Here is a 576,716-nt window from a genome sequence, read left to right on the forward strand (position 1 = left end):
ATATAATTCATGTCCCTTATTAGAAAATGTTTTAGAGTCCAAGTTTTAGAGTTTTAGACAAAGAGGAGAAATGTATACATTTTCGGTCATACTTCCCTTGTGTATTGATGTGCTGTGGAAATAATTCTGTGCAGCATCTCTATGTGCTGATATGTGTACCATGTCTCCCATTTATTAGACCATAACTATCTGCAGAGTGAAAGCTAGTCTAATAGAGCAGGGTTATTAGGTGCAAGGTTAATCATTGTCGTCAGTGGTCAGTGTCAATCAACTGTAACCAAGAGACTGGTCTATGTTTATTGCATAATGTAGTTCCTGTAGCCTATAGAATCAATGCACTTTTCTCTGAATGCCACTACTCTCAAATTCATGTACTGTCAGTACTTCTCCGTTTGATTGCAACATGTCCAATTGACACGACAAAAGAGGACAAGGTAACACTTGACTGTCAGTTTTCCATATCGAAACAAGTTCATCACAGCCACTAAAACATCCTCTAAATATACTCACTAAATATTTAAGAGACTGGCTTTGAAAGAAATGCTACCTTGTGAACGTTACAATGTTGAGTTTTGTTTAGACTCGACAAAATGGTCATATGTGAGGGTGTAGCTGGTAAGTGTTTTTTATACTTTTTTGTAAATCAGTCTTTTTAACAAATTTTCCACTATATTAACAGAATAATGCAACATGAGACAACATTGCAGTAAGTCGATGAAAAACAATCATCAGCAAATGTAACAAAACAAAAAGATCTGGGCACTAGACGATCTATAAAAAAAGAGTACAAAGCACTTTCACAAATGAAAATAGATACGAAGTGTAAGTAAGATAGAAAACCACATAAGTACAACATAAATTAAGTAGAATTTTCCTTAAAAAGTTTTCATTCCTTTATGTTGCTTTCTGTATGTACATTAAAAAATTCAAACACACTCCGTAAAACTTCTCCAGGTAATTCTTAGTCTTTGTTATGAACAATTCAAAAGAGGCAATGGGGAACGATTTGGAATACAGGGGAGTCATCACTAAATTTGTCGACTGGTGTTGACTAAAACACCTGCACATCAACGCCGGCAAGACCAAGGAGATGGTGATAGACTTCTGCAGGAAAGCACCACAGACTACACCGGTGTGCATCCAGGGATCTGACATTGAGATCGTGGAGGAGTACAAATACCTGGGCGTACACCTCAGCAATAAACTGGATTGGTCCACGAACACTGATGCCCTGTACAGGAAGGGCCAAAGTCGTCTCCATCTCCTGAGAAGACTGAGGTCCTTTGGAGTATGTAGGGCATTACTGAGGACTTTCTATGACTCTGCGGTTGCATCTGCAGTCTTTTACGCAGTGGTCTGCTGGGGCTGCGGAAGCTCTGAGAGGGACAGGAAGAGACTTATGCTCCTTCAGCATCAGACTGCTGCATCCACTCTGTATGTCTTTTATCCCAACAGCTGTCAGAGTGTTCAACTCCGGCGTTGCTTAATGTAGCACTGGGTCCATATTCAGACTGTACAGAAATGTACAGAGAACCAAATAGTCATCAGTAATAGTTTCCTATGGCCAAGCAGCATTCTGGAAGAATGCTATCATTCGTTTTTAGTTCAGGGCTGTTATGGTGCAAATGCATCTGTTTTGTGTCTGAGTATGCACCAGCAGTTGAGTCAGCTACAGCAGATTTCATCACATTTATGTTTTCCAGAAGTTTAAACCACAGAGTTTCCCTTTGTGATGTTTTCATTGTGTCTGCAGCAATTCCTCTAAGCCTATTTAAAAAACAAATGACATTCAACCTTCCTTTGTCTTTCTCTGCTTCCTTCCTTTGTTATTTAGCATTTGAGGCTATGGTGTCTGCCTTCATTCTCACCCCCTACCACAAACTCACTCACTTTACATTTTTACGGAGAGGAGTCAAGCTGAGCCTGATGAGGCCGCTAAGAAAGAGGGGTGCCAGAGCTGTCACCTACGCAAGCCTCATCAGCGCCTGCTAGACTCACACTGGTGTTATCAACTCTAACCATCTGTTTGACACCAATTTGTGAAATACAGCAGACAATTTGAAAGTGTAGTAATGGAAGCTTTGTAGTTGCCAGTCAGTGATGTGTATATCTGAATTTCTGGCAGAGAAGTTTCTGAGTTGGCCAAAAAACTAGACCAGCAAGGACAGGCATAGTGAATCACAGGTTGCACCAAACAAGCAACTTGGTATATCTTATGCTGCTGGTATATTTTACTGTTTATTGTTCTAGTATATTCTTATTGCCTTAGTGTATTTTCATTTCTGGTATATTTTTATTGCATTTGCACATATTTTTTATCTGCATGTTAGTTTAGTTTATTCTAGTATCTTTATTCTATTTTATTATTACTTTCTTATATTTCTTATTGTTTCTAACATGGGGGTTGCAATACTAATTTCATTGACATGCTATGCTCAGTGATAATAACGACGATGTTGAATCTTGAATCTTGAACTTGAAGATGACATGTTGGGCTCTGGGAAATTAAAAAAAAAGATTGATAATGTAATGTGTGTTTCACTGCATGTTGCATGTGTGTGTTTCAGTGAATCAGTGATGGGTTAAATGCAGAGAGTAATTTCCCAGTTTGGGATTATTGAAGTAAATTAAATTAAATTAAATTAAATTAAATTAAATTAAATTAAATTAAATTAAATTAAATAAATAAATTAATAAATAAAAGTAATTCTTAGTTACAGGCGTCCACGATACACACCACAAACAGTAAAAGGCCAGAACAGACCACAGCACACAAACCCTGTCAATGGCTCCAGCTTGTAGTGTCATTGTACAGTAGTCTTTAGGGATTTTGCCCTGGCCCGGGAGATAAGAGTGTTCGACATATCAGCTGTGCTGAGCTCGGAACTGCTGACCAGGAGTGAAACAGCCCTTGTCAGAAGAATGACACTTATCTGGAACAGCAACCTTTGAGACTGCTTGGATTGCAGCACGTTGATTCAGCATCCACAATGAACCGTCCATCTAGATTACTGTCGTTGCAATTGTTATCAATGCAAATTCAGACCTCCTAGCTGGCACAGCTGGTAAAACTGTACAGGCAACTCAGCTCTCGCTTATTACGGTGAGCGACAAGAATATTTAAAACGGGTAAAGGGGGGCAAAAAAGCTTATCGAGGCTTAATTCTGAAAGTTAAAGAGTTGAGAAGATTTGTGGCTGACAACTCTTTTGGGCAAAATCACAAAGACATCTTATAGACTGCAAAGCTGGGTCAAAGCTGGATTGCGAACATAATTTGGTCTTAATTTTAGACAAAATAATTGCTAAACAGAGACAATGATGTGTTTAAAGGAAGGATTTGGTCCATTTCATAAGATTTCAGACATCAATTACATAAAACCGATTGATTTATTTAACCCTAACCCTAACACATGTGATGAGATTTATTGACAAAGAAAAGGAAGTTGTTTGTTGATTATCAACAACCTGTTTTATAGTGACCATGAAACAGTCAGACAGATGTGGGGTAATTGCCTGGAGCTGATAAATATTTGATCAGAAAATCCACCATTTGATCAGGCCCTGACTGAGGTTCAAAGGTCACGTCATTGTTCCAGCTGCCTCCATGATGGAGCACTGTTCTCAAACCAGCAGGGGAGGTTATCTCAGCTGTGAGCAACAGTGTGGAGCTCTCTCTCATTTTCTCCAACACACACACCCCTTCATTTTTACTATACCCAAGTCTACTTAAATGTAGTGATGTGGTTTTGCAATGTCACATCTGCTGAGGTCGCTTCTGCTTTAATACAGATATTTGGACCAAAGCCCCGGTCGTAGAGTGTCACTGTAGGTTGCATCGCCCTGTGGGTTGTACAGCTTGACAGCAAAGCAAGAAAATCCGCCCTGAACTCAGATAACCTAAATCGTTCGAGGAGCAAAATGAAGGTGACAAACAGTCACCAGAGAATATTGTCGAATCATAAAGTAATCCACACACTCCAGTAACACTGCTTATGTAAGCAGCAAATAATGAGGACACACTTGGGCAACTAATGCCAACCGTCATGCAGTGAGTTGATCTTCTGGCCAGTGATAGAGAACATTATCTTTTCCCTTTATGAGCCTCTGTAGTCATTTGCTGCTCTTAAGACTGTTCCAAAGATAATGCAGTGTATTGAAGTGCACTGTTCAGTGTTAGGAGTGAGCAAACCTAAGAAGAACATGTCTCTTGGTGAAGAGCTACACTTCTGATGGCTGATGCAACACCAGATTCTAGAGCAAACTGTGTGGGTGTTTAAATATCAAATATATTTATATAGATATATATAAATATGAAAAGAGGAATACAGTGTAATGCTTCATTACAGGTAACAGTGCATACTGTGCATGTCCACTCAAAAAGGGGAAGAAACTATTCTAACTAACTATATCATTTAGATTATATAGTTAGTTGGAATAGTTTAATCTAGCAAACAATTATACTATCGTAGTTTCACTGCGACACCTTTGTTATTTAGAAGTATGCTTGACTCTCAAGTCCACTTTACTGCTTTTTGCCTTTTGTTTCTGTAATTAAAATTCAGAATGCACCAGTTTTACTTCTGAATATTTTAAATGCATTTTGACTATTACATGAATTATTGTAATGCTTATTAACTGTTTTAAACAACATACAATGCATGATTCATTTTGGGGATAGCGAGATTAAAAAACACACCACAGTCTCACATTAGCACTGTTGTTTTTGATGTTTGGTGCAATCCGAATTTATTTTGTCGATGTAGTTTGGTGCGTAGGTGTTCAGTTGATCATCTGAGTTTCAAGGCCAGTTTGCAATGCTAAAGCTAGCATTGCCTAAGATGTAGAGGTCATTCACTCTGATACTAGAACCAAACTGCCCACAGCATGACAAACACATAGGAAGACAAGTCGTTTTTCCAAGAACCCACGCATGGCAAATATTGTAGATTGTTACTTGGTACCTATTATCTTTTGTGACTTTATTACTATGTGTTTTATTACACTTGTATTATCAAATAGGATGTACCTCATGCCAAAAAAGCATATCTTATAAGTAAGAAACCAATATGTGAGAGGGGAGGAAATGGGCAGTAGGGGACATGTTAAAAACTGTACTGCATTATTGGCACCACATTAAGACAGACAGTTAGAATAATTAACTCAATTCAGTATGTCAGGGAGGTGGACTAAAGATTATTTGGCAAATGAAGCAGTCCTGTTTAATCAGCCTTCCTGTCGTCTGCCCCCTTGTGGTCACAACCCAGAGTAAAGAGTTCAGGACAGAAGATTTATTTCAAACTATAATTCTACCCTGTGGACAAACCAGATTATATTCTGAAAATCTTCTTCAAGATAGTGGACAGGAAACTTGTCCTAATTTTCAACAGTAGAGTGTCAGCAATCTGGTATCGCACTCGGCCTCTGGGACTGGACAAAGGCATCATTTAGCACCATGGTTTTAATGCAGCCCCCAGCTGTGAATGAGAGGCTCACGGACCGAGTGTCATTTGTCACATCACAGGGAGCCTTACATTCAGCTTCCCCTGCAAAGACACATGCAAAACACATTTGCTTCTCCCTTTGTAAAAAATAAACTCATTCCAACTAAGATGTTTTAACACACATTGTCAAGGAAGTAGCTCTTCGTATTCAAAGTCACAATAAAGAAGTGATTGTGCTAAAATGTGGTTTTGTGTTGTATCTACGCCAAATATGGTACGGAAGGTTAGATAATACTAATACTAATACTAATACTACTATTGCTACTATTGCTGGCTTTGTATACAAGGAGGAGGATCGGATCTTCAAAACAATTCTGAATGTTACAGGGAACCAGTGCAGAGCAGCTAAAACTGGACTGATGTGATCTTTTCGGGAGTCCAGTGAATAATGCGTTACAGTAATCGAGTCGGCTTGAAATAAAGGCATGAATCAGTTTTTCAGATTCCACTTGTGCGTGTGTATGTGTTATTTATTCAGTAGTCTTATGGTCTGGGGACAAAAGTGTTCTTCAGTCTGCTGGTGGGTGATTTGCGAGTCACCTAGCAGAGGGCATCAGGGAGAACAGGCTGTTGTGTGCATGTGATGTGTGCTTTTTGACCCTCTGGGACACCGCTCGGTGTGTATCTCCTGCAGGCTGGCCAGCTCACACCCAGTAATGTGCGGACAGAAGTGGAAGTCACTGTGACACATAAACATATTTCATATTCATATCTCACAAGTAGCTCCCTTGAAAGCTCATTCCATACAACACACAGCAAAAACAGAAGTGGCATTTGTCATTGTGTGGATGTCAGCAGATGTGCAGTGATTGATGCTTTCAGGTGCAGTGCAAAATATTATGCACTTTCATTCGCATGAAGAACCAAATCAACTGCTTTCCTCCTCACTACATTATTATAATACGTATATAAAGATGACAACATCTCATAGCGCACAAAATGACCAGAGGTTACTGGTGTCTTTTCACATTATTATCATATACCTCTGTTTTTTATGCATTAACATTAGTAAATTAATAAAGAGCAATTCAAAAGTGTAGAATCAAAGGAGGCTCTGTGACATTTTTAAATCGAACAAAATCCGCTCACGACAATTTAGTTTAAAAGTTCACATTTCGCCATGATTAACGTTACAGTAATATCTGTACAATGGCACAAGTATAAGAAATAGGATCTCTCGAGGACACTTGAACGCCTCATGCCGCGCAGCCAGTCAGAGCCACGTTTCCATCGTCAACAGGAAGCGGGGGAAGCGTCCTTGGAGATGTTGTTAGTGCTCTAACTTTCCTATCTTCTCCCCTCTGTGTACACAATGTCTTTGTTAACAACTGACAACTAATCGATATTGCCACAGAGGGTAATGAGAAAGCCATTCAAAGTTTGTAAGGTAAATTCCTTAACAGGAATAAGCTATTCTCCAACTACTTAGCTGGCTGAGCTAACGTTAAATAGCTAGATGGCGCCCAGCAAGCTAACATTGAAGTAAGCTGAGCTACGAGCTTAATTATCGTAACCGTTAGCACGTCTCTTTTCTGTGTGTCCCACGCATTACTGTACTTCACATGACTTCACGTGGATAGTTTTTGTTGTCGATATTTAAGTGTGTTTTACTGATGTGCAGTTTCTCACAGGCTTAAGAATTTGCTTTATAGTAAGCCCCCGCTTTTCCTTGCACAACAGTCTAGGTAGATCCGAGAAGTGTATGTCTTAATCTTATTAGATGAGCATAATGCCAAGATAAAATCTTCACTTTTCTCCCTCTCAGGAGGGCGTGTTTTGCACAGCATAGTGAAGAGCCGAGACTGTCGAGCGAGACAGGCAACCTTGTGTAGTTGTCTGTCACTGTGTTTAACACCGTGTATAGCATTTCTTGTGTCAGTCATCCTGTTTTGCATTCCCCCCTGTCTCCGCAGTAACCATGACTGCAGCTGCTCTCGTAGGAGACCAGCTAATCCTCGAAGAGGACTATGATGAGACCTATATACCCTCTGAACAAGGTACACTGGATGAGGGGATGACCTGGATATGGTGGCAAGCAAGAAAATAATCGACTCACTGTGTCTAGATTATCCCAAAATGAAAGTGTATTAACTCTCCAGGTAAAATGTACTTGCAGCTCATTGGTGGCAGGTGTGAAATACTCAAATGGATGGAGTTTATGCTGTGGGTTCTATTTTCCATTAATTTTTTTACATTACATTCATTTTTTTTGTGTCCATTCTGTCTTTTTTATGAAATGCACCCATTTGGTTCATGTAATTTCTTCCTTGGAAAGCACTTTGAGCTGCAATTCCTGTATGAAAGGTGCTATACAAATTAAGTTTCTTATTATTGTTATGCCGATATGTTGATTATTGATGGTAGATAATGGAGGATCCGTCCTGATAGCAGCAGTATGGAAAGTTAAGTTAATGAAATTGTATTTGTACTCTTCATTCATTCAATATCTATATAGAGAGTTTTTCTTTCTTCAATAATTCTACTGTACCATGTTTTATTTTGGGGTGCCTCACTTTGCCTAAATGAGCTATTAAATGGACTTGATGTGGTATAATGTTCCACAGTTACATTCAGCTTGTCTCATGTCGTTATCTCTGTCTCTCATCAGAAATCCAAGAGTATGCAAGAGAGATTGGCATTGATCCCGACAGTGAGCCGGAGCTCCTGTGGCTGGCCAGGGAAGGTATCGTTGCCCCTTTGCCTCCCGAGTGGAAGCCTTGGTAAGTAAGGGGAGAGAAGCTGGGGAGTGGAACCCTGACAGCTGTTTTGTAGCACTGGATGTATTATGGAATAATTTACTTACTTACTTACTCTGAGTTTCTTTTACTCCTGATTAAAAAATTTGTTGTGAATGGTCTTGGTGATCCCCAGGTAGGCGCCAAAGACAGTGCTCCAGTTGCAAGGTTGATTTACCTGTGTGTGTTTGACTGTAATGTAGTGTAGGAGTGTTTGTGTCCTTGCAACTAATCAAGGGTGACAGTCTGTTCTTGACATCTGAAGGTGGAGGTGCATAGCAACCTTCTCTTAACAACATCATCTAGAGAGATGTCAGCTGCGGTCCTGCCCTTCTGCCAGTTTCGTCTTGGATCTATATAATCTTCTCTAAACTATATACTTTTAAACCTGTAATGCTCAGTTCTGTACTTTGTTGTAGCCTATATTCTCTGTAGAAAAATGGAACAACAAGAGGACCAAAGAGACACACTGCTGCCTGTAGTAATGCTATAATATTTCTAAGATCATTCTGTAGCATCTGTGCATCTGAAAACACACCCCCAGACCAAATCACCTCTGTTACAAAATATTTCAGCGGAGACATGTCCACAGATATACTGTTATACTGTACTATTAGGTTAGAGTTAGGGTTAGTGTTAAACTGGGTTAGGGTTTGGGCCATGCCCCCTGTTAACAATGAACAAATCACTGATGGATTACAACACCATAATACACTGACAACAGGCAGATGGTAGATGAAATCAGTTGAAAGTATAGTCCGAAGTCTTTCACAGCCTCTGGTGACATCTCTCTGTTCACTGACCTCACCCATCATTCCTCCATCCCTCTCCTGGGCCTTTTTGGAGGTGCTGAAGTGACCCCCCTCCTCTCCCCCCTCCTCCTCCCCGACAGCCAGGATGTGACAGGAGACATCTACTATTTCAACTTCTCCTCGGGCCAGTCCACCTGGGATCACCCCTGCGACGAGCACTACCGGCGTCTGGTGGCCCAGGAGCGTGAGCGGGCCCAGCTCGCGGCTGCTGCAGGAGGCACAGGGGCGAAGAAAGACAAGGACAAGAAGAAGAAGAAAGAAAAGAAGGAGAAGAAAGAGAAGAAGAAGAAAGAGACACTCAAGACCCCTGGAGTGAGTTGTTTTGTTGTGGTGGGATTAAATGCTTCAGTCTGTGTTACTACTGTGCTTACTTCTCTGACTATGTCTCTTTTCCTACAGGCACTGAGTTCAGCTTTGGGACCCCTACCATCCTCGCTGGGCAGCTTGGCTCCTCTGAGAGGTCTGGACGCCCCTGGTTCAGGCCCACTCCCTGGTTCTGCACCTGCTCTCCGGCGGTCCCTCGGCAGCTCTGGGGGACTGGAGCCCCTGAAGACATCTCTCGGGGTACAGTCCTAGTTCTATATGAAGGGCCGTATGGTACACGTTTGAATTTGTAAACTCTCTCGCTAACCTCTAACCCACAGCCTGACAGTGTACAATACACTTAATTTAATTTCTGTCTCTGTCAGGGTCCAAGGAGCAGTGGGGCATCTAGTGTTTTGGGCAGTAGGCAGGAGGAGAGGGTGTCCCTCACACTGCATGGCTTTGATGATGATGATGACAATGACGACGAGAAAATCTCAGAAAACGAGGTAGAGCGCAACCGAAAGACAAATGCAAGATGATTAGATAGTTAGTTTGGCCACCTATGGCTCATAAATGTATACTTTACAACCAGATCAAACGAGACATTGTCACTGTTTCAGCCGAGTCCTCGTGGTTCTGACCGATTATTGAAGAACCTTCATCTGGACCTGGATGCCCTTGGAGGAGGTCTACAGTATGAGGTAGATATTGTGAGAAGGAAGGAAACGAGAACAGCTGTTGCGAGTCAAATGCTAATATATTTTGGGCTGATAACTTCCTTGTATAGAAGCAACATTGTTGATTTTGTAGATTCTGATTTCGAATCAGTTCCAGAAGGGTACAGGTGCAATTTAGATATAAATGTTTTTTCTTTTTTAATGTGTGTGTGTGTGTGTGTGTATGTTTGTGTGTGTGTGTGTGTGTGTGTGTTTGTGCTCTAGGACAGTGAGGCCAGTGGTGGAGCCCCAGCTGAGGAGAGGACAGAGCCAGAGTTGCAGGACTTGGCCCTATCCGGAGATCAAAGCCCTGAGCCACCATCCCAACAGGTAAAAATACGCACGCACGCACGCACGCACGCACGCACACACCATTCACGTTTGCAGTGGCTCCCAGCTTTCTTTTGTCTTTCTTGCTCTCTTCTGTCATTTCTGTGTCTTGTATGTAACACTTGTGTACTGTATATAATGGCCATAGTATGTTTTCATTGACATTGACAAGTGACTGCTTGACTGAAACATTTTACAGGAATTAGTTCACAGGAATTTTAGAAACACAAACCAAGCAACTCCAGTAGTATATTCATCAATGTGAAGGTTAACGTTGTGTTTCTTCTGTATCTTACCAGACCTAACCAGAGATTTTGTACAAGACCAGAGTGCATTTTCAGTATTTGTTTAATCAATTAATGAAGCAAACTTAATGTGGGATGTAGATACTACATGTTTGTAAGTTGGGGGCAGTCCTAATTGTGTCTCTGCACATCCTCACATTATGACAACCATAGTAGACTTTTTTGTCGTCTCATGAAACTATGATTCTAAACCATCTGCTATTCCTTCTCTTTCTCTCGTGTGACCTCTTTGACCTTTAAACCTCTCACCTTTGCACCGTGACCCGGGATGTGTTCATGTAGCTGCTGTGCTGCTGGGACCTGTCCTATGGGCATGGCTGCTACTGTGTCTTCCTCTTTGTCCTGCTGTCTTCCTACTGTCACTGTTACTGCTTTGCTCTCTGAAACTGTCAGGAGCATGTGTCACCACCATCAAAACAATGTCCCTCTGATTTAATGTATTCATCCTGAGTAGGATAGACCAGTACAGCCCACCACCACTGCCATTAGATTCTGAGAAGTCAGTCCTAATTTATGAATCTTGCACATTTTTACATTACATTGTATTCTTTGTTCTAAAATTACACAATGTCCCAATGATTGAGCAGAACTGATGTCCATGGATCCAGCGATATCTTCTACATATTTTTTTTTTTTTGGAGGAGAAATGCTGAAACAAAGAAATTACATTTATCAAACAAACCTGCTCCTGTGTGTGTGCACCTGTGTTTGAGTATGAGTGAGATTCGGACCGTTTGTATATTTTTCTGTGCATGTTTTTATGACTAATTGTGTCCCTGCAAAATGCACTCTCCGGCAGTTTTGCATGCATTTGTGTGAAGATCATCCCCCCCGAGCCCCCCACCGTCTTCCAGCAGGGGTCACAATCTTTTTGTCTGCCTCCTTCCTTCATTCCCTCACCTGTCCTCCTCCATCCTTTCTCTCCTTTGTGTCTCTGCACGCCTTCCTTTGTGCCTCTGTTTGGGATGGATGGACTGTTCTTCCTATTCCCCTCCACCAAGGACTCTTTGAGGGGCCGCCACCTCCACCCGTCCTCACTGGTGGGCAGCAGGAACCATGTCAGTTTGGAGGAGCCAAGTCCCATCAGCCCTGAACCTGAACTCTTTGCTCCACAGGAGGTAGCAGAGGACTTGAATGAGGTTGAGGAGGAGGAGGGAGGAGAGTTGGAAGACAAGGATGTTCAGAGAGAAAAGGAAGAGGATAAAGGAGAGAAAGGTGCAGAGGAGAAAGGAGAGGTAGGAAATGAGCTTGAAGATGGAGAGGCACAGAATGGGGAAGCAGATGAGAGAAAAAGCAAAGAAGAGGGGGATGAGATGGAGGAAGAGTATGGAGGAAGTAAAGGGTCTGTGGAAAGTAAGAACAGAGAGGAGGAGGTAGAGAGCGATGAGGTAGAGGACGAATGCTGTGAGGGTGATGATGAAGAGAAAGATGAAGGGGATGGTGGGGTGTCAGGAGACATGAAACACAGTGCAAAGCAGGAGAGCAATGAAAGAGAGGAAAACAGCAGCGTTGAGGAAGTAGAAGTTCGCATTGAACAGCAGCATGATGATACCAAAGACGGGGAAGAAAACGTGGAGAGCGATGAGGCTGTGGAGAGTTTAATGGAGGAGAAAGAGGAGGTGAAGGAAGAGGAAGGAAAACATGAATTTGAGGAAAGTAGTGATGAGGTTGTGGAGAAATGCTTCAAAAGTGGTCAAGATGGAGGGAGTGAGGAGGAGGACAAAAATGACAAAGAGAGAGATGAGCTTGAGAGAAGTGTTGGTAACGAGGTAGGGCAGGGTGAGAGTGAGGAAGAGGAGGATGGTGGCAGTGAGAGCGATGAGGATTTGGAGAGATGTTCCCTGAGCCAGAGGAAGTTGACAGAGAGTGATGAGGAGGTGATAGAGAGATGTGAACAGAGCGAAGGGGGAGAAACAGAGGGGGAAGGACTGGGCGTAGATGAAGAATCAGATGCCCAAAAGCCCCAAACTGCACCAGAGAGCGAGGAGGAAGTTGTCGAGGTCTTTGAGACCGGAACGGCTCAAGTCCAACTAGCCAAGCTAGGCAAGAAGACGAAACTGGGTGACCTTAAAACTCTTGACCAGAAGAGAAAAACTCTCGCTGGCAAGATGAAGGATGTGACAAAAAAAAGCTCCCTTCCTGCAGAGGTAGGGCTCGGTGTTGCCGATGTGCGTGCTCACATCCCCCAACCCCTGCATTCACTACCCGACCCCAGCCCTGGTCCTGCCTGATCTCTGCATGTAGCTCCCAGAATCCAACTCCACTGCCTGAGGGGCTGTCTCATCCTGTTTGATTCTCAGCATGGATGTCATCACTCGCAAACTGGAATATCAGTTGGTCAATGGACAATCCACATGAGCCCCTGAGGACTGGATTGGATAGGTCGGATCCCTTTTCTCATTGACAGTGGAGGCTTTTAGTAGTCTTTGGCAGCTCTCATCGCGCGCCATTGCCTCCCCCATTTTCAGTGTCTGCTTGCTTTGATTACAGATTTACAGCCTTGGCTATGTTCGCACGCACGCTCTGCTTTCCCCTGTGCTGTGTTTTTCTGCCTATTTTGAAAAGACTGCACGCTTCAGTGTTAAGTGCCTCCTGTGTGGTGTGTGTTTCCATGTGCATGTGTGTGCTCTTTCAGAACTATTACCTTTTCACTGAGTGTGTGTCATTGCAGGATTCTGATGCTGGTAAGAACACTGAGGAGGCTTCATCCTCCATAGATGTCAAGGTACACTCATCATGCAGTGTGACACCAATCCACCACCATTCATTCATTCATTTAATGGTTTATTGTCAACCTGTTTTGTAATGGAGCTGGTTTTGTATCCTCAAGCTGTCGGAGAAAGTCCTTGACATCAACGACCTGTCTGGCACTGTCAGTCCACTGGAGAAAGATGACAGAGAGGAAAGAAAAGAAGAAGAAGAAGAGAATGAGGAGCGGGCAAATACAAAGAGGGCAGAGGCTGCCAAGAGGTCTGTTGTTAGCACCCCTTGAAGGAGTGTGTCCACGTGGAAATTTCATGTTAAAGGCCTTTGATCGAGTGTATCCCTGACAAATTCAGCTGTTTTTATTTTAACAGGGATTTCAGCTGTGAAAGTATCACTTGTGAAAAGTGTCAAGAGTCCCAACTGATATATTTTGGTGAAACATGCAGCTGTGTACATATTGTGTCAGAAGAAGGGCATTCAGGAAATATATACAGCTTGTCCATTAATAAAATAACACTGCAAGCTGTGGGCAATATTTGGATATTTTCAGCATTTTTTTAACCTTGGTAGGAGCATAACTCCTTTCTCCCTCTTCAGGCATTTGCTGGCTACTGACAAAGACAACCCTCCAGCTCCGAAAGTTGACCGACTCGTCCTTCACCAGTCTAGCCCTTCACCCACCATCTCAAGCTCGCCCCAATCAGAGCAAGATGTTGGGCTCCAACTAAAAAACGAAGGCCTGGGCACTGGGTCTCTGGGGCTACAAAGGCCCGAAACCTCCAGAGGTCGGCTGGTCCGCACCTCCAACACCCAACTCGAAGATGATGAACCCCCCTTACAAAAGGGGGCAGAGAGAGATGAGAGGAAGGTGGAGAGGGAGAGGAAGAAGGCTGATCGAGAGGTGGAGGAGGAGAGGGAGCATTTGATGAAGGAGAAGGAGAACAGAATACGTCGCCTCCAGGAGGAACTGAGGAGAGAGGAGGAAGAGGAAGAGAGGAAGCTGAGGGAGGAGAGCGATGAAAGACTGAGGTAGGCATGAAGATTATAACCCCAAACTTTCACTTCCTTATTAAACTCAAATACTACAACTTATTCAACAGTTTCTCAGTGTATCAGTGTTTACTGATATGAAGTGTCCATTCTCTCTGCAGGGCTCTGCGCCGGCGCCTCCTGTCTCAGAGGAGCGAGGAGGAGGCTGGGCTGAATGAGGAGACTGATAGGATGCTGAAGGAACTCAGAGTGTCTGCCCAGGGGCAGAGGGAGAGGCAGCAGCTCAAACTCAGGTCAGACATCCATATTAACACATAACACATAGGTGCACTACAGAGGTGGTTCTCAAAGTGAGGCTAAATCTGCAATACAGACTTTCCATGTCAGTATCTTGTTTGATCACATATGTTTGGTATTATTACTTGTTACTCACTTATTACAACATCGTCAACATAAAGCAAAATGTGAAAACTTGCTAATCCTTTTTGACATATACTCAATTGAAAACAGTACAAACACAATAAATTTAATGTTTGAGCTCGTCAGCTTTATTGATTTTTGTAAATATCTGAATTTGATGCAGCAACACGTTTCAAACAAGTTGGGAAAGGAGTAACTAAAAAATGGGAAAGTTGTGGAAACACCTCCAAAAACACCTGTTTGGAACATTCCACAGGTAAACAGGTGGATTGGTAACAGATGATAGTATCATGATTGGGTATGAAAGGGGCATCCTGGAAAGGCTCAGTCATTCACAAGCAAGTGCGTAGTGAGGTTCACCACTTGAACATGGAAACATTTGAGAACACCTTCTTTATATATGACCCTTTCAAATCAGCTGAGCTTAAATAAGATTGCAGTCAATCACCTGTGATCCACAAAATGACACTGATGTGTGTGCCCTGTGCCCAGGGAGGAAAGTGAAGTCATGCTGAAGGAGTTACGCATCTCTCTGGAGGAAGAACGAGTGGCGGAGCACGACAGACTGGAGGCCAAGAAGAGGCAGGAGATTGAACGTCTGATGGCAGAGTCGGAAGAGGAGCTCCAAGCAGAGAAGAGGAGGCTCCAGGGAGAGAGGGAGGAGAAGCTCAACTCTCTGAAACAGGAGGTGACCGAGGATGATGCTGGCCTGCTTGTGTCCAGCACATTTTTGATTTCAGTATTGTTCAGCCATTTAAGTTTAAGTGTTCTGTTGTTGCACCTGGCATGACTTGCCCTGAGACTGCTTATCTGCACGGCTAATGAGGGACATCTCATTCCAAAAAAAACTGCAAGCTAAACAGGACTAGCAAAGATAGCAAATAGCTTGACAAACATCTGTTTGAAAATCAATATGATTTAAGTTCAATAGATTCAAACACATCCACTGTTATTAAGCAATCTGGAGTGACAAACAAGTGATTCATAGAGCTGCTTGACCCACACTGCATGTTAGATGTTAGTAGATTAACCTGGACGCCAGTTTTCAAATGTAGGGGAAAGATCAGCCTGAAGCCATTTCTGTGGGTGGCCACATGTTCTGTTACACAAGTTCTAGTGTCGTATCCTCGCGTAACCCTCTTCAGTTCAGCTCTAGTTTTTGTTTATTCCTGTCTGTATTTTTTAGCAAACAGCAAGACAAGAATTCTTGGTAATAATGGTGCTATGAAGAGTTTCACCAACATATTTGTACTACACATCAATGAAAGTATGCCATTAACATCGATTTTGGAGGTAAAATGTTGTAAACATTTTTTTTAAAAAGGACTGAACAGTATATAGACTCTAAACATTTAGAGTCCTAATGTTTAAAAATGTCAAATGATCTCTATGGAATATATGACCGCATTGTTTAATGTGCCATATTTAAACACCAGAGACATCTGGAAACAACACAAGAACCAAAAGTTTGTGTTTGCTCAGTTATACTGGTACATGGTGGCATTGGACTGGAGGTACACAGATTAATGATCTCTCTATATGTGTGTATCTCTCTGTTTTTGCACTATTTTGTCTGTATAAAGGTCAAAATCACAGAGAGGAGGAGGGAGCTCATGAGTCCACGACCTGAACAGCAGCTGGCAGAGTACCATCGAGAGGTTGGAGGACACACACAAACACGCACACGCGCACACGCACACACACTGAATGTGAGTTGAGGCTCTAATTCAGTTTTTACCAGAATATAATGTTAAACTGTAAACTGGCGTTCGCCGTCACTGTCTAGCTGGCTGATGTTCTCCAGGAAGTGCGGGAGGAAGTGCAGCGTGATCACGAGAGGAAGCTGGAGCAGCTGAGGGAGGACCACAGGAGAGAGATGAACAACATCAGAGAGAAATACCTGGATGAGGTCAGAGTGTTTCACATGTAGCTGATGCATGCCCTCATCCTGTTCGACTTGCAGTAATGGGAACAGCAGAACATGTGGAGTCGAGTGTGCTATACTTTTGTTTCCCGCGTTCATCAACAAAAAAACTTTTTATCTGTCATTTCTCCCAAAGTTTAAACCGGCGTAAGTTAGAAATATCAACAAAAATAGCTTCGAGTAACAAAACTAACACTAATCACTCCTAATTTGGTGGTTTACCCAGTTATAATATTGCATGTGTGTGTATGTGTATGGTTGTGTGTTCCAGGAGACAGCCCAGAGGGAGCGCTTGCTCTCTACTCTGCAGGAGGACAGAGAGCGTCTCCAGAGCTTGCACGCTGTACAACTGGAGAAACTGCGCCTGCAGCTCGACACACAGATACAAAAGACACAGCTGACACACTCGCGCAAGGTGAGACCAGACAGACATTTACTCCCTGCACTGCCTTTCAAAGTCAAAACCGATGACTCATAGGTCCCCCCCTCCGCCTGGTATCACTGTGCGTGTTTGGGTTTTAAATGGATGTTTTAAATGTAAAATATGTTTCAAGTATATGGACTTAAACCGTATTTTGCTCACCAAACTGAGGTAGAGTGAGACAGAGCCTTTTCTATAACAAGAAGCACCTAATTCCAGAGAATACGTCTGTCTTATTGCTTCTGTTAGGAGTCAGAACTGCAGGATCTGGCAGATCAGATGGAGCTGAGAGCTAAAGAGTTGAGGAGCCAGGAGGCCATGCTGCAGACCAAGGTCTTCTATCTCATACTGTATGTACCATTAATCACTGACAGACTAACCTGAACCACAGGGACTAATGGTTTCTGTCTCTTATCAGGCAGCAGATCTGAAGAGGAGGAGGAATAAACTTGAGGAAGACGAGGACGAAGTGGGCAGACAGATAGAAGTGGGACACATTCCTGTAAAGAGAGATTATATTCACCCGTCCGTCCGTCTATCAACCCCCTGTTTCTCCACCCATGTGTGTGTGTCCAGGCCTTACCCCGGCTGATCCAGGAGAGAGACCAGCTGAAGGAGGAGCTGGAGAGGATGAGAGAGGAGAAACATCAAGCCAGAGAACTGATCCAGAGAGCGAGGGAGGAGAGAAGCGAGGCCAAGAAGGAGGAGGAGAGGCTGAGGGAGGAGAGAGACAAAGCCAGGGAAGAGAGCAGGAGGGCCAAGGTGGAGAAGGAGCGACTGGAGAGCAAGGTGGCGCTGCTGCAGGAGAGATGCGACCGTCTCAGTCGCAGAGTCAGGTATATTTTTCTAGGCAGGACATCCACGCATCTTTTGTTTCTACTTCCACTATTTACTTTACAGTACAGGGTCGTGTTTTGTCCAAACAGTGAGATGGAAGAAGGCGAAGGAGTGAGCTCTTGCTCCAGGCTAGAACCCAAACCGGACAAAAAGAAGGCGGAGAAAGCAGAGGCGACGGCGCCCTCCAGTGACAAGAGAGACTCATCGCTACATGTAGAAGACCTGGACGACCCACCACTCTCCCCTGCACCTGACAGCCACAGCAGCATGGATGAGTAAGAAGAGAGAGACATAAAAGATACAGAACAACTTTGTGGTTCAAAAAACACAATTCTGTCAATTAGGTATTTACAGTGCACAGATGTAAAAGAAATCTTGGAATGAGCAAGAACTGAACCCTGGGGGACACCTTGGGATTCCTGTCGTTTTATCTTAGAGACAGTTGATAGCAGGCTTAACATTGCTGACTTGCATTAAAAATAGTGATAAGAACATTCATGATTTAGAAGACAGTCCATGCATTTAACCTTCCCCACATCTCTGTGTGTGCAGTTTCAGACGCTACATCTCCTCACATGGAGCATCCATCCAAAAAACCAAACTCTTCCTGGAGAGGGAGAGCAGCCGGCTGATGGAGAGACAGGCAGCTCTGCGGGCCGCCCAGACCAGCTCCTCCCAGGACCCCAACCAGGAAGGAGGGGCGACTGAGGACATGATAAGAAGCCTGCAGCAGGTAGGGAGGAGCGCAGCCCTGCAGAGTAGTCATTTGCGTGACGACTGGTGACACAGGGTTGAGTTTAAAATAAGTGCCGGTTACTTTCCCCTCGTTGTGTCAGGAGGCCAGAAATGTGGTGGAGCTGCAGCGGACGGTTCAGAGAGGAAACACTCTCCTGCGGAGGAAAGAGGAGCAACTCCAGCAGCTCCAGAGCTCTATAGCTGACAGGGTCAGGACAAAACACCAGCCTGTATCTGTAGTCTTACAGTCAACTCAGTTAAAGTGATACTTCACTTTGGTTAAATGCTCTTACATTTTCACTGCAAAGGACTCCATGAAGTCAGCCAGCACCTTTAGTCATAGCCAGAAAATTCAGGGTGGTGATTAAAATGAATGCAAATCTATACACAAAGATTAAGTTTGTAGTTTCCTTCGGCCTTTTTCATTGCTCTTTCATTTCCTTGCTCTCTCTGGATTCACTCGAATATTTTTGATGATCTGTATTAAAGTCACTGCGGGTGATAGAGTTCACTTTAAATGAAATGTTAAAACAGATGATTGTAGTGTATTAACAAATGACAGAGTTGGCGATTCATTGTGTAGCAAAGCCAAATTCCTTTTAACCTAATTTCTATACAGAATGGGCGTTTGAACTTGTTAATTTAGCGCACATTTGTTTTTGTTCACTTTTCCCAGCTTTTCTAAAGATAATAGGTAATACAGTTATAGCTGTCATTAACTGCACCTGTCTTGTTCCTTTTTCCATTTAGCCGCTCTTTGAGGATCTGTCTCGGCTGGCAGGAGAAAGGAAGGTGACCTTTGATGTAACCGAGTCGGACCTCAGCAGCACTGTGGACCCACCAGACGGGACAGGTAGCACAAAGAATCCGACATATGCACTGTTATTATTTATTGCCATATTGCTGATATTTCTTATATTCTTCTCAGATTATTCTATTTTTCCAGTTACACTGACGTTGTGTTCCTCACTTGCTTTCCATTTCTCCCTCACTCCCTCATCAGGTCATCCCACCGTCCCCGATAAAGTCCAGGAGTTAGCAGAGTCCCTGCAGCAGATCTCAGGCCAGCTCAACACCGTCCTGAGTGCGTTGGGTTCACTGGCCCCGAGACAGAGCGCCACAGCCTATACAGGCTTCCCTATGCCTCTGCCTCAGCCTCACTCCACTCCAGCACCCACCTCCACATCTTCCCCAGTCATGCCCCAGATTCACACCCTGGGCCCCAGCTCCTTAGCCCCACCTCCCCCAGTGAGGCTCTCAGAGCCATCCTGGAACTGGACGCCCCAAGGCACCTCTGCAGCCACCCCTCTCTTCAGCACCCCCATCAGCAGTGGGCTGAGGGCCTCTGAGGACCTCATCAACAGCCGATGGAGCCAGATATTCCCCAGTATGCCAACAGATGCCTCATTTTGCTTTAGAATGAGTGATGCTCCAACAATGGGTTTTGTTAAAAAAAGTTTTTATCAGTTGCTATTATTATTGTTGGTCCTGAACTATTGTTCTGTTCTCCAGGAGCAGCTATGGACCCAATCAGCTCCAGCACCATGAGACCAACCTCAGCTTGCTCATCATACACGTCTGCTAGGTAACCTGCAGTACACCTGTAACTGTGCTGTTAGTGTAGACTGCATGCACATCCTTGGTGTCTTAAATGTACCTACTACCATCATAAAACCGTGTGTGTCTATGTGTATCTAAGTGAACATGGCCGTAGCCTGCGCTCCATGCAGAAGTCAGTGGAGGTAGACGGCCAGAGGCTGCAGGGGCTGATCGACGGCAACAAGAGGTGGCTGGAGATGCGCAAGAAAGACTCTAGCATGTATCCTTCTGTCAAACATACACATCCACACACACAAACACATAAATATTATTGTTGTGTTGCTACACAGAGCATGCAATGTAGTGTCTTGTTTTCAACATCATTGCAATACTCTAACATGCTAATGCTCTATGTTTGTATCATAAGAAGTCCATGACTATGGAGCCAGAAACTGACAAAATGCAGTAACCTGCACTCATTTGGTAAAAAGCAAAATATCAGTTGATAAAATTTTTGAAACTTCATTTAACAATGTTATTCACTGATTTACTCTGTTGGATTTTTGACTTGTCTTATTTTTACTGTTTCGCATGATTGCCATCTGTTGTCTAAATCACACCATTACTTGTCAGACTGTTTCGTGAACACAGTTGCTGTCTTTAACTGTGCCTTCCAGACCTCTGTTCACTCGATATCAGGCTCCTCCGACCAAGAGCGGCCTGGTCCAGCTGGGCCTGGACGATAACAACCAGATCCGAGTCTATCACTACTGAGGACAGGACGCGCAGTTTAGTCCTGTTGATCTGGACGTGTCACTGAGGACTTTGGAGCATTCATGACTGTGGCAGGGTCTCACTTTAGGAGTCCTGCGCCCTCTTGTATTCATTCCTTTGTAAAACTTTTAAGCAAAGTCCGACCTCCTCTACTGTGACTGTTTCTACTTTTTGATATTCCGCAACTATTGGCACAGCAGAAGCAGCTGTTGTTTAACGTAGGCTTTAACACATGCAGAGAAAAAGTCTTGTGCATATATATATATTTGTATTTTTCTATAAAAAATGTAATAAATATAATTTTATATATACTAACTACTGAATCTGTTGTTTATGCAAGTGCATGTATGCAGACAAGCATGAACACCCTCATTTCCATACTGTATATGCCTCTCTTGTTGCTCAAGTTCATACATTCACTTCAAGTTAATCACATTTAAGGATTGCAGTCACCATCAGAACATGCAGAAAATGGCAAATATAAAATAAATGAAAAAATGTATATATATATATGAAAATGAGGCCTTTATTCAGTAACTGCTCATTGCAATGTTTGACATTAAAATCATTTTTTCATACAGTACAGTGCAAAAAACCCCTTTGCATTCCGACTTTAGGGCAGTCGAGAAATTAATACAATCATTATGTTCTCCAATGAGAAGGACTGCTAGAGGATCTGACCAATCAGAGCACAGTATGTGACTAACATGATTAGAACATTCAAGGCCACTGACAGACTGGACAGAATTCATGTTCTCACATTTACATTTGTAAACACACTCACACCTGTACAAACACTCACACAGCATATAAACAGTAATTTCAAAATGCATTGCAGGTCAAATGTAATGCGGACAGTATAAAATAAGTTAATTTGGATGCGTACGTTGTTATCTTCATCGTCAGCAGTAAGTAAACATCGATCACAACAGTTAGACTGATGATGGCAGCGAGAGGACAAAACACTTCAGCATCACTGGACGTCGACGCAGCTCTTCATTGGCACGTTTGTGTCCATACAGGTGGAGGGAGGGGCTACTGCCCTTCCCTGACTGGCTGTGAGAGGCAGACAGGTGCCCACTGTAAAGCCCGGGGAACAACAGGCTACTGACTGCTTTTTTTAAAGAACATGAAGGAGATGCAAACGGAGAGAGATAAGGCAGAGAGGAAGAGCTGAGCTCATCACCGATGATTTGATACATCTAGAAGACGAAGATCTTGTCTCTCTGGACGGTGTCGAGGTCGTCATCCATAGTTAGGAGCACCTAGGAGGGAATGGGAAAGGTGAGGGGTTAGAACACAGAGTGAGCGACCTGTCAAGTATTGACTGTATTGGCTGCCATTCACATTCATTGTTTTAACACTCAGGACAAGGAGAATTTTTTCCAATAAAAGTGTGTATGCCGCGCGTGCAAATAAACTAACACACACACAAACACCAAACACGAGCATACCAGGAAGGATCCAAACATTGCGATGGAGGAGAGGAAGTGCCAAATGTCGTGGTCGTCAAAGAATGAGAGCAGGATGCAGTCCCTGTTGTGCTCACGAGACTCTGCCGGAGTTTTCTGTGTCAGCAGAGAAACACACGCGGTGAACCAGTGCCATATCATGTGGCAACGTGTGCTCTCACATGCTCCTCCCGTGTGACTCTTTCAGTGTATGTGTGTGAGTTACTGACCTGCCAGGTGCTCAGACCCTGGAAGAAGAAATACAGCGCAAAGCCCCACACCACGGCCGTGAACAGAATACACACCAACGGCAGACACTGGATTCTCTCACTGCTCCGTAGCTGAACACAAAAAAAACAAAAAAAAAGCTTTAGATATGCAAAACATTTCTGCTTTTATAAGGCTAGGTTCTACTTTAAAATGTGAAAACAGACACACACACACACACACACACACATACCTTCATGATGATGTAAAAGGCAAAGTAGAGCAGCAGGTTGCAGATGGCAATGGCCAACAGGTAGGAGGCAAAGTCATTAGGTCGCTCTATGAGGCCGTAGGCAGCTCTGCAGAGAGGGAGCAGGAAGAGGATGCCATCATTTAGTCCTGCATTTTACATTTGTATTATTTCTGCTTATCGCCAAGAGAAGAAACTCACTTACAGAGACCAGTTGATTATGTTCCCCATTACAAGCAGAACCATCCGGTCCTGTCAGACAAACAGAGGGGGAAAGATGATTTACAAGTGGGTCATCCTGGACAATGAATTATTGAGAATTTAAGGCAGCATTTTCAAACTCAGAATAATGGGGGAAGATTCTGCTTCTTCACGCCATGACAGCGCTTCACACATACAGACTCAGATGTTTCTGGCCATTACTCACGATGTACATAGGTCCGCTGCACTGCCTGATGCAATCTGTGTAGATGATGTACACCATCCTGCGGAGCACCCCGGAGTCTGACACAGATCCACAGACAAAGTGTTAGCTGCAGTCAAACACTCGTCCAAAATGTGAGGCACCAGCGCCACGCAGTAAACCTCATTCCTCATTCCCATGCACCAAAGTTAAAATTTAAAAGGTAGCAAATTTTATTCTCTGTGAAGTTGACTTAGAACGGTCTTACCAACATCTGGAATATTGAATTTAAGTGATTATGTATGATTGGTACGACCATTAAAAAGCAGATTAAATAAACAAATATCAAACCATTGGCTTAAAGATCGAAAGACAGGGGTTTGTAGGTATCTTGTGATCTTACCCAGCCTCCATCGACCCATGTAGTAGAGCTGTGTGCTGAGGAGGAGAGTGGCCAAAATGTGGATCACCGAGAAAATGATCCAGAAGACGGTGTTTCCTTTGCCAAATACCTGCCAGCAGACAGTCACAAACAGGAGAGAATGAGTATTCTATGTGCATTTTTGCACCTGTTAAACACCACCCGGGCCTCGTCTATCACGTGGTCTGTGTGTGTGTGTGTGTGTGTGTGTACGTACCACTCCCAGCACAGAAAAGAAGATGACCGCGGCCAGGCTGGCGTAGGCAGTGTAAGCACTTGCGTTGATGTCCGGGTGTCTCTTCTGATACAGCTTCAACATACACAGTCCGGCAATCATGTACATGAAGGACGTGTCTGCAAAGACAGATTCACCTTTTATCATCTCAAACGCTCAGAGAATAAGAAGGAAATCATTGCGGGTTGTTGTCACTGAATTACAGTTCAGATTTATTGCCTCTATTGCGACCAGCTCTGACCTGGGATACAATTAAACGTGACATGTGCTGAAATGTGGACAGCACTTTCGAGCGTTTTAATTTCCTTAATATCAGTGGGAGCACTGCTAATAAGCCTGAACAAAGTAAAGTGGAAGATCAAGACATCAGCACAGGCAGCTCAAGGAAACAGAACCCAGGACTTTCCTTCAAAGTGACTTCAGACTGAGTGCAATCAAAACTCTCCACAATACAGCGAGAAAAAGTTGGTGACAATCTATTTCTATTAAATTATTCAATATTGTACATCATTTCCAAGAGACAACACAAAGCTGTGGGGAGGATGCAGATTTGACATCATACAGGCAAGAGACAGAACGTCCTCGTAGGATCATAAGCAGTCTTACCAAACTGGAAGTTGGTGTAGTTGGGACAGACGTGGTAGCAGGCACTGAGCAAGCCCTCCATCATGAGAGCGGTTCCCATGGCATAAAACAGACCAAAGTGCTTTGGGATGCCACATTCCTGAGGGGGTGAGAGAGAGGAAAATTAAACTAATAGCTGAACAATGCAATACGCTATCTGGGGGTACTGTGTCTAACCACGAACACGCTATGGCAAATTATCTAATGTTCATGTTCATTCGCTATGATCGTTATTCAATCTGGGAACAGGGCTGAAGACCATCCTGGCTATGTCACACACACACACACACATTGAGTACATTCACATGCACATTAATATCCTACTATTATTCCAAATATGACAATATTCTGAATTCGAACAGCATATTCTGCTTGATCTTCTGAATTAGACCTTATTCCAATTGGAGCATTTTCCGCTTAAGACATGTGGGACACGCGGACATTATTATTCAGGGATTAGGAGCATTCTTTGGACTGACTGTACATACACAGTGCATTTGGAATATGCATCTCAGGGTGGGTTTTCACCACAGTTTGTGACACGCGGCCTCTTGCTTGTTTGTTAGCTCTGTGCATTGTCTAGTTAACAGTTAACGGGGCTGGGCTAGAGATGCAAGCACTAAAGAAAAGCCCACATTTCTGTCTGTTTAAGCATTATGACAGACTGGGATAGCAACAGGAGTTTTGCAAAGTTGATCTCTTTAGGAAGGTGGCTGAATGAATGAAAGACGAAGGCTCTGTTTGTTAATCAGAGTGTGTATGGCTGAATGCAAACAGGAATTATCATTTTCATTAGCCATGTCAACAGCTTGTCTTTTTCAGAATAAGGAAAAAACTGAGTATTTTGTGTGTAAATGTAGCCAGTGTGAGCTAACTGATCTCTCTTTACAGTGCGTCTACTGAACATCTGCCTGCGTGCACGTGTCTCACCAGCGCGTTGAGATCGTTGCGGACCAGGGCGCGATTGTGGACGATATCTCTCTTGAGGACGATAAGGAGGAAGAGGAGTCCCAGCAGCACGTAGCCGAGGTTACTGAGGATGTTGTTGAACGCGCTGTGCAGGACAACACTTGAGAGTCAGTCGAAAGTTCGCCATGCTGTGGCTGTAATAAACAGCCAAACAGACACATGCTAACCACATACCTGAGAGCTCCCAGGGGGTGGGCACACAGGAAGTTGTAGAAGCAGATGTCCTGGTTTCCTGTAACATTGACCACCTGAAGAACAGAGTCGGTTTAGCATCAGTGTGTTGAAACAAATCACATCTTATATATCAGCGTGTCACTGATCAGCGTACCGTCTGGTAGGTGATGACTAGCTGGATGACCGGCAGCGCATAGAACACAGCAATAGTAGCAATGTTCCTGGAGAGGAGATAATCATTAGACCCGTTCAGAATTCTACTCTTCATTGGTTTTTGTCATTAAACCAGTGTCCTCACCAGAAGTAGATTTGGTATTTCTTGCTCAGGACCCTCTTGTCTTTGCGGGCCAGGTCAGACACACATAGAAATTTCTGCGATAAGGAGAGAAGATTACTGATTGTCATCAAGTAAAATGGGCAACAGCAAGGAAGAGTGACGTTCACACATCATGACACGTCTAGTGGCTCGTCTAAACCGCAGTGATTCGCGATTGTCCAACAAACGACTTGTGTGAGACGAGGTGCACCTTGGTGCGGACGATGTTTTTGTCTGAGTTGATGTCTTCCAGCGTGTCGTAGTCGTCCTCCTCCACGGAGCTCAGAGACTCCTGCCTGCTTCGTCCGACACTGTCCAACGTTCGCTCTGATGGAGAGAGGGAAGAGAGGGGAGAGGAGGAGGTCACGGCGCAATAAAGATCACAGATCATTGGAGGGACAATCTGACCAATTAGATGGACGTCTGCATTTAAAAGATTTCAAACATATCACACATTTGAGAATTTCTTTCCAATTTTCCAACATTTTAAAGAGATACGGTATATTATGGTGATTGTCAGTACTTTGATATTTCATTCATTTCATTTCTTTTATCAGGAATCAGCACGATAAGGAATTTGGCCACTTCCTGGCATTATTGAAGTATGATTCGCAGTGCTGATTGGTTTGGTGTAAATCTCTGAACTGATTCAGCCAATTATGTGGCAGCGTGTCACCAATGTGGATGGCTATGTGGTGAAGGTGATTGAGGATTGGGCGACGTTTGAAAGGCTCCTGTCCTGATGAACAAAGACACACAGAAAACCAGTGAGGGGCCAGAGCTGCTCGCGGGAAGCTGGCGGCAAGCCAGGCTGTGGAGGCATCCTGCAAAGAAGAATCCTAACCCATACCCATGTATCCATAGTTGTTGTCAGTTGATGTGGCGCTGTCAGTGATGGCCTCCGAACTGAGTGTACTGCCGTTGTCAGCTGGGGGAGAAGGGAAAAAAGATGGTTATTTAATTCCACATAAACAAGCACAGAAGGGAAAACCAGAACTGTTCAAAACTCACCAAAGGAGCCATACTCATACGGTGAGGCTGGAGTCTTGCCTGTGGAGACACATTTAAAACCCCCAGTTGAGTATATGCAAACAAAATGCGCATACAAAAACAAGCACCACTACAACCAGTACCGGTTAGTATCCTAACACTGAATAATAGAACAACCCCTGCAGCACAAACACAGAGACAAAAACACATGCAGGGACCCGGTTAGAAAAATGTGTGCCTGAAAAAGCACCTTTCAGAAATCAGTATTAGAGCACAGAATGGGTGAAAATGTGAGGACAGAATGGTGCGGAGGCTGATTTGCTGCAGTGACACCGGATTGTTTGAAAACTGTAAGCGTCCCCCAGTTCACAATCCAATGCATCGAGGAGATACAGACACACATTGAGATGTAGTCTTGAGCTGAAGAAACACGTGTACACATTTATCTCAATGATTACCGCCAGTCTTTTTTTCATGGAACAGCTTATCTTTTTTGCTGTCGCTGGTCTATCAGGTCAGACCACAATATAATATGCTTATGCGTTTCTTCAGCCAACAAACTGTACTGGTGTGAGGACAACGCCACTGTGACTTAAACAGGCAAAATACCAGGACTGCAGCAGTACTTTGAGGTTAGCGGTGCCTACCAAGTACTCGGGTTAGTCACATGTATCTGTGTATCCATGATGCAAGCCGTTTGAGATAGTGCCATGTTTATGTCACTGCACAGTCCATGAAGCACCTTTCTATGACTGCTGTGTACGTGGCAAGACAGTGACAGTTTGTGAGCTAACGCATGCAGAGCATCTGCAGGCAAGCAACACAGTGTGAGAAAGGGGCAATGAGTGCAAGACAGGAGTAACTGTGTCGTTATACCATCTCCGTTCTTCCCAAGCAGAGAGGCTGAACCACACATTAGCATGAGGGAGAGAGGATGAAAGACACGTTCAGTACACACAGGCATGTTAAATTTTTCAGAAAAAGCTTTAAAAAAAGTTAAAAGATTACTTTACGGCATGTTACGTGTAGTTTAACATTTGATATATATATATTATATATATATATATATTATGGCATCAACTCTAAGATAATGGTATGCTCCACACACCCTCTAACAAGCCCCTAATGGGCCGCTCCATCATAGCTAGTTGCTGGGTTACCTGTCTCAGCAGGCGACATGTCAGCAGGATTCTGAAACACCTCTCTCTTCATATTCATTCTGCAGAAACAGAGAGGAAAACATGCAAATTCAAATCATTTGTATTCAGCAAAGTGGTTTTCTTGTGGTGCAGCGGTATAAATCGACCTTCTTCTATCAGAGATCCAAACCCCTGGGATGAACTGAGACCAACACTGTATATAAGTTTGAACATTGTGAACTTGTAATTGCTGTTTATTCCATAGTGCTGAACCCAATCTAACCAAACAAACCCATTTAAAGTTAATAGAATTGTTTCTGAGGTTTAAACAGCTGTAATGAGGACAGTCTGTGGGTACAGGGGAGACACAGGGAGAGGTTTATGTGTCACTATGCAGACTTTTCAGATTTACAAATATCTCAGCAGTGAAACAAGCCTGTGCATATGAAGTGAATGCAGGAACTAGCCGTTGTTTTGGTTGCAGAGGGAAGTACAAAATCTTACCGCTTGTTCTCCAGACAGGCCACCAGCAAGGTGAGCAGGTAGAAGGAGAGGAAGATACCCAGACAGAACAGCATGCCCATCACATACACCTCCGCTGTGGATATAATACATATATATATATATATATATATATATATATATATATATATATTTACTGTAAGCTTATTCACACGCTAATAACGCATGATCTTTAAACATTTAGGTACATATGTCCATATGGGTCATTCCTCAGTCTGAGCAGTTCACATTTGCAAACTCAAGACTTACAGTTTATAGCAGGGGAGACGACCACATCAAGGACCTTGGTGCGGTTGCCGGCGTCGATCAGCTCATCAGGACGGAGGGGGTAGAAGCGCAGCGGACCGCCGCACGCCTCGTCTTCTGTTTTCACCACTACCACCACATAGAAGCTGTTGCTGGGAAAATCTTTTCTCTGGATGGCAGGGAGAGACATTAGAAGATCGTGTGTTAATGGAGGGGGTCTATACTCAGCTTTGTCACAAAGGCTTGCAGTATGGTCTGTATTTCAGAAACATGCACGTGACTCTGGGTCAAACACTACCTGCACAGTGATTGCGCCTTTTTTGGTCATAGTCTGGTACATCCCAATGAAGGCCACATTGTTGTCAAGGTCATAGACAGGGCACTGAGAAGAAACAGAGAAAAACATGAAGAATTAAAATAGTAAAGGCAAGAAGGAAGAAGAGGTGAACAGACAGGATTACATAAAAAATGCACTGATATTAAGCATGGGGAAAAAAGCAAAGAGTAAATTCTCTGCTAAATCTTCTCAGAACATCATAAAGTCGTCGAGATCTGCTTTGTATTTCACCCACACTGTTGTAATGAACTCAATCATGCCCTCATGTGGCCCAAGGGTGGTACTGCACACTGATCACAGGGCCAAGGGCCACTTAAGGACAGCAGCCATCTGGTTTGAGGGGATGGGGAGGCAGAGTAGCTGTACCTGGATGTCCTGGACAGACATAACAGAGCAGGGAAAGTTCATGTCTGAGTTGACTTTGACGATCACAGTGTCCACCCCATCTGGGAAGACATACTTGAAGTACTAAGAGACGGGGAAAGAGAAAGAATAGGGAAAAAGATAAGGAGTCAGGAAGGTAGTCATTAGCAGGGATTAGAAGACACAGATTCAGACGAGATCAACCCTTTCACTGTTTCCTGTCTTTCTTCACTATCTAGTATACTGTATCAGGAGGATGTGACAATTTCCACGATAAAAAGCACAACATGGTGAAACACAAGTTTGTTCTCCTTTTCACATGCTGAGAAGCAGAACGAAAATAATGCTGCTGTGTGAATAACTGTGTAAAATCCAAAGTTCTTTCCATTCCTACCATCCTCTTTTTCACTTGTACTTTGCCCAGCTTCTCTCATGTTTCTCTTTATCTCTACCCTCCCATCCCCACTCGCACCCTGTTCGCAATCTACATTTCTGTGACTAAACTTCCCTGCTGTAAAGTAGCACTTTACAGTGTACTATAAACACACAAATCTGTGGTATTGAGCTGTGTACCTGAGGTTGGGATGGTGACGCGGTGAAGCTGAATTTCTTGTCTGTCCTGTAATCAAAGCGAAAATAAGATGTCAGATATAACAGTAGGTTACTTGTTGGTAACTACAAAGTCCAACCTAATGTGAGAATTCAGTCAGCTGCTGTGTTTATGATTTTGAATCAGATATCGCTTACAGCAGGGTGAAGCTTTCAACACGGCTGACCCTGAGATGGTAGTTTGTACCCTGGCTGGACAGGGTAGACACGTCCACAAAGAAGTACTGGGTCTCGGAGGCTGCCCGGGTCGGAGGCTGGCACAATGTCCGGCCCACATGATTGTAAGGATACTTCCTCTGGTAGCTGGAGAGAGAGAAAGAGAAAGAAAGGTTGACAAACAGAGAAAGAAAGAGAGCTCAAGTTCACATTCAAAAAGTCTGAGTTTTTCAATAACCTAGACCTTAAATTTGTTTTTGTGAAAATAAATATATTAAAGATGTTTAATATGACATCTCCTGAAAGCTCTTTTCCATTTCACAGAATAGTCATACATTTTCATGAAGCAATGGATGATTGCATGAAGAAAAATCAAAGCAAAAAGATGGATTTGTTACATGATGAGCAAAATTAGATCCTTTAATGTGTACTACATTTGCAAGGATTGCTGTTCATCAATAACATCAATAAAAACCCAGTTCTAGAAAATGTTGCTAAATGCACACAGCATAGCTCAATATGTGAAAGTGGATTCCTTTAAAGGAGGCGAGTGACAGAAACTAGGTGAAATAGAATGAACTTCCCTCTGATGACTTTGGGGTAACTCATTTACAGCAAGTTGCGCTCCTGAGATCTGCACTGGTGGATCTCAGAGGAGGAAGTGAAACTCCAAGGTTCATTAGTGAACAGTTAGAACATGCCTGACCACGAGACTGCGTCAGCAAGAATATGGCTAGTTCATTCTTGTGTTGCACAACCACAGAGACTACCTCCGAGTGTGGGAGACACAGATCACGACACAGATGGGCTGTTGGCCAATGGCTAACGAACAGCTGAACGTCTAATCTGTTATGAAATCCCACCTGATTAGGTCAGGTTACAAAAGCTGTGTGCTCTATGATCACTGCGGTAGGATCGAAAGCATAAGGCTGTACATTCTGTGGTTTCCTCCTTATAAAGTAAATATCTAGCAAAATCTAGCAAATGTCCAAACACAACTACAACATCTCCAATTAAGAGACATTCCTAAAATGAAGCACCCCCTGGAAAAAAAATCTGACCCTGATCTCAGATCTCCAACACATCTACAAAAGATTTGACAACAGGCTCAGCTGCTATTTACAGCTCTGCACCAAACTAGACGCTAGCATAACTGTTACCAATCTTGGCATTCATTGTATATGACCCTGACTGTGTTATATACTGAGTCTAATCTCAACCTGACTCACTACAATGCTGTCATTTACAGAGGATTTAGGCTACAAGGTTGTTAGCAATGCTGTTGGACTGCTAGGAGTTCAGAGGTGTCTCATGGGGTGTTGTAGGACACAAGCTACACCAGTTTCTTTTCAGAAGAGGTCTTGCTGATGCTTGATGAGTCCAGTTTTACAAGTGATGAAAAGGCGGATACTCACAGGCCTCTTAGTATGAGGGGCACCTGGAATGACAGGACAGCCTGCTTCTGTCGTACCACAAACAGGATAGGACTCTCGAAACCCTGTGACAGCACATCCACAGTCACACGCACTCCCTCCGTCTGAAACACGAAGACAGGAAAGAGAGAAAAGATCATAGCTGTCTTAGTTGATCATTACGAGTATTAAGAGAAAATCAAATGCACTAGTCTGACGATACAAACGCACCTTATTCCTGGAGACAGTGTGATTGAAAGCATAGATGGTTTGGTTCGCACTTGTAACCGTGTCATTATAGGTGACATCAAACTCCGCATCTTTCTGGACAACACTTTTGCTCTCCTCCACGGCCTCACTGCCGCAAGTAAACTGTGCCACACAGAACCAGAGAAGGACTGCCAGTCCTGACCGGATCCAGAAAGGCGCACGTCCAGTGCTGTTTTTATGCCGAGACTTCCAGCAACTCCTTAACACCATTATGTCTGACACCTTCTTCCTACGCTGACAGCAAATAACTAATGTTATTCTAGCCTGTGCGGCAAAACAAATGAAAACTCCACCCCATTCAGCTAGTGACTCGGATCGAAAGCTGGTGAGCGTAACTGTGCCACTTTCAGCGATGACCGACAATAACAGCAGCTGCTAACGGAGACGCTAGAGACAACAGGGTGTTTACATCAGCTAAAGACGTGCCCCTCGCCCTTTTGACAACCGTACGACTTCGAAGCTGTCGCCTGTGCAACCAATGACACGGGTTTCACGAGAACAAGATGACAATGATCCTCATTTCCTCGTCACATGAAGCGCCAATGCACAGCAGGCTGCTAGCTAGCTGTGCTAACGTTAGCATCGTCGGTTCTGATGCGGGTCAGGCAGCTCCATGTTTTGATGTCGCCGTCGGTTCCAGCTTCGCGAACCGTGTAAAAAAATAAAAAATATCACAAGGTGGTTCTCCAAGTCTGTCCGATGAGAGCGGCTGTCACGGCCTGTCTTCGCGGTGCCGTGGCATTGAGATTCAGCGTGTTTACAGCTTGAAAATCCTGGGCCATTAGCGCCCCCTCCACGCTCCTTCAGTCAGTAAACAAACCCAGTGCGACGTCATGACGTCATGTGGCTGCAGGCTTATACTCAAATGACAAGGCACCACGGTCGATATGAAGAGTTTTATGAAACGGAAATCTATTATTTATGTGCAAAATTATGTGTCTGATTATTTGATCCTCTGTGCATTATGCACCCTGTTGCTTATAGAACAAAACACACAGCAAACTATATATATATTATGTATATTCATAGTCAGCTTTTATTTTGTATCTTTCTATTCTGTTGTTATTCCTACTACTATTGCCTGCTGCCTGTAACACCCGATCTTCCTCCGCAGGGGATTATTAAAGTTTTATCTTATATGGCAGCTTTATTATAGAGCCTCAACCAGTCAACCAGCATCAACCAGTACTCCTACGCTAATTACTTCTGTTTTTCAAGTACTTCCTGACCCCAGGTTTTTGTGTTTCAGTTGGTGTATTTAAACACAAATTTATCTAAAAATTTGAACCATGTTTCCTCAGAACTAGATTTTGACACAGGGCCGATCTACAAACCAAGGCCTTGAGTTTAGGTAATGCAGAGCATGCCTTAAGGGACATGTTATTTCATTTGATTTAATAGTGCATCCACGAAATGAAAATTGAATGAATAAAATTACCTCACACACGTTCATGGCCCTTGGGAGTCTGAAACTCAGGGCAGCTGCCCGCTATGCTCGTCCTTCATTGAGTAGCAGGATGCAGTAACTCCTCTCTACCACGGGGTGGTGCTGTCTATAACCTGGTCAGACAGCTACAGAATAGCACCACTTTGTATTTTCTCCAAATACGACAGCTACCCTCGAAAGCAGCCTAAGTCTGCACGACAGGTTATCATAAACCTGATAGCACAGGATGATGTGAGAGCACCCCTTTAATTTTACTTAAGATGCTTTTGTTTAAATTATGAAATTGACATTTTTGTTGAATTTAAGTAGGCTAATAGATATTTTGGGTTTTGGTATGTATGCAATGGTATTGCATTATTACTTGCTGGTGTCGGTTTAGATATTTTTTTTGTCATTCTTATCATTTGTTTTCATTTTTGTGTTTTAATGTCAGGTCTTTTGGTCTTATTTATAACACTAGCATGTATTAGCTATTTGCTTTTATTTTCCTACAGGCCACACTTGCAAAAGAGCACCCTTATAAATAAATAATGCATTTTTTAATACAAAAAAAAAAGATACTACATCTGTTTTTCACTTTAGTATCTCCAGTGTAGCCCACTGTCGAGCAGTGAACAGCACACAATATGAAAAGGCCAAATAAAGACACAGGAGATGTCCCCTGTGCAATCTTTGAAATGTGCTTAATGCTGTAAGGAAAAAAAGTTTCAGTTTGGCATTCATTCACTGGGTTTTACATGGAAGCTATTGAAAAGCATTTTTTTTTCTATGTAAATATTCATGTAAAATGAAGGAGTTACACATTTTCAACCAAAATAAATGTGCAACATCAAACCTATTTAGTGTGCATTTTTAAATCATGCTTTTCACTGTTTTGTATGATTTATTGATGGTCCCCAAGTTGACCCCCGGCGGTTGAGCGCGAGGGCAGGGAGGTGAGCAAACTGTTTTTTTTAATGCCAGCATTGAGTGAAACTGTAAGAAGATACCTCTGGATGGATGAACAGCATATATGACAATGATTTGTCTTGACCTCCTCATGGCATTGCACAACAGACCGGTAGAAACAGTGAATATGCCTTTGTGTAAATATTCACAATTTCACTTATGTGTATTCGAACATTATGTTGGAGTAAAAATAGGACTTGAGAATATCTGCTTTCATTAACTCGACGATTTAAATCTATCATTGCAATGTGAGCGGCGTATACCTTTAAAGCCTCGTGAACCCGTCTGATCATACATAGTGCAGCAATTTGCAAGGAATCACTGAATCATGGGAACCAGAGTGATAATGCGCACTTCTTTGTCGCCAAGGCAACCACAATACGTTTCTGTGGATGAAGTCATTTGTTACGCTGATAGTTACCATGGTTACAACCTAGAGAGGGCGCTGCGGAGGAGCGTTTCACGTAAAATGACGCAGGGCGGGGGCGTGCCCGCGATGCGCGCTGCGCAAGGCTGCTTGTTGTTCCCGCAGAGAGGCGAGAAGATGGCGGCCGTGTCAAGCGGAGGTGCTGCTGGGTCCACTGCGGCCGGGATTACGCACTCAGCCCGACCGACCCACGCAGGCATGGGCTCCCAGAACCGAGCCCAGCCATCCTCCGGGATCAACCACTCCAGTCGTACCAGCACGGCCACTGGGTGCATCACCAATCCTGGCCACACTTCGGCCACCAGGCCCCCCCCAGCCCGAGTGGGCTACTACGAAATCGAGCGGACCATCGGCAAGGGAAATTTCGCGGTTGTTAAACTAGCCACACACATCATTACCAAAGCAAAGGTAAGACGACTGGTATCCGAGTACTAGAGGTGAACAGTTACAAGTTGTCATTGTTTTATTTGAAGCCTTTTCGACCATGTACTCAGGATGACGCTGGGGCCTTCAGGCTCTGGAGACACAACGGCCAGCCCGCTTTGGTGACACCGCTGCTTGGTGTTGAGGGAGGGGGTCCGTTCGACACGGGGCATCACCTCTAACTACTAGATACAAACATGTTTAGTGCAAGATGCATCTGATTTCACATAGTGAAGTAGTACAAATTTAAGGAAAGCTTGAAAGGCCTTAGGTTAATGTGTGGCAAAGCGCAGAGGACGGAGAGAAGGGTACTGACGAAGATGAAAAAGAGGAGACTCAGAACGTTCCGATTGTAGTAGCTAGCTTAGCTTTACTAGCTAATTAGCTGTTTGGCTAGATGCAGATATCTTTAAGACGGATGTCAGCACACAAGGGTAAAAGTTTACAGCACCCTACTGGATAACTTTAAATCAACGTTAAAAACGAGCTTGCAGAGTTGCTAGGTGTAGGTTGGCTAAGTAACGTTATTGATATTTGTCTGTGAAATTCAACGTAAAAGTACCAACGAAAACGGGCTAAAGCCAACTAACGTTACCGCAGAGCCTTGTGTACAGTAACTGTTCGCTATTTTATTTAGCTAAATGTTGTAAGTAAACAAACCGCTGATATCATTTCGAGTTGGGAGAGTTTCTCACGTCTTCTTAGTGAAATGCTACCACTTTGACGCGGTGTAAGCTAGCCAGTTTGTCAAAGCTGCATTTCAACTTCTCGTGCCAGTTTCTCTCTCTGTGTGTATGTGTGGTATTTAGATACCTTACTTAATAGCTAGATGCCATTTTAGTAAAGCCTGCCGACTGTTATCAACAAATGATCTGCATGCAAAACAGCATCAATCTTGTGTAAATGCGTTGTATTGAGGTCTGTCACAAGTTAGTCCTGTGCTACAAATCTATATTCTGATCTTGATGTTTAACATTGTACCCAGGCTTTTTTAAAGTGGGGTCGTTAGCCTTTGTGGCAGTCAGAGGGTTTGTAGCTTTTAGGGCACATAGGCAGGGGAAGTCATGGCATCACAAGCAGAAGGGATCGCTCAACTATCCCAAGTACTGTTTATCTTTGTTGCTGACCTGTTGGATTAGTTGCCTCAATGCTTCAAAGCTTTATTTGCCTGTGAGCAGTCTGTTGTCACTCTAGATATGCTGCCTGTGTCTTCTTGGCTGGCATGGAAGTGTAACCCCAGCAGGGCCAAAACACATGACTAATCAGAAAACCAATCAGAAAACCTCAGTTGATGCTTTTCACAATGGCATTATCAGTGAGATATCTGCTAAAAAACACTTTCCTGTCCTGTGCTTCTACTCGGGGCCATACGTGCAATAAAATGACATGAGAAACCTTCCTCTGATTATATGACTGTTGTGATCAGCACGCACATCCCTTATGATGGATGCTCGGTTGAACACTCACAACAAATAGGTGTATGCAATGGGGGTGAAGCCTACACTTACAGACAGCTCCTGCAATGTCATTGTTTGTTGTTTTAAACCTGATGAAGAGCCTTTAATTCTAATGGCACAAATGAAGGTGTGTCAAGGTGGCTGAGTGTGCAGCTTTGCTTCTGTGCCCTTGTTGACATACACACAGACAAGCAGACACGAGTCATTTGGGTGCTTTATGCCACATCGCCCAGAGAACCTTCCATTTGGTTTCATGAGGTCAAAACAAACTTTAGTCGGTGAGGGTAATATGGTGTTTTTCAACACTGCAGAGGATTATTCTTGAGGGACATTAACTGTGTTGATATGAATATAATGTAATTTACAGCCTTGTAGGTATGGGAGCATGTATTTGGTCTGTTATAAGAGCAGTACAAAGACAGTAGCGACGTTATAGTGAGAGATTGATGAGCTTGTTATGAGGCTATATTCCTTGTGTGTGTGAGCCTGTTTATGCTTGTCTGGATGTGTGTGTGGTTGTGTCTGACTGAGTGCGAGAGACAGGCAGAGGACAAAATGACAGTGGAACATGGACTGACAGAATGAAAGAGAGGCCTTGTTTGTCGTCTGTTGATGTTGGTCACAGACAGACTAGTCAGCTCATAATTTTCATCAACTAGCTCAGGGGTTTCAGCATCCCCAGTTCTGCATGAATATCAAAAGAATAGAAGTGTGCTTTTACATGCCTGTGGATATCATGAATATGGATACGATCAGCCATCAGATGAGATGTGCTTTAGAGCCTTGCTTTATGGCCGAGGTTTTTGTAACGATCCAATGAGAAATGCTGACTAGTCAAAAATAGCCTAACAACTCTCTCAGTTGTTAGATGGAGCTGGATGATATCCTGCAGTGCAGCCACACAGAACAGGACCTGGTTATTTATACTTGGTAGCATAGAAGCACAGCAAGGGAAGGTCCCTTTCTATGCCTCATTTGCTCTGTGTTGTTTCCTGAAACATGAAACATTCAATCCAATTTGTTTAACGTTTATGTCACCAATACACACACGACCATGTTAGCAGTATATTTTGCAAATTCTTGTGGAAAGGGGGCTGTTGGTTTTGCTAACAATGAGGCAGTCACACAACACAAACCTTTGATGGCACATAGCTAGCGTGCTGCACCTGGATGTTGTGATAGTGAAAGTTCATCTCCTCTAGACAAAGGCCAATGAGTGAAGTGGAAGTCAAAACAGGAGTTTTGATACTCTCCCTCAGATGCTCTGCTAGAGGCTTTTGGGCTGTCTTGATAAATGTTGATTTCACTGTTCACTCTCTCCATAAACTTTATTGCTGGTCATGACCCTTCAATAAGGAAGATTTTTTCCCCCTACTAGCTCTGGGAGACTCTGTAAACTATTTGTTTGAGGGGTTGTTCTAAATACTTACTGCTGTACATATTTAGGGACCATAACAAAGGCCATCATTGGGATATTTTTGATTTTTTCCCTGAATATTTCTGTACTATCAACAGCCAGCTTACTCTGTGATTATCATTTTTGAATGAGCAAAAATGAGGTAGTAGCCTAGGTCAACTTACAGGAATTATTTAGTCTATAAAATGTCAGGAAATAGAAAAAAAATGTACATCACAGCTTCCTAAAGCTTGAAGTTTTTAATTGCTTTCTTTGTCTAAATATTTTATTTATAATCACAAAACAGCAGAGAGGCAAGCAAATTTTTCTAATATTTGCTTAATAAATAAAACATTTAGAAATAGGTTATTAAAATTGTACTGATTAATTAGATCAGTGTATGTGTAACGCTTCTTGGGTACCACACAAAGATAGCCAAGTTGTAGAGAGAATTTTTTCTTGTTGACCGAGGTTATGGAACTGATCGCCCCACACCATTTGATTAGCTATTAATCAGGCTTGTAGTCGCCTTGTCTTGCAGTGCACTCTACTTAAAATCATATTTCACATTCTGACCTCTTTCCTAAACAGATGCCATATTTGTTCATCCTCTTTATGGCCATTATTAGCCTTTAAATGGAATTTAATCACCCAATGTCAAACTGATCAATTGCTAAAAAAAACACAAAGTATTGATTCCATAATAATAATACGAAATAGCATAAAACACTATGATCTCAGTCTTTATTAAGCTCTAACCAGAAATGTGTTGCCATTCTTCTGTCATAATAGATTACATAGATAAAACTAAGATTTTAATGTTCTCTCCTGTAACTTGTTAACTTGTTACTATCAAATTGTGTCAACTTTGCAATCTGCAATGCTTTTTGTATTCAGTAATATACCTGTATGCCAGCAGTGCATCATATTTGAGTTAGTATTTTAACACGTTTTCCTTGTGAGTGTTTGTCGTGTATGATAAGCCTACTGAAATACAGTGAATGTGCAGGGCTGCTGGTGTGTATTTATACATGTGCGTACTTGTGTGTAATAGCTTGACAATGGAGGTATGGTCAGTGCCCTTGTATGACCTATCTAAGGATAAAGTAAAAGCACACTTTGGAAAGCCCTTGTTGTGCCCACAGCAAGGTGAGTAAGATTGGTAAAAGATGGCACTGCGCGGCAAGTCATGAACTGTCTGTCCGTGGGGAATCAGGCCCTTTCCCCCAACTGTTTTTTTTCTCTTTTTCCTGTCTTCTCCCCTTTCCTCTCGAGTGTTTTTAGGCACGAGAAGGATGAGCAGGAGGAAGAGGGCAGGCAGGATGGCAAGCGTTAGGTAACAGGCCTAATGTACTGTGTAACAATTTCACTCACTCCCTCAGTCACACTCGTGCACTCACACACACACACACACTCACACACAGCTCTCAAACATACAGCATCCCCTCTCTGTTTCTCAAAGACACATATAAGCACACTCAAATGCGATTTCTTTTGGGCGAATAATGTGACATAGGTTGCGTTTCTGCTTGACTTATCTTCCTGCCCTCTAGTCGTCTTCTGCTGCATTCTTAGTTGTGTGAATCCGCAGCCAGCCAGCTTCAAAAGGAGAAGAACACAGTCCAGACTCTGTGTGCGTGTCTCTGTTTCATGAGACGAGGGAGGACAGCGTAGGCTTCATCAGTACGATCCTGTTCCTCATGAACCGTATCAGCAGCCATGTTTGTGCTCCAACTGATGCCAACAGTGTGTGTGCACACATGTGTGTTTTGGAACAGCACATGGCAGCATGCACTATGGCAGTTAAAAATCACAAGTCTATGCCATCATCATCCCTAGCACTGTTTGTTGTCAGAGGCGACTGCGTGTTGCCAAGGCTCCTAGCAAGAGAGAGGTTGCTCCATTCAAGTCTTACTGGTTTCCATAGCAATTAGGGATGGGCATTTCAAGCATAAATAGTATTCAATATTCACTTGGAACTGTTCTACTAGCAGAGCAGTCCAGACTGGACCGCTGCTCTGTATGGATGCAGTAGAATCCGTCAGGTGCACTTGGGTGTTTGAGACAGGCTGGGTCCTTGGCTTCTCTTTGCCATAGAATTGATTGCTAATTGAACATGGTAGTATCTCTGTTGATGCAAATTCTTCTAGCCAGAAACTGCTTTTGTGTGGTTGATAGACCAAGATCTAATGTCTTAGGGTGATGCTTCTGCTTCAAGACCAACAAAAGCTTGATATATATACTAATGCGTTAAATCTATGCCGTAGGTACAGCATAGCCACGCACCATACGCTATAGCCTGAAGTGCACCTCCCTTGAACTGCAACTATACGTTGCGCAGTTGTAGACCACAACAACTGTGATTGGTCGGCTTCATGGCAGTTTGTAGCTAGCTGCTACAACCTGTTGGTTTGTAAGCTAAAACTCATATGGTGATTGCCAGTTTTTGAGTAATGTCAATAGTGCATACAGTGCATACACTGATGTATAAAAATGGTTGCAGATGAATCAAATCCTCAGAAGTGAGGATTAACCGATCATCAAATTAGTTGGCCATTAACTTGCTTTTAATTGACCAGTTAATTCATCAACTAATCATTGCAGCTCAACCATGACCATTTGATTGCAGTGGACAGGCAGAGATGATATGATGCAGTGGCTGGATGAATGGAAAACCTGCTGCAGCTAATGAGGATATAGTTCAAGTAAAGCAATAGAGGAAGTATAGAGCAAAAATCCAAATGTTTTTATGTTGACATTTGTTCCATGTTGTAGTATGAAGACTTGTTTGTGACAGACTGGAAGGTATCATGATGTAAATTATTCAGTCTTTCTCAATTGCAACTTTAGGGGGTGATCAGGACGTCAGAATTTTTGACTTTGATACCAATACAAAGGTACGTCCTTGTAGTAATTCTTAAAGAACATTTCGAATTACCTCGTCTTGCCTATATAGATATGTGTATTGTTGTAAAGGCAGCGGCAAACTGGAGCTGCTGGTTTCTTTGTTCTAAGCATCAATCAATAGTCACTGTCATGATGGGAATGTGGACCAGACCGTGCAGATTTAACCAGGTTGGGGTGATGGAGTGTCATGTGCTGACTGCAGTTTGCATTTTTGTAATTCCAATTCCTGCTTCAGCCCCATTCCATATTGAACTTGTTCGTTTAGTCTGTAAATCAAGCGGCAGCTCAATCTCGGCTGTCATGATGGCACTAATGCAGCTAGTTGTCTCATGTGCGTTACTCTATGCCACTGGCCATTGTGAAGTACATGTTCATCAAAACTAGTTGCCAAACACTGGTTGTGGTTAAGTCTCCAGGTTCCTCAGAATTCACTCGCCATAAAGTGTGGGCTGGGCTGTGTAAGAAGAGGGGAAAAATAAAACTGCAAATGTCAGATTAATGTGTGATGTCCAGTTTTTCCACGCTGTAGCATGTCCCCAGTGTTGTACTTTCAGCCTGACACACTCAACTGAGTCATTTCCACACATAAACTCATACAAGTGCACAACACACAAGTAGAACATCTCTGAAAGGCATTGTGCTGACTCATACTGCCTGTACGCTTTCATCTCTGCGTGTGTGCACGCGCATAATACAGTCATAGTGCTGAACTGCTGTGACCTTATCTTGTGTGTATGATGCTGTGTGGTGTCCTCGTGACTTTATACGAACACACATGTACAAATGCTGCATTTTAAGTTTCATACCGAGCAGCTTCCAGTTAACTGTTACAAAGATTGGTTTACATGTAGCCACAATACCATGCTTTGGACCTGAACATGGTTGTGTGTACGTGTTTGCGAGTTAAACTCTCTTACGTGCTGATATGGGTTTAGCCTGAGCATTATATCCCCTGTGGGAGTTGTAATCTGTGTCACCTCTGTCACCTCTTGATGAAGGTTAACCTCATACACAATGACACCACGTGCACACGCATGTTACACCATGGACCCAGTTCTCTGTGAAGGATTAGTCTTGTTATAGTTCAGTCATAGGTGTCCTTATCCTCATATCTTATTTAACTTTGAATGCTGTGTGATTTTAGGTCCTACAGCTTTTTGGCTGTGTTCAGATGGTTAATTATTTATATGTATCTTAAAAAGTCTAAACCTGTTTTATAGACTAAGTAATATATAATTTATAGTAAATAATAAAATAATACATCAACCAGGACTGTGATTAGTTATTTTTGTCACTGTCCATTTTTCTGTCAATTTTTTCTCTCAATATTTTGATTGTTTAGTGTACACTGAGTTCCCTGTTTAGCTATCTAAAACTAATGCAGTCGAATACAATGACCCTGTCATTCAATCACGAAGGTCGTAATGTTTCAGTTAAAACTGTCATTTTTGAGGATGTTCAGTGTGTTACTGTTGAATAATATTGCATTTTGCTGGTAGGTGCTTTTAATGTTTTGTCCATCCCATTAATATCAGTTGGGGTAATCTAAGTAAATATTAATTGAAATATTAATAGAGACTGTCCTTGGAACCTGCCTATTCTTTATGGCCTATTTAACCAGAGTCAGTCAGAGATGTACTGTGGATTTGCTATCATGTGAATCTGAATGGCTAATGGTACAGTTATACAGTGCAAGAATTAGACCACGGCCAAAAGGCCAGTGCCATGGATGCCCCGTAGTGTGGCTGTAATGCCCATGCGGCCCGTTTTGACATGCCCTGTTTTGAACTGGCTGTTGTGCCCTGAAAACAAAGTTGCAATTATCCTCATTTAAAACAACATGGGATGCAGCAAATGTGTTAACTCACGTTTCCCATGGTCTCTGTCAACCACAGTAGCGCAAGATTTCTCCCACTCTCTAAACAATAACAGCTAAGCTGCTAGCAACAGTTGACCTTATGTGTTAACCACAAGCAGATTAACACTGTAGTGTTTTAGTATTGATACACGAGTGTTGTTAATTTTACCAGGATACTGCTGCATAGTGTTGGCTAGCTATGAACGTAGTATAGTTTTATAACTGTCTGTGAGACTGTAATTTGTTAAAAATTACAGATAACGTGCAGCAAAGGGCATAATTGAACCTGGCTGCTGTGGTAAGGACTCAGCCTTGACTGGGGTTGCCACATGCAGTTGTAATTTGAAAAAGCTGTTTTATGCTTTACAGTGTAAAAACATGGCATGTAGTGATGACATATAGTGGTGCACATTTAGGTATAGGTCAAGATAGGTCAGTGGAATATTTTTGCAAAACATCACCATGCTGAAAATGTATGTATTTTTTTAGTGTTCAGTGGTAAGCAGTGAAATTTCCCTGTCACAAAGAAACAAGCCAATGTCTGCCTGAGGGCAGACGTGTAGCACAATTGGAAAATATTCTGCTGCATCCACCTCAGCCAGCCAGTACTTTCTTGTGTTCATGTATATGTTTACCCAGGAGGACATTTCCCCCATTTTTAAGTGTCTGTGTCATTAGCTTGGGTATAAGCTCCTAACAAGCTCCCTGTAATCTCAGTCATGCTAGCTCCTATGTGGTAGGCGCGCTGTTGTTGTCCACTTCCAAAGGCCAGGTATTTAATGGTGCAATATTTTGGTCACTTGTCAAAGTTTGCTCCAAACAAATAGGATACTAACTGCTATTGCTGCAGCTATCTACAGCTCCAGCTACTGGCTGCCATTAGGTAGTTAGCTCAGTTAGCCATGCAGCTAGTGGCCCTTAGCTTACCTGAGACTATCCGGAGCAGGAGCTCCGAGCACTGGGGGACTGTTGGTATTTACACCACAGACCAAGAGACGGGCATAGCAGCCTCCCAGTCAACACAGCTGGACTGGGACTGAACAGCCTCAGATTCCAAAGGTGGGCAGTTTGATGACAGTGTGGAGGTGATTTATAGCAGCTCCTATCGGGACTCTGTCTCTGGTGATGATGAAGACACGTCAGGTGGGGACAGGCATATAACAGGAGAGGAGCAAGAAAAAGGCTGAGTCCGAACATTTTACTGACTAACTCACTGAATTAAGGTTTATTTTTGCCAAACGAGAGATGCTGAATGTTGTAATAGTGGAAAGACAAACCCAGATGGTTTTGGGACGTTTTATTTTGTTTTTGTCGAGTTTTAATGAGGCGTCTTTTACAATGAGTTAATTTCGCAATTAAAAGAGGGAGACTTGAATTCAGAAGATGCGTGTTTGTGTTTTTCTGTTTAATAAGGAAAATAATGTAGGTGTAAGAATAATGTCTTTTTGGTGTTTTTTGAGTTTATTTTCTTTATTAGACTAAAAAAAGCTAAGAGTGCTCGTGAAACATAGCAAACTGGCATCATCTCCCAGCTGAAACCACAAGGCCTATACTCTTGGACTATCGCCTTTTGAGGTACAAAGTGGTGTTCCAAGACAGGACCGGCCAGGGCTGTGTGGTTACCATGAAAGCTCCAGTAGATATCTCTGAAACCCAGTACACAGACGTCTTTGACGTAATGTCGATCGGTTATTTCATCACATTCTTTTTGCAATTTCAGTTAAGCTTTAACAGTTATTAACTGGAATTCCTACACACATATTTCATATTGCGTTGGTCGGTCAAACTGTCATCAAGCGAACAATGAGACAAGACATGTCAGGATCTGCCTGATTCTTCTCAGCAGATCACAATGAGCAATTGATCACATTGTACATTTGCTTCCCAGTAGTCGGTCAGAACAACATGGTGCAATGTCAGAAAAAGAGAATGTATTGAGCTTTTATAAGTCCAATCCATGGTCCAAAGAAACAAAGAAATAATAATAATAAAAATAAATGAAGAAATTAAAAAATAAACCATGTTCAAATGCAGATAGCACCACTAACTTTCCAGAAGTATATTGTTATTACAGTTCTGACCAATCGGGTCCAGTCAATTTAAAACATCAACAATTGATGTCTCATTGAAAATGAATCATTTTTTTTTTTTAGCTGTGGTCGGCAAATATACAAACCTGAAGGGAGGTACAAATGGATTGTTCCTTTTAGTTTTGTTTTTTTAATTAGTGTTTATTTTGAAGTCTTTTGAATCCCTTTTTGTTGCCATCGTCCGTTATTACACACTAGAGTTGGTGTGTACAGCAAATGGTATAGATATAGCTGGGCAGCAGCTGCTCTGGCATGGTACTGCGTTGATGTCACTGTCTTGTGATCGGAGGAACTATGTGACACTTCATCTCATCGCAGCCGGCCTCTCAGGAGTGCGTGTGTGAGCGTGTGTGAGCCCAGATTGTCAGCCATGTTAACAATCATCCAATCTCTTGGTAGAAGAAATCCAGCAGTTGAGTGACCAATATGTTAAACCGGAAATGCTCGCAACCCTGCAGTGTCAGGTAACTCCTAATTGCCCCAGTTGTGCCATTCTGTGTACCTTGTCATCTAGCTATTCAATCTCCTTGTCAGATTTTATATTCATACACACAATCAATTGTATACACCAAATAATACACCAATCCCCCTTTAGCCCAGTTTCTCCGTTTTTAGAAGAACCCACTGTCCTCGAAACGAGCATAGTGTGTACATGTAGATGTCGGCACGCGTTTTAGTGTGTGTGATCCAGATGTCCTGTTGTTCCCCTCCAGAAGATGCAGAGGGGAGTGATTACATCAACAAAACTGGATGACTGCCAAGGCCAAGAATAGATTCTGAGAGCTTAAAATACCACATAGACACACTTTCCAAACAGATACCTATGTACGTATGTGCATACATACATGGCAAGTTGGTGGTTGTGGTCAAGATTTGTTTTTGATTTAATACTACTATTTTTCATCATTGTCTTTATATATGGCAGGTTTTTAAAATGGTGTAATTGTATCGGGTCAGCTACAAGCTCATCCACAAAGAAAATGCATAATTGAATAATAAAAAAAACTGTGCAAAACACCAACTTTGGTAAACTGACACCAGTGAACTCCACAATTGTCCAATGCCCTTGAAGGGAGCTACACACTGACACACACTGATCTGGACTGATGCCACTGTTACTTAGCTATGGTTCTGTACTCTCTCAGGAGCCCCCTCTTTGCTCTCCCTCGCTTCCCCTTCCTGTCCGTAACAGGAAGTGAGCCTTGTCGGCCTTCAGAGGCCCTCATCTTCTTCATGTCTGTTATGAGAAAAAGGAGAGCTTGTGATGGCACTCACATGTTCCAAAATACTTTGCGTTAGTGTTTGTAATGTGTGTGTTCAGATCATGGTACTTTATGTTGGTAATTGTCACTTTGTCCTGTTTTTTTTTAGTTTTAACCATTAGTGGTGTGGCTATTACATTTCTTGATGCCGGCTTTACTGCTGTGTTTTGTTGTTCTTCTCCCTTGTGGTGATGGTAATGAAAAATACCTCTCTCCCTTTGTAAGTGTGTCTATTTGTGTGTGTGTGTGTTTTTCCTTATATATAAGATTTATATACACAGGATATATATGGATATACTAAGTGATGTTCTGAGACAGGACTGGCTGGGGCTAGCTGGTTAGCATGCTAATGTCAGTAGATATCTCAGAAACACAATAGATATAGTGTCAGAACTGTTATTTTATCACATTCTTTTTATAATTTGAGTAAAGTTTTGAATGTGTTGAACGAAGTCTTACACACGTTGCATATGCCACCTTTTAATGAATGAGTTGTTCACACTGTCATCGTGTGATCAATGAGACGTGCGCCTGTGAATGCAGGATGCATGCTTTTCATTTTTTCACACACTTGGACTTCACTTGCTCATCTATTTTTGGAAGATGCTGTGTTTTGGGGCAGCCCCATTAGCTTTGCTTGATTAAGTCATTAAAGTCGTCTACTCATTCCTAAGTGGCAGAGCAAAGCTCCTGTCAGACACCATCACCGTCCACACTGCCGGAGCCATTGTCCAGGGCTCAGCAATTACGCAAGAGTCATGCTCGCAGTCGAAGGTCATGGACTAGGTCAGGTTACACGAACAAGCTGGAATCCAGAGAAAGCACCATGTTTCACAACACTCCATTTGGCTGTTCATCAAGTGAAGTGCCAGTGTCTCCTTCGGGTATCTTGTTTTTTTAACTCAGTCGCTGGCAGATACTTATTTGTATTTATTACTTATTTTTGTGTGTATGTTAATGAATTATAGATCTCACCTCATCTTAGATTGAATCTCTCTGACTCACACCCTCCCCTGAGCTCCTTTGCTGGTTGTTTTCTTCGCACTTCTATGATTATTGTGTCATCACAGCAATATTGCAAGGGCCCATGCTCTGGAATTGTTGCCTTTAATTTAAGTGTCAGCTGATTACCATTAATGTGTATGAATTGTCTGTATTTTGAACGCTTAAGAGCTAGTAAAGATATTGCATGACATAAGATAACTTCTGTCTTGTTTGTTGTGTTCTCTCCTCACTCTCTGTCTCCATGTCCTTCTGTCTTCCATACCCCCCTGCTTCCCTCACTGTTTCCTCCTTAATCTCGCCCTCTCTCTTCGCCACTTCACCCTCTCACCCTCGTCATTAATCCTCTTCTCCGTCCGTCCATCCCTTTCTTGTCTCTCTGTCTCCAGGTGGCTATAAAAATAGTGGATAAGACCCAGCTGGATGATGAGAACCTGAAAAAGATCTTCAGAGAGGTGCAAATCATGAAGTTGCTGAAGCACCCCCACATCATCCGCCTCTACCAGGTACACACTTGCACTCACCCACAGAGCCGATAATGCACGCTGCTCACATCTTACACCTGAGACCCATGGCCCGACGGAGAAAGAACAAATAAAATATGTGTTGGTTTAGCAGGATCCGATGTTACCGGCCACTGTTTTTGGCTTTACTTTACCAACGATTCTTTTTCACATTCATGTAAATCCTGGGGGCTGCCCACAGTCTTCTGCTTAGGAACCTCTCTCTGGTAAGGCTCAGTGGTAGAAGTTGAGAAAAGAGAGTTTTCCTGTTTATTTTTCAGTTTTCTAGCTGTATGAGGATTGTAACATGACACCAACCGGTCACAAGACAGCTTTTACAGTACCTTGTCTAAAACAGCCCCCGGAAGTTCAAACATTAATCTAATCACTTTGCAACAAAATGTCAAAATCCTCACACATACATACATTGAACACGGCACTGAGTAAATGGCAGTTTTTGTTCTATTTAAATCTTGCTGTTTCAATGCCAAACAGTGCTTACTCATTCCGTTGTGTAACGGGTGAACCACCCAACACTAGATGTTGGCCTGTCAAAGAGTCTGTAGGTCCTCATTGTTATGATTTGTTTATGTTTTCAGGTGATGGAGACAGAGAGGATGATCTATCTGGTAACAGAGTATGCTAGTGGTGGAGAGATATTCGGTAAGGGAGTTCCCTACTGTTACCCTGATTCAGAGTGTTGTTGTCATCGCTTCTTCCTCTGTTTCATTGTGTTAAAATGTCTGGCAATTTGGGCAATTTTGCAAAAAGTGAAAAGTCTAAATTTAATGAAAATTTGAGTTATAAGGGGTTTCTATTTTTTAGTTATGCTGCCATGTTCATTCTTCAACATGGCTTGATTTAAGATTTTTACATTAATTACTTCCTTTTGTCTTTTGTGCCACTTATCTGTATTTGCGTTGAAATATCCTCTCTGAAACTGTGATTAATATTGTGATTCATACACAGAATCATAGGCTTCACTTCCTGTATATTCAGAGACACAAATGAGTACCACAAATATCAAAACTGTATTGGGTGTGTGTGTGTTTGTCTATGTGTATACACAGACCACTTGGTGGCTCATGGGCGTATGGCAGAAAAGGACGCCAGGAAGAAGTTCAAGCAGATTGTTGCTGCAGTCCATTTCTGTCACTGCCGCAACATCGTCCACAGAGACCTGAAGGCTGAGAATTTGCTGCTGGACCACAACCTCAACATCAAAATCGCAGGTGTGTGTGTGTGTGTCTGTGGGTTTTCACTTAAGTATGTATGGGTGGGAAACTTAATATAGTTGTTTTGTGCTTTCTTGGTGAGTGGGCATAGACAAGTGTCAACATGTCCTTTTAGAGCATTTTCCTGGGTTGGTTGAATCTACTCTGTAGAGGAAAGTGATAAGATTGAATAAACTTCTCCTCTTCTTTTCCAGATTTTGGCTTCAGTAACCTGTTTTCTCGAGGCCAGCTGTTGAAGACATGGTGTGGCAGTCCTCCCTATGCTGCACCAGAACTCTTTGAGGGCAAGGAGTATGATGGACCTAAAGTAGATATATGGGTGAGTAGGACTGTCAACAAATATTCTAAATTTGACTATGTAATCAAATTATAAAAACTAATACATTCAATTGTGAGAATTAATGTTCAGTTGAGAAAAATAAGCAACACTACAAAAGTGTGTTTTACGCTGATAAAATTACTGTCTATTTGAATGGAGTCTGGTGGCTTTGGAGAGGGCGATCTAGTGGCTGTTTCTAGTTAAACAAAAGGGATCTTACTCTAACAAAAAGGTATCTCCGTAGGGATTCTTTCCGTAATGTTGTCAGACACTTCACAGTCTGAGCCTGTCAATGGCCAAAACAAACACTTTTAGTGGGCGTACATTGACGGTGCACAAATGCCGGGAGGGATTACATTGCAGCCAGTTTCATTGCACCGCTCTTGCTCAATACTGGACCAAATTTCAGAAACTGTCCCCATTCGTCAGTTCCACATGCAACATTTCATGAACATTGAAATCTTCCAAGACACGTGGACCGGCACCAATCGGAAACTCGAAACTAGATCTTTTTAAAGACATGGTAATGTTGAAACGAAAATACCTGTACAAGTGGTATGTCTCTTGTTGGTGGTTTGTGCTCTTATGGGCACACTATGCCAAAGTACATATTTGAATGGTTTGAAACTGTGAGTTTTTTTAGAAGGAATAATCGAACGTGATTTTTGGACAATTTTGACAGCCCTGTGAGTGAGCAGACCTCTCGGGCATGAATAATACCCTGCTGGGCTGCAGCACAAGGTGCAGCTAACTTGCTTGAACTTTTGAGGAAGCCGAATCCAAAAAATATAATCCTGAATAAATGAGAGTCCTATTTAAATTTAAACAATTTACTCATAGTCTGTTTCCTGCTGTCTTTGCTCTGTGTAGAGCTTAGGTGTGGTGTTGTATGTGTTGGTGTGCGGCGCCCTGCCTTTTGACGGCAGTACTCTACAAAATTTGCGGGCACGTGTCCTCAGTGGCAAGTTCCGCATCCCCTTCTTCATGTCCACAGGTAGGACTCCACTCACCTCTTACTCTGTTTAGTATTTTCATACTTACTCATACAGACCACTCCTTAACAGTGCAAGATGTCACTTGTGTTTTTCCATCCACGGGCAAAGCAAATTCCAAAGTGCTACTTTGCCAAAAATCAATTTCCTTACTATCGAGAACTTACCACTGTTGGCCTGGAATGTGTCTGTCAGGGGTGTCCTGTGCAGTTTTCAGGTGAACAATTGAAAGTTATGTTCACAGTGTTTCTCACCAAAACTCACTGCGTGTCATTGAACTTTAATAAACATATTGAGTGCATTTCCTTCCTCACAGAGCATTTAGCAGAAGTTGATTTTGCATCATTCAGTATTTATATCCATGTTTGCTTGCTGGCAGGCTGCGTCTTCACTGCCTTTGTTAGGACGTTAATATTTTAGGCGGTGCTGGTTACTGCCACAAATGGCTGATCAGCACAATAATGTGACACAGATGACAGGATGTGAATTGTGCGTGTGTGTGCACATATGCACACACATGCATGTACTATATAGGTCCTTGTGCACCTTTAACAGTGCCTCATGTGTGAATTTATGTTTGTGCGTTATTGCAGACTGTGAGTACTTGATCAGACACATGTTAGTGCTGGAGCCCAGCAAACGGTTGACCATGGAGCAGATCTGTAAGAACAAGTGGATGAGACAAGGAGACCCAGACCCGGACTTCGACAGGGTGAGACCCCCATAGCAGTATTCAGAAGTCAATATCTTGAGTTAAGCTGGGTTATGTAATGATCATTTATGCAAAAAAATATTTCACCTTCCCAATTTTCCACTTTGGTGTCAGATCATCGTCTTCCTTCCATGCTGTCCACTTAAGTGACCCCTTGACATCCTTAGCATTTGTCCTTGTGGCGAAGATGAGCCACCCCCGACCTGCAGCTCCTAATCTATGTGTTGGACTAACAAATGAAAATGTATTAACCAAGTTGGACATTTTGAGTAATATGCTTATACACTGTTATTTGCAGCTGCCCTGACAGTTTGCAATCAATCCTCTACACCCCCCTTCCTTTATCTCTTCTCCCTTCCAGTTGATAACGGAGTGTGAACAGGTGAAGACTGAGAGAGAGACAGAGCTCATCATCGAGCAGGTGCTGATAGCCATGTCTGAGATGGGCCTGGACAGAGAGCGCACACTTCAGGTTGGACACTAATAAGTAGCTGACTTGCTGATGTATTTAGATTTTCACCACGGCAACCTTTTGTCAAACGTCAGCTCACCAATTTACTTCCATTGTGATCTCTCCTCTCTAGTCTCTACAAACAGATGCATATGATCACTACAGTGCCATCTACAGCCTGCTGGCTGACCGCCTCAAGAAACACAAGACCCTGCCTGTTGCCCCACCCACACCACGTTCCATTAGCTATCCTCTTAACGCTGTACAGGTAATTCATTATCTATTGGTGTTGGAGTGATGTAAGGGTGGCTTCACAGCCTACAGGTGTCAGTTTTCAGCACAGTTTTGTGGTATTCTGGAGTGTTGTGGTGAGTTTCTGCCAAGTTTAGTCTAACTGTAATCAAGCCACTGGGTCACAACTTGTCTTAACACGCACTGTAGTTAGCTGATTAATCCTGTGTGTATCCATCTATACTATGATTTGATTATATGTATCAGTTGATTCTCAAGAGCATTTCATTGCCGTAAAAGAAACGACCTGAAGAAGAGTGCATGTGTTGAAGGCTGAAGGCTTGGACCGACTTTTACTCTCATGACTGTTTCGTCAGTCTAGCCTACTGCGATCATCTTGTCTCTGCCACTGAATGGAATTGACTGGCTTTAACCCAAATCTGCCAATCCCACAGCACTAATGAGATTGCTAGAAAATTAGCACAATCCTCACATGCCCTGTGTGCGTGTGCGTGTGTGTGCGCGTGTGTGCGCGTGCCTCCCAGCAGACGGATCCGCAGGGTAATCCCGTTAGCATGACTGTTCCCCATGTCCAGCTCATCAACCCAGAGAACCAGATTGTTGAGGTGAGTCAACCTGGTTGCGTCAGCCAGGCAGTGGGTGTCCAGCAGTAAGGGTCAACATGCCCTATAAGGAAGCTTGGACCAGGCAGGACTCCTGATCGAGGAGTTGAAATCCTGACCATGACTCTAACCCTGTTTCTATCTTAGAATTTAACAGATAAAAATGGTTATTGAACCTTTACAGGCATCCCTTAATGTAGCAAGGAACCGCAACTATTCTTTTTAGCATAAATCAGTTAACACAACAGCATCCAGTCATATTTTTGGTGATGTGCACGTTTGTAGTCACTGGGTGTTTGTCCAGTATTTGCGGTTTACCACTACAGTTTCCTACTGTAAGAGTAGCCTGGTATCCATCGCATAGACTATTGTCAGACAAAGAAAATCACGCATACATGCAAACACACTCAACCATAACTCACACAGCCTCACAGCTGACTCACAAATGCTGTGAAACACAAGACTGCGTCAGATCACTGCATTGCAGCAGAGATTTTAGATTTTTAGAAGACCTGAACTTTGAAGCATTTATATTAGAAAGTTATGTGCATGAACACAAGCATGCAACACAAGCTACCAAAGCTACCAATACTCATGACCAAATACGTGTATGTATTTATTGTTTAGCCGGATGGCAGCATGGCGCTGGACAGTGATGAAGGGGAGGAACCATCTCCAGAGGCCATGGCTCGCTACCTTTCGATGAGGCGGCACACTGTGGGGGTACCAGACCAAAGGTAACATAAAGGAACAACTCTCCAATGTACTGTCTCTGGCATTACCATAGTATCACAAGAAGTGTTTTTACTCCATAACTGTTAGCTGACAGATGACAGCTGCTTCTTCTGTCTTGTGTGTAGAAATAATCACCTTACCACTTTTCTCAAAAGCCGAACTCTCTGTCATCACCCGTCATTTGCTTGCATTTTTATTTACACTGGTATGTTTATGTTAAATGACCTGGAACATTAAAATGCCAGCTCTTGTTTATAATAATTCACCCATATGATAAAAATAAGTCTGCGTTTTTCGACAAATATTTCTCTGTTCTCTCTTCTAAGGATAAAACATAATTTGGTCATGCTATCTATCTGTCTATCTGTCTATCTGTCTATCTGTCTATCTATCTATCTATCTATCTATCTATCTATCTATCTATCTATCTATCTATCTATTTTTGGGTATCAAAAGTGCATTTTTTAAGGCACCTGTCAAAAGATGGTAGAGGCTGTGGTTTCTGCCATCCACCAGCCAGGCTGTGCTGTCAATTTTGAAAGCAGTCATTTGTTCGAATAATCAGTGGGAGATCACAAATATGAAGTGTTTATTGGTGGGTACACTGATACAGACATAGTGAACTGTGGGTAAGATAAAGTGCATTCAAATAATCTATCCCATATTGAACATTAATTAGTACATGGGCCAACACATAAATGTAGTGACTTCTGCCTGTTGTTCTTGCTCCTCCCACCACAGGACAGAGATGCAGGAGGACCTCCAGAAACTGCCACCGGGTTTCCCTCGCGGTGCAGTGCCCCAGCCCCCCTTCCCCTCGCTGGCCCCCACAATGGGTCAAATGCACACTCTCATGCCCACACAGAGCTTGCAGCCCACACAGCAGCTGGAGTACAAGGTATAGTCAGCTGGGATAGATTTGGTGTGGGGTCTTTCAGTTAGAATTAGAAGACCTCTGGAAGTCATCAGTAAAGTTGCAGCACCTTGCATGTGAATTTGCACCCCCCCCAATCTGACTTCCTGTGTCTGCGGATCCCACAGGAGCAGTCCTTGCTGCAGCCACCCACCTTGCAGCTGCTCAACGGCATGGGGCCTCTTGGTCGAAGAGCTTCCGACGGTGGGGCCAACATTCAGCTACCAGCTCAGCTTCTCAAGAGGCCCCGTGGGCCCTCACCACTTGTCGCCAGCCCGGTGAGGATCTGGATTTCTGTATGTGTGCAGATTGTATGTTCTCATGTAAACTGTAGAAGTGCTGACCAGTAAATTCTTTGCCTCTCTTAGCACCCTATCCCTGCGGTAGCTCCAGTGGATGAAGAGGGTTCAGATGGAGAGCCAGACCAAGAGGCAGTACAGAGGTAACCCACGCTGAGGGTTTTTGGTGAAAGGCTTTACTTTACAGAGGTGCTGTCTAAACTGGGTGCGCTGGAGGGCCTGTAACCTGTGATGACAGGTCGGTGGGTTCTGTGTAAATGTTGAAATAAGGGTAGCTAGCTTGAAAATTAGTAAAATTCTCAACACACCAATTATTGACATTTGTTTTATTTTCAGTTGGATTTACATTTATTGTCTTAAGGAACTGGCTTCATTCAAAATGATTTCCCAGTTATAGTTTGGAATACAGATTGGCATCACTTCCCTCTATGTAAACCAACCTTTCATAGGCCTGAAATACATCAGGACAGTTACATGTAGTACATAATGTGCATAGCCAGCAAGTTTTGCTGGTGTGTGTAGCCGTGGGGTTAAGTCCATTTAACTGAATACAGAAGAAGCCTAAACACTGGGCATACACAACAAATATTTGAACCATGCAGTCTGGGTTTATAGATAGGTTAATGGCAGTGGCAGGTAAGAAAAACTGTCCAAAATAAGAGCGTTGACAAAGAAGGAGCTGACATTAGGGCAGCGCAAGGATAAGCACAGTTTTGGTGTATGGAGCTGTGGGGTTGGATTCAAAAGTCCAGGTTAGGGTTTTCCAGCTGGTCCTCTTCAGACAGCACCTTCTGTAGACTTCGCTGGTGTCCTGGGTTGCTGGGAGTGAGTGCCTCTAGGCTGCTCTGCTTTTTCACACGGGAGGTGGCCACTCTGCTGTGGTGCTTGCTCCATCTCTTCTCCTTTCTCCATCGCGCAAGTGCCTTCTGCCACAGTTCCAAACTGAATCTGCCACCAAATCCAGCCCTCCTATCTCTCAAACTCTTTGGCCAAGAGCTGCTTTAACTTTCTTATTTCAGCAAGTGCCAAATTATTCTCCAGACTCTCTCACCCTTTCTCACACAGCTTTGCTAACTCTGAAGCTTGCAAAACCAATAATTAAAAAATGGCAACCAATCCAGTCCTTAAATTGGAAACTGGGGGTTGTGGGACACCCATAGGCTATAACATCAATCTATGGTGTAATTTCATTTCATGTTTTTCTGATTGGCTAAGATGATATGAATGATGGCACCCATTGGCAGAGGTGGGAAGGGGCGGGCCTTTCCCCCGTCTCCATTAGCCAATGAGGACAGAGAGCTGACCAGCGCTGCTTCCTGTCTCCCACCCTCACCCCCGTCCTCCCCCCTCCCTGCGGCCCAGGTACCTGGCGAACCGCTCCAAGCGGCACACGACGCACGCGCTCACGAGCACATCGCATGGCGAGCCCTCGGCAGAGTCACAGCGGCCCCAGGGCCCCCGCCAGAGGGGGGGCTGGGCCCCCGACACACACACCCGGTGAGGGGACACGCCCGCTCCGAGCTGTATATGCACAAACACTCACACAAACACACTCTCACATTAAATGGGCGTATGAAGCCTCAGTCTGTCTTTCCCTCTCACACACATGCACACACTCACTTTCACACAACAGCTGATCTCACACACATTGGTGATGATATACTCGCACCTGATGAAGGTTGGGCACCTTCCAAACAGGAAGTATATTTTTTGTCAGCAGTGGTGTTGGAGGTGGAGTATGTGGCACGTGGCCGACATATTTTCCATCCAATAGCAGTCATATTGATGTGTTTAAGTGTTGCCCATGTAGTATTTCTAGATGTTGTTCCCCATAAGTATCATCTTTCTCCAACTTTGTTGAGAAAGTCGTTTGAGATTTTTCATGGTGAAGTTTTGTGTTTGTATGCAGGGTCTGTTGTCTAAAATGTGGCTGGATGTAGATAGTTGTACCTGTTGTCAAAGAAAGCACGGTCTGCTGAGCTACGAGGGTACGATGTGTAAAGCTAGACGCTCTATCTTTGTTCGTGGAATACTTTTTGGCCGGCAGATGCTGTGATCTGGCCTTTATTTGATGAAAATGTATTTTTTACAAAACAGTTTCTTCCTCACTGACTTCAGATGTTAATGAGATGCAATTAATGTGTCAAGGGTTTAAAGGGATAGAAAATCTCTGCGTAACTCCTGAAATATTTGGACCAGCTTCCAAACACTGAATTCTCTCCAGTTAAAATTCCCCTCCCCTGTCACCTCCTGTCATGATTGACAGGATGGATGAGATCATTTATTGGATAGCTACTGGATTTGTTTGACATATCAGTTGTGTTAATGTAGGTGTCCTGATGTTTTCCACACTCAACATATCATCGTCAGATATTTTACCTTGTATTGTCTGTGCAGGTTTGAAGAGCTCAAGCTTCTCATGTGTCTGTTTCTGTGTCTGTATGACTGATTATGTGTGTCATGATGTGCGTGTGTGTGTGTATGTATTTGTGTATACGTGTTTGTGTCTGCTCCCTGTGGTCCCCTCCACAGATCCAGCTATAAGGACTGTAACACCCTTCATCTCCCCATGGAGCGCTTCTCACCTGTCAGACGGTTCTCTGATGGCGCCGCCACCATCCAGGCCTTCAAGGCTCATCTAGAAAACAGCAGCCTCATTAAGCAACTCAAACAGGTACATCACTCTTCTTAATATCAAGGGATATCATCTGCTTTTTTCTCGCATGCCTATTTTTATGAAAAGATAAATATAGTTATTCTTTTCTCTGTCTGTGGGAGAAAATAAGGCACCATTTGTGTGGAGGGTCGATTGGGTTATTGATCGATATCAAACAGCTACTTCATCTGGTGCTGAGATTTCAGAAATTCCCCTCTGGTCTGTACTCTGTTTTGCCACAACCCCCCCTGCCTTTTAAACCACACATAAAAAGAAGGAATGCTAGGGGGCTGCAAACAGTGATGCAACACATTTGACTCTAAAAAGTAAAAAAGTGCAGAAATAGTGATACATCTCTATTAGTCTCATGCAATATTGACCCTCATAGGAATACAAACCAGGGTCTAGGCACTACGAATCTGCTGTATGAACTCAATGATGCAGCATGTGCTTGACTGTTGCATTCTGTCTCTTCTGGTCCCAGTTACCATTTCAATCCATAACAGAAATCGTAAGAAGCCAGTGGTGAAAAAACTGGAATAGGGCTGATGAGCTTGCCTTGCTCATCGTCTTTTTCTTGTCAATCTGAAAAGTATGTGGTTTTGAAATAACCCCTTTTGCCTTAATTTGTCAGCATTTAGTCCACTCATTTGTAGTAGGAGTATTTAAAGCAAAAAAAATAAAAATAAAATAGTGTTGATCTGAGTAAGTTTAGTGCCATTATTCAACTCTGATGAACTGTGTTTGCCCCTGGACTTCAAATCAGGCCCTCAGGAGCTTCTGACATCCTGGTATTAGAGATAAGATCTCATCCTGTGAGCTGCATGGTAATAGTAAGCTAAGACTGGAGCAGGTGGATAACAAAATGAGGAGTGAAAACAGGGTCACTGGTCACGTTTGTGACCAGCAATGCCACAACAGACACCCGGGACAGACTCAGATATTTTGAGAGATTGTTCCATTATATAAACATATTCACATATCACATCTAAGTAGCACTCTGAATGTATTGTTTTTTCCTGTGGTGTTTCAACACTTACACCTAAACATGATTTTACCCTCAAATAGGGGAAATGTCTGGTAATTCAAAAAATGGTCAAAGTGAAAGTGTCGACATCATGATGACAGGGATGAAAGTCAGGTCCACACATCACTTTGCTGATCTTTATCCTGTTTCTTTGCTGTTAGTAGTCAAGTGATGTCCAGAGTGTAAACAAAGCGAACCAGTCCGAGCATTGTCATCAGACACTGACACAATTTAACCTTTCTGTAATCTTGACGCACAGCATACAGTATTTCTTAAGACAAGTTCAAACTGAGCCTTTCACCTGAGAAAACCTCAAGCTGCTTCTTGAGACATCACATCATTCGCAGTGACACTTCAATGAGCTTACCTCACCCAGTCAGAGGCGTAGGTAGGGAGAAAGATAATGATCATGTTCACAGTGGGTGCTTCATCTTAGGCATGTACTGACTTGCTGGGATTATCTCCTCCCAAGTGCTAAGAGGGTTAATATGGATAGAAGAGAGGTTAACACCCACATGACATATAGCCAGGAAAGGACCCCTTAAAAGATCAAATGTTTATTGAAATTTCTGCGACTGGGAAGATTGTGTGACCTCGAAGTCCATTATATGTGCTGCAGCTGGTCATATGCAGGCTGTCGTGTGTTGTTTTCATGAGTTGGGACTTCACAAAGTTATCAGAGAACATCCCACTTGCACGTGGCAGCAAATGTTTTTCGGATTATCAACTAAATGTTATTAGTGTAATTAACCAAAACATGTGCTAAATGTAGGAGTGCGCCTGTGTTGTTCATGCCATTAACTGAGCTTTAGGATAGCAGTCAGCCAGATGGTGACACATGGGCCTAAACCGGGAAATGTAAAGTATAGATCGTTTAGATATGATGGGTATCACTGAGATGTGCCTGCCGACAAGATGGTGATTTCTTACAAATTACTACCACTTAGTGTTGATAACTGATAAATTACTGTTGTTACTCTTTGCTCTGGTAAGAATAATAAATAAAATTTTCTCATGCAGTAAATTTTCTGTCATTTGCTCCTTAGCTATCCTTGGTGAGCTTTCAGCCATCGCTTGATCAAGTGTTGGCTACTTTTCTAGATCCAGCACCTTTCTTAACTGGGGTCCATGACTGTGTTTCCAATAGGAATGTGAGCAGCTCCAGAAAATGTATGCTGCCCAGCAGGATGAGCGATTCCTGGAGCACACCCAGCAACAGCATGTCCTCTACCAGCAAGAGCAACAAATCCTCCACCAGCAAATCCAGGTATGTGATCCTGTCCAATAGCTGTCATAAAGATCCATCCCTGATGGTTGGAGAAAGCACTCTGATGTTTGTTTGAGTTTCTAACCTGTCATTCAGGATGGGTTGAGCTGTGCCACTTTGTAAAGCATTGTGATCTTACTTGCATTGCATTGTAAAAGCGTGTAGCAGCTCCTCTTTACTCTTATGTGATGTATGCATTATATTGAACTACACAGGTGTCTATATAGCGCAGATATAAGCTTCAAAGAAAGTGCAATTGATTTGGTTCTCCAGCGGCTGGGATATTCTGCACCGTGGTCTCATTTGTTGCATCGACTTGATTCCTTTCTGTGGGACACACACACTTTATGTTAGCAGTTATATAATCTCATAGAGCCCGCCTCACAGTCAAAATCAACCAATCATTATATTGAAGATTTGAGTCAAGTGTCATTTCTTTTCTCCTGCAGGGTCTGTCTTTAGGTCATGGAGAGAGCCAGCCCAGTCACCTAACCCACCAGCTCCAGAGGTGCACACACACACACACACACACACGCATGCACATACACACACACATACACACACACACACACACACACACACACACACACACACACACACACACACACACACACACACATTACTCATCAGCTATTGAACGGTGAACAATGAACTTGATACTGTGGTGCAGTGCTATCGACTGAAGTGTTACATCATTGTCATATCTCTCTCTTCTCCTCTCCTACTCTGTCCTGTCCTCCCTCAGGTTGCGTATCCAGCCCTCCAGCCCTCCGCCAACACATCCCAGCAACCACCTCTTCAGACAGCCCAACCAGAGCCCTCCGCCTGGCTCTGCAGGCATAATGCAAGGGCATGGTTAGTAATACTGCTACTAAATTGCTTAAATCCTTCTCAGCTTGCAACTGATTTAGATGCAGCAGCTTTTTTAACTTTCGATATTAAGTAGAAATCGTTCATCATTTTTCCTCTGATCATAATCTTTGTGACAGCTTTTATAAATAGATGGCTGGTTACTTCAAAGCTCAGTTTTGACTGTTCAATCACATTTTAGGCTTACATTTGTTTTTCGTAGCTATGACAGTTGACTTATTATCTTTTAATTTGTTTTCCGACATAGATAATATGCTTCAGGCGTGCTCACTGGCTTTTGTCATTTGTACACAAACATGGACATCTGAAATGTGTTCATTTTTGACATTGTGTTATGAAAGATGAACTAGAAGGCATAGTTTATGCTGACGGTTTTCGTGTACAGCCCCGAGCAGCAGGTGAGTGAACATTTTGCTCATCAAGAACACAGTAACTTGTGATTACTTTTGTCAGAAAACAACTGTTTTTATTTGCTCATTGTTTACTCAGGCAACCATTAAAGGGGCCAGTCAGGAAAAGTAGTAACAGACATTTAGTTGGCTCCCGTGCAAACTTCAGTAGAACAAAGACCTGCTGAAATATTGTAGCTTCAGAAAAACAACCAAGGGTTCAAGACTCAATCTATGCAAGACTGAAAATTGGCTCTCATTTTGAGAGGGGTTTTGGTGCATCAAAGAAAACTTGAAAATGCACGTCTCCTCTCTTAGGAGGTCCGTCGTCAGTACAGTACCAGCACGGTACTCCGGCGCTGTACCAGGGCCAGAGTGGCAGCCCACCTCCCACAGGCTTGCCACGAGTCTCTCTCCCACCCAATCAACAAGCAGCATCTGCGCGCCCCACCGTCCCATTGGCACAGGGTGTACCTCAGCAACAGCAGGTGACTGCAAAGAGCCAATGAAATCTTGTTTTGTTTTGTTTTTTTTAATAATTTTTCTCTCTGCTGGTGGTCACATGTTTTGTGTTTTAATGATGTGACTTTGACTGTTTGTTCAGGTGACCATTCAGGTTCAGGAAGTGGAACTGGCAGGCGGGGCACAGAGACAGGGCAGCTTTTTGTCCACCCCAGGGGGACACAGAGTCCTCGGGAAGCAGCTGAGCGCAGACAACGCCGAGTCGCACAGGTGACCCCACCCATCCTGTCACCACCTCACGTGATGGCGGCCAGACCGTCCCAACAACATCATCGGACTGTTTCTGTGTCTTCTTCCTTTTCCATCTTTTAGTTTTATTTTTGTTGTATTACTCTTCATGACCTCGCTACTCATAACAGACAAGTTCATGCTATTTGTTGTACTTTTTTGTTTATCATTGTGTGATTCTCACTATTTTGTGTTTTACATTTATACCATGTCCATTGATTTTCTACATCCTGCATTTTGAAACCTCAGACAGTAATACTGCTGGTCAGGACAGCGATTTAATGTGTGTGAGCGCAGACTTTGAGGACACTCTTTGTAATCAGTATTGAAAATTGATGTAAATCTCCCATCAACTTTGCTGAGATGACATCCTCAACAAATTCTCCTCCTCAGTGTAGCTGGGTGAGTGGTTTGATGTAAATGTTTCAGAAGTATGTATAGAGTAGGAGATCAGTCATCCTGTGACCCCCTGACATCACCCCCATGAACAGTCCCATGTAACCAGGACTGCCTTCACTGAGAGAACATGTAACGATCAGATGTATCCTTTAGAAATGTCGTTACGCCTCTCAGTGAATACTTGAACCTGGACTCGACCTGAAGTGTTTGCTAGGCTGTCTGTGTGCGGTGATTTAATGAAGGCTTTGTGTAGATTGTTGAAAGCTAGGTGATGTATGTGTGCTGTGTAGAGAGGAGTGGGAGTATGCTGATGTTGGGCAGCATATAGCTAATTTTCCTCTGTATTCCTTCTGTCTCTCCAGTCGCAGCCTTGGCCGCTTCACATTGGGCTACGACCAGGCTCAGTTCAATCCCCACCTCTTCTCTGGTGACGCCGCCTCCCGGGGTGCCTCGGGAGTGGTCGGCTCCTATAGCCCCTACCTGCAGGGAGCCTCGCTCAAAGTCCCTGGCCTGGAGGGTTACCAGAGCGGGGTGGTGGGGACCAGCAGCTACGGCACCCCCTCTACACTACAGCAGGCTCTGCTTTCCCCAACTCCTTTGGACTACCGTCCCCCACAGCAGCATGTCACTCCCACCTTGCAGGGCCTCCTGTCCCCCCGCCACTCTTTAACAGGCCACGCCGACCCCAGGCTGCCCCCCCAAGACCTGGCTGCCCTGCTGAAGAGGCAGAGCCCCCGGCCGTGCCAAGCACCCCCAACACCCCCCAGCGGTGCACCCCAAGAATATGGAGAGATGCTGCTTCTCCGCCAGCTGAGCCAGGGTGAGAGCTTGGAGCCGCCGACACCGCAGGGTGCCTCCGGAGGCCAACACTACCACCACCTCCTCCAGATCCGGCCTCCGGAAGTACAGCCGCAGCAGCACCCGGCCCAGGCACCTTGCACCAGTTTACCTCACTCAGAGAGCATGGAGGAGGATGAGGTACCGACTGGCTACCACCACCCACACGAGGGCCTCCTGGCTAAGGCAGGTGAAGGTCATGAGCTCCTGGGGCCTCCCCGAGGCGGCACCCCGCCCTACAGCTCCCCTACACACAGGCATGGTGGCTACATAAGGAGTGCTCCAGCCACTAGAGGTAAGGCCTGTTTACGCAGCTGCTATAAAACTGACAGTTTAGAGTCCAGAGTCTGTTCTGGCTGACTGAAATATTTACCTTCACCTTTGTGTTGCTGACCTACATTTAAAAAATCTCAGACATTAAGATTAGCACCACAGCAGGGTTTGTTTTTTTTAACTTTCCTTGGAAAACTCATCACACAGTACAATCAGTATAATAATATCACTTATCTCTTCTGCCAGAATCTGAGCATGTGGAGTGCAGGCCCCCAGGGCAAGCCATGGAGGTGCCTGATCATAACGGTGTGGGCTATTCACGAGGTCCACAGGGTGACGCCTATAGGTCCCGTGGACAGCTACAGCGCCACCACACCATCCAGACCTGTGACGATGCCTATGTGAGTGAAACCTCTCTGCTAGTTTCTACAGACCACATTTAGTTCAGCCTGCAGCATGAAAAATTACACATCAAGCTGGGCTTTTCTATGTATGTGTGTCAGTGTGATACCGTGCAAAAGAGAGAAAAAAACGTGTGGCATGTCTATATATACTGGAGAGTATGATGTATTAGCTCATACTGATTACTAGTGTAAAGCTGCAGAGAGCCCATCTTGTAAGCGGATAGCTGAAGGAGTATATGTAGCATCATTTTTATATATATGTAATATTTATTAAGGTGTTTTGTGGGCATCGACACACTATCAGCATGCACAAACAAAATCCTGACTCATCATAGCTGCAAGAAGCTGTTCATTACGTATCACCAGGGTTTGTTGTGTGTCTAAAAGTATTGTTCCCTTTCGATCCAGGATCAGGCAGATCCCATGTCTGGGATGAGCCTGTTAGCTGGGAAGGCACTGAGCTCTGCTCGCATGTCAGATATTCTCAGCCAGACGTCACTGACAGGAAGCCAGCAGCTGCACCAGCGGGAAGAGTCCGGTCAGTAGGAGACGTGCATTCATCTACCCTGTGGATTTTCTTTGTCCATATCAGTAAAAGATGTGCGTTTTTCTCGTGCAGTGTGTGATGTCGAAGGGGAGGTCCATGCGACAGCCTGTTACCCCTCCTCCTGCACCAGTGACATGCTCCTCAGCTACAAGCCCCCTGACCTGCAGTACAGTATGGAGCAGGCTGGGGTTTAGCACAGGTACACACACACACACACACAACAGAGCAAAGGTTTAGTTGGAAGAGATTATTTTGTCTTTGTAGACAGGAATACTTAAAATAGCTTCAAACACATTTAAAAGCTGCATTAACAAATGCAAACTCAAGATTCTTTATCTTTAAGACCTGTGTATGGCCCCTTTAATCCTAAATGAGCAGTATGGCAGCCAAAGCTTGTTCAGCAGGTCCCTTTTGGCTCCACACCACCCTATGAATGACTTACTGAAACCCGTTTTTATAGAGTTCATATTATAACCTCCTAAGAAGTGCTTCTTGACCTTTCTTTTATGGTTTATTCAACATTTATTACCAGGCTTTCTTTGCATTTGTCCATTTTATCTGTTTGTGTTCACTCCTGATTTTTTATGTGATGAAAGTGACCGTGTCTATAAAAAGTATTCCCTCCCTTGGACCTTTTCATGTTTTGTTCTAAAAACACCATTAAGCTGTTTTACACGGATTAAACAAAAACAAGCTCTTAAACATCAAATGAAAACCAATTCATCTGATTTATGTATGAAGGTGACACAAAAAATGATCCCTTCAAAGTTTTCCCCCCATCAGGTCAGTGTTTAGTAAAGGTGCCTTTAGCCTGTAGAGTCTTAATCTTTAATGACAGACTTTACAATGAGGGACTTTCAGTGCTTTTGAATAATTTTATATTCTTCTGATCGGTGCTTTTTACTTAACTAGTTACTGTTTTGTTTTGAATTTGTCTTTGTCTGCTTCATGTTGTTTTTGACAGGAAATTGACTTTCAGATTTGTACCTTCCACATACAAGTCAGAAAAGACACAGAAGCCCTAGGGGGAAAACATTTTTTGTTGGTCATTGTAACAACTTCACAGATTTAGTATTACACTTACATAAAGTTGCATCGAAGCAGCAGAGGCTGAGATATCCTGAATTTTCTCTTTTTGATATGGGTCACGCTCCAAAAGCAGTGGATCAGTATTCAGTGGTGTCTTTCAAATGCCATACCTCCAGGTTTCTGTTAAAAATGTGTAGAGAACCCTGGAATATCATCAACATAGACTGTTTCTTCTTTCCATCTGTCTTCTTTTAGGACGGGGTGTATCCTGTGTACAGCAGTCCATATCAGCCATCCTGAGTTGTGTTGACTTGAGTTGAGCAGCATCATGCCAAACCACCATCGTCTGCCCAAGCGGGGGCGCTCTACGTCCATCTATCTGTCTCCATCTGTCCCTGGGAGGGCAGTTTGTGCGAGCGAGGGGTGCACTGTGGGTGGGTGTAGACGATAGGGGGGTGGGGGTCACAGGTGGGGCTGCGGGATTCAAAAGTCAAAGTGCCAGCATTTTCTGCACAGACATCCAGCATTCGTTGCCGCCGGTTGTCTTCTTTTCACCTCCCACCGTGATTAGATTGGGGTTCCACCCTCCCTCCCTCGACTCGACCCCCCGCCCTCCACACCCACCTGCTGCCCTCACCTCATCCTCCCCTTTCACCCTTCATCTTCTAAAACTGTTGGCATACTTCATTATGTGCCTCATAGGCCAATGCATCGATACAGTCACACTTGCAGGAACGTAGAGTCCAACAACACAAAGAAACAAACACACTGCTGCCACAAACCCAAAGTATTCACATTAGGGGTGTGCGTGCATGCGTGCACGTGCGTGTGAGTGACTGAGAAGAAGAGGTGAGCGGAGGGGAAAGGTGTCCGTGAGGTTCAGCTTGCTCCACCGTCTCCCCTCCCCCCCTGCTGTCCCGCAGCAGATCATTCCGGAGCGGGCTGAAGCCTCAGTGGTGGTGGCCCCCTTTTTCGGCCGGGCGGCGGGTGTTTTGGATCAGGCTCCAACTGGGCAACAAAACCGGTCTCTCCAAAGATGGAGCTAAGTGACATCGCACAGGACAAACCAGCTCTCTCATTGTTTTTTTTGTTTTTTTTCGTTCTGGCATTCTTTTTTATTTTATTATTCATTTTTACGGCTAATGTCCATGTAGGCATTATGGTCAATATTGTTACTCTTATTGTTATTACTGTTTTCTGTAAAAGAGGTTTTATTATAATGAATATTGTTATTATTATCATTATTATTATGAAAGGAAAAACAGTTCTGTGTTGCAAGGAAGACAACATTGTTCTTTGGTTACTTAAGTAATTCTGCACTTTCAGTTCAGCTATTCTCTCTGTCTGTTTCCACCCCTCCTCGCAGTCCCTCTCTCATGCTGTTACCCTGCTTTTCTAATCCACCCTCCCCGCCTCATGCAGCCCTAACTTTCCCCTCCTTGTGTTGCCCCTTTTCTCCATCCTCCTTCCCTCTCTCCCGTGTCAGTGACAGTGTATTGCATTGTGGGTAGTTTTACCAGACATTTGCTCCTTTCCTTGTACAGTGATGCCATGTATAGAGCGCTATTGCAATTTCTGTATCAAATCTCTTCTTTTTTGTTACTTTTTTTTGTTGTTTTTAGATGTTGCTGGGGAGGCTTTTTTTATATTGGTATTGTTTATCATTTGTATTTTTGGATGTCTTCAAAATGTTTTCTTTTTTGTTTGTTTTTGTTTTATGAATCTTGAGATTTCTAGCCAAAAGAGGACAGAGAGAAGAGAGACAGTGCTCTTTCTGTGTCGTAAAGAAGATTGTTCTTATTTGTTTTAATATTATTATATCGAGACACTTGAATAAGAGGAGAGTAATTATTTTGTGTTGCTTTTTAAAGTATCATTTCAATCGATGTTGTTGTGACTGTCATTCTTGTTGATGTTGGGCCTGTTCTCTGTTAATGGGGTAGTTGTGGCAGGCTATACATGGTCAGGCTTTGGGCTTTGTCTGGGTTGGTTCGGGTGCTACAGAGACTCTTTAAAGAAAAAAAAAGACAAAAAATGAGGAATAACTTGTAAAATAGCTGACATATCATCATAAACATCACAAGTGTGGAGACGGACAAACCCACTTCTTTCTCTCTCTCTTGCTGCCCTGCCTATCTGCTGTGATCCTCCCACCATCTTTTACTACATCGGCTTCTGATCGGATGACGCCTTATGGACATGGCTCCTCCTCCCAAACTAATCTTGTCACTATGGCAACCAAGGAGGAAACTACAACTACTATTACCCAAACCCCCCTCTCCTCTTTTACTTTTCTTCAAGATATTTCCTTTCGGCCTTGCTTTGTTCTCCCTCCCAAGCTTGGAAGGGAAGATCGGAGGCTGTGTTCGATGCACAGTTAGTGAATTTTGTAGTTGGATACACCTGGACGCACCTCCAAACATAAAAGGGAAACATTTCAGGAGGTGACCATAGGAATGAACTGTTTGAATTGGACTTCCACGTCAGAGGAATTACAAGATTGTGGGCAGAGCGGGGCCAAATGTGCCCACCTTTAACACTTCTACAGAGGTCTGTGCCCAAAGCCGAGCTCAAGCACAGCCAGATGGAGATTACAGCACACTGGGGAACACAGCAGAAGATTGAACAACCCCCTCCCAACACCACCACCTTTTTTCCTTCTCCCTTTCTTTTAATTTTATCTTATCATTTGACCTCTGTTCATCTTCTCATTACACAATACCCTTGGATATAGAGCCCAATAAGGCCAACAAGAGACTGGTGCAAAGAAAAAAGCTCCACTTGTATGTGTTTATACTGGCCAGATTTCACAGTACCTGGCTGCAGGTTGACTTTATATATCTGAGAGCTGTAGGTGGTGTCATGCAGCGCCTGTGCTTTCCATTTGCACCATGTCACTTCCTGTTTACCAACATGCATGCCCGCGGGCAGCAGGTGGAATTAGCTTTAGCTGTGAATCTGAATCTTTAAAACAATAGTGCAGTGCAGGAGTGAACAGTAAAGTGGGATGGATTTATGAAGTTAACTGTGTCTTCTGTTTCTTGCCAAACTGAGTCAGCATGTAATCAGGCTAAAGAAGCTTGTTTTCATTCCATTCAGCTCTCATTCATTCCTGTTTCAGATCTGCCCTCCTGTTTTCTCTCATTGTTTACACCAAGCCAAAACTGAGATCTGGATGAGAGAAACGGAGAGGTACTGTCAGGAATCGGAGAGGAAATGGATTTGATGGAAGGCATTGCGTGTCTCTTGTCCCATGGCAGGATAGAAATTCTAAAATTAAGACCAGAAGGCTCCACTTTGTCTAATATCGTGATGGAGGGGAAGAGCAGAGGCACACAGGAAGGGGCAGCTCGAGTGAATGGAAAGCACTGCAGATGATTCACAGGTAATGGGGAGGAGAGCGCTGTTTCACACACATCTTCTGCCTGATCAGACTGACCCTTGTTCCCCTCCTTTTATCTTTCTGAACTCTTCCATTTTCTCCCACCTTATATTTCCATCCCGGCCTCCCTGCTCAGCAAAGCCAGCTCTCTGCTCTACTCCTGTTTCTTAGGTTCTTTTTGTTTTCTATTGGTTCATTTTGTCTTTTTTTTTTATATTTTATTTTATTTTATTTTTGTTTTTATGTTCATTTCTGTTGAGTACAAAAATACTAAAGTGCAACAACAATGATTAAAAAGAATATCAACCAAACTGAGATGAATAAATAAATATATATAAATAAAGAAATAATTTAAAAAGGTCATGGCTCTTGTGTTTTTGTGTTACCTGCTACATGCCTGTCTGGATTCAAGATACAATAGCATTTTCAGCTCTTATAGTGCACTTTACTAAATGTTACCTTAGAAAGATTTTAGCAGTGTCACAATATTGGATAACTAATGGACCTTACAATTTTTAAATTTTTTTTTTTTTTTTTGCACATTTTAACTTTCATGTGTTTTTTTCCTAATTATTTTACACTTTATCATTTTTATATAATCATTTTTGCTTGAGAAATAAAAGAAATAAAAATTTTAACAAAACAGTTCTTGATTTTCTGTCAACTGACTAATCGCTCCATCTCTACTTATTATACAGTTGTAAGCGCACATTGATTTGCAAAATGACTTCACAAGAGAGGAGCAGGACTGCACTAAGTAGGAGTTGAGCAGTAAGTTTTTGCACAGGTGACGAAACAAAAAGCAAACACACTAATGGGGAAGAAAGAAATGTGCTGGTAAGATCAGTGAAGAAACAACATTATAAAACACACTAGCATAACATAAGAAATGAATGAAATAAAATAGCTAACTATAAACATTAGATAAATGCAGGCAGTCAAATACTAGAAAAGACAAGGAGAGGAAAAAGTCCCAATGAGAGCTGATGACTGTCCTGTTGGATACTGGATTTTTATGCTGATACTTGTTTTTAAAACCTTTAAGGCCTTTGTTTGTTTGTTTTTTCATGAACACATCATCTAAATCATGTGGCTATGGATTCCTTAAATCTGCCTATTTAAACAATTGTGTGAGATATTCAGTCTAAAAATCTACTTGTCAGTGCTCTCTGCTGGACAGACTATGTAATCGTGTCACTTGTTTACTGACTTTGGCATTTCTTTAGTGCAACTTCTTGGTTCTTATCGAGAGACATGTAAAGATATCTGTATATCTGTGATAATCTAATATCTAATATGTCTAGTAATAGTTGCTATCTGCCTCACTGTCTAGCTCAAGATGCAATGTGATGTTTTTCTGTTCTAATCTTCATCTTTGAAGATGCTAATGATTTCAGATTTCCCATCACTGAGGCTTGGTTTGTATAGCCTACAGAAATAAATGGAAACCAACGGCTGCCTGGAGAGTGGGAAAATGTATATGGGAGATAACAATGTGAACCTGTCCTTTTATTCCTCTCTGTTTGTGCATTCATTGTAGCAAATATTTAGAGTTCCATCCATGCCACTGAAAGGTGATCGGCTTCCTTCAGTAGACGTGGCAGGAGCTACCTGTTTGTGTCCAGCTCGGTCCTGTCAGCAGTTTGTCGTCTGTATCTGTTTACATTTGGCGACACAATACCGAGTTTGAATCATCTTCAGTATGTGGCTCGTTTCGTCACCTCACGAAGCCAAGACTTGTCCTAACCTTCTGCCGACCTTGTTCCACAGATGATTGAAGTCACAGGAAAAGGATACAGTATTTGCTAGAAGCATAGCTTTTTGAACTTCCCGTCAAAACATGTTTTTCAGGCAGAGAGGAACTTAAGGACAGGGTTTCCTCAGGGGAACAACAAGTTTCTTCTTCTTCAAAGACCCCAAACAAAACCAATGATGTTTATTACAGGGTAATGCAAAAATAAAAAAAAAAATAAACTGACAGTAATACCTGGAGAGTAATTTAAAGTTGAATTTTGGCATCAGTGCAGGAAATATACCTATTCTATAAGTAGTTTCTTTTGGCTGCCTTTTGGCCGCAGTGCTCTGCATGCTGCTGCTCAGGTCTGTACAGCTGCACTGCAGAGGCTTTTCAGTCTATAGTAATTGAGCTCAGACACTCTCAGCCACGTAGAGTGTCTGCCTTTGTATATCGGGGATTACTTTAACATGCATGCCTGATGATGGACAGGAATGATGGATGACAGGAAGAGATCTGTTTATCCCACTGAACTGACAGTTTACTCTCCTCTATCCACCACAACTCCATGTTCAACCACTGAGTAGATTGTTAAAGATTGATGTTTTGCACAGAGCTTGTATTGTCTTCTAGCCTGCATATCCTCCTCTCCTCTCCTCTCCTCTCCCCTCCTCTCCTCTCCTCTCCTCTCCTCTCCTCTCCTCTCCCACATCGGCTCTTTTTGCTTCCCTCACGATTCTGCGCCCACTCTCCTCCCCCTTCTCCTCCACTCTTTCTGCATCCTCTGCTCCCTTCCCTTTGTCCCTGCCTTCATCCTCTCCTTTCTCCCTCTTTCTCTCCATCTCCACAGCTGCCCGCTCCTTCTCCCTCTCCCTCCCCTCGTCCCCTCCTCCCTTCCCACTCGCTCGTCCTCAGAGTGGCGGCAGCGTGACTGCCTGCGTCAGCCAGCCCTGCCAGCTAGTGAACGCTGCTACTGGAGCTGCCATACCCTGCAGAGAACCTTGTGTGTGTGTGTGTGTGTGTGTGTGTGTGTGTGCCAGAGTGTATGAGTGTACGCAGATGGGAAAGCAACTGAGTCAGGGAGGGCTGCCTCTCATCTCCTCGCTGTTATCACCTTCCCTTGCTCTCCCTCCTCTCCTCCTCTGCTGCCATGGAGCTCCAGCAGGCTGAATCACAACAGCGTCTGCAGAAAGGGCTGAGGTAATACTGTGTGTGTCGTGGAGGGCTTTCTTTATGTATTCAAGTGCACACATCTGCATTGAAATGCCTGCATGCAGCCTTACCAAGTCCAGTGCGCGTATGTGTTGGTTAGTCACAGTGTGATGTGCAGCCCCTTGCTGCCTGTCATCATTGCTCTGAACGTAAGTGCAATCCAAGCATCCTCAACCTGAGGGCAAAGAGCCGGAGCACCTTCTGCCGTGCGTGCTTGCGTTAAAAAGAATATCCTTGGTCGTCTCAGTATGTGCAGGATTGTGAGTGTTTCCTTGATGGCTCAGTTCCTGCTTTCGTCCGAGGTGCTCACACAGATCACGTGGCCCAGATTGCAAGCAAGCACTAGACATTACTCATTCCCCTCGCTCAGAGCGTGTGCATGATCGCCATCAATCCAAGCAGACCTGTGAATGCTTTGTGTTGTAGTGATGGGGTGAGTGCGCCGATCAAAGCCGGACGGGCAGTGAATTACTGTGAAGTGAGAGGCATGTCACTGTCTGTGGGTGATGCCATGTGTCTTCAAAGGCGTGAATTCACCAGAATCACAAACCTATCCCCGTGTAACCCCAGTGGAATCGAGCCACTTCGATGCTTTAGATTTCATGTGCCTATGTTTTAAGATGGCTGTCTCTGTGAGATTTCAGGTGCTTGTACCTCGGGATAATCCACAGACCCTCATCCCAGAAAAGTAACTGTCCACATGTGATTTCTTCTCCGAGCAGGTAGGTGTGTGTGCGTGTACGGTGCTCCGCTGGGCCAGTATGCAGCGTGTGTGTCTGAGAAGGTGGGCATCGGGCTCTGCTGTTGTGTTCCTCCAGACATTGGCCTTATCCTGGACAGGTATTCAAGCAAAATGCACCTCCACGTTATTGCACTGCACCTAACAATAATAATAATAGGTCATACACATGGCTTAATCTCGCATTAATGGATCAAAATAAGATTTGATTTAAGTGAAAATATCTCCTTTTGAAGATTAACAAGCTGAATATTCATTGTTAATGTCGTTGTTCATTAAATTTCACAGTAGCGTTGGCAACGATGACAGTTCTAGCTCAGAGGATGAACAGAAAATCAACATAATATTTGCATAGAGTGACACTTTTTACATAAATCCATGCATATATAGAAATATGTTTGCTACCTTTTCAGTCAGGATAGGTAAAAGCTGAGATGTTTTAATTTGTATGTTTTGCGCTCACAGTCCTATTAGCAGCACTATCAGCACTAATCCTGGTACCCACAGGTGCAATTGAGCCTGCCCCTAAAATTGATGGACGGCACAGGGCACTTGTGACACTGCAGGAGAACATGACACACCGGTTCAACTGCCAATCAGACGGCTGGGATCCCCGTGCCCCTCCTTTGCTAACCTGGTACCTGAATGGGGTGCAGCAGAGAGAGCCGCCACCCCACCGCGGGCGCCTGGTGATGACAACGCAGGAAGATTCTGAGGTCATGAGACCGGGGACCAACCACAACAGCACCTACTCTCTGCGCGCCAGGAAGTGGGACAGGGAGCTGGTGTGTGTCGCATCAAACCCCCGGACAGGAGAGAGCTACAACGCCACGATCACACTCAATGTCCAGTGTGAGTCTGTGTGAAATATTTCAGGGTTGTGAGTGGAGCCAACTCTTTTCTGTTGACACAGTGAATTAAGTGCTGAGTCGTTCCTCTCCTCTGGCTCCTAGTTCAGCCAGAGATCCTCAGGGTGAACGCCCACTACAGTGAAACCTCAGACCCCGGCCTGTCCCTGGTCCTGTTCGCCTTGGTACGGTCCAACCCGCCTGCCACCATCACCTTTGTCGACCAGTCCGGCCAGTTGGTGGCCAACACCTCCGACTTCCTCATCCTGGACTCGCGAAGCTACCCCTGGTTGACCAATCACACGCTGAGGGTCATGCTCAGTAGCCTATCAGGAAATGTCACGCTAAACGCCAGCAACAGTGTGGGAACGGTGCAGAGCAACCTCACACTGGCAGGTCAGTGATGGTAAAAGGCAACGGGAAAGACATGACAGCGATCTTTTTAAATAGAACAAGCATAGTTCCCAAAACGTCCTTTAACTCTCTATTTAATTCCCCAGAGTTCCTGCAGTCTCGTGTGGAGGTGCCCATGCTGGGAATAGTGACCGGAGGGGCGATGGCCTTCATGGCCCTCCTCATCCTCAGTCTGATTGTTCTCTGCCTCATGCAAAAAAACAAGATCAAGTCCTTTGGTGAGACTAGAGTGTGTTTGTGAGCAAGTCAGCTAGAAGATTTGTGACTGTGTATACTGTAGTGTGCTGTATAACACTCTTTCAGCATGATAACAATCTCCTTGTTCTATGTTACAGATGAGCCAGTGGAGATTCTGATGACCAAGAAAAGGTAAATTAGGTTTAAAATAAGAATAAGAATAAGAATAAGAAGAATAAAATAAGACTGTGGTTACTTAATATTTGTGTGAACCAAGTAAGTAAGTAAGTAAGCAGGTCAGCAAGGCTGGTGGAGATCTAGTCAGCCAGTCTCATAGCACTGGATAAGCATTTTTGCAGACACGGTAGGCAGTATCTCTTTTTGACCAACTTACTTCAAATAAATTTCCATGGCAAGTCAACTCTAATTTTCTTGATGCCAAATATTTGGCTTTACTTCCATGAAGAGAAGGGTGACACAAGTGGAGGTCTGATACATTGATTTGACATTAGATTGATCGAATATGTCACATCTAAACTGTCGCCTGGCGGTTCATTTAAAGGAGTAAAATTGACGTTTTGGGAAATTGTTTTGCTTTCTTGCTACAAGAAGCTTGATACCACTGTCATGTCTGAACAGTAAACATAATGCTACTGCCAGTGGCCGCTTCGCTTATTCTAGCATAAACACAGAAAACAAGGGGGAGACAGCTAGTCTGGAGCTCTTCAGAGGTAACAAATGTCATGTCGTCACTGCAGTGAGCTTTAGAGGTGCTGGTAGGTGGATTTTTTTTACTGTTTGGACGGAACCAGATGAGCTCTTTCCCCTTGTGTCAGCTAGTGAGCTGCTGGCAGTAGCTTAATGTTAACATTCAACAAGGAAGTGGACAGGAAATTATCCCAAAATGTTGAACTACTTCTTTAAAGTGGCAAATATGATGATTTGGCACAGCGCGCAAATTTTGAACACTGGACACAGGTAGAATGTGCCCTGCAGATGATCACATCCACCAGCCGCTGCAGAGAATGAAAACTTTGAGGTTGACAGTGATCAGTTGGATTTTTAGCAAGTGGACGATCTCCTTTTATAATTCCTACAACCACCTTCCTTACCTCGACAGCAGGCTGACACTGCGTCACACCCCTATCACACATCTCCTCTAATAAGTTCCATCTCAGCATCATTATTGCTTTGGAAGGAAAACACTGATGAAAGCATTTTTGCACTCTTATGAATACTTTATGTCCATCCTGCAAACCAATAACACGTCTAATCCAGGCTAGGTATCTCTTCTCCATATTTCCTGCACAGTGACTCTGCTAATCTGAGGCCAGAGAAAGCTGATAAGACTCAGATCCCGAGAGAGAACATGTCTCTGCCTTCCAACATGCAGCTCAATGACCTCAGCACTCTGAGAAAAGGTAAGTGTGAGAAGACTAATCATGCTCACCTCATACACAGAGCTGCAGAGTGGGACAGACACTGGCCTACTGCAGCACTAGGATACACTTTAGCGTCTGAATATGTATGATGTATATATATATATATATATATATATATATATATATATATATATATATATATATAGGTCTGGAGGTTAGCTCAGTTAAAGCATAAGTCAGTCAGTAACGCACCTTTATACAAATATTTCAGTTGGTTTGATTTTTGCTGAGGCTGCAGCTAGCAGCCAGTTAGCTTAGCTTAGCACAAAAGACTGGAAGTTAAAATGTTGAATACTTAAACATACTTCAGTTTTTGTTTGAATCAACGAAACAATATATAACATGTTAATTAACGTTAATTAGTTTTTTGTTACTTTTACTGTCTCCTTTAAACTGAGCCAGCTAGCTGTTGCTGAGCTAAGCTAAGCATCTCCTCGCTTTACCTTTAAAGCAATGTGACATTTGGGAAACTTGAGGACCACCACTCTCATATCTGTCAGTTAAATATGAAGCTACAGCCAGCAGCCGGTTAGCTTAGCTTAGCTTAGTCCAGAGACTGGGAGTGGGGGGGCAGCTAACATGGTTGTGTCTGAATGAACAAAATCCTCATACCAGCACCTCTAAAACACACTAATTAACATGTTACATCTTGTTTCTTTAATCCCTACAAAAACCAGAGGGTAAACGTGAAAAACTTGTCATTTGTGCACTGTGGAGGTGGATTTGTTTACCGCTTCACAGAGCCAGGCTAGCTGTTTCCGGTCTTTATGCTAAGCTAAGCGAGCCACCTCCCTGCTGTAAGACAGGGGGGCGGTATGAGTCTCCTCATCTAACTTGCAGCAAGAAGAAAATAAACTGTACTTCCCAAAAACCATCCCTTCAACTCATCCTTACATCTCTTGTGCCTTCTGCTTTGTCCTCCATCCTTCTCGCATCGCTTCACGTAGCCCGAGAGGTCGCCCAGCAGAACAGTGTGGGAGAGGAGAAAAAAGAGGAAGAGGAGGAGGAAGATCTGTCTTTAGCCTACGCCGCCAGAGGTCAGAGATGTACACTCTGATGCGGTTGCATTTTTTCATTATTTTTACTTTAGATTCAGCGTGGAGGAGCAGCAGTGAGTATTTTGTTGTTTCGCTCTGTGTTCTCTCTGAATGCCTCTCCCCGATGATTCCCAGGTTTCGCCAGATATCCGATGGTGGGCTACATCTATAAGGTGAACAGCACAAGCAGTGAGGAGATCTGGCTCTGACTGACCTCAAAGACACACACACACACACACTGTACATGCATGCAAACTACATCTAATAGTGCAGCTTTTCATGAGGAAACACAGAGCAACTGCCGGTCAGTCATTCAACCAATCATCAGCCACCATCGAGCAGGACCAGGATGAGCAGGAACCAGGAATCTTGTTGTGGCGATCCTGTGGAGTGTCACCACCCCTCTGTCTCTCGTTCATCCATGAACTGTTCACAAAAGAAACCTGTCGATGTTTTTGTCTCTCTGAATCGAGTGCTCTGGTCCACACACACACTGATGTGTTGTCTCAACGATGCAAAGTCTGATCTCTGCATAATACCGCTCATATTCTCTACGTTTTGACATGATCTCCTTCCTGTAACCTCATGCTCATACTGTCCCCCTTCCCTGTTGCATTATTGGAATGCATTAATTGTCCTATGCTAACCCCAGAATGTCCAAGATAACGTACTGTACATGAGATTTTACATTTTGACTAATAATATCCAAATAAGATGTTATATAATTATAGAGTGCATATTTGTATGTGGGCATGTAACGTGCCATGTACTGTATATTTGTATGCATATGTATATGTGTATAAAAGAGGGTGTCTAATAAAGATAATGTTGAACTTAAACGTTGTTATTTCTGGGCTTGCTGTGGTTTTATCAGCACTCACCAGGGGGCGCTGTAAGGTGCTGTTTAGGATGGAAATATATAAGGCCTGTGTTTGTCATGAGGCTGGTGATGAGTGTGTGTTGTGTGATGGAAAAAGCATTTCTTGAAAGCATTTTTTTTTGTACAATAGCAGGTGCAAGAGACAAATAGTGCACATCTCCATGTTTGAGGTGTGTGTGTGTGTGTGTGCCAGGTGTTGGCTCTAGGTCACAGGTTGCTGTGGCTTTTCCTCAGACAGGAAGCAGAGTTGTGTTATGAGAGCACCTCTTTGCTCTCTCTCTGTGTTGCTTCTTCTGTGCTGAACAGGGAGTTTAGTGCCACACACAGCGGGACAAACATTTGAAACTCACAGGGAATTGAAATATTCATCTGAACACACACCGGCCATGTTCTTGTCTTTGTTTTAGAAGGAGGGGCTCCACACGTCCCCCGAAGCAACTAGCAAAAGAAATTGTGCTTTTATTGGAAATGCATATTCTCATGGTCTTACTGACTATGGTTCTGCTGTCTTATTGGGTGCACAGTGTGACACACACAGTTTGTTGTGTAAATTTTCCACAGCACAACTATATGCCAAGTAGCAGTCATTTCAGCTAATGTACGGCTGCTCGTGATGTTATTCCCATAAATCACGCGTCTTACGCGCGTCTTTCGGGTAAAATCCTCCAGTGTTTAACGTACGGTGTCATTTGCTGGAAGTCAGAGAGACCTCCAGATGTAGAAGTCAACAAAGCCTGCTGCGAAGGAAAATAAACCAATCACACTCACTTCCTTCTCAAACACACACACACACACACACACACACACAAACCAAGACACTTCGACACACAGAGACTGGATGCGTGGACAGCGGGGACACGGTGACTCTTTATTTTAAGGTCAGAACTTTTATTCAAACCTTGCTGGATATTTTATTGACTCTCAGTTGATCTCAGATTGTGCTGTGCACTCCGGTGTGTTTTTTGTGGAGGACAAATAATATGATGCTCTTTTAATAAAATCAACTCAACCCAAAGTCAGAGTTTGTATTATAGACGAGCTGAAAAAGACTTTCTTGAAATAAAACAGCGAAGTCTGTCTCCCATCGTCACTCATCTGTGACAGTATGTTGAATAAAATGGTTGACGGGGAGCAGAAAATGGCGTCCTTCCTGTTTTCTGTCTGCATGTTCGCTCGTACCGCCTGTGAGCTGAAACGCGTCCTTCTGTCATCAGCAGAGCTCAGAGGAGTAAACACACAATGAAATGCCACAGGATTTTCCCTGCTTCTCTGCTGCTGCTCTGGACGCTGACAGGTGGGCCTCGGTCATGACTTCTGCTTTTATTGACATGAAATCAAAACGAGGGCTTTTGTGCGTGCCAGTAAATGCTCTCATCGTGTTTCTTTCCAAATTTCTCCCACAGGATCTGTCACTTGTAATGACGGTAAGAAGGTTGCTTCAAATGGGGTTGCATAACAGTGACTGCACGTGTGAAATGAGGTTTACATCTGTTTTTTGTGAAAGCATGACTGTGGGTAATTCTCAAGAAGCAGTTCAATAATCAGCACAAGGTGCAGGTTTATTCTTTGACTCCGAGTGTCTCTTTTTCTTACACAGGCTCGCCAGCAGAGATGGTAGTGAAAACTCTCTCTGATGGGATTGAGCTCTCTTGTGCACATGAAATACGAGACAAAAATGGTACTGCTCTCAAATTCCTAAGATTGCCATACAGCGATGATAACACAGGAGAGTACTCATGTGTGGATAGCGATGGGAATGACGAGGATCCAAAAATCTATGTGAAATTCCGCAGTAAGTTCTGCACCAAAACTTGTATCGTGATGGCAGCACTCATGTATTTTGCATGTTGTTATGGGTTGCATGCATGCTGTTGTACTTACTTGCATGTTCACCGTTTTATGATATTTTGACAGTAATCATATTTCAATAATGTCACATTCTCAATAAGTGTTTGTGTGTGTGTGAAGGCTGTGACAACTGTGTAGAGCTCGACCTGGCTTCAGTCATGGGAATAGCTGTAGGAAACGTGGCGGCTACCATTGTGATAGGAGTGGCTGTCTATCTCCTTACATCTCAGAACGGGATCAGTCCAACCACCTCTCACAAGAAAAGTAAACTCTGTCTATCTATCTATCTATCTATCTATCTATCTATCTATCTATCTATCTATCTATCTATCTATCTATCTATCTATCTATCATGCTTGTTTAGTGCAAATTTAATGCAAATTCAATTATATTCGATTGAGAATACATATTCAAAATGAACTGAGAGGCAGTAAATACCACACATTTAACAATACAATCTGTCTGGATTAATTCATTAAAAACAAACAGATAAAGAATAGGCTTATATTTTTTCATATCTTAAAACTATTGTCTGATCAATGTTGTGAACCAGTCCTTGCTGACTGTCAGCATTGCCTGGTTCTAATTTGAGATAATTTATTGGCTTTGGTTGCTGCTAGATGAGAGAACTGGCACCACTGTCTCGTCCGTACGGTAAACATGAAGCGACCACAAGCAGCTGTTCAGCTGTTCCGTGGTTGCGGCTGCACTCTGGCCGGTTTTCACGACAGCATTTAAACCCTGTGCTTTCAGCAGATATGACGGCTGTGCCTCCAATATGCACCGGAGGGGTTTCAGAAAAGCTTTGGCACAACGCTCAGCCTGCACAAGCTTGACCACACTCACCACACGTACTCTACGCCCATGCAGTTAGTGCTGTACACATTAAAAACTGAGGTGTCACAGCGATGGCAGTCAGAACGGCCAAATCACAAACACGACTGCAGCGTCAGTCACGGCCGCTCACGCAGCTGCTGAACTGGCCTCCACTAGTTGCCTTTACATTAGCTGCAGTGATACACACTTGCAGCTGAGCAGCTGTGGCACAACCACAACTCGCTCCAGGCTGGCTGTTTCCCCCTGCGCCTGGTCGTTGTGCTAAGCTAAGCTAACCAGCTGCAGGCTACGGCTGCATCCTTAGCCGACAGAGGTGGTGTCGATCTTCTCATCTAGCTCTCAGCAAGGAAAAGTATATTTCCCAAAATGTCAACGTCTTTTTTTAAACATTTTTCAGCCCCTGCACTCTGTTCGAAACACTTGACTGAAAAACCAATCGCCTGAGACATATTTCTTTAACTAGTCCACCAACTCTGGATACATAAAAAGTGAAGAAAAACGTAATGGTCAGTTTAGCCTCTGTTTGACACTTAGCTTTGCTTCTTGACATTCGTATATTAATATTATAACACATCTGTCCTCAGGCTCTGATAGACAGCATCTTGTTCCCAACGAAGTGAGCAGCAGAGCCCCCAACGACCATTACCAGGTAAGCTCAAACACGAGGCCCTCTCAGGTTGAGATTATCACGCGTAAAAGTGAAATGATAAATGACCCCACCCTTCCCCCCTCAGCCTCTGAAACACAAAGGCGGACAGAGGGACACGTATGATGTACTGAGCAACAGAAGATAGAGGGGTGGCGGTGGCTCGCTGCCGGGGGCCCCCAGCTGAAAGCACTCCCTCCATGTGTGCTTGCAAACACCTGCAGGAGGGACAAGTCTATTACCTGTGATGGATGTTGCTCATCCCGAATGCATGTTCTCTGTATGATTCTGTATTAGCTTAGCATCTTAGCATAGACCGCTCACATAACGAGTGACTTGTGAGGTGGTTGCTGTATGTCATAGTTCAGCATTTATTAGCCATCTTATTTTGTAGCATTTTAATCGACCAGTGTTATATTTTCCTTCATTATGTCTGTTTCCTGTAACTGTCTGGAAGTGCGGCTGCTGCGACAGCCACCTCATATAATGACTTAAAGATCAGCTTTTTATTTTGACAAACAATACTGACATAATCATGATGTAAGACCAAAAACTGAAGAATAAAGATTGTCCTGTCTTGTCATGTTACTGCCAGTGGTGGAGAGCAACTAAGTGCTGTACATTTATTCAAGTACTATATATTAGTACATTATACTTCTACTTCAGTAGTTAGATATTGTGCTTTGTAATACCCAACATTTATTTGGCAACCATGTGATTAAGACTGTTAATAAAATATCTGGATTCAACCATCCTGCTTGGTTTGTGAGCACTATCTTCTCAGCATCCCTCGTCACATTGTGCACAGCTCCACACGACACATTTCCTGTCTAAAACCACTCATTTCATCGGGTTTCATTGAAGTAGCTCTTTCAGGCTTAAAGAGTCCAATTGTGAATACAATTTCACAAATAAAAAAAGATTGGAGAAAAGTCTAAAAAAAATGAACAGATTAGTGTTGCAGGACTCTTTTTTTACTTTTACACCACATTAATCATCTCATGACCCCGGTCTCCCAGTTGGGAATGACTGGGCTAAAATAATAGAATCTACACTACAGTAAGTAGTTCAAGTTAGCTCCACCTCGAGCAGCAGTAAAATACAGCTTACACATTGGTGCGGGTTGAATCTAATCACAAAAAATATAACAATACATCAGTCACAGGGGCATTTTTCTGCAGAATGAGCACTTTTACTTTTCATGCTTTTGAAGACTTTTCAGGATTTTCATGAACTGATCCCAGTTTTTGATTTGAAACTTTTTCAGCAATAGCCGTTCAGTGTATTTGCATTACCAGTCTATATACACTCACCGGCCACTTTATTAGGAACACCTTGCTAGTACCGGGTTGGACCCCCTTTTGCCTTCAGAACTGCCTTAATCCTTCGTGGCATAGATTCAGCAAGGTACGGGAAACATTCATCAGAGAGTTTGGTCCATATTGACATGATAGCATCACGCGGTTGCTGCAGATTTGTCAGCTGCACATCCATGATGCGAATCTCCCGTTACACCACATCCCAAAGGTGCTCTATTGGATTGATTGTGGAAGCCATTTGAGTACAGTGAACTCATTGTCATGTTCAAGAAACCAATCTGAGATGATTCATGGTGCGTTATCCTGCTGAAAGTAGCCATCAGAAGATTGGTACACTGCGGTCATAAAGGGATGGACACGGTCAGCAACAATACTCAGGTAGGCTGTGGTATTGAAACGATGTTCAGTTGGTACTAAGGGGCCCAAAGTGTGCCAAGAAAATATCCTCCACACCATTACACCACCACCAGCAGCCTGAACCGTTGATACAAGGCAGGATGGATCCATGCTTTCATGTTGTTGACGCCAAATTCTGACCCTACCAGAAATCGAGACTCATCAGACCAGGCAACATTTTTCCAATCTTCTATTGTCTAATTTTGGTGAGCCTGTGCGAATTGTAGCCTCAGTTTCCTGTTCTTAGCTGACAGGAGTGACACACAGTGTGGTCTGCAGTGTGGTCTGCTGCTGTAGCCCATTTGCCTCAAGGTTCGACGTGTTGTGCGTTCAGAGATGCTCTTCTGCATACCTCGGTTGTAACGAGGGGTTATTTGAGTTACAGTTGCCTTTCTGTTCAGCTCGAACCTGTCTGGCCATTCTCCTCTGACCTCTGGCATCAACAAGGCATTTTCGCCCACAGAACTGCTGCTCACTAGATATTTTCTCTTTTTCTGACCATTCTCTGTAAACCCTGGAGATGGTTGTGCGTGAAAATCCCAGTAGATCAGCAGTTTCTGAAATACTCAGACCAGCCCGTCTGGCACCAACAACCATGCCACGTTCAAAGTCACTTAAATCACCTTTCTTCCCCATTCTGATGCTCGGTTTGAACTGCAGCAGATTGTCTTAACCATGTCTACATGCCTAAATGCATTGAGTTGCTGCCATGTGATTGGCTGTTTAGAAATTTGTGTTAACGAGCAGTTGGACAGGTGTACCCTAATAAAGAGGCCGATGAGTGCATATATATTTTATTTTAAGTGGCGGAGTCCGCCATTCTCGCGCTGGATTCTGGCATGCACGTGATCCAGCATTGTTGTTTGTCCCTTGTCTCACTGCTCACTGGCCACTCACCCACAGCCAACAGGGCTGCATTAAGGAACCTGTAGTGTTAGACCAAATCAACCAACACACCATCAACTTCTTTGTTTTGTTCATTTTGAGAACATTGTGCAAGGGTTACCTAAAAGGCTATCAGCAGGGAACCTTGCAGAAAGGTTGTTAAAATTACCCCCAAAAATATTACTTCACGTGGTTTTTGGTACATTCTGGGAATGTTATGTCGACCAAAAACATTTGCACAACATTCGTAGCAAGTTGTGGCAAAGTTATCGGAACATTTGTGTTAGCAGGGTAACGATTGCTGCTGTGTTTCATTACCACGAGGGTGAGGACGTTTCAGAGGAACGTATGAGTCTGTTGTATTGATAGAAAGAATTGCACAACAAGAGTGAAGAGAAGAGCACAGAGACAGTTAAAAAGAAAAAAAGACAGAACTGTTAAAATAGTTACAAAGACGACAAGGAGGAAATGGAGACAAGCAGGAGGAGAGAAACTTGCTGACTTTAGAGGGAGCCTCCTCATGTCAAATAATCTGATAACTCGGGCTCTTTGATCGCTGCTCGGAGTCTCTCGCCTTCTCCTCGACGCCGCTGTGACAAAGCTACAAACTGCAGTTTCCTACCTGAGGAGGAGCAGAGAGATCACACAGCAAGGCCGAGACGGCTCGGCTCAGAAGCACAGGCCCGATCAGCCCCCGCACACGCCCCACCAACGTCTGACTCAATGCGTGTGCACGAGCGCTCGTGCACGGCCGGCGTGTGGGATCGTGCACGGACGTTCGCTCAAACAACCACATGTGCTCGTCGAGCAGATGTAGGTCTGTGTGTGGGAACGGTTTGACTGAAGACAGTCACATACAGGAGCACACTGTATACACCCCCATCCCTTCCCCTCCACCTCTTTGTTTCTCTCTCACACAAACATACAGCAGATGGAGATGGAGATAGCTGAACAGTAAGTGTGGGAGTGTTTCCACTAAGCACAACGCCCAAGCCTATTACCCAGAGGATAATAGGCTGATTAAATATTAGTTTGCATGAAGAAGCGATATTACGTGGTGAGTCGTTTCTGGTTCTATCAGTACAGATACGCTCAGTCACTGCTGGGAAACACAGTTGTGCAAAAACAACGGCAAAACACGACGCAGCATTTCCACTGTGCACACAGTGGATATAAAATACATGCGTCGCGCGAGAAAGAGAAACTAGTGATGAAGACATATCGATGATGATTGCGCTACGGATATGAGCTGCGGCTTTGAGGCCGCCTCACGAGTCGCATACGGTTAAAGCGTCTCACTATTGTTTCCAACCATGAGGAAAGCAGAAAACAAGGTGGTGACTGTGGTTCATTTATTAGTGACACAGGTTAGAAGTAAAAAGTTAAAAAGCAAAAAAAGAACAAAGTTGATGAGCAAAATATATGTGTGCGATAAAAAAATGAACAAAATTTGCTACTTTTTACAATAAGGCAAGTCAGAACTGATGACAGAAACATATCAGAGTATATGTAGCTGAGAGGAAACAAGTATACTAACATTTGAAATGACAATACAAGTAATAATTTTTATTTGTGACATTATTGTAAATTCGACAATGCTCCACCATACTATATTTTTATATATAAGGGTCAGTACAGTCATAGTACAAATCTATACACACACACACACACAAACACACACAGTCGCCACTTTATTAGGCACACTTGTACAGTCTAATGTGATCCAATGCATTTACTCTGCAAGGCAAAGCTTTTGTCACCTTCCTTGGTAACATCGCTAAAAATGTATAAATGTGTTTATCACTGAGGTCATTACACAACATTCTCTATATACTGATCAACAGCACCGCGACAACCGCAGTGTTAAAACACATCATTTCATCAACAGCGGGATGACAGCGACGCTTGTATTGGATTGCATTAGGCTGTGGTGTACCTATTAAAGTCGCTACTGAGTGTATATTTATAAATCAAACAGCAGCCCCCCTCCCACATTTTCTCACTTACCTCTGATGGCACCCAGCCATGTATATAATTTTGTTTTTATTTGACCAGACGTCTTTCTCTGAGATTTCTGCCTGCACATCGATACAGTGGACGTGAATAGACAAACTTTAAAGTAGCTTTCATGCGCTCTCAGTTAAATGTATTACAGCTGACTCAGGCCAGTAGAGGACTGTGAGACTATGATAGTTGGTTGATCTATCATTATGACAGTGAATACACTGACAATTAGTATGACACCAATTTATAATCCTGTTAAATTTCCTCATAGACATAAATGTGTCGATATACTTATATTGGTTTGGAATACTGGAAGAAGAGTAATCCATAAGTAGTTTTGATTTGTAAATGCTGAGCTCCACAAACTAAAAGCAGTTAATTTAATTTTGTACCTGGGCAACTGAAACGACTACTCTACCCGGCAAGGTGATACCAGAGGAAAGGGAGACAACGTTTCTTTTTTTTCCATGTGGGTCAAACAACCATTTAAATCCAAAGGGGCGAAAGCAAGTGCTTGCATGCAGCTGGGAGCCTGACAGCTGTTCATGTATGTCTTTGGTGAGTGTTCGCCTTCATCCGTGCGGCCTTCAAACCAGGAACCTGACGCCGCCAGGTCACTCGTCTCTACCCCGTCCTGTTCACGACAGAGTAAGTGTCCTTGGAGCGAGTGTGAGTGTTCAATTGCTGCCAAAACACAACACAAAGAGCGTTAGGTCGACCACAGAGTCGCAGGACTTCTCAGTCACACTTGGCTTTGCTGTTTGAGTTTAATTGCTTTGTGTTGCTGAAAGGAACAGTTTGACATTTTGGGAAACTCCTTGCTGAGAGTTGGATTTTGTGACGGGTTATGGGCTGGACTATTTCTTGGCTGGGCTCAGTAACTTCCTGGAATCTTGAAACTCTGTGACGGAACTTCTTTCAACTAAACGAAAACCAAACTGAAGCCATCACGCAATGCACTCGGGCCTCTGTCTGCAAACCCGCACAACGACGTTAAAAACCTCGGCCTTTTCTTGGACACCTCATTGAATTTTAATAAGGTCAATTGTGTTGTTTGATGTTGTTGATTTGATCACTCTAGTCAAATTGAAGGTATTCTTATCTGCTGGAAACAGTTCTCCGTGCTTTTATCACCTCTTGATTGCTATAGATCACTGCAGATGGGGTTGACCCATCCCACCCTTTATAACTCCACATGGTTTAAAATGCCTCTGCTAGATTTTTATGCTTTTTCTTTAGTCTGATGCTACAACATGTTAGTCCACTCTTAACTTATTTCCAACGTCCTCTCACTGCATTTTAATCTGTGGCTGGTTTTATTCTATTTCCCCTTAAAAATTATATTACTTTGAGCCTGATTTTATCATCTTAGTCGTTTTAGGCATTGTTCCATGTTAATCTTGCCTTCTCTGTATTATATGTATTACATTATGCATTATTGCTTTTTTCTGTTCTTCCTTTCATCACGTAGACCTGCACTGAGGCAAATTCTAACCCACCTGCCTCGACTGGAAGGCACTTTGGGTCTGTGTAGCCGGAAGTGACTTGCCTTGACTAAAAGTCTAAACATGTTCTTTTTACACTTTTTCTACACATTTTGTACAAATTAAGCAAACACTATCTAATGTGCAGAATAGTTTTTAACCTTTGGACAGAGCCAGGCAAGCTGTTCCCCTGCTTCCACTCTTTATGCTAAGCTAAGCTAGGTATTCATAGCTTGGCTGTGGTACTGATCTTCTCGTCCAACTCCCGGCAAGACAGCAATTAAGCGTGTTTCCCAAAATGTTGCTATTACTATTAATTATTCCATCAATTTTTAAAAATAATTCATTTTTAGCAATATTTTTTCAAGGACACTGGAGATTTTGATCTCTGTACGTTTGGTTATTTACTATTTTTGTTTGAAACACACACTGATTGAAGATTACTGCCGAGTTGATTTTAAGTCACTGTGGTGAGAAAATCAGTCGAGTGCGATGAATGCAAATGTAATGCATGTGAAAATGGAGTGCTGCAAAGTAAAGCTTTCGTACACAAAACTTACCTCATAGTCAGGAGATGGGACAGGCGGAGCCCGGCCTCCTGAACGAGCAGGTGCTGGAGGTGCAGAAATATGACCAGTCACTTGTACTATCGGAGTCAGTACATGCTCTGTGGTTTACTGTGCATGCATACAGACACATTCTGTATTACTTTAAGAGTAAAAATGAGTCCAAACCCAGTTCAATACTTCAAAGATTTAAGAATAACACTTGCAGCTGCAGCAGCTGCATGAGCAGACGTAGCTTACGATCCTATTTCTCAACCGCAGATTCGTCTGAAACATCAGTGTCATCAGTGCTTCGGTCCAGGGGACGTTGGGTGACAGTTTAGACGAAGACGTGGAACGCTGTGACTCTGTGCGATCTGCACTCTTACCTTTGGGAGTGTGAGCGAGTCCGGCTGAGCTCCTCTTCCTGATGCACATGCGGATCATCATCATCACGAATGCCGTCACGGATATGTCCGCAACGAGGGCCAGAGAGAACAAAGTGGCGTCCAGCTCATAACAGTTCTCACACACTGGAGGACAAAGGACAGAGCTCAGTGAGGACAGCTGGCACAAATGGCACATCATGAGAGATTGTGGTTTTTACTCACCCTTTCCTTGTACATAGAAGTAATATTTTTTTCTGTCGTATTCACAGCGGTAAAGGCCTTTCTTGTCATTTTCATACTTGAATTTATATGTCAGTCCCTCACTGATGTTTTTGTTTTTGTAGTACCACGTCCCCTCTTCTGGACAGGTCATTGTGCAAGATTCCCCCCAGAATGACACTCCTCCTTAAAACACATGAACAGATGTTAAGTTACTTGAATGTACTTGTTTTAATTTGTCATTACATGCAGACACTTCTTCCCTCGTTACTTTTCAGTTACAAAAGGGGACAATCAGGGAGCTGAGGTGGGTTTCCAAGACTCAACTCATCTCATGTTCGTCTGAGTCTGATAATTTCTCTGCGTTACAGCGCATCATGTCATGCTAGTGTCTTACATGTACGGACACTGAAACGGTTCAGACGAGAGCCCACAATGAAAAACAGAAACACAACAAGGGGTGAGAATAAGATGTACCCACACTTTTCAGGAAACCAAATGGCATAACACACTGCAAAAAGGGGTTAAGTAAATCAAGACAATGAAACAATGAAACAAGTGCACGCTACACAGAAAAATTCATCAAATACAGGAAATTGGAGACGTTTCTTTGGAAACTTCTTTATGATTTTGTTTTTTTTTTTTCAGAATATGTTTTGTTCTGAACAAAGACCAGCATGCTGAAACTCAGTGACTTTAAAATATGAAGTAAAATAAAATGCAATGAAATATTTACCGTCATCAGCCTTCACGGTAGCTACGAGCAGGAGGAGGACGGCGAGTGCGGCCTGAATACCCATGCTGGTCATTTTTTTTATGACGACCTCCGTTTATTGTGCCGTGTCTTGAGCTTCTACTGTGTAGATCAGATTTGTGAATATAACTGCTATAAAAACATCAAGCTGCCTAACGCGTAAAGATTTGCAGGAGTAGACTTGGTGGTTCTCTCTCTGACTCTCTCTCTCTCTCTCTCTCTCTATCACACACACACACACACACACACACACACACACACACACACACACACACACACACACACATAAACGTTGCTCCCCACAGGAAGCATTTTTTGTCAAGATGCGTTCACGGCTGAACCTAAAAATGAAGTTAAACTGAATGAGTATAGTGTCTGGAAATCCTCTGATACTGCATTTATTGTATTGATTTAGAATTGTATTCAAGATTTATTCATGATCAACACTGTGTAATCTCTGTTTTTACTCCCTATACGGCAGTTATCTATGACTGTGTTGAGTTAAGTTGATTATGTTTTTATATTAAAATGTGTATGATTGTTTGGGTTTGGGTTCTTTTCACAGTTGCTAACTCACATGTCTCCATACTGTGTTCACTTTTTTCACAACTCTTCACACAGTCAGTACAACAGAAGTCAATGAGGACTGAACTGTGCATCACTTTTCACTCAGGATGCATTCAACTCATGAACTCTTTCTGTTTGCGTACTATTAACAAAACTGTTAAATTTGCATTCAGCAGCTAACCTAGCACAAATTGGACATTCTGCTACAGCTACATCTACAAATGTTAGAATACCTATGATGATCATGATGCTCCTCACGGACCCAGAGAGGCACAGAGAGACTCCACAGAGGGTCCTCGACCCCACAGAGGAACTGTTTTCCTCACGGAGGTGGAAAGTTTATGACCACCATCCACACGGTCAGATGTCCCTCTGCACAGATCTGCAGGATGGCTGAAGCATGCAAAAAGATTCTTTCAGAGTTGTACTGCAAGAGAGAACATACGGCGTGATGTCGATGAGAACTTGTGGGTTGACTGGCACCGCTGCATTTCTATATCTGTAGCTGTCCTGCACAAGCACGTAAAGTGAATCTATACACATTTGTTTTTATTACATTACTGGATTTATTGCAGCGTATAACAAAGCCTACTGACGCATACTGGAACCTTTCAGGTTCATTTGTGTGACGTATACTGTCAGGTATCACAATCCACGCAGCATGAGACGTCCTTCATAATACTGGAATGAAATCTTGGTTTATGCAAAAATAAAGTATATGAATCAATGATGAACTCATGAATCCTGGAGGTGGACAGTTTATGACCACAGTCCACATGATCAGATGCTCCTCTTGGACACAGTGAATGCTGGACGTGTGAACATAATGTGCATAAAAACTGTTGAATGAAGGCTGTTGTATTAAAAAATGGTACCAGGTGCTGATTGGTCTTTCTGCCGCTTCCATGGTAAGATCTTTTTTTCAGTTTATCGTTTTATGCCACAGCTCATTAATCTAAATGTCTGCAGGTTATAAAGCTGATATGTAGCAGCCCATAACTGATATCCACGCATGCTGTAATGACGGCTGTAAAAAATGTACTTCTACAGGTTGACTCTTTATACATTTTGTTAAGTTAACATAACCATAGATGCACTTGTCATTTTACAGTCAGACATTTTAAACTCTCTCATGTCAGCCGTAGAAACTGAGAAGTGAATTCCAGCCGTTTTCGAGCGTGAGCACATCAAAGTGCAGCTCTGCCCCCATGTGGTTCAAACCAGTAACCAGCCAGTCTCAAATGGACCTGAACAGTGAGAAGCAGAACCTTTTCTAGTCATATCTCACGGTTTGATTTTACACTGAAGACACAACAGTCCAGTCAGCTGACACAGAGAGTTAGTATTGATTGCATGGAATAATATGGAAGTTTCCTTTAACTGTCGTGTCTCTCAAAGTACCTAATATGACTTAATTAACCGAATCCGACTTCAGATCCAAACGAAGTCAAAAATGAATCAAATTTGATCCTCTAAGTCACAGGGTGATGACACATTAAACATGTTAAAGCCACGTCACAGCCTACAATATGAAGTCATAATGTGTCACATCAGACGGTGCCTTGATTGTCTGTCTTACCATGTCAGCAAGGCTGCATGTTTCACGTTGTTTTATTGTCTCGTCACCATACATCAACCCATGAAACGTGCTGTCTGTACTGTAGCAGTACTGACGGACTGTCCCGGGCACGCGTTTGCGCAACAGCTTTGGTATGGCACAACGTCTGTGTTTTACGCAGCAGCCAAACAGGTTGGGTGACCGTCAAGAATTTGCCGGCTTTAGGTTCAACATGTGAAAGAGAGATAAGAAGGCGGCAAGGAGAGTGGATGACTTTGTTACTCCGCCCGAAAATGTGGTGGGAGGGTACTGAAATGAAATCGACGAGGGCAGCGGCGAGTTGGGACGCGTCTTTGGAGAGATAAGGTGGAGGAGAGGACTCAGTGCGTGATACACGATTTTGTCCCTCTCAACAAGGGATCCATAGACTTGTCGGTCGGATTTCGTGTCACTGCGCGTCGCCGGAGGAGTCTCAGTGGGTTACCTGGCTCCCGGTCTCTTGGTCATCGGACAGCCTGCCGACCATCCAATGTGCGTAAAAGGGCTCTATTTCCTCGCCGTCCTGTCTGGACTCGCAGCTTCAGGTGAGACCCCTGTTTAGTTTGAGGTTGAACCGAGTGACAAGATGGTTTTGAGTTCACGGGGCTCGATGTTATTCAACACTGTACGTGTGCTCATACAGTCTAGTGTGATTTATCCAAGTGTATGATTGTGTTATGTATGTTCTTAAACCAGGAACACATTGTTTTGGTTGCTATATATTAAGGACACAGTAGCTACACATACATTGTCCAACAATTGGTCTAATCAGTTGAAATGTCCTCTACAGGTATAACTAGCATATGTCTTCCTGGCCGAGTGTTTTAGCATCTGGGCTTTCCAAAAGTTTACGCTGGCAGTGTTTGTTCGCATCCCAAGAGTGCGCTTAAGACTTAACAGGATGACCTTTTAGAGACGTTCCAGTCGACACACAATCGAGTTTCAAGGTAAAAGAGAAAGCCACGATTCTCCTTCCATTAGTGGAAGCTCCGCGGGGACCCCTAACCACCATCTCTGAGCGCCCGTCGTGCGTCATTGGGAAGTGGAGAACTTGGCACAGCGGCACCGGGAGGGCCGCTGGAGAATTCCTGTGAACGCTATAAAACAGCCACAACGGGGGCAACTTCTGACAGCATAATGGCTTTAGAGTATTTACTGGCATCCAATCCGTGGACGCATTGTGTTTAGGTTTTACGCAGCCTCTCTCATTTCCTGCCTGCTAATGCGTATCCGTGCTTTGAAGTGACCCGCTGGACGCAGATAAGTCCACCTGCTTCCCGTACAAAGGGGTCCAGGATATGTCAGTTGGATCATAACATCTTGTCTTATACACACAACAGGAGCAGACCACATCCGATAGTTATAGCTGCTCGCATCCAAAAGCTCTAACTGCACGGCTAATGGAAAACGTTTTAATATCACAAATCGGCGTATCAGTGGCAATTCATTCAGGTTGTTTAACCTTGAGGTAATCTGTGTCCATCCCAGTTAAGTGGATTATATTGATTGAACGTGTCCATCCACTGCCAAAGCACCATGTTGGGATTCACTATAGTAGCAAGCTGCTTATGTTTACAAGGAGCATGTGCCTGCAGATCAGTCATAACACAGTCACAGGCTGACAGAGCAGGAGGATGACTAACTATAATGTGCGGATCTAGAGGGATAGATAATCAAACAACAGCCTGTGGATGAAGAGAAGCAGGTTGGAAGTGATTGCAGCTCTCAGCTCTCGTGTCTGTTACGCTGTAATCACTTCCTTTGCCTTTGGCTTTGTTGTGATGTGAAACCAGCCTGCAGACGCATCTCATTGTCACAAGACACGTATGTATAAAATTGCAATCATGTGTGCAGAATCATTCCGAGCGGCCCCTCTCTCTTCCCCGTCCCTCCTCCCTTCAGGTGTGCGCTGTGACGTTCAGACAGCGCACAGCCAACACACTTACCCATCAGCCCTCCACTGTTTTGACACGCGTGGCACCGATCAAAGACAGCCAGCGTTCACTTGCAGACTTGCAGCAAAGAGCCTGTGTTTAAGCAGATATAAATAGACCAAACAGATTAATTTCTCTCTCCCAGTGCTCCTCCAAACATAATCGCAGCAAGTGTTGCGGTGCTAAAAAGCCTCCATCGCTCTCAAAGATAAATGCACTACTCCCTTCTGTATTTTCTTGAGTGTGTTTGCTGGGAGTTTTTTTTTTAAAAAAATACTATAAATCATGGTTTGTCTCAAGATAGTTTTGGGAGCAATGATTTCACTTTTCACTGCACCAGAATGGAACTGCTTTCTAGAAGAGACATGACCAGTTTCGTGAGGTGTACTTGATGCTGTGTCAACGCAGGATCAGTGAAAGGCTTTTGTGTTTCATGAGTCTAGTGGTGGCTGTCAGGTCAGCAGAACCTGTGATCACACCAAGAACAGGTACTGCCACAAGTTTTCTGCATAGGTTACAGGAAGTGGTCTCTTTTTTAAAATAATGGCTAATGCTTTGGGTATGTACCCGTCACCTCCAAGCTGCTCTCGAGCACAGAACACTCCAGTGCGCCGGAGTAATACTGTTGGTCCTTAGTTTTCCCTCTGTCACAAGACACCTTTTTTGTGTGAGCAATGAGGATCTTAAAACTGGATTTCAACACAGGGTGCATGAGCAAGATAGCACCAAACATAAAGGACCCACTTTAGTTTGTAGTGTGCTGCAAATATGCAATTAGAATGACCGAACACAACAGACCTGCAGTTAATGCCGGGCCTTTGGGGCCCCTGGTCGTCTGGGACCCTGAGGCGTTTGCCCTCTTTGCCAGAAGAAACAAATTCTACGCTGTTGTTTCCCTTTTTTGAGATTTGGAAATATTTAGGAGGAAAAAGCGATGACTGAAGTGCAAGCTGTAGCCAGGCGAACACAGAGAAATAGTCAACAGAGAAAATCTGCATGTTCCTCATTGTCTTCTGAAAGATTCAGCTCGCATTTAAACATTGTTTTGTATTGTCTGACTGTGTGAATTCGAAAAAAGGAAGCGAAAGAGCCAGCCGCACTGTGTGACTGGCTCGTCACCAGATTACTCTAATTTCTCCTCTGTCTGACCAAACACTGAGAGTTAGCTGAACGGCTTCACATTTTTTGAACCCCTGCTGCTTATTTATTTATTTTTTTGGGTGCTTTACTTGAATTCCTTTTCGTCCTCCTCTCACATTTTCCTCTTCAGACGAGAGAAGTGCTCGCAGGCTGACGTGTGCCAACCTGTCCGGACTTACAGGTTTAGCTCACACATGCACACGCAGCCTATCAGACGCTCGCGCTGCTTGTTAGGGCTTTGGTTTAAGTCTGTCGGGTTTAAGGTAGACGAGCAGCCTCTTGCATGTCTTACTGGGATATAACAGTTCTCTCTCTAATCTCACCACAATAACAGGTCAGCATAACAAAGCATTGCTGTGGTTTTTGACGTGCTGTGCTGTGTTGACACACCTAGGAGGACGTCTGGCCTTTGTGTTGGGCTGATGGGATTGCCAGGGGGTGTGTGGAGTTGACAATGACGCTCTCGTGTGCAAGAACGCACCAATCGCCGTCACGCTGGGCTTAGGGCGCATCTATGAAGTGTTTGAGCGTGAAGGCGAGGCACTCCCTGAATGATGTTTAAATCACAAGGCTGTGCGTGGCTCCAAGTGTAAACACGGATTTGAAATACATTTCTCACCGAATTGCAAGTGCTTGTGTTCGCACACACACACACACACGGTCAATGCTCATCTGAGTCTGTGCAAACCCAAACAGCGCGTATTTGTTAGCATGGGTTTCTGTTTGTGGAGTCACATTCTTGCATGCGCTGTTGGCGGAGCGCTCGTTCTCAAAACTGTTTAGAGTTACGGTAAACAAGTAGCTCACCTCCAGTAGGTCTACGGCATGTGGGATAAATTATCTGCAGCTCTCTGTGAGTCATCTGATCTGCAGAAAGCCAGGAGGAGTTTCATCATCTGCTGACATTAGTTAAATATTTGTGATTAAAATGAAGAACAGCCACGATCATAAAATTTTCCCAGGCTGGGAAGTTGCTCTTTCTTACTCTGTTTTCTTAGTTCAGTGTCTGACATTAGGATGTACTCCGGTATATCCAGCCATTAACTCTGACGCAAAGAGCAGCAGCGGCAGCTACTTATCCGGTTTGCTCGCTAATTACCTGAAACTGTACTCAGCAATTTAAATGAATAGTGTAAGTTGGAGAGAGAAGGGGTGGAGCTAGTGGGTGGGGCAGGTGAAGGACGGGATGCAAGGCTTCGGTCACACTTGTGCACATGAATGTTCCCTCTCATGCATCTCCACTGAAGCCCATGTGACCGACTCGTGAAAGAGTGCTTCTCTGGTTTCGGTGTGAGTTTTTTTTTTTTTTACAAAAATATATATCCTTGTTTATACACAGGAGCTAGAATTAAAGTGCTTTAGTTTAGCTTTAGTCTTAATGATTTAATTTCCACATTTCCAGCACGCGCTTACTGTTGTAAATGTGACGTCTCACACCAAATTTGAGATGTCATCATGATCATTTTCTTATATTTCAAAGTGAGTTGTTTTCGCTCGCAGACCAACACTCAATCACTGCAGTTATGCACGTAAACCTGAAGGAAATAGGCTTGATGTGTAACAGGTTGCAGGTAAAGTGCAGGTAATAGAAGCATTTCAGCTCTGTCAGACACATGTGGTGCATAGAAGTGAACATAGACACATCTAATTGCTTATTTATTCAACTTTTCTGTCTTTAAGAGGATCATCTTCTAAAAAAGTTGCATAGTCTTGCTTCGGTCAGAACCAAATACATGATGTTATACAGTAGTGTGGTACATTTTATGCCTAATACACTGATCTTTATTGGTGAAATTAGTGCTGTGGCCCTTTAAGGTGGAAAGCAGAGAGCAGAGGTCTTTACCTCCTCCACAGTGAGGTTTCTGATCTGTGTATATCTTGTCAGCAGCTGACTTATTCATGTGCTCAGGAGCAGAGGTGGAAGTCACAGAGGGACTGGATTCACTCTGACTCATGGCACTGCAGGACATACGGCCTGGCCTCGTAGTGATTATGTGAAACTAAGGCTGTCTTTTGAGTGCTGGACCGTCCTTCTCCAACAGAAGCCTGTGGGTGTGCTGAATCGAAGCATACGTGCCGGACCCCCCCTCAGGAGTTTGTAATCCCATGGAGGAGTTGTTGAGTCAGCTGTGAGGTGGGAGTGGAAGAGGTTTGATGGATTAAACTCTTATCCTCACTCACCCACTACACGTTTCCTCTGGACACTGCCGCCTGATTAATTGCAATCGGACTGGAGGAAGCAGGAAGGGGGGGAAGAAAGAGTTAGAAAGAGAGATTGATGATTGGTCTGTGTTTGGACCGACCTTTAGAGTGTATTCAAACATATTTCTGTGGATTTCAAAAGTTTGATACAGTTCTTACATCTTCAGGATTAACATTTGAATAAGAGCAGTAAATCACGATCAGCATCGCCTTGAGTGACATTTTCACATTAAGAAATGTCTGTTTTTTTGTGATTCCAAACAAATCAAGTGAATGAAAGCTTTTAGACTTGCTCGTCCAAACACCCAGTGTCTGGTACATCTCTCTGGTCACGGTACATTTTACGCTTCTGCTTCATTTGGAGTGATAGACACGAGCAAGGAGAGTCACCGTGGATGAGAGAAAACAGCGCCACCTGCAGAGAGTGAATAGAACACCCACGAAAACAGATATGGACTCAATAAAGTGTTGCGAGGAGAGAAAGAGAGGTTGCACTGACGCTCTGGTATGCACATGTGTTGACTCTTATCATACGTTACATGGCCACTGGTATGTGGCTGCCTGAATATTACACCTACGTGTGATAGTTGCCCTTCATTCCAAAACAATGTGCATAAATCTACTGCTTTAACAGCCTCCACTCATGACGGGAGGCTCCCATTCAAGCACAGGAGCGTCAGTGAGGCTCTGGTTCTTCCCAAAGTTGTTGAATAGGGTTGAGGTCAGGGATCTGTGCAGGCCAGTCAAGTTCTTCTGCACCAAGTGAGGAAGCCATTTCTCTATGAACCTGGCTTTGTGCACTCGGGCATTGTCGCAATGAAACAGGAAACCACCGTACCCAAACTGCTGCTACAAACTCACTGTTGCCTGAATATCATGTTATGCTGGAGCATGAATATTTCCTTTAACTGGAACTAAAGGGCCCAAACCATGAAAACAGGCACAGAATAAAAGTAAAACAAACCATGTGAACACATACCGTTGGCTGTGAATTGGCTGCAAACAGTTGCATGTTCATGACTAAGTGCAATGACTGGAAACCCATATAGAGACAATGTTACACACAGTTGTGCCCATTTCAGGGGTTCCCTCCTAGAACACCACTCAACACTCTCAACTCCGTGTCCTCCTCCTCTGCGAACACACACTGTTACCTGAACCTGCTATTCCCAGCTCTCAGTCCAGCCCTGCATGAAAGACGGGCCTTGTTAAAAAAAAAAAAAAAGAAGAGGAAAGCTAACCTGGGCTTGTGAAACCTCTCACAAAGCAGAGAAGAGGCTCTTTGTAATCCACTGAGCTCTTTGTGTGTTTGCTCCCATCCTAAGTGTTTCCTCCAAAAGCGGTGCGACAGAGAATTGGGTTTCCTCCGGTGGTCCTTTTGTTTCGGAGCCATAATGAAGAGAGGAAAGGCACAAACACACACCGTCTCGGAAATAATGTAATGAAACCAATTTCCTGATTTAGAGAGTCGTGCCAGCTACTTAATTTCTCCAGTAGTGTTTCCTCCTCTCTTATAAAGTCCTAGATGACTTAACATCCTCTCAGAAAATGGAAAAATCACGTCTACAGTGCACACTGTAAGGAAAACACTTCTTAAACAGCGATTGATAAGTGATCAGTGTAGCCACATGGTGTCCGGATATCATCCTGTACTGTCCGATCACAGATATTATTATACTATAACAGTTATAAAAGCATTGATTATGCAGTAAGGCAGACAAGGTTGGTTCATTCTGTGGATTGTTTTCAAGATATTCAAAGGAAATATTTAAAATACCAGAGAATGTTTGCAGAGCAGTTATGACTCAAGTTCAATATACCAAGCATGCCTCTCTGCAGCGTGAAACACACCCAGCAAGACCTGAAAACACTCAGGTTCTGGAAAAGCCACCCCTCATAATGGCATGAAATCTATCTGATGAGACAGTTCTGTTTGTTTGCTTGTCTGTTATTAAGCAGAATCTCTCCAAGTAGCTGATGGATTTTAGAGAAGGGTGGTGAAAAAAGTGAGGTCCAAGGAAAAAGGGATTATTTCCTGGTGCGGGACATATATCAGAGGACTGTTGTTCAGCCTTGGCAGAAACATACACCATCTGAGTGCAGTGTTTAACCAGATGATAAACACAGAATCTAATACGGCTGCCTTGAGAATTGACCCTCTGCTGCACCACTTCCCAGCAACTGTCTAATCATAGCTCAGCGACTGTAGGTACAGCAGACCTGTCGAGCTTCTCCACATGCCAGAACAGCGTGCACGGGGTGTAGCTAGAGCCATACATGTCATCTAAAGAGCTTGGAGGGTTTTAGTTTAGCATGGGTGCCTAATTAGCTTGCAACATAGGGAAGAGACTGAGTGTAAGGGGGGAGTAGCGTTAATTAGTTTGTGGGGCTACATGTTGTGTTTAGGATAATCAGAAAGTGAAAACTTACTGTTTGAAAAAACCAACAATAATTCTCACATCTGAGTCGGATCTTAGCTTTTTCCTCATTATAGGCCTACAAATATTGATCTACTGACACTAACTAGCTCAACGCTGCTCTCAACTGGGGGAGGATGACGGCTTTTTACCCGGGGCAGGTTTGCTTTAGTGTTTAGCACCATGTCATGTATGTAGCCATCAAGTGCATAATTAAGACCGTTGTACAAGGTTGGGGTTTTCAGCCAACTTGTAGCAGTAACATTAGCTCGATTAGCTTTTTTCAGTGTACACACTACAATCGTCAGTGACTTTTCAGCAAAAGCTAGAAAAAAGAAGCATGCTTTTTTTTTTCTATCTGTGACATAAATGAGCCAATGTTTCAACTACAACGTGCATGTGTGTGCAAGGCTGGAGAGTTTGACAGTAACTAAGACAACAATTACTGATTAGTCCAAAAAAAAAAAAAAAAAAAAAAAAAACCCAAACAATTTCTTAAAAGCTGCAGCTGAATAAATATGACTTCTGCAAGCCTTTTCTTCTGCACTGATACATCGCATGCATAGGCAGAATACATCTGGCCTGGTGAGACTGAAGACTGTAAAGCATGGTGGAGGTCATGCAGTTTTAAACCTGCCTGTGCACTCTTTGACACTGGGGGAAATTATTATATTGGCAGGTCAAACACGACTTGATATTTTTTGGCCTCTTTGGAACGCTTTTATACAATCTTGGGATGACTGCCAAGCCAAGCAAAACCTAATTACGCTCGAGTGGGCTTGGTCTGATTATTTCACAGTGGATGAAAGTATTTCTCCTCTTTATCTTGAGATGGGGGCCAGTGGACCCGCGTAGCTCGGAGCAGGTTGTGTTGACAGGTAGAATAAAGTGCATGAGAGGTTCAGCAAGTTCATTTTATTATGATGTATTGGACACACTGACAAATGTTACTGACACAGCGGTAAAGATAATTGCGTATGTGTGCCAAAAGTGAGCCTCCTGAGAGGATGCCAAACCTAACACAGCACACACGCACACACACACACAGGCACACACACACACACACACACACACACACACACACAAACAATAGACTCACACATAACAATGGATGATAACATTTTACAACCTATCCCAGCTTTTCCTGATGCTGTATCTGTTCATAAATAGAAACATCTGGAGTTTACATTGACAAAAGCACACATGCACACACACACACACACACACACACACACACTTTCTCCAGAGATTTGTGTTATATAAGATGCAGACCTGAGGTGAAATCCCATGTGAGAAAGTCTTTAATTGTTGCCATAGTAGTTTTAAGTTCAAGCAATCATGCAGAAAAGTGTCAGCACGCTTCACACAAAGACCCTAATTTCGTCTTTTTAATTACCAGTGAGGAACAGAATAGATCTCCTTCGCATGTTTCAGAGGATTTAATAACTTTAATGGGGGAAACATGGAGTACAGACACAATCTTAATGAAGACTGAGATTTATTATTATTTTTCTCCCCCCTTTGCTTGATTTGATCTGAAATTTGAGTTGTTGTCTTCTTGCTCTGACTCAGCAGTACCTTTGTGCCAACTTGACAAACCTCATCGCAGAGACAGGCCTGACCAAAAAAATTCAAAGTATTTAAAAGCCTTTGGCTCATTTAAATAAATAACAGCAGCTCCTATATCACGGTCATGAGAGATAGAAGCTTGTCTTACATTGTTCTGCAAGCATTCTGCAAGAAAACTACAGCACGCCAGACAATATCTGCAATATTTGAAACCTAATTAGGACAACTTCTTACATTTGTCTGCACTCTGGCCCTGCCCTCCATTGCAGGGTGCATAACTCCATCTTAATAAGCTGTGAAAGCTCTCTCCGTCTGTCTCTGGATGCTGGGTGTGGTCAGCGCTGGTTGGGCAGGATGTTCAGACGTAAACAAGTGAGCAACTTAGACTGGACAGAGAGACGTGCCAGACTGGAAGAATGGACGGACAAACAAGCAAGCAAACAAACAGTATTATCTTATCTCCTCCTTACAGACTGCAATTATGGAGAAGAATACATTTTCCATCGCGGCGTTATCCTCCGGCTCCATCCCTATGCCATCGCTCCTTCATCTCCACAATCATCCTGCTCTTGTTCATCACTTAAGCTCACTCTCTCATGTCTGCCTGTTTATCTCCCTTCTCTCTTTCTCTAAATGAGTTAAATTCTGCGCCCTTAATGTCATGTAACTCACATAATGGTACACTCATGTAATGGAATGCATCATCTTCAGGAGTTAGCGCCTGCTAATGACCGATTAAATAGTGATCATGCACTTTTAGCCGCAGGGACAAATTACTAGTGTAATTGAGGCGCTGTACATAGCCCTAACTGTTCTGTCATTCTGCTAATATCCATTTTGCCTTCAAAAAGGCCTAATTAACCTTAATTCTTAATCAGCTCAGCTTGCGTCAAAGGATGGCGCAGTTGAAAGCGTTTTACTTTTTTGTTGTTGAAAGGAGATTAGCAACGCTTATTTAAATTCACGTACTGTAAATAGATTGGTTAAGGGAAGAAATTTGAAATGAGGTGTTATGGCCTGGAGGACCGGCTTTCTCTCCCGATACATGAAGCATGATGAATCTTTTCAGCATGAGCTTTTAGATAATTTGGTAGAGGAGGATAGGATTGCAATATATTGCTCAGCTAATCTTCTGTGCGCACTACACTCTGTGAAATAAGGATGTAGAAATAGAGGGGTTGAACCGTGGATACTGATTTGATGAGTAATGAATGTCATTACAGGGATTTACCCCATTCCCCTCTGTGTGTAAAACAGACTGAGAGGCTGCAGCTGTACTCGTGGCTCTGTGTGGCTGTGCTACAGCGGTGCTTTGAGCTAATGCTAATGTCACCATGCTAACATGCTCAGAAAAACAAAGTTGATATGTGGATGTTTTCCAGCTTTGATATGTGGGTTTCCTGTCCTAATTTAGCATGTTAGCATTATAATGCTTGCTCGTTAGCGCTGAGCACAAAGTGCAGCCGAGGCTGCTGGGAACGTCATTAGTTTTGCAGGTTTGCAAGATTAAAATGTTGACCAAAGTGATTACAATTCATCTTGATGGATGCCTGAGCCAAGTTTTGTGGCCACCCAGCCAATAGTTGTTGAGATATTTCACTCAAAATCAAATATGTCAGCCTCATTGTGGTGCTAGATGAAAAGTCAGCGGATCACTAAGGTCAATAGGCTTGATCTTCTGGGGCCCATTGATGTCTGTATAAAAATTCATGGCGGTACATCCAACAGTGGCGATATTTCATTCTGAAAGACGCAACCTATCGACCGATGAACTTTGCCATCCTAAGCCAGGCTGCTACGGCTAAAAACAGAAAAACATGAGGCTCTTGTACTTGTTAGCAGGTGTGGTCGCCATTTCTGTGACACATGCAACACTTTCTCCCTTCGTCCCCTTCCTCCTTCTCAACCTTCACGTGGAAAACATAATATTAAACCTTCACCTGGTTGCTCGGACTCCTTTGCTGAGTTTTGACGCACACTCACACACACACACACATGCACGCACACACACACACTCACACACACACACACATATGCACGCACATATACACACTCACACACACACACACGCACACACACTTGCAGCGAGCCAAGGAGGGAGTCATTACTGGCAGCACTGGCTGTACTGATACAGCCAGTGCTGATGTTATCTTCCTAATGAATATCCTAAACAAAGGCACTTACTTCAGCAGGTAGACGAGGAAACGAGAGAGAGGTGGCAGGGGAGGCTTGCTCCCTTTGAAGTCCATCCATCAAAGCATTATTCTCTAACACAGAAGAAGTCTTATTTTTCTCTATGCAAGCAAAAATATGTGCCAGTGGGCCAAGATTTGTTGCCAAACTGTTTTAACACCTGTCTTGACCTAAGCAGTGATTGCTTCATACGAGTTCAAGAACCTGCCTTATTTTCAAGGTAATTAAACGTGACATGTGTTTATTCATCGGAAAGAAAATACAATTTTGCGTCTGAAAAAGAAAGACCTGACAGCTTGCAAAGATGGACGGTGTGCACTCTGCCTGTGTCGCTCACTCGCACACACTCCTCCCAGGTTTCATCGGGCTCATTTAAAACACATTAGGCTGCTGCAGCGCTGTCGGGGCCTCGTGATGAGAGAGAAGCCTGTCTGTTTAATGCTGTGCGGGGGCCGTCTGGTCGCTCCACTCTCTCATCCCAGCCCACAGGAAACTCTCTCCAGCCTGATAAGGAACAGAACGTGCTGCCTGAGGAGCCAAGCCCCTGCTGACATTTTCCCATCTAGCCCCCCGCCTTAGTGCTCACTGTATTTATAATGCACGGGTAGCGATATGGCTTAATTTGCCTTCCTGGACTTTTCTTATTTCTCTGCCTGGTGCCATTCAATAATGGGCAAGCCCACCTACAGCCACTCAATTTACATCTTAAATTGTAGGATAAAGTTTATTTCACCTTTTTAGGGTGTAAGATCCTTTAAAATCTTTGTGATCTACATTAATTCATATCAATCATAGTAAGCACTATAAAACTTTTTGATCATCGACAGCTAGAGGTAACATCTTATTAATTTAGCCCCATCGAGGGCCATCATCAGAGTAACATATTAACCCTGATTCTTGCTGATTGCATCAACAAAGGCTAATTATCCGAGGCCTCAGATGACACATGCACTCAGGTAATGCATTGAGCCACAGACAGCTCATCTGTCAGACTGAGGAGTCTCTGATAGTCAGAGCTTTCATCAAGTGTTTGCCTTGTTCTGCAGGGTAATCACATGGAGCGTGCTAATGAAGTCAAGGCAAGTCTTGGCTACCCTGATCGCTGTGGCTGCTAGCTCTGCAAATGTTGTGCTGCGTGCTTGGGAACTGACTTTAATAATGCTAGACATGGCTCCTGGTATTATTGGGATATACAGAGCTCCTTCTATAAATAGACCAGGTGATTTGGACTAGACAGCCTGCACATAAACATCCACAGAGACTGAGGCTCATACACACATATACACTGGGCTGCTGTAGAATAAGGTTGGATATACCTCGATAAACAAGACTCTGCAGTCTTGGCGGGAGGGAGATGTGATCGGCCAGTCCCTGATGTGACGTTGTCTGGCTGCCAGACAGAAACTTAGCCTTAAACATGTCTCTCTCTGGGGGAGTGCATGCATGTGTGTGTGTGTGTGTGTGTGTGTGTGTGGCTGTACAGTGTATGTGCAGCGCGTGTCATTGCTAACTCCATTCCGGGGAGCTCCATCCATCATTATGTGGAAGAGCCAAATTGTTGCCAATATTCCTCTCCACTCTTCCAGTCCATTCATTTTCCATCTAATAGGTCTACTATGTACTGTAAAGATTGATATAGTCCATATCCATATAATATACAGCAGACTGTCAATTTCAGCTGCAGTAATGTAGCTAAAGTGGCTGTTTTTCATGCGGTGTCACAGATTTGGCCTCTGGTCTGAAATCAGCTTGGACTTTCAGGATTACAGATCTGATCTCATACATTACATCCACAGCATATGGACCAATCTGTGGGATTTCAGTATACGCTGTAATATATGTATCTAATATAGTTAGAGTGACAATTTAGAGCCAGTGATTTTTCCTGCAGCAGCACTGTGTGGGCCGAGGTAGGGTCACCGGGGACACTGCCTGCACTCACTAGGCAGGAATTTACTTGCAAGGGTGAATTCATACTATATATGTAGCCTTGTACTTTTGCATATGTATCGGTGTTCCTTTCACACGCCATTAATCTATGTATAGATTTTGCTCTGTGTGCCCTGCATGCTGCTGCTTAAATAAACTCTGCTGCTGTGTTTTGTACGTCGCAGGCGTGCTGCAGGTCAGCGGGATGCGTATATACACATCTGGGGATGTGGAGGCAGTCAACGGGACGGATGTTCGTCTGAAGTGCACATTCCAGAGTTCCTCTCCCATCAACCCCTCCGCCATCATCGTCTCCTGGACCTTCAGACCCCTGAAACCAGGCCGAGAAGAGTCGGTGAGTCTGTGTCTGTGTGTGTGTTTGCAAGAAAATGAGATCAAACCTCAAACCTCCCTCATTGTGTCAGGGAGCATCCACCCCCTCAGCTAACTGAGAGAGGAGTCGGTGAGTCATCAGGCTCCCTACAGAGCGTCCAAGACAGCCTGTGTGTGTCTACGTGTGTGTGTGTGTGTGTGTGTGTGAGTGTGAGTGTGTGTAAGTGTGCACGAATTAAGAATAGAGTGAAAAAGAAGCAGCAGGTCTGGGTTTATGTCTTGTCTTTCTGTCTCGGTGAGGGAACAATAGCTCGCTTCACCACGCTAAGTTTGGTATGACTTTCTACCTGCAACAGTCCAACCAATCAAATTCGTTATTCCTCCAACAAAATCTACCCACCAAATTCCTTTTTTTTTAGGTGTTCCACTACCAGCAGCGAGCATATCCTCCTCTGGACGGCATTTTCAGGAAACGTGTCTCTTGGGCCGGCGACCTCATGGGCCGTGACGCCTCCATCATACTCCAACAGGTCAAGTTCACCTACAACGGCACTTACATCTGCCAGGTCAAGAACCCGCCGGACGTCCACGGCGCGGTCGGAGAGATTCGACTCCGTGTGGTCACCACAGGTCTGCAGAGCGCTTTTCACGCGAAATATTTCTTCACATTTGCCGAGAACATGTGCCTCTGAAAGCATCCACATCACTTCATCTCTTGCCACAGCATGTCAGCAAGATGAAGAGTCGACTGTGGGGCAGTACACAGCAATGCTTTGAGCTAAATGCTAATATCAGCATGTTAGCCTGTTTACAACGTCAGTGCTAACCTGCTGATGTTAGCTGGTATAGAGTTCACCATGTTCACCATGCTAGATTAACGTGTTAGCATGCAAACATTTTCCGATTAGCACTGAACACGCAGTGCAGTTGGGGCTGATGGGAATATCATGACATTTTGCAAGTACTAATCATGAACCAAAATATCAGGGATCAGCACTTCTTAACATTAAAGTTTGTACAAAATTTCCTGGCAATCCATTTTTGTCAGTGTCTAAAATGAAAATATGCTTTTGTACTCCTCACAGCTTACAGGAGACATACACTTACAAATGCACATAATAAAATGGCTCTGAGCAGTGACGGCACTTATGCTTTATCGACCAAGCACACTCATGCCGCGCTCCTGTCCTGTGTCCTTCTCGCACGCAGCCTCTTTCTCCGAGCTTCTCCTTCTGGCGCTGGCCATCGGGGGCGGCATCACCGCTGTGGTCTTCCTCCTCATCATCATTGTGTCCTGCAGGCGGTGCAAGACAAGGAGACAGAGGCGGCGGGAGGGGAACGAGGAGGCTCCCCGCAAAGAGAGAAAAGACCCCACTGCGTGGTAAGACCGAGAGAGAGGCAGAGGGAGAGGAGGCGGGGGATAGAGGGAGGAGCAGAAGAATCACACGCCTCCTCTCTCGCTCGCTGTCTAACTCTGGGGACCAGGGCATGTGGCGCTCCTTCTTGGGTCCTGGGGCTTTTTTCCTGCTGGACGCTTCACTTCCGCCTTCCTCTCCAACCGCAGTCTTTGGATCCCAAATCTGGAGCAGTTGATGGGCAGCTGTCGTTAACTAGAGATAAATTAAGAATGTACCTTTGTGTAGAAAGCTGTAGATACAGAACGTAAGCCAGACTGCTGTGTATCTTTTATATCACCATGTGCCTTTCATTTCTGCAGAGAAACAACTGTTTTATCAGTTCACCTCTTCCTGTTCAGCTAAAAGGGCTTCCAAACACATTTCCTGTTTAGAGTAAATGTTTTGATGATGTAGACGTAGAACAATGGTGTATTCCTGCTGTTTACTTCCTCACTAATACATTTCATGACCCAACACACCAATGCAGTGCAAACCACATGTTTAACATATTACTTCAGCGAACAATAGCAACTGTGGAACAATGACTGAGCAGTTTCTCAGCTTTCTATTGAAATTTTCTTTCAATTACCAGATGATGGAAAACATGATGAAACCCCACACAAAGCTTTCATCAGCCCTCTTTTCAGTGGTCGTATGGCGCATCAGCTGTCTGACCCACTTTACTGTGGAGGATGCTGGTGTGCTCTTCTGTTTCGTTTCACTACTGAAGTTACATTGCTGTATTTTTTCTGAGATTCTGTGGTGTTGTTACTCTGATGTTGAGACTCCTGCAGTCATAATCAAGGTGCTATCAAATGATCAAAAACCTGATGGAGAGCACTTGTTTTAAAACAGACAGTTTTCACCAGCACATAGATGCAATATCAATTCTTAATTTAATTGACAAAGTGGCAAATTTTTTTTTTTACCAACCGGCAGCCTCTCTGATGGCCAGTTGTCTGTTTTGAACAATGAGCTGTCAAAAAAACCCTTCTTTCTGGGCACATGGGATGTCTTTGTTTCTCTCTGGGGTTTTCAGATCTCTCTGTAATAGCCGCTGTAACTGGTTACTGTCAAAACTGTGTTGCGAGAACTCGCTGTATGCGCCCGACTTAAAAAGCCAAGCGTTCCGAGGAAAACTTGACAACTTTGCTTTCATCCTTGGTCGATCAGATTTATTCAGACTTCAAACCGAATCTTTCAATGAAAAACTTGGCGAAGGAAGGAAATATTTAGACCCCAATCAGATGCAGATATGCAAACAGAGCTTTTGATTCAACCTTTGCTCTCAGTTTAGCGGGACTTAACCCTGTGTGACTCTAACCCTTTGTCCCCGCTGCTGTGTTTGTGCTGTCTGCTTGTCTTTGTCCCGCCCCCCTTTCTGTGTGACTGATGCACATGCATGCACATAAATGATTCATCAATGTGTCATGCATGAATTCATATCCTGGTGTGTGTGTGTTGCTCTTACCTCCTCGTTGCCTGTCTCCCTGTCCCCTCTGTGTGTGCGTGTGTGCGTGTGTCCCAGCCACCCATCGAGGGCCGTCCACCTCTACCTATCAGAGACGTCCATAGAGGTGGACAGCTCAGACGGCATGATCTCAGAGGCCAGCACCAAAGACCCCAGCTCCTCAGAGGAGGAGGGCCCGAGCTCAGACGACGACGACGGTGGCGACGACTCTGACTGAGGAGGTGGGGGCAGACAGAGAGACAGAAACACTGATGTGAAGTCAGCCAGGAAACTCGCTGGAGGGATGCCCAGATGGCACCCACGGGTTACGGTCCACGTTTCTGCCGAGCGCAGACTTGATGATGAGAGCGCTGCTGCTGCTGTGTCGAAAAAACAAGCTCATTGTTCGAGAATGGGAGAAAAAGGGAAAGAAGTTCTGTTTGAAAGTTTCTGAATTAGAAATGCTTTTGATCGGGCTCAAAGCTTTGAAACAGGATTGAAAGTATAATAACTTTACTTCTGAGAGAGTTCAGAAATATTCATAGGAAAGAAATGATGGATTTAACCTGCAGGGCCTCAGAAGTGAGAGGCCCTGTAATCCTGAAGCTGGTTCGGCCACTGCCAAGGAGGGAAAAACCGGCAGTTCCTGTTCGGCGACTGGCTGTTGTTTTAGACGTGAATCTTGTTTAAGTGTGTGGAGTCGATGCTAAAATCAGCTGCAACATGCGACTGAAAGTAGTCAGAATAAGGAAGGTGTTTTCTGCCATGATGAGCCACGTTAAAAGCCATACATTTTTTAGGGTGCCTAACTTTTGTAAACCATTGCCTGGTTGACTTAATGGACACAATCATGTAGATTCTGTAGGATCATCTTTCATATTTTAGATTTACAATTCAACATCACTGGGGATACTGTAGGTCTCGCATTTCAGTCAACTATGCACGCCATCATAATACCCTCCAACTGTAGACTGATGGGCGTCAGATCATTTTGATCAACAACCATAAATATGATGCTGTCATTATGTCTGAAGGCCAAATACTTGATCAACTAGTGAGCAGCTGCATGTCCGCACCTGTCCTGTGTGTCGTGTGGGAGCGCGGAGTCAGATCTGAAAACCCCTTGATTGCAACGTGTCCTTAAGAGCCTGTTTTTTCTCCACTTGTCTGTGAATGCATCATGTCTACTAACAAACGACTGTAGCGCCTGTCTTTCCTCCTTTTTATGGATGGATTTTGTACTTATGATGTAATACTGAGCAATATGATTATAGAAATTTATTTTTTCTATGTTTTTTAGACAATGCCAGAAGTATTTCACCTTGTTGTTTAAAATGACGCTGTATGTGTTTGTTATAGAGCTTTTATATATGAAAAAAGATGTTCTAATAAAAATGCCTTTAAATCTTTCGCACATTTTGTCGCTCAAGTTTCACCACACAGGGGTGATCTCGGCAGATACGAGTTGGCTCGCGAAACAAATAATCACACGCGAATTGGCAAGATTTGATAGGCCTCATCTATTATGTACGAGAGGAATCCTGTTGTATACCATTTATTATGCATCATTATCTTTAATGCACTACCTCCAGAGCTCTTCACTTGTTTACATGTAAGCCGAGTGAATCGTTGTTTAATCTGTTTGAGGTCTGGTACTGTATGCTTATGCCTATCTCTGACTTCAGTCTGGCTTTGCTTGTTTTGTTGAATGCGGTTGTTCATGACTACGGATATGTTACTTTACATCTTTGTGTGTGTGTGTGTGTGTGTGTGTGTGTGCCTATTTGTTTGTATTGATCAAAGTCTATCCCTGTGCTGCCAGCTTTAGTTACTGACTGACAGTGTGAGTGTATTGTTGGGTGTTGGGTGGGGTTGACTAACATTTAAAACAGGGAGAGGGTGGGAGGGGGACAGAGTCTGTTTATCCAAGCTAAATAATTACATTTTGTTGCAGAGAAAGGCCGCTAGTGTTGAACTGATAAAACAACAGTGAAGTCTCCAGATAATCTCCAAAGCTTCTGTTAATTACTCTCGCAGAGCTCAGACATTGGCCTCCAAATAATTCTGCCGATTCAGTCATCAGCTGTAGGTGTGGAAATGAACATGTTCTCATTTTATGAACAATTACTTTATTAATGTTAGTGTATGATGGTCGCATAATATCAATTAACTTTGCAGGAAATGCAGATTTTCTCCAGCGGCAGCATCCTGAATAGACCAGAATGCTATGCGACACGCCGGGCACTTTGCATTTTGAGTGAAGAATATGAGTGTTACTGTGCTGTCATCACTGCCATCACTCTCTCCACCCAGCCAAACACAACATCCACCTGCAGCAAGTTCACACACGTTCACTGGCGGTTGCCAAAAGGCGTAATGTAGAAAAGCATATTGAGGGAAAGAAGGGTAATAAATGACATGCCTCTCTGTTGCATCTACATGACGATAGCAGGTAATGTGAAGCAAACTTCTGGGAAAGGTGCTCTCAGCCTGCTCCTTCTTAATGACTCATTCGCTAAGCAATTCACGGAAATCGCTTCTGTGAAGAATTTGTGGGCTTTGTTTGATAAAGGAAGGGAAATGTGTGCAGTCTTTACCAAAGAGGGAATTGTATCTGTCTTTCTCTCCCTCTCTTGCTTGGTTTGCTTTATCCCTCTCTCTTTAGTCCGCATTCCAAACCTCAGGATGGGTTGTACCTGGCACAGTAATGTGGAAGAGCACTAAATTCCTTCACACACATACACACTTGCACAAACTCCCTTGTGTGGGCACACACACACTAATACAGACAAAACATGGGCTTGGCCGAGCAGGTTTCGGAAAAAGCAAATCACCTCACTGGTATGCATTTACATGGCTGAATGTTGCGCTGTGACTTATACTGGTGACTTTTGAATTGTCCCAGCACACATAAGCACCCATAAGCCCTCAAACATGACAGTCAGTCCATTTACTCTGTTCTGAGAGTCATTGCTTCAGTGCAGTGCATTGTATTGACGAGGGCCTCCTACAGCCATTGAAGCTAATAATTAATGCTGTCATACTTGTTTGCCACAGCCCTGAGAAAACTTTCTCTGTATATGAAACCTATAAAATACTCTGAGTGTACTGGAGTTCATCAGATACAACTTTTCATCAGCTATTCAGTGCATAAAAGCGGATGAAAAGGCTGAAGGACTCTCACGTTTTTGACTGAAGGATAATGGTTACATACACCGTCTGGCCCCAACAATTTAAATCACCTTTATTAGTCCCCTCCAGTGTTGACAACAGAAGAACAGGCCTCTTGTTTACCAGAGTCGCCAGAGAGCGAGTAAGTGCGGAGAGCCTTCATTGTGACTGAGAGGATTTCAGATGAAACTGAGACCACACTACTGTAACCAGACAGAGAGCCCTTGTATTCACACACAATACATATCACAATGTAATGGTGTGTGTGTGTGAAAGCACCCAGGTAAGAGGCATAACACTTTATTTTCCAACAGAGGATGGGGAGCCCCTATCAAACTCAAGCAGATTATATAGTATAGTGAACACAACTCAAACCCGTGGAACGCAGCAGAAGTTGTGAATGCTGCCTGGTAAGACAAGACCCCTAACTCAGCACCTGTTCAAGAAATGAGGCGACATCCCTGCCCAAGTGTGGGAGCGGTTACACAATATTGTTGACACGTCCATCACAAACAAAACACTTAGGAACGGAGGCAGGCAGGAGCACGTCTGTGCCTGACGCTCTCCATCTTCACCTCTGATCAGAGAGGGAGAGCATTACAGTGAATGTGGATTTTGCAAGGAGGCGAACATAAACACAAAGTGCAGCCAGGTAAGAGCAGGAGCCAGATGTGCTGAGTACATGCACCTGCCCGGTCTGTCTTTGAAGAATGGCGGGATCTGCCAAAAGGTAAACATTGATAAAACACTGCTTTCAGAGGCTTAATTTCACCCAAATTTCATCTTTATCATACCTGAATCTCACTGTCTTGGACCCTTCCCACAGGAATAAATTTCACATGGTCTGTTGTAAATGAGTAGTTAGTTTTACAGTGAACCACATGGAGAAATTTCTATTTATTGTACCACAACCCTACTTTTTTTACAGTCCTGTATTCGAAAGCCTCCAGGCACGGCTGCTTTTTCATTTTAATCAAGTTGCGGTGCAATGTTTAACACGAGGAATAAGCATTTCCCAGAAACTCCATAACTCTACATCAAATTTGTTTTTTCTACACAATTAGCATTTTTCAGTGCACACAGGGGATTGTTTGCTTACAACATGTATTTTTCTTCCAAATCCTAAATGGCACCTCGCCGTTGTGTATCTCACTCCAAATAAATGATCCAGCTACTGTATGTATGCTGTAAATCTGTCAAACACTGAATCAGATCGTGGCGTACAGCTTTTACATCCACATTGTATTTGAGGGAGAAAGGCCCTGAGTAATAGAGGATGCTGCTCTCATTTGATATCCTCTGATGTGTCATGAAATGAAATGAGGTTATGCAACCGGACTACAGCATCTCTGTTGTCAGAACAGAGGAAACGCTCCTGGCAGACCAGATGGATCTAAGGATGGAACTGACAATCTGGACCAAATAAAGGCATAAATAAACTTCAAAAGGACCCTGCATAATCATGTAGTGGAGAGATAAAGCCTTGCAACAGAGTGAAGCTGAACTAGCAAAGGCTAAAAAAAACAAACATCTTCTCCCATTAGAGATAATTACAACAGTAAAGACAGGAGATTGGGGACAGGGATAGTGGAGAAATCTGTCTAGAAATAGCACGGGAGTCCCACAAGAGCATCTGTGGTTTTATACAGGAGCTGTCTGGGGAGATAAGGCAGGGACCGGTCCTCGGGCCTCCGCAGAGAGGGGTCATGTGAGGGGATGGAGATGTGCAAAGAGACGGTGTTACACTTTTCTGTGGTTACATTTTGATCATGAGTCTCACGCTCACGATCAACATCGTTATCTGGAAGTTTAAAAAAAGATTTGCCCCTTTATTCTGAAAAGAGCTGCTCTCCTATTATAATCATCATCACTATCAGCATTCATTATTATTATTATGTGAGCACCGAATATAAAACTCTTGAAAATTTCAATCACATTTTTTTTTTTTTTTGGGGGGGGGGGGGCTCCTTTAGGACTCACACACACATATTACCTGTTGGTCCAGTGACATTTGGCTGAGATGTAAACGTTATTTTTCACAAAGGGAGCTAATCGGGACACAACAGAGTCTTTTTCCTGTGCAGATCTGTCTAAAAGTGGGATATTAAAGTAGTTGTGGCGCACAAGAAGGCAGATTACAAACACACTGTTCAGTCACTAAGACTGAAGACAGTTGTTTGATATAAATATTGATTGATTTAAATTTATTTTTATCTTTCGTCGTGTTGTTCCACTTCACTGAGGCTCACTGCTGTTGCTTCACGCTCACTGACCCCACAGCTCCACTTCCTGATACACCTGTTTGTCAGGTAGGATAGTCGACCTGCGCAACGGAGAGACTGACTCATGGCTGAACGGACCATGGACGGAATTTTACCGAAACCTTGACGCAACTTTTTTTCCGTTTTTTTTTTTCCTTTTAACGTTACGCGAGTGAAGCCGTTTTCTCCGGTTAAAATGCGCGGACAGCGCCGGGGGGACCGCGGGCTGAACGCCGCGTCGCTGCTGTGCTGGCTCGGACTTCTCGGTGAGTAAACAGGCCGGAGCCGCGCTTCATGTCCCGCAGAGTTTACATGTGTTTGGACGAGACGTTTCGATACCAGTCCGTGCAGTTTGACTTTTCCTGTTCATTTAATTTCCTTCTCGTAGTCCACGTTTTATTTCCACGCTCACGACACACACAAGTCCACGTAAAGAAAGGCGAAGAAGTCCCACAGTTCTGTCAGCCGCCATGACGGCCCTGCGTTTAATCAACACCCCTCCTTCACGGAGACACGGTGCTACCAGCTTGTGCACTTCAGCAGACAGCATACAGAGTACAAGCAGACATTATCCACAATATGTGGCTAACTCCACCTCCATTTGAAGTCGTATACAATTGTCAGTTTAGGCCTAATTGTTGAATTTTGTGCCAGCTCGCCGCCGTCGTGGACGCCGGAGCAGTCCACACCAGGACAGGCCCGCGCTGGTGCAGCCTCAGAGGGAGCCTGACAGCTGGTATGCAGTCAGTTAAGAGCACTGACTCTTTGCCAGGTCCATTACAAACATGGCTGTGAACTGTGGGCAGATGTTTGCCTCTCTCTGAAAGCGTCTGTGATTGAAGACATAAAAACGGGAGTCATATGCAGCATGTGTGTTGCTCAGGCAGTGAAGCTGTGGGAGCAGATCAGTGTCATCATGGTGTCTTTATGTGTCCACCAGGACGTACTGATGCTGCCAGAATCATGTCGGAACAGCGAGGAAACTGTCACGATATCACGAGCCGCCAGCTTTTCCTATCCCGCCACCAATTACCATCTTGTCTTCAGGTTCAAGAGCAGTTCAGATTTCAAGGCTCCTCTGCCCGATTTCCACTTTTACGAAGAGACAGCCTTGCCCATGTTGTCGGCTCGCTCACCCCGAGGTCTTTGTAGATGAATCCCGCTGATCGGATGATACTTTATCGCTTACACTCTTTGTTGTAAGATAAACTCTGTCCTTATCAAGATTTTCGTCGCCTGAGATGGAACCAGTGGTGTTGGTCGGATATTCCAGCTGATAGTTGGGCCGAAGGCGGTTTTGAGGCCTCGGCTTTGAACTGGAGGACTGTTTCATTTATGCCTCAGAAAACCACAGTGTGCCTGTGTCTCTAATGAGGTGCCGGCATGCAAATAGAAGCAGTTTTCCAGTGATGTATTATGATGATCCCTTTTTGTTTTTAGCTAATGGTTTGGCTCCTTGGGTGGCAGCCTTAGTGAGCCCACCACTTTGGTCCAGACTGAAAAATGGACCATTATTGGATGGATTGCTGTGCAGTTCGCTCAGATATTAAAGGTTTTGAGAGGATTGATTCGAATGACTTCGGTGATCCTCCACCAGCAGGTCTCAGCATTCACTTATGAATGAAATAAGCTGATGTTCACAAGATGGATCGACACAATAGTCTTTCCAATACTTTTTCTACAGATGCTCATTGTTCCCAGAGGATGATCCAGATGGAATTGGTGATCCACTGGCTTTTCCACTAATGCTGCCACGAGGTGGACTTCTTTGGTTTTGAGTGAAATATGATGCCAATTATTGGTTGGATTACTGTGATAATCGTTATGGATATTGAAGGTCCCATGAGGATAAATTCTACTGACTTTTGTGAGCCACTAGCATTTTATCTAGTGTTACCATCAGTTCACTTTTGAAATTGATCCAGTTCTTTCGGTTTATGACAAATCCTTGCAAAGCTGATGGCGTTCCCGTTCCCATCAACATGAGCTTTGCTTACTACGAACTGGCAAATGTTAGCGTGCCAACGCGCTAAACTAAGATGCTGAGCCTGGGAAACGTTGTCTGCTAAACATCAGCATGTCAGCATTGTCAATGTGAGCATGTTAACACACTGATGTTAGCATCACAGCGCTGCCTCACAGAGCTGCTAACACGGCTATAGGCTCCTGTGTTATCTGACTTATCTTGCTGGTTGTGGACATTGTCCTAGACCAGCTGCACGCTTGGCTTCTACATCTCTCCAGAGTCAATATTGAAATCAACTGAACCCAACATTCATTAATAAAAAGGGCTTATTAATGGCTCCGCTGTGTTGAATATTTTAAGGTTCTCTCTCAAAGAGGCTGTCAGCAGTCAGCGCTTGTTCGCGGGTACAGTCGTTTGTTGCGGACGCTGTAACAATGAGACAACATCCGGAGACACAGGGACATAGCTCTACCAGCAGTCCAGGCCCCTGTCAGACAGATGTATAGCAAGTGAAATACAACAAGAGAGGCTGCTGAGAAAGTTTCATTGTTTACCTGAAGGGGTTTGCTGTGCTGTTGCTTTCATGCCTGTCACCACAGTGTGAGAATAGCTGTAGATGCAATCAGGGAGTGTATATTTCCTCTTTTGCTTGCAACAACAGAGTAAAATGTCACTTACAATGTGTCCTCCTTTCTCTTTGTCTGTTTCCTTTCCACTCCCTTTTCTCTTTCATCCCTGTCCTTTGCAACTCTGCCACCATCTTTTTTCTTCCTCCTCCTTTCTACCGTTTCCCCTGCAGCCCCTTCCCTAGTCTCCTCCATCACCGTGACTACTCCAGCCGAGCTCCATGCCTCCAGATGGGATACCGTCACATTGTCCTGCACTTTCAGTTCCAGCAGTAGGCCGACCAGTAAGATGACTGTTGACTGGTCTTACAGGCCCCAGAGTGGAGGGCCGCCACAGACAGTGAGTATGCATTTATCAGAATTACTGTGAGAACAAGGCTGTGTTATAGATACAGGTGCAGCGGCTGTGAAAATGAACATGCATGTTTCAGTTGCTGTACATTAAAAATGTAGCTTGTATCAAGAACATGTGGGCAAACCACTCTCCACGATATAACACATATACATATGTTACATTGATGAAAAGCAGAGGCGACAAATTATACCAAAAAAATACATTGTTAAATACATAAGATAAGACATTGATGATTTGCCCAGTTATTACTTTGTTCCTTAAATATGTACATTTTCTTCTTAAACCTTAAGTTACACAGAGTAGGAAGAATACCGACTAAACATAACATGGGGCACAAGGGAAGATAATGATTAACTATATGACAAAATACCACTTACCACTGATAACAAGACATAAAGCATGCTTACATAATACGCCTTTACTTTTAAATGTCCTTGTATCTCTTTAAATTAGCATTTAATGCACTGGTCCTTGACTTTGGACTGAAGTCATAAAGGTTAATCGAGATGGTCCTTAATCACTTAAACAGTACAACTAGTTAAAACTTGTGAGGGTGAACATATATTTTCTGACATTTTATAGAGGAGGATTGGTCGATTAACCGAGAAAAGAAACCATTGTTAATCGCAGCCCTAACGCGTTTTAAATGATATAATATGTATGGAACTTCAGGCGACGAGTTGTTTCCATTTTATCTGAAGATCTGAAGAATTTGAAGATAATTTTAAGACCTCACACAGCTTCAGGTGTGTGACTGCCGTTTGCTCACTCTGTAGAAAAACATGACTTGTTTGAATATGTGGATGCTTTATTTTGCATTTTTGACCAGCTTTCGGAGGCCTCTGCAGGAAACCCCGGCTGGTCGGCCGCTGTAATACCCCTTCCTGTGTGGTGCCTTCGTGGTCTTGTTAGAAATGCGTTCAGATGTATCCATCCCCACCCATAACTGCACTCAGTCCTCAAGCCCCGCACACTCCGGGTTCAGTTTCAGTGACCAGTCCACTAAAAATCCACCACATAATTTAAGCAGTTCCATTTGTACTTGAAGATACCCATCAAGTGTGGTTGTATGTAATTGCATTTGGACCATGGGAATCCATAGTGTGGTAGCTGCAACCCTATATGCTATCATTTCCTATAGGAGCACTCAGAGTTAAGTGGAGGCTAATGCGTTGTGGCTCTGCTGATATGGAGTGCTGTTGGTTTAGTCATTGAGATTGTCTGGTCTCAAAGTGTGCAGGGAGAGGAGGAGAACAAGAACGTGGTGGGTGTTAGTGTGTGTATTCACGAGTGTGTCAGTCAGCAGATAGCCTGGTATTACCTCACAAAGCCAGGCAGGTATTAGGCGTGTCCTCTGCTCCCTTAGAAAAGCCACACCGGTGCTCGTATTTCTTTCGACCCAGCCCTACGAGTTTGCTCTCTTTATCGCAGATGAATTATGTGTGGCAGTTTCTTGATACGGCCTATAGATGGAACCGAGTCTGGAAGTTTCTAATTTCTATTTCTAAGTCTTCATTTACTTTCCATCCAATTTCATTAGCAGTTTTGGCTGCTTTATTGGCCTGTGTGTCCCTGGTCGTATATCACACTGGGAAAGACCATGAATAAGCATGTGAAAAGCTCCATCAGAAAATATGATTTTGCAGCCAAAGCTTTAGTGTCAATCTGAATTGCTGCAGTGCTTCAGTGGCTTGCATAATTACCTCAGTCCTGATGAGAATTAATTTTGCAGATTGGAGAAGAGAGGCTGAATGTTCAATCAAATATCAGTGGGAGGTGATGGTAATTGGAGGATTTGGCAATTGAATTCTGCTGAATAATTCTAAAAATAAATCTATTATGATGATCTAAAGCTTCAGTTAGGCACCGGTTTTACGTTTGACAAGTCGGCAGAAGCTTTTGTCTAAATTATCAGTTGGATTTGTGGAATAGGTGCCCCCATGGGGAAAACAATCCAGCTCTCTTGGCTGTGTTGCAGCTTTTCTCACGAGTTTGAAAGGATCATTGGGTTGAACGTCTGTTTCCAGACTGAGACAGACTTGTGCGGTCAGTGATTTCTAGCTCTGCCAAGTCCTCAGACGATCAGCCATTGGATGAATGCAGGGAGGGTTTACATCTGTCTGCCTCTCAGAAAAATGCAGCTGGTAGGCACACTTGTAAAACCATAAAGCTGTATCAGTGCAGTGATTGTTCAGGTGATTCTGTGTTTGCCTTTTTTTGTTTGCCTCAGTTTATTGAACATGCATACACAGTTATCCTTGTTGACACTTTTGCTTAAGAGTAACCCGTTAGGCAGTAAATATACTCTCGGGGCATACGTTTTTGCCTGATCTTGATTTAGGCTGCACTGTTCATGCGCACGTTGTTACACCTACATCCTGTATACTGTTTAACCACGTGAAGGCCTGATTATACAAGCACAGGTCACAGACTTTACACATTGTTAAGATGGAAAGCTGCTTTCCAAAGTTTTATGTATTCTATTTATTTTGTTTTCACAGTGCATGTATTTCATATTTTAGATACCTACGTACTATATATATATCACAAATTCTACATTTTTTCTGTTCAGTTTGCAGGGATCTTTCTGGTAAATTGGTGAAATGAAGCTTACGATTTCAATTTCATTTTGGATCTTTATTAATATTAACCGAAATTGAAATTATTTATTGCCTGCACTTATTTGCATGAGACTTGAGAGAGCTTGAATATAGGGCAAAGAAGAATCGGAGAAAAGAGTGTAACACGGGGCTTTGCATTGAAAGAGATGTTCACTCTTCTGTGTCATCTGGTTTTCTGTGAGAAAATACAGAAAAACACAGTGTTCATTATGAAAACGTATCAGAGGGATTTATTTGCAAGGAGCCACTCGAATATTTTTTTTTTTAGAATTAGGATGATATCTCAAAGAGACTCAGCTGCTTTGTGCCTTTTTAGAACACTCTGGGTCCTGGTTCAGTGGCAGGGCAGCGACCACTGCAGGCAGCGCTTCGATCGTTTTCCTGACCTTCTGCCCGTCTTGGTGGTGTTTCACACCCAGACTTCCACTGAGTTTACTACAGTGAATTTATAATCACTGCACCCTCCGATCTATATCCACCTCCACCCGGCCCGTTTGCACTTTGAGCTGCTGCACGTACCTGAACCAAAATAGCAGGTTCGCTTGGAGACACCCACGCAGTCTGTGAGTCTGAGACGTGTGACTTTGCGCTTGTTGTTGCAATTGCACGGTGAAAATAGGACCCTTTAGGTCTGATATGAGAGGAGCTGCATGGATTGGCTGGATGCAAAAACATCCATGTTGTTTTAAGAAGAAATCAATAACTCCCTTCTGCTGTGCTTTTGAGAGTATAGATGAAGGCCATGCAGCTCTGATCTTATCCTTCAAATAATCTAAAAGCCTCTTGATTTTTCAACCAGCTCAGTGCAAGACGTAGACCAGAACAGTAATGACCAGCTGCTCATATTACGTCACGATTTACTAATTGAATTGATTTATCGTAATGTAACACTTTCTTTTCTGATCAGCTGAACTTGTATCTTTTCATTCTCACTGTACTGTACGAAGTCTTACTGTATTGTTAGTGTGTCTCGCAATATGTTGGGCAGACTGTAAGTTCTGCAGTCCAGATGCAAATCAAAGTCAAAGTCAGCTTTATTGTCAATTCTGCAGTATGTACAGGACAAACAGAGAATCGAAATTGTGTTACTCTTCAACCTTTTGTGACAGGACATATATTAAAAAGCGATAAATAAAAACTGTACAATCTAAATAAAATCTGTACAATCTAAGTAACTGTGCAATCTAAACAATGAAACATTAAGAGAATCTAACAGTGCAAATGTCCATTCATACCAGTGTATAAGGGTTCCCTGAACCCTGGGAACCCTCAGGTCTCCCTGAACCCTGTCTTTCACTTACGTCGTCACATGTTTTCTTTTAGTTTTGATGAACATAAGATGTATAGAAAGGGAACAGAGGTACATTATATACTCTTGTACACGCACACATTTATATATATAGTTGATTTTTATTCTGGATCCTTTTTTATTGTCTTGTTGATCTTTCTATGTCTGTCCTTTGCTCTTTGCTGTAACAATGTAATTTCCCACTGTGGGAGTAATAAAATTTAATCTAATCTTAAACAACCGCAAAAGATATACCAACAGTGTCTAAGACCAACAGGGAAAAAAATAAAAGCATGGACCCCTCCATCAAGCCACTTGTCATTTTCCTGTTTCTGTTCATGTGTTTTTACCTTCAGAGTTTTGTTGTGCTCACATCTGTGGTTGCTGATGACTAACCAGAGCGTCATAAAACTCATTAAAACACAAAATCCACACTCTTAGTTGACTCTGTAAAAAGCATATCCTGTAGTATTTCCATATTTCCATCCCCCCTTCTCCGCCCACACACACACACACACACAAAACACACTCAAACTCTGGATGCCGTGCTTTGGAGAGGTCTGGGTCGGCTTGACGTGGGAGTAATGACGAAGATGGAGTTTGTCACTGAAAACAAACTTAGGTGGTCAGTTTTTTCAGATATTCTCCCTCTGCAACGCTCATGCACACACGTGCATTTCTTTGCCTTGTCCTTGATGAGATCTTTATTCATATTTCCAAGATTGAACAGGCAGCCCTCTTCACTCTGCTCTTGACAATATTGCCAAAAGAAAAAGTCCCACCGCCATCTGTCCCACCACCTGTTGCTCCACACACTTTTCCCTTAGGCAGAAAAATGATGAGTTGGATGCAGAAATGATGATTCTTATTGCATTTTGTTTTATTTATGCAATGTCCCAGCCTTTTTGGAATCAGGGTTATATATGCTCTGTGAATAAGACAACTGATCATTGAGTTTATGTAGGCGTTGCTGTCCTGGTGACACACAGTGGATAAGAAATGCACAGTCCATCATTGTACATCAACATTTCCTTTTTCTTTCCTTCTCACATATCCAGTCCTGTTAGTCACTGAAACTGTGTGTTTTGTGTTTTTTCTCCTTCCTCCAAGTAACAAACCCTTGTTCATGGCTCTCTCTATTCGACCACACCCATCTGTTGCATAGAATAACATATTTTTTTTTACCCTCTCTCCTCTCCCTCCAGTTTTTCCACTTCTCCTCACGGGCGTTCCCTCCGCTTGATGGTCAATTTGCTGGTCGTATCCGGTGGCAGGGAACCCCAGCGCGCGGCGACGCCTCCATCTCTCTGATCAACGCCACGTTGAACGATAATGGGACCTACACATGCTCAGTCAGAAACCCCCCTGATGTCCACGGGTCCCCGACTTCACACACTGTACTCACTGTCACGCCAAAGGGTAAGAGGGTGCACACACACGCCTGCAAAAATAACTGAGCAGGGCCTGTTTCAGTAAGAGAACGTATGCGACATAAGGGTAGTCATAGCTGGATGCTGATGACCCCATCCTGATGCGTATATCCATATTCATCCTCTCAAACATGTATGATTTTAAAAGTGCATGTCCCGATTTCACCTCCGCTGTCTGGGTTTGCTTTTTCTCTCAATTAATTACACATTGTGTACACGCAGAGAAGGGCGGAGAAGAAGAAGTTTAAATTTCCACATCCAGACACATTTTTTCTCAGATAGCAGCCTAATCCAAACATCTGCTTATGTTTAAATCTGTCATTTCAGCTACATTGGCTCACACACATTAGCCCGCCTCCTCTGTCAGGAGACTGTAGGCAGAGGCGGGGATGTAGTAAGGCGTCAGATCTAAGTTAGCTTCTTTTGACAGGTCAGAATGTTTTTGAGTTTAAAGCTGTCACCAGACTAAGAATCATTGAACGGCTGTAAAATAAATGATGACATGGATTCTTTAAAGACATTTCACATTTTTGGAAATACACTGAACTGATTTTCCAAGGTCAGCGGTAGCAGCAAGGAGAGGGGAGGCTGATTGCCGCTCTTACTCAAAGATGCAACTCGCTCTGTGGATTACATGTTTCACACATTCTTGAATTTTGGTCTTTATCGATGATAACGTCAAGGTATTCAATTTTGAATTTCACAGGAATCCCTGACATTTCTAAATCACTGAAAGCCATTTGAGATCTATCCCGAACATCATCCACTGTATTTGATCATCCACTAGCTGATTATTTTTCCTGTTATCAAAATACCTTTTAAGATACTTTTCAAAAATGTGATTGGCTAGAATTTGCGTGGCTGATTTCCATTGGGCAATTAAATCAAACTAGTCCCAAGAGCATATAAGGTGGACATTGATTTTTCAAAATGTTCTCCAAAGCCAAACAAATACAGCGCTTTACACATAAATTGATGCTCTGTAGAGCCAAAAACTCGAAACAGAATGAATCTGAATAGTCTCAGACATCAAGGCTGAGTCTTATATTATCAATTATGTATCTACCAGACATAAAGCCATTTTGGGATTCATCAATAATGTAATCTAGGACTTTCTTTAATTTACTAGCTAGACATAATGCAATGACTTTATAATCAGTGTTTAGCAATGAGATGAGATGCCAATTATCCAACATTAACATATCTTTCTGGGGCTTTGGGATTAGCGTAATTAAACCTTGGCACAGTGAAGGAGGGAGTTCTTCATTGTTGATACTCTTTGCTTTCAGCTTTGCTGAAAACATTCAAGAAAAGTCAACCCATCTATTCCAGCTCGATTTAAGTTTCTTAATAGCGTCCTTAATTTCTACAGTTGTGATTTAAAAATATCACATATTGTTTTGTTAGCATCTCCAATTGTTCTAACATCATCCTAAGAAGAGTTTTGTAATGATTCGCACCAATTTTAAGAATGTCAACGACTGTACCGGTTGGGGAAAGTCTTGTTCTGCCATTTTTGTTCTGCCTTTGTTTGTCTGACTTGAAGAAATAACTGGAGTTGTGTTCTCCATCTTTGATCCACTTTGAGCCTATAAACTCTCCTTTGGCCATGCTAATATATGAATGATCTAGTTTCAGCTACAGTGTTTGTAATCGTGTTCTTTGGATCTCAGACGTTTATTGAGGCAACATGAGATAAGGAAATTAATTCAGCAATCAAAAATATTTGCCTCTTTCTTAATATTTGCACCAGTTTCAATAAAAAGTTTCCATAACTCAAATGTTAAAAGCTCCCAGTATTTCCCACAGGCCTATTTCCAGGTACTCAGTTATCTTATTTTTGCTAATAAAATGTAGAGGTTCACGAAGTAAGAGTGAATTATTGAGTTTCCACTAAGCAGGAGTCCCTTTATTTATTCTATTCGATGACATATTTCAAAACCAATAGAGTGGCTTTATGGTCTGTCAGAAGTGTCAGGATAATTTCAGCTTTACACTGTGAGTTGGATAAGGATTCAGAGATCAACTAAAAATCTAACCCATAAAGAGCCAGACTTATTTTGCCAGGTAAATCCTTAAGAGTTGGGTTATATCTATTAAGCCTCTCTCATGTTTTTATTCAGTCACAATCTGCTTGGTCGTCTCCATGTCATCACGTACAGAAACATTGAATTATCCACCCAAAATATCTTGAATTCAGAAAATGCTTCACACCGGTGTTTAAAGTTCCAAACAGCTCCTTGTTTTCTGAAGCATTAAACTTGACCAACTAGAAAAATCTGTAAAAGTAATCAGAAGAATGTAGTATGGGTCAGCTTGAGTGAGGATGATCCTCCCACCGAACTGAGTCAGTGTTCCTGCTGAGCGCTGATTTCCATGTGACATCCACAAGTCCTGGTCGGACAAAAGTCTCCATCGAAATTTTTCAGACAAGGAAATGATGCCTTTGGAGCTGTTATTTAACAGAGCGACTGTCACTGTAACCTGACAGCTGAACTTATCCTCCGAGCTGAATGCGAGCGTCCGCTCAGTCAGCGTATCCCCTTGATATCCACAAATACTCTCCCTCTGACAAAGCAGGTGATCGTCTCCTGATGCGCCGGTCGAGTTACTGGCCACTCTCGGTTCTGGTTTTTGTTATCCTCTGGAGTAAGATCCTCCTTGAAGGGGAGATTTCTTCGCTTCAGCTATTCAAAGCGTTTGGACATCTTCCAGACCATATCACAGAAACGCCTCATAGAGAACTGAAGGATAGCATCGCAGAATTGTGCTTTGGCTGAATGTTTCTGTGAAGTGAATCGTCGTTTCCTGAAACTTCTCTTTATATCCTGGAACTCAACTCCAAAACTTTGTTTTCCAGAGACTAGATTTTCTTCGGCTTTGCTGCCTCTATTAATGGTGTGTTGCGTCGTACTTCTGTCTTTTATGTCAGCAGAGAGAAAGATGATGGAAGATGTGAGCTCCTCGATAGACTTTTCAATAGCTAACTTAAGCTATTAAAGGATAACTTTCGTTTTTTACAACCTGGACTTTATTTGTAGCATTAATTACGACCATTTAGACACCCCGACAACTTTGTTGGCATTTGGAGTCGTTTTGAAGAAATTAGCCCCAGAGGAGCAGCGTGTATATCCTTATAATGCGAGTTATCGGGGCACCCGTGCGTAGCCTCTATAAACGCATAATCTGCGGCGAAACTCGTTCATATTCCAATATTTTGTTATGATATGCTGGTGCTATTCCCCTCTGAGCCCATGGTGGCATGTTATCAACATCCAGTGTCTCTAGACAACTACTTCTGACGTGGATGACGTCATTTTCGAGCGCCGCGCGCTCCTTTCAACGAGCTCCTCGTCCGTGTACTCTAGCTCAAAATGGTAAGGACGTCCATCGTAAACAAAGTCATCGTCCACCACCTCAGAGTCGGAAGAATATTCATCCATTTTGTGAAAAATAACAGTCGCGAACTACAGCTAAACTAGCCGACCGCCGCAGAGTTAGCCGTGTTGTGGCTGGCTGCTCTCAGCGTGCGGCGCTCGAAAATGACGTCATCCACGTCAGAAGTAGTTGTCTAGAGACGCCGAATGTTGATAACATGCCACCACGGGCTCAGAGGGGAATAGCACCAGCATATCATAACAAAATATGGAATTATTTGGAATATGAACGAGTTCGCCGCAGATTATGCGTTTATAGAGGCTGCGCACGGGTGCCCCGATAACTCGCATTATACGGATATACGCGCCGCTCCTCTGGGGCTAATTTCTTCAAAACGACTCCAAATGCCAACAAAGTTGTCTGGGTGTCTAAATGGTCGTAATTAAAGCAACAAATAAAGTCCAGGTTGTAAAAAACGAAAGTTATCCTTTAACTCTTGCTAGATTTCCCCTTTAATTGAGATAGGCGATATTGTAGTTGTAATGCTTGTACGATCTTCACTTTGGCGTTCAGTTTAAGAGGTGTGTGACATTACACCAGTTCAACAGATTAAATCTCTGATGTTAACGTCTTCGACTAAGTTCTATAAAAACATCTACCACTCCATATTTACTGTACATAATGTCAGAGAGGTATCAATGTTTTCATCTAGCTCCCAGCAAGAAAGCTAGAATGCATATATTTCCCAAAATGTTGAATTAAGTAATTTTCTTTCTGATCTGTTGTTAGTTTGATCTTAGTTTAGTGGTTGTCAGTAAGAAGTGATTATTTACTGCTAACCGGCACAGAGTGACACATACAGCACTGCTGCATGTGCTGTATATTGTGTATGTGTCTGTGTAATTTAAGCTTCTGTGAGTGCGTGTGGCGTCATGTGTATGTGTGGTCATAAACAGCTTGCTAATGTGTGTCTGATGACCTCACATCCTCCTCCCCAGCACCAAGCGTTCGCTTCTCAGATGTTGCGGTCCTCCTCGCTTTCGTCCTCCTCCCCTCTGCTGTCATCACCCTCATTCTGATTGGACGGATGCTCTGTCCCAAGAAACTGCGCAGCCAATCGAAGTCCTACAGATCGCCCATAGAGGTCACAGAAGGGTGAGTGGATTTATTCAACCAATCACTGCTGTGGGTCTCCGGGGGGTAATGATAGTCATTGCAGGCTTTGATGGTTATAAATGCGCTTCTGGGTTGCAAACTTGATGACGGTTGAACAAGAATTTGAGTTTGACTTGAAGGTTGATTTCAGTTGGTGCGCTTGTTGGAAAGGTACTATGAATCAGCGAGGAGCCCGGCTCTAAAGTCTGCAATTAGCTGATCTACAGACTGGTTTATTGTGCTGCAGTGTTACTCCCTGTGATTTGAAGTCACACAGGAGCTGCTATTTGCTCTCTAGGCTGATGCAGTACAGGAAAATAAATCTTAAACAAGCCAGTGCTGCTCTGTAATATATATTAAACAGACCCAAGTTAATTAAGGCCCTTTGTTTTTGTTTTTAGTTATTCGTACCTTTATGTGGTTATAATGTAATCTGCAGATTTACCTGCAGCTTTTTCTTCTTTTCTTCGTTGTTCTCTGTACTTGGAGTTGTCAAAACCACAATGAGATGACCCTGTATACTGCAAACTGCACCCAACTATCTTCCTACAGCAGGAAAAAACACATTTTTCATATTGGAAAATATGCTCATTTGTGTTCTTGTCAAGAGTTAAATATGAGGATTTGTTTGTCATTATTGAAATACAAAGGTGGAGCCAGCAGCCTTTTAGCTTGGCTTGCAGAAAGAGTCAAGAAACATCTTGTGAAACCACAAATGGTCCTTTTCAGATTTACAGTGACTGGAAAGCAGAGTTTGTCGCTCATAGAGGTCCGGGCTAGCTTTTCCAGTCTTTGTGCTAAGCTATGCTAACTGGCCGCTAGCTCCAGCTTAATATGGAGGAACATGAGCGTGGTATCAATCTTCTCATCGAACTCTCTGCAAGAGAGTGAGCGAGTGTATTTCCCAAGACGTTGAAATGTTCTTTTAATGCAGGGGTGAGGAGCTTCTTTCCTATTAAGGGCCATTTTAATTTTTATAACATCCTTCGAGGGTCATACTAAATTATTGAACACATATATCACATTAAACTCTGCGATGGCAGGAACTGCTTCTCTTTGGCGAGGCATCTCTTGTCAGATGGCAGTGATGGAGATGATGATGCTACTTGTAGCTGGTTTTCCAGGTTTGGGTCAATCAAAAATAATGAGCCTATGTTCACAGCATGTAAGTACAGTGTCAAAGTGTTGCAAGCAGGCTTTTTCCAGGTAATTGTAAGCTTGATTATTGTTGTTACTCACCATCTTCACTGTCCATTGTGCATTCATCAGAGAGGAGTATGGCATCCACCCACCAGGGGACAAAGTAAAGAGGACTTCATGCTGTGACCTATATCTGATGGTACGGTACACAACATTTCATTATATCACACTTTTCTTCCAACCCATAAATAACTTAATGAGACATGTCTGCCAGATCTGTTTCACGTTGAATTTTACATGATCTCTATGTCTGACAACAGGACTTGAGGGTTTATTAAAATATTGATTTTTCCGATGTAGTTGTTTTGTATCTGGGTCTACTGTATATCCGTCTGTCTGTCTGTCTGTCTGTCGATCGGTCTGTCTATCTGCATCTCACTGGCTTGTTTTCTGGTCTGTCCAGGAGTCAGAGGATGAAGACGAGTATCACAACCTAAAACAGAGACCTCCTTTGCACGAGGACTATGCTGAGTCTCAGTGCTAGAGAACCCTGCTGGTTGGGAGACGTAACTGCAGCCTGTAGAGCTGCTGGTGCCTTACACATGGGAGGCACTGAATGGAAATGAATGCTGGATTCTCACCTTCTTTGCCACAGTCAACCACTTCCACAGTCACTTTGGTGATGTTTACTTTTTTGTGGTGACCCCTTTGGAATAATACTTGTATTTTTGTCTTGGACCAACCTGAATTATGCATCTTGAACATTATATTTACACTAAATGTGTCAATAAGATGAATCACCTTTTTGCCTACAAGCTCCTAAATTTCCCAAGACAAGTGAGCTGTGAAACAGCAGAGGTCTTACTTCCAGAGTTTTAGAGCTTGCAGTCTTGATGAGATATGATTTGTTTATTCTGTCTATAGAGGTAAGCAGCCGGTATCATTCTGTTACCAGCCGATGAGCACTATGTGTATTTTTATATCTTGATGATTTATATGTGTTGCTTTCTTATTGTGAAGGAGATCCATTCGTTTTGTCTAATTTATTGTGTGTGTCAGAGCGGCTGTAAAATGTGTTACATCCTTAATACCTGGACAGAAAATAAATGGTTTGATTTCAAGTGTCTTCTATGACCACCAAGTACTATTTATACAGTATGTTTTGTGTACAGTAGAGTTTCTATATTGTCATTGTCTGTAGATTACTACCATCATCATCATGATTTCAACAACAACATTGTTGTCTGTGTGTCTGTGTGTCTGTCACCTTACTCCAGTATATTTCGGGGAAGTGTGAGTTTGGATGTGATTATTTCATGTAATAACGCAGGATGGAGTTTTGGTTTTGGATGTGCAGCGTTTCTTGATTTAATTTTTTTTGCAAATTTTTTCCCCCAAAAAAAGTAAGAGTAGGTTATTTAGACTTTTTTGGAGAGGGGCGTGACCTTGTAAAAAGATGCTCCCAGAGAGTTAATAATATTTTTTTCATTAAACAGATGCATCTTTGTCAGCAAACAGAGGTAATGTGTTGGAAAAGCTGATCGCATACAGTCACCATTTTCTCCTCTGCTCTCTGCTCTTTGTTTGGTCTGTTGCACTATTCATGGATGTTGTTGAATATTCCTTTAAAAACTCAGAGGACAGGCTGGAGCCTCAGAGTTTCACTCACAAAATTGTTGCAGCATCTGTTTCATGTATACGCAGTTGTGGGACTCGAGATGCATAAGAAGACCTAATAAAAACCCACCAATGAAACACACACAAAACAATAAGTCCTCATTCTGTCTCATTTCTTCTCTATTTCTCATTCAGCTCATTCATGCCCTCTAGGTTTTAATAATTCACACACTGCTATGGTGGAACAATTATCATTCCTGCTTCATCTGAACTACCATGGCAACAGCTTACTCATGTCAGGCAGAAAAAAAAATTAAAAATTGATTGAAGAGCGAAAATATGCATCTGACTGCCTGGACTGTTGGTGGAGAGGGGGTCATTCAGATTTTGCAGTCCCCAAACTGAAGGAATATGAAAACCGTTACTGCTAAACGATGTCTGTAACATGTAGAGATTTGCAATTCCAGTGTAGACCTACTTAGCATTTCTTTGTCTAAACGCTCCAATAAGCCAGACTTTTTGTGAAACATTTGCTTTATCAGCCTAAATTCTTGCATTGGGTTTCGCAGAGAGGAGGTCCCAATCCTCCCCAAGTTGAAACGCTGGAGATTTGCCTTATTTATCCAAATTTATTTCAGCTGTCGGGCTTTGTTAGCAGGAGGAAATCTTGGTATACAGGAAATGTGAATCCAAATCCTAACAGTGAAATACATAACTCTCCTGAACAGCAGCATCCAGAGGAAGCCAGACCCACCAAACAATGGCTGAATCTACACCAAGCTGCACCCCGGCCACAGGATATTCATGTCCAGAGAGCGCACTCATAAGTGAGCATAATCCTGAGGTAGGTAGCAGCATATTAAGATACAACCCTACAAGCACGAGAACAGAAATCACCAGCTTGACAGTGTAAACACCAAGGAAGCACCAGCACTTGTTATGACAGAGCTGTGCATGTATCTCCACCTGCACTGGACTGCAAGTTGCCACCTTACAATGTCATTGATTAAGAATTATGGAGTAAGTTCGGGGTAAAACACAAACTATCGTTTCTTTTGCCTGACACAGACAAGTGTGTCTTTCATGGAGGAACACCTGTGTGACATTGTGTGAGTGCAGCTGCATCAGATGTGGGAGTCATGTCCGTGCTCAGAAGTGGACACCTGGTCCACTTATATTTTGCAATGGCTGGTGGGAAAACCTTTGATTTTCATCCTCTGGGTCACTGTTTTCTGCTGTCTCAGATCACACGGAGAGAGGAGCGCATGGGAGCAACAGAAGTGATTTTTAAAGTTGTTTATGGCTTGACTAAATGTTCAAAACATGTTAGTTCATGTGTTTTTTTCTCTTATTTGTGTCTATGGATGTATCGCAAATGCTTCTGCAACCACAACAATGCACTGACACAGCTGATCTGCTTCCTGATGACTTAATACAGGAGTGATTAACAATCAGCCTTAGGTTGAATTGTAGTTTAATGCATTAAGTCTAGCGTGAACAATGCAGACAGGACAGGAAGTCCAATACTTGGTTCAGGATCATCAACGCTGGTGTTGCACACAATGGCTAACGAACAAGAGGGTGCAGTGAAGATGCATTGATCCAGGCAGCTGGGGTATTTGGGGGGTTTTGAGGGGGAAAAGTAGATACTTGACTTAAATGGAGAAATGGGCTGAATCCACTGTATGTATCTAAGATATTAAACATTTCACAATAACTGAAGCTGTATAAGATGAAAGCTTCATGGATGGACTGAGCGCATGAGGAGTATTCCATTTATCTGTTCTTCTACACTCAACTGGCAAATGTTTCATTGCCGTGTTTAACTGGCCAGGCATGCACAGCTTAGCAACGGCCTCGCTGGGATGCTTCCTTTTGACATTTGATCTAATCAAACTCGAGCTTATTGGTTGTTAAGTCTTCTTCAATGATGCTCAATAAAATCTGCCCAACAGTGAATCATTTTCTTATGTGTGACATTTAGGATTTTTTTTCCCCCCTTGCTGGTCATTGGTACTTAGCCATAATAACACTCATCATGTAGGCTATCACCTAGCATGAGAAAAGACACGAGTGCAGGTCAATTTGCAGGTAATAATAACGTGAAGCGCAAAAAGGTCGCTTGTGGTAGCAGTTTTTTTTTCTATAACATGACATCAACACCACAACACTGTCGGCCATTAGACACCAGACAGAGTTGTGACTTCTGAGCTTTGCACTTTCAAAACAGGTACTTACCAACCTAATCTTAGTATTTTGTGTCAGCATTTTCGCACTTGTTCTGTAGCTGTTTCAGTTTCATCTCGGCACTAATGAGCTAACTTCTACGGGGAATATTTTCAGTTAGGCAGTTACAAGACAACGTGATCTGTGTTTAAAGCCTTTGATGCTCCTGCAATTATTTGCCCACCAAACTGACTAAAGATTACTCATAACCCCTTGAAGATCGCGCGTTATTTAAAGCATACATCTCCTCGTCTCACATTCATCACATCTGCGGAGGAATAAATCACCAGCAGTGTAGTTTACATGACCTTTAACAGTTTAAAAAACTGTATATTTTAAGCTTGATGCCATTGTAGTGTGGTACGGTATGTTCCACAGCGAGCGTGCAGTGGCTTTTACTGCCTGTGTTAGCGTACTATACAGTGTTTCGTCTTCTTGTTAACAAAACCGGACACGAGCCGAAGCACCACAGTTTTCACTATCCTCAAAGGGGCAGTCAATTGATTGCGATGGGTATAGTAAATGCGGCTGTTATCGTAACGCTTCAAGATAGCTTGCAGTTGGTAGATTGCATGTGAATCTCATTGTCTTTCACAGATACAGTGACCTTTCATAGTGCAAATGAGGAGCTTCATCACAGCCAGGCTGAAAGGACAGGCTGCTTTGTTGATGTACAATGCCACAAGCAGCAGAATGCATCGCACTAGGCGAGATTTCCATGTAAGGATAGAGTTGTCTCATATATGCACCAGCATCTATTTGAGTTTTAAGCAAACGAGTAATGTGAACTAATGTAATCTGAACAGCACCATAGCTCCATTCTCTGGGGTGTTATTTTGCCACCTGTATGAAGGCACATGCCATGATACTTGATATACAACACTTACAGCGTGCTCTGTTTAACCTGGCGTTAGCTGACGATGTGACAAAGTCTTGTGGGTAGATTTGAAATAGGAAAGCGATAACACATTGCAAACTTGGTGCCCGAACCACGCTGAAATCACGAAAATGACTTCGCAAACACCAACAACTGACAGCAAAGTGTTGTCAGAACTCTTGGCAGCTTCTCGATAACAGTGTGACAAGACAGCGTGACATTATTGATCTCTGTGGTTGCTACAGCAGCAGATTCAGCTGCTTAACAGGACAATCAAAGAACTGGACACAGATTAGCATACTAAGATGTCAAGATAAGGAGCAGCCACTGGGTCAGTTTGCAGTCAACTGCTGGCCGGCCTGCTGCAATTGCAGATTAATTGTTTTCAAAGAACAACCCACACACACTCTCTCTCTCCGTTTCTTCAGCCATCAGCCTTGGCCTCAGCTTGATTTGGCTGTCGGGGATTTCAGTGTTTGGATTTGTCTTTTTCATTTAGACAAACCCAGTCTTTTGTTATAAGATTGTGTTGCTGTTTTTATTTCTCGCTTAAAGGACTTGTGGCCCCACGCTGGGGATATGATTTGCAAGCCTTTTCAGCAATGTGCAGCGAATAGCATTTGTTGAAATTGAGCGAATGCCATTGGATCAAAATCTCACAGTGAATGGGATATAACAGCACAATACATGATCGTGCGTATCAAAGGGAAGGTGCCGGGCCAGCAGGAGCCACCAGAACAGCTCCAGTGCTCCTCGGCAAAGATTCTCCAAGTCTTTCAAACTCTGCAGTGGGATATTCCCTCATTTGCTGTTTTGATCATGGCGGTGCAGAGCTCTGTCTATCTAGCACATCTCTCCAAATTCTCTCATTGGAGTTCAGTTAGGTGGACATCTGTTGCTGCAACCAGCAATTATTTTCACTGTCAACTAACCTGCTGACCTATTGTTGATAAATCTAATGAACAGTGCCCACCATAATGTCCCATAATGTTTTGTCTGATATTCAGGTGAGATATTCAACTTGATATAATGTTTAATTAAACCCACATCAGCTGCACTCACACAAAACCAGCAAATACTCACATTCGAAGCAAAGCTAGTAAATTTTTGCCTTCTTTTGCTAAAAAACATGTAATCAGTTAAAACAAACTCATTTTTTTCAGCTTTTTCCCTCACTTTTTCACCTGTTTTTAAATTTGGAGCCCCCTTGGCATGCGTGTCCGAGAATCGTCTCTTAGAGGAACAACTTTGTAGTACCTGGACAGACAAAGTCAGCCTTTTCCCTGAAGTGAGTCACTTATCTGCTAGTTATTCCAGTAAAGTGACCCAGCAGGGGACTGCGATCTGGCAGCTGTTTGAATGTGCATAGCTGCGTAGAAGTAAAGCAGGGCAATGCTGAGAAAGACCGCGCGTAGTCAGCAGAAACCCTGCATTATTACAGCGTCTGTGTCATACGGCCCGCTCGAGGACATGATGACACATAGTGATGAGGTAGTGCAGCCAAGTAATGGTGCTGGATGTGCCTGTGTGGCAGCAGCGACCACCGGGAAGGCTGTGGCTCAGCGGCGCAGGTTAATGATTTCCCCTCAGTGAACTGGATGTGGAATAATCCTGTAAAAGAGAAGAATAGCGGAGCAGAACCCCTCAAGACTCGTCCTCCTCCTCTTCCCTCCATCCACCCCTCTCTCTGTCTGTGCTCCTGTTCTCCATCCCTCCCTCCATCCTCATTGTGTCTGTAGCATCTGCTGGTACGCGCCGGTGTCAGAGCGGGGGTGGGGACTCTTCTGACACCACAGTGTGTGTGTGTGTGTGTGAGTGTGTATTATGAAAGACAAATACAGAGTGTGGGTGTTTGCATGAGCATGCGCCTGCAAGCCTCACTGTACGGTAATGGTTATAAATGTAGTTGTGGGGATAATGCATGCGTTGTGCCCGCTCATTAAACCAGACTGTGTGCAAATGTGGGTACACAGGGAGGGAAAAAAAGGGGGAGGGAGAGAGAAAGAGAGGCAGTTTGCCTCGCCTGCCTGTCTGCCACACCCGGCCCTCTTGCTTCCTCCTCCATCCCTTTCTCTCCCTCCATCTCTTTCTCTCTCTCTCTCTCTCTCTCTCTCTCTCTCTCACACACACACACACACACACTCCTCCTCCTCTGCTCTTCCAGTCTATCTGCTGGTGTTTCCATGAGAACAGAGAGCGCTGGGTATCTGTGGAGGGGGGTTGGTGGGTTGGTGGTGCGGGTGACGTGTCCTAAGAGCACAGTGTGTGTGTGCGTGTGTGTGTCTGTGTGTGTGTGTGTGTGTGCACGCATGCACAATCATCACTGCTCTCTTTCACACGTCTCTCCTGGCAAGAGCTGCTCCCGGCTGTGCCAGAAAACATGCTTTTGGCATCACCGTGGCAATTTGGACACAGAGCTCACAGGCTCATAACACTAATCAGAGACCCAGAGAGTGTATAACACACAGTATGAGAGGGAGCCTGAGCAATCAGAGGAGGCGACTTCCATTTGGGAGCTTCTTCTTCTTCTTCTTCTTCTTCTTCTTTTAAGGCACCTCCTTATGTGTGTGTGGAAGGGGAGGGGATAAACCAGAGGGGTAGTGGTGGCAATGAGAGAAACAAAAATAAAGCCCAATTGTTAAAAAAGCAAAGCAAAAAATTGGAGGTATCCAGTCAGTCATTAAGCGAGAGCCTTTTTAGGGTGGGGCCGCAGTTTTTGCTGGAGCCAAGCTGAGAGAGGAGAGGAGGAGGAGGAGGAGGGTGGGTGAGAAGATGTAGAAGAGAGGAGCGCTGATCTAAAAGAGGTGGGGGGGTTCATCACTATGAGCAAGAAGAGGAGGAGGAGGAGGAGGAGGAGGAGGGGAATAGTGTGAAGGGAAGAGGGGAGGGGAGGAGAGAGGGATGGAGGGAGCGTGGGGAAGGGAGGGGTTTAAAGGGTGGGCTTGTAGTCATTGTCAGGCTGCGAGTAAGAGGGAGAGAAAGAGAGAGAGAGGTGCGCCCGGGCAGACCGACTGAAGAGCGTGTGTGTGCAAACTGGGATGAGTAAATGCACTGGGCGGCTTAGCTGTTGATACAGCCAGAGAGAAAGAGAGAGAGAGAGTGTGTGTGTGCACGAAAGCGAGTGAGCGAGAGAGCGAGAGAGAGAGAGAGAGAGAGAGAGAGAGAGAGGGTGAGAGAGAAGAAGTGAAAGGGAGAAAAAAAGGAAGAAAGAAGCAGAGAAGAAAAAGGGAGGATACAACAACTACAACTATGCTGTGCTGCATAAGAAGAACCAAACCGGTAAACTGCTCTGATTTGCTTTATCGATATTCTCTGTTCTCTCATGTGACAAAATGCTGCATCTCAACTCTGAACTTTGGGACTGTTGGTTTGTAGTCAGATCAGGTTGCTTGCGGAGGGATTAAGGGAAAATGTTGGTGTAATTTCCTTATACTCGGGGCCTGGCCTATCTTTATAGAAGTCTGTATCCACAGAGCCCAGACACGCCTAGTTAATGTGATTATCCCGCATGAATGGATGTTGCCACAATGCCTCTCAGACCTCACACTGTACTCGCAGAGAGGCGCAAGACTGTAACTCGATCTCGTGCAGCCGGGCATTCCCTCATATTGATCAGGCACTTGAAAAAAGTGAAAGATTATTGAAAGGCGCTTGATAAGATTCTGTATTGTCGCTGCTATTAGAGCAGAAACACTCCCTCATTTATTCAGGAGCTCTACTGAACTCAGCATCATCCACCATTGTTAATGATGATTCCTATTAATTAGGGCAACCTATGTGCTCTTAATTGATGCCTTAAACAGGGGGTCTTAGTATCTTTTGTACTTCTGTTATCTTGAGCACAAATGGGTGACACTGGAAAGTAAATTTCCACAGAGAGGAAAAAAGGGCGGGGTACGGATTGAGTGAGCAGCACCATCATGTCAGTGGCCTCGGGGGAATACAATAGGAATAAATGAGTCTAAATGGATTATCATAGCCCTCCAGCTTTATAAGTGGATGCTGTCAATGGAGGGTACTATGAAGTGTGCACTCATTTAAAGGGTGTGAAAGGGTGGTGTTGGGCAGTTCATAATAACCCATGGCTATTCTCTGTGGCAGAGAATGATTTTTAAAAAAAGGTGTTGCATGGAAGCGGGTGGGTCTGGACAGTGGATGGCACTCTCCTGTGCTTCGCTCTGTTGTATTTCAGCAGCTATCATGGTGGTTTTGTGTGTGATCATGGCCGGTTCCCCGCTGCTATCTCAGACTGAGTATGATTTTATCGGACTCGCATCACGCTGGATTCCGATGGCACTTGATTGCTTCTTAAATGTTAGTCTGGGTGAGTCATATTAGCTCTGGCAGGGAGGAGAGGGAGAGAGAGGAAGCAAGGCTCGCCAGTTGAAAGACATGCAGGAAGAGCAGGATGCAGGGAGGCAAGCAGGCAGGCTGGGAGAGAACAAGCGGCAGGGTGGAGTGTAGCTGGTGCACATGGAGGTAGATTTGGGGGGATGCAAGAGGAAGTAGAGAGTGAAGAGAACCTGGTGGGCAGAGAAATAGAGATAAAAAAAATGATTGAGGCAGGGAGGGAGGTTGCAAGGTATGGGGGAAGGTAGGGAGAGGCTGACATGCAGCAAAGCAGAAAGGCAAAGAGGGAACGAAACTGGAGGTGTGGCTACAACCCGTAGGAATTGTGGTGGTGACATAGTGAGGGATGATGGTTGGAGGAGGTGAGCAGGCGCAAAGGTGAGACAGATCAAAGAAAAGGAAGCCGGCGCGCTGCACACTGCAGCCATGTGGGTGAGGCACCGGCTTTTCCCACAGAACGCTGTCGCTGCCGGGCGCGTCTCGTCGCGGAAAAACATCCTCCCGGCCCACGGGCACTTATCCCCTTGCAGCTGCTTTTTGAGGCGCAGAGGCAGAAATGAATCCAGACAGACCCCATAATCTTCATGGATGGATGAGCAAAGAGCATGGGTTTCTGCTTTAAATATGGCAGTATTGCTGTGGGTCCAGCCATTGTTGTTGCCGTTGCAACATCTCCATATGGGAGTGGCTACTAGCACTTGATCTAAGTCTCCTTGTAGCCCCAGCCTCAAGCTTTATCTTTACTTTAAAAACAAAATTCGCCACCACAGAAGATGCTCCTTGTTCTCGCCTCAGGGTCTGGAAAAAGATAAAGGATCAAGTTCAGGTCCATCTTAGGTCCAGGTCCCTCTTAAACTCAGGTTGTCTTCCAACACCAGGCCTACCCAAAGTTACCACATCCCCCATAAAGCAGGACTCCAAATCCCAGCCATATGTGCCGTTTTCCAACTCCGCCCAAACTCCATCCCTAGCACCAGGACCGTTCCTGCCTGTCCTGTCTAGCCTTAATCATTCTAGACCAAACTCCGAAAATCTGCTACCTCAAAGATCTCCTCTCGCACCGTGGCTCCTCATGCAGCCAAAGCCCCTTTCCTATGAGCCTGGCTTCAGCCAAAGCACCAGCCACAGCCCATATTTCCAGTCCCTGCCTCCACCAAAACCCACCATATCCAACCCCGTAGCCCCCTTCCTCCAGCTCCTCTCCACTTCCACTTGCCCCTTTCCCCGGCCCCACTTTCCCTTTCCCCATCCCCATCCCCGGCCCCTATGAGATCAGTGGCGATTGCGGAGCCTTTGTTCAAGGAGAGAGTCGGTGTAATTGAATTAAATGCAGCTCCAGAGGATGTAATGACGCTGGCATATGGCCGCTTATTAGTTGCTTCGGAGCATCTTTTCCCGGGCTGTCGTAAAAGAAACAGCGCATCCTTTAACACCGCTCGTCAATTCACCGTCAAAGGACACACACACAGAGAGGGAGAGAGAGAGAGGGAGATGGCGAGCAGGGGCTGTGGCAGTCACCACCTGAGCCCCCCTCTCCTCATCTGCAGGAGATAGCTGGCTAAAAGGGTGTGGTGCTCCGCCGTGTCTGTATGTGTGTGCGAGAGAGAGAGACTGAGTGGGTAGCACTTTGCTCAGCGAGGGAGAGAGTGAAAGACGACAGAAAGGGAAAGACGGGAGAGGGAGATATTCAGCAGCTGCAGACAGCAGCCAGTCTTTGCTCTTTGGTGTCTGGATGATTCCTGCAGAAAAGCAGACAGCCATTGAAATCACGCTGAATTTTTTAGGAAAGAGGTGTCACTGCAGGAAGTACTGTATGTGTGCCACCAGCAGGGTGGCTAATATTAACTCCTGCCTGCTTGGGAATTGAGGTAATAAGGGACAAATGTTTGGAGAGTTTTGCCATTATTTCTACATGTACTGATAATACTGTGTCTGTCTTAATATTCCCAAATCTCCATTAATTACACATTAAAGTGACTTAGATTCAATAAACTCAGCAGCTGCACTTGTTGGGTTTTTTGATGAAAGGGCCCCTGCGAAGCCACGTCCTGTAAGTCTACCATTATAAATGCAAATATTACCTTTAATATTCCTCTCCCCTCTTGCTAGCATTCAATCCCAGGCTGGGCGGAGCGGTGAGGTGAAAATGGAGTCTCCCGCTTGAATGGATCAAAATTAAAGGAAAAAAAAAAAGCCCACCATGATTATATGCACGCCTGGTGTGTGCATTAGCGTGAGCTTTGGTTCTGTGGTAATTCAACCAGCCTAAACATCATCACTCCACCGTGTCTTCGCCTGTTTCGCCTCCCTTCTCCGGCCCCCCCCCCCCCCGCCTCCCCTCCCTCCTGAAACAAATCCCTAATGGCACTGGCAATGAGGCAGTGGGAAGGTGGCGGACTGTTACTGTTTGTCACCATTGGGGGATGGTGTGTGTGTGTGTGTGTGTGTATGCAGGGTTATGGATCTGCCGGTAAAGCCACTGACTCTTGGGTGTGGTTCTCACTACAGCCGGTGCCCACCCAAGGACAGAGACAGACAGGGAGAGAGCACAGAGTGCAGCTGATCGGCAAAGACCCATCCAGCCGTCAGACAATGTGCTGAACACGTTTTAGCACAGTCATTTATTACCTTTACAGACAGGCAAGACAGAGACGTCTGTCCTCTGGTGAATGACACTCTTGTATTTAGATAAATTAACCCGCGAGCTACAGTGCATTTAGATTCCAAGCATGAAGATGGCAGCCATTATTTGTCACCTACATACAGAAAAGTGTCCTACAGCAAGCTTTTAATGCTACATTATGCAGTTACTTACTTACTGTTGCATATGCTGCTTTTTAATCACGCAAAAGAAGTACTTTACGTTCCCCTTTTTGCTGGATAATAAAAACAATTTTCATTGTAGTGTATCTATGGCAACCAGAAAGACCACGCTCCAAGAGGAAACACCGCGGGCTAATTGTAATAAGCTATTTGATTAACCTGATAATGCAAATGTGTTGTCTCACTGCAAATGAATGAAGGAAGAGTTGAAACGGTCGCAGTGTCTTGGTGTGAAGACTTAAAGGGAGTGTACCTTGTACCTTTGGGAGGTGCTGCTGCTGTATTTATGAATGAAAATGTGTGCCGCACAGACACCGAGTGAAACAGCGCCTGCAGGAGGGTACGTGACCAGGGTTCAGTTAACAGTCAGAGTCCTTAAGAAGCAATTCTTGAAGGATTTGCAGTAATGTTTCCGTTTAGATAATATGAGATTTTAATGTAGCCACCATCTCGGTCATTAACCACTGGTGCATTGCATATTATAGCATAATAAATTTGATGTGACAGGTCAAAGTCGCTCAGTACTGACTCTCATGGTCCATGGAAACGACAACGGTCAGAAAATCACAGCACAGCACATCCGAGGGTGATGTGCAGACATATATCAATAATTCAAATGATGATGCTACAATTGTGGTCAAACCATGATGTTGAGCTCTGTTCTCCGTCCTCTTACACTGATATGAGATCACTTTGGCACTGCTGGTATTTTATTACATTTGCACTCAAACACACCCATATCTCTAAAGTAAATGACATCCCCTCCGTTCCAATAATGATGTCATACCCCCATATTCCTAAACACCCTCATCCATCGCTTTCTCTCTGTGTCTGACTCACTGTATGTAGCCAGTAAGTAATTCTATTTAGAGTTAAGTGCTTGGGTCAATTTTTTGGCAATTGTACGCACCCATGAGATCAGACGTAATAAAACACACTGGAGACCTGCATATTATTAAGGGCTGAGGGTGTGCCGCTGGTGCTTTGTCCGTCCTTACAGTTGCTATCTGTTCTAATAGCAGGACACTTGCTAAAGTTTATTTCCACACTTAATATCCGCTTGTTAAGTAAACAGCTCTAGTTCAGATAGATCTCTCTGTTTGAGGAGGGGTGTGAAGCCCCTGAAAACACACCATCCCTGCCACAGCCAGCAGTATCATGCTGTTGTTTTTTTTAAAAAAATACATTGCACAAAATTGCTTCAGGAAGATGGTGTATGTTTAGAATTGCAGGAAGGCCTGGGGCAGGATTTACACCCTGAACCCTGGGGATGGCATGTGAATAAAGGCGGAGGAGTTAAATATACCAACACAGCTGTACCTTGGCCTCTCTGCTCCAATATTGGACTGACACACTGACCCTGAATAAGACATGTTGGTTTAGGCCCTCTGGCTCTTAAATCATGTCACACAGACGTGACTCCTCATGCAGGCAGCTGTCCAAGTCAAACCTCATATCCGATACAATGACACTATTAGAGACAGAAGGCATCAAGAAATAGACTGATGGATGTCGCCACCGAGGCACAGCTTGAAAACCATTTTCCACTGAAATTCACTGACCAACCGTAAACAAGATGCCACATACAAACCCCCCCCCACAGGCACCCCACTGCTGCATCACACACAACCCCTCCTTAGCCATGCTGATTGCTCCCCCTGATTTACGAGTTCCTATTGGCCTGCTCCCCTGAGGGGTCAGGTGCACTGCCAATCAGGGTGACATATAGTCTTTCATAGCACCAACCAGCAGACAGCGCCGTGATGAGTTAGCACTCTGGTTGTCAAGGTAACCTTTGATGGTTGGGAGGGGTATGGCAGTGAATGCTGAGGAGATTCTAGCAGGCAGCTCGTTCCCTAGCAGCCAGAGATGGAGCCGCCGTAGAAAGCTACTGTACCTAGAGACCAGAGATGGGCTCATTATTTTGGAGAAAGCGCCTCAGTTTTGAACGCTTACATTTTTCCGATCACAATTTTGAGGATGTCATTAGCAGTGAATGCAGGCAATATTAATGAATGCCAAGGAGAGGTTCTGCATTTAAGTTTCATTGTTCACTAGATCTGTTTCAGCGCCATAATCAAGACGACAATATCAACAATCATGTCTGGATTGAATAAACGTAATAAATGCCTAGAGTCATTCGTTGTGCCCCATATCCCAAAGCATCCGATTCATTCTGTGGAGACAATCGACCCACACACACGTCTGTTATTCTGTGATTCACGTTGGCACTAAATCTCCTCTTTCCAGCACATGAAACGATAAAATGCTGTATTCCTTATATTGTCAAACCAATATCTGGCTCCTAACAAAGCCTCGATACCCGGAAGGACAAAACACTCAAAACCCTTCGGACTCTGCAGTTTTCACATCTTTATCATTTTGCTACCTGATGCTGCACTGCTTGCATGCCTCTCTGACAATTTGTGTTTGCTTCATGTTGCTTATTCACATTCATTTAAGGTGCACATTTAAAGCTTTTGATTGGTTCAGCCAGAGAATATTTTACCTTGATTTGTTTGCCTATTCATTTTGAATGTACTGATTCGTTTTGTTTGCCACTTTCAGTGCTCATCATTCATTCCTTTATTTGATTTGATTTCTTTTCATTAGATTTATATGACTCATAGCACAACCCACTATTTGATGGACAGCTACTGTATGGACCCAGTTACTGAAGGTAATATCATGGAACCCCTTTCAATATTACACTCTGTACTGTCCTATTCTTAACCCTGTTCCTCATCCAGTCCTACACTTTTACTCAATTCCCAACCAGTCCTGAAACCCTTACCCACCTTTTCCCAGTCTACAATTCTCCAGTAATGATTATAAATAGATCAGTGCATAAACCACCTCTTGTAGCATAGACTTTAGTTTTTACTTCTCTGTTTTCTGACCTTTCAACTCATGACATATTGTACCTATCTTTGGTAGGATTCTAATCCCAAATAAAAGTATGCCAGCATGATATTTTGAGGTGATCACCCTCAAGCTACATACCCCCACAGTAGAGGGATTCTTTTCAAGTTTTAGCATGACACTCCCTTGCTGGTGCCCACTGGACATGCATGATGGCTTACAGTAGATTAATTAATCTGATGTATTTTCTCTTGGCTACCAGGTGGAGAAAAATGAGGAGGCAGACCAGAAGATTGAACAGGATGGCACTACCAACAAACCCGAGGACAAGGCCCACAAGGCTGCCACCAAAATACAGGCCAGCTTCCGTGGACACATAACTCGGAAAAAGATGAAAGATGGAGAGGAAGAGAAGGAGGGAGACAGTCCTGCTGCTGCAGAGGAGGCGACAGAGGGAGGAGAGGAGGCAAAGAAAGCGGAGGGAGAGGAGGCACCTGCGAAGGAGGAGGAAGCTGCAGGAGAGGAGGCCAAGAAGGAGGAGGAGACGAGCCAAGCCAAAAGCCCAGTGGCAGACAAGCCAGCTAACTCTCCGGCAGCTGCTGCTGCCTCTCCCGTAGGCGCAGCGACGTCTCCCTTAGCAGCGGCGCCCGCTGCTGCCTCTCCTACGGCCGCCACAGCTCCCTCTGAGCCCCAAAAAGAGGAGCCAAAGGCGGAGGAGAAAACCGAGGAGAAGCCCAAAGAGGTGGAGGCAGCCAAGAGTCCCACCACAGCCACAGCTGAGGAAAAGAAGGAGGAGGAGGAGAGCGAAGAGAAAAAGGAGGAGGCCAGACAAGCCGATGTGCCTGCTGCTGTCAGCCCGACAGCTGAGAAGGAGGAGCCTAACCAAACAAAAGATAAACAAGGTATGCAGATTATAATAAAGCTCCTAGCATCTATTCATTACAGTAGGATTCATTTAAAAAACCCATTACATGCAAACAAACACATAATGAAAGCAGACCACTAAGGTAACACCGACAGGAAGTTCTCCAGCTCTCTGAATCAAACACTTACATGCATAACTTTGCGAGGGCACTGAGTTCAGAGACAAAAATAATTCCAGACACACTCACCAATCAAGAGGCAATTACTTACTGTAAAATACTAATAAAGAAGAATAGGTATGCTTTCCCGTAGTCTGCTTGGCAGGCACCACAGGAAACAACTGCTTGTTGAGTCTTTGGGATTTAAAGCTCTTTGGCAGTGCTCCACCATTCACTGGTTAACACAGAGACACAGCTCAGTATTAGAATATACAGCCTGTGGAAGTTGGAAAACTCCATACTGATGAGGCAGAGATTGGGATAAAAACGCAGGGTTGGGAATGATTAGTACCGGTGAAGAAAAGAAAAAGATGTTGTACAATGGGATAGTGATGCCATCATGTTGTTATAAAGTCTCATAAATGTCTCAGATGGATTCATATGAATATAATGATGCCAATACCAACACGCTACAGTCATTTATTCAACAAAATAGATGAGCCCCCCTTTTTCCACATCACAGCAGGTCAAAATATTTGATAATATTGTTGTCGTCTGGATCTCCAACATCAGCTAATGTCAAGGTAAACCACAATTTACTGTCCAATTAGTGGAAACATACCTGAGACGAAACCGGAAGGCCATAAGATTACATTATAACATAAACTCTCATAGCATACAGTACTTGACATGATCTCATATTTCTGGTCCAAGGACTCTCAGACTGGGTCAGACAGGTAGTTAATGGAGCATGCTCAGTCTCGAGTAGGCGGGGGTGTGAGGTGGGAAACACACACACACCAACTGGAGAACTACAAGGAAACTAGGTCACCTAGGCAGCACTGTCTCCCTGTTGTCATAGTTACCACCTCGATGGGATAGCTGGCCTGCATGGAGCAGAGCGGGGATAACAGGTGCTCTGATTTCAATGAATGATTAATGATCCCTACTGGTCACGATCCGCACCGGGGAAGTCTGTCACAAACAAACGCTACTTGACAAAGAACTGCTAATTAAAAAAATTCACTGCTGGCCACAATCTGCTTTACCGACTGAACTGTCTCCAAGAGAAAATTAATATTTATAACTAAGTCACTTGGTTAAGGTTTGTCAGCGCACAGACCGGAGTCATACGCACAAGGACGCCAGGTACTCTGATCTGACTGAATAATTTATGAGGCAGACGGGCTATGATCCAGATTCTCGACCAAGGGCAGTCCAAGTCACCGGCTTCACTTAGTTACACCTGAGTTGTTGAGCTGAGTTGTTAAGCATGATGACATAGCACTGCATAATCACAAATAATAATATGCAAATTCTTTTAATGTACAGTATATGGCACCTACATGAAATGCAGGCCAAAGTGCAGACAATTTACAGGACAATTAAAATATTAAAATACATTTAGAAATGAAATAAATAATGTGATTGAGCCATGGTGGACATAATCAAGAAATGGCAGTGTAGAGGTAATAACAGACTCTAGGAGAAGGCAAGGCTAAAAAAGGGAGGTTTCCTCGCTTGAATACTCAATTAATATTGGTGCCTTCAGAGTCAGATCACCACAGTTTGGGTCCAGAACTACAGAAAGCAGCCTCACCATGATCTGTGTATCATATCACATAATCAGGGGCCATAAATACATTTATAGACAGATACAAGAAGTCTATCCTAAAACTAACAGGGATCTGTATTGTCACTACAATACCACACTTTTTCAGTCCTGTAGGCACATTTTTACTGAGAGAAATTGAGACGCAGTTCTCGAGGGGGTAGAGAGGGCTCAGGTCATCAGGATCAACAGCCATATAGAGTTGAGTGTCATCTGCCTAGCAGTAAAATGAGTATTGGGCTTATGGAGTGTGACCCCTAATGATAACAAAGACTGAAAAGCAGCGGACCCAGAACAAAACCTTGATGCGCTCCATGCGGTCTGTCTATTCTTTGTCATGAGAGGTTACATAATGTTAAAAACAACATTACGAGTGTAAATGGCAGTCAGAAAAAATAGATTATGTGCATCCAAAATACTGATGGTGGTGATAATTGATGTGAGTCCTAATGCCTCCTTCATCTTCAGCTCTACTTTGTATCTGAGTTAGAAGTTCCACAGAAAACTATGCGTCCTGCTCTCATTAACATTGTTTACTGAAAACTGTGAAATCAGTGGGCAGAGTCGACAAACCATGACAAAGATCACCAGACTTTGGGCATTTTCTTTCCTCCTCTCCAATTCTTATTTAAAATCCATCGGCAGAGCTAAAAGCAGCATTTTAGTCCGTTATATCAGTAGTGTAGATAACTGAGGTGGCACTGATGTCAGAATACCAGAAATGATGGGCTGTGGCTCTGTGAAATTGCATTTGCATCACACAGCTCAGTGGCTGCAGAGAGAGAACATTTTCAAGTCTGTCATACTGGCTAACAAGCTAATTACCTCTTACCTGGAAGATCATGCTGTCTTGAGTCGCTCACACACACTCTCACACACACACACACACACACACATTCTCACACATTCAAGCACTTACACAGACATGATCGCCCCACTTCTCTCTCTCTGCATCGCCCTCAAAGACACACACACACACACACACACATGCACTCCATCACCCTAATCTCCAATGCAATGATGTCATCCTCTGATGTCTCCTCTTTCTATGAAAAGAGTATGAGATCATCATGGTATGACATCACCGCTCTCAGGGCACTTGAAAAATAGGCTTGGTCAGAAACAATAAAATGAAGGTCCCAAAATCATTGTACCCATATACAATGGTCTTATCAGGAAATTATCCATTTTTACTGTAGATTTTATAGACAATAGATAGGACACTAATAATAATTTCTTACCAGTGAAACAGCACAGAGCACAGGATAAAAAAAAAACAAAACAAAGAAACACAAAACATTATAGCAACGTTACTCAAGGAACAAGTAATGGCTGAGTGATGTATCATGGATCATTATTCAGCAGTATTCAACTGTTAGTCAGCCACCACTGGATGTTATTGCAGTGCAGTAGACCGTGGGCGTCACACAGAATCAGATGTGACAGGCTGAGCTGCTGCTGTTAGCGTTGTGATGTCAGTTCAAATGCTTCATGAGTCCATTAGGAGCACTCCCTTCCTTTATTATTTACACGGCCAATATGGGATTTCAGACATTAGGTTGCACCCTCTGACTGACATGCTCTCGGCTTTAGTAGAGTTGACACCTTGTCATTACATAGTTCCTTTTTTTTTTTTTTTTTTTACAATATTACCCACATTTTCATGATCTTTGAACAATATCTTCTGCTAGTTTTTATACAGAGAGCCATCTGAGATAAAATATTTAAAACATCAAAAGTAGCAGCTGATCTTTGATGCTCAGTATCTCAGAAGACCCAGATGGAGCTGTATTATTCCACCCTCACAATGTAAAACCTCCTCTCCACAGGCTAATTTTCTCTCTTCCCCTCTCCACTCTCCAACCCACCTTTTATCTATCGTGCCCCCCCTTCTGAACACCCTTACATCTCATTTTCCTCCTCTCGCTTTGCCTCTTTACCCTTCATCCTTCCACCCAGATGCTGTAGAGGAGTCTAAAGCAGAGGAGGCCGCCCCGGCAGATGCAGCGGCGGAGGCCACCGAGTCCAAGGATGACTAAGGCAAAGTCTAACCTAAAGAAAGCAGAATTAAGAGTATGAAGAATAACACAAAAACAAAAATCTTAAAAGGTTGCTCTTTGCCTTCCCAATGTGAAGGCAGTCCGTTTCTATTTGTTTGTCATTTTTTGTGTGGCAATGATTTTCTCATGTTGGGGGAGTTTCCAGCGTGAAGTTTTTTGGCTCAAGCTAATACTATGAGGAAGTGATGATGATGATGATGACGATGATGTTGTTGTTGATTATGAAAAATGATTGTTACCTAGATAATGACGATGACGAGGAGGAGGAGGAGGTGGAGGAAGAGGATTTGATTTGGTACATCTTCACTATCTATTGTATAGGACTCAGCGGTGGATTGAATGCTCCCAACTGGACATTAACACATTTAAAAGGCATTGTGAATGCACCACACTTTATTTGCATCGCAGTGCACTTTCTTTAAACACATTTTGCGAATAAAACCCGTCCTTCTGCAAATGCACGCACAAAAACAAGCTGGTTTTAAAAATGCAACTCTAGTTTTCAACACAGTGCAAATGTATTGAGAACGCAGCAAAATAGGTAATGTACTGACACATCGGATGGTGAATAGAATGTATAATTAAATGTGTCAAATTTCCAGTTGGGCAGCTTTACCCTGAATCCAAAACCCACATATAGGACAAGACTATTTACTCTCTCTCTATTCTGCTTGAGTCATTCAAGCTTGGTTTACACCCCTTTTACAAACTCTCTGTTTACTCACATATACAGTAAAGGACCTGTTGCTATTAAAATGACATGATCATATAATAAACTATAGAAATCAGCTATAGTATTGATGTAAATGGCTCTTACATGATGATTTGTGCGCTGCCAACCAAACGTGAGAACAGTAGCATGAACCATCGAACCAGATGCATGATGGGAACTCTCCCTCTGAGAGGAACTTTTTCGCAGTCACAAAAACTTAAGAGGTGTGGCGGCTTCTTTTTGATGTCTTTGGTGTTGTTATGACAGTTTATATGAATTGGAAAAATACTCTTGCACTGATGTTACGAAAAAAAAGTTAAAAAAAATCAAACAAACGAGCAAACAAAAAATACTTTTCCCATGTTCCAGTGAGTGCAATGTCCAGTTTCAACCTTATCAAGGAGTTCAAACTTGTGAGAAAAAAATATGAAAAACATAAAAATGGTTTCAATGTCTGTTTTCAAAATAAAGCAAATGTGCCAATTACCATCATAAACTGTGGAGTTTGTTTAAATCATGTTAAAATTATGCTGTTGCTTCATTGGATTTGATATTTGGGGGCAAGACTGACTTCAAAGGAATAGTTTAACATTTGGGGAAATTTGCTTATTTATTTCACTTTCATATCTGTCTGTTCAATATGAGGCCAAAGCCAGCAGCCTCTTAGCTTAGCATCAGACTGGAGATGGGGGAACAGTTAGGCTGGCTTTGTGCTGGACTGTAAAGCTGGGATAAAGTCTCATCCAAGTTTCTGAAACCATTGTTTACAATAATACATTGCATGTAAACGCATCCAGATCTGATTTCAAATTGTTAATTTTACATATTAGAATGAGTAATCATTCAAAGGTCCCATTGAAAGATGCAGCAATAATGACATGAAAGATGTGCAATTGCTGGGAGTTAGAATGAGACCTTTATGACTTATGTGAAGATAGCGTGGTTCAGTAAAAATGAAAAAGAAAAAAAAACACCTCCAAGGTTATCATGAATACTGTCTCTCAGAGGTTGTATGGCCTTCACGCTAATGAAGCCTCGTCCTGGAATGAGGATAATTTCTCTCAAACTTTCTTTTATCAACCTCTCCCTCCTGAGTCATACACTCTCCCACACCTTCCTCCTTTTATATACCTTTATCTTAAAATTGGAAAAACTCCAGCCTCATCCATGCGTAATTTCTTTCTCAAATCCCTCTATTTCAAGGACCAAAATTGCTATCATCCCTTCAGTTTTCACTTTTTTTGTGGTACAAAAAGTTGAATGTTTGAGCTTCACTGTGCAGAATGACGTACGTGCAGAGCGTGACACTCCTGAAAGTGGAAAGTTTGTCTGCGCTCATTAAAAATCCAGTTTTAGAGAGGTGGCTCTTTAGCGTGATTGGCGACATCACAACTGGTCTGGAAGCCAATTCTGATCCAATATTCATCTTCAGCAAGCGTGGTGTGGAAACTTGAAGCCTCCAGTGCACAAACACTGAGACCTTTCAGTGAAGTAGGAGACATTTTGCCTCCAAGTTAAACTAAGGAAATGAAAAACAATGACAGATTGATAGATTCTGCAATTTTAAGTGAGGGAGAGGGAGTAGATGCCATTTCAAGGATTTTAATATAATACTTTTTTTTTTTTTTGAGTCTAGTGGAAGCCAGTATTTTTTTTTTCACAAATCTTAAAACATGTGTGGAGTGGATGTTGCAGCTAGTTTGTACTGTTGCACCCAGTCTCTCTGGACATGTACAGATATGGTATATATAAAATATGACATCTACTTTCACCGCCCACGTTTTCCCAGCTGATGTGGGGGTTTGTGCTGGAAACAGTGCAGCTACAGGCTTGTTTTTCCAACCTTTGACAATGCTGCATTCCCTGTTCCTCTTCAGAGTCAGAGGCTAATAATGATGCAGAATAATGAGTTTGCGCCCTCATTCTACCGATTGCAGACACAGTGAGGGCATAACTTGGTTTGCCGCGACACCTTGTGGTGAAACATTATACTGCAGCACCTCCCATGGCAGTACACTGCACAGTGAGTGTTATATACACCATGTGTCATACTACAGTTAATGTGTGTCCATAGGTTGTGGTTGTGGTAACAACAGCCTTACCTTTCATCTTTGGCGCAAAAAAAAAGTGAAACTGGAACGTTTCAACGGTGACGAGCTGAATCTCAGCTGTATTCCCACACTTTGTGAGGACAAAACTTCCTTCCAGAGAGAATATAACAATACATATATTATTTTATTGGCATGTTACATGGTGATAAACACAACAGTACCATCAGGATTCCGTGTGTTCCAAGCTATCTCCAAAAAAAAAAAAGAGGTTACCTGCTCCGACAACTCAAGTCACATTCAAATACAGAACATTGAATTCAAACAACTTTATTTTGTGTTATGAACATTTTCTCATATACCTTTATTACATATCATTTTTTTTTAGAAACTGACTGCAATCACCTTATGCCATAATAAAGTAAAGTAAAATAGAAAAAAAAGGGACATTGCTGTGTCATAATCCATGATTGAATCTTCATTTCCTGAAGGGACGTATAAACGTGATACTTACATTTTCTGTTTAAATTTTTTAATGTCGAGTTGTATAAACACAATCGCATGGATTTGCCGACTTTACAATATTCTACTGTAGAAACATCAGACTGTATATACACACAGTGGAAGAAAAGAAAAAAAAAAGTAACTTAAAGTAGAGGGTTACCACTGTAACCATCAACGGAAAGCATAAAGTTAGCTGTCTGGCCAACTCGTCATGAATCTCATGCCTCATGTTAACTTCTCAGGTCATAATGAACAGAGTCAGAATACACACGCGCACATACGTAAGCCAACAGTGAAGCGATGGTCATGTTTTGAGGCTATGCTCAATAGTAAACTCGGTAGCTGTATCTACAGTCTTCAGTAGATATCCAGGTCTGTCTACAGGGGGGTGGTGCTGTGTCCATAGGCTGGCTGTTGGTCTCTATGAGCACTGGCAGAACAGTACTTACTTATTCCGTTCTGCTTTAAGGATAAGACAGAGCTCCATGGCTTTTACAGAAGTGGTCTTAGTATCAGTCAGCATGTATTGGCTGGTTTAAACCTGCATGGGCACACACTGGTGAGGTTCGCCTCACACGAAAATCACCTGAATGGTAATAAGGTTAGTAAGTGAGAGTCAATTTACTGTAGCGTCCTTCAAAATAAGATTCCTCACGCTGTTTGCATCGATGCAATGAACTCTACCCATCATGCGTCCTAAGCAGCTTAAAATAAACGCTGAGCACAGTTTGGAGATATCTGACCCTGTTCTGCTGGTCTGTCAGGGTCTCCTCCAGCAAAAAACGAACACGTTTTAGTTTGTCTGAGATTCTGCCCAAGGCCAGCCTAGCTCTGCCCTGAGTTTTCTTTTCTTTTTTTAATGCGACACATAATGACACAGATTGACTTGCTGAAATAGACATGTAGCACAGATCACTCTCATGCAAACTCATCGTGAAGAACAGTTTCACCACAGATTCCAGATCGTTCACCTCTTACCGCAGTAAGAAGATGTTTGCCGCTGATGGACTGGCATCCTCAACACGGGCTAGCCAGTGGCTAAAAAGCGGCGAGAGGGTCTGCAGAAACGCCAATGTAGTAGAAAAACATCAGGAGTCAAGTTAATCCACGCGAAAGTGGATACGGCAGAGTGGTTCAGTCGTAGAAAACAAGCAAACAAAAAAGAATGTGTAAGGTGATGAAAGCAGAAAAACAAGGAGCTCTCTTGCTAGACTGAGAGATCTAATCAGATATTGTTAATGTTGTGACAGAGAGAGACGACAGAAATGATGTTTCAACAGTTTAAATGCTTCGGCTTTCATTAAAACTGTGGCCTGTTTCAGTCTCTGCACAGCTCTACTTCTACCGTTTGACCCACATGAAAAATTGGACTGGTTCAGACGGCTTTACCGACACCACAAAGTCACACAGCCACGGCCTCAGAAGCATTTACAATGAAAACGCTGGGAACAATGTCTTTAATGCATGACAAGGATGACATTAATTACATGTGTTTTACAGTACTACTGCGATCTCAGCTTGCTTGTTAGGAGAGCGGAGATGTGAACGCGCATCCAGCCGAGGAGCTGAGCCGGGCGCCGGAGTCCATACGCTGTTAGTCACCTTACAGCAGGTCAAAATAAATGGCAAAAAAAAAAAGAGGCGGCTAACCAGTTTCAGCAATTCTCATCACAACAGCTATGACCTCTGAGCTGTTTCCTGAAAGAGCTGCACTGGTTGAAGGATCTTCTTCTAGTGTGTTACAAAATATGACAAGTGTAGCATTCATCTCACTATTTAGTTTAGAAAGAAATAAATTCAGTGAGTGTGATGAGAAAATGTACTGTAGGACATGCGATTTAACAATCGTGTTGTGTTAAAGAGGCCCATCAGCACAGTGGCCTTGGAGGCCATTGAGGGGGAATAAGCATTCAGTATTTTGTTTTCCGCTCTCATATTGAATTCCTGGTATATGAAAGAGCATTACAATCTAAATAAAATCTTCCATTCCCTGTCACATCATGTAAGCCAGCACTTCATCATCATCATCATCTCAGGGATAGCTACAATAATAACTGCACAAAACTATCTTCTTTTAATGCCAAACCTTTTTTTTTTTTAAACAAAACATAATTATCTAATGGGCTTCAGTTCACATGATAGAGCAGGGTCGCCAGTTCAAGAGATCTACAAGATAATCATCCTCAACAAATTGCTACCCTACTCAGAAACATGGACACATAAAATTTGCCTTTTCATATAGTTATAAGGATGTTGGATTCAAGTATATATACACACACAGCTAATATGAATGAGGTAAAGACAGAAAAAAATAACCTCAATATCAATATATTATGATTTTTTCTGTACCGTTTCATATTAAAACACACATACTTCTTTGAAAGAGGAAAACTAAAAAGTAAGTCATTCATTGGTGTCATACATTTTTATCCAAATTCCAGCAGTATAGAAGAATGATCCTAAACTCATAAACTAAAAGCAAACACTGTATGTGGTACAGTGGTACACTGTATGTGTGTAGCTAAATGCTAAAGCCTGCTGTGGAGCAGAGACACACTGCGCTGTGTGGTTGGCTGGTCGTTAGACGGGCAACATCCACCGCCGCAATGTTCTCTGCTTCCTGCTGTTACAGCGGCAGAACAGGTTGTCTTATCATAGAGAAATACAAAATTTTACTATGTACAGCGCGCATCATTATAACCCTACTGTGTTTCCTTTCCTGCTGCAACAGAAAAGAGGAATCATTTTGGAGTAAAGGCGAGTGGTTGCAAAAAGCCACCGTATGAAGACGTAGGTATCCGTCACCAGATAAAACTGATTTCCTCATGTTTGTACTCAGCGTGGTTTGGCTCTGCAGGATCAAGTCGATTCTGTTCACTGCACCATCGATTTCTGGTCTCGGCGGTAAGAACCCGAGTGACTGCTGCATGTAGAAACAATGTCACTGATTGGCAGATATCTGGCTAATGCTCTATATCTTTGTTTCCGTCTAGTAGCATCAGATCATGGTAGCACAGACTTTGATATCAAGTGCTAATCTCATTACAGAATCAGCTGCAGTATTTTCCCTTTGATTTCTGTACGTGTTAGTTTCAGATCTATATACTTTATGGATATTTGGCAGATACTTTGCATGTTGCTCATTAATGCACTGGTTAAACACTTGGTTAAATCTAAAATTTAAGTTAACATAATGCATCTATGGGAGTAAGAAGAAATATACCTTATGTCTTCAGTACTTCTAGAGACAAATGATTGTTGGCATCCCTGTGAGGGGGGCGCCTCTGCTTTCATTCGCATGAAGACAAAAAAAAATACAAGAAATCCCAAACCCCCAATCCAGACCCCGAATACAAGATATAGCAGAAACAAAGAAGTGCATACAAATTAAAAAGAGCAATGCAATTCTTTAAAAGAGCACTGTTTGCTTGTTCTGTCCTTCATTTCACTGTTTTTTTTGTTGGTCTTATAACATTTTACTTGTAGCCCATCACTTTTCGGAATATCTGTAAGCGGTGCTCGAGAGCACACAAGGTTTTCGTATCATAAAGCAAACAGTCTGGGGGCGGTAAAGTTGGTAATAAGGTAGCAGTAAGGATGTTGGTGAGCTGGAGAGGAGGAGAAGGAGGGGAGGCCAGGAGGGGGGGGGGGGGGGGGGGGGGAGAAGAGGAGGAGGGCAGCAGTATTAACATTTGAAGAAAAGGCAGGCGAAGCAGGCCAGCAGGAGCCACAGTGATTGAGATACACAGGCAGAGCCGTTGATATCTCGACCTGTCCCGGGTCCTGCAGAGAGAGAGAGAGAGCGAGAGAGAGGGGGGTGGGGGGGCGGGAGAGAGAAAGACAGAGAGAGAGAGAGAATTAATTAATGGAGAAGTCAGAGTCACCATCCTGAGGAAAAAGTATTGCCACCATTTGATTCATTCAAATTCACTTATCTGGTGTTATAAATTACATACATATTCACATATGGACTCAGTCAATGCATAAAATCTAATGATGGTTACGACAGACCAACTACAGACTTTGAGAGGTGTTTGGCGACATCTAGTGGCCATGCTGTGCTCTTCACTGCTGTGACGGAAGCTCAAGCCCGAGTCATGCTTCAGAGAGCAGAGAAGGGGCATAAGCTGTATGAATGGTAATATGTTGTGGCACAGGCACTGAAAGCTAAATGCAGTGCAACTCAAGAAGACACAGGCGAGCAGACAAAACACATGCAAATGAAGAAAACATTGTCAAATACTGCAAAAAAAAATAAAATAAAATAAAATAAAAAACACAACCACAGAAACATGCTGCTAAGACAGAAAATTCAACAAGATAGTGGAATGCTGCACGTTGAAGAGAGCAACCGAGGTTCCCAGGGGACAATAAAAAGTGATGAACACACCCACACACACACAGGAATGAGGAATTTGTTGCCACTTGGCTCTTAAAATTACTTAAGTAGACTTTCTGTTCATCATCACGGGCAAACAATGTCATTTTTTAATCTAGTTCTTCTGGATCTGCTGTCAATCGAACATTCAGCCTTTGCAACTCAATTCAAATAATGGTACATCATATCTGAATCATGCTTGATCTGTTTCCTGTTTTATTTTTAAAGCTACTCTTCATGTGTATATTTTTGTTTTACTTCCTGTCTTTGTGTGTTTTCTGTGTGTTTCATTAATTAACGAGTGTCTTGTGTATTTAGTCCGTGTATTTTCTCTCTTTCAGTATTCAGGTCGTCTGTGTTTGTTGTTAGCCAGTCTTGCCTGAGGTCCTCATGCGATTCTGGCTTGGTCTTTGGTTTTGGTTTATGTATTTTACCTTTTTCTTGCAGTTGCCTCTGCTGACTCCCTAATTTTTTTCATTTCCTGCCTATTTTTGTGGACTGCTATCAGCTTTACCTCACACAAGCTTGTTTTTGTGTCTTCTGTCTGCTTGGTGTCCGACCCACATGTCCAACCCCTTGTTTCCCCCATGCCTGCATACACAACTGTGACGGTACATTCTTAGCTTAATTTCCTGAAGTGAATTAAGCTGCTGGACGCTGTGTTCTGTGCGACTTGCTGTGTTTCTATATTTTTGGTTGTGTTTTCTGGCTTTTTTCTGTTTAGCTCCATTTTTTTTCATTTTTTTTGTCCTTTTGCATGTTACACTTCTGGCCAAACCCCAATCATCACAGCAGACGCTTTGCCTTTGACAGCGAGGGTGGGAACACCGTCTTAAATGGACTGCAGCTGGCATGTGACGCAGCAGGTATGACACTGGCTCTGCATCAGATAATAATCAAACAGCAGCAGGTCGTGGAGATACTGTGATAAACCTAAATTTCTTCTTTACACAGCTTTGTTGGTGACAGTATGGTGTCTTTTCCATCCGACCACTATAAACCACACAAAATATACGCTCATTGGCCTGTATTGTGCATTGTGTACTGCTGTTTGTGTGCCAAATGGAGTGGAAACCATGTCCAAGTGGCTCAAGCGCACACCCATGGAGAACACCTGCTGTGACATCATTGTTTGGGGTGGGGCCAACATGCTTCAAAACTTCCTATTGGGCAATTCAAGCTGTTTTCTCCCTCTTTGCAATTCAATTAAACAACTACGTTGGAAAGAATTTCAAATCAAAATTTTGGATTTCTGTCAGTCATAGAGCCAGAAACATGGATAATTATCATTCAGCTCCATAGCTCGGTTGAGCTTTTTGGCTTCAACCCTGAACTGTAGAGTTTAGTCTGTGCTGCTCTCATCAGCCTCCTCATAATTTATCACCAGTAAAACAGTTCTGATAAACCCTCTTTACCCTTGCTGCCCAGCAACAAATGCTGCTGACCGACTGGTGAACATATTTGAGTATCTCACTGCTAAAGAGCCAGGAGGAGTTGATGGAAACCAACCCAGAGCATTCACCTGGTAGTCTGAAAATTCAACAAAATAAATACATAATCTTGCTCTTGTGTCTGCTGGATGTGTATGAGGGCATCTGTTTGCTGACACATTAGCCCTAATGTGTTTCAAGTGTTTAAGGCAATGAAATGTCAATCTGTTAAAATGTTTTTCTTCCCTCGAGTGGCCAGAAATGGATCACACAACTATAAAGTTTCCTAAACCAACATTAGTCTGCTTATGAATATGCTTTTTTATTTTATTTTAGGACATTCATGTCCTAATGACAAATTTCTTTCACCATTCAAATCATACTTTACATTAGGGAATATATAAACAGACCTGCTTGTTGTTGTTTCTCTCCACTCTCACATTATTTTGAAAGCACACTCTCATTATGAAGTTATAAAGCACATCTTAGCTTCCACTCCACCAAGATGACTGGACGGTTATGGAAATTATGAACATAAACTGTCCCATTTTGGGACATTTGGGGGTGTTGGAAGTGGGCTTGGATCATCTGAGAACATATTCAGAGAGTAAGCTATTCCTTTGAAACTTTCCCCCACATACCACAGGTCACCTTCCCTCGCCAGCCATATTCCTGGATTTCCACGAGGTTTCAGTTAAAATGACTCTCATGCAGAGTTCAGTGCACTTTATGCAAATGACTAAAAAAGACTACACAGCCAGGTTCTATTTTACATAGCAGCCTCCAATTGTTTGCTCTTGCAGCGAAGCTTAAAGAAAAGCACACAACTACAATGAGTTTGCCGCCAGCTGATTTTCAAGGATTCAGCGGGAAATGGGTTAGTAGAATTAACAGCTCAAGGTCATTCAGTCTCACCTGGAATCTCACAATGATATGAATTATAGTTTGTTCGACCAGAGAGGTCGCACTATGACCTTGCTGTGTGACATTTCATGCTCAATACTTCACCTGTGTTTTGAGGTATGAAATCCCTAGAAGCGTTACAATTCTAATTGTAGAGCTTTTAATAAGATTCTTCCATTTCCGTATATGAAAAGGCTCTATACTCACTATAGAGGAAAAGACTGGCATTCTGGACGCCCAGCCGGTTCGAGGCCACACAGGTGTAGTTGCCATAATCCTCTTCGGTGACGTTGGCAATCATGAGAATTGTGGTAGTGCCGAGGATTTGGATATTGATGCCCTGGGAATTGGACAGCCTGGAGAAGAGAGACAGACAGAAGTGAGGTCATTTTAAATAAATTGCAATGTAATGAAAATCAGAGTGGAAGCCAGAGGGGAGTTAGTGACATTTTGGGCGAAAAAAAAGTGTGCTGTGTCTGCACAGGTAAAGGAGAAGGGTCACTTCACCAGAGCCTCATTAACTAACAAAAATACACATTTTTTTGCTGAAAGACAATACACAGTTTTTAGTAAAATTAGTCAAAAACTAATCTGGCATGAAACAGACTTGATTATGAGCCTTACAGCAACATGGTAGTTTTTCACTATGTGTCTCACAGGATTCAGCTTTCATATTACATAGATTTATGTGAATCTCCTCACAAAATGGCTTAGAACACATTCATTTTGTCACCTTACATATTACGTTTCTTCTTATATTACTTATATTTAATACAGTTTTATGCTAAGGTGACCGTTTCTGCAAAACTACTACACTGAAGGTGGTGAATTAGACATTTGAATGCCAAATCCATGTGCTTCCACATAAATAACAGACTTTAATGACTCAGTCTTAAAAAAAAAAACAGAAAAAAATATCAGTATTTACCATAAGCACTGTAATGAATAGTGGATGGCGCTAACATGACACCACCCATGAGTTGGTGGACTACCGGTTTGAAGCTTTGAGTTTGACATTACTCTAAATGCTACGATAACTTACATAATGAACACGTATTGAAGAAGTCTTGAACCTAGAGATCACAAACTCATTGGGAAACTGAGATAATAAATGAAGCGTTCATGTTCTCATAGATTCCTATAAAATCAAAGAAAGACTGCAGGTTCATTGGCTTCACTTCACAGAAGCTCCGTCCACTTATTATACTGCCTATGGTATTTACAGTGCTGTGTGTGAATAAAGGCCTCCAGATAGCTTATTATGGAAATAATGTCATATGGAATGTCGTGCTGACAATCACTTTGCAAAAGCAGCGCTCATTGTCATGTCAGTGACCTTTCTGAGTGTGGGCGCCGAGGGGAGATAAGCCTCTCTCATTTTAGAATAAACCTTTTTCGCTAACGGTTCAACACAATGCTGCATTCACTCGAGAGCAAACCTCGACATTTGGGCGATGTGGTCAGCAAACAAGACGCAGTTTTCACAGAGGCAGTGCCACGGGCCAGGCTGCGCTCTTTTTCATCGTCATATAGGTTTGCAGAAATGTAACAGCATGTAAACATAACAAAACAGCCAATACGAAACAAACACTGCTAAGTACATATTTCTGTATGCTTGTTTATTGCAGTTTATTTGCATGTTTTTGCCCAAGCTCAGCAACACATTAGTCATTGCTCTCCTTTATTTTGTCAGATTACTTTGCTGTCATCACACACACAGACAGGATCATTGTTATCCCGTTTTCAGATGAAAGTTTAGCATTCGGCGTAAGTCCTTCCCTGCACTACTGGGAGTCTTAATAACCACCAAACTTCTGACAATCAATTATGTCAACCTTGAACCGCTTTCAGCGCAAATGAATCAATACATTTTGCTGAGTCAGACTGTATACCTCGCTGATGAACTGCTCCTTACATCATCACAACTAAATAAAGCTCTTTTAATAACACCGCGCGCATAATGGATTCTGCTTGTTCTGGACTGATTGAGCCCTTTTGTATCATGAATGAGGTGAAGTTCATTTAAGGCGCCTCAACTTAATCCTGCTTAAGTCTGGGTAATGTGGTAATCGGACTTTGAGCAGGAGAGCGAGAAGTTTATGCTGACGCACGCTTGGGTGATAGGAAGCATTAACATAAAAAGGAAAACGCGCATCACGGCGCAGCATAATTTGGCTCACTGGGGAGTGGGGACGTGATAAAGCGCTGAGGTCCTTCCCATAGGGACACCTTGGGAGCGGCGGCAGTGTGTGTGTATGTGTATGAAAGCGAGACCTAAGGGAGGGCACGAGCACCGGCAGTGGCCCCACTTCATCTAAAAGCAACCCCCCTCCTCTCCCACGATAAGGCCAGCAGCAGATATATTCTCCAGTGTGTCTTCGTGAGAAGTGACTGCACTATTAAAAAGGCCTGCCTGCCCACAGAGCGTGCTGAGAGGCCCAGATAATACGCAACACCACAGCGGGCTGAAGGCGAACAGCAATTTCTACTGTAGATTACAGCACATGATTGTAATGCAGCAGCAGGGGAACGGACTGACCTAAACAGGTCAAAACAGACAGAACTTTCTTCTGTTTTCACAGTGAGCATTTCAGGTTGCACTCTTCGCACATGCTTGGAGTTCAAATACCCAGCAGCAGAAAACTGCAGAGTACAGAACTGGATCTCTGGCCTCCCAACGTGCGTCGCCTTCTCTCTCTCTCCGTCTCAACGTTTCTGCTGCCCATTTTAACTTTTAACGCCTTGGCACATGCACATCTGCAGCCGGCAACTCCTCCTGCTTTTGATTTCAAGCGCATCCGCGAATATGCCCGCGTCCCTGCCAGCTCCTTCATCTGGCATAATAGGCTGGAATACATTATCAGAGAAGTTGGCAGAAACCGTGCTCGTCAACCTTTTCTCAAGTGCCCTCATCAGCGCTGTATCATTTTTTTCAAGTCTTCCGTCACAGGCAGAGGGCAGCAGCGCTCCTCTGGATATCTTCACTGATCAGTTCCTGATGCACAGAGCCACTCTGTTGCATTAAACCCCAGATTGAAATGACTTGACCCCTCTATTTGGCGGAGGGCATGCAGTGTGTGTGCAGGGCTGTGGTCGCGGGCCGGCAGAGATGAAAGACCAGACCAAATCATCGGATGGACGGATTTGATTCTGTAGCGTGTGGGAGCATCTAAAGTAGGTTATCACTGCCGGAGAAAGTGACGGGCCTGTTATGATTCATGGCCGATGATAAATGAAATCAAGTGGAGAGTCCTGCTGAGACTTGTAACCCAGAGATGATTGAAAACGGTTCAGTGGCTGTGACAGTCATGTATCAGCTGACAAAACAACAAACAGATCTGTCAGTCACATTAGCTAACAACTCACTTTGGATGCTGTAAACATGGGTGAGTCGCTTGCTGCACAAACAGCACGAGCAACGTCTGACTTTAAAAGATGCTTCTGTAGACAGACAGTGGTTGGTTGTACGAACACAATTCTACAGACATAAGCACGGTTCATAAGAGCGACTGCAGGACTGGACTGTTTTCCTCAGATTTTAAGGGTTGCGGTACAAAATTACAGACTCATTTGGAAAAAGGGAGGTTGAAGGTCAGCCAGTTGACAGTTTGGTTTAAAAACTGCATCACGGCTCACCAGAGAGAAAAGACGAACATGGCAGGGAGGCTCACGACAGCCAGCTAGTAATCGTTATCAGTGATGAACTTGTTGCCAGTCGCTTTAAGATTGTGATGCAGCGGTTTCAACAGAGGCCGATTGGGTCTCCAAGGGCCACGGAGACTCTCCTGGTGAAGCCAGAGATGCGAGGCGATTCGTTCACTGAGTAATATTTCCTCGGCTGTTTTCATGTGGCTATTAAGACCGATGGGACAGGCGCGCACGGGGTTGGGTGAGTTCAGCCTCTCTCGTCAGCGGAGGAGAAAGGAGCACGCTCTGCAGCCCAGTTTGTGTTCACCAGCTTGTGCCAAGAAGTTGGTTTGAGCTCTGCAGCGTTTACTCTTTGGTTTGTTTGGGCAGGTGAGAGCGATGCTTTTCGAACTTGGCACACTAGATAACTGGACTGAAAATGTGTGCCTCGACCGTATTCCAGGAGAGCTGCGGCGGTGGTTCGTTTGGGGGGTTACGGCTCACCCAGTGAGAATGAAAAGTTGGAAGTTGTCAAATTGAACAGGTCTGGACAAGGAGGCGAGGTTTCATTTCAAATTTGCTGGCTAGGGTTAGAGTTGTCACACTATTAACAAAACATTACAATACTATACCTTGGGTACAGGAACAGTTATAACACTTACTTACTTCCCCAATTAACAAATCAGAAACATGAATATTAAAAATATAACAGAAGATTAAGGAAAATAATTAATCAATGTGAAACACAGTAAAACTTTGTAATGATAAATCCTGCATCTGAAGGGTGCTGGTGATTAAAATCTGAAACATGACACTTTAGTTTGTTTGTCAGAATGTTGTTAGAGGAGAGGATTAAAGAAAGTTGAATACAAGGGACCAACATTTTAAAACTGGAGAAAAAAAAAAAACACTGTTTGTGTTGGGGACCACTTTCAAATGTGAAATAATTCGAAGTCAAATTGAAGCTGTGGGAAACCTGGAAAACCAGCTGCGAGCAGCATCCTCATCCTCACCTCATCCTCATCATCATCACTACCACCTGACATCAGACGCCTCGCCAATTAGAAGCAGTTTCAGTCGTCACAGGGGTTCGTGTGATATATGTGTTCAATAATTCAGTGTGGCCAGAGGTGGCACCAAGGGGGGGCCCATTAGCCAGTAGCCATGAGAATCTGTGCAGCACTGAATCTCATCGCTCATCACACAAAACCGATCACAGGTTAAAGAAATTCTCACCGTTGTAAGTTACTGTTGTCACTAGGAGCTGTGTGTTACCACAGAGATCCTGCAAACGATCTTGTTAAGCAAAGACTGAAAAACTTCACAGTCTGGCAATTCTTAAATTAGAAGAAAATGTTCATCTTGAGAGAGGAAAGCAGCTTTTGTTTTGCTTGTTTATTATTTCTATTGCGACAGACCAACATCTTCATAGTATTCAGTGTCACAGACTCATGTTGTAAATGGATGGTGCAATAAAATGGTGACAGTCTAGTAAAATGACACCATAAATATTTGCCAAAGATGCAAGATGTGATTCTAGTTTTTTTTTTTTAAGACAATGGACTTTCAATCGAGAAGAGAACACAGCTTTGTTTATCCTCAGATCAAAGTGATTTTCTGGTCTTTCCCTCTTTTTTACTGTGATGGTAGGTTTAAATGTCAGAATGAGAGTCAGAGTCTGAAATACTTCACTGATGCCAGAGGGAAATAAGAGTATGCAAAAGTGTTTGCATTATACTACAATGTATAACAACAGTATATATAGGAAATAAAAAACAGAAATCGAAACAAGTATATCACACTACACTGGTGTGAATAATAATTGAATTACTGAAACAGAAAATAATGAAAATGTGCCTCATTAATGAGTAATTCAATTGCAAAATAAACATAATAATAAATAAATAACTGCTCAATGTATTGGCTACTGGTCTAAAATAGCAGTTTCTTAGCAGTTTTATGGTCTCCAATGTAGAGCAGCTTACATTCAACATATTTTAAAGTCAAGATATTTTTGTACACATGCACCTTTTAAAAGCAATGCTGCCCTTAAACTGTAAGAACAATAGACAAATAATGATAATAAAACAAAACAAAAGAATAGAATCACATAAATCCTACCTGTTCGCAGTAGGTGGTAGTAATGCACTGCATTTGGCTCCAATCCGCCAATAAAATACAAAATAATAAAATGATTAGCCAAATCAGTGGCTAATCTAGCTAGCCTCGACATGCTAACTGCCAGCTGATCTAATGGCAGCTGATCTCATGTCCCTCTGCCGGCCTCTCAGTTACCAGCGCCGGCTTATCATTGGCCATATCTGCTGATTACTTCGGCAAGGATACAGCTTCCATCGACTTCTCAGTAGTCTTCATTTTGTCTGACAGCGCATGGTCCCTGTCTGGCATGACCTGAAGAGGTGTTGGCGATATCTGTAGGGAAATTCTTCATCTAAGGACCAAAATGCACCTCCTGTAAAGTTTATTGCAACTAAAAGGACAGTGTGCAGGAGTTCTCCCTCCTCTTGCCTATGAATATTTTCGTCCTACACACCTGCCTGTAACTGAAGGTGTTCATGACTCGTAGTCAAGATTTGAACTCATCTGAACATGGCTATTCACTAAACTTCCCCCTAAACAGTGATTGTCCAGTAGCTAAAGCTTGACAACCACAACAAGGCACGGAAGGTCTGTCAAGCTTTTATTCCTACACGTATTCGGTCTGTGTGCACAGGGCTGTAGTGAGGCTCATACTCAGCATTTCAAAGAGTTTAGAGGGTATTTTTTTCAGTCTAGTCAGTTCAGCTTGAAGATTTGTTGATAAAGAGTCATTCATACACATGCTGAACACCTCTAATGTTCACTTAAGGCCAGGGACCTGCAGCATTAGCCTCAAACTTGCACAATATCCTGCATGTAACCATCGCTTGCATATTTAACAACCCCTTTAACAGGGTTCTGATTTTTAAACAAGTAACAAAACATTCAAAAGTCAGACGGAGACTTTGCTTTCAGCTATCTCGTGGAGCTGCTGCTATCTGACTGGTTACAGCCGATCAAATCTGCCAGCTGAAGTTGGCAGAATCAATAGCTGTCAGATAGGAATGAGAAGACTGCTGTAGTCTACCTCCCAAAGAAAGCCATTGTTTAAAAAATGTAATCCGGCGCTGCCATTGTAAGCAGCGTGTGTGGCACGCAATCAAAAGCGTCATGGCGACTGTGACTGGTGCTTTTTCTCTGTGATTTAAATGCAGCTTTCAGGTGTTGATGAGGTTAAACCGATTGAAAGGGAAACACTCGCAGGGCCAAGGCCCCACCTTAACAATCAGGTAAATAAGACACAACAGGCTCCAGTGCATTAGCTTTGATTCCTGTGGAGGCTACTGTAAAATTAACTAACCAAGCAGGGATAAATGATATTATTATGGTGCATTAACATCGTCATCCAAGGAGAAGTGTGTGTGCAATAACGCTTTCTCCCGGCACAGAGGGAGAAGGGACCATGAACAGGCTTATAGCCAAAATCCTCCAGGGGACGAAAAACTGAGATAGATGGAGGTTGGAAACAACAGATAATGCAAAATATTCCAACAACCATAAATCTTTCTTTTCAAGCACTGCCGTGATAGGCCTATTACTTTAGAGACCATATCTGCGATAAGGCTCGTGACACTCCTCCAGCGTTTCTCCCCCAGTTTTTCGGTGAACTTTTACCGCTGGGCGCGAGTGAAACTGCAGACCGCGACGCTCTGCGTGTGCAGTTTTCTTATCATTAGCTGTTTCTGTTCAAGCTCCTCCATCCCCAAACTGACTCACGCGGCCGGCGTGCTGCGGAGAGGGGAGGCTCTCGGGTTATTAAACGTGTCGAAAATGCAGGGGCCGGGTTTTCATTGCCGCTGAATGTTATTACACTTGGATCATCTTCAAGTGTTTTCCAGATACAGGCATATGACACTTAAATTGATAGCTTTCCAATGAAAATCTGTGTCTGGTCACATATTTTGCAGTTTCACAGGGGACAGTGCAGTGCTGGAAGCCTGATTTCCATTTCAGTGGAATTACTTGCGCAATGAGAAAAGGGTTACTCAGATTTTCACTGACTACATTATATAAATTGCATGCCGGAGAACACCCGATCTGTCCTCCCCTTTCTCTTCTCAAAAGAATGTCACAGAATCCGCCGCTGTCTTACACAGTATAGTTCAATTAACGGCGGAATAACAGCGCACTGAGTGATTAAGTGGGTGATTAGTCATTATCAAACTACACAGATGATGTCATCAAATTAACATTGGGATGTGACAATGGGACCACTGCGAGGGCAGACTTGACAAAGAGATCAAAGAGATCCATTATAACCACTGAGTAAAATGATAGGGAGCATGTCTGGCACAAGAATAAAGTGATGAAGCAGCTGCCACAGTTAGGAGATGAGGAGAAAGCCACTCAGGAGAGAGTGTGCAGAGAGCTCCTGACCCAGGCCATTTAAAAAGGACCATCCAGGAAAGATGGACCTCTGTGCAGTCCTGTTGTTTGAAGACAGCTTAGAGATGATCGCTCATGCAGTTTTCATCAAATACTTCCATATGTTAGGTGTTTCATATGATTTAAGAATAAAAATCATATTGATATTGTAAGGAAAGCTGTTCATTAATTGCCCCCTAATTGTGCCCATAACAGGAAACAGCAGAGCCTATTTACAGCTGTCATGGTCATGCCTAAGTAAATTCAGTGTGAATCTCATTACTGTGCCTCATCATTACCGCCACCAAGGAGGTTATGTTATCGGTTGGGTTTGTTTGTTTGTCTGTCTGTGAGCGGGAAAGGGGCTCCATTTTCATGAGACTTGCTGGAAGGGTGTAGCGCAGGGCCAAGAAGACCCCATTAAATTTTGGAGCCAACCCGAATCTTAGGGCAGACACACAAATTATTTTCCGCTTTCGTTAACAGTGTGAGAAAGGTCATTTGGCCTTGGCGGAATAATGCTGTATATCTTAAAATCCAGCAGATGGTAGTGAGGTTCGGTAGCGACAAAACACAGAAATAGAAATACGATGACTCCATATCACAATCCGCATCCACACGTCGGCAATCCTCTGGGGTCGTCTACGCATGCAGCTGCTCAAACTTCATAGAGGAATCAGCACTCGGGGGCAGTGGTTTCATGGGAGAGTGTTTCTTTACTCCAACTAAGTTTGGCTATGGAAGCATAATCTCTGTTTTTTTATAAATGTATGGAAATAAACTGAATGCATGAGAAAAATGTCCAATTTCGAAGAAATAAATGCACAGCTGGTTTCAGCTAGGCACAACCACATTTTGACATAATTCTCAAAACTGAAAATAGAAATGTATCCAGACATGTGCGGTGTTCGCGCCTGCAGATTGGCATATCATAGAAGAGTGGACTATTGGCCTTGGCAGAGGTCTGCGCTCTCCAAGTGCCCTGCTAGCTCTATTTTTAATAGCAGCAACATAAAACGAGCTTGCTTCTCGCCTGGAGTCGGGTCAAGTCGATTCAAGTTCATTTCTACGACCTACCATCACATGCATGTCAGCAGCTGGACTCCGTAGCTGCAGCGATCAATCATCGCAGATCAGAACAATTCAATGTGGAATCCAAACAAGCCAGAGGGAAAGTGCAGCGTATGCTCTGGGAATAAAACCTTACGTCGAACTGCTGTGATGCATGCGCAGGAAGAGCTTTTCAAAGTGTTGCGAAGGCGTGTTGTCTCGTCTGTTCACTGTTGTTTCCAGTAATTTGACATGTTGCATCCCGGAAACATTACAGGAGGTCTTTGCAGTAATGAAGGGGCTTCAGAGCATGAGGGTGGATCAGGCTTACAGTTGATATACAGCACTTGTTTGTGATAAAGAGGGCTAATGGCTAGTGCTCTGTTTAATGGCTGGTTTGACGGGTTGCATGCAGCTCATGTGTTTCAGCTCACTCTTTTAACCCCCTGATTGGGTTGCAGTATAAAAGATGGGCAGGCTAAACTTGCAACATCATCACTTTCGAGCTATAATTAGAGACTGTGGTGGTTTTATCTGTTTCATGGTTATTTTGTGACCTAGCACAGGATGAACTACTCAAAAATGTCTCAATGTTTTGTCGCCTTTGTCTTTCTGTACATGTGTCACCGGTGTGGAGAGTGATAGTGTCAGTGCGTGCCAAGCTTTACCTTTTTTCGTCTCTGTACCATTCGAACTCCGGCGTGGGCACGGCGGTGGCGTCACACTGCAGCGTCCCCATGCGGCCCACCTGAGTCTCTGAGCTCTGGGTTTTCTTTATTGTCGGAGGGTCTGCAGAGTCACACAACGTCGACACGAGTTACATCTTTCAACAGCTGTTGTCAAACCAACACTCGCACAGTTGAGTATTTCGCTCCCCTTTAATAAGAGGATTTAGTGGAAATACGTTTCCCGACAAAGTGGATTCATTTTATTTTGTCAAGCACGTCTGAATAGTATCGCTGATACAAATCGCTGATTCTTCTGTGACAGAGGAAAATCCCTTTCATATGATGACAAATGCTCTGTATCGAATATCACTGATAAAAGCAAGCAAGCAAACAAACCACCTTTGATAAACTCAGGGAATAGAAAGTTTCTTTCAGGTGTTACATTCTGCAGTGTAATTTACTTTTTAGACCTTCAAGCCCCAAGATCCAATGTAAGATAGATTTCTTGGGGCTTGACTTAAAAGAATAATCAGCGCTAAAACTTCAAATTCATCAAGTTTATTAAAATTCATCATGCACACATAATAAGTTCTACAAACATCCCGATGGCCAGAAATATGTCCGATGTGGATTAATGCCCATTTTCCATTTAGGATTAAACACTAAGAAATGGTTTAATATAGAAATCTTTATCATTTTATCCAGGCACTCAGACTTGGCTAAAGTGCGCTTTGGGCAAACAGCCATACGTGATTTGTTCAGATCAAAGAGAAGTTGGTCTGTGATGTCTCATGAGCTGCTCATCAATCCCGAACAGCCAACATATGCATTACGCTCATCAGATCCAACATGGACCCCTGACAAGATGTAATTAGGTGATCTTGTTTTGAAATGCAAAGTGCCTCTTAAATGACGATGTGGCTTGTGAGAATCACAGTGGAAATGAAATGCAATCAAAGGTAGACCTCTTTCTCTCTCTACCTGGATTCATCGTGAGGAGGCTGAAGTGTGCTCCAAAACTTTCAAGACACAACCTTCACTTCCCGTCACACTAGATTCTACATGTCTGCTCTTAAAACCAAACTTGACTTTTATATGCTTTTATCTGTTGAGTGCATCACCGCGTGAGACGTCTGACGCGAAACGCGGTGAGAATATTAATGAGAATGAACATAGCAAGCGCTGCAGCGTGTCATTACTTACAGTTGACAACCACGTTGACGTATTTGACGTCAGGCGTGGCGACGTCGTTGCTGGCCTTGCATTCGTAGCGACCCGCTTGGTTTCGCATGATGCCTATGATGTCCAGGTACTCCTCTCCGTCCAGCGGTTCTGCTGCAGAGAGAGAGAGAAGACGGAAGGAAGGAGAAGGAGTGATTGAGGGAGAGCAACATGGAGAGGGACAACAGAGAGGAGAGAACATTTGAGCTCTGCTCCTGAGTGATGGAGTTTCCTTTTAATTTCAATTATCAGTTTTCCCGGTGACTCTAAACCAGGCTGCCAGACACTGAATAAAAGATCAGAAAGAATAAAACACTCGATGATCCTGTTGAACTGCAAATTAACACAGGTGAAGAACTTTTAAAGGAACAGCTTAACATTTTGAGAAATGTGCTAATTCGCCTTCCTGATGAGAGCCTTGATAGCAGCTGGTTAGCTTAGCATAAAGACTGGAGACACTGCACTGTATACGTCTACTCTGCTACATGCGCTGCACTATGCTACTACAGAAATATTCATTTTAGCAACTTCATTTACAGCTAAGATGTCAAAAAGAAAAACAAATATTCTCTCCTCAGAGCACCGCTGTTATTTCTCCACCCACGTCAGCTTGGCACTTAATTAAGGAGGAAGCAAAATGGCCAGTCTGATTAGGAGTTAAGATTCACTCACAACTCTCAGGGACATACGATATGCAAAATACTCGATGTTAAGGTAAAAAAAGGGAATGACTTCTTTGCAAAATAGCTGAAGTGTCTGGTTTCACAGTTCTTATTGGTATCAGATATGAATGATAAAGGTGTCGGTATGCTGAAAACGAATGACTTCAGATTACATTTTGTTCAACCACAAAAAAGTGTTTAGAACCGCTTTGAACAGTTATGCTTGCAGGTGGGGTGAAAATAAAGCTGCGATAGAGAGTGGGTGGGGGGGGGGGGGGATAATTGTTTGGATGGCAAGGCGTTCATGGTGTTACAAGCAGTAAACAGAAAGTCACTGAATTTGAATGCGAAATAAAAAAAAAAAAGGTGAGACGCTCAAACCCTGCTTACTTTCTCACCTTCACACACCAGCACGCAATCTTTGGGTGAAGCAGGTGTGCTTGGGGGTTTTGGGAAGTGTGCAAAGATTATCAGACACAGGCCTTCGAATTCCTACTTCGGAAAAGGTGTGGGAGGAGGGGGTTTCATATGCGGCTCGACTACACGATGAAGCACTTGGGTTGAGGCGTACTGAAACATTTAAGTCCATTGAGACGTGCTTTTGATGAAGGACTAAATAAGTAAGGCAGCAATTCAGACTACAGCATGCTTCCACGCTCATATTCCACAACAGAGGTAATTCAGGTTCAAAGTCAGGTCAGGCTGAAAAACTCAGACTGAATGACTTGGATTGGCTCATCAGCTGAAAGTGCATTTAATAAGCTGACTTTTTACTATTTGTTTTGTTTAAGCTTCAATTAGCAGAGGAATAATATCTGCGAATGTCAGACAAAGCATCAGAACAGAGTGCAGGAAAACCACAGAGACTATCAGACAGATATCTGATTAATTGTTTAATGAGCAATCCAGCTAATTAGCCATGTAAAGAACACAGTGTCTCAGCGTCTCATTAGGAAAGATGCTATGTCTTATTAAAGATCTACGGGTGGGTCAGGAGGAGGAAATGGCAAATTCTTTGATGTGCTGCCATGTTAATTGCCCTTCATCTTTTATCACATCTGAAAACAGCATTGGTGAAAGACTGCGACTGCGAAATGTCTTTATTTGTGATATCACTTGACTATTTGGTGGATGTGTGTGTGACACTGCTGTTAATTCAGCAGAGATATGATAATGCTGTATGTGCTAATGCCCCGTGTTTGCACGTTACAAAGTCATGTAGAGCTTCTCCATTTGATCCGAACATCCATTCTACATACATTTCAACCCGATGGAAAATTAGAGTATTGGAAGTAGCAATAACTTAATAAGGAATCGTGTGCTTGTAGCCAGGATATCTCTCAAGGAGATACACTTATCTCCACTGAATCTCACAGGACCCGGCAAATGTAATAACTACAAAAACATCGACTGATTCGTCCCCTAATCTAAGAAAATAAAGAGTGATGGAATCTTGGAGGTGGAAATAAATTGCACAGAGCAAATCTCTGGGGTGAATAGGGAAAATGCACTGTTTGTAACAACAGTAAATGTCAGCAGTCGCAATTGTGGGCAACTTCATGCTCACGTTACGAGTGAGGGGCTGCAGGCGCTGCCATGACCTGAGACATGAACCGGCAACTACAGGGACTCTGATATGGGAGCGTAGTTGAGAAACAGCTGTTCTGCTTTGGTGAACACACATAAACGCTTTGTCATTTCATGCCATAAAGCTCACAAAAACACCCGGTAACAACACCCCAAAGTCGCCAGTCTGACTTTTATCCGTGCCTGCAGCTCAACCGCCAAATATCTACAAAAAAATAGAAAAAAAAAAAAAAAACAGAGTCTGGTCTCAGTGTTTGAAACAAAAAGAGAAAAATCACGAAATGATCAAGTGCATGATGGAGACGGGGGTCAGCTGATACAGTATTATTTCATATTGATTGAAAGATCAATGGGATCATGATCAAAGTCTAAACCAGATCATAGTATTCAGCTCTCCCTGGACGAACTGCCAGGGTAACGTGATTGAAGAGGTATGATTGAAAATCTGTTGCCATGGAAATTCTATTGAAGCTCAATCTCTCCTTCAGCGCTTTGGTTCGGTGCTGGATGAAGAGAGAGAGAGAAAACCAGGTGACTGCGAAAATCAAAGAACAGCGAGGAGAGAGGAGAATTTAAATGAGAGATGAGAGGAAACCGCGGCAATTAACTGTCAGTAATGTCACCTGGTGTGTGCAGAGCGCAACTCCATCATGACGGATGAGTGGGACTATACGTATTGTCTGCGGAAACAATTAATTACAATAGAACATTTCGTGCGTCTTTGTCCGTGCCCACAGGAGAATAGAGTAGCACTTCCTGCACGTGAAGTGTGTGCTCCACATGTTATCTGTTTAATGAAGCGTAATGAAGATAGACTAGTTAATCTTGTCTCGGGGGAACTGATTGGAGTGCCCATGCCTGTGTGGGGCGGCGCTACGTCACCGTGATGGGTACGAGGCGTGCAGGCGTGAACTGGGGTGAAGGCATTTTTCCACGTTTCTCAGGGAGCAGCGAGAGCAGTGGCTGATTCGAAGTGTGCACATTAGAAAAGCCCCATGAATCTTGGCATTACACCGCATTATATCATCGCCTTTTTATGCTAATCGGGATAGAAGGAGAGTGGGCGGCAGAGAGGAAAAGAGTAGATTAAGTAACGGGAGGATAAGAAGCAAGCATCATTTTTTTGTCATATGCACAATTTTTCTAATTATTCCAGATTGATATTAGGATGCTAACTTGCTCATAATGTAGATGTAATGCGTAATAATTAATCTAGTGTGCTAAAATGTGTACATTTCCCAATTAGCACTAAACTCAAAGCACATCCTCTGTGCACTATGAATATTTCTGCAAAATTGTCATGGAAAAACGTTGGATGCTTCACTCAAAATCATAATTGAGAAAAACCCCTATGGTCGCACTAGAGAAAAGGTTGGATGATCACCAATGTCTGCAGGGTTCATCCTCTGGGGACCCCAAATAATAATGTAAAAAATGTCAGCGCTAGATAGATACTGTAGATAGAAATTCTTGACTTCAAGACTGCTGTGACTGAAGGCTTTTTTGGCAGCAAATATCCTTTCTTACATTCCTTCGCTCTTTTTCTCACTCACGTAAGTACACACACACACACATATGCTGCCTCTTCCACCTCTACATCTATGAATGCAGGTCAGAGTTTGAATACCTGGCAAGCAGCTGCACTTTTGTTGCACATCTTTTGATTACATTTCCATGTCGAAGTCTATTCTCCAACTTTTCTCCTGGTGCACTTGGAGTGGGGGCACGCAAGCGTCAGTAGCCTTTAGCTATTCTAACAATAGCACTGAAAGAGGGAATAGGTTGCAAACTGCATTGTCTCTCTCCTACTCTGAGAGAATAATGTTAACTGGAGGAACATGTGGTCACAGAAGGTGTTTAAGACCACTGAACTGTGGAGTTTCGGCAGATAAAGGATCCCCTGTCGAAGAGAAATTCATCTTTCTTTTAAATATAAATGCTCTAGTGTGTGTCATCTCTTGGATTGAGCTATCGTTATGCAATGAAAGTGTCGTAATTTGTCCCAGTTTTTTGCTTGTTATAATTTCTTCAAGAGGTTTCCCATTGTAGGGCCTGCGTGTCTAATTTTAGAATGAAACTCTTTCATGATTATCAGAGAGAACTGTAAAACCAGCCTGCAAAAATCCTTTGACTAAATTACCTTTGCTGAGCGGCTTGGTGATTGGAAACCATTTCTTTTTTTAGAAAGCATTCTTTCAGGAGCGGTTGAGTAGCAACACGTGACGTGCGAGCTTGAAATACTGCGGGTATAACCCCTTAGAGTCAGAGATGCATGGAAGAACCACTCTGCTCCACTCTGATCCTGTAAATGGAAACCGTGCAATAATTGTGAATTACAGGAAACATCTGCGAATAACTAAGTTACACAGGTTGCATTACCACTGCCTGCAGCTGAGAACTGATGGCCTAAATGAAGCACTTCAGCTGGAATTTGTTAGAAAACTCGCTAAAAAACTGTGTAAAACACAGAGTATAGAGCGCATACTCACAGCTGAGCAGTAACAGCACATTATTCTGTATAAGATATTTAAAACTGCACTTTAAACCCGCCTCTCACCCTTTCTTGGACACGTCAAATTGTTTTTCTGCCATTCTCTCATTTGCCATGCAGCCTCGTGCTAGCCATGCTGAAAAGACATATAATTGCCGTCTTTTTCCACACATTACACTGTTGAAAGCCCCGCGGCCTTTGGGATATGCAACAGCAGGCTTTTGTAAGTGAGTTGGGAAGAGTTGAGAGGCCTGGAAGAAGCACACTTCTACAAATGCCTGCTGGATACTCATTTGCATTGCACTGGCAACTTTAAGTTTCTGTGAACAGCTACAAGTTTTCCATGTCAATTACCCTGTTGGAGTGAGGGATGGCGGCGGGTCGGGAGCACCAACACGCGCTCCGCCGGCCCATACATGCGCACGTGCCCCCCTCCCCAAAAGCAAAAGAGGGGACTAGAGAGGGGAGAAGGAGGGAGAGACGGGGAGGGGTGGGGAATGTGAATCTCAAACCAGCAACTTCAGCTGGCAACTGGATGGCGCTCATTTACATATCCTCATGCATCATTCATCAGCATCACTTTACCACCGTGCGAAACATTACATTTATTTTGCAAATGCAAATTTATGTTAAGCAGCTGATTTGAGAAACTCCAGGTGGAGTGCAAGAAGTTGAGGAGCATAAAAGAACCTGCGACATTTATTTCCTTTTGTCTGCGTGAGTGTGACAGTACGTGTGCCGGTGTCTGCATACGTGCACTCACCTCCCCCTCCCTCCCTCCCCTCTGGATCATCAACGCACGGCATGCGTGTGTCTGAACATGTGTGCATTTGTGTTTGGACAGTTGGTCCTGGCTTCATGTCACGCAGCCACACGGCAGGCATCTTCCTGTCAGGAGTCGGCGTGATTTGGACGACGGGTCAGCACATAATGAGTGAGCAGCTCTCCTCACCAACGCGTGCACACGGTGGAGATAATGACAAAATGACTTCATCTTTAGCTTACTTATGACTCTATTGACAGTGTGCTGCCAAAACCAAATGCACCATGCGATGCAAACATCCTTCCGCAGGGCTCAATACCGCTCTCTTAAAGGGGCACTGCACTCAGAGTTCCAATGCAATGCATGTGATTTCACTGTCAGGCCTTGGTTTTAAATGACAAATATTATTTTACAGCCTTGAAAATTCATCTTAAAGATTTCCCCCCTTTGGTAGTTTAGGGGGAAAAAAATCACTTAAAACCTGAACTGTCTTAATTCCTTTGAAATGAAAGCACCAAAAATATCCCTGTTAAAGTGCTGTGCTTTATTGCCTGAATTCTAATGTCGTATTCCACTTGGCAACCATTCTGTATATCTGCAGAGAGATCCTGCGCGAACAGTGTCTTTTCAGCAGGCTGAGGACAAAAGGAGAACTTCCACTTCTATTCACAAGCCATTTGCTGCCACTGCTGCTGGCGGCGCAGAAAAAAAAAAAACACACACACACACACAGGTGTTGAGCCAAAAACAAGACGGCTGTTTATTTGCCGCTTCTTGAGCCGAAGAAATGATACGCACAGTGGAGCGGTACAGCAGTCTGTTCTTCTGAACGCTGTCGTTCCTCTCTCTATCTCATTTTCCCACTCTCTCCTTCTTCTTCTTCTTCTTATGCCTTTGTTGTTTTTTGAGGCAGCTTCGGTGTGGTTTCTCGCAGTGTGGCACCGCATTGCATGGCGCCGTATAACGTTTGGTTGCTTGTCTGAGGCTTTGAAAGGAGATTAATTGTTGATAAAACAGAATAGGGTTTAGTGATTGAATTCCCATGAAGGGTAGTTGGGCTGTCTGCTTTCTCTTGCACTTGGCTGATAAACGGATCTAGCCTATTGTTGTGGGGAGACTTCTCATTACTGTCTGGATAGATTCAATGGGCTAGTGTTTGTCTTGTGCGCTGCCTCCTTTCCTTTCTCTGTCATGCATCCTTCGCACACCAACACTTCTTCGTGTCAGAGCCTGACGCTGACAGTGAGATAAACTCAGAATTATGTTGCGTCTCTGCATGTGAGGCTTGAGGTTCGGCCTCGGGGGATAAATGTCATCAGAGGGTGCACAGAACGACAGACGCACAAGGATGCGTGTGATGAGATGTGCTGCCAGCAGGCCGAGGCTCTACCCTTGTCACGTGCGCTCATCACCGCACGACCGTGACTCTCTCAGTTTTATTTAGTTACTGAACGTAGCGGCTGCATAATTGCTTGGAAATCACTTGCCTCTTGCAAAAAGCCCTCTCTGTTCTCCTGCACAGCATCTGACTGACGACTTGGCTCCATGTCACGCATGTAAAACTGTTCAACAACCCTGTTCTCACACAGTTTTACTGGATTCAGTCCCAATATTATGACTCTAATCTCTTTTCTTTGGAAAAAATGAATCTGACATTTTCTGAATAATATTTCAGGATGTTCAGATATTATTTACAATGCTATGAGAATAAAGTAGTAATTTTAGTATTACAATAATAAATACACAATTTCCAAAAAGGATGAGAATGGTATGACAGTTAAGTCATAATTTTAAGTCATAATAGAATTTTTCTAAAAAATAATTAGCACTTTATTCTCAAAACATTGCAACTTCTTCCTTGAAATATTTAACTTTATTCTCCAACTACTTAAATTTTCTTTCCCCCAATAGTGATCAATTTCCTAATAAGGGAAGGTTACACTGTCTCCACACAGATGGGAAAAATATATGGAAACCTTGTCTTAAGGTAAATCAGCTGTTTGCAATAATGTTTCTTCTACTTGCAGGTTTTATAATCTCTTGTAATGTGTCCATTTAGGCTACCAGGTGAAATGACTTTTTCAAGCACCTACAGGCTACAGTGAGAGCAATGTTAACAATAACTATCACTACACAGACTCAAACAGGGTTTTTTTCTAACAAGCCATGTACCTCAATCTGAAGGCTGAGCCTCCAGAACAGCTTCAGTCCTCCTTGGTACAGATTCTACAACACAACTGTGATCCTGGTCTCTTTCCCAGGGCATCAAAAACCAACGCTTTGGGCACGTCCCTCTGTGTCTCACATAAATGCACAAGCTACCCTTTAGCATCGGCATGAGATGCAAAGGGCTTTCGGTTAACTCCACTGTAAACCCATCTGTGGCAACATTAGATGCCGAGAGCACAGGTGATGTAGTATCGAGCAAGAACGTCTGCAAATAAAAGAAGTTTGGGTGGATGGATGTGTCAAACCAACACACGACATTCACCCAGGAGACCAGGGTTCAACCTTTTCCTTGTAATGTTGATGCCTAAACCGAACCAAACTGCAACATTAACCAGATGTTAGAAAGGCTTTCTGGCAGACAGGCTTTGTGCGTCTCTGGGATGAGAACGTGTTGGATGGCCGGAGCAGTTAATTGCTCTGAGCGTCTTATATTGCCACAGATGGGTTTACAGTGGAGTCAGTTGAAAGCCCGGTGTGTCTCACACAGACGCTACCTCGTGCGTCTGTGTGAGACGCCGAGGGGTCAAACCTTTCTTCAAAAAGATTCCCTCATCCGTGGAACTGTCAAACACATCACTCCTACAGGTGATCACTTAGGTTGAGCTCTGGTGGATGCAAAGGCCTTGAAGCATTTGTTACATTTCTCCACTCGTTTAGGTTTTTCCTTTCATTTGTCACCTGTTAGTAAATGGGAGCTGCCCAGTATGACCCCATTTTTCCAGCACCTTCGACTGAACAGCTCTATCGGAGCGACACGGGGCTTGCTCAAGGGCATGCGGACATAAAGTAAAATAGAGAGAGGGCCACGTGTTTCCATTCTCCTCCCCTGCTTCTATTTTCTTACATTGTGCAGGGATTCAAACCAGAAACCTTCACATCACGAGCTCGCTTCTCCTTCAGGCTACTGCCTCCCCGAGGGGCCGTGTGACTCAGGCCTCTTGAAAAAGTGCTTATGGGCTGGAAAAAAAAAAAAAAAGTGCTGAGTTTCTGTACAGTTGTGACTTTAAACAAGTGTGAGCTCCAGTGTTCAGCCAGCCCAGCGGTGACTACACCTAATGAGGCTGGGCAGACACAGGGCAAGCTGTGCTCATGATGTTCTGTGCTCTGCGTGACAGCAGACTGATTTCAGACCAGCTGCTGATGGTGCTGATGGTAAACAAACAAGTGAACAGTGACAGTCAGCAGATCTGAGACCTGCTGAGAGACGGATGAGCAGCTGTCTTCTCTCTGCTTCCCAAAGGGCTGATGTTGAGCTGATTGAACACACATGTATGCGTGCGTGTGCACACACACACACACAGATGCACACAGCTGGAGACACGGAGCGGGAGGTTTGACCTGGGTTGCTCTGACACGAACCTGTCACCATCTTACACTTCACTCCCACAATCAGCAGGCTTGTCAGCTACTCTCTGCCGCTGACAGCTTGGCACACAATGATGTGTGTGTGTGTGGGTGTGTGTGTGTGTGTGTGTCTCCTGCCTAATCTGCTCACCCACTCCTACTACACGGGAGTTATGCTACTGAGGCACCGATGCACCTCCACTCCTGCCGGCTCCACTCCCCACGAGAGCCGGAGATATTTGTGTGTGCGCGTGTGTGTGTGTGTGTGTGTGTGTTGTGCCGTGCTCTCTAGCAGCGTGTCTCCCCCCAGACAGTGAGATGAGGTGCAGAAAGGACAACTGAAGTGACTGTCATACTCTGCTGAAGGAAGAGATGGGAGGATGATGGAGAGAGGAGGAGACAATGAGAGTGAAAATGAGGGAGAGGAAGACAGAGTGACAGCCGAAGATGGATAGACAAAGAGTCGCAGGGAGGAAGGGGGAGAGAGCTTTCCAGACAAGGTGACAGTCCTGGGGAGACTTTCCTGAGCCCGGTCTTGGAGCGTGGCCGACACAGCCGAGGCCGGCGTGGGAGGGATGTCAAGGGCACTCAGCATCAAACCTCTAAAAGGCTGCCGTGCCAAGCGCTGTTATAAAAGGGTTATGACTTCAATATTCAGCCGGATCATATAGCGTAGGAGCGCGGGCTGCGGTCCAAATCAATTCATTTGGACAGATGTCTTTGTTGCAATGAAACTGTTGTGGTAGATTCATAGCTTACCATTTACAGTCAGCTGACGCTATTATCCAGAGCTCCTTAAGGGTTCAGCGTGTTGCTCAAGGACACAATGACAGTAAACATGGCCGCTGATGGACAGGTAATTGGTGTTGAGAAACTTAAACGGCGGATATTTTGGTTAGAAGACACTACTCACGGCCAATCATCCCTTCAGCCGCAAGGGCGCAGCATTGTGAATGAGTCAAGGCTCCTTTATGACTTGAATTTCAATCATCAGCCTTGCTTCCTTCACTGCATGCTCCTCGGACGTCCAGATGTGCGTGTCTTTGCTTGAGTGGGTCTGAGGTTCACTGTGGTTGTCCTCCCCGGAGTGCTAAATGACTGACAAACTCTATTACACCAGAGAGGTGAGAAGATCTCAAATGCATAATTGAACATTAATTAACTACTGGAGTTACTATAACGAATGATAAGAATGATTGCCCATCTAATGAAACTGGCCGCCTGCATACTAAAACACTCTCCATCCCCTGCCTGTCTCCCTTATCTTTTTTCTTTGTTTCTTTCTTTTCCTTCTTCCTTCACCCCTTCCCTGAGGACAACATAACTTCCATCAGTTCCTCCTCTCTCCAGCTCTGCGTGAGTCCTCCTTGTGTCATGGACCACCAGAGGCAGCCGGAGGGCATGTATTTTTCATACTTGTCTGACCTCTATTTCAGTGGTCTGAGAGTCAGTGAAGGATTCCTTGCTTGACCATGGGCTCCATTTCGCCCCTTATCGTGCCCGACAGGGTGCCGCCATTCTCCCGGCCTCCCACCACCCAGGAGCTGCACTCCACCAGCTTTAGCAACTGTTCTGGGGGAGTTAAAAAAGAAAACAAGGGTGGACTCAAGCTGGGGACCAGCCGGCTAAACAGATCAACACCAACATGCCGGCTGGTCTCTGCACATGCATGTCACACGGACACTGGAGCCGTTTCACACGTAGCTGCAACACGTGCGCACATTTACGCTCACTCTCTCTCACTCTGTGCTTCTCAGCCTTCTCTTTCCGTCCTCACGTCTCACCGGATATCCCTTCACCTCCGCTCTCCTCCCTGTCCCTCCATGCTCTATTGATCATGCACTGAGCAATGAGTTATCCAGTCAATATTCACAGTGGCGCCCACGCAGAGGCTGAACAGAGAGTGTTCGAACAAAAAGTACAGGAACTGCAAGATGGTGCGCTACAGAGTGCCGACCGTCTCAGACGGGTCAAACAGATGCCGCGCTGCTTCCATGGACAATATTATACAGCGTGTCCACCTCAGATCTTCAAAGTTTCCCTTGCTGGCTTTGGTGACTGTGGTCAAAGGAGCCTATTTAATGAGACACCCAGGTAATGAGACATGTGATGGGTGTGTTGGTTTTGTTGCTTCCGTGGGCTTTGAGCTTGTTATCATCATGAACTGATTGGAGCTCATGTCAGTCGATGTTTTCACACTCAAATTCTGCATACAGTGAAGTGGAAGCAGAAAACGATAGCAGCACTTTCTTTCTCCTGGGGAATCACGGTGATGAGGTGAATCAAGGGAAAAGCCATTAATGCTTATTGATTCATACAAAAATAAGACAAGGGGAGGTGACTTAGAGGACTATTAGGCTCAGATAACACAGCAAAAAACTACTCCTCCAAATTAAAGGACAAAATACAAATCACTTCCCCGGTGAAGAAATATTATACTTAAATTACACTTTTTGAATAATGTTCTAAGTGCACTTTGGGCTATTTTGTCGCCTTAAATATATTTAAATGTACTTAAGTAGACCTTGAGCACCACTGGGGTAATGCTTCAGTGTACTTGAAGTGTAAATAGTTGCTAAATTGGCAAAAACTTTTTACAAACCAGAGTCCACCAGAGACAATCAGGATTCACGAGCATTCAGAGCACAATTAAAGTAGAACTGTGCTGTTTCACCAATGTGCTGGAAATATACTTAAATGTACTTTAAATGAAGTGAGAATAAAGTGCTCTTTAATTAAGCAGGCTAATGGTGTACTGCGAAGGACTTGAAAATAAGTATACTTTTCATAAGTACACTTTATTACAAGTATTTGTAACCACACTTAAGTACAATTTATAATACACTTACAAAGAAGTAGACTTTCTTTAAGTACTTTGAAATTCCACTTCAAGTATTGCAAAATTAGAATATTATTTTTTATATGTTTAAGTAAAACTTGATAACATCTAGTTAGAAGTGCAACTTTTAAAAAGTGTATCAGACATTCTTTAAATGAAGCTCAAAAACCTCCTGTGTGTAAGTCTGATTTGTTTTTGATCGATCCACACCCACTCCCCCCCTGTGGACTTTGTCGATCTACAATATCGTCACCTGATTTCCCATCATTCCTGCAGCTGGATGGCTTTGGACACATCGTCTTGGGGCACTCGCTGAAAGGACTGATGCCGCCTCAGAAGGACTTTCTGAACGAAAGGGTTAATGATAACTCTCATTCAGGCCATTATGTGTGATTGTGGCAATTGTTACACTTTGCTTGTTATCTGCTTTGGCAGCGTAAGCCAAGCAACAAATAAACCCCTTTGGGTGAACTGGTGCATGTACCACTGTAATGAGCACCTTGTTTGCTCTGCCCACAAAAGTCCACATCCTTACTCATAATGAAGTATCTACTGCCTCATTGTTATCTTAGATCGTGCTCAAAGGGTTGTAATATTTACCAAGCCACGGTGTTCCTCATTTCATCTGATGGCTCAGCGCAGTCTCGACACAGCAGGTCTAGAAATCTCTGTGTCAGACCTGCTCTGGCAATGTATTATGAGACCTCGGGAAAATTCATTCAATTCAGTCCCACAATCCCTTAATTACAAATGTAGCTCAGTGATGCGCAAGCAATAACCTGCCTGCCTTCTTCTCTCATTGACAAACACAAACAGTAGACCTTTCTTTGACGGAGTCTATGTATGCGCCCCTATCCCCAGCACTGCAAATGCTCTTTCTGTTTATCTTTCAGTCTATCTGGCACGCCGTTTTGTCATTAAGAAACCTAACACGTCAGAAATAATCTAATTAGCTTCATGATAGCCGAGCGAGAGAGGCAACAATAACAGAGGAATAAGATTGTGCAGAGAAAGAGCAGTTTTGGCGTGGACGGCGCCCGTAGAAACAGATGACAGCCGTAATCAACGTGGACACCCCGAGAGTCCCTGCTATTAACTATCTCATAAACAAATCCTCGGATGGAATACCAATTTAGACAGTCGGCTGAAAACGCTCAACGCCAGCGTTGGAGGCATCATTTGTCACTGAGGTTATATGAATTGTATAAGATTGCTTCAGGTTTTACTGAGCCCCAGAGAAAGGAAGTTTAATAGGCAAAACTTTTACAACAGGCATATTCCAGAGCTGGCTTGTTATGGTCTGCAGTTTGATGACTTTCTGGGTTGTTATAGTCAGTTTGCTTTGCTGTAGTCTGGAGTTTTACAGTGTTGTCAGTTTGATTTAAGAGTTTTTAGCCTCTTGTTTGGCGTGAATTGCTTGTTGAGCCTCACAACATTTGAACATAGGACTAAACAATGGCATTACCTGCTGGGTTTGACAGGCTTCGTAGCCTCTGCAGTTAGACTTCTGGATATTGGTATGTGTGTTTCAGTGGGCCTGCACCGTGGTTATCTAAACTTGCAGGTGTGCTTTAACCTGACTAGGGCTGCAACTCATGATGAGGATCGGTCAATTTTTTTCTTTCATTTGGTCTGTAAAATGTCAGAAAATGGTCAAAACACCCACCACAATTTCCAAGAGCTCAAGGTGACATCATTAAATGATCCATTTTGTCCGACCAACAGTCCAAAACCCCTTAATATTCACAGTACTTTTATTAAACATTAAGGAAGCCAGGCAATATTCACATTTAAGAAGCTGGAAGCAGACAATTTTGGCATTTCCTCTTTAAAAAATACTCAAAAGAATTCATTGTTTATCAAAAAAGCTTTCTGATGATCGACTAATCGATCAATCAACTAATCATAGCAGTTCTAAATCAGTGCAGCTGAACGCTGACGTTGACTGTTATTATTAGGCCATATTCACTTTATTTTCTTCATGCAACATGCTGAGGCTTGGTCTTCTTTAAAGTTACCAGTCACAAAGACAGATGGGAGATGGGCACTTTGTGCTTACTTAAAGTGCTTATTTCAGTGCTTTGGAAGACAAAGAAAACTTTAGCTGAGCAACCAAAACAAAGAGGAGGTGGGCTGTTACAGCCTACATTACAACACTAACAACAGCGCCGACAACAAAAGGATGGGTTGTGTTTTAATGCATGTTTGCAGGATATATACAGCAGGAGCTGTTAGATTACAGTGGATGGAGCTCTTCCTTGTGGATAGTGCACATTTCCCTTGGGCTTTCTAAATGCATTAAGTGTCAACATGTCTTCGTTCCTTAGCGGTAAGTCAGAGTTTGTTCTTCTGTCAAGGCCATGCAGATTATTTTTCTTTCAATCATTTCTCAGTAAACACCTGCAAACGAAGCACTTTTAAAGAGGATTTCCAGTTGAAAACACAAACATGTATCATGTGTCTGACAGACCAACATCTCTGGATGGCTCTCATCAAGGCCAAGGGTGGAAAATAAATTACATTTACTCAACTATAATGTTGAGGTGCTTTATTTGAGCACTTCCATTTCATCCAACTTTACACTTCTGCTTCAACAGAAAAACAAACACACACATATACACATACAAGTTTACATATATATGGTATGTGTATAGTGCAACACATTAAAGGAGTGCTTTCCAACCTTGTTGCCTCTTGATCTCTTACTGCTTGTGGCTCCTTGCTATATTTTAGATGGCTGTGATTTGTGAACAGTTCCACCAAAGAGAAAGCTCTCCCTAAACTTCTCACATGGTTTCATTTCAGTAATTGTTTGAGGCACACAACGCCAAATGTAATCAACAGTTCACAAGATAAGAGAATAATCCAAAACCTGAGAACACATCAGAACTGTTTTTTCTTCTATCCCCCCATTGATCACACCATGACCCCTCATTGTTACCTTGTGACCCTTTGGGGGACCTGACCCCTCAGTGGGACCCTCTGGATGATACCACCGAACTTTACATGAAGTGGTTTAAACCACTTGAAGTTCCTGACAACAGAGTGCGGACACTGACTAAATGAAGTGATTTTGTCCGGTTCCCACGGTTACATCTTTGGCTAGGATTTGGTTTGAATTTAGCGCAGGTTTAAATTCTGTCTGGAGCGGTCGGGGTTAACTCGCAGTGAATTATGTAGCCACTGGAGTGCATGACTTCCATTGAATGTTCCCACGTTGGTGCACTGCAACATGTGCACGAAGTCACCGGGTTGAATATGAATATGCATGTGGTTATGCAAGGATGAGCTTCAGCCAGATTTTGGCACTCGAGTCTATGACTCATGCTTGAGTCGCAGTCTCGTTACAAATTTGACATTGTGAATATTAGTGATGAATTTTGTTTTTTCGACCTAATCTAACCTAATCAGAGCGGGCACCTGCTGTCAGCATTAGCCATTACAGCTAGCCTTGACCTTATGACACTGCTCTTCTGGATGAGTGGATGATTATTAACTTTGTTTAAACTGTGATTCACAATGTGTTTGACTTTAATAATCAAGTGTTTTGTTTTTTCCCCATTTACTGTTAGTGGCAAATGGCAGCCAGCTGTTAATTTCAGACTGTTTGACTAACATTATTAGTCAAAAGATGCTATGTTGCTACTATTCATTGATCAACTTACTGATTTTCAGTTGGATGTTTATCTACTAAAGACTGATGGCTCTGCTGAGCACTAAATCAAGAGTTTATTGTTGTTTTATGTAGCAGAGATGGAAGAAGCTACAAACCCAATTCCAAAAAAAAAAATTGAGACGCAACTTAAAATGCAAATAAAGACAGTCTTCCCGAGCTGATGTGGTATGATTTATCCAATCATGTGTTCACAAAGTGGTGAACCTCGCTCCATCCTCGCTTGTGAATGACTGAGCTCCTTTCATACCCAATCATGATACTATCACCTGTTACCAATCCACCTGTTTACCTGTGAAATGTTCCAAACAGGTGTTTTTGGAGCGTTCCACAACTTTCCCAGTCTTTTGTTGCTCCTGGGCCGACTTGATCAGAATTCAAAATAGGCATATATTTACGAAAATTAATGAAGTTGATGAGATAGAAGATAGAAGATAATGTGTGTTTTTTTATTGTTTAATGTTTTACGCAATGTACCAGCTTTTTTGGAATCAGGGTTGTACCTTATTTAAACCTGAATAAAGAAAAGTTGCTTCTTCATCTACCACTAATCATATGTATGACCTGTTTGCCGTTTGCTGAGCTAAATGTATTCAGTTTCTGCATCCTCTTGAAAATAACAATTTCTGACACATAATGGGGACTTGAGCTTGAATCTCATTCTGCAGGATTGAGCCTTGTCTCGGCTCTGGATAAAAGACTTGAGCGCTGACACGGACTGGCATTTTGGGACTCAAGAAACATCTGAAGTCCCAGCAAATAGTCGGGAGCCTCGCTAGCAGAGCGAAGCGGCGTTACCGCCCAGGCAGGCGAGGGCGTGAAGCACCGCAAGCTGCCAGACATCATTATCTCTCTCAGCAGTTCCCCGCACGCTCTTGAACTGGGTTAGACTTATGGATTCTGCAAAAACAACAACAAGAATAACAGTGGCAGACTTTGCAAATGGTGTGGGACCCCCATCTCTGGAGCCACATGTGCCTGTGCACACTTACAGGTTCCATTCCTGCCACGATGCTGACGGGATTTTCCTTCTGTGACACTGTTTCCGCTTCACCATTCACACTGTTTCAGTAAAGAACAAAGACTTGTCGAAGATGGTCTGGCCACTACTTCCTCAGCAAAACATAGAAAAATGGGAAGAAGAAGAAGAAGAAGAAGAAGAAGAAATTGCACAGAACTTGCAGAGGCGTCGTTACTGAAGCCCAGTCCAGTGCAGCTTTAAAAATCTACTATTGGCTATTGCTTTTTCCTTCCCCTCTATATCCACGTCTCAATCCATTTCACTGGAACAATAAACTTACAAAGAAGCTTCACCTACAGAAACCTGCTGGTCATCTGAACCTTGAGGGTTCCACTTCAGGAAGAAAATGCAGGCTTTCAGCTCTGTGAAGCAGCAAGTCAGATCTATATGGCTCTCAGGCTTAGTCTAAACATATCACTCTCCTTTAATGCAAACAGACAAAAGATGCAAATACACCCATCCATGTTGTGCAGCTTCCAGGTGCAGGTAACAGATGAATCTGATGAAACATGTCGGGAGGGCTGACGAAATGACACAGTCATTTATAAAGACACATAAATAGAACGGCTTTCAATCAGCGCAGGACTGTTCAAACTGAGATGTTGTCAACTCGAGCATCTCCATCCATCACACGACAAGCTAATCGTAGCGGGAGACATCACTCTTTCCTCTGAAATTGGATTAAATCCCAAAGCAACAGTATCGTCACGATCTGAATGCAAATGGATGGAGCGATAAAGCAACCAACCCACAACCTGCACACACTTTGATAGCATGTTCAAACATCCACATGGCGATAATACATGAGAACCTACTTTCTAAGAGACTCCCTCTGTGCTTAAATAAAAACACTCATACTTATGCAAAGCTAGGAGCTGTATCTGTAAGTGTTTATGTCACAGAAATATTTGCATTTTTATCTGCAATCATATTTTGCTGGAGGAGGGCAGGACCTACACAGGAAGTTCACTTTCTCTGTTTTCCACTGCATTTATAGTCGTCACATCTGCTCACTAAAAAACAAAACAACAAGACTTGAATCATGCACCTAAATCCATCCAAAAATAAAGCATGATTTGAGGAAGACATTTAACAGTGCGAAAATAAAAGTCAGAATTGCACTGGGCCACATTGTGATATAATGATGAAAAGCTGTGTGTAATGGGAGGAGGCACAGATGAATTTAAAGTTGGACTGTGAGTGTCTATGACAACAAAGTGAACCTTCCTTAAAGCAGGCTGTGCATGCAGCAGGAGGAGGACTGGATGAAGGTTCATTTGAAGGGTGAAAATCGAGAAAGCTATCGACAAAAATATGTATGGTTCTCTTGAACAATTTGCATGCACTTTGGCCCCTGTTACAGCTTCTCGTCAGTTTCTCGTCCACTGTCAAGTCGCACAAAGAGCCGGGTTTCCACATCAGATCACAAGGTGACAAGAAGGCCACTCGAAGAGCGAGCCAAGGCCGACGGTCTACTCTTCTTTGATATGCAAATCTGCAAGTGGAACCACGAAATATGTCTGGATATATTTCCATAACCATTACTATTATGTCAAAGTCTGGCCAGCTGAAGCCTCATCCTCTCAGCTGTGCATTTATTATGTACTTCTAAACCATCAACCCTGAGTACTCCGTACTCGCATTTCTATGTGTTGTCACCACTGAATGCTACTACCTTCCACTGGATTTTCATTCCATGCATGCATCTGTGCGTGGAAATTTGTGTTGTTGCCAGTTTCTGTTGTGCTGTACAGGCGACAATCACAGAACTACTTTGATACTGAAGAAGAAGTCTGTATCTTATGTTATAAAGAGTCGTTCACGTCTGTGTTTATCCTCAGTGGATACCCTGCCACCACTGCAGTGGTGTGAAAAAGTGGTGTGACATCTGTGGCAAACTGCAAGAAACACTCCTGCAGAAATCTGGATGATGTCTGTATCTTTTGCCTCCGAAGCCTTTACACACAGCTGGCACCACAGCTAATATTCTAACAGACTTCGCTTCTTGGAATTGCTTAAAATTGATCTAATCTAGATGACGGCAGAACCTGGCCCGCCATTGGTCTGACATCTAGACCGACACAAATGATAACCGGTGCTGATTGGGCGACTCTTACCTGAGGGGTTGAGCAGCCGCCAGGTGATCGCAGGGTCCGGCCTGCCGCTGGCCAAACAACTGAGGGTCACGTTGCTGCCCTCATTCACCGTGATGTCTTCTGTCACCTTGTAGATGTTGGCTGGAACTGGAGACACAAGAGAACATCAAGATTCATGAGAGTGGTATCATTTCTGAGCATGAAGAGCGAATCACATCTTATCTCACACAGATCATGATCAGTGTTACTTGAAAAGCGAGAGTTTGTTTGACATTTTTTCCATTAAAAACTCTGCTAGTCTACCACACCAGCTGCTTCGCGCCCATTACATCCTTTGCCATCTCTTTATAGAATCTATAGGCAGTAAACAGAGGTTAAAAGCAAACACAAGCTGACCTTGATTGTCTCAGTGAAAGGAAGAGTTTAGATAAGCTCTGGAGAACCTATTTTCCAACTGCTATAGCCCTCAGAGGTACTTACAGTAAACTTTCTCAACCCAGGATCCAAATAAGCAATTTAATCTCCTGCCCCGGGACCTGAGCTCATGAAAACAGATTGCTTCTCTTGTCATACCGGGACCCACCAGACGCTTGGCACTGATTCTGGGATCAGACACATACTTTCAGAAAAGTAGGCTTTAATGTACGAATCAAAATTTAAAGGTGAATCGTAGGAATCTTCTCACTTGGGTTTGTGCGTATGTGTCACAGATGTTCAAAGTAACATGGAGCTATTTCATCTCGACACAGCGCTTAATGATCATCCCGCCTCGCGATGGCTCTCACCCCCCCCACAAACAAACAGAAGTGAAGAGAGAGGGAGGGGGGGGGGAGAAACCTGCACTCTGGCAACAACAACTCAGATGAATTAAGAAGGTACAGTCTGCTTTGAAACGAGTCAGCAGCTGAGATGCAATCAATCACGAAGGATATAGAGGGCATACATCACTGTTTCCACAAACTGTGGGTGAAGCGGTTGGGATGAGGCATCGTATATACAGATATGAGGCCAGAAATACAAATAATGATCAATGACTTCGGTATGTGATGAATGTTGGGTGCATAATGCAGGCACATGAAGAAGTGTAACTTTGTTTTTCTTTTCTCTAAACCTGTGATACGTGGATTTGATATTCTAATTTCAGGTGTGCATGCATGTCTGTGTGTGTGTGTGTGTGTGAGGTCTACATTCCTGGACTCCATACACTTTAGGCCACATTGTCTCTCTTGGATTAATCATTCCCAGCTGTTCTGTCCAGTGTTTAAAAGAGGCTTTAGCATCAACCCACTGGTGTGTCAATCATCAGTCCTGTTTCTCGTGAACAAACTGACCAACCTCTCCTTCTTGTTAAAGCAGAAATATCTATAATATATAATATATATAAGAGAGTCGTGTCATCTGTATGAAAATGATTGGACGGTGTTAGTCAGCTAAGGCACACAGCTTATAAATGAGCCAGTTTTTGTGAAGCACGTGTGTGAATGTGTCCCTAACCTGAGCCAAAGTGCTTCTGTTGCCTAAACCTAACAACAGCGTGGACCTGATTCTGGATTCTGGTGTCACAGCCCTGCAATCTGTACAAGCTGTCATGACAAATAATATGTGCAAAAAGGCATGAAGAAGTAATATTCCTGAGCCATCTGCCTAAGAAGTGGCATGGGATACTCGAGCCTGTGGTGTTTTGTGCTGTGCAGGTTATCGTGAACATGCAGACTTGCGATGCATTCCGGCAAAGTCAAAAATGTTCCAACTTTGGGTCTTCTCTACTTCTCAGCCTTGTTTGCTGTTTGTTTCAAGGTCAACTCCTGACCTTTATTCAGCACCCGCTGTGTATTGAGCACATCCACAGCATCAGCTTGTCATTCAGAAGTCAGTTCATGCGCCTCAAATATCCTTGTGCATCAATTAGACAGAAAGTAGATAAGAAGCTTGCAAAATCACCTGCCTTTTTCCTGTTCTTGCAACGTGACCTTGCCATCACCTTGAACTGGCCCAGAGTAAAAAAATGCTTTTAAAACCATAGGACGTGCTACAAACAACAAAAACAGACTTCAGCAACTCTTAGTCCGTTATTTAGTGTTTTCATTATATTCTACACAATTTACTGTACCTTTATATACACACAATCACCACGCTGCAGTTTCTACGGCCAAAAAGAAAAGAACATGTGTTGTGAAAATGTCCATAAACACAAAAAAATGCATCTTTTCTCATGAGATGTTTGCCCAGATCAGCAGATAGAATGAGGGAGGTGAGAGCCGCACATATTTGTTGCTGTTCTGTATATAATACAGTTTTATTACTACACTGCTTCAAGGGCATCCATAAAAAGATGTTTGGCTTTTTCACTACTAACTTAAATATTGTATTTAGATTTGTAATTAGTAATACTAGTTGGGATGTAATAGATAATTTAGAGGACTTTCTTAAAAATTGAAACACATCAAAATAGTCTTCTCCAGTGCACCATCCTTTATTATTCACTTCATCAGAATGGGTTTTCCACTTTCCTCATGTGTAACTGTGCAATTCATTGATCGGTCATGTGACCGCCAAACCACCATAGAAATATAGATGAACATAAATACAGATCATATTAAGCCAATAATCTTTTTGAAACATTCTTTAACAAGTAAAATCTCTCATCTTAACTCATCAATGACGAAAAAGGCTGCAAATCCAAATTCTGTATTCTTTCAACCTCACTTTTCAGACTAATTCAGATTCAACACAGTCCACTCCAGTCCTTTCCATCATTTAACATTATTCACAACCCTCGCACAAACTTCAAAGTCAATCTGAGTTAACCTTAACAAATCCATCCTTAAACTACAAAAACTGTTTTTTTGAGAACAAATATAATCCAGTGGACTCTATAAATGAGGAATTAGACCTGAAGACATTTCTGATGGGGCGACGATATGCTTATCTCCCAATTTGCTACTGTCACAATACCTGGGTGCCAATGCGATATGCACTGTGAAGTATTGCAGTTCAACATTGCAATTTATTGCAATTTTTGTTTGCTAGCAAGCTAGCTACCTCTGCACGTGCTTATGGATCTTAACTACAAAGCCCTTAACCCTAACTGTCAAAAGTCGAAATCTACACATTTGATTTCTCACCTCAAAACTGTAAGAAGTGAAGTTGAAGATGAAAAAGCAGATGAGAATAGTAAAAATAACTCCTGTTGTTGGATGGATGGATGTCGCGACCATGCATGCTGGAGATTTTTCCAGAATCAGTACGACATCCAGGCATTTTTGGCAAACTGCAGATATTGCTTTGTGTGCATACTGCATACTACATGCTACATTTTGGCCAAATCGGTACGTCCTGCTAGTAAAGCAGGTGGTTCTGAGTGCAAACAATGTCTCCATCTAGTGGGGGATGTATTTTTTGTACGCACTGGGAATCTTGCGTTTGAGTTTTGACCCTTTGAAGTTGCCGGTTGTCAGTGTGGAACGTTTAAGCTGCAGAGTAACAGACTGAGTACGCAATGTGAAGTCAGCAGCTATTTGTCTGTTTCCAGAGAGTGTAGGAAGTATATATAAGAGCACATGTTGTTTTCTGTTAAGCATGTGAATGAAAACGCATTTTTGAATAAAACAAAGAGTGTGCAGCTTTTTACTTGCACATGCGTGGCAGTCCAATAAACCTTAACCGCCACGATGAAAATAACAGACTCCACTCTCAACACACCAGATTCCCATTTATTAAGCCACACAAATTATTTATCCGTTAAAAGCGGGGTTGGGAAGTAAACCATTAAACTTTATGGGTTACCTGCTTAAAAGTGTGAACAGCAGCACAATCAGCTGCAAAAAGCTGGCGTGGAGAGTAACAGACTGCCAGCTCTCAACAACTGTTGTCAATTTGTCCATAAACAGGGCACTTAAACTACAACTGCTCCATTAAAGTTACTCAGTGGCCCTACAATAAAGAATGCACTATCCGTGTACTGCTGTTGGGTTGTGGGTGTTATCCATGCCAGCAGGTACAGTGGCTTCCTCTTGTAGCGAGGTTGCCAGCTTCATCTCATGAAGCTTTAAAGACTTATCTTGACTTACTACAACAAAAATCTGAATTTGCCTTGCCGACTCTGTGACTAACAAAAACACATATGGAAAATCTATACTGAAAGCATTTAAGGGTTCCAAGTTGTAAACACATTTGCGAGGGCTGAATCATGCGGGAATTCGTACGCAATCTAAATCTGATCGGAGTTGCTGTGTTGAATTGAAATAAAGCTGCCCCGTTCCTTCATATCGACCATGTTTCCCAAGAAACAATATTTCAGTGTTTGTCTCGTTCAGATTGTTTCTCCAGCAAGGTTATTATTGAGGCTTTGTCTCTGTACAGCATCACTAACAGCGTCCCCTCGCTGCCTCTCTTATAAACCCACACACACACACACAACATCCCCAAGTAACCCATCTCTCTAATGCCAGCTGACAAGACTTTCACAATTGTGCCAAACAGCATTTTAAATGAAGTCATACAGACTTATTGCTGTAGTCAAATGACCAAGCCGAAATGAAGATGTGTTATCCAGATATGGGGAGATGGAGCAGGGGGACGGCGGGGGCAGAGGCATTCGATTGAGGTGACAAAGAATCCAATTGGCTTTTTTTTCCCACCCTCAAAAACAACTAAAGCGGGGTGGGGATGGGGTGGGAAAGTTGATTGGCTGAGTAGGATGTCTGACTGGAGAATTAATCCCGGGAAGCGTAGATAAAAATGGATCGAGTAAGAAACAAGCGCTCACACTCTGATAACCCTGTCACCTCTATAAATGGGAGGGACGGGACGGGAAGGTGGGGAGGGAAGTGGAAAAGGAGAGGAGACGAGGAAAGGAAGGCGGTGGTGAGAGAGAGGAGTGGAAATGACATTTCGGCTCTCACAGCCGTGCGCAGCTCGGTGTCCGGCTATCAGAAAAGAAGGAGGAGGATGGAGGAGAAAGGAATGAATTGTATTCTGGGTCACAGGTCAGCCTTCAAGGAACAGTGCTGGAAAGGGCAGCTGTTTGAAAAGCACTTCACCTCTGCAACTGCAGGATGGGTGAATTCCACAGAGATACTCTGCACTCTCTGCTCATGTTTTCCCTGTGGTTGGGTTGGTGCGAGGCACGGGCGTGGGCTCAGAACATCCGCATTTAACGCCACGCTGCGTACGATAGAAAGGTGCGCACTCGCCATCGCATGTGCTCGGACCTCTCCACCTCGGAGAATTCTTTTTCTCACTTTTTCACGCACGAATTACAATTAATTTCCATTCATAGTAAACATCACCAGCAACAGTAAACAGGAGCATTTTTTCCTATTCAGGTTTAGTAGCCCCAATCCCAGGAAATAAAATAGAAAAAAAAGCAAGAAAAAACAAACAATGATCTGCAGCTAATGATCTCCTATTTGGTTTGGTTTTCCAATCCCTCAAAAATAATAAACCTCTGATGGAAACGTTATAAATACACTGACCTTGCTTTCAACTCTAATTTCAAACTTCAAAGAAGGAAAGGCAGAAAAGACAGAGAGTGAGAAAGAGCAGAGAGATGCAGAGAGCAAGAGTAATTAGGCAGGAATGTGTTTGTGTTTTTAGGTTTGTGCATAGAGAAGAGAGAGAGAGAGGGAGAGAGAGAGAGAGGGAGACAGAGAGAGAGAGAGAGAGAGAGAGAGCCACAGGCTGTCCATGTGACAAGTTATTCTCTGTGGAAAGACATGGAAGGCGATGAAAGTGCTAAACTTGTATCCTGGCATGATTAACCACTCAGTCTCCTTTCATTACTGACTGTATGAGATAAGATAATATAAAATAAGCACTTATTGATGCCCAGAGGGGAAATTCGGTTGTTGCTGCAGCAAGGACAGAAATAGCCTGAGCACAGATAAATAAAATAAAAGACATAATAAGAGCTATATAAAACTAAAGTAAGAGCAGAACTAAAAAACAGAAAGTGTACAAGAGCAATTAAAGACAAAATTACGAGGTTGTTGGGACTAAAAGCACAATAGTTAATACTAATATATGAAATGTACCATCGATAATGATGCTTAGTGTTTGTCTGTATTGATATAAAATTATGAGAGAAAAATATAATATAATAGTATAGAACGTACAAATCAACATAGTATAGCAGTATAATATAGTATGGGATATAAGACATAGTGTAATGTGAATACAGTGATATAATACAACATAATATACAGTATAATACAGCAATATATAGAGTACCAGTCTAACGTGTCTATGTGTTTTAAACAGTTATCAACCATTCAAAAATCAGCATTAATGAAAGACAGACACAGTTTGCATCAGAACCCACATTGTGATTGTACATAATGGTGTTGCACCGCCGCATTTTTAAACTGGAGGATCTGTCTGTGACCTTTAGGTGGCTGTACAGATTCAATCACTTTATGAAAAGGCTCTAATGCAGTTTAAAATCTGCTGTGTATGACGGATAATGGCCAAAATCACCAATTCATGTTTTAGCACAGTACAAAGTGTTTTACTGTCTTTCCTGCTATAATTGCACAATTTCTTATTTCTTAAAAATAATAATATTCTGCAGCAGTGAACATTTTTCTGAAGTCAGTTTGTTCACCAAACTCTCAGCTGAGTGAAGCTGGAAATCCAGCCCTGTATCACGAGGAATTACACCAACTGGTACAGTTGGTACCAGTTGGACAGTTGGTGTGCATCACAGCACAATGCGATTTAGCCAAGTAGGACATGTTCCAGGATCAACATCCCACATCACCATGACCCTTGATCATTTGTTAATGCTGATCCAGACCATCATCCATATCTTTTATCATTTTTTTTAATCTTTGATTAATTGTATGTTGTAGCCAGCTGATGCAAAGCAAACCCGGCTATGTCAAACTTGCTTCATAGTATACCACCCTGGATCAACATGAGCAAATCCATCCAGCATCACCACGGCGATGACGGTCATGGATAAACAAACAAATGATGCGGGGTCAACAGAGCGATGCTGGTCTGGATAAACATGAACAAATGATCCAGGGTTAATGTGGCAACATAATAGCACTGCAATCTTTGAAAAAATGGTTTGAAGTGGGCTAAAAAGGGGGACACTACAATGCTCCTGTTCATTTTAATAATGAATTATGCAAAACTAGGGCTCTTATATCATCTTTACCCTTTAATGTTAGTGGACAATATTCTATCTTATTGCCAAGCTTGCTTATCAGCACAGCCTTCCATGTTAGAAAGAGTAGCAAAATAGATATGCAGCGCACTCCTGTTTGGTCTGTTCAGGTCTGTGTTGTTGTGCACTCTGCTTGGCGATGCCTGTCCAGCCATTATACCAGTGCATGTTATAAAAGCAGGCAGCTGTTCTCTGAACGCTCTATCTCTCCTGCCGTCCAATGCATGCCCCGTTCCCGATCCGTTGTTATTTGTAGGTCCTCCTGAAAGTCCTCTCCCTCAGATGTTAATATCTCACAGATTGCTGTTGGTATGTCGATTCATTTCTATCTTACCCTACATCCCTGGTCTCCCTCCTTCCTGAGGCAAAAGAAAGCCTCCCGATCAGTTGTTAAGTCAGCCATACATATGGCACTAGGTTTGTTTTCAGACCCATTATCCTTGGTTTTAACCTGACGTTAACTATGCATCGCAGGGACTTTTAAGCCTGGCTAGTGTCTACTAGCTACAACGACTGCTAACGCTACTGCTACTCTTGCTCATGCCACAAGAGCGCTGCCCATTTGTCCAGGAACACAATGTGGGATGTCGATCCAGGATGTTGTCCTACTTGGCTAAATCACGTCATGCATTAAGCACACATGCACAAACATGACTATGTGCCATGAGCAATGGTAAATCCCACCTGTTTCGCATCTGCTTATGCACAAACATGCTCATTTACAACAAAAATGTCCAGAGTTTAGCATATGTGGTTATAAAAAAGTGCTTCTAAAAGACAATATTAACCTAAATGTAAGACAACCTGCTGTGGGAAAATTAGGAGGAAAAAAGACGAACATAGTCAGAGGCTGAGATTCTGCTGAGTGTGATTCAGCAAAGTGTTTAATTTGACACTTTGACAACTGGCTTGCCCAATTTAAAAGACGCCACACGGGGGAGGGTGATTAATGCTGTGCACACTGTGTACTCAATTAAAATGCTCTAACACATGGTTTGACCTGAAAGTTACAGCTGAAACAAAACAAAACAAAACAAAAAAAACATCCCTGATTGGTGAAACAGAGTGCAACACTGTCAACCGCAGAAGAGACTGGACCAACGCTTAGGAAACAGCAGAAGAGCCCAACTTGTTGTAGTGATGCTTGGGTTTCTCCCCCGCTCTGTTCTCCATTTCTTATAATCACAGGTGGTCCACTCTCTGATGTACCAAAAACATGCCAACATTCTCGCTTGGCCCGCCTCAGATGCACGCGTGTCGAGCATGAAATTAGCCTTTGAACAGAAGCAGGGGAGGCAGCGGGTAATACCGGACGCCACCTCGTCCACCTGGACTCTGTCAGACTGCTTTATAGTCTATAAGCTAAAGTGTTCATTACAATTCCAGGATTACTGCGCTCAACAGGAAACAATAAACAACACGAGACAGCTTTGAACTTTGACTGCAAGGTTAAATTTATGGACGCAAAATAAGATACTGGCAAAATAAAAGAACATTTTAAAGCTTATGTAAAGAATATTTTGAACAAGCAAAGCAAGGGCGCAGTTACAGTTCTTTTATATCAAAGACATTACAGCATACTAGAGCAATAAATCATCTATACTGTCATCTGCTCTGTGCATACCATTGCCCATGTTTTCTGTTTTCCCCCTGGGCTCATATTGCTCCCTCATACATTTACCCCCCGCTGGCTCTCAATGTGACATTTGGAGGAGTGATGTGGCAGCAGGTGTGTAAGAGGCGTGCGATTACGCTCAGCTAATTTGCAACCATTAGAAGACAATCAGGGGAGAGCACTCGCAGCTCTTTAGCTTTTAGCTTTTAGTGCTTGGGAGCTTTACTGCCAATTACCTGCTTTCTATAAAACAAGGTCAGCCCAAATGCTCCTCTCCGAACGGCCCGACGAGAACAACATGACCAGCCTGTCGGCCACTGGGCTGGCTCCTGTCACGACTCCCAGACTGAATAACTGCTGTGGCTATGTTTGCATACCTGCGCGTGCCTGATTTGTGCCTTTTTATGCAGCTCCACTCCGACACCTTGACCTTAACGAAGCAATCTGGGAATTGTAGAGACTGAGTGAGCAACAATTAAGGAATTTTGACATTCGAGAGCTGATAGACTTTTTCTTTTCCTCTGGATTTGGCCATTTGAGGTAAAGGAAGAGGAGAAGTGCGCACACACGCACACACTCTTTGGTGGAAATCGCTGATAAATTTGCACCCTTACACATTATATGACTTACTGATAGACTTTTGAAAGAGGGAAAAAGGCCAAAGGAAAGAGTAGCTATGAAAGGAGAGACGGGATCAAAACGCAATCGCCGTGCTACATCTCCGAATGTCTGCAATGTGCTCATGTTGATAAAGACTATCTCTTTAGATTAACACTAAGCCTTGTGGCTGAGCCGTCGGTAGTAGTCTTGCTACTGAATGACACACACACACCTGTATGCACACGCACACACACAAATATCGTCACAAAAACACATTTAGTTTTCAGTGGCTTAGACAGTATGTCCCCATACTGTGTGACTCATTGTTAACATCTGCCGTTGATCCCTTCAATTATTCATGTTGGCATTGTTTCTCAATGTAATGACAAGACACATCTGCATTGCATGAGCCCCCCACCCACACCCACACACACACACACACTTGAACACACATTTGGCCTGTGCTATCACATCACTGCATGCAAAATATAGAGGAGCACCGATCTCATTTGATCTGAGACCTTGGGGTGTGTTTTGCGCAGACACACACACACATGCTAATTCCTCTCCGCCTGGCACTGCAGAATTGAAAGGAAAGAGAAAGCACGGGCCTGAGAGGTGGGCTGACGCTGCTCTTACTGCTGCAGGAGAAGAAGCTTAAGTGGCCTGGCAAAGCCAGTGGGTCCCCCCCCCCCCCACGCTCTACTCCCTCTTAGCTGTTGCAAAAACAGAGGAGAAGAAGAAAAGGTAAGATGAGAGAGGTGATGACAGAGAAGAAGACAACACCTCCTCCTCATCCTGAGCGTACCCGTCAGCAGTGGCAGCTTTAAAAACCCTGCGAGATGCCTGTGAAACTTTCAAAGGAGGTGCCGGATGTGAGGCAGATGCAATGGCCTGCTGGAGGCGCGGTGGAAGCGAGGTTGGGAAAAAAAAAGAGGAGCTTTCTCACTGTTTTTCTGAAAGAGGATTTTCTGCATTTGAGATCCGTCACGTTTCCATCCCCTCCCGGTATGAAGACCTCGCTCTATTCGGGGACAACGAGGTGATTAACTCAGGAGATGGTATGCCATTCCCTGGTGAGAGCGGTTTTTCCAATAAGGGGCCCGCGAAGGGTCAGCAACTCGTAAATCACATGAACATTTAATTGGTGTTTGCACCGAAAGAGGGAAAGCAGAGGTGTAAGGTAGAAAGGTGTAGTAGCGGTTTTTACTAACAAGCTCTACACAGGCAGCAAGGGAGGGTCAAAGAAGAGGAAATGCTAGAGTTTTTGAGTAAAACCAACTAATGACAGCTCTCGACCTTATGAAAAATATCTGTGTTTATAAATTCCATATAAGCTGTAATTCTTATCTGGGTCTAACGGAGGTACCTCTGTAAATCCTTTGCATCCTCTGGAGCAATAGCTTTGTGCTTTAAGCTTGGCATCCACAAGGTGTGGGGGGCTTGCCAAAACGGCAAAGCAGATTCTGCATTCAAGCCATCAGATGATTTAGAGGCTTACAATACCATATAGCTCATGATAATGAGAAAAACAAAGATGGCGAGACAAGCTAAATCCAAGGTTGCAGAATCTTGGCTGCAATGGCCGCCTTTCCCTCTACAGGCACCATTTCTTCAACTGTTTAATACCACTTCCTGCCCTTTGCCCTTCCACTTCTAAATACCATTCTTCATTATGCCACTTTGTCCAGACAAGGGTTATTAGAGATCACAAGACCTCCCGCAACCCATGCAGCTATACAGCTCAGTTCAGGCGCCTTTTATGCCCCACCACTTTCCATTTTCCTCCCAATGTGCAGCCACCATCACCTCCTCTTTCTTAGTCCAAAGCCATTTCCAGTACAGCTGGTTCAGCAAAACCTGGGTTCATGACAGCGAGTCAGTGGTGTTGTGCAACTCATTTTTTTTCTCGCATATTTCTCTCATTGCTGTTCCAGTAAAAAACAACAAAACAATGATAATACTTTTTCAATAACAAATAAAGCTTTTACTTATCAATAATTAAGTCAGTTATGATGCCAATCATAACATCACTTTTGGATATGAACTGATTATAATTTTTAAATAAAGCTTAAAGCTCAGCAATTCTATTCATAATCAAAAAGTTTGAAATCTAAATGAGCTGTGGTGGTTTGACCGAACCAACAAATGGATATCTTACAGCTGATCATTTTGTATCTTTTCCAGAAAAATGATCACTGGAGCGTTTCATAGTTGCCACGTATGCACAGAGGTACTGATTTTCTTAACAACAACACACTAGAAAATGTCGACGGCATCGTATTGATTTATGCAAAATCCGAGTGAAGCTATAAGTTCAGGGCAACATCATACGGTCTCATTGTTCGCTCAGGCGTTAAAAAGGGGTCTCTCAAATTACAGCATGTCTTATTGTGGCATTCAGATGGCCTTTCAGCGTAATTCCCCTGATCCTTAAAGGCCCTTAAGGATGTTCTGTGGAAGTCAAACCAGCAATCAGCACCGACTAATCAATACTACTGGATTTGCCCCCGTTTGATACAAAACACCATATTAAAGTGCACCCCACGATGAGGAGAGTGCAAGTCTATAAATCTCTGTGTGTGTGAAACCTTTAACTAATTCAGACCCCTCCCCAGACTAGAGGCTTCCAGACTCCTTGGTTAGCAGCTATTAACTTTTAACCCGAGATCGGGGGTTCTTTAATTCAGTCCGCGGCTTCGTTGATGGCCTCTCACCACTGTCACGCTAATGATAACAGCACAATGGGATTGATATGCATAATCCGTCTGACACATAATGATATAATAGAGAAACTGACATACTCTAATGCGCATGTAGGGAAAAAAGAGCAGCACTCGGTTGCAGCATGCAGTTTGGTTGATGCCCTCTGAGGCAGCAGATCATTTTACTCCAGTCATCAGAGGAACAACGAAAACATTTCAGTCAAAGCTGAATAAAGAAGCGGTGGTAAAGCCTTACTTTGCAGGCCCCATAGTTTCTCCGTAGTGTACTTTACTAATTATATGTAAAATGAAAAGCATAGTACACTTCCACTTAAATAACTCCACTTAATTGCTCCAGTATTTCAGTCAGCTCACATCATTTCGACAGAACAAAAAATGTAAATGTCTTCTGCAGGCGAGCATACATTTCGACAAATACGGAGAATGAATATTTAAATGGATATTCACTCAGACCTCAGTCAGTTTTTCCAGTCCAGTTTCGATTTCAGCAGTTCTTTTGAGGAAATTCCCTCTGAACATCAACTGCTTGCAAACTCAAACGAGATACAGATTAGAAAAAGAATGGTCAGAGCCGAATCGTTTCAGCCACAGAAGACATTACAGAGTACATCACAGGCTGTGTGGTTCTCCTCATTATGAGCCAACTGACCTTTATGTGTAAAATCAATGGTGGGATCCTTTAACAGTAAAGACCATTTATATATTTACAACAAAATCCCAATACGGACACTTCTTGGAAAGGGAGAAGAAACAAATGATATTTTCATGTTTTGACAGAAGAGAAAATCTGTCTCACCCTTCCTGCCCCCCACCCATGACATAAAATTGCCCCTCTCTGCTTTATTATTCTGTTTCAAATAAAATCATTGAAGTGAGGTGTTCTCCAAGGGCTACACATTTGTGACTTCAGTTCTAGCTTTCAAATACTGCACGTTACTCTTCCATCAGAACCTGTATTCCAAATGACAGTCACCGGTCGGCCGCTAGCGCTCTCCCGACGAGCTAAATAGGCCTTAAACGGATGAGGATCTAACAGTCCATTTTCTGGGCGTACCCGCGGCTCTCTGTGATGCGATACTGCAATAATCAGCTTACAGCGCTCCTCACTCCTGATCCACACAACACAGGAGGCACTTTAACGTTTTAGTGCACTACACCGCAGTACATTCACAGCCCAGCACAAGCCCAACTCAGGATGTCACAGGGAGTTTCATGAATTGCTTATTTTCCTCCCTCAGTAAGGCCAAGCGCCAAGGGCAAAGTGTTTGTTGGTAAATACCACCCCGGCATGGTAAAAGGGTACAGACAACAGCAGGCAAACAAAAGGAGAGCTGGATCGTGGTTTCTCAAGTGTACAAGTCAGAAAACGAAAAGACGTTGCATTCATGGAATTCTTTAGATGTAAATACTACATGATCTATTTTCAGCTTCCCAGATGTTAGGAGTATCTCTAATATAATTGTTACAGTAATTGAAGATCTTTTGGTTTTAGACAGCTGGTTGGACAAAAAAAGCCACTTAAAGATGCCACCCTGGGCTCCGGGAAACTGTGATGGACATTTTTCACCATTTTCTGTGGTTCGACAGCTTGAAAAGTCAATTGATTTATAGATAAAATCACCTTAAGATGAATAGAAAATGAAAATAATGATTAGTTGCATCCCTACACTAGAGAATAAAAATCTATGAGCATCAAATGAGTAATAGTGATTGTGATAATCTATAGCAGGCAGAGTTTGCACAACTTGCAGAGTGTGTCATTAGCTTGGAAATGCAGAAACCAGGAGCCGCCATTGTGTGCACTGTGATTGGGTTCCAGATCTGTAGACTCTCAACCAGCGTGTTGGTTCCTGCTGTGTGAAGAGCTGTGAACAGCTGGTAGAGTGCAGCGCACCTGACACACTCAGCTGCAGACCACCCGACACTGCTCCTCACACGCAAACACACACACACACACACACACAGCCAAGGCCTGGGCTTACAGCTGCCGCTGCTGGTGCACCAGCTGGGGGGGAGAGGTGTGTTCGCCACGGCGCTCTCTCTATCCTGCGTCTGTGTGGGTGTCACTCTCGCTGCCTTTCAACTTCCTCTTTTATCAACTCTCTTTCACACGAATGTGCAGACTTGGATGCACATATTCATTTTGTGCACATTTATTACAACCACACCACCTCTGCCTTTCTGTGCCTCTGCCTCCCTCCCACCATGCCTCGCTTTTCTTCTACTGTGTATGTCTTCTGGCATTCCGTCTCCTCGACTCCTGCCTCATCACTGTCACTCTTCCTCGTCTCCTTTCCTCACTTCTTCTCTCCATCTCTCTGTTTTTGCGCTTTGCCATGAGCTGCAGTCTAATGAGCGAGTGGCTGCTGTTGGGAGTGTTTTTTCTTGCTCTGAGGAGAGATAACAAGCCCATATGTTATTTACCACAGTGGCCACTGCAGCAGTTGACCAGTGCCAACTCTCAAAGATCCTCCCAGGGAAAAATATTTCCCATCAAATCTGTAGCTGTGCCATCAAAGCGCTGGGAAGAGGCACATACTCGACAACACTCGGCGACTGTAGCTGTGAGGCACCTATGCATTAGAGAGCAGCATATTGTAATGAAGAGTCATAATATTTTCCCTCCATAAGTGCTAAGCATTTTTTTCTCATTAGCGGGATGTATTCTGAGTTTCTCGGAGGGCCTCCGCCTTTATTACAGTGCATGCGTGTGTCTGAAAGAAAAACAAAGTTTAAGTCACCTCATAAAATCCATTCTGGCATACTTTTTAATTTTTTTAATTCAAAATACAGTCAGGCGAGAACTTTTCGGACAAAGCTTCACATCACATCTCACGCAATTTGCGATCAGATTCTTGAAAGGCCTTCAATCGCCAACCACCTATTGAAAGCACTCAGCGTCACTTTTCAGTCTCCTAAAATTGAGCCAGCCCCGGCATTTTGAAAGCAGCCCTCCATCAAAAAGACATCCAACGCGACATATGCTCCATCACCACAAGTGTTTAGCACTCAACTGCCACACAGAAGACTTGGTATGTAAAGCACTGCATCAGCACTGGATACCATATGGTCCAACTGAATAACGTGCCAGACATCTGGTGGGGCAGTGGGCACTGGGAGAAGGAGCAGCCAAGTACCCACACTCGAAGACAGTGGAGACGCGCACGAGTACATAATCCACGCAAAGCACATGACAGATGCCAGCCAATGACTTCTGAGCCTCTTTGAAACACCCCTGACATAAACTGTGGCTATAAAATCCTCTCCTGCGTGTCTTTCTCAGTTCTCAGCATCAAACATGAACCAGTCTACAGTCATGCTAGCATATGCTTTGGCCTAAATGCTAACATGGTGATGCACAGCAAATTAGCATAATTAGCATGTTACGGTGCTAGCATCTTTTTAATTAGCACTAAACACAAAGTGCAGCTGCAGTGAAGGTTTTTGATTATACACATGTAAGTATGGGCAAAATGCAATTTCTGACCTACTGTGCTAAATGAAAGTCCAGGGATCAACAAAGTAATGATCAGTTCATCCTGCACGGACACAACAGTTAATGCCAATCCATCCAATTGTTGTGCAGACATTTCACACAAAACCACAAATGTCAACATCATTGTGCAAGAGGAAAAAGTCAGAGGATCACCAAAGTCAGTGTGATTCATCCTGTCAGAATCATGAATGTCTGCACACATTTTTTCAATGCAATCCATTTTCAAATCCTTTCGATATTTCAGTCTGGACCAGACTGATTGATTGACAAATCAACAAAGCGACATCGCCATCCCTCAAGCTACGCCGCTAGTGTGGCTAAAAACAGAAAGCACAGTTCATGCTCCTATTGTAAGAAGGTCTACACTTCATTTTCTGATCGCCAACAGTAGAGAGAAGTCGAGGAAAGGGAAGTAGTTTGAATCCACATGGGCCCACAGTGCTGAGTTTGGTACAATGGGGGCCATCAGCAAGCCTCTGAAATCAGATATCTCTCAGCGTGCGTCGGGTGCAGGCTTGTGCCACTGGCAGAAAGCAAGTGAACACAGAACAAAAAAAACTGTTCTTCCTCATGCTGTTTTCTCCCCTTCATGGGCCTAAATGGACCTAATAGGTGGAAGTCATTAGCAGGCCACAGCAGTCACCTACAGGCCTCACCAATTAAAAATAAGTAATTCCTGCTAATACTTAGTGCGCTCTGTTTAGTATGTTTGACTCTGAGTAGTGCCTGCACATCTTTACCTCCCTGCTCTTATCCAGTCCGTGGTGATAAAAGTGGGATCAAGGCCTTGCAGTGGGATTGACCTGAACACCAGCAGGGCTGAGTGGCAGAAGGTTAAGACACCCTCACAAAGCAGGCCCACCCGCAACACGCCCGCACACAGCAGGTGAACCAGAGAACACTGAAGAAAAGCTGACAGCGTTCTATTAAGCCACAGCGGGGTAAAATGTTAAAAAGCGAACACAGTTGCGACATAGAAGGGCGGAGTCCTTAAAAGGCGGTCGCAAGCCCATATATTTACCTACGCCGGAGCGTACACTCATGCTGTGACACACACCTAACTCATCTCCTCCCCGAAGAGAAAGCAGGTGAGGTCAGGTTTAACAGGTGCCACTCAATCCCACTTGCAGAGGCATTCACAAGCGCCAGGAGCGCCGTGCCAAAGGGCTGTCTATCAATCTGACAGGCCCAGGTCACACAGAGGATGGAAAAAGATGGAGGGAATGGATACTGGCAGGTTCTATACAAGTAATGGGTATGTGTGCGGGGAGCGAAGGCAATGGAGGAAGAAATAGTGGTCCTCTATTGCGGAGACTGGGGAGACACTGTCCAGAACCGATGGCCACTGGCTCGCCTGGGTAGTCTGTGAAATATGGCCCCGATGGCTCGCTTGCAGCCCTTGTCAATACCCTGCTGTCATGTGTGTCCATGGGATGGCACCATTTAAATGCATGAGAGTGCCTTTTGCAGCCAGCATAAAGAAGATTAAAGGAGACTGCAGTTTTTTTTCTTGTTTTTTTTTTTTTTTTTTTTTTTTTCCATTTTTTTAGAGATTCAGACTAAGCAACATAAGCTCAGCAGCCCAGGAAGAAAAAGGGAATGGTAAATTGTTGCTTTCATTAAAACTTCAAGGAGTCAGTTTCATTATAAAGGTTCAAAGGCAATGGAAATTGTGTGTGGCTGCTTTCTCCCAGTATCTCTCTCTGCCTGTCTGTCCTCTACTTCATCCGGCTGGGTAGCTACATGGAATAATAGGCAACGTGACGACGACATGTAATCTTGTCCCTGGAGGGCTGGCGTATATGTGTCTCGTCGCTGGTCTGCCGTCATGCTCGCAGCAGGCATAACAAGGCATGGCGGGACTTACTGCTGGCCTTCACACGAGCCTGTGCTTCTGCCGGTTTTACTTTGGGCTTTTCAAGAGCTCGAACCTTGTACTTCGATTTTCCTCTTAATATCCTGAATGCTTACAGGCTGAAAATAAGGTGCTGTCAATGTTTTCACAGATAAGCAAATCAACTGCGTTGCTTTTAAAGCTGCACGGATAAATGTATTTGTAATCGTTTATCACAGTGGATAAAATGACTGTGTCATGTGACAGGGTTACTCATGACAAACCTGGAAAGAATTGCCACCTGACTCTGCAGTTCCCCTGCTGTAAGGTGAGTTTTAGTGTTTTCCACCTCATTGTTTTGTTTTTTACGGCCCACAGCTTTACTGTTTTGGTTCAGTCTCACAGCTCTCGTAGAGCTGGTTTAGAGCGCAGCAGGCGGCTGTTTTCAGTGGAAAAAAAGTTCTACCTGCCCAGTCCCACAGAGCAGATAAAGTTAGTGACGAGCTGGTGAACAGAGTTGAGCATTTATCAACTCTCGAGCAAGATATTTCTTGGTTGTGACCAAAAACAGAGCTTTACAACTCTCTGAAATCTGCCTGTAAAATATGCAACATGCAATCCAGCTCATTCAAACTGGAAGACATTTATCTGTATCACATATCCCTCTGATCTTGGACCATGACTTTCTTGGACAGATAAACACTCTTAATCGTCTTTCTTGTGGAGACCTCTTTCCTAGAAATTACGTTTATATACAACTAATTAGCAACAGCAAATGTGTTCTGAGGGAAACGTAATGCCAACCAAATTGCGTTTTGTATTAACATAATGAGGGAATATTGTTAATTAATGTTCCTGGCAAGTCGCAAAAATGTTGACACTGAACGGATGTTTGCTGACAACGTATTTCATTTGTTCTCTGCCAAAGTAGGCAATCTGTGCTTTTTTTAATGGTGATGATTAGGCACTGAGAGCAGTTGGTTAATGATCATGGTCTGGTTTAATACAGAAAAAGTCAGCAGAAATCCCAATCTTTCCTTAACCTTAACCAAAGCGCTTAGTTGTGTGGAGTCTGGACATGAACCCTGGATTCTGGTGTGACAGTTCTGCACTTTGTACACCCGCCGTCTCCAACCCCCTCCCTGCGACTACAGCGTGGTGCATAAAATATAATATTTCATCCATTCAAACAAACGTAATCCAGGCAGTGAGTACGTCTGTTAGCACAATGTAATTTGTAAATGCAAATTAGTTGTATATAAACATAATTTGTAGGAGACAGGGTTGCTTAGTGTTGATATACTGCAAATTGCAGAGTAGGTGGCTCCAAGTAAACACTTGGACATTGCTCAGAAACTAAATTGTATTGAGGGCTTCAAGTGCCGTGCTCCATGCGCTCCTTGGCTGCTGGAAAGCCCTTGACGAGCAATAGCTTTGCCTTGAGCCTCAATGAGAGGCTGCTTACAGCTGCTGGATGGAGTTTGGTGAAGAAGGAATGTCAATGTGTTTGTTTTTTTTTAACTTTTGGTGTGTGGAAGCTTCACTGATTTCTCTAAACATGTTTGTTTTTTCAGACAGGTAAGGAAGGATCACTAAGCAAAAAGAAGTCTGAACTCCACGGCTGGCGGCAGTACAAGCAGTAAGGCGGGTGTGATCATGGTGCAGTAGCAGTAAAGCCAGACAGACTGATATCATCCATACTGCATCTCTTCCAACTCCTCATTTCCCAGCCTTTCCCCCCTCCTGTTCCTGCAACCCCATGGAGAGTGCGAGAGGAAGCAACAAAACCTCAACAGCAGCACAGATAAGAGGTGGTCTAAGATGCAGCGTGAGGGGTGTGCAGGGGGCAGATGAAAAGAGGAGAGAGTGGTGGAGATGGGAAGAGGTGGAGAGGCTTCGCAGGCACCAGTGACAGGTGCCGATTGTCCCATGATAATTGTGAAAAGGTCAGCCCTCCTCCTTGGGCAGACTGTGGAGCAGAAGATATGTGCAAACACACAGACACACATACGTATGTCACCCCCCCTCCTGCTATGATGCTCTTTGGAGAGCTCCTGAAATACCACAGCATTGTGGTACAAAAAAGGAAGGAATGAAATATGGATACGTGCGGAAGAGGTGATGCTTCCTGTCTTTCAGAGATGCCTAGTAAGGATAAAGGGTGTTTCTGGTGGCTGAGTTAAAGCCAATAATAAGGTTAGGGCTGATACTGTAAAAAACAAGCATAAGAGCACTTGCCAGGTACAAAATAGAGATTAAAGCAGCCAACACGTGAGAGGGGAGCGTGGTTAAAAATGGAAAAAAAAAGGTTTTCATTGAGCTCTTTCTTTACAGCAACATTAAATGAAACTACAAAACTGCATGTGGCTAAATAATTGGATTTGTCTCATTTCCTGCCGTGGCCAAAACGACACACACACACACACACACCACCCTGTTGTGTTAATTCTACCAATTCTCAATGCAACAGAGCAAGTGCCTGCAGTACATTAACATGTGTCACTTCCTAATGGACACAACATATTGAAATGGGGTCACTGGAGCCAGGGAACAGCTGCTTACGGGACCATTCACTTTGTCTGCTACTTTATAGTCACTCTGTTTCTGTGACATTTATGAATGGATAATGCCATCTGTCTTGGAGGGAAAGCTGCTCGCAAGGAAGGTTTGGGTGATAACCTGTAGATTTAACAGCTGATCCAGATTGCCTGGCCAGGCTGGTTCTGGTCATAAACCAACCAGAAATAAGATTTATGATGTTATACTGACAAATAAGGCGGAATATACAGTCCTGTGTACATGACTTGTCGTGTTGTCTGTGCTGCACTACATTCTAACAGGTTTATAGCAACAAGGCTACTTAAATCATTTGATAAAGGTCAATGCATATTAAAGTGCTGACTTTCATTCAAAAGCGGCAGCATCAGATCAATGCATATATTAATCTGCACTGTCATCACTGCAGTGAAACAAAGAAACAGAAAGAAAAGTTAAGGAACCAAGAAAGCAGCCTATTGCAAATGGAGACCAACAATAAATCAATACCATTGGCAGGCTTCAAGGACCTCATTGGATCTGGGTAACAACCAAGAAACAGTTTTGTGTAACTGGCAGCACAAGGTTTGTGCACGGAGAGAGAGACATGGATGCACACACATAAACACACATGCACTCTTTGTATAATCACCAGCAGGAGGGTGCAGCTACACTGCATGTCAAAATCCATCCAGCTGTTATGGCTCCGTCAGCTTGGGACGTGTGATTCAACAGGATGACTTTTGATTTACTCTTGGCCAGTGATTAGGCCAATGATTTGAGCCCCTGCATGCTGAAAGCCGAATCACTCACCGGCTATTTTGCTAGCTGCTTAAATAGTCACGTCAAATGAATATTGATTATCGGATACACTAGAGGAAATTAAACAAGCTGTAATGTTTCTGATTGGGGTCAGCAGTCTGCAGGCAGATAGTCAGTAACAGTAAAAGGGCTAAATGAACTAAAAGGTCCGCTCCTGTGGGATGAGCATTTTAACAGGACCTCATGAGATGAATGAATCACTCCCAAGTCTCTGCATATTATAAAACACATTTGCATAGCATGTTGAGATTTGCTGAATTTGCTGAAACGCTGCAGCTGGATATGGTTGTATAATTGACTGTGGGGTGGGGATTGGGGCTATATTTGGGCTTATGTGCCATGTTTTATTTTGTTTCTTCGAAAGCGAGGCCCTCCCTCACATTAATAGTATTTTACTGCACCTCCTCGTGAGTAAAAAGCACCCCTACTCTAATTTCTTCAAATGACGTGGTGAGATTTAAACAAGAGCAAGAGTAAGACCCCCAGCGGCTCTGTGAATGCTAACTTTAGCATGCTAACATTCTGACAATGCTGACATGCATCAAATGCTAACATGCGGATGTTTTGCAGATATAATGTAAATGGAATTACATCCAATAGTTGTTGAGATATTTCAGGACCTGAGCTTTTACGGTGTGTTGTCGCCTGCTCGCCACTGTCAGCCTCCTGCTGCCTTCACATCCCGTTTCACTCCCTGCTTCTCATTGTAATGTGTGAGTTGTTTAATAGTGTTGGTTGCACACCATAACACTGAGCATTTGCTAGGCCGTGCGTGTAGGCCCTAAGTAAGAAATTGCTTTTTGGCCTGATAGAATAATATTAAAAAAAACAGAAAGGAATGGGAAAATAGTAACATTATCTCCACAATGATTGCAGGTTACTGGATGTCCCCAAGTTACATTAGTCTTACCCAGGTGGTTTCAAGAAAGCGTCTGCTCATTCAGTATGACAATAGCTGTAAAGGAATTAGCTATTTAACTTCGTAATATGTCAAATATTTTTTCTTTTCCATTCGGAGAACTGTACTTCTGCCATCTGTACAGGAACAGTATCATTAATGACAGCGGAGCAATTTCTATGTGTGACAGGCAGGAATTAACTCTGCAGATATCAGGATATCAGCATGAAAGCACAGGCTGTTCCCCCTCACTGGGACTGCTGTCAGACGCGGCGTCTGCAGAGTATACTTTTCCAGCTTGATCAAATGGTGGAATATTTAACTTGAACTTTATGCAAACTACAAAAATCCCATCAATGCAGCATAGTTATATTTTTAATGGGATGACATTTGGTTCAGGTTCAAACTGTGTAAAGTGTGTATTGCTGTATATTACCACTTCACCGGCTATGGCAAAACTGAAAAGAATAGGTTCACTGGTTAAAAGGAAAACTGTTTTCATGATTTACAACTGTGACCACAAAATTTTACATTTAAAAAAAAATAACATTTTTATTTAATTTTCCCATTAAAGGGATTAATTAAGTGTTATCTTATTTTATCTTAATCAGGCCAAAAAGTAATTTCTTACTTAGGGCCTACACGCACGGCCTAGCAAATGCTCAGTGTTATGGTGTGCAACCAACACTATTAAACAACTCACACATTACAATGAGAAGCAGGGAGTGAAACGGGATGTGAAGGCAGCAGGAGGCTGACAGTGGCGAGCAGGCGACAACACACCGTAAAAGCTCAGGTCCTGAAATATCTCAACAACTATTGGATGTATTTCCATTTACATTATATCTGCAAAACATCCGCATGTTAGCATTTGACGCATGTCAACATTGTCAGAATGTTAGCATGCTAAGGTTAGCATTCACAGAGCCGCTGGGGGTCTTACTCTTGCTCTTGTTTAAATCTCACCACGTCATTTGAAGAAATTAGAGTGGGGGTGCTTTTTACTCACGAGGAGGTGCAGTAAAATACTATTAATGTGAGGGAGGGCCTCGCTTTCGAAGAAACAAAATAAAACATGGCACATAAGCCCAAATATAGCCCCAATCCCCACCCCACAGTCAATTATACAACCATATCCAGCTGCAGCGTTTCAGCAAATTCAGCAAATCTCAACATGCTATGCAAATGTGTTTTATAATATGCAGAGACTTGGGACTGATTCATTCATCTCATGAGGTCCTGTTAAAATGCTCATCCCACAGGAGCGGACCTTTTAGTTCATTTAGCCCTTTTACTGTTACTGACTATCTGCCTGCAGACTGCTGACCCCAATCAGAAACATTACAGCTTGTTTAATTTCCTCTAGTGTATCCGATAATCAATATTCATTTGACGTGACAGATGGTACATGACAGATGGTACAATGGGACGTGTGCATACACAAACACAGTTGTGAATGCCAGCGTGTAATTTTATTGATTGTTTTGGTTGTCTATTTAAAAAGCATCTCACTTTCATGTCTGTGGAGTTTTCAGCATAGTATATGAATGACTTTGATTTCATACGTGTATATGAGAGGAAAAGTAAAAAGTACATGCATATGGTAATTCTGAACGATATCTCTAATGGCCACTCAGACACACTCTCTCATACTTATATTTCTACGTGCATAAACATCTCTTGACAAGCTAATAGACTTGGCAAACATCAAAGTCAAACCTTCAGATCATCGCAGTGGCCCGGGCTCGCCCGTCGGCTAAACTTCCACGTCTGTGTTTCATAAAAATCAAATTGGATTGGGGTGGAAAGCCTGCCATTATATTTGGATTCTTGCCGTGTGCAGTGACCCTGCCGCTTGGTGCCACTCGCCCGAGCCCTGCGAGTCCGCCACTTTTTCATCCACCGCAAATTTACTTTGTCTGATCATTTGTTTTCCAATTATGTCCCTGTCCCTGCTAGCAGAAAATTGTCAGCTCTGGTTATGTGACCCCGCTCTCGGGTCTGTAACCAGTGGCAATGTTTGATGTTTGGAACGTTGTCCTACCCATTAAAAGATGAAGGGAGGGTGAATTATTATCCTGCAGAGTTGATTGAGTTTCTCAGGGCTTGGTTCAGTTTTTTGTATGCGATGGTATAGTGAAGCCGCATGCAAACACGCATTCTTATCTCCCCTTAGTGAAAGATGTACAGTAAACCTACATACAGAGCAGACAGATGATTAAATAGCACTAGACCAAAGTTGAAGTTAAATAAGTGGTGCACTGTTCATGAAGCAGGATTTTCTTTATTCACTCTTGTTATTTAATCATAATCCCACATGCTGCAGCGTTCAATATTTGGCCATAGTTTAAAAGTGCATAAAAACTTAGTATTTGTTCGCAGTAACACATTCGTGGTAATTGCCAAAAACCTTCGCTGTCAGCACAGCACTGAAATTTGGATGAAAGAAGCTGAACTGAACCTCAAGGAGAAGATTACACCCACATAGTGGGGAAAATACAACAGATGAGCATAACAATGGCAGCAAAATTGAATGGGACTTTGAGTGGCTCAGCAGAGGACAAAATAACAAGGAAAGAAGGCAACAGAATCAATGTTTGCCTATAGCTGTCACATTAGCCGTGATAAACGAGGCCGCTGACAGAAACTCCGGAAGTCGACGCGGGACATTCCAATGATCAAGTGCTGAATAATCGGTCACAATGGATTCTGGGAAGGAGAGGCAATTTGCTGCCGTGGATCCAAGAAGAGGAGCATCGGCTCACATATTGACCTTTAAAAATGCTATTAATGGATGACATCTTCAGTTCATAGCTGCATGAGAACTTCTCTTGTAGGCCGTTATGTGTGGTGAAATTACACTGGAGCGCATTTCCTCCACTGGCAGCCTGTAGCATTTATCTGGGGTCGGGTTTCACGCCAGACAGTCAGTGGGTTTAAAATGGAAAGGGCAGTTAAAAACAAAAAATAAACTCTGATTGATGAAACAATCGCCCATGGTGAAGAGTACTGAGCCGTAACATTAGATTTGTCACTGTCCATACACGGCTCTCTACGTCGTGCTTCACTATGTTTTCTTGGGACAGTGGACAGATGACAGGTGAGGGATTCATAGCTGGAAGCACAGCATACATAGAGATGCAACCCCCTCCCCCACACACATGCAGACAAACTATAGGAGATCCCATTTCTGAGCACTCAGGTATTGCAGTTGTGTCTGTCAGGCAGCCTGTTTCTGACAGGTTAAGAGCAATTTCTGTCAACTAACTGTGGTTTTGGAAACAAGACTACAGAGACTTGGCAGTGGCATTTTGGATCTTCTTTTTTTCCTATTTTTTTTGGCCTTGATGCACAACTCAGTGTTTTTATTGTTCTTCTTTCATGGTCCCAAGTGGTTACTAGCGATTCAGAAATGTTTCAGTGGTTAAAAAGACTAAAAGACTTTTTGACAGGATCATTTTTGTCTTCATTTGACAGTGAAAGGACAGTGAAATGAAATGTGACAGCAGCTCATAAATACTACGTACTGTTGCTGGAGCTAGTAGCTGGTTAGCCTATTTTAGCACAAAGACTAGAAACAGGAGGAAACAGCTATAATGGCTCAGTCCGAAGGTCAGAAAATCCACCTATCAGCACCTCTACAGCTCATTAATTAACATGCTATAGCTTGTTTATTTAATCTGTACAAAAAACAAAGTTCTGGTTGTGCTAAGCTACGCTAAAATAAGCCAAGTGGCCGCTTGCTCCACATACACATATACGTTAAAAGAATAAACTTGCTGCCAATATTCTCATGTAACTCCTCTGCAAGGAAATGAATAATTGAATTGCGGCACTCAAGTAGGGTAAGGGATATTAATGTGTATAACAGCTTTTAAAAACAAGACAGTGACAGACAAGAACTCACGAAGGCAAAGCAAAAAAGAGGAAGCAACATGAAAAGACACACACAAACAGGATTTCAAGGAAATATTGAAATATAAAAATAAAACATAAATAAAAAATGAAGATGAATTCAGAAGCAAAAATAACAGAAATGAATAATCCAAAATAAATCGAATAATACAAAAAAACGCGCCCTATTAAAAAAAAGCAGCATAAATGTTTGAAGCCTTGATTTAAGAATTCAGAGTTGGAGCACACTAATATTTTGTCTCGTTTGTCAGTTTGACCTGATGCGGTGCATAAAACCTGAAGGCTGCCTCTCCGCTCTCTGCTCTGACTCTGAGAGGTCTGGATCATTCATAGCCTGGCAGCAGATCTGAAATGCATTCTGCCTCTGAACCATACATAAAAGCATTTCCAAATCAGTGTTACAGGAGGCCAGTGTAATGATCCACTTTCTTGGTCTTATCATTACTATAATTTTTGTCATTATTGTCTTAATGTGGTTGTCCAATATCATCGACACCCATCATAGCACCAAGATTTAGCATCACAGAGTCAAGCTAAGCACTTTGATACCAATAACAATTATTTCTGGTTTATTCTTGTTCAACTTGAGGGACTTTTGGCACATCCAATCACTGATTTGTTCAGCGCACCGGAGCTGCTTGGCAATACCTTTATGTAAATGTGTTTGTCATCTGCATAACTGCGGTAAGATACTTTGTGAAACGTGTTGTCTGGGACGACCGTCAGCAGATTTCACCTCGCAGGGAACGACGTGCACAGTCACGAAGAAAAAAAACAGAGGCTGGGCATACACCTTTTTGTCGGACCTCTCAGGTACAACAATGTCGTGTTCTAGCGTTGCTTTCTCTTTCATCTCGAGAGCTACAACCTTAAAACCCAAAAGATAACTTTCAAAGACATTTTGGCAAAAAGAAAGAAAGGGGAAAAAAAGAAGAAGTTAATTTCCACCCTTCCGGCCTCGAATCAAATCCTGCAGCACCTTCCCTCTCTCACTCTCCTCATGATTATCTCTTGCTCTCAACTTCCCTGCTGTCTCCATTGAGGAGAAATAACGTCCTACCCTTTGAAATGGAAAACTAATGCTGAAGGCTTTTCAAGTGCACTTAAGATTCATTTGAACTGGAACAAGAAATTCTGTTGCTGGAGGCAGGCGTTTGTGACATCTAACGTTTTTTTTTCCCTGACAATACATATTCATATATTTGTCCCCTTAGAGGGACACGTTTCAGCGTTTAATAATAGAGTGATAGTGACACTGGTGTCTGCTGCTTGTGTGTTGTTGGACAATGACGTCTCTGACTCTTGAGACATTAAAATGTGTCAACATGTAATAAATGAAATTCCTGGTTGATGAGCAGCAGCATGCTTCTGTCTCCTGTTTAGCATATATATTACCCATTACCGAGCTGTTGTGTTATATGTTTACCTTTGCTGCTGGTGTTCGTGGGGGTGCCACTTACCTTGTACAATAAGGTAGACCTGTGAGGTCTTGGGCTGATGCTTGGTCTGTATGGAGCAGGTGTACGACCCCTCATCATACACATCCACCTGCACACAATAAAATAGAATATTGTTATTTCCAATTGAATGGATGCTGAGCGAATTGATAACTGGACGACAGAGTTGGTTGGGGGTTGCCGTCAGTTTTTCGCCTGTTGGTGGTGTTGGTCTAACGCTGACGCTGACAGGGACAAGACAGATTTAATTGAAGAGTTTGAAATCAGATGTGACTCCCTCAATCATGTAATCATTTTCCATCCTTCAGCTCAGCCTCAGTAAATGCAAGGCCTCCACCGATTTGGCAGCGCAGCCATGTGCACCATTCATCAGAAATATGAGGCCACCTCGCAACTCGACAGAGACTCCGCTGACAGAGAATGGATGCAGTTAACTGTGAGCAGGAAAACGCCTTGCAGCGTCCTCTGTACGTGCATCTTTTTAGAGATCACTTCATCATTTTTTGATTTGGGATCAACTGATCAACGAAAATGCAAACATTTGAACAATTTCGACTTACAGTCAACTTCTAGTTTTTATAAGCAAGAGGTTTTCTGATTTATCTTTTGAACTGAAATGATGATCTGAATGAATGCACTGCTGAGATTTCACTAAACTCATCTAATTAAGTTTATAAAGAGACCCGATCAGCATATTAGCAGACCTCCCAGCACGCAGTGTTTGAGAGTTGAAACTCTTCAAGACATGTTACAATAAGATAAGGTTTTTTCTTGTCATTATAATAAAAACAACGCTTGAATTCAGTCCCGACCTCCACATTCCTATAATTTAACATGGTCAGTGGGAGCAGCATGTTGCCTTTGTACTAACAGATGCAGCTCTATGTTCTTAATGTATAATAGTGAACTGATATGTGTTATATCTCGTCAAGTCTGTTAATGTGTTTTGTTCACGAGCGTCATGTCTTGTCTTGCACTTCCTGTTTTATTGTGAAACCTAACTCTCCTCTCGTTTCAGGCCCTTGACTTCCCGGTGTGTTTCCCGCCTGTCTGATTGTCTACCCCGCCCTAATTGTCTCCACCTGTTCATTGTTACCTCGTGTATATATAGTCCGCGTCTCCCTTTGTCCTGTGCCAGATTGTCTCGTGCCATGTCTTGTACTGCCTTGCTGTCTAGCTTTCTTGATCCTTGTCTCCTGATTACCTAGTAAGTCTTGTTAGTAGTATTGAGTCGTATCTTTTGTTGTTACTTTTCTTCTGAGTTTAAGTTTTGCCTTGCGCCTTTTGTTTGATACTTTTCTCGTAGTCTATTGCCAAATTAGTTTGCTATTTTTCCATTTTGATCCTTAGCGCTTTTGTTTGTACTTTAATTATCTTCCCTTGTTTTGTTATATCATCCTGAGTGATTTGGTGGTTCTGCATTTTTGAGTCCTCACACCTCGTGCCTCCGGGCTTGTCAATATGGAGAACCATGGAAGATAGGCGTACCACATCTTCATCAACACGTGGTTAAAATTGGAAACGGTCGCTGTTTATGTGTAGGTCAAACTGGACTGTCCTTGTCACGCGGCTCACGTTGGGAACGGTTGCTGCTTCCTTAGGTTTGGCACCAAAGCTACTTGGTTAGATTTAGGAAGGGTTGCGGTTTGGGTTAAAAAATGTTACTGTTACATAAGAACATTGCATAAATTGAAATATATCAACATTTACTTTGGGTTCCACACGGGACACAATCAACAGCCTCCTGGGTAAAAGTCCTGTGATCTTCATACTCCATCACCTGACTTCTTCCTGCACTCCCATCATAATTACCACGGCCACTAGAGGCTGTGCATCCTAAATATAAACACAAATATGGGTCGTAATAACCTGCCTGCATTGACGACCTATATGGCTGTTTTTCTCGTAACATTTGTCTACACAAACCTAAATAAACTAATTTAATGTAAAAACCGCCTGGTTTATGTCTAATGTTAAAAAATGACACAATTAACAGTGAAGGTGAGGGAAAGACTGACGTCCTGGTTAAGCGACTTGAAGAGCGATACAGGACACGCTTGCACGATACACGTGTTTAGCGTTTAAACTAAACTGTGATCTCTCCCTTAACTTAACCAAAGGGCTTTTGTTGCTGAAGCCAAATCACACGAGGGACTCGGGGCACGGACCCCAGTCTCTGGGCTCACAGTCCTGCCCTCTGCATGGCCCTTACAATTGCATTAAACCTTCAGAATTCTGTGTTTTGCTCTGTTTGTGTCACCTCCTCACCTACAGTAATAAAAAGGTTTCATATAAACACATGTAATCTATCTCTCCTGGTTTATTTTTTAGTCGCTTAACCTTTTGCAAATGTTCTTTGCAATGCTTGATTTAGTTCAGGTATTCACTCCAGGTTTTATTATGAGGTGTTTTTGCTGTGACTCAAATTTAAGGAATAGTTTGACCTTTTGGGAGAATATTTGATTTCTTGCAGTGAGTTCAGATTGTTCTCTATCATATCTGTCCATTAAATGAAGACCATTCCCCTTGGGGCATCTGCCCCCTTTTCTAATCTACTAAACTAAATGAACCATCCCAACTCAAGCTTCATATTTAGCAGGTACACAAGCATATTCCCCAAAATAACAAGCTATATATTTTAGGTAAAAACACCCACGTCTTTTCATCCCATCTTCTCATCTGTTCATGGGAAGTCAGTGCAGTCTATTGAGGTCATGTTTCATGATTTCTGAATAGGATCCTCTCCCATCCCTAATTACAACTGTCGTCCAAACCCAGCTCACGATGATTCAAATACATGTGCATTGTGGTACAGTTTCTAGGTCAGTATTACCTTTTGTATGCGCAGGCTGTACTCCAGCTGTCCTTTAGTGACCAGGTCTACTCTGGGGTCCAGGGACCACTTGTCCTGGCCGGCAAAGATGATGTTGGATCGATTGAGCCAGGCCACCTTGGACACTTTGTCATCAACATAACACCTGTGGGCACAACAAGAGCGAGAAAGGTGAGGAGGAGGAAATAGAAATAGATGGCTTGGTTTCTCATTAGGGAATGCAGAGCGAGACGGCGTGAAAAAAAGGGAATATAACTTCTTCCATTTCATGATATGGAATAGGAAACAAACCAAAGGCAGCAATTATGCAATCCCACAGGGGTGGTGAGCTGTATGAAACTCTGAGGCGTTTTAAGCAAATGTTTAAAAGAACAATCATTTCTTGAAACAATTTGCAAAGCTGGGTGATATCACAACACATTTCAGCAGTGCTGTGCTTGATACTGCTGACCAGCAAGCATATTCCGAAGTGAGTTAGCATAATCAGACAACTCAGCACTTATCCCGACAGTGTGAAATAACAGCCCAAGTTCAGGTGCACGTCTTTCTCTTTCCCATCCTCAACTCATCCCTCGCACACTCTCTCGCTCGCTCATTGTCTCTCTTTACCCTCCCTCTCCCCCTCAGTCTCCTTCTTTAAATCTGCCTCCCTCCCTCTCTCTGATAAATACATCTCCTTTAACAGTGAGCCTATTCCGGTGGATGAGAAAGGACACCGGTATCCTCTTGTTTACTTCTTGTTGCATGCTGTCAGAACATTACGCCAAGTAAGCTCGAGCTAAGACATCTCGCACGGGAGGGATGGGAGCCGAGCGTCTGCCTAATGAATAAATGTAAATGTGAGAAGACGTTGGAATCAATGAGAATGGATATCAGCTGTAATGCAAGTCGACAGTGGATGCGCCTCACATGCAAATTCCCATGACTCCCCGAGCCTTGGCTGCGCGCACTGCTTTGGAGTGTGCTGGGCTACAAGAGAGTAGATTAGCGAGGCAGTGGAGTGAGGCTGTCTTTGGCAGGTGACCCCGGGTGATGCACAAAAGTGGTGGTGCAGTCACCCCAGCCTGTTACCCAGTGGGAGCTGGATGTCAGATTTGTTGAAGGCTTGTACTCGCAGCTTGAGTCCCTGTTGATGTCGCTTCCCTTTGTGTGGAACCGCGATAAGTCGCAGCAGCTATTGACTCGCTTGACATCCACCTTCTACTTTCCTCTCCACGAAGCTGTTTATTCTGTTTTGTTTCACACACACTTTTCTATAATCACGGGGAGCTATGCGAACAACTCTCCCCCTCCAAATTATAAAAGCATGAGTTCTGTGAATTCAGAGGAAACATCGTTTTATGGCTCAGATGTAGCACGTGTTTGGAGCTTTCACCTCTGCAAATCATCAATGAATGATGGGCCCCCGAGGTGCTTGATTCATGCAAGTTACACGTTCAAACCCTCAGAACTTTTCTTGAGTCAAAGATACGAAAAACATCGTTTAGAATTCAGTGGAAATGTGTACAAATGTGCATAAAACATCAGAATCTGTCACTGAGCAGAATTGTCACACACTGTGCCGTGGCTGCAGTGCAGCGCTGAAACAGGCAGATGCAGAACATACTATGTGCAGAACAGTCAGCGACACTGTTTCACAGTGTGGGAGAAAAAGAGGTCAGCAGTACATCAGCTACTGAGACGTGATGCGTCTGTCTTTGTTCACCACCTGTTCATCTATCAGGCAGTAAATGTGCTGTATAGAACTGCTGATATTGTGTGCGTGCAGGATATTCCCTTCAAACTTGATCAAATGTGGTTTATTGTAAGAGCAAACTAATATTCTTCATGATTATGAATGCATGATAAAAAGGAAACTGTTTTCTGTGTGTATAAAGGTTCTAACGGCTCCTCTGTTTTTAAAGTGATAATGCTCTGTATTAATGAAAGGCACGCAGTGACATGTTGAACAGCATCTAAGTGTTTGCAGTGAAGCAACAAACTGCCCAGCTGACTGAATGGCTGCATGTGTTATGTTTTCTCTGAGCCGCTATTACCAGTCGGCTCCTACCGCGAAGAAAATGGGAGAAGGTGAAAAAAAAAAAAAAAGTGAAGTGGAAGACAGAAATGGGAGATGTGAACAGAATCAAGACAAATTTCCTTCAGTCGTCTCTTTCAAAAACTTAACACATTAGACAGCATGTTGCTACTGAACCTGAATCCTGAGCTTCCAAGGTGTGTGTGAGACAACCGTCTGCTGTCCAGACATTTCAGAGAGTTTACGAGAAAAACAACTGCAGACTTGCAACACACAGCTTTAACAAAGAATAAATCCTTGGTGTCGTAATGTAATAGTTCAAAGCATGCAGCCTATAATGTACAGATTTGTCATATAAACCTTGTCATTTTCTTGTAGAAAACAAGTCCAGTTGCCCTGTCTGCTACGGCTACTGATCTCAGAGACAAATACCTCTCAAGGTCAACACCAAGTATTCTGACTGCATTATAGATAACTCCACTTACTGACACTTTTATTCCTATTTACAGAACAGAGAACAGAGGCTGTTGCTTCCTGCTATGTCAAAGTCAAACGCAGAGTCAGTGTTATCTTTCCGAGTTCTGAAGCAGCCTGACTGATGCTTTGTGATTGTTAGAAACATATACAGTTCAGAGATTGCCGAATGGTTACTCGGCCAATTGTAAACAGACATTCATCACGCAATTAATATGTAAATGTGAAAGGCTTTAAGCTCCTCAAGTGGATTTGAGATGAGATGTAACTTGTGTGGAAAGTGGGGAAGGGAAAGGAGGCGCCGTTGTAGAATTCAGCAAAGACAAACAGAAAATAAAGCACACTTTCTAAAGAGACAGCAATAAAGTTGATGGAAACAGCTGTGAAGATTAACATAAACACATGAAAATGATAATTAAAAGATTGTGTAATTTAATTAACTGCCCTGTGCTACTGAAATATAAATTTCATGTTTTTGTCTTTGGACAACAGGAAACTGCTTTTAGTTTTAAGCACATCACAGTCCGCAGCTGTTTTATTTATAAATTCTTTAAATTGCTGATGGAGAGCACTTTTTGTATATAATGTACATATACATACATATATAGTTGTTTTTTTTTCTTTATTTCCTGTTATTTTTGTATTTATGTACGTATCCTCCTGCTATTACTGCTGTCTGTACCAACATAATTTCCCCAGCATGGGATCAATAATGTTATATCTTTTCTTTGGTTCATCAAATAAATGACCAACAGACCAGTTGACATCCAGTGATGCATTTCAGTGTGTTCAAAACTATAAAATAAGCATCAGCAGCATGATGCCCATCACTACAGTGTGAAGTTGTAGTCTTCTGACATGCAGTCAGAACTTCCCGGTAAAATAACAAAAAATAAAATCCCAAAAAGGCTTCCACAGTTTACACTGTGGCACATTGGAGGTAATATCCAAACAGCTTGCTGTTATTTCCAACAGCTCTATGGCAGTAGTCAAGAACTCCAGGCAAGCATCCATTTCCAGATCATGAAGAGAGGAAACGTTTGCAGTGTAGCATGATGCACCCAATTATACCCTCTGTGGAAGTGGCACAAGCAGTTTTAATTGTGAATTGCATTCATGCTGTGAATGCGGCTCCTCCAGAGCCTCTTGTAAGCTCTTGGATAAATACAGGTGACTGGGACTATTAATCATCCAACTGTTCCTGATTGTATTACCTCCTTTCAGTTAGCAGTCGCCATATGCTGCTCCATATGGGTCAGAGAAATAGTTCAATAATCGCACACAGCACACGGCGCTGTCCATGCCACCGCACTCAGACCTCAATCAGAGCCATATTCCACTGCTCCACACCTTCTGTCACCTTATCTCGTTCCCTCTCATCTCTTCGCACCTCTGCCTCGCCACTCCTCCACTTCCCTTCCTCTCGCTATCCTCGTTTTCTCACCCCGGCTGCCTCTCATCCTGGTCATCCTCGCTCCTCGCTGTACGCTCCTTCTCCCTTCTCATCTCCCCATCGACACTCTGGAGCAGAGGTGGACGGCATGGAATAGAAATGAAAGGATCTGTTCATTGATCTACGCTACAGATCGGGATTCTCTACTACCTCTTTCCCTCCGCTTTGTCTGTCTTCTCTTGAACTGCTCGAGCCCCCAGAGGGTCCTGACAACCTTTGGTGTGGAGTGTAGAGCATGCTCAGTAGTGGCTATTTCCTGTTCTCATTAATGAATGACTCCTCGAGAAACAGAGAACTTCCTATCACTTGTCAGAGCACTTGTCCGCCTGTAGCTCTTGCTTCCTTTTGGAGAGTAGCTGTCAAGGTGTGTCTAGGCAGGGCCGGGTTTCTCGGGCTGCGCTGGGGCTCTGCTGGACCAGAATGAGAAATAAGAGCACGGCTGTCTACGGCTGGCCTCATCTGAGACACATTCAACAAGTCGCTAGCAGGGAACTCGATTTGATTGGAATAGTGAGCCACGGTTCAACGATTTGTAATGAAAATCCATCCCATTAACTGGCTGCAGCCCTCACAATGATGCAGCATCTCAGCTGTGTTATTTAGCAGGCGTGACTTTAGTTATTTGAATATTTGGCCTCCCAAAAAAAGAAAAAGAAAAAAATCAGGCCTTTTTTTATCACAACAGCATCTCCATGTTTGCAATCCTCTGCAGAATCCTCTCCAAGCCCATAATCCTCTGCAGAATACATCGTCTCTGCTAACTTAAAAAAAGCTTGGAAATGCTAGCAAACATTCACTGATGCTTGTAAACAAAAAGTCTTGTTAAATGCAACCTTTTTTTAGTGGATTTTTACAAAGTGGCGTTGTTGTTTATCAGTCCCTTCAGAGACCAGGGCTGGGTTTACGCGGGGTCTGCTTGTGATGGATGCCTACGTTGCTGTCCTGCGCCGTTTTACCCCAAGCTTTGTTGATGGATGCTTTGCTGTGCTATATTATACTCTTTTTGTGCCCTGCTGTGCTGTGCCAATATGGACTGGCCAATAGGCTAGGGCTGACAGGGGACTGTGTGGGCTGACAGATGCCTGGGCCAGAGCTGCTGAGCTGGGCTTGCGTTGACAGGAGGGCTGGGCTGGATGGATCCCTGCTCCAGGGCTAGCCGTGGGGGAGGACCAAAGAGCAGGCTGAAGCCAGGAAGTGAAACCGTAATGAGAGGAACGATGTGCCAAGACTGACAGAACAGCTCCACCACCCGCTATCCCCATCAATACCCTGTTCTCCTCGTCTCACCTCGTCTTTTCTCTCCTTTCTTTGCCACTCTGACACCTCTCACCCCTTAACAAAACACTTTTTTTCCTCCATTTTTGCTTTGTAGTGCGCCTGTCTTGTTCTGCCCTCCACCCTCTTCAGCCCTCTTCCTCCATCTCATTCCCCTCCTCTACCCTTTCCTGCCTTTTATCATCATATTGACCGTGCAGCCCGTGTCACTAAGGTGCCTGTGTGTGCATGCATGTGTTAGGGCAGATGTCTGCGTGCGTTGCAGCGAATATCCGCCTCACCATACAGAGGGAATCTGAAATCTTTTCTCCGAAAGAGTCAAACAACTTGTTTCAGCAATCGATAAAGATTAAAGGTGAGGCTGGCGCACCGGCTTTTTGATCGAAACCTGCTTCATTCCAGCCTGGTGGGCGCGTCAGTCCTGTGTCTTTGCTGTCTATATACATGTGGCAGGGGGCACAACAGACAGACAGAGGGATAAAGAAAAGATGCAACAGAGAAGAAAGCAACACCAAGAAAGGAGAGGGAGGAAACATAAGATAAGGGATAGAAGCAAAGCTAAGGCTGCATACCAAATCACAGCCAGGTCATTCCTTTATAGCCCTCAAAGCAGTTTCTTGCCCCAGATATTCTCTACGTAGCAGGTTAAATGTATTTCCGGTAAGGTCTAAGTGTATCCCCTAGGACTGGGTTTAGTGGAACAAAGCATTTATTTAAATACCCAGTGCTGTGCTGTCTCGCTATAAATTCACCTTATTACATGTTTGACAAATAAGGAAGCTGAAGCTAACACCCCCCACCCCCCCCCATTGATGAGCACAATTCACACTTTAGCGTGAATTAAGTAAGGGAGTAAGGCTTGAGCTCCGTTATGTGCAATCACAGAAACGTGAACACAGAAAACTTTTGAGGTGAATGTCTTGTACCTGTGAATGCGTGTAAACCACCGTGCGTGTCGTGCTAATTGACAATCAGCAGGTAAAATCTTCGTCGTCGACATCGAGGGCAAACAGGTCCCATTAATTATTGTGCTTTCGAAAGCCAGGCGCTAAAGTGGTCGAAGCTTGTTTGTGAAATTTCCTTTGGGGGTTTAATGAAGCGTGTAAAGGCAGGCCCGATGAGGGCGATATGTCGAGGGTGATAAACTGTCTCCTCTCATTAATAGCGATTTTATACAAAGCTATGCTATCAACGGGAGGAGCCCCATCCTGTGGGTCCCGATGACACCACAGAGAGGGCCCGGCTTGAAACAGAACATAGACAACGCCTGAGCTGTTTTAACCATTTAACTTTTTCAAGACCCGTCATCAGTCACTACAATGACTTCGGCTAAGCCAAACCCTGGAGCCAATCCCTTGCGGGAAATCCCTCGTGACGCAAAAGCATCGCAATCGAATTAACCTTTGTTGCTCAGTTGATTTATCCTCTCTGCATCAAAGCGCCCAGACAGCCACAAATCCTCATATAATTCTCCCATCATGGAGCCCCTCCATCTTGGTTGGCATGCATCAGTGCTTAGAGCAAGCCATTAATCAGGGCAGGAATGATTGTTTTGAGACTTGGCCAGCAGAGCCAGCGGGGTGGAATTATTAATCAAAAATGGCTACAAACAGCTCAGGAATTTGCAGGTCTGCTTGATTCGAATTTGCCTGGCACAGGTGTGATTTCACCTCTGAGGCTTTTCAGCGGCCAGAACGGGTAAATTTCCCTGTGCGTCGCATCTTTTTAAAAGTTTCTAAAGTCCTTCCAATTAGATGTTGTGCTCGGGTCCGCTGCGAAGTGCATGATTTGGGGCTGGCGGGCGGAAAGGGGCAAAACGCAGAGCATGCACCAGTGGAAACCAGCATCTAACTGCTGATCAGAGTTCGTACTGTACACGCCAGCAGAACAGGAACCCTGACACCTCTCTTGTCAGTCTCGCTTCGCTTTGACCCATTCATCCTCATTTTAAAGTCAATGTGACAGCTCCTCCGCGGTTTCCTCCTTCCCGTCCTCTGTGTTGTGTTTTTTAAGCAGGGTTGGAGTGTGAGAGAGCTTGGATGTAACGAGCCCATGACAGATGGTGCCTCATTGAGACGTAGGCAGGAGGATCTATGGCAGGGGCAGGATGCTGCTATTAAATCTCAGGAGATGTACTGTGCTTCCTCCCTCTGTCATATCGTCCCTTTTAGCCACTCTCTTTCTCCTCCCCTCTCTTTCTGCTGTTTTCTCCTTTGCCCTTCCTCAGTCATTCTTGCCCCGTCACTCCTCTCTCTCCATCTTCTTATTCATTGCCTCTCGCCTTCCCCCCCTTTGCTCAGTCTCCTTTTTATCTGCCTCTCCTCACACCCCCACACAGCTGTGGTCTAGCAGTGCAGCAGAATTGTCAGTCAGTGCATACAGAGGATGGATAAAGTAACAACAACACCAAAACTAAATCCCGCTGTGCCTTCATTAAGTTTATAATATTACACATGCACATTCTGTGCACCTGGGAAGAGCTATTCCATCAACTTGCTGACTTGTATTGACGAAAGTGTGAAAGTGTGGCTAAGAGAGATATCATTGCTAATGCAAGCCACATGCCTCTTACTTGTGAAAATTATATTCATTATACCACAATTACTGGCTGCAAAGTGTCAGCCTTTCTCAGCCATCGCTGTCTTTATGCTGCATTCCCTTCTCAACACACAGCCTGCTCTTGTTATTATGGGAAGTGACAGAAGGCCTCTCCAAGTGTGACACCATGGAGCTACCAGCTAATTCCACCACTCGCCACATTTACCTCTTATGCGATCCAACCCTGTGCTCTGCTTTGGTGCATTACAGGCATAAAGAGGTGAATCAGTTGATGATGCGGTGCCACTGAAGGAGAGCAGAGGCAAGTAGGGAAAAAAAAAAAAGCTACTCTTATAAGTGCTAAAATACTCCAGACCTGGCTGCCTCTCTTTAGGCTGTGAAATGAAATGCAGCATCATAAATTCCGTCTGAAATGAAATAGGCTTATTTGAATTTGTTGGCCCAGCACACTATTTATGTTTCTTGGGAAAGCTTCTGATAATGCACAAAGTAGAAGTACCGAGTCCCGCGCTACATCTCAACAACACAGATTCCACTTGCATCTTGCAGAGCTTTAGCAAAGCCCAGAGAAGCAAACAAATATAAGCCAAGAGTTTTGCTACCTTTTCTGACTCACAGCCTTTTTCATCTCAAAGGTAGCACTTTGAACTGAAGATGCCTCTTAAATAATTATGGCGGGAATCGGAGCCGAGGGCGCAGGTCATTTCATCATCATTTCCTATGTGAGATCTTGCTTTTATACCCTCTTGCCACACTAATCAGCATTTCTCCCTTGTGGGCTGATTTCCAAAAGCACAACCTCATTAAGCGGGTTGCGAGGAATGCCATTTGATGATGCACCCACGTACAGTATTTAGTCTTGTGGGTGGACTTTAAAGGTTAGCCAGCAGTGGTACGGGAGTCAGCGTATCAAACACGTAGCTGACAGGTGTCATGTACGATGAGAAGGTCAAAAAGTTCTTCTGTGATTTGTTGTCAGGGGTGGAATAGCTAATGCACATGCCGATGCAGCGGGAGAAGCTGAAAGGTTGAAAGCTATTCTTCCGTCAGTGTGAAATCGTACAGGCAATTGGAGAAGCTGCCCACATCATTTAAATTCATACATATTGAGCCGTTTTGCACTTCATTCATGACAAATGCATAGAGTGGACTTTCCTCGGCTTGTATCACATATGCCAGAGATTAACATTAACAATGAGACTATTGATTATTTTCACACAAAATTGCCTTTCAAACTGCTTATTGCTGATTTATTTGACTTTAAAGCTCCATAAGGTAATATAAAAGTAATAAAAAAATCTTAAGATATTATTTCCTAGGTGATTCACACTCAAAAACTCTCATAATCTGCTTTGACGGTACTCTGAAGGTCTGGATGGATCACCTTTGATTGATGGTGACCTAACAACCCATCAATTATCATTAGATTCTGATTGTGCTATTATTATGTATGTGTCATCACTTTGTCCCAAATGAACCCGCCCACTTCATACCAGTGAGATGAGCACTAAGAAAAAAAAAGAAATATGAAGATCTGTAATAGCAAATAAAGAAAACCACTGTATCCTTGGCAGAAAATATTATGGACACCTCAAAGTGCAGTACCCCACCATTGTCATTTGCTAAAGAAATAAAAATAACACAATTCATTTCTATTATCATGCATTTTTCTATCAAAATCTGCAGTTTTTCACAAGACATAGTTCAGTTTTGGTTAACACCTGAGGGCTTTATTAATACCTGGAACAATCATTACTATCCCATAAAGTTCCCATGCAATGGAAACGTTGTTCACTACTCCAGTAAATAGGATGAACCTTAGATACGACTTGGCAAAGGGAGATATTTCCAGTCCACTCAGGGCATTGAATCCTTTGGCCAGAAAGCTAACGTTATGCCAGCAAGACTCAGCGTCAGTGACACTGCACAGTAAGTTCAGAGGGCTGCGTACTTCTTGCAGCCTGTGTGTAACAGCCAACATCCTGTGGTGTTGTAAATAAGACATTAACATCTTTTTCATTTCATTTATTTAGAATGTCAAAGTCTTATTGACATGTTTTAAATGAAGGCTTTGACTGCGTCCTTGTTTCTATGGTTATTCATGTTATTTACAGGCTGATGCAGTGTAGCTAGAACATTAATTTAGAACGGCGAATAAACAGGTTCACTTGAACTACTTGGTAGGTATCAATTATCATGAATTAATGGAGCCAGTCATAATCGAGTATTGACTCAGAGCATGGTATAAATACTTGAATATATCCTGAACATGTGAATGTGTTGCCGGCTGGAAGAAAGTCTGGATTTAAATGCGTTCATGGTCACACACTCTCTGAGCTGCAGGGAGCAACTGAGGAGCTGCTGATGCAATCTTTGCCCTGCATCCTGAAAAGAGATGTGTTGGTAAACAGAAGCTCTAATGACTCCAGTATCCACATGCATATGAAGCACAGCCACCTATCCGCTTTGGTTATTTGGTTCCATCCTTCACACAAAATTGGCTGTGCGGAAGAGGAGAGGACCAACCTCCTGTTGTTCCACTACAAAATCAATTGATGGTGTAGCCATGGCAACAATATAATGGCCCACAATCCCGATGATAATATAACGCTTATACTTACTATTTTTTCCCCTTCCATGGGTGGTGTAATCATAATTAGTCCCTATAAATGCCATTTCAGGTTGTGGTACATGAACTCAGCATGCATCCCAGCTCTGTTAGAAAGGTCTTTCATAGCACTTTAGCACCAAGGATAACTCAAGGCTTCATGTAGTCCCCTGAGCCTGTACAAGGCCGACCAATGTTAACAACCACTGCATGCAGCATAAAGCTTACGGTAAGTGTGAAAGGTTCTGACTCTGTCAGTTCCAAGCAATTTTCTTAAAATGATAGTCAATTACTCACTTTATGCTGAGTTGGCATCTGTCTACTGATCAAAGAACAAGGAGCCCATGAGCCTAATGGACTTTGGCGCGTAGATGTTGATCTCAGTATCCACAGGATATCCAACAGGGAGGCTGTTACGGCATAGTTCAGGCTTTTAGGCTGCGATCTCATCCAGATCACAATGCCTGATGATGATAATGAAATGTAAATCTATTGATTCATTGATTCTTTTATTAAGCTATTCATGCGGCAAGGCACAGACCCAGGAGTGCTATTAGGTTCTGTTGTTCAACTCATTCCTGCAAAATAATGATATTTCAAGATCATAATTAAGACACAGTAGCAGACCTATAAATAAATGCTAATAAATCATTATCATATCTTTGACCTAACTGACTGTTTAATTGTATAACAGAGGCCAAGGAGACACACAAACACAAGAAGCTTGTCTTTTTACCACCTTGTCACTTACTGTAAACACAATAACGCCAACAGACCTTAGATCACAGACAGAGAGCTCAACAAATGAGCCATTTTGAAACAAACAATTCACTCATGCGCTGGAAAATTCTGTAATAACTGAAATTACATGTAATATTGAATATATATTATATATACCAGTGCTCTGACGTGCATATATTAACCTAATGGTCATACTTGCTGTGCGATTTTATGCAGCACCGGCAGGGGAGTGCTTAAGTCACTGCATGATTTGTATTTAATTATTAGCATTTGTTCAAAAGCATGTGACGTGACAGTGTGTGTTGGAAGGTCTAAGGACAGACATTTGCTGTACAAATTGTACAGCCTCTTGATACTGGCCGATTAATGATTAAAACTGACCTAAAAAATAAAATTGTGCCTTTGGGATGAAGGGAAAAAGAGAATAGAAAAAAAAAACAAAAGAAAAGACAGCAAGGTTTTACAGCTTGCACAATAGCTGTGGTCAAGAAGAAAAGGCCTCATGCGCCCGAGCCCTGTCATGTGTACCAGCACATGTGCCACCACTCACCACGTGGGCCTCATCTGCACACCTCAGGACAGGCATGAGTAAAACTAAGATTCTGGGTAATGATTGAGCAACACGTTATTATCATACCAGCCCGGGAACCTTCTCAAAGATGGTATAAACAGAGACTATCTGGCAGATTCCCTTTTAATTGCTTCCTCTTCTGTGCAGGGCAATGAGAAACGGGGGAAGCGGCAGGGATGGAAAGGCAGGAGGCGAAGAGGGAGGGGGAGAGTTTGTCTTGTTCCTCAGAGCAACTGTTCCAGCAGATAATACCAAGCAACCCTGTCAGGGAAAAGGGATGAGAGGGTGCAGGAGGAAACAGGAGGCAGAAGAATGTGTTTTTCTGGACTTGAGATAATTTTGCCTTCTTCTGCCCATATCTAGGAAAGAGATAGAGAGGGAAAGCTCGGAGCTAATAATCATGTTAAAACACTCGACTGACACTAGAAAATAAACAAGCAGAAGAAACCACCGCAGTAATTTCATCACAGTGGTGGTTTAATAACAAAAGAAACGAGGCCATTGTTGTAAAACTCTGACTCTGTGCGGGAGGAAATTAGCCTCTGGCACAAACAAGGATTAGGAGGGGTTTCAGAACATTAAAACAAAATGCCACACAATGTTTGTCTTTTCACACAGTACTACTTAATGCAACAGCGCTGCGTCTAGAAATCACCAATAAACAAAATGAATAGTTGCTGCTGATCCGCAGTTACTGCCAAGGGCATGGTTTACCAAACCTGTAAACAAGGTTGAACAGGGTCTTAAAAAGAATCACCAATTGCATCATATGTCTTAGTTACTGACAATCACATTACTGCCGACCCTTTTGCGAAGATGAATTTCTTATTTATAAAGCAGTCATTGGGCTCAATGTATTTTCGCGCACTACTTCAAACATTTTATTGGTGAAATGTTTTTGATGCTCAGTACCGAGCAGCAGACACAGTTAGCAGCTAGCTGGTGAACATAGCAGGGGCGTGCCCAGGATGTGGCCTGGGGTGGCCACCCCTAAAATCTGATGGGCCATCCCAAGTGCTAACCCCATGATCCCAAAGGATGACTGGCGATCTGCCCGTAGTTCAAACTGTGTGACAAGTATTTTTTAATGTGCACTGTTTTCTTTTGTATCTGGCCTAATTTTAGGGGAAGGTTAAAGTATGGAGGCTTTTTTGTTATATTTGTATGGTGTGTGTGTGTGTGTGTGTGTGTGTGTTCTTCATGTGGACCACTAGAACATAGATAGATCGATGTTTCCCACAAAAGTTGGTAGAGACCCAAAACAGAAAGAAACACCAGCAACACAACACCAAATGAATGCTAATGTGGCTGCATATCTGCTGGATGTTCAAATTTATCAACTTGAAAGGTAATATACGTCGGTGTGTGTTCTCAACTTGTTTCCACTGCACAAGGCAAAAAAAAAAAAAAAAACATATATTGTTCACGCAGGTTTGAATGCAAGAAATGAGAAGATTCAAAGTTTCCTCTTCAGGGAACTAATATTTACTCATTTTTGTGTTTGAGCTTCAAAAAACTGGCAGTACAGTATATGAATGTGATGATTTTCTGCTCCCATCTGTCAAGTCTGGGATGCTGGAACATCTGTTCAGGATTTTTTCACGGCCCCCTTTTCTGAACAGTTCCTACTCAAAAACTGCATGAATATCTGATGATCGCACTACATTCATGAGGAGTAAAAATACTGGATGCACGGTCTGTCAGCCTGGAGGATGTAAGAGGTTATCACGGACAGCGAGGAGATATTGAACTTATCTTCCCTGGTCTGCAGCATCGCCTGCCCCTGCCGACAGCACTGCCACACTCCAACAGTATGTACCGACAAGCCACCGAACCACCATTACTGTTTCAAGCAATCTGAACTCCGACTGATTCTGATTCGCCTCCAAGTAACTTGCTTTGGTGCTCTCGCTCACATCAACTGGAAAACCCATTTTGCGGGGCTTCAGCCCGGCCAATTTCTATCTGTCACAGGTAGCGGGGAATTGACTGTGCGACATGTAGCATATCACTTCAAAGTGACAGTAAAACGGGAAATCACTTTGTGCCAGCCACATGCTCTTGTCGCCTTCCATAAGAACTTTGTTCAGTCAGAGGGAAAAGTCCTTAAAGCTAAACGGTTTGGGGGGAAAAAGATAGCGAATCGGTGCCAAGTCCTGCCTCCGTCCTGCCTCAGGACACTGCAAGAAGCAACTGGGTCTCAGAATTGCATCCTTAAAATTGATGAGCGCACTCAGGACATGAGCCGACATGTGCACACGCACACCCATTCGCACACGCATTAATCCAAATGTGTGGCTGCAGCTTCAAATGCAGAAAAAATGTCACATCAAAAATTTACACTCACAGTGCAGCACACCCATGTATACACGCACTACTGACTGCAGCAGCTGCACGGCCACCCTGAAGTCTGCACACGCGAATTAACTACCTGCACAGAGGAGCACACACACACACTGAGGAGTTTGAAACTGAGATTACTTGTTTTCTCATCTACCAGACAACCGGAGATGAAGTTTAGGAAAGTTTCTATTCCTGCGCAACCAGTGAAAGATGATTGAATTTAATCATGAGAAAAGAGACAAATAAAACGGAGGAAGTCTTTCCAGCCTCGTGTGTCTGCTGTCTTGCCACATTCCTGCGTGACCAAACACTGGAGAGGTGATTTCTTGGATTCTTAGCTTGTCATAGTACATTTGACAGCAAATGAAACCCGCAATGCGACTGCAGAGCGGTGGGAAACCAAACTGTGACCCGTGAGAGGTATTTGCATAAGCACAATTATTTTGCTACTGACAGTGGCACCTTTAAAAATCACTTCAAACCATTTATTGCATACTTATTTTCTGTTGTCCTCAGTTGCTATGACTACAAAGTCATACAAAAGAAAAAAAAAAAATAAAAAGACTTATTATTTATTTATTGACATTTATCTAGCCACAGTTTTGTACCATCAGCTAAATCTAGATACTATTAATGACTGCAGCAGCATGCTGTTTTTACATTAATAGTGATAAAAGTAGTCAATGTATGTGATATATAGCTACTATGAAAGAGCTGACTTTTCAGCTGCTGAAGGAGTCTGAAAAGTCAACTTTGGTGTGTAAGCTGTTAATGGGCTTGTGGGTATTTTGATGTGTTTCTTAAACGACTGTGTCAGGTTTATCTTGTTGCGCATCAGCCAGTGACAGAAATGTGTGTGTGCGTGAAGCAGAGAGACAGAGACCGGGAGAAAAATGGTTCAGGGGAGGAAGACGGATTGCAGAGGCGGTGTAACAGCGGGAAATGATAAGTGTTTATTCAGTATATTTGCATGTAAAAGGTGGCTTGCAAATGCTTCAGTGGCACTTATGTATGTGTTTATGTGTGCAAACTGTGATAACCTTGCAGCGTGGGATGCTAATCGGCGCCGAAGTGAGGGACGGAGCAATTTAAGGTGAACTTCACGTAGCTTGAAATGTGCGCGATGTATCTGATCGAAGGTGAAGCTCTTTCTCTATCACAGCCAGACTGCGCGTCGCAGTGTGTGAGTGCGCACGGCAGTCGTTAATCACTTGGACAGCGCTCCGCTTCAACTTCAGTCCGAGCAGCGTCAGAGAGGAGCGAGGACTTCACAGCAGAGAAACGTGCAGTTCTTCTTTACAGCGAACACCAGGAGCTGTCAATTTATAGATTTGCATGCAGGTGTTCGGAGGGAACCGGAGAGGAGTGGGAGCGGAGCTGGCTAAACACAATCAACTTTTTTTTGAGGCGTATTGTTTCAAAGAAAAACTCTCCTGTGATGAAGTAGCTGTGTCGGAGAGGTGAATAGAACCTCACTCCATGAAATACTTTTGATTTATGAGGCTTTTCCTCAAGCCGGTTTGCTGATATTTTTGTAGAAGCAGCACAGTTCAAACCAGGCTTCAAGGTCGGATCAAGACTTTTTGGGACCATAAACTCTATTTAGCTTGCTCAGTGTGATGTGCTGCTTTATTTTGGCGAGATTTCCCAAATGACTGTGTAAGATTCTTTAATATACATTTGGGAATACTGGTGTTGGTTATGGACAATTTTACTCTCGGGTAAATACGCCTCTCTTTTTTCCCATATTTCCTGTTAATCTGTTGTAGGCGGGCACATGTTAAAGCCCCCAGTGGGTGCAGACTGCAGAGATGTGCAGCACTCGTGCTGGTTTAGGATTATGCTGCATTGTTTAAAAGTCTACGCTTCTGTTAAGGTTTTGGTTGAGGAATTCATATGTAATTTAATAGAGCTGTTGCCATGCTAGCATATGCTCTGAACTGCTGTTGTGGACTGGGATGGAGCCCCAGGCATGCAATAGGTGCATTATAAAGTCTATATATCGATAAGGTGCTCTTCTTACTGATTTTAAGCAAGAGCATGGGAACGTTGAAAAAGGTGATGCAACAAATATCTGTGCACCAATCAGAACTCAGCAACATTTGACAAGCTGATGGCAGTTTGTTGGGTTGTTTTCTTTAGAAGTTATTTATTCATGGACATGTAATGCTATAGAGCTCAAGGGCTTTAGATGTACGTTTATCTTGTGTATCCGAGAGCATCTTTACTTAAATTTGATTTTAAATTGATATATTGCATTTCTGGTGAAATTTAGGATATTTACATTCAGTGATGATGATGATGATGATGATTATCATCACATTAAAGTCACCTGATGATTTGTTTCAGTTTTGTTTGTAATGTATCTTATAATTCTGTATATGGCTGAACCAGTATTAGGACATCATTTTTCTAAAGTGTGCACATATTTTGTTTATCTGTATAATCTGGTTGATATACTCCAATATATTTATTAATATGCAGAAAGGAGTGGGAGATATCTTGCCACTGTCTGTGTGTCTGCTGTAAAGATCCTGGATTCGGTTGACTGTTTTTTGGCCCGTTGCTACACTTACACCCTGCAATCGGCTCTTTTCACAGCGTGACATTTTGACATGTCATATTAGGAAAAGAACAGGTGTTACTAATGACGTTAACAATGGCTCGGTTCTATTCAAGTATCCCAGGAAGCCGTGACAGTGTGACAGTGAGCCAGCGTGTGGAATACCTTAACCCTGAAACTGCAGCAGCTAAGTGGAATTCATTCATCATTAACTTCATGATTTACACCTCTTCCCCACTGTGACGTGTCTAAAAGTATTTTGTGAAAAGGGCCTCCACTTCCACCGATCATCAACTAAAAGCCACTGATGACATCCCACACCCTCAGCTCCTGATGAATGTGTTTTTTTCTGCACGTCGGTTCAGAGATGTTACTTCACATCCATTCAACACTGAGGAACCAACCATGGACAGACACAACATAAAAAATAAGCTGGCGGACATGAAGACTCACTGGCTGGTGTTTACTAAGAGGTCATTAGAAGTTCCAAGGGTTTCGACACTGGCTGGCACAGCGTTGCTTCGGCCTTGTTACAGCATTTTGTTGCTCAAACACAAGGCAGCTACGGAACAAGAGCGGCCATCAAGGCCAGCAGAGAGGGCACATTCTCTGAACTGGTCTGGCAGACAAAAAAAACTACAACGCAAAAAAGCGTATAAATAATGTGAAGCATCTGCTACAATTACGGAGCAGAGCTTTATTGCTAATATCTTTTAAAATCCCTTTCTTTTTCACAGTAATCTGGGCTGAACACACACGGCAGTGAAGCTATAGTAAGAGCGAGCACATAAATGACTAAGTCAGCAAAGCATCAGGCACATCTGGAATCGCCTATGGCTGTTGACCTTCCTTCCTTCTCTGTCCACAGCAAAGAGAATACTCGAAGCCAGGCGTGCTTTTTTTCCTCCCAGCACATGTATTTTTTTTCAGTCCTACAGTACATGAAGCACCTCGACACTTGAAAGAGATTTACAGTTGGCCTCCGTTGCTCTCCAGAGTTAGAGAAACACATGCGGCCTTCAGAGGAGAAAGCCACAGTTAGTTCATATAACTTAGTGCGGATGTTGAGCATTACGCAAACGTACAGAACATTTACTATATAAGTACGTACAGCCCAGCATATGCCACTCAAGTATAGAGCTGAATGTAGACTATAAAACTAAATATATAATAATGTGTTAATATACAGAAAATTACATCCACAGTAAATACTAAAGATTTCACAACTCCAAAAGAAGGTAGATCAGTATCTGCTTTAGTAGTTTTCTGTACAAGAGTCTTTACATACGCTCTAGTCATAATAATTATGTCATCATTTTATTTGTTTAATTACTGTAAATCTTTCCTCAGGTACATATACATCACCTGAAGCACATTCTATTTGCCTCTAATCAATTAATACATTTGCAAAAATAGCTCAAGAACCTTCTCTTCCACTGCCACCATTATCCACACTCAACTTCATCAAGACCTACTTGCTGGTACGTTCTGTGCGGTAGTTCATCATCACATAATAAACGGTGATAATTCAATACGATGGGGGTTTGCGTCATAAAGAGTAAATTCTGTCTCAGGATGTGGGAAAATTGATTGTCGCGAACCTAACCAAGCTGTTTTCGTGACACTATCGTAATTACAGCTGATTGCACTTTAAAAGCAGAAGACGTCGGCGTCATTGTTGTAAATGGTGTGATAATAGCATGGAAACATCGCCGGAGAAAGCCAATTTTCACCAACACTGGAAAATGATGTCAGGGATAATCACATGCTGTTTGTTACCTGGCCATTCACAAAAACACATCATCTAAAACCATCAAGCGACTGTGTGCTTTGACATAAAACACACAGACGACTGAGTGACTGACAGTATCGGGCAGCAGCCGGGTCATACGGCGAGTGCTGCGTCTGTAGTTGGCGTCTGACTCTGCTGTTGATGTGGTTTCATCCTCCGCTCTTGCATGTGGCTTTCTTTGACATATGCCTCGCAGGGAGCAATAATAAAACAGCCTTTCCACCAAAAAAAAAAGACGGTATTTGGTTTCTCTGCAAAAACTCTCAATACTTCAGATGAAACGAAGTGGTTAGTTTAAAATTAAATGACACATCAGCTGAGTTTCGCCATCACCAGTAGACCGGCTAGTCGAAATGCTCACGCCCCTGCTGCTGCTACATATGTATCTCACACCACACCGCCATAACAGCCGCAATTGATCTTTTGCTTGCTCTCACTTTTGGCTGCCTTTAAATTACGCCTCGCAGGGATGGATGCCAAACAGAGCCCGGACAGCAAACTAAAATCACATTTTTTCCCCCCTCTCAATTCTTCAGTGCACCTGACTTGTCTCATAAAAATGCATTATTCATTCAATTTCTATCTGACCTTAATGTTAACACAGCTACGGCTCAGAGTGGGCTTCTTTCAGGCTTGCCTCTTTGCTACAGAAGCACGCTTTGATTGCGAGATCACAGTTTTAAGACTGACTGAAAAAAAGTATATGGTGGAAACGAACAGGAAGTCCTCTCTATAAACAGGGGCCATCGCATTGACCTTGAGGCAGTTGCACTTCTAAAACTCTCGGAGTCGTGGTCTAACCTACACCTATAGGTGTGATTAAATGGGACGTGGTTTGTGCTGTCTGTGTAAAGAAAGACACAGCTTGCCTTTGTAGGAGCAAACCATATCACACACACAGCACATTATGTTACATTGCTGTCATTCTCAATGTTCCATTAGGCTTTTTATTGATTTCCCACATTCCCTTGATTCCATTCAATTTAATACACTGTGATGATCAGCTTGAAGAGAAGCTAGCTTAAGATCCATAACAGACAGAAATATCACTGCTTTTAATTTTTCAGCTGCATATACGGTCACAGGGCAGTTACAACATGGTCACATGGCCATGCTGTTGGGAAATAAAAGTGGTCATTAATGGTAAGATATTCGTGAAGTAATGAGGGATTACTTAGTAACTACTCAGTATGATGTATCACTGCTTGTCTGTGCACAAAAAATAGTAACTTGTGTTTAAGTAATTAATAATTAATGAGTCATTGCTAGTTTTGTGTTGCACATCATCATTGATTATTCAGGAAGTACGTTTTGATGATTCATCAGTTATGAGGTTGTTCCTGATTCGTTCCTGAGTCCACTTCAAAATCAGAGAAGAAAGAAAGAAAGATGCTCCTCCAGGACTTGAAGAATCTTTTGAAGTTTTCCTCAGTATCAGAGTATGTGTCTATGTATGATATGTATAATATGTATTTATGTGGGTGCATTGCAAACAGGAACTGCTAATAGCTCATTCTGCATACTTTTCATGGCGCCAATTAGCCAAAATGTAAACAAACACAGGCTAAAAAGGGTGAGGTGCAGTTGTCTTGATTTTGTCTGCTGCAATCCCCGCTCAGACTGAAACTACAGCCTTTGAAGATGGCGAAGTCTACCTCTGGAACAAACCACATGCAGTGCACAATGAGCTCAACCTAGTGATTTTGGAACTGACATTATTGTGAGCATATTGATTTTCTCACTAAGAAGAGATGAAGCGTTGCGTGGAAAAATATCCCATTATCATGGAGACGATGCATTTATCTGCTAAGTATTTAGTTAATTTACTAATTGCAGTTTGCAGTTCTGCAGTGATGATAGCTGACATTTAGAATGAATGCTTTTCTAACGCCCGGAAACGTCTTTGAGACACATAATTTTCTTGACATTACAGGGATCGAGGATAAAACATGCATTTATTTACTTTGCCAGCTCATGACGGAGAAGCGCCGCAGAAAGAAAAACAAGCTGATGAGGTAATGACTGCTTCACATAAAGGAAGGCTCGCACACAGAGAAAACACTCTGCTTTTACTCGCAGTGAACTTTATTAGAGATTCCTTGTGTCAAGCACCCGATGAAGGTCGAAGGACTGAAATATTGTATTTCTAATAGGGTGAGCATGGGTTCTCGCTACTCTTCATCAGTTTGTCATGGTTTATATAATCTGTGTTTCACAGAAAGCCTTTCAGCAACCTTGGAGAAAATGCAACGAATGTACCTATAAAGCAAAAAATAAAAGTATTAGTGTTAATGGAGAAAAAATTACAATTTGATGCTTTTTTACAGAAAATATTGATATTTTCATCTGCTAAGTAAAAAATACTTATATATTACCCTATTGCTATTTATCAGTATTGTTCTATTCATTTATGATTTATGTTGAACTTAATTTACTTCTTACTTAAACTTTTAGATGTGAAACCTGGAATTTTTTTGTCATCATAAAATTGGGAATACAACATATTTTTTTACCTTATTACATACATGACTTTACTTAATTGTGATTTTTTTTTCAATTGTTAACACGTTTCTTCCATTAAATTTCATTGAAATTTTGCCAGGAAGGGACTTCACGTTTGCTCATTGATCCATCGGAACAGGAGTGATCCAGTGTAAAGGTGCATTTTTCCTTTGAGGACTGGACAAAAAGAGAAAACTGAAATATACAGATTACAGCTGCTCAAATGTAACTCGTGGAATTCAGCTATGCTTTTATCACTATTTTGATCAAAGCAACATCAAGGCGAGCAAACGCTGAGCAAACCGAAGAGCCTCATCCCAAGTGTTGATCCTCAATCGATACACTGTAGGCTCAGGGCGTCTTGTGATGTGACTCTGGGGGTGTTGGTTCAGCCTTAATGCTGTCTGCCAGCCTGGGCTTTGGCTGTGTGGCACCCTGCCAGGAAGTCACTGGGAGTCAGAAGCATGGATCTGTCAGTCTGGGACACCGACTGATGGCTGATCTCCTCTCAAGCTCAGTCAGCTGCTCTGTTCATTAAAGGGAAAATCATCCTAAGTCAGAGTAGATGGGTTTTATTTCTTTGAAGGTGGAAAATATCTTTGTGGCAAACACGACTATTTCAGTGTGAGACTCCGGTAATGATTTCCAATTTGACGGAAAATCGGAGCCATCATGGTTTATTGAGCTGTGTGATGTGACTGGTTGAGGATTGTTTGTCAAGAACGGACTTGAAAAAAAAAAAAAGAACTTGGCACTTTCTTGCTACAATCAGTGCATTTAACACTGGATTAAGATTTAGTCTAAGACTGGCTCACAGAGCAATTCTGTAGCTGTCACGCTGACATACCAATTAAAATGCCAGCATGAAATCTGAAAAATATACCAAGTCTTTCACAACTACTCAGTTCAGTTCCATTCAGTGGCAACATTTAGTGCCAGCACAGGGTGTGGTGCACAGTGAAAAGTCAGGGTGTTGATATCGTAGCGGAGGATGGGCACATAAGCATCACATGAACAGTTCCAACTGACATTTTTGATTATCTAACAATGATATTCCACTAACTTAAACTTGGTGGTTTATAAATGATAAGCTGATTCATATTTTCATATAAACTAGGGATCAGATGACTCTGTGTAATGTTCAAGATGTCCCTTGTTGTGACAAACCCACAGTGCATTATGTTCCAACTGCAGCTCTCTTCAGCTCATTATTTTGGTTTTAGGGCCCACAACTCTACTGTTCTGATGTATCAGCCTCGTTTCAAGGCACAGCAGGCATCTGTCTTCATTGAAAAGCCTGTATATACCCACTCCACTTCTCATGCACAGAATGGCAGAGAGACAACATTAGCAGCTGGCTGGTGAACATACAGCACTGGGGCATTCAGCAGCTAAAGTGCCACATATTTCCCTCAAATCGGAGCTGCAAGCAGGTTGAATACTGAACTTTTGTTAGCGAGGTGGCCAGAGACACGACTCCAAATGAATGCTAATGTTGCTCCACGTCCACTGGACAGAATTTACTGCGGCGATATGTCAATATGCACGGTCGATGCTTTGCGCAATGTACTCTTTAGCATCTGCATGAGAGCTTTCAACTAACTCCAATGTAAACCCGTCTGTGGCAACATTAGATGCTCAGAGCAGCTGCTGCAGCCGTGCAGCACGTTCTCATTGCAGAGATACACAAAGCCTTCCTGCCAGGAAGCCTTACTAACACTGGGTTCATGTTGTGAAACGGTCGTCGTTTGGTTAGTGGGGTACATAGTTGAGGAAAAATTTGCTTTTGTGGTTTTGGTATTGTGGTTTCACTTTTCTCATCCCGGTCGCCTGGATGCAAGTTGTATGTTCGTCTGAACCATCCATCCACCCTACCTTCCTCCATTTGTGGACTTTCTTGCCGTTTACACTACATCACTTTGCTCTGAGTGTCTAATAGTGCTGTGGACGAGTTTACAGAGTAAACAAAGAAAGATGCGTCCCATGCAGATGCTAAAGGACACTTTGTGCATCTATATGAGACACTGAGGGTTGTGAAAAAGCTTCAGTATTTGATGCTCTGGGACAGAGACCAGGCTCTTCCAGCACATACTCTACATCTCATTCATAATCTGCAAATCTTTAGAATCGTTTTTTAATATTGTTCGTATATTTCTCTATTTTCTAATTATGTTAAGTCCTTTTATGTGAAAACTTACTTGGCAATAAAGCTGATTGATTCTAGCCTTTACAGCTTGTTGCACTTCTCCCAACTTGCCAAAACATCAAATAATTTCGGTTGAACCAAAACCTTGACAAAAATGTAATCCTGCTGACTTTGGGGATATTCTGCTGAATATTTTGGTGATATAAACACTCTGTGTGATACAGTTCATTAAAAAGATATCCCAGAACATTGTGATTGCAGGTTGTGTGTGCTTTTTTGTTTTTGTTTTTTACATACCAATGGCACATGTGCAGCTTAAAAGATCAGCCGAGACATTCTAAAATATAAATACCAAGAAACACGGTGTCCAGATATTGTCTGAATTTTGAATTCTTCAGATGTATCAGTGTACTGAGAAACATGCAGAAGCAGAAGCAAAAGCAGCTCTTTAATATTTAATGCGTCTGTCCATCTGCTTTGAAACTCACTCCCTGCAGTGCTGCTAAGGACTTGGCTACAAATGATTTACTGTTTCCTCTTCCTCACTCTTGGATCTTTTAAAACATTAAGGACTGTGCTGCTATATCTTATTTACTACATTTTGATTTGGAAAGTTTGCTTTTGCCCACAGGCTACCCTGTGAATAGCTGACACTTGTGCTGCGGTGTATTCAGGTGCTGTGTGAACCTCCAACGCAAACATTTCATGACTTGAAAGTTGTCTGCTGTTTGCTTAATGTTTGTTTTATAGGTTTGATTTTCTGACAGCATGGCTCATGAATACAGCTCACTCCACACACACACACACACACACACACACACACACACACACACACACACACACACACACACACTCAGGCACAGAGAGTGACCCGAGTTCCACAATTTCTAACATACATAATCAGTACTGGGGCTTTGCCTCAAGACTCCAAATCAAAAGTGTTAAATATTCAGCTCAGCTAAACTGTACTGCAGCTAAGTTAATAAATGAGCATTAAAGGAGAGGTCAGCACCTCGTCAAAAGGCACACTTGACAGATTTTAATGAAATAATGAAATAACACAAAATTAATGTGCTTTAACGAAAGCCAGCATACAAGGAATTGGTGCACTGTAGCGGGGTGTCCTCAACCAGAATAGGATAGAATTTAACTCAGCATCTGGCCCGGCAGCCATAAAAGAGAGGGTACTTTTGGTTGGTAATGGTGGTAATCTACAGTGAAGCCCTTTCAGATTTACAGATTCACAGCATGGAGGAAATGAGGTACAGGGGATGGATGGACAGAGAGAGACAGCACATCTTTTTAGTCGACTTGCAGCCCTCCTAAGTAATTACAAAGAACAGTGTTCTCCCATGGAGAGGTAGAGGTGCAGAGGTGGAAGCAGCCTGGCAATTATCCCTCGGGTGCCTCTGTGAGGTAAGCGACACAGACGCCATTTCTCAGTGTGTGGAGAGACAATTCCCCCGCGATTGAACTAGTTTGAGTTGTGATGCCGCTGTGAGCTCTCCGTGCCGGGATGCGCTCTCTTTTCACAAGCTGAATTGCTAATATTGGCGCACTGTGTGCGCGTGTGCACGTGCCTCCGACTTTGCGAGCAGCATCTTTTGAGTCGGGAAGAGGAGAGCTTTTGTCCGGAGCTTATTACCCAGAGTGCACAGCAGCTAGACATTTCTGGCATTGCGGTCCTTGGCTAATGAAGTGCCTTGTCAGAGTGTGTGTGTGTGTGTGTGGAGGTGTGTAACGTGTCCCACTGTAGTATCACATTTAATAGTACTTTCACAAACCGTTGGATTGGAAAGTGTGTACAGACACATAAGGACAGTCAATAGCATGTGAGGGCTGGATCATCATAATAATTCTTTTCAGCCACATTTTGAAATCAGCCAACTGTCACTTTACTCTAAAGGAAACAATAACAACATGAGTTGGGCTGACTGACGTCAAACAATCTTATTACAGTCATGCTATTTTAAATGTTTCTGTCCTAACAATAACAAAGACATTGATAAATGACTGCAATCAGCAATGCCGTATTACCCTACATAACGTCCACAACATTTCGAGGGACACTCAATTATTGAAGCAGCCTGTATAATGAACTCCCATAATAGGTGACAGCATAATTCTCAATGCTGTCTCATGATTGCTGCATAGTTACATCACCACTGAATTTGTATTATACTGTATTTATTCTCTCATCAAACCCACACAAGACAACGCACTCATAGACGCCAATGCCAAGGTAAAAACCTGTCTATCCTGCAGCGACGACAGTGCAGCTCTTGGCCGAGAAAGGGGGAAATGCTTTAGTTTTTTTTTTGTTTTTTTTTTCACAATAGCTTCCCGAGAAGAACTTACATGTCTAAATGAAGATTTCCAGAGGCAAAAAAAGAGATGTGCAGGCCTCACTGTGCAAAACATAGCGGGCATAAAGTGCTGTTTACAGTCTGCTCTGACACGTAGGAGGGAAGTTCAGCGGCGGTGGTCTCCAAAATAAATGAGTCGCCCAAGGCCCGCTCCTGGATAGAGGTAAGCCCAGGCTCACTGGTCTTGCCACTACAAATGTGTGTACAGTTTTGTACACATTGGTGTGTGCGCGTGTTGCCGTGATGCGTTTCAGCGCTCCGGGGCTTGTTATTTTGTCATCGCAGACAGGGACTTGAAAATGTCAGGATGCTCCCCAAAAGTGCGCCAAATATATGCTTGTGATTTTCCTGCGACTGAATGTGTGTACTAGAGGAATCATTAAACAGGAAATGTTGACAAGTATACCATATGCCTTATGGGGCTGCGGGGGGGCTTGTTTGTACAAGTAAAAAGAGTGATTTGAGCAAATAGCACCCAGAATGTCTAGTCTAATTTGATGCATCAACTTTAGTTGATGAAAGTCTAGCTGCTGGATGTGGAAGAGAGAACCGAACTAACCAAATACGAATGCATGTTTTTTACGTTCGTATCGACAGAGGAACAGATGGATGTATGCAGAAACAGGCGACTGATTGACTGATGGACGAGCACATATGCACTGAGATAAATGATGGGCTGATGATGGATGGGTATTTTGGTTGTGTTGTCCTCGTACTGTAAGTGCACTGACAGATTGTGCTGCAGCACTGTCTTGCTACACCTGGCATACATGCTGCGCCAACAGCTGTTCATTCACCCATCATCTGCACCTGACATAAGATGTACGAGCTACAGCTAACCCCACATTATTACAAACTTAACTGAGTTACAAGCCAGTTTAGCTGAACGCCCCTGCTCGGCTCTAATCAATAATGCTAGATTATGTTGCTGACAGATGCAACAGGTGTTGAAAATAAATGGAGCTTACAGGATGTCTATTTGTTTGTATTTATGTACATTAGCGCATGAGCACGTTATAATATATTCCAGTTATGCGAGTGTAAGTGAGTGTGAATGCGTGTGTGTATTTGCATGTTTATATAGCACGTATATGTGAGGTGTATAGGACTTTGAAGAGAGATTAAACTTTATTGATCCCTATGAGGAAAGTACATCATCCATTGCAGCAACAGATTTTTGGTATAAACAGAGACAGCACAGAGCAGATCATTCATAGAAAGACAATAAAGTCAAATAACAAGTAGTGCATTAAATAACAGTAACATAACGTATTAGCACTAGCCACAGGTATGCAGAGAAAAGCAAATGCCAGGCAGCGTAATGTCACAATGTTGCAAGTAAAGAGGAGCTATGTGCTGTCCAAACACTTCATAAATGTAGTACTCCACTGCAATATAGTCCTGTCAGTCAATGCACACTTTTATTCCTTCAATCAAATCAAACCACAATTATTGATGCGACATAGTGTATACAACGGATAAAACACTGTACAATTTGCACCCAGTCATAGACAAGGAGGAGCAAGGTACTGAACCACCAATGCCGCCATTAATGCACTTTGATGTGTAAAATCAGTGGCGCTCCCCTTTAAGTCCTGCCACCAGAGCACCAGCGACATAACAGACTGCGTGGAATCTGTGTGAGCGTGTGGCAAACATATACAACAACCAATTATCTCACTTTCTACTGCATTCACGGTTTAAAATCTTTACTGTAGTGAGAGTAGAATCTGAACAAAGATAATTACAGTGAAGAAACTAATTCTGTTTATTTCTATAGGGAAGCAAAGGTGCAAATCATAAACTGTAATAGGGTTCACGGTTCTGTGATGGTGACATATAATGATTGTTAAGTCCCTTTTAATGCCAGTTCAAATCAAATTTAACACCGCTTTCATTCCAAAGTAAGCCTGCAGATTAAAAGAAGAAAATAGTCGACTGCAAACAGAAATTCTCATTAGAGGAGAAAAGCAAAGACAAACCACCCATGTTTTTCAGACCTTAAAGATCTCAGATCTAAAAAGGCGCCGCCAACTGCTGTGCAGTATGTGTCGGCAGTTTTCATTACGATGGGATGTAGCTAGAATTACCCACTGTGTACAACAAGGCTCTCACAATACAAATGTCACAAGATCACTAAAATAAACATGCTTCTCCAGTGTATGCTCCTGGGTGCTGTGGCTAAACCCACACGGATGAACATTACCTGCTGAGGAGGTAATTTTACAGCCCTGTTTGTTACCTTTCATGTTCGGATGTCTCAAAAACCACTCAGTTTTCATTTTCAGTGGAATGTGGTGCAAAGATAGAAAGGGCTACATCTTATTTCGGCTGTTAAGTCTAGAACATGTGGGAGCAGACTTCTGTCGAGGCTTCTTCTTCTGCTTCTTCTGCATCCTTTGCTCATGGTAAATCTACTGGTACTGGCCATAACTCCATATTACTGCTACATGCACATACATCTGAAATGCACAAGCATGTTTCAGCCAGTTTCTCTGCACACGTATACCAATTCACGCAAATCACAATGAGAATGAAGGGTGGATACAGCCTTTCTGCCACTTCGAGATTCCCTCTTGTAATTCTTACCATCCCTCTTCATCTTGTCAGCTGTCTGAACGCTGCCTTCGTCTTGGCTTAGATATCTAAAACACTTACATTCTGTGCGAGTCTGTCATCCCCAAACTTTTATTTTTTTCCATCCCTTGTGGAAAATGTTCATCATAGTCTGCCATTAATAAAAATGTGTTCATGAAGCGGATGTATAACAACGGCTGTGTTTGATTGGATAAAGCTGCACATTAGATTAGAGCCACGCAGCCATGTTTGGGAGTTCTCGCCTTCTAAGGGCCTGGCATCTGCCGACTGAGGGTAGGAGGGGTTCAGATATGCATATGTGGCTCTTTCCACAATACTGGAACCGTCTTGACGGAGCGTAAGTCTCTCTGCTGTTCATCACTGCTGTCTCCATCATAACTTTTCCCCAGCACATCCCTCGCCGACCAATAATCCCCCCCTTCTCTTTCTCCTCCCATCGCTCCCCTTTGTTGTCTTAATCATCACTCTTCTCTGGTGAGTTCCTCTCCATTCCTCCAGCTCCCCCCTCCCCTCGTTGTGATGTTGGGGCTGTAGCCTGTGGACCCGTTGGAATAAACACAACATCCTTCTATCTATCTTGCCACAGGCCACTCCCTTATCCCCATTAGACAGGCGTTACGGGAAAGATGCCGCCAACAAACAAATGTTCCACCCGCCTACGGACACCGAAGCACATTTGCATGGACATATGCACACACACACACACACACACACACACACACACAGAGGCAGACAAACACTGAAAAACACATGTGCACACGAGTGGATGCTAAACTTTTTAACAACCTGCCTAAGGACATGCAAACTGGTGTTAAATCTTTTATGTTTAACATAAAGCTCATTCCATAAACATGATTTAGCTGATAATCTCCTAGCGCTCTAATTTCAATAATTTGTTTGTTTGTCCAATACGGTTCCTGCATTGTGCTGGTCTTTAATGAGCCAGCAGCGTTAGTTATCCTTCTGGATTCAATTTGACGGTGCAATGGGCCGTAGTTAAACCCTATGAGTGGACATTTTAATGTGTGTTTGTATTGTTAGTAAAATATTATCATCATAGTTGGGCGCTAATTCCGCTCTGCTGAGTACGCCTTTATGGAGCCGACAGTTCACGCTATTATTAATAGCTGTTTTTTTGGTTTCTTTAACTTGCTGGTAACTTTAATAAAAAAAAAAAAGAGGTGCTGAACAAAAAACCATGCTGAAGACTGGCATATATATTGACCTACAAGCATCTGACATGAAGAACTCATCAGCCTTCGGGTAACTTCAGAGCCTTCTTTATATTCTTTGTTTTTTCTCCCCTTGGCTCCGCATTTGACATCAATCAGACTTTACTCTTGGCAAGCGCATTTCAAACAAGCAGTGTGGGAAGACAGTGGGACTTTCTTCTGCTCTTTTGGGGGGTAAATCTCTTTCTTTCTCCCCCACCCCCCTTCCCACACACACACACACACACACACACACACACAAACATACAAGAGATTAAAGCATTAGGGTTTTCAGCATCGAGTGCCAGGCTTAGAACACGATGAGCTTGTTTGTTCCGAGAAAATGCCAAAAAAGTAAGTTCATTAAGAACAGCGCTGCACTTGTTTGCCCTCTCTTCTCGTGCTCTTCCGCTTTTTTCACCTCAACACATCAACCCTCGTGCCAGACGGGAACATCAGTAGTGGACACTTTTGCAAAGGCCTCGATTTTGTTGAACTGCGGCATTTTTCATGTCCTGCGCCGACCTTTTCACAATGGTAGCACATGCATGCTGTACATGGTATGGCTAAGGTCGAAGCAAATAATCTGCCTCAGGTTAGGTTAGAGTCAGGCAACCAAAAGTCTGATGTGCCACATGTCCATCAAACATCCTGATCTCCATACTCTTACTGTGCTGTCCACCTTGAAACATAAGGGGCACTATTTCCTCCTTCTCTGGAGCCTAAAGATGTGTAACCCCCGTGTATCTCCACTCTTAATCGTTCTCCTTCAGCTCTTATTATTCCTTGTGACGGGGCAGCAAATTGAGGGATATCTTTCATTCAGTGGCCTCGCTCCCGGGCAGTGTCCGCCTCCCCCTCCTCCTCACTCAAACCACAGGTGTGAGGTGCAGCTCTTTGGCCCCGGGTGCAGCACAATTCAATGTGCACTGCAAAGAAAAGGAAGCTCTCCAAAACTGTTACTGCAAGGTGTTATCAATCTGGGACCTGCGATGACAAGAGGAGGAAGTGACGGAGAAGGGAGGCGGAGGGCGCGGGGGGGTTACTGTTTCAGTGTCAACCTGTCGCTCAGCCTCCGGGTAAGTGATGGAGGGGAAAGTGAGATTGAAAGGTAGAAGGCAAAGTGTGAGGGACTGCGAAGGGAGGAGAGGTAGGTGAAGAAAGGCGGAGGAATCGGAATAAGTGAGGTGAAAGGCGGCCGACAATTGGAGCTTTGATGACACGGGATCGTGACTGCGGGCGCAGGCGTTCGCATGTGCATGCGAGTTAGCGCGCCTGTCAAACAAGTGAGCCCACTTGCTGGACAGAACAAAGCAGAGGACAGAACTGCTATTGTTTGTGACCGAGTGAACTCCCAGAAATGCGGCGGGCGGGGGTTTCTGTGTGTGTACACGTTCCAAGAGCACATATTGAATTCAAACGAGGGCCCAACCTCTGTTCCCCCTTGCAGGCATTAGTGAACTGATGGTGCTACAATATGATTACACACAGGGTACGAAGTGTTTCTCCCAAACACTGCTTAACGAGACTGTTTCCTGGATAAATACATTTCTCGCCATTTAGGAGATTAAGGTTTATTTTCAGCAAACAGATGGAAACTGTGTTTGGGAAAAGGCATGGCAAGATGGCCGCAGGCCACGACAGGCAGCCATAACACCCATGTGTTCAGGACCGTGCAGATCTAGTTAGGCGGAAAAACGCTAAGGCATAAAACAATTAGGCCGCTTGTTCTAAAATGTGGACTGGGGACGGAGTCGCTTTACGGGCATGTCTAACGAGAGGGAGAGACAGGAAGGAGGAGGCTGAATCGAGTGACCCTCTCTCTCCATTCCTATCATTACACGGATCCGCCGCGCCAAGAGTCGAACAAAGATCAGTCTCTTTTCCATCTGCTATCAAATTCCATCTGGTGTCACAAAATTACTGTAACTCGCAAAGAGCAGACATCACATGCTGGAGAAAACGCTTCTATGAGACAGCCAGAGACAAGAAGCTGGAATGGTGCTATTTAGTCTAATACATCGTCGATGAAGTTCACTGATGACTTGTTCTATTCAACCGCGCTGGCACTCTCTCTTGATTTATTCAAAACACAAACATGAATATAAAATGAGACCTTTTCTCTCCAAAGTGTTTTCTGAGCCCCAGCCCTTGTTTTGAAGTGACGGCAGTGAAGGATGCTGGGCCTAGAAGGGCCGGGGGCTTTGGGACACGCTCGTTTTCCATTTCATGTCGATACGGCCCTCGCTGGCGAACAGCTGTTGGCCTTTGCTGCGTTTGACTTTTGATTTGGCATTTGATAAGTCCGATGGAGGACAATGCATTTCAGGTCTTTCGCATCACAATGGATGCAATGATTCTGGGACTGTTTCCTCAGAAATTCACTCAAAAATTAATGTAATTTCAATTTTTATTGAAACATTTTAAAAAGACATGTTCAATGTATTTCATGTCTGATTGTGTTTTATTGTTTTGTTTTGCACATGATTCACTGTGGTAGCTGTAATTTTCTGTATTCATTCTTTAAACTAATTGATTTTACCTACAAACCATGTGTCTTTAAACCCACACTGTCTATCAAATAAACTACTTATATTACTTAAACTCATAATTACACCACATATTTAATGCACTCATGCTACAGTGTACTGTATTGGGAGATGATTTTGCATGACCATGGGTTAACGCTGGCTTTCAAGCCTCCACATGGGGCTGGTTTGGGACCTGATGTTGCAGTACAGCAGAAGGCACGTCATCTTCATCGCCTCCCAGAAAGCAGCTTTTCAGGAGCAAAAATTTAAAGGTCAAGGGGTGGTTGGAAAAGACATATACCACCTTGCACCAATTAGGATCTAGGAATATTAAGTCTTGTGACAAATGTTGCTTATTTCGTTTTTTCATACTGGAGAGAGTTTTCAGGGCTTTAAAAGCTAAACTGGGGATAGGATGAAAAACTGTTTATTTTATGCCATGGCTATGAATACATATGTAGTACACATGTTTGTGATTTACCAGAGGCTGTGGACTGAATCTGTTTGATGCACTGTTTGTCATGAACCGTGCTACTACCCGTGTGCTTCCCCTGTGTTTCTATCTGCGGGTGTGGTCGTGCTTTCCCACTCCCAGCTGGAACACCTGCAAGTAGTCATCACATCGTCTGCAGCAACATATCAACACTGGCTTTCCCTCCCGTGTTCGCTGGATCGTTCGGCCACTCGCGGTGGTGGCTGCGCTTCGGGCCAAACCTTATCCTCTAGTGTTCTTGTTCTTTGTGATTACTCCCCCGTGCTAACATTGTGTTTTCCTGAGCTCCAGATCTCCCTCGTCTGCCAGCCCGCCTGCACTCCGCTGGAATTCTCGTCTCGTCTTGCCACTTGGTTGAAAACATCACACTGTCACTTCACAGTTAAATTTGCATGTCGGGGACACAGTTACAAACATCGTGTTGAAGAATAAACAAGCAGCGCATTGGCGAATGTTAGCTTCATTCCTTTTAAGTCCAAAATGTAAAGAAAGAAAACTAAATGAATGCTGGTATTTAATTTTTTTTGGCCATTGACCGTGATATAAGCGGGATAATCCATTCTAAAGTGTGTGTAAAAGGATTTCAAAGCACTCTGCTTCATGTTGGGTGGTTCCTTCTTTCCCGCCGTGTATTAAGATCCTTTGGTGGATTATCTCTTATATGTCAATCAGCTATAAAAAAAAAAGTGGTAAAACTGGATTCAATTCCAGGAAAATGGACAGCAATGCTTAAATAATGACAAAAAAATTTGCAGAAACCTAATCTTCTCTGGTTTGACAGATTTCCTATAGTCTTTCCACCTCTTGCAGCTGCTACCAGGGGTGGCAAGAGCAGATGATCTTTTCCTGGCAAGAGATTTTTATGATCTGCATATTTGATTTGTCATAGGCTTTTTACATCAGATGCCTTATGCAACTCTCCCCATTATCCGGGCTTGGGGAAGGCAATTTGAAACGCTGGCTTGTGAATCCCCGGCGAATGGGGAGCAAACCATGGCCAAGCACACCTTGACATGCGGACAGGAGGAAGTTGGGGTCAAACCACAGCTGCCCCTCTTCGACAGATTTTTTTTTAACCGTCTGGAATTCATTTTATCACCTTTTACTATGACAATAGCAACCACAACACCATTCCTGCACCGCATGCTGTGAATTGCATCAGCAAAACTGAACTGCCTCAAGGGTCCTATAGCACACCCACAGAATTTTTTTTCCTCCACCCTAAAACCACATTCTTAGCTGCAGCACAGTCTGCTCGATATTCACATCCCACTAAAGGTTCAGGGTACTTTTCTAAGGTGACACCTTCAAAGAGAAAATCTCTCTGACATATTGCGGCACCAGTAAATGCCAAAGAAAATGTGCCCTCTGCTGTGCATCACATACTGGCAGTGAATGGTTAGACAAAGGCTCTGCTTAACTTTTGAATCCATGATTTTTTTTTTTTTTTCTTCAGCGCAAATGTTAAACTGAAATGGCAGGCGACTCCGAAAAAGGACAAACCTTTGGGAAACAAAGACAAACATTTGTCATTCACTTTATAGAATTATCCAAAACCACATTGAAGAAAGGGAGGCTTTGCAGTTTCTCTGTGATTACACCTTTGAGACTTGTCTCACATCAGTTTCTACTATTTACGCTGACAAACTGGGGTTTCCAATAGCATTGCAGGGACCCCTTACTGTGCATCCGGCTCTGCTGTGCTCAAATCAAAGCACGAGGATCGGCGTGCCCTGCGGAAACTGGAGAAATATGCATCCAGTGGAGAGCATCCAGCCTCCAGGCTTTGGTAGTTAATTGAAGACATAAATTAAGTCCTGAAAAACACAGCGCAGGTTCCAGCTGATGCTAACTTCCTCTGTGCGGTTGCTCTACCGTACAAGCCGGCGGCGTGTTTTGGTATGTGTGTGTGCGTCTGCATGACTGTGTGTGTGTTTGTGTGCCTACACAGCACTTGCAGCAAGCTCAAACATTATTAAGTGACGGTGGGATGGAAGGCACGTCATCCGGGCAATGGAAAACAGCTGTTCAATTTCACACTTTCTCTCGCTCTCTCTACCTACACTCTCTTTACCTTCCCGCTCCCTCGCGCCCCTCCACGCCACCTCCATATCTGCCCGAACCTTATGCCCTCTCTCCCCGCTGAATATACAATGATGCCTTTCAGGCAGCAGCCTCTTAGGTCTTTCAAACCCACTGGGGTGACACACAAACACGGGCGTGCGCGTGCACACACACACACACACACACACACACACACACACATAAATACAGCTTGTTCTGACCCAGACCACTGAGCTGAGTCAACATTTCAATTATTTATCACAACCTTCCTACAACACACAGGGGCCGTCCAGCAGAGGGACTGAACAACTTGTCGCCACAGTAACAACAGTGATGAGTTCCTGTTACTCAGCTCAGCGTTTTTCCACTAATACAACAAATTGCACTTCCAATACCACTGGGCCGAAAAACATTACTTGTCATCATTCAGTAGAGCTCTTTCCCCTCCTTTCCCTTGTTCACTGTCTCTTTCTTTTTCCACACAAACACACAGAGCCTTGTCCTGAGCTCAACCGCTCTTTCAGGTGTATCCCGGATTTCCGCTGAATCAAGCTCAGACGAGGGGAAGACACTTTACTGTGGTGTTTTTATGTCTTTTCACAGAACGCGCAACCACTTCCTGCAGCACACACTTAGTGTGCATACAGAAACAAACGTAATTACTGCTAAGTACTAAACTAAATATGCTACCAAAGTTATGATTCTGTTCACCATGTCATTACCATCATGGTTTACTCACTGAGAATATTTTTATTTCTGTTGGCATATTTCGGCACAGCAACTCTGGGCACAGCTCTGTAGTTTTGGAAGTTTCTCTCTCTCTCTCTGACAGCTGCCTCTGGGTCTTTATGCAGGTCGCTGTCCAGCATAACTGTTTGTCACTATCACAATGTAGCATCACACAGCCTACTGTAGGCTACAACATTTTCTCCTCTAATATCTCTGTGTCCTCTTTATTTCTGTCCCAGTACAGCACTGCTGATGGTGTGTCGTTGACAGTTTTTGAATGGTTCTGGGTCTGCTAACACTCTTACATTTGTTTCAACATTTCTGTGAGTGAAACTTGAAATGGAGTGGCGCAGGCAGGCTTACATGGCGGTTTTAGGGATTGAGTATTCCAGTGATGAAATCTCACAAACATACACCTCCTCGTGAGCAAGTCTGTGCAGTCAAGAGGGTTTGACTTGGACCAGCGGTATGAGCAGACCTTAAAGGAAAAAAGATATTTGGGGTAAAAATAAGAAAATGTTCCTGCATGAGGCCAGATATCACTTCCTACTTCCCCCGTCAAACACACACACAGTCTCGCACACACGCTGAGGTGTTGGTCCCTGTGCCCTGCTGGTGATATTTCCTTCCGTGAAGATGGGGGAAAAACAGAGAAGAGCAACTTACACAGCGGCAGTTACCGGAAGATGACCTCATTTACCGCAACGAGACCTCCATTCGATTGCTCCTCTTGGTGCTTGACGCAACAGATAAGCAACAACACGCGCACATGTTCTTATAAAAGGCACGGACACGTCGACACTCAGGCCTCGGCTAAATTGGCTCAGTCTAAACGGATTAAAAAAAGGCGTGTGCCCCAGAGGCAGCGGCGCCGCATTCAACCTGCTCAGAGAACAAGGGGAAAGAGAAAGAGAGACAGAGATATGCGCCGCAGTAACTGGCGTGTATCGCTCATCTCTAACATCATAATGTATTCATCTCAATGTGAGGAAAGCCTGTTTCCAAGATAACATGAGCTCGGATTTCATGTCCAATTCCCAGTCTGCCTTGAGACAAGTGAGGAGTGCAGAGCCGCTGAAAGTGATCAGACGCCCCAGCCTCTTCCTCATCTACTGGATGAGGCTCCATTTAGACTTGGGTCAAAAATCTCACTATGCATTATACATCCTGTAGAGCTTGCTGTTAGTGATCGGGCTCGACTATTACAGCGGCACCAGTGTGCTCCATTCAGCAGTCCCCAAGAAACATGTCCAAGGATTTCAAGTGGGCTTTACACTGATAATTGCGTATATGAGGTCTGACAATCTCGGAAGCATAACAGAGATTTACAGTTTGTGGTCATAAAAGCAGGAGGTGAGTCAGCGCTTCTGACTGGTTCCCGCGCCAGAAGTTTGTTTTTCCTCCCTGCGTTTTTATTAAGAAAATAAGGTCAGCGGTTAAAACGCGGCTTAAAGCGTTTCACTTTTTCCTTACATAAATTATGTTATCACATAAAGTGCATTTGTGACTATTACCTTCCGACATAAAACTGTTGGCAGCCATGCTTTTAGTATCTCCAGCACTGTTAATGCCACCCAAAGGAGACGCCATCTGTCCTTGGTGACTGCGCACCCCCTGGACACTTTTGGGTTTTTTCTCGAGCAAAATCTAAACCGAGATGAACTCCCCTACCTGTAACTCTTAAGACGCAACAGCAGGGAGCGAAAAACTTTTTAAATGAATCAGAGGAGTGGATTTGATAGCCCCTAAACGACCCGCTGATGACGATTTCTTACAAATTAAGCCCTCGATGCCTGAATCTATTTAGAATTATATTAGAAAAATAATTCTTTGTGTTTTTGCTTTCAAATTGATCCTAAATTAAGAGGAGTTTGTTAATTTTTCTGTAGCACATACAATAGATATAAATTTAGGTATGATGCATATTAGCGACAACAGGTGTTAATGCTTAAATGCAATAAAAATACACAAAAAATTATAATTTCTCTTTGGAGATTAATAAAGTATCTATCTATCTATCTATCTATCTATCTATCTATCTGTCTATCTATCTATCTATCTATCTATCTATCTATCTATCTATCTATCTATCTATCTATCTAAAAGCCACAAAATTGTTTACAACTATTTACATTATAGCACCAAGTAGAATAGGGTTCAAACAAACAGTATATTTCCACTTTTTTCAATGCTTACATGCAGTAAAAACATCTTTTTTGTATATTCAAAATTCATTTATTTCAACATTTTAACAACAATTAGAACAGGGGTTCTTTCACTTTGACCGGTCCGACGAGAAACCAGTGCTTGACATGCAAACACATGACTTTGCATCATGCACCAGTTGCACACTGTTTGCAGAAGCATGACACGCATGTAACATGCAGTTCTTTTGTAGTTCCTCCTCTACAATGTGAGGATGAAGTGCAAATGAAGACTTAATTGTCTTGTTGTCCACTTTACATCCTTCTCATTCTACATGTCTGCACATGTGCACGATTGTGTCTGTGTCCATGTTGTTCCACTGCTATTTGAGATCATTATTTGTGGCTGCCATGCCACTCAGGTGCCTACCAGACAGTGTGGTCACACCTCAAGTCGTTTTCGAGATAGACTCCGAGACACAATGTCACACCCAGAATTTCACCCAACTCTCCCCAGAGAGGTGTTAAAAATACGCCATCCATGACAGCAGCCTTACATCAGCTGGGGATCTCTTTATAATGTCTGTGGTTGAGAGTCTGGCGGCTCTTTTTCATATGATTTATTCACTTTTATCTTATTTGAAAAAGCCACAGAGTATCTAGCACTGAATGTACTGCAGATATAAAAGTAACTGTGTCTTTGCAGGGAAAACAAAATGAAGCCTAAACCAAGTAAATCATTTCAAGGATTCTTTTGTGCTCATTAAAGTTCAAATGTTCCCTCTGCAAAGTCCTCTGAACCACCATCCACTCCAACAGCACAACTCAGAGTCTGCAGCACATTTTTGGTTTTGGAGGCTGCAATTTATGGTTGTGAGCTCATGTTTAAAAATAAGAAAAAAAACATGCTCGAACATTAACAGATTGTAAGAATTATTTTAGCAAGAGGCTGAGAACAGAACTGGAAATTCTTCCCCTCTTTGTAAATGTGCACTTTCCTCTGATTCGGGGTGGAACTGCTTTCAAAATGTTGATGGCCTGACAAAAAAACTTCCGATGCAACTTTACAAAATGCAGATGTCAGCAGTGCTTTACCTTTCCTGAATTTGATTTGTCTCTACAGTTGTTTTCTATGCTATTTGAAAATGATCCATCGACAGATGGAAAAATGGATTTTGCATTTGCATATGATGAGTAAGCAATTACAAACAAGACCAAAAAATGGATTTGATGTTTTAACGCAGCATTTAGATTCAGGTCAGTGACAAAGCACACATTTGAGATCAATACATTTTCACCACCACAACGAACACACAAATTACCAGACTTCACTTTCACTGATATGCATTCATTTACTTATGAATATATCAATATCTATTGCACAATAGTCAGTGATAGCTGGGACGTCTAGTCAGCTGCCCCATTATGTTTTTGAGGTGGCCAGTCAACAGTTTTTATTAACAACCAACGTCTGCAAATATCCTCCCAGCTCACTGGACTGCAGCCGGAGCTCAGGTAGACACAGCTGCCGGCATCATCAGGAGTATTTGTAAGAAAAGATGACATTGCTCATAGTCAAGCAAGAAAACGATGCCAGCACTGCTCTCAAAGAATAGGAATTCATTTCTTATGGTGATGGACATCAATGTGCTGTAAACACATCAGTTTCAAAACATGAGCTAACTTGTGCATTAGTCATCCATATCTCAAGGCATCCTTAATGTTAATACAACAAAAATATATGAAAAGAAGGAAGGTCTTGTTGATGCCTGTATGAAAAAAAACACTTTGGTTTGTAAAAAACATATCCTGCTCAGAGCACAACGAATAAAACACATTTTGTCTGTTGCCTCTTTCTTCCCTAAAGACACATAATGAGTGTCATTTTGTCGATTTTGCAGCATGACAGAACGCTGCACATTCCAGTCAAGAGGAATGTCTCCAAAATGTGTTTGGAAATGTACGGGAGGCGTGTAATACACCGTGGGACTTTACATTTCGGAGAAACCTCACACACTTCGGCTCCTTCCACTCTGTGAGAGTTAGAATTCAGTGTTTGTCACCGGGACTGCAATCCCATGCAATCCCTCTCGTCCACACCCAACAGACTAAATTAAACAAAGTATGTCAGGCATCCTGGGTGTGAATGCTCCCGGTTGTACAGTCGGTCATTATCACCCCGGCCCTGCAGGCACATCACTCTGCTGGCGTGGAGATCAAGTAATGCCATCACCTATGCAGAGAGATGTGTTACTGTGCCAGACACATACGCGCACACAAGCACTACTTGTTGGCTCAAAGTACAATAGTGGACAAGAGTTTCAATTATTTAGAGTAGCCAAAGCAGCAGCTTCCACCAGCTCACTCACACATACTCATGCAAATACACACACATGCAGGCACATAACACACACATTAATTCAGTCTCTCTGTAGCTCTCTGCCCCTCATCCGTCAAAATGACAGAAAACAAGTCAGTTGTTTCGGAGCTGGGCTGCCTCTAAAATCATTCCGTCACCACGCATGCCACTGCATTGCTGCTCACTTCTTAATAGAGGCCATATGGACGTGAGGGCCGGGGGCTTGGCCAGCAGCGAGGCTTCACAGCTGTCCTCTGGCAGCGTCTGACCCCCCTGCTGGTAGGCCACCATCATTAAAAGGCCTTGTGGATGAAGGGGAGGATCTTTCCAACCCCGGGGTGAGCAATCTATAATGTCCACAGCCTGACAGACACATCACATCCATGCAGACAGAGAGAGCAGAGGGGAGTGCAGAGGCTGACACACGGATATGCAGTCAAACACATGCACATCAGGAGGAGCAGTGTGCAAAATGTCAGCTAACAACTATTCTGCTGTTTGCTTCTTCTCAAACATTCAGTGTAGGTCACTAAAATACATTATTCAAGTGAGCACTGTTAATTTGAGGATTTGGGAGAAAGAAATATATATCTATATTTTGAAACCAATAACAGTGACTTTTCTTTTGAATGGGTGAAATCTAAACTGCAATTAACTGTCCAAACTTGCCTTGGTTTGCCAATACAAAAACTATTAGCAGAGCCAGGTACTGGAGCCTGCACTGCATTTACACCCACATTAGTTCCACGTTTTTGGTCCTGACTAGAACACAAACAGCAATTACTGAAGATCTTTTCGAACGGAATCTTAATTCAAGTCAGCCATGAGACAATTTGATGATTACTTTGGATATACGCCTTACCTCCCATGCCTGCGTGAAGAGCATTCAACACCCCGGGGATGAAAATGCATTAACTTTACTACTCTACATGTTCTACATAATTTACACACCACAGTTTCTGAGGTTACAATGTCACATATTTTGTCTATTTGTGAGGAATAGTCAATAAGTGTGTAATACTGTGTGAACCAAATTATGACTATTTTATGGAAGTCCTTTAGGATTTATGAATATTGAGTAACACAGTGTTGAAAAAGGACAATAAGAAATTAAATATGCAAAGTTCATAGTGTGTCGCTCTCACAAATCTGAGTAACTACCCTGGCTATCTGGATAGCCCAACAAATAAACTAAGTAACACCTTACACCTTGCAACTAACTCTGTAGAAAATGCTCCTCATCCAGCTTTACCCGTGGTTCAATGATTTTATTGGGACACTCAACCAATCACACTCGATCACAGCGAACTCATCTGTCTTGCTGTTACTAAATTTAGGTGCTGCCTTTGACACTGTTGACCACGACATCCTTCTACAACTTTCTTGGTTCCATCCATACCTAAGTGACAGAACAAAATGGGTTGCATTCAATAACACAACGTCCTCATGCTCTCAGGTCAAATATGGTGTTCCACAAGGATCTGTGTTCGGGCCACTCTTGTTTTGTGTTTCCTAGCTGCCCTTGGATTATGTCTTCAAAAAACACAGCACAATGTTTCACTGCTATGCTGATGACACACAAATCTATCTTCTTATAACAGTCAGTGACACAGGCTTTAATCTTTGTACAAGCCTCATAGCACCTAGAATAGATACTATAATGTGCTTTTCTATGGCCTACCTGCGACAACAGCAAAAGGTCTGACTGGTCCAGAATGCAGCTGTCAGAGTCCTCATAAGATCTAAGAAGATGGATCATATAAGTCAGGGATAATGCAACAAGGTGTCCATTATCAGAAATGAATGGATAACGCAGAGGCACGGAGTGACCATGGTCACTTACGAAAAAAATAAATATTAAATCAATTATGAATACCTTAATGTTGTTTTTTACCGTAAAAATCCTAAATTTTTCACAAGAAGCGGCTGAGCGGACTATTTAATATCTCTCGTTGTGACGCTTTGCCAAGGTAACCAGCTCTGGCCACAGAACCTGCAGCTCAGTCGACCGCAGCTCTTAACGTTATGATTGCTTAACGTTATGTTACGTTACAGTAAGTATCATTTCAGAGGACAAGTGCACCTCTTACCCCTTGTGTTTGTCCAGAGGATGATGCCAAAATTTGTTTCAAAGAATCAAAGTCCACAGATAGTTTCCTAAATCGTTTTTATTGCAAGAAATAGCCTCACTCTGATCATTAAATGGGTATCAAGGAACGCCGAGCCAAACACAGCTGGATGTCAAACCACACCTTTCTGACGAGGCCGAGGGGCGTCTCGGGAGACAGCACAGATGTACATCTGATTATCTCAAGGTCCGACTCAGGGATACGAGGATGGTGGAAGCTGGTGTCTTTCCCACTCTTTCTGTAACGCTTCAGTATCGCCTTAAAAACAGCATTACTGCCCTTGAACACAGTGTCGCTAATGATGTTGACGTTTCTTAAGTGCCGATTAATGCCGTCTCTCAAACTCCCAAAACTGGCAACACTGTATTCTCCTCCTTCCTTAGTCGACTGGACAGACGCATAAAGCAGTCGCAAAATGTCATTGAGAGTAGTGGCAGTGTAGCTCTCAAAGTTGATGTCCATGTTAACGTATGTTCTGAGTTTCTGTTGCCATGGTTACCAACTAGCGTTTGAGCCAGCGCAATAATTTAGAACAATCAGGCTATTTGACCGGAACTTCTTTTATAGGTGTCCTATAACACTTTTTAACGGACACCCTGCAGCTAATCAGAATCGAGTATTCACCCAGACCATGGTATAACACTGGTTCTTATGTTTCTGCATTGACTATGAGTTCCTTCTTGCTAGAGATGGGATTTATGGCTCTTTGAGGGGAGCCGGATCTTGGTGAGCCGTTCCTTTCAAAGAGCCGTTCAAAAAACTGGCTCATTTGGCTCATTTTTATATTTATTAAGTTTTAAGAAGGCAGTCTGGCCTTAACTCGTTTTATCTTGGAAATAACCACTGGGAGGAATGAATTTAGATATCCCACCAATATGAGTTTAAATTATTCTGAAACATTGATTATAACGTTATTTGACATGTGTGGATTAGATTTCTGATCTTCATTGTAAATATTCCACAAGGTGGCGCCACATCACTCTGCTTTGACCATGCTTTGCTTTTTTTGTTTTTTTTTTTGTAACTGGCGCACTCACGTGAAGGCAGCGTGCACAAGGTGGCGTGATGCTATTTGCATATCTAATAAGCACCGAGCAGCTGGGCAGCGCTCCTCCACATGTAACTCGGAAAAAAAAAAGAACGGCTCCCAGCTGCGACTCGGTTCCCATCGTTCATGTTAACGAGCCGTTCAAAAGAACCAGTTCGTTCGTGAACGTCACAACACTACTTCTTGCGCATAAGGCCTTAAATAGTCTAGCTCCCTTATATTTGTCCAGCCTTATTTTCCCATATACTCCACTTTACGTGCATTACATTCCCTTGATGGTGGTTACTTAATTATTCCTCCGTTTAATAACAACTCTTTTGGTGGTTGAGCCTTTGCCCACCAAGCCTCTTCTCCCTGGAATAATCTATTACTGCACATTTGAGAGGCAAATCCAGGCTGAAAACACATCCATTTTTTCTGTTCACCATGATCTCTCCTGAATTCATTGTGTGCTTTCTTTTCAGCTGTTGTTTTTAACTGAAGTGTACAGACACTCTCTGGGTGATGTGCACTTTAAATAAACTCAAGTGAAGTTGGATGAAAAATGTCTAAAAGCACACCACAGATCAGCACTATTTATCTTTTCTCAAAGCCACAATCATGCAGCCTAATTCACTTTTTTATACCCATATAATTGGAACCATATTTCCCTTGTGCACAAAATTCATCTCAGTCAGTATAACAAGACTGGAGCCACACACATATCTACAGCATTTACTGGTTTCTGGTGACTCCCTGTGCTCTGCTCTGACAAGGTAAGGGAGACACAAGTTATACTACCAGCTGGGTTCCCATCCTTGGAGGAGCTCTGCGCCGATTGTCAACCTTGTTTCCATGAATTAGTCATAGGGGTGTCATGTCTATAACATTCACAAGTTGTGCTGATGTGCTCTGTATCGCTGTAGTCAGCTGCAGCAGCCTAGTTTACATTTGCCATCCACTGACGTCAAAACACATCAGCCCAGAGTTGAAGAACCACAGGGAGAGTTTGGCTGAGGTAAGTTTTTGTTTTTCCTTCTCTGCCTCGTGGGGATCGTCATAGCCTTCAGCCAACTGCTGGATTTGAGAATGGCATTTTGGACAAACTAAATAGCTAGAATAGTATATACCCACAAAGGACATTATGGATTACTTCATATCTCAAAGCATGCATGTCAGAGTCCAAGGTTAGTGGCAAGCCTTGAAGAAGCCTGAGCACCTCTGGACCATTAAATTCTGATGTGATTTTCTTCAGGTAAATAACATCCAACTGAAATGAGTTGGATGCAACTGTTAACTTTATGGCATGCAGTACAGTACAATCGCTCAGCAATACAATCAGATATAAGCCTAATAAAAGCCACATAATAGGAGGCCACTGTCAGGGTTCACTTTATGAAGGAATGGATACATTTTTATGTGATAATTCAGACATTCAAAAGCTGCTAGTGCCCAGCGATCCCTTTAAAAATACGAACAGCATGGAGGGCTGCATCTTGATACAAGTTTATTGCAAACAGGACTGCCAGCATACTGATGGCATTGGCATTGTAGCGTGCATTATAAAAAGCTTGCCATCTTCTTGAAGATATCTTAGAAATGTCAACACAGTGCATGGCTGCCTTTTCAAAGGAGAGACCACTGATCTGTGGCTCTGTGCAAAAAGCAGTCTTTTGATGAAGGGAACAAAGTCAGGATTACCTGGACTTGCATTAATTTTACTGTCTAGACAGAGAATGTCTCTCCCCTGTTAAATGTTTTTTGGGGGCAAGAGTTTTTCTTCATCCAAATATAGAGAATATAACGATAGAGGGTGTTGTATGCTGTACAAGTAAAGCCCTCCAGGCAAGTTAGTGACTTGTGATATTGGGCTGTATGAATAAAACCGACTTGACTAGAATGACTAAAGTATAGAAAGGCTAAGTGAATTAAACAGTGTACACACTAGAAATCACTAGGTTCAAAATTCACCCAAAGTGGATCAATATGGCATAAATGAAATACTGGGTCAACTTTACCCAGAACCATTGGACTGCTTAGACTTGTTTTTATTTATATATTTTCATTTCTGACTGTTGACTTAGGGTACTGGTGCTAAACAGCTGAGTAGTTGATACATCGATTAATAGCGCAGTTAAACATGTTACTTTTAAAATGCAACATATCACATTACTAAGTTTCTGGTATTTGAAAGTAATATGTTACTTTACATTACTGTCTATGTGTACTAATGCATTACTTACTTTTATTGGTGCAGTTGGTGAGAGGCAGGGGTAGATGATGGTAGTGTGGCAATTGGCAGTTACATGAGGCATCTAGGCCTGTAGTAGCATTGTAGCAGCTAACAATAGCTAAAGCGGTGGTAGTATGATAGTATCTTAGTAGTTAGTATTGGCATCTAGCAGTTAACATTAGCAGTATAGGTGAATCTAGCTTTATTGTCTTCTTCTGTTCCTCTTAGCAGGTAGTGGTTAGCATTTAGCATTAGCATTAGCTAAATGGTAGCATCGGTACTGGCCACTACCTGGAGCATCTCCTAAACAGGCCTGGGTCAGTTGAACGTGGCAGTGCTGTTTGGATTGTGTAGGAGCAGTGTGAACTGGCACTAGGGGGGGTGACTCTAGGACGCCGGAGTCCACCGCCTAGCCTCCTGGAGGTGTAGTGGGACTAAGTAGGCGAAACACTGTTGAAGGGAGGTTTCCACCTGATGACCCCCAGAGATGTGTTAGGAATCACTGCTCTTTGGCAGGTATAGAGGCAGATTAGAGCTCCAAGGTTCTTCACTGAGAATGAATCCTCTTTTTGAGCACAAGTATCTTGTGTTTCAATTAACATACATTACTTTCACCAAAATAACTGCAGAAGTATGACAAGCATTATATATTACTATTATAATATGGTTTGTAACAATAACACTATCACTACTATAGCCTCAGCATAATTTAGTCTCTATGGCAACGTTAGCTTACCTTGTCATTGCTCTTGACAGGGATTTTACTGACAAGCTTTATCAGATGTGTTTTTCCCTCCTGCACATCTTATACAACATAGACTCATTTTAATCTCTGCAGCTGTCTGCACCTGCTCTGTGCAGGCTCACGTCTCAGCTGTGTCTTACAGAGGGAGCTACGACCTGAAGCATTTTTTTGGCGATAAACCTGATGTTTATGCACAATGAAAATGCACTGAATGAATATATTTATCTACATTTTGCAACCTAGGCGGAGCAGAGCGTCCTGCTCACTGGAGAGAGCCAGCCACACAAAAACACACACTCACACACACACCTCTTTTGCACAAAGGTTGCTGAAAGATGGAACCATAGTGACGGTCCATATTTCTCATCATGCCGTGCGGGACTGAGTTGTTTGCTAAGTTTGCAGTTTTATATTCCAAAATGGAAATGTTTGTATTGTGTGTGTGTTCAGAACATGGCGCTTTATGTTGATAAGTGTCATTTTTGTGCCGGTTTACAGTTTGAACAATTATTGATGTGGCTGGTACGTTTCTTGATGTTAGCTGTATTGAACAAAGGTGTGTTTGAAATCTTGTTTCCTCATTTGAATATTATTGAAGGGTTAGTGTCATTATTAGCTGCTGAAGTCTTAATAGCCAGCAATGACAAGATGTGATATGCTGATTATGATAATATGACCAGGAAAGGAAATCTGTAAATTCTGTAATGGATTGCTTTTGTTATGCATGACCCGCAAACACTGATTGATAGACAATTAATCCACACTAATCCAATTAATCCCCCTCTTTTGATAACCACTTATTTTTCTAAGTAATTTATTTAACAAAAAAATACATTTAGCAAACATTTCACTGGTTCTAGATTCTCAAATGTGAAGATTTACTGCTTTACTTTGCATCAGATGATTGTAAATTGAATACCTTTTTTTTTAAGGGACGGTATGATAAAGGCGCCACCTTGACATCGAGGAAATAGAGTTTAAGGATTTTTCACTATTAATGACGTATTACATACTTGATTGTTAATCAAATAATTAAAAAAAGGCCTAAAGTTTTATTTCAACAAAACAGCTGTGTAGTCAGAGGATAGTTCCAGGATGGGCATCTTTTATCTTTTCTTTTTGTTCTTGTTGTTATTTTAACCATAATGATGTCCACAACCTCCAGCCTAGAGGAGCAGCTGCAGCAGTGCTCACAGCCAGTGGCTCTGTACTGTCTGAGCTCAGCCTTTTGAAAGGAGTGATGAGCAATAATTGCATAATGTAAAATGTCACATCATCTCTCCTTTCTGTAGTATCTGCAGCAGTGCACTATGACTGGATCGCACCCTAACTGCTTGGGAATGCAAAAGGAACGCAAGATTCATTGTGAGGTAACGCAAAAGTGGTTCAGAAGTCTTTAGGCTGCTTGTCAGTAAAACCATAGCACTACATTTACACTTTGTATTAGCAACATACTTACTAAATATAACCACATGTTTTAGTGCAGCTGCTGGTTGAAAGTTGCATTGGAATTTTCATTTTGCTCATGCAAAATGAGCTGGGTGATCCTGGTCCAAACCTCCCTGCCACAAGAAATCAATAGGCCCACAGATCAATTATAGGACACCACAAAATGTTCAACTTAACTTGACTCTACCTTTACATTTTACTTGACAAAATAAAACAGTTTTCCAGGTAACGATGCTGTAAAATGTTTTTCAATTTTTTTTATGCAGGCCAAACCATTTATTCACGCCTCATGCACAGCAGCCAGGATAAATCAGAGAACCAAGAGAAGTTTGAATTTTCCTCAAACAATGGGCTAGTCGTGGTGAGTCATGAGCCAGACATTGTGGGAGAGAGAGACAGAGAGGCGGGGAAGTGGGAGGGAAGCATTCAAATATTACCATCATCCATAATTAATTTGGATAATTCACAGGCGCATATAATCCTCCAACCCACAAACACACACACATACAATCGCAGTCAAACTCTGCAAGGTTAATCCCTCCGTTTCTTCTACAGCAGTTTGAGGTCGTGCATGCAGCCCTCAGTGTGTCTGCCAGCTCGCTGCTCACTGCAATAGCTCTAAGATGTTGTTTCTGATGTTACGTACGTACACATTTATAGACCAGTAATGATGCTGCTGTGTTTGGAGCTACTGTATGATTCAGTATTTTCAGGAATACGGTGTAATTTCAGTGGACAAAGCAGTGTAATTACTGCGCCACTACACTGTAATTTTCTGCCAATCTACAATTTTTCAGGTCAGAATCAAGCTTTCGGGGCCAAATGGGAGGTGTGTTTGGGCATCGTGTTTGTGTGTGCGGGGCAGGGCGCTTAGAGGCAATCATTACATATGCCTCTGAACCTCACAAATTAATTATTGACTTAACCTTCAAGGTGGCAGGGTTTCAGTGTTGCTGTCTTACCTCTGTCCGTCTCCTGTGATTTGTTTTCAGTGAGGAGAGAATAAAACAGCTTTACCACAATTATATCTCCAGATCAGCTGCTGTTTGGAGAAACACCCAACTTATGCTGATTATCCATCTATTTGCCATGCTGACAGGGTCAGGCGTCTTCCCTCTGGCTAATTTAAAATGTGAAAATGCAACAGGTAGGCGTGGGCATTTGTAAACTAATGCATCAGGCTGTGAGGTTATCTGAATGTTTAATTTTCCAGCATTTTAATATGCTGAAAAAGTGATGAACCCCCCCCCCCCTCTCTTACTCTCTCTCTCTCTCTCTCTCTCACTCTCACACACACACACACACTTGTTCTCACAAACAGCAGTGAAGCATCCATCCAAATCATTCCAATCAACAAGAACAGCAAAACAGACTTCCTTCACTAACAAATAAACAAGATCTCTCTTGTCCCTTCTTTCTGTCATTATTGTGTGTGTGTGTGTGTGTGTGTGTGTGTGCTTGTGTACAAAACAGCAGCAATCAATCTTTCTCTCAAGAAGCAAACAGACTTGCAATAACAGCAAAGGTTTAAGTGTCACACCGCAGCATGCACTAAGCCACGAATTCTCCAACTTTTCATTTAATAATATTACCGTGCAATTACCTTCCGATAGCCCCAATGCGAAGAAACAAGGCAGAGACCACCCGAGGCTGCTGTGGAACAAAGATTTCTGATTTCTCCTATGAAGTAATCAGTCACAATACCTGACAAGAGAGAGTGATGGCACAGTGCTGCGTTGGCGGGCGTCCTGCAGTTCACTGTTTGCACGTCTGACTGAAGGGCTGCCTCGGTGACAAGCTGTCTGTTTGATTGACTGACTGGCTGACCGTCCAACTGGAAAGCAAGCAGTCTCGCTTCTGACCGACAGATTAACTGACTGATATGCTGACTTGACCGAACGACTAATCGGGAGCTGACACGCCGCCGATTGGCGGGTGTCACGTCAGTCGGTGGGTGGCCGAGGAGAGAGGATGTCGACGTGTGGGTAGATGGTTAATTCGGAGCTGCTAATGCTGCTGAAGACAGAACAAAAAGAAGGAAGAGGAGGAGGAGGAGGAGCAGGGGGGTGGGGAGCTATCTTCAGAGAAAAAGAGAGCACCGTTTCTTCCTGTGATGCAAAAGCACCTTCTGAATATGTGTGCGTTTGCATTGGACCAGGCGTCCCGGACAGGCAGGCAGCTATAATAACCTCTGGCTGCCAGCATGACACTGTGAGTCGTAGCGAAATGCCAGCAGGCACAGTTGCATACTCCTTTACTTGTAGACTTGCATGCATGCACGTTTGAGTGTACGTGAACCCTGTTTGTCGCTCTTTAACAGCGCACACCTCCCTGAGCGGTTTCATCTGAACAGTCCACAATAGCCCCAGCTGTAGTTTGTGCCAGATACGGGGGTATTTGTGGCGCATGCAAACTGGGCTCAGCTGGCCCTAACTGGCATTTTGATGGTAGGACCCTCCATACTGAATAAAACTGCACCAGCTTGGCATGTGTGAAAATAGCATCTTCTGTCTTTCTGTGACACCGGCGGCAGCTTGTGCCCAGCCAGCTAAATCTCTGCAAGCTCACCTCAGGTGTACTGGGAATTGAAATTACGTTCGGTTTTACTGGCAGAGGTGGGCAGAGGTGTCAACGAAGCCCGTGTCAAGAAAATTGGAGAAAGGGTACGTGTCAAACTATTTTAACCCAGCGTTGACATGCATGGTGACATTCAGGGGGATTTGGTTCAGGATGGCATATTTGCAACCATGAAATCATCGAAGGTTCAAATAGTTCCTGGTGAAATATCCCGTTGACTGGCAGTAGGGATGATTTGAAGACATGAAAAGAAGAGATGCAACTGACCTGCAAATGTCAACACCATCAACACAACTTGAAACTAAAGATAGATTTATTTGAAAGCAATACCTTACAGCCTTTCTAAATACGACAGCTGGTTGTATCATATGGAAGAATTAAATGCCTATTTCCTTTTTATAGAATTGGTTGCAATTAAATGAAATATATGTTAAAGGACAACTATTAGCTTGTTGTCTTAAATTACTGAACAGATTTTTAATTTGGGTCTAGCCATAGTGCTTCCCAAATAGAAGGCCTGTCTCCTAGAAAGTACATTTAAATACAACTGAATAGCAACAGCAAATGCTTTTTAAAGGAAATATAATGCACACTGAATTATGTTTTACCATAATAAGGAAATGTTGTTAATGTTGTATATTAACGTAATTTCTATGAGACGGGGTTGCATATATGTATATATTGGTGTCAGCATGTTTCCAGATTAGCAGAAACATTTTTGTCTTCCTCCAAGTCAAATTTCATTCAGACTGAAATGATGAGACTGTAGGACAGGAGGAGTTCACTGAAAAACAGCAGGCGGCCGTGGGCGGAATTATGACTGGGAATGGGGTGAAAAATGACCAAAGCACGTACTCTGGACAGGACTAAAATCACTGACCAGCGCAGGTAATGTTAAAATCACTCCACCTCCCCTGGGGAAATACATCCAGTCGATGAGCGCTGTAGAGGCACAATTCTGGTGAAGTGCTGACAGGAAGTTGGTGTTAGTTATCGAGTGTTAGCTTGCAGTAAACACTGACTCGTTTAAGAAGTTCGAACTCATTGTAAATGGGGGATTGGAAATTTAGAATCACAATGAAAAGCAATTAATTCAGTTATTAAAGACAAAAGGCTGAATCATGTTAATCATGTTTTAACATATATATAATATTTTTATATTTTTTGTTAGACATTTTAAAATGTACAAAGTATTTTCCATATTGTTGGATTCATGTGGTGGATAAGAATGAAAACATTTCAGTTAGGTGAATGTGAACACCGGTCCCTGTAGCCATGGCTCATTCCTTTCCATGTTCACCAACAGTCAATAAACAGCAGCAAAGAGAGTAGCTTTGAGCTTCATTCTAAGAGCACAGAAAATGCAGCACAGAGACCGAGTTCGCTTTAGTTATACATTCATTTAACTTCAACTGCCAACGCTGGCTGCAATTTGTTGCCATTCTGTTTCATTGTGAAAACTTAATGAAAACCATCCATCTCCTTAGAAGCATTTGCCTGATCGCTGTTGCAGACTATAGATTCCTGTGGCAGCTAATTTGGGAGATTCCCTGCAAAAAATAAATAAATAAATAAATCAAGTGATCACGTTCAACACGCAGGCATGAAAAGGACGTGACTATATTTTATCCAAGAGAAATATTATTTTAAATGAGAGAGGAGATTGGGGGAAGACACTTCAGTAAAAGCCCATGGGTGTTTATAAAGTCAATGTCATTGAGGCAATCAAGGGTTTTCTCATCACATCCTTTAGGCTTCCTCCATATGGCAATGGAGTGACTTTCACAATTCATACTTCACACATCTTACTTCATCTTCCTGGAATGGCTCTCCGGGAGCAAAGCTGTGCTGATGATAATCTTGCCAGATGGCGCAAGCGGTAAAACAGTGGAGGCAGCTTCTTCCCTTCATTTAAATACCACTTTCTCAACAGGGAATATGGCTTCGGATGGGGGAATCTGGGAGAAAATGTACATGGTGAGTGATAATCTCTGTGCGAGCCACCTCCTCCTGTCGCGCCGTGCGCATGCTGCGTTTGAATTCAAGCAAACGGAAAGCAAAATGCGTGGATTTAATCTGTTTTGAATATGTGGAGTCTTATGTAATTTAGCAAGCTGGTGAGTCAGTGTAAATGCTCATCCGACATCTAAACCTTTTTCCCAAAGCTTGACCTGTCTTATTCATACTGTTTCCTGATGCTGGCGAAGGAAATAAGACACATCAGCCTTTAAATCGACGCCACCCTACACAGCATTTCATCCTGGAACGAGCCATTCAGGCTAAATGTCTGATCTCTTTGAAGGATAACAGACAGGTCAAAGCAGGCCTGCCGGACAGGCAACTATATAAAAATGCACATGTAATATCTCAGGGATAAAACCCTTGGATGAGCAAATTATTCACGAGGCATGTCTTCATTAGTGATCCCCTCACATTTGCAGTAATAAAAAACATGCTAGTGACAGAGCCGAGCTCATAGCTGAGCTCAGTATCAGGCTAGAGGACACTAGTGAGGAAGAAATTAATGAAAAAGCAGCAGAGTCTGGTCTTAATGCACAACATTTAGCCACTGGGAAAGAAAATCCATAAGACAACTGCTTGCATTATTATTTTTTAATCTTTGCAGTTGTCACACTCACAATGAGACGAATGCTCCAACTATTCTTCAGGAAATCGCGCTGGCTGCGGGGATTTATCAAGCTCGCATGAATAGCTATTCATAAAAATATCATGAGGTCGCACGCTAACAACACCCTGGGACTATATTATTCCTGTACATGAACAGCTATAACTTGGTTTGTTGCCATGGAAATGTGGCATGCCATGGCAACTCGTGCTGCTCTGAATGAAAAAAAAAAAAAGTTACCTTTTGCCCGCTGCCCATGACAATGGAGTTTTTAAGGACACTCTATTCTACCCCTGCACAAAGAAAATGAGATTACATTCAGCTTAAATGTATCAGAATTGTGACAAAGAAAGTTTCTCTACATAGGCAGGGAGCCAGAAGCTTCATAAGGATTCATAAGTCATTGATGAGTCTCTCCCTGGAGGAACAGAAGAAGTTTAAGTCTGACTGTGGAAGTAGACCATACAACCACAAACACAGCCTCTTTTCCCCTCTCTATCCTCTCCCCAACCCCTCTCTTTTGCTCTAACCCCCCCCATTCCTAATAGAAATCAGTCACTAAGCTTCCCAGGGACAACCTCATTAGAAGTGCGGAGCAGACAAGCAGACTTCCATCTGTCTCCCAGTCTACTGGTTTAATGAGCTTTTACTTGTGTGCTTCACCAATCGCAAGACATGGCTATATTATTCATTCAGAGCAACATCATCCCCAGGAGGCCAATCTACTTACAGTGCACACTCCTATGTAGTGATGTGTCCTCTCCAACATGCATTCCTGTTCAGCGTGGTATGTTGAACTGTATTTAAGCCGGGGAGGGCAGTAACTTGTATTTCTGGAGTCTGATCCTGCCAGCCACAACGTGTAAACTGAAGTTGCCGACCAGAACTGAAAGGGATCGCATTATTCTTTTTTTTTTTTTTTGACATCCCTCCACTTTAGATTTGATTTCAAGGCCTGGCTCCTTGCTTCATCCCAGTCCTTGAAATAATAAATCAGACATGCTCAACACTTTGGCCGCCCACTTGAACCGGAGAAGATTTGGAGGCTAACACACTGTCAGCGCCCACAGACTGCATGTTTGTGGTGTCTATTTGATGCTTAAGAGGGTCAAAGATGGACAATTGCTTTCAATGCATTATTTCTTTAAAAACATGAGTATCTGGAGACTGATGACAGTCTTTCAGTATAATTGTATCCACATTTTGAAAACACATGCTGTGTTGAATGAATGCACAGTAACATGCAGCACCAAACAGCATCTTGCACTTCAGCCTGTACACAGATAATTACCTAATCCTTATTAGTAAAGGGTATATTCAATGTATATTTAATGTTGATTTACAGTGTCGAATGTGTTGAACTTTCATGGTAATGTCATCTTATCTTGTCTTAAAATGATTGGTCATTGATTCTGATATTCTCATTCTTGCTTATGGAAGGCTTTTATACTCACTATACATATGTGCCATGACTGCTAGACTATATAGAGCTGTACAAACATGCATGTGCTCCACTTTCTTCCTAGATTCTTTCTGGATTTATATAATCGTTGTTTAATTAAATAAATATTGCTTAATGCAGCTTTAAACGTGCAGAAATTGATTTTGGCCACTTGCCGACAGGGCAAGAAGGTGTAATTGATGGACTAACACATTAGACAGTTGATAATTCACATCAAGCAGACAAAGCACATTATTAGCATTAATTTGGAGTTGGAGTACTTCTGTTTTGATTTGCAACCTGCAAAGAAAATCGGCCTCTTTAGCTGAGAAACACTCCTTTTGCCTCACCAGCTTGTAACTAACTTTAACTGTCTGTCACAGAGTTTTCACTAAAACCAGCTGCCGGCTGCTGCCGCTGGACCAGGGTTGGTGACAGCGGCGAGAGTCAGTCAAAATAGTATGACAAACACCAAAAAATGTTACGGGGAATGAAGAGAAACTGCAGAGTTGGGTGATAATTCTCTGTGAGTGACAATGCATTGCAAGTAGTCACTTGACTCCCTCTTAATATGAAAATATTGAGCATTGCAGCTTTAAAGACCTTCAAATACTTACATGTGCATATTCAAGGTGGGAACTGAATCACAATTACTTCAGTGGTGTTTTTAAAAGGTCTATAAAGGTAATGGATGCTTGGCTCGTCTCTGTGTATTTCATAAAGACAAAGAGCAACTGAACGTCAGCTTGGCTGAAGGAAAAAAATAGGTTCAACATCTATTTAAGGCTGCAAGGTAATTTCCCCTATCTTCCCCTGATCCTCAATCATCTCTGTGTTTACAGTACCTGCCAGCCAGTGGCGTTCTTCACCAAATCAAAATCCGAGCCAGTTGGAATTGCAAGCAAGTACTAAGCAAAGGGGATAAACCCCCTAAATTCAAGTTCATTTGAAAATCAATCAGGTCGTCACCTCAGCAGCTTCCTCATGATACCTCTCTCCATCTCCCTTTCGGTGTTTCGCTCGCTCCACCACGTCGCCGCCTTGCCCCAAATGATCGGAACCACTGAGCCGTGCGAGCATTTCAGTGAAATAGGGAGGCGAGAAATGCATGAAATAACTAAACGTATGAAAATGTTTCAGGTGTTTATGTTTCAGCGAGCAAAGGGGATGGTGCGGGGACACGAAGCACGGGTGTTATTTCCTCCACGTCCGTTTGGTGGAAATGGCGTGAAATGCAGTCTATTTCACAGGCCGCCGGGTGGAGTGGGGCCAAAGCGGCACGGACCTGCTCGTTACTCGCTCTCAATTAAACACTTCACTTTGCTGTGAAGCGCGAGGTGACGAACCCCTGCTCAATATCACCACACAGTGGAGCGGGTGCAGCTATCAGGGCGAGGTTGTGTGGGTGTGGTGTTTGTTGATGATGGCGTTCATAGTCAGTGTGCGTGTGTGTGTGTGTGTTTCTGACATAGGCTACTTTCTGGGACACATTTCTGCCTATAGCGCAGTTAATTGGGGACAGTTTGTCCAATTAATGGGATAAAGCTGATTTTTGGGTCATTGGTTAGGGTTAGGGTTAGTTAATTCTCCAGTAAATGAATGTAAGTCTGTGTAATGTCTCCAAAGTGACCTGAGTAAAGTAGTAGTAGTAGCAGTAGTCGATATTTGTGTGATGAGGACACTGTGTGTGCGATTGCATGTGCAAGCCAGTGTGCATATGTGGGCTATCACAGATGGTTGGTGTTATTCTGCTGACTTTGTAACACAAGCGAAATCTTTTGTAGGTAAAATCTGCAGCTGAAGCACCCAGCAAAGGAGTACCAGAGGTTTGTTATCAGTATGGCACAGTGCTGTGCTTTATCTTTACAGCATATGCACTGAAGTATGTTATCTGTGAATACTTTAAGTGCATATGAGTACGCTTCAGCCTCACTCTGCCCGGGCACTACGCTGAATAAATACTCCACTGAACAAACACAAACAGAAATTATGCATACAATCAACAGTGAAAATGACACAGAACGAGCATGTGATTATTTCACCGCCAAACAGGATGTGCAATCTTCAAAACCCCATACTTAATTTAACTGTGAAGCCTGAAACAAAATTGGAATTTAGACCCAGTTCATTGCTGTATTGATTAAGCACTGTAACAGCCTGTTGGGCCAGTTGGCCCCCTACAGGGCCCGCCAGTCAGCAGCATGCCCTCAGTCTGAGACGTGGAAATATTCCACATCAGGCACACTTGGGAGGGATGAAGTGTGGAAGTGCACCATTGCCTCTCTTCTATGGATAAAATTTGAAATTTGCTTTAAAGAAATCAGGAACCGAGTGAGGGAATTCATTGGTTTGCAAATTGCTTTCTGCACGTGTGTACTTGCGAGCACACCCTTGCCAACAGCAGACAACAGCAGGCGCGTTCGATTCTAGTCCCAGGAGGGAGACTCGGTTTGCAGCCACATTTCAAAATCCAAATCACCACATCATCCACCATATAACTAAACATAACACGCATGCAGCACAGACACACACACACACACACACATACACACACACAGCCATAGTAATCCACCCTCCTGCAGCCTTTAATGGATGTTGACCTAGGATTTCTCTGCTAGTTTCATGATATATACTGGACATTCCTCCGTGTGTGACTGCACTCGGTCAGCGTAATTGTCACTTGCAGTGAGATGGAGGTACGCATCCATCAGACCAGATCAGGTCCTTTATCTACAAAGCCCTTGACGCCTTCGACGCAGAGCCTGGCTGAATGGCTTCTCTGCCTCCTGGACTCAAGGTGCGCTTGATTCATACTCTCACATACAACTAAGGGGAATAATACAGTCCAGCAAGGGCAAAGGCATTATGTGAGTAACATTAAAATCAAAGGCGCCTCAGGAATATGGCTTTGTACATTACTATTTGATATGTACCAGATTCGGGTCAGCTGCATTGCTGACCTCTTAATAGAAACGCAGTAAAATCAGTATGTTAGATGAGACAAATCAACTTCACCTTATTCATATTCCGGTGCCACAAATTTAAGAAATTGATATGAAATATAGATGAGTCACGCATTGGCTATTCACTGATAATGACTGATGCATGAATCCAGTGCAGAACACGACCTTTTATTGCAAAAGGGAAAATATTTTATGTGGAAAAAGAAAATGGAGTGAGATTAAATCAGTTTGATGCCATTTTAAAGATGAAATACATTTTTTTTTGCAATTATTCAGATACAGCAGAGCTTGTGTGTACGTTTCCGAGTATTAATGTTGTAGATGAACTTATGAACAGACGACAGATGCTAATTTTCACACATTACTTCAGAAGATGATTCATTTAATCGTGACAGTGTTGAAGAAAGTATTTTAAAATGAACAACACACACACAAACACATTAACACACACACATACACAATTACACAAACACTTGTGCGTAGTGCAGTTAAGGCGGAATTCACTATGTGAGGAAATGCATCCAGTTCAGCACAGGTTCGTGCTGTCATCTTAATACAACAAATGGGGGCAAATGTCATGTTCCTGGAGAGCTTCTGTCAAATCCAGCCAATCTTAGCTATCTCTTACCACTGTGTGAAATATGCATCGAGTCCCGTCAGGCTCTATCCACACCACCGGCTGCAGAAAGAAAAAAAACGCACTCTCAGGGTGCGTTGCGATCAAATGAAGTGCACCTCCAGACGCTGCATATTACAAGTATTTCAGATATGCCTTGAGCCACGGTCAGGTACGCTCTTAAGGCATCCCTCTGCCTCCCCTTTCTGAGGTGCATTAGCTCATTCCTATTTACTCTACAGCTCCTGAGAGACTGTGATAAAAAACATCTAACCAAGCCCTGAAGTGCCTCTAGGGTATAAAACCCTTTTTTCTGCGGATGGATCCAGTCAGAAAGTGTGTGTCTGCGTGTTTATTTGGTGTCTGAGACGAGGGCGGTTAAGTGTTTACCAGACGGTCTTAAGTGTGCATGTACCAACGGCCCATGCTAAGGACACGGGAGCAGCATAGAGGCACGGCTAAGCTCCTCTCGTCTCCGTTTCCATCACTGTTTGATAACTCCTTCGCCATCTTCTCCTCTCTGCTTCCAGCCTTTCCGCCTCATCCATTATACATGGAGCATGCTCTCGCTCGCCAGTCGCAACCTAAGGGACGCAGATGTAAAATTCACGGCTGGTGACTCAGAGGGAATAGGTGCATGGTCGTCCCTTCCCGTCTTTTCCCATGATGTGAATATCATTTCCTCTCCATTAGCAGGGGACCCAGTGCCGTAATGTATGCTTGCAAGCACATGGAGGAATAGGTGTGCTGTAAAGCAACTGTATAGGTTGAGTCAGTTTATGGGGTTTTATTAGTTTCTTTGCAGAGTTTGACATGACTTTGCATGTGTATGTGGGTCACAAATGCACTCTTACACTAGAGAAGGCCTCAGGACCTAATTACTGGTAAGCCAGGCAGAATGAACGATTTCATGTTTATGCAACGTGCAGGTGTACAGAGGGCTGAAGGCACACCGGTGTCCCAGAGCCTGTAACATGGCTCTGTAGGGGGCCAGTAAAGGCTAGGTTCTAGACATTCATTTCCATCATGAGCAATTAAAAGAGAAATGTATTTCCTGACGAATTCTTATGTGACGAGCATCTGTGGGGACGTAAAATCAAAGGGGTCAGAGCAGAGGAACAGCAAGGGAGCTGCCTCTGGAGCACTAAATGGGTTAAGTGTCTTGCCCAAGGCCATGTCAGGCTGGGTGGACCCTGACAGCGACCCTCTGGCTGCACAGCACCTTACCTTCCAGTCAGAGTCAGACGGTCAGAGTGCTGCTCCAGCATCACCGCTGGAACCTTTAACTGTTTCTTTTCTGGGATTTGATTGAGTTCAAGAACACTTTTTTCCTCACATATACCCCTGGATTCATCCTTAGCGGGTCTAATCCACCATTTTTTCTGTAGTTAGAAATCATCTGCCATCATCTTGGACATCAGTAAACTCATTTCCTAACTTCGAAGTCAAAGCTTCAGATCAACTTTTTAAAATGTACCTTCTCTTGATGATTAAAGCAACAATCTTTCTCTCGCCAGTTTACAGTCTCGTCTTTATCCTTCTTCCTGTGAAGATGAACAAACATACTAACACAGCACCATTAATGTCAAAAATAATTGCCCACACTAACTTTCCTGAAGCCTCATCAGTCAACTAGCGGGGAATAATTAATTCCATCTGTCCGCTATCGAAAGTGGTTTACATATTTGATATGCGGGCTTCAGGAGTGGAGCCGAGGCCCGGGAGAGAGTCAGGCTCGACAAGCCCCAGCTCCACATGGCTGCATTTAATTAGGAGGGATGCTGGAGAGGATGTGGGGGTGGTGCTTATGTTAACTGATTTCCCTCTTTAATCAGTGCTAATCTCCAGTCATTTTCACAGCACAATGCCGACTCATTCATGAAGTCAAATTAATAAGTGAGGAATATAGTGCTGGCTGGCTGGCTCGGCCCAGCATCATACAGTTTTTGGAGTCCAATCTCTTCCTGTCTCTCTTTTCTCAATTATTTTATCTGCTCCTCTGGCGGGTGGAAAATTCTGCACAAGGAGCGGGCAGAAATGGATTGTGCGACAGAGAGCCACAACGAAAGAGAGCGCATGAAAGACAAGGAGAGAGAATTTATTGCTGTCACTGGTGCTGGATGTTGCATTGTGGGAGTATAATTACAGTATATGTGAACCTGATGTCCTGTCTTGCCTCTGCTGTGGAGAGGACTGCATAGCAGACTTAGTTGATATTGCAATAACATTTTGAAACAGACAGGCGGTGCATGTGCGAGACGGAGGAGGACGCAGACAGAGAGAGGAAGTCTCTTTGAAATAAGACGTGCGTTTCGCAGAAGAAGTCAGACTACTATCATTAAGGCGAGTGATGAGCTGATTGTGATAATCTGAAAGCTCTGCCTATCCCTTGTGTCCTGGAATTAAATTGAATTGGACAGAGGAAGGAGATGAAGTAAAGTGGAGACAGGAAAGGCTGCAGCTGCTCAAATAAGGCAGCAATTGGTTTGGGTAACTTTCAGGCCCCAGCCAACAGACTGCCTTGATTTGCTCCAGGTTCGTCTGAGGGGCTCACAAAATACGGCCGCTGTGTGTCCAGAGGTACCTCTGTGGGTGTACAATAAGAATGGGGTTCCTGTAGCCTTGAGATGTTGCGCAATGAAATGAATAAAATTATTGTCGGTGAAGGTCAGCGAGCCAACAAAGACCGTAGCGGGAGGTAATGTGAGCCAGAGACAGAGAGGCTCTCAAACGAAGCCAGATTTGCAGATTTGGATGTAGGAGGGAGAGAAAAATGGCAGTGGAAGTGTGTGGAAATGTGTGTGTCAAAGAGAGCGAGAGAGAGAAAGTAGAGGTGGCCATCTGCAGGATTATCACAGGGTGCTCTGCCCGGTTAAATGAGGCAGAAGGCGGGGACATTTGGTGGCATATCTTAGGTAACAGCGTGCACGTACACGGTGTGTAAGCGCCTGCCGCCGTGTGCACACACACTCATTCATGCTACCGTCTTGAGTGGCAGCACGCGCACTCCATCAAAGGCAGTTCCACCTTCGCCTTGCTCTGTGGATTGATATAAAAAGTGTTCCAATGAGGGATTAAGGATATATTTGGGCCTGTCCTGTTCACCACAGTCTGTCCTGTACATTGTGTCGCTCTTTATGTGCTGGTGTGGTATAGCTGCGCTGATGGCACAGCATATATATTGTAATGCTACAATGCAATTATACGACTGAATAACCTCAGCTCCCTTCCAACAATCTCTGTCTCCATAACAAGGCAGTTCCACAGCTGTGCTAAACAGGCTACCGCTTTATTTATCTCACAGGGAAACGTGGCTCACACTGTTGTGTAAACTGGTTAAGGTGCAGGTTCAACAATAAATACTGAGCAATGGAAGCCTGCTTTCATACATGCAGCTCATTTGCATCATATGTTGAAGCTTTACACACTGTAGCTTGAGAGAACTCATTAAAAGAGCATTAATCTTAATTGTAAATGTTTCATTAAAGATGATTCATTGATAGTTTGCTCATACTTGTATTGCCCTCTGATGTATTTTTATGCATTAATGTCTTTGCCTTTGCATTAGTGATTTCTGCCTTTCTTTTTCTTATTAATTTTTGCGTGCGGTTTTTATATTGTAAACTCAGCACATGTGTTAAAGAGGGCTATTGCTCCTCAGCGTGTCTTTCCGAGTGTAAATAAATGGTGAAATTAATAAACCATTCATCTGTGGTTTTACTTTTGCTGCTGTGAGAAGGTAATGAGTAGCTTTTTCTTTAGTATGTCTGACAATGTGGTTTGTGATTTCGCATGACAGGTCCCACGGCGGCTGCTGTCTGTCATTTCTGCTGCCACTTATTTATAAAATTCTTTAAAAATTTAGAGACTTCTTCATCATTTTTTCACATTTCTACGTGGCCGACACTACATGAATTCCCGCTTTACGGTTAACAAATCATCACAACATCAAATCAGAGCAGTCTGTTCATGGTAACTTCATTACTTGTGTGAAATTTGGTCATAAAACAGACTGTAGGTCACAGCTGGAGGATTAGACTTGAATATCGAGGTCCTGGTGTGTTCTGAGCAGCTGCATGTAACTCAGTGTTATTAACTTTTATAGAACATGTATGTCAACAATTAAATAGCTATCTAACGTTTATTTACAGTAACAATGTCTTTGGATTTGGATGGATGGACAACAGATTCTCACTCCCAGCTCCTCACATACGGACCCTGGCCAGGACCCTTTGGTGTCACTTTTTAGACACTGGGTACCCCTTTAATGTCACATGTCAACCTGCTGGGCTCCGCGGTCAAGGTAGCAATAATAAATATACAGCATCCGGTCACACTTTCAAAATAAAGTTTGCTGAGAACAATAAAAAAAACGTGGTTAGCGTTGGTTAGTTGATGTTTCTGTCTGTTTGTCACTTTGGTCCAAAGTAAGATGTCTCAACCACTACTGCACAAATAGATACGACTCATAATAATGACGTGGTATCTACATTGTGGATTTTTTTTGAACATTTTGCTGCAGATATTCGTTGTCCCCAGATGAATCCCAAACTACTTGTATCTTTCACTGAGGTAATGGTACAGAAGTATTATATTCACCTAAAGTGTTACGAGTAAAAGTACAAAATTAGCAGTAAAATTTTCACTCAAATATAATAATATATTAATTTATATTACATTATTTGATGGTAATACTAATTCATCAATGTGTCAGCAGCGTTTTACTGTTGCCGGTGCTCAAGGTTGAGCTAGTTTTAGCTACTTTAAACACAGTTAGCTAATTTAGAACCAGTGGTTCCCCATCTGAAGGAGAGGAAAGACAAAGACACAGCTCTAACACACAAATGTGATTCTGAAATCCTTGGTTATTATTTTTTTTTTTTTCTGTGTAATTCAGTTCATTCAAATGAAATCCTGAGAGACGTTTAGAGAGGAAATGTCTCTCTGGTGCGACTGCTCAGGGCTTCCATTTAGAGCTGGCCTCAGGGCAAACTTTAAATCCTACTACTGATAAGGATCTGCAAAAAAGAGAATCATCAGTAATGCAAAGGCATTCATCACAGCGGTATGCAGGGGCTTGCAGAACTTGTCTTGTGTTTTTGTTTTAACGGTAAAGCTGGTGACTGAAATGCCGTAAGAACCAAAACAACTAACGGCTAAAATAATGAAAATAAATACATACATTTTGACCAAGGTCAAAAAAGTGGCAACAACCTTTAATTTCCCCTTGAAGTAGGGGGAGTTTTCTTTAATAATCTGGCATTGGACTGGACAGAGCAGGTCTGAAGGTGAGCGGCTAAAAGACGCAACACAGAGCGCTTGTATTGTACTTGTACGACTTTGCACAGACTCTCTGATCTCTCATGACATGCTTTGAATGAACGAATAAGCATGTAATGCAATATCCACGCGCTGAATGTGCCTGTGTGTGAGAAACTGAAGGTCAGCTATGCTCCCCCATCCCCGAAAACCCCCCTCCCTCCCGGCACTTCTCACATACTCCCGCCAAAACACCATTACACGCACACCCACGCACTCAGAGACCAGCACACATCTCCTCCTCCTTATTGGCAAGACTGTGTCTACGTTGAGGCTGACAACCCAACAGGCCTTAATCCCTCTACCTGTGACTTTTAACAAACAGGATTAGTCCCCGTTCCCCCACTAAACTCCCCCTGAAATGCCGGTAAATCCGGGGCTGCTGGCTGATCCACGGGCCGTGGCCCCAACCCTCTGTTTCATCTCCTGAATACACTGCTGCTCTTATCTAAATGAACAGCTCTGCTCTGGGTGTGAAGCACCTCCATTTCTCATTTGCGCGCTCTTCAGCACGCTGCCATGTGGACAGAACAGCAGCCGAATGCATGCATGTGTCGGGAGCGTACGCCAGTGACTGTCCAGCAGCGAGAGAAAACCGTCCTGATCCCGTCCCACAAAGAAACGCATTAACGGACGCACGGGCGCTCACACGGAATCGCTACATCTGCAGCTGAGAAATGACATCTATGATGCTGCAATGGGCGCGTCCCACAGAATGACAACCAGTATACATCAGCTTGGGTTTTTGACCATCAATAATGTGGTTTAATGCGGGAGGGAGCGCACCAACAATGATTTACTTATCAGGCCGAACAAGTTATGTATCTAAATGCTCGAGCGAAGGAGCACATTCGCAGTTTATGAGTGGGATAGTCAGCATAGGCGGACATATAAATGAAACCAGGTAACTTCCCAGGGGTAGAGCGCTGTGGGGCCTGGATTAAAACGCACGGCGCTGTGGGGGAGGCGGCACTGCTTGGCCGACATCATCATCACATCAAATTTAGTCTTTTATTGTTGAATAAATGTAACGGGATGAGTCAGTTTTTTTCTTCTATATGATGACTCACGCAAATTGTTGATGATAACAACCCAAAACTAATGGCTCTTATCGGAAAAAAGGACACTCATCCCGGTTATTTGTGTGATTAGTCACACAAGCAATGTAAGTAGTCATAATTGCAGGTGACAAGAGGAAGGTCGGCTACGGCTTTCTTGACCTGTCACAATTCAGTCTTGAATAATATTAAAAAGGAAAAACATGTACCAGTACAGATAAGGTTCCAATACGGAGAAAATGCAACCTTTTCTATTTCAGACAGACTTAATACCATTTTCATACTGTTATGCTGACTTTGGCAAAAAGCAGTAAACATAACATAATCATCTCTAAGACAATTATCTTATTTTGGTTGGAGAGCCAAGGCACAGAGCCTAGAGCCACATTAGAGGCTCTGCAGTGCTTTGGAATAAATCTTAGCATGGCAGCATGCTACGACAGCGAGAGTGCTAGCGTGCTGAGGTTCAGGAGGCATATTTTGACCTGATGATGGCGCTGGACGAAAAGTGAGGGGACCACCGAAGTTACTACAATTCATCCATAAACGTCTGCACCAAGTTTCATGGCAATCCATCAAACGGTCGAGCAGAAAGTGGCGGACCAGCCGACAGAAGGACCGACGCTGCCATCCCAAGCTGTCAACATGGCTAAAAGCCCACAGTTATGAGGGGGAACTTGCTGTTGTTTTCTGACACATGTGAAGCAGACAGATACAATTTGCTAGCGGCCCTCTTAAATTCCAGCAAACGGCAGTTATAACCCGTCAGCAAGTGCCGCTCACATTTATTGTTGAAAGGAATTGCCATTTTTCAAAAATACATTCATTTTCTTTGCCAAGAGGTAGAGGAGAATTTCAGTAGCACTGATAGCAAAGAGAAGGTTAGCTTAGCTTAGCATAAAGACAGGGAACAGGGGGAAACACATAACCTGGCTCTAGTTGCATAAGTGGCACGTTAGCAGCTGCATCTGTTCCCCATGTGCACACACGATGCGTTCAGGCACGGTGTTGAGTGTGGGTTACCCATGTTTTGGCAGTGCTCAGAGCCCAACAAACAATCATGTTGATAAACCAGAAAAAAAGCTTTAAAGTGTAAAAAAAAAAAAAAAAAAAGCATTTACTCACATGTAGCATGAGCAAAACGCAGCAGGAGTATGACACATATCTCAGATGTGCGTGAGATGGACGACTGAAAAGTGTGGCTAAATAACCTCTGGGGTATACGCGTTATGAGCTACCATATGCTGCAGACATGAGCAACGTATCCAGCGATCATCTGACTCCCAGTGAGAACGTAAATCAGAATATTTCCCATAATTGTTGAAAAGCTTGTTTTGAGGCTTTAAAAGGGAAGCAATAAAGACATCAACTACAATGGAGAGCGAAATCAGAAGCGCTCCTCATTTGCATTTACATTGTGTGTCAAATGTCGCTAATTCACTATTTCGTCCAAAAAATGATGGTTTTCTCTCTGTCCACTGATTTTTGTCTTCATCTCTACACGTTTCATCCTCATTTCCTCCTCCTCCCTTTTACTCGAGCCAGTTTCATTTGGACCGCCGACTTTCCCTGACCTTTTGTAATTGTCAGAACAAAGGAGAACAGTGCGACTGGAAGAAACACAACCTAAGTCCCATCCCCGTGCCTGAGAAAGGTCATGAGAATTTCCTCCCATTAACAAGGAGTGACACTACTTCTAACTCAACCTGATAGGCAAGGGAAATGACACCAGCACGGCCGTGAGGGACAGCTACTGATCTTTCCCACTTTCCCCAAGTTTTATGCTCTCCACTACTGGTTTTGGGAGATAAACACTTTCACCGCTTTCAAGAATCCCTTAGTCACATCTGAGAGAGAGTTGAGGGGACTATTCGGATGAATGCGGCATGACACTTCAAGCTTGTAGCTGTCCACTGGGTTTATTAGTTCTCCCCCCTTAGTGAGGAGAGATTTGAGAGAGGAGTGCATCTGAAGTGATAGCGTGTGACACATAAAGCTACAAACCCTTCACTGGGTTTCTCTTAAAACTGTCCCCTGGTCTAAAGGAGACATCAGCGATATGAAGTGGATATATGTGCCCATGCATGTGTGTGTGTGTGTGTGTGTGTGTACATATCTGTCTTTGTGTGTGTGCCTGAGGGATGGCAGCAGGCAGCACTGATTACGGTGCCTTCAAGAGCAGAAATTGCTCCGTGATTCACGGGCTGCGACGGCAATCTCTATTTCAAAATCTGAGACTTGTTTTCAGCAGCATGTGAATATTCAATGAGGATCCAGGAGCGCGCACTTAGTATGCAAATACAAGTTCACAGTCAGTGCTTAGCTATATGCTCATGTCAATGTAGCAAACATTAGGGGTCGTCACTGCTAAGAGGTCCTGCAGGGCATGCTTTGAAAAAAAAAAAGGTTGAAGCAGAAGCAGCTGTCTTACCTGTAGCGAGGAGTGTGTGTGAAGCAGATCATTCAGGCGGATGACAGGCGCACACGTCCCCAAGAGACCCGGAAAAAGACAGATAAAAGTTTTGTTAGCCACAGTAATGATAATATATCATGAGCGATGCTAGGAAGTCTGTTTCTGGGTTGAACACAACGAAAAAAGAAGGGTGGCGTTACCAGTGCAACACAGTATTTGATGTTCTTACAAAACTCCTACCCCTGCTGTCAATTTATGCAGTTTGGCTTCCCATTCATAACCCGCCATTCCTTTCAGAAAATCCAACAAACTGTTGTGAGCATTTCAAGAGCTTGAATGGAGTTTCCAGCTGAGAGTTTGAATGAGCAGATAAGAGTTGAAAAAGCATGAAAACATGTGGAAATGTGTCTTGTGTGATAGCATTTAACGTCCCAGCTGAGCTGAATATTTTCACGTTCCCCTGATGTTTCTATGTTGAAACCTGGAAGGAGTTAAGTTGCATAAAAAACATGGCGGAATATTAAGGAGAAGGAATTTAGTGCGCAGAAGAACGTTCCAGTCTCACGCCAATAAACTATTCATTGTGTCGTAAAAAAGCAGGTGTGGGTGAGATTCCTTTGCTCACGGGCGCTTCTCCGCTGAACTAACTAGGGGTGATTGAGAAGTTATTTCACACCTTTTGCAGTAAAGCCATTTTTAAGCCGCTATGGAAATTCAGTTGGCGAGATAGTTGAAGCAATCCCCACCGCGTGAACTATGTCCGACATGCTCGTGCACCTCATGATGGACGACCCGCCAGATGGAGACGGTCCCATTTCCTGTTCAGGTTGGAGCCCAAATCCCTGTCTAGTCTGTCTCGATGGGTGTAACCTTTCAACTTCCCCCTCTCCCCATCGCAGCTCCCCGCGGGGCCTTACGTAAGGATAGATGACTGTTATAAATGGCAGCATCGCTCCTCTGCTGCTGCTGCTGCTGATTTCATGTTGCAGGGAGGAAAGGTTTGTGACGGATCGCTCAGGGACAGGTGCCGAGTTGTGGAGCGGGCCTTGCCTCAGCACAATGGAGGTAAAACGGGAGAGTATTGATTGGGCAGAATTAAAAGCCCAAGCAGGAGTGTCCTTGGCTGAGGTCACGCACCCATCCTTCAACCATTATGACCACTGCAAAGCAAGACATCCGCACACACTTTACATATGGCCACATGAAGGCATGTCCACAGAGGCTCCAAAACACAAGCCCACACAGAGGCCTCCACATGAGGAATAACTGGTGAGCAACAACCCACGGCTTTTTCCAATAACAACAGTCTCTTTCAATGATAACCGCATAAAACGGCAGGATGAGATTCTGCATGACGACACCTAATATGTTTGGTTCCCCTGAGTTACGAGCATAATGTGAAAATGGCTTCCAGTTCACAAAGTAAATTGATTGTTCATTTGATCATAAAAGTAGCTGCAGTTGCCTTTGAGATATGAATTCATAACAGCATTGGCGAGAATTCAGGCAGCACAGGTAAGATTAAAGGGCGGCTATAATTAAGGGTAACGCGTCTTAATGAAAGATCAGTCAAGGCGAGTCGAGAATGCGCTCTTGTAATGCGCGACTGCAGTGCATGTACACGAGTATCTCAATAAGCCGAGGTGCCCCGGCAGAAGTTAACAGGCCAGTGTGTTTTAATAAGCCAAGTCCTGCCACAGGCTCCATGCAAATAATGAACTAGTTTAGAATCAGGGCATGATAAAATTACACTCAGAGACTACGCAACAACAAAAGAATAATAAATGCGGTGGGAGAGTGTCGTGCCTTATTCACGTCAGAAAACAGGGTCTCAAGACCGTGAGTGAGCGGTGAAAAGGTTATTTCCTCTGAAACATTGAATGGGGGAGGTTAATGAGAAGGCCAGAGAGCAGCTGTGCCACGTAGCTGGCATTTAATTAACTGCGCGTTGATATTGAGAGGTTATGGACATCTAGTACTTTCCTTATAAGCAAAGTGCCCTGCTGTGATGTGTGCAGGCAGGTTTAATTGTGAGCTTTTAATTGCCTATTAACTGCTGACAAACTTATGACGGGCGGCAGGCAGTCGGGACATGATTATCAGACATGGGTGGGACGAAATGTTGTATTCTGGATCTTGAAAATAACGCCTCTTTTCCACGACTGCTCGTTCTCGTTCTCTCGTTCTCTGGAGTTTCAAATCAGTTCAACCTTTCAAGACTTGTGCCTAAACTTAAAACTACAGCCAGATGGAAAGACCGGTGTGGCAAGATCCCATTTTAAGAAACTATATTTACTGCTTTGAAATGTACTCATGTTTCCAATGCTGAAATAACAGAATCCATCTTTCGGTTATGTAAAATGCGTAACTGTGAACTCAGCGTCCTCCCAGCTTTTAAAAACATTAAGCTAATATCTACCGTTTCTCTCGCTCCAACTTCCAGATTTGCAAAAAAAGCGACTTGACAGAAGTTCTTGATTTCTTTCAGCATCGGCTATGACATGCACAAGCAAGGTTAGTCCCGGGAGGGAACAAATGTCATTCCATTTTAAAATCACTTTATAAGATCTACTTCAACTGGTTACATCTTCTTGCAAACCACCCTGCTAACCTTCATCTCAGTATCATAGCATTTCAATTTAGGCCCGGGGATTGAAAAGGCTTTTTCATCTGCAGGCAGTCTTAGATGGTCGTCTCCCAGAGACACCACCTTTCTCTGCGCAAAGTGAATCAAGGTCTGGGAAGAAATGAGTCCAAAATGAGACAATGTAGGAGAGAACTGGCTGTGGTTTGAGGTTCGGGGGCAATAGTGTAAAGCTGTTGCACACTGCTGGGATTTCAGGGATGCACTTTCAGCAAAGGGTGAAAAAAAAAGTAAGAAAATTATTTATTTCTATCAGATGGCAAAGAATTTCAAATAAACAATTTGTTGGGATTGCTTTAGTATGCATTGCAAACTACATGTCATCTAAATCGCACAGCGTTCAGCCGCAGCATCTCACCTACAGTATGTCATTTAAGTCAGGGTTCGTCCTGTCTCTCCGTTTGTGCCTTTGAACATGTTTGACTTCTATCAGAGAACGTCCCTCCTGGGTGGCGGGCGCCTGACAATTGGTGTTTGTATTCCGTCTAAAGCATGTGTGTTTGATTCAGCCATTGATTGTTTGTGGCGTTTTGTTCAGCGGTCCGAAGGGGACGACAAGTGTTCAAATTGCACATTTCATTCAAGATAGAATGATGATGCAGAGTGATTTGCGGCCGACGCGAGCACAAAAGAGCACGGACACACACACACGGACACGCACCGTCCCGATCAATCTGTCGGACAACCTCTACTGGGCATTATTGGAGAGAGAAAAAAAGGATGAGAAAATCAATAGCGCAGTGGCCACCCTGAAATAGCTGCTGTTGTACCGCCACAAGTCTTTTCCACATGTGCGCCGCTCCTATCTTGGACGGCGAGAAGGAGGAAATAAATACAAGGAAGGATGCTGGAAAGATAAGAAAAGGCCGGAGGCACTCGCTACTGCAGCGTCTCAAGAGAATGACTTGCTCGATGAATTTGTGGGTCATTCGTTAAATTTGTGAAACACGCAGTTGAATGTTTGTTGAATTTCTGGAAATGTAATATGATTCAAAAATAGAAACGAGCCGCCCCCCCCCATGCAGCAGGGCACTCAAACTTTAATGAAAGTGAATGGGAGGTGTGAAGTGAGCAATTACTCTATGTGGCGCCCTTAAGGCCAAACGCCCACTTGAAGATGTTTTGTCTGAGGCCTCGTCCCATTTGCTGAAGCCGTCTCTTTCACGTATTACACAACTATTTTGATCACTTTTCGCGTTTACAACCGAGTGCAACACTTCACGACAAACTGTCCGAAAAAGTGCACCAGTATACTCATTTTAAATCTTACTGCATCTCGTTTCGTGGACGTATTTTAGCGCTGCCTTCAAGTTTGACCGTTCAGAACAGGTACAAACACTTTTGCCTTTCGACCGCAGTCCAACAACAAATCGGATGAGTTCTTTTCTCAGACCTGAGGGAGTTCAGCAGTTAAAATCCACCACTGTCGCCAGACAAGGGTCTTGATACTGCAAGATTCTTCAAAACTTCGAAATACAAACAACAATAGCATCTTTTTAGATTCATTTTCAGCTTTTTCCATTGCCTATCTAGTCAACTAGAAAAGGAACGATAACATTGAGGTCAGTCAAAAGGATGCTGGTCAATTCTTTTGGTTCTTTCGGCTGTGTTTGTATATGAATCAGGCTGAGATGGAGGAAGAAAAAGGTGACGGAGCAGGCGGAGGACGAAAAAGAACAGTAATATTTGGGTGTCAAGCCTGGATGAGCATGACAAGCGGCTGCTTCTCAAAGGTCATGACTGGACATGTTGATTGCCTCTCCCACACGCCACCCATCTTCGCCCCTCTTCCTCCTTATCTCCTCCTCAGTATGTGTCACAAGGGCCCTCAAGACCCTCCCCTCTCTGACTGACCTTCTCAAGCCCGGGTTGGAGGATGGATGAAACAGGGGAAATGCATCATGGATGTGGGAGAGGCGAGACTATGGAACACGCACACACAGACAGACACGCACGCTCACACAGGAATACGATATTCAACAGCAGTCGCTTGCAGAACTGCGTGACAGCAAGCAGGGAACAACCTGTACGAGACTTGTTGTGGTTACCGCTGCTGGTTCTCTACGCAGAGATTCTGATAGGCTTATATTTGTGTGTGTGTTTCCCCCAGGAGTGAAGAGGATGGAGGGCGAGTGTGGAGGAAAGTGAGGAGATGAAGAAGTTCATGGACGCACGCGGTGCTATCTCTCTTCCCGCACTGGAGGAGAGAAAAGCGGAGCGGTGGAAGATGAAGAGCGAGGGATAGCGAGACACCGGGGATTCGCAGATCGTGTCCACAGGGGTCTGCCGGACCTGAGGGACTGGGCGAAGTGAGAGGGAGAAATGAAAGGGAAGAAGGGGAGCATGAAGGCATGTCCGTTCGAACCGGCTTATCAGCTAGCTTTCCCCAGGAGAGGCGGGGAAGGAGGAGGGAGAGGGCTGGGGAGAAATAAGAAGAGAGTCTGAGAAAGTGGGTGAGAATGAGTCAAGGAGCAGGTAGGAGCTGGAAAAATGGAGGAGGATGAGTGGAGCAAAAGTAAAAAGAAGGGAGAGGCTGAAATACAAATGGAGAATAAATGGAAGAAAAGAGCATGGGCGCCACATCTGAGATAATTACTTGGAAAAGGAGTTAGATAGGAGGGAAGAGTGTAGAACTCATGGTGATGATGGAACAAAAGGCAAAGGAAAATGTGACAGAAAAGTTGGGAGTCGTGTTCAGAGAGCGCGAGAGAATGAGCGAAAAGAAAGCAGGAAATAAGAGGGTGACGAGGACAGATTAAAAGGTGAAAGGAGGCAGGGGGGAGGAGGAAGGGGAGGAGGAGATCGTGACTTTGTGATGGTACAAAAAAAAAGGCAGCAAAAGGCCAAAAGAAAGAGGCTTCACCATCAGCGAGGGACACCAGCCTCCCCGACACGCCCATCTCCATCCTCACCTCTGTTTAATAAAACATCACCCTGCAGTGATCAATACACGCCCACACACTGAGACCCAATGCACACTTATAGGTATGCACAGGCACACGCTGCTTCACATTCTGCACCATCGCCGGACTGAAAGCCTGAGGAGCAACGTGGGAAAATGTGTCATCTATGCATGCACTCCCCTGCTTTTTTTCCACCCCTCCCTCCCAGCCTTTTGTCTTTCATTATCTCGCTCTTTCAATTCGACTCTACGCGCGCTGCGTTTCGTCGACCAATTTTCGAGCTCCAACCGGAGCTGGTCCCGCAGCCAGCGCGCTCGCACCTATCCTCCCACACATATGGAGGTCAGATGGAAAGCAGATTGGAGTTTTAGTCGTACAAACATTTCTTGGAGGCAGAGCTTTGTTTTGAAATCAGAGTTTATCTCAATGGATCGAGCCCAGAACAACAGATTTCATTTTTAATTACTTTTTCTTTTTACTGGCTATGTGATGCAAGACTGATGCCAGACTTTGGGTCATTTTACAACAGAAGAAGAAGCACGGAGAGCTGCGGTACAAAGAAGAGGTGGTGCAGCTTGACACTCCAATTAAACCATAAATCCCATAATAGTCACATGTTAATAGTTGATTAAATCAGTGTGAATACTGATGCAATCATTTACCACTTTAAACTGGAAGGCTGACAGCAGCAGTGTAGCTGTACTGATACACTCCCCAATTTGTGGTGGCAAATGGGAGCTGGATGATTTATAATTAGCACCAGCAGCCCGCTGTGAACACTGTTTGTTTCCAGTGGCTTTTAAAATGAATCTGATATGAGCATGATGTATGAGGCACCAGTGAGATGTGTTACAGGGTCAAACAAATATTAGCAAGTCTTCCACATCCAATTCTGATGGAAAGCATGCAGTCACACAGTAAATACAGGGTGGCAGGTAAACTGCGCTAAGGGCGGGGGAAAAAAGAACAAAAACACCCTCCAGAGTGTCATAAAAACTGTAAAAAAAAAAAAAAAAGAGATCATTTGGCTCATGTCTCCACACTGCTGAGTCTCTGTACACCAGCTGCAGCAGGAACACAGCACACAGCATCCTCAGAGGCCCCTGCTACACTGGACACTCTTCTCCTGGCAGAACACCGAGTACAGCTTAAGATGTCACATATACCCGAAGATGCACGTGGAACTACCAACTACTAAATAAGTGATCATGCTTTAAAAGGATTTCTTCTTCTTCATTATTACAGACCTGCTTCAGAAAGATCATTCTCGTTTTGTACAACCTGGGTCGAATTCGTTCCGATCTGCAACGCTGACACTGCACTCACAAAGTTAATTGCTGAGATTTTAGAGCACAGGGACGAGACAGATTTTTAAACAAAGCCAAGGATAGCTATACTCATTTGAAAAAGAAAACAGGCGAACAGGAAACAAATTAAAACTGGACAGGAGGACTAGGACCTGCAGGGTGGGGGTCATGTGACCGGTGGAGGTGTCGCTAGCTTGGATATTTGTTCTGTGGAAGACGTTAATGTGCAAAGACACGATCTTGGAATACATGTAAATCTCCTTACAGCAAAGGGGGACAAAATGCAACAAAGCATCTGCTGCAATCATGTTCTTTGACCTGCATTTAGTGTTAACTAATCACAATGGAAAAGTGCAATCACTAGTTTGTTTTTAGTTATCAACAAGCCAACCTCTCTCCAAAATATGGCACGATGTACAAAATGAATGTTCATGCAAACATAACTTCTATGACGAGGACCTATGATCGACATTTAAGTGCATTCATGTTTAGTTTTAATTTCAAATGAAGTGGCTTGGATAATTTGGCTAAACTATCTACCTGGTTATGTGACCGCTCATGTTTCTTACTTTGTTGGTGATTTCACCATGGTCCCAAATCTCATCGATAGCATTTGTAAGGACAATTATGTAATGGTTTATGTTCATTTCCAAGAAAAAAACATTGGTGAGCTCTTAAGGAACACAAGCTAAACAGCTTATGATCCAGTGTCCTCCATGACTTCAGTCAGGTCTCAGGCTAAGAACTACGGTGTTTATGTAACCACACAACACCGTTAAGTGCCTGTAATTAAAAGTATTACAGCGGCCTTAAATTAGTTTAAAACGGTCACACCCTGAGAGTCCATTTGTATTATTTAGGATACTTAATCAAGTCTAATGTTCTCTACAGAACTTGTACTTGAATAGATTCACAGCCCCAGTCACTTACACAATCCTCTGTAGAGATAACCCCAATTACCGCTTCTCAAGACTCCCACACACGCGCCGCTACAATATAATGTGTGATGTGCTCAGGAGCTGAGAGCTGGGATAGATAAGAATGTGGAGATAAAGCTAGAGAAAGGACAGAGAGGCAGGCTGGGAGAGGGAGCAAGGAGCTGGCCGTCTGAATTAAAGCGAGGTCAAAGGTCATCATCTGATGATGGCACCAGAGACCTGAACTCAAACACAACCTCTATCCTCTCTCCCCTTCCTCCTCCTCCTTCCTTTCTTTTCTTTTTTTTTACTGTTACTGTCGATGTGTGTGCGTGTGCATGTGCGTGCCAACTCTCTCAACCTCCTCTCTCTCTTCCACCTCTCGCTCCGAAAATACCCTGCGTATTCAAAATACAAATCGATCGTTCGAGTTGTTGAAGTGTGACATGTCACTTTGTGACCGGGAAGCACGCACTCCAACCCGCAGAGAGTAGGTCTGTAGTATTTGTCAAGGCTCAGCTGTGCTGAAATAATACTTCAGTCCAGCAAAGCACACATTATCAGAAGTCCAAGGATTATGTGGGATGTGTTCTTTCTACAGGGTTAAACCAGCTGTACAGTGGGTCAGGGCTCATCTCCTCATTTGTGTGTGTGTGTGTGTGTGTTTGTTTGTGTGTGTGTGTGTGTCAGGGGACGTGGGGTTGAAGAACACACATCGCAGGATAAAGCTTAGTCTGTTATTTAATAAACTGTAACAAACTGCAGTCTTACAGTTTGGGGCCTATAAGTAATCCACTGTAGACTATAATAGCAAAGGTTGTACTGTAGCACGTTTTTTTTCTGCAAATGTCTCAGCTACACTGGAGCGACTGGATTGCTATAAAACTTGGACAAACAGTCGAGGTCACCAGAGGATGCATCCGAGACGAAATGTGCTGATAGTTACAGGATGAGCTGCCACTACATTTTGCAGATATTTGTGTACCCTAAGGCTGAATTATAATACGGTGAACATGCTAAACATTAGCGTCAGCATGTGAGCAATCATTTTGAGCATGTTAGCATGCAGATATTAGCATTTAGCAAAGCACTGTTAAGTAAAGTCTCACAGAGTTTGGCTGTGGACTCGCAGTCTCGTTACAATAATGATAAATTATAACGATCTTCTTTGTGCTTTGTGTAATGTACCAACTGAACAAGTACATGAAATGGGTGTTTTCTGCTGCTGTCTATGCCATATTTACTGTTGTCAGGTAGTGCCGGCTGGTATACTGGAGCCATCCAGGACGGGCTGAAGTTTGACCTGCCTCCTTGCATCTGTTAGTGTGAATAAGTGAAATTGTCCCCTGCGTTGTGAAGAGACAACACTTTCCAACAGCTGCAACCATCAGCCCGTCTCTGGCAGGAAGACAGTGTTAGTTTTAATGCTGCAGGAGGAGCCGACACAAAGAACACCGCTTTCAGCAACGCACCTCGCCGTCTAAAGGTTAAACTGTCTGTTTGCTAAAGCATGACGGTACTTCAGGTAATGGCTACAATTATTTCAGTGTAGTAAAGGTTTCCGTGGTGCAGGTCTGGAAGCGCTCTGCGACTGCCAATGTGAGGGCGTGCTCATGGCTACAGGCTCTTCCTGATTTTCTCATCACTGGAACAGCCATACGCACATTCACGAAAACACTGATTCATTGATGACAAATGCAAAACAGAATCATCTTTCTGGCTTTTTCCAGAGCAAAATGGACCTTTTTTTGGTCACACTGCTTTTTCCAAGGTCAAGAATGAAGGCTCCCTCTGAGATTAACTGATGTTTAATCAAAACTGAACATGGGATGAAACCATTTCTGTATCTATCTGCAGTAGCAAAAACAGACGCTGGTGCCGTGAAGCTGAAACAGTCATTCCTGGAGTCAAACAACTGATTGATTCATGAAGAAAACGAGGTTCTGAGACAGGAAACATGTTCACTGTTATGAGCGGTGGAAATCAACCAGACAGGTGTCACCTTTGTTTTGATCATCATCGTGTTTGGGCCAATCAGTGCACCTCCAAAACTCGGTTCTGGATTTTTTTCTTTCTCAAAATCTGATCATGTTTGTGGTATTAACTGAGGCCCGTGAGCACGAGGCGCTCTGTGACTGCGATAATCTCTGCAATATTAGAAATGTCTGATCTGGATCAAAAACAAGAAATCTGATGAAAGTCAGATATTGTCATATTTTCTATTTTCATCCAAGTGAAATGATTAACGAGAAAACATCACAAATGTGTAAAACAAATCCCTCATCTTGCGATGCTGCGAGTTCTTCAAAGGAGATTTAATGATTTTTTTGGCCACTTGGGGGCGAGGCCTCAAGATATCTTCTAACCTTCTAAAGTTGTTGTGGCAAATACGTTAGCAAGCATTATTCTATTTGCCCAGCATTAGCATTCATTTAGAGTGGTGATTGGTCCTGCTTTCGTCTCCTCTTTCTCCACAGTGTGTTCACGCACTCGTTCCTAACTCTGTGTGTTTGCCTGGTAGGTGCCGGGCAGGTAGGTACGGTGTGTTTCGGAGTTATTTCACAGGTAGCGTCTGTCTGCCACTGGAAAGAGATGCTGAAGCACTCCATATCGCTGAGGTGAACTGCAGAGCTGGGTGATGATTCTCTGCGGATTTGTCATCGGTTACCCTTTTCACGTTACACTAGTAATTTAATCCGTTGTTAATATAAAATATTGATTAGCCCAGCTTTAAAATTTCCTGGACCAACAACAAAAATGAATTACTTGTTGCCGCCCAAATTTCATTTAAGTCTATTGACAAGTTGTGACAAGATATTCTATTAACTAAAAGACACCCTCCATCTGCGGGAGCAACAATTTGGCTCACAATACGGGTTCATCTGTGCGACTGTGAGAATTACCAAACAAAGCACCGTCATCCATCAGTTGCCCAAGTTTTGTTAAAACAAGATCAGCATGGGCTGAGATATTACGAGTATTGGAAAAACGAATGAGTGGATACAGACCAATCGATAGTCTTCCACCCACTTTCATCACTGGTGACAACTGGAGCAACAAGCGTTCTGCGAAACAACACTGGAAATCAGCTTCAGAGCAAAAGCAATGCTGTGCTGACCCATCGCATTGCCAAGTTGCAAACAAAAGCCAGACCCTTTGCAAGGACCTCTGAGCGGCTACTATTGTATTCCTCCTCAGGAATAGGCAAAAGTTTCATACATCATTCAAAGAGTCAAATCATGTTTCCCTGTGCCGTGTCATACAACGAGCCCGAGAACAACTTCCCCAAAACCGGACATGAGCGCTGCTGGCTCCGAGCCGTCTCCACAAATCAAAGCTTTGGCCACTGAACTGTGCAAGTTTGTTTTGAAGTGATTTGTACTGCCTGCGTGCCTGTAGTGGGAAAGTTAACTTGCATCACTCGAAGACTGCTTTTTATTTTTTATTTTTTTCTCGTTGCATGGAAGTACACAAATTGGAGTTTCTTAACTCATGAAAGCACAGGCTGTTATGGTTCTTCATCTGAAGAATTCAAATGCAGTATTTCTTTTCTGCTTCTCCCACCTCTGCTGTTCAGTGGGCCTCGATCCTCCGAGCAATAGGAAGTGGTATTTGCATAACAGGATTAAAGGCTGAGACAGTTTCTAAGGTACGGCTGGTGGTAAAATACCATCCTCGATTAGGAACCTCCTCTGCCACTGCCACCGGACCCCGAGGCTTGTGGGCTCTTCCTGACAAACTGGCCTGTCTTTATTGATGACAGTGATTGATCGTGGCCTCCAGGGAGCGATGAGCAATGAAGTTATTCCTAATTGAAAGTTCACACGGTGCTACAGTCCGCACGTGCACACGCTCTCACGGTCCTCCGCAGAGGTCCTGCGGCACAGAGCCCACATTAGGCGTTGGTGCACACAGATTCAGAGTTTGCAAATGTGTTAGCAGATTGAGCCAGACGCCGGCAGACAGTTAGACAGAGACGCAAACACACACAGAGAACTTTGTGTCAACCGGCTAGCAAGAGCTTGGCTGACACAATCGATCAGGAGAGGAGAGTCATAGCGCGTGCACAGCTGTGTCTAGCCAGCCCTCCCTAGTGTGGCATGACCAACATACCAGATAGAATCTGTCCACAAATCCACAACGCACCCCCGCTCCATTCCTCTAATTATATTTTTCTGTGTTGTAGCCTGTGTTTACACATTTTTTTTTCCATCTCCAGCTGTAGCTCTCTCCCCCTTCGACTCTCTCCTCTCTGTCTTGTTTTTTATTTTCCACCTAAAAGACAAATCTTGTTTTCTGTCCTCTCCTGTCTACTTCGTTTTTCTCTCCGTCTCTTGGCCGCTGCTAAGCCCCCATCTGCCCCTCTCCCACCTGCTCCATATCCCTCCCTCCATACTGAATAGATGTTTGCAAGTGTGTTGGCCTGGCTAAACTATTAATTAATCCCAGAGTGTGAGGACCATGGCTATGGTTATGGGGGAGTGCAAATACTCGAAAAACGCCTTAAGGGGCAGGGAAGCAGCAAGCTGACAGATCAGACATTTTAATCACAAGGCAGCAGCTAATATACAAACCACAGTGTGTGTGAGTGTGTGTGCGTGTGCTGCATGTCAGTGTGCTGAGGCGGATAATAAATTAAGTATGTTCATTAAAATAATGCAAACACACTTCATTGAAGATAATGGCTGTGCACGCACAAACATGCACGCACACACATGCACGCAGGCAGACACACACACAAACTGAGAGGTGGATTTATTTTGTAAGGGGAAATAAATCCACCTCTCAGGTTGCATCTGCAGTCACTAGAAACTGTATATCTCTGGCTGTTTGACAGTGGATCAAACTCTGGGCCATTAAGAACACCGTTAGCAACTAGTGTCTGGTGTGTGTGTGTGTGTGTGTGTGAAAGAGAGAGAGGAGAGAGAGACAACCAGAGACACAGACATAGAAGGAGAGAGCGAGCTCACGGTGCAGCCCACAGCCAACTCAGTCTAAATGGCTCCTTAGGGAATCACTAAAGCGGAACAATCGATTTCAACAATGGATGGCTTAAAGAATGAAAAAAAAAAAAGGACCGCGGTGTCCTTTCCTCACTCTAACTTCAGTCGCTTCCTTCTAAACTATTAACTGATTCCCCTCACTTATTAACTGATTCCTTCTCTGAGAGGGAGGCATTGGGAGAGGCGCCCCCGGTGCTCTAATGACTGTTTCCAAAAGTGCCACATCACTGCGAGGTGCTCACCTGTCTTCGGGCTGCTCCGGGTGCAACGATGGATTATCCCTTGAAACCCAATTAAAGTATTTATACAAAGCGGATGGTGTGCATAGCTGCTGAAATGAAATCATCTAATTGGAGTACAATCTGCTTTTTCGTATGCTTAGTTCGGTCTCTTGTTCCCATGCTAATGAGTGGGCTTAAAAGCAGTGTAAACAAATGTGTGAAAAAGGTGTGAACGGCTCTGTTTCCACTTCAAACTGCAACAGAAATCAAAATCCCGTGTTGTATTTATACATTAGTAGCATTAGTATTTCATCATCCATACATTGTAGCTTTCTTTCATTACTTGCTGCATGTAAAATTCTGTCTTTTAGACCCCACATTTATGTTCTTTTTTTTTTTTTTTTTAAAGCAGATGAGATGCAGTTTAATTACCACAGATAGAGGGACCATATCATAAGTGATGCTCACAGGACTAAAACGTGTGCTTGGCTGACGATGGTGGCGCTAGCTCCGAACCATCTGTGGCGTTTAGATCCAATTGTTTTAGTTGGCTTAGGGCTAAGGTTGCAACTGTATGAGATGTTCATGGTATGATAACTGTCTCAGAAAATTTTACTGTTTCACAGTATTGTGGTATATGGTATTGTGCAATTATTATTATTATGAAAAAAATACATTTCTATAATATATATCTAATTCAATAAGGTAGATAAGCAAATTTTCATGGTATGATAACTGGCAATTTTCAAACCATGATATACCATCAAACAGATTTACCACTGCAATGCCTTCACGTAGTTAGCGTAGGCAGCAGAGGTCACCTTTTCGCTTTGTACTATGTTGGAATCTAACTTCTAGACACACAAACATAATGAGCACATTTCCTTGCACTCCAGTATGCTGGGACTCACTGGGACTCACTGTTTGATCACAGTATTTACACGGTTGGAAGAAACATGAATTCTCTAATGAACTGGTTTACATACACCAGTCTATATGCACTTGTACCAAAGAAACGGAAAAAACTGAGCAGAGATGTATCGATTCAGCTGCAATTATTGAATCAGCCTCTGTACTGTCTGAATTAGTGATTTGTGTAATTTTTCATATAGATGCTTAGTGGAAGCCTATTTACTTCTAAACAGTAACTGGAACTACAATGACTCTGACGATAATTCTGACCAAAACAATTACTTCCTCCATACAGAATCAGCGCTAACACCATACATCACCCGTATCCCTAAGCAGCTTTGGACTCTAATCATACGTAAGGTCAACCCTGGTCAATTATGTAGTTATTTCTGCTTGGTCAAGCAATTTGGATTTCAATCTCATGGCTGTTATCTGGAAATGGACTTCATGAGGTATGGAGCGAGCCGGACAGCGGAACACATACTTCGCCCTCTTCCGCAGATGTTTTTTAGGTGAGCGGGCCGGAACAGCCTCACAGACAACAACAACGGCGACGGGTCAGGGGAGGGCAGGAGATCATCTGATCGTTTGCGCGGAGACACGAATAAACGCATGACAAAAAGCCTCAGAATTTCATCATTCAGCTGACTGCCTCTGCCTCCCTCCCTTCCTCCGCTCCACCGCAGGCCTCATTATGGAGCGCTTTGGAGATTGGCTAAGACGCCGCCGCTTAAGATGAAAGAACAATTAGTGTCAGAAACCATCATTGTCTGCGTTGTCTGACACTCTGCTGGGACCATTATCTCACATCACGTTAGTGCGCACAGATGAACGAGGAAGATCTGGAGCTGTAAACATAGCTGAGGCACACAAAAGGAACATGCCAGGAGAACAGCGATGCCTTCTATGGTTGGTGCTGCAATACCCATCAGTGCAGAGTGCCTCTTTAAAAGTCTTCATAAGACTGGATTGATGCGCATTCCAATGTTTGCAATTGTTTTTTTTTTTTCCCCTTCTGTGTCATCAAGAATACAATGCATGCCATGCACGCTAGAAACACACTGATAGCTGATGAGCCCTATAGCTTGAATGGGGAGCTGCCATTGTTTCACCAACGGCTCAATATGAAGTGTGCATCTGGGAATGTATGAGCGCAAATGTCCTTGAAGTGCACACGAAAAAGCAAACTAGACAAAAGTGCCTCCTTACTCCATAACATGTCTGAAATACAGAGCAGCAAATGAATACCTCTGAAAGCATAGAACAGAAGGAACCGCGCTAACTCTAACGGTGTCATTATTTATTGATAACATTCGTATCGATTTAAAAGGGTAACTGTCTGAAAGTTTCTAAAACAGGCTCTCCAGGGGAAACTAGAGGATAAGGAATCCGATGACTACCACGGGTTATGGTGATCATTAGGACTAATATACTGGAGCCATCACAGCACAACTTTATTTGAGCTCACATTCTATTCCATCGGCATGTTTTTTTTTACTCACTTCCAGCAGGCCACCGCAGATAATAGGTTTAGTTCATTGAGAGGAATCTTCTTTTTAATCAGTTCAATTTGAGTATTTAAGAATGATGACTCACACAAGAGATAGTGAGGGTTTATTATTTTTCTGTGTGGGTAACCATTTGGCATTCTGGTGCCTCATTTGCTGTGCAGCACCATGCTCAGAGCACGCTGAGCTTTCCCTTCATGCCGGACAGCAGATGGATAAAAAGGGTTTCCTGCTTAAAGGGTGGGAGAAAAAGCTAATTAACGGTTGTTTTAAGTGTTATACATATTGTACCTGCCATGTCATGAATCAACAGGGTAGCGCTCCCAGCTTTCCCACTTTCCTGTCATGTCTTGTTTTTCTTGGCCTTTTTTCTCCACAAATCAGAAAGTCCCTGTGCACCGCAGTCCCTGCCAGAGCTACTTCCACTGTTGACCTGATGTATATCAGGGAAAGCAGTGTGTTTCTTCTGATACACACTGATACGCACGCCTGAGTGTGTATGAGTGTGTGCACGTGCTGAGATTTACACTGTCCCAGCCAGATAAGAGTCCCCCTCTCAGCCAAGTATTAATCTCTATTGTGAGAGCGAGGCCATGAGCCTTCACCAGCTTCCCACCTGCTAGCAGGGACCACTGTGTTCAATGAGTGACCATGGCAGCCAATTGAAAAGTGCGCCAGCTTCACTGACTGTAGCTAGTTTGCATTTTGAGATCTGATCTGAACGCTTATTAATACCAGGTGTAAATGCAAAGACACAATCACATGTCCCTATCGTGATAACCCAGATGCAGGATGAATCTTAATACCAGTTAATACCAGTATGCCGTTTTAATCTAGAACTGCAGCAGGTTCCACGAACTGCAGCGGGAAGAGGTTTCGTGCGAGGGCCCATCTGATGCTGTTTGCGTGTTGTCATAAGCAGAGCTGGAGACTCTGCAGGGCTGGCACTGACGTCTGCAGCTGACTTGAATTTCATCTGACGTGTTGATAGCTGATCGCTGTGGTGGCACATCCCCCCTGCTGATTCAGGAGTGCCTGCGCATCCAAACAAAAGCAGTACTGTTTCTATAGCTAGCAGCGGTCTTACGCATTGTGTAAGCCATTCAAATGTACAGCCGCGAGCAGAAGAATCGCTGCTTTCAGAGCTGAGTGACTGTATTTGTTCGATAAAGAGACAACATGGCTGATGTGGTTCAGCTGAACAGAGATTGACAACGATAAAATTACTGTCCTTCCTTCCCCTCCTCCCGGACAAAAGAGACGTTTAACTCGCTGTGTAAAAAAACACTGCAGTGCTGTGTATGTATGCAGCGCTCTGATAAAGACATCAAATGTCTGCGTGAGTCATTATTGCATGTGTCTGAGTTTCTGCCCTTGTTTTCGTGCACATGTGTGAGACAGAAAGTTTGAGCCAGAGGGAATGCAACCGAAGGAGCGCAACTTTAAAAAAAACAGCGGCTGATTAATTCCTGATTCCTGTCCGTGAACTTCCGTTCAACTCGCCGCGTGGCTCGCTCACGCAGGAAGGACAATCTCCTGCATAATTACAGCTGAGGTGATTTACAGCCACAGCGATCCGAGTGCATTGCCTGATTAGGAGAATCATGTCAAACAGAGAGAGAGCGACTGTAAAACCTCACAGCGCCATTTAGCTAGGTTGCGTTACACATGTCCGTCTTGTTAGTCTGTCATTTGGCTTTCCGCTCATTCTGCTTCACTGTATTTCACCATTATGAAATGATGATGGATCCGGGATCAGCTAGTTCGAGAGTGATGGAAGGTGTACGCAGATGACAGCAGCATACCTGCAATTAACATTTCCCCCGCGGCAGATGGCGGTCACTATCTGCTGCTAACCTTCTGTGATCACTTCTATAACTACGCAAATGAAGCTGCAAGCTCAAACTGCAAAAAAAAAAAAAAAAAAAAAAGAAACAGTTTGGAATGATAACTGCAGTTTACTAAAGTCTGATCTCATTATCTGGGAGAAGAAACAAGTCCGTTACTGATTAAATGCTTATCTGTTTGGCACATCATGCAACTTTATGCTGCGTTAATATCATCGTGAAATAATTTCACTGATGAACTAATTTTGGAACATAATTTGAACCGCAAAGAGGATCAAATTCGAGCCCGAAGTCAAGCCCCAACTCCCAGGCTCATTACACTCCCGTCCCAGTTTGCGTCACACAGTCCGAGCAAGAAGAAAGCCTTTCAGTGCTGTGCTGCTGTTGTTGTTGTGAGTCAGTGTATACTCCTCTCGAGCTACAACAGAGGCATTCTTTGTGTCTCCAAGGCCTCTTTGCTGTGCTCTCTTTCTCTGGCCCCACTTCAACACACACATGCACGCACACACACACATTCTCGCCCTCAGCGAATGAGCCTCCGCTATTCCTTCCTAGCTTTGCGCGGGGAGGACATTCCATTCCTTGCATATTAATCGCCTCATTCATCCACCAACACAGCATCCACACTCCAGCCAACAATTAGTCCCTTCCTTCCCCTGCTCCTCCTCCTCCTGTTCCCAGCAGAGAGGAACCCTAGCCGGGTCAAGCAGCCTATAATCAGCCAGCCACTAATTATGAATCAGAATCGCCACGCCGACAGCCGAGGCTAAACTCTGGAACTACTCGTGTGGGTGAGTCGAGTCGGAGCGATTATTCTCCAAGGTTGACACTGATAGGCCGCGACTCCTCTTTATTTTCCTCGTCTTTTCAACCGCTGCCTCTAAGGGTGTGAAGGAGATTAACTTTATATAATATGGAGGATGACACACAAGGCGTCAATCAAGCTTAACATGACGAATGGAACTCGGAGGGCAGCAACAAGTTGAGGCTTCAGATGGTTGACTGTTTCCGAAGTAGGAGAAGTTTTTGTTGGTTTTCCCGGCCGCCATCCTCATAATCCTCTCAGCTGCGAGGAGAGGCGAGAACAAAGGGCCAGTGATACAGCCGCAATAAATGTGATTAAGCACGGACCCAAATTGTCCCTGAGTGATGTGGCCTTTTATTTCACAGCTGGGACATGGGACTTTCATGACTTGGGTGGAGGCCAGCCCGGTGCTAAGATGATCAGACGGTGGGACAGCGTGGCACCACTTAGCCCATCTCAGTAATGGCCCGGACACCTCTGTCCCTCTGCTCCGTCACAATGGTCTGGCCTTGCCATCCCTCATGCCGTCCCTTTATGCCTCTGCCTCTCCCTCCCACATGCACGCCATAAACACACAACAGAGTCAGGCAGACTGAAAGAGGCGGGTGATGAGCAGGGCACAGAGAGAAAAGGGTGAAAGGGTAAATGGAGGGAAGAGAGAGAGACTTTTAATGGAGGGGGAGGACACTGAAGGCGCCAACAAAAGAGGGGAGGGTCTCGTGATAGAGGGAGAGGGAGACAGGAGAAAAAAAGAGGCGGGAGACTCGCGGCATCTCGATGAATTGAGGTAGTCATACCTCTCTTGTCGTGCACGTAATGCGTCCAGCTCTTGATCCGCCACAACAGCTGAGAGACGACCTGTAGGTCAGCAAAGCACTGCTGCAAAATCGCCACTGAGATTAACAAGCGAAGAAGAAAGTCATCACTATCATGGACTTCAGCATTCTCATCTAGCATGTGCTGCTTGTTTCACTGTTTGTGTCATGTTGTCCACAGGCAACCCAGTTCGATGAAATTCTCTTTGGCATTCACACTGGCACAAAACTCTCACTGAAGAGTCGCCAGTGAGTACAATGAGCGTCCACTGGGTTCAGCGAAGGAAGTTCATTGTGATGAGGAGACTCCTGCAGGTTTGGAAGTAGGTAAACACTGTCACTTTGAAGGACAAGCCCCATTCTGCGCTGCTGATGTGAAATTGGCTCTGAGAACACACAATGTTCAACACTCCTGTTTTTTTTTTTTTTTATTCAATGCTGCTTTCACTATTTATCCGCCTCGCTCATCCGCTCTCTCTCTTTTTCTTTCAGCCTCAAAACTTTTCTGAGTGGAGACCAAAGAGTGGCTGAGTACGAAGGCTGACAGCTCTACTCGTCTCCACATTTGTTAAAAAAAAAAGGAACTCGCCAAACAAATTGGGCCCCCATGTCAGGGCCAGAACAAACTGTAGGACAGAAAAAGGAGAAGCACAGGGAGAAATGTTGAAACTGCAGGAGGGAAAGGCCACGAAAGCGTTTCTCACAACTAAACGCTCTGTTTCGCTTTGTTTTTGCTTCACTTCACACTGCGCGACGAGCGCAGCGATGAGCTCACTTTCACTTAGCCCATCGCTCACACTTGATGTAATCTGCCGAAATGCAAAAATGAAGCCAAAAGCCATTCGTCGTTCGCGTCTTTTGCTCCTTTCTACAACCTGATCTGCAACAAGTCACATTTGGACGAGGGATGTAAAGCTTGTTCTGTGCCGGAGCTAAAATTTGAATGCGCTAATTAGGTCAGCCTATGAACTGACCCAGTGCACTGGCCAACCACATGCAACAACGAGCCAGCCTTTGGTCTACTTCGGCTAATGATAGAACTGTATAATCAATAATAGCCTCATTGAGAGTCACTGAACTCCTCACACACATACATGCACACATGCACAAGCACAGAGCATCTCTCTCTCTCTCTCTCTCTCTCTCTCTCTCTGTGTGTGTGTGTGTCTCTTGCTCTCATACTTTCTCATTCTTCCTCACTGTGTCCTAATTTGGTAGTCCACTCCGCCTGCGGGTCAGCAATCTGTCTAGCTCTCATTAGAGATCTGTCATATTAATTCAGAAACCCATTTTTTTGGCAAAATATAAAAGTAAAAGGGAGTCCACAACGAGCCACATTTTATACATTTAATTGAGGATGGAGGGAGACTGAAAGCAGGACAGATAATACACTTCAAACATTTCTAATCTCCTTCTTATTAGCCAACAGTAAACACTCCTATACACGCTGGGGTAGTCAATTTTCTGGTATTTTTGTCTTTATTAGGCCTGTGACAGGATATGGAGAGATGGCAAATAGTACAGCAGCACAGACTGGGAAATAAGTCCAGGAATCTGCCACTTTAATTCCCAGCCAATGAACTATTATCTTGCCTTTATTACCTGTCATAATGCTCCAATGTTCACGCGTGTGTTCAGTTTAATTAAACCTAATCCATGTGGAAAGAAAATAATAACAGACAGGTACAGTGATTGTGTTATTTATTCAACCCTCTCTCGGTTTGCATGCTCAACAAGGACATGGTAGTAATTAATTGGAGCCTGGAGGTTGGAAGGCCCGGGCCAATCGCACGAGGTCAATATGGCGGCAAGGGCCACGCCTGTCCTGTAATAAGCTGACATAGTTACGCCGTAATTGGCTGGCGCAGCCAAGCGACAAGGGCAGGCCGGATGGAAGCACTGACCGTGGAAAATTAGAGAGGATGGTTTAAGATTGATCACCGAAAACCTCTCCACCGGGCTCCTCCGCTCATAATAACCCACAAGGATTACAGAATGGCAGGCAGACTAATCTGAGGGAAGGGAGTATAATTGCAGAGGCCATATCTCTCAGAGCGTTTTTAAGCCTAGTCATCCGTTTGTGAAAGATGACGCCTTGTGGAAAAACAAAGCAGCAGAAAGAGAACAAGGAAAAGTTCATCTTGAAGAGCAGCTAATGCATCCCCCTGTCCAATATTCTATTTGAGTCTTGGATGCTACCTGGATGTCACTCTGCATACTGTCCTTGATAGGAAAGTGTTCAGCAGATGTACCCTCAGTCTCTCAAGGCTTAACACGGGTGACAATAAACAGACGTCAGGAGCCACGGTGTCGCCGCCAAATGAAGACATAACGCTCAACCGGCTCCCCCACAGGACTCAGCCGGGATGACAGTATTGACAGCCGCGGCTGTTTGCCGTTTAGCCTAATTGGAAAAGTGATTTCCATATAAACAAGCAACAAATTGTTACAAATGACGTGTTAAGTGGGAGCGCATAATGCAAGGTGGCGGACTGCGCCTAAATACAGTTTGCGACGTTCTCGGTGGAATGGAGGAGGACGGAGAGAAGGAATGGCTCAATTAGGCAGGGTGGAGAGAAGACGGTGGAACCGGGAGGCGGGGAAATGACTGGAAGATGGCATGGCTGAGCAAAGTTGAGGAGAGGGAGGGGGGGCAAGATGAGAGAGAGTGTGAGGGAGCTCCGTCACACCTCTGTGTCCTGTTTTTCTAGCCTCTGAGCCCTGCAAGGATTGGCTTTGACATGCATGAGCTCATGCACACGGCCCCCCCTTGCCTACGTCTACCGCTCCCATCCCGTTCTGGTGTGGAACCCCACTCATCTCAACAGCTGCCAAAAGACATCTATTCATTTAAGTACCCGCTCCCTCCCCAGTGTGTCAAATGAAACAGCAGTATTATAAGCAGGGCTTCTAAATACGAGTACTTGGCCATCCTGTCAGTTTTTACGGGTTGAAAATGACATACAGTATATGCGGCACTTTCAAAACACTGTTCTTGGTCTACCACCATTTCCCACACCCGCTGCGGTCATACATCATCATGCGGGTGACATTCATGTCACGGCAGAAGTCGCTATGTAAAATTCATGATTTGAACATAAATATATAGGCTCTGTGTCGGGGCTGCACACGGGAATGGCATTTTCAGCAGGACATGTATACATATTTATATACAGCATGCTGGCAGTGGCCAATGTTTATACAAGCTGACAAAATGAACACATATGAATTCTATTCAGTTCTGACTGGGAGCTGCATATATTTTTCAAGGTTGTGAAAAAAAACATATATGTACATATCTCCTGTTGACATCCGCAGTTAACAGTTAACCGTAAGACAGAGCAAATCCTCCAACAGTGGCACTGTGTTTTTGTTTATCCACTAATGGCTCTATTTTTCTCTTACCGTATATCACATTAATTTAGTGCCTGATATGCAGTCCCGGGCTATTCTGATTTAAATAACTAATGAAGCGCTTCTCGCTGCCAAGAAGGAGCATCTGCTCAAAGAGATGGAGAGTCAATTTTCATAAATTTGAAACACCCTCTGGAGGATCACAAACAGAGGAAGAGGAAGGATGAGGAGGGCCGTGTGAGGGGAGATTGTTAAGAAATTCAGTCCAGACTGTGCATGCGACAACAATAATAACATGAGCGCTACTCCTAAATAAAGTGCTGTGGGTGTTTCACGAATCATGATCAACAAGTGAAAAGTATCACACTGCCAGATCTTTGTGAGTTTGATGTTTGGACCTCACAGCTGTGGTTAAATGTGCAACGTGACTCTGACGGTGTGTAAAACATTTCGCTGAAATAACAGGAAGCCCATTAATGTTTTGCACCGGCAGAATTGCCAATTAAGTAGAACTATTCTACTTTAAGATGATTCCTGGTGACAGATCTACAGAGCACCATCAGCTAACGGGCTCATGTGAAGCTTTGGTAGAATATACTGTATATTTAACGCCTCCTTAAATAAGTCACTCTGTTTCTTCTTTGGCTGACGGTGCTGGACCTGAGCTGCTTACATTGCTGTTGCAACCATCACCTTTGCTCGTCACACCGCTGCTACTCATTACTTTTGGTCACTAATCAGCCCCACCTCCACCCTAGCATCCACTTGTAAGCTTTGATTGTAGGACTTGACACTATATATCAACACTAGGCATATTTCCATCCACTGTAAATAATTAGAGTAAGTAAGTTGCCATTTTTTTCAGGCAACTCTAATGGAATTTACTTAATGATATTAAGTACATTCCATTAGAGTTGCCTGAAAAAATGCAAATAATTGCAGCAATTTTAACCATTTCTTTCCAAGTTAATGCTGAATGACTGTCTGATTGTCTTTTTCCTGTATCTTGAAGATATGAAGATTTCCTATCTTAAAGATATCCGCTTGGCCAAAAACCTTTGGCTCTTTCCCTCGCACTCATTTTCAAGGAGCAGACAGTTGGCAAAGACACTGCACTCAATCACTGAATAACGAACCAATTCTTTCCTTTAAGGGACACTCAATCTGTAATTGAGTCATCCTGCTTGTTCCTTGCTCATTATATGATTGAGGTCTTGCGAGTCCTGCAGGACCCCACACTTTTATTCCACTGTGGAAGGAGAGGGTGTATAAGAAGGAGATGAAACTAAACAAATATGTTATTGGGCAGTGTATATTCTATTCAGCCAGATGCTTTCCAAAGGGGGAAAAAAAAGTACATTTTCAAACTGATGCCCTTTATCTGAACCAGATCTTCAAACAATAACATTATTACTGCCACACTGTTGCAGCCGTCTGTCGCTAAGGGTAACAACAGAAGTTATCAATACATAGACAGACAAATATATCACTACCTTGCAAAAATGCTTATTACTGTGGCCTGAGGTCAGATGTATGTACGATGCCAAAGTCTCCTGCGTGGAGGCTGCATTAGTGAAAAGCACAGCACACCACATTATAGGAAGGCCCGTTGTGAGGCAATAAAATGTGGATCAATAACTGCACGATTCCCCCTATGTGTGAATGCAGACCTTGATAAAATGCAAGGACACGCGGCAGAGGGCTCTGTGTAGAGGAGTAGTAGTGGTTGTGCTGATGGTTGTAGGACTGGCAGGACAGTAGTGTACAAACAGTAGTATGTGTAGTAGTTGAAATATGGAAACAGGTAGTTTATTATTAGTCAGTTTCTTCACGGTTGTAGTTTACTTCAAATGCATGTCAGGCACAGAACAAAGTAACATGTATTGCTCTCCACATGTAGAAAATAGTTTCACAGCTGGTGCCAACAAAGTCAGAATACTGCAATTTGTGTTTGAATTGGCATAATTGTGCAGTCACTTGTGTGCTAATGATAAAACCAACCTGCCGTATCAGGTTCAGTAGAACTCCACGCTGCGTACGTATAAAACAAAGCAAAGTGATATCGAATCAAAGAGTGTGACGGGGATGATAAGAAAAGCAAAACACCCTGCATCGTCCTCCCTGCAATCAGAAATGCTTCCAGCTCCTGCGATAAATAAGTAAAAGCAGCATCAGCCGATGTAGACTAATACTTCATTTCAATTTGATCCTGTTCAGCTCAGTCTGCTTGTTAAGCCCACTGGCTCTCTCTAATGCTTTCCATCTACTATCCAATCAGCCGACTCCCTGCTAAGAAAGGTAAACAGACATTAAGTGCTTCTTGCAACATCATATAGCTATGATCTGTAATGTTGGCAAGATTGGCAATGATGGAAATGACTTGGATTCCAGTGGATGCAGTGTGGTCTTCCAGTGAAGACCACATACTAGATGGTCACACTGGCTTTTTCCACTCTATGACAAAACCAGTTCACGAGATGCACAATCTACTACATGTGAGTACATTGAGAGGTATGTTTTAAAAGCCTTCCAGTCATGTATTAACAAGTTTAAGTCTTATCAGCTCAGCGTGTGCGTGTGTGTGAGAGAGACATACTGAGTGAATATGTGTATGTGTGTGTGCGTGTAGCCAATCAGCACGATGAAGTCAAGATCTTCAGTGACACCATTAGATGTGTCACAAACCAATTCATCTGCCATCTCCCGCAACTCGTTTCATTACTACCGTCACCCTCGGGGCTCGCACACCCTTCACAATCACTCACATCTCCATTGATTAGATGCGTTACATCTTGAGCAGTGAATCATTTTCTTTGCACGTCGAGGAAAATAAAGCGTGAAACACAGACTAGCTATAGAGAAACCCTTTACAGTGTGGTAGGAGTAGTGCATGCACAATACAAGGGATGTAACAGTGATTTTATGCATGCTGGGAAAGAATGAGGAATGTCTATTATTCATCATTAACAATACAGATAATGCTTCTTTTCATGTGAAGAGATAGCTAACTGAAGTAGCTGCTCATGTGTTTGCTCTACAAATAAAATGCCAATGTGACACAAGCATCACATGAGAGTGAATAGGAGTAAAGCTGCTCGGCCTGATAACATCCCTGGCCGTGTGCTAAAAACGTGCCGATCAGCTGTGATTACTGACATTTTTTAGACCACCTGCTTCAGAACAGCCACCATTGTCCTTGCATCTACAAAGTGTGCAGCGGGCTTCCAGCGGGCTTTGCGCTGCAGTGTCTAAATGACCACTGCCCTGTGGCACTCACCCCCATTTTGACAAAGTGCTTTGAGAAACTGGTCCTCCGGCATGTCAAGGACGACGGACCCTCACCAGTTTGATTTCAGCTCAACATTCAACACAATCTCCCCCTTGAAATTGACTGGCCAATCTCGCATTCTGGGCTTGTGTACAACCCTCCGCAGCTGGATATGGGACTTACTGACAAACAGCCCACAGACGGTTCAAATTGGCAGCCGTACCTCCTCTACTTTAGTGCTTAATACCAGATCCCTCTCCTGTTCATGCTGTACACCAGGAGTCCTCAACTACATTTGTACATGGGCCAGAATTTTTTGAAGCCGACACTGCAGTGGCCAGATTTTCAAAAAAATAAATAATAATGATAATAAAAATGATAATAATACAAATACAAAACCCGCAGTTCAGCTATCAATGGATGTAAAACTACCCATGAGTCCTTCTCTTAACTAAAAACTCCTCTTCAGGATCCCAGGAAGCAAACAAAAACACTCAGTTTGAGACTCAACACAAGACTTAATTGAAAAAAAAAACCCAAGTGATGGCTCTTGCATCTAATAGTCAAGCTTAGTGATGATCCAACAACTCTGCAGTGACCTCCTGCATCTGGCCAGCACATTGGTGTTGGCTCCAGGGAATGGCCAGTCTGGAAACCGAGCGGTTTAAAGGCGGGCCCACGGAGTAGCGAGGATGGAGACGGAGACGAATCCGATAATCTGTTAACAGGTGAACTATGGACTTTTTGCCTTGTTGCCAGGATTTGGCAAGCTAATCAGCGGTCACGCTCAGGACGTGTCGAGCTTCTTCCATCGGTTAAAAAACGATGTATGAATGCATTAATATTCTGTGGGCCAGATGGGAGAGTTTAGTAGGTCAGATGTTACCTGTGGGCCTCCAGTTCACCATCACCTGCGTACACCCATGACTGCAATCCCAGACATGAAGACAACTCTGTGGTAAAGTTTGTGGATGACACCACCATCGTTGGCTGTATTTCCAAACGATGAGCGTGGAGCAGAGAACAACCTACTGATCAATATCAACAAAACCAAGGAGCCGTTTACTGATTTTTGAAAAGGAGGTGCAGACACACGCCTCTGTCTACATCAGTGGAGCTGAGGTGGAGCAGGTGAACAGTTTAATTTCCTGGTAGGCAAAAATCGAGAAAAAAAAAAAAAAACAGCTGGTAGCAAACATTTCGCTGAGGCGCTGGAGCTACAGACTATCGAACTGAATGTGAAACAGCATCCTTTCAGTCAGAGACCCTCTTCATGGACATCTGTTCATGCCCTGAAGAAGATCTCTGCCGGAAAAAACCCGGAATAAAAAGATTTTATGATGAACGACTGATTTAGGATGAATTGAGAAGTCACAGGATGTGAGACTCCTCAGTTCATCCTCCCACACCACCATAAATAATAGTTTGTTTTTATGATTTATTATCAATTCATCCATTTATAGAATTTATGCCTTCTGAGTGGCATTAAGGGACCACAACTAGCCTTTCTACGTACAGTGCTGTGTAATTATGGTTGCATTAGGGATGGGTTTCTCTAGGGCCAGGCTTTGGTTTGTTCTTTCTTTGCTACTGTAGAAACATGGAGTTGTAGAGGACCTGCTCCCTTTGTAGATATAAAGAGCTCATTCTAAGTAATGAAAACACAATTCTTATTTTCAGGTGATTATATACTAATGAAAATATACTTATGAATATCATATTCTATTTCTGCCAATAGATTCCCCTAAATCTTACACATTGGTGAACATGTCACTGTGTTGACAGCTCTGGTTATTGTTGAATGGAGTAAGATAAAGGAAAACTGTTCATATACTTGGAATATAATAACAACAAGCTCCTAAAGCTTTATCATTTTTTTTTTGTGTTTCAGAACAGCTCAGAGTTTCAATTTTCTTTCTCTGTAGAACTTAATCCACCTGAGATAGGACTTGCTGGTTCAGTGGAGCAGCACACATCAGGTAAGACAGCAAAACTTAGCGAGCACTTGCACCCAGCACCTGCACATATGCTTAGAAGGATGGGGAGGGGGCATGATACCGTCGCTATTTTTTGCGAATCTCCAGGTTTTTTCTTTTCCAAGGATTCTTTGAAGCGGTGAACTCTGTCTCGACAAGATGTTCGATATTGTTTTTCTACAAGATCAACCCGAGCCGCATCAGACAGTGCCACAGTCAAAGAAAAGCTATGTAAGACACGGCTGGAATGAAAGGGAATGAAGGGAATAGTGCACATTTACAACAGCAGCTAATTAGGATTCCTCTTGGAAGGCATGGCACACATTGCAACCCAGTGTGAGACTCGGATGTGCAGGTGATGAGAGAACAACGGCTGTAAAAAGACCCGCAAAAGCGCTCTGTCTCATAACTGGCCCTGATATGTTAGAGTTGGAGATATCGTGCATTTCACATTAACACTAAGTTACGGTACTGTAATGAGATGATTTATCTCTTCTTTAAATTAGCTCCACAGCACTCAACTGGTGTAAAAAAACAGCTTGGAGAGGCTGCTCCACCCTGCCTATTGATGCTATAGAACAGAAGCTCATGCTTTAATTACTGGAGGTGGGCGGATAAAGTTTCAGTATTCAAACCCTAATGTGCATCAGGTATGCGTCAGTGTTTGAGGATTTTTGTGGCACTCGAGGTGAAGCATGCGTGCATGCGTATTAAATCAGTACCTGTGAAGTTGAATCTACAGTGGTAGATTCCCCAGTGGCCTGCAAGGCTAGGAATCAAAGTTTCCCCTAATTATTGTTTATTTTTACACATTCATAAAACCCCTATTGCACACAGATATCCATTTGCACTTCGAAAAAAAAAAAAAAAAACAGCTCTCTGTATGATCTGCAACAAGGAGTCATGATCTCCAAGTGAAATACATATCCATATAGGCTCCGCTCTCACTTATTTGTATGTGTCTCAGACTTTGAAAGCATCAGTAGCATCTGACTAACGAGCTCATTAGCGAATCTTTCAGCACCTGAGTATTTGTTCCCCTTCAGTGGTGAAACAGTGTGTGTGCGTGTGAAGAGGAGGGCCGGGCAGTATGGCCTAATATTTACATCACAGTATTTCAAGCATGGATGGTCACAGCATTATATATATAAATATATACAGTGTGTTACATATTTGTTTTTCATAAAATTCCAATAGTATTTATGAAGGGGTAAAATGCTGGTTTTGCAACTGCAGCTATTACTGTAGAAGTCTACATAGTAATGCATTACTGTGACATATATCACAGAATACAGAAGTATTTTAAGAACGTCATTGCGCAAAACAGCAGTAACAAATTTGAAAATACAGCCGCAAATGGTGATTCCGGGTTCAAGCACTTGGGTGAGAATTAAAGCCGTAAGCAGCAATAAGGAGCTTTAAACCCTAAAAAAACACAAAACCTTCTCTCAAGTAACTCGATATGCTCTATGAATCACATATGCAGAGAATAGGGAGTAAGGGAGTGACTCTTATGATCAAATACAGACAACATCAACATACATATTACCCAGCAATCATCACTGCATATCTGTATACGACAAAACAACATAGTGTAACCTCAAAGCGTGTGGTTAGCAATTATAAATAAGCAACATTTGGTTACACTTTCAGAACAAAGCCTGCTGAGAAACGTTTCATGTGTCGGTGGCAGTTTGGTTAGGTTTAGGTGTGAAATCTACCCAACTAGGTGTGACCAGTGGTGATTGGGCAGCACATGAAAAACGTATTATGCATATGTCAGATGCACTGAGGGGAGGAGGGGGCTCGCTCTGGGAAGGTCAACAATTGTTTCATGATGGCCCACAGCCATATGAAATTATTGAACACATATGTCACGCTAACCTCTGCGATGACTGGAACTGACTCTCTTGGTGAGGCATCTAATGTCAGATGGTAGTGATGATGATGATGATGATGATGCCTGCAGCTAATTATCCAGGTTTGGCTCAGGCAGTCTTGAGTGGAACAGAGTCTTTGCAGGGGTCAGTTTTGAAAGAGCTGCTCACAGTAGGAGGTCGTTGCTATGATTTCGTGTTGCAGGTTGTCAGTAACGGCTGCTGGTTCCACACGAAACAGCAAATATGTTCAGTTCCTTTTCTTTACTGTTCATGTCCTGAAACCTCTCAGCAAACGCCTGAAGGAGCTTTCACACTCAGCAGCACATGCAGATGGTGTAGGACAATGCAGAGTGTTTCCTCTTTCCAGGTGCACTCGTCACAGCTTTAATTTCGATTCAAATGATTTCACATTTGAAAGCAGAGAGCTGAGAAGCTGCTGGAGCTTGACGTTCAGCTCTGAGAGGTTCTTGGTAATGTCCACCATGAAGGTCAAATCGTGCACACGTTGCCATCACTGAGTTTCTTCGTCAGGTTTTCCTTCATCTCTATGAATTATTCCAGACAAACTTAAGAACAAGTTTTCTTTGTCTGGTGCTAGTAGCTCCACAGCAGCAACAAGGCTCTCCTTTCCAAATTCTCCTTCTGAATGAGGTTTCAGCTTCTCGCCACAAGACCTGCCTGCCTAGCACTGTGTCTGTCAGGATGTGGTCCGGTGATAGTTGCTTTTTGGGCACCCAAACTCCGCAAGAGCATTTGGTTTTGTGCTATTTTGTATTTCTGAATTGTCTGGCCTGCATCGATCTTGTGGACAGTACACAACCAGGAGCAGTGGCGTGCACAGACTTTTTGAAGGGCAGGGGCGGAAAGGAAAAAAAGGGCACATATAGCGTGTCTTCGCCACTGAAGAGGGCACGCATTTTGGCTCCCAGGGGGCACTTTAGCACGCGTTTTGGCGTCCAAGAGGGCACTTTAACACGCGTTTTGGCTCCCAGGGGGCACTTTAGAGCGCATTTTGGCGTCCAAGAGGGCACTTTAGAGCGTGTTTTGGCGTCCAAGAGGGCACTTTAGAGCGCGTTTTGGCTCCCAAGGGAGCACTTTAGCACGTGTTTTGGCTCCCAAGAGGGCACTTTAGCGCGCGTTTTGGAGTCCAAGAGGGCACTTTAGCGCGCGTTTTGGAGTCCAAGAGGGCACTTTAGCGCACGTTTTGGCTCCCAGGGGGCACTTTAGCGCGTGTTTTGGCTCCCAAGAGGGCACTTTAGCATGCGTTTTGGAGTCCAAGAGGGCACTTTAGCGCGCGTTTTTCAAAAACTGGGCCACGAGGGGGGGCGGTCAGAGGTTGCCCACCCCTGCCCTAGCAAATTGGCTGGTTTATTACACACTTTGGTGTGAGACTGGGCCGGGCAAAGACATCAAAGACAACTAGAATTTATTTACTTAACTGAATAAAAACCATGAAGATGGGTTCATAGTTTAGAGGGCATATATAGCAAATGTCACCATGTTTAATTTAACCTGAGGTCACCTTTGAACACAGGCATATTTCAGAAGTGGCAATGAATCATTCACAAGGGCCCATTCTATGTTGTTGGAGGGTCTGCTCTCTCTATGGGTCCCCCATCCCATGGGGCACAGTGCACCATTTGCCTATATTTATGCCCCTGAAAGGACACACTCTTCTACCGGTCAGCATGCTATAGTTAAAATTACACCACAGGGCAAATTCTTTCCGGTGTACTTTCTACACCGTTTATACCATCCACACGTGGTGAAGAATCTTTTCACATGTATAAGGAAAGGACAACATCTATCATAAGAAAATGTTGAAAAGAACTGACCCAAGGGAACTTCACATCCTGTTAAAATGTAGTTAATGTTTGTGTTAACGTGTGTGGGGCCCCATCTTTGACACATGGCAGTGCCTTTGTGCATCCTCTCATACATATGTGTATGCCCCCTAGGTCACTAATCCTCTAATTGAGCCAACCTTTACCATGAGATTAGTGTTATGTCTCCAATTATCAGTTGCCGGGGAGATATTGCAACGGGGCTGAACACTTCGTTCTCTTCGACAAACAGCACATCCCAGGAGATTTAAGGCACGCAGAGAGAAAACAGCTGACACTTGACAAAGAGATAAAAAATAATCACTGCTGATTTTCACCTCCAAGAGTCTTTACAATTTAAGTAAATTAATTAATGAGAATGAAAATACAACACAGATAATTGGCTGGAGGTCTTCTTAGTCTTAATGTGAAAGACTGTGGGGTTACGTGCTCTTATATAAACAAGGATCCTCCTCTGGTGATTGCGGCAAAAATAAGAGGCACTTGACAAGTCTGTTCAAAAAAAAGAAAAAAAGTGTTTATTCTATTTGATGAGCTGTGTTGCATGTTAAACTCTCTGTTCATTGGGTTGTAATTTCGATTTGACCTCAGGTAATCGACTACATCCGCTACAAATTCTCATTTGCATGTTCATTTGCCTTTCAAAGATCATCAGGACTGCCTAGGTTTAAATGGTGAATCAATAGTGTTCAAGCATGTTGCGCACTGTCCACGACCCAAAAAGTGACGCCAAAGCGTGAATGTTGCCTTTAAAACAGTCTACTGTCTTAACATTGCACTCTTATAACACTGCCAGGCTCGATAAACAATAGAAAAGATCAGAATTGTCGCAGCAGACTCAGATATATCATTTTTATCACATTCTTTTTCTTTGTCAAAACTTGACGCCTACGTTGCCGACGATGCAACTTGACACGACGACAGCTGGGTCAAAGATTTGATTGTGTTGTGGTAGTAGTTTTGCCTAGCGACAAAAGGCTTTGTATAACATTTCTCACATGCGTGGTAGTAATCCCCAAGACCTGTCAACTGAATTTGATGTTTAAAATTTATAGAGTTCCAATTTAAAGTCCTCAATATTTCATGAACTCTAGTCGTGCTTTTATACCATTAATGGTCATTCAGTAATTGTCTTTCTTTATTGTAGTTTGTCGTTTTCATTGTTGTCATGGCCTTCACACACGCATACACGTGCACACAAACAAACACACATGGGACTGAAACAATGCAGCATGTAATCCATGGACTGTTATTCTATCTCATTGGTATCACACTCACTGTTTGCTGTTTACTTGCCTAACACTCTATCAGAGCTGTATTAAGTCCCTGCTAATGAAAAGCGAACATTTCTGTTGCTGCTTTCAACTGGTGAAACGAGGGGGGCTATTGTGGAGATGGTCTTATTAAGGATTTTTTTTCGTCAGCAGATTTGACGAAAAACACCTACTGTGACATCACTGTGTGGGTGTGCCAAACAGGGTAACGCACTTTAACATTTAAACCCATGAGAAGTGCTGCAGCTACTTCTTGGTGATCAACCCTTTCAGATTTTCAGACGCAATGTTTACAGAGAGCAAACCTCAGAGTATGCACAGGCGGCATAAACACTATCTCCTCTCAACCAAGATTTCCCAGTAATTTGAGTTTCAAATGAAGTTCTGCTCTCCTATAAAGTAACTAAAAAAGGAGAGCAAGAAGAAGGAAGCACAGAGATGCAAAGGGAGGTCCAGTTTGAGTGGAGAGAAAAGTGTGACAGTGTGAAATGGTTGAGGACGAAGCCCCCCCCCCACAGTCAAAAACCCACCAACCTCGACAATCGCACTATGGTAAGATTCGACGGCACCCAGTTCCGATCATGCACTCTCTCTTTATTACTACATCTGCATGCAGCATGCTCCATCCTTCAATAATTTTCCTATGAATTTCAATTTACTATGTAGGCATGCTGGCAATCACTCTGTCAAACAACAAAACAAAACAATTACAGCTCATGGAAAAAAAAAAAGACGCAGTGTCTGAAGAGGCTCTGCAATTCATTCAAGCGGCAGCAGTCCATTAGCCCTTCATTAGTGCAAAACAGCACAGAGCTGGATGAAAATGGCATGTTTAATTGCATCATACTATGACAGATGAAGAAATATGGTGTGTAGTGTTTTTATATTGTATTTGTATTTGTGTATTTGGTGGCTGTGAAGGAGCTAGCTGAATTCTGCGTGAGAACTTACAGTACATGCACGTACTATACATGTATTTGCATGCGGATGCCTGTAAAGTGTGTGCATGACACTGGAGGAAAAAGGGTGTAAACGTGAATATCTAGGCCAGCAGTAATGAGTTTTCAGTCTCTGCAACACCAGCCACACTGTGATCTATTTCTATATTGCCACTGGAGCTCGCCTGCCTCGCACCATGCAATGTACTGCACATGTGTACGTGAATGTGTGCGTGTGTGTAAGTCAATGCATGAGTGGCTGAATGTGGGACTGCTGACTACATGGCGGGGATCCAGATTAACACAGGATGTCTGGAGAAGCCAGCACTAAGGAAGTTTAATATTTTAATCTTCCGGAGGGGATGGCACTTCCACAGAGCTCGAGTCAGTCGTATATTTTTTATAGTTATGCTCATTAGCCGCAGCTAGATTTTTAGTGTTGTACAATGATACTGTACTGGTAATTTCACAGAAACACACACACACACACTCGCACGCGCGCACACACACACACACATAATCACACACACAACAACACAACCACAAGCAAACCAACCAATATGCAGCCAATCAATCTTATCTGTTCTGCACATGTGCAAACACACATACACACACACACACACTTAACAATGCTTATGGGCATGCAGTTGATTAGCAGTAACCTAGTTCAATAATATCCACCACATGTAGGTCACTATAATCTAGGACCCGGGTGGTGGTGGTGGTGGTGGTGTGTGTGTGTGTGTGTGTGTGTATGCGTATGTGTAAATGGCAAACTGAAGCAGGTTTTCCCAGCCTCCAGCTGGGGCTCATCTTGAAGAGGTCAAACGTCATCTGTACTGACACATAGGAGACCTTAACATAGTTTATAGCTACAGTCTATACTATCTACATATACTCACATCCACATGACTATATAATATTAGATGCAACATTAATTTATATGATGGAGTCCACGTTATTGAAAATGCACATTCATTTGCTCCTTTGCAACAGCTGGCCAAAGCTTCCATTGCAGCCCCACCCAAAGAACAGCAGCAGACAGGATGGATATCTTCTGCTGATTCGTGTGTCAATTTCATATTCAGTTCTTTGAAAATAATGAACCTGCTCTTCAGAACAGGTGTGCTGAAGTCACAAGATCCAGCAGTCAGATTTGACAACAGCTCACACCACAGACATTTACAATTCTCACTGAGCAAACTTCAACACGGCCAAGTGGGGTTTTGCCAGATGGCCAGTGCACGATGTTTGCGGATCAAAAAACACCATTAGTTTATTTGAAGCTGTGGGCCAGCTGGATGTTGGTTTCCGTTGGCAACAACACGTTAAAAAGAACAAGAGAAATTTGATGTAGGAGACAAGGGAACTGGGTTTAAGTTGTGGCTAAATAATGAAGAAGCAATGGCAGGCCTCGGTTGGCCCTGGGGTTAAAACATGAGCTACTGCAGCATGTGGTGCTGAGTGTCAGTGCGTGGCACTTTCACAAAGTCAAGCTATTTTTGGGGGGAAGGAGGGGGCGGGGGGCACAATAGTCATAAGGAGTTTAATTTCCTTAACACACCATGTGTCTGTGGTTGCAGGGTAGATTCTCCTTTCAATTTGTTTCTGCTGTATCCTGAGCTGGCCTAAGTTCACTGAGGCGGCAGCACTCAATTAAGAAGTAATATCAAGGGAATTGATAAAAAACGTTGATGAATTGGTGAACTTCCCACTCCCCTCACGGTGGCGAGCACTAGTCGAGCAGCACAGCAAAAGATGAAAGGACAATTTGTACCCAAACCTAGGCGTGCTTGGAAATATGAGCTAGTATAATGAGATTGTCTAAAAATTATCTCCCAGGGCAGGATAAAGATGAAGAACTGCTCTCCTATTGGAATCAATTAGACCAAAGAGGATTTCTAACCCAAAACAGCTTTCTATTGTGATGTGCGGATCAGATTTTTTTAATAAAACACAAAATTAATCAAAGGGAATGGCAACACCAGTGTTTCTGCCAAAGGTTATAGCCAGGGCTGATGCTTTCTGTCTTATATAAAGGTAATAGGAGTGGGCTAAAATTTTCGATTGGCCACCTTTAGCCGAACAACAACTGCTGATTGCACATCAGGAAAAATGGAAAGAGTGAATTTGCAATGCGCTTGGCAATGTTGGGAGCAGTAAAGACTTCTGCCATCTTGGTTCCAACTAAAGTTCAGTTAGCTTGCTGAAGAGTCAAACAAACAACCTATGATGCCATTGCTATTTGCCCAATTGCCCAACCCTAACAGGTAAATCCGTACACAGTGATGAAGCCACAGATACACCTAGTCGCTCCGACACAGAGACACTCCACAGTGTGATCGACCCGTCCCATGAGATTATCACACTCATTCAAGGTGTGAGGCTGTATGATATAACATTCATTGATTCATTCGCACAAACACTATGTATTTCTGTTTCCGGGGAAAGGAGTTGCAACCTCTAAAGGTGCCATGTATTATATAAGGGGAAACTAGAAGCCAATCACACCAAGCAGACAGCAGCACGCAAACTGCACAGAACGGGCCACTGCTGGGAATCAAGCCCAGGAACCTGTTGCTGTGCTAATGACTTAGCCACTGCCTTTCTCTTCCTCTCCACGCTCCAATGCACACACCAGGGGACATGTAAGAACACAAATAAATGCATAGTGCGACTCACAAACACGGCTCGCCGCCATTCTGTTTCGAGAAGATATAATAATGACAAAATCAATAAGGACACTCTGCGGCAGACACAGAAACACACGTGTGAACAAACAATCACAATGACACCTTATCTTCACTGTTAAAGGGCCATAAAAGCTGCGCGCTCGGGGAATCTCACCCTCAGTTTCTCATGAATTTATGAATTCATGAATGAATTTAGCTCATCCACTCTGAGGCTGAAACTGAAAACCTGCGCGTGTTTGCAGTGACCTCTTTTTTATTGGCTAAGAGACAATGATCACTGATTGTAAGATACCTCCTCGTTTGATGGCAGTGTTTATGTTTCCTTTCTCATCTAAGTCATTTACAGGAACAAAATGTGGGCCACACTCACCCATGTTCGCTTACACTGCCGTTGCTGATGCTGCTGATGCAGCCTAAATGCCTCTCCGACCTGTATGTTGTACTCTGGAGGGATTTCCACTTTTCAACACACGCACATCCATCCACCAGTGTGTGCAAATGCACTTACATATGCACCCACTCATGCTTAATAGGCCTACGCACACACACATAGACGTTTGTATGGTGTACGCAAGCACACATCCACCAACACTGTATACTGTGAGTGCATGCATGCATGCATACACATCCATAAATAATTACTAGAAACCCTGCTGAACAAATCTCTCCATCCAATCAATGAGGGTCGCAGTCCGAATCCACACATGCTCGCGAGAAATACTGCCGCACAAATACAGTACATATGATGTGATGTGTGGACAGAGATTAATCAGATTAGGGAGATTGTGACGGAGGCCAGTGCATCTGGCACTAAGCTCGGCCCGCAGGCACGCACTGATCCCGCAGTAAAAAATGCATAAGTAGGTTCTGTCTGCAACCTGCCAGCTCTGTAATCAAAGCAGAGAGGCAAAATCTTCCGCATGAGTGTGCCCTCTTATTGAGTTCTTTTTAAGGGACCCAAATAAAAGATGATTCATGAAATGCTTGCGTAATAACTTTGTTTTATGTAAGATAGATTCAGTCGTCTTGTTGGCAAAGAACTAATGAGGAAATAGGACTGCATGATTTTTTTATTTTACTGTTAAATATAGCCAAACTAGTGCTGAGGTATAATGAGCTCTGACATGAAATATGACAGACAGGCAGATGCTGTGGCGCTGCCAAATTGTCAGGGACATGTGTAATGACTGACGCCATGTGCATTCAGTTTTAGTGGTAAGTGACAGTCATACTGTATCATCAAAGCTTTTCTTTGGGGATCCATGCCATGAAGATGTCAGGTTTTAATGAAGGCAAAAAGAATGGCGGTCTCCGCTGAGTGTCCAGACCGTGAATATCCTGACAACAAACAAGCCTGAGCCGAGAACAAACATCATGCTTCCAGCTGTGTTTGCTGCATGCTCTGTATTTATACATGTTGGCTGATTGTTGGCTGATTGTTGGCTGATCCCCTCCTCGACAACGTGACTGCTCCGAGTGTACGCAGGGTTGAGCTGAGGGGTCTTGCTGCAGTTGGCGGCTCCCAGGCTGCTCAGCGGTGGAGCGGTGGAGGCTGAAACTCCTGCGTGCGTCAGAAGTGGCTTTTCCGTATGATTGATTATAATTATGGCCATCTCTGCAAATCCTGCCTATCTTGGGTGGGTGAGCCAACGCGCCTGGCGGAGGCTTAGATGAGAGTCCGTAGCACAGTAATAAGCTATGCACACAAACATAATTGCACACACGCCACACACACACACACACAAAGGGAAACAACTCTAAACACCCCTATATGCCTTCTCCCAGCCCCGTCCTTGAACAGCGCATCCGGGAGTTTGACGAAACCAGTCAATTAAGGAGAAGCACCGGCTTCCTCTGGAGGAAGCAGAGAGGAGAAAATTGGAGAGACAAGACGGGAGAGGTAACAAAATGTAATGCAGGCAGGATGGTGGTGGGGATGAAGGGAAGAGACCAACAATGTACTTGTAAAAATCTGTGTTTCTCACTAGATTTCCTTTTTATTTGGTTTTTAATTTTAATTTTGTTTTGTTTTCAGTTTAGTTGTTCTTACAGAGCGGGTTTGTCTAGTTTCAGTCCAGTTTTTATTTTTATTTTAGTTTTTATCAGGTTCAATATCAGTTTTTATTTACTTATTATAATATGGGGGATATTTGCCAGGGGCAAGATTTAAGAAGTTCAGAACAGGTATAATAATATGAACATGACACTTTGTGAAGGCAACTGACTCACAGTCAAGACATCCCAGTCTCAGTAAACATATGCGCCAACGCCTCCTCACGCTTGTTGTGTCGACAAAGACTAAACTAAAGACATTTCCTGCATATTTTTTATTTTATCTTGTACAGTTTTGTAAGTACACAATATTGTTTATATATTTTTTTTTTGCCAAGTCTAGTTTGTCCAGTTGCAATAACTGTAATAACCTTGTACTAGAGAGAAAAAACAGGGTCATCACTGAGCTTATGATAAACATTCATAGTAGCCTAAACATGTGGGCAAAAAATGTCTTACAAACGAAAGGAAAGTGAAAATAAGCTCTCAAAGGAATAATGCACTACTTTTCTGTGAGAAGACAAAACAAAACTAGGCGCTTCAATTGAGTAGGAGAGGGAGGGACACAAATATTAAGCAAGAGAGAGAGCGAGAGAGAGAGCGAGAGAGAGAGAAAGAGAGAGAGACTGGAGGTGCTTGTGAGGTGAAGTCTGAGAAAGCATTAGACAGAAGTGCGAAAAAGAGCACAAGTGGCAGCTTCCACATGTGGAAAATGCATAGCCGGGAGCACACTGACATTTCCACCCACTCAGTGATCAATCTCTTTCTTTTCTTGCTCTCTCTCCCTCCCCACATCTCGGCTCGCTCTGCCTCTCATCAGTCTCTCTTTGCCAAATCATATGAGGCTGATTTCCTTTCAAGTGCCAGCTTGTGTGTCATAGACAAAACTGGCATCGTGTCTCTTTGTTTTCCGTAATGAGTTGGAACAAAAGGTTAAGTGCATTGATTACGTTTTCAAAAAAAGCCTTGCATCCAGCGGATGGAGGTCTCCGTTTCTCCACCAGCGACCGAACCAAGGCACCTGGCGCATTCTGGCAACAAGGGGACCAGCTATCCCGCTGCATGAAACCAGCCCCCTCTTGCTTGTGAGCTCTTCCCTGTAGCTAATGGGATTTTCTATTGTGCTTTCCTGCTGCTGATAGTGACACACACGCTTAAGCCCTGAACCTTACATCACTGGAATGTTAAGCCCGAGCGCACTCCACACATATGAGCATCAACGCAGACACACGTGCTCTTGAAAACACACTTCACGTCAGAGAAACATTTTTTAAGCTGTCAAAACGCAGTAACCCCAGTTGCGCGCACACCTCTTAGTCAACGGGACCGTCAGAAGCAGCAGGCATGCACTCGGAAACATGTCCCTCAGGTTCTGCCTCTTTTGTCTCGACTGTGATAGAGTGTCTTGTTCCTTGTATCCTGTGATCTCTCCCTCTGTTTCTCCTCGCAGCATACAAACACAGCATTTATCACTCCCTCACTGCGCTCCATATGCTGGATTAACAAGCTCTGAATCAGAGGTAAATCAGGCGGGATGGAGCTGTAGATCTTGCACCATGTCAAACTGCTTTAAGACTCACGGAATCAATAGACTTCCCTAAGATAGAAGAGTTTTCTCAAAAGATTAATTTTATTTTATTTTTTCCACAAGCCTGGATGAGAAAATTCAACTTCCCTGATAAAACTCTCTGCTGTTATATTTTAGCCTTACTGTCAATAAAGGATTGTGGAGGCTGAGGCAAATCATGAAGCACTTAACTTGTTACATAATCAAAACAACAGAGAGTTGTGATACTGGGAAGGAAGAATGACTGGGGTTCACAGACCATTTGGTTAATAGTCACAATGCCTTTACATCACCGCGAGGAAAACTTCATTTAGTTTCCTTGAATGGTGGCAGCTTCAACCAAATAGTGTTGCCACAGTGACATGTTGTGGGAGAAAGCGAACATTAGGATGAAGTTTCACATGAGACAGTCCTGAATGAACTGAATGTGTTGTTCTTATGGCAAAGACACAAGTTTTTTTTGTATATCCAATATCATTCTGTTTTGATTTGTACGCTGGTTTGCAGAATAATGCTGACTTGTAGCCTTACAGCAGCTCTGGATGTGAAACTTTAGAGCTTACAGTCAGAGTAATTATACTCAATGCCACTCCTGCAATAGGCGCTGACTCTGGGATGGAGATGGAGCAGGGACAGAGCCACTGTATTAACTTTTATCTAAATGCACTGACATGAAAATAAAATAAGTAATACACAAACATTTCTGCATCGGCCCTTTTTCAGGTTCTCACGTGTGCTCCGAAATGATCCGTGTGTAAATTCAGAGTTGATAAATGCGTAATCTCCATTCTTATTATCAAGGTTTTAGATGACAGCCCTCGCCTGGGTCTTGTGTCTGCCTTTCTTTCCACCTCGCTGCTGAGATAGATCTCTAAGTAAACCCAAATTTGATGAACTGTGGCAAAAATGCTTTCAGCAACTCAAAAATGAGGTAAATGCAGAGCAGTCTATCAAAAATGACATTAATGACAGCATCCCACTGCTAATGATAATGGAAAAAGTTCATTACCATAATTAAAATGTGAATATTCCCCAGAATGACAGTTTTATTAGCACCACCACCAGTCCTCCTATTCATGCAGATGATCATTATTTCTGTCATTGTCTTCTCCACGGCTGGTGTCATTATCATCACCATTGCCAGCATCCTCCCATGTGCTTTGCCATATGCAGCAGTTTTGACCTATCAGGGAGGCAGCAGAGAGCAGAGGGGATTGTGGGTAGGTCTACTTTGTGTCCTCAGGGTAACGGGGGAGTGGCTCCACTATTATCAAGCCTTTTTTGGGTTTTGTTTAGCGTCTTGACATAAGATAAAAACCCTCTAAACTTTACATCAGAGGTAGCTCATGCATGACAAAACACATCTTGGGTAGCTGTAGGAACTCCAATAACTTCTGAGCTGCATCTTCCACTTTTCATCATCCAGCCTGTCTTTGTAAAACCACTGTGTGACATAATTCTGGAAATTCTCACTCTGCTAATGGTTTCCTCATATCGGGTCTCTTCAGAATGTGTCTAAGAAATGACACAGACATGGTGCAACGGGCCATAACTGCTACTGCAAAGTCTAGGACAAAGAGCAAAGAGAGACAACCCGGGGGAAAGCACTCTGTTCACTCAGAAAGAAAGACTGAATAGTACACAGCTGGTGCATCTGTGTCCTCAGCTTGGCCTTCTGAAACACTCGTAGGCAGCGGCAGCTCAGTTTGTGGCCAAAAACACACTTCAGTGAAAGAAGTTGAAACTGTGGCAGAAAGGTAAAGCTAAATTATATGAAAACCAATTCGAGAGAGGCAAATAGACTATAAAGAGAAGCAAAATTACTGAAACTGCAGACCAAACACACTGAGAAACAGTTCAGGTAAAGATTTCCAATTACCCAAAAACCCTCTCCGAGGAGCCAAAAGTTTCATGATGCCTTTTAAAATATCCATGACAGGATTTAAGGTTTCAAGGCAGCTTAGTTTGGGACAACTGAGACATCAAAATAAATAGAGAGGAGACGGCAGGAGCAGATACACGTCAAATTACGAGCAGAGTAAGAGCAGAAGTGGGATGTGCATCAAGCAGAGAGCGCAGCGGGGTGCTGCAGGGCCAGCTCGAAAATCAGACAGCGAAGCTCAGAATGTCGTTGTGCAAACATGACACCTGTATATTTACTGGACAGTTATAGTATATCACAAGCACTGCATGGGAGCTATACATATATTCTACATATTTTCAGTGAGCTGCATGAGGTAAGATGGTACATTTCTTGTCTTATTTGCTAAAAATGGCCCCATTTATCACTAATAGTGAGCATAAAAATGCATGCTTCCACTTTAAGCCTAATCCACCAAGGCTTGCACCCGTGTGCCCTAAAGCGCAATTTGCAAAGGGGGGGTAGTTCCAGGATGAAAAAACCCTTCCTTTGCATGCCTGACAGCATCTATTCTGCGTCGCTGAAATCTCTGCATAATGTTTTCGTGTCATCACAGAAAACATCTAGAATAATTCGGGAGAAGTTGACAGCCTGAATGGCCTCATCTTCATGGGGAAAAAAAAAAAAAAAAATCTTAATGCTGAAGCGTTTTGTTGTGCAAGCCTATGGCATTCGCAGTCAGGAACACTTTCCTCTCGCTGTGTCGAGCCAGTGAATAGCATACCTTTCCTTTGTCGTCACTTTGGCAGAAGTCTTTAGCGAGTGTGAGCCTCAGTCTGAATCTGAATAAAAATAGAGGGGATTTGTATCTAAGCCTTGGACAAGCTTTGCGATACAGTCGATCTTAACAGAAAAGGGTGTTGCAGAGGGACAGAGAGAGATTCGTTGGTTTCTACAGAAGTGTTTTGAGCTATAATAATGCATAATATATTAAATGTATTGATAAACAGCAACCTGTGTTAAGAACTATTTCAATAATAAGATTTACCTGTATCTTTTTATGCAGACAGTATAGTTAGAGCATAAAAGATACAGGTAAATCATGACAGGTTGACAGGCAGAGATTGGAACTTAATCCTTCAGTGGTCCCACCCAGAAAACAAAAAGGAACGATGGACGGCGGTAGAGATAGTAAAAGGACACTTCCAGATATCTGCAGCATCCTGGACGATGGATCCTTTTTTGTGTGTGGTTTTTCTACAACGTTCAAACATTCACTGAGTCCAAGAATTTCCTAAAGGTTTCAGTTTGGATACATGCCTGAGGCAGGAGTGGCAGCAACCCCCCAATGATCGGAGAGAAGTGATCAATACCCACACCTGCTTCCATTCGGCTTTGTTGAATCATTATTACCAATATGATCAGTAACATCCTGAGTTTACCTGATTCGTGACTGAATGGAAAAGTCTCAAAAGTCCTAAAATGATGCTGATATAGTAACTTATAAATATACAATGAAACATTAGATTTTATCTTAGCGACAACATGATCAGAAAAATGAATTGTCAATGATATATTTTCATTTAATAATTTCTATCTATCTTACAGCGCTGGCTAACGGTGGCTGCTCAAATCTGAGACACTTGTACTTGCCTACCGTGTGGCGAATGGCTCAGGCCCATTCTACATCCAGGACACGGTTGAAGCACACACCCAAGCTCGTCCACTCCGCCCTGCTGCTAACAAATGGCTCGCCGCTCCCTCGCTACTAAGAGCGCTTTTATTTCACAATTATTTCTAACTGTAGCACTTTAGCACTTAAAGCAGTTGAGCTTATTTGATGAAGTCGATGCACTTGAATGATTCTTGCAATTTGGGGGTTTTATCCACATGGTTGATTGGACTTATTGTGAATCACACGGGATACAAACATCAACTAAATAAATGTAATGTAATATGGTAAGAGTCATTTTAATGCTGCTCGTTTCCTGGAAAGAAGCCACCTGAAAAGATTTGGTGATGCTGACTCACACAAAAGTACTAAACAATTTGTAAAACTGTGGTAACAGTGTGTTGGATCCTCCTAACTCCTCGTCTTTGACATGCAGCTGTAACAGGTCGTCAATATCCATTTTCCTAAGCCTCCAACGCAGCTGGGGTAAGTGTTTGATGCCAGAACGTTATCGTTCATCAGCGTGGATGCTTACATCATTACCATTATTGTTCTAGGTATCATTCTTGGTGAGTACGGCCCTTAGCGTACTTCAGCAGAGTGCTTGAAGGTTCAATCAGGCTGAGCTAGGTATACTTCATCTTTGAACTAGATATTCCGGCTCAAAATGCGCTCTACCAATGACTGGAAAGACCATTAAAGGGTTAATCTACAGGAAATAATTCTGCGGCTTCGTGAGAGTGGCTTCGGCTTGTGCATTAAATAACTACAGTTTTAAAGTCGAACCATCAGGTACGTCTGTAGCCTCTGGTGGTTCTTCAAAGAGATGTAAGAAGCAATTTAAAGGATCAAGGCAATCTTCACAAGGTATGTGAGCGTATGTTTTAGAGCATATCAAAGTGTGAGTGTGGTCAATTAGGTGAGAGTTGCAGAATCAGCCTTGCACCGAAAGAGAAATTTGAATTCAAAATGTAATGTGAAGACGCAGGATAAAAAAGAAAATCAATGCTCCGAAAAGTGAGTCAGACAGAGTTCACTGGTGGATGCATCTCACACCTCCACACATACACACACACACGTCAGAGGAAGCCAGCTCTTCAGGTTTGCAGATTTTTTGAAAATATCTTTTGAATGTGTGATGTCAATATTGATTAAAGTAAGCCAAAAAAAAAAAAAAAACCAACTCTGAATCGAGCAGCATGGTCGCACTGTGTATCCTCTCTGATAATGCAATATGGTTGCAAGATGACTGTGGTCAGTGGTGCAGTCAATAAAGCGTGTCCGCCAACCCTTTATTGTGCATTCTGCCACGGCTGATTGGATAACCATAAAGATTTCTAATCCTTTTAACCCTGGTACAGTAGGCTTCTCGCACAGGCGCGAGTGGGAAGCACATGAGTAAACAGAGATATGCGTGAGTGAGCGGACACAACCCCAAAAAAATACTGCAGGTGTATATAGAAACCGCAATACATACAAATACAAGCCTAAACACGTCTCCATTTGTCTGCTCACTTCCCTCCAAACGCGCCGAACATATCACACAGCTCACAACAGCATCCTCTCCATTGTATGATTTATTTTTGACAGCCTCTGCTGCTGGGATATAAAAATCGTATGAAAACGCCCGAAGAAATAAAACAGACATTATTTTCGCGCAATGTCTTATAAGAGAGAACCGAGCCATGGTTAAACAGGCTGAGCGGTTTCCTTCCTTTGTTTCCCTTCTGTTTGAAGACACAAAGGACGGCTGTTACCGCCATCTCTCCAAGGGACTGTGTATTTGTACTTGGCCACCTGTTCCGAGCCTTTGGGTACAATGTTTACTTCAGGCACACCACATTGCGTTGTGTCCTCCAGCATTGTGGGACAAAGCAATAAGATGCAAATGTCTGCAAACTCCTGCGGTTTAGGGGCTATGGTAATAAAGCTGAAGTTGAAAAAACCCAACACAACTTTTATGAACTTTTCCGGCATCTGAATGCCTATTCTGCGCAAAATAACAACAGACCTAAATGACCTAAAATGTGGGCGTGAAAGCTGTGCAGAGATGTCTTTCAGGCCAAATAATATTGAGTCACTCAAGTTCATGAACAACAAAGTTATGGATAGGGCGTTATGGGGCAGTGAGAAATATGAGTCCTTTTTAAGGATGGGAACACATTGACTTTGAGTGATTTGGAAAATGCAGAGCAACGCCCACTTGGCAATGAATATCAGTCTTAAATGATCTTACTGCAACCATCGGAGAAAACCGGGGCGTCTCGATTAACAGAATAGCTGAGATGATCCTCCTGAAATGTCAATTGGCTTTTTACACTTTCAGATTGAATCTTTCAACCCTTCATACTAGAGACTAATCTGTGTAGCATGTGGCCTTATATGTTGTTAAATGACCAAATGTTCATTTAGCGTGTTTCTGCATTTCCATAAGATGACTCAGGTAAACTGACTTGCATGGATATAACAAAGCAGGGAGTTTATACTTGATTCCATTTCAAAACACTTTTACAAAAAGCATAATTTCATCTGCAGCACTATGCTATGCTCTGAAAACCCACAGGTTACCAAGCAGCCCTTTATTCTGAAGGTTGTACTTGCTTTCTGCTCTTTCTCTGATTTGCTGCCAGACGCTGGCAAGTGCCATCCCCCTGTCCTGAGGTGATGAGACAGCCTCGATACACAAACAGCCTTTTAAATGTGGGTGCACCACCGTGCTTTAGCTAATGTAGTATAAGCGCCGAACATCAGGAAATAATGAATTAGTCTAGCCTGCGATGTACTCCTGGGTCAGATCAAGCTCTCTGCAAGCGCATAGGTGGGAGCTGACAAGAAGGCTTTGTACAGGGTCAGCGATATATTTAAGAAAAGTGTAGGAGAAGATTTATGATTGGGGGGCAAGCAGCAATCAATACCTGAACTACTCACCAGGGGACCTGATTTAATTGGAGGTAATCGTAAGCCATGCAGAGACGCAAGTGAGCTTCCAGTAATTGGATAACAATGTCGTTCCATTGGGTAGAGGATTAAATTGAATTGAATGGGAATAATTAATGGCAAATGAGACAAGGGCTGCTGATTTCGTTTTCTCTTTTACTGCCTGTTAAGGCAAATGCTGAAAAGTTCGAACTTGTGACACCACACTGTATAAATTGAAAAAGTATTTCAGTCAACTTTTTCCTGTCTTTTCCTTTTTTTTCCCTTACAGCTGAGATATTTATGCTACACACATCAGAGGGGAATGTAAAGCAAATAGGCCATGGAGTCATCCACATTTCTTCAAATGCCAAATGCTCAAGAGAAAAAACTCTAATTAATCTCCTGCACCTTTAACACTGTGGCCTTTTCATATCCCTCCCTTTTGAAATGGAAAGTAAAACTCAGTAGGATAATGTGAATCAAAACATGCTGCCATTAAGGCCACTTAGAGCGAGCCTTTGAAACAAATCCAAACAGTTTCCCTTGGGGTGAGCTCAACATTTCTCTGGTATTAGCACCAGCGCAGAATACAGCTTTGCAGCTGAAAACTCACTTAACACCAACATTCAAAACAATAAAGGCCGCTTTAATGATACTGATTCAACTTGAAGCACAAAACTTCAAAGAGCGGTGTATCAACTGACGCAGTGGACTGAATTGGAGAACGCATTAAATGCACTTTTAAGGTGTTAAAATGTGGAAAACGGAGCATAAATAACTGTTTTTCACAAGCACAGGCACTTAATTTTTTTCAGTAAGTCGCTGCCTTCCCCAGAACCTGCCTCCTTACCCTCGCTCGCTAATTGCTTCCAAAGTCATTTGCACAGACGGAATTAATCTCAACAAACCTACGAAAAAACTCATATCATGATTTTCTTCCTTTCCTTTTAAAATCTTGAACAAAATTGACGATAAATATCATCATCAATGAGCTCCTGAGTTGCTCCTCGTCCTTTTTGTTCATACCGAACGCTCAGCGGATCCTACAGATGAAGACATTTCAAAATAAAGGTTATGTTATGTCACCAAGTGATGGCATCAAGATATTCAAAGACCGCCCTCAGTTACTTTTTTGAAATAGCAGCCTCACATGCTGTATCGAGCCAAACCATTTGAATAAATCTTCCTGTGGATAACAAACACCTTGTTATCGTTTAATATTAGACCAACCTTGGTAATGAGTAGCAATGGGACATGTTTCAGTTTTAAGCCATGAAATTATATTAGGCGAAATACTTTCATCAGTAACTCTGCTGGTGTTTGGCATTTTAGACATGATGATGATGTGGCATTGTCAGAATAGTGCAGTGGGGTGGGTGATATGGTCAAACACTGTATATGTAATTTTATATCACAGGAACTGTATATGTTGCGGTGTAGTAATTGTTCTGTAAATTCACACATGAGACAACACGTGAGTTTAAAACAAATGACTCAAAACAGCAAAAAGCAACTTTATTTAAAAATCTAAGTTTCAAAGTTCCATATGAGAACGACAGAGATGCGGCAGAGGTGCATTATCACCACCGACTGTCACTTTCAGGTCATGTGAGTACATGGGAAGCAGTCCTGCTGCCCAAGTCACATGACCTCGCAAGGCAGCTGGATTTGTGCTGCACAACCAGAATATATAGCAGAGACAGTAAATCTGTTTTCTCATAACTCCGAACAGTGTCCACAGATCTGGACATCGGGCGAGTTCTCTCTTACTGGAAATGCTCCATTTGGCTTAGGCGAGGGGTGGCGCCTGGGCAGAGCGCGCAGGAGGAGGGGGGCTCATCTGTCGTAACGACTGTTTTTGCATTGATATCAATGCTGCATGTGTTTGGACGTATCTGCAATGTCAACAAACGAGTGCAAAACAATATACAGGCAAGCAGAGAAGAGTAGGAAGCAGCTGCACTGTGTGCAACACGCCCACTGGCTCGCTGTGTAGCAGAGTAGCAGTGCATGCACTGTGAATGACAGTGTGGAAATACAGTTTAAGGGAAAGCTCCTGCGCTGAAACGCTATTTCCAAATCTCTACCGGTGGACACGTTTCTACCATCATGCAGCATGTACTGTGTAGTGTCAAGTGATAACAGTGGAAGCATTGTTCTACTCACTAGTTACATTGCATTATACTGTAGTATGAGCTGCTGTCACATGTCGTAGATATCTTTCTATGCTATAGTCACACAAACACATTGCACTGCATTGTCGCCTTTGAGCGCTACTGGCGACTGGAGTCCACTTGACAAGCATCACGGAGGTACGTCACTCCAGCGAGATATCGCTCATTTCCAGGCTTGCTGTATTGCTGAGCAATTAATGATCTTTTCATAGCTAGTCCTTGTCATTGCTTACAGATGACTGTTTATGGCAAAGCAAATAATAGTGAGAAGAGAAGGGACGATTTTCCATTCCGTTCCTCCATTGTGCTGACGGTGCTAATTACTGGCACCTGACTCCCGAGCTGTAATTAGTTCAAATACGAGAATGCGGTAAATAGAGATTGTCTGGTGACAGAGTTGCGGAAATCAACAGCTGGAGTAGAACAAAAACACAAGGTCAGGATGTATATTCAAGAGCTGACCATGCAGAGCCATTAATACGTGAAGGTAAATTACTCCCACCAATAGAACAGCTTGCTTATACCATGCCTGCAGGGTTTAACAAGGTCTGTTGTGACAGGTTTGTTGTTTATCAGGTGTCTCCTTTTGCACATTGTTGACAACATTTCCAGTGTTTCCATTAATTTCTAATTTGTGCTATATATAGCATATAATATATACATTGATTGGTGAAACCTGTAAACCTGAAACATACACTCATATCAATTAAAGTTATTAAAACCTGAAAAAAACAGGAAGCTTGATTCATTTATATTGATTTCAAGCTACTTTTAAATGACAAGAATTTCAAAATAGACGTGGATGAATCACATGACCTTGACTCATGCAGCACTTGGAAGACGGGTGCCACAAAAACTTGCATGGATAGTTTTAGCATTGTCCTTCCTTATGGCTTTCTATTGCTGTGTAAGCACATCTGGCAAAAGTTGCTGACTCTGTTCAGCACAGTTATTTAGGCATGTAGCAGTCGTGGTAGCTGGCTATGCTGCAGGTTTGCCAAAGTAGACACCTTCATCCGGTAATGTACGACGACTGAATGTCCAATTTAAACAAACATTATACTTTACTGATGACATCTTCACTACCCAGAAACCACATCTACAGTATAATCACAGTGTGATGCCATCTTTTACCGTATGTGTCAGTAGGTCGGTAAGCAGATTTGTGCTGATCTCGGAAGAAATGGGAGGTAAACAATGAGCGTGCTCAGCCAGGACCATGCTTACTGCGAGCCTCTAATCTGCTTTAAAGCCATGTGGATTTACGGCTGCAGGGACGGGAGTCATCACGGCGCAAAGCCACATGTTTCAGCTTTAATTTGAATTCATCCTGACTGATAGATTGAAAATGATTTAACCTGCTTTCACACTTCCAGCTGCACTGAGCTCCCGCTGGCTTCATTCGCTCTATTCATTTCTCCCAATTTCATGTCAGGGGTGACACCGGGGTGCTTGTGAAACTTTCGAGTTTTAATTCAATTTCCTGCTCTGTTCTCTCAGGTTTTAAATTACAGCTGAGTTGCGGCAAATTGGCTGGTTAACGGCAGTCAAGGCGGACACTTCCGGGGAAAAAAAGTTTGTGGTTTTGAAGCAACTGCACCTACTTCCCAATTAATCACGATGGCACGCAGGTAATGACGCTACACCTCTGAAAGATGGCTTCATTATGGTGGCAAAGCCTGAGTGAACGGAAGATACAATCATACACACAGTGGGAAAAACAGCCGTCCTCACCAGAAGAAATGACTGTATTGGTGGAAACTGCAAGTAGGATATTACGAATGTATTGTTAGGCAGTGACCTCTGGCAGCTGTAGTGCTTATGACGGGAGCAGAGGAGGAAGTGAGGTGATGCAGTATAAAAATCTAAGCAAACTGCCACCATTTCACAATGTTAAAAGCGTGAGCGGCAATCGACCTTTTCAGTAGTATAGGTATAAGGATGCATTGAAAAGTCATATGCAAGTTGCTGCTGTATACCACACAGCGCAGCACATTAAGGTATGGGCAGTATCTGCTTGAAACATACCCTTTGCGTCTGTAGCGTTTCTTATACAACATCTACCGCAGCTCTGTAACACTCTGACATTTTGAGGTTCTCTGAGAGATGTAAGAATACTCCTCCACTCCACTTCTACCACCACTGCCTTTAGGTAGCCAGAGGCTGTGAGAAATTGCTGAGCTGTTTAAATATGCACTTAGAGACAGTCTGGCCTCCACAACAAAAGCCTGTGTAAAGTGGGAAATGCAGTGGGACTGCTTTTACAGAGAGGCTCTGCTTTAATATTCAGTTGTATCAAAAAAAAAAAAAAAAAACATTTCAGGTGTATTTTCCCTGGTTGAGTTACTCACAAAAAACATGTTGAAGGCACATAATGAAGAGCTCAGAGTGTCCTGATATGTTTTCTGAGGATGAGCGAGCAAACATCAAACTGCAGGCTGAAAGCATATCTGGTTGGGAGCCCTTGAAAGCGGCCCAGACGGCCCACTGAACTGCATTGGACCGTGGGTTTCGGGTGAAAACCTCGGAACTTTGTTCATCTGCATGGCAAAGGACTTCGCATTGTCTCTGCAGGCCATTATTTGGATCCCACTGACCATGATGAAAGCCTCTGGAACTTGTGATGACTGAGAGTCGTTCCAAAAGACTTCAAAAAACTTTGCAGAAGTGGCAAAATATCAACCAAAGCCCACGTCCCTGTGCCCCTGAAGCTCCCTCCCCCCCTCACCTCCGCTCTGTCCCAGGCCAAAACGGGGACAAGACGATAATGACCCAACTGGCAGCCACTCAGCTCTCCCACTGTAGCATCATGAGTGAAAACGAAATTGATTTGAAAATCCTGCGTCGGCCCAGGCTGGAACAGAAGGGATTATTGTGCTGATTGTACTAATACTGTGTCCCTGCCCTCCCCCCTCCCTCCTCCCTCCCACTCTAATTCTACCCATCACACTCTCTTCCCTCTGTTTGTGTCTCTCTTTCTCTGTGAGGGCTCTTTGGCCATCATTCTCCCCTTTTATATATATATATTTTTTTCCTTTATCATCCTCATAAAGAAACCCCCTCTTTTTCTCATCTGACTCCACGGTCACTCTGTGAATCAGGTTAAGTCAACAGCACCGGCCAATCCAATGCTGGCCCAGAGAAAAAAGAGAGGGGGAGGGAACGATGAAGAGATGGAGGGACTGAGAGATGCCTGGGGAGGCTCTAAACTGTATAAAAAAAAGAAAAAAGCAGCACTCCGATCTGATGAGCTGCAGAGGGAAACATAGAGGCCCCCTGGGGGCTGGACATCCCAAATTATGTTGCACTGTTGCCCTCTGCCCGGAAATCCAGAAATTGATCTGTTTTTCCTCAGTTCGCTCCTTCCACTTGGAATCCGGCCTGGACTGTATTGCTCACAATATCGCGTTACCAAAGCTTTGAGCTGTCTGTGAAAATGAATATCTGCACTGTGTCTCCATCACAACTGAATGTGACAGGAAGAAATGCTGCTCACGGGTCAGTTCTATAGAACGATGGTAAACACTATACACACGCGTGCGGGCATAAGGTTTGCTGCGTTTTTACTTGTTCCCTGCAGTGAGCTTTAGAGTAGTAGAGGACAGGTTAGCTCTCATGGAGCCTCACTAACTCAGGTAAACAAAGACTCAGAACATTGTGTTCCTGCGGCCCCAGCTGCCACATCAATCAAACTATCTGGTAACACTTAACGTGAAGGGATGTGAAAGCGACATGATACCCCTGCTGTGAACATGAAGGAGTCTTTATGAGTGAATTGCATTCAGTTGCATATTTACAGTGCCAACCCTGTTGCCAGACAGTTTTTTTTAATGAGTAACTTGCACAATAATAATAATAATAATAATAATAATAATAATCTCACATGGCTTCTACAGTATGGTTAAACTATGGCTAAGGTTAGGAATTCACCATCCTTCCGGTTAAAAACAGGCATCATTAATTGTTAATCTGTGAGAAAAGCAGCGTGAAGTCAGACATGCTGGATTCTCATGCACTGCCTTGATCTTGACACTCTTACTCTCACTACACACAGGCTGAACTGCCTCCTGCTCTGATAGTAAATGTTGCACTGAAGTTAAGTTGTGCACTGCAAAAGTGTCCACCAATTAATTCCTGGGGATAACTTCTTATTGTTCTGTACTGTAAAATCTGTAAAAATGTAGTAGACAATAGCCAGCTAAAAAGCAGCAACCTTTTTGGGCTGCAAACTATCTGCAATAGGGCAAGGACCTCGGTTCATCACCTCAGCTGCAAAGTGGGTGACATTTCCAAGTTCTTGAAAAACTTCCAGAAAACTTTAAAGTTCTAAAACTCTTCTTTTCTTGCAAAATGGAAATCTAATGCATACAGAGACATTTGGGCCATGCACTGGTAGAGTTCAGCAAACCTGACCCGTTCTGTTGTGCAAAGCTTCAGGCCAAGGTTGGATTATTCTCAAACGCAACTTAATGAGAGAATTCTCTCTCTCTGTTCCTCTCGCAAGTAGTTCCAAGTCCACAAACAATGCTCCCCGGGAAGCGGGAAGGGAGAAAGGGTAGCCAAAGTGTTGCTTTAGCCTGGCAAGGTAACAGTCAGCAATGGATGGCACAAAGCAAAATCTTGCAAAGGGGGAGCTTCTCAAAATGGCCAGAGGTTCAGGGAAGACCATTACATTGCAGAAACAGGCACTGGCATATTGTTGCTGTGACATGTTGTTTTATGTTGTTGTGGCAACCTCCAGCCTTCCTCCACAACTCCTGCTCTGAAAGAAAGCATGACAGTAGCGCCCCAGCAAAGATGTGTTCTGATTAAACGTGTCTGGGCTGTTGTCAAGTTCAGCTGGGAAAGACATTTTGACTTGACCGACATTGGGGAGAAAGGCAAGGTTGATCTACGATCCGTTACGGCAGATTATTTATTGCTTCCAGATGCAAAAAATAATGCTACATGCTGGTAGTTGACTGCAACGTGCTTGTGTGATCTTGGGTTGAGTTTGGGTTTTAAATTTGGGTTCAGGCAGGTCGGGTCTGAAAAGCTTGATTACAGGCTGGGTTTGGATTTCAGGTTTAGATCCGTGCAGCTGTGGCTGGGATACGCTGGCCAATAACAGTAACGATGCATTTGTCGAGCCATGAGCTATGATGAGTTTCGGAATGAAAGAATAAAGTGTGCTTTGACACATATCCTGTCACCATTGCTGTAACTCCAACTGGAAAATAGACTTTTTAATATGAAACATGACTGTTTGGTTTGCTGTCTTCCTGAAATAGTGATGGCTGTGATTCAAGTTGAAATCTACACTGTTTCGCTTTCAGACATTACAAAATTCATTTTTTACTGCAACCTCCAGAGATGTCGTATAGACTCAGTGCCAGCTTTGTGCTGTGGGATTGCTACCAGATGTACGGTGGAAATAAACCAGAAGCTTTTCTCACAGTGGGATATGCTGAGAATGTAAACTCATTTCCAACATCCGGAAAGTCTTTGTTTCCATGTTCCAAGTGCAGTTTGTTGGAGTGCGGCTGATGCACATCACAGCACCCCGAGATGCGTCAGCCATCAGAGTTCAATAGTTGAGGTTTTAATAATGCAGATGAAAAATAACCGTATTCACTACCATCAGGCAGTTAGTTGTACTGGAACTGGAACATTAGACTAACATCGTGTTTTATGTCGTGTCTGAACCGCCAGCAGATTTCCCACACATAATATCTGGCTGACTCAAATTAAAGGCTGAGTTCTGGGGTGAGTTTCGACAAAGGTCCTGTGGGGCAAAGCACAAGAGCAGCATCATTTTCACTGAAAGCAACAAGTCAGGCAGGGTGTGTTGTCACGGTGCAGATAATTGACCCAGAGGAGAGCAATCACAGAGACTGTGTCATTAATGCTTTAATAAGTAATTGTCAATTATCAGGGCTTCGCCTGACATTGCAACCTGCCCCTTAAGGCGCCTGCATAGCGAGGGGCTCAAAAAAAAAGCAATTAAAAAGTAAACTATTGTGAAACAGAAATGGCTGGCAGAAACGTGGAGAAACTTTTCTTTTTCCAATCCTCAGATTCATATTGTGACTTGCTGAGGGTGAGAAGAGTTTGATTTCACTTGTTGGCATCATCCTGAGCAAAAAAAAACAACAACAACAACAAAAAAAAGGCAGGCTAAGTCACCACGGAAGGGGCTCCGAAATAAGTGGTGCTGTTCAGTGACCTGAACTTACAGGTCTGAACACGACTGCTGGGACGCGGACATAAATTTAATATGCTGGAACTTATGTTCATGCTTTCCGCTGGCAAATGTCACTTCAAGCAGATACAAATTATTCAAAAAGGCCCCCGTTTAGAGCAAGAAGACAGCTTGGGGACAAATGTAAGACCCAGATAGACGCTAATCTTTGAACTCAACACAGAGCCACCAGATCATTAAAATAGAAGAAAACTTGGGATGTGGCATGCTTACATGGTGACTTCTGAGTAAAGCATGTTACACAAGTCCAACTGGAGATCCAAAGAAACTGCATTATAAAACCTTACCACTGATGTGTTTCTCGTTACTAGAGTTTAATCCCGCGGCCTAGCGCACATCTAATGAGCTCTAATTCACTCCACCTTACAAAAGCTGGTGTGAAAATGTTTATATAAGCAAGCGCAACACGACGACCGTCTTGAAAAGAATAATCTCTTTCAGATTAACCCTTTGACGGCCTGCTTAGGCAAAATGGCTCAAAGGTTAAGAGCAGCTAAATCTTTACATCTGACGCTGACTTAAAGCAGAACAGGCCGCCACCGAATTACAGTGTTGTAAGACAGAAGACAAGCTGGAGGGAATCAATTAAGATTCATTGCTGTTCCTTGTGGGCATCAATAGTTGGTGGAGAGATCTGTCAATGCTCAGTCCATGTTCACTTTTGAGGGAAAATGAGATTCTGTGAACAAGGCAATGTGTCGCAACGTGCTGGAAAAAATCAGCTACTGGCCTGTATTATGTAAATCAAGAGTATTTCCAATGTGATCTTTAATGCATCCCGCTCCATTAAAAGTGGTGTTCAAAATGCACCGTGCTAGGCCAGAGCAATGCATTAAATATTCTCATGACATAAATTAAGCCACAGCATCATAAAGCTTAAATATATACCTCTGACACAGGCTTTCACTGCGAGCCGCAATAATGCCGCAAATCTGTAAGAGTTAAGCATGAGGAGAAAAGACTTAGTTTGCTTATGTATTCAGCATGACACAGCTGTGGGCCCCTGGTAAAAATAAATTTCCTTTCTCATTTCAGCAGCGCGGCCCGCTGCTGTGTGTTCTGTCACAGCGGTTGCTCGGCCACATACTGCTTCCCCACTCCAGCATCTCTTCGCTTGTGCCATGAATGTCACGACTGCAGCCACAGGCTCCACTAAAGGAGCACGGGCCTTATTACGCCCCCAGGTCACCAATATCCCCTCAGCCTTCACAAAACCCAGCTTACAGAATCAGATACACTGTGTAGCTCGACAAATTACTAGCCGACGGCCTCCCACCCCTGCTCAAAGTTCTCGCATTTTAGCCCTCATGTTTTTTTGTTTTTTTTCCCCACCCCTCCTCCATATCCAATTTGTCAGGTGGAAACTGGGTGTGAAAAATGGTTGTGTTTTTCAATGGAGCCACAGGGGTCTGGGTTGCAGTTTATCGTCGTGTGACTGACTATAAATAAGGCCGATCAGCAATGCCAACGAGATACATCGTAAACATCATATTAATTACGACACTCTCTGAGTGATTACCAAAGATAATTATTCAAAGATCGTTTTGCAAGTGCTCTCTTGGAGAGCGGGATCTAATTTGGCTCTGGCTGAGAGCGAGGCCTGCCACTACCTTTAAAGGAAGGAGACTGACTGGGTGAGTAAACAGCTGAATATAGCAAAGACGCAGCCAATTGGATTTAGAAAGTGTAACAAATAGCTTTGACCCCTGGTGAGTTCAACAGTAACTGAGTCAATTGACTAATCTGATCAGTAGATACCTGAATGGATGACACCTGGTTGCAAGAAGGAATCCATTAAAGGGATTTATTCGTTGTGTGTGTGTGTGTGTGTGTGTGTGTGTGTGTGTGTGTGTGCGTGCACCTCCCTGCACATATGAGGAAGCCTGTTTGTGCGTCTGTTTGTGTGTCTGCAGGCATTTCGACTGGGGTCTGTGTATAAGATCTATCCCATAATTAACTTCTGTATCCTCACACTCATTAGGCCAAGAGCGGGTGGGGGTACTGTAAATACAGCACGCACGTTAAAAAAATAAATAAATAAATAAAAAAAATCAATGCGATTGAGTGATCTGTGCGCGGCCTATCACATACCTGGACCTTCCCTTTGGGGGCGGAGAAAAGCGCCTTGTTTACAAAAACCACCCAAATCTCAAATCCCTTTGCGTCTCGAGCCTGCCACAAACACATGGCTCGGATCACGTGGTCGCTGACATCTGCCCAGCAGCATCACAGCACCACACAGTTGACAGCTTGCATTGTCTAGGAAGTGATTAAGTGGGATGCGAGGCTATTATGCTCACAGATCCTCCGCGTAACAGGCCAAACTGGACTCGGTGATTTGAGCGTTGCGTTCACGGCGCTGCAAACAGAAGCTGCACATAAATGGAGTTCGAATTGAATTTATGTCCATCTGACACTGATGGTGCCCCCCCTACACGCTGCGATTAATAATTCCTAAACAGTAATTGGTAAACTGTAAACAGGACTGCACAGCCCTCTGCCTCCTCGCATCATCCTCTTATCTGTGTCTAGAATCCCGCTCTCTGCCACTAATCCACACGCACGCAGCGTCTCCGGACACCGTGACGCACTTCGCCGCACCGAGAGGTTCTCGGATTAAGTGAGAACAGCAGCCTCGGTGGCCGCAGCTCCGGTGCTCTGCGCGTCACGTCAGGCGAAGGCGTTTAAGCTTTTTTTTTCTTTATTTATTTATTTTTGTTCCAGCCGCGCAAATCCCTCCAGAACACCGATGTCATGCACTGCAAAACTGTACGCGGCTCCATGTCTGAATAAGGCATGGGGGGGATGGAATTATCGTGCACTGTAAAGACACCACTGCAAGAGCAGTGCCAGCAGTGCTGTGATGTGCGTTATAAGACATGTCATATTTCGTCAGGACTGGTTGGTGAGATAAAAGTTGGACCGCAAAGCGAATCAACTTTCGCCCGAAACACTTCCCATCCTCTCTGTAATCTTGTGGTAAATTGAAGTTTACCGCAGGGGAAATCGAGACAAAGTCGGTCAGGCAGGAACATAAAATGACCACATTCACAGAGTCCACGACACGATCGCCTTTGGTGCCGCGATCTGTGGCATGCAGCTGCCCGCGAGCAGGCAGGATGCTGCGGGCGGGCGGGCGCGAGAGGAAAGTTGGAGGATGAGACTCACCTTATGATCGCCGTGTCTCCCTGGCGGATGGTGATGTTGTCGGTGGCCCGCTGCATATCCACGCTCCGGACGGGGAATCCTGTGGGGATAAGACACAGCAGTCTGAAAAAAGAAGCCTGCAATTGCCTCCAACACGTTTTGCGTCCGACTTGCATTTTAAAGCACAGGAGCGTGCTTTTCGGCAGCTATAGATCCAAGGGTAAAAGGGGAGGGAGGAAGAAGAGTAGTTGTCCAGACTTCTCGGGGAACGGGAATGCCTTAAAGTCCAAAGCAGTCCGGAGGGTTTGCGTGAGACGGTTTTCCTGAAAGACTTTTAGGTGCTGTGTTGTGCGGGGGTCCTCGCTCTATAGTCCACTGATGCGTAATGCTCTCCGCGTAAAGGAACGGCACAGCCAGCAACGGCGATGTTCAGACTCTGGGGAAATCACCCCCCACCACCGCCTCTCTCTCTCTCTCTCTCTCTCTCTCTCTTTCTCTCAGATTATCCAGCCGTCTGGCTGTGATGCTCCCCTTATTGGTTGTCAGGACAACAGCACCACCTGAGGTCCCTTTCAGTAAGACACAACTGAGTGAGGACTGAGAAATATGGGCGAAAGAAGTTTCAAAAAAAAAAAAAAAAAAAAAAAGATGGAGGTGGATGTTGAGATGCCCTGTGGAATACTAAAGCTGACCACGACCACAGGTGGTAATCTATACACAATGTGCACCAACCTTCCTGGAGGTGAAGCCAAGCACAATGACACGTTCCCAGCGGGGATCACGACAGTATCATGTTATCATTAGTCTTCAAACAAAGTGCAGGCTCGCATGTGTCCAGTTGTCTGGAGCTGTGGCTCCCAATCATTTCCATGCCAAGCAGACTGCATTGGACCATGATCCCTCCAGCGGGTTAGACTTCCCGTAGAGTAAGTGTGGAGTTTTTAACTTCTGTTTGAAAATAAAAACAAGTCACCATCAGTGACTCTCGTCTTATCTAAACGAACCCACGGTTCTGTATATTCTGCTGTTGCATTCTGTCCTTTCACAAAGGAGCAAAATGAATGAAGTTGAAAAAGAGAGAAGAAAAACAGATCCGAGAGCACAAACACCGCTGACCGTGAACAGCGCGGGAGCCCAGCAGTGAATAGCTTAACCAGACGTAATCACCTCTCGTCTAGACTGCCACGACTGCCATGAGGCTGTAGCTCGCTAGGTAATTACATCCACTTTCAGCCTAAGCAAGGACACAAGTTTCGAAGGTGTGCGCCTCCCAATTCAACAGAAATGTGAATGCAGAAAGAGCTTCTAATTTCACCACTTGCCAATCAAGCAGCGGCTTAATAGGCCATGATCTGATGCTCATTCGGCGATGCGCTTAATGAACTGCAGAGTAAAAATTTAGGCAGTGCATTTAGCATTTTATTTGATTCAGAAAATACATTAATACTCATGTGAATCTTTGTCATTCGTTGCACGGTGCATTTCTGTTTTGTCTCTTGGGGTATTTGGTTAATAATTCAGAATCAGACACATAAAGCCTTTAACTCTACTTCTCTAACTCTGCACATGGATCCAAGCACAGGACTTGGCAAAGATATGGCTTGACTGTAGAATGATTACATATGATGCTAACATCGCACATTTATGCATGATCACCCCTGCTTGTCTCTAAATATAATAAATTGTTCGAGCGCGCATACAGTGAGGAGTAATCCTGTTCTGATCACCGGCAGCCTGATTGAACCAGTGCAAGGAGCTGCGATCACGCCCTATTTCCAGCATCAGCAGATTTTAAGCACCAGATCAGACACAAACCACAGGTTGACAGCCGCCCGTCCAGCAGCTGCAGCCTACTGTGACATGTAGGCTTTACAGCTAGATTAGAGAAAATGGAAGCGCAGATGTACACACGGCTGAAAAGCAATTACAGTGAGGTAATTGATAACGGGGAGTGGATGGAGGTGCTAATGTTAGTGCATTAGTTAAGAGACTAAAATGCTTTCAAGGAGGGATGCTTGCAGAGCTGCTCCCTGCTTTGCCCTTAATAATCAGTGCCTGTTAGGATTTCCTCAAAGCTTCTGGAGGTTTTAGCTATCTTGGACATTATGCAGTTTATGAAATAGCACATGCATTAAGACCACTTAAAACGGGACTGTGTGCTCTGCAGAGGAGAGAGGAGGCAGTCCATCGCATGCAGATATACAAAAGAATGGCTCCCATGTGGCTTTTATCTACATTTTTAGTTAGAAATTCTCAAAAGTCTGTCAGAGGTCTAAGAGACTGTGTGTGTGCGTGCGTGTGTGTGTGTGTAATGAGTAGAAATCTTCTGTGTATGGCAGAGAGATTGAGGAGGGGAGGCCAGGGACATAGCAGCTTTAACCAATTCCTAACAAAAGGCCAGTGATCCCTCGCTCTTCCTCACACTGGAGAGAACACACACACACACACACACACACACACACACACACACACACACACACACAAACGCACATAGGCACACTGTGCTGGAAGACACAGGGGTTATTATCATGCTAGTGGGATGCTCTTGGTTGGGTGGTGGTGTGGTTCAGACAGCAGAAGCGGCCATACATTCTGCTCTGCTGTGTACACAAGAGAAACAGTGCCGAAATACACTGTAAGTAAATACAACAATAGGTGTGCAGAAACATGTGGCCCATTCAGGGAGAAGTCACAGGTTGGCTGTTAGCATTAAAAACGTCTAAGTACCATTTGCAGCTGACAGCCAAATAAACAGAAGATGGCACAGACTAAGCACAAAGATAAAGTTCCTTTATTGTTGAATTTGGTTAACTGCTGATTTGTACAGCACACTCCTCCTCTGAGCCGCCTCCTTTTTTGTCTCTATAATTCAGGAATGGTGACAGGTTCATTATGAATGTGCTGTGCATATATACGGCAAAATGCACGTCAACTCTCCTTTAGCATCTGCTGCAAACACTGCAGTACTGTACCGCAGAACAAAATGTGATTTTTGAGGACAATAGTTAATACATGATACGGTGAGAGAGAGAGAAGCAAACTATAATTGGTATCTTCTATGACAAGCACTGCAGTCTGTGACAGATAAATGATGAAACAACAACGGTATGAGGGGAATTAACTTCTTTGAGGGGAAAGCAGAACATGATCTATTATTCAACTCTGTGTAGTTCAACTTAAGTTGCTGGCAAGGAACGCCCCAGGAAGCAATTTTATTGAAACACACCAGAGACTAATGCAATGTAACTAGAAATCATGTCTCTGCTTCTTCACGCTTGGCAACGGGGCTATCACACTGCATCCCAAATTATGCTGGAGGAGGCGCTTGCTTGGAGGCCGAATTCAAAGCTGCAAACGTTTCCGACATTTGTTAGCGAAACGTGACCGGGCCTCTTGTAATTTATTGACAGAAGGTTTGCATCAAAGGGCAGCCACTATGGAGTGATTTTATTAAGACACATTATGAGGTGCCCTGACTCCCCCCCCCGATCTCATTAGTCATAATGACTCTGGCAGAGCGACTCTGCTCGGGCCCGCCGATCAAAGAGGAGGGCCGCAGAACAGCAGAAAGATGTATGACTCTGATGTCAAGTCCACTCTTAAATCTGAACTGACTCGTGCTTTTCCTGTGATGTCAGTTCGTTCAACATGTGCAAATATCAACACAGAGACATCAGACAATCACAGCTTTGGTCTGTGGCATGAAAATCAAATGGCACCTGCTGTGTTGACTCAGAGCCTGAGAGAGTTTCCACCTTTTTAAAAAAAAAAAAAAAACCCTTTATTTGAAATGGAAAAACAGCAACATGTTGTCGCAAATTTTGGCAACATCAGCCCTCCATCACTACAATAAGAATATGATTTAGTACTATTCACAATCTAGAAGGACTGGTCCATAACACTTTCTTTCTGCGGCATTTGTGCCGCAAATAAGTATAACTAATGACACAGACCGTCCAATCTCATGCATTGTTAAAATGCATGCTGTTTGATGTGATTACAGTATAAGACTAGAGCATAACAACTGGTTTATATGATGCACGTTTTACATGCATTGTTCTGTGTGCTTGTGAAGCGCACTGCATGATTTGCTGTTGTGTATCACGAGTCATGCCGGTTCTTTTCAGTGCTTTGCAATCAAGAATACAACAATGTGATGTCGCAGCATGACATCAGTAAGGCTTGCTGTAGTCTTGCTTCTCCTTTTGGGAATCGTGTTCAATATAGCACATATCACTATGCAGTGTGACAAAGGCTGCACATGATTTTATAACACCATACCATGGCCTGGATTTCATCAGTATTACCTGGATTCATCATCACTTCCTAGATTTCATCATTTGCTGTTTCTCTACAGTGACAGTTACTGTAAGTTATGTACTCCAATTTGAAATACTCTTGCAGAAAAATATAAGGTATGCGCGTGTCAAGGCTTTCTTCGTGGACTGCGTGGTCCATTTAAAGGGGCACTCCACTGATTTTGCACTATTCAGCCTGTGAAAAAAAATTGTATAAGATCATCTGTGGCTCTGGAGGAGCTTTGTGAAGTTTGTGAAAATAACCCTGGTGATGCCGTCGTGATGTCAACAGGGTTATCTCTGCTTGGGCTTGGGGACTACCAATTCACAGCAGGCAAACTGGGCGCTTGGAGTTTGAAAGGCATGGGCTTTTACAAGGAAAGAAGGGTCTAAGGAAACACTATCTATCTTGTTTACTATCTTGTTGCATTACGGGAAGCATGGGATACAGTGTTTTTGGAGCTTGACCCATTCTAAGAAGTAAAAGGGAGGATATCTCAGCCTCAGTTCCCTCGATTTTGACCATTCTTTCTTAAATCCCCTCACAAATCCCCTGCAGCTTTATGGAAGTGCAAGAATAAAATACTGGAGTACTGAACTTAAAGAATAACAACCTTTTCACATTCATACTGACAGATAAATTGGCTTTGTAATTCTCACAGTGACTGGTCCATTATGTCTGCACCTACGGTACCTGCATGCTGTTCGCATTAGGGTTTACAATGGCAAATTAACCCTCAGGTCAGGCCTTCTTGAGGTCTTGCTTGTGTAACAGGCTGTTAGCATGAGCTCCACACAACATATGCTTGCTAAAAGTAGTTGTTTGACAAGTGGGAAAGCAAGATATGGAAATGTGTGTGCAGATGCACACAAACAAATAAAAAAGAAATGGTTTCTTCTGTGCATTTTGGAGGAACTTGTTACTTGTTAGCGGCAACACTTGTCAACTGTAACCACATAAAATGCTGCATTGTGTTCTATTAGGATTGCTGGCCAGGTGAAACCAAAAGCGTCAGCCGTTAATAAAACTACATTTTCGTCTTGACCTTGCGCACAGAAGCAAATATCACACTAAATGCAAACTGCAATGAACTGAAAGTCTGTTCACAGATGGAAGTCACAGTAGAAGGAACAAAAGTGGAGAGGACAGAGTAAAATCGTAACGCACGGCCTAATCATGCATGCACACACGAAAAAACCTACAGTCACATGACATGAGTGACCGAGACCTATAGGCTGCTGCATCAAAGCCAAATGTCCCACTCCATTTTGGCTGCAAATGCAACGTTTTGCCAGTGCGAACATGCAGACTGTGATTTTCAAGTGTGGTGCCTGCATAAAAGGACACACCTCAAAAGGAAAGTACAGCACAAACTTCCAGCTGCCCGGCCACAGCAAGAGCAGCATCTTTGCCTCGATTTGGTGCATTTCCTCGCCGACTGCCACTGAAGCGTGTGCAGCATGCTTCCTCTCTGGCTACATGTAATAAAATGTGAAGTAATCAATAAAGTCCTTTGTGAGCATGCAGCATGTTGAGAAGTAATTTTGGCTGACTGAAATAAAGTTTTCAGCTCCATTAGCTGATGGAGCTGCAGTCCCCCGGAGGCTCAAAGACTCCAAAAATTTGTTTAGTGAAATTCTCTCTGCAGTTTTTCCACCTTCCGCTGAAGTCAGTGGATGATGAAAATAAACTGCTATCGCTGGAAACGTGCACATATTAAAGATCTTCCTAATAAGTCATTCATTCCAAAGACGTTCCGGAAATGTGTTTTCCTTTCTGTGCTTTTTCTTCTGTCATTTGGATTGAATAGGTGTTACGGTTAGGGTTAGCGTTTTGTGTTTCCCAATGTCATTTTGGAATAAACCGCCTTGCAGGTGAATTTCATTTCAAGATGTATTCTCCGTCTTTGGGTGCCAGATCAATACTGGCCTATGAAACACAAACACCAGAAAAGTTTCAACAAGAGGGGGCTTTATAATGGGATTTGGATTCTTCATCCACCTCCATTGGGCACTATCTAACCTCTGCATGAAAACAAATGGCACTCGGTTCTGCCATGAGCTATAGAAGATCAATGGCCCAAGCCGCCCCTCCTATCCCTCGTTTTGTTCAGGCCAAATACGCTCCGTGTCAAGGTAGAGTGGGCTGCTTTAGCCAAACAAGCCCACACGCACCTCCAGTAAGCGCTCGTACATGTGTGTACGAGACAAAAACACTGACACGAGAGATAAAAAGAGAAGGTTTTCTTCTCTTTAAGAAACAGAAGTGCAAGCATAACTTGCCCTGCCGTTCCTATCAAAACCTGGTGCTTGGCAGCAAAATGCATGATACGCAGGAAAAAGGATACCCAGCAACATACTCAGCAGTATGCTGTATCACCACCAACACACACACACACACACACACACACACACATACACACACACACACACACACACGCAACATAACGCACCTTGGCCTGAAGCCTTGTTCTCATCTGTCTTTCTCTCTGTCAGCAGAAACATAAAATGAGGCAAAACGTTGGCTCAAAGCTTGGTACATTGTGGACAACGTGTTAAAGTGATCGAAGTTTAGAGGGAAACTGGCACCGTGAACACTTCAGTGAAACTTCTGCTTCTATTCATTTCGCTCGACTAGAGAAATATTTTTTCGGGTAAAAGCACCAACTTTCCAGCACGCCACCTGATAAGTGAATGACCAATCCCTGGCTGAACATTTATTCAGCACGGCAGGTGCGCGCCGCATTTATAATAGCTCGTTGTGGCAAGAGATGAAAGTGAGTAATGATCACCTGAGTTTTCGAAGTCCTCCCCCCACCCCCCTTACTTTTGGTTAGATTAACATCTGAGTAATGTGTTCTGCATTCCCAAAGATGCTGGTTTAGGCATAGAGCCTACCTGCAGAGGCTGCCAACACTTACTTGCATAAGACAACACACACAAAATACTTCAAAAGACACATTAGGCAGAAAAAAAAGCACTCCAAGTACTTCCTTGCATAAAAGCGCAACCTTGACAAAGTTGAGGCTGCCATGTGAGTGGTGTTGTAGCAGATGTCTAATTGAACTGCAGTTCTGATATTATTTTCTTTGCGCGGAGCTGTGAGCTGGTTTACATGTGAACTGAACAGGGCTGGCTGCCGAAGAGCGATTTCATCCCCCAGACGTTAGATGGTGTGCTCCTGAGATCTACTGGCCAGCTTCTGCACCTGTGCTGTGCAACGTGATCACAGCTAAACGGCCATTTTCTCTTCTGCTTGTACGTTCTGTCGGACAAGCGTCTTAAATATTTGCTTATGTGTCAGCGTGCGCGTGTGTTCGGATTGCCTCGCAAACAGCAATGCACTCTCTGTTTTCTATTTGGTGTTACTCTTCGCCTCCAACTTCCAATAGTTGCTGCGGTCCCAAGCCACATTTCAAATATTTCATGGTGCCTCACAAACCACAGACTTGGACCCACAGAGGTAAAAGCACAAACATTTCCTTAATGACCATGGGATTTTATTTCCCTCTAAGAATGGAGCTTTTTTGGCTTGTGTTTTTAAGAAGGGTGGGCCACTCAATAATACGTGCTTAGCCCATAAATGACCTGGCCAAGGTGTAATTGCACAAAACTTTCCAAACACATTATCCTGTGGTACGTATATTAAGCACCGTGGTGCAACTTTCATTTCTGTTTCCTTTTTTTCCAGCTCATTCACACCCAGCAATGGCCTCTGACTTGGTTCATTTCGCTCAGAGATGAAATACAAAAGCAGTCGTCAGCAAAAATCCCCGAATAACATTCCCAGATGAGGTCGCACTGCACGTAGACGTGTGCTATAAATTTACAGCGCTTATAAATTGCATGAATCCTCAGCACGGTAAGTTAAGGATTAGCAGTAAAACGGCATCGTCCTTTGATGTGGAAGGTATTTTTATCCGCGATCTCAGCCTCTGATTGTTTCATCACGCCTTTGCGCTCACAATTTATCCGTGATAAAGGGGAGAGCAACTGCATCTACTTTGAGTCAATTAGCAATGCAAATGCCAGAGCGCCCCATGGTTAGGAAAGCCAATCATGGGCCGCATCACATCTCTACACTGACATAATTTGACCTCATCTTCCAGCAACTGTACGTTATTCATCTCCTCTAGCGGAGATGATCACACGCCGCCTCTGCCCCCCACCCACACAACATCCCCTCAATAGTCTTGCAAAAGAATTGCTGTGAGTTGGCCGCTGAGGGTCGTCCCTCCTCTTGCCATTCAGTTCTATTAGAGAGTCGAGGCACAGAGAGGCCGTGCCGAGGAGGATCGGCTGGCTGCAGCTGTAATGTTCAAGGTGAAAACCTACGGGGCAACAAGATGAATCCCCTGCACAAGCACAAGGATGTACAGTCTGACAGATCGAAGGAGCTCGTCCTTGTGAGCGCAAAGAAACAGTAGGACTGCATGCAAGACTACGTCCATGCAAACCACCATGTCACCGCTCTTCACTTAAGTTTATGTTCCTCTCAGCTGCTAAATTGCTGGATGCATTTCAAGAAGTGATGGATGACTAATTAAGACTTTCAGAGTTGTGTGCAGACACCAAACGACTCTGAGGAGCATCTACATAAATTAAAAGCAGTGGTGTGAGATTGCCTCATTCATGCACAGATTTATTCTTTTTAATGAAAGTTTGTAAACTTAAAGGCTTCAGATATTTTCAGCTACTTGCCGATAGTGAAATTAATATAAACTACAGATTGTTTGGACAGTTATTCCGCTGAGATGACTGCTTGTTGGACAGAAATGAACAGGAGGAGCAGATGCTGCCAGTTAACATAAACATTTTAATTAGAGTGCTGCAAAAACATACTCAACCCAGAAAGCACTCAGCAAGCAGAGCTCCACCAAAGCTGCACAAACCTTTAAATGTGTTTTCTGGTAACAGAAAATGATTAAAAGCCTTCTCAGTGATAGATGTACTTATTTGTGGAGAGTACTTACAGTAAATCCTTGGAATAGTATTACTTCAAGCCAAGTTGAAATTTATAAAACATTTTTCAGGATCAACCACAGAAAAGGTTAGATAACCTATGTGGGAGGACTAGTGAAGAAGTTTTTTTTTTTTTCCACTGTCATCAGTTTCCTGCCTCTCCTTGCACTTGGGTCCTCACTGCATTCTTACAGCTGACCTTTAAAAGTGACAAATCAAACTCAGTTAGAAGCTGAAACTTCCAACTGGTTAGTCTCAACAAATGTAACTTTAACTTGGTGAATTAACTAATAGGCACAAATATTCCATGTTGTGACAATATAAAAATAAGAGTTATTCCAACTTGGAATAACTGAAGTGGTGAATGTAATTAAGGTAAGATTTACTTAAGGATTATAATTTGGATTTCTCTCCACTTTTCTGTTTTTGCATCTTAACTATCACTTTTCATTGTATTTTTAATGCTTGAATCTTTTCTCAGGCCTCTCTGCAACATGAAACTTAATTTAACAAACAAAACACTGCAGTTTCGGATGGCAATAAACATGTTTATTCTTCCATCCGTGATTACACTATATTGTGCAACCCTTGCTGTCAAGCAAGCAGCCAAGTATAAGTAAGTAGTTCTGTATTCCCAACAGATGTTATCATACAGCTTTATTTACTTGGAGTCTAAATCAAATACAGACCAACATGTGAAGCAAAGGGCTGCAAAAATCCCAAGAGCTCAGAGCCCTTGTGTTCCCCTCAGATGTTCCTTGGCAGCATGTACACCTACAAACAGTAACACTTTATTCAAAAGGGTGTGCATAAGACTGACATGACACTGTCAAAACAATGGCCCATCACCTGAAAACCATGAACATGAGTCTCAGAAACTCATTTACACACATTTAATGACATCTTAATCACAAATTCGAATTGTACCACTGTGGTTGAGGTCAAGGAAATGATTGGTAAAACTTGGATTATTTGCAGCCTTTTGCTTCAAACTACCTTCATGCAACTTGACAGTTAGGCCAGCTATGGTTTGTTTATGACAGGTTATGTTGTCTTGGTTAATGTCATGAACACTCATAAAGACCATTCAGTCTCATGGACACCTCTTCAGATAAAGTGTTACTCACTTCCCAGCATTCCCTGGGAACTCCATGTGAAGTAGCTCACACTACCGATCTCTGTAAATTGTACTTGCCGGAACCCCCTGCTGAGATTGTTGCATGCATCGATCCTGCAGTAGTCAGAGGTGTTTGCTTTGAAAATGCAATTAGTGTGATTCTTATAGCTCAGAAGTTCCTTTTAAAGTAGGAGGAACATCCAATAAGTAGGTTAGCTACCTGCCCGGGCCTGTCATAAATCCCCTTAACATTCTGACGGCCCATCTTCGGGCCGTCAGAATGTTCAGTATGTTGTCCATGGACTGTTTTCAAAGGTTTGTACTCATGTTATACATTGTTGGAAAGCTGCCTAAGCATACTGTTCAAAAAGATAAGTAAAATGGTATTTTTCTATGGTACTGTTATCAATATTTATTGAACTTAGACCAGTGTAAGGCTTTGTGCTGTGGCCCCATGTGTCCCAGCATTTTTCCAGCAAATAAGACCAAGATATAGTCATCTCCAGGCATCTATTTGCAACAAAAATAGTTCAAACTTGTATTAATGCTGCCTTCAGTTTACTTTGGGCATGAGCCGAATAGGCATTTTATTCTATTGTTACAGGGATGGGAAACATCTGATTGTTGTCTTTATTTAGCCTGCACACTGCAGCCATTCACTGATAATAAAGTATATGACCAGATACAGAAAAACAAACAAACAAACAAAAAAAAACTGCTCTGTGGCAACATCTGGTTTGAGGAAAGATAAACACAACCCTATTTTTAACAAGCTCCAAAGATTTAACAGGAAAACACAGCAAGCATCTTCTTCTTACTGCACTGTTACTGAAGAAGTTACGGTACAGCAGCACCACTCGATGCTAAAAGGCCGCCAGTCATATTTTGGTAAACTGCATGTGAACGGCAGTTGGAAAGGCTGAGTCTGTGCTAAGAAGGATTTAACCCATGAATAAGTGGGCGAAAACCCACACAAGAACTTCTTAGTAAGCTTTACCAAAACCACAGATGTAAAACGACCCTTTGGAAGAGACTAAACAGACTGAACGCACAAATCTAAACTGTTCGTTTCCCAAGCAGTCCATTGTGCCTCCACATCTTATCTCTCCACCCTCCCACCCTAAGTCTTACTCCATCCTTTTCTCCTTGTCGCCCCTGTGTGTCTAGCTTCCGGAGATGAATAATGTAGACCCCCTCATTGTTTTGTATGAACAGAGTAATTCCCTGGATGAGATTCTCTCTGAGGACTGGAGAGCCACAGGCCTATCTCCAGGCCCTCCCCTCTAATCTGCATTCTCCCTCTGTTCTCCTAATTAGGGGGCCATGGACACAGTAATTGCAGTCAGTTGTTGCAGATTTCTCATTTTGGTCCTCCCTCGTGACACATCCTTATCTTCCTCATCCCTACATTTTTTTTCTCCCCAAGTCCTACTTCTTTTCATCCTCGTGATCTTCGTCATTTTTCTTTCTTCGCTCACCATCCTCATCATAAACATGTGTTTTTTTTATCTACATTGTCAGCAACAGAGGCAATGGAGGGAGGCTAAGGGGCAGAGCAAGTAATTAAGGGAGTAAGAAATGCCAAAAGCCTCAAAAGTCAATAACAACCCAACATAAAACCTTGAATGACTCATTGCTTATTAGGTGTTAAGAGGGAAACTGCAGAAGCTTCATTTCTTGAGATAATAGCCTTATTTCATATCTACTAATGCAGACTAAACTAGAATCTGCTCTCTAAACCTCCCCTGACAGAAATTAATATATCTGCGTCTCTGGAGAATTACAGAGTAAATGTGTTGAGCAAAGTAATGACAAGCCCAGGGTCCCGGGTACAGCATCCAGCAGATATTCCCCACCTACATATAACAGATATACAGCGTTATAATCCAAAAGGATGAAACAGTACTCTCTTGTCTGTTAACATTCGGGCTTCATTAGGGTCATCATCTCAAAGAAACCAGCTCTCTGTGCTATCCTAGCCTTCTTGTACCACTCTGGCCGTGTTCGGTCGGTCAACAGTGCTGCGACAAGAAAAAAAGAAAAAGCAAACCCCATATTCATTTCAATGAGACCAACGTGTTGAACCAGAACAGACGGGCACTGTCCAGGGAACTGTACTTGTTTTTAAGCCATCTTCAGCTACAGTCAAAACGCACTGGTCATATTTCAAGGAACACAAAATGCAACAAGGAGAAATATGTGCAAACCTACAGCTCTGGTGTATTATTTAATGGTATTAATGAATATTAAGACATATCAATGCCATTTATCTGGATCAATAAAATGAACATACAAAGTTGCATGCAGCTTGAACTTTGCTATCCCTGCAAGGAGAAGGAAATGTTAACTCATTGGCTGTGATCTGTCTGCTGAGTGGAAGTGATATTTGACAATTCTTCATTGTGTAAACCAACCAAACAAAATGCATTAAAGCAGGCAATTTGAGGTTTTCAAAGTCATCCCATTAAGCTCAGACGGATTCCACAGAGAGTTCCCGCTGAATTGGTGCCTGTCCACATGTCCTGGAAGATTTTAACATCCCAGACAAATCAGAGAAATCCCGGTCAAATATTATCTGTGTTCACAGAACTTGCTTTTACATGTTTTTGTGGCTAAGTGATGAACAGGGACAACAGTTTTTGAAACCGGTCCAGTGTTGAGCAAGAGTTGTGAAATGGGCTATCAAAGAACGTCCACTAAAAGTGTTTTTGTTTTGTTTTTGTCACTGACAGGCTCAGGCTGTTATTCTAAGTGTCTGACAACATTATGGAAAGGATCCCTACAGAGACAGACCTTTTTGTTAAAGAGTAAGATCATTTTTGTTTAACCAGAAGCAGCCGCTGCATCACTCTCGCCAAAAGCCACCAGACTCCATTTACAGAAACAGTCAATTTTCTCACTGTGAAACACGCAACAGACGCAACAGACACAAAATAAAATATCCACACTTGTTAGCAATCTAGCATAATAAGAACCTTGATAAACTAACGTCTGTATTATCACATTATTACTGAACAGGCAGAAAACGGGTGTATTTTCCATTAAACTGCATTAAATCACATTTAACTTGTTACTGCTACCTTCATCTGTTGGCCAGGGGATGTTATATAGTGCCATGTGGCTCCCTCAGTAGACAATGTTCTGTCCCAGTTCACAGTCTGCCTCTTTCAAAGTTCACATTTCAATACTACGTAATTTTTAATTGGTTGATGAGGCAGTTTGCCACAGGAGGCTCGTCCCAGTGGAGCAAAGTAATGTTCACCCTGCTGCCGTCTGGCAAGCGACACAGACGGATCAGCTGCCGTACAACCATCCCACAGAGCAGCTTCTGTCTTCTGGCTGTGACAATCCTCAATTCATCCTCCACACTCAACAACAGACAAAGTCTCTTTCTATTACTTATTATTTATTCATCCATTTATATAATGCTTTCGAGTTGTAGCTACAACTAGCATTTTGTTCTACAACCCTGAGCTGCAGAATGATTAGGTCTACCATATTCTCAAACGGGCCCTTGAGTGTGCCGCACGTTCATGCACACGCACATGCATGTGCTTATGCACGCGGCATAAGAAATTTCATCAGGGTGGAGGACAATTATTTCAGTGCAGAGCATTCCTTTAACATGGATTCTGTAAACACAGCGTTTTCGTTTCCTTTCTTAGCCAAAATCTGGATGACACAAGTGATTGTGATTGGTTTATGTGGCCCTCAGTATCCCAACATCTATTATCCACACATGTATTTAGTCCTGTCCATCCCCTGATCTGTCCTTTTAGTATCAAACATCCACCCTCGGTAGACTTGAAAGACCTACAAAAAAGAACAGCAGCTGCAGTCAACTTGAATTTATGTTGGTCACTATGGATATCTAGTGATGGTAAGTTTTCGTAGTGTCAAAGACAGCCAAAGAAACCATGGAAACCGCTCCTGCAGAGTAATCCACTTCTAAAAGTTAGCTTCTGTGTGCTCTGTATTTTCAAACTGCCATAAATTTGCCCAAATTAGGCTAAATACATAAAGGTAGGCACTGAACCCAGATTCACATATTATTCAGCCCTAAGGTAGGTAAGATTTATATATATATATTTGAGTTTTGCAACCTTTACACACTGTAATGGATTTTAAAGTAGCTGGTGGAACCCAAAACTAATTTCTTAAACAAATTTAGATACATTTCTGAATCTGAGGGAATTCATGCTTAAATACACTTCGATCATAGTGGGTAAAAATAGCAATTAAATGAAATTAGCCTTAATAAAATAGAATGCAATGCAGCAATCCAATCTAAAAACACAGTGACATGCTTTAATGTCAAATTCTAAATATTTACCTTCTTTTTTCCAACTGTATGTGTGCTCAACTCGAAAGTCTAATTCTTCAACCAGAGCCTTGAAGGCATCTGCTCACTTGTTTGGTTCACATTTTCACAAATTTATACAGAACACTGTCGGCTCAGCATTCAGTGTGAAGAGCAGAATGTACCAAAGTAAAGTGGTGAGGGGAGAAGAGAGATGACATGTGGCAAATTTATGACCCCATACGGACGCACGCCCACACACGCGCACACACACACACACACACACACACACACACACACACAAACACACACCTATTAAGGGGCCAGCCAACCAATGTACAGCAGAAATACAAAGCAGCATGGAGTTGTTTTTTACTTTTCATATCAATGCTGACCAGCCCACCAGGCGACCGCCCACCGTTCCAGTTGGCCAGTCTGCCCCTGGTGCCTGATTTTGCCATGCATACATTACTGCTGTTTTTGTCATAAATATAAATGACAAAAACAACACTTCCTATGGTGCTTTCTTCTATCTGCTGTCTCAACTCCCAGTACTTTTCACAAAATGTAGTTTCCAGGACCACCAGGACACATCTCAGCTCTCCGCTTAGTCCCGACCTGCACAGTTATGATTATCATCCCATCAGCCTCACCGCACTTAACCAGGTAAGTGCAAACTGTTTTCGACAAGAATATGTCAAAATGGATTGTCAAGTTTTTTTTGCAAATTATCCCGTTCTGTTTTATTTTTGTTTTTACATTTCCATTTTCAATTTTTATGTTTTGTTTTTGGAATTGGGGTTGTTCTTTGACTCCACTACATTTCAGAGGGCTTCACTGTCCTCACTTCACTATGTTTATCCCACATCTGTAGTTGACTGGTTACTTTTCAAATCAAGACTTCACAATCAATAAAATAAATAAAACTACAAATAACAAAACTCTGACAAGCTTGCTTAGAAAAACAGTGTGTAATTGGGACCACTTGTTTTCCAAATGTCTGTGAGGTGTTACGAATTTCACCAAGAGATGAACCTTCTCACATGTTTTCATTGAAATAACTATTGAGGCCCATAGAGGTAAAGGTATCCAACATTTTCCAAAAAAAGAGCAAATATCAAAGAAAATTGTGAAAAAATATGCAGATTCGTTTTTTTCCCTCTCCCATGAATCAACCCCTAGGTTGGTAAACAGTGGAGCAAACTAACAAACTGTATATAAAAGTAGCTCCACCTCAAGCAGCTCCAGCAGTGCTCTCATTAAATAGTGCTTCATGGCTCCTGGTTTCCTCTTCTCCTCTCTTTTTAGATTACATGGATGACATGATGTCCAGTCATTTATGACTATTTCACACTAAATGTTTGTTACCATTTTTAACAAAAGCAACTCTACTCCCCTTGCTGACATCTTCCACGACCTTAAATTGCTCTTACACAGCACAACCTGATTCGCACAGCACTTTCACATGCAACAAAATCAATCCGAAGACAGAACAAAACAAAGGACACATGCAGGGAAAAACAAAACAAAACAAAATGAGTGAATTAATAAATTAATAAAATCACACGGTTAGACAAATTACACAAAGACAACAAACGCCTTCAAAGGCTACAGAGGAAATATGTGAGCCAGTTAGATTTTCTACAAATAATAGAACAAAGTGCATTTTAAGCTGACTATTTATTAAATAGGAGAAACACACGGCATATCTTTCACGGTTTGAGTCATTCTCTAAAAGACCACTAAACCATGTCCTCTTACTGTCCAACCACCAAAATCCAAATGGGAGAAGCTCTGAATGAAAATATTTAAATGCTCATCTGAGTAGTGGGTGATTTATCATTTGTGCCCCAGATTTTGCCTCTCAGGCAACATACATAATCTCCTTATTGGAGGTTGTTGGAGCTGTATGCAGTTTGTGAGGAAGACTGCAGCCACTACTCAGGGACTCAAAAATCACTGAGCTGTTTCTATTTACAGATAATTCTCCTAAAAAGACACTACAACTGATGACTAATGAACTATAATGCAGTAAAAGACAGTGCTCCTTTTTGTAAAGATGGAAATAAAACACTCTTTATTGAGTATCAAGGATCACTGCTGACGTTGGAAATCGTAGTTTGAAAATGTTGTCAAGTATAACAAGACCACAACATTATTTATCAAAAGAAATATCCGGTCTCTACCAAGGAAATTATAGATTTGGTAATACATTACCACACAGCAACACAGAATTTATATAAGCTAAAAAATAAGTATATTGCTTGTATTTACTCTGAGATCATTGTGTCCACCCCACTTCTGAAGCTAAGCCTACACCCTTGCTTTATTGTATTCATTAGGCCCTGAGGGAGGCTGACCCGATTGTCATCAGTGGATAGTCTCACAAAATATTGGGTTTTTGGATAATGTTTCCTAATGAGAGCATATAGATGAAGAAAAGGATTGGATCAAATATAGAGCCTTGGGGGACCCCATGGGAAATGCAAAGTAATGTTTTGGAGGCATACAGGGGGGCTTTTTAGCTATTGCTTAGGAATCAATCAAAATAAATATGTCAGCAAAATATATAATATAACATAATATGCAATACAGTAATCCCTCGCTATATCGCGCTTCACTTATCGCGGCTTCGCTGCTTCGCAGATTTTTTTTACAGTGTTTTTTTTTTACAGCGCTTTTTTTTTACAGTGCATTGTGCTCTGAATCCTATTTGGCTCAGTGGCTTCACTGTTTAGAAGTGAAAAGTTGATATTTTTATGACAGTTTTCGTTTCTGAACATTCTGCCAAATTTGTTTGCAATTTTTCTCCTTGACAAAACCCACAATGTCGAAGAAGCGTTCTGCGCCGACAAAGGGGCCTCCAGACGCACCGAAGAGGCCGAGGAAGATGCTCACTATTACAGAAAAAGTTAAACTTTTGGACATGCTGAAGGACGGTAAAAGCTATGCGGCTGTCGGGCGTCATTACGGAATAAATGAATCTTCGGTTTGTTACATAAAGAAGGAGGAAAATAAAATCAGGGCGACAGCAGCAATAAACTTTAACACGGATGCAAAAAGAGCTGTGACAGTCCGCAACAAGGCCATCGTAATAATAGTAAAAATGAAGATATATCTACTTCGCGGATTTCACTTATCGCGGGTTATTTTTGGAACGTAACCCCCGTGATAAACGAGGGATTACTGTAATGTCATCCAATGCCATCCGAGCTGTGGTCTGCTCACAGATTGTCCTCAGTTCAACTCATAAAATTGACCGCAGTGACCCATCGTCTGCTTACATTTCCAACAACAAAGGGAAATAAAGGCAAATTTGGATTGGTAAAGTTGAAAAAAAAGAAAAGAAAAAAGAAAAAAAAATATATATATATATAAAATCAGCTGCACAGCTTTGGTACACACTGCTTATCAATGAAGGCAGGAAAATAAACTGTAGAGATAACAGCGGACTGCAGTGTAGCTCCCATGCGCTATTACAAAGCACAATGGTTTTGTCAGGTACACTGTAATTGAAAAAAGTAAATGACAGTGTGGTGCAGTCCTATTCTCTCTGGGGGTATCTTTTTAATGTATTTTTTCTATTATTTACTAAAATAGTGTGGCACAAGTGCGCTAAGATAGGGACTGTGCTTAATGCTTTACACTCATTCAACACAAATGCTCACGGGTGTCGTGAGTGTCCAGCAGATCCCTGACTTTAAAAGAGTTGTGCCTTCTCTCCCTGAGCTAGCAACCTTTGCAGAGAGCTGCTGCCGAGAAGGAAGGAAGAGAGACAGAGAGGAGAGAGGAGGTATAGAGGAAACTGGGGAAGGTCAGGAGGGAGTGGAGGTGACCTGATTCACACAGACACACACACACACACACACACGAGCATTCACACCAAGCATAATCTATCACTACATTACTCATCATTCCTGCACCTGCCATAATGACCCAGAGCCGTCTGTTATGGTAGAAGCCAGAGGTGAGTTCTGGGGTAGTAACGCACACATACAGGCACACACACACAGACACACACACACACACACACACACACACAGTGCACAGACACATGTGCAGATCCTTGTGGTGCAGAGCAGCACTGCAGGTCCATCTGCTGCTGCTCTCGCTCCAGTCGGGAAGCCAGCAAAGGGCAGTGGACAGCTTGCCCTGCCTGATGATTACAGGTTTTCACTCGAGACCACCCGAAACGTTATTTCCAACCAATCCGCACCCATGACTCAAGTGAACATCACCTGCAGTTCAGGCTGCTTTAGGTAAAGAAGATAAAATAAACAAAAACATTTAAAAAATGTAAATACGGAGATAACTTAAAAAAATATATTCATGAGCGCCTTTAACCTTCAAGTGTGCAGATTTAGTTCATTTGGTTGCTAGTTTAGCTTGCATCAAAACAGACGGTGTCAACTGGATACTGCTAGGTCGAAGTTGTTCTCGACACCATCTGTCCATGACAACTCTAGCACAACTGTAGGTCTTCTCGCAGCTGGCAGCTACTCCAGAAGATCATTTAAATCAGCATACACTCATCTTATTAGTCTAAATCACAAAGTGGTGATGCAGTCATCCCAAACTGAGAGAATGCACAGCTGCCCTATTTGGCTAAAGCAAATTAGAAATGCTATGCTCCTACACAGAAGCAAGCGAGCACGGTGTCTGTAGAAGGCAGAACTTCGCAGCGATGGCTGAACCTATTTAGCACTTTTGCCCTCACCAAGAGAAGGACATTTAACCACTGGTATGGTATCATATACACTGTAGTCCCTGAGTGTTAGAGTAGCAATATGTTTTTCATTGTTTTGGCTGTAGTCCAGCACAAAGGATGAATGACTCCAAGGTTTAAGTGCTGACTTTCAGCTTTAAGGATGTTTGGAGGTGTTTGCATCCATTTGGGTGAACAGTGTCGGACTCAGCCGTTCTCAGCCTTGGGGGGCATGCATAAAAAGGGCTACCATTTTACACGGTTCATCGGATGTGGATGCAAACGCCCACACATTAAACCTCGGAGTCAGCACTTTAATCTCATAGTTATTGTTTCGTTGCAATTCCAATTTGCTGGAGTACGAAAAAGCAAAACTTTCCTCGGACTCACAGGCTGCACTGTAATTTCTGAGTTGTGAGAAGAAGGTGGCAGCTTCATAGTGTGTGTTTTTAAAGCTATGGGGGGATAGTTTTGTGGACAGTGCCTATCTAGAAATCATTATTGAAAGGTGTATTTTAGATTCTAACCATGGGTTACACAGTCATTACAGTAACTGCAGTGTAAATACAAATCTGATGTATTATGATTTAAAAGACAATTACACTAACTGCTTTGTTCATTATGTCTCTGTTGTACATCACTCTTGATGAAAATTTGGTATTCAAATTTGTTTTCAAAGCTGCAGCTCTGTAAAATCAAGCTTATTTTTATGTTTTCATTGAAGATGGTGCAAGCATATTGCTTTGGTTTATCTCTTGGGTTGTAATTGACAGATGGTCCTAACATAACCACAGAATGTTCTCTCTTTGAAGACAGAAATTAGAGAGGCACAAAGAGAGTGCAACAAGAAATGTAATGGGAATGAATAAGACATTTGCAAAACTGACATTGCATTCTGTCGTGATTTATGCATGTTTTGATTGATTGATTTGTTTATTTAGGTGTCCTGAACCAAATGGTGCTCAGACTATATCAGCTCACTGCACTGTAAATGTGACAATTATCATTATAAATTGTTTTGTATTGTAACCCTAGCCCTTAATGGAAAGCAAATAAGAAAAAAAGAAAAAATCTAATCTTATCAACTGTCCATTAGATCAAATGTGGGTTTCTCAATCAGTTTCTCAAGTTTTTGTTTGTGTATTTTTTTCTTTACATGACATGAATTTGTCCTGTGATATTCTTTAATTTACAGTCTGTGCCACGATCATCGCCTGGCCTGGGCGTCCAGGGCTGTAGCCTTGAAGAGTTTGCCACGATGGCAGTGTTGTAATTTTGCATCTTCAGAGAAAGGAACGGAGGCCAGACCACTCAGAGAGGGTTTACAGGAAAATACTGTCATGGTTTTGGGGTCGCTGAGCCAGTTTCCTGTTTTATTTTGAAAGTTGCTCTCCTTGTGTTGCTTCCTGTGCTTGTGTGTTTTCCCGCCTTTGAGACTATTGATTAGTTTGAGCTTTCCCTCATTAGCTTTCCCTCCCTCGTGTGTTTTAGTCTTTGTTTTCCCTCACCCCTTGCCAGTTTGTCTTCGTACCTTGTATGTGAAGTGCTCCAGCCCTTTGCAGTGGTTTCCCTGAGCTTTTTGGAAATTTGCTTTGTTTTTCCTGGACCTTGCCTGTTTTTGGACATTTGAGTCCTTACCTGCTTCCTGCTGGATTTTTTCACCTGTTAGGGCTGTCGTCTCTGGCTTTGACTCTTGCCTGTCTCACCATACAGTTACAGCCCTTCTGTTCTTTGCTCTTTATGTAATAAACCATTTGACCTGCACCATGTCTGCCTCCCTAGTCTGCATTTGAGTCCTACCTCTTGTTTCCGTGTACTCTACTTGTACAAATGCTACAAATACATGGAAATACTTTTGCCTTATTGGCTGATAAGTCTCTGTCTTTAATTGATAGGGGAATGCAAGCTATCTCACACAGTCAGTCACTCATGAATATAAGAAGATTTTTTACGATAAAAGGGAAACAAATGGCACATACATCCTCTCATGCTGAGCGAGGAAACAAGGTGTGTAAGTGCGTGACTCCCAACTTAGATGAACATGAAATGAGCAAAGCATATGTTATATAGAGCTGTTGTACTTTGCATTGCACTACAGCCAGTTAAACCATTCGCAGTGATAGCTTAATTGGGCCACCCCTTGGCTAGAAACACCAAACAAATCTATTCTCCTCGAGATAGCCAAAGCTTCAATGCCCCTGGTTTGTTCAGTACTTTCAGGACCGTAAACTGTGACTCTATCTGTGGCCTTTCAGCAGATGTCTCTACATTGTTTGAATCAAGAGCTTCCAGCATCCATAAATGAAGAACTCACCACACACACACTCACACACACACAACACAACTGGCCCCTGATTCTGTTGTGTCTGTCTGAGATTGGCGCAATTTATATTTCATGAGTCATTCAGGGTCACTCAAGGTCAAGCAACCAAAGAGCTCAGACTTTTATCGACATAAAGACACTTCTGATGCGAAAATGCACTTTTTTTTCTAATAAGAACACCTGATTTATGGGAAGTAAACTTTAGCAAAATGTTCTTGTTCACAGATGCATCACAAGCATCCCAACTAGGTCTTTACAAGATTCTGCCCAACACAAACTCTTAAATGTGACATTTTAAGTGCCAAATACTCACTTTGGTCAGCATCAAAACGCAGTGTAGCTACTGTGAATGCGTCCGGCTGCTTATTGGAGCTGTTGCTTTACCTCAGCTAGTTGCACACATTGTGAACAAAGGAATAAAATGAAGTAAAAATAGCTTTGCCTTCAAATGTCAATCTGTTATGTGTGGTTGCAAATTATGCAGTCAGACATTTCAATTCAAAAGCCTCCTGAAGAAAAGACTTCAGCATTAGTGCCAGTTAACTCTTCTCAGATGTATTTGTCTTATGCGCTCGGCTGTTTGACAGACTGAGGACGACATCGAGATCGTCCTGAGGGGACAGGAGAAAGTCGGAGCTGTGCATCTGGGGTGTAGCGTGCACTGCTGCTGAGCACGCTGGGAGGAGGAGGACAGTATATCTGATGGACTGTAACTACCTTAAAATGAATAAAATATAAGCAGTGGTCCGCCGAGCCTCACGAGTGCCAAGCCGCATACAGTAAGTGACTGCCTATCATCCACTGTACCGTAAGCGACTGACTTTAATGTTTACACAGGAGGGTCAACTGAATTACAGTAATTGTGCTCGAAGAGCAGTGATTCTAATACACCCTGACAAGGCTGAACTTTGACAGTGTTTACTTGCTCATTGACTGCAGCAGGCGTTGTCACACTGTTGAAGGTGGGGTGAGTCATTCTGGAGAAAGACTGTCTCCTCCTTCACAATGCGACTACACAACTTTAACCTGCCAGATTTACCATCTCTCTTGATCATGCATGATAAAATGCGGCAGTTTACATAAAAATCCACACATGCACAATCCTGTGCCACACACTGGAGTTTTGCATCATCTGAGGATCTTATTTACGGGTTTTTGAAAATACACTTGTGTTTTAAAATAGGACAAACTCAATGTGAAGGACAACAGAACGGAGATCAAATGTCTTCATATCAAAAATTGTTTAAACAGTGTTTTCAGAAGGTTTCCTTGTTAGCTACTGTATCTAGTCTGAGAATCAAAGCAAAACTTTGCTTTTATGTGGCAATGTCTGCTTCTGCCGTGCTTCTTTATGTCCTTCTATTAGATCTCATCGCTGCAGAGTCTGGCCCCAATTAAGCCAGTTTTCAAATGTGCAAAGTGTGAAACTGTCCTAAGAGGTAGATATTTCATGTTTCGGCCCTATTCATGGAGGACTAATTATAAAGCTGGCTGAATAGGCAGACTTGATTGTTCAGTGCTGACTGTCAGTCGCACAGAGGGACAGATAGGCAGCTCTTCAAAAAACCCTCTTTGAGGACAAAGGGAATAGATCAAAAATTCAAAACCAGCAATGTCTGAAAGTCATTCGGATTCCACATGTCATCATCAGCACAGTTGGAAGTGTAAAAAATGAGATCTTAAAAATGTCACGGGGAACATTTTGAACTGCCATTATGCAGAAAACAGCCCACACACTGAGAGCTGGAGAGGATTCCTTTACTTCACAATGCAAATAAAGGAACGCAGTGGATGTCTGCTTCATAATGATTCTTCTTCTTTCAGCCACTTTTTTATTCAAAGAAAATTATTTAAATTTCCTTAGGATAAAATGGCCTAATTATTCCGGTTTATAATATCTATTACAAGACTGAACATGCCGTTGCTATCCTTCAGAGGTAATTTCTAGCTTCTCTCTAATCTCTTGTGGCTTGGTCTCATGTAGGCGACATGAAAAAAAAAAAAATCAAACACCGTACAGCCCGTCTTATTTTATCATATGCTACAATAATTGATCCCAAAACGGAAACTTTAGAAAAGCTATCTTGCTTTAGGACAAGCCACGACTGTTTAATTTTGTAGGAAAAAAGCTTTGAGATTGCAGCTGAGACTGGAGTTTCCAACATGAATTCACATTGTCCCATTTCGGGCAGAGGTACTGCCTTGTTCCTTGTTTCTTATTATTTTAATAATGATGTGGCTGCCTCTCATCAAAATGAGGGGGGTTAAGCAATGTGCTGAAATGCATGTTAAATCAAACTGATTGTATCAAATTTCTACTTTATTCTAACAGCGTAAAACAGACTGCTCTAGATTTTAAAGATCTGTATTGGTTTGTGTAAAAAGAATGATACTGTTAGGATATGAAAGACATAAACTTTGATATTCTAAAGGGATTAGCATCAATATGTCACAAAAGGCCTAAAAACAAGCCCAATCTTTGTATCTATTTTTATATCAATGACATTTTAGAGCATTGCCAAGAGTCCTCTTAAGTCTTTTTTTTTTTGTCAGGGGTGCTGGTAGTCTTGTGAAGCAGATTCTTTCCTCAGATAAAACAAATTATGACACGCTGCACAAAAACAGAGAAGCGTTTTTAAAAGCATGACACAGAACTGTCAAGCTCTCAAGTCAAAAGAAGGTCTTGAGATAGAAAAAAAAAAAGATCCATCCATCCACTGCAAGGGAGTCTAACTGAGAATCGTATGGATTCATATGGAAATATTTACATTAACGTCATGAAATATAGGACATGACCACAATACATCACAATTCAGGACACTCATTGACTAATTGACCGACTGTGAATCCAACAAAAATCCTTGTTGTTGGAAGTATAGCGATCTATCATTATTGCGGCCTGTACTCTGCTACACTGCGATTAGGAAACCCTCCAGTGTGGTGATTCATTAGATGCTGGGTATGTGCTCTTTTGATGCCTGGCTGATTGATTGCTTTTCCTCCGCAGATCAGTGAGTTGTCCAACTTTGCACGCATCTGTATTTAGCTCGAAATGGCCCATAGTAAAAAAAAAAAGAAATAATAAAAATCATATGGAATAATAATAATTTTAAAAAATCCCAAAGACTGGTGTGCAGCAGTCTCAGATTACTGGGAAATTTCTGGTAATAATGGCTCTGATGAAGCACTTGAAAATAACTAATTTCATCCCACATAAGCACAGCATAGTACAAGGACTTTGCAATTATGAAGGACTGAACAGTTTTGTGAGTCTATGCCGTATTCGCCAGCAAGCTCCAAATATTTCATTCAATTGCTCACCAATTCCCTCCTCTACTGGTTATCAAATACTGAATGGGAATGCAACAAACAAAGCGAAGTTAAACACATAAATATTCCACCTGCACATCCTTAATTTGGATTAATATATATACACGCTTTCAGTTACATTCAGACAATTTAGAAGTTTAGCTTGACACTATTTCTGGCTCTCTGATAGAGATGAGAAGATCTGTCCTGTTATTTCATGTCTGTATGCTAAATATGTTGCTATAGCCGGCAGCTGGTTAGATTATCTGAGCACAGGACCTGGGAACAGGGGGATACAGATTGCCTGGCACCGTTCAAAAGGAACACATTTCTATTAACCAAAGCTCACAATTATCTTGCATCCTGTTTATTTAACCTGTACACAAACGGAAGTTTGAAAATGACAGTTCAGCATTTTACAGGGGTTATGTGCCGACTGTGTCAGGAGCAGCAGAGACTCCAGCTACGTAACATAATACTTACCATCCAGACAAAAGAGTGGTTTCCAACTTGTCGTCCAAGTCTCTGCCCAGGAGGCAGATGAGCATACATCCCAAAATTACCCAAATTTCTGCAAACCCTTGCTTTAATATGCATGATGGCAAAAACAAGAATCTTCAGGTTAGCTAAAACAGCTAAAAAAAGCATGTCTTCCATTAATCTAATGATCTACTAACTCCATTATCATTATTTCTTACCTTAGGCAATGCTTAAAATATGGTTGTACAAAAGTATTGTGTTTGGAGCTAAAAAAAAAAAAACAAGCCTGAACTCAAGAAATAGTACTGATTAATGATGTTTTGAGGTGAAATGCACCAGTATATACAGTATGTTGTCATGTCTCGTCAAATCTGTTAAGTGTTTTTGTTCACGAGCGTCATGTCTTGTCATACACTTCCTGTTTTATTGTGAAACCTAACTCTCCTCTCGTTTCAGGCCCTTGACTTCCCGGTGTGTTTCCCGCCTGTCTGATTGTCTTCCCCGCCCTAATTGTCTCCACCTGTTCATTGTTACCTCGTGTATATATAGTCCGCGTCTCCCTTTGTTCTGTGCCAGATTGTCTCGTGCCATGTCTTTGTACCAAGCCGTGATTTATCCAGCATTCCTTGATCCTTGTCCTCCTGTTTTGCCTTGTGCTTTTGTAAGTAAATCATTGTTGAACAAGTTTTCTAGTCTAGATTTGATTCATTTGTTACTTTGAATTCTTGCCATTTGAGCCCTTTTTGAGTTTTGAAATTACCTTCTAAATTATCCTTAGCGTCTTTAGTTCATACTTTGTTGCCATACGTTGTATGTGCTGTGTTATTTATCCTGAGCGCCTTTTGTTAATAAATCAATTCTTTATTTTGTAACTTCGCTGATTGTGTCAGAGTCTTGCATTTGAGTCCTGAACCCTCGTGCCTCCGGGCCTTGTCATACGTCTACACACTTCTTTGTACATGTCTTGACTTTAGAAAATGAAACTATTTTCTCCTCAAGCTTTACTTCCTCACCAGATTGCCAATCTACTCAGAGCAAAAACAGACTTAATTCCCTCACAAGTTAATGAAGCCACTTATTTTCAAACAGGGTGAACACTTTGAGGAACACCCGAACTGAACATGGCTCAGAATGCTCAAAAGTATGAGCTGAAGAGATTCTTTTTTTTTAGTTTTTATCCCCCCTATAGTAAACATGGTTGAGTTAATAAAGGGAGCTCAATTATTAAATTGGTAAAATGAAGAGAAAATGTCCCAATTAAATACAGTATGAATCAAACAAGCTTCTTGGAAATTTAATTAATGGTTTGTATGGCATTTCTTTGTCCCACTTTGTTCTCTTCACATTTGGCCAACATGTCACTCATATTTAATTCTCTTTGTTACAGTCACCATAACTATTCTGGAGAGAAAAGAGAAACGGGAGCAGAAGAGAACAAAGGCACTTGATGGCCCAAAAATAATATCAGTGAAATTCATTTGAGCAGTTTTTAAGTCTACGTGAAGCTGAACTTTGCTCCAGTATGGCTGATATTTCATAACAGTTGTACTTCCTTCAAAAAAAGGAAAGTGATAATTGGACAGTTTTAGTTCTTGAACTACAAAATCATGCAAAGTACTTCAAGTTTCAAATAAATACAGCAGCGTTGCAAACACAGATTTAAAGGTGGTTATTGTTTGGTTTTCTCATCTACATGTACAGTCCAACTTTTAAATTCTGTTTGTCAGTTTCCAACACATCCTCATACATAAGGACTGAATAGGCTGCTTGCCAGTGACTCCCTTAATGACATACACGGATACACGCAGGAGAGTAGAAGAAGCAGGCCAGTATGACGAAGGCAGATCTTTGTCCTCAGGTGGTTAACGGTATGAAACGGTTGCAGTTTGCTGAGATTTCGGCCCCAGAGCTACTTGGTTAGGTTCAGGCAACAAAAGCACTTGGTTCGGTTTAGAAAAAGACTGTGGATTTAAAGTGTGTTACCTACATTATGTAACAAAAGTACATTATGTAATTTTAAATGGATCAAGGTTGGTCTGGTCTCATGGGTGAAAGTCCTGTGTTTATGTGACCCATCCATCCACCATCTTCCTCCAAATGTGGACTTTCTTGCTCTTTATACTACTTCACCTCACTTCCTCCTTGGCTCCCATAACAATTACAACCACTAGAGGTCGCCACCTACCAATAACCATAAATGTTGGTTGTAAGAACCTACTTGCAAAGTTAACCCACACAGTTGGATTTTTTGTGTGGACTGGCTTTCACTTTCACTTCTGAGCTGCTTATGATTGTCATGTTTACCTTGCTTACATTTTTCTGTCTGCACCCTGTATGTCTTTTATTCTACAGACAAAGCTTTTACCTTGCAGCTATTCTGTCATTGTGAGCTTTTCCACATGTGTAATTGTACTCCTGCACACTGTGAATACAAAGCACAAAAAAAAACAAGCGTTTGATTACAGCTGACTGCGCCCATGCTGTTGCAGCTAGTGAAACTGAACAGACCAGACGTCTTGCTAGTCAGTCAATGTGTTTCATCGTCTTTGCCTCGTCATCATTACCCTAACTACTGACCCTCCTTGTTGGAACAGATGGAGACAACAGCCTCCTGTCTCACACAACTGGATTTACAAGTCTGCGTCGGTAGGTGTGTGTTTGTTCTCTCATTTCTGCTCTGATGAAAATCTGACGCCTTCACGACAGGCTTGCAAGTTGAGGGAGATCCTCCAAAGTGAGGACATTTTTGGTGGAGAGTGGGATCAAGTACTAAATGATTCCACATGTCTACGTGGCTACTCTGCTACTGATGCTGCTGTATGATTAAAAATACACATAGGGGTAGATATATGTTAAGACTATTTCAAATGTGCTTCGCCTTCATGAATTTTTATGAGTATAAGTCTGGTTTACTAAAGTGGAAGCTGGTTGCATAAAGACCCTCTATGACTGCCCTCTAGGCCCATTCTGCGACTGAAGTTTGTCCAAAAGACGCAGTTCAGTCACGTGATTTGTCTGACACACACTGTAATGATGATGAATTAAACAATGTACACATTTTTAAGTGATGAGATTTTTAAGCATTTACAAAGGCTGTCACCTCAAACTAAGAGCATCCACTGCTCAGAAAATGAGAGTAACTACACCTTATTATCAGGATTTCAACCAGTGCACCCTTTAAAATATAAGCATGCCCAGCCACGACAATGTTGCTGCACTCAACTGTCCCCCCATAAAATTAAGGCTGGGATCAATGTTGTCTCATTTTTATATGTAAAAAGTCAACAGGGATTGCTTGTTTTCACTGTTCTCAAAGATTGGTAGGGATGGGTCTGTCAGCCAATAAACGAAGTAGAATATTTTTTCAGCCCTGTACATTGCAGCTAGATAGCAGTCCAGCAAAGATCAACAGCTATTGGGAGCAGATAGTAAACAATAGTTGAACATTTTCAATTATGCTTAATTATGTCACATTAATATTTGAATTATTTTAATCATGGCCTATGGTAATTCGGGAAGGCACAGATTGTCCCAGTCAGTGTGAGAATGAAAATGTGGGAAATGTTACCAAACATTTGCTTAGCAGCCAAAGGGGAGCCTGACAGCTACCGACATGCTCAACTTATTTTTGATATCTTCAGCTTTAATCGTCAGATGTCACTTACCAGATGTTTGTCATCATTACCATTAGAGCAAACTACATAGCATTCACCGCTTAACAGGCAATAATTATGATAATGATAGTTATCATCACTAAATGTGAAGTGCAGTAAATTGCTTGGGATGAAGATCAACTCTGAAGTTGACTTCAGATAAAATATTAGTTAAATATTTGTCAGTGGCACAGGTCAGCCTTGATTCAAACGGAGCACTTTCTAACCCTGTTTTGCACCCACATGATTTTATGGTCAAATGACCCATACCAACAAGGTCACGAGAAATCTGTGCTCACCATGCCTCAGGTGCAAACCAAAAGAGCAGACCAAACCGGTGTTGCAACAGGAAGCAGACAAAGGTAGAAGTCCAAGTAGCTGCAGCACAGATGTCACTCAGTGGAAGATTCTTCATGGCAGCCCAAGAAGTGGAGACACTCCTGGTTGAATGACATTGCTCAAGGGGAACCTGGAGGCCCCTGAGCCTGTAGGCTTGGGATGTGGTTCGAGGGTCGCTGTTTAGACAAGGCACAGCCCTTCCTGTGTCCTTTATAACACACAAACAGTGCATCAGACTTACGGAAGCCAGCCGACACAGCTTTGTAGTGTCTCAGAGCACAAAGAGGATAGAGTAGACTGACATTAGGATGCAGTTCCTCCGCCCCTGGCCATGGGCTGATAAACTGCCAAAGTCATGGAGTGATTGATGTAAACAGCTGAACGCATCTTTGGAATAAATGAGGGGTTGGACCAGTTGGTAACCCTAAAACCCATCAGAATTACAATGCAAACAGTCTGGGGCAAAGGACAGGGCATGAAGCTCACCAATTTGCCTTGCTGATGTAACAGTGAGGAGAAAGACAGTCTTACCAGACAGCCATCTAGGGCTCTAACAGTGGGTAACATAAAAATTCTAGGAACTGGAGGGTAGGCAAACATGGGGCAGTCTGGCCAAAGGTGTGTCAGCGCATCCTGCTCCCAATGGACTGCTTGATAGTGGATACAGCGGACAGGGACGATGACTGGCATTGCTGCTGTTAATTTGCCCAACAGCCACAGGAGTAGGCCATATGGGAGCCTTGTGCCTCTCTGAAAACAAGAGACAAAGAATGTCATCCACCCTCAAGGGAGAGGTAGAGACCCTCGTTAACATGACTTCCTCACTACAAAATAATAAAAAAAAAAAAACCATTTACAAGAGCCATGCCGCAGATTACCTGCTCCTGGTGTAAATGTATGAAAGAACCTACATGCGCCAGGCCTGCAAAGGAGAAAGTGCTGCTGCATCACACCTGGTACAGAACCAAGGTGAGGGCGAGAGCCCGAATGGGAGCAGCCACAACTGGTATTCCTGTCTATCAAAGGCAAAACAAAGGAACTGCCTGTGGTGGGGTTCCACTGGCACATCAAAATAAGCATCCTTCAAGTCACCATCTGATACAGCTTGAAGACTCTCTACCATGTGCAGCATGTGATGACAAAGAACCTTTATGAACTGCTTCAGATGCCTGAGATTAAGGATCGGCAGCCACCATCTTTGTTTGAAAGAGGAAAATAAGTCCAGCAGAACCTCCTTGATCAAGTCAAACTTACTAGATATTAAATGGCACCATTCCTTAGAAGTATTAAAATTTACTCCCTGAGAGCAGTACAACAGTAGAACAGTAATTCTGATCCCTTTGAACTTTGTGGGCTAACTCCTGAACTGGATATTGCATCCCTTGGAAAGGGTTGACAGCACCCAAAGGTACAAAATTAAGGTCTGAGATGTTGCAGGGAGAATTAGAGTTTGGGAGTCAGGCTGGCTCAGCTGGTAGGAGCCCCTAGCCATGAGCACATTCACATAGAAGGGGTGGTGTCTACAGTATATGACCAATCACAAACAAGGACAAGTCTCCTGACAGCAGAGCAGCATGTTATACAAATGAAGAGTAAACTACATCATGGACAATGTGTTCCACTACTTTCGCTCTCCACACTGACTGTTTACCTGCATGTAAACAAAGCCTGGTCAAATGTGATCAATACAACTCAGACAACAAACAGACCACAAATGGAAACCAGAGAATGCTTCAGATAACAAAACCTTGTACCTTGCCTGAATATTCTGAATTCATATGCAGATATGTTTTAATAGAGATCATTTCAGCTGCAAATAAAAAAAAGAAAAATGAATTAAAAACATAATTCAAAGTAGTAAGTAGGCCTACTTTCATATCTTATTGAGCACAAAAAGCACAAGGTTCTTCTTCAGTGCTTCAATGAGTGTCTGTTGTTGGATGATTTCGGAGTACAAAAGCACAATGAAACGGCTTTGACATTGCTTGTGGCCAACAGAAAATAAAATAAAACGAAGAAGACAGTGTGGGGCCCTCCTACACAGCAAGTGCTGTGGGCTCTCCTATGAATGGTGATGCCATTTTCCAAGAGAACTGGCTGGTCAGTAGGCGGTGCTCTTTGCTTATGTTGATTGGTTATCTGAAACATAACTTGTTTCAAAGCAGGTTAGTTGTGCAGCATAAGTTATCAAGAACTGAATCACTGTCTCAACCCTGAAGACCCAGGGTCAAACCTGAAGCTACCCTTGTCACCCCGAATCCTGCGTTGTAGTACAGACCTCTGCTGGGACATTACTGTCAACAACCACCCAGGTAGACAGTCAGGGAAACACTGTTTAGAAACCTGAGTCTGTGGTTCTCTGGGTGATGATCCAGAAGTGACAGTGCTCTGACAGTGACCTGCATAGAGTTCTGGCCAGACTTGAGGCCCAATCACAGGCCACTGGAGTGGAAGAAATTGAAGGCACAATGGCCTCATGGCTGTCCAAAACAAAGCGTATTTTGTCCGTGTGTGTGCAGGGTCTTTTTTGGTTGTCTGTGTGGATGCTTCTTAGTAAAACTTTTCTGTTCTAAATTTCCTTGCTGTGACTCCATGACAACAACAGCATTTTGCTTCATTGGAAGCTGTTCAACAGCAACGAACCCAAACTGGTTTCTGTTTTATCCTCTGACTCTGCAGCTTTACTGAAAACCTGCCAATGTTTAGGCCTGTGGTTCTCAAATCTATTACTCAAAGGTCCACATCTGATTCTAATTCAATTGGTCATAATAACATTTAGCCTTATCAATTAACATCACATCTCAGCACGAAACAAGGCAGATAAGGCTCAGCCAGTCCATATTTTATTTTATTATTATGTATATAATTTTTTACTGCTTGCTATTTTGATATTTTATTCTGTATAGTTTGTTCTTTATAGTCCTATTTCACAAATTTCCACTTTTTCCCTGTGTTATGCTTACAGTCATGGTACACTTTATTTTCTACACATTGCCATTTGCTGTAGATATTCTTCTTTGTGCAATACTTTTTCATTACTACTGTTTACTATTTTGCTATTTTATTATTATGTATATAATGTATTTGTTACTGCTCGCTATTTTGATATTTTATTATGTATAGTTTGTGCATTATAGTCTTATTTCACATTTTTTCACTTATTTCACTGTGTGTAATGCTGCTGCTGCACTGCAATTTCCCAGCTTGTGATAAATAAAGTCTATCTATCTATCTATCTATCTATCTATCTATCTATCTATCTATCTATCTATCTATCTATCTATCTATCTATCATATTTATTTCTGACTGTCTATTCATCAACGACTGTACATTTACACTAGTTGTAGAAATTGTGTAGCAGAGGAAACGAGGCACATTCCATGTTACGATTTAGGGCCTGCTAGTAAATTATCTAGTATAAAGTTAATAACCTCAGCAGCAACAACACACAACCCTCTTTTTAGCAGTTAACATCACCATCATGTCAACAATAGGGAAATAGGCCACATTCAAACCACTGTAAGTGCTTGTTTTTGCCACTGACAGGCTCAGATTGCTATTTTAAGTGTCGTTGTGGAAAGGATCCCTACAGAGGTACCTTTTAGTTAAAGAGTAAGATCCTTTAAAAAAAACAAAACAAAACACAGAAACAGCCACTTTATCGCTCTAACCAAAGCCACCAGATTCCATTTATAGAAACGCTAATTTTATCACCTCAAAATGGATTTCATTCACACACAACAGAAACAAAATCATGTAATAATATTGTATTTCCGTTGTTCACCGCCAACTCTGCTAAAATAAACCCTTAACTCATGGCAGGTGACTTGCCATTTGTTTTTTGTTTTTTTGAGAATTTTGAGAATTTTGAGAAATTTTCAAACCCGCAGTTTGTATCTACTCGAGCACATACAGGTACACATCTGTGCGTTGCTCCCTCTGTAATTTAGCTTTCAGAATTTGCAGTTGCAGGAATAATCTAACTACTCAACAATGCCAATTTATGGCAAGAATGCAAGAGAGGGGAATTTCCTTTCATGAGTTTTAGCAATTGGCAAAAATAAAATACATTTGTTAGACAAGCCTCTTAAGTTTGTGTGCTGTTAAAATTACAGTTTTAATTCGGCCATAAAATCTTATAGCAGCTAAAATGTGAACAATGATCAGTGGTTCAAGTAGTCCATCAATCTTGTTTGTATCAGCTCTAGTCTAGATGTGATGTGAAATGAAAGGCATGTGAAGAGCTGGGTTGAAAAACCGTGACATATGGTGCTGTCCAGCACAGGCAGTGGTTAAAGATTCATTTCCTACTGTAGCTGCTCTTACCAGAAATGTCAGTGTCAATTTGGTAAAGGTCTCTCTAAAATGACTCACATAAAATTACCATCTCCCCCTTCTCAATAAAAGCGAGGGCTAATCCGCTGGGAGTATGAGTTTCCGTCTTTTGAGTCTTAACTGTTGCACCAAATCAGACATGCCTGGAAACTGCCGGGGGACATCAGACATCTCATTGTAATGACGCTGTAATCGAGCTAAGTTATAGATCAGAAGGCCAATATCATTAGACTGTTTGGGGAGATGGACCATTACGTCAAAAAGGGGCCCTTACTGTCATGATGCGCAGAAGCATAATCGTATCTGGATGTATATAATTAGCTGATAGCGGTAATTATTGAAGATGCCGCAGTCACAGTATTTCTGAGAGGAAGGCCGGAGTTTAAAGTCTAAGAATGGATGAAGAATGGCGAGCATAGCGACTGGCTTAAACCTGTCGCTGGAGAAGCTGGGGGATATACAGAGCTGCCCGCTAATCTTCCACAGAAATTTCATTAACTTAAGTGAAGTGTTGCATAGCAAACAAAAGCAATGGATGCAAATAAAGCTGTAAATAATCTATGGGCCAGTATGTGTTTCATGCATGGGGCCTCAACCTCTATGACTGTATGACTTATGGAATTGTTTTGAATCCTAATGCTGCCTGGTCTGATTCAGAGTCCTGTTGCAACAAACACGAGGATTTATTTAGCATCGGTGCAGCAATTCAGCGATGTAACTGGTCCTGAGTGGTGCGATTCATGCCTCATATCTCTAATGGAAATGTACATCAAAATAGAAACATATGCATGCACTGTGCCATGTGTTCATTTACGTGAAAACATTTCCAGAGTGTTACACATTATAGGTTGTGAACTTGGAGAGAAGGCAACTTAGTGCGAGAAGATTTATAGTGTTTATACGGAAGGTAAAGTGATGTATGTTGCGCATTAAGGGGGCGAATTGCAAAGAGACATCATCCCACAAAATCCTAGCGTAAAGAATGAGACCGTGAGACTTTTATGGTCGCGATGGCGTTTGTGCGAGCCCGCTGTTGAGAAAGGAAACAAGATAAACCACGGAGGGACAGTGTATTTGAATCATCTTTCTAATCTTGACACTTTCGCACTTGACACTTCTCAAACCTTTAATATCAGAAAACCTGTCGCCGTGACATTCTCCACTACTTTGAGCGGGAAAGACGCGCCTGTTGCTGTAGCAACAAATGTGTCACAACGTGGGATGCACATTCACAGATGTGGCGACGGATGGGAAACAGATGCGAAAGCAGCACAAGCTCGCTGTGACGCCGGATGAAAACTTCTGCTGCTGAGAGAGTGCGAGCGTGTCTGAGTATGTGCGCACTCATGTACGTCTTTAAGGGGCTTTGCAGCTTTAATCTACTGATCACAGCAGTATAAACTCTTAGAAGCTCTGGTCACATGGGATTTGTTGAGTCTATAGAACATTGAACGGGACTGCACTCGGTTCCAAAATGAGCATCAACATTTGCCGATGATTCACAGGGCAAACTTTAGAGTCATGGAAAGTTCTGTTACTTTAGAGAGGATATAAAGTTATTTTATAGGACCGTTTAGCTTTTGGAGAGGATGACTGAAACAGTTTACTGTCATCTACCACACAATTTGCCTTGAATTCCAGATATTGCATTTGGACAAGAACTACTTATTTCCTTATTTAATTTTATTGACCCGAGCATGATTGAAAATTGTGTTAAAAGATAAATAAATAACAGTTGGAAATACACCAGATGTTTGGATAAATGTGTGGCAGGATAAGATGCATATTAAAAACACATAAAAAACAAAGCAGTTATTGCCACAATGTTTTTTTGTTTGTTTGTTTATTCCATTGTTGCTCTTTCATACAGTGTCATTTCTCTACCCAACTCCATTTCAAGAAACAAAATCTGTCTCCTGGGTTCCATGAGAGTAAATAAAAAAAAAAAAATCCTAATTAGTTCATTGGGGGAGCTGCACGCATGCATTCAGGGGATCATTCAGATTTCAAATGGGTTTATCGTCCATGAAATTGCATATAATGGGAATTTGTCAATGGCTTATGCTCTGATTGTATTTCCCTGAGCAGAAGCAGAGACAGACGGAATTGGAGTCGGAGCAATAGCAGGGTGGAGGGGCTGGGAAAAGGCTGGGAGGGGACGCTGCGTGGATGGATACGTTCGAGCACCATTTCTGTCTGCCATGCTATTATGTCCCCATTACACTACTAATCGCATTGGGAGGGAGAGAAAGTTGGGAGGAAGGCAGGCATGCCGCCTTGTTTACAAACCAAATCTATGTTCTCCCAAAGTGAGACAAATCATTAGCAGTGGACACATCAGATCGCAGTGATTTGAATACTGAAGGAACAATCAATGCTCACATTCACCCCTAAATATTAAAGAGGCAAGTGACCGTTGGGACCAACACGCTCCACCATCCATACACTGAAGGAGTTTGTCTTATCTCCACTTGCACAAATGTTAAACTGTCCTTTCATTCTACTTCCTGTTAGCCTAAGAGCTGTACAGCTTCACAGCCACCCTCTCAGCTCCTCCCTCCCTGCAGCCAAACAGCCGGACCGCAGCCAGCTCAGTGGCCCGGCCTCATTTATTTACGGCTCGTCCCTGAGATCCGGCTCTACTCTGGTCTGATCCCGACTGCTCGCCGCCTCCCCCTCTCTCCCCAGCCGTCGGCGCTCGGCTATTTCCCCAGCTCTTTAAAAGTTCACCCTATCTGAAAGACAGCATCAAGCCCTGGCTTAGCCACAGTCCTCGCCGACGCTCTCTGCATTTCAAAGCGGCCGGTGGGGCCTCGACGCAGAAAGAGAGAGGGGGTGAGAGACACAGAGGCGGGAAGAGGGAGAGCGACAGAGAGGGAGCCTTTGGGAATTCTCCACACAAAAGGTGGCTGATGTATTCTTCTACACAAACTGGTGCAATGCACAGGTACACACAGCTCACACATAAACATGCACACACAGCACACACACACACACACAGGCTCACCTCTCTCTGCTAGATTAGCCTGACCTGTATTGTACCAACATTAACCGAGAAGCCGCAATGCCACAGTGCAGAGATACACCACTGTCCTGGGAACAGTTCCATAACCTTGTTGCCCCCCCACCAACTCAAACACACACACCAAAGCACACACGCACACACAGTCATAAAACAACACACTTCAAAGGGACACATTAGGAAGGAAGAACTATTGCTCAGAACACCTGGTGTTCTCATAATGTCAGAGTCAGATACAGACTGGCAACCCGTTTTTCACAGTAGGCAGGCAGAATAACGTGAAAGTGTTGTGTGTGCCTGTGGGTGTGTGTCGAACCTTTCATCTGTGCCCATAATTGCACGTATCTGGCAAAACTATTACAGGTCCCACGTTTGTGAGACTTTGCACCATTTCAAAAGACCATCTCGTTGGCAGACTCATCCATTTTTCCGTTTAATTATTGTCTGTTTGTCGCGCATTATTCACCCCAGAGATGTGATCTTTAGGATGTTATACCACTCTTTTTCAAATAACCCTTTTAGTTTCTTCTTAATCATTTGAAAAGAAGGCTTTTACATTTCACTGTCAAACCAGGGAAGTCTCGGACACACAAAATTCCTATTCTTCTTTTCTGTCATTTAAAAAATGTTCACACGAATGCCAGAATGACAGTCCGTATCATTTTATAAGTCTGTCAAATGTACTGAAACTCCAAAAACATCGGAAAACTGTTTTATGACATGTTTTAAGGATGTGAGGTTGAAAGGATGCACATGTTTCAACAAAAGTGGAAAGTCAAAGCGAAAAACAACTTCAGTCTCCTGTTGTGCTGGGTTTCACTTTATCTGAGCATTTTACAGGTGTTTCCCCTGTTAGATGACAGCAAGCAGATGTGAAAGTATGGAACGTGACTGCTACCTGTTAATCATGCCAAATTTAACTCTTGCACTGAGAAACAGCTGCCATTATCATATGTGATAAAGTCGCAACAGAAAGATATGTCAGCGACAGCAGGGGGATGCAACATAAGGTTGGCTTTGTGAGTTGCTGTCACACGTATGTGGGCTGCTTGACACTGGAATCAGGAAGTTTGAATTACTCTGCTGTCTACATCCACACTAATACAGTTTTCACATTGCTCATTAGCTCAGCTGCTAAAAAAGACATTTTTATGTCTTGCCATGTGAATTAGGACTAACTAATAAAAGGTATTAAGCGTATTCTTGGTGGAATAGAAGCTATCGCTATCTTGATGTGTGATTTTCCAAAGAGAAACATGCTGTTTTCACTTGGAAACTTTATTCCAGAGGAGTACAGAGAGCTTCAATCACCTGAAGCTCAATATCAGCAGAACCAATGAGATTATGCTGGACTACAATGCTTCAAATATGGATGTTGCTGCGAAGAAGCTGCAAGCTGTAAAACGTGGATGCTTCACACACACCTTCAACCCGACAGCACAGAAGATCTATACAGTCACCGCAGTTTCAAGGTGGACACCCAAGATTAGTGTCACCAATTCAGCATCTGACCAACTGTGAAATATGCTCACAATCTCTCCCTCTGTTCCTGAGTTATGGTGTTGAATAATGGCCAGAAAAGCGTTTTTGCAGAATATTTTGTATGACCTGTTGGATATAAAATACCATCACGTCATCATTTCGAAATTTTGTCATAATTAGTATAGACATTTTTGAGTTATTGCCAAAACATGTTTTGTGAAACACAGTGTCCTTTGACCTTTGACCATCAAATTTTAATCAGTTCAGTTCCTTCAAAGCGTTCCTGGGGTATCCAAACTCTCCACATTGCTTGACAGTAGATTTCTGTATCTATATGTAAGGGGTAAAAACATATACATCTGGGGTGTGGAGTACCAGGAAATGTAGTTTTTCACAAAAAATAACTGTATTTTCTGAGTAAAAAAGCAAATAATTATTGTTGTCATGAAGAAGGCCAAAATCAATAGAAAAGTGACTGCATATGTAATATAGTAAGTAAAAAAAAGTGGATCTCATGTTTAAAAAGTACTGTAGTCAGCAGTAACAGATCCGCAAACAGTCAGAAAAACATTTTTGTCATGTCAACATATAATATAAGCAATGTCATCTTGCCGATAGGGATGTCAGATCAGAAAATCAAAGAATATATTTTATCATTTATAGGTTATTTGTACTATTTGTACCTCACAACAATGCCAGGCCATAATTTTTTTAAAGTTATCCACCCTTAAGAGAGTAATACTAGTCGTACATCTGCAGTACTTTCTTTACACAAATAGTAATCCTGTAAAGTAATTAGTTACTTCCAAACATAAGTAACTTGTAAAATGCTGCATATTACATTTTAAATGTAACAAAACAGAGCAAGGAGATAATTGGTTACCAAATGCCAAAGAGACAGCCAAGGCTGTGACACCACAGGAGAAACCATGCAGGGAGAGTATCAACGCTTTGGAGATAATTTCCATGTCTTTCTGCTTTATTGGCAACATTCTGTGCTCAGTAATGAGAAACAGTGGAGAAAGAGCTACGGGCTGCATGATAAACCGTAACCACATTGCGAGTAACTGCTGTGCACGCGGCCCACACCTGTGTGGTAAACCTCATTCAGGTGCTTCAACGTGGGATTTAGAACCAGGGATTTTTGCTTGCACGTGCACGGAAGTAACCTAATTGAAAACTTGACTGCTCCATTGTACCCACCCAGTAGCAGGCCCCCAGTGTAAGCGAGCATCCTCAAGGACTTGGATTCCTTCTGGCGCTTTAATACCACGGTGCCTTTGATTTATCATTTACCATCAATTTGAAAATTAAGTCACGCCACGTTTGAAACTGCTACAGCCGATTAGAATAGCCATCAGCCTCATGGGCCTCCACGGGAAATGAAAGAGACGGGGGGAGAGTAGGAGGCACATGTGAAGGGAGGGAGGAAAGAGGACGATAGAAAACCGCATAAATGATAAAACTGGATAGATAATGACAGCGAGGGGTAGAGGAGATGGATGGATGAGAGGAGGTAAGATGGGGAGAGATGCAAGAGGCAAGAGAGATAGCGAGAAGCGATGAAGAAAGAGCCAAGACTGAGCGGGTTGACAAAAACACAGAGGCGGGGGGAGAGAGATAAAGTGCGATACAGTAAACATGTAGAGAGGGACGGCAAACGAGAGGAGGAACAAGGGGAAAGAGAGAGACAGACAGTGGGCGATCGGGAGAATGGAGAGACATGATGCGGGCTGACACAAGCTAACCCTCTGGATCCATTCCCACCCCCGTCACTCAGAAAAGCAGAGTGCTCTTCTTTGATCCTGAAGACTTTGAACATTCTGTCAGCCTTGTACTTTTACACCAATGGAGAAGAGTGATAGGAGAGAAAAAAAAAAAAAGAGATGAGTTGCTTGTAAGCCACTCCACTAACACTCCTCCTTTTACCTTCATTCTCCCCGTGTTTTGATTTTCTGCATGTGATGTAAGGGAGAGGAAATTTGAGACGAGAGCTGCTGAAGGGAGGGGAGCGGAGGGGGGGGGGGTCAGGGTGGAAAGAGGCGAAGCGTATGAGTCATTTGGTGAAAAAGAAAATGAAAATAAGGATGAATAGGAGATACAAAAATATGGGAGGGAAAAAAAAAACATAAGGCATCATTTAGAACAAGAGTTCCCTCCAGCATCCCCGGTGGACTCCATCTCTCTGTCTGTATGGCTTATTATCTTTCTACTTTTATCACTCTTCTTAGCAACGACGAAATTGCGTCTTTAAAGAGAGGCAACAATAAGGCGCTCGTGATTACACGACTGCTAGCAGCTACCACGGGCGTAATCGCGGCCCGGCAGATGCTTCTCTGCCTGCAGCGCGTTAAGAAGCAGGCAGACACACGGACACCGACGCACTGACAGGCAGATATTTATGAGCCCGAGCACACAGAGGGCCCCTCACTCATCATTAGCTAAGCCTTGGTCATGGGGAGTCCTGCTCTGGTCTGCTGCGGCTCCCTCACGGGCGGCGAAGGGGAATACAAAGCATTCGAACCTTGTTAAGCGGAAGGCGCGAACTGCTGATGCGAAGGTATTGTTCGAGGGAGGACTGCGGTGAAGTCGTGTTGAGAGCGACTGCAATAAACTTCAAGATAATAAGGGCTAATTAGAAAACGCTTGGCCTTGGCTGTTCTGTCAAACACAGACACACGGTGCAATGATTACTAATGGCTGACATCAAAGGAAGATAAAACTGTAAGCACATTACCATGGTAGTTATAAATCTGCCATGAGTCACTTTATTTACTGCTTGGGAATAATATGACAAAGCATTCAAATCAGAGCTGGGATTTCTGCAGCCATTTCAGCGTCACGTTGAATGCAGATGAAAAATTGACTTTTCCTGGTCTAAATCACCAGTACCACGGCTTTTGCTCCAAAACATCCTAAATACTGATGTGAAATTGCGATTTTAAAAGAAAAATGTGAAACGGTTTCTTTGTTTCTGCGGTTTAGTGCATCTTAACTAAGCAAGCAGGATAAATAGGCGTTCAATAACACTAAGATTCTGCAGCAGTGCTGGTGGCCCTGCGAGGCTGCACTTTAGCTTTGAGCTAAATTTTAACGTCGGCATGCCGTCATGCTCGCAATGACCATGCAAAATGCTGATGGCACTCTGGCAGTTAAGCTTGTTAGCGCTAAACAGCTGGAGGTTGCATGCCGTTAGTTCTGCAGGTCATAAACTGAAACACCGTACACATTTTGGTAACATTTGAAAACACATACAAGCCCGCAACATTTACAACATGAAAGTTAATTTAACCACAGTTAGCAGCAGGGCTTCAACTACTAATATTTCTTGACCTGACAGGAAAGGGCGGTGGTGTTGCAGCTCATTTCAATGCAAGCAGCTGCCATGTGGTTGTCTCCTTTGAGTTGCTTTGCGCTGAGTTGAAAGACACAACCAAAATCCTGCTGTTAACAATTTACAGACCTCCAAAGTCCTCTGCAATTTTTGTTGAGAAGTGACTAAGCTGCTTTCTGTTATCTCAACAGATTCTGAAGTCGTAGCTGACAAATTTAACATTCACATCGGTAATCCAAATGACAAGACTGTTGCAGCTTGTGAAAAGGCCCTCAAATGATCAAGGGCGCACACAGGATTTGGTTATTAGCAGCCAGTTTCATCCAGATGCCAAAACCAGATCAGTTTTTGTCAAAAAAAAGGTATAACAATGAGCATGCTAGCCATGTCGACGTCAATAAGCCTGATATCAAACTATGTTAATTCATACTTCATCATTTTGGCTACAAAACATGACCACTTTTCATTGGAGATACTGACAGTAGTTCACCTGATCACTGGCAGAAAGCACCATTGAGAAAAACACCCCATTTGTCACAATTCAAAAAAGACAATACAGAAAAGATGAGCTCAAATGGAGAAAAACTAATATTCACATCTTTAAAGAGAGGCTTTGAATATACAATTGTGCCATAAATAAGGTTACCAATGCCTTTTAGTCTAACATAAACAGAAAATCAACAATTCCTGTGACTTATTTACGACTGTTGAGAAGTAAACTATTCCCCCAACACAAGACTTTTTTATTATGAAAAAATTGACAACACCAGACTACCTTAAATTCCTCTGTGTAAATAATGGACTCAGACCACTGCTGCAACTTCGCACAAACAATTTGGCTACATAGTCAACATTCAATACTATCACTACTAAAACTCTGGAGTGGAGCATCTTAATTCACCCACTTGCTTTTTTGACACTCTGCCAAAAATCTTTTTTTTTTTTCAAAGCATTTCCAGTTGAAAATTGTCAATAGCTTAGAAATCACTTACATCTTTAGTTTCTGAAGTAGTGTCTGAGAAAAAGTAACCTGGATCCATCAATATTAAAAAATTACAGACTGATCTCTAATGTTTCCTTTCCTGGAACAATATTAGGAAGTTTCTTTTGATTCAACTCAACAACTTTCTAAATTTAAAAGGTCTTTTGGGCATATTTCAATCTGGCTTCAGACCACATTACAGCACTGAGACTGCACTGATGAAGGTGTTAAATGACATTCAGGTAAAACATTAGTTTTGGTGCTGCTTGATCTTAGGTCAGCCTTAGATACTGCTGACCATAAAATCCTTCTTAACAGACTGGAAAACTTCTTATCTGTTACAGTTGTGAGCTGGTTCAGTTCAGATACCCCTTTTTGGGTTGTACATTCTCCCTCTAAATCAAATCAGACGAGACAATGATGTTGCTTATCGCAGCTATGCAGATGACACTCAGCTATACTTAGCTCTTTATCCAAGTGACTATGGTCCCTTCAATTCACTCTGTCAATGCTTAAAGCAAGTAAATGGATGATATTTCCTTTAATCATTCAAAAGATAAGTAGGAAATTACTGTATTTGGCAACAAGGATGAAATAATTACAGTAACTGATCAGCTTGACTCCAGACGCGTAAAAACAAAAATCTAGTTTAGAAATCTGTGTTTAAATTGATTCACATCTGAGTGTCAGCAGCCACATCAAAGCAGTGACTAAAATCAGTATTTCATCATCTCTGTCTCTAATTAATTAGAGGTCTCACGCCCAAACAAAAATCAGAGAAACTTATTCCGCCTTGATTTCCAGCATGGTGGTCAACTGTAATCGTCTGTTTGGTCTTCCCAAAAAGACTGTCAGGCAACTTATCACTGCTGCAAGAGTTTTAACAAGAACCAAGAGAACTGAGCACATTACTGCTGTTGTTTATCTTTACACTGGCTTCTAGCTGCTCGAAGAATATATTTTAAAATGCTGCTTGTTGAGTGTATATAAGCAACTCAACAATCGTGGGCAGGCCCTACTCCAAGTCAGACTCAAACTGGGTGAAGCTGCTTTTAGCCGCTATGCTCCACACAATCAGAACCAACTTCTTGATGATCTCAAATGTGCCCCAGTTTCAGCCACTTTCAAACCTACATTGAAATATCTGCTTTCCCCCTGAGCCTTTGATTGATGATTGATGACTGGTTTAGCTCCACCGCCACATCGATCTCCATGCTTCACTGTGTGGTTGCTCAAAAGTGGGCCTGTACCAAATAGTTCAAAGCCTCCTTCACAATGTTGACTTTCAAATTCGAAATCAGCATTCGAATGTGCGGCTTTGTTTAGTTTTGTGTGAAGCACACACCCACTTCTGCTCTGCTCCGGAGCTGTTTACAGGCGGGGGGAGAGTGTACATTATAATCTTTTGGGATTAAAAAGTTGATTTATCTTCACTTCTACCTGTCCGCAGCAGCAGTGCTGACCTGTAACATTACTGTAATTAGTCTCTCTTTATTGACTGCTTACTGGAGGGGAAATGTACCATTTCCTCACACTGCACTTCCAGTCAGCACAACAGAAGTTCTCCAGGCCTCTAGGGGGAGCAGTAAGTGGAACAGCTTGATTTGCGACCAGATGACAGAGAAAGAGATCGGACAAGAGAGCGGAAAGGCCTGGAGAGCTTCTGTTGTGTTGGCTGGATTTGAGGCATTTTTCTGTTGCATTTGTTTCTTTTTTTGGATTTTGAGTGTTTTACACTTTGCATCATTTCTCGTGTTTGCTGTTAATCTATTTGTTTTTCACATTTTGCTACAGGTTTCCATTGCTGTATTTGTTTTGTATTTCTGTATTTTGAATTGCTGTCGTTTCCAAATCTGCAGCAAATGTACTTTACTTAATGAACATACAGAGAGGGGAGGGAAAAAAAGAGAAATAACTGAAATAATAGAAATAATAGGAGTCTGGTGAGTGCAGAGGCTGAACTGAAAACAAACACACACACACACACAGTGTCTGCTGTTGCTTGCTAGCTTACCACTAATGTACAGTATTCAGGCTGATTGGGGCAAATAATCACATATAATCCAACAATCAAACTTGCATGAGTAACATGATGATGATGGAAAAAAATATGATGACAGCCAGTCAAAGCTTCTTTTGAGGTTTTTGAATGAAGAAAAAAAAAGACTTTCAGCATAGCTCTGTGTCCTGTACAATCCACTTCGTCAAACATTATGTAGCCACGAGGCCAAGCCAAAAATGTCAAAGTCACTCTCGTGCTAGGTGAAAGTCAGGGGATCATCAAAGTCAGCAGGCGTCGTTCTCTGGGAACCATGACAGACACTGCCATCCCTAGAGCCACCCAGCTGGTGTGGTTAAAATTTAATTTCTACATAATAAAACATCTTGACATGTGCAAAATGACTGAATATTAATCATTGGTGGATATTATGATCTCACCTGATATCTAAAAGGACACATTTAAAAGTCAGTATCCACGATTTAGAAAATACTCAACAGTCGGTGAATCTTTGTTCTCTATTTAAAGATGATTCTTAAGTTGTTGACACCGTCCTTTCCTGCTTCTGTCTGTGAATTTGTGTGTGTGTGTGTGTGTGTGTGTGTGTGTGTGTGTGTGTTTATGGCCATCTATCAAGCCAGGCTCTATACAGCGTAGTTCAGCCGGCCATGCTGCAGATTGAGCTGATGATAAATTATGAGAAAAGACATGTCAGGGTGGTGGTGGATCTATGGAGAGAGCAAGATGGATGGAATGATATAGAGTTGGTTGGAGTTTCCACAACAGGATGTGCAAGAAAAGGGGCAAAATTGTCAGAAGGAAATTGTCATAAATGGCCACAAAGACTGACAATACTTGAGCACAGCACTGCACAGAAGATTATCACATTCAACTACTATGTGTTATCAAATCAGGTATTATAAATTCCAACACAGACAGCGCTAATTGACAAATTGACGCACTTCATACTATTTCTATCAATATTTACAGGATAACTAGATAGCTCTTCTTATTGAATCTCATGCCGCAGCTCCCACAGAAGAGGTTCATTACACACCCACTCAGGAAGCCTGCAAGTAATTATATTAAACAGGCATACATATGTACACACTGTCAAATCAGCTGCAGTAAATGGGACCGTGCTGAAGTGACAGTGTGTGTGTGTCTGTGGATGTGCATAAGCCACGAAAACAAACATGTCAGCTTCAAGCAGGTCTTTTGGGATATCCTTGTTCTGCGGTTGACAAAGACGCCGTTGCGTTTCACGGTTGAGAGGTCACACAATAACACGGACACAATAAAACTCTACAGATACTAAACAATAATTTCCCCTTAAGAGTTCCTCTCACCTCTGCAAATACATCTGACAATGGAGGTGTGTGTGAATACTTATGCCTTTGAGTTACTGAGCAACCCGAAGCGTCCTCCGAGACAGCGGCGTACAGTGTGCAGAGTGCATGTAAAGCACATTGCTGATTGTTTTTCCTCACAAAGCCACAGTGTGGAGGCAGATGTAAGGTCAATGGACAGAGATGTTCCAGAGACACAAAGCAAAAATGAATAGAAAATCTGTGGCTTCACCGCAGCTGGACAGCAACAAGTACACTGAGAAATAAAATCCACTTGTCTTTTATTAGCAACGTACTACAAAGAGGCAGCGGCGGAGCAAAGAGTCTGCTGCAAACAAGAAAGTTTGTTTGTTCTGTTTTTCAAGTGTGGGGGCAACTTTTTTAAGTCGGGCTTGTTCCCCTACGGCACATGGTGCCCTATTTAAGGAATCAAGGTGAGTGCACAGGTGGTGGCACAAGTTCCCAGTGCTGCCTCACTTGGCTGTGACCAAAGGTTCTGGCACACTGGTGACACAGTTGTATTTGTGTGTGTGTGGAGGGGGGGTTAAGCTGGGGAGGGGGCAGTATCAGTTGGTGTATAAAGGGCTGGTAGCAAACATAGCTGTATTCTGTCACAGCGGTATCAGAAAGTCAGCTTGGCTCTGTATGTCGCCAGCCAATCTGGTGAAATCTGGAAGCAACCAGTCACCACACTGGGTACTTAAGCTTTTATTTGTATCAAAATGTACACACACAGAACACGAAGTCCGTATCCAGGCTTATTTCGTGAAAGTATTTTCAGCGTGAGCTCCTTAACCTGTATGATGCACAGTAAAACACAGAACGCACAGTGCATGGAGCAGTATGTTCCATGCGCATGAGACAATGTGTGCACGCACACCCCAAGCTCTCTGCAGGTAAAAACAATGATGCTGTCTCTGTACGCCTTGGTGGTACAGACAGTTTCAACCCCCAATTCAGTACCCACTCAGTACCTGTGGCTTTAACGTTCCACCCTCAACAGTGCTCCTCCGTTGTAAATCCCTCGCAGCTACAGACAAAAGCTCCCGCGCCACGCAAACAGATTGTATGAATGATTATCACAGTCTCAACTTTTTCAGCCAAACTTAAGAATAGTGCTGTGTGACAATTACCTCCAGTGTTTGAACAGAGCTGTCTGTCTCCACTTCCGTCCATCTCCTGCATTCCTTGTGGTGACTGAAAAACACTTAACCCATGCAGCCACATTAGATAAAACTGTGCACTTCTTTGAAAATGCACGCCACATTCTGCAAGTTAGGAGCTGCAGATAGAACACACATAGCAGACCTGCCCTCCTCACACAGATTTAATCAGCCATGTTTATGTTGTGTGCACCTATGGCATTGTAAAATGCTGTTTGCACAAGGATGCGGAGGAAGAGGTGCAGACTTGAGCGCTGAAATTAAAATTGCAGCGCGTCAACAGTTTGCGTCCCTATTAGCCGTGCCCTCGACCCATTTAGCACCAGATATGTCACAGAAAATTACAGAACAGATGCAGGTGAGAGAACATCTGCTTGCCTCCAGTAACACTTTGCTGTCAGTTCACTGCTGCAAGGTCACTGCTTTGTCGGCAGAGCACAAAAATAATGTCCAGCTTGTACAAGTACGCCGCGATGGCTATTTTGTTGCAAGTACTGTAGGAGTCGTAACAAAACAGCACTCACATATGTTGATAGAACTGTAATGCTGGACGAACTGTCCCGATTTCACGGCCATTTTAATGCAAATGGTTTTTTGAAATTATATCAATTATTAGTAAACCATGCACAATTAATGACCACCACAATGCCCACAACCATCAATATAAATAAGTAATTAATAATTCAATCAATGTTTAATCAAATAAAAGTAGTACTTATAGCAACTTGGTTGTATATGATATGATTTTCTTCCATATAGCCTTATTTCAGATAGACATAAAACATAGGCAAAGCATTTTTTTAAGGGTAACAATGTGGGATTTGTACATTATTGTAAGGTCCTTTGAGCTGAATTCAATACTAGATAGGATATATTCTGGGTGCAAGTTTAAGATGGCTCCTGCTGTTACAGAACTTTTCGTCATCCTCTAGCTCAGCACTCTGCCAAAAAAAAGGATGCATTGCATTTCTCAGCTCAAAAGTTTCAATGACACGCACGGCGTATCATCATTCTTATTATTGTTCTTTTCCCTTCCGATGGCAGACACAGCAAAATAGAGACTAACTATGTGCACCCTGGTCCAAATTCAACCAGCAGAATAATTTGATCATCAATGACAATGAAATTATAGTTTATTTGCTCATTTGGCTGCATCAGAGCCTCTCTGGTGAATTGGGTATGCACAGACTGTTGCATAGCGAGCGACTGCTAGCATCAATCATTATTTGGCCTCGTTGGAAAGCTCTGGCCCATCCATATGCCGGTGTGCCCATGGTCACTGTCTCCCAGCGGAGAGGATTTGGCTCTCTGTTGCTCCACAGATGTTCTCCGCTTGTGTTTGCTGCTCCTGCTGATTGTATAACACTGCCGAGTGTATGTGTCCGTGTGAGAGTGCGAGTCTTAGTGAGGCGGCGATAGGCAGACACAGTGACACGGGGGCAAGAGAGACTATCTCTCTCTCTCTTGCTCTCTCCCACACACACACACACACACACACACTCACACACATTATCAGCATTACAAGCCCATCTGGTGAGCGGTTTGCCAGCGACAGACTTGTGAGGCCTCTTTTAACGCCGTGTGTTCGGTGTGAGACAAAGGCAAACTACAATGCTGCTGCGTTAAGTAGCTTCAGTCATTTAATCACGGCTGTGATCGAGGTCTAACAAGGGATCACCTTTAATACATGCCATAAGTGACGCGCTGACTTGCTGGAAAGCTGTGATTAAAACAGCAAGCTAACAAATGGTTGCAACATGGCGGATTGTGCTTGAAAGGTTCTCGGGGGGGAAGCTGCTAACTAGCTGGGATGTGTGAAAGCAGTGCTGTGTTTTAAAAATATTGTTGAGAGATGCACTTTGTGTGCAACACCTGAAGCCACAATTAGGACGCCATACTGTGTGTTTATACAGATGACAGTCCACTGATAGATAAAGGTGTACATATATTACAGAGGCCACATTATAGTTTTTTGTTTTTTTTTCCTTTCCTTTCATGTCTCATGCAGCTTTTTTGTGCATGCATCACGTCTGCAAAGTTACAAAGCCCCAAATCCATGTCAAAGGGAGTTATTCTGTCCTACAGGAAACACTGCTCCTGAAGTGGCCGAAAAGCTTTGCCAGTATCTGCACCACTATGTAACACAGAGCCACCTCCAGCTCGGTGACCATCCTCCACCTAGGTGACCACCACACCCGCCACGCTGTCTGCCATTGTTATATGAGGATGTGGAACCCACCATCTGAGCGTAGACGCAGTGGATCCACTTTATTTTTGATGGAAATGTGACAAAATTTGTCCCCACAAAGACTGAAAAACTGAGTGTGCATTTTAGGATAAAGCCACGGGACGACTTTATCAACGACGGCCGGTAAAGGTACAAGATCCCGGATGGACAATACAGGCTGTCCTGCCACTGTTCTGTGTGTATAAACTACAGCTCTCGCTCAGCTGGAGTTAAGGTCGCTACAGTTTTATGACTTTTTAACATCTGACTTAATGATGAATAAACAAAACAGTGTTAAGTTAAAGATGTTATTGACATCTTTGTGGCGACTTGATCCAATATACCGTGCAGAGCAGAGGTTCCCAAACCTACTACTCAAAGCTCTGCATCTGATTTTTATTCAAGGTCAGAGGTCCACGACTGGTGATAATAACATTCAGCCAAATCAGGTAATTAAAAATCTGACCTCTTGTGATGTCTGAGCACGAAACTGAGGCTCAGACAATGAGTCCATATTTATTTCTGACTCAGACGTACTCTTACAACTACATTTACACTAGTTGTAGAAATTTTGTAAGAGAGAACATGAGACACATTCCGTATCTGCCATTTAGCAGCTGATGGCAAGATTCTCCGGGTTCACGTAAATGCGTGAACTCGGCAGCACCAACAACATACAACACATGACAATGCTGTCAACGCCACATTAAAAACACATTCATCAGGAGACAGAATCACTGTGAAAGATCTCCAGCCAGGGTGTCCATGGTGCCAGTCCATTGGTCCTGGAAGATTTCAATATCCTGGACAAATGGAGAAATTCCGGTCAAATGTTATCTGTTCATGGACCCCATTTTCCCCAGATGTGAAGAATGGGGCCAACAATTTTTAAAACGTGTCCAGCACTGAGCGAGAGCGCTGCTGCCGTGAAACTGGACGCAAATGCACGTCGTCACAGTACATCCACTAAAAGCGCTTCTTTTCCCAGAAGACTTGCCAGGTTATTATGGTAAAACACACTTCATTTAAATTTGACAGACAGGAAATAAAACACACCAAAACCTTCTTGGTTTGTTTTTTCCAGTGTTCCAACAATCACCAGCATGTGGAGGCAGAATATTTTCATTTCTAACTTATTTTCATTCGGCATTACGAGTGAAGACATTTAAATATGCTGGACTTTAACAGATTTTCCCCGTAAAAAAAAACAAACATAGTAATTACCAGTTTGTTCCACACTGCTGTGTATTCAACATCACAAACAACTCAGTGATTTATAGGAAATGTATTTAAAAATAGAAGCCCTGGTGTGGAGAAGGCACTGCATGTTTAATGCTTCTTGGGAACAATGAGTATGTCAACCTGCTCCTGAAGGTGAGCATGTAACGTTAAATATAGACGCAGATGACGTGAAGCTTTTCTAAACCGCTGTATATATTGTAAATGTGTGAATGTGCGAGTGCGAACGTGTCTTTCCGTATGTGGGCGACACATTGTAAAAATGTGTCTCATGAGGGCATGCGGAGGCTTCAGCAAGGTCTCTCGGCCACGCACGCGCTCCAGCATTCGTGAGCGAGGTCCATCTTTCGCCGGGGACGGCTCGGCGGTAATCAGCTCCTCCCTGCTGCTGGGACGGGGCCTCGCAGGTAGCTTCCACACTTTTGGTATGCCGGCCAGCTACGCTTCCTCAAACAAAGACATAATGTCGGGTGGATATTTGCATCCTAAGTGTGTGTGTGTTTGTGTTCGCTCGGCTGCGAGGAAGAGGGAGAAGCAAAGAAGGTGTAGCAAGAGGGAGGGAGGAGGGAAAAGGTCCGGGAGAAGATGAAAGAGAATAAGCCTGAGAAGAAAAGCAGGAGAGTACAAAAGAACAAGACCAGGGAGCTCTTTCCTCAAGGCGGCAAAGAGAAAGTGCAGAGGGAGGAAAAAGGAAGGAAGAGGAAAAGTTGAACTCCAGACCCCCCCGCTCATCAACGCTCACACTAACTCATGCATGCACACACTTCAGCAACTCCTTTCTTCATTCACGTTTTCACTGCGCATAATCTCAGGCAACTTTGAAGAGACGTGGTTCTGAGGCATCAAGTGATAGGGTGATTAAGATATTCCTAGAGGGAAAGCTTTGTCTCCACACGATCCAGATGACTTATTCAGTGGCACCCTGTGCCCTGTTAAAGGTCGCCATTAGGTTTCTGCCATCTTCCCATCTCACATTTTTTTCTTTGCGCGTATGAGAAGAGGAATAAAGACAAGGCAGAGGTGCTGTGGGCCCTCCTGTTTATTCGTGGGACTTGTTTCTTCTTTAAAAACACATTTTCAAAACCAAAACAGCCTTCCAACCACATCATTTAAAATAATAAGTATATCAAATCTGTATTCCATAAAAGTCTATGAAAAGGTATTCATCGTTATTGTTCTGAGATCTCAGAGGTTTCCAGCCAGTCTGGCTTGAAATTCGCTTGATATATTGCAGCCAGGTACAGTTTATTACAGCTCTGCCACTGGGACACAGCTCCTGCCCTAAAGCACCTTTTGTAACTCGACTTTACTGATCGCTTGAATGTGCGATTACAGCAGACAGCTGCCCTCGCTGAGCTGCATCTTATTTCCATCATAATACCAATCAGACTCTTTTTTTTTTAATTCGTTTAAACGAACACCGGCTCAGGCAGCTTAGAGACCGGTGGGTCACAGTGCTTGCTCTCCCACTTGTCACATCAGTCTCTGATGCAGTTAAGACCCATCCCCGCATGTGTGCTTCACAGGTCCTCAAAGATGAAGACAGGCAGAGAACCAAAGAGGCAAAGGAGAGTGTCTGTTGCTCATTCTGATGGTGGCTCTAGGGAGAGGTAGCATTTTGATGTCAGCGGGTGTAGATCTATTATTTCTCCACTTTCCATCATGAAGGCAGAGCCGGACAAAGGAGAAAGTTGCCCCTATGATCAGAACCTGCAACTGAGCTGCTGAGCTCAAACAGACACGTGCACACATAAACCACAGACACACCTGAAAAGTGAGGCCAAGTCTCCACTGGTTGAAGAAAGAAGAAATCCAATCATCTGTAAGCTTATGAAAAAATTACCTGAATCCTCACTTGATTTATAACATCAGTAAACAATCACAAATTTCAATTTGTCTCCAATACAGTGGAAATTACGGCCCCATTTATCTTAAAATAGGTGATAAATTCGGGTTTGCTTTGGGGCCTGTCTACTTTGTAGTTGTTACACTAAAAAAAAGAACAGGGTAAAAAAAACAGTCGATAGGCGTTTAGTTTCCAAACACCCAACATGGCAGCGTGGACAGACATCTCAACTATATGCAGCATGCGCCCATGACCAAAGTCAAGCTTCATCCCCGCTCTGTATCCAGTGGTCCTATTTAGTGCAGAAAAATAGGAACTTGCACACACACACACACACACCACCAACCGCTCACAGTTCCAGCTCTTTAACTCCAAAGTTATTTTGTTCCAGGCGGGAACATGTGGAGGAGACGGATGCTATCAGAGAGCTGCAGACCTGCTCTCAATCTTACTAATCATACACCCAAGAAAGACTCAGAAGGACTACCCGAGCTGGAGACGGAAGAGGAGGGATGAAAAAAAAAAAAGAGAGCAAGAGGGTGGGGTGTGGTGGGCGGGAAGCCGATAGGAACGAGTGTGACAACAGAGTGAGGACAGAGCAAGAGAGGAGCTGAGAAAAATGAGGGGGGAAAGAGAGAGAAGAGAAAGAAAGAAAAAACTGTCCTGTTTCTTACTGCCACATAATAAATTGCAGTAATTGAAGTTCCTGTGGGAAGTTCAAAACTGGAGCGATCTTCAGTCAGCGGCTTGTTGCAAGGGATGCCAGCAGTGAGTGCTGGTGGGCGAGACATGAGGAGAGTAATCCATTTAGCCGGCACGGTGCATGTCATTGGATTCCATTAAGGTTGCATTGTGTTACACGTAATATTCAACAGTAATAAAGACTCGTTCGGAAAACACTTTCCAGGTAGCTCTGATTCAGAAGCTTACACTTAACTTGCTTCTAATGACTCCTATTCACATTTCATTTATCAGCAGCTTTCCTGAGGGATTTGATAAATGCGCAATCTACATATTTTGCCCCTGCGAGCGCGGCGTGTTTCTTCTAGCTTGACGGGCAGCTTACAACATCCTCCAATAAACGCTCAGGAAGCAGGTCCCTCAGTTTTTGATGTTGACTGAAACTAGAATAACCGCCTTGCAGCTGAATGCCTCCGCCGAGCAGTCAGGTCGCAGTTTACATCCAAGTCTGTCCAGACGCATAAAATACTGTGAGGACCTTGCCAGAATTTAATAAAAGGTATGAAGTGTATTTTTTTTAGCAAAATGGAAGTTGTCACTTTACTGACATGTGTGATTCGAGTGAATAATTCCCAGTGAGAGGCATGCTGTCTTCACTCAGAGACCGCTTTCCAGAGGAGTACTGATAGAGAGCTTCATCAAATGGTGCAACAACAATCACCTGAAGCTCAGTATCAGCAGAACCAATGAGCTTGTGGTGGACTACAATGCTTCAAATATGGATGCTGCAACAAAGAAGCTGGATGCTTCACACACGCATCTTCAACCCGGCAGCACAGAAGATCTCCATCCCTCTCACGTTCATTCTTCTTCTTCTTTTTCCTCATCTTGTCTTATTGGCAGGTGCCGTTTGAGTGAATGACTTCTCATGGCTAGATATTACAGCTAATGCTCTACATACTGCCACCTGCTGTACCGGAGGGGAATGTCGGAAATACATCAAATAGCCAGTTACGCCTCCTGTCAACCTGGTTAAAAATCAGGATCTTGACAGGAAAATATTTAAACATGAGCACAGCAGGAAACAAGGGTAGAACACGAGAGAATAAGGGGAAAAAACTGGAGGGCTGATGGATGTGGTGGAGAGAAAAACTACAGCAAGTCAGAAAGGACAACAGGTACTAATGTAGTCTCAACGGGGCAGTAGAGTCTGTCCTGCTGGTAGTTTTTACTTTACTTAATGCATCAGTATGACTTGCTTTGTTGCATTTCTGATAAATTACAGTACTGTGATGAAACCTGTACTATAACTACATACAAAGCTTTGATGTATTTTGTAATTTGGTGCAGCAAGAGCTGTGGCAACGTGATATATCAGGAGCCGTTCTTATTGAGAAACACAAGTACAAAATTATTAAACAGCAGCTGAATTATGGTGAATGAATATGCTTAAGCATGGCAGCTCTTGGATAGAGGTCTTTATGTTTTCACAGCCCAATCTTTTACAGCAGAAAGCATGCAGACCCTTATTGTGAATGATACAGTGTTTACAATATGTCTCATATGTGTGTAAAGTATATTGTTTTTTTGCAGTGATAATCTTTGTGATCAGCATGTCTGACTACACAATGTTTTGTTTCATATGAAAAGCCTCACCTATATAAGACACTAAGTTTTTTTTAAACCATGTGCTAAGGTTTCATTAAAACATAGTGTGACCTCCATCTGGGCTCCAGCTCTGTCCTTATTTTTTGAAGGGGTAAAAAAGCGGATGCTGTCTCTTTGATGGTCTCCACTAGCGAAAAAAAAAGTAATTATATCATCAAAACCAAAACCAAGAAGCATCCAAATTTAATCTCCTATCACTTGATTAATCTGATAGAAGCATTAGTTTATCATTAATCTTTAATCTCGAACTTCACTGTGAATGTCAGAGTGGATGAATTTATTCTCAATTAAAATGGGGGCTGACTTGCACCAAGTGGCTGTTGCAAGTCCGATGCAAGGGTTCCCAAATTGCATCGTAAAATTTTAAAGAGCAAATCATGCATACTTTGCCGGCCACATATCCTCCCTTTGCCCTTGGAGACGCTGTTACAACCTTGACCTTGAGAGAGTGGTGGCTGCGAGGAGTTGGCCTGGGTTGAAGGCGCTCCCAAAATCTATTTTCCTTTCATTTCCGCCACACAGAGGGCTCAACTTCTCTTGACAATGCGCGGGGATTTCCGGATCGCCTTAAAAAAGGAGTTGGGAGAGATTAAAAGTTGCTTTATCGCCAGTCCACGAGAGCTCAATTATCCTCTTGCCTAGCATGAGCAGATCCTGGCTCTTCACATTAACCTTGGCCACCTCTAATCTCTATTCGGGTCTTATCTTGGCCTTTCAAAGACACTGGATTTGGCCTTATCATCCGGTGAGAGTGGTTTTTGTAGTGTCGCCAAGAGCTGTAATTGAATGTGGATGTAGACGCACTGTGGACGGGGTTCAACCGATTCAGTGATCTTTAAGGTGAAGTATTTGATTGTTGCTGCACGACTGAACTTCCGATGGTGTGACAGTATGTGTCAGCGTTATGTATGATCCCTCTTCTGGTGAAAAAAAAAAAACAAGAAACAGATTGCCAAGCTCCCTAAATTAACTATTATTAAAGAGCTCACGTGGAAAAGCCAACAGCAAAAGCAATCTATTACTATTTCACTGCCCAAGCTAGCATGGAGACAAATCTAGAATTGCCCTAATCTTTAAGCTCCCCAATTAAAAGAGGCAGCAGCCCAACAGTCTTACAAAGTAATTACAGGGGCATAATGATTTAACAGTAGCCACTACACCTCCTTCCCTGCACAAAGATCAGGGCACATCAATAGACGATGCACACATCCATGTACACACAAAAGAGGATAGCTACAGGGACACACGCACACACCCGTACGCACAATCAGAGCCTCCTTATCTTGATCTATGTAGGTACATGACCTCTATTGGCACAGCAGTCAGGAGCTTGTACTCCTGTGTCATTAGATTAGTGAACCTTACAGCCCTCACAAGCCCTACCAAACCAGGTAGCACATGATGAATCCATAATGGCAACAGCAGTCAGAGAACAAACACAGGCGGGAAACGCCTATGTCTAAATTAAGCATACAGTATGTGTGAATCATATAATGTCCCCATGCAGATAATTACAGTTTCTGATTAGGCAGATGCTATATGCACCTAAACCATGATCGTTTCCTAAATCCAACCAAATAGTTTTGGCACCAAGACCTACGCAGTCAGGTGTGACTGGGTGAAAGTCCTGTGTCTGACCCATTCATCCATTACAGCCTCCTCCCTATGTAGACTTGGTGCTCTGCATACTACGTCACCTGGTGACGGGTGTAAATGGCCAAGTTGCTGCTGTGTGACTATTCTCACCCTGATGCAAACACAAATTCATTTGCATTGGGACACACATTACATGTAAATTGATACACAAAGTCATGGTTTGTTTGTGAGAAGATCACCCATCCAGGAAGCCAGTGGTTAGCTAAGTGGCCTGTGTTACTTCCTGCCGCACACGAGAGTATAGTATAGGATAGTATCATAATAAGGAAGTATAAAAAAAACAAGGTGGACATACGTACCTCGCATACACTCACACTGTGCACTCACACACTCTCAAACATGCATGCATGCACAATGGTACTTTACATCACCATCCGATTTTCTATTCATAGTAATGCTGAGTTAGGCTGGAACCCAATGGAGAGGAACAAAGAGATTTCTGAATACAGCTCAAATGGGGACATTTCCACAGCTCATCTCATATGGATGTTTGCAGGGTGCAGCTGAAGGGGAATTAACCGTACTGTCTCCCACAAAGGAAATGCTACTTAGAATTACTTTGTTGTCACAGTTTTTTTTTTTTTTTTTTTTTTTTTTACACACGGCCCTTTTTGAAACCAACAGGATTCAGCACACTCAGTACCGTGTATATGTACATCAATTCAGAAAAAAAGGGAGTGGGTGGTTGTCCCAGGTGAGTGTGATTCTTCCCCACCAAACGTGATGCATGCTGCCTCTTCTCCCAGTTGCATATTGGACCTGACATTCTCACTTATCTCTCGAAAAAACGATCAAAAGAGTGTCATCTACAGTGCAGGGACAAAAAGATTTGTTGTCACACAGCCAAACAGCGGTGTATCTTTAATGTAAAGTCTGGGTAAGTCAAAAACTGTGCTGATTCCTATCTCTCTCTGTTCTGTTTCCTTTTTTTTTTTTTGGCTTTTCTGACTTATCTCATGTTGAACCCTGCTTCTGCACACAGGGACGGAGTCAGGTGTGAAACAAGAGGACATACAGAAACAGCACTAATCAGCGCCACAAGCCATTACTCGCTCAAGATCTCACATTACTCACCCTGCAATCAAAGTGCATGTATAAAGAGAAAAAACCCCACTTCAGCAGAAAAGGAGATGTCTATTTAAAGATGAAATGTAACACCTATTATGGATGAAATGACTCCGTAACATTACATGAAGGTGGCATTGCTGCAAGACAGAAATAAAGTGTGGCTGTTAAAACTGTGATCATTTGAAACTGAAAGGTTTACCAGCTCGGCAGATGAACTGTTAATCAAAAGTGGTGGAAAATTAAGGAACAATATAGATGCAGTTTAGGCATCCACCTGAATGCACTAATTAAAGTCAGCCTGCGTGCACTGATGAGCCCAGATTTAATGTTGCATGAGTGTTCACAGATCCAAGGCGATCCGCACAAAAGCAATTACTACACCTTTGTGTAGTTGAAAGAGAGAAGGGAAGACATGAAAGACTCACTAACAGTAGTTAGTGTCAGCACCTGTAGTATTTCATTGTTTATTCGCAGCATTTATTCATGATAACACAACGTCGTTTGACCCTGATGAGCCTTAGATCTAAACAGACCACACGCTGGCTATGATGTGGTACCAGCTGGCTAATATCGCTGTTTTATAAGGCAGCCATAATAATGCTGGTGACAGCTTGGCAAATCAGGAAATGAAGAAGCCCTGTGCATGCTGTTGGCACCAATTGGCGAAAACTCAATACGTAAGTCGATGTTTATGGAAAAAAATAAATGGAAGAATTTGCGCAGATACTGAATCTTGATTCAGAGTGATTCCTTGTTAGGAAAAGACAGATCGAATATATGAAACAAGAAATAATATCTCACAGTCTTCGGTTTGCACAGCTGATTTTATACACTGCCATATACTTTCGGTGCGCACACGATCGAACACAAGCCGCCTGAATCTGGCAATAGAATAAATCACTAATGGCAGTGTTTGTTTGTTTTTTTTGGCACCACTGAAAAAAACGTATGCATAAATCTGACCTGAGGTGACACACAGTGAAAACCGAACCTCTGCTAGATGATATATCTTGATATTTAATCAATCCCAAAGTCTTTCAGGTCCTTTCCTCTGCTCACCGATGAGCTGCGTAGACTCTGCTCTGTGTTGCCTGCTGTAGCATGTGGACTCGTTCCCATAGTTACTGGTGATTGGAGCTTCATTTATTTCACTAACAAGACCCAACTCGGTTTGCTTTCTCAATTCTGCAGCATTTTTCAATGGGAGATAAATTAGAATAGCGATTGAAAGCGGACAAAAGCCGAGCAGGTAGGTCTGAAATCTTCTCATTCTCTATTTGACTGGCGATGTTGCTATGTGCCATTTACAAAGGTGTTTCATTTTCAGCTGTCTGTTCATTCTGGGAAGTGACTGATCAGTGAGACAATTTAGGGAAAAAATAACTGAAGTTTTGCTGCACTTTTATTTTTTCTTGCTCTTCCCATTGGCTCTGGACTTTCTACCTCGCTCCTGGTAGGCACACGTGCAGTGCATTTTTCTAGAGGAAAACATATGGAAAACATGGCTGGAGGAAAAATATCTTCTACTGTTGTATTTTGTTGGTCTCTGGCATACAATTTAACCTTTCAACACCAGCTTGTGAACACCAAAAAAGCCAAAGGCTGCTAAAAGGACTCATGAAAAGTCATCAGTAGAAGTTGGAATAGCTAATACAACTATTAAATCACTTGAAATGCCTCTGTGCAGGCAGGATGCATCATAAACGAAAGGCTTACGGTGCATGAAGTGCATTCTTTAAGGGTGAATCATAAAAGGACTGTATTGCTGCATCTTGCATGAGGCGATGATGAATTTCTATTTAGCATCCTTTTACCCGGGTTCTTCAAAATGGATGTTGTTGTTCTTTTTGTTTGTTTTAAGCGCTCCTGTGAAGTCTCACCCCTTGGCTTAAATGCCTGGCAAACACAAAATGAATGGAGATGGCTTTCCATAAAGTGTCATTCGAAGAAGGAGCAAGCACAAGATAAAAAAGAAGAAGAAAAAAAAAAGAAGCCCTGAACCATCTCTATAATATTGATCAAAAGTGACAGCTCTGTATTGCGTTTGACTACACCCGGCCAGCCCCACCGGCAGATGAATAGAAATGGGGAATATCAGTCTTCAGCTTCAATCCTTCAATAAAGACAATAGTCGGGCCGAACGCATGGGAGGAGATAAAGGGTGAGAGTGATACGATGTGGCATTAATTTTCCCCAGCGGCGGCATTTACCACAATTCATTCAATAATGCCAAGTCTTTCAGGGGACAGTGCTGGACTAGTCAGCCATTTAGAAAAGAACTTAGGGGATTATCAGGGCACTGAACAGACACTGTTTAGGCTAGACAGAGGGAGGGATGGAGGAGGGGGGAGGGGTGGAGAGCGAGTGACGGCTGCAACAGGCTCGATGGAGAGATAGCAGAGAGGATGGTCATGAGATTGAAGGGATGGATGAGACACGATCAGCGGATGGTAACAGAGATATAGAGAGAAAGTGGCGAGGGGAAGGTGAATTTATTCAAGTGTTGGCCATGCAAGCCAGCACCGGAGATTTAAATCCTCCCCCCGCCCCCACGCTAATAGAAAGTATCAGTCATGAGCAGAGAGCCAGAGATAAATACATCACGGTGACTGGAGGCAACACTTTCTCTCAGAGTCAGAGGAGGACGATGGATGCGGTGGGGGTGTGTTAGTCACCGGGGCCAGCGCCTAGTAATTCTAACCACATGCCTGCATCTTTAGTGAGCAGCAGCATGCTTTTAGTCATTAAGCATTTTTGTATTTCATCTTAAAATGTTTTGAGTGGAATACGCTGTGTTAAAAAAAATAAATAAATAAAAAGGCGATGTTGATGTGGCTGTTGAATATCTCAGCATTTAATGACTTTTGGCTCTGAATGTTTTTACAGATTGCAGCATAAAAAGAAAGCAAACTCCATGCGGAGCCAGAATGTGAAATGATGTGACAGCATTAAAAAGGATGCAAATTCTTTTTTTTTTTCTTTCTTAATTTTTTTTATCTATATTAATTCATTATTTTTGCTTCTTCTTCCTACAGTTGGATGTTCGAGCTTCACTGTGCAGAATGACGCCGGTGCAGAGCCTGACACTAGAAGGCTGCTTTCACATCCAGCTGCTGAAAGTGGAAAGCTTGTCTGTGCTCACTGAAAATCAAGTTTTAAAGAGGGGCCTCTTTAGCGTGACTGGCGACGTCACAACTACTTCGGAAGCCAAGTCTGGTCCAATATTCATCTTCCACAAGTGTGATGTGGACACTTGCAGCCTCCATTGCACAAACACTGAGACTTTTCAGTGAAGTAGGAGACATCTTGCCTCCAACAGCTAAAGTTTGGAAATGAAAAAAATAATTACATATTCATAGATTCTCGAATTACAAATCAGGGAGAAGGGGTAGGTGTGACTTTATTTTTTTTTATTTTTTTTTGTGGAAAAGCCATATCAGACACAAATTATTATTCAAAGTGGAGTATTTTATATACAACTTAAACATGTCTGGAGGGGGATCTTTAAAGCTGTGGGCCAGAAAACCAAATAACCAGCTGAGATGCTCTGTGGAGTAAAGTAGTAATCATCTGTGGGTTCGTCGCTACCAGCAACTTTACTTTTGTGTACAGGTAGTCATGTGATCAGTTGTCAGTGTAAGTAAACTAGTGGCTGAACGCAGCTGAAATCATATATTTGTATTTCACAACCAGAAAGCATTGTGTCAGTGGATACAGCTTTACAGTGCTCATGGACAAAATAGTGATTTGAATTTGTAAAACATAATCTTAATATTAGAGACAACTATGTTATAGCCATTAATAGTGATTATCTGTAATACATGAATAATTTAAACTCTGTTACCAGTTTAGAAGGTTCCCCTAACTCAAACTCACGCAGTCTAATACACCTGTGCAATGAATCCTATAGATTCAGATAAATCTCAGTATTAATCAATGCACACTGAAGGAGTCACAAAAAGTCTTTCAGGATTTATATAGAAATGACTCTTTCCATCTAAATATTTTTCAATGCACTAAACAGCTAATGTTGTATATAACTGTAAAACAATTCCACACATTGAAAAAACTTTACAAATGTTATTATTGATACATTGCCACATGTGAACGTCACTGCATTCATGTGTTGGTTTTTTGATATCCCCCTAACGCGGCTCAATTCACAAATGCATCTTTTCAACAGGGAGTTACCTGGAGCCAATCAGATGGCACCTTCCATTCCAGCCAATCACGAAAGCATAGATTCGAGGGCATTATTTAATGTGTTTATGGAGTATTACATCTGCGCAGTTCCCAATTACGAATCAAAACACAAAGAGAGAACGGACGTCAAACAGCTGGTTTGTGGGGTGCATGATCACACTTTCTACAGGCCCTGAATACCCAAGCAGGTGTTTTCAGCTATTCTCGCTAATTACACCTCTGCTCAGGTTGTAGCTGGGGTGCTATGCTGAGAAGCATGTGAGATCATCAAAGTCCACGCAGTAATGAAACTGATTAGGTGCAAGCAGTCGTGCAATAATAAGTGAAAGAAAGCTAACAGCAGGGTCAGTTATATCAATCAAACTTAATCCGCTGACAGCTTCATAGTCCTAGAGCTCTAATTAGGCAACATACAGTGCGCGAACAAGTGTGGGCGGATCGCGAGTCAGTCTGGTCTATAAGTCTGGTCTGGCTGATTCGCTAATCCTGGTTTGTCAGATACTCAGTTTGAAGTTGACTGTGTCTGAGCAGAATCATAATATGCATCATCTTATGAGAGGAGGTAAACTGCGAGCTGCAGCCCATTAAGCAGAGCGGAGCCATAAAGGAGCCAGGTCAGGCGAATAAATACTGAACGGTCCCAGCAAGGCACTGGGGAGACGATGCGGAGGAAAGGGGCCTGGCGGGCTGACGCTGTCGCCCATACATCAATTACCCAACGCTGAACATTTGTCATTTCAATGGCTCTCTGTTATGGCTGACTATTGGTAAAGCTATTTGGCTTGGAGTCATAGGTTAATCGGCACCCCCACCAGGCATTTCAGGGACGTTTATGGTGAACTGTAAAACTTATTTATGCTTATCTATAAGGATCTAATTGATGGTTGTTATTCAGCGGTATTCAAGAGAACAAGAGTGCATTTGTGCCTGTGCTGGCGTCCGTGACATAAGAAAGATCAGTTTACACGACATTCTGGCTGAGGGACACTTGTGCACATATGTACTGAGGAATACAACCAGGAATAGTCTTCTATAACAAGCTCCAAGGGTCAGTGAGACAGAAATATTTGAGAATATATAAATGATTGAATGGAAGCCAACTTGCAAAAAAAAAGCATTAATCCTTGTGTTAATTGCATGGCATGCACTTTAACCTTCTCTGGTACCCAGTATGCCATCAATGTAAAATCATTTGGTAGTTACTGAAGGTATCATCCACCACAGGAAGGGCAGGCCTTCAGTGCTCACAACCAGGCCATGCAATCCATGGAAATTTGTCGCGGTGCAGTATTAGAACAGCTGGAACATCGAGCACCTGAAAACAACTGAATGCACCATCTGCACGGAGGCTGGGTTCACTCATGACTTAACACATACGCAGCTGTCACGCTTACATAAACAACAACCAGGTTACATAAAAGGCAAACAAGGACCATATTAACTGAGTTGACTCTTAGGATTATCTAGATTTGCATATCAGTTACGCAATTAATCCGTCCAATGCAAACCCTCACAAAGGCCTTGAATTTACAAAGAGCTGAATTTTCAGACCTTGAAGCCTCTATTTAAACAGGCGAGTTGACCGAGAGCATCCCGATACACAACAGCTCCTGGGATCATCGGGACTGTCGGATTACACACACACATACACACACACACACACATTCATGTTTACACAACGCACCTGTCCAGGCACACACAAGAAACACAAAGGTCCCCCCTCTAGCCTTCGGCCAACCATTGCTTCTCATGGTCATGCATAAAGTCAATTATATGACCATGTTATAGCAGCCTTTATATCTATAACTACATGTTAAATGTTGCTGCGAAAGCATAAAGGGTGGTGTGCATCAGTGGAGCCAGCACACTAGCAGAGGTTAACCAGATGGTAAAGTAGCATGAACACATGCATTAAAAAAAAAATAAAAATCATATTCATGACTGGCATACATATTAGTTCTCTCTCTAACCCCTTTTATCTTTGTGGCTGGCAACAGCCATAACAATGAAAATATCGAACCCAAAAACTATTTCAACTGAGCTGGTCCTTGGCGTGTGCACGTGTGTGTGTGTGTGTGTGTGTGTGTGTGTGTACATGCGCTTGTATGACTGTATGTGTGTGCAGGCCTATAAAAGAAATACCAGATCAAAGCGCCCCGTGCTGTCCATGTCCAGCCAACATGGCAGCCTGATTATTTTGCTCCTATCAGTGCTTCAAAATAAAAATGTCAGAAAAGGTAGCTGAGGAGGGGGGGGTTGTGGTAGTGAGGGGGGATGGCAAAGCAGGAAGAGCAGAGAAGAAAAAGAGAGAGCAGGTGAACAGGAGATGGGCTGGAGAGAAAATGTGAAATTGTTCCTCGTTTGAGAGATGAGCTATTTCTTTTTCTTTTTCTTTTTCTTTTTCTTTTTCTTTTTGTTGCAGTGGGGCTGTGATCTGAGTGGCAGACAACAGATGCTGGAGCTGCATGAGGGGTCAGGCTGAGTTACAGTACATGTCCTTCCTGCTCCGATCAAACTGCAGCTGAGTTGGATAAATAAAAGAACTGAAGGAATGACAGAACAATATCATTGCACTGGCAGCCAGAAAGAGAGACATGTAGTATGTGGTGGGTAAGGAACTGTAAATTATAAAAGGTTGGCGATCTGCTATATGTTAGGCAAAATGCAGCTTATAATGTACAATACCATGGTGGATTTTAAACATTTGATCATAATGCATTGGTATAACAGTTCAACAGAAGGGGAATTAAAGGAAAATAGCAACAAACTGCGTTTTAGTGAAGTAAGCACTGAAGCTCCAAAGATTCGCCAACAACATTCTTTTAAGAGATTTTGGCTCACTTAGTGTTTTAATGGTGGTGGAGAGCGCTGTCCAAAGGCCGTCTGCATCAAACACTGTGACGTTAATGTCCTGTGAGACAACTTCACTGACGGCCAATTTAGAGCTTCGTCTTCTAAAGTCAATTTGCAAAATCAGCATCTCGCGTTGCTTTGCTTTCCCTGGCCACAACCGGCTTCACAATCTCCTCTTCCTCCTCCTTTTGAGGCTGTATGGCCAAACGCTTGCTTATTGTTATGATCCTTTTCAAGACAAGAGAGTGAAGCCAAGGGATGATGAAAGCTGATAATGTGACACGAGCATCGGTTTCTTTACTGTTTCAGCTCACATGGTACTGTCGCAATCTGTCACACCTCAAGAATGATATCTTAGAGTCTGAATCACACTGCGACCAAGACCTTATGAGACCCATCTCACACATTTGCAACATGCAAACATGTTTTGAACTGTAATATTGCGCTTAGGGCTTCTGAAATTCAACACTGGCTTATATTATGCATGTTATTATTGTATAGAGTACAATATTGTAACATTAGGCAAAACAAGATTTCATGCTGTATGTTTCTTTTTTTCAACAGGATGGGTATCTACTTGGAGGTAATCCAAGTAGATAGGCCAACAGGAAACCGGACCTGGTAGTGTCTGACTGCCGGAAAGTGGCATTACAGTAAAAGAGCTGCAGCGCGAGGAGCAGGGGAAAGTGAGGCCGAGCAGAGGAGGCGGGGGAGACACGGGCAGCCCTGCTCCTTGACTTCAATCAGCGCCTGTTGTTTGCCAACAGCTACACTCTCCAGCTGTCTTCCCACCTGAGGTTGACGGGGTCAGTCCAATTGCAGCTGAGGCCCTGGCCTCTTTCATACGCCTTTCATACAGGAGATATGCGTGTGACCCAGATCCGCTGCGCGTTGCGCACGCTTAACCCATATTTGACCACAATAAAGGCTGCTGCCACAGGTCACTCTGATTTCATCAGTGTTTGCAGAGACTCCACTCTGCAACTGGAGCCATAAACACATTGCTGCATGAGAATATTATTGCATGGTTTGCATTATTAGATATGGTTATGATAAAAGTGGTTATTGAGGTAGAAATGCTCTGAAAGATATAGTTGTATTTGTGTCTTCACTATAAAGAGCGTTTTTCTTGATGGTTAATTGTAGCATCTTTCAGGAGAATATTAACGGTAAATAGAAAAATGGATTTCATGTTTATTAAACCTAAAAATAAAGCTGGAGTACCTTTTTTTCAGCCCTTAATATTGTCTTGCAGGTATTCATTTTCAGCCCCCAACAACCTTCACCAATAAGGTAGGTCAGACTGTATGTAGCCTGACAGCCAAAACCCAAAGCAAACAAAGGTCCGCCAAGCGCAGGGTGCTTCACTCGAGTGCACAGTAATAACTGAAAACAACTCTGACAAGCATATCAACATTTTTGTCAACTCTTCTCTTATCAGGTTTTTTTTGTGGCTGGACAGGGAGATTATAAAAATAGGATTTTGAAAAGTGAAAGGGCAACTGTACAACCAATCCCTGGTGGAAAGCATGACCTTGCCTAGACACACATTAAGTTTGAAATATAGCATTTATCCTGGCATATAGGCACTATAAACACAACACGCTGACCTGAACTGCTGACCCCGAACCTCGCGGGCTGCGCTCACAGTTCTGCGAAAATAAAGTCACAGTTGGTCTGTGCTAATACAGCAAAGAAATACGGCCGGGAGGAGCTCGTACATGATGGAGCACAGAGGCTGAGGCCCTCGAGGATTCCTCAGCGACAGCAGGAACAGCACTGAGGTGGAACACTGTGGACTCTTACAGCCTGACAGGTCAATGTCTACCATAACCCGTAACACACAATGAAATGAGATGGCCAGCCAAGTGCGTCCATGTCGCTGAAATGTCACAACTAAAAGCACTGACACATTCCTGTGTCTCTGTCTGTCCCTCACCGCACTGTGCACTTCTACCTAATACGTTACTTTTGTGACTTGCCTTCTCAGTAACACGGCAAGACAAGATCTCTGTCCCCGATGCTCTAGATGCTGCTCCCAAAAATGCTGTTTCCTAACAAATCCCCAATCCCTTCTCTCTTTTTTTTCAGTTTCACACAACATCTTGTGTCAGAACAGATTTAGACATTCCCCTCCGAGAAACACGAGGAAGCCTATTCCTGCATCTGTTCCTGCATAGACAACCTTAAAACATCATGCAGCCACTTTCCCCTCCAAAACTATGCCCGGAGGCAAGCCTCCACCTAATACCAACAAGTGCACTGGAGGGCAGAGTCTGTTTAAAGCCCAGAGAAGATTCGGAGAAGTGGCGCCGCGGAGAGGAGAGGATGTTTCAGGGGAAAGTGGATAAACAGTGGGAGGGCGTTGCCTGAAGCACAGACGCTGCTGCTGATTGTCCAGTGAATGAGTCAATCTATCGACGCGCTCCTCGGTTGGTTGTATATGCGCTAACACACAGTCGCAGTCGCACGTAAGCGCACACACACACACACACAAAATCACATTCTCCAAGAAGCTCCATTTACCCCCCGAAGTTAAGCCGAGGCAGCGGTGAGAATGCCTTCTCTGGGTTGTCAACTTTGAAAACACTCCTCTCTCTGAGGCTCTGTCAGCAAGTCGTGATGGATAACAGGCCACTACATTATGTGTTTATGCCTTAAAGGAAGTATTGACACACACACACACACATACACACACACACACACCTGTGCACTTACAGGGTATAACTGAAATAGCATCATGGTAAATTTTGAGTGTCCTTTGTGAACCCCTGCAACATCAAAAAAAAACTGGCATAGTTGATATAATGGGCAGACAAAAAGGAAAATGCTTTTAGGTTCGTTTCATAAAAGATTCAAAAACACAAGATCTGTATCAGGAACAAGACATCCGGCAAAAGTGCATAACCTACTGGCATGTTGTTTGTGCCGCCCGCATCCGGCACACATCTGTCAGCCTGTAGAGTGCAGAAAAAGGGAGCCTTGTAAAAGCAAAGCAGTGGATCCTCTCAAGAGACCCTCAGGCCTGCATGCATCCAACTGAGCCTTTGTCTGCAATATAACAACGGAAATACAGCACACGAGCGCATCTGTATATGCTCACTTTATTTCATCTGACAAATGCAGCAGTTACAAAAGGCCTCCTCCTTGAATTTTATGCCATTTAACTATTTATGTTCTAATATCTGAGCGGGATGCTAAAATACGCTGCTCGGAGCTGTTAAGGCGTACGCACACTGTGGGATACAGGTGGAGAGAACAGGTCTGCTGCAGAAAAAAGGCACTATCGTTGCTGTAGTGATGTGAGTCATCAGCACGAATCCTCTAAAACAGCCTACCTACCAACCCTCAGTAGGTGCTCATCACCAGCGGCACAAAGTCCACAGCTTTAATCAGGGAACGATTTATTTATAGCTTCTTCCCGTGTCTTCAATCGCTCTCATTGATAAGGCACAAGCAGGGCAAGGTTTGAGAGATTTTAATATCCCAATGGTAATTTCAACATTGGCATAATGGATGGAAATCAGCATTCAGGAGGCAGCGGTGTTAAAAGCTGCTGTTGTCTGATTAGACCAGAATCCAGTAACACCTCAATTACAGATGAATTTCTGCTGTTTTTTTTGCTTAATCATTACATAAAAAACTTGTCCAACATAGCTGTAAAATCTGATTTTGTTTGATGTTTTTTTTTTTTTTTTATATGCAGATGGGGTAAAACATGGTGGAAAGATGTGTGTCATAATCCCCCTGCAGTTTTACTCTCGATGATTTGTTAAAACCGAGTGGAATTGTGTCTGAACGTTGACAGCGTTTCAGTGTGCAAACTTTTGACGGGAGCACCTATTCAGAAATTTGGCAGGTAAGCATCAAAACACACACACACATACACACACACACACAAAAAAAAGAAAATTATGCAAATGGCTGAAACACAGCAACCCTGTGCCAATGTTTAACTCGCTGAGTGACACCTCTCCTTCTGGGAACCGGCAGGTGACGGCGATGCCATATACAAAATAACCTGCGAGGCCTTTTTCACTTTTTATTCTTTTCTCATTATGCAGATTGATTCACTAATATATGCAAATAATCGGAGGAAAAAAGAATGAGGAGCTGATGCAAATCAAATGCAATTCTCCCCAAAAGAGTGCAAGAATGTGGTAATCACGGTTTACTCGCAAAGCCCTGTCTTTTTCTTGCTCAGAGTTGGAAGATCTGCTTTGTGGATAATGCTTCTCAAGGGGAAATATAACTGGATTTGGAGGCACGACACCTTGCATCCAAGACATAGATTTAAAACTGATTATACAACAACTGATTGTATTCAACCCTTCCTCCAGCATAAGGTATTGGCAATCAGTGAAATGCCTGTCAGACAAATCACATTAAACTTAATGAGCGCTGCAACCGTTTGTATAATCCAGAATGGCTCAACAAGTGAATGATAATGCTAATTAGCTACTTAAAGCACACTGAGCCTTGTCGCCGTGCAACAGTTAATTGTATTGTATCCATATTCCATAAGCTAATCTTAATGAAACATTTAACCAACAGTCATGAGAAAGAGAGCGAGAAAATGAATTCTATCTATAAGATTTATTATTGAATTGTGCTGCGCTGGAAATGCAAGCAAATTATCCCCCCAGTCGGTTTTGCCCACCAACTTCTGAGTGCTGCTCATGAAAAGCCTCCATAGTTTGCAAAGTATAAGCTTATGGACGAGAGCTCTGAATAGAATATTTATGTGTTTAAAGTTTTACAGCTTATTGCTATTCACACCCTACATCACAGTGAATAAACAAGAGGTTCACAATGCAAGAGGCTTGATTCAAAGTCATCTAGCTGTCTATCTATCCATCTATCTATCTATCTATCTATCTATCTATCTATCTATCTATCTATCTATCGACACAATATGCAGCTATCTCGTGGCTATTTTGCTTCAAACAAGGGGAGCAGGGCCAGGGCTTCACCCCCCCCCCCCTCGCTGTCAGCTGCCAAGCCTTTGTTTTCCTCACACAGAGCCATTCAGGCATGACCAACTCCTGTCCTCCACATTCCACCTAATCATCACTTCACCGGCTGACAAGGACGCTCATAAAAATGGTGAATTATTGGACTCGGGTCGAATTGAGCTCTTCGTCACGTCACCGCTGAAGGATATTTCACAAATCCAAACGCCGATTCCGTGCGTCGGACGACATTGACCCGCAGGAAGTGCTGCCCCACCCTTATTTCGGTTCGAGGGGAGGAACGCGAGGGGGAAAGAAGAAGCCAAAACAGGTTGATGGATGGATTAAGGGTCTCGGTGCGTTAGTGTAAGGTTGAGTCAAGAACTTGTCTGCTTTCCAAACTGTCCTGAGCTGCCCGTACGTGAGCTGAATTCAGCCGACGGCGGATGACAGTTGATGTTTTATTTTGTTCTTTTTCCTCTTTGACCTCTCCAGCCCGTGAAAAAGCAAGTCTCCTCGCTTTAAAGCAGTTTGTCCAAAAATAAAAATCAAACCGCAAAGAAGTGGGAGACTGCAACTTCTGGTTCCGCTAAAACTGCCTTTAGCAGTTCTGCTGATGGGATTGTGTAAAGTCTTTATTCCAGAGCCAAAAACAGACATGAAAAATCTTTTTATTTATTTATTTGTTCATTTATTTTACTTTGTGCACCCAGCCAGAATGTATGACTTACATCTCCAAATGTTTTTCTAACAATATCAAATTGTGGGATTCAAACAGACGCCGGGGGCCAAAAACATTGTACTTATCCTCGGCCAAAACAGCATGAGTTTGAAAACAGTCTGGAAAGTCTCGAGCCGTGAGCTGAGATCTCCTCAGAACTTATAATTGACTCAAAGGAGAGCTCCAAATTGATTTGCGAGATGCTTGAAAAAGAAATGCGGCTGTATAATTTAAACTTGAAACTAAGTACAGTATTAAGGAACTTTTCTGGATAGAGTGTGTGTGTGTGTGTGTGTGTGTGTGTGTGTGTGTGTGTGTGTGTGTGTGTGTGTGTGTGTGATCATGGTCATGACGCTTTCTTTCTTTTTTTCTTCTGAGCTAACGTCTCCGAACATCACACGGGCCTCTTTAGCTGTGGCCGGTGCTGATAATGATGAAGGAGAAACAAACAGGAGATGCGGTGCCACGGTTTGTTTACCACGCTTTGACAGCTTTTATGCTCGTTGCGGTCGCTAAAAACTCTGAATTTTAAGAGGGAGAAGTGTTGTGTGCTCAACCCCTGCTATGAGTCCCAGTCATGGTCCAAAACAAATCCCTCCACAGCATCAGATAAAACAGTTTTGTTAATCCAAACATACACAGGGATCTACAAAGGGATGGAAATTTGAGCATTAACATCAGCTAGCTTTGCCGCCAGAACTGAATCCAGCAGTTTATATGAGGTGTTCGGTCAATTTGGGAGTTATTGATTAGCACATAGCGAGTATACTGTGTTGTGTCAGGTGGGTGGATGGAAATTCAATAAACAAATTATGGGACAAAAAAACCCCCTCAGTGTTGGTGCTTGATGACCAGCTCCTGTGATAAGTGTGTGAGAAAATAAAGAGCTCCAACACTTACAATACTCACATGCTACTAAATACAAGGTCTCCACCTTTCCACAATGCACAGCCACAGAAGAAAACCGCCTGGCTTCTGACTCTGCCATCGGCATTCATCGGGCTCTGTTTGGCGCCGCCGAGCAGCCGCACAGCCGCGCAGCTCACGGGCTCTATTTTAAGCAGAGCAAGTATGAAGGCAACATGCTTCAAGCTGGGGGGCCGTGAAACAGACTGGAGAGCGGAGGAGCGGGGGTGATGAACGGCGTGACCGCGGCGCTCTTTGAAAGGAGGTCGGTCTCACGAAGCGCGACGTCCATGTGAGCCTTGTAAAGGAGAAGAGGGGAAAATGGGCACTTTTATTATTAACCATGACTAAAAGAAAAAAGGTCCGTCGTCATTCATCATCCCAGCTCCCAGCTGGCCGAGACACACACTGTGGGTGGCGAGTCCGGAGACGACAGGCATGGCCACAACAACACCAACACATATGGGCAATTTTTGAACTAGCAGAACTGAAATCCAGAAATGCAAATCTGAAGTCTTGCAGGTTTTATCATTTTGCTGTAGAGCAGAAGTATTAACCTTTTTTTCAAACTTGTGCAGGTGGGGTTGTGTCAAAGCCACGCTCAGGATTTGTCGTAAAGCTATTTTGGATTGTGAGAGCCTGACTTGATAGAGTATCCTTAATAAAGACACCAAACCACAACGTTAAACTCCAAAAACAGATGGTGCACAATCTAAAATGATTTCAAGTTAGGGATTCAAGGGGGGTCAAATCCCAAACAAGCTTCCCTAATTAACTTCACTCTGGCCCACAAAGGCGAGGGAAAGACGAGCGAGAGTGATATTTTCCTATTTTACTTGGCGGATCATAATGGATCAGATAGGGACGTGGAGGACCTGATTAGCAATTCTGCTGCCACCCTCCTCCATGAGAAGATCCGTGATAAGCCCCATCCATCAAACTTGACTGCCTCATTCAACGTGATGGGAGAAGCGAGCCTATCTGTTTATCAGCACTCCGTCTTGCAGATAAGCCTATATACTCTGACGACACAGGAGAGAGGTTGAAATTAGACAAGGGAGCCTCTGTGGAGCGCTGGTTAACCAGTATAGGAGAGACATCTACTGGCTACCAGCTGCCTTACAACTCTATATAGGCCTCCCCCGTATGTCAGCAGGGAAAGCTTATGTGATGCGACGCACAGGCGGCTGCTTCATACTCATCTTCACCTCTGACTTCCTCTCAGCTCTCCAGCTGGTGCATGGTTTTAACAGGGAAATGTTAAGACAGAGACATCTGCTGACCAGAGACTGAGCCTTGTATTTTGCTGAGAAAAAAACTTCATAATATAACACAGGCCTGCAGAAATCTGGCAGATTAATTCAATATGAAAAGCTGCAGCTCCCATAAATGATTTATTTGTTTGTTTGTGTGCAGGTGTGATTTACGGACAAAAAAACCCCCCTAAATATGCAAACGCAGTGCTGTTTGGCAGCCCGTGCAGACATCCCAGATGTCGAATTTCACCACCAACACATGTACGCGGAAAAACTGTTGTCGCTAAAAAATGATAATCGTCCAATGGCGGGAATCCCAGAATCACCAAAATCGAGTGAACTTGCCAAGTGTGGAGTGGCCATCAAATTTTAGCAAACTCCACTTGCAGAAACACGGACAAATAAAGTTAACAGAGAGGCGGAAAACGTTATTGCTGCAACTCGACTGGCAGATGTGACAACGCTATTTTTGTGGAATTCAATTAAATGATCCAGTTCTCAATAATCAGTGAACTTAAAGTTGCTGGAAGAATGGAGGGTTTCCATCTTTGCATTTTGTGCCATTTCATTATATTGGTGATATTTTTGAAGCAAACATGTTTATGTCAGACTTGATTTACCTCCAGCAACATTTTACTTTTCCCTCAGTGCAATGGCCACAATTTGCTTCTCCTGCATCCCACTGACGGTAAACCACTGTTATTCAACCAGCGCGATCTCTGAGTCACAAATATATTTGCTCACTCATGCTGAATCTTATTTAATGGGTCTGTCCAATCAGTTCAATGAGATGGCACAAACTCAAATGACACCTGGCCATAGAAAACAGGGTCTTTTATACTGCGGTGCGCTGAACTGGAACGAGGTTTGCAAAGGATCCTATCGGGACTTAATGGAACAGGACGCTTGTGAGGACTTGTTTACTGTCTCCAAAAAAAAAGGAACAGGCCACCCTGCAGAGACCCTGTTTTCAACAGGGAGAGAGCAACCGAGCAAACTACAGAATTAAGGACCACATGCTTTTGTCCATGTACGCACACACGCTGTGTCGTTGCCTGCATGAGCAAAAACGGGTTTCTCGCTGTATTTGCGCGGACAGGTCCACTAAACGCACGAAGCAACGCTTCTAATTATTTATCAATTTAGCTCGTATCCACATTCAATCAACATGGCCATATTTTTCTCCAGCTGCTCTTCTGTTGTTTTGATGCTGCAGTTGTATGGGAAGCAATCTCCAATTCACAGCCATATGCTGCCAACCTAATTCTTGAGAGAGGTCCATGTTTAAAATGAATGCGCGCCGTGGCTGCCAAGTCTGCTCTGAGTGGAATTAATTAAAAAGTACTATACTCTTCCATCTGCCCCGCACATGTTGGCAACCCCGATGTTCTCCGCTTTTGGGGAGCAAGAGAAAAAGATCATCTTTGTGTTTTGCTATGCTCCGGGGTGAGAGCGGGGGATCGCGGGGGGGGGACAGCAGGCAGAGAGTGTCTTAGAGCTACCGTTCACAATTTGGAGGCACCAAAAATGAGCACATAGATGCTGATAGCTGCTCAGTACGGTCATGCCTGAGCATTTCCAGATGTGGTTTATTCTATCCGACAGCCCAATCCAACACTTGAAATCCGCCAATTAATAAACCACAGACCCAACCGCAGGCTGGACTGGTCCCACCGTTGTGCATCCAGTACTTTTCGGTGGACAAGTAGGACAAAGTCTGGAGTTGCGGAACAGCGCTGTGATGCGTAATTCATGAGGTGCAGCTCTTTCATTAATTTACAACACCCATCCATATTCAGGTTGTTGTTCAGTGTGCTAATTAACCGAGTCACTGGATAGAGTCCGTGTGTGGGCCCTAAAGCTCGTCCTCCCAGCACAGGACATTGTTTACCTCATGGTAACTGGTCAGCTTAAACATTAAAAAGTGTCAAACAGTACTTGTTAGAGTCTCTACTCAGTCTGCATGGTTTTTATACCAAGTTGCAGCGTCAAGCCGTGCAGCCTGGATGAACTGGCTGTTTGCATTAATGAGCAGATGTTCCTAATAAAGTGTCCACTGAGTGGACACTGACGCTACATCTTTTAATTGTATTTATTTCAATGAGCTACTGTTACTTCCATGCCCGCATTGTGCCTGCAGTGATACGGTGATAAATGGAGGCGCAGCCAAGCGTGCGACTGGCATTGTGTGCATATTTTGACTGGGTATTTAATTCGCTGTGGGTTCTGGATACAACTTCTTCTCTTCTCCCAGTCCTGGGCCTGCCTGCGGTTGCTATAGAAACATCAGAGCGAGAGAAAGCGAGGCACTGACTGCAGTGGAGGTGTGTGCGCGTGGCTCGTGTGTGCGACTGCGACAGATTTCAAAGAAGACTGTTGAGCTGTGTCTAATGAGTGGAGTGTGTGCCCGCGCTGTCATCTGTGCAGCGAATGTGGGAGCCCACAACAGGTCACATCTGACTGAGGGCCGGTGCGCACACACACACATGCACACACACACACACACACACTTAGTCTGTCGCTGTGACAGCGGGCCACCGTGGAAGGACTCGAAGTCCGAGCACAAAAAGCACAGCCTGACATTTTCAGAACAGAAATAGAGTTTCAATTCCTCTGCGTTGCATTCCTGCAGAACCTGTGGTCCGGGTCAATTCGTGGCTCATCTTCGCTGGGTCTGCTCACAGATTGATATGCGATCACTCTGGATTGAGTGCAGCATCGATTCAGATTCCTTGTGTAAAAATCAGATTCTGTGCTTTTTCTATTTGCCAGGAAAAAAAGGTGCATCTGGCAGCAGACTGCTGTGGGACAACTTGACATCTTCCTGGGCTCTAAAGGACAGCTTTGCCACCTCCAAAGGTGTCGAGGGATGTATTCTGGACGCTGTTCGTGCTGTTTGTGAAAGAGCAGCAGTTTCATTCATGCACTGAAGTGAAAAAAAGCCAGATCTCTATCAAGTGGAAAGGAGTTACTTCTTAACACAACATGTAATGCTTACTTAAACAAAATAAAAAAAAGCAGAGAGAACGATATTCAACTGCAATGTAGCAGTTAGAGTTTGGATCAAAAAAAGAAAGACATGAATTGAATTCGTGACCTTACATTACAGTATGTGAAGTGCTTGAAGGTTTTCAAGCAGACGCTTCTTCGCCATTTTTATAAACAAGCGCTCATGACTCACTCCAGGCTGGTGGTTTTGCTTTGGCCTTGTGGGAAATGGGTTTATAACCTCAGGCAAAGTTTTCAAATGTCCAGGTGTGCGTGCTAAGCTCATTTCGAAGAGTTTCAGAGCCTTGCAGTCCCGACACACACTTAGTTAGTGTCAGTAGCAGCAGGCTCTTTGTATAATGCAGAAACAACAGGAAGGCCCACTGTGTTTTTCAGCCTGATGTCTAATGACAGTGGTTTGCTAATAATGTGGTCTCAGAGTTGTTGTCTTACATCCACTCAACACCAAGGCTACAAGACTATTAGGCTGTCAAGGACCTAAGGGGGTTGATCCAAGCTGATTTGGTCTGGGTTTGTACACACACACACAGGCATATGCACACACACAGAAAAAACGGTAGAACGTATGGAGAAAAGGCGGGAGGTGGCTAGCGAGGCCCTGCCAAGCATTTCTATGCTAGCTCACTCAAAAAATGTCCTCATAATCCAGTTGCACCAACGCATATTGTGGAGACATAAATCCGTTCATGCAATCACAATGTGGGGACCCGCCTTCCTCATGGGGATAATGATGGAAACCCTACTCTGTGTGTGTGTGTGTGTGTGTGTGTGTGTGTGCACTGCCGCGTCAACACATGAGGAATCATACATATTCCTTTCTTTGCCTCAAATCATATTCCAAAAGGCTGCATTCCCATTCCGAGCCTTAAAGCGGGCTGAATGCCTCTGGCGTCCGCCCATTTCAACAAAGTTAAAGATCTGATAAAGGGCACAGCAAAGTTAAAGATATAAAACCTGTTAAATGTGCGCCAGAGATGCAAAGAGCTTTTCCTCTGACTTTGTTCTTGTCTCAGCTGAAATGTTTACTGTTTACTTTTTAATGAAGGCTGCAAGGTCACCGGGTGGTGTTTTTCCTCTCCATTATTTATTCACACTAGTCAAACTTTTGACTCCACGATCCAAAGCCTAAGAGACTACCTTATAGTTCAACTTTCAAACTTCTCCTTTTATTTTCCTGCAGACTCAAATTTGAAACAACTGAATTTCTAAATTATTTTTGTGTAATTTGCATACATGTGTTTGTATGAAACGTTTTAAAATGGGCTGCGTCTTCTAAAATCTGTCAAACTGCAAAATCTGACAGACAAGCTGACCTCAGAGAACCAGCAAAGGCAAAGGCGGACTGATCAAACACTTCCAGCTGCCTTGTGTAATGCTAAGTTATTTGAACACAGTGCAAAGAGTTCAGCAAACAGTGAGCTGACCACCGACAGGAAGCTGAGGAAAACAAAGCTCAACGTCCCACTACAACTTTAACACGGGACCAATACAAGTTATGGCCTAAAACGTACCCAACATCATGCAACATCTGGCCTCAGTTCCTTTCCTCACTGTCATCCTCTATTCCAGGCATGTCAAACCGATTCCATAAAGGGCCGTGTGGCTGCAGGTTTTCATTCCAACCAAGGAGGAGCACACACACACACACATGGCCCTTTATGGAATCGGTTTGACATGCCTGCTCTATTCATTCTGTATCTACTCTTTTTAACAGCCTTCACATCACTGTACCTGCAAAAATAAAGCACTCTGAGCAGTGTACAGATAACTGACTTAAACATCCTGTATCATTTTGAGGCACATCTTGTGATGCACATCTTTATCAAACATGGCAAATAGGTAAATGTGAGCAGTATGAAAGTTTAAGAAGCCATCATAAGAAATTATAATGCTAAAAATAATACTGTATTTTTTAACATATATCCACATACATTTTGGGTAATGCTTAGCATTGTGCTACTGTGCACAGTTATTAACTGCTCACTGGCATGAATATGTCTGGAAAACACCTGTGCATGCACCCACTATTGGACTATGCAGTGCAATATAAAAACCACTAGATGGCAGTAGAGCCACGTGATTAATGTGTTTGCTTTGTGATGCGTTGTTACTGTAACTTACAGTATTGGTCCACTGTACATATTTGCACTGTATTAGGTGTTCGTGTTTGCGTGGTATGTTTATGCTTGTGCGTAATGTCACTTTTTATCTCAGTGAATCGGATCCAAGCAGGCCTTTTCGAAGTGCTTGTGTGTGTTTGTCCGTGTGAGTAAAAGAAAAATGAGATAGAGCAAAAACATAGATGGAGAGCCAGGGAGAGATAGATGGTGATGCCTTTCATGACTCATGGAAGACGCCCTCATTGGCAAACCTCAGGATCATTAACATATTCCACCAGCAACACCCCAGAGCTCACATGAATTCTGCCTCTCAGATACTCGAAGTGTTGCCCTGAGGAGGCGGTTTCCAAATGAGATTCAGATCATTTGAGTGCGTGCATGTGTGTGTGTGTGTGTGTGTGTGTGTGTGTGTCTGTGTCGGTCTGTCTGTCATGTGTGACAAAAACAGATTTAACACAAGACTGATGAGCAGCGCCTAATGTGATGACTGTTTGCATACTCACAACCTCATCTGAGCGTTGAATGCGAAAGCCCGCAGCAGGCACACGAAAACACACACACGCCCCCGCACGCACACACACACACACACACACACACACACACAGTCTGTGGTGATGGATATATCAGAGCAGTGTATGTGTCATTCTAATTACATGCTGCATCTATCCTGCTCTCCTCTCATTAAACAACGACATTTAATCTATGGCCCAGAGCCTCGTCTACAATACTGCTGTGATAAGGGCAAATTAAACAATGTGCACCTCTCAGATCCGCTGATAACGAAGGTGAATTCGATCGAAGCAACGTGCGTGCGTATATGTGCGTGCTTTCACCCCATAAACACACATGAATGCATGTCAAACCAATATCTTTACAACCAACAAAGCGGGGAGTCAGTCAGTTTTAACCCTGAGCTGGAGGTTGATCAGAGAGGGGAAGTCAACCCTCACATCGGCCACAAACTCAAAATCAGATGGTCATAAAAAACTAGCTGCAAACTGAGGAATGCCTGCAAAACTGAGGGGCTCCCGATGTGTTAGAAAATAAAATTTTTTGATGACTGATTGAAGCTGATGAAGATGAAGAGCCAGCTCAAGTGCATCATAGAAGGTCTGTTCCTGTTGTAGACATTTGGTATGCATCTCCCTCTCTGAGGAGCATTTTGATCTTCACATCCTTTCTTCAAGTTAGCAGTTTTGTTCGTTTTAATACTGCCGGGTGCTTCCTAATAAATGGTTGGTTTCTGTTGAACATTATTCAGAGAAGTAATGCGGATTCCAAAATAAAACAAAGGCAGATGTTAAATGAGCTGCTACAAAATCCCACATTAAAACGAACCACAGTAAATTTGCTTCATGCATTGTTAATGTAACAAGACTGAGAGTCTACAGCCATGCTGGTGGCTCTGAGAGGCAGAACTGCTGAACGCTATGTCAACATGCTGACATGCTGATGTTTAGCAGGTTAAGTGTTCAACCTGTTCACCAACTTAGTTTAGCATCTTCGCATTGTCACATTTGCTAATTGGCAATGGTGACTAGATTAAGCTGAGGCTTTGTTTTGCAGGTATTTACGGTCAATGAACAATGCTAACAAATCTGGGACAACACCAACACTATATTGCTTTATTTGCATACTCGCGTGCATTCTGCGTTAGAGGCCATTTGTGCACAGGCTGTGTGTGCAAGCTATCGTTCGTCTGTTCCATGCAGGTGTGACCACCGCACTGACGGGCTCTTTAATTATATGGGCAGCAACTTCATTTACCGCCATCGCTATAAGCGAACGGAGAGACCATTATATGCATGAGCAGGTGTGCAGGCTTGCAGGTGTATGTTGGCGTGACCAAATGTCTGCCAAATGACATCCAAGAACATTTGTCAGACAGAAGAATGTGCATAATGGATGACGAGATGCTGTGGATAGATATGCATCTTCCCGGTCTGTTTACGCTCCGCGTCACAGCTTTAAAAGCTTCAACCGCCGTCCACAACATATGGCGCAAAATAAGCAGCGACATCCGTAACAGTCAGGTAGACATTAATTCAGACAAAGACCAAACAGATAAACAACATATGGTTAGACAGTGAGTGTGGTCATCAAGTCCTACCTCAAACACACAGACACACACAATGTATCACGTACAGTATGGTGCTGCATGACCTTTCATCTACAGTTAGAGGGGAGGAGACACACTCAAGGTTTTATGGAAACAGACATGCACGTACGCAGATACACTGCAAATGCACAAACAGGCCTGTCTGCAAACAGGCCACACGCTGTGCACCCATTAAGCACATTTTTATTTGTATTGCTTCTCTCCCTCCCTCTGTCTCACACACACAAACACACACACTTGCAGACACACACATCCCAGCACCCGAGGAGTGATTTTGCATTGCGAATGAGCTCCCTTAGGAGCCTCCGTCACGCCTCGGAGATGCCACATCGCAGAGGATAGTCTGAATACGAGGATTCTCACCACTGCGTTGCATCAGCACCTCGCTGACACGCTGGAAGATGAGGCTGCGTTTGCTGTCATGGCTGAACACAGCTTGAATTCATACAACACACAGTGCAATGACAGAGAAATTGACAGACTGAGGCAAGCTACTTTGGTTCATGGAGTAGCAGGCGGAATACTGAAGGAGGACAATGAGGACGAAGATTCCTCTGGGTCTCGAAATGCAAGTTTGTTTGTGTGCAAACACGCTTTGATGAGGTTGTTTCAATAGCAGCAGTGTACGACAACATCTCTTAGGTCCTCAGCATAACAAGCATTTCTCCAGGGCAGTGAAAACAGACAGGATTTCAAGCAAATCCTGTCTGAGAGCGATGTTAAAAATGCTTGTCAGGATGTCTTTTCAGTGGACGGCTCATACGACAGAAAGGTTCGTCCCCAACATGCCCTCGATGATGCAAGGCGCACAGGAGTACACGCTGTACGGCATGTAGAGCACAAACAGCGGATCAACTGAAATGAAACAAGACGCAACAGCAGACCTGCCCGCTCGTAACCTTCCGTGAGTGAGCGGGCTGACACGCTGACTTTCTCTGTCTCGCCCTCTCTCTTTTGCGTCCGCAAAGCGTTTATTATTCACTGCTCAGAAATTCCGAAAATAACCCGAGGTTATTATGTGACAGAGGTGACAATGTGACGAACACGCCGGCCATATGGCTGTCGCTGAGAGGGCCCAATAACATTGGCAGGAACGCAAACCAGACACAGCTGGTCATTTCCAGAAAACCCGAGTCAAGCTGGCACATACAGTAAAAGTGCAAGAATGACTAAGAAATGGCCTCCTGTGGAAATAGAGGATCATATTTTACCAGCACTGTGCAGTGTTACACTGGAAAGTGAGACGAGGAAGGAACAGAAGCAGACTTTGATACAATAGCGCAGATGCAAGAAGTGTACTTATTGCAAAATATCAAAGAATGGCAGATGGTGAACACGGAGTTGCATTAGTTATATATTTTTTTCATTACTTACATTCTGGAAAAAGACAAATAATTGTCATTGAAATCAACACTATAGACCAGGACCAGGTTCAGTGGTGACAGATGGTTAAATAAAGTGACTGTGCATTTAGTTAATACTAAAAATAAAGGATACTAAATTATGGATGATTAATGTTCAGTGGTTAGACGTGATATTTTATCAAACAGCTTTATTACAAGGCAAGAAAAATAAAGCAATTTTATTGCAACAGGTCCTATTTTATGAGGAAAATGTACGTAAAAGAGTTCAAACATTTATCATCTTTGGCATTTGTAACATGTAGGATTAATATTTATGGAACTGGTGGATCAGGAGTTGTTATTTTCGTGCATTATATTGCAAAAATAAGATAAATGAGAGCGGACGGTCAATTAGCCACATCACGCCTGATTAGTTTGTTGGTGGATGTCATTCGTCATTCTACTATCAGTGAAATCCTGGTATCTGCAGTCTGAGCAGCAAAGAGTCACACAGACAGGTGAGCTGCAGGCGCACAGGTGAGCCCGGACGGCATAGTGAGACGTCTCTGTTGTTGCTCCGTCATAAAGCGCCATTTTATTAACTGCGGGACGCTCCTGAGCTGCAGCCCACATCAGCAGACTGGAAGAAAGCAGGTTTCCAGGTGACGTCTGAAGGTGGTTTTTAGCAGGTTTAGACAGAGAAACATTACAGGCTACTCATTTGTTTTCTTGAAATATCTATTGTGAAAGTCCATCAAATCGAAATTCTTCCACGCCGTACGGCTCTTCAACACCAACACCAACACCAACACCAAAAAACAATAATCAACACAACAACTCCGAACCCACTACACACTTACACCACACAGCATGGACACACGCACTTTATCACACACACACGTCCATATGCTGGACTCCATCACACACACATCTAAATGCTGGACTTTATCACACACACTTCTATATGCTGGACCCAAGTGTGGACAAACCGACTATTGCACCCTGTTATTTTGCACAACTGCACTACTATGCACATATTTAACTACTCGAATGTTTATCCTGTATAGCCAGATGTTCAGATGTTTATCCTGGATAGCCTAGTTCTTTATCTTTATTTCACTATTTTTTCTTATGTTGTTATTTTGTATTTTGTATTGTATTTTTACCTCTTACTGAGATGAATAAAGTATCTATCTATCTATCTATCTATCTATCTATCTATCTATCTATCTATCTATCTATCTATCTATCTATCTATCTATCTATTATTCATTACAGTCTCAGATGTACATTGATAACATAAGAATGTAAAATATCTGGTTAAAAAGTCCATGTGTTACAAGTCCTAGTTTTCAGCAAGTTACACAAACAAAACAAAAAATAAAGTAACTACAGTTTGATATGATGGATGAGAAAAGCAGAGACACTCAGAGGTGGAGATAACACAACAGAAGAATGTAATGAGTATTTGCAGCAGCTTTTAATTTAATTAGGGAATGAAACATGAAAAACTCCTCATGCAACCATCTCGAATAAAACTCCCTTTCACTCCCATTGAGAGAGGCGGTATAAACTTCTGAAATGTTTAAATTCTCATACATAATCTATCTTTTTTTTTTAAACCTTTTCTGCTCATACGCTCCCACACAAAGTTTACTGCTTTCATACAGAGTCTGAATCACAGTGAGTGCAGTGGGAGGCTAATTTGCTGAATAACTACAGTAGCAGTATAGTCTGATAAAAACATTGCTTTAATACAAAGCAAAGCTATAAATCAATAGTGGCGCCAAGCCTTTAATGCAGGTTCATTGATTGGTAGTTTGGAGAATGTACACAAGACACCTTATCCCATAGTTTAATTTTGCCCTCCTGGACCACAAATACTGTCGTGTGAATAAACTGCTTTCATGGCAGGCAAAGAAACCGGCTCTTGTAATCTTAGCCAAGAAAAAACAAAAATCAAAAAACAAAAAACAAGAGAACAGAGGAGACGGACTGAAATGAAATTGTAAACAGTGTGAACAGAAGCACGTGATGCGAGAGCATCAGGCAGATTAACGCAGAAAGCCACAGAGCGGATGCCAGAAAACTTTAGTTTGGCAGGAGAAGACAGATCATTACCAGACCATGTGGACAGTTTGGAGGCTTCATCAGCCCTCTGAGTGCTTTGCTTCCAATTAGTTTGACCTTTCCTCTCCCCTGTCAACATCTATTGGTATCTTTTTTTTATTTTTTTATTTTTTTCCTTTTTTTTGTTCCTTTTTTTTCCTAACTACGGTTAATAACTAGGAAACATGTACATCCACATACAAACTGCTCTGGCAGAAATTACATCAGTAATTGCCCCTATGGACAGCAGTCATATGGGGAAAGCTGATGGCATATTGGCTTTCATTCCTAAAAAGTCTCTAACAGCTCCACTGCACTACAGGTTTACTCTCTCTGCTTCACTGCCAACATTCGTTACACGTGTGTTGATAATTGCTGCAATGATCAACAGTATGTGACTAAAACAATGAACTAAGGGTGGCTAGAAGCAGCTAAAAGCAGACCTGCAGACCCTTTTCGCATTTAATCAACTACAAAATGTAATTAGAAAACAACCAAAAACAAAAAACAAACAGGTATTACTTTTAGCAATGTCACAAGGCAGAGAGCATACAATGTTAGTAAAACACTGGAACTGTAAATCTGTCATATTCCATGATGATTTTTAATGTTTTTGTCTGAGCAAGTAGACGGAAATAATCTTTGTGCTGTGAGGGTTAGCACTACAGTACATATCATCCACTGTTTTTAGCACATCGAGTCAACGTAAAGTTCAGTTCAGTCTATAGCCCGGCTGTGAGAAATAAGAACAAAAGATGGCCGCAGGGAGAGAGCATGAAGTGAGCACGGACTCTGGAGGTCTGTCTTGAGCGACCAGCGAGGATTCTGCCGTAGCGAATCGGAGGGCTCGTAAACCTGAATGAGGGAGTTCAGGTGGGTGGGCGCTGCGCCGGAGGCCACTCCATAAGCGAGCAATAATGACTTGAACTCTATGTGAGCGGCGACATGGAGCCAGTGGAGAGTAATGGAGAGTGGAGTGACGGCTAATTGGGTTTGGGTGCTCTTGTGTCATGGCCCCGGTATTCTGCATGCTGAGCCATTACTAATGTTATTAGGTGCACCTGTGCTTTTCCTGGTATGACAAGTCAGAATGCTGCTGTGCGTGGTGAATACAATGATTGGTTAACTCTTTCTATTCTTCATACACCAGCAAAAACACAAACACATCCACCTGTTTCAAGAAAGGTGCATGCCAGAGCAGGGTAGATTATAATTAGAAGCAGTTATGAACCCATCCAGCTTGGTTAATGCAGAAAACCAGCAGAGCTAAACCATTCACTCGAGGAAGAGGATGACATTACGAGCTCAGGGCGGAGGAGGATTTCCTCCACTCCAATGTAGCTGAAAGTGAAACGCCATTCGTCACACAAACGCGGCGACCATATGGCCGTCACTGCGTGGGGTGGAGAAAACACTGGCAACCGCACAAACTGGAAACAAGAGCGGCACAATTCACCGTCGGACGGATACGGTCAAAGCAGATGAAGTCAGTTATGAAAGCCGTCCCTCGGCGCGCCTTTCAACTGACGTCACTGTGGAACGTTATTCACACGGGGTGTGCTTAAAACGTCGAAGTCAAAACGCGAGGAAAGAAAAGGCTCAGCTGATGAGGCACGATGCTGATACTCCACCATCATCACCTCTATGTGGTAAAAGAACGCCAAACCTTGGACTTTATTTTCCCCACTGAGCCATTGTGTCGATCAGTTTACATATCGATCACTGTTTAATATTCCTCAGTGTTCTGATGGTTAATAAAAAGGAGCTGGCCCCAGATTCAGAAAGCTACAAACACACAAACTTAAAGGACCCACAGTTTTGCTCCGTCATCTCAGCAAATGCTTTGTGTTCACAATTTAAATCACTGACAACCACCTCCCGATTAATGCAAACGGCACTATTTGAACGTGTGTTTTTCTTACCTTCCAGGCCTGTCGCTTTTATTTAAGCGCGCTATTAAAATCAACTCACACAGCCTCGAAACTTGTTCAAACAGCTAATGCATCACAAAGAAACACATGTGCGCGCCGGGTTTCATTAATGTTGCTGAATGTTGCAGAGTTTTAACAGAGCTTTGCTGTTCAGCTGCCACACAGCGCTGCACTCATAAGATGTGATGTTTGGAAAGTCAACAGGGAAAACAAATAACTGTCAGGCATGAAGGCTGTAAATAATTAGTTCTACTAAACAGTCTGTGAAAGTGAGCTTTCGCTACACAGCGGCACATACAGTAAACACGCTATTTCCCAGCACTGAACTGAGATGTGCTTAACCACTGGCTGATCTGGAAGACCAGTTGGCAAATCAAAAGAAGCAAGCGAGAAAATGCTGAGTGACCGTCGTATCGAGCCAGAGTACGCAGAGGAGGAAGCCTCTAGAACCAACAGGTGGCAGCTGGTGGCAAACACAACAGTGTTTTTGCTGCCATGAATGGGAGATTTTGGAAGAGCTGCTGGAGACGACAGAGCAGGTCAGCCATGTCTACTCCTGCACAGATAGACAGTGAAATTAATTAAAGGATAACTTTCGTTTTTTACAACCTGGACCTTATTTGTAGCATTAATTACGACCATTTAGTCACCCCGACAACTTTGGTGGCATTTGGAGTCGTTTTGAAGAAATTAGCCCCAGAGGAGCGGCGCATATATCCGTATAATGGGAGTAATCGGGGCACCCGTGCGTAGCCTCGATATAACGTATAATCTGTAGAAACTCGTTCATATTCCAATATTTTGTTATGACCACCTCTGAGCCGGTGGTCGGCTAGTTTAGCTGTAGTTTGGCACAGCTATGGTTCGTTATTGCGTATTCGTAGCCGACCGCCGCAGAGTCAGCCGTGTTGTGGCTGGCTGCTCGCAGCGCGCGGCGTTCGGTAATGACATCATCCACGTCAGACTTAGTTGCCTAGAGATGCCGGATGTTGATAACATGCCACCACAGGCTCAGAGGGGAATAGCACCAGCATATCATAACAAAATATTGGAATATGAACGAGTTTCGCCGCGGATTATAGGTTTATAGAGGCTACGCACGGGTGCCCCGGTTACTCGCATTATACGGATATATGCGCCGCTCCTCTGGGGCTAATTTCCTCAAAACGACTCCAAATGCCACCAAAGTTGTCTGGGTGTCTAAATGGTCGTAATTAATGCTACAAATAAGGTCCAGGTTGTAAAAAAACGAAAGTTATCCTTTAAGCTGTCGATCCCTCCAAGCTACAATGTTGGGGTTACAAACATGGTGTGCTTCATGTACTGCTCGCATCTATAACATCCAACATAGAACTACACATAAGGAATGAAGGAATATATATCTCCACAGTGGAAATTAGTCATAGGGTAAAGATCACTTTACAAGCTCTGTAACTTTGGTGTCTGGATAAGCAACATGTGGCATGACTCCGGACTTTTTATTTTCAAATATGCAGATAATTATGATTTTGATGAGAAACGTTCACCGTTTTTTCTTCAACTTGCTCAAACAGTAGAGGCCGACCTGACACCAGTCTTTATATGTGCTCATGTACACATATATACTCTCACGCCTATTAGTGCGGTTTAAACTACCACTAGTTTTACCTGGATTTCAAGATCCACGGCAGGCCCAGGGCGGAGCAGGTCAGAGGACAGCATCATAAAAAAAGCAGACAGAGAGAGAAAAGAGACAATTAGCACCTTAGCAAGCGAGAACAAGTCCAAATCACTGCAGCAGATTAATAAAACTTGGTAAGATTACAGGTAGTAAATTTAAAGGCATAAATCTGGGAACACTAAGCATGGACGATGGGGACAGAGAAGCAGCTCAGCCAGTCGAAAGCTCTTTGTCTCCTCAGTTTCAGACTAATGAGCTGATTCCTCCTGCAGGAGCGGGGGCTGACAGGGTATTGTCCATGCCAGGATGAAACAGCGTGCGTGCCAGCTCAGTCTGGCGCCGCAGCGAGGGAGGGGCTCCGTGGTCAGGCCCGACACGAGGTGAAGGGCTCTCGGGCACATTAGCAGGCGGAGCGCGAACACCTTCATGCTTGATGACCGCGGAACGATGGAAGTTATTATTTTGGGCCGTAAAAATTTAATGAGAAACCGAGGAGTGGTTAAGAGCAGGAAACATGCAGGATGCGCTGAAGCATAGCCAATTTTTGCCAAAGAGTTGTTTATGGTCAACAGCTGTCTTGTGTCTGTATGTGTGTGTGTGTGTGTGTGTGTGTGTGTGTGCGTGTCGAGGATGAGTAATGAAAGTCAAACTCGGAACTGGAATGCCTCCATCTCTCGCGAGGGGTGGAAAAAAAAAACAACTGGAAAAAAAAAAAAAAACACAAAAAATTCAGAGCACTTCTTTCAGAGTGAAGGTCAACGCAAACTCCAGAGACTGAACGACTTTGTGTCGGAAAAGACAGAACGCGAGAGAGGAAGGACAAGGAGAGAAAAGCAAGCGCGATGCGACTGAACCCACCGGTGGCTTCGCATTCATGGAGTCTGACGTTCAAACCGAGGCTGCGAGAGACATGAAATGGAGCAGAGGAGAAGAAAGAGCGCGACTATAAACACCCACCGGCGGATCAGCATGCATAGCAAACATCTCGCCTTTGAAACCTGTCAAGAGCAGAGGAGCTGCTCTCCCCTGAAAGCCTTTAATTCCTCCTCTTTACTTCACCTCCTAGCAGGTGGCAGTCTATGTGTAGCGCGCAAATGTGTTTATGGATCTTTTTTGTTTTTTGGACGTGTGGGCCTATTCAGGGCTGTAGGGGGTGTTTCTCAACTGTGCATTTGAGCTGGAAATTTACACTCCTCTTAGCGGCTCAGAGCGAAAATCTGTTAATAACCGATTGCTTCGGGATCGCTCTTGCAAGGAGGCTCTGAAAAGCAGAGGCGGGCGATTCTTCAGCCGAAGGCCGGTTCACATCCCAGCATGCAAACAAACGCAGCAAGGAATGCTTTCTGCGTCCTCCAGAAGTCGGGTCAGAAGTCGCACACAGACACACCGCCGCCATGACAAAGAACAACACAATGTGATTAACAGGCAGTGCTCTACCCCGTCTGGTGGGACAGCACAGCACGGCATCTCTCCCGCTGCTTGTCTCTAATCTGTTTTTTTTTTATCTCTCTGAGCCTTGTTTTTCCATCCATCCCCAGTTTAACTCCCCCCGTTTCTCTGCTGTGTCCTCCATCCATCCTTTCTCCCTCCTCTGCTCTTTTGTTTCTCACACTCTATATCACACTGACAGTGGATGACCAGCACTTTACGGTGAGTTGTTTTCACATCTCAAACCCTGCCCCGTATATCTATCCCCGCTCCGACGCAGCGGCCGGCTCGCTCTCGGTGGCACGGCCGCTCGAGTCTGGGCTGAATCCAATTCACGCTCGGTCAATAGCAGACAAAGCCTTAACTGACAGAGCCTCTCCTCCTCTCCTCCCCTCACGTTTTCCTCTTTGTCGCTTTTCTTCTCACTTTTCTTCTCGAGTCAGGTCAGCGGCTGGGTGAACTAGCTGAAATGCTTTTGCAGCATCGGATGGACAAAGACACAATGGCAGGTTTGAAAGTTTCCACTAGTTTAATTACTAAAACATCCCGAGGAAAACATCATCTACCATTCAGTGCAAATAAGGAATAAAGAGCAGGTGGTTGGTGAAATTAAGGACGATTAGGAAAAGAAGGTTGCCCTCAAGATAAATTGCAGTGCAGTGTGAAAAAAAAGAGGCGTTCATTTAAGCAATTTGATTAAACATAATAAACCATCTGCACACACAGTAACAGTGAAAAAGTAATAATGATGCATTGTTTTGATTAGGATGTGGAAACATAATCAAAGTCTGTAAGAATTATATGCAGGAAACTATTTAAATTGATCACAGTGATGGTAGCTGGTTAAGTCCCACCAAACTGCTGTGATGATCCAAGTTCGAGCTGATGAGTCAAAGCAGACAGCAGGACAGAGACAAAGACACGACTGAAGGAGACGTGAAGCTTTGTCCTCCTTTAAAGGACAGAAGATGGAGGATCAGCTATAGAGAACATGGACAGATGTGAGAGGACTGGACGCTGAGGGGACACATATCATCCATCTGGCTTTCCAAGAGGACAAACACTGACTTCACAGAGTCAGAGAGGTCACATCATGTGAGGATGTGGTCTTCATTCAGACCGAGGACTGCAGGGTTCTGGCCTACATGAAATCAATCTGTACAGGGCTGTCCTGCTATATTCAAGGCAAAGCACATGTTTCCCGACTTGCAGACCAGGTTCCCCCGATGGAAGCAAAAGCCGATCTAATTTCTATTATCGGGTGATTTAATGTTCATTTTCTCCATTATGAACGGTCAGCAGCTCACCATCTGCTGGGCCGCAGTGTTGATCAGCTGAGCAGACGTGTTGTGATCTAACAGGATCAGACAGCTGTGAGACACACGGGAGAAAACCAGCTCCGCTCCAGTGAAGGTAGCTGGACTGAAGTCAACAACTCCGTGGAAAACAGTGGAAAAAAGAATTGCTTCTCATCAGTGAACCCCAGATCATGAGACAATAGATGGATATGACACGTGTGCAGCCATAAGCAGGCTTATATCATATTTCAGGACTAATGATACGACTATAATCAAACTATCACACTAAACTTTCAGTGTTGATTAGGCGCTGATTACAGTACTCTAGACTGCACATGCTGAGGACGTTTTACAGCAGCACACTACTTTGCAAGGTGTGAATATTTTTTTTCACTTTGCAACCGAGTTATAAAAGCTTCACAGAGAGAGAGAGAGAGAGATCATTTTCTCTCTTGAGATGTTTTATGTCTCCTGCAACATTTGAGCAGACCTCAGCTCGCGAGCTTTGAAGTCTAATGTACTGTAAATCTCATTTCAGCTGTCGCAGGCACTTAGGAGGAAATCTCAGCCAAGCTTTGAAAATCCACATGATGTTGTGGTATGCACATGGAATATACTGTATCTGTACAGTGGAATGAGAAAGCTGGGCTTATACATTTGTCTTCCTCTTTAAAAGTCAGGCACAAGACGTAGCTGTACCTTGTACTATGAGGTGATTATCCCAATCTGGATTATTTTAAATATTGTAAATCACGTGTACAATAAACAGTAACTCCTCACTTCTTTTCAATCCGACATGGTCTACTGTACATGTACGACTGGAAATTAATGTCCATTATAGTTAACCCCATCCTCTTGTTTCAAATTAACGGTGCGATGAGTCATTCCGGAGAGGGATTGATATTTTCATCATTCCTTCTTCACAATGGGATTGCACAATGTTAGCATGGTTTAGCAACATTTACGTTCCCTTTCAACTTGTCCTGTGCACCAACACAAGTGCACAAACATCACCTGTTGCTGATTGGCTGGGATAGTGTTGCGTGGCTCCGTCCAAGCCACTTTGTTTGTTTCCAATTTGCAGAGCCAGGGCTGTGTGTTTTTTTTAGGGCACACACAAAACGGACAGCTAAAGGTCCATGAGGAGATATTATAATATCAACAATCTTTCTCCAGAATGACTCACCCCACCTTTAAACCAGATTGAATTGATGAAAAGAAACAGAATGGAGCATTAGATGATATAATAGATAACCCAAACCAACGGCCTCGAAATAAGCTGCTCCGAGTCGGTGTCCTGAATGAAACTGACATCAATCAAAGCTCCATAAAAAAACAGAACCTCAGCGCATGTTTGATGAAAATGACGAAAGCACAACCTAAGGGTTATTTTGATGAGACAAAGTTCACCACAAAGAGAATGTAATGTATTTAATGCGGTGAAAAGTGCCTCAACTTTCACTTATTTCTCATTGGCAACACGTCTCAGCTGCTGCTCGTGAAGATTTCCTTTGAAGGTGCATTATATGATCTTCAGAAAGGAATGAACAGAGCAGAAACTTGTCTTCTCAAACCAGATAAAAAGAGCTCGGCTGTGGGGCCTCTGAGCGCCAGAGCTGAATGTGTGAGCCTGACTCAGAGGGACGCACTAAAGGGAGGTCTGAATACAGTCGCTTCGTAGTTTTACCTGCAACGTATATGCTCAATTTCAACAGGGAGAGGGTTTCAAAGCTGCTTTGCTGTTGCCTTCGCCCTCATCTCACCCTCGAGCCCATCACGTTTCAATTTAGCCAATACAATTCTGCTATAATTGAGGCCAAGGATCGCCTTAGTTTATCAACAGCAAACATAACCCCGGTCACATCGCACCGCGTATATTTTTATGCAGTGCAGCCTAATAGCTTACTGAGTGCCGTGCAGAAGAAACAAGAACACTCCATTTAAAGTCAAGTGGCTTGTTTCGCACTATTAAGTTAATGGGATGAATATACAGCCTTGGCCTTTAACAACAGAAGATTAATATAAAACAGCGCTACCGTACAGTTTTTATCCCAGCGTTGATATTCAAGAAGAAGCTAACTAATTCTTGATTAATTGGACAATTATTTACTCAATAAAATGAGAGGTAATAGAAGAAGAAAATCAATATTTCTCAGAGCCAAATGTGAGGCCCTTGTCCTGTCTCAACACTGAAAAACTGAAAGCTATTTGACTCAAAACAATTCTACCTGAGATGACTCACAAAATCAATCCATTATCCAAATAGTTGTGGATTAATCTGTAATTAACAATGAATCGACTGATCAACTGACCTACTTATCATTGCATTTAGTTCTCCAGCCGTTAAATCAGTAAAATTGCAGCTTTTGCGCAGCGTGCACACAGTCGCTACCTGCCAGTGTCAGCGCATCGACGGTAGAACGTACAGGAGTGAAGTTGATGGGGCGGAAACAGACTAATTAAATGTGATTAGTTTGTAGTACAGCCCTGCTACACACACACACACACACACACACACACACACACACACACACACACACACTGTAGATCATGTAGATTTGCTCATGTTGATGGACCAATTATTGTGACAAACTCCAAGGACCTCAAATGAACAGTGATCCTGCAGTCTGCACTGTGATCACAACCAGCCAGCTATGAGATACTTGTCAGCCTGATTCGCTCCTAATAAATCTTGCGGAGGGGGCGCCGCACAGCTTCACACCTATGGCCGTCCCATCATGGGCAAAAAACAGGGACGCTGCAGGTCTGGTCACTGTTCTGTCACAAACATAGTCAGAGAAACACATATGGGTATTAAGATGTGGAACTACTGACAGTGTTATTAATAGCGGTGCATTTGGGAAGACTGATATGCAAACTCCTATTAGATGAAGAAAATAATAAGCTGTTTGAGGAAATTATGACTGACTTCCATCTTGATAAATATATTCCATTTAATTTCGGGTTCTAACGATGTGGTGATTTGCCACATCTGACTGGTTTGCTGTTTAATATGATTCACTGATGTGTATATTATCTGACAAGCTGCTGTCAATAATCAACCAACTGTGCTGTCTAGATGGGTATTAAGATTCACTGCTGATGGCGGCTGCTCATCATCATTTGTCAGATAAATAACTTTCTTTGAAATCAAAACAGCAACTCAGTATCAGTATTAATAAACTCACAAAATAAATAAAAAAATAATAAAAAATAAAACATGACACCGAAACTTTGGAAACAGGACGTGTGTGCTTTCATCCCTCAATCTTAATTTACTGCTGTCAGAAATTTGAAATGCTCCCATTTCGTCAAAACATATTAAATGTCATTTGAAAGTCAGCTTTCATAATTATATCTGATTGTATGCATATCAAGATCTGACGAGCACAGAAGAGCATTAGAATATTACCTGTCATCCAATTGACAGCATTAAAAATAGACCTTCGGATGTGACGATGCTTTGGAATGAAATAATGAACTCAATCTGGGAGACAAAATCAGGCCATGTTGCACGGACCTGATGTAAAATGAGACTTTGTAATAATGCACACGCGTGTGATGTAAAGTGTGTGAATACACACGGTGAATCAGCGTCAATCATTGATGAAATGCACACAGCGGTTGTATCCTCGAATATTTTAGAGTTCAGGGTTTGATTTCCCACTTCTTCAGCCCCTTTCGACTTTTCCCGTGCATGAAAATTACACTAAAAGCACAGACTGCAGTAAATATTCATGCAAGGTCACAGGTGTACCAGGCGGGCCGGGAGATAAGTGTCTTTTAAAGGCAGCGTGGTTGCGCTTCAAAGGATTCAATATCAGCACTTTCAGCCATTTTCATCACCTTGCTGAAAAGCCAAGTGTCAGGCATAACACATTAATGGTTGCATAGTTGTGAAAGCAACCATCCCTATGATTGACTTCTCCCTGCTGCTTACCTGTCACTGACTCTTCATAAAAAAAAAGTGCTGGAGGTTAGAGATCTATTTACTGAAGCTAGAGCTTAATAACAGACAATAATAACTGCACAACAGGTGAAGACGAGTGTCAACAATCGAGTTATCGGCCTGAAACTTGACAGGCCAACAGGCTGAGTGCTCCAGTCCACTTGTGTGTGTGTGTGTCCTTGAAAGTTCCACGTGGAGGTTTCGGTGAATGTGAGAGGGCTTATTATGGACTGATGGGAATGCACAGGCACTCCACAGTCATCTCTGCCGGCAGACAAACACTCCTCAGAAGGCCTCTTCACCTCGCCCCCACAAAGAGATGCAGCCCGGCCGAGCATCGATTGTGACAGTTAACAATCCCGAGGAACCAATTACCTTGCTTGATGGAAGAGGACCCAATAACGCATTAGCGAAATGACGGTGAACACATTTGGGAAGTTTCAAAGAGCTGAAATTATGTTTTCATGTTTACTTTCCAAAGTTCAAACATCTAAAATCAATCATATAGCTAAATACAAATGCAAGGACATCTGTAAGATGGGTTTGGTCGCGTACAAAATGGCTAACAGGCGATGAGGCGTTTATGTTCTCCCCGCCTCTGATACTTCACAAGCTTTAACAAGGCTCACACACTTCAAGTATACCTACACACACACACACACGTGTTCAATGATGCTTTCACTGGTCTGGTGTGTTTCGGAGCGACGACCGGTTTCAACTTGCGTAGCAACGCGTGTCACCACGCTGTTCCGGAAAGCGCCTATTTCACACAAGCGCTGTCCTCACAACGGAAAGATAAAATGACACCGGGCTTTACATTTGTGGAGGCAAAATGAGACAGATGGCCGCCACCGACGGACGATCGGGTTCATTTGCCTTGGCTTCAGTCGCGAGGGACATTTGGTTCAAATCTGACTGCGGCAACATAAAAGCTAGGAACCGGAAAATGTGGGATTACAATTTATCTGTCAAAACCAAACATCTTACTCACACTCTGCGCCAATTTGTCCATTCTAAAATGTTCTTATTTTGTTTTCAAATGTCTGCGCTGGGCTCAGTTTCGGGTTGTCAATCTTGCACGGAGCAAAAAAATACAAAGGACCGCCATGTGTGTTTGAAGGTAAACGGTGACACGGGAGCTGGGAGCCTCTCTGTTTTGAGAAAAACGCAGTGTCCTTTGATTGGCTTGGCTTCAGGTTCCTGGTAATGCACCATCATTCCCTTGACTGCTGTCAAATATAACGCAGTCCAAAAATGATTGTAGGCGACATGCACCAGTATGGAAAAGAAATGTATTATATACTCTGGGTTTTCTGCCAAATGAACATTGTTGAGATGCCTAAAGCTACTGCTACTATGAATGAATCACATTACATCTACTAATTAACCTACATTATGGGGCTTGTTACTGCTTCATTGTGGATGTAGGCCTTTATCTCATTTTCATTTTCCTTTGGGGCCAATATTTAAAAAAATAATAATTAACTAATTAATTATTATTAAAAATAATTAAATTACATATGTCCCCTTACATTGTTAGTACTGGATAATCCCTTTTATTTTTGTAATACTGTGATATAATACCATCACCATAAAAAACACTGTGCAGTAAATTTAAAGCCATGTTGCCCACCCCCCCAATGTGTGTATATATCCAGTATATATACATATATATGAGACTTTTTGACATTTTGACATTGAAGAGTGTGTATTCTTTGTTCTTCCCATTAAGATCCCCATTAGTAGTTTATCATGACCCACTGGCCCTTGTGTTTCTTTGCACTGAATATGGAGCAGCAAACCCACGGAGATATGAATGGCGCTGCAGATACTGGCAGTTTATTCACGCTCTCTTCCTTGTATTCTTTTTCTCTGTCCTGGTGGAGGTCATTGGCAGCACTTACCTGTAAGAGAGAAAAAAGAGAGAAGAATGAAAGAAACATGAGACCACGATTACGCATTGGATTTGGAGTTTCTGTAGATGACGTTAATTATCTGCAGTTGTAGTTCATCATGTGAAATAGTCCATTAGGTGGGTGTAGAATATGCAGCATTAATGTTTGATGTCTAGACCCAGACTACAGGTGGATGCTGGGGTGGAGGTGGGGATTTTGAAAAAGCCGACATCAGGTGCAGCGAAAGAATGAGCAGAGCAGAGTAGGAGTAGAGAAATACACTGGCCTGATTAAAACGGCGTGTTGGATGTGTGTAGTACGACATGCGGGTGTAGGAGCAGACTCCAGCTGGACTGCCCGAGCAGGCTTGCATGCTTTGCTTCATTTCCTCTAAACCATGCAAACAGCGTGGCCCACCATACTCTCAGCACGGCATATATCAATAGTTACTCCGATTTAAAGGTGATACTTAACTTTACAATGTCATGGCCTGCTTAATGTGTTTGTGATTACACTAATGTCGCATTATATACAGCAAAATAGCCACATATGTACAACTAGCTTTAGATTTGGCTTTATATTACACTCACATCATGATTTGTAATAATAATACTATGGCTGCTATGGGCTGTGCATAACGTGGTTTGTATGGCAATGCTACAAGCAGTGTTTGCAAGGCTACATTTGAAGTGTATTAATACACAGCTACAGTCATTTGAATGCATGCATTACTTCACAATACAACTGTATGCATGCAGTAATGCATTACTGATCACACTACCTTTGCCTTACTTTCAACAAAATAACCGCAGACGGTTATATTCTGGTTTGCAATAATAACACTGTTGCTACTATAACCACAGCATAACCTGGTCCCAACGGCAACTTTAACTTATCTTATCATTGCACCTGACAGGGATTCTCCTGACAAGTTTTATCAGACCCGTTTGTCATACTCGTGTGTCTCACACAACTGGCTCTCATTGTAATCTATGCAGCTGTCTGAACCCGCTCTGTGCAGGCTCGCACCTCCGCCGTATGGAATCGCGACCTGAAGAGTTTATTTATGCTTCAAGTCTTTTTTTTGGACAATCCATATCCAATCAATATCATTAAATCGCCGACATCGCTGAAAGCTGCTGAACAGTTAACAGCAGGTGGTAACGTGTTACTCGATTGGATAATTGTAATGATTTTACCAAAACCTTGCAAGTCATATTACTCTGTTATTGCAAAAAAGCAATATATTCCTATACCGCTTTACTTTTGTAATGCATGAGCCCCAATACTGTTTATCATGTGCTGCCCCTCAACATTCAATAACAAAACAGAATGTAAAAAAAAACATAGAAACCTTTCCCACTCTATTCAGTTATCAAGACATGTCGAGCAATGGTTCTCTTCAATCAGTGAAGAACCTGTTCCCTGGGATATCTAATGACACTGTAGTCTAAAGCCATGTCCGCGTGTTTATGTTTCATCTTGACAATCCACCTACAGACACCTAAAGGGAGTGACTGAGGCAACGGTTTTCAAAAGCCTGAGAATCCTTCAAGGCACGGAGAAAATCTAATCTCATCACGGCTGCTGATCTGTATCTAAGAGCACTGTAAAGTAATAAGGAAAAGATAAGGATATAATTTAGCTCCACCAAAGTTCATATAATGACACTGGCACAGTGAGGAAATTGGTGAATCTCAATAATCTGAACGGAGCCTGATAAATGAGTAATTTTATATAATTTTTTAGCTCAGTGCACAGGGAAAATGGCAGACAAAGCATTAATTTCACAGTTCATACTCCATATATTCTTTTATCACTTCCAGGCAATGGTTGGTCTGACACAGACAGAGCTGTAAGAGTGGCAGAGACACTTTGATCTGCTCATCAGCGCAGTTCAGAGCCGTTTACTCGCTCCCTCTGCTTTGTATTCAGTTAATCACGGCAGTGTAGTCAATAAATAAGGAACGGTGAGAGATGTCAGTTTTTAATTCAAAGAGACAGAAGACGAAGAAAAGAAGTGGGGGGGGGGAAAAAGCACCCTTCTATAATGTTTAATCAATGATTTATTGTGGAGCTGATCAATGGTGGCACCAATTACTCTAACAAGCCAACAGCCTTTCTGTCTTGAACAAGAGTACAGAGGGAACATTTCTCTTTAGAAATGCAGCCATACTGTGTGTACCTCCAAAGAAATAACGAGTTCAGTCTTGTACTTAAGACAAGGACATCCATTCTGCTGTAAGAGCTGTTCAATGCAGAGGATGATTGAGGGCCTACAAGAGTTGGTGACATTCACCCCGAACCTGCACTTTCAACAGTCTCCACCCACCCAGCCAGCCTCACAGTGGAGTGCCAATGTTCGGTCGGCGCGGTGCACAAAAGCCAGCCTCCAATTTGCATTTAGAGAGCGCTGTGGCTGATTTCCTTTGGAGAATGGAAGGAGGGAAAGGGCCGCAAAGTCATTTTACCTCCTGAACTCTGTCGCCGAGTGTCCCCAGCGGACCGAGCGTCGGCCCACGGGCGTTCGCTGGGATGACAGACGGTCGGCCCTGGACAGCTAAACTTATGTCAAGCCCGTCGGCAGCCCTGACACGGAGAAATCAGCTTTCACCTCACACACACTCCAAGATAATTACACATCATTAACGAGGTAGAGGGCTTTCAATGTGTCGAAATGAAAGGAGGCTGCCAGCCAAAGCGGGGGGGAGTCGAGATAAAGGTTAAGGGTCACGGGAGATAAGCACACTGCAGTAAGTTGTACTTGGTAAAACAGGAGGACTTTTACAGAGAAGAGATGTGGGCTCCTTTTGAATTTGGCACGATTCCAACCTTTAACCGACAATTACAAAAAGTATATTAGCCTCACAAAGTAACCGAAGTCTGGACTTTAATTTAGATTTAGCTGAAGCATGAAATTGCAAGACAAGGTTAAAGCAGATAATAGCAGGCCTTGTGATTGACTTAAATTTTGTAAAGGCTTCATAGTAAGCCGACAACGCCTGCGTGGGCGGGAATGGTGATTTTTTTTTTAGCCATGCTAGCTGCACGGCCTTAGGGATAGCAAGGGAAATATCTCAGCAATTTTCAGATGGGTTACAGTGAAATTCAGCACAAACGAGGATTGTAACATTGCACATCAGCAGTGGCGGTAATTATCTGACTTCAGTAAGCACGTGCTTTAGCTTGAAAAATCTATTTGGATCTGGACGACTTGACATTTAATGGGAGATTGGTTTTCAGTAGAAGGAGCTGTGTCTAAATTACAACTCAAGCCACCTTATGTGACCTTCACTGGCCCTAGTGTTTTACCAATGCCGAGTACGAACCAGCTGTGAACGCAATAATCACGAGCATCCCCTCTAATGATGAGATACGAGTACTTCTATCTCTACATCCATCCGATCAAGGATTCGCGCATTTCTAATATACAACCACATGGCTTGATTAAAATGGGCACATACAGTTGCCGCACTGCTTTTGTGATTTATTGCCGGTTAGACAGGTACTCTGTATTGACCTGTGAGTGACACATGCTTGTGACAAATATCCTGCCACATAATGCAACATATCAGGCAGATCAGAGGGATGTGAGGTGCGGATGTTTCGTCAGCCTGCAGGTACGGAGTCAGACAGGGCTGCATTTCCACCGTGAAGTAGCACAAGAGGCCCGCGTCTCTCTGTCTGATGCTTGATCTGATGCAACGCACCGGGAATAATGTGGCTGCGTTGACTGGCAGCTTCATATTGAAACAGTGGCACGCTTTCTGCATTGGAGCATGCTTATATGCGTGTATACATTTGGAAATAATTCATATGGTGTCTTTGAAATCTATCCTGTTGTGTGCACTGTACACCGCCTGGCATCTTTTTTTTTATATATACTTAAACAAATTAGCACCAAATGATACTCCTGTTAGAACTCAAATGAAGTACGAAGCTGATAATCCCCGATTAATGAGCAAACACATTCCCCTTCACAAGAAATCTACATACTGTATATACTGTCAGAGGATATTTTGTCTCTGTGGGGGTTTTTGCTTGCTTTCCCTGGCGTTTGTGCTGCTTCGTTTGGTTATCAAACAATGTGTTGACTTGGAAATATGTGGTTTCCATGGAAACGGGTGAGGAAACAATGAAAGTGTGGAGCAAAAGTACCGCTCCTTCAGAAGAACAAATATGTGACTTCTTGGATAATCACTGGTTATCTGAAAACGGTTTGAAAGAATATCCCGCTGTTGAGTCACTGACAGTTAAAAATGCGTCTCCGCCACAATTTATTCAGATGTATTTTCACATGAAGTGTTCAGATTATAAAGAAATATTCATATCAGAGCTCTTTCTGTGCGACCCACAGGTACATGCACATGCGCCACTTTATAAGACAGGAGAACTTTAGCCATATTGCTCTTTTCGTTAGTGAAATACTGTACACTTAGCTGCAAAATGTGCAAAGCCGGCAGAATACTGACAGCTGGCAGCCTGTGACCTTCCATGAAACTCAGAACAAACACATGCTGCAGACTTTTTGGGGATGTTTATGCACACGAGTGATGGTTAAATGAAAATGAAAATGAAGAATTGAGCTCCATTGAAGTGAAGATTTGGATCCTTGAAACTCCATTCTGCAATGTTTTTGATGTTAACATGAATGCAAATGACTTCATTCCCTTTGAGTGGATTGCTAGCATTGCCAGCCTGGAGGCCTGTGCAGCTTTGTTTTTGCAGATTGTGGCCGTAGCTTCTTCTCAAATATTTCCAATACCACCACTGTCTATACAGAGAATTATATATCTGTGCATCTGCACAGTTAATAGCATCTTAGCTTGCCCCTGTGCAAAAGAAAAAAAACAAAACATTCTTTGTGCTCTTTGTGGATGAATGGAGTTCAGAGAGCAGGTTCAAGGATTGCCTCCTCTCACAGAGTAATTTGGTCAATAATTATAGGACAATGCACACATGAGCTGAAGTGCATGGCCATGCATATTGTACACCCTCTCCTCAAGGATACATTAGGTGGCGCGGCGAATTGTGTGAACAAAAGAGAAACACAAAGTCCTCCTGTGATTTACTGCGATAAATAAGTGGAGTAATTGCAGGTATTATTACCTCCTTGAAACCAAAAAAGGAAGGAGAGAGACAGACAGAAAGACAGATGGAGATGGAGAGAGAGAGAGAGAGAGAGAGAGAGAGGGAGGGGACAGAAAATTGATATTCAAGTGAGGCCTCTTTAGTGAACCAATGTAGAAAATGTTGGCAGACTGAAAAAAGATGTCGGTCTTCCAAGGTGAAAGCCAAATGGAAGATGACAACTAAAGCAGAAGAGGAATGGCTAACAAGGTCTTGTGCCAGCCTGCAGAGAAAGACAATAACCTGATGCATGGTCCCCTTCTCCATCGCTCTCCACCCTCATTTAATACATCGACCACGGTGTGACAGTGCTTCCCTCCCACTTGTAGACACTGAGTGATAGGCCATTTGCAAGTAGTTCATAAAAGCATGAGGAAAAGATGTCATATCTTCGGTCACGTCTTAACATTATACTTCATTTCTATATTTTACAGTCAGGACAACGTCACTATTTAAAGTGGCATGAGTCGCCGCTCTGAGCACCTTCCACTTTTAAGCCACCTGCCTGCAAAATCCTCAAAATGGCAAAGTGACACGAACATAATATTTGGATGTAGATCTGGTCGGTCCATGTGCCTCGGGCGATGAAGCGCGGAGGCCTCGAGTGTCAGTCTGGAAAAGGTTTCGTGGTGCTAAATCCTTTCAGGGTAAGGTGCAGAGGAAGAATTAGGAAAGAACATCCTCATTAATTTAATGGGACTCAGTCGCAGTTTGCAGTAGGCTATACATAGCCCAGTCAGTCTGTCATTGTCAGCTCGGCATATAAAAGGTAGCATGTACCAAAATAAAGCTGGCAGGCGAAGAAAGATGGACTCATGAGATGAGATGAACTTATTACTGTGCCATGCTTACCGCAGACGACTTCAGCTGATAATGCTTTGCTTTGCACAAGAAGCGCTATAGGACCATTTCTGTGACATACTTAAATTAGAGGTTAATGCTGTAACGAGTAGTGTATGCAGTAGTATATACCACCAGCCGTGATGCTCGACGTTGGACCACACCCACCTTGAAACTCGGCCTTCAGTTTGATCCTAACTACGAACCCGTACACTTTCATTGACTGTATCTTGCGTGCTTGCTGCCCACAGACATACAGACAGACATATAAACATGGCAAAGTACTAGAAACCACTTCTGTGGTAGTTCCCGCTCCAAAACGTGTCTCCACGACCACATTTTGACGCTGTCATGGCTGGCAATCAATATTCCCATGTTAACAATGGATCAAACGATGTTGCTTTTATCTCCTGGATGTGTAAATAGCAGCTTTTTAAGTGAACCATGACGACTGCACAGGGTGAAAATACGTTCAAAGTGTTCGCTGCACCCAGAGTTACCTCAGTTGCTTCTTTTTTTTCTTCTTCATCTTACATTTAAACTTGTCTAATACATTACTAACAACATCCAGCCGTCAGACTCATGATCTTGCTAGCAGCATGGGGCCGTGTCATCCTCTGCTATCAGCGTTACTGGAGGCACTGCTAACGAGTATCAACCCGTCCAATAGAGACGGCACTACAAAGATCCAGTGGCGCGACTCCCCTCTCGCCTTTCCTTGCTTTATCAGCCATTTTGATCTTTTCATCCTCGGAATATGTGGTTCTTTAGCTGTCGTAAATGTGTTCTCCCATATTATATGTACATTACAGTCTGTGAATGATCTGCATTTCATCATGGATCTAATTTTCATCATGAATAGCACGAGACAGCGAGGATAAAGTGAGGGGAGTCGCTTTAGTAGGCCGAGGGGACTATTTCCTTCCTCAGCTCTGACAAAGGTGGTCAAAAGCTATTGATTAAAAACGGTAACGCTCTGCAAAAAAATGCATCAAGAAACGAGAGATTTGATCAGCCAGTGACATGCGTGTGACTGGCAGCACTACTTTTGAGGCACTGCAGTGTTCCATAACTTCCACCAACAACGCTCAGGTTTGTAATCCATTATAATGCGCTGCATTCTTAAACAATCACTCGGCGCTGAATCGTCTCGTCTCTGAGCACTTAACTGTTAAAAATGCTCTTTGCCAAATGAGAGTCAGAGAACCAGCCCATGGCTCCGAACCTCCATCAGTTAATAGCACTTTGCTGCCATGACTCAGGATGTTTGGAATAGCAGAGAGTCATCTTGAATTTATCAGCGAGCCTCCTCTTTGTTGGCAATTTAAAGTCAAGGCACAGAGACTCATTGTTCCCCTTCTCGTCCCACCCACACTTCCTCTCAGACGTCTCCTTCCCTCTTCCGTTATTCACCCTCACTTTTCAGGTTGTTTTTCTTGCCTCTCTTTTGCCTCTTTTCTCATTTTCTTTAATCACTCTTTATCTACCTTTCCCAACCCATTGTCTCTGTTTACCTCCCCCCTGGCTTTCTTTTATCGGGTTTAAACCACATTTCCGCCACAGCACTTATTCAGGGAGACCATTTTCTCTTCAGATGCCAGGCTTTTGTCGAATAAAAGCACTTGTTCAAAATCAATTTCCACTACTATCTGCTATGCCCCCCCTCCAATCCTCCGTTCATTCAGCTCTTTTCTTCTTCTCAACTCATTGTTTTCTGCTCTGAGTGATAAGGAAAATAGATTCAGCTCTTTTCAGAGGAGTGGTGCAAGGACATAGTTTCTTTGAATAACACTGAGGTCAATCTAATGGGGATGTAAATAACTCATTATGCACAGCACATTAAGTTATAGGTGTATGTTTTGCTTTGCTTTCAGATGTTTCTTTTTTCCAACGGAAAGGCGAAGCGTGACTGATTCCTGTTGAGGTGACAGAATAATAAACTGAATCCTTACTCATTAAGCTGCTCTGGGGGGTTTGATTCTTTTCACAGTCTGCATCTGAGATGATTGTTTTCCAAAAAGGGAAAGTACTCCTCATTCACTTTGCAGCTGGTGTTTTTTTCTTTCCCATTTATAACTTTGCACCAAAATCGACAAAGAACTATGCAAAGCCACTATCATTTACGATAATATCACGAGTACAGAGAGTACCATCAAATAGAGCACGTGAAAGAGAGATTAAATAATCTTATATCAAAAAAAATGATGCTACAATAATTACTGGTACAACAAAGTGCGACTGACATTTTTTTCCTCAGTTACAAAATCTTAACTCAAGGTCCACTTGAACTTGCATACTGACAATTCAAGCATTTATTGTGCAAACACTTCAAGCACCTCTGGCACTTTAGCTTCACTTTGAAATTTCAATTGCTATCGTTGTTTTCAACGTATATTTCGGTTGTCAGCAACCGACAGTTCAAATGCTTCCATGACTTGACGCCCACTGACAGTTCAGCAGTTTTCACCTGCTATTCCTCAATATATATTTTATATTTTCAGTGCTCGGCTAAAAACTTTGGCACAGCTGAGAAGACTGCCTGCAGGACATAAACCTAAGACTTAACTTTTCCAATGGTTTCAGGGATCACACTCGATACACTAACTGCTTTCATGTTTTTTGTGTTTTTTTTTTTTTGGTCTCTTGCAGATACTTCAGTCCCTTCCAGGGCTTCAACTCCAACTGCAACTCTGATGCAACATCTCACATGCAAACAAATTGCATTTAAGGTAGTTAAAAGGTAGAGACGTGCACAGAAATGAATGGCCACACACTGAACTGCAGCAATCAACAGTTAATGTGTTGTAAAGATCCTCAGTTACTGTTACAGTCTCCTGTGGCTGTGTTTCAGTAGCTTCCTGTTTCCCTGGCGCCACCGGCATAGTCTCCCATCCACCCACCTCCAGTCCTGCTGCCCTGTCTGCAGCATCCAGTGCTGCTCCCCCGTCACTGTCGCTTCCTTGCCCGGCCCGGTCGCCAGCCACCAGAGCGGTCCCGCCTACACTGCCAGCCTCCGGGTCATCGTCTAGAGCGGCTTCGCCCGTCTGGCCACCCCGTCCTCCAGAGCTGGTCTGCCTACGTCACATGCATCCAGACGGTCTTCGAAGGCTGCTCCACTTCTGCCATGCCTCCAGGCAGACTTTCTTAAATTACCTGGTAGGCCTCTGCCCTGCCCAGACCACCCACCTAAAGTCTCCTGCTCTCTGTTGCCTGTGCCTGGCTGTCTCCTGGTCCTGTAAGCCTAGAATCTTATTCCTGTGAATAAATCATTAATCTGCATCAGCTCTGCCTCCGTTGTCTGCATTGGGGTCCTATTCCTGTTGTCCTGCTCACAGCATTCATGCCAGTGTACAGTAACAATCACACGTGTAGAACTACTTTACATGAATCATGTCAAGCTGCTACCAACGAAACCTTCAAAACAACATGGAGCGTTATCTACCTCTCTACTGCATTGTTAATGCTTCATGTGTTCTCGTTTTGTGAGGCAGAGTGCAGGCGGTCTCACATGTCTGGAAGCTTGGAACTATTATCCCAGCTGAAAGATTGCATGTCTTGTTCCTGGAACACGAGGCGTCTTCCCCGGCGGGAGGCATCAAGGCAGCCTTGTCACCCGCGCGGCCACAGACGACGACAGCAGGGACACATGGCGAGACCACACACATCTCTCACTCCTCTCGAGGGATGCCGTCCTCACCTCACTCCCTCAGAGCTTGTCGTTGTTTTTTCCATCTCCTCTGTTGTCTTCTCCCTCTGAGAGCAACACTCACCTTTCTACCTGCACCTAATCTCATTTTTTCGTCTCCATTCCTGCGAGAGTGCCACTTTTATGCCCCATTTTACCGACAGCTTTTTTCCCCCTTTGTCGTCAGTTGTTTGATGCACTCCAGCCTCTTTTGTTGCAGTGACATCCTTCAGAGAGCAGTGTGACACGCCACTCTGCAGATGGACTGTGTGACATCAGTCTAATTACTGTAGATAACCTTCATATCCATATAACCATGTTGTAGAGATAATACATTCACACAATACCCACATCTTCTTCTCTGAGAGTACAAATTATGCTGAACACCGTCATTATTTATTTGCACCTCCATTGCGGGGTCCACATCTCACTTGTCTCAAAGACTCGACCCCCGAGAGGACTCATATTTCGGGTCTGGAAGATTCTTCCACCGCTGCTGCATCCCCGTCCCTCACCTTCCTGCTATTTCTACGCGTCTGTTCTCAAAATGATGTTTTGTCATTTCAATTCACATTATTCAAATACCTTCATAAATATTTATGGCGAGTTCTGAGATAGTGTGAGGGAGGCCAGTGGAGGCTTTCTACTCCCACATCCCTGGTCATGGAAATTATTCAATGCAACATCTGAATAGCAATTTTTATGCTGCAAATGAGAGCGAGAGCAACAGAGACAGCCAGAGAGACAGAAGCAGTGAGAGTTTTTAATTGGCAGTCGCCCACATTTGCGAAGCAAATTCTCCTCAAAAATTAGTTGCAGTCAGTTCAATTTCTCTAAACAATATGCTTGTGTGCACATTATTGGAGAATGCTGCCAGGAGACAGGTACTGTAGCACGGGATGCTAAGACTTTAGATTCAATGCAGGAGAGCCATTCAGCTCCTGCTCAAACAGGGGCTTTGACCAGAATTTATATCAGATTATATCTCAGGATATCATGACACGTACAGAATAGAAACAGTTTTAATAACAGGAGCATGTTCTTGCTGATAGATTGTTGTTCCCTGCCCTAGTGGGTCATTTTCTCCTATCATTTGTACTGCCCTCCAGTTATTATTGACATTAATCTTCTTTTTGAGCAAATGTAATAAAACTTCTCCAATTTATGAACAGAGTGAGATCTAAAATTCAGTTTAATATAGAGACATGCTGACATTTGAACACCTGAATCCCACGTGTATATTTAGCAGTGGTCACGTTAAACATTAGTAGATTGAGTTCCGTGGTGTCTCAGCAGATCAAGTGATGTTTGCATTGCAAAGATGTGGGTAAAACTATCTCTAAGGATGAGCAGCCTTAAGGATAAAGAGTTTAGCGTGTTTCAGGTGTGTCAAACTGTTTGCTGTAAGGCTGCTTATCTTTGGGTGGAGAAATGTTTTCACTGTGGCACCTTCCACGGCTGTGGTTTTCACTGTTGCATCAGTTAAATCAACCGAGTCAGTGATCAGGGGCTCACTAGGATATGAACTGACTGTAATAAAGAAGAATTCTACCCACTAGTGAGTCGTGCAGATGGTTTTGGTTGTATTTGCCTCCATCTCAATACGATGGAGCTGAATGGAAATTTTTAGCACTTGACGTATTTGAAACACTCAACAATAATGTGTTTTTTTGCGATTTGGGTGAATTGACTCTTCACTTTTGAACTTAACTCACTTTTTTTCATCTTTTTTTAAAAATCTAGACCGATTTAAACAACCATAAAACCATGTTCATATTATACTGAATGCTTTTAACCCAATGACATCATCAAGGTTATTTTATCAGACTATAGGAAACTTTCTCCGGAGCCACAGACTTTTCTGACCTTGAAATCCTCTTCACCCGTCTGTGTGGCATTTCGGTGGCCAGCGCAGAGCACATGGTGCACAGTTGGCAGGAGAGGCTAAACCTAGTGGGAGGTTTATTCAAATGAGGCAGCGCAAAGCTTGTTGTTGTTTTCTGGTGGAAAACTTACTGGTCTTAGATGTTCTGCTGAGGACAGACCTCTCGGACCGACATCGGTTGCTGGCACGGATACTTGGACTAAAATGTGAATAAGCAATTTTAATTAAACATTCTCCGACCAGTACATGCATTTAAATCTACACAATACTGTCGGAAAAGCTTCTCCTTCAGTTCATTATCACACCAGAATGCAGTGCAATTGCACACAGTCATCCTCCATGTTTTCCCTGACTTAATCACATATAAATGACAAGTGGCTGCTGCAACATAACCACACACATCACACAGATGGATCTTTTAGCACTTGGTGTTCTGATAGTTAATGATGACGTTGGGTTACTAGAGCTCATATGTTATGTGCATTATGGCCTCCTTTTCCTGCAGCATCAATCTGATATGACCATATAGACTGAAGGACTTCATTAACTTTTTTTTTCAATATTTATTTCTATCATCATCTAGCGATTAATTGCAGATTGATGGTGCTGTGTTAACAGCACGCCACATGTGATTGAAGGACCTGTTTCAAAGCAATAAGACAAGCGATGTGAGTGGCTGACAGTATATTTATTAATCATCACACCCTCCAGTGTATATTACGCTTCATCCAGCCCTTTTGCACTTCCTGCTGCTGCACATATCATAACGCAAACCAAAATAGCTGTTGCGCCCAGAGTCGCCCACACAGTCCATGTTTCCAAGACCTACTGTATATAGCATTTTTGCTGGCTGTTGCACGCCGTATATGTAAAATCAGTGGAGTGCCCCTTCAACAAAGCTATCTTGGCCAAAGAATTTTCTACCCTCTACCCTTTTCTACCCTTCTTTGATGCAACAGCAAAAAGAGGAGTGACAATAAGCTCCGAGGTTGTTCACATGTTAGATTGCGTAATCTTGGTAAAAAGCAAGCGCTTTTAGCCCTGGATGATACTGTGCCAGTCAAACAGAATTCAGTGAGTAGTCTGAGGGCAAAAGATAACCATTCAAATCAGACTGAAATGGGTTGCCGTTCATTGGTTATTATTTCATTTGTGATTACTGCAATCACAGTTGATTAAATAATGATAATAATTATGTTAGGGACAAATAGTTCTGCTGCGTCAAATCCCTGTTAATCTCCCCAAGCAGGTCCCTAGGCACAGCTGCAGCCGTGTGGGTGTCTGTGTGTGTGGCTGTGATCACCATTAGCAGTTTCCACGACCAATAGACATGCAGCAAGTATGTGCTGCTTTATGGCTGTTTCTCCATTTCCTTGATGGTTGTTTCTAAACAGAAATGTAGCATGAAATTAGTCAGAGTGGAGCCAATGAATCGGACCAGTTGCCAGGATTAACCTCCCGAAAGGCTTGGAGAGGGAAATGTATTAACTGAGAGGCCAACACTTACGTGTAAAAACAAACAGTGCTTGATGTACTGATTCAGATATGCGTGTAAAAAAAAAAAATGCCCCTGTGTTGCTGGTGTTTCTCAGTGGGGAAGACTAAAACTAATACAGAACGAAGTCACTAGAGGCAGAAACCTGCAGGAGGTTCGGATGTTTTGTTCCATTTTAACCTCATTAAATATTCATAAGCCTGCTGTGAAAATGACAATGAAGCTTTTGGCTTCTCTAGAGGCCAAAGATCTGAGGAAAAGGCGTCATGTTTCCTGATCACCTGTGCCATGTAAAATATATTTTTCAAATTTAAGATCAGAGTACTTCAAGTACACATTAAAGATCGGTGTCCCTAAGCACTGACTGCTTTGGATTTCCCCTTAAAACGGTGTTTGTGTATCTTCTAATACAACAAAAATGTTTCATATTCCAAATGTGCAATCACAATGCGATTAACCGCCTGACCACAACTGTCTCATCAGTCACGTTATAGACCGCTATGCCCACATACTGTGGCTTCTGAATCATCCATCTGACTTCTGTGGCATCACTTCTGACAAGATCCATATTCCTCTAACAGCTCACTGCTTTGTGTGTGTTCTACTTCTAGGCACAACGCCAGCTCGATATCAGAGCAGCAGAGCACACTGCACAACAGTGATCACAGCACAGCTCACTGTTCACAGAGTCCTAATATTTTAATGAAAAGCAGTTGCTAGTGATCAGCAGTTTTTTTTCATCCCCTCCCTGTGGTTCAGGTGTCACGGTCATATATCATCACGGTCATGGTTAAAGTCTGAGAAAGGCTGTTTTAGTACGGTGGAAGGAAAGAAATGTTGACTGTTGGTAGCTGCAGACCTCATCGCTCTATAATAACATCACTTGACTTCCCGTGAAGTGCAGGGAAAATGTCACGTATTGCTACTCTCCAAACACAACTGTGTGTGAATTGTGAATCAACAGGATTTTGTAAGCCGCCCTAATTATCCTTGGTTCTATTTGGTTGGGGTCTTATTATCCTAGATATGTTTTTTGGATCCAGCCCAAAATGTTGGACTTGTTAATAAGGCCACTACTGTTCTTTTATAAGACTGCTAAGCAATGGGAGGGTGGATATGTGCAAAAAAAAAAAATACTACTGCCATGCATGTTACTGATCAGAAGATGGCTTTCTTTTTCAAACAGTGAGGCCCAAAATGCTCTCTCTCCTTCTCTCTTATCCCATTTATTTCCTCCCTCCTTTGATTTTACTGCATGCTTTTTAATGATCAGTAAGCTTTATGGGATGCTGTCAGGCTGTGGGCCTGCTGCAGACAAATAAAATCAGCACACAGTTGGCTTAAGCCGCGCTGAACATGCGCTGCACCATTTCTCCCTTGCTCGTCTAGCTGATGCCATCTGCACGGCACAGTGAGCTGTAGCCACTTGAGTGGGAAGTCTTTATTTATTAAGCACTCAGCCACTGTGCAGGAGTTTCCACACTTGAATATCCCTTGCCTACCAATTAGTTTCAACTGTAAACAGGGATCGGTGACCGACACATGGATACAGTGGATTAATGGCGCAGTGCTTAATTAGGCAATGTGTCAAATTCAAAATGAGGATGACCAACCTGCCAGGGCACAACCTCTTTTTTTTTTTTTTTTTACATCTGCATGGTATGACAGAAAGATCTAATAAGGATCACCTGAACAAAGGTAACAGTCAGCCAACCAGACTGCCATGTTGCTATGGTTTTCTGACACTTGCCATCCCATAATCCTCCGAAACAGTCCCACACCTGTCCTCGTTCAAATGAACAGGAGGCATGACCACAAATGCAAATTGCGCTGTCTGTGGACATTCACCATGACAGTTAATATCAACATACTGCTGAGTTAATGGGGCTGGTTTTTCACGCCAAACTTCTTTTTATCCCTGCACGCGACGGCAGACTGTCAGGTATGTGCAGTCGACGGCCCCTTCATTAGGTACACTTGTGCAATCTAATGCAATCCGACACAACAGCGAGGCCCGAAATTCTGCCTTTATGAAGATAATAATGTTCAGTTTTGATTGACGCTGTCGGAGAGGCGTCTGTTTATTATCGAGGCTGTAGTTTGCTGTGCAGTTGAAATGGAGTGCATCATATTGAGAGGTATTGCTAATATTTGGGCCATTTTATTTACATACATGATGACAGCACAACCCTACTACGACCATCGATAAGAAACATAAAGTAGGATTATTACCTTTCTGGCAATGTCAACAAAAGCTATCATATTTTAAATGGCTGATGGGTGTATATACACATGTAAATAGGTATAATAGATAGATAGATAATTCTGACCAGCATATAATAAATAGATAACTATATAGTTGGCTGTATATTTCTTCTACATTAATGTTCCTCCAGTCAACAAATCCCTGGCTAAATCATGTCAGCAATATCTTCAACACTGGACGCTGCCAAAAAAGAAGTAAGAAGCAGAGAGGCAGCAGGTGGAAAGGTGGACAACAAATGAGAAAAGTGCCCTTGCTCACTCTGTGCTTCAATTTAATATAAAGTTGCAAAGTAGTGAGTAGCAAATATTTCATCTGACCTACGTGACTGCTGTCTCTGTCCCAAGGCAACACACAGGCCACCCACCACTAAGCAACAATACATGACTTTCATAACATCCATGAGCGGCAAAAGCATAATGTCTTGTTCATTATGTGATACTGCGAGCGAGTGTCAGAAGACTGAACTCTCCAGTGATCTATCTATCGCAAATTGAGGGACGCTGGCAGGAAAATTATTTCAGCCGCTAATCAGCCACCAGACGGCCTAATTAAATTGCAGAAAGAATTTAAGCGCTCTGAGGTGGAGCTCCGCTCGTCTGACAGGGATCAGAGGTGATCTGATCTCCTTTTTAAACTGCATGCAGTACATCACTGACCTCACGTCCACTCAAAGGCCGAGCAGCCATTTTCACACACAGACAGAACTTAATGAACTCAGAGCATACTAATTTATACCAGTTATTGAATTATCCATCATGGCATACAATGTAAACCTTTTTCAAGACACTTCGATTAAAAAATACCCACAGGGTAAAAACATTTAAGTGCATAAGTGAAAGCAGCTCTGCAGAACATCCATCCAGTATACATCGTCCCGAGCTTTTAACTAGCCTAATTATAATGTCCATCCATAGTAGACTACTCATTTAGTTAAGTGGGTTGAATCAACATACAGTATTGATTATCTGTGCTGCTGCTGTACAGACAGTCTAAAAGGGCTTTCTTTGCCTTTTTAACCCGACAGAGGCAGAGAGAGAGCGAGACAAAGGGATCCCTGAGGGTATGGTGATTGACTTTGTTTTGGTTCATAAAACGCTCAATAAGTTACTGAGGAAAGTGCTCCGCGCAGCCAGCATCACATTCAATCACTGTGTAGAACGATGGGCGGCTGCACAAAATGCTCACTGGCCAGTTTTATGCACACCCACAGCGAGTGCGATCACCTTCTTTTCCCTCCACAGCAAATTCATCTGCAGAGCAGGGTCAACGATAATAAATGTGGACATGCCATTAAGATCTGGTGACATCGTGTCGAAACCATCTCGAGATGATAAATGCTGTCACAGCACGTCAGCTCGCTGGGAGATGGCGACAATGTGCGGGTGCTTTATGGCACTGAAATTAAACTTCTAAACAAAGAGTAATCGGCTGCTGTGTTCGTACCTCCTCTCCGTACCGGCCACGAAGAGGGATCTCTGCTGATGTGACTCCATCGGAAGAGATCGAGGGCACACAGTCCTCTTTGTGTGCAAAAATGCATTCTAAAGTTCAGCTGCTTGATGAAAAGGTGCAGATGACAGGCTCTACAATGTGCCAACCGGCTGACCTTCAAAACACCAGCAAGGTAAACAAATGAATCTGCCTCGGCGTGCCGTGCTGTGGGAAGGCATTTGCACCGGGCCAGCATGGTTTGAATGCTTGCAGATGCTCGTGGCTTAGCTCGGTGCAGGCATCCGCACCCTGACTGAAAGCGGTGTTGGGAAGGGATCTATTACCGAGTACATGTAGTAGTAGTAGAAGAAAGCATGAACTCGAAAAATATAAGAAACAGCTGTAATGCAAGAAATTAGTATCACTGTCACTTACATCCCTGCATCCTCTCTACAGTATGCTCTACATACAGTATACAGCATAGTGGAGCAGGGACTAGCTTTATTTTGCCAGAAGCATTCCTTCCACACAAATATTGCATGTGCACAATCTCACTTTGCCCGTACAAGATTCTGACTAAACAATTAACCTCTCCAGAAATAAACTGCAGCTCACAATGAACCCATGATTCCCTTTTCCGCTGTGTGAACACTAATGAGTCCACGGTTGCTGAAAGAAAGCCCAGATCCAGTGGTTTTTGGCTCCAGTGAATCAAAGTGAAAAGTGCGACCCGGTCTGCATCTTCGCTCTGTTCCGAGGCAGAACGCTTTATTCTCTGTATAACTAAGTTGGCTTATGAGAAGCTTTGGGTCTGTCTGCCAAAAGTAAGTAATATCCCCTTTTATTCTCCATAAAACATCAAAAGGTCCTTGGCATGCCTCTGCATTGGCAAGGAGGAAAACGCTCCCTCATCCCTCCCATTATAGCCAGATCCATTTTAGATAAGGAACCTCTTCTGTTTCCCCAGAGGACTATATACCTCAAGCTGCCTGATTTTCTCTTCAGAACAGGAAATGCAAAGAATCATTCAACCGTGAACTCTGCAGCACTTTAAAACAGGAGGGCAACTCAATACCCAATCAAGTATATAGCAGAGTGGTGATCTGCGTGATTCATCTAGTTAGCTTTCCCTCCACCGTCTCTCACGGAGCGGGGACGGTTCTTTAGGACACCAGACTGTCGTGTTCTCCTGGATTCTATGATGATACAAAAGTCTCTTCATGCATATATTCAATAGATATCAGATAAGTGCTGGGTGAGCTAGTTGTTCGTGCCGCTCTCTGCACTTTCCTGTTTGGTACAAGGTCTTCAAATCTGCACTGAACCGTCAAAGAACAAAAGAGTTTTTATCTCTTGTGATGTGGACGTCCTCCACCTCTCTCTCCATTGTCTTTGGGTTTCTTTTTTCCCAGATCCTTCATCCTTTGCTTACAATTGGGTGTATGTCAAAAAGGAAGTTATTGCATTCGGTTTTATTTATGTTTTACACCATGTGGCAGGGCTGTAAATGAGTTAACAATCTAGATAAATGTCATCTGTGAACAAGACTTTCAATTTCACATGATTGTCACATCAGGAATTAGCAAACATATAACCTGTCATATGATTTCTGTAATTCTCTGCAATCCAAATGCACAAGTTTCTCAACATAAACAATGACGATGAAAAAAAATCACACTTTAATACGACCCTGAAAACAACCCCTATGCTGTTATGAGGGACAACAACAGTATTGCAGCTCCCTCATGACCATCATAATTCTGCTTTATACGAGCACAACAGACAGGACGCAGCAGAGAGGCAGAGATAGTGAGTGCTGGATGAGCAATGAGAAATGTCTTGTAATGTGAGCTGTGTTTTCAAAATTCTCTGCTCTTGGGCTGTCAGTCCAACTGGATTCACATACGGAAAGCACTTAAAAAAAACACACACACTCACTCTTATCACACCAGCAGGCAAACCCTGAATGTTAGACATATCAAGCGTTACCAGACCTCTGTCATTATACTGCATGTATTAGCTCCAGTCATAAGTCATGGCAAACAAAACAACAGGCAGAATGCACCTCTGAAGTCTGTACTCTCGAAAGTTTGTATTTTTTTGTCTCTCTTTTTAACTAGGGGGTACTGGACTGAGTGAAATAGGAGAAGCAGCAGATTCCCTACATATTATGCCCCACCATAAGTCATTATTTATGAGACAATGCTGAGCTGCTTTGAAAACTATTGGGGTTGCAAAAGCATTCACATGCAAAACAAGTTTTCAAAATCCATCATTTATGTGGCCTGCCTGAGGATTGAAACCGCTCTTCATCTTCATCCTAATGCTTTTTCCTGTGGTGTCCTTATTTTCAACTGGCTGCTGTTCTCCAGCAGAGCTGCCACCCATGGTGAATAGAAAAAAGGAAATCCATCCAGAGCTGTCATGTCACGAGGGAACAGACTCAATGCCGAGCTCGTCCTCACAGAGAAATGTGTGAAGCCGAGGCGTGTGTCAAAAAGCCCAACATCTAGCGGGGATAACTGAACCCAGAAATGTGCAGGTTCCATGTGTGAAGGGGCTTTTTGTCTCTCCGATTACTCACACTGCTCTGTGTCGTTCTTTGTTCCCCATGGATGAGTGTGACTTTCTGCCGTCCTACCAAAGGCAACCAATATTTAGAATGAGCAGATGGTTCACAGTGAGAGCGACGTCCTTTCCCTCCGCATAAAGGTCCATGTGTCACCACGTACCAAAAAAAAATAAAAAATAGAATACTCTTATTTGTGGTGGGAGTGCGTGGGTTGAGATGCAAAAGACACTGTCTATTTAAACGCTGTAATCCTGGATCCTAATCTGATTAGCTATGCATCTGCAATATGTGTCCCCGAATTAAGGAGACAACAAACTGCATTTTCCTTTAGAAGAAAGAATCAAGTCTGGTTTGTATTTCATTATAGAGATGACATAATTGTGTATTAAAATGCAAGGCTACCTCTTACCTAAAAGCATCACTTACAGGAAATGCAGAAAACAACATACATATTTTTGGGATAAAAGGTTTAAACTTAACTCAATCACCTGCTGTACTGAGTAGGTTCTTAGTGACATGCTAATGATCATCTTTTTTCTATCCTATCAATAATGGTTAGTTGTTTTCCTTTCTGCATCACTGCACACGTATTTTGACTTGTCATGGCAAGCGCAAGTGTGATAAATAACCTTAACGATAACCTTCCTCTCAAGTGTCTTGTTAAGCATCGCTGTCAGAGAGCCAGAACGTACAATACCAGAGCCGTGGGACTGGCACACCTCAATGGACGTGTTTTTAATTACGCTCGTGCTTTCCCGGCTGTGACATGTCTAAATCCAGTTTGAATTTTATAAAAAGGCTTTTAGTATTTTAAATGTAACTCTGCTAATTGGCATTTAATATATAATCACCCATCTGTGCAGTATTTATGATTTTCCGTGAGGTGTTATAATGCAATAATGAATGTAATGGTTTACTGTTTGTCCGCTGCTTAACGTTGTAATGCTGAGGTCGTCATGGCGCAAAACAGGCACCAAACTGGTCTGCCGCTCCTCTTCTGTGAGCATGTTTGCAAAGAGCAGCCTGTGAGTAAATTAAATAGCCTGCGGTAACCTACAAGACATGCATCAATCAGCTTCACAGAAAACCACTGGAGCTCAGAGGAGAAGAGACGCAAGGCAACGAGGCCACAAACACACTGGAGGCAAGCGACACAGCAGACTCAGAAGACACGTGGATGTTTGTGTTCAGACGCACAACAAGGAGCCAGAGCGAGCTGCGGCGCACATGCACGCACGTCTGTTAACCCTGACTGTGGAAGGACTAGAAGAGCGCTGCACGCGGCTGATCGTTTGTTCTCGCTGGCTCCAAAAAGAAGAACTTCGGAGTGATAGCTTCAGTGATCAAATTATCATGAGGTGAATTTTATATTTCTCCTCAGTCGCAATTCAGAGGGACACACACAAGCTCATTCACTATATTTGTTTGACAGCTAGTTTACTGAGAACAGGTTTGAGTACACACCCTTTGTGCTGCTGGAAGGCTTTAAATGTGAGACATCTGTGCAGGAAGTGTTGTTCAGAAGATTAAAAAAAGGGCAAATTCTGCAAAATGCAGTACTTCGACTTTTGATATTGACTGCACATTTTAATGATCGTACTTCTGTAGTTTTACAGATTTTGAGCGCAGGACTATTTTTTTTAGTGAGGTATTGCTACTTTTATGGAAGTAAAGGACCTGAATTCTTCCACCACCACTGTTCAACATGTCGTGTACTCCAGAAAAAAAAGATGCTCTTATTGAATCACTTTGAGAACACGTGCTATTTGTAATGCTATTAATAATAAATTATGCTGCATTATAGCATACTACTTTGAACGGTGGCATGTCTGCCTTTATCATGTAGTTTAGTATGGCAACACTGGTTGTGAAACAAACTAAAATAAGTCCAAAAGCCTTATCTCTCTCCTGGCCTCCTGCCTGCTGTGTCTCTCTGCACCTCTCTGAGCATCACGTCCCCTCCTGAAGCCTCTCCCGACGCTGTGGCCAAGCCCGCGACACAGCCAACATGACCCTTATCATCACAACAGCAGAGCCTGTCCACATCCGTGCCACACCATATGCTTTAGTGTGCCTCTGTTCTCTGTCTGAAAGTTTTATTCGGTGCAGAGAACGACGGATCGGACAAGCAAATGCATTAACAATCAGCAGCACTTCCATCTGAAAAGAGCAAGACAGACAGACAGACGCAGGCGGCCCAGAATCTGCTTTTGGAAAATCATACACTGCTCTTCCACCAGCCTTGGTTATTTGTTTTAGAGAGATAATGGCACGCACTCAGTCTTTCTACCCTACATAAAAGCCATTAAAAGTGATCGAATGACTGAGCTATTTTCTCAGGTAATTTCACTTTTTCGCTGAGCTCAGATGGTAACAGACCATGTCTCATCTCGGTAGTCGTTATGGCAGCCATCAGGAGGATGCTAGTACTGAACTTCATCCACCAAACCCACTATAATTGAATGAATGAGACACACAGGCACACAGGTGGAGACCCCCAGACCCAATTTCTTACATTTTTTTGTTTTTTGTTTTTTGTTTTTTAATAATACCCTTTATCAAGACTTTTATGGACAAGAAACACAGCATGGCGTTTGTATATTTCTTTTTGGAATAAGAATATTTACATTAACAGCTACATGGGAGACATCTCCCTTGTGGAGGACTCTCAATCTGCTCCATTACACAACTCCATCAAGCAGACAAATAGAAACCATGCTAACCCAATGGTGGCACTAGAGGAACAGTCAGGTGACTTTATTAGGATTTTTCAGTTAGACACAATTGATATATGGATGAAATTTCATGGCACTCCATGAAACAGCTGCCAGGGTATTTCAGGAAAAGTCAAAAATGTCAAGCTGCTGGGTGGAGGGAAAGTCATGGGAACTACCAACGTTATCTTATTTCCTTCTGAGAGGTACATGAATGTCTGCATCAAATACGGTGGAAATTCACTCAATAGTTGACATTTCACTAAAAACCACAAATGTCAACGAGGCATGAAAGGAAAAGTCAGGGTCCACCAAAGCTAGGCAAGGATCTGTCGTTGGAAACCATGAATGTCTGTACAAAACTGGTGCCACACATCAATAGATTTGAGCTATTTCTCAGGATAAGTGAAAAAATTTGACCTGATGGTGGCACTAGAGAAAAGGTTACTGCGATTCATCCGCTGGGCGCCATAAAAATTTCTTCAAAATCCACACAATAGTAGATATTTCTGTCTGGACCAAAGTGTCGGACCACCCAACAGACTGACACAGGCATCCTTTGAGCCGTGCCACTACAGAGGAAATAATGATCTAATGACTGAAAGGATTAAGTGGGGAAAGATACTGACCTCAAATGGATTGGACTGCTACATGTGCCTTATCTTTTAAATAAATAGTGTGTGTGTGTGTGTGTGTGTGTGTGTGCGTGTGTTTGTGCTCATATTTCATTCCACAATGGCAATGATACCATCATGTTGAAAACAAGTTTACACAGGACATAACATACCCTCATACATCAGAGCTCCCCTTGCTTTTTTTTTTTTTTTAATAATGCGAAGGGGATACAGAGGGATTCTGCAAACAGGAAACTTGCCTTGCGTCCATTGTTGCTTGAGCTCGTAACAATGACTGGAATAAATTATTAAATTAGATACTGGGCTGGAGTCTTCCTCATGACCCTTGAAAGAAAAAATACATCTTATACTAAACCACAGATGCCTCTTTGGATCGCTTAAGCCCCATGAGACTCCACAGTACATTATGATCTAATTAGAGGAACTATGGAACAGCGTGCACAGGGCTAGCTACCTCCAAAATTCCAGGGTTACACACACACACACAAAAAAAAAAAACCTACTCCCATAATTACAATCCTCTAGAAACCCTTAAAATCCATTTGTAGGAATTAGGCCATAATATTATTTTATTTAAATGAATAAGAAGAGCGTCTCCTGTAGCACAGTCATTTGTTTGTTGGATAGAGACGTTTAGGAAGTCAGTGTGCTTTTTAACTGAATTTCTAGATCGACATTGGCCTGAACTTTCGCACACTGACGACCCTGAACAATGCCGACCCAGTTTGTTTATCTTTAGTATCTGTATTCTGGTTATTCATTTTGAAAACATCAATGAAGAATTGTTTGAATAATCAATGATACTCATCTCACCATACCCATCTCTCTAATTCAGTGAATCTTTCTATCATAGCTCCAAGCTGCAGCGCATGAAGGCAAAACAGCTCTTACATGAGTGACTTTGTCTTGTCCGCTGTGGGAATTTGAAGGTACCTAATGGTAAGTGAACCCTGCTGGCCTGAATGTTTAAATCCCCCGAGAGGATACCTTGGTTAGTGCGTACCGTGCAACTTAAACAGAGGTCTTCTCTCTATCTGTGGCGTGTGTGTGTATGTGTGTGTGCTTGAACAACTATGTTTGTGAGAACCAATCTGACTTTTAGAGCTTGGGGGAGTGAGGACAGTTTTGGAACGTGAGGGTTTTGGCCGGTTCTCGCTTTGGCACAGACCTTCAAAGAGCTGTCTGAAGGTTCAGACGTGGTTTTAAGGGTTAGGCTAGAGTTAGGTTTAGGTAAGGGTTGGGGTTAGGCATGTGTAATATAATTTAACAAATGATTTACAACTACATATGTAAACTCAAGATAGGGAACAACCATAAGGAAATTAGGATTAGGTGCTTAATGTCGTTGATCAGGGAAATTAATGAAATATTCTGTCAGACCAGCATTAGCAGTTCGGCTTGACTCTTTTTGTAGACAACCTGATATGATCTGAAAGTAGCCTTTATTATTATTATTATTATTATTATTATTAAACCTTTATTTAGCCATGTTAGTTCCTTTGAGGTCACAAAATCTCATTTAAGGAAGCCCTTGCCAAGATAGCAGCATTAAACAGTTTCAAGCAACTTACATGCAAGTACAGTATTAACTGCTTTACAGTGTTTCAAACCACATACAAGAGAACATTCAACGTATAAAAAGAAAGCAGGGAGTATCATTTCACAGAATCAGATACCTTTGACGACACAAAGGAGGAAGAAGATCAAGCTAGAGATCATTTGAGTTGAGTAGATACTCTAAGATACACAGGCGTCTTTGGTTAAATTTAGATTTTATTGTGATGAAGAGGTCTACGGTATTTTCAAAATTGGACATGCAGTGTGTCAAATCAATCTTACTCTCCTTAGCTGCTGTTTTTCTTGGCTTTAAGGATTTTGTAAAAATTTCATCAACCCAGGATGGACTGTCTGCTTCTGCAGAATCAATAGCTGCATCCCGTTAGTCACTGACAATTTCCTGGCTTCTCCAAATGCGAGCTGAATCTCAATAGCGTGCGCCAGCTCTTACATTTGAAGAAACAGATACCTAGTTATCATGCCTGCCTCTTCGCTTTGCTTTTTTTTTGTGTGAAGAACCATTATAGGGAAATTGTCCGTGGAAGAAATAAAACACGGCCCTGTTCCTCAAGTGCCTTCACATAACGGAGGCAGAGGGCTCACAGTTGATGCAGTCAGGTCAAGAATCCATGAGCCAAGTTTCCCTTGAATCTATAGTTCAGAAGAAATGATGCCAAGGGCAAATGAGTCACATATACTGGATATATGTACTTCACAAGTATTGCATGTTTGAAATCACCATGAGCTACTGTTTGGAGTCTTTGATTTTAATGCAAAAAAAGCAATCTGTGTTAAGAATTTTATATAATTATTGGGTTCAAAGCCTCATTAATAACCAAGACACACACAAGTGCACACACACACTTTCTGTAAATTCTCTACTTATAATGCCAGGCTCTTTTCTTATTCTGTGATTCGTGCTTTGATTGGGATGTTTTACATTTTGGAGTGAAGAGAGAGACACAAATCCTAATTTAGTTTAGCATTTAAGTGAATTTGGGGAAATCGATGCTGCAGTATGGAATGATTTGATTCGCGCAAGTCACTGTGTATATGAAGACTTCACTACAGTGACAACAAATGGCGACACAGTATCTTCGAGTATCTTTGGACAATGTTTATGCTGCAGTCTCCCCCCGCTGCTCCATAACATGTGACTGAAACTCATTCTTCTCCCTCTAAAGGTTTACAGCTACAGAGCTCAATGGCCAGAGTGTTTTATTGCTTCTTATCTGTTTAACCTCTTCAGAAAGAGTCAAACACCACCTCTTAGATCTCATGCTTATCCACGAAACGTCAAGAAATAAATGCAGCGTGCCTCAGAGCTGAGATTAGTGGCTTTCCCTGGAGTCTGGAGTGTGTATTTGAAAGCGGGATTGTTTTTGAAGTGCATGTCTTCTTGTTTTAGATCTCGCCAAATTAATTGGAAATTGGAAAATTCAGAGGTTGGACAGTTTGGTACAAGAACACTTTTGTTTCTGATTAATTTGAGGTGTGAATGTATGTCATCATTAACACAAGAGATCACTGCCTTTTTTCCTGTTTTTACTGGCAGCTGAGGTATGGTCAGTGTTGGATCATTTTATGGTCATTTCCTAACATTAATCATGCTTTTACTGTTGTAACCATCATAACAAAATGTGCCCTAAAAATAAAGTTGTAGTTATATTTTTAACTTCACCAATGTTTCCCTTAACCTAACCAAACCTTAACCATATTTCCATTAGCTTTAACAAAGTGGCCTGCAGTCTTTCTGGTGTCCAGATCATTAAATTGATTTATTTTTCCAACAGTGAAAACATAAATTTCCAATTTCCAACCATTATAATTTGTTTTGGAGGGCACTGACAAACATTGGCCCCCTGCTAACGTCAGCATGCTAATATGCTCATAATGACGATGTATACATTGCGATGTTTACTAGGTATAATGCTTAACATGTTCACCAAATTTAGCATGTTAGCAATGTGGCGCTGTTGGAAAAGCCACAGGATCGTCAAGGCACGTATTTAGGATATGAGCATCGGAACCATGAACCATCTGTGCAAATTCGGGTCGACAGTAGATATTTCAGTGGCTACTTTGCCTTAGATCTTCTGGAGGTGCTACAGGAGATGTCAGGGGAGAAAGTCGTGGAACCACATTTCATGACAAGAAAAAGTGATGGGAATGACAATGACCTTGAACTGTGAATGTCCATACAAAAGTGATGCCAATCCAGCCAGTGGTTTTGAGATATTTTTAACATAAATGAGAAAAAAAAGTTGACCTGCTGGTGATGCCGCAGGAAACGTCAGGGGAGAACCAGAGATTTTAGGATTCCTCCTCAGGAGACCATGATCATATGTCCAAAATGCCATTGCAGTGCATCAAGTGGTTGATATATTTTGTCTGGACCAAAGCTTGACAGCAAGGCATTGCTATACCCACAGCACTGCCACTAGCATGGCTAAAAACAAGCAGATGCATACATTTCCTATACGACGCAGTGCGTTTGTACTGCTTCAAAGTATCTGCAATGTCACTACAGACGCATGCATTCACCCTGTCTAATGTCCTGACACACACCACTGACGGAGTGTGCAACCCTTTCCTACAGCCAATTCAGTCACGGACTGGTCGCATCAATCAGCAACAGCACACCTAATGGAAACACACTCGTATCGCACAGATGGTTATCAGCATCAGTGACTCGGGGCAAGTTACTTAACCTATATGCCGACAGCTGATGCCCACGAACGTGATCTAATTCTGTTGCTTAACAGCATACTGTGCCTTTGTTGAATCCCTCGTGGCAGCGCGTTAGTAGCCATCAAACAGTGGAGTGCCTTTATGTTCTAAACAAAGACCTGGAAATTATTGATTAGATGCACCTATAACGTTACAGCATTGAGATCAAAAGAATGAGAACATGTTCCGCAGTCTCTCCCTGCTGCTCTCGCCCCCCTTTGAAGTGTGATTAAATCTCCAGTCTTTTGTGTGAGATACAACATGCATAATCACAACAATATACACGGCCTCAGCTCAGGAAAGATTCATGAATACCTGAATTAAAGTTGAGCCGAGCAGACCGGAGTAAACAGTCCACGCAGCTCTTTTATACGTGACTCACAATGAGCTTTAAATCTTCCGTCTCAGCTGGAGAGACGTGAGCAGTAAATCCACGTCCCCTGATGATAATTCTCTGAGCAGATAAACATCACTGAAGAGAACAGGGAAATTATTTTATGCCGCCAAGCATGAATATACGGGCCAACGCGGACACACAAATAGGCTTTAACGCAGCCCCGCTCAGTACGCCCTCGCTCCGCTGCAATCACACCGCTGCATTCTCACCTTTCAGGCCAAAATGTCTTCACTCCCCTCTGCTGAGTAACTGAATGTAGACCTGATGAGCTCTGAGGGGGGGCTGAAGGGCATGTCGGTGTCACCGTTCCTGATCTGAAGTTCACAATAGCTTCCTACAGCCCAGCGGAGTGGATCATTGTAGCTGAGCAGCTTCAGGCTCCATCAAGCCCTGACACATTTCTCGCCAACACGCACCCAAGGTGATTTTCTTTTCATTTTTTTTCTTTTTTTTTTTTAATCTTGGCTCGGTGAAAGATGATATATATCATTACCAGGCAGTTGATTAAAAGAAGTAATAAGGTGAAAGGAGGAGAGCATGGAGAGCGATGGCGGGAAGGATTTGAGATGGCATTGTTACTGCATTAAATTGGCGTGTTCTTAAGTAGGCCTGTAATTTTTGATCACTGTCAAAGCCTCTAATCTGTTTGACACTTTTCTTAAAGTTGAACACAATCTCAGAATAAAGACGGATGCCTGTCGTCCCTCTGTAGCAGGCCCCAGAGCCTGCAGTTCATTATGCCCCACATCTGCAAATGTCAGATTGGGCAATATACGGATTTTATTATTTTCAGAGCCTTTCAAGTTTTGGAGGTGGAGGTAACATTAACAGACAGTTTTACTGGAATCTAATAGGCTTATTCCCTTGGGAACAAAAAGGGTGGTAAAAAAAAACCTTTTAGGATAATAAAGAAGAAAGAGTCTGATCATTATACCTTTATTTCTTGTGTATGAGTGGGACTTTTACTTCGAGGAAAGGTCACCAAACCCCTAAGATTTTTCCACAGCATTTCATCAGTTAAATTTTCTAAACCACATGCTGTGGATCAAACAGTTTGAGATCCGGTGACAGGCATCACCGGCCTTGGCGGGGCCCACTTGCACTGCAAAAAGCGTAAGAGAGCTCCCTGTCGTGATGTAACAGCGTTGAAGAGGGTGGGAAAAGAGTGCCGCTCGCGTCTCAGAATCCAATATGAAGCAGGGAGCCGTGCAGCTGGAGCGCAGCAGTCGTCTTCAGAGACAGAGATAACCCCGCCGCGAGCTGGGACGACACCCCGCTGAAGATGCACGGCTTTACCCTCCTATAATCTAATGGGATTATCAATTCTGCTGCTTTGAATAAGAATCATATTATCCGTCAGCGCTCGGAGAGGTATTTCAACAAAGGCAACAAAGGTGCAGAGTCTCAGACTCTTCTGCCGGATGCTGATGATCTGATGAGAGATGGAGACTTCAACGACAATAAAAGTAGTACAAATTAACTTCTGACACTGTACTTACAGTTCACACATATTCAAATATTCAACAGCATATGTTACTGCTTGTTTTAATCTTATATATTATATATATGTATATCAAAAATGCTGACATTATTTTGTGTTTTTAGTGAATTTACATCTTTTTGAATGTCCCCAGTAATTAATTTCTGTCTATTCATAATTTATATCCCTTTAAAGAACCTCTGTTCATTCTTTAAATTATAAAATAAAAGCAACACAAAAATTCTGAATATGTTAACAGTGTTTTCACTGTTTGGCTCAGATGAAAAGGAAGTTATGGCTATTTTTGCAGTGTTTGCGGTCTCTTTGTTTGTGATGGCCTTTAGTTTAGTTTTAAAGGACACCTGATAGCCAATCAGGAACTGGCATTTTCCATGGCCACGCTTCTATGGCAATCCACTGCACTGCAGAATTTCACACTATCACCTCTGTGGCTCGCTTTGCGCCAGCACCCTGCTCTACTCAAACACGCTACGGACCGTGAAGAGATACAACACAGGAAATGTTCAGGTCTCTTGTCTGCTCTGCCTCCTCTTCTGCTGGCTATTATTAATGCAGCATGTATGTCAAAAATGTCCCTGTGTTTAAACATAAAAGCTGCGATCTCCTGAGACCTGAATGAAACCTGCAGTGCAAGACCGGAATAGAATGTGTATTCTTTTCTCAGGGCAGAGTCATAGATAATTCAGAAATCCATTTGGCCACACTCAGCTTACCAACCTTTTTCCATGACAGAGCAATAACTCTTTTGGCCAATAGCAGACCTACATCCAAAAAAAAACCAAAACTTTTTTTCCTAATAATAGCATGATTATCTTTATATAAACATAGTATGGAAAGCTTTGGGTCTAGTGGCGCTTGTATGGATAACATGTCCTGTAAACACAACTTTTTTCTACCTATTACATGTATCAGGTATGGCACTATTGTATAGAGCTTATATTCATCAGCAAATTATACTGCAGTCATTTTCAGCATGTGTCAATTGTTTCTGGCTGTGCTTTGGCACATGTCCTCTCCCTATCCTCAGCGTTGATGTCTCCATGTAGATCCTCTCTCCATGCCAGTGATTCTAAGGACTCGCCTATCAGGCTGGACTCGTTGCCACAGCCCAGTCTGCCTCTAACAATGGATTTTTCACGTTCTTTTAAAGCTTTTTAACATTTGCCGAGTACAAGTCAGTGGTTAGCTGTAAAATAGACCATCAGGTTTCTCAACTGTGCTTCCCCAGTAATACAAAAGCAGGTTTGGGGGCTTCTAAGCCCACCTCTACCATAGGGTAAGTCCAACAGTGACATTCAAAACATGGGTTGTCGGTCTTTTTAGATAAGAGAACATGTTCATTTTTAGAACAACATCGGTCTGGACGTCCATCTATCTAATGACTTTGAGAATTCATGCATCATTCATCTACAGTTAGTTTTAACAATGTTCTCCACACCTGATGCAATTTGAATGCCGGAGTGCAACAATCAACAACTTTGAACTGGACAGCTTCTTCAGGTGCATGGTTTAATATCTGCATGGTCTAAAAGCACAACGCAGGTTTGAGATTCGTTTTGTCTTACAGCCTGAGATCTTTCCAAATGTCAGAATCAGATCCGGAAAGTTAATGACCTGCATATGTCATCCGCGTACAGGGCCAGACGGTGCTCCTTCTGTCCTGTGGTTATTACTGAAATGTTACTATGGGTTCACACTGCAATGGCCAGTGGTTCAACTGCCATGATAAATAACAGCGGAGACATGGGTTTTTAAGATGCCACTGTTAGCCAGTGTTTAGTTGTATGGTTCCTAAAAGAGCAATCTTATCCAATTGCAAAATTCCCTCCAAGGGAGGGATTTCCAAGAATTTCCAATAAGTAGAAGAATAAGTAGGGCCATTCATCTGACTTTGTGACGAAGCCTCGTCTGCCACAAATAAAACCATTCTGATATTTCCCAATTATCTTCGGTAGCATTCCTCAAACCTCTCTTGCTAAAATCTTGCACAGCACTTGTACATCTGTATTTAGACGATTGATTTGATTCAGATTCTCGCATTTATTATTTGCTTTACCAGCTTTTGGGAGGATTGATATGATTCAGATTCCTGCATTCATTATTTGGTTTACCAGCTTTTAGGAACAAAGTAATGGAGGCTCCTTTTAAGAGGAACACCAGGATCCCATTCTGAAAGGATTCTTAAAGCATTCCCTTAAGTGGTATCCGCTTTTTTTTTTTTTTTTTTTTTTTTAAGATTACAATGGGTGGGTTTTAGAGTCCCACAGCTCTACCCACTTTTATACTATCCATTCATGTAGACATTTCCTAATTACAGCATGTCTTTCTCAAGATAAGCCTTGAGCACTTGGTACGGCAGGTGTGTGAATTCCACCTAAGAAATCATTTAATTCCAGTTTGTCGTGTGTTGCTTCTGAACATAAAGCTCCTCATAAAAATGGTTGAATGTTTCATTTATTTCACTTGAGTCTGCAGCGGTCTCGCCTTGGTTATTCTGCAGTGAGGTGATAAGCCCCTCACTCTGTAACTGCACGATGCTCCACACAAGCACCTTCCCAGGTGTTCCCCCCCGAACCACAGAGTGTTTGTTTGATGCACAGAAGGCTGGCCAATGCTTTCCATGCCAAAAAGCTAACTATATTGTGCTCTTAGCCAGTAGAGTAATCTTTGATGAGCTTCAGGAGAGCCTGATTGGTATTATTCTCTTTCCATTCCCTCTATTTGTGCTTCCAGTGTTTTTGCCTTCTGGTATATTTACTTAGCTTTAACCTTTCACTCTATTTTTCCCCAGACAGAACTCTGTTCCAGCACAGCTTGTATATTTAACAGGCTCCACCACTATTTACTCTGGAACAATAAGGACTATATGGATGACGGCTGAAATGCACTGAGATCGAGCGGGCATGACCGGACTGTGTTGTCAGTTGTATTTTCCTCTTCTTATTAGTAACTTCCTAACTAAGTTTGCTGACAATCCTCCCTGACATTGCTGGATAAAACCTCAGTGATTTGAAACCCTGCCACATTTCTTTATTCTTTCCTACTGCGGGTCTGAAGTTTGACTAGAACAGTACAAAATGTTTCGAATGTGAAAAGTCTAATTATGCAATTTGCAACAAACCAACCTCCCTCTGAGACTCTGAACTCTTCATGCATATGCAAGCACAACTTCGAGTTAATCACAGTTTGAAAAACACAATTAAGGATCCCTTCAGTGTCACGTACTTTCCAGCTTTTCCAAACATTTCTCTCAGTCAGATCCGTCCTGAGAACATTCAGATAATGAAAGAGGACGCAACCAAACCAGGGCTGAGAGAAAAAAAATGAATTTCTTCCGGAACACATGACAGTCCGAGCTCTTTGTCTTCTGTGCGCTGAGTGGTGTAGCTGTTAACTGGTGAGTCACCCCTCCTTTTCTGTGCTGACAGAATACTCTGGCAGAAACACAGAATTTGGGGTCATGAATAGCCAACAGCGTCGAGCTGACAGCCTGAGAAGAAGCCAGGAAACTAATCCAATATTCAACTGTTGCAATGCAACACACTCACTAAAATACCCCATGAAGGCAAGGAACATTATGGACTTAGTGATTCATCCCATCTTTTAGGCTGCACTCAGTATTCAGGCTGCGATACAAGGCACCATTTAGCCCCTTTTTATTGAATGGTTCCTTTTGTTATTCCTCTTTATAACATCTCATCTACATATGGATGCCATTCAAAAGCAGTGTGTGTTTTGAAGGCAGTAATTCCTGATTTTGATTTGACCACGCGCCAGCTTCAGATGTAAGACGTAGGATCACAACACAGACTGTGAAAAGCAACAATGTCCAGAGTGAGATTAAAAAAAAAGGGACTTCAAACAGCATTTCTTCACATGAGACGGTGTACACTCTCCACAGCAGGTGAGAGCAGAGGTGAGGCGGAAGGAAGAGGAGAGGGAGAAAAAATATACAGGCGAAAGCTGAGAGCCACGAGCATGACATTAACTCTCGCTGCCCTTTAAGACGACGGAGGATGGGGAGCATTTTATTTAAGTCAACCAGACCAAGGCTGCTTGACAAATTTATGTTTGATGATGACAGTGGAAAGGTAACATGCAAGTGCATTAGAGGGCTGGCTAATATAGAAAGTGCCAAAATGACAGTGAATGCCATTTAAAAGATAAATGATGTGTGGAAGTAATGGAGAGCGCATTTGGTGGGAGCTCACAGAGGTCATCTGACACGCTGCTGACACGGGGATTGTATGGGAGTGTTATGACATCGCTCCCCTTTCTAAGCCGCCATTTATTTTTCTTTTTTTTCAATATTAAGAGGAACATTTAACTTATGTAACAAGTGCTTTAAAGTGTCTACGGCGTATGGCTTACTCCTCCATGATCCTTCTGTGAGTTAAATCACACCTGTCGGGGTGGTGCAAAGCTTTTACTAGCGACACACTTCTTCCTCTCGTACATGATGGCATGAAAAATGAACACTGCTGTAAAACACGGCTGTAAAAGTGATAGTTGCATTTTTTTTCTTTTTTTTTTTTTGCCCAAAATGACTGTTACTTACTCCAGTAACATTTGGAGAGGATGTCCATGAGAGTTGTATGAATAAATTGTCGTATCCCATTCAGCAGTGCGCAGAGCCAACAGAAGGTCAGCCGACTCGGGCAGCCAAAGTCTCGGAGGGGCATGCTGTCAGCCAGCTCGGGCCAGAGACTCCAGCCTGCATGCACTATGGGCCCAAAATGCAGAAGCGTGAAGGAGCCCACGGAGGCTTTTCTGGTGTGTGCGCCCAGTGAGTAACATTCACAGGAATAAATGGGCGGTCACCTTTGACCATGGTACCCAGTTCTACTTAATACATCCATGTACTGAACTCCCAGCTTTTCTTCAAAAAGGATCAACCTCGGAAGAGGACTGTTCTGCCTCAATAATTCAAAACACTGAAGAGGGATGGCTGGGATGCACCTTTTTAATCAGAGGATTAAATGATCTGTCTTTTTCAAATAAAGTAACTGTTCTGGCTGATATTGACACTACTTTCCCATCAGCACTCTTTATGCTGTCTGCCCTTTACCCATCATGAATAATCATGTTAAAGTTAAAGAAGTATATCTTCTAATATTACTAGTAATCACTCAGTAAGAGAGGCTTCCCGGAGAAAGTCACTTAAAATTAGAAATTAGTATTTGACTAAGGGCTATGAATATAACCTTTTGTACACATATAAGTTTGGAATGACGAGACATTTCAGAGAGTTAAAATGGGCAAAATGTCTTTTAAACACAGTATGTCAGCAGGACAAATTGACGGTCAGGGATTAGCTCAGGATTTAAAAGCTCAGCACTCAAAAAGTCTATTTTTGAGAAATCTTTAATGATTCAACGATTCCACTTGAAACCAAAAAGGTAAGACACTAAATGAGATTCAGCCCTGAAAGTGAAATTCTAATCAACGATTTCCATTTAATTGCTCTGATGATCTTTCTGAAGGTCTGTTATTGAATTTTGCAGGCTCTGATTTGATTTCTGCACCACTTCATTCACTCCTTCAAGGAGAATTAAAAACCGTCCACTGCCCAGCATGTCCTCAGAGGTCGGACCAGGGTCTCTCCTCGGATTCCACCATCACTGCAACACTGTCGTAATATATTCGAAGTGCAAGAGCAACATTAAATACTTGTCCTCTGCCCACATTTTCCCCGCTGCTGCTAATTCTAACGTTAAAATGGTTTCATACAGCCAATCAAATAAGTCCTTCGTGGATCGGGGAGGAGGTGTCGAGCGAAGACATGAGGCTGCAGAGACCTGAGGGGAAAAAATAGGCAGGAGGGGAGAACTGGGAACGCATTCAAAGTGGGAGAGCGTAGACTCTCATGTGGGCATTATGCAGGCCTTGCAAGGACATGAATGTCCTGTTTTGTGACACGAAGATGGAGATGAATTGTCAAAAGTGGGGAGAACTGTCTGTCTCTATGCAGTAAAGCTGCAGTGGGCCAGGGGACTCATAACAGTCTGGCAATTTAGGTAGCAGCAGATTGTAGCAAATTAGGCTCCGAAACAGACAGGAGGAAGGGAAGAGGAAGACGCGGCGATGAAAAAGTAAGGGGAATAAATGAAAGGAGCTAGCGCAGAGACGGAACAGCAGATGGAAAGGGAAGGATGAAAACGAGGAGCCAAGACAGTGACAAAGTGACAGATGGAAACACTCAGAGCCTCCCAGCATGCCTCGATCATAGTACAGAGAGTGGCCGACCCTCAGAGATTCCCCCCTCGGTGAAGCATATCACAGCTGTAGATGAGTATCAGCAGCAAGACTAAGTCCTCGATACGGCATGCAGCATGAGCGACTGCAGCTCAAGATTAAAAGCGAGAGCTCGCTCTTTTGAAACATTCACAGGCACAACATGAGCTGTGACCGTGTGCTTCATGAATAATATGCCTAATAGCGGTGAGTCCTGCTAAATATACGAGGCCCGCTACTCGTCTTTCTTACTGTATTAATGCTCTGCTTCCGACTCTAAAGCGGTCTTGCCAGAGGGTGAACTGTCCAGTTTTACTGAGCCGGAAGAGAGATACTAGCACACGGAGGTAAAGTGCAGTTTCAAAATTCTTCAAATGTCAGTGTGTCTGCCTTCATTTCCATTTTAATGTTTTATTTTGCACAGATTGTGCTCCCTCTACAGACATCCTTCTCCTCCGCCTGCAGAAGAACGCAACGTTTTTAGGCCATTCTTCTGTTGTAATTCATTGTATTTTAAATTTTGCTCTGTTAAACAAAACGAGCACAAAGTGCAGTCATGAAGTCATCAAGCTGGAATCCAGCCTCGTCTAATCTATAGCTGTGCCAAAGTAAAGCCACCAAGTATTTAAGGCACATCTGCTCTCTGAAAATGCTGCACAGGTGCTCCTCCACCATTTGCTTGTTCTACACCATTCCTCGAGCCTCCGATCGAGATTCATTCTCAAAAGTTCTATTTCAGCCCAAACTGTTTACAACAGCTTTGATTCACGTCGCATCCTGCTGATTTAATTCAAAATCCTAATCAAACAGCTTGGAATGGCACACACTGAAGCTGAAATCAAATCAAAGAGCCATCAGGATGGAAGTCTTGTTAGAAAGATGAGTGGGAAGCGGCTTGAACAAGCTGTGTGTGTGTGTGTGTGTGTGTGTGCATGTGTGGTGATATCTTACTTTCTCTTCCTTGCTCAGTGCTAACCCTCTGGCAGACAGGGACACGAATAAGCAAACACACTCACACACACACGCAGACTCACGCATGGTAGGCTCTGGTTCAAAGACTTCCCTCTTACCTAAAAAACACAAGAGGAGATCAACTGTAAGTGAAATGCAAAAACCAACGTACAGTGGCAAATATAAGTGTTCAACCATGGGGGAAGTGTCTCAATGTCATCTTATCAAGCACAGAAAATAATGCAATTCTGAAGTCACTTCCAAGCAGACACTGAAGCGAATGCATTTGAAAGTAACACAAAAAGCACAGTGTGAAAAATTAAGCTGCTAATTAGGAAGGAATTTACGCAGTTAGAAGCAACAATGTGACATTAGCAAAATAAATTAGCAATAATTCAGACATGCCAGTGAGAAGAGGTGTTTTTCCCTTATTGTACTGCACCATTCTCGAGAACATACCCACGAATCAGGTTCTCACAGGTGTTACTATTTGCGAGGCTGAGCAGAAAGTCCAGAAATCCACAGTAAAGGGATCCAGGTAAGCTGCTAGTCTGTTTGCAGGTATTTCCCAAAGTGCCCCCCCCCCCCCCCCCCCCGTGTGGATAAATTTTTCAGCAGGCAGTTTTTGCCTGGTCCACCATGAGCCTGTGGGAAATATGGGCCAGAAATGACTTTCTATTAGTGACACTCCCCAAACATAGTTATATTCATCATCTCTGCCAGAGCGAAGTTTTTCAAAGGGCCCTTTCATGGTTGCACAGACCTCCAGTGCAATCCAGAGTTTCAGCCTTGAAGAATTTTTTTGCTGTCTTTGAGGTTGATTTGTCATCATCAGGTGGCAAAAGCTGCCTCCCGCAGTGGACGACCGCGGGGCTGGCAGATGTGTAAGTCCTTGTTATGATGAAAGAGTTGTAATAACATGGCTCTGCACACAACCACCACAAATCCCCATGTAATCAGGGCCCAACTGGGATAATAATTCAGGCTGGAAATGTTCTTTGAACTCAGGACGCTGCAATTCAGAGCAGATCACTCAGTTTTCAGCTATTTCTCGACAGCGCTTTGCTTCATTTTTTGTAGATTGAAACAAAAAAAAAAAGGGCAAAAGTGATCACAATCACACATACCAAATGGTACAACTGTCATCCAAGGTTTGCCAAATGCAAATGGTGCACACGCACATGCACACATGGATCACACTTCGGTTAAATGAAAAACGACAAACAAGACATCTTGACAGGTCAAACACTTTTTGAAGCTCAGCGGTGTTACGATTATATATAATTTGCAGATGTAACAACACACGTCCGCACAAGCATTCTTTATTTATATATTTGTTGTCCGTGAAGGTATGCAAGAACAGACAAATTGCGGTAATTAACAGATTTAGCACAATAGCTCTCCCTAAAAAACAACATTTGTATAGGTGCTGTCTGTAATTATGACAGGAGCAAAGAGGGAATCGGTTTAAAGAGCAAGACCCATTTTAAGTGACATCACGTATGCAACACTAACATATTTATCTGAACCCATGATCCTCTCCTAAGCTTAACCAAGTGGTTAGGTCACCTCAGCAAATTGCAACCGTTTCACAACGTCGAGATCCGCTACAGTGGTAATATATGTCATTAGGAGCCATTAACATTTGGCCTGTCGTTCAGTGGTTCAGGTGTGAGGATGTGTTGCTGGAAACGCCTGCACCATTTAATGGACTTCAACACAACAGCTCTGCAACGAGTTTCCAGTGTGTTTTTGTTGAGTGCGTTGCACTGAATTGCAGTACATCAAAATATGTTTCTAATTTCCAACTGCCTATATAAGAGATGCAGAATATTATAAAGAAAAGCTCCTCCATCCTTACAATCACACAGCAGAAAAACCTGTTTACAGTGCTGCCGCCATAATAATCCCAATTACTACTCGAGAGCTACAGAAGAGAGATACATTTCCTTGAGCGTGAAGAGGTTTGAGAGAGTTGTAATGGAAATTATGTTCACAAGGGAGTCAGGCAGTGCTCCAGCAGCCTTCCTCGTGGAGGTATTTGTTCTGGCCATTGTAGTTGAGGAAATGATTTACTGCTTCAGAGAGCTTTCACTGTGGGAAAACGGACTGAGGGAAATCAATTCTGAATTTGACCCACTGAGGGCAAGAAATTGATCTCTGGAAGGAAGAACCAGTGTCGCTCCTTCCCTCTGCTCTCTTAGAAGATGTTTTGGTAAACAACATCAGACATGTCTTTCTTTTAGTCAGCCACCATGAAGGGAGGCGGTGGTGCTCGTGAAGGCGCGGCAGCAGCCGCTACGCGAGTACACGCACGGCATGTTCAGAGGGCTGTATGCTCGTCTGGTCTATTTTTTGGGGGGATGAATCATTATAAAACACATAATTATGTTTAAGGAATGTATTAGCGTGCACAACTTTAAGGCAGATTGTGCTTAGGTGAAATAACTCGGGCTTTTAATCATTTCACTTGCAGTTAGATTTCTCTCAAGTCTCCATTAGCCCACCACTAATGATACATAATGAGTAAAGGGCAAAGGACTGTTAATAAATAAATGCAGTGAATAGAGAATAGTCAGTCTCACCCACTACTATCTTGCAGGAGGCTCAGGGACAAAGCTGCAGAATCAATGGGCTGGACTTCTTCTCTCTCTGTAAATTGCAGGTCCATATCAGCGAGGCTGGAGGCCCGTTGAGCTCAGCCTGTGTTGAATGAAGCGACCGTGGAGGCTTTCAGACGGAGGCTGACTGGAAGGAGCAGATTAACTGAGGTGGTTCACATCATTCACGAGGCTCAACTATAGGAGCGACTCGCTTTAATTTTCCAGCAGTTTGGCGCACAAGACCTGGAGCTTTTCTTCTGTTTTAATTGGTTATTTCTATGGCAGGATTTCCATCCCACCGCTCAGCTCCTCATTTTGAAAGACTAAAGGACAATAACAGCCTAATCAGAACTGGACGGAATTACTCGGCTTTCATCTTGATTTTTGCTAATATCGCTGTGGTCAAAAGAGCATCATCAGCAGTGTCAGCAGAGCACAGACACAGGATCATCTGTATGTTTTATACCATAACTTAAACAGTTTCACACTCCATTAGTGGAATAAAGAAACATAGCTGGTGTAAGATTTCAGCACAAAAGGCATAACTAGCCTGCAGGACATAGAAACTTTTTAAAAATCTTATCTTATATCACGGACAATTCCCTTGAAGAAACTAAAGTCGGTGCAACAACCTGATACCACACATGCCTCCAGAGCTATAAAAGTCCTTGTTCATCTAAAGAACTCACATGAAACAGGCACACACTGCTTCACTCTGATCATCATGTCGAGTGGTGTTTACTCTGTTGTCCGATGCAATGAGCTAAAGTTGGCCCGTGTATTGGTCTGGCTGCCTGTAATGAAACTCTTCACGCACCTCGACACAGCAGTCAGACACACATCTGTGAAGGAAGTGACCGTTTGTTCCCAAAGCCTCAAATGAGATCCTGCCGACTGCAGTAATCGGCGCCGTTTAGTTTGTTTTAATCCGCCGCACATCTGTCTGACTAATATGTGTGTTAGCATAACACACAGACTTGAGCCTGAGAGCTTCTCTTGGCTTAGAGTTTGCAGACTCCATATCCTGTATTAATCCGGACTGCACAGAGCACAAACTAATGAGGAGAATGGTACACAGGTGCGAAGACTGTATGTGCAAACCCACTGCCCTATAGCTGCTGTGCGCTGGGGTGTACAGCACATTTTACAATCTGCAAATGCAGCAGTTCCAGAGTTACCTCACACACACACACAGATGCATCCATACACATAATATGAAATAAAAAGCGGTTATGATGACCCCCATCCTCGGAGGAGAAAAGGTTTCCTTTCAGGCAGCATAGATTGAGGAGCCTCCCTGCAGCCTCACTCTGATTGTTATTAATAATCAACAGGTGGTGAGGGGAGAGGAAAGAGGAGGGAAATTACATTAATATTCAAGTGTAAGATAATGCGACAAAGTGCACTGTGATAAAATTTGCATAATACTATTCACCAGTTTCCAAAATCAAAGTCCCTTCTGTTTGGCAATTTATGTGCTTGTCGAATCAGACAGCCTGGAGAGAGGAGGGTAAACCGGCCTAAGTTTCTAATTTCTCCCCTCATCACATCTCATTTTCGAACCCTCATATTCCCTCTTTGTCCCTGTCTCTCCCTGAGCGTTGAGAGATACTCGATGCATCTTTGAGAAAAGATGGCATTTAAAGCAAGATCAACACTCACTGACTCACAGAATTGAGTCAAAGCCTCGTGTTGCATAGTGGTGTATTTCTTACTTCACTGTCTCTCTGCATCCACAAAAATGTCAGGAGAGTGTTTACAATAACTGTTGCATGATATAACAAATGAATTTCACTGAAGGCTCTCATGAACGTGTGTTTACACGGTGCACTCTACAAGGGGAGAAGGAAACAGACAACAAATTAATCACCATTCTAGCTCAGGCAAAAGATTTTCAACAAGGCTTTCACTTTAAACTGTGCTTCCCTTCCTCGTGCCATTCAGAAAAGCGTAGAATAGAATTTCTGCTCTAGTCAAACACAGCAGCGGGTGATTTCACTAATTCGTTTCCCCCCCTCTGATTTAAGGAGTGCTAAGCTCTGAAATTCGCAGTGAAGTGCTTGAAGTGGTGGAGTGAAATGGCAAAAACAAAGAGAGAAAGAAAGGAAATCTATACATGCATTGTGTTTTGTAACGTTTCTTCCTGTTCTTCCCTGCCATCCCTACCTGCCATAATGACAGCTGTCCCAATTTCTTGCTCCAAAACGTGTCCCCTGCTGTCTCATTGTTACAGATGCATCAAGCATACTGTTAAAGGCGACAATCAGAAGTTATGAAAACATTTGATCGCATTTTAAACTCAAGCAGTTTATACTCTACATGTGCTCGGTTATCTTTTCTATACCATAAAAGGAATATAATTCTTTTCTAAGTTGTCTTTGTGTAAGCTTGTGCACAAAGAGTTGTCCTTATATAGAAGAAGAATGGGAAAGGTGGGAGTGAAGCACCCCTTGACACCAAGTACTGAGCCCATTATACTGAATTCACACCATAAACAAGCAGCGCCTGCAGTTGGCTTGGAATAACGCGGAGACATATAATTTCAAGGCGTCTCAGCAAAGTTGTTTTTCGTGCAGTTGGAATGGTATTGTTCACACCTACCAGAATAAATTAAGCAAGTGGAGGACATTCAAACAGGCTAGGTGTGAACGTGCTCTAGGTTTACCAGGCAGCTACAGTCAATGTCAATATGAGATTAAAGAGCAAAAAAAAAAGCAATGTGGGTCTTTGCTTTGGAAAACATTCACCAGCTGTTAGGCCTCCGTTGGATTGCTCTGTGTAGGTGGAGGAGCTTGACTGAACCTCAAGGGGGCTTTCCATCCACCCAGCATGTGATTTTCACCACCTGCTTGAGTGGAATACCAATGACAGGCGATTCATGACTTCAAACAAAAGTGGAAATAGAGCCTGAAAATGCAGGTGACAATCACAGAGGTGGGGAAAACTAAAACAGAAACACGGAATCATTTTCAGGACATAATTTCAAGCTGCAATTTGTAAGTTTTGCCATGTTAAAAACAACAGAATCACACAGAACAGCGAACTGAAGGTAGGAGATAGCAAATAAGATGACGCATTTGAAGAAGGGAGCTAACAAAAAGCAATGCATTTAAACATATGACAATAACACACACATATACCAATACACAACAACAATATGTACAAATAAGTTTGAGGGGAAGTAAGGTTCTATGTGATGGATCATAATACAGACAATTTGGCCAGAAACGTCCAGTGCAAACTTTGGTTTAGATAACTACACTGAAGATGATGTGGCATTTGTTTCATTTATTTTCTGCCAAATCATCCAATCTGGCATTACAATAGCTGCTTGTAATTATTAAACTGTTCATGGTTATGTTTGAGCTCTCACTGCACTTGGTTGAGATAAAAAAGCTCATAGTGACGATAAACCATGAAACATTGTCTTTTCCTGACCTCAGCCAAAGCGCTTTTATGATCCTAACCTATCCACAGGTGGGACTCCGGGATGCGAGCCCCAGGAATCAACCGAGGTTCAGATCGCACAGTGAGAATGTGTAACAGATACGGCGCCATAAGTACGAACAGAGCATCAAGTCGGTAACGCAGCGGCTGAGATGTAAGTTTGGATCACCTGCTGCGGTGCTGTTATTAATATTCAAATAAACCCTCGTTCAACTTTCCCTGCCTGCTTGAATTGTTTTCACAAGAAGGCTGAATTGAAGTCAAAACGAAACACTCTGCAGACCAACACCATGCACTTGGTAAAACAGTTTAGTATTTTCAATTTAATGAATGCATTAAATTAATTTCTTGGAAACAAGCAACCAACAGGTGGAGATTTCTCCATAGAAGAGCACAGAGAGTGTTTTCAACCATGTCAAATACAGATCATAGACTGTATACTTTAATCACTCCATGTCTCTTTATAACTCCCAACACTGTCTTGAAGCAATCTACAAGATGTTGAGGAAATAACAATAATGCAATTGCAAAACTACTTAATGTGTTGAAAAAAAAAATCCCCTACACAAGCAAATCGTACTGAGAAAGAGGATGAGTGGTCACAAGTTGACACTAAAATTGAAATGAGTCCTGCTGCGCAGCATGTGATCTAATATGACCCACAGCCACAGTGTTCAGCATGGTGATTTAACTACTTAAAGATAAAAAAAAGTCATCTTTATTAATCTTTTCTTTTCAGAGCTCTGTGTGGTTCCTGTGTGTGGATACTAGGACCTTAACCGAGTTAATCAGGGTTGAAAACAACGCCGAGATGAATCATGTTGTGCTAAGAGTGGTCAGCCGTGGTAACGCTGATAGCAGGGGACACATTAAAGATAAAGAGTTGGTCTGGGCTTTGGAGCTATGAGGCTGTACGGGCTGGATAAAGCTGTGTTTGATATTAATTCATTATGCTAATTTAGCTGCTGTATTCCCATCGATGAAGCCCAAGTGAGGGAGTTTGATGTCAAGTGTGTGCATGTACTGTGTGTGTGTGTTTGGCTCGGTGTCTAATGACCTCAATGATATTTCTCATTGCGGTTTTAATGAGGATGTAAAATCTTCAGAGGGAAAAACTTTCATTAAGGATTAAACAATGCGTCTGGAAGCGCAACATTTTCTATTTCACATTACTGTTTCCATTACTGTGTCACGGTGATTAGCATGCACACAGGTGGAAGGACAGATAAGACTACATGAAAGAGGAAAACTTGAAAAGGATTCTAGGCCATATAGATTCAGACTTCATAATGTGTTAAAGAACTGTGGCTATTCAGAAAATGTACCTGATGGTATCAGTGAAACTGTTCATCGGAGATAAAGCTCCTTTGGGATGAAAGCGGAGCTTGGGTTATTATTATATTTTTCCGACCTGTCACTCACATTCAGTATGTATCAGGCTGCTGAACGACCTCAAGGGTGAGTGTGTGCTCTATGTGTGTGTGTGTGTGTGTGCGTGTGTGTGTGTGTGCAACAAAGAGAGAGGCAGAGCACCGAGAGCATGGAGGCTGCAGAAATGGACACATGATAGTCAGGGTGTGGACTGACAGCTCGTATGAAACCCTGCTTTAGAAGAGACCAGAGAGACGACATCAACCCACTTAGCTCTGCTTCAGTGTGCCACCGCGGACCAGCCCGGCTAATGATCCACAGCCACAGCGAGCAGCAGAAACATGGCCGCCATTCAGCTCACATTGAACAGTCGTTCTGTTCATTATGTGACACAGTGAATCCATTACTGTGAAACAACAACATCGCTGGAGTTGGCAGAGATGCATCATGTTAGCAAACAGCCGCTTTGACCGCCGCTGACATTGCTCTAATATCACACTGATGACTTTCACAACACATTAAACCCTGATGAATGTGTCGTTACAGAGAAGAGCGTCAGCGTAATTAGTCTTCGCATTTTTGGTTCGTAGAGAAGACAATGTGATGTGTCAGACCCCTGATAAGGTTACTGTACTATTTTCACATTCGAAAAAGGGGATTGTTAATACTGGTAATAAAGCCGGAGAATGGAGCTGTTAGTCAGTGGAGCACAATTTAATTATCGCGTCAACAGCGGTGTGGACTTCTGTCAGAGCGCCCGGAAAAACCTGATCGCTTCCAGCTCAGATGACTTCTGTATTAGAGGAGAGCGTTTATGTGCTTAGTTGCACAGCTTTCTTCTGAATGCACTGATCACTGCGTACTGATTACGAATTACACCAGCGTTTAATGCACCAACGGGAGATACTTACTGACACTTATCCAGAGATATGGTGTTTCGCTCATAGAGCTGCAAAGTGGACATCTATATCGGGCTCCCTCGGTTCCAGATCCCATTCATGCAAATACAGTATCGAGCATACACTATATATGGTGCTGTGTAACCTTTTTGTTTACATATCTGAAGTTATGTAGAGTAGGAATTTCTTGAAAATATAAAACAATACATCACTGTCATCTGAAGGATTATTATTCGTGGTTTGCTGGGTTTACTTTAACAAAGTTGAATGTGTTTTTCAAGGCATTGCATTATGCCGGTGTCAATGCGGGCAGAAGTCAACAGCTCAGTGGCCTTGAACAGAAAGCCAAACAGAGCCATGTCTGACGGTGGAAGTACACCGCTTGAGATCAATCGAGCAAAAACATCTTGTTATTCAGTGACGGCACTGCGCGTCTCCAGAGCCTGAGCACTCTGTGGAGAATGTGTGACTGAATGAAACAGCTTGAGATGTTGCTTCTTTTTTTCAGATAGGGTAAACAATTACCATTTAGATTACATTCTGACAAAGGAGACGCTGATTATACTGTTGCTTCTTTTCATTTCACTTTCTTTGGAGAGTTTGGGAAACAAGGTGTTCTCGGAGCAGGTACAACAAGGAGTTAATTATGTCTCATTAATTGCGCAGCATTTATTGTTGAGCCATCATTTGTTTTCCTATAACTGTGGTAGAGCAACGTGATCTTAAAAAAAGACAAAATGATACATGATCCTGAACCAGGGAGAGGCCATAATGGGATTCTGGAGACAAAACATACACAGGCACACACACACACACACAAAAGGAGTCCAGGCCCAGCCGAGCCCCCAGCACTTTAATCACATAAGCTCATTCTCATAAGGACACTCACTTCAAGAGGACAATAATGAGCACTAATTAGATTTTTGAGCTGCAATCATTGAAAGAACATTAGCTGAAACTGCCATTCTTCCCTTACTTAAAAATGCTAATTTGGCCACATAATGTCGCTTGAGTTGACTGAGCTATCATCCTTTGTGAGTTAGTAACGTACTGGGACTCTGCCACAGAGGGCCCATTTCATAAACGAGAAGCAGCGATCAGTCCAGAGCAAGCGTCAGCATTCAAGTGAGAGAGTTTAACAGAGACAGTGAGGCAGGGAGAGAGAGAGAAACATTAATGCACTGCCGCCGAGGTTATGGCTTAGCAATAAGAGCAATAGCAGTAAAAACAATTATGTCTCTATACAACTGAAAGGCTAAGCCTTACATGAGGCTACAATATGAGGCTAGGCTCATCAGTCACATTGCTTTTGTCTGTGTGCCATCACACACAAAAAAAGATCTAGAAGGTCTGTACAATCAGCACAGTTTCAAGGCGGACCCCCTGATTAGTGTCGCCAATTTAGTATCTGACCACATGTGAAATATGATCACGATCTCTCTTTCTGTCCATGAGGTGTGGTGTTGAATAAAGGGCAGAAAATGTGTTTGCAGAACATTAGGACACATTGGTCACAGTGAAGCTGACCTTCACCCTTTTGGATATAAAATGTCATCACAACACGCTTTCATCCCATGAGACATCTGTGTGTTCATCTTTGAGTCCAAGGGGACATCTGTGCCAAGTCTGAAGAAACTTCTGCAGGGTACCTACAAATGGAAGGACAGATGACCTGAAAACATAACGCCCGAGGCTATCGCTGGCAACAAAGGCATAAAAACAGCAGACATGAAGCGACTGCTGGCACTCTGCTACCTACAAAAAAACGTCAAACCAGGCCCAAGCAAAGATTTTTCTCCATAAGGTGAGTCCAAGTTGTGCCGTGGCATGAACCTCACAACGAGCACATTGAAATGTGGTGCAAAGTATGTTGCTCACGTCCAAACTAGCAGATAAAACTGGTGCACTGCATGCTAAAATTACTTCCATCCTCCATTTAAACACTAAAACAGTAAGGAGCACGCAAATGTGGCACAAGCTGACAAGCTAGTCAAAGCTGAAAGTCAAGTCGGCCACTTGCTAAATATACAAACAAGCTGAATGTGGAATGGTAAGCTCTGTGTAATGTTTTTCCTCCTGGCTAAACAGCCCTGTGCTCAGGACTTTGCTTTAATGAAGCTCGGAGTGAACGTCTGAGGTGCATATTATTCACCTGAAGTGGGAACACAGATAACGCAAACCATCAGATTTAACAACAAAATTGCGGCCCGCAGAATTTTGAGGACGGCTCTTTGATGGATTCGAGGACATCACAAGAGGCTCCGTTGAGAGACACTGGAAGCGCTTAAAGCAAACAGGAAAAACGCTTGGCAGCGTCATCTGCGTGCGATTTGGTCCAAAGAGTAAATACGAGCAATCCAAACTGCTTCTCCAACATCAACGGGGTGGTTAAATTATCTCTCGCGCTGCCTCTGAGCAGTGCAGCCTGCGAGAGGAGACTCTCACATCTCAACGTACTCGTCTCTCAGCCCTGGCAAAGGCGGCCGCAGAGACGTGTGATCCGAAGCCAGCTGTCGACCTGTGGATGGAGACAGCTAATCTCAGGCTCAATCAGGGACTGGGAGGTCCATCTTCATCATCTATCATGCAGGAAGCTGAAGAGGAGGGGCGGACACACCGCTCACAGTGAGGTCATGAACAGTGAGGAGGATTGCGTTTATTAAGACCACGCTGAGCATGGGAAAAGCCATGCTCTGGTGCTCACCTGAGCACCTGACTAAAAAAAGGTATAATTAATTATAATCAGTAATAATAACTGAGACCATTCACATAGAACAACGATATTTTTGCTACCATTTTGTCAACTCTGACTGAGGGATAAAATTCAAAAGAGAGCCCTGTCAGATCACCGTTAACTTCATGACGCTAAAGCTTCCGCGCTTCATCCAAAGGATTACCGCGGCACTGCAGGCACTGAAAGCAGCTACCTGCTGGGTTCTCAGAGGCCAGATGGCTCCACAGTGCTATCGGGCTGCTCATACGCAATCTCTGAATGACACCTTGGAGATCAATTTCTTCCATTTGGCCGGAGTGGAGTCGATAAAGCGCATCTGAGCCCTCTGAGTCCATGCACGCTCCCGAGGGGCTCAGGCCAGTCTGTATCTGTAGCTGATCAGGCTACAATAAGAGAGCTACAGCAGGTCACTGAACGAGAAATTAAAGGTGTCAAACCAACGGAATACAAATCATCATAAAATCGAACAACCCCTCCATTTGAACTTGTCACATCCCCTTCCATATTCGTAGAATAACAAGTCAGCACTGAGAATCGTCATTAAAACGTGTCTTCTAATCTATCCATCTGTGAAAGTATGAATTTTGCTGCAGTCCCACTCAGTTCTTTGAAAACAGCTCATTTTTTCCGTGTCTGTACTATTGTTCCCTAACTCCCCCAACACCATCCGTCCCACAGCTCTGAAGGAAGGAGCATGCTGCTGGCTCCAAATGTGACTAATGCCTGCCTCCAACCACACGCTGGGGAATTCAAAGTCTTTGGTTCTCACATACCGACTTGCTCATGAGTCACAATTCTTACATCATAAAGGAAGTCCTCGACCTTTAAAGGAAAAAAAAAACGCAAAGGTGATCTTAAGCGATGGTTGGTGCAACCACGTAGCCTCTGCTAGCAACCAGGCTGCAGCACACTGAGCACTCCGCTCATCTCCCTGCGCCGTGGACGCCAAATGATCGCTTAATGTCGCCGGTATCGTGTTCGGGGTGGTTTTCGCTCAGGGGACAGTAACACAGTTTTAGCATCCGCCTGTTATTGAAATATAATCTGCTCCCACACACAACTTTCATATTAACGTCCCCAACTGCTCTCCCCTCAACCATCACACGCTGGGCGTACGCAGCTACGGAGTCTGCAGCGTGGGGTCACCGCAAGCATCTGAAAGGCTGATTCTGTTGGAATAATGTGCCTCTTCGGGCTGCATATATTTGTTCCAAGGCTCTTCATTCCAAAGGATATAGACTGGGATCCTTTGGAGATTAGATTTAGAGGAGAAATGGTTCCACTGCAGAGTTGCCTGATTAATATGCCAGACTGCAGGCTTACTGAGTAGCGTTTCCTAAGTAAAGTGATTGAGTTAAGCACGACTAAGGCAAAGCCTGGAACCTATACCGTAATAAATGCAGCCTTTGGAGTGGCTCCCTGTGTTGCTTCTACTCTAAGACTAAGTGCCCAGCTGAGAAATAACACCTCTGCCTCCAGACGTGGGCAGGTTTAAGGATGTTCCAGACAAAAAGAAAGAAAAAAGGATGTCTGTGACCTTGAGGATATAGAAGATGGGCTGCAGTTTGTTTTATTGCAAATTAAATGAAGATTTAAGGTCATTCTTATGTGTTGCAAAGCAGACAAGAATCCTCAACTGTTATAGGTGCTTGAAATTGAAACCAGAACCTGAAAAGGTGGTAATATTGAAGTATTGTTTGAAATATTTATCCGCCTCTGAGCCGATGCATGAGTGGCACTAATGAAATTAGACAAATTAGGCAAATTCTGTTTTTTTTTGGTCATACACTTTCACACCTGTATGCTTTCCAGTGGCCCTTGTGCCTTAAAAACATGTGCTGTCATGTAACAATAACTAAAGCAAATGCCAATAGAAATAAAATGCCCACTTCATGCAATAAAAGGTTGAGGGCACCTTTACACGCGCAGGGGAACAAGAGCACTCTTACTGCCGGATGGCAAGCCCTTGAGGACAAAATGAACAAACAGATTAACAGAGAAATGACAATCTAGGCTACAAAACTGAGCATTTTTTGTCACAGCGGGTAACCCAATTGTCTGCTGAACTGGTCACACTGTGGATTCACGCTGCGAAAGGCGTCCCGTTCCTCCTCTGTTACACCCGCGCCCTTCCCCGTCATTTACCTCACAGTCACATTTTTCATGCACAGCTGTGTTTCAACTCACAGGCAGCGAGCTGGAACAGAGACCTTGTTTTGCCGCTTGCTGCAACACAATTTAAAAGTGTATTTTTGATGTATTTCATCAGCTCGGCAAGGACGGCCTGTCTGCCAGTGCTCTCCGGTGCCGCTGACATTTAGTGTTCAAAACCTGAAGACTTTCATAGATCAAGAGAGGGAATTGTTTTTTCTTTTTTGTGCAAATTTGGCAAACCTGGGATTGCATTTTTAATTATATAAGAATTGGGGATGCTTTAAGTGAGAGCCACATGAGCAAATAGGGCCACTGAGTTAAAACATTTAGTTTTTTTGGAAGAGAAAATATGACTGAGTACCCAAAATGTCAATTATAATGATACATCACATTGCAAAACTGAGTCAATCCAAGATATTTGTCCGTACAAGCACCCATCATTACAGTCAAGGCACAGGCAGAAAGATGGACTCTACAATAGGTAGAAGTCTTTCTTTTCTTTATAACCTATAGTGGGTGCTCCGAGCAATCACACGTTGTAATTTGTATTTAGGTGAAATCCTGCCAGCTCCTGAACACAGAAGCCTTGAGCAATTCAGTCCTGTGGAGCAATGTGTGGCTGTGGACTGAATAACAATTCTTTCATTTTGCCGTTCAGTGGGAGAACAGTGGAAAGGAAAGCAGCGCGTGAACGCACTCGCTGCCAAAATTACAGAGCAACTACTGTTTGACCTTATGTGAAGCTTGCTGCTTATTAATGAGTGAAGCGTCATTACTGGAATGAGTGAATCGGTATGCCGGGCTTAGCTCCAGCAGATGCGGCCCAGCTTTTAGTGGGGTACGGAGGGTATAAAAGCTAAATACTCTTTAAGCCGCACGCTCACGCACACTTAACCACTTACTCTGGCACCCCAGTCAAACGTCTTCACATGTATTAGCGGCCTCTCAGCAGCACCTGCGAGCGAACGATGTGAATATGCTGCAGCCGGGACGCAATAAAGACGTCAAACCGCAATGCCCGACTGAGCTGGATTGAGTGTCGGCGCTGTCACGGAGCAACACGCAGGGAGTTGGACTGAAGCAAAATATCACATCCCGAAACATGAATAAAAACAGATAAAACCCGACTCATCTAGTTTTCCCTCCATCAAATACATCATCTTCCCATTAGTGTCTAATTAGAGAGCAATCAGCGGACCCCTAATCTCATTCTTCCTCATCGGACTGCATTAGGAGGCGGATGTGATATTGCCTGAAAAAAACCCACAATCGGAGAAGAAAATAATTGCACCGGAGGGGACGCATACTGTGTAGTAGGAACGAGCGAAGGTGGAATGTGCGAAAAAGAAAAAAAAAAGAGAAATAAACAGAGAAATTGAGGGAGAGACTTTTTTGACCTCGAGGCTCCATCTATGTGTCCAAATGCTGTGTTATTGCCTCAGGAAAGGCAGTGTTTGTGTCAGTAATGGTAAGGTGAAGCATCTGGCTGAACGGTGGAGAGCAGGACTTTGTATTCATATTTTCACACACATTGGTATATTAGATGACCTGCACTGAAGCAAGGTGCCAACCTCTGTTGAATTTGAAGCATTCCTGGGAGGAAGAGGCAGGTTATGGAAGATTTTTGCCTCACTGGGTCACCTATGCTGGAATGTATATAGTGATTTGATAAAAAAAACAAAAAAAACACACACATTGGATTTATAAGAGGAATTTGGCTATATATTGGACATACCTGTCATGTACATTACTAATTGTAGAGTTGAGTCAATGCAAAGCACTGGCGTCGTTATCATCCTTCAAATACAAACACAGAAGCAGAGCCCTCGAAAAGGAGGAAAACTAGAAGACAGAGTAAACGAGCGTATCGGCATCGCCAGCATCATCCTGTGATGATCACACATACTGCACTTTGAGTAATGCGTTTCCTGCAAAGGCCCCCATCCTCACGCTTTTTTTGTGTTTCTGAGACCAAAGCCTTTCAGTCACAGCATTCAGCATTTTGCTGAGCTGTGTGTTAAAGTGGCTCAAGAATGCTTGCTGATCAGTACCAAAGACAGAACCAATATCCAGGAACTCACCGCGCTGTGCGTTTTTTAAAGGTGAGTGGACAGAACAGTATCACTGTGCAAAATAAGCCGACATATTTGACTGATGGTTAAAAATGTATGTTAGCTGAACCACTCAGTTGAGTCAGGAGAAATGACAGTCCTTCATTACTTTAAGACATGAAGGTCAGTCTGGAAAATTTCAATAACTTCGACTGTACCTTCAAGTGCAGTCACAAAACCCATCAAACGCTGTGATGAAACTGGCTCTCATGAGGACCGCCCCAGGAAAGAAGACCAAGAGTTACCTCTGCTGCAGAGGAGAAGTTCATTACAGTAACCAGCCTCAGAAATAACCAATTAACAGCACCTCGGATTAGAGCCCACATAAATGCTTCACCGAGTTCAAGTGGCGGACACATCTTATCATCAACTGTTGGGAGGGGACTGTGTGAATCAGGCTTTCGGGGTCGAATAGCCGCAAAGAAACCACCACTGAGGGAGATCAGCAAGAGGAGGAGGCTTGCTTTGATCAAGAAACACAAGGAATGAACATCAGACCTGCGAAAATCTGTAATTTGGTCTGATGAGTCCAAATATGAGATTTTTGGTTCACACCACTGTGTCTGCTGACGGCGTCTGCATGTGCGGTTCCCGCTGTGAAGCGTGGAGGAGGAGGTGTGATGGTTTGGGGGTGCATTGCTGGTGACACTGTTGGTGATTTATTCAATATTCAATATTCAAGGCTCACATAACCAGCATGGCCACCACAACATTCAGCAGCGACTGCCATGCCATCTGGTTTGTGCTTCGTGGGACCGTCAAAACAAAACATATTAAAGTAACATATGTACATGTGTGTGTGACATGTTAATATCAGCATGGGATTAAATATGCCTGCCTGTATATTTACATCATCAACTTTTGAAGGTCCTGGTTGATATTGCTTTGAAAACCCATCAGCGTAATGTAATACTAACAAACAACAGATAAATACATGAACCAAAATGGTAACTGCAAGCAGTCTCAAAGAACGTTTCAAGTATTTGCAAGTTGAATACTTGATTTTGATAGAAAACCTAATGGCTCTAGGGGGGTAGGAAATCATTCCGCAGAGTCTGTGTAATGTTAAATACTTGTAGTTAAAACATGCATTGTCACTGGTATGAAGACCACAAGGAGATGGGACCAGTGCTGGGAAATATGCTTATTTACTTTCTAGTACGGAGAAAGCAAACAAGATATAACACACTTTTTTAATATGAGCTTTAGAGAGCAAGCCTAGCTGTTTCCCCCTGTTTTCAGTCTCTCTGCTAAACTCGTTTCATATTTAGTGTACCGGCAGGAGAGCAGCACCCATATTCTCATTTAACGCTTGGCAAGAATGCCAAGAAGCGTACTTCCTAGAATATCAAACTGCCTCTTTAAAGGGGTTCACCCTGGTATAAATGATTCAGTGCTATCACTTCTGGTTTAATGATATCGCTGCTTTTATGCCAAGATGACACTCATTGCAAGGGACAGTAACAACCACCATGATGACATCATGCAGCAGACATTACTTCTACGTAGTAAATGTTTCCTGTGATATTTGAATCAGCCCATACACATGCATCAAGCCCGAATGACTCACCCACTGGAATGCAGTTGCACAGCTGGTGAGATTTTGTCACTTGCCCAGACAAACAAACCGAAGCCTTTCATGCAAACTCGAACTAGGACTGTGTGCTACAGTACATTTAGCACCATGCCCAACTACGTTCCCACATAAGCCCTGTATATTCCAATAACGAATGGTGTTTTGGTTCCGAGGCCATAATCAGCTACCCTTCCGCTCTCGCTGAATCATCTCCATACATCATCAAGGATGACTCACTAAACAGTGATTAGTTGTCTGACTGTGTTGGCTATGAATTCCACCTGGCAGAGATCCACCTGGCCATTACAGTTTATCATCTCTAAAGGCAACACTGATGGGCCAAGATCGTATCTTCAACTACATTTCCTAGATGGGTTTCACTGTGTGTGTGTGTGTGTGTGTGTGTGTGTGTGTGTGTGTGTGCGTGTACATATACATAGGTGTGCAAGTTTGTTTTCGACTTCACCTCAAATGACATTGTAAGGCAATAATGAGATGCGTCCTATTGGCAGTTAAGGTTTGAATGTGTTTTTTCTCAGAATAAACATCAGACACTGTGCTGACTTACACTTTGTCATATCTTGAATCTGTTCAGACTCATCAATCTACACACAATGTTCCACACTGACAAAGCAAACACAGTTTTTTTTAATGGTTTTGTAAATTTACTGAAAGAAAAAAAAACTGAAATATCCTATTTACATGAGTATGCAGACTCTTCACTTAGTACTCGGTTAAAGTACCTTTGGCAGCAATGACGGCTTCAAGTCTTCTTGGAATTGATCTGACAAGCTTGGCACACCTTTCTTTTGGACGTTTCTCTCGTTCTTCTTGGCAGAATCATTTAAGCTCAACGAGATTGGATGGGGATCGTCTATGCACTGCCATTTTCAGATCTCACCAGAAATACTCCGTTGCATTCAGGTCCAGAGTCTGGATGGGCCTCTTCAGGCCTTTCACGGCTTTTCAAAGCCACTCCTGTGTTTTCTTGGCAGTGTGCTTCGGGTTGTTGTCTCATTGAAAGGAAACCTTGATCCCTGCCTGAGATCCTGAGGATTCTGAAAAAAGGTTTTCGCTCAGGATTGTCTCTATATATTTCTCTCCCTTTATCCCGACTAGTTTTCCATTCCCCGTGAAAGAAAAACATCCCCACAACCACTCCTGTGTTGGGCTGTAGGGATGGTATCAACCAGGTCATGCTCAGTGCCTGGTCTGCTGCTTACACTCCAGAGGAATTGTGGGCAAATAGTTTAGTCCTTCTTTCATCAGATCAGAGGATTTTGCTTGTCACGGTTAGAGAGTTGTTTAGGTGCCCTTTGGCAAACTCCCAGTGGGCTGTCGTGCCTTTCAGTGAGGAATGGCTTCCATCTGCCATAAAGGCCTGACTGGTGGAGTGCTGTAGTGATGCATGTCCATCTGTAAGGTTCATATATCTCCACAAAGGAACTCTAATTCATTGTGACCTTTAAATTCTTGGTTACCTGTCTGACTAGGGCCAGCATACCCAGTCTGCCTGGGTGGCCAGATGTAGGTAGACTGTTGGTGGCTCTAAACTTCTTCCATTTGAGAATGATAGAAGCTAAAAGTTTCAATGCGACAGACACTTTGTTGTATCCTTCCTCAGATCTTTTGTCTCTTGACACAATCCTGTCTTGCAGATCTATGGGCAGTTCTCTTGAAGTCCTGGCTTGCTTTTAATTTCCAGCTGTGAGACATTATAAAGACAGTGTGTGTGTCCTTTCCTAACCATGTCCAAACAATTCAGCTAGGCACAGGTGGGCTCCAAGCCAACTTTTTTAGTCTCTTATTTTTAAGTACATTTACGAAACGTATTGCGTGCAGATTCATGAGAAAGAAAATGATTGCATGCATTTTGAATGGTGAGTCTGAAACATGAAAATGCAGAAAATTTGAAAGGGTATGAAAACTCTCAGTATGTGGTTAGCAGTGGTCCACGTATTCAAGTTCACATATGCTTTCATGCATTCAGCATATTGTTCATTCATTACTGTCTGTAATCCCATTCAAACCTACAGAATGAATAATGGCCATCCTACTCAAATAGCTGGCACAAGTTCTGTCTAGCCCTGTTTCTAAAAGGTCATTGCACAGTGAATAAAATGATTGAATATTATACACGCTCCTTAAAATGCATCACTCTGTCGAATTTTCTGCCTTTCTCTGTGTCTGTGTGTGTGTGTGTGTGTGCGTGGGGGGCATTCAGCTTAAACTGTGCTGATTTTTGTTGTTCATACATTATGCATTACAATCTGCTGAAGGTCAGACTCCTCAGACTCTAAATGTTTGGACACGCAGTACTACAGGTGGATGCAGCATGTGACAGACGGATGCTACCTATGACACTGTGGACACTGTGCACAGTACCTTGCTCCCATGTAGCTTACCTCACACTGCTGTGTTTGTCTGGGTATATGTGAAAGACTTGGCAACACTATCTGACTCACTGGAAGAGTCTGGCCTTTATTCAACCAATGCATTTTGGGGTTACTTGGGGTATTTATATGTGGATATATATATAGCCAATAAGGACCTGACACATACTGTAGAGGGTCTGCCCAGTTGTTGCAATAAAATTACAATTGTTAATCAAACAGAAAACAACTTTTTAACTTTATTTTTCCTTTTATTTTCAATGCATAAAGTCACTTTTCATCCCCTATGTAAATTAAAATTGGCCCCTCTGGGTCCCCCATTGATTTCACTAATAACACCGGTTCATCATTGAATGTTAGGCCACTACAATGTCTGGTCGCTGTGTGTTTTGTGCTGTTTGGACAGGACATAAAACACTGTTCTCTGCTTTGTTGTTTGACCAATGAGAAAATGTATTCATGAGGATATTGATGGGGGCCTTTGTTGGCCATATCATTGATATATTTATCCGGAGGAAACGTAAATAAATCTAAGGTCAGAAGTGGTGTCTTATTATCAGAGATATTTTCTCTAAATATTTTCTTTAAGTTGGGCTGTTTAAACCGACCTTCAAGTTCTCTTTATGAATATCAGACCCACAGCGGCTTTAACTGCAACACAGACACAAAGAAATCATAAGTGCATTGACTTAATGTGCATGCCAATGCTATGTGCATCATTTACTGTGCTAGGGGGCACCCCTGGGAGCTCAGGACATTCTGTAGCCTCTCCGTGGCCTCACCTGGGTGTTGAATCACAGCAGGTAATCACAGGGCATGCTGGGTGTTTCATTACTGAACTTCCTTGGCCAGGCTGGGCTTTTGCTCTGCTGGGTGCCAATGCTGTTATGCCATGGCTGACTGGGCATTCTGTTCACCTCGATGGACCTGGCCTCTTCTGTTACAGGGAATAAACTTACTCACAGAAGTGTTCTGGTTGTTTGTCGAGATTTGAACAGATGCAGGAACCTGATGTTTACAGTACATGACACAGACAGTAAGCTGGTAGGTGGTATACATGTATACTTGGTTGTAATTGAAGGACAGACGGATTGACTATAAACTTGAGGGTCACACCACTTTCATTCGTGCATTATTTAATGAATTAACTGATTATTTCAAATTATTTTCTCACTCCAATACCAACAACAATTATATCCAGATTCAGCTTTTTCTTTTCTTGCTTCGTGCTTGACGTTTTCCTACAAACTAACAGTAAATGTATTATATGTTCAAAGGTTGTAAAGAGGAACTGCTTATCAAGCTTGCTGAGCGCAAGTTAGACTGACTAAATTACTTGAGGCGAAAACCGGCCAATATGAAGACAATTTCATATGGTGTCTGGCAAAGCAATACATCTCCAAATTGGTTTTGCATTTAAAGTGAATGATATGTGAATAAAGGAGAAGAGAAAAGGAGGCGAGGCGAGGTTAAAGAGGGGAGGCTCGGACTGTGACTGACTGATTAAAATGACATTCAAGGTGTCAGACGTGGTGCTGTAGGGAGATTTCATATCCTCTCCTCTCACACACTGTTCCTAATGGACCTGATTTATAAGCCTAATACAGTCCGCCGGACCTCTGAAATGGCATTTTAGAGGTCTCAGCTAAAGTACATATTAAGTAGAATGAAGTGAGGAATGAGGAGGAATGATTCTGTTGCATCTGCACCTGAGAGGTTGAATCTATTTTTGCCAACGCAATAAATTAAGGCCTAAACTTCATATGAATGTAAGGATGGGTTGATACATAAGCTTACATAAATATAAAATGGACATTTGTTTTTTCCAACTACAGAATATCCACCAGAATGAACCAAGAAATGAGCAGAGCCAAGGATGCCTTCTCTTCAATAAAAAAATATGCAGCATGTTAGTCTTGTGCAGCATCAGTATGGAAAGGATGGTCAAGGACACCCACACATTGTGGATTTACAAGCATGTTTATGTCAATGCAGTTAAAGCAGATGATAGGGCGCCTACAGATACGCTGTCAACGCATCTTAGCTGAATTAGGATAAGAATAACTTTATCAACTGATGTGAACTGTCTACATCTGTTTGAGTTACTGCGCACTGAGTAAACTACCACCTTGCTCACAGCAGACAGGTTATACTATATGTATGTAAATTTCCATTGCTGCTACGTGCCTGCAGGTTATTATCCGCCGAAGTGAAGTCTTATTCAGTCTTCTGTCATACAAATGGAGTGGACAAAACACTCTAAACACCTCTCTGGATAATGCAGTGGTGGGAGGCAAGTAGTGCATTTGCTCAAGTGCTGCTTTCAAGCACAGTTTTGAAGTACTTGTACTTTATTTGAATATTTCCATTTTATTCTGCTTTATATTTCTAGTCCACTGCATGTCAGAGGGAAATGTTGCACTGTTTAATCCACTGCATGTTTCCCACGGCTATGGTTACTTGTTACTTTTCAGGATAAGATTTGACATACATTTATGAAATGCCGTGCGTTGTGATGGCAACTGAACAACTGAACATTACAACAAGGATTCATTGCAGGGCTCTTGTTTAAGAGTTGTATCTCATATTTGATACAAGCCATTACAATATGGCCTTGGCAGGCTGAGCAATACACTAAACTAAACCTAAAATGCCCATGATATGACACAAAGATTATATATGTGTGTGTGTGTGTGTGTGTGTGTATATATATTCAATATGTGCCAGGGACACAAAAATGCTGATGGCTGGACTGGTGGGTGTGCTGAGGAGAGTACACGCACACGCAGTCAACACACATGGACACACAGCGGGTTAATCCCGAGCTGTGTGTCAGCCTGCATTTTCTATTCTAGTGGGAAATGGGCTGTGACAGACATTACTGCAGCACACACACTCTGAATAAGAAAGTAGCTTCTGCTTCTATGCTGGAAACACACTCAAGGGCAGAGCAATCTTAACACATGGAAGAAAGGGGAGAAAGGACATCAGAAAAGGTAGACAGATTGACAGATAGATAGACAGATAGATAGGGCTTCTTGTCAAATGATGACTTTGCCATAAAGTAAAAGCGCATGCAGCTGACAGATTGCTAATCAGTGGATTTCTCAGCGTTGCATAAGAAAAGTGTGTGTGGTGGGGGGGACAAAGATGACTTCCCAGCATCGCAACACACGCTGCACTCTAATGTGCACCAGTGTTGAACTAAAGAAAGGCCTTCAGCACCATTCTAACAGTAAGGCATTGAGAGTCAAGACAAACGCGTTTCTTTAGCTTTCATGGCTACAGAATCAGAACACCTGAACATGCACGAGCCACGTTTCCATGGATATGACCGGCCAGCATCCCGAGCCTCCAAAACTGCATTTTTCAAAGGACAAGAGCAAATTCATATGCAATCGCACGCACATGCCAGATGTGTAGATGGCAAACGCGTAGTATAAAGCTCCATAAAGCTGTGGAAAACCATAATGTCACTCATAATAAGGATCCCTTCCTACAATTATGCACCTGCTGCAAGAGAACAACGTGATCTACACTCACCTCTCAATCAATCTGTGTTTTCTTCTCTGATGAATTAAGCGGAAATGTTTCATTTTATGTCCAAAATTGGACATCTGCAGCATGCTAAAAAATGTAATTACATCTGTCTGGCAGCTGCCACCAAGTCCCATGGAAGCCCCAACATCGCCGTTATGTTAAAATCCATCAGCAGAACACTTATCACAGAATCAGGAAAACTGTTGTGCTGCCTATTGAACACATAGATGAGTGAGGAGCAGGTGTTTACGGTATAACTCATTTACATGCTGCCAGCGAGCACCAGGATGAGACGCCTCATCTCGGTTTTTTAGGTGATTCTCAACACGTCCCAACATGGAAAATGAGCAAAATCCTTTCACATGCTGTATCCTTAGCAAAGAGAGCGCACCATCACTGAGAAACAAACACATTTTAACAGAATGAAGGAGGAAAGAACAAGGTCAGGATGGATGATTGGATGCAGAGCGGTAGAAGGCAGGTTCCGACTCCCCAAACATACCCAAAAGAAAGGCGAGCAATCCTTAAAGGGACAAAAAGGACGAGTGGAGGCTGGAGGAGAGGAGCTGAAGATGAATAAGTGCACTCCGATTTACTAATAATTTACCACAGAGAGTCCTGTTATTCTTTCGGGTGGCAAGGATATTCTGAAAGTTACAACGCCACCAGATTTACAGGAAGGGGATCGAACTGTTTTCAGATGATGGATCCAGTAGCACTCCAGCTGTAAAAGTAATTTTTCAAGATTACCACCTTCGAGATTGAGCCACACTTCTTCAATTCCAATACATCTCAGCTCCTCAGTTCACTGAAATGCCGTGCTACAGGTGGAGTCACGTCTGCCCGTCCAATGCTACTTCTGTGCTCACGATTCTGAATTTGTAACCTGTTTGACCTACACAGTATTTATTGCCTTGACAAAATAGTAGATAAATCACATGGGTTGTGTTGCAGATAATTAGGGATCTTATTCCGTACTCCTCTGCCGTGTGTGTGCATGATCTACAGGGGTCATTTTCCATTACCGAATGCCTTACGACTACCTGCATGTGAATCCACGTTCACCAGCAACCTGCAGGCAAAGGTAGAGGGGTAGAGTTACAGCTAAGTCATCTTAAGGCAAGAAGGGATTTTTTCATTGAAAAAACCTTACACATATGTAATTTAAATGAACAAAGATGAGCGTTTAGGGGTTTAATCAATGCCGGGAGAGGAACCTCTTTAAACCTCTTTAAATCATGTCCCACTAAGGGCGCCCATCCAGGGACTGCTGATGAGAATTAGCTTTTAACAATATTGAGGGCAAAAATTCAATCAGGGGAATTAAGTCTCTCCTTGTCTTGTACATTCTAATCAAGTAACCCTGAAATTCCCTATATACTGCATTCATGCATTGTTAGCAGAACGGGGAGAACACAGAACACAGAAGTCCCCCATTATTCTGACTTGGGAGCTTTCATGCTTTTCATAGCCGTGTAGTCACGCCAGATGAATAGCTAAAATTAGCGACTTTTGCGATGCTGCATACGCTCACCAATCATTTCATTAGGAGCGCTTTTGCAACCCATGAATCCAAATCCGAAGCCATGAAATCTCCTTTTTTAAAGCTCATAATTTTTTATATAATTTTGACACTTTCAGAAAGGTAGTAGTTCTACTTTATGTTTATCATTGAGGTCATAGTGGGCGGTGGAGTTGTCCTGGAGTGCATTACATTGAAAAGTGTTTGTAATGTGCTGCCCCTATCATGTATGTAAATGGGGGGGGGGGGGGGGCAATTGTGCAATTCTACTTCTCACAAACAGGAACAGGGCCAAAGTCTGTCACAGTATAGTTCATAGTATGCACACAGAGATATTCACCTTTTTTATACCTTAAAGGGCCCAATCTCGTCTCTCTGTCCTGTGGATACTTTCCCTCGCTGGTGCTTTCTCACCGTGTCACTTTTTGTCTCCACTTCTCGGTCGCAAACTTGCAACCCTCTCTAAAAACTCCCACACGAAGAACATTCACTCTTCAAAGATTTGTATTGTAATGTAATCATATTTTATTTCTTTGGACTGACCAGACTTTCAATAATGCATGCTCCATACAACCCTCACCCGAGTGAACTCCAGGCCGGACGCCCACGAACACAACAAACGTGCAGCGCTCTCTGGTATCTGAGCCGGGGCACGGCTCATCCAAGCAAAGGCCACACATCAAAGGAATCAGTCTGCAAAACTGACAGTTATTATCTTTGTCCAGGCAGAATTGATATCAGAGCTGTTGTATTGGATCACATTAGATTGCATAAGTGTACCTGAAGTGGTCACTGCATTTGCAGTAACTGCAGCAAGAAGTGAGAGCAGATACAAGCAAATAGCATGTAGCTACTTTCTAACCAGCTGAATTGATTCTGTTTGTGCTCATATTGGATTGTGTTTAGGTGTAGCTGCCAGCAATAGTGGCTTTGCAGTCTTGTCTCCTGTGCTTCATTGACACCTCTGTTGTTGTTTTTGCCAAGTGTGAGATGTCATAGCTGTCAGAAAATCCTGATATCCTCAGAATTACAACCCGGAGGCTGATGCAAATGGGTTTCCCCACTCGGCTGCTCATGAAAACAATTTGAACAAATACACGACTGTGGCATATACCAAGCATCCTCTTTATTGACCTCAATATCTGCAGCTGCAGTTGTAATCTACAAATACTGTACGCAGTTGCACACGCGTTGCTAATGCGATTAAATTATGGCTGCATTCCATTTTGGTAATTCAGTTCAAGGGATCTGGTTAAGCGTGTGCTGGCTTATTGACATGGCTTACTGGTGCAAGTCAAACTATTTTCTCAAGCTAAGTGATAATTACACATGTGCAGTGTGTATGTAATATTTTTTTTTTTTTATCACAAACCTACAATGTCCCTCGGGAAGAAATGGCTGACACCTAAGATTTCAGTACATGCAGTCACTAATAGGTACCTCAGCTTTGCCACAGAAGAAGCTTCTATGTCTCACTTGGATCCATCTTTGCCGTCTGCGCTCCCTACTTGATATTCAACACATTCTGCATTAACTCACTGACAATAATACAGTAATCCAGCACGCAGATGGCCAGCCAGCCCTTTCAGCCTGCTGATTAGAAGAACTATCTGATCGTTAAAAATCTCCTGGTTCAACCATGGGAGAAATTATACGCCTGCAAAACCTAATAACTAAGTGTGTTAAGATGCATTCAACAAGGCAACTGATGTCGCCTCCGAGTGCTACTGCTTACATAGATGATTGAGTCACCATGGATACTGGCCTCAAAGTCACTGTTTAGTTAATACTACATCACCTGGCAATTTCACACTACACAGCTCTGTGTTTGTAATAGCTTGTGCTCCAAATGTCCAACAGTCACTCAGTCTCCCTCCATAGTTTAGTCAGCCTCACCTCTAAATCCAGGCTGCAAAGCAAACGTGTTCTGCCTGTATTTCACACTTGACACAATAACCATCTCAGATTCATTGGTTTCTACCGATGCTGTTGCAGCTTTTGGGCTTTTCGCTGGTCTCTGAGGTCTCACCGCTGTTCAGCACGCCTCACCGCAAAGTTAAACGCAGGGCTTTGGATTGATTCTGCTCCATGAATCAGTAAACAAACACACAGATATTTACAGGGTGTTGATGAAGGTGGTTGTCGGGCAGAGGAGGGAATCCTGCAACACTTTACGACCTAAGCAGAGCTGAACTCCTGTAACACATCCACTCAAAGATGAATGAAACATGCAACATACACTTTTTTAATGTTTTGTCTTCTTAATCAGCTGTATGTAGCACACCCGTATGCACTGTGGACTTGCAAACAGACCATTTGCTCAGAGGACACTTTGACTTGTGAAACACAGGTGTAACTAATAACATTAATAATGCCTGCATTCTATTTAGGTGTGCCAGTTCCAGGGGCCTGGGATTGTGCACAATGGCTCGCGGGTACATTTTAATGGAACAAAGGCACAATTAACTTTATGGATTACACATGTGCAATTGTTGCTATAGGTCAAACAGTCTCTTAAGAAAGCACAAAACTGCACTACATTGAGATACAAAAATCCTAAATAGTGGCAAATATGGATGCATATAAAGACATACAACCATGGCCTGTATTCATGAAAACAGTCTGACAGGGAGCAGGGCCATGAGCTGGCACTATCATTAATCATGGGATCCAGTGCTCTGCTGAGCAAAACAAAACACACACACTGACACACGCGTTATATAAAGACATAGAAAGTCAGGTCGGAGCGTTAATAAATCATGAGCACAAACCATAGGCAGTGGATTCACTGACTCACCAGTTTATTAGATGCAATTCAATAGAACAGCGCTGCAATAAATTCAATGACTGTGAAGCTTATGGTATAATGTTCAGTTTTTGCTGACACTGTGTTGGAAATATTGATTCGACTCTGGTAGATTTTAGTGTACGGGCTGCAGTAAGTGGGGATATTATATCTAACATTATGTTAAGATATGCTTTAATAGGACAATCATTGTATTAATAAAGCCAAGATGTACAGCTAGTGAAGGAGTAGCGGAGAGGTGGATTGTGGTTTGTGTCCTTTTGGTATAATTAAGTGACAAGGCGCCAGTAGCTCACTCTGTTTCACATACAGAGACCACGCGGTACACGGACGGCTGTGTTTGACGGTGAGTTTTATCTGAGGTTTACTGTCCAGAGAGCTCATGGGAAATAAAGAAGATGCCATCCAAGTCTACAAGTCATTAAGCAGAGAAGTGGCCTAAGTGACACGAGGGAAAGTTACACAACCGAACAGGAAATGTCAACGCCTTGGCATGAAATAGTTCCTGGAGTGTATTCAGCGTCACAGGATGACACCTTGCTTTAGCTTGGAATTATCCACTGCAAATAGGCAAGAGTGATAACTCACTATTATCCTTTACTGTGATACTGAATACATGTTATGTTAAATTCTACAAAATTCTGTCAAAGGGTGAGAGCTTACATGACATATTGAGAGTGTTTTTGTTTTATTGTTTGGCTATTTCATTTCTTTTCTCTAATACACTGTTTAAAAGAGGATCGACTCCTATTTCACCTTGTGGTTTGCATGTTTTACTTACCGCAAATACAATATGCCGTATCGCCATCAAGAGCAATGATGTGATAATATTCGCAGTATAAATTCTCCTTTCATCACCCACCTCTCATTACAAGTTACAGGAACCTTAATTTGTGCTGTCGAGAGTGCCATGTTTGTATAATTACTGAGCACTCCAACATAAATAAAGGCGTGAGTGTGGCCGTGTGGGTGAGTGCTACAGCGTGTCTGCCTGTTGCTCTGCATGCAAACTGCTGCTGTAGCCAGAGCCCATGAGGGAAAACAGGCATCATTAAGCTGCCTGACAGCATCCGTCTGGGATGATGGGACACCGTGACAGGATGGAGGAGCGCTAAAAAAACCCTCACATCTGCTCACCGGCGCACACGACACAGTGGTGTGTCGCCTCAATAGCCCGCTGTCTCTAAACCTGAAAATCGCTCACCTCGAGGGAACCAAACGAGACAAACATAAGCTAACACAAGAAACGGGGCGCACACAAATTTAATGAAATCCTTCCCTCATTTTACTGACAGCCAGCCCGACAGCTTTTGCTTCAACATTTGCCCTCTCCCTCTTCTGTGTATCGTCCGGAGAGACTCAGGTAATAGAGGGGCATGTGTCCCAGTGGAGTCCTCCAACCCAGGAGCACACAGTCCTGCTGGGCTGACTCTGGTCCACTGAGCTCTGAGCAACTTATTCCCCTGACTGAGTGATAGAGATCAGTAGCCATATCAAAGATGGGGGAGTTTAACCATGTTGTCTTTGTCTGCACTTCTTTTATCCTCTATCGTTGGTTCTAGGATGGAGTTAAAATCCGCCACTACACTCCACAAAGCACTAATATAATATCCATCATCTACTACCAGAATGGAAGTGCATCTCCATACAGGTGGACAGGAGCGCATTAACTTGTTTTACTTTTCCCCAGGTGCGAACGAATAGAGACAGCATGAGTGTGAGATAATCAGCAGATTGAATAAAGGATGTATGGATCTTGGAAACCACTTGGCAGAAACACTTTAGCAAGCGATTATTTCTGCATAGCAACACAGAGGAAAGTGGAGGTCTCGCACAGACTTCAGGTGTTATTTTTTCTTTCTGTTCTATTTGGAATCGACATTGGATAACCAACAGTGACACTAACAGCATGTAAGCGTGGGGAGCAGCGTGGCTCCAGAGATGGCAACGCCGCTCTATAATAACTTCAGCGAACCCCTGATTTATCAGCACCCCCATCAGGTTAGCGTTTCACTATTTCCAGTGGTTTATCACCAAATTCCTGCAAAGCGAATAACATTCCATCAGCCATTTGTGCTCGGTGCCAATTAGCACATGGTAGCATGCTGACACACGGCGGTAAGATGGCGAACGTGCTGACAGCCTTCAGCTCAAAGCACCACTGTGCTGGAGCAGAGCCTCACAGAGCCGTTGCACAGCTGCAGATGCTCAGATTGGTTACTTTGCCTCTGTGAAGCACTTCCCATCAACTCAAGTACATGTGTGTATTTACATAGCTGTCAAGTGTTAAAGGACAAAGTTGAGACAAAACATCATTTTTGTTGTTGCAAATAGGTGGGTGCTCATTTAGAGTTGTTAAAATCGTTGAAGCCAAGAGCAGTGATTGAGGAGACAACTGTTGTGACTCAGAATCACTGGAGCTGACTATCAGATGCTGTTTGCAACTGTGGCCTGGCTAACTGGAGACACGGAGCATAGTCCAAGTACAAATAGAACAAAACAGCCATAAATCAAGCGCTCTCTGCAGAGCCACAAATAATCAGCTGTGAGTTCAGTGAGCGCCGGGATGGAGTCGTTCGAAAAAGCACTTCATTCCATCAGGACAGTGACTAACATCAAGGGGAACTGGAGCTCCAAAAGTCATTAGCGGCAGAGTGCAACCGTCGGCCGGGATCTGCAAAATTTACTGTAAATAATATAATTGTGCTGGTCACAGCATCAAGAGGGAAGGCTGCTGCTTAGATGTGATTCAATTTAGCAATTTAGTTTCATTCTATAATCTACTTTCATAGAGACGAGAGTTAAGCGGCTGCACTTTTAGCCATAAAAAAACAAAGAAAATGTGTAATTCCTCTGCAAGACACTTGTATTCCCAATGTGCAACATGTAATTATGCTAAAACCAAAGCTCGACACTAACGTCACAGCCCAGTAATAACCTACAGATGTGTATCTGCTACCAGGAATATTAGGTCATGAACTCATTACCTGAGTCCTAATTGAGAATGGAGAAAAGAAAGCTGCACATCAGCGCATAAGAGACAAAGTGGAGACAAAGAGAGGGCGAGGGGGCGCTTCTCTTACCACAACAACAGATCCTGTCATCGCATTGCATCATGGTCAGTGCTGTGGAGAGCATAATTACTCTTTGTACACAACAGACTTTATGAATTTTGCAGATTTTTTTCTATAATATTGTAACTGCAAAAACCTACATGCACACCCAATAAGTACAATGTATGAAAATGAGAGATTAAATGTGAGTTTACATGTATATATATACTATTAACGCAAACAGGCCTGCATGCACAGTGACGCAGCATGTCGAAACCAAAGTGACTGATTGCGCTTATGCAAACTACAGACCAATAACAATAAGCCAAGGCTGTCATGACAAGGTCAATGAGGACACATCTCCCTCCATCTCCAGAGGGCGGAGGCATGCTGTGAGCTGTGAGTGTGTCCATCTGTCACTTTTCTCCCTGTTTTTGGCTGCTGCTTTCCATCGCGGCATTGTTTGGTACTGACTCTCTCTTGCTGTTACCTTTTTCTCTCTCTTTATCTTTCTTGCAGCTATTGTGTAGAGTGAGAACCTAACACTTTCTTAAGATATTAAAAACCTTAACTTTGCCATCATTACCAAATTCATCAATTTGATTGAATATGGAATTAGTTTTGGTCTGAATGTCTGAGGAATTCAATGCTATAAAAATCGGTGGTGAACAGAGAAAAAGTACCAATATAAATGTAATCGCTTACAGCTGTATTAACTGGGAAATACAGGCTCATACAACTTTCGGAGAGAACCATGACTGTAGGTTAGGCAAACGAGCCCGACGATGGATTTAAAAACAGCATCACGGTTTGAAATTCAATTTTCACACAGGAGAAAACAACAACAAAGTATTCAGTATTGCGTGATCCTGGTGTTTGAGTGGCATAATAATGAGTGAAAAACAGCAGGCACGCAGAGGTGCACATTCCCTCTGCCTTCATCTCGCTCTTCTTTAAAGTCGTCGGGGTGTCAACAACAAAGCCGAACTCTGTTTTTAAAGACACTAAACCACAAGGAAAGTCCATCCCTCACCGTGATACTGATATTAGTTGCACGGCTGTTGCTGCGGTGTCTTTGCTTGACCGATCAGCAAAGGTCAACACTTCAAACTCAACCCCGACAGTTCTTAAACCGTCAGAAAATTCAACTAACTTTGGTCCCTGCTTCCTCTGTTCAAACTCAGGCGAAAGTTCTTATTTCCACAAATGGTTCTCGGTCCACTGGTGAAGTTCCTGCAGTGGGAGCGTCTCAAAAGTTGCCTCATGCTTTGTATCAAAATTGAATTCTCTAAATCTGGACCACTTTTCCCTTGGCGGCACACCTTGCTTTGTGTTCCAAGACGCAACTAGACGTGACTGGCTTTGTGTTGCTTCCGGCTTTTACAACTTTATTGAGGGTAATCAACTTTTTTTTTTTTTTTTTTCTAGTGAGGTGCTTCTATTCTTGGAACCAAACTAATTCCATACAACGTCGTATCAAACACAGAACAGGCCATCTCACCACACTAAATGTGTAGCTCTCTATGTTTGCGTGAACGTGTCTGCGCTGAATGAAAGGGATTTCTGATCTCGGCTCTACTTTGATGGAATATGAGCTCCACAGGGCCCACAGCCTCCAGAGCCAGGCAACGACTGACACACTTTCTGCTTCTGAGAGCTCATTTGGCAGCATGGAACATGCATGTCCCAATGGTGTTATGTCCCCGGGGGCGCACTACTGTGGTGTGTGCCTTTGTGTGTGTGTGTGTGTGTGTGTGAGACAGAGAGAGAGAATGAATGAATGACTCAAAAGAAGAAATAATCCTATTTGAATTTGAAGCCCTTCGTTAAAAATGCTCTGTTTTCATACAAACAGGCTGTCTAAATCTCTGCTGCTTTAAATACACAGAAAAGGATGGATTTGTTGCTAAAATATGGAGTGGGGGAGCACAAAAGCATTGAAATATAACTGCACACAACGCAAAGGTGGTCAGAAATGTTAAGCGACCTTGCAATAACTACCAGCAAACACTTTAAAAGTCTTGAAAAGTCTTTGTTGCAACATCCAGCCCTATACCAAAAAACATCAAATAACTGAAACACAGAGTCTTGCTGCCAATTAGTGTATTTAGAGAAAACAAGCTGTTGATCAAAGAGCATGAAAGAGTCGCATTAATTCACTCAGTCTCTCTAATTCTTCTTTTAATCCGGATGTCTGACAGCCCTGGTGTCACAGCCACAGCATTATCATTGTTTCTCTCTCCATAAATTATTCAGCATCCAGCCACGAGCTCATATAAAAAAAAAAAAAAAACGCCCTGTGGAAACTTTGAAATGATTTTTCCAGCGAGATAAGAAGAAGAAGAAAGGAAAGACAGCAGACTGAGCAGATTAGGCTCTGTGATCATCTAATTTAAACTCACAATAGGAGTTTTTCTTCTTCGGTGAAATTAGTAAATCAATCACTCTCTCCCTCAGAGCCGAAGCCGAATGTTGCTCATTAATCAGCGCAGCCTTAGATCTAAAAGATTGTTCGAAGGAGTTATTGGTCAAGTCATAATGGATGCCATGAAGACATCAAAGGCTTAATCATTCATTTATAAATATAGAATTTAACTTGAAGAGTTGCCCTCGGATGAAATCTATGCATTTTGTGTGCATGTTGACTGCTAATTGTTCAAAATGATTGCACATTTCAATGCACACTCGCGCTGAGCTAATGTTCATGTGCCGAGCTACCTCTGTTAGCTACCACTTCCTGCGTGGGCCGAGCGATAAATGGGAAAAGGAGGAATTAAGTTACGTCGTTCTACTACTCAGGAGGTATCGCCTTTGGTCTATGGGGATAAAAAAAAGGGGGGAAAAAGAAGAAGGCACAAGTGATTTGGTCAGTTGAAGAGATGTACATCATGTTCAGAGGAGTTTACAGCCAGAGTCGCTACATTCACGGCTCCAGCACCACCATATCTCGATCGCATGATCTTTCTGCCCACGCACCTCCACCCAATCAGCCATAATTATCACAATTCTGTCATCCTGTCTCCCAGATCTAGCTCATATCCTCGTACTGTGTGGGCCCAAACGGTTAATGAGGATGCTTCATATCGATGGAGCCTAAAACTCTTTCTCTGTAATCCACTTCAATAAATCTTATTGCGCCCTTTCCGATTGATCTCTCCTTATTGGAATGATGCTAATGTTTAGCCTTAGCTGTGATATGGAGACACAAGGGACGGCGAGTGCAGCAGTGAGTCATCACAGCAGCCGACAGGATGGCAAAATTGATGTGGGATAGCAGTGCAAAAAATATCTCAGAAAATGCCCAGAACAATATAAATTCAAAAAAGAATGATGGTACATGAATATGTCCACTTATTACGTTAAGTTACAGTCCCATGGTAACTAATTCTTCTGTGAGGTTTGCTCATGCAACTGTTCCAAGTGGGATTCACCACCTTCATATAAATGACCCATTATAGCCTGGTGAATGCTGCCTGTTCACAAGGACGTGCACAAGCTGCCACATAAGGCTAAACCTCAAGTTTCATTAAGATAAATGTCACCAAAAACTAAAAAAAATGGTGAATCTCACCCTGGAGAGCTTCAAGCACTGTCACTAGCCATCAGCAGACAAAAACCTAACAAAGGTAGCCGTGTCAGTTGTGTCACTGTGTGACAGGACCTGAAACAGAATCAGATGTTTATGGCACAGCTGTCAACAACGTGTCATCCCGTCAGCGCTGTGCTTTGACGGACAGTGAAGAGGGAACCGTTTTTCGGCTCCAGCACATCAAGGGTGCGCCGCTTCCCGCACAGGCGCTCACGCTGGATGCAAGTCGTCAAGTGCAGAATTGTCTCCTCCCAATATAATTCCTAGAATACTGGGCTGGTTCATGGTAGCGGCGCTGATGCAGGCTGTGTCAGTGTGAGATTAGAAATGCAGATGAAATGAGGGATAATGCAGATCTAGCTGTAACAGATGTAACCGGAGATATCATAATGAACCACGCTACAGCTGTTGCAGCGTGAACTCTGCGTGGATCCTTCGCTCCAACAGGGCTTAAAGCCTCCCGAGCCGAGGCAGAATCTCATGACTCTATTTATGCCGCATGGAGGTCTGTATATCTGCCAAATGCACTATTAGCTGTACTCTCCCCTTATTGCCAACGTAAGTTATTTATCACCAATCACTGAGATCACGAGGACAGACTCATAAATATGGTGAATTACCTCATGGCATTTATTAAAACAGCATCATCAGCATCATCTCATAAAACAGCGTAGCATTAATTACCACGCTCAAGTAATTTCCTCTAGTGCGCTACACCGCTGTAAATAACTAACTGTGTGTGCGTGCCCTAAGATACGGCAGTGTACATTAGTGCAATTCTAATCTGCATGAACAAGCTGGATTGTGCAGCTTTGTGTATCTCATTCATCGAATCAGCCAAAAAAACACTCCCAGTTTCAAAACAAACAGCGATAAACAAAACGCATCACACCAACAGCTCCACGCAGACCTGAAGGCATTTGGAGCAGACGCGTAATTGCATTCATCAAAAGGCGAGCGCAGATTGTGATTGCCTCATTCTTCGGCGTGACTGTGGGCTGTACAAGTCTAAGAGAGGATGTGTCCTACTTTACGAAAGCGCAGCAGTCAAATCATTAGTGCTTCGGGACTGTGATTATAAAACAACCGACACGGTAGTGTTTTTCAGGAAAACTCCAAGCTTATTGAAATCAGCCTTCTGATGACTATTTTCTCCGTAGTCATGTGCCCATAAGGAGTCTTTTTACGCACCAGTATTCTGAATAAGAGGCCAATGACAACGTGCAAACACCACTATTAGAGCAAACAGGCTCATTCTGAAAGGAATTCAGCCTTCAAGCCTTTAAAAAGCCTTGTTTTCCATCACTCTCTACTTTTGTATAAAACTGTACACTCTTTTAAACTTGACCTAAGTGGACGATGTCCCCCTGAGAAACACCATTTTTGTCTCCATTGTTTATCTTTTTTTTTTTATGACGGGTCCATTTTTCTCTGGAAAGCCATGTGAGACGTTTTCTGCTGTAGCTTCAGGGAGATCCGGGTCACTTTTCTATAAGCACAGCGGTAAACCGGGAGGGGGTGGGGGGGGGGGCAGGTGTTTGATGCATCTCTTTCTTCTTCTTCATTTTATCTATGCTGGATTGCTGCATTCAGTAACATTTTATCTGTAACTGACTGCTATTGTGCGTGTAAGTAAGACATCTTTTCCGATCATTTTATACAGTGTTCATGTAAACACTTCACTGGCTGTCTCTTGAATTGATTGCGTTCGGGTAGTAGAATAATCCCATGTGAACGTAACCGCGGCCGGTCCCTGTTACATAACAGATAATTACTCCTAATTGCATTGATTAAACCTTGACCGTATATGCAGTGTAGAAACCTGATAATCATGGAAATTGCCCACTTTGCCCTAGTGCCAGCTTGCAAGTCAAATCCATAAATCAAGCGTTGGAGAGGACAGGCCCAGGAAAAATCTGAAGTCATTATCATCACGTCATTATCCCACAGCGAAGCATCTGGGCTCTCAAATTGGGCGTGATGGCATTCAATTAATATTTGAGATGAAAGTGCTGGTTGCTAAGCCACAATTTGGACATTTTTCTGTCACCTTAAAGAGCAGCTTAAGACTAAATCCACTCTGCGGAGATATTCAGCTACGTGTGCAGTCACTTATCTCGTCACGTTATCTGTTGATCTGGGTCTTATTACGGAGTTCAAATTAATTTTCCCTTCTCCAGAGAAAATCCAGTAATTTTGTCCTCTAAATCCCCCAATAATGTGTACAAAATCTCTGCCGAACACCACCGGCACCAAAATATGAGGCAACATTTACCCCACACAACCAGCGATAACAGCTCAAACTGCCCTGACTCACAGTCTTGGTGCGTCTTGGTCATGTATTTCCATATTTTTAACATCATTATAATGCTGTTGGCCACGCTCATTGGCCACAAGCTCCCTCTTGCCAGATCAGAAAATTCGGGGTTCACTTACACACCCAATATCATTCCCCCGAGCTCTCTCCCTCTCTCTCTCTCAGCTGCTGTCAATACCCGACTGCTACCACAGGCACTCAGCCAGACTGGACAGACGCCATATGCAGGTCAGAACTCTACTAGGCGCGTAGACCCACCATCGCTTTATTTATAAATCAAATAGGTCTGAATCTGCTGCCACTTTCAGGGGCAATTTAAGTTAGATTGGAATGATCGATACCTCCCCGACTCCAGCTCTAATTGGCAACCTCTTCACCCCTGGTGGTGCTGTAGGCAAGCGCCAAGCTCAGCTATGCCTACAAAATATAGAAATCATTCATACTGTTGTTGAATTGTAACTTGATGCATTTCCAGATTGGAGCAATTTGAAGAAAAGTGTTGGCATGTGAATTGTTTTAGTCTTTCTGATGAAACAGCAGAAAGTGATGCTGACTTCTTGGCAGCAAACCATAAAGCACAACTTTTACACCATGTAGCCAGAGGAAGTGAGCTTTTCCTTCCACCTTCATATGTGGTAAAACTGTGAACTGTGACTATGAATACGGATCACTTATCTCCTCAGAGAGGAGCTAAATGCTAGAAGTACAAGCTTGCACATTTATGCCGCCTTACTGTCCCTCAGTGAGGGTTGGGATAGTGTGTGTGTGTGAGTGTGTGTGTGTGCGTGTGTGTGTGTGCGTGCGTGATCCCCTCTAGACAATCTGCCAGCTGAAGTATGAGCTATGAAATATTCATCTGCCGCAAATGTAACACGAGGTCAAAGGTCTCAATCCAGCTGGGTTATTCCAAGAAAAACTTTACAGACAGAAAATATAAAATCTCGAATGACTCATCAATCACATTTGATACAAATGTTGCATGAATTATCACTTATTCAAACAGCGTCGAGATGCACATATAGCGTTTGATACGGCCGTGGTTTCAAATTAGCTTTTTCGTTTCATCTTAAATACTGGATAATGATCTCACGACTTGCAGGAGCTTCCTGCCGATTCTAACCGCATAAATATTCACTTATTAAAATGACCACCAGCACTTCCTCTGTGTTTGCAGTTTTACTAGTTCATTTCATTTTTTTTTTTTTTTGAAAACATGACAACCCAGCCTCTTTCTGTGACTGACTGGATGAGAAATAAACCAGTTGACACCGCTTGGGGCTTTGAACCTCTCTCGACTTTTGGCCCAGCAGGTTTTTTTTTTTAAATAACAAGCTGCATTCTGTGGGACTTGTTTCCCCTGTTGCCGCGGCACATGAAAAATATGCATTTACAGATGCACTCTAATGCATCATCTCTTCATTTATCTTACTTACCTCACAGACACACTCTGCTCACAAAACCCCTGTGTTACTTATGGAGACAAATTGGGTTCTCATTTATTCCACCTAATTAGTTTGCTCTTAAAAAGCTTTTCCAAACACAGCAGCGATGATGACTTAGCGGTCGGCCTTGTTAGGGGATGACAGAGTAGGTGGAACTGCTACCTGCGTGATTGCAACGACGCTCGGTGAAAAATAACCACTCACTGAGTGAAAGAACTAGCTGGATGGTATCCACTTTAATGAAAAGGGAAAAAAGATATAACTGCAGGCTGGCACTGACTGCTACAACTGCGAATGAGCCTAAATCACAGTTTTATCTCAGATCATAGTATTTGTACTCTAAGCTGATGGAGCTCTTTGTTTGTGCTTTGTTTTTTTGCCAAAACACAATTTATAGTCTTTAAATCAATGTATTATCCTGTATCAACAATAAAATTATGTCCTTCAGATGAAGCGAGACTGTAAATCACCTTAATAGATAGTAAAGTAATGTTTCTCTTTGATAAGTGACCAACAGATCACCTGCTTTCAGTGGCAGAAAGCTTCCTTCAAAGCAGCAACCATGCTGCAGGCTGTAACTAAATGCATCAAACACCCTGCCACCACCATGTGCCGCGGACACTGCGTGGATAGTTTACGCGTGGCAACTCCAGTTTCAGCTGCCTCTGCGAGTTGTACTTTACACGCACACTCCACTTTACGTCAGGATGAGCCCACACAGCCATATGGAACGGCCCCCGCCGCACTCTCCAGAGGCCCAGGCACATTCCAAGCACAGACTGCGGTCAAGGCCAATGGTGTTCTGCTAATTATCTCGAAATGAAGATGCTAAGCAGCGCTGGGGGTGGTTATTGCACCGTGTGGCTGTGATTTAATTGCCAAAACACACTCTGACACGTCGTGATGTAGGAAAACAACAAATTAAACAACAAGATTCGTCATTTGCCCATGCCCTCTAAAATGACACGTGGAAGGGTTTTCTGATGAGGCGGCCCATCAGCGTGACAGCATCATTTGTCTCTCCCTCCCAGTGCTCTCACAAATGACTGCTGAAGATGTTTCGTGATGGAACAACGCGACGGTTAACGCCGAGGCACAACAACAACTCGGTTAGGTCTCGGAAGCCATTGTGTTTTGAGTGAAAATGATGTCGGGTTTTTATGGCTGCTTGGCTTTGTCACTTGAACGTAAACACATCTCTATCAAAAACACGGCCTGATGCTATCACTCTTCATGGGAGGACAGTCTCTAAATAATGGTTTTGGCAGGGTAAAGCCAATTTGCACGTTGTCCATTACTCTCAAGACACCCTGTCATGTTCCTGATGTGTATCCACAAGCCTTCAGCTCACTGATAATCTGATTTGTCCTCTTCTGATATCACACACTGTCCTGATAAATATACGATACGTCGAACGCATAACCATCCACCGTCCGCGCGCCTCAGCTGCTAGACCGCAGAGGATGGAGGACAGTCACAGTCATTTAGAGAAAGAGGCAGCAGCTCGGCGAGGCTCAGAGCCACAGACAGAAAATCCCCAGCTCGCCGTGGCGCTCTACTGTTCTCGAATGGATCTCTCAGCGATAACTGGCGTCTCCGACCAAAGCAAAATTCATTGGCTGCGGCTGCTGTGTGCAATTTATCCGCAGTCACCTGCAGCCTGATGTATCTGTGTTAGCGAGCCGACAGCATCACAATCGAGTGGAAATCTGCCGGCAGAAGATTATTCTGAAATCGGCGTCTGCCTCGGAATGAACCAGGAATCAGTGAATTAAAAAGAGAAATAAGAGGCTTAGTGTTTAATGCGCTTCACGTGCCGCAAGTCCAGCGAACCGCAAGGTGCTCTCGAGGATCAAATCTAAAAGAGCCGGAGCACAAATCGGTCTTTCTGACAAAGCAAATGTTTGGAATGATATCATTAACCAACACTCTGGTTCTGCGTTGTTTGCAGCCAAGTTGAAGCGAGGCGGGTCTCAGCCATCCACATAAGTAAGGGAACCATCCCTGCTGATGTGAGGGTCAGAGCTGCAACTAACTGTAATTTTTCTGGCCTGCGTCGGGGGCAGTGAAGTGGAGCTGGGTTAACAAGGTCACTGGTGAGGGAGCGGAGAGGGAGGACGGAGGCAAACACTTCTGCTACGCTCCAGTGTCTCTGGGTCCAAAACGATGGCTCGCTGCACATGAGCTCATGTTCCCGCTCTCCACATTTTAACTCCCTGTTGTGTTTAAAAATGCCCAATCCACTTAGTGTACTTCTGGCCCAACCGCGATCCTGCTTCAGTAATTACTTCCAAATATTAACCAAATGGATGCAGAGCAAATAACATATTAGGGAGAACACATTTGTATTGCATGGGAAGAAAGTACCATTGAGAACATTTGCTTTTAAGTACTGTACTCAGTACAGTTTTAAGGTGTTTATACTTGCTGTGTTATTGGAATATTGGCGTTCCACTGCATTTCACTGAAACGTATTTCTTCTCATTCATATTACAGCTGCAGTTACTGGCAGATAATGATTTTGCAGCACTTATAAATATATTGTGCTGTTATTGATACAATTACCTTCAGGCATTGAATATAAAGTGGATAGACTCGACTCCACCAGAGATGTTCAAGGTACACACATCAATACTTAAACACGACAAAAGGAAACCATTCTTCATACTGAAATGAACACTCTTAGGAGCAGTATGCTGCTTTACTGACTACTTTTTGCTTTTATCCCTATTCCTTTGTTAAGAAATGCTTCCTATCTTGTGGTATTGCCTGAGACTTCACTCTGGGGAATGTTCTGTCTGTAGGCAACGCTGTGAGCATGCTTGTGTTTATAGGATAAGTGTGCTTCATACAGTGCAGAGTGAGAAATTATATGCAAAAGCTGCCTCTTTTGCAAAACTGTACCTGGATATATCAATATACGAGCTTGGTTCCAAAGAAGCCGGGGCGCTGCATACACCGCAAATAAGAACAAAATGCAATCACTTGCAACAGTTTTCATGAAGTGTTCACAAAGTGGTGAACCTCGCTCCATCCTTGCTTGTGAGCTACTGAGCCTTTCCAGAATATTATCACGTGTTACCAGTGAACCTGTTTACCTGTGGAATGTTCCAAACAGGTGTTTTTTGGAGCGTTCCACAACATTCTGATGAGCAATGATCGTGTTCTGCTATGTTTCCTACAGCGCTCCGACTGTTTTTAGAATCAGGGTTGAATAACTCTTTGTGCTTTACGACTGAAGACAGCCCATGTGTATTATTGTCTGCAGCCATGGCCTGAATAACACAAATGACATATCACTTTACTCATTTCATGCCACATGACGTATTATTAGAACATGATGAATGGACGCTCGCACGTTAAAGCGATATGCTGCTTTATTAGGGGATTTACAGGAGCTCCATCGCCTGGTATATGGCGTAGCTATATCTGTTGCAATTCAGAGTGAAAAAGGAGGTTGGCTGGTCTCGCTGGAGAAAGCCAGTTATCTCTGTGCATACAAATGTGGTGTTTTCCCCAAGTAATCCTGACAGCAGATTTATTACAGCGCCGAGAGAGCTGGAGAAGCTGTTGCTCTACTTTTCATTATTTGCTTTAGTCTGGTCATTGTGAGGAAAATGCGCACGTCATCCATATCCGTGCGTGTTGTGCGCAGATGCTGATTGACACAGATAAAGTCTAAGAGGGAGAGCGAAGTACTGAGCGCTCTTCTGCTGCACCGAGTGCTTGCTTATTGATTCATATTTTCACATTCTTTGGGGAATTGATTATTTCGGAGCTTGGTTGTGTCTTGACAGCCACATTTTGACGGATTCATGCGAGACTGGCTGCAACCATACAGTTGTTAACCTCTAGTTACACCGTGAAGAAAGTAACAAGTCTGAAACATGCATTCGATGCAATTCTGAAAAACACAACTTGACTCTGGTAATCATTGAGGTATATACACACATGACTTGACAACAGGCGCACCAACTGAAGATAAATCTCTGGGATGCAAATGAAGAAAGTGCGGAACTGCAGGGGCATCCTTGTCTTTCCACCTGCTTTCATTACCAAACAAGCTGCCAGCCATTGAAATGTTGGCATTACAACCACAGACAGCGTTACAAACTCCATCAGTGACAAAGTTTAGCTTTAAGCAGTGCGGGTGGTGACCGACTGATGCGCGTTTTCCCCTCTGGGCTTTGCGTGGCTCGCTGTTGAAAGTCCTTACTCGACTCGACCGGACTCGGCTGCTGCTGATATCAGCTGTTGTAAGTGCATGCTGCACCCGATGCTTGCTGTTCACGCCTGGTCGCAGTATAAATACTCACGAGTGCGGTTTGCATGTTTCAGGGCTCACTAGATTCGTTCATGTACCAGAGTCTGACAGTGGACAGTGCTGTTTGTTAGCCTGTGAATACTGTTCCTATCTGTCTGCACACTTTGGTGAGACTCACTGCTGCAGTTTTGGTGACAGACTACTATGTTAATAATTGTTTTTTATATTGATGAAAATACTTTTATAGTCTCAACTTCATTTCTTGCAGTATTTCTGCTCATGTCATGATACAACATGAGTATAAATTTGGGAGAGCTTTGTTGATTTCCTGTCAAAATAATGCACACGCACCATCAATACAGTTACCACAACGAGGAAATGAAACACTCTGATGCTTAAAACACTGTCCGATAAACGAAAACCCATGGCATCCGCTGAGACGCTGCTGTACATGCAAGTCTCCAGAGACTCCTGACCCTTGAGTGGCCATCTCTAGCCAATCTCTCTCTAAAGTAGCGCACAGAGTCTAATGGAAAACTATTCTCTGTGGGGGGAAAAAAGGGAAAGCAATCTTTGCCAGACTGACAACATTGCCGTGAATAAAATGTGCTAAAGAGATCACTGGGTGTGATTTTTCCTTATTGCCAAGAAAAAAAGATGTTAAAAAAAAGTCGCAGCAAAGAAAGAAAACTGAAAAAAAGGAAGACAGATTTGGCAAAATTACTTTCTCCTATCTGAAAGATGGCTTTTCAAATGCAAGATCTTTAAAAGTCAAGGCCAATGACAGTACTGGTGGGTTGTAGTCATGAAAAAACACACAAACTTCAAATCATCTGAGGGATAGTTTCGTAATTGCTTACAAAAGCAGCACATGTCACAAACACAACCCGGGTTAATTGGGTGACTCAGTTCGTGGCCATGACCAAGTAAACACAGTCATTATATTCACAGATAATGTGCAAGTTCAAGCCCATCTCACACATTCAGCTTTAAATATAGAATTGAAACTAATATTCAGAGTAAAATGTAATAAAAAAAACAACCAACTGCGTGACTCAGGTCTTCAACAGAAGGGGGGAGACGAGTCTTTTCCAGCCTACTCCAAACCAAACACAGCCACCGCTTTGAGGAGGATATGTCTTGCTAATTCAATTTGTGTTTTGGTTCACTTGTGTTCTTCTCAATTTTGTTTTCTTTTTTAGCTCCTCTTGATCTTGAAGGTAGATGGCGTTTGGAAAGTTAATTCACCCCCCCCCGTCTGTTTCCATCACGCTGCTCATTTGTATTTTGGGCCCAAAGCAAAAGAACAAAGTGTTCATTATAATGTGCCAACAGCATGTTTCGCTGTCAAAGTCAGAGAAGATGAGACTGCTGATTACCGGAGACAAGGCGAGTCTTGCTTCACGCTGGAGTCAAACCTGCAACGGCCATCACTCGGTAGGATTAAATGTAAATGCTCTCCATCTTGGCATGCAGAGTGGATGCTGCCATACATTATGCATGGAACTACATTGACAAGTGTGCCTTTAAAGGCCACATTCAAGGCTGGTTTTACACATTCAGGCCTTCATAAATCTAAAATAACGTCTTGTTTGTGAGCGACACTTGACACCATCACAGGTTAAACCTTCCCTTCTATGTTAAGATTTCAGCATTAAAACCTGCTGATATACAACAAAAGGGAATACTTTCTGTCAGATAGTCTAGAGAAAGCAGCAGAAAAGAAAAGAGAGGAAGAAATAAATAAGTGTATAAAGAAGCAACGTCGTCTACATCCACACCTTCCTGACTGGGTATTCACTGTAGACTCCCCGTCCTTATAATGACTTGATGAAAAATCTCAACACCAAACCGCTGCAGACGTTTCATCTCACCGCCACCCACTACAGCTGCCACCAGCCTGCTCCATTTTCAATAAAGGCATGCTACGATATGAGATGTGATTTAAGACACAGCGGTGACTGACTTTGCTTGGTTTCCTCAGGCTGTTTGTTTCGGAGCCCCAGGGCCCTCGTGGCAGAGCTACACCAGCATAAGACTGTAGCTGCATGTGCACTATAGGCCGTAAGCCTCCTGTGGACTTATTAACGCAGCCTGTTTCTTCAACCATAGCGCAGACTGCTTGCTTCAGCTGCAGGATCCTTGCCTGCAATATTTGAACCCTATAGGTTTCACTCTTGATTGTAGCCTTTCAATTCCCCATCATACCACAGGAGAATAAAGCCACCTGTCCATTTAATTACAACATAACACTGATGTTTCTGTGTGGTACATTTTTTTTTGCCTGCCTTGCAGAAGGCCCCCGATTTCACTGTCAGCCAGTTTTCAAGTTTGGCTGGAAAACTGAGGAAAACAGCCAAGTGCAGTCAGAATAGCCAAGTGGCAGCGGGTGTGCTGGCTGTGATTCCGTGTATGCTCCTGCTTCAAATGCCTATCAGCTCACTTCATGTTCTTCCAGCTTGCTCTGAGATGTAAACTCTTACACTCCATGAAGCTGCCTCTTACAGTATACAGTATATACCGGCTGCCTGAGCCCGATCCTCCCTGCACCTGAGTTTGAGTCTCCTCGAGTGACAGCACAAGCTGTTCATTTCCACGACACCGCACACATTACAAGGCACACCCTCAGCTTTAGGGTGACTTGATCCCAGAATCAAATCGTCTGTATGTCCCGTTCTCACACAAATTTGTTCCCAATTTATTACGCTGTGCCCTTTCTCAGCCCCTTCAACCTTGGGGAAGGGGCTCAGAAGGCTTTGGGGAGGCTAAGATGGACTGTCAGGTAGTTGGTCCACCACTGTGGTCCACTCAGAGATATCTCAACAATTGTCGGATGGATTGGCAAAAATGTAATGACATTCAGGTTCCCCAGAGAATTAATCCTCAGGCTCTGCAGGTGATCCTCAGACTTTTGTACTAGACTACACTATGTGTTTTTAAGTGAAGTGTTTAAAAAAATATTGGATGGATTGCTTTGAAATATGCTACAGACACCTACAAGATGACATTATGTGATCTTTTCACTTTTAGTCCCTTGCCACCATTAGGTCAAACCTTCTCAGTTTGTCCAGTACTTTAGTTAATGCCTGTAAAAACTAATCACATTCCCGTCAGCCTCAGCTGCACATTGTGTTTAGTGCTAATTGGAAAATATTAGCATGCCAATAACTCTGAACTGAATGGCACACATAGTACACATTATACCCACTCAGCATTAGCCTGTCAGCATTGTTGGCATGCAGACATTAGAATTTAGCTGAAAGCAGTCCTGTACCCAGTCGCAGCTTCACAGAGCCATTAGCGTGTCTTCAAACACGTAGGCTGTGCTCAAAATTGCATACATACTGCCTCCTACAGACTCAATCAGTATGTACGTACTGCCTACTAAATAACATTAAGTCTGCCATTACCAGCAGACTATTCAGACAGTGGTATAATGAGGCATGACAGTCATCTCCAAAAATGTTGCAGCAAAGTTCCCAACAGGACTTATTGGGATAAACTGACCACATACTGGGAATCTAAACGTTTATTTTCTTGCATGAAAAAGTCACACATTAACAGCGTTTAGCCTGGCTCCAAATCTTCGACACTGCGCAGTCTGGAGAGATGCAGAGCATTGTGGGGCAGATGAGTGTGTTCAATATATATATATATTCTAATATACTATATACCCTCACACTTTTTCTTTGTGTTCCAGCATCCCTCAAAACTCAGTTTTCATGAAGGCCACCTCAGCCGCTGCCAGCTGCACAGTCCAAGCACAGATCTCTTTGGGAAACAGCGCTGGTTCCCTTTCTGCCCGCTGAACTGAGACAGCACTGGTCAGAGTCGCAATTAACTCTGACATCGCAACCGACCATGGCCTCCGTGACTCTGGCTCTGCTTAACAACACATGTAGCACCCCGGGCAGAGACAGTACAGCAGTACAGCACAGAGTTTTGTTCACAGCTATTAAGAGAAAACTCCGAGAAGACTGCTTTACTACAGCCCGCTAGAGTACACCAGCGATGTTACCACTTATCCTGCCCTACTGTGTATTTTAATTCATTCAGCTCTGCTTCATGAGGTAATTAAGTTTCAAAAGTTCTGCTCTCCCCCCACAGATTGCTCTATACCCCTTTCCAATCCATCCTGACCAGTGTTGCAGGGAAAACATCCAAAAAATTCACTTTTAAAGTAACAAGCTTACCAGAGGGAGGCCGCTAACAAATTAATAGAGAGCACTACATGTCCAGAGTTCAAAGTCCACAGTTAGAGATGTTCTGGAAAGTTCATTATAACTTTATTCAAAGTAAAATACATTTTTACATTACATTTCATCTGTGCTCCTTTGTGTATTCTACAGTCAAACTTTCACACAGCTTTGATTCCTAAAATCATCACCATTAAAGAGAGAAAATGAAAAGGGTAACAACAAATGTACTTTTATAATATACTGTTGTATTTGCACTACTGTTTATTCATGCTGTGTGTATAAATGGAGGACGTTAGAAATGTGTGAAACAGTGCAAGCTGAAGACTGATCAGATGGCAGAAATAAAAGCCAGAGCTTACTGAACCATCTGATGGCATCATTTCCCCGTCCGCTCTTGCCCACAATCACCCTTTTCTCTTTCTGCTCTGGATAATTGTTGGAAATTTGAAGCTATCTTCCCCGAGGAAACACGCACACACTAATAGGAGGCGAGACAACTCTTTCCCAAAATGGATTTCATTAAAACAGCTGTTATTGCAGACGCAGTCTTCTCTTCCACAACAACAGAAGGAAACAAAAAAAAATTTTATTTTATTTTATTTTGATTTATGAATTTGTTAAATATTGTAATTAATAATCCTGACTATTCTGTGTTAACTATTGCATGTGACCTTTCTGGTGCAGGCAACAGCAGTTTGTCACTGAAAACTGCTAAAAACTGGTTAAAGGAAAACAGCAGACACTCAAAAAAAACAGAGGCCAGCCTGACTTTGTACAAGAAAGGTAGAAAAGGTAGAAAAAACAAGACAAAAAAGCAGAAAGACAGAATAATGTCCTGTCACCAGCATCAGTTACATTCATCAATACAGTGTCGCGCGGTAATAAAAAGACTCAAGATGCCTCAGGGAGAGGTATGTTTCCATCACAATGGCCTTTTAAATGGCAGGAGCTTAACCATCAAAAGAGTTATTACATCTTAGGTTTGTCTCCTTGGAACACTGATAGGTCTGTTAATGGTGCTTTAAGCTAAATGCCAACATCAGCATTTGGACACGGCGATGTTTAGCAGTATAATGTTGACCATGTTCACCATCTACCTCTTGCATCTTAGCACCATAGCACTGAACACAAAGTGGAGCAGAAGTGCATTAGTTTGGGAGGTATTTAATCATAGATCAATGTACTGGACACATTTGTATTTTGTCCTGAGGACAGCAGTGGATTGAAAATGAAGGGATCTCTGAAGTTATTATAATTCATCCCGAGGGGGCTTTGAATAAATGTACCAAATTTCATGCCAATCTATCCGGAGACACTGCAATGAAAGACACACATGTCAACCTCATAGTGGCACTAGAAGCTGGTGCAAAATAATGTGTTAATCCACCTAGCAGGTGTAGAGATACACGCAGTGGCCACTTTGTTAGCTACACCTTTATAATATTGGGTAGGATCCCTTTTTGTCCCCTGAACAGCCTGAATTATTCATGCATGGACTCAGCAACGTGCTGGAAATGTTCTTTAGATATGCTGGTCCACATTGAACTGACGGCCTCATGCGGTAGCTGCAGGTTTTTTGGCGGCACGTTCCTGTTGAAAATCTCTCAGTCCACCACAGGTGCTCTACTAGATTGAGATCTGGCGACCACTGGAGTCCACTAAACCTGCTGGCCTGTTGGTATAACCAACCTGAGGTGAAACATGTTTTGTAACATGACACATTATTCTACTGGAAGTAGCCATAGACGATGCATAATGTGACCATGAAGGGATGTACGTGGTCGACAACGATGCTCACATAGGTTGTGGCATTAAAATAATGCTCATATACATTTTTTGTGGCATTCTCTTTAAATTCTAGTGATTGTTGCATGAAAATCACTGATTATCAGCAGTTTCTGAGATTCTCCATTCATCCCATCTGGCACCAACAACACTTTCCACAGTCACAGTCACTTAGATGAACCCCCTGGCCATATCTGCATGCTTATATGCATCGAATTGCTACCGTATGATTGGCTGATTAGATATTTGACTTCACGAGCAGGTGGACAGGTGTACTTGTGTGGCCACAAGAGTGTCTTTCTCTGGACAAATTGAAACTTTGACCTGTGGGCGCACTGGAGGGAAAGGAGATCACCAGAGTCATTAAATTTCATCCTCTGGGGACATGAATGACTGTACAATTTTATGAGAATCCATTTCTATTCATTTGATATTTCAGCCTGGACATCTAACCTGCAACAATTTGCTCCAGAGATCAGACAGTTTCTATTGATTTCTGATGGTTTCACGGCAGAAATCCTCCACGACTTCATGAATATGGCTCTTGCATATCAATCTGACGTGTAAGAGATTATCCGTAAATCAGCAGTCCTGTCAATCCTCTATATTCATGAAACGCAGATATGCTGTGAGGGCCTGTGTGCCAGGGTAAAGCAAGGATTTCATTTGAAGAACAGCAAAGTGTAGATGAAACAGACTTGGCAGGGAAAGTTTATTCGAGTTGAATTTTAAAGTGCATGCGTTTAGTTTCTCCTCAGAACACTGAACAACTTAAGCCATCCTGCGAGTGTCTGGGTGTGGTCGGGAGGCAGTGGTCATGTGACTCCAATGCTCCGTTGGTCAACTACAGTGGCAATAAAGGACTGAGAAATCTTGAATTAATGCATGTTATACTAACAATATACTGCACACACCCACTGCTGAATAAACAGACACCACAGTGCTAATTAACGGTCTTTTGTCAGCTGGGTGACTGGCGTGAAACCAAAGAAAAGTGTGTGTGCGTGTGTGTGTTTTTGCAATGCTGTTGCTCATCTGCCAAAATACCCTCTGTCTATTTAGAATTTTCAGTCTAAAGTCAGAAACGAACAACCAGCAGCCCATTATAGATGATAATGAACATAATAATCTGCTGCAATGTTGGCAGTTTTCATGGTGTGAACATGTTTTTTCCACATCGGTCCATGTTTGTATTCTGTTTTAGACAGTGTGATTCATTAGGCATGGTCAGAATCAGAGGCAGAGAGTCAGGGTGACAAATTACGTGAGTGATGAGTAACTGAGTCTCTACGTTGATTTTAATACAAAGAAAAGAGACATCAACCTCCCATGGATCGTTACAGTCCCATCAGAAAAATGCTCTTTCATAGTTCTCCTTGTGTATACAATCAAATAATCAGATTATTCTAAATATATAAATGCACAACGAAGCAGAATTAATACTCTAATACTAATCTGTATAGGACTCATTGTATCAGGCCTTCTGGTGGGATAATGTGATTGAATTAATCTGAGAAAAGGAGTGCACCAGGGATCACCCCACAGGCCCCTGATTTTTACTCATTTATGAGTGATCGTCCTCCCTGCCAAATCTGTTTTTTATGAAATTACAAAATTCCTCAGTTAATGAATCAGTCATGAAACAATGAATGACATGAATTCATCAATAATTCATCTTTGTCACATGAAAATAAACTGCAATTCTAAAGGCCACAAAGGCAGACAGGCAATGAAACATGATACGCACACAAGATACAATGTGCTGACTGTTAAATGTTTGCCACTCAGGTAGCATGACTCTGGCAACATTACATCCATACCCTTTATTGACTGCTCTCACTCTCTCTCTCTCTCTTTCATAGATATATGCAAATCATATCTGTAGTTTATTACTGATCTGTAACTTCAGGCTTTAGCATGGGTTACATGTTGCATATTGGAAGTGCAGTCTCTGTAGAGGAATTATGTGGACTTTATCTCTATATGGCTAAAAGTAGAGTGTTAGAGAAATAAAAAAAATGCTCTGACCGTATGTATACACCATGTCTATACAGCAGTGCTCGCTCTTGATGCTGTGACGACCGGACCTGTATCATTTATAATGAATGTGCAGATACTCTGTGGTAGTTGCACTCTGAGGCCAGCTACTCATGATGCTTCTTTGTCTATTTTTAATAAATTCACCCCAGAGCTTACATCATACCAGGCCCATAACGGGATTGCATTCTATACCATAATTTTACCATATCCACTCTGCTGCTCCTATCCACTCAAATCTAAGCTCATGAGCATGCACCAGACGTCGTGCATCTATAAAAATAGAAGATTTACTGCTGTTCCTTGTACTGTATGCCCAGAGGTTCTGCAGCCGGTGGGTGCTTGGTAATCAGGGATCAATTGCTTGTGATTTTGCTGCTTTTCACCTCCGGCATCAGCCTGGAGGGGATCATGCGTTTGGTTGTGTGTGTGTGTGTCCGTGTGTGTGTCTGTGCACAGCTTCTCTAGCATACTACTGGACCTATCCGCCTAATACAACACCAATTCCAAAAAAGTTGGGATGTTGTGTAAAACATAAAAAAGAAACAGAAAGCAATTAACAGTGTGTTTCTGAGCCCATGTTGTAATCTCCTTTAGGCAATCATGTGTTCACAAAGTGGTGAACCTCGCTCCATCCTCGCTGAGCCTTTCCAGGATGCTCCTTTCATACCCAATCATGATACTATCACCTGTTACCAATCAACCTGTTTACCTGTGGAATGATCCAAACAGGTGGTTTTGGAGCGTTCCACAACTTTTCCAGTCTTTGGTTGCTCCTGGGCCGACAGACTGCATAAAATTCAGAATAAGCAAATATTTACAAGACTCAAGGAAGTTGATGAGGTCAGACATTAAATACACAGTATTTGTACCGTTTGTACTTATTAGCAAATGATCACGTTCTGCTTCCTTTATGTTTATGTTTTACACAGTGTCCCAACTTTTTTGGAATAGGAGCTGTAGTTGTTGTGCACATTTATGACCGTATGCTCAAGGACACTTGTGGTTGCAGTGATTCACAGTTTCTGAATTTTGTTGCCTGCCCTCTTTTATACAACCATTGACCGCTGACTACTCACTCAGGCTGTCAACAAATATTCGAAATATAGAAATATAATCAAATTAGAAAAAAATGAGATATGTAATTGTGAAAATTAATTTTTAAAAAAGCAAGGCTGTTCTAGCTCACAGACAAGAGTCACACCACAGTTATCCCATAATTACTGTGACTTTAACGAGAAAATCTGTTGTCCAACACACTTAAATCTCTCTTGAGCAGAACATCAGAGGTGTGGCTGCAAAGGGCAAACACCGATAGAAGAAGCCAGGCTCTGGTGGACCACAGTTGTGCAGTTTCAGTTGTTGAGAAATACACCCGGGGCCAAAGAGCAGGTGGATGAGGAGCCTCAGAACTGGTCACTCCAGGCCCACTGAAGGGGAATGTGTCACAATCCATCAGACTTTGCCATCCAGGACTCCACCAGAGGACACTCCTACGAGGAACATCAAAAACAGTTCCTCCAAATGCAGCACTGAGGGAGAGTCCACCAGAATCAGTGGGACTCTGATAGAAGATGCCAGACTGTGCTGAACCACAGCCGTGCAAGCTCAAAAAAGACTTTTGTGTAAAGCAAAATGGGACTGATGATTCAGCGTGAGTTTTAAGACTCCTGAGATTCATCTCTATGTTAAAGCCTCCGCACTGTTTGGAGGCTATTGGGTGGGGGCAGACCGCTGTGTGGAGAGACAGAGCTCTGATGTGGTCGTAAACATCTCTCCACCTCATTATAAGAAGTCTGACACACTGATCATGTTTCAAGGGTAAAAAAAGAAAAGTCTTTTTTCTGTGTGTGTGACTCTTACAGCACACTGTTATCGTCCTCCTCTGACAGCTGTCTGTCCATGAAAGTGTGAAGTGCAGATCTGAAGCTCCACAGCTGAAACCTTTTAACTTCATTAAACCGTCGCACCACCATTCTTCATGCATTTATAGAATCACTTTCACCTGGCCTGTTAAAAGTTATTGCTGGAATTAAACATCATGACAACATTAAATGCCACCTTGCTGGCATTTATGTCAATTTTAAGGCTAAATAGGTACTTAAAGGCCAGGTCACCAAAGATTCACGAGAGGAGTTGAAACTTGCAGCTACCTGCTACGCGCCTGTCTGCGAAAACCTGACAATTTCCACCAATGCGATGAGGCAAGACCGTGTATCGTTTCCATAGCAACGAGTCTCTTCACATCTGTTCGAAATGTCTGCTTTAGCAGACTTTTTCGGACCTGTGCACAATTTTCAGCATCTTAAAATACAAATGAGGATAGCGATGCAGCGAACAGGTGACGTGCCTCTCACTCTAATGCCCACCTGTTTTGTCATTTTCCACACACAAACTCCAACACAAACGTACGGCGGGACTTGCCATCAAGCGTCAGTACTTTTTTGGGAAATGACCAAAAAGTCAAAGTTCCTGTAAAGCTCCTTGCAATTAGAACATTGTTTGAATTTTTGAGACTTTCAATCAGGGTTGGGTGTTATGACGATACATACCGTGCAACGGTAGAAATGTGTCCACCAGTGGAGATTTGGCAACGCTATTTCCACCGTGGGAGCTATCCTTTAAGCCGTATTTCCACACTGTCATTCACAGTGTATGCACTGCTGCTCCACGCAGCAAGCCAGTGGGCGTCTTGATCACAATGCACAGTGTAGTGGAGCTGCCTCCTTCTCTTTTCTGTGTTTTCAGCTTTTTCGTTGACATTGCAGATACATCCAAATACATGGAGCACAAAAACACAAAATTCATAATTCTGGATGAGTCCTCTGCATCCTGCACGCTCTACCCAGGCACCACCCCTCATCTAAATCAAACAGAGTATTTCCAATTAGAGAGAACTTGATTTTCCGGACATTGAGGAATGGTACAGGATGGTTATTCTAAACCATTTCTTAACTGAATTTACCCGTCCTCTGTTGTGATATATGCCATTATTATGATATAAAATCACATATATTACATAAATTGGTGTGTATATAAGGCTGTTTTTATGGCACAGAGTGCAACATCCCTGGGCTACCCGACATGAAAGGCTCCTGCTTCTCTGAGGCAGAAAACACACACAGGTACCTGAGACCCAAAATAACTTCTGACACTGGATTGAATTCAAACTGCCAACTTCTTCTGAGACCATCTGACCTCTGACGTGTCTGTTTTGTTGGTTATTGAGTGTATCTGTCAATGAGCTGTACAGGCTCACTGCTGTGTCCTGTATGCTGTGAATGTGGATCAGTCAGGTTGGAGTCACTGAAGCCTCAACAGAAAAGAAATGTGGTGCAGAAGCTGACCTGCAGATCTGAAACCTTCCTGTCAGTGAGCAAACTGACAAACTGATGATCCCTCATTCTGTTCCTCAGCTGTTTCTTCACCATCTTTCCCAACACGAGTCACAGTTCAACCTTTTCTCACGTTGCCCTCCACCTACACACCGGCTCAGTCTTGTCTTTCTCTCTCCTGCATCCAGCTGCTGGATTCAGCTGAATTTCCTGAACTGACTGAACAGAAAGCAGAGACCTCAGCTGTTCTCCTGATGATTCTCCCGTCGAGTCTCTGCAGACTTGTTAGCTCGTTCACTTCCACATTTCCTGGCAGACGAGTCCTCCCTCCACATTAAGACCACTGACCATGTTGGCCATGTCAGCCATGTCTGACTGTGTTTCTGATGTGGAACTTCTACGCTTTATCTGAAAACTGTCAAACACTGCCATCATCTCAACTCTCAAACCATGCAGGAACTTTTGTCTTTTTTATTTCATCATGGGAAACAGTCCTGGACTCGATCTGTCCACAGCATCCTCTGAAAAGAACAGCAGATGTCCACTCGCTGCTGTATGTGATCAAACTTCTCTCTCACTGATTTAAAATGATGTTAAAGTTGAAGTGAAAATTCAGGACTGCAACCACAGAAACATGAAGCAGCAGCATCCACACTCAACATGTAACAGAAGTGCAACAACACCACTGGTAGACTATGGGATTAAACCACAGGCTGGAGAAAAGAAGTGGACGCTGTGACATCACCCACTGGTTAGTGGATGACTGTTTTGAAGCTGCCATCCTTGACATCACACACGCCAACCTACAACAGAAACCAGACTGCACAGCCCAGCGGGACCAGGTACCGTTAGCATAGCAAATGCTAACGCTGTAGCATCAGATGGTTCCATATGTAGAGTTATGAATAATTCTTCAGGCAAAGATCGTTTCCAGTAAACCTAAAAAGCAATGCTTGTTTTACACTTGAGAGTCACAAACACAAAACACGATGCTCAATATATGTTCTGAAGACAGAAGACAATGTGGGTGTTTAAAATGTGCATCCATTCAAACATCTGTGAGCCCTCCCATCACACAGCAGTGTTTCAGAGCATGGCAGAAACACTCATCAGTCTTTGTCTATGTGATAACTCTCCCACTACAGACTGCTCTGCATTCATACAGCAGCTTGTTTTGCATGAACAGAAATAAAAAGGCTGCTTAGCAACATTTAAAGAGTCACATCAGGGCCAAATCTGACCTCCTCTAATGAATAATGACAACCTGCTGCTGCTGCCTGCGCCTCCTTTGACTTTAGACCACCTACAGCAGGAAGCACAGGACCCTTCGCACAGACCTTTTTAGCATTCTGAAAATGAGGTCTGGTGTGCAGTTATTATGAAGATCTTTGGGTCGACGCTGTCTGCAGCTCTGCCACCAAAGCAGCTGAACCTGACGAATGCAACTCATCACACAAACACAAACTAACCATATGGCTGCCACTGCATGGGGTGAAATAACACAAACAAGCTGCAACTGGTCAAACTCAACACAGTCCAGTGTAGGAGGAAGCTGAGGAACGGAGAGATTCAGCAACAGGAAACAACCCTTTTTAATTCATCGTCCTCCCTTCAAAACAGCACCGAGAAAAGTCCTGTGAGGAGCAGCGGGGCCAACGCTGCATTTAGCAAGTAGCAGCCCTGCTCAGCTACACACAACTTGCACACACACACACACAACCTGACAGATAGATCCTCAAACACACATGAAGCCTCAGACATCATTTGCACAAGAACTAGTTGTGTTTTACCTGCATTTCAAGATCCACAGTTGAAGGTTCAGGACGGAGCAGATCAGGGAACAGCATCCAGAAAAAGAGAGAAAAACACAAATATTATCAACCAAACACCACACATGAACAGAATCATCTTAAAGCCAGCGCACAGAAATAAACAGCGATGAAGGTTAGAAACAGTGAAATCTTTTGCCTTTTTAGTAATCTGAGCACGATCAGACGTGACTGACTGGACAGTCAGGAGTTTAAACTTCAGCCCAGCCAGTCTAACTACTGTCCTCTGTATTTGACTGATCAGCCAGCAGCAGGCTGTGTGTGCCTGCCCTGCCTGCCGAGTCAGCACGGCCAGGCCTGAGACCAGGTTCAGAGCTCTTGGTCATATAAGCAGACAGAGTTTGAACAGCTCGACCACATGTGGGAGGCAAGAAGAGACCAAAGCAAAGACTATTCGGATCGAAAGACACTTGTTTTCATGCATTTTTCTGAAAGCATGTGTCTTGAGATTTGATCTGCCTTCAGGACGCTCAGGGTAAATAGTGAAGATTGGTTCTGTGGGCCGCAGTGATCTCACAGTCTGCAGCACATTAACCAGGTCAAGAAGTGAGCCATCATTTCTGCTCATTTTTCACTCGTCCTCGTAGCGCAGGCAAAGCAAACCGAGCCGTGATGTCACTGATGGGTGTGGCCGTTCTGTGTGACTGAATACGAGAAGAGTGAGGCGGAGAAATGACGTCTTGACAGGTGACCTCTGGTATTAAAACAATTCACTGCAAAAGTCGAGTCAAGTTCAATCAGAATCATAACTTCATTCTTCATTGCTGTCTGACATTACACAGTGTTGCACATGATATTTTATTATATATATTCCTGCGTGCTGAACTGTCGCCCCTCATACATTCTGACAGCAAGATGAAAAACTCGTGTGGGCGGTTCAGACATTGAAGATGGTTCTTCTAACAGAAACAAGCTGAATACTTGACACAGAAAACAAATGTGTGATGGGGCAGAGTGGGCTCTGCTTGTATTTCCAAACACTCGCAGGTGGCTCGGCATCAAAAACCCTCGAAAGTTTGAAGTGCAGCGGTGAGAAGCAGATCAAGACCCACGAGACGGTGATTAAGAGGAAACTACTGTACGACTCTGAACACCAGAGTGAGTCAGAATGAAAAGGCCGATCTTTGAAAACGGCCGCAGCAGACAAACAGTGAGTGAAATAAATGATGTCAGCTCAGCTCCTCTCTCTCCTCTGCTTTCTCACCACATGGGGAGGTCTGCGTGGTGCGACGGCTGGAGCGGAGCTCCATGTGACTCCTGTTCATGTGTGTGTTGAGGGTGTGTGAGAGAGCACAGCAAAGAGCCTCCTGTTGTTTCTGTCTCTTCATCCTCCTTCACATTGAGCCCTGAGGATATTCTGTCCTTCATATTTCCAGTCTGTCAGTCTGATGCAGCCTCTTGTTCCTCTGAAATGTCAAACAGTTCGATGGACTCTACTGTCCCATAATACATCAAACAGGCTCCATGATGAGCAGAGCACAAAATATACAACGCATTACTGATTGTGCTGCGCAGGTTCCAGCACAGCTCTGTTCAGATGCTGCTCTGACAGACACTCGTTGACTCAATGATGACAAATGAAAATGCCAAAGCTGATAATGAAATGAGTTTTTCAGCCGCAGCACTAAAGCTGTGTGGACATTTGTGAGCGCTGAAAGTTTTTATTGCCTTGAATTGTCAGACATGCTGAAAACACTTTTTCTGAGTGCAGAACTTCTTCATCATCTCATCTAACAAACCTTCTGCTCTTCAGCCTGATGATCTGAGCTCTGGGCTGCTTGGTTCAGTAAATCCACATCATGCATCCAGTCAATAAGAATAAAATGCTGCAGTCGAGGTTCACATGTTAAAGACCTTAATATGGACACGGTTTGTTTCACAATTCATCTGGATGAAACACTTGATGAAAGTTTACAATCTTCACAGTCTAAAATCTGCTTTTAGTGAATGTGAGCAGCTCAAAACCGGCAGCCTCTTAGTTTCTAACTGTGCTCTTCATGACGACATTCATCCACGTACAGACTGAGAGAATCCACAGACAGAGATATTTGGAGGGAGGCTGAAACAGCTCAAGAGGAAGATTGTGGAGAAAAGACCACTTCCTGTCCATTTTCTCTCTACATTACAGAGTCTCATGGGCCATTGAGCCACAGTAACCTCATAATCAAACATCATAATCATGGTCAGTAGTTATAAAAAGATCAGGGTGGACATAAAGCTTCTCCTGTTTCTGTCTCCTCTTCTCTAATGCAGCTATTTTCTTCCCCATCTTTTCCAGGAAAGCGACATTTCAGACACAGTTACAGATGTAAACTCATCCTACAATCCATCTGATCCAATCATCATCAGATCTATACGCTGTGACAGACTGAGGGATGGCATCAAAACCTGGCCTGGATATTTGATTCAACACAAGTTCTGGACCGACCAGTTCTGTGACTCAAACCCACGATGTCTTTGAAGGCAACGTGTGTGTGTTCATATTGATGTGCTGCAGCAGCTGTGAGACAGAGTGGATACGAAAGCAATCAGTGCACAAAAAGAGACTGACATCAAAGAGGAAATCACACTATTTATATCCAGCTTGATGGATTTTAGCAGACAATATCTGTGAAGTTCACTGAATCTCTGTGAACTCAGCGCTCAGATATCTGCTCATTGTCAGACTTCCTCGCGTCGTTGCTTCATGAAGATCTCAGTCTTTTCAAATAACTTCACTGTATTACAAAATGTACTAAAATATCATGAGAGCATTTTGAGTGTCTGGAATATTTCCCAGCATGTAAAGAAACAAATGATGACACCACAGAGAGACTGAACAAGGCTGAACAGTGTTCAGAGGAAATACAGCAAGTTCTTCCTGCATGTTTCCATCATGAATGAACTTGAACTTATTTTATCAACCTTTTGTTTTCAGTTCTGACAGAATTTCATCAACCAACTTCACTGTTTGTGAATTAGAGCTGCTGCAAAAACTGCTTGACAAATGTACCTGCTCTGACCATAAAAACTAAATAAAATGAAAACAGGCCTCAGACCGACTTTAACGAGGTGCAGTTTGACCCAGTCTCACCCGCTCATTGGAAGAGAAAACCAAGAAGAATATTAAGATTTATGACCCAGAATTTCATGATCATGGTCCACTTCACTACAGAGCTAAACCTGGTTTGAGCTTTCCAGGAATCACACTTATATGCACACACAGTTTTGTTCACAGTGGATTGAAGCTCAACACATGTGAGCTGCTGTGGAAAATCCAGCTCCCACTGAACCTTGTTTAAAGCTAAATATGACTCTGGCTGCTGTAAAGATGTACATGTGGCCTTTGTAGTGTCGTGCCACTATAAACATAATGCAGATACATGTGAACACAGTCCAGTAGATTTGATCTTCAAATGATGGAGCAGCCAGCTGATTTCTCACAGCACCAAACACCATCCTGACCAACCTTCTTCACTCTGTCTGCTCGCTGTCTGTCTGAGGAGAGACAGATCAAGTTTGCAGATGATGTTTGGAGGATTTTCTCCGCTCAGAGTTTTGATCTGATCTGCTGTCAGCGTCCATCAAAACGGGTTTTCTCTCAGTAGACGACTGGACCAATGACAGAGTGAGATGAGAGGATAAACAGTGTTATGATTGGCTCTCAGAGTAATACCACTGCTGTCACTCTGTCTGTTATTTCAAAGCTCTTCCTGCAACAGTCAAATCATCCAGCAGCACTGATCTGAGGTCAGTTGATTGAGACAAAACTGAACACTGCTGCCTGAACTCAACTCGTGTGTCTCCTGGACCTGACGCTGTCTATCTCCAATCCAATCCAATCCAACTTTATTTATAAAGCACTTTAAAAAACAACCAAGGTGGACCAAAGCGCTGTATCTGCATCGACTCGTCTGTCTCTGTCTTTATTTTCCCCACCTGTCTGTCTCTGCTTGTCTCAGTTATTTCTACGTCGCTGGTTTTCCTGCTTGTTGGCATGTTTCCTTCTCTTTCATTCTCCTGATTCTCTTCTTGCTGTATTCTTACAACGACTAGAGGAGGTATGAATAAAAATCAGGCATCGGGAGAGCAGAATCAGAGCTCCATCAGCTGTGATGGAGAAGCTGCACCTATGGGAGCATCCAACAGCACCCAGCCTCCATCCACTTTAATGTTTAATTGATTCCAAGGCTACAACACAGCACAGAGAGAGAGCACTGATTGGACGGTGTCGGTCTGGAGCTGCAGAGAGTAAAATATAAGAGGAGACCTGGAGGGCTGAAACATTATTGTGTTATCAGACATCACACAGTTCACATGTGACTCGTCTTCTCCTTCATGTTCAGATTACAGATCAGTTCCTCTGCAGTTCTCAGTGATGAAGCTTTTAATGTGAACATTTAATGGTTCGTACTAAACAGTAATGAGCCTTTACTGAGTGGATCAAGAGTGTGAAAGAATAGAGATCAGAGAGGACACAGAGGAAGTGAGAGCTCAGGGTGGACAAGAAGACACGCAGCAGGCTTTCAGAGACACTCTGGAGACAAAATCACTGACTTTAATGCAAAACTAAGAACCACAGAGTTTCACTGCCACTCACTCTCTGAGTGTTATCGCCTCTTTGTCATTATCGCCATCTTTCCACTCATACACCCTGAACAGCCCCTGCAGCTCCTTCCTCGTCCTCACTCGTCCTGTCTGCTGGTGTTCAACTGTCTCGTCACTTCCCAGAGCTCCCAGCAGGACGTCATTACGCGGCACACTGGGCCCAGTTCACAGTCAGAGCAGCTGATCTGTCCTGCTGACAACAAGCAGAGGCAGAAGCTCCAAACGATCACCGCTGACAGTTGGAGGGGATCAGTCTGACTATAAAGGAAAGCTGACAGGATTCAGATCATATATTTACCAGCATGACAACTCATGACAGATGAAAGGAAGAAAAATAAACAGCTCGTTGACCAATAAATGTCTCTGACAGACAGGTAGGTAACCATCCAGCTGCTTCACTGTGTCAAGTAAACAAGGAGTTTATCATCGACTGCACATAAACTAGAAGTGACAGAGAGCCTCCTTTAACAAGGCTGAACAATGTTTAGAAATGTACAATCTTGATTTGCGTGACCACTCAGAGCAGACGTGTGCATCTTTGATCACAATCTGATTGGAATTGCACAGAGCGAGGTCAGGCTGATCCACCGCTTTGTGGAAAAATAAAATAAATGTAAATCACGGCCGATGACTTTAGGCAGAAACGGACCGACCGAATATTAAAAGCTGACCCTGAACCAGTGAATTCGAAGTCTTGTTGTGCAGCTCACAGTGAAGGAGTGTTGAGACATGAGCTCTTTGGAGCTGTCTGGTCTGACTTTCCTCCACATTTCACTGGAACGTGTTTTACAGGTTTTGGTATCATTTAAATGAACAAACAGACAAACACACTGTAGTGGTGGGATAAAAAATAATTTTCTCATGGAGACACACGTTGGTTTTTTCCTGTACTTTCAAATTCAAATTTCATTTGGGACATTTTGTTGATGTAACATCAATAATTAAAGTTTTTATTTCTTGTATTAATCATGAAAAACATGATTAAACATATTTAGAGAACAAATGATTGATACTATGTGCTGTTCATCTCTTTCAAGAGAGAATTGCAGTTTTATGTTTTACGAAATGAGGAGAAAGCAAAGAGGGAGGCGCTCTGTGGGGAGAAAGCTGAGACGCAGGAGAGGAGAGAGAAGAGAAGAAGAACAGAGTGAGTGTTTAAAACAGAAGATGAACAGGATCCTCTGAGGTGGAGAGAAGACCAGCGGCTGATCTGTGTTAGTCAGCCATGACACAACCCACTTTATCACACACACACACACACCAAGCGAGCACTTCTTGTGTGTATCTTATTGCCAGCAGCTCTCACTAATCACATGTATCTCTCTCCAAAGTCCAACCTGCTCCAGGGTTTCAGTCTGAGGGTTTCTGTGTAAAATAAGACCGTCCAGCATCTCCTGCAGCCTGATAACAAACACACAACACAAGGCCAACAGTTGCTCCGTGCTTCCTCTTGACCACCTTAACACAATAGTTGCATCACACAGTGAAATCTTTCAGCTCCATTGACTAAACTTCCAACGTTTGTTGTGGAGCAGATTTGTCGTTCTGCAAAGCTCTTTCCAATTTGTGCCATAAACAGTTGGTGATTTTTACTGATGCAGAACAATTTAAGGAAGGAACTGAACCTCACAAGGACATGAAAATGTCTTCAGTGTGAGGCCACGTGTGTGTTTATAAATCTGTCTGACAATCATTTATTACATAAATGCTGCTATTTTCACATTTCACAAACCAAATATGATCATAAAAATGTTTCAAATTAAAAATAAGTTCTGATAGCAGAGATTTTTTTTCTCCTTTATTTGTAGAAAGCTTGCACTGAGCTTTTGCTGACGTAGGACCGTAAAGTCCAATGAGACATTGGACAGTATGACTTTTTCCATCCTGCAGCCCTGCAGGTGGCAGAGGTCCAACACTCGTCAGTGTATCAGCAGAAACGAACTCATTAGCTGAGACAGCAGAGCAAATAACACCCAGTGACGTGTATCCAGCGACCCAATGACGACCTGAAGAACAGAAACACTGGACTTAGAGCAGTGCAGAGTGCACAGAGCTGGACCTCCACTTTGTCTAATGTGTTCCCACCACAGAGAAGACTTCCCATGTTTCTGTTTCTTTTGTCACGGTCGAGGTCAAACAGCCTCCATCACATCAGTCCCTGCTCTTTGTCCAGCAGCCTCACACACAAACTCTTTCACCTTTCAGGTGATGATCCCACAGGTTTGTTTATTCAGGTTGTGCCTGGCTGAGCTACAGGGATCACCGGACACCAGGAACAGGGTCGATTCCAGCCGAGTCTCTTCTGGATCTTCATGAAGCAGTCAGAGCGGTTTTCACTGGAAAGGTTCAAAATGACATTTCAATAATCTCACATAGATCGCAGCAAAGGGAAACTGTTCACTTCCTGGAAATGTATTTCTCTGCACTGTTGTAAACCTAAAACAACACGTGAGAACTGAGTTACTGTTGATCTGATCAAAGTGACGTGGTTACAGTGACGTGCTCTTTCTTTTTCTGCACATTCTACTTGAATGGACCTCCATTCTGCTCAGAGAGCTGGTCAGTGCCAGCGCTGACTGAGGTGCTAAATGAGAAGATACATTCCGAGCAGAAACTACATTTCAGAGCCAGTCAAGCCCCCGATGTCTCTCCCACTGTGTGCAGGATGTCCTGATCTGATCACTGGTCAGTGTTCAGTCAGTGAGTCTCACTCAGTGAACATCATTTCTCCTCCTGAACTCTGTCGCTGCAGGTTCTCAGACAGATCAGGAGTCTGTCCGGAGGGTTTCAGTGGGATATCAGACCGTCGGCCGTGGACAGACGATCTGATTTAAAGCCTCTCATCAACGGAGACGTGGGAGAATCAACTTTCACCTCACACTTCAGTTTAATTAGCATCATTAACAAAGCAGCTTCCAACATGTAGAAATGAAGAGGTCATCAACTCAAATGGAAGTCAAGAGAAAGGTTGAGGGTCCTCGCAGAATGTAAGTGTGCACTTTGTAAAATATGGCCAGTGCTGCACAGAGCTTCATCTGCACAAATAATTTTAATGGGCAGAATTTCAGCCAATCACAATCATTTTAAGATTTTCATTTGCCTCACTAAGTGACAAAAGTGGCGATTATGAGTTCACACAACTGAAGGATCGAATGCAAACCAACATGAAAAGGACGTCAGAACAAGTGTTCACATTGAACTGGATTCAGAAGAGACAGACCTGCTGCAACAGATGATGAACAGCTGTTTCCGTTCAATATCCATTTGAACTGTTTTTGTCGTCATCATCGATCACGAAGAGAAGTGAAGACAACAAAAAACAAAGATTTGAAAGCTAATTCAAGAACAATAAAAACAACATCCATCAGACAACATCACCATCCTGATCAGATGAAATCAGTCTCCACTACTGACCTGATTAATTCATCTGAGAAGCAGAAACATGATTCAATATCTAACTAAGAGAGAACAGGACAGACATGCAGCTGATATTTCATGTCCCACTCATTAATGCTACACTCTAAAAAGTGCTACATGCAGATGTTCATTGAAACTAATAACTGTTATTTAAAACGGGATAAAGTTATAGATTTGATTGTGAAAACCATTCATTTTGCATTTACAGACATCAAGTTAGATTTATACTGAACTAAATATATGTCCAAAGGACCCAAAACAGAGTTTTTGATTTCCTTCAAATTATTATTTTTGTCCTGCAGTGATATATTTTGTTGGAATTAAATGTGACTTGCGCATGCACATTGAAAACTGCACCACTGACTTCTTCTAAAAAGAAATATAAGTAAAGCAGTTGCTGATAATTAAAGTTTTAGTGTTTTGTGTTGTTAAAATTGCAAAGAATAGCCCAATTTAAGATGACTAGCAAGCTATCGTTGGCGGTGGCTAGCGAGCAAGCTTAAATGGGATGATAGCTGGCATGAATTTAGATGGCAGTAGCTGATAGCTAGCTAGCATTTACCAGTAACGTTATGCCCATGAATTAAGTTTATAAGGCGTTTTTACAAGTATCAGTAACGTAAGCTGGCCAAAAGCCATCGCTAGCCCAACTGGGCTACATAAATATTGCTTAAAGGCAGTCTGGAGTTTTGTTCGTGGCAGTTTGTGAACCAAACATTCATACTGGGCCCGTCCTCTCGGGCTCGGCTGCGTAGCCTCCTGCCCCTTACAGCAGCAGTTGTCAAAACCGCAAAGGAAAGCAAATTCAGCCCACATGAAGCGCTGAAGCCGTGGGCCGATAACAACGAGAGCCTCCAGTGTTTTGTTGTAAGTTACCGAGCAGGAGAGCCGTTGTGAGCTGGGGAGCGGGTGTTAGCGGCGGATGCTAACCGCTAACGCTAGCCGTTGTTAGCATGGAGTTAGCTCTCCACAACAGCTCTCATACTTGCTTCCATTTGAGGCTTTAGTTCGATACCGTCTGTCCGCGGCTCCAGCACTTCACTCGGACTGTATTTCTTTTTCTTTGCGGTACTGCTGCTGAGAGAGAGGGAGAGAGAAAGACTTTAAAGTTATCCTGTCATCCAGCGTAAGTAGTTGTAGGTAGATTATTGGACATGTGGCTGTCTTGTTACTTTATATTACCTTATTCTTTGGACATATCAATTCTTATATTTAATTTGATCTTTTACCCATATTTTGCAGTGACTGTATTATCTGCATTTCTGTATTATGTGATCTTCAGAGAGTCGTAATAGTTCATTTTATTTTGTATTCTTTCAGAACCACAAGATCGCTCTCTGCAGCTTCATTCAACCTGAACAGGTAATATCTACACTGCACATCGCCTTTTTAACCATTTCTCAAATCACCCTGAATACTAGACCCTCACTCATCTATACATTTTCATAGCAGCAGATGGACTACTGTATTTTTTTTAGTTCTGTTGATTGAACCAACACAGGTCAGTGAATCATCTGTAAGGGAATTCACTATTATTTCATTTGTTTTCACAGTTATCGGATGTGGAAATGCAAAGACTGCAGCCTGTCATTTTATGTTTTCTCATGCTGTTTGGTTCATATGTTGCCAGATGTTAATTGCATATGGCTCATGTGTTAAAGATTAATAAATATATTTAGAGTAATCTGTTGGCCAAGTGTCTTTTTGGATAGAGTTTGTAAGATGGGCAACACAAATTATTTTTGAAGTCAAATACAATATGAGAAATACAGTGTGGTTATACATAAATTAATTAACTGGTGTCAATGTAAACATGTTAATTCAGTTAAAAGTGAATAAATTAGCTTGGTTTATAGTTTGGTTCAATATCTAAAATGTTAAAAAAATATAATTTGGATCAAGGCAAAAAAAATGAAGGTTGGTTCAAGTGAAGCATTATTGTTGTTTACATCAACATAAAATATCAGGTCATAAGAAGTCACTAAATTTAGTTTCTGTGAAGTCAAATATTTTAGATGTGATATCTGGGCATCATTTTATTTAAGTTTAAGCAGGGTAATTTTCAGTGTAAACTCTTTCTGTTCTGATGCATCAAAGTCCAATAATGAACAGTAAGTTCAACTGATTCTTTAGAAATGAGAGAAGTGACTGAAAGATGGTGAGAAACTGTTGAAGGGAAGAAAAACGCCTTATAAAGCTGGGAAAGCTTCTCCATCACCTCCAACCCTCATTTTAAACACTGAGAATTCAAAAATGGGCAGAAATGTATTTAAATTAGATGAAGAAGAAAATAGTTTTGACTGTCTCTGCAAACCGTTTATTCTCAAGGACAGAAAAGGACAACTTTGATCAGCAGGACTCAAACAGGGACGATAAGAGAAAAGCAGCAACTCTGGATCTGTTTCTTTACTCTCCAACTTCTGCAGCTCAAAGCTAAATAAACGACTTTTAAACAGTCTCTAATTTCAGCAATCACACACCATGTTACATTTAAACACGTCTGCAATAATCCTGGTTCTTCTTTATTGTTGTGGTTTAAACAGCCGACAGTCATCCATCCTCTACAAAAGACATGATGATGCAGTTGGTGAAGATTCAATGAGCGTAATGTTTTGTGAGGTGCAGTCAGCCTTGTGTGGCCTCTTTACTGAGGCTCTGTTTCATCTCCCTCTCTGATGCTGCCCCCCAGGGCTCTGCTGGATTACATGTATTTACAGCTGCTCAATGAGCATTTACATTTCAGTTCCACCAGGAGGATGAGGCCTCCGGACTTCATCACAGATCCATCATCTAAACAAACGACAGGAAACATTTTGATGCTGCTAATAAAACAGCTGGAGGTGATGTTTACGCTGTAATGTTAAAGTTATTCACTCAGAGGCACAAAGACAGAAATACACTGGCAGCAAACAACAGTCGTCTCACTCATCCAGGAGACACAGATCAACGTGTTTCTGGTCACCTGACAAACGCAACGTTCACTGTCCTCTGATCTCCGGTTTGCTCCATCGACTCAAATGCTCGATGCTGGACTTCCTCTATGAGCCGCTCACCTTCTTCTGCCCTCTGCTGTTTCATGCTGGACATGAAGTTACGCTCAGCCTGTCTGAGTTAGTTTGATGGAAACAGCTGCCGAGGACTCACATGTAAATCTGTGGTTCATCATCATCGGCTGGCTGTCATAGCTGACCTTCTTACTCTGAACACATTTCACTCCAGAAGAAAACCAGGTGATATTTTTCAGTGCAGAATCAAATCATTCAAATGTCACATTATTCAAATGGAAGCACTTTGCTGAGAGTAAGAGTGGGTGTGTGCAGAATTAGAGGATTTTCAATCCTCGTTGTGGTTTTTGCTCACTAACAAGCCAAAATCTGCCAAATATGAGTCCCTTTCTTTTCTAAAAGCTCCATCAAAATACAAGTGTCAGGTAGAAAATACAGACTGACTCATCACATGTGACCAACAAACCACAGGAGACTGTGATTTCACATGGTTTTAATAGTTATGCTGTAGTGTGACGCACGCTGTAAAGCAGAAAGGTAAACATATTATTTCATGAGGAGGGGGCATAAAGTAGCAGGAGAGGTCTGTAGCTGCAGTCAGCTCCACAGTGGCAGGATGTCATGTTTAAACCTCCATCACTGCATGTGCCAGTCTTGAATCTCACCTTTGGGACAGATTCTGGCTCTTTGCTCCCTCACTGTTCCTATCATGGCCTCTCCTGCTGTGACAGGCTGCTCCTTGTCCTTTGCCATGGCTGCAGGCTGCTGATGCCATTCACTCGCTTTAATAGTGGGACTCTCGATGGCAGCCAGCTGAGTAACCTCTGGCAGTGTGTCTGTGTGTGCTGCTGTGTAGGTGTGTAACCTTGGCAGAGGGTTGTGTTGTGTTTCTCTCTCCTGGCCTCCTGCCTGCTGTGTCTCTCTTCACCTCTTTGTGGGTCACATCCACTCCTGGAGCCTCTCCTGACGCTGCCGGCACGACACGTAACATTAAAACAACAGACCCTGATGCTGAACAATCTGTGGAGAGTGAACCTTGGGTGGAGCGCGCAGTGTGTCTCCACCTGTCACTGTGTCCACTCACATTTTAGCTCTCAGCAACTGACGGCAGGGACAGCTGCTGAAATGCAGTCCCCCAACCCTGAAGACACAGTCCACAACATGATACACACCTTTTTCTTTCAACACCACTTGAAGGCATCATGTTGGGCGACACAGCAGAGAATTTGCATCTAAATCTGACGATAAACGGACGTAACGGAAAGAAACAAATATCTTCGTGAATTTTCAGCATCCTTTGTAGAGACAGCAGATATAAAATCAGAAGCCTTCATGTTGAAACATTTTCACTCCTCATTGCTGAAGCAACAATATGTGAAGCCCTCAGGCTGCTGGAAGCTGCCAATGAGTCAGGAACAAGAGGCTGCTGGATGTTTCTCACTGTGTGTTTGTATGTGACATTCAGCTGTTTCATCTTCTCCCACCTCTCATCCCTCCATTGTTACTGTGAACTCCTACCTCCCACAATCCCTCTCTCCACCCCTGCTCTCTCTCTCTCCCTCTCTCTCTCTCTCTCTCTCTCTCTCTCTCTCTCTCTCTGATCAGGTGATGCTGAACTTGACTCATTTCCTGTGGAAATCGATGGCCACGTTTAATCAAATGGCTGGAAGCTAATGGCTTTAGCGGGGCTCGGGGGCGGGGCCAGAGTGCGCTGACTCAGGTCACCATCAGACAGAAATGGTGAGCGAGCATGGACGTCCCTCCTGGTGAAAACACTTTGGGACAGGCCAGACAAAAATAGACAATGTCCACCTCTGGTGACAAATAGCTGGTTCAGGTTCACAACTGATGTTACGATGCTCCTGAACTCAACAGAACAAACTAGCTGTTTTCCCACAATCTCTTTCAGAAAACAAGGAGGAAGAGGAGCTCATAATAATTAGAAAGCCTGCTGGGTGGTCACATGGGACGTACAATCCTATCGTGAGAGAGTCTCAGTATTCAAGAAACACCAAAGACTGTTGTCAACATGAAGCAACACAGAAGACAAATGTTATCTGAGGAGACGACGACATTCAACACCACCATCCTCCCCATCCTGAAACAAAGATCAACAGCAGATCACATGAAGGGCAAAGAACACGTTCAACACGCTGACTGAGGTCTGGGAGAGCAGGCAGGGCTCGAGCTGGAGGCTTTGATATGCAGACAAGCCAAGAGGAGGAAGATGAGAAACCAAGATCAAACACCAAACAACAGCACTCTCCTCACACTAAGTGACAGTGAAGCTGCTGCAGGATCAATGGATGGATGGATGGATAGATGGATGGGTTGATGGATGGATGGATGGATTAATGGATGGATGGATGGATGGATGGATGGGTGGGTGGATGGATGGATGGGTGGATGGGTGGATGGATCAAATGAATGCAGGTGATATGAACTGTGTCTAAAGACAGAAGGACACTGCAGTGATTTAAAAACAAGTTCAGGTTTTGTCCTTGGACAGAACAAAATGTTTCCTGTGCTCAGGTCCATTAGTATGAACTCAGTCTGAAGTTTATGTCACAGATATTTAATAGTTGGCACTAAATCTCTCAAAAGGAACCAGCATCCACATTCCTCTGCAGTCTGATCATGTCAGGAGTGTGTCACCACAGTGAATCACAGACAGACCGGTCAACCTTCACACACCTCTGCAACACAAATATCTGAGGACAGATGAGAAAAAGAGGGACAGAGGAGGTGGAAAGTAGACCAGAAGGAGGGAAAACTCTCCTTCATCAGTCTGATCCACCTCATGTTTCTTGTCCGGTCAGGTTGAAAATCTTTCCTCTGACCTACAAGTCTGCTGTCTCTCCTGTAGCGTCTCTCTGTTCAGACACAATTTGCTGTGAAGCTGCTGATGACCCAAAACTGCAAATCATCATATGTTACTGCAACTTTCAACCTTTTAACATCAAACGTCTGAGCAGCAGGAAGCCTTAAACTGCTAAACTACCATGAAACAGGCCAGTTAAACATCATAAGGTTCAGCTCCATTAGGCTGACAGGGGTCAGGAGGTGGACTGGGTTAAAGCACAGTGAACTGCATCACACAGCATCACATCAGCGTCCTCTGCTGGACCTGATGAAGGAAAACCACGAGTCCAGAAACACAACACACATTCAACTGGAGACATGTTTGAATGCAAAAGCAGGTTTCCAGGATTCACTGCAACACACGTCAATCAGACACCATTTAAAATGCAAAGCGAGCTTTAATAAAGACGTTTGATTGGACCTGTTGACTGTCTGTGCAGTTGTCCCACTTTAACTGCAAACAGCTTGTTTTTGCTCTCTGTTGAACCTGGTTACTGGAGGGAGGGGACAGTGAACCCTGACAGGGTGCAGGTCAACATTCAACGCAGCTCAAATGTGGCTCAGAGGGGCCAAACTTCTCCCTCCAAGTCAACTCAGAAGACTGTAGTCTCCAGACTAAATATGGACGTTAATCTGACACCAACATCAGGCTGAAACTGACTTCATAAAATCATAAAATCAGGTTTAGACCTCAGAGTCCTGGTGGGAAATGAAGCACGGAGTGTGTCGGACATTCAGAGATAAAGGCAGTACTGTAGAAGATGATGGTAACAACACTGGTGGAGTCACTGAGCCTCGTGGTTCAGGAGGAGGAATCTCTAAAGGTTCCTCTTCAAAACCTTTCACACCTTCTGTGTCACTGATTCATATCAAACTATCAGATCCATCACAACCACGATCGATTCTGCACTCAGAAACTGAACTGCAGTCCACCCTGAATCTATAACCCTCTGAGTGAACATGAATCAGTGCTGATTGTTATTGAATGGAGGTCCGGCTCAGATCATCGACTGCTTCTGAAGACCCATCTAGTTGTTATCAACTCCAATGATGAAAGTAGAGACGTTCTGCCCTACAACTACTGACGTTGCTGTGAGCTTTCTGGTCCTATGATCTGAAAATTAAAGTGAACATGAGATGCTATGGGCTATTTAGCCTTTAACAGTTGGTCTGATCCCTTGCAACAAGGCTGCTGATAATATTCATATAGAAATAGTGAAAGTCGTAAGAAGTGTGTGTGTCAGAGAGTAAAATACAGCAGTGATTTATCTGAAAGTCAATTCACTGATTGTGACATTTTACTTTATTTACTGTGTATAAAATTCAGGGAGCGATTATATCAGTTTTTATTTAACTTCACAAGATTTGCTGCTGAGCTTGTTAACTCCATGTACTTTTCGTTGTGTTTGAACTCAAGATAAGTCATTTCAGTTATATTTAAATGTCTTTATTTACTGTGGAAACATTTCAGGTAGCTTTTATTTCAGTTTTTATTCAACTTTATAAGAGATGCTTCTGACTCTAGGAACTCCATGCACTTCTGGAGCTATTTGTTTTCTGTTTGTTTGGTTAAATAAACATGCTTTAGGCATTTAAACCAAGTTCAGTGTTTGTATTATTCAACATTTTACACCAATTTTTACACTTTTACTGCAAATGAATATCGGCTCCAAATATCGATTATCGACCTCTGTAACTACTAATAATCGGTATCAGTACTGAAACACCCATATCTGTCGATCTGTAATACACTCTGCTAATTCTGACGCTGACTGTTCTTGTGCACATGTCAGCCTTTGTTCTGTCAATCCCAGGAGCACCATTTTGCCCCCAGCAGTAATCACCTGGAATATTTCTTCATCTTTCAAGGATTCAAAACAAAGTGCTAGTTTGTGTTTTGTTATTTTCATCTTTTTTGTAGTCTCACTCTTTTCTCACTGCATTTCTTTTGCATATCCATCGTTGGGTGCACACCAGTCCCTTCAGATGTTATTGAAGCTCAATGACTTTTCCATAATTGGAGCAGCAGGCTGAATTCTCAGTGATATTTTTTCTCTGCTCGCTGCACAAAATACTAAACAGACACAAAGTTTTTTAAAACTAGACACATGAGCTGCCCAATGTTATGATATACAGTGATGAGCTTGGTATGCCAGTTAGTTCATTATACAATACAGTGAAAAGCCATATGAAGCAATCTTTTTTTTATTACCATTATTATTGTTAAAGTGATATTTTATTTGCTTCCGTATGTAACACACACTTTCTACTCTTAACTGAGTACAATTCCTCCTAGTTTTAAAAAGAGATTTCATCATCACCACAGGTCCGTCCATGAATAATTATGTTACAAAAAGAAGCTGTTATATTAAAGAAAAGGAAAATAAATGAAATTCCTCAGCTATCGTTTATTTCAACCCACAGGGAAGCCCATCTAGAAGCTTCTAACATCGGGTTCTGTGCTGATCACAACAGAACAAACTTGGAATTGCCGCCTCATGGCTGTATGCCTCCACCAGCCAGTCAATTTACAGTTTACATCACCTTTTAGTGACTATTTCTGCTTTATTTGTGGGCCTTTGCAGAAAACAGCCCTGCTGCTTCCTCACAGGTCTCGGTTTATGACTGAGGGTGATGGGCTTCTGCTGTCAGACCCTCAACACGATGAAACTCTGTGGCTTCTTTTAAATCTCATCTTAAAACTTTCTTTCTTTTTGAATTCTGACCTCCATCCAGTTGCAATGAGAGTAACTCATTCATGTCGATTTGGTTGCGACCTAAGCAGTGTGCATGTGTTTCAGCTGAAAGACTGTGATCTCTGCTCTAAAATGTCCATACAGCCAATCACACAGATGCTGTCATTAACCTGCACTCGTGCTGATTTGGTCAGCCGGGCTGTCAATCACCACTGTTCTCAACACACCAAAACAACCACTGGAATATAAAGTAGTCACATCTGTGACCTTTTTCTTCCTGTTTATAATTATAAGACACACTTTGGATTTTCTGCTACAAGTCCAATAACTTTATTTCAGGCTGTTAACAATCCTATCTACACAAACAACACACTTTAGCCACCACCTAATTCCATCAAGTCAAATACAATTTGTATTGGGTTTAGTTTAATTTTGTTTATTTTATTGAAATGATTCGTTCTTTGCAGTTACATTTCATTTTGTTGTTGGAAAAAAATGTAAAGGTAATTTATGATAAGGAGGGTCATCAAATTTCAAAAAATAGCCTCCTGCTGCTCTTCTTCTTTGTCTTCTTCTTCGTCATGAGTTGGATGTTTTCTTGCGTCAGGTGTTGGATGTCTTCGTTCCTCGCTGCCTCTTCGTGGGCCCCTTTCTTGTCTTTGACCTGCAGCATCTGTTCCAGCTCTTTCTTTTCTTTTTCCCACTGCTCTGCTCTTCTGGCCCAACTCTCTGACAGTCTGCACAGCTCCTCTTTGCACCTGTCTCTGTCGTCTGAGAGCTCCTTTCTAAAGCTCTCCTCTCTCTCAGAGAGCTCCTTCTGGTGGCTTCGGTCTTTTGCTGCCAGCCGCTCTCGTAGTTCTTCGCAGGTCGCTTTGCTCTGATTTAGAGACGACTCTGCGTCAGTCAGCTGGGCCAAGGTGACGATGTAAGCATTGGTCCGAGCTCGTCTTTTCTTGGTGGCCCTGCTGATCTGTTTGTCTTTCTGCATGAGGACCTCTTTCAGCTGGCTCACTTCTGCCTGCCACTTCTCTTTCAGGGCTGTCACTCCACTGGAGGCTTCGAGCTCTTCTACAGAGGCTCTCATCCTCTCAGATTCGTCTTTCTCAGCGAGGAGGCTCTGATTCAGAGAGACCAACTCCTCAGCTCTCTTTTTCAGGTCCTCCCTTAGAGCCCTGCGCTCGTGGTTCCAGCTTTCGATGGCTTCCTCATGCGTGCGCTTCAGATCGGTGACACGTTTTTGCAAATAGCCGATCCATTCGTCTCTCTCGTCGATCCCCTTGATGGCATTCCGGAGGTCGGCCTTTAACTTTTTGTTCTCCTCCTCTGTGCTGGAGAGTTTCTCCCGCAACGTCCTTCTGTCTTCCAGAGGCGACTCCTGTGCAGAATGAGCAAAAGGAAGCCGCTGTCTCTGGTTCGAGGTGTTTACCCATCTGCCTCTGTCCTGTCTTCTTGCCATTGTGGTTGATGTTGTTCTGAACTGATGATCTGATGTTCTCCAAAAAAAAGCTAAACTGTCTCTTAATACAACTAGTCAATATTCCAAAAGTGAGGGACTGGCTTCTTGGCTCTGGGGTGCCAAAGTATAGACAGTGACAGTGACATCAAAGATCAAGGTATGCCCATATATGGAAGTTGACTCCGCCTTAAAAAGAATGCACTTTTGAAAAAAAACAAAAGGCTGAGGCTCCACTGACTGGCCATTTCTCATCCATTGATGAGCAGTTTAACATCACTCACTGTCACTGCTACAGTAAATTTCATTGTTTATATTGTTTATTGCCTCACCATTCTTTGTATATATTGTTCATTTTTATGTTTTTGCACTATTTATTTTTTTAAGGCGGAGTCAACTTCCATATACTTTGCTGATATCATCAGTCATTTCAGTTATATCTAAATGTTACTGTATTTACTGTGGAAACATTTCAGGTAGCTATTTATTTAAGTTTTTATTCAACTTTAGAGATGCTTCTGACTCCAGGAACTCCATGCACTTCTGGAGCTTTTTATTTTGTGTTTGTTTGGTTAAATAAACATGCTTCAGGCATTTAAACCAAGTTAAGTGTTTGTATTATTCAACATTTTTACGCCACTTTATACACTTTTACCGCAAACGAATATCGGCTCCAAATATCGGTTATTGGCCTCCTTAACTACTAATAATCAGTAACTGAACCACAATCAGGAGTCTGGACGTGAACCTGTGAACGCTTTAGTAAAACTAGTAATTTAGTAAAATACAAACATAGTTTGAGTGTTGCTGAAATAGTTTGTTCCACATCTGCAGCTCTACAGCTGCAGAACAGCTGGGTCTTATCTGCTTCACCTTCTGGTGTCACGCCACAGATCTCACATCTGATCTCACCTGAGCACAACAACTAGTTTGGAAAATAACGTCACTGAACACTGAGTCTGATAATTGTGTCTCTTGCTGAAGGGGTTGAAATTCAAGTCAGAATATATTTGAAAAATGTCAGAACTGCAATATGAGCCTTTAAACGTTGAAATTTTAAGTGTGAAATATTCTATAAATGCTGATAACATTTTGTTGCAGATCTCATCTCCAGTGAAAATGGTAAAATGTCAGAGGTTGAATGAGGTTTAGCACAGAGAAGCAGCTTAGTCCCGCCCGGCTGAGAGCAGAAGGACCTGGCATATAGATGAGACATGAGCTCACCAAGTGGGAGATTCTGCAACACTGATATTAATAATGGAGTATTTTAGGGGCTGTGCAGGAGGCTACACAAGACAAGGGGAGCATACAATGCATCCATATTTTATTCTCATACTGCAGACCTGAAGACACAGCTGCTTCCCACAGACAATAATCAAACAGCAGCGCTCTCAATTAAAGGGCAACACTCTCCATTCTTAGTGAATGACAGAACATTGATCCTCACAGGAGGCTCTCCACTTTATTTCTGCAGAGATGAGTCTGGGTTTCCATCATCATCATCATTCATGTTGTCTGTGTGCTCATCATGAATATTCATGTGTGTGTAGTACAGTTTCAGTGAACGGCCTCTCTGTGGAGTCTCTATTACGCTCGTAGTGATCCATCAACAAGACGAGTGTCACGTTGGATCAGTGGCAGAGCACATATTGTAAAGTCTGTCAGTGGATCTGTTTTTATTCATGGAAGCACAATGAGTCTATCCCAGGTTATTCTCATCAACCCACTTACATTAGCTGCAATCCAATTATGTTGTTTTGCTGCTTAAAATAATGTCAGAAAAAGATGAGTGAATTTCTTTGGATATATCAGTAAAAATCTGTCAGTATTCATGTGATGTCAGTGGATTTCACACCTTTGTTCTGGCCTCTTTTCTTCTCTTCACAGAGATGACCTGGCAGAGGTGCACCTGAAGCCCAGAAATCCCCCAAAACTCCTCAGCTTGTGTTGTTTGCTCTACTAATAATACATTTCAATCTAAATATGACAACAACTCGAACAAGGCAGGTGATGCTTCCAGCTGTCTTCACCAACTGCTTGTTGTCTGTATGAAGACCTTCCCTTTCAGCTCACTGACTCCCTGCAGACGTCTAACAGGGAAATTTCAGCCTCACACTCGTCTGTACTCTTGTGCGCAGGACTCTTCTACAGCTTCATGTTCTCGATTTCTCTCTCGTCTTCGTTTGTTCAGATGAACTTGTCGGCCATGTTTGGGTCACGGGCCCCCCTATCAGTTGGCTCCAGAGGTGGCCTCCATTAATCAGTCTGTACTCGTGGTATGGGGAACTCTTGTGAGAGCACGGCTCTGCTTGCCAGGCCTGAACTCCCCCTGCACTCGTCCTTCTGAGCAACCGACTGTCTGCCCAGCTGTCACCATTATTTCACTTTTATTATCTGGGAGTAAGGACATGTTAGTTAGCAATGTGGTTCCGAATCCTTCTGGGGGGAGGAAATGGAACCCAAGGGCAGCAGTGCAGGAGGCAGAGGCAGCTCTTAGGCATGCAGAAATAGTAGGAAATGTTCAATTTGGCCGGGGAGGCTTGGGGCTTGGCCCAGGCAAACCAGTGTGGAATAAAGCAGGTCTAAAGGAGAAAAGAAAGCTTGTAGTGGAACAGGTGCGTAGGCAGGAGGAGTTGTTAAGAGGGGCAAAAGCAGTTGGTCAAGCCAAACAGGGACAATGGTTGAATTGGGAAGGTGTTGAGAAGAGGAAACTTAGTTGGAGGGACCTGTGGAATATGGAGGAAGGCCGTATTAAATTTCTGATAGGGGCGACATACGATGTGTTGCCAACCCCGCAGAACCTAAGTCTCTGGGTACAGGGCGATCAATCGTGCCCACTCTGCTCAGGTACAGCAAGTTTAAAGCACATTTTGTCAGGTTGTAGAATTAGCTTATCACAAGGCCGGTATACATGGCGGCATAATCAGGTGCTGAGAAGCTTAGCCGCAGGCATTGAGGAGAGAAGGAAGCAGGTGAATTCTGGAAGTTCTAGAAAGGAGAGGTTAGATGTGCAGTTTGTTCGAGAGGGGGAGAAAAATAAAGCTGCTAAGTCAGGGAGAAAGCAGGGAGGTGGCTGCCTGGTAGGGGCTGATGATTGGCAAATGCAGGTCGACTTGGGAGGACAGCTAGTTGTGCCCCAGGAAATAGTTTATAGTAATCTGAGGCCAGACATTGTCTTATGGTCCATGAGTAAAAAGACTGTGTATTTTATTGAGTTAACAGTCCCTTGGGAAAATTCAGTGGAGGCAGCTTATGAAAGGAAGAAGACTAAGTATGCAGATTTAAAGACAGAATCTGAGCAGAGGGGATGGAAGACCAGGGTCTGTCCGGTTGAAGTGGGGTGTAGAGGTTTTGTTGCAGGGTCAGCTGTTTCACTGTTGAGGGAGCTGGGAGTGCATGGGCAAAATTTAAGAAAGACAGTGAGGGAGATGTCAGATGAGGCTGCTAGGTCTAGTCAGTGGATATGGATCAGGAGAAATAATAGTAGTTGGGGGGTGAAATAGGGACAGTGGGGGGGCAGGCAGAGGACATGCATGCCTAACCCGGCAAGAGAAGAGGTTAAAGTCTGAACAAGACACCTCTCCTCTGCTCTGCTTTCCCCGCCCCATCTTCTCGCTCTGCCAATAGGAAGAGAACCAGGAAGTTTAGATAAGGTGGGGGTGTGGCCAGCTAGAGTCTCTCTTTGTGACCATGCGGCCTGTTCAGGTGAGTTTGCGTGGTAAGACACAGAGTTGGCTTGTTTTTTGATCTTTTTGGTTGTTTTCCTGTTTTGTCTGCTTCTTGAAGGAAATGTTAGGGTTTGTTTTCCTGCTCTGTTTGCTTTTTGAAGGAAATGGTAGGGTTTGCTGCTTCTTGAAGGAAATGTTAGAAGAGGCTGTTAAATCTAGTCTGTGGTTTAGGCCTCCACCTTCAGCACCTTCTAAATTTTCCACCCCCTACCCGAACAAGGGTCTGTATCCAATCCCTACTTTCATCTTTTGACTCTACCTCTTTATTTTCTATCCCCTACCCGAACCAGGGTTTGTATTCCCACCCCGCTTTTTCTTGGTGCAGTTGGTGAGAGGCAGGGGTAGATGATGGTAGTGTGGCAATCGGCAGTTACATGTGGCATCTAGGCCTGTGGTAGCATTGTAGCAGCTAACAATAGCTAAAGCGGTGAGAGTATGATAGTATCTTAGCAGTTAGTATTGGTAGCTAGCAATTAACATTAACAGTATAGGTGAATCTAGCGTTATTGTCTTCTTCTGTTTCTCGTAGCAGGTAGCGGTTAGCACATAACATTAGCTAAATGGTAGCATCGGAACTGTATTGTCTTCTTCTGTTCTTCCTAGCGGTTAGCAGTAGCATTAGCAATAGTTAAATGGTAGCATCGGTACTGGCCACTACCTGGAGCATCTCTGGGTCAGTTGAACGTGGCGGTGCTGTTTGGATTGTGTAGGAGCAGTGTGAACTGGCACTAGGGGGGGTGACTCTGGGACGCCGGAGTTCACTGCCTAACCTCCTGGAGGTGTAGTGGGACTAAGTAGGCGAAACACTGTTGAAGGGAGGTTTCCACCTGATGACCCCCAGAGACGTGTTAGGAATCACTGCTCTTTGGCAGGTATAGAAGCAGATTAGAGCTCCAAGGTTCTTCACTGAGAATGAATCCTCTTTTTGAGCACAAGTATCTTGTGTTTAAATTAACTAAATGATCATCTCGCAGTCTGTCGCTGCTTAATACTGAACATTTACTAATAACAATTATCACGTGAAGAGTAACTAACACTCTGAAAAAGAAATAGATTTTCAAATGGGAAAATTAACAAACTAAATCAAGGTCTTTGTGTATTATTCAACATAATATTAAACTGTGTGTGTGTGTGTGTGTGTGTGTGTGTGTGTGTGTGTGTGTGTGCAGCACAGCTGTTGATAACCTGGAGGAGGATCCTTCTAATATCTCCACCACACTTCATTTGTCCTGTTAATTAACACTTAATCTGCAGACTTAAAGGACTTCAGAAGCACATGCAACATTTTCATTGGTCCATTTAAAGGCTCATGTCTGTTACTGAGACAGAGACTTTACTGCTCCTACCAACACACTTCTGACTCCTTCACTGATCACTTATTGCTGTGGTCTGTGTGTCCTCTGCTGATGGAGGAGAAGGTGTTTGGATGGCAGGAAGTCACACACCAACAATCCAAGCATCAGATTTACTGCAGTATGGAGGAACGTGAGGGACAAACTTTAGATTTCCTTTTTCTTTGTCTTTGTCACTTATTCTTTTATAGCTGAATCACCTTTTGCTGGTTGTTTTTTAAAGATTATGCTCATGAAAGACTTTTCTCTGTAAATCAACCATTACCAAAGCAACCTGAACACTGTTTCTATAGACAACCGTTGCTGTTTTAGAGAGCAGGCGGGTTAAAAACGTCACTCACAGAAAGCCTTCAGTGCAGCTGCTTTCCTGAATAACACACCTCACAACACAAACTGCTACACGGACGATTTAACCTTCCCTTTCAGCTCCAAATCTCATTGAAAAATCACATTTTAACAACAGCTACGAGGAATAAACTCATGAAAAATCATCCAAACCAACTTTAAATCCACTGATTATCCTTTATTTCCTACAAAGTAGTTCAAAACATTTTTTGTCAGTAAAATAGAAATAAGCTAAATACTTCTTATCTTCAGTTTGTAAAGCTGGTAATAAAATCAGAAGATAAATTAAATCAATAAATAAAGATTTAATTCTCAGAGATACTGACAGTTGTACAAAGCAACAACAATAAAACTGAAGCTGTTCAAACTCAGCTCACTATTGGTTGACAATAAGTTGACCAATCACTGTCTGCTTGTGAATATTGTGTATATTCACACTGAATGACTTCACAAAGGTCTCTCATAGAGATCAGTACATTTCATGATGTTCCATCATCTGACATCCATCCTGTTCTATTCCTGGTAAACATGTCAGAGTCTTTATTTTCTTCTCTTCTTTGACTCTGGCATTCGATCTCATTTTCTGCTCCTCCTCAAACAAATTACCAGGACTGACTCTCATTTTTCTTTTGCTTTTAACCAAAGTTTACTTAGAAAAGACAATCTGAATGCAGCATAATGGATGTGACAAATGAGACGCAACTTCAGCGAGACTGAACAAAGTAATGAAGCCTCGAAGCGTCTATCTATCACTGCAGGGGGGAGACAGAGAGGTAAATAAATCAACTAACACTGAGCACAGTTCCCTCCATCCAACTCTCTAAAAAGAGTCGACATTCACATCGTCTGCATCTCCACATGTTACAGCAGCGAATCTCCTTTTAAGACAGATTTCAGAGTCAGCTTCGTTATCTTTGTCTCAGTTGTTGCAGACTGCAGCAGCACTCTGAGTGGCTGCATTGAGATCACGAGACAAAGACGTTTGAGAGGGAATCAGTTTTCCACATGAGACAGAAACCCATCAGTGGGAAACAAATCAGTCTGACACCGAGATCAGTATCACTATCACTGCATCTCAAGTCCAAATATAGTGCACTATAATTAATACCTATAATACCTGTCTGTCTTTTCTCCCCCTCTCTCCTCTCAGTGTCTCTTTATCTGTCTGCGGCTCCTTTTGTTGTCTCCAGTTTCAACACAATGTTAAACTGAACTCTGCTGAGCAAGTCTTCCTCTGAGACTGCAGACACTCTGATCCCAACCATGACACCAACCCCAAACATGCACAGCAATGAGTACTTCATGAGCTTGTTGTGGGACACAGCAGCACATAGACCAGAGAGTTTGCACTTCCTGATTCACTCCATCAATCTGTTCATGCTCTGAAGCACTATTTCAGGGTTACAGGGGGCTGCAGCCTCTCCCAGCACACACTGGACACAGACAGCATGGTACACACTGGACATGTTGACTGTCTGATCAGGCTGAAAAAGGTCTTTCTCTACGTGGAAGAGTGAGAGAACACCATTTTTTCAGCACAGACATTGACGTCAATACGAGCTGCTCTCAGTTTGCATTTGCACTGGAAAATCCTGTCATGCTGGAACACCAACAGTCATTGATGCCGAACGCTGATCTCAACCCTCCTGACTCAGTTTTCAGTGTGAGCTTCAACCCTGTACTGACCTCACTCTGACTGCTAACATGAACACAGCTCCGACATTGAATGGTGCCGACACAGCGACACATCTTACTGAGTTGAATGTAGTGAATCTGTATTTGACTCCCTGACTGTGGCCTGATGACTGTGCCGACTTTTGAGGATTATTTTGTGCCTTGTTTTATTGTGTCTAGCTTTATTTTATAGAAACAGAAATGTCAGGACTGGATGATCCACACAGACCAAGGACAACATCGATGGCAGATGTGTGGACATCTGTCTCAGTCTGTGTGATAAGTCAGCGCCACATATGGCAATGAAATACAGAGAAGCACATAGAGTTGAGAACGAATGTCCCGAATGGGAGGCCAATTCTGGGTATCGCTGCTGTTACAGACAATACATGAAACATGGATGTATCGAGAGAGAAGCTGGACTGTCCCTGCTTGCTTCCTAGGCAGAAAATCACCTTCTGCCCTCCATCTGCAGTTTACACCATGACAAAAGAGTCACGTGACGTCACATGCAAACAAGCTATCTGGGATTACTCAGCCACAGCACCAGCCAGGGTGTGCACAGAACGCCCCAACGGACTTTCGATTAAAATAGCCACAAATTAAACATGAAATAAAGCACACATAACAAGGAAAGCCAGGTTTACAGATTTTTCTCCAGAAATACTAGCTCTAAAGCTGAAAAGTACGACTTTTTAAAAGGATGTAAAAGTGGAGGAAAACCAAATACAGTAACGCTAATGTAGCCCAGGCTCTGATATTATGAAATAAAATCTAAAACCATAACTCGTCACATAATAATCATACCTTGAACAGTTTATTTTATTTTGAAAGAAATAGATAGGTTGATTGAAAACTATCAAAACTGCTGATTTGGAATTATTTAATTAAAATTAATAAATGATTTAAATAAGTCATATACATATACATACATCTGTTAAAAGTTGTTTTTAAAAAGTCTGTTTAAAATGCATAAGTCATTTGAATAAAAAGGGAAGAATTACCATGCCAACAGCATTGTGTTTCACAGAAAGGGTTAAATCACATGTTCCTCAATCAGCCAATCAGAGGTTTCCGTGAATGTCATGTGACAGTTTCATTTCCTGTATTACTTCCTGTTTTATGAAAAAATCTTGTGTGCTGATTGGTGCAGTCAGAAAGTAATTCCATTATCATCCACTGGGTAAGAGTTGAAAATGACCTTCTTAATGAAGTCATATTAATTCTTGGGAATGTTAAATAGTTAATGATGACTATATTGTTTCGTTCAACCTTGTAGAAAAGAGCGACTCGGCAACTGTTGCAGATCTGTGAAGTGAGGTGCTGTAGAGCCACAGTGACTCAGCGGTGAGTGAAATACTGTAAAGCCCGTTGGGTTAGTGATATTGACTGTCTGGTTTGGCAGCTAGTACTATGTTGAATGTGTTAATGGCGCTAGCAATTCGGCGCTATTGTGAAGCTAATGCTGCTGCTAGGTTGCTAATAGCCTATTAGTTTGAGCCTAGCCGCTTAGTTGGCAAAATTATTTAATGTTACATGTTAACTTCAGGGATGTTATGATTCTAGTCTTATGTTTTCGACAGATGGAAAATATTGAGATTGAGATTTCCCCTTCCCTCATGGATTGTGTGGTAAGATGAAACAGACGCTGGTACCTTGATGCTAACAGAAAAAGGGCCCCAACGAGCGAAAGGCTAACTTTGGGAACAGAGGGTTTTGTTTTTCATTGCCGACTTTATTATTTTCATTTATTATTTTCTGCTCATTGTTTCAAAATATTGTTGGATACTCAATTGTGTTGGTTATTATTATAATAATAATTGAAAAACCTCAGCTCATTGTTGTCTGCGTCATTATTGATGTTGAAAAATACTGGCTCTTAACAGCTTAGTGCGTCCTGATACTGGTCCAGCTATTATCATTGATCATCACTCACCTGTGCTCTGTTATTATACCATAACAAGGGTTACACTAATGTAACTGGTCATTTCCTCACCTCGGAGCCAAACTGCTTGTTCCTCGTGCATTACGGTTGGCCAACCTTACTTGGCAGCTAACGTTAGCTTGTTATGGAGGGGGGAGGGGTGGGGGCTGGAAGCTCAGACTGTGTATCTATCAGCTCATATGTTAAAAGCGCATTATGGACCAATTAACGCTATGCGGGAAAGTCACATGAAATTTTGACATTGAGCTGCTACTTTTTCAGTCCTTGCCATGTACAAAGAGAACACAGACTGACTTCAATTCTCCATCTTAACGTTAATATTTATTTACAGCCACTAAACTTTGCATGTTTGCTCATTTACAACACAAGCAAAATGTTCACCTGCTACAGCTACTTGTTCATGAATTGTTCTTTGACTAAATATAATGAAGCATTTAATACCTTTGAGAGAAAAGCACAAGTTCCTGAAATGAAGGCAGACGACACACACACGTCCATGTGGCTCAAAAGGCCTTGGGCGGAAGTGCAAGGTGTTAAAAAGAAAGACCTCCTCCCTTTATCAATTTTCTTTTCAGAAAGTAGGACTTCAGATCAGACAGCTGTGGTCAATACAACAGTGGTCGGTCTGTGCTTTTAGTTTAAGTTTAGTTGGCTTTATGGAGGTGGAGGAGCTCGGCTGAACCTCCACAGTTTTCCATCCACCCACTGCGTGTTAACCATCTGCTCCAACTGAACACCATCAGCAGGCTGATCACAATAAGAAATGCAGAAAAAAGAGTGAAACAAAACATGATCTGGAAAATATTTCATGACGCTGGAAGACCTGAGCTCTCAGTGCTACTCGCCGGTGTTTAGGGTCACCATCTGTAGCTATTCATTTCCTCAGGGTTGAAAACAATGCCAAGATGATTCGTGTTGTGCTCAGAGCGGTCAGCCGTGCTAACAATGCTGATCGCAGGAGACACATTAAAGATGAAGAGTTGGATGGAGCTTCGGAGCTATGAGGCTGCACAGGCTGGATGAAGAGCGTGATATCAATTTATTATGTTAATTTAGCTGCTGTACTCACACAGCTGAAGCCCGAGTGAGGGGGTGTGATGTGAAATGTGTGTGTGTATCAGCAAGCTGCAGGTGTATGTGTGTGTGCTCACCTGACTCTGTGTGTAATGGTTTGGAGTGTAGAAGTGAACAGGTGAGTGTCAGGCTGTGGACTGACTGCTAATATTATTATTACACTATATTTCCTAACTGTCACTCGCTCACTGTGTGTTAGACGGCTCAATCCCCTCATGGATGAAAGTGTGTGTGAGAGGATAGACAGCATGGAGGCTGCAGAAATGGACTGATGAAAGTCAGGTAATGGACCGACAGCTCGTACAAAGAGCCGTCTAAGACGAGACCACATCAGTCTACTGAGCTGCACCTGAACGTGCCACGACCCAAGAACCAGACCAGCTAATGATCCACAGTCACAGCGAGCAGCAGAAACATGGCCGTCATTCAGCTCACATTGAACAGTTGTTCTGTTCATTATGTGACACAGTGAATCCATTACTGTGAAACAACAACATCGCTGGAGTTAGCAGAGATGCATCATGTTAGCAAAGAGCCGCTTTGACCATCATTGACTTTGCTCTAATATCACACTGATGATTTTCACAACACATTAGACAAACTGTGATGAATGTGACAGCGCTGACAATCAGTCGTCAGTGTGGTGCTTTGGTTCAGAGAACAAACCCACAATAATCTCCACTGTTTGACCCCGTTGACTTAAAAACAACACTGTTCATGTGTGAGAGTCAAACTAAAACTTGGAGTCTATCACTCAGTGAAGGCCACATTAATGATGTGATCAGTCGAAACAAGGTCTAATTAAAGCAGCATCTCTGCTGGTCATTCCAGTGTTCAACATCCAGACAGAACAATGAGTTGTTCAGTGAAATGTTGGACCGTTTGTCAGAAATGAAGGTTCGCCTTATGTGAAAATAAAGAAGCGACAGTCAGAGAAACGTGTCAGAGGAGACTGGAGCATTTAGAGCAACACAAGGTGACACAGTTGTGTTTGACTGATGATGCTCTGCTCTCTGGGAATCTCTCTGAATGAATCCAAGCAGCAGAGAAGAGACGCTGCCAGGGGCAACGACTCTCCACGACAGCTGTACACAACACAACAAAACAAAACAAAACAAAACAAAACAAAACAAAACAAAACAAAACAAAACAAAACACAACACAACACAACACAACACAACACAACACAACACAACACACACACACACACACACACACACAGAGATCACTGAGACACGACATCAACACAATGCACACAGCAAGAGACGCCATCACAAGGAGAATTAATGACAAAGCAAAATCTGAGGAGGACTGTGTGGTCGAGAGAAACCAGAACCAGAAACTACAGGTAGAAACACACACACACACACACACACACACACAGAGTGCTGATGAACATCTGAATAAACTGATCTTGTAATCTTCATGTTGTGTTCATGTTGATGAGATCTGGCGTTCTAACAGTGTAACACAGCAGGTTGTTGTGCCTTCATTTCCCTTTAATTTGCTTTGTTTCCTGTCTGAAAGCCATAAAAAGTCCAGGTCAGAACACTGATCTGATCCTGGAACGACTGGGAGAGAGCGTTTACTTTGCTCCTCTTCAGAAACACTCGCCCTGTTTGATGTGAGCAACGCTGCACAAATAAAAAGGATCAAACAATCATCTTTTTTCATCTCCAACAAGGTTTTCTTCTGGAGACATTTTTAGTGTTTGAATAAAGTCGCAGTTAAAACATCAAACATTCGATTACGAAACAGCTCACATGGCTGCAGCAGCGCTGAGTCTCATTAAAGAAGAGAAGCTAAAGTTATGACAACCTGCAGTGGATAAATGGAACAGAAGTGACACGATGAGACGAATGATCAGAACATTATCAGCTCAGTCATGTCTGATAGTGGAAATACAGATCTTAATAATCAATGAAGCTCAAATATCTTGTTATTTAGTTCCAGTGCTGTAAATCTCCAGAGCCTGAAATACAACTGCTCTGTGGAGAACATGAGACTGTATTAAACACTCGGCCTTTCATTTAATATACATGAGTGTGAGATGTTGCTACTGCTTCAGATTAACTGGACAAACATGAGGCCCAGACTGGGTAATAACATACAGGTGTAGTAATAAGAGGGCAGATGGAGCAGACTGGTCCGACACCATGTTTATTTGTCTGGTGGCAAAAGCAATTTGGCTTCAGATAAGCTGCCGTCACAGTTTGTTCCATCAATTAAATGCTATCTTTTGTCAGCACCTACAGTGTTTTTGGAGCAGTAAATTATTCACAAAGAATGGGATGTAGTCACTGCTTGTTGTTTTCCTGTCTATCATCAGCTCTGATCATTAGAACAAATATAACTTCCCCTCAGGGAATAATTTGGGGGAGTAACAACAAGACATTTCAGTGTCCAGTGAGAAGTTGTTGCATCCACATGGTGTCCAGCTGCTCAGAACTGGCTGCATCTTTAGCTAAAGTGACGCTTCAGAGCACATTTAGGAAGCGGCTGTTCCCTCACAGCCACCAACAGCATCACGATGTCCGTCCATATGATCGTCGACCCCTCCGGTCAAAGCAAAAAACAGTAAACCAGGCCGGACTGGCTCATCCTCACTGCTCAGCTGAGCGTCAGAGCTTTGGAGCAGCAAAAGGCAGAGAGATGGACTGCAGACACAAACCAAACAGCACATCAGGAAACAACAACCATCTCATCTCAGACTAAAGAGACAGCAGTTCAGACCTGACCAGGTTTCTTCCACCAAACACAGAGGAAAGAGCATCACCATGACTGCACAGCAGCCTCCCACCACTGTCTAATTAGACTGCAGCCAGTGGAGCCCTGATCTCATCCTGAAGCCTCTTTCTCACTGAGCTGCATGAGGAGCTAAACGTGATGGTGGACGGCGGAAAGCCGAGACAAAGACAGAAAATGCAGTGAGAGAGAGATTCTCTAAAGCTCCATCTTTGTGTCTCCATGGTGTGTGATCACCTCAGGAAAGGCAGCAGCTGTGTCACGAATATAAATGGAAAGAGTTTGGCTGAAGAGCGGAGAGCAGGAATTAGGATTCGATCATTTTTACGCACATCAGCACATTCAGGAACTGAAGCTGAGGCAAGACGCCGACTTCTACCTCTGAACGGAGCGAGAATCATATCAGTCCAGCACACAGCGACTCAAAGCACTCTGACAACAGCTGAGAGGTCAAAGAGCGTCATGTGACACGTTCCTGTCACTCAGCTCTGGACTGGAGACAGAAATGATGGAGGTCAGCTCTCAGTGATCTGACTCAACACACAAAACAGGCTTCAACAAGGCTTTGACACTGAATGTAGAGTCTTACTGTCTCTGCTGAAGTCCAGTGTAGAGGTCAGGAGGTGGTGTCCTCATCACTGCACACACACACACACACACACACACACACACACACACACACACACACACACAGTGCAGGGTCAAACTGGCCACTCTTACCTGAAAGACAGAAAAAGAGGAGAGCAGACTGTGAAGATTTCACGTGTTCTTTCTCTTCAAATCATGTTTCCCACAAAGATCCACCTTCTGTCATTTGTTTGTCATTCAACACTTTCACTGCGAGCACTTCACATTTAGCTGAACTGTGACTTTAAGGCGCCTCCAGAAAGACCAAACGAAGCTGACAGCTTCACAATCTGCTGATCTGCATGAAGAGACGCTGAACACACGCTGCTGTGCACGTTTGACTCTGTCTGAATTCACTGCTTCGTTCACTGGATCAAATGAAACAACACGTGTTTGCTGCTGCAGAGACACTGAGAGACGTTTGTCCTCGTCAACGGGGATGTGAACGCCACATGAGATGAAAACAGACTCCAATCTTTCTCAACAAATGAGACCATGAAGGCAAAATCAGCCAAGTGTTCCTCTTCTCTGTTGCATTCGTGGGTGCATTTCACTTGATCACAACTTCTCATTGTTGCTTCGTGTCTCCTCATCAAGTCCTGAACATCACAGGAGACGTGCAGAGAGGACGGCAGGAAGACAGGAAGCAAGTTAACTGACTGACCTGAAAACGTTTAAAGCTCAACACCGATGAGCCGCCCACACAGGATTTTCTTCCCCTCTGAGGACGACAGCTGTCATATTTATTGTAAAGCTCAGGTTTTACAATGTTAACACCCCGACTGGAACATGAAGATCACTGTGAAAGATATTTAATGTTCCACTTCAATGATAATGTGGAAGAAACTCAACTCTAAACTACTTGAGCTGAATATTTGTTTCAGAGTGTTGCTGTGCGTTAATTTAAATCTCCTCCTGATGATAATGATGATGTTCTGCAGGTTGTTTGATATCTCATGAGCGCTGATCTCAAGTTTTATTGCTCTGCTCTAAATTATTATGGATCAACCAGTGAGAGGAAACAGACTCCGACTGTTAACAGGGTTTATGACAGACAACACTGTCTTTCCTGACAGCATCGTGTTCAGAGATTATGTGAAGCAACACTTCTGGCTTCCTGTTACCAACAATCTGTCTGTTTTCACACATCTGATGGTCTGCAGGCGGAGAATAGAAGTAACACTATTTCAGGACGTCACCGTGAACTCCAGCTGTGACTCGTTAGAGGACGGAGGTGAGGAGGAGTGAAGCTCCTCATGAGTGAGGACAGAATGATGGAAAATAAGATCCATCCCATGTCTTCACCTCACCGTGTCAAATCACACACATTACTGACCTCAGCAGTGTGGTGAAACTAACTCCTGATGAAGCACCTCATCACTGACGCTGTCTGTTAGCTGATGACGACACTGAGAAGTGAGAGAAGAGGCAGACATGATGCTGATTCACCACCTGACTGGAAATGGAGCTCCATCACGTTTCCAGTGATGAGATGAAATGAACTAAATGGGATAAACTCAATAATCTCCAACAGTGGTAATTATTATTAAAGACTGATTCATTCATAAATACTGTCAACAGCAACTCAGCAGCTCGAACTTCTGCAGACGTCAAGCAAACACACACTGATCATCATGATGAGCACATCCAAATTACTGACATGAAGCTTGAAGGGAAAAAGCAGTAATTATTCACGACAGCATCAATTATAGAGCTGGTTCACACTCAAATGAAACGGCTGGAAAATGTGTCGATTTTAAAGGAAGAAAACATCCTCGAAACCTGTGACACTGCACAGCTGCACAGGTGATGAAGAAGAGCTCATTCCCTGGTTTTCAGGAAGTCCTCCCTGAGGCTGTGTGGCCGCACAGGCTTGGTGATGCCTTCAGGATCCTCTGTTGCATTTCAGATGCTGGTTTACAGGAGGAAACAGAGTGTCTGTCTGCTGTCTAACTCTGTCCATCCACCCTTAATCCCCGGTTATTTCATCCCTCTGCTTCAACAATATGTTGGATGTTAAACCCTCCAACCAACCAGTCCAGAAGACAACAAGCCCTGCAGACTCTGGCTGAGACAAAGACACCGTCCCCCTCTCCCTCTGAGGGCAGAGACAGCATCACATGAGGCTGTTCACCACAGCTGAGCTGCTGCCTGACTCTGAAGTAAAGAGGTTTCTAATCACAGCTTCACAGTCTGGTACGAACCAAAGGAATCACACAATAAACCTGATGTTGTGTTCAGGGGCAGTGATGAAGATCAGCGGCTCACAAACCCACACAGCTTAGAGCGAATTAGTCAGGGAGAACTACTGAACTGACAGCAAGTTAAAACTGGTCCAATTTAAGATTAAATACTGTCCCTGGTAGACATCATGTCTTTGTTCTCCCCTGAGTTTATATGTGGTGGGGGGAGCAGAGAGCAGCAGGTCAGGAGAGGCTGAAGAGGCTCAGAGGAAAGAAAGAAGAAACACATGACTGTGAACCAGAGGCAGGATTCTGCTCCAGATGTTTTTGGCATCAGGAGCAAAATATCCTGATAAAGTGTCAAAGTATCATCAACAAAATGCAGTGAGACGCATCACACAGACAAAGTCTTTCCTCTGTTGTGTTCAAGCACAGATCAGCAACCACCAATGAGAGTGCACCACCTGCACATGTGACAGGACTGTCCTGTGGCAGCCAGACACAACACATCACTGTTCAGAGTTTCACCGACTGGACAACAAGACAAGACAATCAAAGCGGGCTGAATACAGCCCCGTTTTTAGCTCTGTTGCATTGTGGGACAGTCACGTCAATCATCACCACGTGTTATTTCCAGAGTAATTTCAGTCATGGTTAGAACTGGATATATTCTGCAGACACAGATGCAAAGAATGACGGGAGGACAGCTGTAAAGACATCAGTGTGTGATAGTGTGGCGGTGCAGATATGAGCTGAATTACACACACAGTGTAACACAGACGGCTGCTGTGACCCTGCAGGAGTTTCTCCACCACAGTTTAGTGCAGGGGTGGGCAATTCATTTTCTCAAGGGGCCACAGGAGAAACCTGAATTGTGCCAGAGGGCCGCACCAACAAGAACTGAATTCTGCTCAACTTTCTCCCATTGTAAAATGCACTAAATTATACTTACTGGTACTGCTAATCGGTAAGATAAAAATAATCTGTAAATATTTATAGAAATAGGTGTGTAATATGTGAAATTGTGGTGTATAGGTCAAATAAGAAAATGCTCTCATACTACATACTATCCATTTTCCTCCACAGTGCAACACACTGTCTGTGATTTAATGCTCTCGCTCTGATGAAATTAACTATTTTAGTTCCAGCATCAACAACATGGTTCATTTTAACACTGACTTACACAACACCTTCTGATGTATAACACAATGCCAAAATGTCCATTTCTGCACAGGGTTCATTTCTGTCACTTTATCCTGCTTTCTCTTCAAAAGTCCAACATTTTTCCCCGTCAGATTTGGACAACCGTCCGTGGTCACACCCGCCAGCTTGTCCCACATCAGTCCTAACTTGTCCACACATGTATTTACCTCTGTGAACAAATGGTTGTCCCTTTCATTGACTGCATGGCTGCCAGCTCCTCCATGATGTGAAAGTCTGCAGTTATCCCTCGTCGGAAGATGAGTAGCTGAGCGGTGTCACGGACATCGCAGCTCTCATCCAAAGCCAGAGAAAAATAGTCAAAGTCGGCCGCTCTGTCCTTCAGCTGAAGCTCCAGGTTTCCAGCGATGTCCTCAACGCGCCTCGTTACAGTACGTCGGGAGAGTGGCCCGATCTCAAATGCTCTGTTTTTCTCCAATAAGCACTCATCCATGAACTCTCCATCAGAAAACGACACTTTTTTGGCGATTTTGTGAGAAATTACAAAGCTCGTCCTGACGGCTGCATCTCTGGATGTGCAACGTTTTCTAAAAAGTCCTCGTTGGCTTTGCAGTTTTGTGAGCAACGCATCAGACACGTGCGCTTCATCAGACAGATTTCTGTATTTATCCTCATGTCTGGTCATGTAGTGGAGATTCAAATCGTAATCTTTTCACACAGCGACCTGCGTACCACAAATTAAGCGCACGGCTTTACCTTTGACTCCATGTCTTGTTGAAAACAGGGCATTCGTTATCAACTTTTCTGGGCGTGCGTCGACATATTGAGGGTAACCTGGCTAGCATCAGTTGATGCTGTTCACCTTCACTCACGGCTCACGCACGCATGTGCTTCCATACGGAAGTGATAGTAACACTTTTCAAAGTAAGAGCAACACAGGTGTACTGCATCCAAGGCATAAATATTTTAAATGTTCTAATTTATGATTGGCCGCACGCGGGCCGGACAGGGACGCACAAATGGCCGGATGTGGCGCAGTTTGCCCAGGTTTGGTTTAGTGCGATCTGACTGCCAGGAGGCGAGCAGAGGACATGAACAGTGAAAGTCCAGCCAGGACTGACAGACTGCAGGACGCTCAGTTCACCTCCACTGACACAACAATGAACAAATTCAAAGCTGAAGTCAATGTTCAGACAGAAAAGAGCACAATGAGTGAAGAAATGGCATCACACAGTGAAAGAGAAGACACACACACACACACAGAGGACCAACACACAAACAGAGACTGACTCAAAGTTTGTGTGACATTTAACAACAAGAGTGTAAAGTGAGAGCAAAACATGAGACACAGGCCTCCACACACACTTTGACTCCCACACACAGACTGGAACAAAGCTGTTTATCCGCTGCCTTCAGTCAGAGAGCCCATTGACTTCCAACTGTAAACAGACTGAAGGAGTAAACACACAACCATCCTCTCCTCAGTCTGGATTTATGACCTTAATACTGCAGGACTGTGTCCACACTGCAGCGGCTGAATGTAAAAACACTGTTTACATGTCAAATTCATGAGTGTCCCAACACATCAGTTTCTACATGAAGTGACTGAAACAGGCCTGACGTCCTGTCAGAGAAGAGGCAGGTGGAGCTGGATCATCATCCTGGACGCTCATTTACATCAAGTCACTGACATCACTTCACATCACACACACGCACCAAGTCTGATCTCAACTGAAATGTGTTTAATATGTGTGTGTGTGTGTGTGTGTGTGGGTCCCAGTGGAGGTCCTCTGACTCTGGACTGACTCTGGTCCTGGAGATCCAGACTCAGCTGTCTGTCCGGTCCACACGGCCGGCAGTGTCCTCCAAACAAAATCAGATCTGGCATGTTTGCAGTGGCAAAGAGGCAGAATTGAGGCTATTTGGTTTGATCACTGCAGTGAGCGCAGGCTGTGAGGCTGAATCTGCAGCAATTCTCACACAGCTTTGCTCCCAGTCATGTGACTAATTTATGTGGATACTTCCTTCATCGGCTGCTGGACATCATGAAATGAACAGGCCTCCAGTTATTATAGAGCCACATATTCAATGACAGCTCAACAGACTGGAAATATACTGCTGGCTTCAGTCCTCTGGTCTCTTTGTAAACATCTGAATCCACTGATCAGCCAGAGAAATGACACAATCTTCATTCCAGGAAATTCACTGAAATGTGAATCCAGCAGCGTGACGCAGTATCAGAGGTGTTTTCTTCAACAGGATTACCTGTTTGAATGAAGGATTCATAGAAACCGGATGTGTGGATGTATTTAATGGGTGAACACTTAAACCAAGCAAAGAGCTTTAATCCTGTAATCCTATAATACACTCTCACCTCTGATTGTTATTGACTCTGAACTACACAAACAAACATCTCCTCATTTATTTGTTCAATGTGACAGAAAGCGAACACTTTCAGCACTCTGCTGTTTGCTGACAAAGACTCTGATGATGTGACGTCAGGAAACAAAATGTTTTTATGATGCAGCTAAAACTAATTAATTATCCACCATGTGTGCTCCCTAAATGTATTAATTATCTGTTTTTATCATCATTCTCTCTCTGACAGATTCACCACCAGCAGATCCAAGAATACTGAGAACTTCTTCTTCTGTTGTTGTAGTTTGTCTTTGTGCTACATGGCAGCTTAGCTTCATGTCAGCAGACAGCAGAGCGAGTAGCTTCAATGTTCTGAGCTCTTTAGAAATGAATGTGTTCATCACAGGCAGCAGGTGTTTGTTAGAAGCACCTGACAACAACCACAGCTGAAGGGAGGAAGCCTCTCCTTCTGCTGTCAGTCCAACTGTCACGTATAGTGTCAGGATTCATTTCCTGCACCGCAGTCTGCTGACACCCCCACTTATTATGGGATGCTTCACCATAACCTGCTTCTGTTACCAAGTCCATCCCTATGTAACACAGTGCAGCTGTTCAAGTGAGCTCAGTATAAAACTCCATGTGTTCATCCTCAGCCGTTCGGTACTGGTCCTCTGTTTGGAAGCGATGTCAAACCGCAGCATCACCGGTCGAGGATTAGCGGGTCGACTGTGTGTTGACAGGTCCCGGAGGCGGGTGATGCTCTGTCTCTGCAAACATGCTAACTCACCTGAGGAGTGAGGCAGAAACAGACTGGGGGAGCGTCCTCCAGCTGCTGACTCAGCAACATCCAAACCCACACAAGGTTTTGGTTTGATCTCAGTGGAAATGTGACCACACACAGTGATGAAGAACAGAGCTCTCGTCTTCTTTCACCTGTGGTTTGTTCACCCCTGGTGACAAATCCTTTAACCTGACAACCCTTCAACAGCACGAGCCTTTCAGCCACCGTCTCTTCTTCTAACAGAGCTCTAACATACAGCAGCCTGGACCACACAGGACAAAGACCAGATCTAAAACTACTTCAGAGCTTCTTCTGCACAGAGATGTGAGAATACTTCAATCCGAGCGTCAGCCTGCCATCAACTGTTCACAGCTCACTTCCTGTCTGTGTGTCTGCTTTTATTTCTGATCCTTGGACTCTGTTCTGGAGATCTGTGTGAGTCCTGCACCTTTAAACACACCTTCACATGAGCGAAAAATAACACTGACTGAGCTCACACTGGTCTCATATAACACACTTTAATACTTTGTTACTGTGCAACTGTGTGTGTGTGTGTGCGTGTGTGTGTGTGTGTGTGTGTGCATCAAACTGTGGGAGTAAAGAAATACACTGAATAAAATGTCAAATTTACATGCACATTAACGTATTATTATGATTCATCCAGTCTGACAGAAAACGCTTCACACCAGCTGCTGCACACAGACCTGGAGGCATTCAGAGCACACACACATAATTACACCCATCAAAGGCTCAATGTGCTCCCAGATCCCGTTAGTGCTTCAGGACAGAGTCAAGTGTCATTGTAAGAAGTTCAAACAACATGAAGCAACACAAACAGAGACCTCACTGAAGACTAAACCCCCTTTCTGTTAACAAGGAAATGAGTGACATTAAAAGAGTCCAGATTCTGACTGTGACTCTTCCAGAGAGTCCGAGGTGAGGAGCTTCACAGGAAAGATGGCAGAGGAGACTCAAGAAAACACCAGAATAAATGTTTTGGCACCCAGAGAACGTCTCCTGAGTGATTCCCATTTTCACAATCATGAGGTCCATCAGATAAAGTCTGATTTCAGCAAAACCACAACAGGCCTGATGAACAAAGCCGAGACCAAAGCAGCTTTCATTTCTAACGAGAGCTCCTCACCGAGCTCACGTTTCTCTTTCAGTGATGGGAAGAAAACACCAGAAGAGCCTGAAACTCAGCAGAGACCAACAGTTTATCTAAAAACCTCCAACAGAGACAGAGGAAGAGGAGCGCTCACTCTTCAGCTCTGATGCAGGATGAATTTCTCCTCCCTGAATCAACCATGAAGTCCTCTGCTGCCAAACAAAAGACGTCCACGATTTGCATGTTTCTGTGGTCGAGGATTCCCAACCCACCAAGACCGAATCACCAAAACATGTCAGAACCACTGAAGCACAACTTTTACAGCAGATGATGTGTTTAAACCTGCAGCCAGGGAGGAAGAGGAGGATGTTTTTATCCACCGAGGAAGGAAAGAAACTAACAAACACGACTGAACATCACCGACAGTCGCTGCTCGTTGTCACGGTGCAAACATGTGTTGATCTCACTGTTGATCACAAACTGCTTCCAGCTCAGAGAAACAACCTCATGTCAGAATGAGCATCAATTACAACAAAGCAGCAGAGGACCAGTTTATTTCAACGTCTCTTCAAAGACATTTTGATCAATGATCTGATTTCAAACATCATTAAAACTAATAAAAACCTTGAAAAAACATGACTTTCATGTCCAGTTTCAAATGAGAGCAGAAGACAAAGTCAGACAGAGACATGAGGGAGTCATGAATGACTTCTTCATTTATATTCTTTATTAAATAGAAATATTTATACAACCCCTGTAGTGTGCTGGTTGGAGAGTCACAGAGATGTTTTGAATTTACTGAAAGGGACTTTATTTTTCATTTATTTGCTCAATTTAGAGAAAATTAATGAGAAACCAAACAGCAGTAAAAAGAAATGGACATCAAACACCAGATCAGTGTTTCCAACACAAGGCTTCACTCTGTCAACCAGCCCAAATATATTAATGTTCACTTTTTCATCATTTTCTCCTCCGTCTCTCATTGGTTGCACTTTGAAAAGCCAGCAGCAAACAGGGTCTATGGGTAAACTACAGATCTTTGATTCAACTCTCTCATGTTCCCTCTCTCCTGAACAGCTGATGAGCAGAAAAGGACATTATTTACTACTGAGTGAGAAAAAATACACAAAGAGAAGACAAGTGAGTTCAGTCAGCACCTGGAATTCAGGTCTGTCCTGGTCCTGGTTTCTCTGACTCATCAACTAACAGTGACTTCCTCCTTCATATGAACCCTCTGTCCACTCTGACTGCTGTGTGTCTGTGTGCTGAATGTGTGTTTATGTGCTGAGCTCCTGTGCTGGTGTGAAGCTGTGAAAAGCTGCTAAACATCATCAGATTCAAGAGCTTCAGCCTGTTGTTCCAAAAACCATCCTGGAAAAGCAACAAGAAGCAAACATGGAGGATCAGCTGAGAGCTTCTTCCAGTAAAAAGGCTCCTGCTCAGCAGTCGACTCAAACTATGCTGGAAGCTGGAGGCTCCTTCAGCATATTAGCACCACAGCACAGTCCAGCAATTACAAGTTCACACAGCAGATAAAAAGACATGAAAACATCAAGTGAACTGTCTGAAACCAGTCCTGCAGCAAACACACGGTCCATCTGTGGGCTCAGAAAATCCCATCAGTTCACTAAAACATGGCTAAATGTCTGTCGGAGCTTTGAATGATGCTGAATCACAGGAAATATGACTGTTTGGAACATCCTGAGCATGAACATGGCCAGTGAACATGTGCATTATGCTGCTGGAGTAGTTTGGAGACGTCTTGGTACTTTCTTCCAGCTATAGAAACTTGTCTCCATTGGAAGCGACATGAATTCAAAGTGAGCACAGCTTCTGTTGGATGTGAAGAAGAAAACCTTTTCCAGACACTTTTCCAGCCTCCAGGGGCTCAGTGTCCCACGTTTAAAGACTTTACAGGGTGGAAAAGCACTTCAGGGCTCATTACACATGAAAATAATCTGAACAGAGAGACTTGCTTCCTGTTCTGTTCTGGACTGAAACAGACAAACAACAACTTCTATGAACACACAAACACAAAACTCGTCGTCCAGCCAAACCGATTCATGAAGCAAACGAGCCAGATGTGAATCCAGTGATTTCTATCATTTAAAGGCACATTAGTGAGAGGTGAAGGTCTTCATGTTGGTCTGAAACATCAGTGTTTTCATTGAAACTGAGCACAGAAAAGCTTTAACTCCTGAACTGACTGACTGCTCACTGCTGCTTTGAACACTGAGCCTGAAGACCTGATCGTGTTTTCTCACCAAACTGATTTCCTCATGAAGTCAAACCGAGCGGCCGATCGATCGCTTCACCAAACATTCACAGTTCATTTTAGAGCCGCCGGACTTCCGGTCTGCAGAGCATCATCGCTGACATTTCATGACAAAAGCAGACGAGACAGAAGATGTGAAAACTCAATCTTCCTCATCCTCCATCCACCCTTTCTCCTCTTCATCCCGCTGCTCACAAAAGTTGCCTCTTCCTCCTCTTTCACACCACACACTGTTTCTTCCTTCTCCCTTCATCCAAGTGTATCACACACACTCAGTCTCATCCCCCTCACACACACTCTGTCTCATCCCCCTCACACACACTCTCTGTCTCATCCACCTCACACACTCTCTGTCTCATCCTCCTCACACACACTCTCTGTCTCATCCACCTCACACACACTCTGTCTCATCCTCCTCACACACTCTCTGTCTCATCCACCTCACACACTCTCTGTCTCATCCTCCTCACACACACTCTGTCTCATCCACCTCACACACACTCTGTCTCATCCCCCTCACACACACTCTGTCTCATCCTCCTCACACACACTCTGTCTCATCCTCCTCACACACACTCCACACTAACAAGAGTCCTGACTGACTGATCCAATCTACGATGCAGACATCACGGGTCAGAGAGAAGAGACGTGTGTGAAGACATGAAGGTATTTCAAGCCGGCTGAGAACAAAAACTAAGACATAAATGAACTAATCTGATAATTTACACACACACACACACACACACACACACACACACACACACACACACACACCTGATCAGAGAGGACTGAATGCAGTGTGTGAGTGGAGCTGACAGCTGAACAGCCTCCACATGTTGGTGCACTACTCTCCTCCTCTGCTGAGAGGAGACTCTACTGAAGCTGCAGCTGGACCATCAGCCTCTGAGGCTGCTCTCTGCTCTGTGTCACACTGCTACTGGACATGAAGACTGATGTCAGATCAGCTCCACTCATCACTCACTTGCTTCAGAGCAAACAGAGTCTCGGGCTCCTCCATGAGGAGCTCTCTCTGTCGTGTCAGCTGTTTTCAGGAAGGGAAGTCACTTCACATACCTTCACAACTCGAGTCAGCAGCAGACGGACAGAAGCACAATAAACATCCACGGTAGCTGTCAATTCCCTCTCAACTCCGCTGTTTCCTAGTGGGAAACGTCAGGACATGAAATGAAAAGAATGAAACGATCCCTTGCCTTGAAATCCAAAGAGGAAAGCGACGCCGGGGATCCACACGGTGTGTATCCAGAAGGAAAGCATGGTGTCCTTTAACCAGGTGCAAAAGCTCCGCGCTCTTCCCGACGAAGCTCCGTCTCCAGCGGTTAATTTCCAGAAGAGAAAGCGCCGCAAATGAAGCCGAGCGGAGGAAGAAATCCCAGTCTGAACGGTGCTGCTGCACACAAGAGCTGGAGACTCTGTCACTGCTCCATCTGCTGCTTTCACACGGACAGCAGCGACCTCTACCGACGCTCATCCGCACAGGCAGAGTGTGTGAGTGTGTGTGTGTGTGTGTGTGTGTGTGTGTGTGTGGTCGGTGTGTCTCACGGTCCAGCACTGACAGCAGGATTCATCAGAACAAATCCAACACATTTCATACAGCAGCACAGCCATGATGTTTCACATGGAGGCTCTCACTCTTTGTGCCAGTCAGCAGGTTTACTGCTGGACAGGGAAGCCAGTGAAGAGGAGGGAAATGCAGGAAACAGCATGAAGCAGTCACCAGGATCTGCCTTTCAAATGACAACAACAGGAACTGAGGACACAAGCTCATGTGGAATATTTGCACTTTCACTAAAGTTTCTGTGAATCATATCCGTGCCGACAGTTTCTGCTTCTGACGTGTAATTAAAACAGAAAAAGCTCCTTCTAGTGCCGCTATAGGAGCTGCTCAGTCCCGTATGTGCCAACATCTGTTAGAGTTCAAAGTGAAGAGAGTCTAGCTGGTCTCTCTGCAGAGATCCAGTTATCTGTGTGCATACACGTGTGGCGTTTCACCCCAAAGAAATCCTGACAGGAGATTTATTCCAGTTCTCACAGAGCCACACAAGCTGCTGCTTTAGTTTTTATACTGAACTCCAGCTGCAGTGAGAGCGTCTGCAGAAGACCAAACTCATGTCACACAAATATACTTCTACTAAGAACCGACGGTCACGTCTGAGCTCCAAATGTGCGGACATTAAAGCTTCAGCCGTGATGGCGTTGAGAAACATCCTCACGTGTTAATATGACAGCAGACGTCTCTGCCGTAGATATATATGACGTCTCCAAACTTCACCTGATCACACTGAAGTTATCTGCACGCAAAGGAAACAGCAGCCGGCTCAGAAAGAGGAAACAGATGGAGTGGAGTCAGTCGTTCAGTGTTATCTGTCCACCACGATGTGGTCTGACTGAATTACAGGCAGCTCAAATGACTGCTGTTACATAAAGGAGACGATGCTTCATGAATCAGCTGAATCAGATAACATGTGGGTGTGTTTTCACGTTCCAACACGGCGGCAGCTCCGCTCAGTAAACAGCAGTTAGCAGCAGAGCTAATGATTCGTTCTGTGGAGGAGTTTCATCGTTTCACTCTTCTGTTCAGTAAAAGCTGCTCAGTTGATTCTCAGGAGAAAAACTGATGATTTAATTCTACTAATAAGAAAAGTTTGTCCACCAGGTGTTTTCTCTAATGTCACCACATTAAGTGCACTTGACTTGTTTTTGGCTCTTTGCCCTCACACAGAAGGAACAAGCTGCTTGGAGACACATTTTCTATTAGATTTGTATTTTATGCCTTTGTGTTCTCGGTTTTGTTTCCTCTTAGTTTCCATCTGTGTTCAGCTTCCACCCACGAGACCTGATGGCACAGGTGACTGTGTTTGGAGGCTTTATTTACATTCCTCACCTGTTTCACTCAGTTCATTTGTATTTTACACACAGAGGAGAAGAATACTGTTTTCATTCTAACGTGCCAGCAGCAAGAGAAACAAAGCAAAGGTGAGATTGAATCCCATCAAAACAGTCTGATGAAAAATATAGTTTGCTGTCACAGTCAGTGAAGTCAGTTTCATGTTGGAGTCATCAGTCAGGTGGATGAAATGTAAATGATTTCTGCACACACACACTGCACGCTGTCATACATGATTCATGACCACATGATCCGTGTGTGTGTGTGTGATTAATATTTATCTTTACATTTTCCAGGTTCTTCAGAGTAACAGAATCATGATGCCAGTGTTCAGTGTGAGTCACATCAGTTAACACACTGTGATCACAGACCATCTCACAGCCCGCTGTGTGAATTATATACACAGTATGAACACATCACACATCATTTAGCTCCAGACTGAAAAGTAGGCAGAAAGAAAACAGGATCTGTTTGAATGATGGCTCCATGCAACAAACTGCATGAATATGCAAAGTTTCCAGCAGACGACTGTTTGGAATGACTCATTATTTGTGGGCAGATGGTAGAAAATTATTTCACATCAGCTGGTGTCTTTAATATATTTGCAAAATCCTAAAATCTGACCAATGTTGGAAGGAGACATTAACATCACGCGATGCAAGAAAGGAGCCAAATGCAGCCGTTTGTTTCAGTCTGTAAAGTCAGACAGTTTCTGCAGCTTCTACAGTTCTGCACTCAGAGACAGAACTACTGCAGGTGAAAACACGTCCTCCTCACTACATCCCCTCATTAGAGAGAAAGTCCTGATTCATATTACAGCGTGCCGTCCACTCATGTATTATCATACTGAGCGCTGAGTTCAAAGCTCCTGACCTCTAAGTGTCTTGATTCATAATTCATTTCCAGCCCACAGTGTTTCTGTCCTGCAGCAAAGCTTTGGATGTCAGTGTGAAGCCTCCAGCTAACGATGGTGGATGTGGCGCTGCGCTGTGAGGAGGAGACACGACATCACTCTGAGGAGGAAACGTGGAAACATATGGGAGCGGCATGAGACAAGGCCGTTTGTTCATCGTCCCGGAGACACTCTCAGATCATGTGGCACGCTGGAAATGCAAAGCAGGCTTTAACCATCCACCAGAAACAGAGATCATCTGAACACAGAGACAAAGAAGAAAGAGAAAGACAGAAGAGAGAAGCAGGAAATGATGGAGGTGGAGACCAAACAAAAGGAAGATACATAAAGCAAAAAAAGTGAGAAGAAAGTTAAAGATCTGTTGTTGATTCACGTCGACACATCTGTGACTCTGCATCAGAGTTTCCACCAGAGACTTGATGAACAGTCCAGAGACAAAACTGTCCCCCCTCTCTGCTCCATCTCATCTAACTACACCTCCTCATAGGTGTTCTGGAGGGGCTGCCAGGGGCTTCTGGTCCAAGAGCTTCCATCCACTGTTCACTCATGAACTGGAGGTCTGTGGGACTTTTTTCTTATCTTTATTCAAGATTGATGTCTTTCAGTTTGAGAGCATGGCTTATTGATTTCACATTCATATTTTTTCTTAGATGTGCTTAGATTTGTGCACAGAAGCAGGCTGAAGCTAAAGCACAAGAAATCTGTGCAAGCAACAAGATATCTGAGTGCAACCATACAGTTCAAGCAGCAGCAGGAGAGAAGTGAGAGTGAGGGCAGGGCTTCACAAAATCTGAATGTGAAATCAATAAGTCACGCTCTCACATTGAAAGAGCTCGCTCCTGAATAAAGATCAGAAAAAAGCCCCACAGAGGTCAGCAAAGAGAAGATTTTCAGGGGCTGCTCAGTTCCTCTTTGAACAGCAGCATCAAACTGGAGTCCAGCGAGTCGATCCGTCCTCCCAGTCAGCACCATGGACAGAGACAGAGCAGCAGCAGAGGACAGAGCTCGGTTCACTGTGGAGACAGAGCTCTGCAGAGACGACTGCTGTTCTCTCTGCATTCATCAACAACGATCAGCATCACAGAGAACATTTTCACTTTGTTGCCGTGGTTTCATTTCTTCAGTATGACTTCAAACTGATGAAGACGCTGTTGCTCAGTGCATCAGCAGTTATCTGTGTCTCCACATATTTCTGCTCCACTTCATTTTCCTGTTTGCTTCATAAACAAAGTTAGTTCACTTTTCCTCTTTCCTCTGTTCACTTTGTAATGTCCAGTTCTCCTGCACTGCAGTCTGCTCACAGCTAAACTCCACTGTCGGCTCTGGGATGCTGGAGACAAATCTATCTCTTCTTCAGTCCACATGATCTGTTCCAGCTGCTTCTCTTCACCTGCCAGAGAGGAGCTGCACCACAGCATCATGTCCTCACTCATAGTTCACACTGCACATGTGTGAACGAAGCTAAATGAGTCCACTGAGCACCACAAATATCATCATCTATTAAATGCAGAAATATTGTGATCAGATAACTTTTCATTGATCAGTTGTTGGTTCCATCCATCAAGTATCAGGATGCGGCTCAGAGCAGATCTGCATTGATCTACCTTGTAAATATGACACCACATTACACAGCACTCTCTCCACTCTGAGCTGTGACCTCCAGAAGTGGATCATTTACAGTGAAGTTGCAGATACTCTGCGGTTCTTGTACTCTGATGCTAATGACTCTTGGAGCTCTAGTTTCCTCTGCTGTTGGTCTCTGTCCTGAATAAAGAGCTTCTCTGTCTATTTCTAGTGACTCCATCCCAGCGGTTTCCATCACAGCAGACCCCCAGCTGATTAGCTGTGGCTCTGCGGAGAGCGTTGATTTATGACTGTTTTTCTCTTATTATACCGAAGCTCTCTGCTGCGGTGCTGCAGCTCTCAGCTGGCATGCAAACGTGTGAAAGCTCCCCTAAAGACTTTGCTTTGATAACAGTTTGCCTCTGACAGAGAGCCAAACGTCTGGAGAGCAGAGCATCACTTTCTGGTTCAGGTCCAGTTAAAAGTGTGTTGATCTCATTGCCAACAGAAGTCGTCTTAAACACTCAGACAGGGAGAAAAGAAGCCAGACAAAAAGACAATTAATGAAGAGTTAATAGAAAAGCAGGAATTAAGACGATCCTCTTTCTCTCCATTACTGTAGCTCCTCTGCTGAGAACAGAGATCCACCAGCTGCAGAGTCTGTTCATAGATGAGAGAGAGGAGGAAGGACGATGATGGACAGCCAGTTAAAAACACAACAATGGGATGTTGTTGTTTCATGTTCAGTCGAATGTTCTTCTCACTTCAGTTAAAAAGTGAAATATCTCTCCATCATTCATACATGTTGTTGGATATCAATGAGCAAAACATGGAAATATGACAGAAAGTTGAGTTCAGAGGAGCTTTGTCTTCATACAACAGAAGAAATGTCTTCACAGTGGATTGATTCAACCTGTGGACGTCACGCCTGTGGATGTTTGGATCGGCTGGATTTCCTGAAGCGGCTGAACAGGAAAGCGGAGGCCTCAGCTGTTCTCCTGAGGATCGTCTGGTCGAGTCTCTGCGGACTCGTTAGCTCGTTCACTTCCACATCTCCTGTCAGACCAGATCCTCTCGACATCACCGACCACGTCCAAATGTGTTTTTTGGTGTAACTTTCACACTTTATTTCATTCTGTCAAACGTCACCTCAACTAAAACCAAGCAGCAACTCTGGCATTTATATATTATGATAGAAATATAGAAATATACGGAGCCTGCAGTTTTATTTCAATTGTGTTCTGATATCTTTCATAACTATTTGAAATGTTTGCTGATACACACTTTTAATGCACACCTGCCAGCCAATCAGAAGTGAGCATTTCCTGTCATTGATATCAACAGATCATCCTGAAATTATTTCAAACTAAAGTCATTTACAGGCTGCCAGAAAACATTCTGCAGGACTGCGATCATAGAAATGTGTCACGAGCATCAGTGAGCTACTTGTGGCAGAAATGTAACCATAGAAACATGTGTAGCTACAGCAGCATTCATGCAAACATGAACAAAGAAAGAAAGACGAGCAGATAATTGATCTTTTTATTCTGAAACGAGGACTTTGTCTGCAGTCTTTGTGATAATCTTTGTCTTCTGTTAGCGAGGTGTTAACAGTGAACAATAAAGCTGACTCAGCATACTGTCGGCTGAAATGACACAAATGAGTTGATGCTGATTAAACTAAACACAGTTTATATAGAAGGAGGCTGGAATAAGAAGCACAGATTTAATTCAAAAACAAACACTAAACCTGCTCCATCTTAATTATACAGTCAGTACAATAGCAGAGGTGGAGAAGGGGGGTGTGTGTGCAGCACATTATCGTAAAGGTGTTACAGTGTTAAGTGCAGCAGTTTAAGAGTCGTTCTCAGCACATTATGGAAGCAGAGAAGGAGGTAAAGGAGACGCTGGTGATCACCTGTGTCTCGTCATGGCAGCAGCCACAGATTTGATGCTTGCTAATTACAGGCTAATTGTTCTCACACTGAACTGAACTAACCGCTTCACATCATTTTCATTAATGTCACCGACTGCCAGGAACCAACAGAGCCGACCAACAGAGCACTTTATCCCCTGTGTACTGCCTCACAGGCTGCCGGCCAGCTCTGACAAATCAAGCTTTACCGCGGCCTGTCGGTAAACACGACGTTACAGCCTCAGCTGTCGTTCGCTGTTTTGTTAGCAAAATAAACTGAAGCAAACTGTGTGAACTGGCAGGAAAAATGTGTGTGTTTCAAACTGAAATGAAGGGCTGCCTCTGGTACAGCAGGTGTCCTCGTCCAACATCGACTGACAGTGATTACTCCAGACCTCAGAGAGGTTTCCTGTAACATTCAAAATACACACGCACGCACGCACACACACACACACACACACACACACACACACACACACACAGTCGTCCTCACAAATAGGTCAAAGGTCAGAACAGATGAGAGTACTATCAAAAGTCTGAGAGTCGTGTTGAATATGGACGAAGGGACAAAGGTGGTCAGTTTACTTCAGTCCAGCCAATCCAGCTGCTGGAAACAGAGCAGTTCTAGTCCAATAAAGTCCATGAAGAGGAACAACAAGAGTGAACTGTGGAGGTGGAAAAATGGAGAATATGACTTCTAACAGAGAGGAGCTGAATCCTTCACACAGAAAACGAAAGTCAGTGACAAAGAGACTGAAGAGAGGAAGAGAGAGTGGGAGGACAGAGAGGAAGAAGCAGATTTTAACAAATCTCACTGGTGACTCAGCGCTGACAAAGAAAATCTCTGGAAACTTGTGAGGTCAGCGAGGAAGAAGAGAGAGAGAGCGATGGAGAAGAGGAACTTTCCCATCAGTGAGTGAGCAGGATCAGTTCAAACTCCCTGATGCTTGTGTTGAGTGTTCAGTCAGTGAATGATGAGATTTCCTTTATAGTGCAGGAGGTGATCGTCTGTTCAAAAACTGTGAAAGTGAAGGCCGTTCTTTATTTTACTACAATTATCACGATCGGACGACTCAGAAACTCTTCTGAACAGCTTGATGATTCATCTGAAGAAAATCAACCAAATGTCCAACAAGTCAAACTCTGTCCTGTACGTCCCCACACGTCCTTCTTCAAACACTGAGGTCGACTCTCAAGTGATTTATAACACGAGCAGTTCAGTCTGAGCTGAATCCAGTTCAAACACAGTCAATAGAAGACAAAACCCAGACTGACAGAGCGTCTCCTCCTCCTCCTCCTCCTCCTCTCTTTGTCCTCCTCTGTCCTCTCAGCTCTGCAGTCAATGGATTGGGTGTTTTCTGGCTCGTGGGACTGAAGTTATTATAAGTTATTGTTCTGTTGAAAGAGACGACAGCATCTCGTTCTGAACACCACTCACTGACAAATGATGAGCTTCCATTCAGCTCTGATGAACTGATCTCAGACCTGCGACAGGACACTTTGGGTTTGGGTGAGGCAGCACTGAGAGGATGTTCTCAAACAGCTGCAGCAGCACAGAGGAACAAACATCATCAATGGGAATTCAGCAGAGTTCATGCAACAGGATCAATTTGATGTTTTTGTTGTTGAAGCAACAAAGTTAAAGACTGAAGTCAGCTGTGAGGAGCCTCTTCCACTGTTTCTTCTATATCACAGGAAAAAGATGAAATGAACGTGTGATGAATGAAGGTCACAGGAGAAAATGAAGGAAAATTAAAGAGACAAACTGTCTGAAATGAACGAAACGTCAGTCAAAGTGTTCAGTGAGGGCTGAGGAAGAGTGAACCAAGGAGCAGGTGGGAGAAGAAAAGAATAAAGAAGAGGAAACGAGGAGGTTGAGATAAAGGTGACAAAATACTGTTTATCAATAGAAGCCGAGAAATGATCCAGAAACGCATCAATTAAAACAAGGAGGCAAATCCTAAAATCCCATCTGCACACAGTGTTTATGAAAAGCTGAAATCAAAGAAAATGTAAAGAAATGATGAATGATGTGAATTCAAGATGAGGAAAAATGATCAAATGATCTTTCACATGATGATTTTCACACCTGGAGGCATTAAATCAATGGAATAATGACAGTTCTGAACGTTTTCAGGAAAACAGGAACAAACTGCTGTGATGGATCCTGTTTAAAGCTCTCTGATCAGTCAAAGCAGACAGCAGGACGGAGACAAAGACACGACCGAAGGAGACGTGAAGCTTTGTCCTCCTTTAAAGGACACGAGATGGAGGTCAGTCTGTGTGTGGTTGCTCTGTCTGTGGAGTCTGGTGGAGAAGAGACAGACAGAGCTGAGGTCCAAACACTGACAGGACACAAGAGAGCAGCTCCACCCTCTGGCTCTGACAGAAGACAGGCTGAGAGGGAGGACAGCTGTCCAGCTCTGGATCAGTTACAGGACAGCATGGAAAGACATGAGAGGACAGGACCAGAAAAAGCTGGTAAGTGGACCTTGAGCTGGTGTGTTATCAGAGTATTACTGGGGTCTTTCATGCTGAGTCATCATGTTTCTTCAAATCCAGGATTCATCAGAATGATTTGTCCTGATTTGCATCAACACATATAAGACATGAAAACATCAGCTTTGATTCAATATATTAAAAACTCAA

The 576,716-nt window shown here is 43.1% G+C and overlaps 10 protein-coding genes across 14 annotated transcripts; 7 read left to right on the forward strand and 3 right to left on the reverse strand.

Moving 5' to 3' along the window:
• Positions 1-6,759: 6,759 nt before the first annotated feature.
• On the forward strand, positions 6,760-21,345 carry LOC121609332 (centrosomal protein of 164 kDa-like). Of its 2 annotated transcripts, none has more exons than XM_041940925.1 (27): positions 6,760-6,889; positions 7,416-7,499; positions 8,111-8,222; positions 9,130-9,361; positions 9,449-9,613; positions 9,739-9,861; positions 9,976-10,056; positions 10,297-10,401; positions 13,378-13,431; positions 13,537-13,676; positions 14,010-14,441; positions 14,564-14,695; positions 15,315-15,510; positions 16,406-16,480; positions 16,609-16,731; positions 17,018-17,161; positions 17,417-17,500; positions 17,586-17,654; positions 17,744-18,003; positions 18,094-18,279; positions 18,557-18,737; positions 18,841-18,948; positions 19,490-19,592; positions 19,743-20,126; positions 20,252-20,324; positions 20,439-20,558; positions 20,956-21,345. In XM_041940925.1, exons 2-27 carry the CDS (start codon positions 7,421-7,423, stop codon positions 21,050-21,052), a joined length of 3,858 nt encoding a protein of 1,285 aa, XP_041796859.1. In that variant the 5' UTR covers positions 6,760-6,889; positions 7,416-7,420; the 3' UTR covers positions 21,053-21,345. The 2 variants fall into 2 exon arrangements, with proteins under 2 accessions (XP_041796859.1, XP_041796860.1); XM_041940926.1 differs by having other exon boundaries at positions 17,586-17,636.
• Positions 21,346-21,564: 219 nt separating this feature from the next.
• Positions 21,565-32,932, reverse strand: sidt2 (SID1 transmembrane family, member 2). 2 transcript variants are annotated; one of them, XM_041940885.1, is made up of 26 exons: positions 32,108-32,932; positions 31,880-32,001; positions 30,447-30,611; positions 30,273-30,318; positions 29,703-29,804; positions 29,298-29,381; positions 29,003-29,168; positions 28,736-28,829; positions 28,253-28,311; positions 27,969-27,995; positions 27,114-27,152; positions 26,953-27,030; positions 26,314-26,429; positions 26,085-26,158; positions 25,941-26,007; positions 25,787-25,860; positions 25,574-25,697; positions 24,626-24,743; positions 24,002-24,138; positions 23,767-23,875; positions 23,388-23,464; positions 23,166-23,212; positions 22,964-23,069; positions 22,734-22,844; positions 22,507-22,620; positions 21,565-22,317 (listed from the first exon to the last, which is right to left on the reverse strand). In XM_041940885.1, the coding sequence occupies exons 1-26, from the start codon at positions 32,354-32,356 to the stop codon at positions 22,255-22,257; spliced, it is 2,568 nt and encodes an 855-aa protein (XP_041796819.1). In that variant the 5' UTR covers positions 32,357-32,932; the 3' UTR covers positions 21,565-22,254. The 2 variants fall into 2 exon arrangements, with proteins under 2 accessions (XP_041796819.1, XP_041796820.1); XM_041940886.1 differs by lacking the exon at positions 27,969-27,995.
• A 2,130-nt stretch (positions 32,933-35,062) lies between these two features.
• Positions 35,063-68,542, forward strand: sik3 (SIK family kinase 3). 2 transcript variants are annotated; one of them, XM_041940179.1, is made up of 26 exons: positions 35,063-35,376; positions 47,753-47,869; positions 48,466-48,529; positions 48,937-49,098; positions 49,296-49,420; positions 50,291-50,414; positions 51,006-51,124; positions 51,486-51,596; positions 51,709-51,843; positions 52,352-52,432; positions 53,057-53,166; positions 53,906-54,062; positions 54,206-54,355; positions 54,446-54,519; positions 55,739-55,873; positions 56,909-57,050; positions 59,207-59,326; positions 59,776-59,834; positions 60,072-60,181; positions 60,904-61,073; positions 61,190-61,317; positions 62,097-62,866; positions 63,091-63,245; positions 63,657-63,786; positions 63,868-63,994; positions 65,080-68,542. In XM_041940179.1, the coding sequence occupies exons 1-25, from the start codon at positions 35,086-35,088 to the stop codon at positions 63,987-63,989; spliced, it is 3,861 nt and encodes a 1,286-aa protein (XP_041796113.1). In that variant the 5' UTR covers positions 35,063-35,085; the 3' UTR covers positions 63,990-63,994; positions 65,080-68,542. The 2 variants fall into 2 exon arrangements, with proteins under 2 accessions (XP_041796113.1, XP_041796114.1); XM_041940180.1 differs by lacking the exon at positions 55,739-55,873 and having other exon boundaries at positions 35,085-35,376.
• Positions 68,543-71,428: 2,886 nt separating this feature from the next.
• Positions 71,429-76,019, forward strand: LOC121609158 (transmembrane protein 25). The gene is given in 11 exon segments (XM_041940722.1): positions 71,429-71,519; positions 71,522-71,575; positions 71,876-71,904; positions 71,906-71,993; positions 72,400-72,744; positions 72,846-73,136; positions 73,241-73,372; positions 73,490-73,523; positions 74,643-74,752; positions 75,721-75,810; positions 75,946-76,019. Coding segments are annotated over 11 exon segments (1,338 nt in total).
• Positions 76,020-77,429: 1,410 nt separating this feature from the next.
• On the forward strand, positions 77,430-80,775 carry LOC121609226 (T-cell surface glycoprotein CD3 gamma chain-like). Of its 2 annotated transcripts, none has more exons than XM_041940803.1 (7): positions 77,430-77,568; positions 77,908-77,984; positions 78,094-78,114; positions 78,288-78,482; positions 78,659-78,802; positions 79,960-80,024; positions 80,110-80,775. In XM_041940803.1, exons 2-7 carry the CDS (start codon positions 77,930-77,932, stop codon positions 80,167-80,169), a joined length of 540 nt encoding a protein of 179 aa, XP_041796737.1. In that variant the 5' UTR covers positions 77,430-77,568; positions 77,908-77,929; the 3' UTR covers positions 80,170-80,775. The 2 variants fall into 2 exon arrangements, with proteins under 2 accessions (XP_041796737.1, XP_041796738.1); XM_041940804.1 differs by having other exon boundaries at positions 77,500-77,568; positions 77,905-77,984.
• Positions 80,776-83,958: 3,183 nt separating this feature from the next.
• Positions 83,959-88,230, reverse strand: LOC121609083 (T-cell surface glycoprotein CD3 epsilon chain-like). Its single transcript, XM_041940623.1, has 5 exons — positions 87,999-88,230; positions 87,266-87,448; positions 87,044-87,187; positions 86,670-86,722; positions 83,959-85,309 (listed from the first exon to the last, which is right to left on the reverse strand). Exons 1-5 carry the CDS (start codon positions 88,069-88,071, stop codon positions 85,250-85,252), a joined length of 513 nt encoding a protein of 170 aa, XP_041796557.1. The 5' UTR covers positions 88,072-88,230; the 3' UTR covers positions 83,959-85,249.
• Positions 88,231-90,450: 2,220 nt separating this feature from the next.
• LOC121609115 (myelin protein zero-like protein 2) lies at positions 90,451-108,154 on the forward strand. The gene is made up of 5 exons (XM_041940665.1): positions 90,451-90,725; positions 103,750-103,919; positions 104,317-104,527; positions 105,107-105,278; positions 106,823-108,154. Exons 1-5 carry the CDS (start codon positions 90,671-90,673, stop codon positions 106,980-106,982), a joined length of 768 nt encoding a protein of 255 aa, XP_041796599.1. The 5' UTR covers positions 90,451-90,670; the 3' UTR covers positions 106,983-108,154.
• Positions 108,155-112,309: 4,155 nt separating this feature from the next.
• Positions 112,310-127,888, forward strand: mpzl3 (myelin protein zero-like 3). Its single transcript, XM_041941443.1, has 6 exons — positions 112,310-112,442; positions 114,942-115,108; positions 120,238-120,451; positions 124,839-124,995; positions 126,265-126,334; positions 126,599-127,888. The coding sequence occupies exons 1-6, from the start codon at positions 112,373-112,375 to the stop codon at positions 126,677-126,679; spliced, it is 759 nt and encodes a 252-aa protein (XP_041797377.1). The 5' UTR covers positions 112,310-112,372; the 3' UTR covers positions 126,680-127,888.
• A 6,027-nt stretch (positions 127,889-133,915) lies between these two features.
• On the forward strand, positions 133,916-146,699 carry gap43 (growth associated protein 43). Its single transcript, XM_041941179.1, has 3 exons — positions 133,916-134,134; positions 141,153-141,792; positions 145,484-146,699. Exons 1-3 carry the CDS (start codon positions 134,105-134,107, stop codon positions 145,561-145,563), a joined length of 750 nt encoding a protein of 249 aa, XP_041797113.1. The 5' UTR covers positions 133,916-134,104; the 3' UTR covers positions 145,564-146,699.
• A 5,795-nt stretch (positions 146,700-152,494) lies between these two features.
• On the reverse strand, positions 152,495-339,455 carry LOC121608976 (limbic system associated membrane protein). The gene is made up of 8 exons (XM_041940442.1): positions 339,098-339,455; positions 215,200-215,344; positions 212,370-212,457; positions 185,316-185,441; positions 166,572-166,703; positions 165,369-165,489; positions 155,767-155,915; positions 152,495-152,631 (listed from the first exon to the last, which is right to left on the reverse strand). Exons 1-8 carry the CDS (start codon positions 339,250-339,252, stop codon positions 152,534-152,536), a joined length of 1,014 nt encoding a protein of 337 aa, XP_041796376.1. The 5' UTR covers positions 339,253-339,455; the 3' UTR covers positions 152,495-152,533.
• Between the last annotated feature and the right edge of the window lie 237,261 nt (positions 339,456-576,716).

Source organism: Chelmon rostratus, chromosome 7 (genome assembly GCF_017976325.1).
Source record: "Chelmon rostratus isolate fCheRos1 chromosome 7, fCheRos1.pri, whole genome shotgun sequence".
Taxonomy (NCBI): domain Eukaryota; kingdom Metazoa; phylum Chordata; class Actinopteri; order Chaetodontiformes; family Chaetodontidae; genus Chelmon; species Chelmon rostratus.

Bases quoted from the DNA above. Each gene is read 5' to 3' on its own strand.
- mpzl3 (XM_041941443.1), top strand. From the start codon at position 112,373: ATGCGCGGACAGCGCCGGGGGGACCGCGGGCTGAACGCCGCGTCGCTG. The intron at 112,443-114,941 runs GTGAGTAAACAG...TTTCCCCTGCAG, and splicing joins GTGCTGGCTCGGACTTCTCG to CCCCTTCCCTAGTCTCCTCC. The intron at 115,109-120,237 runs GTGAGTATGCAT...CTCTCCCTCCAG, and splicing joins GTGGAGGGCCGCCACAGACA to TTTTTCCACTTCTCCTCACG.
- gap43 (XM_041941179.1), top strand. From the start codon at position 134,105: ATGCTGTGCTGCATAAGAAGAACCAAACCG. The intron at 134,135-141,152 runs GTAAACTGCTCT...CTTGGCTACCAG, and splicing joins GCATAAGAAGAACCAAACCG to GTGGAGAAAAATGAGGAGGC. The intron at 141,793-145,483 runs GTATGCAGATTA...CCTTCCACCCAG, and splicing joins CCAAACAAAAGATAAACAAG to ATGCTGTAGAGGAGTCTAAA.
- sik3 (XM_041940179.1), top strand. From the start codon at position 35,086: ATGGCGGCCGTGTCAAGCGGAGGTGCTGCTGGGTCCACTGCGGCCGGG. The intron at 60,182-60,903 runs GTTAGTAATACT...CTCCTCTCTTAG, and splicing joins AGGCATAATGCAAGGGCATG to GAGGTCCGTCGTCAGTACAG. The intron at 63,787-63,867 runs GTCAGTAGGAGA...TTTCTCGTGCAG, and splicing joins GCACCAGCGGGAAGAGTCCG to TGTGTGATGTCGAAGGGGAG.
- LOC121609115 (XM_041940665.1), top strand. From the start codon at position 90,671: ATGTGCGTAAAAGGGCTCTATTTCCTCGCCGTCCTGTCTGGACTCGCA. The intron at 104,528-105,106 runs GTCTGCAGAGCG...TCTCGCACGCAG, and splicing joins ACTCCGTGTGGTCACCACAG to CCTCTTTCTCCGAGCTTCTC. The intron at 105,279-106,822 runs GTAAGACCGAGA...CGTGTGTCCCAG, and splicing joins AGAAAAGACCCCACTGCGTG to CCACCCATCGAGGGCCGTCC.
- LOC121609332 (XM_041940925.1), top strand. From the start codon at position 7,421: ATGACTGCAGCTGCTCTCGTAGGAGACCAGCTAATCCTCGAAGAGGAC. The intron at 13,677-14,009 runs GTCTGTTGTTAG...CTCCCTCTTCAG, and splicing joins AGGGCAGAGGCTGCCAAGAG to GCATTTGCTGGCTACTGACA. The intron at 20,325-20,438 runs GTAACCTGCAGT...TGTGTATCTAAG, and splicing joins TCATCATACACGTCTGCTAG to TGAACATGGCCGTAGCCTGC.
- LOC121609226 (XM_041940803.1), top strand. From the start codon at position 77,930: ATGAAATGCCACAGGATTTTCCCTGCTTCTCTGCTGCTGCTCTGGACG. The intron at 77,985-78,093 runs GTGGGCCTCGGT...TTTCTCCCACAG, and splicing joins GCTGCTCTGGACGCTGACAG to GATCTGTCACTTGTAATGAC. The intron at 78,483-78,658 runs GTAAGTTCTGCA...GTGTGTGTGAAG, and splicing joins AATCTATGTGAAATTCCGCA to GCTGTGACAACTGTGTAGAG.
- sidt2 (XM_041940885.1), bottom strand. From the start codon at position 32,356: ATGGTGTTAAGGAGTTGCTGGAAGTCTCGGCATAAAAACAGCACTGGA. The intron at 30,612-31,879 runs GTGAGTATCCGC...CTCTCTCTCCAG, and splicing joins CCCCTCATACTAAGAGGCCT to CTACCAGAGGAAGTATCCTT. The intron at 29,382-29,702 runs GTACAGCTACTC...GTTTCTTCTCAG, and splicing joins TGTCTGTCCAGGACATCCAG to TGCCCTGTCTATGACCTTGA.
- LOC121609083 (XM_041940623.1), bottom strand. From the start codon at position 88,071: ATGACCAGCATGGGTATTCAGGCCGCACTCGCCGTCCTCCTCCTGCTC. The intron at 86,723-87,043 runs GTAAGAGTGCAG...CTGCACCTCCAG, and splicing joins ACTCGCTCACACTCCCAAAG to CACCTGCTCGTTCAGGAGGC. The intron at 85,310-86,669 runs GTAAGTTTTGTG...GTGTTTTGGCAG, and splicing joins TCCCATCTCCTGACTATGAG to CAATTGAACACTCACACTCG.
- LOC121608976 (XM_041940442.1), bottom strand. From the start codon at position 339,252: ATGCAAGTCGGACGCAAAACGTGTTGGAGGCAATTGCAGGCTTCTTTT. The intron at 185,442-212,369 runs GTAAGTGGCACC...TTGTGTCTCCAG, and splicing joins GGTCTACCTTATTGTACAAG to TTCCAGCCAACATCTACAAG. The intron at 155,916-165,368 runs GTAAAGCTTGGC...TCTCTTCTCCAG, and splicing joins TGGTACAGAGACGAAAAAAG to GCTGTCCAATTCCCAGGGCA.